Source organism: Aulonocara stuartgranti (genome assembly GCF_965226115.1).
Source record: "Aulonocara stuartgranti genome assembly, chromosome: 17".
Lineage (NCBI taxonomy): Eukaryota > Metazoa > Chordata > Actinopteri > Cichliformes > Cichlidae > Aulonocara > Aulonocara stuartgranti.
In genome coordinates this window covers 3,750,657-4,248,207 of record NC_138953.1, presented here as the reverse complement: position 1 = coordinate 4,248,207, position 497,551 = coordinate 3,750,657, and the positions used below count along the sequence as shown (strand labels likewise).

General features: G+C 39.5%; 5 protein-coding genes and 5 long non-coding RNA genes across 28 annotated transcripts; 3 read left to right on the top strand and 7 right to left on the bottom strand.

Moving 5' to 3' along the window:
• Positions 1–39,205: 39,205 nt before the first annotated feature.
• On the bottom strand, positions 39,206–51,974 carry LOC309692515 (plexin-C1-like). 4 transcript variants are annotated; one of them, XM_082511100.1, is made up of 17 exons: positions 51,883–51,974; positions 50,467–51,589; positions 48,148–48,270; positions 47,232–47,366; positions 47,057–47,157; positions 46,877–46,982; positions 46,633–46,798; positions 46,267–46,369; positions 46,016–46,091; positions 45,520–45,561; positions 45,266–45,399; positions 41,661–41,840; positions 40,655–40,802; positions 40,317–40,487; positions 40,072–40,239; positions 39,622–39,721; positions 39,206–39,449 (listed from the first exon to the last, which is right to left on the bottom strand). In XM_082511100.1, exons 2-17 carry the CDS (start codon positions 51,469–51,471, stop codon positions 39,391–39,393), a joined length of 2,817 nt encoding a protein of 938 aa, XP_082367226.1. In that variant the 5' UTR covers positions 51,472–51,589; positions 51,883–51,974; the 3' UTR covers positions 39,206–39,390. The 4 variants fall into 4 exon arrangements, with proteins under 4 accessions (XP_082367226.1, XP_082367228.1, XP_082367227.1 ...); XM_082511102.1 differs by having other exon boundaries at positions 40,655–40,763; XM_082511101.1 differs by having other exon boundaries at positions 50,467–51,586.
• On the bottom strand, positions 41,847–44,941 carry LOC309692525 (uncharacterized protein). Its single transcript, XM_082511122.1, has 2 exons — positions 42,807–44,941; positions 41,847–42,471 (listed from the first exon to the last, which is right to left on the bottom strand). Exons 1-2 carry the CDS (start codon positions 43,186–43,188, stop codon positions 42,419–42,421), a joined length of 435 nt encoding a protein of 144 aa, XP_082367248.1. The 5' UTR covers positions 43,189–44,941; the 3' UTR covers positions 41,847–42,418.
• Positions 51,975–100,753: 48,779 nt separating the features above from the next.
• On the bottom strand, positions 100,754–129,345 carry LOC309692527 (plexin-C1-like). The gene is made up of 16 exons (XM_082511124.1): positions 128,284–129,345; positions 126,119–126,241; positions 123,838–123,972; positions 123,663–123,763; positions 123,481–123,586; positions 123,237–123,402; positions 122,871–122,973; positions 122,623–122,698; positions 122,127–122,168; positions 121,873–122,006; positions 103,209–103,388; positions 102,202–102,310; positions 101,864–102,034; positions 101,620–101,787; positions 101,170–101,269; positions 100,754–100,997 (listed from the first exon to the last, which is right to left on the bottom strand). Exons 1-16 carry the CDS (start codon positions 129,286–129,288, stop codon positions 100,939–100,941), a joined length of 2,778 nt encoding a protein of 925 aa, XP_082367250.1. The 5' UTR covers positions 129,289–129,345; the 3' UTR covers positions 100,754–100,938.
• LOC309692528 lies at positions 108,115–111,276 on the top strand. Its single transcript, XR_014272331.1, has 2 exons — positions 108,115–109,344; positions 111,118–111,276. It is a non-coding gene; the product is annotated as an uncharacterized lncRNA (long non-coding RNA).
• LOC309692517 (uncharacterized protein) lies at positions 111,630–119,593 on the bottom strand. The gene is made up of 2 exons (XM_082511105.1): positions 119,210–119,593; positions 111,630–119,082 (listed from the first exon to the last, which is right to left on the bottom strand). The coding sequence occupies exon 2, from the start codon at positions 118,041–118,043 to the stop codon at positions 115,830–115,832; it is 2,214 nt and encodes a 737-aa protein (XP_082367231.1). The 5' UTR covers positions 118,044–119,082; positions 119,210–119,593; the 3' UTR covers positions 111,630–115,829.
• A 4,871-nt stretch (positions 129,346–134,216) lies between the features above and the next one.
• Positions 134,217–136,288, top strand: LOC309692084. Its single transcript, XR_014272218.1, has 3 exons — positions 134,217–134,791; positions 135,249–135,768; positions 135,847–136,288. It is a non-coding gene; the product is annotated as an uncharacterized lncRNA (long non-coding RNA).
• A 1,220-nt stretch (positions 136,289–137,508) lies between these two features.
• On the bottom strand, positions 137,509–486,375 carry LOC309692080 (piggyBac transposable element-derived protein 4-like). 2 transcript variants are annotated; one of them, XM_082510261.1, is made up of 4 exons: positions 486,116–486,375; positions 485,790–485,861; positions 137,870–138,006; positions 137,509–137,765 (listed from the first exon to the last, which is right to left on the bottom strand). In XM_082510261.1, the coding sequence occupies exons 1-3, from the start codon at positions 486,290–486,292 to the stop codon at positions 137,998–138,000; spliced, it is 258 nt and encodes an 85-aa protein (XP_082366387.1). In that variant the 5' UTR covers positions 486,293–486,375; the 3' UTR covers positions 137,509–137,765; positions 137,870–137,997. The 2 variants fall into 2 exon arrangements, with proteins under 2 accessions (XP_082366387.1, XP_082366388.1); XM_082510262.1 differs by having other exon boundaries at positions 137,509–137,762.
• Positions 329,861–337,367, bottom strand: LOC309692083. Of its 2 annotated transcripts, none has more exons than XR_014272216.1 (5): positions 337,279–337,367; positions 333,305–333,418; positions 332,421–332,578; positions 331,936–331,993; positions 329,861–330,539 (listed from the first exon to the last, which is right to left on the bottom strand). It is a non-coding gene; the product is annotated as an uncharacterized lncRNA (long non-coding RNA). The 2 variants fall into 2 exon arrangements; XR_014272217.1 differs by having other exon boundaries at positions 329,862–330,542.
• On the bottom strand, positions 337,363–340,611 carry LOC309692082. Of its 4 annotated transcripts, XR_014272215.1 has the most exons (7): positions 340,507–340,611; positions 340,221–340,301; positions 338,843–339,003; positions 338,144–338,305; positions 337,783–337,891; positions 337,558–337,677; positions 337,363–337,415 (listed from the first exon to the last, which is right to left on the bottom strand). It is a non-coding gene; the product is annotated as an uncharacterized lncRNA (long non-coding RNA). The 4 variants fall into 4 exon arrangements; XR_014272212.1 differs by having other exon boundaries at positions 340,221–340,611; XR_014272213.1 differs by having other exon boundaries at positions 337,853–337,891; positions 340,221–340,611.
• A 647-nt stretch (positions 486,376–487,022) lies between the features above and the next one.
• Positions 487,023–497,107, top strand: LOC309692081. 11 transcript variants are annotated; one of them, XR_014272201.1, is made up of 10 exons: positions 487,023–488,770; positions 489,307–489,468; positions 489,721–489,829; positions 489,935–490,054; positions 490,197–490,358; positions 494,219–494,332; positions 494,735–494,834; positions 495,059–495,216; positions 495,644–495,701; positions 496,655–497,107. It is a non-coding gene; the product is annotated as an uncharacterized lncRNA (long non-coding RNA). The 11 variants fall into 11 exon arrangements; XR_014272210.1 differs by lacking the exon at positions 494,735–494,834 and having other exon boundaries at positions 487,023–487,392; positions 488,610–488,770; positions 496,655–497,102; XR_014272211.1 differs by lacking the exon at positions 494,735–494,834 and having other exon boundaries at positions 487,023–487,106; positions 487,312–488,770; positions 496,655–497,100.
• The last annotated feature ends 444 nt before the right edge of the window (positions 497,108–497,551 follow it).

Below are 497,551 nucleotides of genomic sequence, written 5' to 3'. Positions count from 1 at the left end.
ACTCAACGTAAATTACACACGAATATTAAGCTACTCACGCAGAGAAGAACGGCTGCTGCTGCCATCATCATCCTTCATCATTTCTGCTACACTGGCAGGGCTAGGGGCCAGGACTCTCCTCTTAGGGTTTTTGGGGGATGTTGCTAACTCCGGGTCCGATAAAAGGCACCACACCCGCAGTAGATGTGCTCGATGTGAGGCCCCAGGGCTCTCCTCAGCTCTTTCTGGGTTAGTGGCACGGCTGCCCCTCTGTTGGTCTTCCTTGGTCTCTTGTGTTCTGAGGGCCTCTGGATGTCTGGAGTCTTGATCTCCTCCATACCTGCTTCAAGCCCTGGAGGACGAGGCTATGGCTCCCCACACCCTCTAGCAGATCATTACATGAAGGAACCTTTTAAATACAAGCGCGCTCATGGTCACAGGTGTACACACTAGAGATGGACGATCCGATATTACGTATCGTATCGGTCTGATACTGACGTAAATTACTGGATCGGATATCGGAGGGAAATAAAAAATGTAATCCGATCCATTGAATATCAAAAAAGCACCTCACAAAACTTGCGACATGGTGTAACTCTGCTCATAACCGTAGCACGTTGGAGCAATATGCATCACGTGATAGAGCGGCTGTGCATATTTGCAGCCTGGCTAGCAATCCGGCATTTCATCTCTGAGGAAGTTATCCCAGAGAGAAGTAAAGCAAGTGTGTAAGTTCATCTCTGAATGTTTATAAAGCATTCCCGCGTTAAGCTTAACAACCAATATATGGAGCGACTGCCTCTTCTCTCTCCCTCCCTCTCCTGCTGCTACTTCAATCATGAAACTGATCAATGATCAGCTGATCGGTTTTTCTGTCGCGAAGTCCATCTCTCTTGTTTGTTTATTGCCCACTTCGCACCAGAAAGAGGAAACCAGTGGCTGAACAACAGCAGCACGTTTAAGCTTAAGCTGTTGTTAGAATGGATTTATTATTACTTTCTACACCAGGATCTTTTTCTACGTAGCTGACGGCTGGTAACTGTGCAGGGGCGGATCTAACAAAGTTCAGCCAGGGGGGCCGATAGGGCATTAACAGTGAAAAGGGGGGCACAAAGACATACTTTTCTTTCTTATTCTCATTTAAAATGTCTAGCTTTTAATAAATATTTATCTGAATCTTACACCCAAAGTTTTAATCTGATGTAAAATGTATAGAAGTCCATTATTGTATATAGTAACTGTTAAGTCTAATATACCCTAGTAAGCTATAGTACTTTTTCCGTTGGGAAGGTGCGATCTGTGCAGTCTGCAATTCTGTTGAAGAAATTTAATTATTCTTCAAAATTAATTGATTTCGGTGCATTTTCTCCCCCACACCGCATCAAGTTGATTACGTTGATTAAGCATCATGAGGTGGAGGGTGGGTGGTTCCCTTTTTTTTTTTTTTTTTTTTTTTTGCTGGGAGTTTTAGGACCCTATTAGTTAGGTTGCTTACTCTTTAAAATACCAGAATAGGGAGGATGGAGTAGGTTTAAGTTTATTAGATTGATCAGTATTGCTGAACTATGAAATATTTTGGGTGCAGTGTATTTTTTGCATACAGGTATAACAGAATAGCTTTAGTGTTTTGTTTTTTTAACTTGTGTATGAACTTATACAAAAAGCAGCAAGATATTAAAAAAAAGTTTTATTGATTAAAAAAAACACACTATACAGGGCTCTAGAGTGTGACCAATTTGGTCGCGAATGCGACCAAATTTTTCAGTGGTGCGACTAAAAATAAATATTTGGTCGTACAGGTGCGACCAACTGTTCCGGTAACAAAACAAAAAAATCTCTGTAACTCTCCGTGTGGTCAACAACAGACACACATTATGCCCCTATCGTGGACTAAACCAATCAGAGATAGTCAGGGGCGGGACCTCTCTGATTGGCCGTGGTCCAGTTGAAAGTGCAGGTGGAAGAGAGAGGTGAGTAGCTTGAATAAAGCGATATCAATTCATTAACGGATTCCACACAAAGACCTAAACACGGAGCGGACCCAACACATCAGAATCAGCTTCGTCTTTCTCGGCTTTCTCACCCGACGGCCTGAACACTACACGCTGTCGGAGCTTAGCGATTCTTCGGGTCCGCGCTGTGTTTACGTCTTTTTGCGCTGATTCTGAGCTGCAGGTTTTGCCTCTCTCCAACCAAAATTCACCGAGCCTGCAGCAAAAGAAGCAGCAAACTGCGCTTCACATTTGATCAATGTCGTCATGAATTCCCTCTGACTTTTGCTGTTTTGCTTCCACCACGATAAAAATCACACTCCCTGCACAGCTCTCTCTCTCTCTGTACTTCAGGAACAGTTTCCCGTCTCAAATCTGTTTTCTGCATTATTCATTCGCTTATTACCCACCAGTCTAGCGTTGTTTACAGCGCTTTTTCTTTTTTCACTTAAATGACCTCGGACAAGAAAGCCTAATTTCTGCTGTTCAATACTGAAGAAATTTAAATTTCTTAAAATTATGCAAAATTGCAGAATATTTTTAAGGTTATCTGCTATAAAAAGCCAGACCAGGAAAATCTCCTTCATGTTTTCCTGTGTTTTATTCTCAGTTACTTTCACACAAAGGCATCTTCTGTGATTTTCACAATTCTGATGAAGTCTCATGTGTATCAGTACTGATAAATGATCAGAATTATAATATTTCTGACTGTCTGAGGCTAAATTGAATCAAATCAGGACTTTGAGAACCGGAATTGAATGGATTATAGAAATCAGTGATGATACTCAGCCCTAGTGAGCAGCCTAGGCCTGAGAGAAGTGGATGTACTGTAGCTGTGGGTAATAAGAAAAGATGAAAAGAACTATTGATAACTTTTTTGTTAAGTTAAGGCCTGATCTGTCTGAAATTCATAGCCAGTGCTCTGACACGGTGCCATCAATATTTGAATGCTGAAAAAGCACATTATATGCTGCAGTAAATGCACTGCCCAAGTGTCCCCTCTCCCCACGGCCTTTCAGCAGCAGACAGCAGCAAACAGGTCGTCAGAGGAGGCCAAGATGATGATTAAGTTTTTAACATTTTCTACAATATTGACAAAGCACTTTAAGCACAAGTTTGTTAGTTAATAATTTAGAAATTAATATTGTCTGTATGGACTTCCCCCCCAAAGAAAGTGCACATGTAAAACTGCGGTGTTAAGCGATGCGGTTGAAAAATTTGAGTGCGCCTAACTTTTGTGCCGGTACGCCTAAATTTTTAAAGTTAGGCGTACCGGTGCGCCCATGTCAAAAAGTTAGTCTAGAGCCCTGCTATATCGGTTTCATATCGGTATCGGCAGATATCCAAATTTATGGTATCGTATCGGACATAAAAAAGTGGTATCGTGCCATCTCTAGTATCAGCACGAAATGCAATATCTGAAGGGCTTTGTGTAACTGGGACTCAAGCCCAAGACTTACTGTCCTGTCACCATACTTTATCTACAAAATAAATGTGGCCCGGTCATGGGGAATGAGACAGGACACAGGAAATACTCTTTTATGGGCTTTTTTATTCTCCGACTGTACTCGGAGGAGTACAGTTTTAATTCTATAGTTTTGAGTGAAAACGGCAAAATTTAACTTATCCACTGGCTCAGCCTAAAACTGTCTTTCAGGGTCTGAGACAACAGTAACTATCATATGTACACATTAAATTCAAACAGTATAGACAACAGTAGTGACCTGTCAAGAAACAAATACATAAAAAGAGAAAACAAAACAAAGAAACACATTGTTTATATCCCACAATTTCGCAGTTCACCTGGCAATAAAGTACACTGTAAACTGTCTTTTAAACATATACATTTCTATGGGAGAACATCATGAACTCACTTTGGTTTCTCTACACAGCCACTGTGCTAGGACAAGTACACATGTAGGAATCACACAGCAAGTGATCCCCCCTCTGAATAAAACAGAAACATACAGAGTTATGCAAAGTGAATAACAGTATATTATTATTATTATTATTATTATTATTATTATTATTAATATTAATATTATTATTATTATTATTATTATTATTATTATTATTATTAATTATTATTAACCTTAACCAGGAAGATCCCATTGAGATTAAAAACCTCTTTTTCAAGGGAGACCTGGCCAAGATAGGCAGCAGCAGGTGTCTCACAGTTACAGAAATTACTCAAACACAGGCAGCAACAACACACATGCAACAATAAGTGAAAGAATACAAATAAAATAAAATAAAATAAAATTCAATAAAATTCGAATAAAAATAATAAAGTCAGTTAAAATGACAATCAATCTAATTGAAACAGTTGCATGTTATGAACTTGGCCTCAAGGATCCGTAGTTTAGATTTAAAAGCACTTAATGAAATGAATTCAGTCATTTTCCATTCCTTCTGCAGTTTGTTCCAATCCAAGGGTGCTAAATGGACAAAAGCTCTTTTACCAAGTTCAGTTAGGGCAAATGGAACAGAAAGCAACAAGTAGCCATGCGGACGAAGAGAATACCGACCAGCATGTTTCATTACAAGCAGGGAACATATATAAGAAGGCAGCAACCCAAGTATCGCCTTATACATAAAACTGTATAAATGAGAGTTCCTCCGTTACCAAAGCAGGCCATCCTACCTGAGAGTATAACTCACAGTGGTGAGTCTGAAATTTACAGTTAGTGATGAACCTCAGAGAAGCATGATACACAGAATCAACCATTCGAAGACATTGAGCAGAAGCATTCATATATAGAATATCACCATAATCCAGCACAGGCAAGAATGTTGCAGCAACAAGCCGCTTCTTTGTATTAAAAGAAAAACACAACTTATTTTGAAAATAAAATCTCAGTTTTAACTTCAGGTTTTTCACAAGATTCTCTACATGTGGTTTGAAGGTAAGCGAGTCATCAATTAAGATTCCCAGATATTTATAGGTGTGAACCAACTCTATTTTATTACCTTCAAGAGTGGTTACTGATGGGATTGTTTGGGCTCGTCTCCTTGATTTAGAAAACAACATGAGCTTTGTTTTGTCTGCGTTGAGAACAAGTTTAACCTGAAGTAATGAGTGCTGGACAGCAAAAAAGGCTTTCTGCAAGGAGTCAATGGCTTGGACAAGAGTTGAACCATAGCTGTAAATAACTGTATCATCAGCATAGAAGTGCAAGTTTGCATCTGGCACATGTAGACTAAGATTGTTTACATAAATGATAAATAGAAGGGGACCTAATACAGAACCCTGTGGCACTCCGTTGTGCACTGTAACAAAGTCAGAACATAGACCGTCAGATTTATTGCACCGAGTCCTGTTACTGAGGTAGTTTGAGAACCATGCCACTGCTCTCTCAGAGAGTCCTGACTGGAAGAGTCTAAGTTTTAAAATACAATGATCAACAGTGTCAAATGCTTTTGACAAATCGACAAAAAGGGATGCACAGTGTTGTTTTTTATCAAGTGCAATAGTAATATCATTTACCACTCTAATTGCAGCTGTGATAGTACTGTGATTCTTCCTAAAGCCTGATTGATATTCAGATAAAATGGCACTGATGTGTAAAAACTCCTTTAACTGCTCACACACAAGAGCTTCAAGAACTCTGGCCAGCACAGATAGATTAGATATTGGTCTGTAATTAGTTAACACTGCTGGGTCGCCCCCTTTTAATAGTGGAATAACAAAAGCTGATTTCCATACTGAGGGAATTTTATTCGTATCCAGTGTAAGGTAAGGAAAAGTGTTGTGAGAGGTTCTCAAGCATTGCTAAATACAATAAAGGGTTTATGGAGGATGTTAAGATATGGCTTTCTGAAACAAACTGTCACGGCGAGTGAGATGAGCTGTGTGGAAAATAAAGGAGGATCCAAACGCAGGCACTTGTATGGGTGTGAGGGTGGTTTATTAAACACAAAAAGGAAATGGACAAACGGCGAACGGAGCAATGACTAAACTAAACTGGGAACAAACTAACTACAGAACACGAACCTGGACATGAATGAGAGCGGGCGGAAACAGATGATGGTTGACTGCAGGGAAACACACAGATGAAGCAGGGTGGAAACACAGACGGACCAGCAACTACAATGACGGAGGACATGACTTAAATACACCCAGAGAAACACAGGGGAATTACACACAGGTGGTGGACACAGCTGGGAATGATCAACAAGACGAGACAGGACACAGGTCTCATGTGAACACACTCACATGAGACCCAGACCTTCACAATAAAACAGGAAATGAGAACACCACACCAAGGCGCAGACCTGACACTGAGAGACAGACAGAATGACACATGGAACCTGAACTAAACTAAACGTGAGATACAACCGAGAACAAATCCTTAAACATGAAACTCAAATAATAAACATCATAATCATCATCAACACAACAAGAGAACAAGAAAACAATCCCTGATGCAAACTAAAACCAAAACATAATAACCTCAAACATGGAATAACAAAAACATGAAACTCCACATACTGGGTCCAACGGACCCAGACCCGTGACACAAACAAACATTCAGGGAGGCCATCATCTGACAAAGCACAGTCACAGGAAACTTCCCTGGGAGGAGAAGTGGAGGTGCAAGAGCACACTGGAAAAGAACCTCAATCATCTCTTAATCCCCAGAATGATGTTAATGATGATGTGTTGGCATCTGACAGTGTGTCAAATCAAGGCAGTAGGTCAAACTCAAGAGTATCATCTACTTCATCTGTACGTCTCAGGGCAGAAGCTGAAATGGCCGCCTTGCTCGCACGTCAACATATGCTGAAAGAAAAACACTCTGTTGAAGAACAGGAGGAGCAATTGAGGAGAAAGAAAGAACACCTTCAGCTTGAAGCAGATATAGCTGCAACTGTTGCAAAGATGAACGTGCTGAGAACTGGATCCACTATGGGAAGTGTTGTTTCGCATAGTGGATCCAGTGGATCTAATGGAATGGAATCATATTTTAAAACAAAAGGAAACAGCCTTGAAATTCTTAATGCGGATGCAGAGACTTTTGTTCCACAGATGCTTACAAAAGGAAATGCAATCACTGCGAATGCAGAGCTTCAAGTAAAAACAGTGCAACAGAATATGAAAGGGGAAAGGCCTGCACCCACTCTTATGGGGCCTTCTGATGCTTTTAGACCAATTCCACCTTTGCCATCCAATAGCCAATGAAAATCTGTTGTCCATTATGGAAAAACAAAATAAATTAACTTGTATGTTGGTCCATCAGCAAAGTCTTTCTTTCCTGCCCAAAAGGGAGATTCAAACCTTTGATGGCGATCCTTTACATTTTGAGGCTTTTATGCGCTTGTTTGAACAGGTCATAGAAGCAAAGACTGGCGAGGCTGGCGACTGCCTGCATTATTTTGCACAGTACACCAAGGGGCAGCCCAATGAACTTGTTAAAAGCTGTCAACATATATCTGAGAGTGCTGGATATGTAAAGGCAAAAGCTGTATCCCAATTCAGGGTCTGCAGCCTTAAAGGCTGCATTTTAAGGCCGATTACGTCACAGTGGCACGCCGAAGGCTGTCCCAATTCAAAGGTTGCTCGAAATGTGGCCCTCAAATGCGTCCTTCATTTCCCTGAATTTTAAGGCTGTGGCAGTGTAGACTTCGTGGCCTAACATATCCCACAATTCATAGCACGGCAGTCGGTGTGGATAATTTTGCCGCAGACGGCAGAAGCGGAGCGGCCGAAGAGTACACCTTCAAAAGTAAGTACTGAATATTATGTCACTTATTTATGTGCAAATGTTTAATACTGTTGGCCACATGCCGGCAAAGTTATGTGACATTAGCGATGTTTGTACATTCAGCTTTTACTTGCTTTTAAAGCCTTTAAAATATAATAATACAATAGTCGACCTTAATCTTACAGAGAATGTGATGATTTTGTGGAGAATTAAAGTCAGTAAAATATCCAAAAACACAACAAGCTGAAAGTCAGTGATGCTGCTCGGTTTGCAGTCCTGAATATCACGACACAAGCAGGATTCACTGCACTGTTAATGTTAGCTATGTTATATTGCTGCCTCTGTTCGGTGGTGTCGAGCCAAACGGACTTTAACGTGTGTTTGAACGAGCTGACGGTTCACTCCTTAAGCTGAAAGAAAGATGCTTTAATCACAGGAGTCACACATGTGTCCACTGCACCATCTGGGAACTCTTCTTGTTTAGCACTCGAGATCTCGAGGGAGAACAAAGGGAAGCGGCGGCGGCCTAGAGGGAAGCGAGCCGGCGTCAGGAACAGGCTGAGAGCTCGTGCACACCGCACACCTCTGCCTAGCATCCTGCTCGCCAACGTCCAGTCACTGGAGAACAAGCTTGACGACCTCAGGGCCAGGATAAAGTTCCAGAGAGACATTCGGGACTGCAATCTCCTCTGCTTCACCGAGACATGGCTGAACCCAGCGGTGCCGGACCACGCCATCCAGCCGGCCGAGTTCTTCTCGGTTCACCGCATGGACAGAACACGGGACTCGGGGAAGTCAAGGGGAGGCGGCGTGTGTTTAATGGTGAACAACAACTGGTGCAACAGTGCGAACGTTGTTCCTCTCACACGCTCCTGCACACCAAATCTGGAACTACTGTCCATCATGTGTCGTCCTTTTTATCTACCTCGGGAATTTACATCGGTCATTGTAAGTGCCGTTTATATTCCACCACAAGCGGACACGGTCACCGCCTTATGCGAGCTGCATGAGGCACTCACACAGCACCAGACACAACACCGGGACGCTGCGCTTATTGTGACGGGGGACTTTAATAGCGCCAACCTCAAACGCGCAGCGCCGAACTTTTATCAACACATCACCTGCCCCACCAGGGGTGAAAGGACACTGGACCACTGCTACACTACGGTCAAGGACGGCTACAAGGCACAATCCCGCCCTCCGTTTGGCAAATCTGATCACGCCGCCATCTTCCTCATGCCAAAATACAAACAAAGGCTGAAACAGGAAGTTCCGGTTCAGAGGAAGGTCGCGCGCTGGACGGATCAATCGGTGGCCGCGTTACAGGACGCACTCGATGACGCAGACTGGGGCATGTTCAGAAACAGCTCCGACGATGACGTCAACGTGTTTACGGAAGCGGTTGTGGGATTCATCGGGAAACTAGCGGATGATACCGTGGAGACAAAGACTATCACAACGTTTCCCAACCAGAAGCCGTGGGTGGATAAAACCATCCGCAACGCTCTGAGATCCCGCACCGCTGCCTACAACACGGGACTCACAACGGGGGACATGGACCCGTACAAAGCCGCGTCATATAACGTGCGGAGGGCGGTGAAAGAGGCGAAGCAGCGCTACGGGAGGAAACTAGAGTCACAACTCCAACAGAGTGACTCTAGGAGCCTGTGGCGGGGACTAAGGACAATAACGGACTATAAAGCACCAACAACCGGTATGACGAACGCGGCCGTGACTCTGGCAGACTAGCTGAACACTTTCTATGCTTGCTTCGAGGCTGCAGCTAAGGTCTCCAACAATGCTAGTGTTAGCGGCGCTAACGGCTGCAGACAGGAAGATACTGCCAGCACCGGAAACGTGCTCGTCATCTCCGAGCATGAAGTAAGGAGAGCCTTCAAGAGAGTGAACACCAGGAAAGCAGCAGGACCAGACGGCATCCCAGGTCGTATCCTCAGAGACTGCGCATACCAGCTAGCTCCTGTGTTCACTGAGATATTCAACATCTCTTTATCTCAGTCGGTGATCCCCACATGCTTCAAAGAGTCCATCATTGTTCCTGTCCCGAAGAAACCCCACCCTGCTTCTCTCAATGACTATCGCCCTGTAGCCCTCACCTCAGTAGTGATGAAGTGCTTTGAACGCCTGGTCAGAGACTTCATCATTTCTTCACTACCAGACACACTGGACCCACTACAGTTCGCTTACCGTCCAAATCGTTCCACAGACGATGCCATCTCTCATCTCCTCCACACATCACTCACTCACTTGGACACTAGAAGGGGGAATTATGTTAAAATGCTCTTCATAGACTACAGCTCTGCATTTAACACCATAATTCCCTCCACACTCACCACCAAGCTGGAGCATCTGGGACTCAGCTCATCTATGTGTCAGTGGATCTCCAACTTCCTAACTGGCAGACCACAGGCAGTAAGGATGGGCGGACATGTCTCAGCCTCCACCACTCTCAGCACTGGAGCCCCCCAGGGGTGTGTTCTGAGCCCCCTGCTGTACTCTTTGTACACATATGACTGTGTGGCCACTACCAGCTCCACCACCATCATCAAGTTTGCTGACGACACCGTCGTGGTGGGCCTGATCTCTGATAACAACGAGACGGCCTACCTGAAGGAGATTAGGAATCTGGAGAACTGGTGCCAGAGGAACAACCTCCTTCTAAACGTCAGTAAGACAAAGGAGCTGATAGTGGACTTCAGCACTAAGCAGGAGAGGAACTACCAGACCCCCGTCATCAACGAGTGCCCAGTGGAGAGAGTGGACAGCTTCAAATACCTCGGAGTTCACATCACGCAGGAGCTGTCATGGTCCTGTCACATCAACACCGTGGTGAAAAAGGCCCGACAGCGTCTCTACCACCTCAGACGCTTGAGAGACTTCCAACTGCCCTCCAAGGTGCTCAGGAACTTCTACTCGTGCACCATAGAGAGCATCCTGGCGGGAAACATCTTAACCTGGTTCGGGAACAGCACCATGCAGGACAGACGAGCTCTACAGAGGGTTGTGCGGTCAGCTGAGCGCACCATCCGCTCCGAGCTCCCTGACCTGCGCTCAATCTACAGCAGGCGGTGCTGGACCAAGGCCAGGAAGATCGTGAAGGACCTCAGCCATCCCAACAACAGACTGTTCTCTCTGTTGAAGTCAGGAAAGCGATTCCGCTCCCTGAAGACCAACACAGAGAGACTGAGGAGGAGCTTCTTCCCGCAGGCGATACGGTCTCTCAATCACACCACCACACAGTACTGACCCACACATATGGTTCTTACACACACACTGGACTTTCTGGACATTGTTTTTGCACAACACTGGTCACTATATTCTTCATTTCCGGTTAATACTTGTACAGCTGCTGTTATTGTGTATATATTTATTTATATTTAGATTTCTTCATACATTCTTATATAGTTCTATATTGTGTATTGTGTATTTTGTTGTACAGTTATTTTATTTTCAACTTTAATTTATATATTTTATCTTATTCTTCCCAGTTAAATTTACCCTTCATTCTAATTTGTGTTGTACAGTTATTTCATTTTTAACCTTAATTTATATTTTATTCCTTCCTAGTTAAATTTACCCTTTTTAATTTTTCATATTTATTTCCTATCTTATTCATAGCCTTTTCCTTTTTTGTTTTCTTTAGGTCACGAGCAGTTGTCCAAGCATTTCACTACATATCGTACTGTGTATGACTGTGTACATGACAAATAAAATTTGAATTTGAATTTAACACAAACACTAAATCCTCCTGTTTGTAGCAGTGTGTACACCTGAGGCTGTCACCTGTCTGTCTGTCCTGCACTCGCTCTCTGTTTCTTTCTCTCTGATTGTGGAATAAAAGTATGAACATGTATTTATAAGTTACACTTGTGTTTGAATCCTGCAGCTTCTCACACATTTGATTTCCATGTGTGACAACTGCAAGTGTCCAGAACGAGGACAGACAGAGGGACCCACTGCTGCACATCATCTGTGAGGCTTTGCACCCCTGATGATCCACCAGGACAAACTCAGCAGTGTGTGAGGAAGAGGAGGAGGAAGAGCCAGCAGCAGCTGACAGATGGAGAGAATAGACAGACTGTTCCCTGTTTGTGAAGGACTGCTAGAAAAGTTTAAAATAACTAATTGTCTGTCCTGAATCAGTCTTATTAGGTAATGTTCAAATAATTGTATCATTCCAGTGTTTTCAGTGTGGGAGAAAGTACTCACGGCCTTCAGGTTACACACTATGAAAGGCAGCAACAAGTTTAATATTCAGAAACCTAAAGTATGTATCAGCAGCAGAATGGACCTAAAAATAAATGTTTGTTTCAGTTCTGTGAAGCTTTGAGTATTTTGGATTAGTAGCACTGCTGTGTTTGTTGCATCATATTGCTGTAATTGTTTATATGCTTTATATATTCTGAGGTAAGTTGATCTATAGTGTTACATCATATTCAATAAGGATGTTATGTGTTTGGATACTTTCTGCCCAGTTTGACCCATTTAGCAGAAGTCAGCCTGTTTAAGGCTCTGATATCTATTCTGTGTGACTTAAAGCAGTTATGACATGGTTTGATTTTCTCACCCAATAAAGGAATATTTCATATATCAGTCTACTCTTCATTCTATCAGACACAGTTATCACAGCTCGTACATTTGCTTTTTACACATATATGTAAGCATTGAGCCAAATTTAGTAATGCCAGTATACTGAAGGAATAACATTTGTCTCTTATATATAATACATCTATATATACACTGTCAAAGATACTTGAGTGTCTTTGAGTGAAGATTTAAGGTGATAGGACATATAAATAAATGCAACTTGAATCTTTACTGAAGCTCAGTATTTGACACAGAGTTCACTCACATGAATTTCACTCACATGTGCTGTACCAGTGTACCTGCACATGTGATGTGACAATAGAAGTGATTTGATTTGAGAGTTCAAACTCACTGCTGTAATAACTAATAATGATTAATATAATAACTATAATATTGGCCATATCATATTTACACTCATGTAACAGTCTCATGAACAACATTAACTATTTGTTATTTACAAGCTAATCTTATATGACTGTTCAGTATCGATATGAAGCCCAACAATCATGTTTTACAGTCCTGTGGTTTCAGCCTCAGATACTTATTAAATCACACAAAGCTCATGTAGAAACAAACAAACGAACAAAATATGTTCTCCTTCATTTCTGTCAACCACACGTTTCCAGCTATCATGGTTGCTAGTGTTACCTTTTCACAGTTTCACCCGGTTCGTAGATTCCTCAGGCCTCCAGAAAGAACACCGGGGACTCAGTAGTCAATTCACAACACTTTTATTAATTCACACTCATTGATCACACTTATTGATTACACCTATTGATTACACCTTCTAGAAGGGAGATGTACAGGACCCCGGAACTCCTCTGCAGATCTCAACTCCTTTGTCTGTTACATGCAGTTTTGTATCAGTGACCCCCCTTCTAAACCCTCTACAACGTGCCATAAAACTAAGTACTATGTTTACATACTTTCACTTGTGCCTGTGAATGCCTACATGTGCGCGTGTGTAACTGTGTACGCATACCTGTGTGTATGTGTGAGTGCACATGAGTGAGTGTGCGTGTGGATGTTGTGTGCGTGACAGTTAAAACACTGTGGGTGTAGGTAACTCCCTAGAGGTCATAAAACCCCTCTCCCTTCCAGACCACAGTTATCCTGTTATAAATGTTGAGACCCCCACCTTAAAACATCCTCTGGGGAATTTCCACTCAGTGGGGGAGAGGCCTTTATTACTTTAAGGGCAGTATCAATGTCTCTACAATTAGTTCTACATTCTATGATAAAACATTTCTAAACTCTAAAATAAGCTAAACATTCTACACTAGGCAACCTGGGCAGCGCAACGGAGGCTAGACTGTCCCATTTCACAAGCCTCACACTTCCAGCCTTAGCGGTCTTTGAGTACGCGGCCCTTGAGGACCATTGAGGCTGCGTACTTTAAGGCTGCAGACCCTGAATTGGGATACAGCCAAAGACTTCGGGAATGGACATGTGATTGCATCTGCTTATTTGAACAACATTCACTCATGGCCACTGATTAGATTGGAAGATGGAAAAGCTCTTCAGGCAAGGGCATAGATTTGGTTTTGGCATTGGTGGGGACGAATGATTCAACCACCGAACCCTGCCCTGTTTCTTTTTTCCCCCTTTTTGTCTTTGCTTCTTGATAAAAAAGGAGAAATATACTTGCCTACATATGCTATTCTACATGCTTTTAAACCATTTAAAATTACAATTCATAGTTTTATACTTGAATTATATAATGTTAAATTACTGGCTTTGGCCCACATCAGTCTAAAACTGTATGTAACCACGAATAACGTGTTTTGGAAACTAACTGCACAACATGCAGCACTATTAGTTCTCTAAGTCTCCCACAGTAGCATTTCTAATTTTGATTGAAACTGTCAGAGAAAACGGCAGCCTCGAGCAAACCAGGATATTAGTTTACAGAGGCTGTTAAAATTATATGTCTAACGTTAAATGTTGGTGACACAATAATTTCATCCTAATGGTACTGACATATTCATAGGGTTAATTTTTGAGACAAAATATCATGAGGTAGTCATGATGTTGCAAATATTCCAATCAACACAAAGCTCAGACAGTAATGGTGATACAAGATCACAGGTGAAATTGGATGATGACTTGATGGTTCATGACTGTATTTGAAGCACATATGTGACTGCATGTATCTGGAATGTCTCATTGTTATTTATCAGGTGACAGAGGCAGCTCTGCCATGTTGTAGCTCATGTGAGATTATAATATTATTTTATGCCATGTTAGACCCCTAATTAAAGATTGTGAATTATTATGTAGTTTTAGTTTGCATTATTCTCCTGAATTAGAAGAAGGTGATAACTCTTGCATTTGTTAAACTGATTTGCATTACATTAGACTGCTGATTTATTGTGAATGAATGATATTGTTTTATGATGCATTTTACTGTTGAGTTATAAGAAATACTGTTCGCAGAAAGTCATCGCCTTATTTGTCTGATTAGAAGAGAACAGAATATACTGGAGTTTTCTGCCCCATCTCAGCAGGAGCAGATAAACAGGGAGCCAAGGTCGTACCTTAGGCGCCGTGTGAGAGAAAAGCATGTGAATGTTTAGGCTTTTATGATAAGGTGGGGGCCACTAGAGGCTATAAGAGTTTGATCAATGCTCCACCATTTTGAGATCTGATGCTGTCTGCGTACGGTGTCCATCTTCCACGCGTGTGATCATTAAAATCATTGTTTGACTCAACCCGGCCGGACCAGTGTTGTTCTTTTGGTTTTTCCTCTTGTATCCATCCCCAATATTTGAATCCGTAACAGTTTGGGGGCTCGTCCTGTGGTATTGGGGTGGAAGTTGGAGGTTTGGTCGGTTCGAGGTTGTCGAACGGACAGGCACAAGCCAGTGGTCTGACATGAGTGGGCATAAGCCGGCTTATACAAAGGTAAGGCACTACCTGTTGAATTATTTCCAAAGTGTGCCAAATTGGACATGATTAAATTAAAAGTCTACTCACTGAAATTACTGGTAGAAGGCCTGTTTTGATTTTAATGAAAAATCTCATGAGTTGAAGCAGTTAAAGTCTGCTAAAGCAGTTAGAGTCTGCTAAGAAGAAGTTAAAGCAGTTAAAGTCTGCTAAAGCAGTTAGAGTCTGCTAAAAGTTTAAATACTGGGTTAGAGTCCCAAGAAATTGAGTTAGAGTCTCAAGCAGTTTGATAGGGAATTGGTCATTTTGTTGGTTAGAGTCCAAATTGGTTATAAGAGTGGACCTGAGTGGTCATTTTGTGAGTTAAAGTCTCCATTGACCTCTAGGTTGCACCTGCCTCAGTCATACCCTTGTTTTGGGGGGTTGACTGTTGTTTTAAAGTGTTATAAATTATTATAGGACGGCAGTTAGAGTCTGCTAGGAAGCGCAGTGCTCAGAGGTAACGCTTGCCAAGGTCGGGGACGCCTAGGCCTTGTCCTCTTTGAGGGATAGTCAGTTGGTCACTGTGGAGTTTGGGGCACTCCAGAATAACTAGTGGTTGCACCACTTTACCGTTTGGAACGGTATCTGCGCTTTTTTGGACACTGTTAAATTGAGTTAGGGACTTTAGAGATTAGGCCAGATACAGTTAGAGTCTGATACTGGTTAATTGATTACAAAAAAGTTGGACTTTCTTCAGTTGGACCCGTTAACTTAAATTTGTCAAAATTGTGTAGGCGCTAAATCTGTCGGGCCTTACAGTGACTGTAAATATAAGACGTCTTTGTAACATAAAATAACAGAGCTTTGTGTGAGACTGTGTGTGTGACGACAGCGCGCTGCAGCGCTGCGAGCTATTTTTAAACTGTGTGTGAACATGCAAATGAGGTGGCTGCTGTGAAGCGCACAGAGGACTTTTGCTTCCTGTTTAGCGTGTTTTTGAGTTTTATAATTATGATTTGCAAACAATGATACATGCCTGTAATTAAAACGCTGATTTTGCTGATTATAATATTACAAATAAGGTTTTGAATGACTACGGTGAATATTTGATGTTTGGCTGGGTTTTGATATAGAAGAGACAAATCGTGCATGATTTAGACCGGCACTTCAGTTGGCAGAGTAAGATTGTGTGATAATTACGGGGGTGATTTGTTTCAGTTTTGTGGTGTGAAATATGTTGGGTTTTAAAACTGAAGTAGAGAAAGGAGAAATAAAGGGAGAGTGGAGAATTATTGAGAAGTAGAGAGAGGAGTGTGTTGGGAGACTGGCATGTAGTCTGCACTGTAAAGGTGGGCGTGTTGCCTGCTGGTCTATTTAACAGTGATGAAAATGATATTAAATAAATCTCTTAGTGTGTTAATACAGGTGGCTACGGGCCTGGACCAACTGCCCCCCACAAGCACAGCGGCCGAAGCAAAATTATAGTAATGGAAACCACACTCAGCAAGAATCAGCAGCTGTGGAAAAGACAGCAGCGAGGAGAGAATTAGAGGAGAAATTAAGAGAAGTTTTTAACACATAAAATTGGGGCCGACAGACTTGTGGAGGTTGGGAAGGCGTCCGGAGCATCACAACAAAAGGTGAAACAAAAACACACACAAGCAGAGAAATGTGAGAGAAAGGCACGTGTTAGAGAAATGTCTCGTTTAAGAAAAAGTTAAATTAACCCACCTACAAACGCACACACACGCAATGAAGAAACAGCTTACATTCATGAACACGTGAAGATTTTCCAGCAAGGTTAAAGCAGCGAAACTTAACATACACCTGTTGTTAAATGATAAAGTTTATCCACTACTAACAAATAAACTCTCTGGGTTGTAGGACAACAACTTAACTTCAAAAAAAAAAAAAAGACACTGTGATGACACAACAAATTTAGTGGTAAAAAGATTCAAATTGTGACATGTTTTCTGCTGATTGATTAATACAAGTGATTACTGAATGAAAGAAAATTCCATTTTTGGGGTTTTAAACATGATCTTAAGAATTTTAACATGTACCTGTGTTGTCCTGTCAACTTGGTGGGTTATGAGTTGATTATATGGTGAGAAAAAACAAAAAAAGGGGGAGAGAAGGCTGACACAGGGCCTGGCCCCGTTGTTTCTCCCTTCTCTGAATAACACAGCCAACACAACATCATTTTCCTGTTCGTCCGTTTTTGTTTTGTTTTTGTTTTGTTTTTTCTCTTTATGCTTGATTACAGGCTGCTTTGTCGGCCCTGAAAGCCGAGGCTGACCTGGACTCCTGCTCTCCCCTCTACCATCTTTGCTCACTCCTCTACCATCTTTGATGTGACCCTGACCAAATGCTACAGCAGCTGGACCCACAACAACAACCTGAAAACGTCAACACTGCTGCAGGAAAACGATCTCATGCAGCGGAGACGGAGAGCGTTAAATCCAAGGCCCGTTTCACTACACGGGGGAGATTTCCAGACAACTTCAGCTGACAGAGCTGTGACAAGATGCCCATTAAGCCCGGATGAAAAGTGAGGCCGAGCAAAAGAATGCTGACCTTAACAACTCTGCATTAAAACTGTGCAGGACAGTGACGGACCAACACTGATGATCAGGCAGCAAAAAGGGCGTGCCAGAGACAGGAGGAGTAACTGAGGTCAGGAGGCACCTCAGCATGGACAAAAGCACAAGAAGGAAATAAGCTGAAGGCACAGGTGTCGGGGCTCGGCCAGGAGCTGACCTCTGAAAAGAGCCGAACAGCAGAGCCGCAGAAGGCCGTGGAGCAAAGCAAGGAAAACATCAATAAACTTCAATCTGATGTGTACGGAAAAGACTCTGAGGTTTCTGCCCTCAGTAAGAGCTCAAGGCATCAGAGCAGAAACTGAGCATGGCTCAGGAGGAGCTGGCTGATAATCGAACCCATCAGTCAGGCTTGGAGTCCCAGACACAGGACTTGAAATCAGGCCGGAGCTTGCTGGAGCAGGAGGTCGCCAAACCTGACGAAAAGCTCCACACAAATCGAAATGCTGATTCAATTCACTGAGAAGTGATCCACACACACACACATGCACACACTTGTGCAATGAAGAGTGATACACACACACGCTGATGCAATGAAGAATGCTTTACTAACAAATGCTGCACACAAACATCCAAATACAGAATCTGTTACAACAACAAGAAGCCATTGATTGTTTATTGGTTAAATGCAGTTCATGTCACCCAGAGGGCACTTGTGTAGATTTAGGGGACAGGGTCCAAGGCAGTTTGGTTATGAAAACAATGTCTGTGCGTGATGTCTGTTTATGGCTTAAGGCCTCCACTGAATTGTTTACTGTGCTTCACACGGCCTGATAAGGAGCAGTGGTACAGAGTAAAAATGATGAATTAACGGTGTGAGTTTTATTTCGGAGCGCCACATTGTTGTGAGATTTAATTGAAGGAGGAAAACACTGAAGTAAAAAGGGGCCAGCCCTTGGATTTACGTAAGCATCTCACGTGTATTTAACACAATTGCCTCAGGCTTTAAAGATCTGTACGAAATTCTGGTTTCCAGTGTGAGAGAAAAAGTCATGCAGTTATTAGAGCTAGGTTAATGGATGATTCTAAATTATCCATGAATGTAACTGTAAACGGCTGTTTGTTTCTATCTGATAGACTGGTCGGCTGTCCGGGGTGTACCCTGCCTGATAACCTATCACTTCAGGGTTATTTCCCAGCCCTGCTGCAACCAGGATAAAGATAGGAGGATGGTAGTTGTTGTAGACCCATTCATTTTTTATGGTAACCAGGATCTAGATTTTGTTGAACCGCATGCAATATGAAGACAACATGTAGTATTTAAGTGACCAAGTAGTATTTGGATAAAAGTTATTGAATAGTGTTGAAATAAACTGACATAATTGTGAAGGCTTAAAATATTCCAGGAGCTCAACTTACTCCATCTGAACATGTTTCAATCGTGTTTTATGAACACAAAATGCACAGGTTTACTGAATATGAAAAGGTTGTGTTGATTTAACTCAGTTGTTTAAGTTTCTGCCAAAGCAAAACATTTGTGTGCAACCAGTGTCCACTATTGAATCAAGACCTCCTGCTTTTCATGTATTTCATGTCTGTGGCTTATGTTGTCAAGTTCAGGTTGTCATGTCTATGTCTCACTCTGTTTCCTGTTTTATTGTGAAGAGGTCTGGCGTTTCTGTGTTCATCGTGTTCAGTTTTACTCTCCCACTGTGACGTCATTTGTCGTGTCCAAATTCATGGGCTGCATTCTCCTGAGGCCGCATTTGTAGACCGATTACGTCACAGCGACGCGCCGAAGGCTGTCCAAATTCGTAGACCCCTCCGAATGCAGCCGACAAATGCGTGCTCCTTTTTCCGAATTTGAAGGATGGGTCGGGTGTGTCCTTCATGGCCCACCATATCCCAGAATTCATAGCGCGGCCCAGCCAAGCTCCAGTTTCCGGCTAATGGCGGCCGCTACTAAGTTTTAAAATTACTCTTATTAATCCTTCTGGGTCACAAAATAAACTTTTAACATATTTTCAGGCGAGAAAGTAGCTGTGTAAACATAAAATATCTGCTCGGTTTATCAAGATATCGCATCTTTGCTAAAGTGCTTCGACGTTTTCGGAGACGTCTGCTACCCACCAGCTCGATAGCTAGCCGGGAGCTCGAGGGTTACTGATGCGGCCGAGAATGGCACAACTCCCGGCACATCATTTTCAGATCACCGCGGACTTTCGCTGCTCGGGTTAAACGTTGTCAGCCGGTGATCAGCTGTGATCAGCTGATCACGGGGCCGGGGTTAAAAGAGAGACGCCAGACATCATTCTCTTCGTGTCAGGAGCTCCGAAACTCTGCCGACGTCAGTCTCCGCCTGATTCAGCAACCGTGAGTGATTATCCCTTCAATCCTTTTTCTCTTCCCGGCTCCGCTCGCTCTCTGTCGGTAACGACCGTTCCGAAGCCACGCTTCGTGCACTGATCGTTACTAGAATAACTGCGTGCCTGCTCCAAACCCACCGCTAGCCTTCGCCACGCTTGGGTCTAGCCAACACGCCACACGGGCACGCCGAATTACTGTGTGTAACCCGCCCGGCCGTGACAAACGTAATATATAAGTCACTTAGACAACCTAAAAATGTTATTGTTGGGCTTTTTTCAGTGTTTTGTTTGTTCGTGAGTAAATCGGTTTGGCTGAGATTAAAGTTATTAGATTAGATAAAATAAAACTTTATTAATCCCCAGGGTGGGTTCCTCCTTGGTTTTTACACAGCTGACTAAACGTCAAACAGAAAACTGATTAAACAGAAGTGTGAGATGGCCGAGAGTTTACTCCAGTGTCCTGTTATATTTTAGACAGCAAGGAGCAGACGGCTGAGTTTATTAAACTCCACCGAGACAGCGGTGACGCTAATCAGAAGGCTAGCCCGTCCAATTTCACGGCCGTTTACTTCCGGCCTACCCGATCTTCTGAGGACCCGGCCCACGTAGACCGCGAAGGCCGGGTCCTCAGGAGAATGCAGCCCATGAATTTGGACACGACCGTTATGTTCATGTGTGCCAGCTGTTTCCCCAGGTGTTGCCACTTCCCTCATTATCTTCCTGTGTCCATTTAGTCTGTGTGTTCTCAGTCATTCTTTGTCAGGTCGTCCGTTGTATTCACCCGTTGTACTCGTCCGTTGTTTCCTATGTCTCCGCTCCAGCTATCCCTGTCAGTTTGTTATGTTTAGAGTTTTCTATGTTTTGTTTTAGTTCACCCAGTTTAGGTCATTGTTTAGTTTTCATCGATTCCCTATTATTTTGTACCCTCGTTTCTTTCCTTAATAAACGGCTTGTTTTGTTATTCACATCTCATTTCGGTCTGCGCTTGAGTCCTTCCCTGCAACATACGGTCTGCCCTAGCCAGACCGTGACACATTTGTTAAACTGATTTGCATTACATTAGACTGCTGATTTATTGTGAATGGATGATATTGTTTTATGATGCATTATACTGCTGAGTTATAAGAAATACTGTTCGCAGAAAGTCATCGCCTTATTTGTCTGATTAGAAGAGAACAGAATATACTGGAGTTTTCTTCCCCATCTCAGCAGGAGCAGATAAACAGGGAGCCAAGGTCGTAGCTTAGGCGCTGTGTGAGAGAAAGAATGTGAATGTTAAGGCTTTTATGATAAGGTGGGGGCCACTAGAGGCTATAAGAGTTTGATCAATGCTCCACCATTTTGAGATCCGATGCTGTCTGCGTACGGTGTACATCTCCCACGCGTGTGATCATTAAAATCATTGTTTGACTTAACCCGGCCAGACCAGTGTTGTTCGTTTGGTTTTCCTCTTGTATCCATCCCCAATATTTGAATCCGTAACACTCAGACAGAGGTGAAGAGGCGAGGTCACAAGTGACTGACTGATGATTTGGTGCTATAGATTAACTAGTATCCTAGCATAGCCTGTAACGTTATTATGACGGACACATTTTATGAGTGAACTTGGGTTTAAGTGACTTACAGGTTTCTTTGAAAAATACTTTCTTATATCCAGGTTCTTCCTTTTTGCTGCCATCCTCCTCTCCTCCTCGCAGCGCGGGCTTGCGGCTGCTAAAACTAAACAGAGCTCCCTGAAAGGCACAGCCAATCACATTGGCCATATTTGTCACATGACGTAGGACTCCAGTAGAGAACGTAATTTAACTCTTTCTGCACCACTAGGTGAATGAGACGTCTACAGATGTTTTTTTTCTTTCTATCGGGTTAGTTTTTCTTTACTCGAAGAGATCAAATTATTGGTGGGGACAATTCAATAATCGCTGGATATTGGTGGGGACATGTCCCTTCCGTCCATGCCAAATCTACACCCTTGTCTTCAGGCATATTGTTTGTTCCTATGTGGATGTTTCCCTTTCTCTCTCGCCCTCTTCCATTCTCTCTTTCTCCTGCCGGGGCGGAGCACAGTATGGGCTCCTGCCCCTGGCCTACACACCTGGAGTTGATCAGCACATCTGTTGCTGATCATAAGAGATTGGAACCCTTCTTAAGAGGGCGAGTCTGCTCTACTCGTCGCTGGATCGTTGAGCCATCAGCGTCAGTCGTCCTGTATTTTGTAAAGTTAGTTTGTGAGCCTATCTGAACCAGGAAACTAATGGTTTTTTTCTGCCTGTGTATAGATCGCCTCTGGACCTGTTCTTTCCCTGTGCATGGCGACTGAACGGAAGCAAGAGAGATAAAGGAAAGGAGAGGAGATGTGCGAGGGCTGAATGAAAACCTTCCCTTCCTGGACTCCTGCCTCTTTCACTCCTGGACCCTGGAACCCCGGCCCCTTTTCCCCTTGACATCACTATATGTATATATGAATTCCACTGTAGAGGAACACTGTAAATAAATGCACCTTTTGAAGACACTAGTGGTCTGCGCGTGAGTCCGATCTACAAAACCTGACAGAACGATCCAGCCACAACATGGACTCAGCAGATCAGAATACCATCGGTCAGGCACTGGCTGCCCAAGAAGCGGCGCTGACTCGCCACGAACAAATGCTACATCAGCTGCGAGGTGAGATCGCCGCACTAACTCAAGCTGTTTCCGGTTTGACTACGCCAGGGGGAGTACAGCCAGGGACCCCCCAGCCGGCTCACCCTGCCCCGCAGGAGACACTCGCGGCGGCTACGGCAGGTCACTCCTCGGCAGCCACCCCATCCTCTGACGGTCCCCTGCCTTCGCCTGAGCCCTTTTCGGGGGAGACAGAGAAGTGCCCTGGCTTTCTGGCCCAGTGTTCATTGATTTTCCGCGAACAGCGGCGTTTTCATAACAATGACGGGGCAAAGATTGCTTTTTTGGTACAGATGCTTCGTGACCGGGCTTTGAAATGGGCCCAGGTCATGTTAAACTCCAACCCGGAGATCTCTTTTGAGAGGTTTGTGATTAACTTTAAGACCGTGTTTAATCAGGGCTCTGGAGTCGAGGCTGCGGCGCTCCACCTCCTTAACTTTAAGCAAGGTAAGCGGAGTATGGCAGACTATTCAATCGATTTTTGGATTTTGGCAGAAGAAACCGGCTGGGGACCGGATGCGCTGAGGAGCACATTGTTAAATAACATCCGGGAAGATCTGAAAGATGAATTGATTATGCGGGACCTACCCACTGCTTTTGACGAATTGATGTCGTTATGTATTAAGGTGGATGAGCGGCTACGAGCTCGTCGGCAAGCACGGAACTCCAGTTCCCAGGAGGCCGCAGGGCCACGAGGGGCGGAGGCTTCGGCCGATTACCGATCCTCCCGGACATCAGGGGGCACCGACGGAGAGGTACAGCCCATGCAAATCGGCAGCTCTCACCTAACTGCTGCAGAACGTCAGCGACGCATCACGGCCGGTGAGTGTCTGTATTGTGGTAATAAGGGACACATGATTGCCTCCTTTCCGTCGCGAGCAAAAGGCCGTGCCCGCCAGTGATGGTAGGAGTACTGGTGGGTGGTTTGAATCAGGATAAATCTCCTCCACGTTTAGCCCTGCCGGCTAAGCTTTTGGTCCACTCCGAGTGTCATTCACTTTCTGTGCTTATTGATTCTGGAGCAGAACAAAATTTCATTGACTCTGAACTAGCAAAACAACTCTGTGTGACTGTGGAGTCACTACCCCACGCCTTACGCGTCACGGCTTTATCAGGGCAGCGCCTCCCCGACATCACACACATCACTGAGCCGCTCACCCTCACACTGTCTGGTAATCATTCGGAGGAGATTAGCTTTTTTGTTTTTCACTCCACTCAGACGCCGTTAGTTCTCGGTCATCCCTGGCTCCAGCAACACAACCCCACGATTAATTGGCAGAAAGGAGGCATCACGGGCTGGGGAGAGGAGTGTCATATGACTTGCCTTAAGGCTGCTGTTCCTCCTAACAAATCGGTCACCGGCCCAGAGCCACCGCGGTCTTCCGACTTAGCAGATGTGCCGTCTGTTTACCACTATCTCGCTGAGGTGTTTCGGAAGGACCGAGCCCAGTCGCTGCCACCCCATCGGCCCTATGACTGCGCCATAGACCTGCTGCCGGGAGCTCCCTTACCGACCAGCCGCCTCTATAGCCTCTCGCTGCCGGAACGGGAGGCTATGGAGAAATATATAACTGAATCCCTCGCTGCCGGCATCATCCGTGCCTCTTCCTCACCCGTCGCAGCAGGTTTCTTCTTTGTGGAAAAGAAGGATAAGACCCTCCGACCCTGTATTGACTTTCGGGGACTCAATAACATTACGGTCAAGAATAAATATCCACTGCCCCTGCTCACCTCCACTTTCGAACTTCTCCAGGGAGCCGTCATATTCAGCAAGCTGGACTTGAGAAACGCTTACCACCTGGTTCGGATTCGGGATGGCGATGAATGGAAGACGGCGTTCAATACTCACCTTGGACATTTCGAGTATCTGGTAATGCCATTCGGCCTCACTAACGCACCTGCAGTATTCCAGGCTCTGGTCAACGATGTTCTAAGGGACTTTATTAACCGATTTGTGTTTGTCTATCTAGACGACATTCTGATCTTCTCTTCCTCCCAGGCTGAACACGAGACCCAGGTCCGGCTGGTACTGCAACGCCTTCTGGAGAACCGGCTGTTCGTCAAAAGCGAGAAATGTGAGTTTCATGTGCCCTCAGTTGCCTTCCTAGGGTACATAATTGAGTGTGGAGATCTCTGACCCGACCCTGTGAAAGTCAAGGCTGTTGTGAACTGGCCCGAACCAGACAACCGTCGCCAGTTGCAACGCTTCCTTGGCTTCGCTAACTTCTACAGGAGATTTATACGGGACTTCAGCAGGATTGCCTTACCATTAACCCAGTTAACCTCTCCCAAGCTTGCTTTTCAGTGGAGTGACGCTGCCCAATCAGCCTTTCAGGAGCTCAAGAAACGGTTTGCTTCAGCGCCCATCCTGGTCCAACCTGACACCACTCTTCAGTTCGTGGTGGAGGTCGACGCATCCGACTCAGGGGTGGGGGCCGTCCTTTCCCAACAGAGGGAGGGTAAGATGCATGCTTGTGCCTATTTTTCCCGTCGTCTCACCCCTGCAGAACGTAACTACGACGTGGGCGATCGGGAGCTCTTGGCGATTAAGCTCGCCCTGGAAGAATGGCGGCATTGGCTGGAGGGCACCACTCAACCCTTCGTGGTCTGGACCGATCACAAAAACCTGGCCTACCTTCAAACGGCGAAACGTCTTAACGCTCGACAGGCCAGATGGGCCCTGTTTTTCACCCGTTTCCACTTCTCAATCACCTACAGACCCGGTTCCCGAAACGTCAAGCCGGACGCTCTCTCCCCTCAGTTCTCCGCTGCTGACGAAAAGGCGGATCCGGATTTCATCCTGCCGGCAACCTGTACTATCGGGGCCATCACCTGGGAGATCGAGGCGGCTGTCCGGGCGGCTCAGGTAGGCGAACCGGATCCGGGAGGGGGGCCCGCCCACCGACTCTATGTTCCGCGCTCTGTCAGATCCCAGGTTCTACAATGGGCTCACACGGCCCGGTTCTCATGCCACCCAGGGATACATCGTACCATTAAGTTTCTCCAGCGGTGCTTCTGGTGGCCCTCACTCACCCAAGACACTCGGGAATACGTCACTGCTTGTACGGTCTGTGCCCGAAACAAACCATCGAACCAACCCCCGGCGGGTCAGCTACATCCGTTATCCACTCCTTCCAGGCCATGGTCTCACATAGCACTGGACTTCATCACCAGACTACCTCCATCAGCAGGTAACACTGTCATTCTCACCATAATCGATCGTTTCTCTAAAGCGGCTCATTTCATTGCTCTGCCTAAGCTTCCCACAGCTCTAGAGACCGCACGCCTACTCGCCACTCACGTCTTCCGCCTGCATGGGATCCCGGAAGACATAGTGTCCGACAGAGGGCCTCAATTCACTTCTCGGGTCTGGAAAGAGTTCTGCAACTCCCTGGGCGCAAAGGTTAGTCTATCCTCGGGTTATCATCCTCAGAGCAACGGCCAGTCCGAGTGGGCCAACCAAGAACTGGAGACCGCCCTGCGCTGTGTCGCCTCCACCAATCAAACCATCTGGAGTGAGGAGTTGCCGTGGATCGAGTACGCCCATAACAGCTTGACTGCCTCTACCACCGGCCGGTCTCCATTCGAAGCGTCCTTGGGATATCAGCCTCCTCTTTTTCCTGCTGTGGAAGGTGAGCACTCTGTACCTTCCGTCCAGGCTCATCTGCGCAGGTGCCGCAGAGTTTGGCGGGCAACTCAAGCGGCCCTACTACGCACGAAGGAGAACAACAAACACATCGCAGACCGGCACCGGACTCCAGCACCCGAATACTCTGTCGGCCAGAAGGTATGGCTCTCTACCCGCTTTGTTCCGGTCAGGACTGAATCTAAGAAACTTACACCCACCTTCATTGGCCCTTTTGAAATCTCTGCCTTGGTCAACCCAGTTTCTGTGAAGTTAAAACTCCCTCGCAATATGAGGATCCATGACGTTTTCCATGTTTCACAACTCAAACCTGTCCGGTCCAGTCCTCTGTGCCCTCCTTCCAGGCCCCCTCCTCCCGCCCGGCTCGTGGATGGGTTGCCGGCTTACTCCATCTCTCGCATTATGGACTCTCGGCGCCGGGGACGTGGCTGTCAGTACCTGGTTGACTGGGAGGGCTATGGCGTGGAGGAGCGCTCCTGGGTCCCTCGGGCGGCCGTTCTGGACGTGCCCATGCTCCGGGAGTTTCACCGCCTGCATCCGGACAAGCCTGGTGGGTCGCCGGAAGGCTCCCGTTGAGGGGGGGGGGTACTGTCATGGTCTCCACTCCTCGACAGCTGACAGCTGTCAGGTGCTTTGTTTTTGTTTCCCTTTCTCTCTCGCCCTCTTCCATTCTCTCTTTCTGCTGCCGGGGCGGAGCTCAGTATGGGCTCCTGCCCCTGGCCTACACACCTGGAGGTGATCAGCACATCTGTTGCTGATCATAAGAGATTGGAACCCTTCTTAAGAGGGGGAGTCTGCTCTACTCGTCGCTGGATCATTGAGCCATCAGTGTCAGTCGTCCTGTATTTTGTAAAGTCAGTTTGTGAGCCTGTCTGAACCAGGAAACTAATGGTTTTTTTCTGCCTGTGTATAGATCGCCTCTGGACCTGTTCTTTCCCTGTGCATGGCGACTGAACGGAAGCAAGAGAGATAAAGGAAAGGAGAGGAGATGTGCGAGGGCTGAATGAAAACCTTCCCTTCCTGGACTCCTGCCTCTTTCACTCCTGGACCCTGGAACCCCGGCCCCTTTTCCCCTTGACATCACTATATGTATATATGAATTCCACTGTAGAGGAACACTGTAAATAAATGCACCTTTTGAAGACACTAGTGGTCTGCGCGTGAGTCCGATCTACAAAACCTGACACAAATAAACAATGTAAACATTTTACAAAACAATAAAACACCAAAATACATCCAACATTTCACCCTAACCCCATGCACGTGCGCGCGCGCGCACACACACACACACACACACACACACACACACACACACACGTTGTGTTTCCATTACTTTTGGGGACATTACTTTAACTTACATTAATTTCCTGGAGACTTATCCTGACTCTACCCATCACAAGTCCCTGCCTGAACCTTACCCTAACCCTGACTCAAGCCTTCACCCTAATATTGAATGATTTACCTTGCAATTTGTCCCCATAAAGTAGGCGAGACCTCACAATATGAGTGTGTAAACAAATTTGTGTCCCCACAACATTAAGTAATACATGACCAGACACCCTGGTCGTCCTGTGCTGGCCCATGTGTGGATTACCTCTGGCAAACCTGATCTGGGCCACCAAAGGGCCATTATTCCTTGCGGTATGTGGGCCATCTGTAGGTGGTGTGCAGCCACGGGCCAGTTGTAGACACACTGCTGGCCCTGTGCTGGCCCAGAACGGTTTCAGCTCTGGCCCCAGATGTCAGCATAATGTGTACCTTAATCAAGCCATGCAATAACAACATGTGCCGGAACATGCAAAACAGTGCAAAAGTAACATGCCGAAACTCTGTTCAGACAGTGAATGGACTGATTTTTATGTAGCGCTTTTCTACTCTCCCAGATTACTCAAAGTGCCGGCTTGATACCAGATCCTGGCCAGACCTGCTTGCTATGTGGGCACTAACACACACACAGACACGGTTACTTTACCAACCGACCCCTGAGCTCCTAAGTGTCCCTCAAATCTCATTCAGGGATCCATTCCTCTACTTCACTGTCACTCCCTGAAAGCTCACTGTCCTCACTTTCTGAGGACAGAAAGTGCACATTCCCTTGGTTTCCTTGCATAAAAAGGTTTTTACATCCATGTCCTGTAATTATGAGTAGATTGTAAAGTAAAAAACATTGAGTATGATCATATAAATGCACACAAACACATCTCTACACACATATCCAAATGCATTATATTGCCTGAAAAAAATTGGGCTAACTGCGCAGTGTTGCCTTGAGGCAACGAATGAAAATGAACAGTTTTACAGTATAAATAAATTTAAAAAAGTAGAACAAACAATCAAATATGCTTCTTAACATATTCATGCACATACAAGTATTTTTTAATATACATTTATTTCACTATAAACATGCAAAATAGTGATCTTTATCTTGCCTCCTAATGGAGATGTCTCTCATGTAGTGCAGCTTGCAGAAAGGGGCCCTGCCCCCCCCCCTAAATCAAAGTCACACCACCTTCAACTCATCATTTTATTGGAAAGAGATGTGCCTGGTAGCATTGTTTGAAAAAAAAAGTTGTTTTTTTTGAAGGGCCACCGTAAGGCATGAAAATGTGGTTTGTTGCCTCAGGGCAACGCTATGCAGTGGAGGGTTAAGACCCAAGGGGGTTTCTGAGCTGCTCGAAACTGTAATGCCCAAATCTAATTGATTATTTCTCTGCAATTACAAACTCTGTCCTTACAATCTTGGTATCAAAATAAAGCTAACATTTGTGAAATTGCAGCTGAGGTGTAAATATTGAAGCAGATGTTACTGTGTCAAAGTTACTGAAACTGGAACACAGAAAAAGTGAGTCGATTTTATCCTCGCCTATTTTTTTTTTTTTTTTTTTAGCATATGACCCTTTTCCATACACACGGCCCTTTTCTGCCGTGGGCATGGAGCATTTAATTGGCCTGTGGGCCTTTAAACTCTGAGGGGTTGTAACTTTGGTTTCTTTTGGTCAATTTGCATGATTGACACCTCTTTTTAATCGTTTGAGCCAATAGAATCACAGTAATGATGTCACGTTCACGTCACTTCAACCAATCAGACGTTGCAATGAAAAAACCCCAAGTGGGCCAAAATTTACTGCATGTAGCATCTGTCCAGTAACGTGTATGTAGGTGGGTATAAAATGGAGGTTGTTGACGGAAAAAGGTTGCCTACCCCTGATATACACAAATCACAGGGGTTTTATACAGACAAGTTGAATCATGCTGGGAGGAAGACAAAGATTCTCCTACGCACCATGGGACAGGAGAAAGAGGTGGAGTTTCATTGTACCTGAACTTGAAGTTGCTGGATTGGACAGTGACATCTACTGTGATATGCCTAACCTCTTCACTCAACATAAAATGCCTGTAGATATTGGTAACATCCCAAATCAACAGGACCTGGATGACTGGCCATAATTGAGGCATGTTCATTTGCCAGAAATTAAGGCCAGTGTGGAGCCTTTGATTGGCATGAATATGCCCAGAGCTCTAGAACCTTTGGAGGTCATCCGGAGTGTAGGTGATGGACCTTTTGCCATTAGGACTGTGCTTGGCTAGACAGTGAATGGGCCACTTAATCGAGAATGCTGTGGAAGGCCAGGATGTTTGGCAACAGTTACTGCCAACGGAGTTTCTGCTGTCACACTGGACAAGCTATGGAAACAGCAGTTCAAGATGGACTTTCCTGAGAGCAGCAATGATGAACAGATGGGGCTGTCAAAGGAAGACTTAAAGTTCCTGGTGTTGGCCAGCAAGATGGTTACCTTGGGGGATGGGCACTACAGCATTGCCCTGCCACTGAAAGACCGAGACATAAGAATGCCTGACAACCGTGCAATTGCTGAGCAACGGGCCTTAGGTTTGAAGAAAAGGTTCATCAGAGATAAAGACTTTCACATAGACTACACTGCCTTCATGACAGATCTCATATCTAGAGGATATGCGAAGAGAGTGCCAGTCGCAGAATTAGAGCGCAGTGATGGGAAGCTTTGGTATATCCCTCACCATGGGGTTCACCATCCTACCAAGGGGAAGATGCGGGTCGTCTTTGACTGTGCAGCATCATTCCAGGGTGTCTCTCTTAATGCGCAGCTCCTGAGTGGTCCTGACTTAACAAACGGTTTGGTTGGCGTACTGACGAGGTTCAGAAAAGAGCCTATTGTTTTGATGTTTGACATCCAGGCTATGTTTCACCAGGTGCGTGTGCCAGAAGAAGATGCTGACCTTTTGAGGTTTCTTTGGTGGCCCGATGAGGAAAGAGCAAATGAAGTTAAGGACCTAGACCTGGATTGTGACCTTTTACCTGTTGAGCTGGCATTGGGAGTGAGGTGGTGCCTACAGTCAGATGCATTTAAGTTCTTCATACCCATCCCAAACAGGCCATTGACTCGGAGAGGGATCCTATCCACAGTAAGCTCCTTCTATGACCCTCTGGGTTTCCTTGCTCCTGTTATCTTCACAGACAAGAGGATCGTTCAAGATCTGTGCCAGAGGGGGATAGGATGGGATGATGCTGTACCATCAGCAGTTGCTCAAGAGTGGGAAAGCTGGGTAGAAGAATGGCATCTGTTGAACAACATCAGCATCAGGCGATGCTCTAAACCTCCTGATTTTGGAGAGACGACCACTGCTCAGTTGCACCACTTTGCAGATGCAAGTGAGAAGGGCTATGGCGCTGTTACCTACTTGTTGCTGCACAACAGTCACTCACAGACTCACAGTTCCTTCATAATGGGAAAATCCAGGGTGTGACCTTTAAAACCAGTTGTGGCGGAGGTGTGGTCCGGGGCGCGGCTGCAGGGGAGGAGTGGTGCAGTGAGCTCAATGTGCTGGTAAGAACAGCTGATGGCGATTTTGGACTGATGGTGGTTTTCCTTTCCTTTATATAGTGAGGTGGAGAGGAGCGGAGGGGAGAGACGCTGGGGAAACCGACCGCTGTCAGACGGTGTTCTGTTGTGATTCAGTGCACACTCTTAATAAATGTGGGATCTGATGACAACGACCTGTGTGTGGGTGTATCTGTGCCTAGCGTGTGTCACAAGTGGTGCCGAAACCCAGGAGCCTGCCGGTGTGGGGATGTCCGACCCGCAGGCTGCGCCGCCCGCCCAGCCTTTGCAGTTTTTGGCGCAGATGCTGGCGGGGATGGCGAAGATGAGCCACGACCATGCGGCGGCCCAGCGGGCTCACCTGGCTGCGCTGCAGGAGCAGACGGACCGGCAGACTCTGGTTCTGGAGCGGCTGGTTGGCGCCGCTGCCCCGCCGAAGCCCCCACCGCTGTCGGTGGCGGTGCCCCGGATGGGGGACGGGGACGACCCCCAGGTTTTTCTGGAGACTTTTCGTGCCACGGCGGAGGCCTGCCAGTGGCCGCAGGTGGAGTGGGCTCCGCGTTTGCTTCCTCTGCTGTCGGGGGAGGCTCGGACGGCGGCCCTGAGTCTGCCGCCGGCTTCGAGGGGCAGCTTCCAGGACGTGAGCCGGGCGGTGGTGGACAGGTTGGGGCTCACCGCTGAAGATCATCGCCGGCGGTTCCGGGCCTGTCGGCTGGCCGTGGCGGATCGGCCGTTTGCTTGGGCCCGGAAGCTGCATGACGCGGCCGTACGCTGGCTGCAGCCGGGATCATCAGAGGGCGAGACGCTGCTGGTGGACAAAGTGGTGCTGGAGCAGTTCGTGGAGGGGCTGCCTGCGGAGACGGCGAGATGGGTCAGGTGCCACCGTCCCGCGAGTCTGGAGGTGGCGGTTATGTTGGCGGAGGACCACCTTGCCGCTAGAGCGGGGGAGCCCGGGGACAGCGGCCGGAGGCCGAACAGACAAGCCCCGGTACCGGCACCGAGGCGCCGGGTGCCTGCGCCAGCGGACGCTGGCGTTGGGCCCCACTAATCCTTTTGCTGCGTTTGTGCCTTCCCAGGGATCGGACCTGAGCAGTGCCGCCCCTGTGCCACGGAGACCAGCACAGACACCGGGGCAGGAGTGCTGGAAGTGCGGACAGCCGGGACACCTGAGGAGGGACTGTCCTTTGATGGAGGTGGGGCAGGTGTTCCGCGTTGCCGGTGCTCCAGCACCCTCTCCCGGTCCGGGAGGGACATACAGCATTCCGGTAAGGACTCGAGGGGGTATACGCCATGCTTTGGTGGACACGGGCTGCACGCAGACCCTCGTGCACCAAAGCTTGGTTCGCCCCGGGGCATTGCTGGAGGCAGAATGGGTGGTGGTGAGGTGTGTGCATGGTGATGTTCACAGGTATCCCATAGTGCCGCTGTTATTAAAGTATAAGGGCAAAACGCATAGAGTAACGGCTGCGGTTAGCCCGCGCCTGTCGCATCACCTAATTCTGGGTACGAATTGGCCGGGGTTTCATCATCTGTTGGGACAGTATGCGGGGGTGCGGTCACGACCGCTAGTAGCATGTAGTGTCTGCGCGGCGCTCAGTGGTGACGCGGGGTCGTCCGACACTGACTCTGGGGAGGGGGAGACGGCGGGTCCTTCACAGGTAGCCCTGCCAGCTCCGGAAGTTCCCCCCACGGGTGATTTCCCACTGGAACAGTCTCGTGACGACACCCTACGCTCAGCCTTTGACCAAGTGATTGAGATTGATGGTCACGTGGTGCGCCCCGAAGCCGTGCGGACCTACCCACGCTTCATTTTATCGAAAGACAGGTTATATCGAGTGAGTCGTGACGCTCGCACGGAGGGGACACACACCCAGCTGTTGGTGCCGCAGGGCCGCCGGGAAACGATTTTCCAGGCGGCTCATTATAACCCCATGGCAGGGCATATGGGATACGAAAAAACTCTGGAGCGAATAACGGCCCGATTTTATTGGCCGGGCATCCGAGCGGATGTGCGCCGCTGGTGCGCGTCCTGCCCGGACTGCCAACTTGTTAATCAGCCGGCCATACCAAAAGCGCCTTTGCGTCCGCTTCCACTCATAGAGGTCCCGTTCGAGCGCATTGGCATGAACCTCATCGGGCCGTTTCACCGGAGTGCACGCAGCTACCGCTTTGTATTAGTCCTGGTGGATTATGCAACGCGGTACCCGGAAGCAGTCCCGCTGCGCACCATCTCTGCAAAGAGTGTGGCGCAGGCACTGTTTCAGGTCATCTCCCGAGTCGGAATCCCGAAAGAGATACTGACTGACCAGGGCACGTCGTTTATGTCTCGTACACTGCGGGAACTGTACGAATTACTGGGCATTAAATCTATTCGGACCAGGGTCTACCACCCTCAGACGGACGGGCTGGTGGAGCGGCTGAATAAGACCTTAAAGTCCATGATTCGTAAGTTCATTAACGAGGATGAACGCAATTGGGATCACTGGCTAGACCCTCTGTTATTCGCAGTGCGGGAGGTGCCCCAGGCCTCCACGGGATTTTCTCCCTTTGAACTGCTGTTCGGCAGGAGGCCACGTGGGGTGCTCGACCTGATTAAAGAAAGCTGGGAGGACGGTCCGAGCCCCGCCAAGAATGAGATTCAGTACGTGTTGGACCTGAGAGCAAAACTCCACACTTTGGGGAGGTTGTCACGGGAGAATTTGCTCCAGGCTCAGCAGCGTGAGCAACGCCTGTATGACAGAGGGGCTAGACTCAGGCAATTTTCACCGGGAGACAAAGTGCTTGTATTACTCCCTTCTTCTAGCTCAAAGTTGCTCGCCAAGTGGCAAGGACCCTTTGTGGTCACACGGCGAGTCGGGGACGTTGACTATGAGGTCGCTCGGTTGGACAGGGGAGGGGCCACGCAGATTTATCACCTCAATCTCCTTAAAGCGTGGAGGGAGGTTGAAACCGCTTCTCTGGTGAGCCTGGTTAAGGAGAGAGATGAGTTGGGGCCGGAGGTGCCAAATTCCATCATCCCCGCCTCCCTCCCTTGTGATGACCATCTCACACAGGCCCAGAGAGCGGACGTTGTCGCGTTACAACAGCGTTTTGCTGACGTGTTCTCCCCCCTGCCCGGCCGGACGTCTCTCATTGAGCATCATTTTGTAACGCAGCCTGGCGTGACAGTGCGTTCACGGCCCTACAGGCTTCCTGAGCATAAACGGCAAATCGTGCAGAGGGAATTGGCTGAAATGCTGAGAGTGGGAGTGATAGAAGAGTCGCACAGCGCCTGGTGTAGCCCCATCGTTCTGGTGGTGAAGAAGGATGGGTCTATACGGTTCTGTGTCGACTATCGCAAGGTGAATGAAGTGTCACGTTTTGATGCTTTCCCATGCCCTGGGTCGACGAGCTCCTGGATCGGCTGGGCACGGCCCGTTTTTTCACGACCCTGGATTTAACCAAGGGCTATTGGCAGATTCCCTTGTCTGCCGAGTCCAAGGAGAAAACGGCCTTCTCCACTCCGTACGGTTTGTACCAATTCGTTACGCTTCCGTTCGGCTTGTTCGGGGCCCCTGCCACCTTCCAGCGCCTCATGGACCGGGTGCTGCGCCCGCACGCTGCGTATGCTGCTGCCTTGGATGACGTGATCATCCACAGCGACACCTGGGCGGAGCATGTGCAGCGGGTGGCCGCGGTCCTGGAGTCCCTGAGGCAGGCGGGGCTCACGGCCAACCCGAAGAAGTGTGCGGTTGGACAGTATCTGGGGTACCACTTGGGGGGCGGGCAGGTGCGTCCACAGGTGGAAAAGACGGCGGCTATCGCATCCTGCCCGCGCCCCAAGACTAAAAAGGAGGTGAGACGGTTTCTGGGGCTGGCGGGTTACTATCGCCGGTTCGTGCCAGGGTTTGCGCAGCTGACCAGCCCCTTAACCGATCTTACCCGGAAGGGTGCTCCAGATCTGGTTCAGTGGACGGGGCCGTGCCAGGCGGCGTTTGTGCAGGTGAAAAAGGCTCTCTGTGGGGAGCCGCTGCTTCACACCCCTAACTTTTCCCTCCCTTTTGTTCTGCAGACTGACGCCTCGAACAGAGGGTAGGGGGCCGTTTTGTCCCAGCAGGTGAGGGGGGCTGACCGTCCCGTTCTTTACATCAGCCGGAAGCTGGCAGAGCGCGAAAGACGGTACAGCACCGTGGAGAAGGAGTGCTTGGCTATCCGGTGGGCGGTCGACTCCCTTCGCTATTACCTCCTGGGGCGCTCATTCACCCTCTGCTCGGACCACGCCCCGCTACAGTGGCTCCACCGCATGAAGGATGCCAACGCCCGGATCACCCGGTGGTATCTGGCTTTGCAGCCTTTTAAGTTCAAGGTGGTCCATGGGCCGGGGGCGCAGATGGCGGTGGCTGATTTCCTCTCTCGCTCGCGGGGGGGAGTAGGTTCGGCTGGTGGGCTTCCCGGCCTCAGTCGGGCGGTGGGGGTGTGTGGCGGAGGTGTGGTCCGGGGCGCGGCTGCAGGGGAGGAGTGGTGCAGTGAGCTCAACGGGGCGGTGCTGGTAAGAACAGCTGATGGCGATTTTGGACTGATGGTGGTTTTCCTTTCCTTTATATAGTGAGGTGGAGAGGAGCGGAGGGGAGAGACGCTGGGGAAACCGACCGCTGTCAGACGGTGTTCTGTTGTGATTCAGTGCACACTCTTAATAAATGTGGGATCTGATGACAACGACCTGTGTGTGGGTGTATCTGTGCCTAGCGTGTGTCACACCAGTCACATTCCCTCGCATGGAATTGACGGCAGCAGTGGTAGCAGTTCGCATGGATAGAATGTGGAAGAGGGAATTGAGACTACCTCTCCTAAACTCTGTGTTTTGGAGGGACAGCACCACAGTGTTGAAATATATAAACAATGAGACTTCTAGGTTCCATGTTTTTGTGGCAAACAGAGTGTCAGAAATCCTCAAGGCTTCAAGTGCCTCCCAATGGAGGTATGTGAGCACCACACATAATCCTGCGGACCTTTCCTACAGAGGTATGAAGGCAGAGACCTTTTCACGTGACACTGAATGGATATCTGGTCCTGCGCTCCGACAGTGGGACCAACTTTGTGGGCTGAGACAAGCTATGGTAGAGTGGAATCAGGAAAAGATCTCTGATGCTCTGTCTTTGAAGGGAGTGAAATGGATCTTTAGTCCTCCACCTGGATCGCATCATGGCGGCGCATGGGAGAGGTTGATTCATTCTGTCAGAAAGGTCCTTAATTCCACTCTGCACACACACCGTTTGGATGAAGAAGGGCTCCACTGCTTTTTGTGAAGGGGAGTCAGTCCTCAACAGTAGACCCATTACTGTGGAATCCACCGATCCAAATGATTTAGAAGCCTTACCACCAAACCATCTCCTCCTTCTCAAGTCCAACCCGTGTTTACCACCTGGCCTGTTCCAAAGAGATGATCGCTACACACATAAACGATGGAGACAAGTCCAATATATATATCTGACCTGTTTTGGAAAAGATGGACTAAAGAATACTTACCACAACTTCAGCAGCGCTAGAAATGGGGAAGGATTAAACGCAACTTTGTTCCTGGAGATGTGGTTCTCATAGTGGATGACTCTGCACCTCCTGGTTCTTGGACCATTGGCAGAGTCACAGCAGCTGTGCCTGACAAAAGAGGCCTTGTACGTCATGTCTGGATTAAGACCCCAACCAGCCATGTGTGCAGACCCGTCACAAAGATATGCCTTCTTCAGGAGGCCTCTGACCCATGACGATGACAATTTGGCACAGCGTGACATAACTAACTTTGAATTGACTTTAATGTTATGAGATGTACATCACAGACTGACTATATTTAGGCTAAGTGCTGGTAACCTTTGGCCTATGACTGACCGTCCATGTGCAGACAGAAGAAAAGAAGAGAAGAAATGAGAAAATAGCTTTTTTTTTTAGTATGTTATGCTGTCTCACTGGGTGTCTGTGATATAATGAAGTGTATGTCTTGAGTTATGGTGTTGGATGTGTAATTGTCATTGTAAGAATGTAATAATTAGGGGCCGGAATATTGTGGATAGGCGTAGCTTTGGGTCATGTGGTGTTGGTAATAGTACTAGTGATTGCTATATCATCTGTTCACGGCCCGAGGGAATTTTTGTGAATGAGTTGGAAGTCGACTTTTGCTGACCGCTCAAGCCTGGAATGTTTTTTATCACTGTTTTTCTATGGGTTTTAAGGATTTTGATAATAAATAAAGGAGTTTTTAAACTGGAACTTTGACTTGCGTTTTGAACAGGGGGTGCGTCAACATTATTCCCCCATTCAGCTGCTCGGCGACTCAAAGGCTTGATAGTCGCCAATAATATCTATATACTAGACTCCAATTTGTTAATGTAAATGGAGAGTCCTCTTCATACACTAAGGTCAACTATGGTGTTCCATAGGGTTCAGTGCAAGGACCAATTCTGTTTACATTATACATGCTTCCCTTAGGCAGTATCATAAGAAGACCGGCATAGCATTTTCACTGCTATGCCAGTGACACCCAACTTTATCTGTCCATGAAGCCAGATAACACACAAGTTTAACTTTTCCAATTAGTTAAACTGCAGGAATGTCTTAAAGACATAAAGACCTTGATGGCCGCTAACTTTCTGCTTCTTAATTCAGATAAAACTGAGGTTATTGTACTCGGCCCTGAAAACCTTAGAAATATGGTATCTAACCAGATTCTTACTCTGGATGGCATTACCTTGGCCTCCAGTAACACTGTGAGGAACCTTGGAGTCATTTTTAATCAACATGATGAACATGTCCTTCAATGCACATATTAAACAAATATGTAAGACTGCTTTCTTCCATTTGTGCAACATCTCTAAAATTAGAAATATCCTGTCTCAGAGTGAAGCTGAAAAACTAGTTCATGCATTTATTACTTCCAGGCTGGATTACTGTAATTCATTATTATCAGGATGTCCTAAAAACTCCCTGAAAAAGCCTTCAGTTATTCCAAAATGCTGCAGCAAGAGTCCTGACAGGGACTAGAAAGAGAGAGCAGATTTCTCCTGTATTGGCTTCCCTTCATTGCCCCCCCCCCCCCCCCCGCCCCCCCTTTAAATCCAGAATTGAATACAAAATCACATACAAGGTCTTAAATAATCAGGCCCCATCTTATCTTAATGACCTTGTAGTACCATATCACCCTATTCGAGCACTTCGCTCTCGCACTGCAGAACTACTTGTTGTACCTAGAGTGTTTAAAAGTAGAATGGGAGGCAGGGCCTTCAGTTTTCAGGCCCCTCTTCTGTGGAACCAGCTTCCAGTTTGGATTTAGATTTGATTCTACTCTTAAGATTAGGCTTAAAACTTTCCCTTTTGCTAAAGCATTTTGCTAAAGGGCTGGACCAGGTGACCCTGAATCCTCCCTTAGTTATGCTGCAATAGACGTAGGCTGCTGGGGGATTCCCATGATGCATTGAGTTTTTCTTTTCCAGTCACCTTTCTCACTCACTATATTATAATAGACCTCTCTGGATTGAATCGTACCTGTTATTAATCTCTGTCTCTCTTCCACAGCATGTCTATATCCTGTTTTCCTTCTCTTACCCCAACTGGTCACAGCAGATGGCCCCATCCCTCCCTGAGCCTGGTTCTGCCAGTTTTGTGATTTTTAATTTATGATGATTATTTTATTAACACAAATCCTGTGAGGTGTAAAACTTCCTAATTTATTTTTGCCACCAGGGGTCACTGTTGGCTTCAATACAACATTTAGCATGAAATAAAAGTTTTGTTTTGCTCTCTTTATGAAGAAGAACCAAAGCATCTGAAAATGTAAACTACGAAGAAAAATAGTTTCAATTCCTAAATAACTTCGTAATAATTTTGTTAAACTTCATGAACTGAAGCAAAAATTGTTTCTTTATCCCAATACTTATGGACCCAGATGTCTCATTTTTACATCTGAACCCCCCCCTATCCGATTTAAAACCTGTTACACTAAACATGGAAAAGACAAAGGATACAACAGATAAAATATTTTTTTATTTGTGTCCTGATAATATGACTTCAGCTAAAACACATTTGCAATATGATTAACATCGTAAAGACAGAAAGAAAAAATAAAACAAAGCAAACTCTGCAGGAAGCTTTATAATGCCTATCTTGAGACAAACTTCTTCCTAAGAATACTCAGGCCAGTCAGTGGTCAGAGCTTATTCATCTCAATGGTGAGTCTCTTCTGCCAGAAATAGATGATCACCAACACTGAAAGACAAACAGTAACTCACTTAAACTGAAACACCATCCATAAAGTGGAGAAGAAAGATTTTCTATTATTTCTGCTGAAATCAAAGTGGAAAGTGGTGTAAAACCATCATTTTGCCTAAGATTGTCTAATAATCCGTAAATGTAGAAAAGAAACAATTCTCTCACTTACCTGCAATAACACAGGGTATCAGCATGAAACGTAATATCTGCAGGGCTTCGTGTAACTGGGAATCAAGCCCAAGACTTACTGTCCTGTCACCATAATTTATCTACAAAATAAAGAGAAACATTTTACAGAGAGAGTTCTCACCAGAGCAACAGGCCAAAAATTGTTATTGTATGCATAAATATCATTTTGAAGTTTGAAAGGCAACTGTTTGTTACCAATACAGATGAAAAAGTCTGTTTGCCCTCAGTTTCAGGTTTCTCCTCTAGAAAACATCAAACTGAGAACTTTGATGTTGTCATCTCCACAAAGAAAGGATGTTTTCTAAAGAACACCTCACCTCACCTCACCATACATTTCAATTCAATTTTATTTATATAGCGTCAACAAGTTCGGTTTGTTTTTTTCCGGTGATACTTATCTAGCTGGGGGTAGCATGAAAGAAAGATTTACCAGCAACTCCTCAAATTCAGGGTTGGTTAGTCTTTTAATCTCACAGATGAAAGAGTCAGAGTTGTTACTGGTTTCTTTGGCTTTCATGATGCACTGGTATTCCGTATTGTCTTGAACGCCCCACGCTGATAACTCATCTATCATCATCTCCAGCTTGTCTGTCTTTTTCTAAATGAAGAAAAACAAAGGCTAGCTGTCACATGTTTGTATATGTATGAAAATTAAAAAAAACAAAAAAAACTAACCTGAATGGTGATGCGCACATCTTCCCCTGTCCTTATAACTGTGAAGCTGGTAAACTCAGGGTCTGGATAGTAGGGGAGTTTAATGGAGCAGGCCAAGGTTTCATTGGCTACTTTGACAAACATAGTGCTGCTAGAAATGCTCCCAGCTGCAGGTGAATTGTAGGTGAGATACTGCAATGAAATTAAATAAACAGAAAAGACAGCATGACATGACTAAAGCAGGACATAAGATTATGACATGCGTGTGTCAGATGTCCACATCCGAAATGTTCAGAGCTCATGTATGAAAACATCTTGATGTCATTTCAAAGGCACATTGTTTGTGTCTACAGACCAACCTCAGAGCTGATGTTTCTGGGAAGTCTGACATCCTGCATTGCGTGGCTGTGGAAGACCCCTTCAACAAAGTTAAGGTGAGACCCCATGAGTGTGATCTTCCTCTTCCCACTGCAGGACAGGAAGCGGGCTTTAGTCAGAGCAGAGGGACTGCAAGGAAAAAAATCATCTGATCCCACACTCCTTTCAAACAGTTAGCATAACCCACATTTTTGTCAATTCTCAACAGTGTGAATTATTCAAACTGTGTTTTAAACATGATTTGATAGAGTAGTGAGAGATGTCCAAAAACATTTCCTCCAGATTTAACAGTTTTCATTTAATAAAGATCTTTTTATGTTTAGATGTTACTGTTGTTTTCAGCTTGATTAAAAGCTCACTAATAGGAGTTATTGCTATCTGGGACTGATCCAACATGAAAGCATAAGCAAGGTCTGGATGAGAATGAAGGCACGATCATTCACATACGTGCACAGGTAGGGGAAGGAGTTGTAGGAGGTAAAGAAGATGCCAGTTTTATACTAGTAAAAATATTTCACTGGAAAATTAAGAGCTCTCCACACGTAGGCTGCAGTCTGAACACTGAATCATTATTTTAGCATAGATAATATGCCTGTAAACTAAAGTGTGTGATGGACTCAGAAGCTAAAAAGTACCCCACGTATTCATTCTGCAGACAGCAGAGCAAAAAAAAAGAAAAAAGGCTGGTGACTGAGGCTGCAGAGCTCAGAGGTGTGGACTCCAACAGGAAGTAGTCGGGTGACAGATACTGCTTTCTCAACCATGAGGTTCAGTAAAAGCGGAAGAGGTCAAACCAATGCAAAAGCTTCCTTCCTCTTATGATAAATATCTCTGTTCTCTCACAGCAGGATGTAGCAGCACGTGATACTGCACACAAAAGACACACACACATGTACTGTTTCTTTGGTCAAAACACTTTCTGAGACATTAGCAGATAAACGTTCTGTATCTTCTGTGTTTTTTAGGTTTCAGCAAAACTGAACATACCTGATCCAGCTGCTGCTTGGAGTAATATTGGTGCATGATGGTAATGAGCTGTAGGTGATTTTAGCTTTGCCATGGCAACGACCATCTGGGAGGAGAAGACATACGTTGACCACGCCTTTGATATTTGAACTGGGAATGTGGAACGTCAGACTGAAACCAGTGTTGTCCCAAATGGAAGATCTGACCAGAACACAAAGAGAGAAACAGAGTCACTAACATCATCACAACATGCAGAAAACCCCAAGAAAGACTAAAGCTGAGCAGCAAGGTCTTCCTTAAAATTATCAAATTGTGTGTTTTTATGAGTTTAACACGTCTTTGATTTCATTTGGATTACAAAGTAAACAGTAAATCCAGATTTAACCCTTTCACACACAGTGGCCACTACAGTGGACAGCTAGTCAAAGGCTGTTTTTTTTTGTATTTGTTTCAGTGTTTATGGTATACTTGCACATAAACACAACAGACAGTGCATATTATTTATTTGTTTGTCAAATTCATGAATCAAAATGTATGTTGTCCACCTAAGTGGACATGTAAAGAACTCTTTGAAAAGTACATGTTTAGAAAAATGAAGTTCAAAAGTCTTTTTTTCCATGTCTAATGATGAATAAAAATACTTAAGAAAAAAATCCTAATTGTGGTTGTCATAATTCATGCAAAAACGGGTCAATGATTGATTTTGTAATCGTATCACAAGACCGGAGGCCATATGTTTTGGACACTCGGGTAAAGAGAGGGGCTGAGCTGTCAACTGATCACCACCTGGTGGTGAGTTGGATCAGGTTGTGAGGGAGGACGCTGGACAGACCTGGTCAGAATCAGAATCAGAATCAGAATGGGGTTTATTGCCAAATGTTGAGCAGGTTTACAACATTAGGAAATTGCTGCGGTGCTTCAGTGCAAACATAGTGTCATAAATAGCACTTAAATAGACATGAGAAAATAAAAGTAGGAATAAGAATTAAAAGTGCTATGTAGAAAGATATGTGCATGAGATATACATGAGATATATACATGAGAATAAGAATTAAGAGTGCTAAGTAGATAGATATATACATGAGTGCAGGTGGTGATCAGTGACAAACATGGAATGATGCAGTGACACAGCGTAGGGTCATGTGTTAGTGGCAGGAACAGTCATACGGTTATTGTTCATGAGTCCAACAGCAGAGGGGAAGAAACTGTTCTTATGGCGTGAGGTTCTGGTGCGAATGGACCGGAGCCTCCTGCCTGAGGGAAGCAGGTCAAACAGACTGTGTCCAGGGTGAGAAGGGTCAGCTGAGATCCGAGCTGCACGCCGCAATGTCCTGGAGGTGTACAGGTCCTGCAGAGATGGGAGTCTGCAGCCAATCACCTTCTCAGCAGAGCGCACAACACGCTGCAGTCTCTGTTTGTCCCTGATACTGGCTCCAGCGTACCACACGGTGATGGAGGAGGTGAGGATGGACTCGATGATTGCAGTGTAGAACTGCATCATCGTCCGTGTTGGCAGGTTGAATTTCTTCAGCTGCCTCAGGAAGTACATCCTCTGCTGGGCTTTCTTGATGGTGGTACCCAGGAAGTGGAATGAGTCCACAGAGGTGATGGGGGTGTCAGTCAGGATGATGGGGGGGAGTGGGGCTGTGTGCTTCCTGAAGTCCACAATAATCTCCACTGTCTTCTGGGCATTCAGCACCAGGTTGTTGTGGCTGCACCAGGACACCAGACGTTCAACCTGGTGTCCTGGTGGGAAATCCCATCACTAGTCGCCCCTTCTCCCAGGCGGAAGTGACGTCCACACTGCCGTCAGTTACCGGCAGATTCAGTGAGTCAAGAACAGTGTTTTTGTTTTTTTCTGCTCCATCTGAGCCTGCATTCACGAACACTGTCAGTTATTCCTGAGTCTAGAAATTCAATGCCAGTTAACTCAGGTTTATTCAAATTTGAAAAGATTAATTTAGAAACAGTTAATACTTTGTCAAACACTTCAAAGTCTGTTAACACCCGCTCTGAGGATTTAAAGGACTACTTTCATTTTGCTTCTTCCGAGTCCAGTGTTATGCTAACCAGGACTTTTAGTCCGAAATCTGAAAATGAGAAGGACTATCTACTGACTGCTCAGTCAGAGCGTGGAACTCTTCCCACAAAGACTGGTTCTTCAATGTCTGCAGCTCAGTTAGCCGCCCGGCCAGAAGCTCAGTCTCCAACTCCACCACCGTTGTCATCCCAACCATTATTTCAGTCGCCCTCAGTTCAGCCTCATGTTCAGCAGCCACTAGCCCTGCGTCACTTGCTCCTCCTGTACAACAATTCAAGTCAATTCAACCTGAAGTGAATTGTTTTTCATCCATCCATTCTAAGCAGAGAGACAAACCCATTAAAACTTATCATTCCTCAAAAGCTGTCCAGTTCTGAGACTATGATGCACTCCAGGGCCTCCCCAGAGGCTGGGGTTCAGCCCCAGCAGACTCTGGACCCCTGGAGGTTAAGAAGCCAGCTGAGGACTGCACCCGGCTGTCGCTGCCTGAGCAGAGTCAATGCTCTGCGCAGCTGCAGTCTGCTATGTGTTTGCCAGAGGCCACCGTGCCTGCTGGTTCAGCCCTGCGTGTGCCAGGGGCCCCTGTGCCCACTGGTTTTGGGACTGTTTTTGCTGAGTGGCCCGAGGAGCCCGTCCAGCAACCTGCCTCGTCAGCTGGGGGGCCCGAGGAGCCCGTCCAGCCACCAGCTGCTCTACCATCAGCTTCACCCACGCTGTCGCCTGGTCCAGCGGCAGCCTCTTGCGCCTCGCCTGGTCCAGCGGCTTCAGCTACATAGATCACTTAAATTACACAAGCACTCATATATATTCAAATAATTTAAAAAAAAACATGTTCATTTACCTGTTACTACCACACACCAAATCCGGTCGTTCTTAATTGCTGGCTTGTGTAGCCTCTAGCTAACAAAAGCTCAACACTGCGCCTAGCATCCTGGAGCACTTCTGTTGTCTTTTGTTTTGGAGTTTGTACGTGCTTTGTCTCTAGGGGCCACCGTAAATATACTTTTATTTATTCACTCCACATAAAATGTAATAAATAAATCATTTAATACAGAAACCAACTATTCACATTTCAACTTTTAACTACTTAAATTTTCAGCTTTTTCCTTTTAAACAAATTTAAAATGAAACAACACAAAACACTGCAAACCAAAACACCATTAAATATAAATTAAAATATGAAAACAAAAAGAAGATGCACATTCTCTGTCATATGGGCCTGCATGAATAAACTTTCTGAATCCTTTAACATCCACAACTATGATTACTATACCTTTCTAATGTGACGTTGTTGTCCCTGGCTCTCTTTCTCTCTTTCCCTCCTGCTCTGTTCCTGCGCTACTGCGAGTGTAACTACCACCCCTCCCCCCTCATCCCAGGGAAAGCACAAGGCTCGCGTGCGGAGTGAAGTGGAAAAAAAGTGCGAGAGAGAGAGATGGTGTGAGAGAGAGAGAGGGTGAGAGAAGGGATAAACAAAAAAACACGGCTTGCAATAAGGAGCCGGCTCGCGTCGTTCACGTCAAAGAGCCGGCTCTAAGAGCCATTTCGTTCGCGAGTGACACATCACTAGTGTAAAGTGACTCACTCTTTTGGAGTACAGTCAGTATCGGCCTGCATCCTCACTGCAGTCACATTATCGAGGTTACGACCTGACAGCACTGCGTGGTTTCTACCGTAGAAAGACACCACACTGGGAGTGATGGAGGAGATCTCTGGGATCTGACAGTAAGACAAAAAATGATCAGCTTTAATCCACGGCCATCAGCTGATGTTGGAAGCTTTGAACACGAATAAGGTGTCAGAGGAACAATGAGTTTGAGGACTGAGGTTCAGACTCACAGAGAAGTTCTTCCCAGACTGCACATTTTGGCAAACGCTGTCCTGCAGGAGGAAGCAGAGGGAATCAATATGGCAGGTTTACTGTCATTGTCTAAAGAAACTATGTAGGACTGATGAGAATGGAAGTTCTGTCTTATTTACAAGGAAAGAATTTAATCACGATTTTTGTCAAGCAACTGAATTGGTATTTGTGAGTTGTCATAATCACTTAACATATTATTGCATATAATATTGCTGCTTTTGAGAAGCAATAGATATTTGAACATTAGACCAACCCACCCTTAATAATGATTGAAAAATCTCAAAAGTAATATAAACTTAAAGTGGAAGACTTAATTATATGATAAGATAGACTTTCTTATTCCCAAAAGTAGATTTAAAAAAGATACATCAAAATAGCCTAAACATGTAGAATGGTATCAGCGAAATAAAATTAAAACAAATATGTTAATGAGGAAAAACCTGAACTAGGTAAACTAAAGGCATGAATTATTACATTGATCTCTGTTTGATCGGCCCAGGAACATCTGTTTGTGTTCCATCCACAACCAGCTTTGATGCACTGCTGACACCTGAAGAGAAACAATCACATATTAGTGTTGAAATCATCAAGAAAACGATAATGTCCAAAAATACAACATAAAACAAAGAGACTCCTCAGTAGTAATACATTTTACTTGGTGATGACACATAATGTTGTGTTATTAGTGATCCATCTTCATAATCTTTATAATTGATTGGACTTACAAGACTGAACTTGGTGGTCCACTGATGTCAGAGCAGTTAGTCAACCTCAGCTGTTCTGACAGTTGTGTTGAACCAAGTCTAAATTTCACTGTGACATGCAGACCTGTTAAATAAAATAAATAAATAAAAAAAACACGATCAGTGTCATAGCCTTCAATTGCTAATTTTTAGACATATATGTTTAATGAGTTGCAACAGTTTGTAATAACGAACAGCTCAGATTTGTCAACTAGTAAAGAATATTTCATCTGTCAGAGTCAGCTCTGTAATGTTTCTATTTTGCTTTTTGGGAAGTGTTGCAGATCAGTAAGCAGGTCTGACTGCAAAGTATTTCATTCGTTGGATTATTTATGAAAACTCACTGACCATCAGCAGGAAGTGTACGATCAGACAGGATGCAGGTGCATTGTGGGAACTGTGGAGGAGGGTTATTCAAAGCACAAATCGAGCTGGACCTTGCAGTGAACTGACAGGTAAAGTTGGACGACACTTCCTGGCCCACAGTCAAGTGTGTGTGGATTTTTAGTAAAATCTGAAAATGAAGAACATGTGTGAGAAATACCTGAAAGCCACAAATGATTGCAGTCCCGACTGTGTTTGTAAGCTGTACCTGTCCGTTTGTGTCCTTTTCAACTTTGTGGGAAATCATTTTGTGCTGGGACTCATCAGGAATGGACAGCCAGTCTGAATCTGTGCAGTCATCTTCAAATGTGCAGCTAGGAGAAGAAGGAGAAATGATCACCAAGTTCAGAATAGTTTGGAGACATCAGCTGCATGTTGTTTCTCTCACCTGCTTTTAGAGCCACACCAACCACAGTATGGATCCTGTGCAGACCAACACTCCTGCACACTTGTGTACGTGCTGCACTTTGACACAGGAACTCGCCTTATCTAGAACAACAAACACTTTAAAATGCAGCACAGGTACATGTGACATTAAGATAATCAGTAAATAATTTAAGTACCTGGTTTCTAAATGGCACATACACATGTTTATGACCCACTGGATCCAGATGTAATTTGGGAAACACTTTGCGATCATCACTTGTCCTGTAGAGCACCGTGGGACAGGCAGCGTGATAGTTCCTGTCCACAGACAGCTGACAACAAGAATTTGTGAAAATAAGAATTCACGTTTTTATGTTTAATGAACATTTCAATTGCTTATTTTTCTCTGACCACTATCTTCCAAATGAAAGGCTGTTTATTTTAAGTTTTCCCTCATTCATAAGAAGCTCTTATGTGTTTGTGCTGCTTGGATTCAGTGTCATGCTGATATCTGCTGTATATGTTGTGAAACAGTCGGTATTTCTTATCTGTAAAACAAACTTTCCGACTTAATCACAAACTGTGATCAAAGAGTCGATATTATGACCGAAAAAAATCAAACCATGACAACATCCCTCTCAGCTTGTTTCTCTATCTCTTGCTCTCGTCATATTAGATAAAATACTTGTTGAAGCTTTTTGAGCTTTCAGGGTCACAGCTCTCATTTCTCCACTCCACAAACAAAACCTTGCAGTGTGTGAACAGATGAACTCACAGTGAGACTAAGAGCACACAAAGAAGCTACAGGGACCACAAGTGACTGCAGTTTGCAGCAGACTTCAACAATGAAATAAAATGAGACTAGTTCAAATAAGCAAGCTAAAAAATCATGAATAATTTGCCTCTTAAAAAGTTTTGGTTTTTATTTATCTTGGGTCAATGGTTGTTCGTGATTTTATGAATAGATGCTAATTCAACAAATATATTTTGGTGACAGAACTATCTTTCATGTTTGTTTCATATGAGGAAGCCAGTGCATTTCAGGATGATGAAATGGCATCTTAAAATCAGGCTGGTAAACTAAGTACTTTAGATGTTTCATTTCATACACACCTTAATGAGCTGGCCGTCTCCTGTCCCAATGAAGAAAACCATCCAGCCTCTCTGCCTCACTGCCAGCACAGAGGTCATGTAGCTGTGCCTGAAGAGGACTGCCTTAGGTTTTAGGATCTTTGGCTGAGAAACAAACACACTGATCATCAAATCTGATATTGTAGATATGTTAAGATTAGAACTTTTTCTGATGATGATCAGAAAAAGGTCCCACATATGTTTAGGCCCCAGAGTTCAGTGCTACACCCCTGCTCTCAACTACATATTCAAATAGTGATGAAGTCAAACATCATTCAGTGAAACTCAGTTTGTCTGTCACATGCACCAGCAGACATACCAGCAGCTTAAATAATTCAGACTCCTTTTTCTTGTGTCTTCAGTAAAACTTTAGAATTTCTTTGATTTTGTGTGTATATATATATGTATATATATATATATATATATATATGTATATACAGTGGGGCAAAAAAGTATTTAGTCAGCCACCGATTGTGCAAGTTCCCCCACCTAAAATGATGACAGAGGTCAGTAATTTGCACCAGAGGTACACTTCAACTGTGAAAGACAGATTGTGAAAAAATAAAAATAAAAAATCCATGAATCCACATGGTAGGATTTGTAAAGAATTTATTCGTAAATCAGGGTGGAAAATAAGTATTTGGTCAATAACAAAAATACAACTCAATACTTTGTAACATAACCTTTGTTGGCAATAACAGAGGTCAAACGTTTACTATAGGTCTTTACCAGGTTTGCACACACAGTAGCTGGTATTTTGGCCCATTCCTCCATGCAGATCTTCTCGAGAGCAGTGATGTTTTGGGGCTGTCGCCGAGCAACACGGACTTTCAACTCCCGCCACTATATGGGGCGGGAGTTGAGGTCTGGAGACTGGCTAGGCCACTCCAGGACTTTCAAATGCTTCTTACGGAGCCACTCCTTTGTTGCCCGGGCGGTGTGTTTTGGATCATTGTCATGTTGGAAGACCCAGCCTCGTTTCATCTTCAAAGTTCTCACTGATGGAAGGAGGTTTTGGCTCAAAATCTCACGATACATGGCCCCATTCATTCTGTCCTTAACACGGATCAGTCGTCCTGTCCCCTTGGCAGAAAAACAGCCCCATAGCATGATGTTTCCACCCCCATGCTTCACAGTAGGTATGGTGTTCTTGGGATGCAACTCAGTATTCTTCTTCCGAGTTGAGTTGAGTTTATACCAAAAAGTTCTACTTTGGTTTCATCTGACCATATGACATTCTCCCAATCCTCTGCTGTATCATCCATGTGCTCTCTGGCAAACTTCAGACGGGCCTGGACATGCACTGGCTTCAGCAGCGGAACACGTCTGGCACTGCGGGATTTGATTCCCTGCCGTTGTAGTGTGTTACTGATGGTGACCTTTGTTACTTTGGTCCCAGCTCTCTGCAGGTCATTCACCAGGTCCCCCCGTGTGGTTCTGGGATCTTTGCTCACCGTTCTCATGATCATTTTGACCCCACGGGATGAGATCCTGCGTGGAGCCCCAGATCGAGGGAGATTATCAGTGGTCTTGTATGTCTTCCATTTTCTGATGATTGCTCCCACAGTTGATTTTTTTCACACCAAGCTGCTTGCCTATTGTAGATTCACTCTTCCCAGTCTGGTGCAGGTCTACAATACTTTTCCTGGTGTCCTTCGAAAGCTCTTTGGTCTTGGCCATGGCGGCGTTTGGAGTCTGACTGTTTGAGGCTGTGGACAGGTGTCTTTTATACAGATGATGAGTTCAAACAGGTGCCATTCATACAGGTAACGAGTGGGGGACAGAAAAGCTTCTTCCAGAAGACGTTACAGGTCTGTGAGAGCCAGAGATTTTCCTTGTTTGAGGTGACCAAATACTTATTTTCCACCCTGATTTACGAATAAATTCTTTACAAATCCTACCATGTGGATTCATGGATTTTTTTTTCACATTCTGTCTCTCACAGTTGAAGTGTACCTCTGGTGCAAATTACTGACCTCTGTCATCATTTTAAGTGGGGGAACTTGCACAATCGGTGGCTGACTAAATACTTTTTTGCCCCACTGTACATATATATATATATATATGTAAGTGTTTTTTATGGGAAAGTTTGAGCCTAACATTAACTGTTTATGTGAAGTAGCAGACTGAGTCTGAATCGATTGATGTTTCTAGTTTTGTGACCACACTGTGTGATAAAGTAATCTGCCTCTCTGTGAACATTTTGCTTTCATGATTGTCCACATGAAAATGTGGAGGCACAGATGGAAACTACATTCAGGAACCATTCAGAACATGTTTAGAAGTTATACAGCGACCCACCGTCACTTCTGATGGCACAGAGGTGTAGAAGTCTGGATCTCTGTCGGTGTTCCTGCTGTAATCAGGGCTGATGTCAAACACCATCAGCTTGGTGTCGGTATCTCCTCCATCCACACTGAACACGCCGCTCCAAAGCACCGGCTGCTCCCCCGGGATGACCGAGGAGGCCACGAGTCTGCTGCTGTCACCGTCAGAGACACTGAGAGTTGCGCCCCGCAGAGACTTGAGTGTATCAGTTTTGCTTTTTTCGCCTTTGAGCCAAATGAGACGGACTCTGTTTGTTTGAGCTGAGAGCGCGTTGGAGAACAGATAGATGGTTGAATTAAGCTGAAACCCGTCAACAAACTCCACATCACCTTTACTTGTGATCTGAGGTGTGCCTGAAGCTCTATCAGTTATAGAAAATATACCTCCACCTTGTTTGTTATCTGTATTTTGAAGGTTGATAGTCTTCTTATTGATACCACACTTGTTGTTTTCGGGCTTTTCTCTGTTTTGTTGGATCGCGGTCAGAATGTAAGTGTCAGTCTGAGTTTTCTTCTTCACATCCACCAGAAAGCTGACTGACCTGCTGCTGCTTTTCAGAGGTCCCACCTGGATGTGTTCTCTGTACAGAAGGTTGGAGATGTTCTTCAGGTCCAGAACCTCGCAGTAACTGCAGTCATCGTCAGTCACACCGCAGCTGATCAGAGAGTCATTGCTTGTAAAAGGCAACAACACGTTGATGCTGAAAGTTGCGTTCCCCTCAGCTGTGTCAGAAACCCGGTGAAACTGCACATCATCCTGCTGGTTTCCGGTCTTTATTATTCCCCTCTGGGTCAGACTGTTGATCAGAGTCAGGTCGTGGCTCAGCTGGTAGAGCCTCTCCTCTGTGGCGATGTAAACCGTGTTGGAGGTCATGGCGAATTGGCGGATGTTTCCATCAAAGGTAAAGCCTCCATCCTCCTCCTGGCACAGACCCAGTTTTCCCCAGAGAACAGAAAGCAGAGCGAGCAGCAGGATCATCTTGTAGCAGCAGTGATACTTGTGCCTGAGACACCGTCATGCACTGAAGGTCTGCATGGCACTCTGCTCTGAGACACAGTGCCTCTAAACTCGTGCGTAAAAGCGCAGTGCGCCTCTGCTGAAAAGAGAAGTGTTGAAAGTGGAAGGAAGCACGCCCAGTTAATAGAAAAATCCGATTTTAATTTTAGGATTTAACATCATTAATATTTTCCCTCAGCTGTTTTCTTCATTTTCTGCCATCTTCTCAAGTCTGTACAGTTTAGTGTGACAGCAGAACCTGAACAAAATCTAAACAGTGACAGCACTCAGCGAATGAGAAAGCGTTTGTTGAACCTTCAGTAAGTTGTTACACACTGAAGGACGACAATGTTCATCCAGGTGCACACTGAGGTTTATTAATCTGAAACATACCTGAATAATAGTTCTGCGTTACTGTTGACTTCCATTACCACGACAGACCTGTGTTACTTTTGTAAGAGATGACTTTGCCAGTCTTTTATTTGTGTGATCTGCCACCTACTGGAGAAACTCAGTAGGTGGCAGATCGCCACCTACTATCACCTTAGAGCCACGTCAGGTGAGAGCAAATGAGCTTTTTCATCTGTACTATGATGTCAAAGGATACACACTGTATGACTTTAATAAAGACAGAATATTTTAATTCGATGTGTTTCTATCTAATTTGAACTTTGCATCAGCTGAGCACAGGTCCACTGATCCCTGCAAAACACACACAACTTCCTACAAGTCCTAATGACAGAACAACAAAGGCGACATCCAGTGTCAGCTCTGGGAAGTTACTTTCTCATGTTTCTGGCATCCGTTAAATTATCACCCACCAAAATATGAAAATATGACTTCTTCTACTCTAACAAAAACCACCAGATTGTTATATAATAACAAAAATTTGATTCATTCTTATTTCTGATGCTAGTCTGAACAAAGTGTTGGTCATAATACAACTGTGAAAATGTCCCACTCTGTGCTACCACTGTGGAAACAATATGAGTTTAATGTTGACAGTGTTGCTGTAAGACAGGTCTGTTCTATAGTACTTTGGATAAGTTGGAGAGATCTTCTCAAATTTGAGCTCTAATCACTAGACCACAATCACATGTTTCCAAATCTGTTAACAGAAACTCCAAACGACCACATCACTCTGAGTCTGAGATACGAGAGCAGCTTTAATGTACGGAACAAACAGAATGTAAGAACTATTAAGACTTTTAATTTGTTCATAGTTCATAGTGTAAATGATTCAAAGAGTCAAAGAAAGACTCTGCAAACAAAGATTAACAGTAGTGATCCAGTTTAAAATATTGACCCACAATAAACATATTCAACTGTCTTTCCTAACCCCAACCCTCACTCTGAGCATCATCTAGCTCAGCTCACTGCTCAAGACAATAATTTAAATTGTTGACTACTTGTAGTATCAGGGATTTCCCAGACAGCGGTGATGAAAGCAACACATCTGGCATTATGAAAAGGGAAAATTAAATGCAGGCAGTAATGACGTCGGCAGTAATGACACCCAGTTACGCTAATCGGAGGTCACTAAAATCAATATTGAATCTGTGTGGAACTTTGCCAAAACAGTGTCAGACTCTGTAGTTTTCTCTGGTCCCCAATCAGACCAGGAGTGACATGTTTAGCCGCATGTTCTCCTTAAATTGTTGGCTTTCTGAGTGGTGAAGAAACTGTGAGCCAGGAGGGAGGGGGTGAGTGAGTGAGTCCTGAGAAATTTTTTTGTTAAGATACTGGATGTTGTTTTCGCCACAATTTTAATTATAAGCTAGATACATTGCTGCTAACAGCAACAGGGATGAGTCAGTGAGTTGGTTGGGCTTGTGAATCACGATTCATGAGTCAGTAAAGTGATTCTCGAGTACTGAACGATTCGTTCATGATTTGCGTATCACTAGCTAGGACCAATTCTGTTTACATTTACATGCTTCCCTTAGGCAGTATCATTATAAAACATAGCATACATTTTCACTGCTATGCCGATGACACCCAGCTCTATCTATCTGTGAAGCCAGATCACACACACCAATTAGTTAAACTGCAGGATTGTCTTAAAGACATAAAGACCTGGATGGCCGCTAACTTTCTGCTTCTTAATTCAGATAAAACTGAGGTTATTGTACTCGGCCCTAAAAATCTTAGAAATATGGTATCTAACCAGATTCTAACTCTGGATGGCATTACCTTGGCCTCCAGTAACGCTGTGAGGAACCTTGGAGTCATTTTTGACCAGGACATGTCCTTCAACGCACATATTAAACAAATATGTAAGACTGCTTTCTTCCATTTGTGCAACATCTCTAAAGTTAGAAATATCCTGTCTCAGAGTGACGCTGAAAAACTAGTTCATGCATTTATTACTTCCAGGCTGGACGACTGTAATTCATTATTATCAGGATGTCCAAAAAACCCGCTGAAAAGCCTTCAGCTAATCCAAAATGCTGCAGCAAGAATGCTGACAGGGACTAGAAAGAGAGAGCCTGTTTTGGCTTCCCTTCATTGGCTTCCTGTTAAATCCAGAATTGAATTCAAAATCCTGCTCCTCACATACAAGGTCTTAAATAATCAGGCCCCATCTTATCTTAATGATAATGGTCATATCACCCTATTAGAGCACTTCGTTCTCGCTCTGCAGGCCTACTTGTTGTTCCTAGAGTATTTAAAAGTAGAATGGGAGGGAGAGCCTTCAGTTTTCAGGCCCCTCTTCTGTGGAACCAGCTTCCAGTTTGGATTCAGGAGACAGACACTATCTCTACTTTCAAGATTAGGCTTAAATCTTTCCTTTTTGCTAAAGCATATAGTTAGGGCTGGACCAGGTGACCCTGAATCCTCCCTTAGTTATGCTGCAAAAGATGTAGGCTGCTGGGGGATTCCCATGATGCATTGAGTTTTTCCTTTCCAGTCACCTTTCTCACTCACTATGTGTTAATAGACCTCTCTGCATTGAATCATATCTGTTATTAATCTCTGTCTCTTTTCCACAGCATGTCTTTCATCCTGTCTTCCTTCTCTCATCCCAACCGGTCGCAGCAGATGGCCCCGCCCCTCCCTGAGCCTGGTTCTGCCAGAGGTTTCTTCCTGTCAAAAGGGAGTTTTTCCTTGCTCACAGGGGGTCATATGATTGTTGGGTTTTTCTCTGTATGTACTGTACAATATAAAGTGCCTTGATGTCACTTTTGTTGTGATTTGGCGCTATATAAATAGAATTGAATAAAATTGAATTGAATTGATGCAACAGCATTAATGGTCATCTCTGCCTAGCAATGTGAGCCATTCATATTCAGGTGTCATCTTCGCAATGACTCTTAAGCGAATTATGATAATGTGTAGTAAGAGGAGTCCAGGCTGACAACTACACTAATTTAAAGAGTAGAACAAGAGCTGACAGAGGCCACTGAAAGATGGAACCAATAGAATATGTTTTGCAGGTAAGCATGTAAAAGCAGTGACATTTTTTTCTTTCTTTATTGCCAGAAATGTTTGTGGTGATGTACTGATATACCAATAGCCGATCCAAGGACAAGACTGTGCACCCGCCCATCCAGGGCTACACAGCTGTTATAACTGGACTGTGTGACTGTCATGGTCCTGGGTCATTTTGACCCAGCTTTTTTTGTTTCCTTTTGGTATCACCTTGTGTTTTGTGTTAATTCTGATTTTGGTATTAGTTCTTAGGGTTTGGTTCTTGTGTTTAGTGCTTGAGTGTTTTTATCAGCCCTACCTGTGTCTGTCCTCTGTACTCTGTTTGTATCCCCGAGTTTGTGTTGTAAAACAGTCTGTGAGTTTCCTGTTTTACTTTGTAGGTTTGTGTCTCGTTATGCCCATTAGTTCCAGCTGGGTTCCCTTCCTGTGTGCCATTTCCTGATTACCTGGTGTGTATAGTGTGTGTCTGCCTGTGCTCCTCCACTATGTTTCTCTGCGTCTCTCTGTCCAGCCTTTCTCATCTGCCATCTCTGAGTTTCTCCCGCTGACCTTATGTTCCAGGTTTGTTTGTTAGTTTACCCAGTTTAGGGTTATGTTCAGTTCTGCCCTCACCTCTGTTATTTTCACTGTAAATAAACCTCCACTTGCATCTCCATTACCGTCTGCATCTTGGGTTCTCATTTATTCTACCACACGACTGCTGCCCCAGCCGTGACAGTGACTCTCAATGAAGCACAAGGTTGCTAGATCAAAACTGGCAACCTTAAAATGGAGATCCTGGAAACTTCCTTTACCTGGATGGACTTGCATCAAGACTGAAAAAGGAGAGCAGGTCTGAGCTACTAGGCAATTTGTTTTCTCATGTTTACATGATTAGGGGAGTTTACATTTCTTTCTTTTTTTTTAATCATAGATTTAAGAATAGATAGTCTTTCTATAGACAGAGCTATAGAGGTTACACTATAGATTTAAGATTAACCGGTCAGAGTGGGCACGCTCCGTTTTGCGCAACTACTTCTAAATCCTTGTAGAACTGCAACCACGTAAGCTAGCGCAATAATTTTTTTTTGCATATGAAACCGGAGGAGTTGCATTTACATCTTATGCCATCGGCTTTTCCTAGGTCACGGTTTCCTTCCACATAAAGCTATACAAAAACTGCATAAAAAGCGCTTGCAGCAACAAAAACATAATATTCCAGAAACACGCTTTGCCGATCCGATCAGCTGTTCATAACACTTCCTACGTTAGAATAGACGTCAGCGTGAACTTTTGCATGTCCACCATTACTTGCCCGAAACCGAAAGTGATGTCATTTTCACGGAAATCTAGTTTGTTTTTTTTTTTTCTTTTTCTTTTCTTTTTTACCATCAGGGCCTCATGAGCCTATACTGGTGTTTTTAAAAGTTATGTTTGACTTTATGACTTTCTGTGTCGTTTCTGGGATGCTTAGAACTAAAATAGCACTGCTGGAAATAGTTTATTTTGATGCATATGCTGCGTTTTTGCAAATTTGCATTATAATATTTATTTTCGTTTTTCCTGCAGTATATAAAAATTAGTGTATTTCAAAAATAAAACTATGAAGACACTAAAAATAAATTTCCTGTGGTGGGAAACTATTTTGTGCAACTTTTTTGTATTTACAGTTGAGGGATAAGCCTCTTAAATTTCTCTAACTAGAAATATGTTAAAAAAACAAAAATGATTTTCAATTTTTTTGTAGTTTATTGCACTTTCTTGCACTTTATGTAATTTCTATGCACTTAATGCATACATATTATTAAAATGTAGGCTCTAATGGTTGTACTGATGTATAGCAACTTGAAATGCTCCCAAAAATGGCACTACAACATGTAAAAATATAAGCTGTGGCGGACTTGGTTCTATGGTAGGTCTTAAAGGGCAACTTAAACTGTAATTTCAGGATTTGCTATTGAATAATGTTTCAGTGATCACCAATGTATGTAAGAGTACAAAGTGTGACAACCAACCATGGTCGACCTCAGGGCTGGACAAAACAATCGGCCCTTTTTTCCTTTTTCATCCAAACAGCCCAGTATGATGACTAGTTGGATCGCTGGACAAGAAATGAACCACTGGCCTGCTGCCAATGTTTGTATGGCCATTGCCCACTGCCTCCCCATCTCCAGCTGCCTCCCAATGCACTGTTGTAGCATTTCTCGGCTGGGATGTAGGAGCAATATCTTTTCTTTAATGATAAAACAGGTGTGAGTCATATCGTATGTCTACTTCTTTTTAGTTTGTACGCATGTTATGTGAGGGGTATTTCAATGAATGGGTAGGAAATATATTCACCCGGTCACTTTTATGGCCTTTTCAAGCATTGTAACTTTACCCTACACTCTTCATCTCTCTTGTACACTGTTCATTGCTTTGGATGGTTGACCCCAGGTATTTACAGTAAACTCATCTGCATTCACTACCTCCCTACATATCACATAGTCACCTGTGAACATCGTAGTCCATGGAGACTTCTGCCTGACCTCATCTGTAAAAACTATCCATCACTATTGTAAATAAGAAGGGGCTCAGCACTAATGCTTGATGTAATCCCACCCCAACTTTGTACCCATCTGTCACTCCTACTGCACACCTCACTACTGTCTTACTGTCCTCAGTGTATCAACATCACATACTTCTGTCACTCCTGACTTCAACAGCATTAACAGATTTAACTCTCGGTAGTTATCACAGCTCTGCACATAACCCTTGTTCTTTAAATTTGGCACCGGGACACTTCTTCTTCACTTCTCCACTCTTCTTCTACCCTCACTTCCTCCTTACTAATCCTCTGCACTTTGAAACTCATTAACTGCCCTCCATCTGTCCTCCTCTTTCTCATTTTCTACATTTATGAAGCCTCAAAGTGCTCCTTCTATCTTAACAACATAGAAGAAAGCATTGCAATGGTTTTGGTGTTTTTTTTGACAGTGTACTGTTTTTGTAATGTTTTGAAAATTATGTAAGGACACCACTATCTACTATCTTAGATATATCATTCATCTGCCTTACCTTCATTGTAATCTAAAATCACTTCACAGTTTAGTGCTCTCCCGCTTATAATAATGCAAACATAGGTTTGAAAGAAAAGAGTTTATGTGATTTTTAAATTATGGTGATTATTTTATTACCTCAAATCCTGTGAGGCGAAAAACCTCCAAATTCATTTTAGCCACCAGGGATCACCTCAATACAATATTTAGCGTGAAATAAAAGTTTATTTTGCCTGTTTATGAAGAAGAACCAAAGCATCTGAAAATGGAAACTACAAAGAAAAATAGTTTCAGTTCCTAAAAAGCTTTGTAATAATTTTGCTTAACTTCATGAACTGAACAAACAAACAGTAAACTTCCCAAGAACACTCAGGCCGATCAGTGGTCAGAGCTTATTCATCTCAACAGTGAGTCTCTTCTGCCAGAAATAGATGATCATCAACACTGAAAGACAAACAGTAACTCACTTAAACTGAAATATCATCCATAAAGTGGAGAAGAAAAATGTTTAATTATTTCTGCTGAAATCAAAGTGGAAAGTGGTGTAAAACAATCATTTTGCCCAAGATTGTCTAAGAAACCATAAATGTAGAAAAGAAACATTTCTGTTGCTTACCTGCAATAACACAGGGTATCGGCATGAAACGTAATATCTGAAGGGCTTCGTGTAACTGGGACTCAAGCCCAAGACTTACTGTCCTGTCACCATAATTTATCTACAAAATAAAGAGAAACATTTTGCAGAGAGAGGTCTCATCTGAGCAATGGGTCAAAATCTTTATTGTATGCATAAATATTATTTTGAAGTTTGAAAGGCTATTGTCTTTCAGCAATACAGACGAAAAAGTCTGTTTGGCCTCACGATACATGGTTATCTCAGTTTCAGGTTTCTCCTCTAGAAAACCTCAAACTGAGAACTTTGATGTTGTCATTTCCACAAAGAAAGGAAGTTTTCTAAAGAACACCTCACCATACAACAAGTTTGGTTTGTTTTTTTTCTCTGTTACTTATCTCTATTGATGGGATTTCCGGCTCTTTTTAGAGAACCGGCTCTTTCGACTCGGCTCACTAAAAAGAGCCGGCTCTTTCAACTCCGAACTGGCTCTTTAGGTTGTTTTGTTGCTTTAGTTAATTTATTATTAACAACAATATAAAATTATGCACAAAAGGAATTACTAATATAGAAAAAAAAGTGGTTTTATTTATATATGTTTATATATCTTCTCTTCTGGCTCTTGGCGAAGGCGGTCGCACTTTTTCTCCTCTCCTCCTTCCCCTTATCTTCCCTGCTTAGCCTCTTGTGTCCTTGTCTTGTCTCGTGTGTATTACTTTACCTCGAACAGTCTCTCACTGTCGTTCTCTAAAACCTAAAACAGAATTATGGATTTGATCAACTGGTCTCTGAATGCTATTGACACCCTTTTCTCAACAAGAAGTCTGGGCTCGGGAGAGCCTGAGTGCCCTGGAGGGACTTTCCCTGCCGGATACACGATGGACGGGTGGCATAACTGGAGGGTCATGTCGATCGAGGACGCTGAAGATATCTATCTATTCGGAACCATGATAACAGGGTTCTTGCTGATTGGAGCTGGCTTGGCCCTGACTTATCGGAGAAATAAGAGAGCGGAACCAGCTGTTCAAACCCCCCCAAGGCTGCCCGCTGGAATCGAAGCGATGGGACGAGGCGCGACCTCTCACAACGAACGCAGCATGGTTAACACCTTGGAGACGCTTACAGCTGCCGTGAAGACTCAAAATAACAACATTGAGCGTATGATGGGATACATCAGAGAGAGGCCTGCTCAAAATGAGACCCTTGAGCGAAAGTTAGATCACATCACAGAATGGCTCACTGCAGTTGTGGGGTCTCAGAATCAAAAGAATGACAACACCACCGAACAGAAGTTTGATACCATCATGGGGAGGCTCGCGGCTCTCCAACGGGAGATCGAGAGACCAGTGTTAGAGTGCTAAATTCGGAGCTGCTCGCATAAAGGAGAAATCAACAATATTCAACATATGGACACCACGGCGCCAGCTGCTCAGGCCCAAGGCTGGAGCCGACCAAAACAACTCCCTGATAACGACTGTGTGATGACTATTCTTCCCATCCCATGCAAGGCCACCTGGGTTGGCTAGCAGACTGTTTACTTAGCCTGATTGAGCGAAGGACACCGTCTCAGCTGAACTCTGGACACGCACACACATACACTTACACTGATAAGCACGCACTCATCCCCCTCCCTTTCCAAACGCCTTCGATGCTTGTTTCCTGTGGGGGAAGATGGCGGGTCTGTGTGCCGCGCTGGAATGGTAGCGCTGTGTAGGACGACTGCTGTGTTCCTTCAGATTACTCCTCACCCCCTACCCAACCCCTGTGGCTTGTCACGTGCTCCAATGTTGTAATGTGGACATTTATGTGCGCTCTGTGTAGAGGAGTTTTTTTTGTTTCCTGTTCTCATGCTGTCCTCCCATAGGTGCCCAGCGTGAGAAGAGGTCTCTTTTTTTCCTCTTGTACTTTTCCCATTGTTGTGTACTTTTTCAGTGTTTTTTTTTCTGTAACGCTGCTGATCTCCGACTGTATTCCCATGTGATGTCTTTGTTGTGTGTGCAAGTCGGGGGTCCTATTCCTCTGCGGGGCAACCTGCATATGGCCAATAAAGCATTCATTCAATTCAATTCAATTCAATATAAATATGTGCGGTGGTCCCTAGAGACAAAGCACGTACAAACTCCAGAACACATTTCTAGCATTAACTGAACTTCCTTAACAGAGCTACCTAGATCACTCAAATTACACATTGAAAGCATATGTGTATTGTTTGTGTATTTATACACAAGCACTCATATATATATTCAAATAATTAAAAAAAATACACATTTACCTGTTACTACCACACACCAAATCCGGTCGTTGGTACTTGCTGGCTTGTGTAGCCACTAGGTAACAAAAGCTCAACACTGCGCCTAGCATCCTAGCTAGGGATGGGTATCGTTTAGGTTTTATCCGCCAAATCGATACTTTTGAAACGGTGCCGGTGCTTAAACGGTGCTCAAACCGGTGCTTAAAGAATGGAGAACACAAAATTGGTCCAAAAACCTCTCATGTTCAGCTGTTTTTTTGTAAAAAGATAACAATGTTAGCCTTTTCTGCAGCTATAGGGGATTTATGGCATCACTCTTGGCTGGAAGCAGTGCTTAAACAATGGAAAAAACACAAACTTTGTCCAACAATGTTATGTTTAACTGTTTTCCACTTTTTCTTTGGTCATTTTAGCCTTTTTGGAACTTACATGCATTAATGTAATAACGTGGTTAGCCTACTCAACGTAAATTACACACGAATATTAAGCTACTCACGCAGAGAAGAACGGCTGCTGCTGCCATCATCATCCTTCATCATTTCTGCTACACTGGCAGGGCTAGGGGCCAGGACTCTCCTCTTAGGGTTTTTGGGGGATGTTGCTAACTCCGGGTCCGATAAAAGGCACCACACCCGCAGTAGATGTGCTCGATGTGAGGCCCCAGGGCTCTCCTCAGCTCTTTCTGGGTTAGTGGCACGGCTGCCCCTCTGTTGGTCTTCCTTGGTCTCTTGTGTTCTGAGGGCCTCTGGATGTCTGGAGTCTTGATCTCCTCCATACCTGCTTCAAGCCCTGGAGGACGAGGCTATGGCTCCCCACACCCTCTAGCAGATCATTACATGAAGGAACCTTTTAAATACAAGCGCGCTCATGGTCACAGGTGTACACACTAGAGATGGACGATCCGATATTACGTATCGTATCGGTCTGATACTGACGTAAATTACTGGATCGGATATCGGAGGGAAATAAAAAATGTAATCCGATCCATTGAATATCAAAAAAGCACCTCACAAAACTTGCGACATGGTGTAACTCTGCTCATAACCGTAGCACGTTGGAGCAATATGCATCACGTGATAGAGCGGCTGTGCATATTTGCAGCCTGGCTAGCAATCCGGCATTTCATCTCTGAGGAAGTTATCCCAGAGAGAAGTAAAGCAAGTGTGTAAGTTCATCTCTGAATGTTTATAAAGCATTCCCGCGTTAAGCTTAACAACCAATATATGGAGCGACTGCCTCTTCTCTCTCCCTCCCTCTCCTGCTGCTACTTCAATCATGAAACTGATCAATGATCAGCTGATCGGTTTTTCTGTCGCGAAGTCCATCTCTCTTGTTTGTTTATTGCCCACTTCGCACCAGAAAGAGGAAACCAGTGGCTGAACAACAGCAGCACGTTTAAGCTTAAGCTGTTGTTAGAATGGATTTATTATTACTTTCTACACCAGGATCTTTTTCTACGTAGCTGACGGCTGGTAACTGTGCAGGGGCGGATCTAACAAAGTTCAGCCAGGGGGGCCGATAGGGCATTAACAGTGAAAAGGGGGGCACAAAGACATACTTTTCTTTCTTATTCTCATTTAAAATGTCTAGCTTTTAATAAATATTTATCTGAATCTTACACCCAAAGTTTTAATCTGATGTAAAATGTATAGAAGTCCATTATTGTATATAGTAACTGTTAAGTCTAATATACCCTAGTAAGCTATAGTACTTTTTCCGTTGGGAAGGTGCGATCTGTGCAGTCTGCAATTCTGTTGAAGAAATTTAATTATTCTTCAAAATTAATTGATTTCGGTGCATTTTCTCCCCCACACCGCATCAAGTTGATTACGTTGATTAAGCATCATGAGGTGGAGGGTGGGTGGTTCCCTTTTTTTTTTTTTTTTTTTTTTTTTGCTGGGAGTTTTAGGACCCTATTAGTTAGGTTGCTTACTCTTTAAAATACCAGAATAGGGAGGATGGAGTAGGTTTAAGTTTATTAGATTGATCAGTATTGCTGAACTATGAAATATTTTGGGTGCAGTGTATTTTTTGCATACAGGTATAACAGAATAGCTTTAGTGTTTTGTTTTTTTAACTTGTGTATGAACTTATACAAAAAGCAGCAAGATATTAAAAAAAAGTTTTATTGATTAAAAAAAACACACTATACAGGGCTCTAGAGTGTGACCAATTTGGTCGCGAATGCGACCAAATTTTTCAGTGGTGCGACTAAAAATAAATATTTGGTCGTACAGGTGCGACCAACTGTTCCGGTAACAAAACAAAAAAATCTCTGTAACTCTCCGTGTGGTCAACAACAGACACACATTATGCCCCTATCGTGGACTAAACCAATCAGAGATAGTCAGGGGCGGGACCTCTCTGATTGGCCGTGGTCCAGTTGAAAGTGCAGGTGGAAGAGAGAGGTGAGTAGCTTGAATAAAGCGATATCAATTCATTAACGGATTCCACACAAAGACCTAAACACGGAGCGGACCCAACACATCAGAATCAGCTTCGTCTTTCTCGGCTTTCTCACCCGACGGCCTGAACACTACACGCTGTCGGAGCTTAGCGATTCTTCGGGTCCGCGCTGTGTTTACGTCTTTTTGCGCTGATTCTGAGCTGCAGGTTTTGCGCCTCTCCAACCAAAATTCACCGAGCCTGCAGCAAAAGAAGCAGCAAACTGCGCTTCACATTTGATCAATGTCGTCATGAATTCCCTCTGACTTTTGCTGTTTTGCTTCCACCACGATAAAAATCACACTCCCTGCACAGCTCTCTCTCTCTCTGTACTTCAGGAACAGTTTCCCGTCTCAAATCTGTTTTCTGCATTATTCATTCGCTTATTACCCACCAGTCTAGCGTTGTTTACAGCGCTTTTTCTTTTTTCACTTAAATGACCTCGGACAAGAAAGCCTAATTTCTGCTGTTCAATACTGAAGAAATTTAAATTTCTTAAAATTATGCAAAATTGCAGAATATTTTTAAGGTTATCTGCTATAAAAAGCCAGACCAGGAAAATCTCCTTCATGTTTTCCTGTGTTTTATTCTCAGTTACTTTCACACAAAGGCATCTTCTGTGATTTTCACAATTCTGATGAAGTCTCATGTGTATCAGTACTGATAAATGATCAGAATTATAATATTTCTGACTGTCTGAGGCTAAATTGAATCAAATCAGGACTTTGAGAACCGGAATTGAATGGATTATAGAAATCAGTGATGATACTCAGCCCTAGTGAGCAGCCTAGGCCTGAGAGAAGTGGATGTACTGTAGCTGTGGGTAATAAGAAAAGATGAAAAGAACTATTGATAACTTTTTTGTTAAGTTAAGGCCTGATCTGTCTGAAATTCATAGCCAGTGCTCTGACACGGTGCCATCAATATTTGAATGCTGAAAAAGCACATTATATGCTGCAGTAAATGCACTGCCCAAGTGTCCCCTCTCCCCACGGCCTTTCAGCAGCAGACAGCAGCAAACAGGTCGTCAGAGGAGGCCAAGATGATGATTAAGTTTTTAACATTTTCTACAATATTGACAAAGCACTTTAAGCACAAGTTTGTTAGTTAATAATTTAGAAATTAATATTGTCTGTATGGACTTCCCCCCCAAAGAAAGTGCACATGTAAAACTGCGGTGTTAAGCGATGCGGTTGAAAAATTTGAGTGCGCCTAACTTTTGTGCCGGTACGCCTAAATTTTTAAAGTTAGGCGTACCGGTGCGCCCATGTCAAAAAGTTAGTCTAGAGCCCTGCTATATCGGTTTCATATCGGTATCGGCAGATATCCAAATTTATGGTATCGTATCGGACATAAAAAAGTGGTATCGTGCCATCTCTAGTATCAGCACGAAATGCAATATCTGAAGGGCTTTGTGTAACTGGGACTCAAGCCCAAGACTTACTGTCCTGTCACCATACTTTATCTACAAAATAAATGTGGCCCGGTCATGGGGAATGAGACAGGACACAGGAAATACTCTTTTATGGGCTTTTTTATTCTCCGACTGTACTCGGAGGAGTACAGTTTTAATTCTATAGTTTTGAGTGAAAACGGCAAAATTTAACTTATCCACTGGCTCAGCCTAAAACTGTCTTTCAGGGTCTGAGACAACAGTAACTATCATATGTACACATTAAATTCAAACAGTATAGACAACAGTAGTGACCTGTCAAGAAACAAATACATAAAAAGAGAAAACAAAACAAAGAAACACATTGTTTATATCCCACAATTTCGCAGTTCACCTGGCAATAAAGTACACTGTAAACTGTCTTTTAAACATATACATTTCTATGGGAGAACATCATGAACTCACTTTGGTTTCTCTACACAGCCACTGTGCTAGGACAAGTACACATGTAGGAATCACACAGCAAGTGATCCCCCCTCTGAATAAAACAGAAACATACAGAGTTATGCAAAGTGAATAACAGTATATTATTATTATTATTATTATTATTATTATTATTATTATTATTAATATTAATATTATTATTATTATTATTATTATTATTATTATTATTATTAATTATTATTAACCTTAACCAGGAAGATCCCATTGAGATTAAAAACCTCTTTTTCAAGGGAGACCTGGCCAAGATAGGCAGCAGCAGGTGTCTCACAGTTACAGAAATTACTCAAACACAGGCAGCAACAACACACATGCAACAATAAGTGAAAGAATACAAATAAAATAAAATAAAATAAAATTCAATAAAATTCGAATAAAAATAATAAAGTCAGTTAAAATGACAATCAATCTAATTGAAACAGTTGCATGTTATGAACTTGGCCTCAAGGATCCGTAGTTTAGATTTAAAAGCACTTAATGAAATGAATTCAGTCATTTTCCATTCCTTCTGCAGTTTGTTCCAATCCAAGGGTGCTAAATGGACAAAAGCTCTTTTACCAAGTTCAGTTAGGGCAAATGGAACAGAAAGCAACAAGTAGCCATGCGGACGAAGAGAATACCGACCAGCATGTTTCATTACAAGCAGGGAACATATATAAGAAGGCAGCAACCCAAGTATCGCCTTATACATAAAACTGTATAAATGAGAGTTCCTCCGTTACCAAAGCAGGCCATCCTACCTGAGAGTATAACTCACAGTGGTGAGTCTGAAATTTACAGTTAGTGATGAACCTCAGAGAAGCATGATACACAGAATCAACCATTCGAAGACATTGAGCAGAAGCATTCATATATAGAATATCACCATAATCCAGCACAGGCAAGAATGTTGCAGCAACAAGCCGCTTCTTTGTATTAAAAGAAAAACACAACTTATTTTGAAAATAAAATCTCAGTTTTAACTTCAGGTTTTTCACAAGATTCTCTACATGTGGTTTGAAGGTAAGCGAGTCATCAATTAAGATTCCCAGATATTTATAGGTGTGAACCAACTCTATTTTATTACCTTCAAGAGTGGTTACTGATGGGATTGTTTGGGCTCGTCTCCTTGATTTAGAAAACAACATGAGCTTTGTTTTGTCTGCGTTGAGAACAAGTTTAACCTGAAGTAATGAGTGCTGGACAGCAAAAAAGGCTTTCTGCAAGGAGTCAATGGCTTGGACAAGAGTTGAACCATAGCTGTAAATAACTGTATCATCAGCATAGAAGTGCAAGTTTGCATCTGGCACATGTAGACTAAGATTGTTTACATAAATGATAAATAGAAGGGGACCTAATACAGAACCCTGTGGCACTCCGTTGTGCACTGTAACAAAGTCAGAACATAGACCGTCAGATTTATTGCACCGAGTCCTGTTACTGAGGTAGTTTGAGAACCATGCCACTGCTCTCTCAGAGAGTCCTGACTGGAAGAGTCTAAGTTTTAAAATACAATGATCAACAGTGTCAAATGCTTTTGACAAATCGACAAAAAGGGATGCACAGTGTTGTTTTTTATCAAGTGCAATAGTAATATCATTTACCACTCTAATTGCAGCTGTGATAGTACTGTGATTCTTCCTAAAGCCTGATTGATATTCAGATAAAATGGCACTGATGTGTAAAAACTCCTTTAACTGCTCACACACAAGAGCTTCAAGAACTCTGGCCAGCACAGATAGATTAGATATTGGTCTGTAATTAGTTAACACTGCTGGGTCGCCCCCTTTTAATAGTGGAATAACAAAAGCTGATTTCCATACTGAGGGAATTTTATTCGTATCCAGTGTAAGGTAAGGAAAAGTGTTGTGAGAGGTTCTCAAGCATTGCTAAATACAATAAAGGGTTTATGGAGGATGTTAAGATATGGCTTTCTGAAACAAACTGTCACGGCGAGTGAGATGAGCTGTGTGGAAAATAAAGGAGGATCCAAACGCAGGCACTTGTATGGGTGTGAGGGTGGTTTATTAAACACAAAAAGGAAATGGACAAACGGCGAACGGAGCAATGACTAAACTAAACTGGGAACAAACTAACTACAGAACACGAACCTGGACATGAATGAGAGCGGGCGGAAACAGATGATGGTTGACTGCAGGGAAACACACAGATGAAGCAGGGTGGAAACACAGACGGACCAGCAACTACAATGACGGAGGACATGACTTAAATACACCCAGAGAAACACAGGGGAATTACACACAGGTGGTGGACACAGCTGGGAATGATCAACAAGACGAGACAGGACACAGGTCTCATGTGAACACACTCACATGAGACCCAGACCTTCACAATAAAACAGGAAATGAGAACACCACACCAAGGCGCAGACCTGACACTGAGAGACAGACAGAATGACACATGGAACCTGAACTAAACTAAACGTGAGATACAACCGAGAACAAATCCTTAAACATGAAACTCAAATAATAAACATCATAATCATCATCAACACAACAAGAGAACAAGAAAACAATCCCTGATGCAAACTAAAACCAAAACATAATAACCTCAAACATGGAATAACAAAAACATGAAACTCCACATACTGGGTCCAACGGACCCAGACCCGTGACACAAACAAACATTCAGGGAGGCCATCATCTGACAAAGCACAGTCACAGGAAACTTCCCTGGGAGGAGAAGTGGAGGTGCAAGAGCACACTGGAAAAGAACCTCAATCATCTCTTAATCCCCAGAATGATGTTAATGATGATGTGTTGGCATCTGACAGTGTGTCAAATCAAGGCAGTAGGTCAAACTCAAGAGTATCATCTACTTCATCTGTACGTCTCAGGGCAGAAGCTGAAATGGCCGCCTTGCTCGCACGTCAACATATGCTGAAAGAAAAACACTCTGTTGAAGAACAGGAGGAGCAATTGAGGAGAAAGAAAGAACACCTTCAGCTTGAAGCAGATATAGCTGCAACTGTTGCAAAGATGAACGTGCTGAGAACTGGATCCACTATGGGAAGTGTTGTTTCGCATAGTGGATCCAGTGGATCTAATGGAATGGAATCATATTTTAAAACAAAAGGAAACAGCCTTGAAATTCTTAATGCGGATGCAGAGACTTTTGTTCCACAGATGCTTACAAAAGGAAATGCAATCACTGCGAATGCAGAGCTTCAAGTAAAAACAGTGCAACAGAATATGAAAGGGGAAAGGCCTGCACCCACTCTTATGGGGCCTTCTGATGCTTTTAGACCAATTCCACCTTTGCCATCCAATAGCCAATGAAAATCTGTTGTCCATTATGGAAAAACAAAATAAATTAACTTGTATGTTGGTCCATCAGCAAAGTCTTTCTTTCCTGCCCAAAAGGGAGATTCAAACCTTTGATGGCGATCCTTTACATTTTGAGGCTTTTATGCGCTTGTTTGAACAGGTCATAGAAGCAAAGACTGGCGAGGCTGGCGACTGCCTGCATTATTTTGCACAGTACACCAAGGGGCAGCCCAATGAACTTGTTAAAAGCTGTCAACATATATCTGAGAGTGCTGGATATGTAAAGGCAAAAGCTGTATCCCAATTCAGGGTCTGCAGCCTTAAAGGCTGCATTTTAAGGCCGATTACGTCACAGTGGCACGCCGAAGGCTGTCCCAATTCAAAGGTTGCTCGAAATGTGGCCCTCAAATGCGTCCTTCATTTCCCTGAATTTTAAGGCTGTGGCAGTGTAGACTTCGTGGCCTAACATATCCCACAATTCATAGCACGGCAGTCGGTGTGGATAATTTTGCCGCAGACGGCAGAAGCGGAGCGGCCGAAGAGTACACCTTCAAAAGTAAGTACTGAATATTATGTCACTTATTTATGTGCAAATGTTTAATACTGTTGGCCACATGCCGGCAAAGTTATGTGACATTAGCGATGTTTGTACATTCAGCTTTTACTTGCTTTTAAAGCCTTTAAAATATAATAATACAATAGTCGACCTTAATCTTACAGAGAATGTGATGATTTTGTGGAGAATTAAAGTCAGTAAAATATCCAAAAACACAACAAGCTGAAAGTCAGTGATGCTGCTCGGTTTGCAGTCCTGAATATCACGACACAAGCAGGATTCACTGCACTGTTAATGTTAGCTATGTTATATTGCTGCCTCTGTTCGGTGGTGTCGAGCCAAACGGACTTTAACGTGTGTTTGAACGAGCTGACGGTTCACTCCTTAAGCTGAAAGAAAGATGCTTTAATCACAGGAGTCACACATGTGTCCACTGCACCATCTGGGAACTCTTCTTGTTTAGCACTCGAGATCTCGAGGGAGAACAAAGGGAAGCGGCGGCGGCCTAGAGGGAAGCGAGCCGGCGTCAGGAACAGGCTGAGAGCTCGTGCACACCGCACACCTCTGCCTAGCATCCTGCTCGCCAACGTCCAGTCACTGGAGAACAAGCTTGACGACCTCAGGGCCAGGATAAAGTTCCAGAGAGACATTCGGGACTGCAATCTCCTCTGCTTCACCGAGACATGGCTGAACCCAGCGGTGCCGGACCACGCCATCCAGCCGGCCGAGTTCTTCTCGGTTCACCGCATGGACAGAACACGGGACTTGGGGAAGTCAAGGGGAGGCGGCGTGTGTTTAATGGTGAACAACAACTGGTGCAACAGTGCGAACGTTGTTCCTCTCACATGCTCCTGCACACCAAATCTGGAACTACTGTCCATCATGTGTCGTCCTTTTTATCTACCTCGGGAATTTACATCGGTCATTGTAAGTGCCGTTTATATTCCACCACAAGCGGACACGGTCACCGCCTTATGCGAGCTGCATGAGGCACTCACACAGCACCAGACACAACACCGGGACGCTGTGCTTATTGTGACGGGGGACTTTAATAGCGCCAACCTCAAACGCGCAGCGCCGAACTTTTATCAACACATCACCTGCCCCACCAGGGGTGAAAGGACACTGGACCACTGCTACACTACGGTCAAGGACGGCTACAAGGCACAATCCCGCCCTCCGTTTGGCAAATCTGATCACGCCGCCATCTTCCTCATGCCAAAATACAAACAAAGGCTGAAACAGGAAGTTCCGGTTCAGAGGAAGGTCGCGCGCTGGACGGATCAATCGGTGGCCGCGTTACAGGACGCACTCGATGACGCAGACTGGGGCATGTTCAGAAACAGCTCCGACGATGACGTCAACGTGTTTACGGAAGCGGTTGTGGGATTCATCGGGAAACTAGCGGATGATACCGTGGAGACAAAGACTATCACAACGTTTCCCAACCAGAAGCCGTGGGTGGATAAAACCATCCGCAACGCTCTGAGATCCCGCACCGCTGCCTACAACACGGGACTCACAACGGGGGACATGGACCCGTACAAAGCCGCGTCATATAACGTGCGGAGGGCGGTGAAAGAGGCGAAGCAGCGCTACGGGAGGAAACTAGAGTCACAACTCCAACAGAGTGACTCTAGGAGCCTGTGGCGGGGACTAAGGACAATAACGGACTATAAAGCACCAACAACCGGTATGACGAACGCGGCCGTGACTCTGGCAGACTAGCTGAACACTTTCTATGCTTGCTTCGAGGCTGCAGCTAAGGTCTCCAACAATGCTAGTGTTAGCGGCGCTAACGGCTGCAGACAGGAAGATACTGCCAGCACCGGAAACGTGCTCGTCATCTCCGAGCATGAAGTAAGGAGAGCCTTCAAGAGAGTGAACACCAGGAAAGCAGCAGGACCAGACGGCATCCCAGGTCGTATCCTCAGAGACTGCGCATACCAGCTAGCTCCTGTGTTCACTGAGATATTCAACATCTCTTTATCTCAGTCGGTGATCCCCACATGCTTCAAAGAGTCCATCATTGTTCCTGTCCCGAAGAAACCCCACCCTGCTTCTCTCAATGACTATCGCCCTGTAGCCCTCACCTCAGTAGTGATGAAGTGCTTTGAACGCCTGGTCAGAGACTTCATCATTTCTTCACTACCAGACACACTGGACCCACTACAGTTCGCTTACCGTCCAAATCGTTCCACAGACGATGCCATCTCTCATCTCCTCCACACATCACTCACTCACTTGGACACTAGAAGGGGGAATTATGTTAAAATGCTCTTCATAGACTACAGCTCTGCATTTAACACCATAATTCCCTCCACACTCACCACCAAGCTGGAGCATCTGGGACTCAGCTCATCTATGTGTCAGTGGATCTCCAACTTCCTAACTGGCAGACCACAGGCAGTAAGGATGGGCGGACATGTCTCAGCCTCCACCACTCTCAGCACTGGAGCCCCCCAGGGGTGTGTTCTGAGCCCCCTGCTGTACTCTTTGTACACATATGACTGTGTGGCCACTACCAGCTCCACCACCATCATCAAGTTTGCTGACGACACCGTCGTGGTGGGCCTGATCTCTGATAACAACGAGACGGCCTACCTGAAGGAGATTAGGAATCTGGAGAACTGGTGCCAGAGGAACAACCTCCTTCTAAACGTCAGTAAGACAAAGGAGCTGATAGTGGACTTCAGCACTAAGCAGGAGAGGAACTACCAGACCCCCGTCATCAACGAGTGCCCAGTGGAGAGAGTGGACAGCTTCAAATACCTCGGAGTTCACATCACGCAGGACCTGTCATGGTCCTGTCACATCAACACCGTGGTGAAAAAGGCCCGACAGCGTCTCTACCACCTCAGATGCTTGAGAGACTTCCAACTGCCCTCCAAGGTGCTCAGGAACTTCTACTCGTGCACCATAGAGAGCATCCTGGCGGGAAACATCTTAACCTGGTTCGGGAACAGCACCATGCAGGACAGACGAGCTCTACAGAGGGTTGTGCGGTCAGCTGAGCGCACCATCCGCTCCGAGCTCCCTGACCTGCGCTCAATCTACAGCAGGCGGTGCTGGACCAAGGCCAGGAAGATCGTGAAGGACCTCAGCCATCCCAACAACAGACTGTTCTCTCTGTTGAAGTCAGGAAAGCGATTCCGCTCCCTGAAGACCAACACAGAGAGACTGAGGAGGAGCTTCTTCCCGCAGGCGATACGGTCTCTCAATCACACCACCACACAGTACTGACCCACACATATGGTTCTTACACACACACTGGACTTTCTGGACATTGTTTTTGCACAACACTGGTCACTATATTCTTCATTTCCGGTTAATACTTGTACAGCTGCTGTTATTGTGTATATATTTATTTATATTTAGATTTCTTCATACATATAGTTCTATATTGTGTATTGTGTATTTTGTTGTACAGTTATTTTATTTTCAACTTTAATTTATATATTTTATCTTATTCTTCCCAGTTAAATTTACCCTTCATTCTAATTTGTGTTGTACAGTTATTTCATTTTTAACCTTAATTTATATTTTATTCCTTCCTAGTTAAATTTACCCTTTTTAATTTTTCATATTTATTTCCTATCTTATTCATAGCCTTTTCCTTTTTTGTTTTCTTTAGGTCACGAGCAGTTGTCCAAGCATTTCACTACATATCGTACTGTGTATGACTGTGTACATGACAAATAAAATTTGAATTTGAATTTAACACAAACACTAAATCCTCCTGTTTGTAGCAGTGTGTACACCTGAGGCTGTCACCTGTCTGTCTGTCCTGCACTCGCTCTCTGTTTCTTTCTCTCTGATTGTGGAATAAAAGTATGAACATGTATTTATAAGTTACACTTGTGTTTGAATCCTGCAGCTTCTCACACATTTGATTTCCATGTGTGACAACTGCAAGTGTCCAGAACGAGGACAGACAGAGGGACCCACTGCTGCACATCATCTGTGAGGCTTTGCACCCCTGATGATCCACCAGGACAAACTCAGCAGTGTGTGAGGAAGAGGAGGAGGAAGAGCCAGCAGCAGCTGACAGATGGAGAGAATAGACAGACTGTTCCCTGTTTGTGAAGGACTGCTAGAAAAGTTTAAAATAACTAATTGTCTGTCCTGAATCAGTCTTATTAGGTAATGTTCAAATAATTGTATCATTCCAGTGTTTTCAGTGTGGGAGAAAGTACTCACGGCCTTCAGGTTACACACTATGAAAGGCAGCAACAAGTTTAATATTCAGAAACCTAAAGTATGTATCAGCAGCAGAATGGACCTAAAAATAAATGTTTGTTTCAGTTCTGTGAAGCTTTGAGTATTTTGGATTAGTAGCACTGCTGTGTTTGTTGCATCATATTGCTGTAATTGTTTATATGCTTTATATATTCTGAGGTAAGTTGATCTATAGTGTTACATCATATTCAATAAGGATGTTATGTGTTTGGATACTTTCTGCCCAGTTTGACCCATTTAGCAGAAGTCAGCCTGTTTAAGGCTCTGATATCTATTCTGTGTGACTTAAAGCAGTTATGACATGGTCTGATTTTCTCACCCAATAAAGGAATATTTCATATATCAGTCTACTCTTCATTCTATCAGACACAGTTATCACAGCTCGTACATTTGCTTTTTACACATATATGTAAGCATTGAGCCAAATTTAGTAATGCCAGTATACTGAAGGAATAACATTTGTCTCTTATATATAATACATCTATATATACACTGTCAAAGATACTTGAGTGTCTTTGAGTGAAGATTTAAGGTGATAGGACATATAAATAAATGCAACTTGAATCTTTACTGAAGCTCAGTATTTGACACAGAGTTCACTCACATGAATTTCACTCACATGTGCTGTACCAGTGTACCTGCACATGTGATGTGACAATAGAAGTGATTTGATTTGAGAGTTCAAACTCACTGCTGTAATAACTAATAATGATTAATATAATAACTATAATATTGGCCATATCATATTTACACTCATGTAACAGTCTCATGAACAACATTAACTATTTGTTATTTACAAGCTAATCTTATATGACTGTTCAGTATCGATATGAAGCCCAACAATCATGTTTTACAGTCCTGTGGTTTCAGCCTCAGATACTTATTAAATCACACAAAGCTCATGTAGAAACAAACAAACGAACAAAATATGTTCTCCTTCATTTCTGTCAACCACACGTTTCCAGCTATCATGGTTGCTAGTGTTACCTTTTCACAGTTTCACCCGGTTCGTAGATTCCTCAGGCCTCCAGAAAGAACACCGGGGACTCAGTAGTCAATTCACAACACTTTTATTAATTCACACTCATTGATCACACTTATTGATTACACCTATTGATTACACCTTCTAGAAGGGAGATGTACAGGACCCCGGAACTCCTCTGCAGATCTCAACTCCTTTGTCTGTTACATGCAGTTTTGTATCAGTGACCCCCCTTCTAAACCCTCTACAACGTGCCATAAAACTAAGTACTATGTTTACATACTTTCACTTGTGCCTGTGAATGCCTACATGTGCGCGTGTGTAACTGTGTACGCATACCTGTGTGTATGTGTGAGTGCACATGAGTGAGTGTGCGTGTGGATGTTGTGTGCGTGACAGTTAAAACACTGTGGGTGTAGGTAACTCCCTAGAGGTCATAAAACCCCTCTCCCTTCCAGACCACAGTTATCCTGTTATAAATGTTGAGACCCCCACCTTAAAACATCCTCTGGGGAATTTCCACTCAGTGGGGGAGAGGCCTTTATTACTTTAAGGGCAGTATCAATGTCTCTACAATTAGTTCTACATTCTATGATAAAACATTTCTAAACTCTAAAATAAGCTAAACATTCTACACTAGGCAACCTGGGCAGCGCAACGGAGGCTAGACTGTCCCATTTCACAAGCCTCACACTTCCAGCCTTAGCGGTCTTTGAGTACGCGGCCCTTGAGGACCATTGAGGCTGCGTACTTTAAGGCTGCAGACCCTGAATTGGGATACAGCCAAAGACTTCGGGAATGGACATGTGATTGCATCTGCTTATTTGAACAACATTCACTCATGGCCACTGATTAGATTGGAAGATGGAAAAGCTCTTCAGGCAAGGGCATAGATTTGGTTTTGGCATTGGTGGGGACGAATGATTCAACCACCGAACCCTGCCCTGTTTCTTTTTTCCCCCTTTTTGTCTTTGCTTCTTGATAAAAAAGGAGAAATATACTTGCCTACATATGCTATTCTACATGCTTTTAAACCATTTAAAATTACAATTCATAGTTTTATACTTGAATTATATAATGTTAAATTACTGGCTTTGGCCCACATCAGTCTAAAACTGTATGTAACCACGAATAACGTGTTTTGGAAACTAACTGCACAACATGCAGCACTATTAGTTCTCTAAGTCTCCCACAGTAGCATTTCTAATTTTGATTGAAACTGTCAGAGAAAACGGCAGCCTCGAGCAAACCAGGATATTAGTTTACAGAGGCTGTTAAAATTATATGTCTAACGTTAAATGTTGGTGACACAATAATTTCATCCTAATGGTACTGACATATTCATAGGGTTAATTTTTGAGACAAAATATCATGAGGTAGTCATGATGTTGCAAATATTCCAATCAACACAAAGCTCAGACAGTAATGGTGATACAAGATCACAGGTGAAATTGGATGATGACTTGATGGTTCATGACTGTATTTGAAGCACATATGTGACTGCATGTATCTGGAATGTCTCATTGTTATTTATCAGGTGACAGAGGCAGCTCTGCCATGTTGTAGCTCATGTGAGATTATAATATTATTTTATGCCATGTTAGACCCCTAATTAAAGATTGTGAATTATTATGTAGTTTTAGTTTGCATTATTCTCCTGAATTAGAAGAAGGTGATAACTCTTGCATTTGTTAAACTGATTTGCATTACATTAGACTGCTGATTTATTGTGAATGAATGATATTGTTTTATGATGCATTTTACTGTTGAGTTATAAGAAATACTGTTCGCAGAAAGTCATCGCCTTATTTGTCTGATTAGAAGAGAACAGAATATACTGGAGTTTTCTGCCCCATCTCAGCAGGAGCAGATAAACAGGGAGCCAAGGTCGTACCTTAGGCGCCGTGTGAGAGAAAAGCATGTGAATGTTTAGGCTTTTATGATAAGGTGGGGGCCACTAGAGGCTATAAGAGTTTGATCAATGCTCCACCATTTTGAGATCCGATGCTGTCTGCGTACGGTGTCCATCTTCCACGCGTGTGATCATTAAAATCATTGTTTGACTCAACCCGGCCGGACCAGTGTTGTTCTTTTGGTTTTTCCTCTTGTATCCATCCCCAATATTTGAATCCGTAACAGTTTGGGGGCTCGTCCTGTGGTATTGGGGTGGAAGTTGGAGGTTTGGTCGGTTCGAGGTTGTCGAACGGACAGGCACAAGCCAGTGGTCTGACGTGAGTGGGCATAAGCCGGCTTATACAAAGGTAAGGCACTACCTGTTGAATTATTTCCAAAGTGTGCCAAATTGGACATGATTAAATTAAAAGTCTACTCACTGAAATTACTGGTAGAAGGCCTGTTTTGATTTTAATGAAAAATCTCATGAGTTGAAGCAGTTAAAGTCTGCTAAAGCAGTTAGAGTCTGCTAAGAAGAAGTTAAAGCAGTTAAAGTCTGCTAAAGCAGTTAGAGTCTGCTAAAAGTTTAAATACTGGGTTAGAGTCCCAAGAAATTGAGTTAGAGTCTCAAGCAGTTTGATAGGGAATTGGTCATTTTGTTGGTTAGAGTCCAAATTGGTTATAAGAGTGGACCTGAGTGGTCATTTTGTGAGTTAAAGTCTCCATTGACCTCTAGGTTGCACCTGCCTCAGTCATACCCTTGTTTTGGGGGGTTGTTTTAAAGTGTTATAAATTATTATAGGACGGCAGTTAGAGTCTGCTAGGAAGCGCAGTGCTCAGAGGTAACGCTTGCCAAGGTCGGGGACGCCTAGGCCTTGTCCTCTTTGAGGGATAGTCAGTTGGTCACTGTGGAGTTTGGGGCACTCCAGAATAACTAGTGGTTGCACCACTTTACCGTTTGGAACGGTATCTGCGCTTTTTTGGACACTGTTAAATTGAGTTAGGGACTTTAGAGATTAGGCCAGATACAGTTAGAGTCTGATACTGGTTAATTGATTACAAAAAAGTTGGACTTTCTTCAGTTGGACCCGTTAACTTAAATTTGTCAAAATTGTGTAGGCGCTAAATCTGTCGGGCCTTACAGTGACTGTAAATATAAGACGTCTTTGTAACATAAAATAACAGAGCTTTGTGTGAGACTGTGTGTGTGACGACAGCGCGCTGCAGCGCTGCGAGCTATTTTTAAACTGTGTGTGAACATGCAAATGAGGTGGCTGCTGTGAAGCGCACAGAGGACTTTTGCTTCCTGTTTAGCGTGTTTTTGAGTTTTATAATTATGATTTGCAAACAATGATACATGCCTGTAATTAAAACGCTGATTTTGCTGATTATAATATTACAAATAAGGTTTTGAATGACTACGGTGAATATTTCATGTTTGGCTGGGTTTTGATATAGAAGAGACAAATCGTGCATGATTTAGACCGGCACTTCAGTTGGCAGAGTAAGATTGTGTGATAATTACGGGGGTGATTTGTTTCAGTTTTGTGGTGTGAAATATGTTGGGTTTTAAAACTGAAGTAGAGAAAGGAGAAATAAAGGGAGAGTGGAGAATTATTGAGAAGTAGAGAGAGGAGTGTGTTGGGAGACTGGCATGTAGTCTGCACTGTAAAGGTGGGCGTGTTGCCTGCTGGTCTATTTAACAGTGATGAAAATGATATTAAATAAATCTCTTAGTGTGTTAATACAGGTGGCTACGGGCCTGGACCAACTGCCCCCCACAAGCACAGCGGCCGAAGCAAAATTATAGTAATGGAAACCACACTCAGCAAGAATCAGCAGCTGTGGAAAAGACAGCAGCGAGGAGAGAATTAGAGGAGAAATTAAGAGAAGTTTTTAACACATAAAATTGGGGCCGACAGACTTGTGGAGGTTGGGAAGGCGTCCGGAGCATCACAACAAAAGGTGAAACAAAAACACACACAAGCAGAGAAATGTGAGAGAAAGGCACGTGTTAGAGAAATGTCTCGTTTAAGAAAAAGTTAAATTAACCCACCTACAAACGCACACACACGCAATGAAGAAACAGCTTACATTCATGAACACGTGAAGATTTTCCAGCAAGGTTAAAGCAGCGAAACTTAACATACACCTGTTGTTAAATGATAAAGTTTATCCACTACTAACAAATAAACTCTCTGGGTTGTAGGACAACAACTTAACTTCAAAAAAAAAAAAAAGACACTGTGATGACACAACAAATTTAGTGGTAAAAAGATTCAAATTGTGACATGTTTTCTGCTGATTGATTAATACAAGTGATTACTGAATGAAAGAAAATTCCATTTTTGGGGTTTTAAACATGATCTTAAGAATTTTAACATGTACCTGTGTTGTCCTGTCAACTTGGTGGGTTATGAGTTGATTATATGGTGAGAAAAAACAAAAAAAGGGGGAGAGAAGGCTGACACAGGGCCTGGCCCCGTTGTTTCTCCCTTCTCTGAATAACACAGCCAACACAACATCATTTTCCTGTTCGTCCGTTTTTGTTTTGTTTTTGTTTTGTTTTTTCTCTTTATGCTTGATTACAGGCTGCTTTGTCGGCCCTGAAAGCCGAGGCTGACCTGGACTCCTGCTCTCCCCTCTACCATCTTTGCTCACTCCTCTACCATCTTTGATGTGACCCTGACCAAATGCTACAGCAGCTGGACCCACAACAACAACCTGAAAACGTCAACACTGCTGCAGGAAAACGATCTCATGCAGCGGAGACGGAGAGCGTTAAATCCAAGGCCCGTTTCACTACACGGGGGAGATTTCCAGACAACTTCAGCTGACAGAGCTGTGACAAGATGCCCATTAAGCCCGGATGAAAAGTGAGGCCGAGCAAAAGAATGCTGACCTTAACAACTCTGCATTAAAACTGTGCAGGACAGTGACGGACCAACACTGATGATCAGGCAGCAAAAAGGGCGTGCCAGAGACAGGAGGAGTAACTGAGGTCAGGAGGCACCTCAGCATGGACAAAAGCACAAGAAGGAAATAAGCTGAAGGCACAGGTGTCGGGGCTCGGCCAGGAGCTGACCTCTGAAAAGAGCCGAACAGCAGAGCCGCAGAAGGCCGTGGAGCAAAGCAAGGAAAACATCAATAAACTTCAATCTGATGTGTACGGAAAAGACTCTGAGGTTTCTGCCCTCAGTAAGAGCTCAAGGCATCAGAGCAGAAACTGAGCATGGCTCAGGAGGAGCTGGCTGATAATCGAACCCATCAGTCAGGCTTGGAGTCCCAGACACAGGACTTGAAATCAGGCCGGAGCTTGCTGGAGCAGGAGGTCGCCAAACCTGACGAAAAGCTCCACACAAATCGAAATGCTGATTCAATTCACTGAGAAGTGATCCACACACACACACATGCACACACTTGTGCAATGAAGAGTGATACACACACACGCTGATGCAATGAAGAATGCTTTACTAACAAATGCTGCACACAAACATCCAAATACAGAATCTGTTACAACAACAAGAAGCCATTGATTGTTTATTGGTTAAATGCAGTTCATGTCACCCAGAGGGCACTTGTGTAGATTTAGGGGACAGGGTCCAAGGCAGTTTGGTTATGAAAACAATGTCTGTGCGTGATGTCTGTTTATGGCTTAAGGCCTCCACTGAATTGTTTACTGTGCTTCACACGGCCTGATAAGGAGCAGTGGTACAGAGTAAAAATGATGAATTAACGGTGTGAGTTTTATTTCGGAGCGCCACATTGTTGTGAGATTTAATTGAAGGAGGAAAACACTGAAGTAAAAAGGGGCCAGCCCTTGGATTTACGTAAGCATCTCACGTGTATTTAACACAATTGCCTCAGGCTCTAAAGATCTGTACGAAATTCTGGTTTCCAGTGTGAGAGAAAAAGTCATGCAGTTATTAGAGCTAGGTTAATGGATGATTCTAAATTATCCATGAATGTAACTGTAAACGGCTGTTTGTTTCTATCTGATAGACTGGTCGGCTGTCCGGGGTGTACCCTGCCTGATAACCTATCACTTCAGGGTTATTTCCCAGCCCTGCTGCAACCAGGATAAAGATAGGAGGATGGTAGTTGTTGTAGACCCATTCATTTTTTATGGTAACCAGGATCTAGATTTTGTTGAACCGCATGCAATATGAAGACAACATGTAGTATTTAAGTGACCAAGTAGTATTTGGATAAAAGTTATTGAATAGTGTTGAAATAAACTGACATAATTGTGAAGGCTTAAAATATTCCAGGAGCTCAACTTACTCCATCTGAACATGTTTCAATTGTGTTTTATGAACACAAAATGCACAGGTTTACTGAATATGAAAAGGTTGTGTTGATTTAACTCAGTTGTTTAAGTTTCTGCCAAAGCAAAACATTTGTGTGCAACCAGTGTCCACTATTGAATCAAGACCTCCTGCTTTTCATGTATTTCATGTCTGTGGCTTATGTTGTCAAGTTCAGGTTGTCATGTCTATGTCTCACTCTGTTTCCTGTTTTATTGTGAAGAGGTCTGGCGTTTCTGTGTTCATCGTGTTCAGTTTTACTCTCCCACTGTGACGTCATTTGTCGTGTCCAAATTCATGGGCTGCATTCTCCTGAGGCCGCATTTGTAGACCGATTACGTCACAGCGACGCGCCGAAGGCTGTCCAAATTCGTAGACCCCTCCGAATGCAGCCGACAAATGCGTGCTCCTTTTTCCGAATTTGAAGGATGGGTCGGGTGTGTCCTTCATGGCCCACCATATCCCAGAATTCATAGCGCGGCCCAGCCAAGCTCCAGTTTCCGGCTAATGGCGGCCGCTACTAAGTTTTAAAATTACTCTTATTAATCCTTCTGGGTCACAAAATAAACTTTTAACATATTTTCAGGCGAGAAAGTAGCTGTGTAAACATCAAATATCTGCTCGGTTTATCAAGATATCGCATCTTTGCTAAAGTGCTTCGACGTTTTCGGAGACGTCTGCTACCCACCAGGTCGATAGCTAGCCGGGAGCTCGAGGGTTACTGATGCGGCCGAGAATGGCACAACTCCCGGCACATCATTTTCAGATCACCGCGGACTTTCGCTGCTCGGGTTAAACGTTGTCAGCCGGTGATCAGCTGTGATCAGCTGATCACGGGGCCGGGGTTAAAAGAGAGACGCCAGACATCATTCTCTTCGTGTCAGGAGCTCCGAAACTCTGCCGACGTCAGTCTCCGCCTGATTCAGCAACCGTGAGTGATTATCCCTTCAATCCTTTTTCTCTTCCCGGCTCCGCTCGCTCTCTGTCGGTAACGACCGTTCCGAAGCCACGCTTCGTGCACTGATCGTTACTAGAATAACTGCGTGCCTGCTCCAAACCCACCGCTAGCCTTCGCCGCGCTTGGGTCTAGCCAACACGCCACACGGGCACGCCGAATTACTGTGTGTAACCCGCCCGGCCGTGACAAACGTAATATATAAGTCACTTAGACAACCTAAAAATGTTATTGTTGGGCTTTTTTCAGTGTTTTGTTTGTTCGTGAGTAAATCGGTTTGGCTGAGATTAAAGTTATTAGATTAGATAAAATAAAACTTTATTAATCCCCAGGGTGGGTTCCTCCTTGGTTTTTACACAGCTGACTAAACGTCAAACAGAAAACTGATTAAACAGAAGTGTGAGATGGCCGAGAGTTTACTCCAGTGTCCTGTTATATTTTAGACAGCAAGGAGCAGACGGCTGAGTTTATTAAACTCCACCGAGACAGCGGTGACGCTAATCAGAAGGCTAGCCCGTCCAATTTCACGGCCGTTTACTTCCGGCCTACCCGATCTTCTGAGGACCCGGCCCACGTAGACCGCGAAGGCCGGGTCCTCAGGAGAATGCAGCCCATGAATTTGGACACGACCGTTATGTTCATGTGTGCCAGCTGTTTCCCCAGGTGTTGCCACTTCCCTCATTATCTTCCTGTGTCCATTTAGTCTGTGTGTTCTCAGTCATTCTTTGTCAGGTCGTCCGTTGTATTCACCCGTTGTACTCGTCCGTTGTTTCCTATGTCTCCGCTCCAGCTATCCCTGTCAGTTTGTTATGTTTAGAGTTTTCTATGTTTTGTTTTAGTTCACCCAGTTTAGGTCATTGTTTAGTTTTCATCGATTCCCTATTATTTTGTACCCTCGTTTCTTTCCTTAATAAACGGCTTGTTTTGTTATTCACATCTCATTTCGGTCTGCGCTTGAGTCCTTCCCTGCAACATACGGTCTGCCCTAGCCAGACCGTGACACATTTGTTAAACTGATTTGCATTACATTAGACTGCTGATTTATTGTGAATGGATGATATTGTTTTATGATGCATTATACTGCTGAGTTATAAGAAATACTGTTCGCAGAAAGTCATCGCCTTATTTGTCTGATTAGAAGAGAACAGAATATACTGGAGTTTTCTGCCCCATCTCAGCAGGAGCAGATAAACAGGGAGCCAAGGTCATAGCTTAGGCGCTGTGTGAGAGAAAGAATGTGAATGTTAAGGCTTTTATGATAAGGTGGGGGCCACTAGAGGCTATAAGAGTTTGATCAATGCTCCACCATTTTGAGATCCGATGCTGTCTGCGTACGGTGTACATCTCCCACGCGTGTGATCATTAAAATCATTGTTTGACTTAACCCGGCCAGACCAGTGTTGTTCGTTTGGTTTTCCTCTTGTATCCATCCCCAATATTTGAATCCGTAACACTCAGACAGAGGTGAAGAGGCGAGGTCACAAGTGACTGACTGATGATTTGGTGCTATAGATTAACTAGTATCCTAGCATAGCCTGTAACGTTATTATGACGGACACATTTTATGAGTGAACTTGGGTTTAAGTGACTTACAGGTTTCTTTGAAAAATACTTTCTTATATCCAGGTTCTTCCTTTTTGCTGCCATCCTCCTCTCCTCCTCGCAGCGCGGGCTTGCCGCTGCTAAAACTAAACAGAGCTCCCTGAAAGGCACAGCCAATCACATTGGCCATATTTGTCACATGACGTAGGACTCCAGTAGAGAACGTAATTTAACTCTTTCTGCACCACTAGGTGAATGAGACGTCTACAGATGTTTTTTTTCTTTCTATCGGGTTAGTTTTTCTTTACTCGAAGAGATCAAATTATTGGTGGGGACAATTCAATAATCGCTGGATATTGGTGGGGACATGTCCCTTCCGTCCATGCCAAATCTACGCCCTTGTCTTCAGGCATATTGTTTGTTCCTATGTGGATGCTGCAATGCAATGGAAGAGATGACTGATCTCTTTGAATACCTGCCATGTCCTCCCTCTACTGCATGACTTTTTAATTTTGGGGGAGCTTTAGGGTCCCTAATAATATATCAATCATAAAATTTGACACCCTGACACCAACAGATATTGGTTTGTTGCTTCAAGGCAACACTGTGCAACAAGGGTAGTAAAATGCCAAGTTATTCTATAATAAGATGTATTAGTACAACAAGGATGAACAAATAAATAAACAACAAATTGTCATGGTCTCCGCTCCTCGACAGCTGACAGCTGTCAGGTGCTTTGTTTTTGTTTCCCTTTCTCTCTCGCCCTCTTCCATTCTCTCTTTCTCCTGCCGGGGCGGAGCACAGTATGGGCTCCTGCCCCTGGCCTACACACCTGGAGTTGATCAGCACATCTGTTGCTGATCATAAGAGATTGGAACCCTTCTTAAGAGGGCGAGTCTGCTCTACTCGTCGCTGGATCATTGAGCCATCAGCGTCAGTCGTCCTGTATTTTGTAAAGTTAGTTTGTGAGCCTATCTGAACCAGGAAACTAATGGTTTTTTTCTGCCTGTGTATAGATCGCCTCTGGACCTGTTCTTTCCCTGTGCATGGCGACTGAACGGAAGCAAGAGAGATAAAGGAAAGGAGAGGAGATGTGCGAGGGCTGAATGAAAACCTTCCCTTCCTGGACTCCTGCCTCTTTCACTCCTGGACCCTGGAACCCCGGCCCCTTTTCCCCTTGACATCACTATATGTATATATGAATTCCACTGTAGAGGAACACTGTAAATAAATGCACCTTTTGAAGACACTAGTGGTCTGCGCGTGAGTCCGATCTACAAAACCTGACAGAACGATCCAGCCACAACATGGACTCAGCAGATCAGAATACCATCGGTCAGGCACTGGCTGCCCAAGAAGCGGCGCTGACTCGCCACGAACAAATGCTACATCAGCTGCGAGGTGAGATCGCCGCACTAACTCAAGCTGTTTCCGGTTTGACTACGCCAGGGGGAGTACAGCCAGGGACCCCCCAGCCGGCTCACCCTGCCCCGCAGGAGACACTCGCGGCGGCTACGGCAGGTCACTTCTCGGCAGCCACCCCATCCTCTGACGGTCCCCTGCCTTCGCCTGAGCCCTTTTCGGGGGAGACAGAGAAGTGCCCTGGCTTTCTGGCCCAGTGTTCATTGATTTTCCGCGAACAGCGGCGTTTTCATAACAATGACGGGGCAAAGATTGCTTTTTTGGTACAGATGCTTCGTGACCGGGCTTTGAAATGGGCCCAGGTCATGTTAAACTCCAACCCGGAGATCTCTTTTGAGAGGTTTGTGATTAACTTTAAGACCGTGTTTAATCAGGGCTCTGGAGTCGAGGCTGCGGCGCTCCACCTCCTTAACTTTAAGCAAGGTAAGCGGAGTATGGCAGACTATTCAATCGATTTTTGGATTTTGGCAGAAGAAACCGGCTGGGGACCGGATGCGCTGAGGAGCACATTGTTAAATAACATCCGGGAAGATCTGAAAGATGAATTGATTATGCGGGACCTACCCACTGCTTTTGACGAATTGATGTCGTTATGTATTAAGGTGGATGAGCGGCTATGAGCTCGTCGGCAAGCACGGAACTCCAGTTCCCAGGAGGCCGCAGGGCCACGAGGGGCGGAGGCTTCGGCCGATTACCGATCCTCCCGGACATCAGGGGGCACCGACGGAGAGGTACAGCCCATGCAAATCGGCAGCTCTCACCTAACTGCTGCAGAACGTCAGCGACGCATCACGGCCGGTGAGTGTCTGTATTGTGGTAATAAGGGACACATGATTGCCTCCTTTCCGTCGCGAGCAAAAGGCCGTGCCCGCCAGTGATGGTAGGAGTACTGGTGGGTGGTTTGAATCAGGATAAATCTCCTCCACGTTTAGCCCTGCTGGCTAAGCTTTTGGTCCACTCCGAGTGTCATTCACTTTCTGTGCTTATTGATTCTGGAGCAGAACAAAATTTCATTGACTCTGAACTAGCAAAACAACTCTGTGTGACTGTGGAGTCACTACCCCACGCCTTACGCGTCACGGCTTTATCAGGGCAGCGCCTCCCCGACATCACACACATCACTGAGCCGCTCACCCTCACACTGTCTGGTAATCATTCGGAGGAGATTAGCTTTTTTGTTTTTCACTCCACTCAGACGCCGTTAGTTCTCGGTCATCCCTGGCTCCAGCAACACAACCCCACGATTAATTGGCAGAAAGGAGGCATCACGGGCTGGGGAGAGGAGTGTCATATGACTTGCCTTAAGGCTGCTGTTCCTCCTAACAAATCGGTCACCGGCCCAGAGCCACCGCGGTCTTCCGACTTAGCAGATGTGCCGTCTGTTTACCACTATCTCGCTGAGGTGTTTCGGAAGGACCGAGCCCAGTCGCTGCCACCCCATCGGCCCTATGACTGCGCCATAGACCTGCTGCCGGGAGCTCCCTTACCGACCAGCCGCCTCTATAGCCTCTCGCTGCCGGAACGGGAGGCTATGGAGAAATATATAACTGAATCCCTCGCTGCCGGCATCATCCGTGCCTCTTCCTCACCCGTCGCAGCAGGTTTCTTCTTTGTGGAAAAGAAGGATAAGACCCTCCGACCCTGTATTGACTTTCGGGGACTCAATAACATTACGGTCAAGAATAAATATCCACTGCCCCTGCTCACCTCCACTTTCGAACTTCTCCAGGGAGCCGTCATATTCAGCAAGCTGGACTTGAGAAACGCTTACCACCTGGTTCGGATTCGGGATGGCGATGAATGGAAGACGGCGTTCAATACTCACCTTGGACATTTCGAGTATCTGGTAATGCCATTCGGCCTCACTAACGCACCTGCAGTATTCCAGGCTCTGGTCAACGATGTTCTAAGGGACTTTATTAACCGATTTGTGTTTGTCTATCTAGACGACATTCTGATCTTCTCTTCCTCCCAGGCTGAACACGAGACCCAGGTCCGGCTGGTACTGCAACGCCTTCTGGAGAACCGGCTGTTCGTCAAAAGCGAGAAATGTGAGTTTCATGTGCCCTCAGTTGCCTTCCTAGGGTACATAATTGAGTGTGGAGATCTCCGACCCGACCCTGTGAAAGTCAAGGCTGTTGTGAACTGGCCCGAACCAGACAACCGTCGCCAGTTGCAACGCTTCCTTGGCTTCGCTAACTTCTACAGGAGATTTATACGGGACTTCAGCAGGATTGCCTTACCATTAACCCAGTTAACCTCTCCCAAGCTTGCTTTTCAGTGGAGTGACGCTGCCCAATCAGCCTTTCAGGAGCTCAAGAAACGGTTTGCTTCAGCGCCCATCCTGGTCCAACCTGACACCACTCTTCAGTTCGTGGTGGAGGTCGACGCATCCGACTCAGGGGTGGGGGCCGTCCTTTCCCAACAGAGGGAGGGTAAGATGCATGCTTGTGCCTATTTTTCCCGTCGTCTCACCCCTGCAGAACGTAACTACGACGTGGGCGATCGGGAGCTCTTGGCGATTAAGCTCGCCCTGGAAGAATGGCGGCATTGGCTGGAGGGCACCACTCAACCCTTCGTGGTCTGGACCGATCACAAAAACCTGGCCTACCTTCAAACGGCGAAACGTCTTAACGCTCGACAGGCCAGATGGGCCCTGTTTTTCACCCGTTTCCACTTCTCAATCACCTACAGACCCGGTTCCCGAAACGTCAAGCCGGACGCTCTCTCCCCTCAGTTCTCCGCTGCTGACGAAAAGGCGGATCCGGATTTCATCCTGCCGGCAACCTGTACTATCGGGGCCATCACCTGGGAGATCGAGGCGGCTGTCCGGGCGGCTCAGGTAGGCGAACCGGATCCGGGAGGGGGGCCCGCCCACCGACTCTATGTTCCGCGCTCTGTCAGATCCCAGGTTCTACAATGGGCTCACACGGCCCGGTTCTCATGCCACCCAGGGATACATCGTACCATTAAGTTTCTCCAGCGGTGCTTCTGGTGGCCCTCACTCACCCAAGACACTCGGGAATACGTCACTGCTTGTACGGTCTGTGCCCGAAACAAACCATCGAACCAACCCCCGGCGGGTCAGCTACATCCGTTATCCACTCCTTCCAGGCCATGGTCTCACATAGCACTGGACTTCATCACCAGACTACCTCCATCAGCAGGTAACACTGTCATTCTCACCATAATCGATCGTTTCTCTAAAGCGGCTCATTTCATTGCTCTGCCTAAGCTTCCCACAGCTCTAGAGACCGCACGCCTACTCGCCACTCACGTCTTCCGCCTGCATGGGATCCCGGAAGACATAGTGTCCGACAGAGGGCCTCAATTCACTTCTCGGGTCTGGAAAGAGTTCTGCAACTCCCTGGGCGCAAAGGTTAGTCTATCCTCGGGTTATCATCCTCAGAGCAACGGCCAGTCCGAGTGGGCCAACCAAGAACTGGAGACCGCCCTGCGCTGTGTCGCCTCCACCAATCAAACCATCTGGAGTGAGGAGTTGCCGTGGATCGAGTACGCCCATAACAGCTTGACTGCCTCTACCACCGGCCGGTCTCCATTCGAAGCGTCCTTGGGATATCAGCCTCCTCTTTTTCCTGCTGTGGAAGGTGAGCACTCTGTACCTTCCGTCCAGGCTCATCTGCGCAGGTGCCGCAGAGTTTGGCGGGCAACTCAAGCGGCCCTACTACGCACGAAGGAGAACAACAAACGCATCGCAGACCGGCACCGGACTCCAGCACCCGAATACTCTGTCGGCCAGAAGGTATGGCTCTCTACCCGCTTTGTTCCGGTCAGGACTGAATCTAAGAAACTTACACCCACCTTCATTGGCCCTTTTGAAATCTCTGCCTTGGTCAACCCAGTTTCTGTGAAGTTAAAACTCCCTCGCAATATGAGGATCCATGACGTTTTCCATGTTTCACAACTCAAACCTGTCCGGTCCAGTCCTCTGTGCCCTCCTTCCAGGCCCCCTCCTCCCGCCCGGCTCGTGGATGGGTTGCCGGCTTACTCCATCTCTCGCATTATGGACTCTCGGCGCCGGGGACGTGGCTGTCAGTACCTGGTTGACTGGGAGGGCTATGGCGTGGAGGAGCGCTCCTGGGTCCCTCGGGCGGCCGTTCTGGACGTGCCCATGCTCCGGGAGTTTCACCGCCTGCATCCGGACAAGCCTGGTGGGTCGCCGGAAGGCTCCCGTTGAGGGGGGGGGTACTGTCATGGTCTCCACTCCTCGACAGCTGACAGCTGTCAGGTGCTTTGTTTTTGTTTCCCTTTCTCTCTCGCCCTCTTCCATTCTCTCTTTCTGCTGCCGGGGCGGAGCTCAGTATGGGCTCCTGCCCCTGGCCTACACACCTGGAGGTGATCAGCACATCTGTTGCTGATCATAAGAGATTGGAACCCTTCTTAAGAGGGGGAGTCTGCTCTACTCGTCGCTGGATCATTGAGCCATCAGCGTCAGTCGTCCTGTATTTTGTAAAGTCAGTTTGTGAGCCTGTCTGAACCAGGAAACTAATGTTTTTTTTCTGCCTGTGTATAGATCGCCTCTGGACCTGTTCTTTCCCTGTGCATGGCGACTGAACGGAAGCAAGAGAGATAAAGGAAAGGAGAGGAGATGTGCGAGGGCTGAATGAAAACCTTCCCTTCCTGGACTCCTGCCTCTTTCACTCCTGGACCCTGGAACCCCGGCCCCTTTTCCCCTTGACATCACTATATGTATATATGAATTCCACTGTAGAGGAACACTGTAAATAAATGCACCTTTTGAAGACACTAGTGGTCTGCGCGTGAGTCCGATCTACAAAACCTGACACAAATAAACAATGTAAACATTTTACAAAACAATAAAACACCAAAATACATCCAACATTTCACCCTAACCCCATGCACGTGCGCGCGCGCGCGCACACACACACACACACACACACACACACACACACACACACACACACACACACACACACACGTTGTGTTTCCATTACTTTTGGGGACATTACTTTAACTTACATTAATTTCCTGGAGACTTATCCTGACTCTACCCATCACAAGTCCCTGCCTGAACCTTACCCTAACCCTGACTCAAGCCTTCACCCTAATATTGAATGATTTACCTTGCAATTTGTCCCCATAAAGTAGGCGAGACCTCACAATATGAGTGTGTAAACAAATTTGTGTCCCCACAACATTAAGTAATACATGACCAGACACCCTGGTCGTCCTGTGCTGGCCCATGTGTGGATTACCTCTGGCAAACCTGATCTGGGCCACCAAAGGGCCATTATTCCTTGCGGTATGTGGGCCATCTGTAGGTGGTGTGCAGCCACGGGCCAGTTGTAGACACACTGCTGGCCCTGTGCTGGCCCAGAACGGTTTCAGCTCTGGCCCCAGATGTCAGCATAATGTGTACCTTAATCAAGCCATGCAATAACAACATGTGCCGGAACATGCAAAACAGTGCAAAAGTAACATGCCGAAACTCTGTTCAGACAGTGAATGGACTGATTTTTATGTAGCGCTTTTCTACTCTCCCAGATTACTCAAAGTGCCGGCTTGATACCAGATCCTGGCCAGACCTGCTTGCTATGTGGGCACTAACACACACACAGACACGGTTACTTTACCAACCGACCCCTGAGCTCCTAAGTGTCCCTCAAATCTCATTCAGGGATCCATTCCTCTACTTCACTGTCACTCCCTGAAAGCTCACTGTCCTCACTTTCTGAGGACAGAAAGTGCACATTCCCTTGGTTTCCTTGCATAAAAAGGTTTTTACATCCATGTCCTGTAATTATGAGTAGATTGTAAAGTAAAAAACATTGAGTATGATCATATAAATGCACACAAACACATCTCTACACACATATCCAAATGCATTATATTGCCTGAAAAAAATTGGGCTAACTGCGCAGTGTTGCCTTGAGGCAACGAATGAAAATGAACAGTTTTACAGTATAAATAAATTTAAAAAAGTAGAACAAACAATCAAATATGCTTCTTAACATATTCATGCACATACAAGTATTTTTTAATATACATTTATTTCACTATAAACATGCAAAATAGTGATCTTTATCTTGCCTCCTAATGGAGATGTCTCTCATGTAGTGCAGCTTGCAGAAAGGGGCCCTGCCCCCCCCCCCTAAATCAAAGTCACACCACCTTCAACTCATCATTTTATTGGAAAGAGATGTGCCTGGTAGCATTGTTTGAAAAAAAAAGTTGTTTTTTTTGAAGGGCCACCGTAAGGCATGAAAATGTGGTTTGTTGCCTCAGGGCAACGCTATGCAGTGGAGGGTTAAGACCCAAGGGGGTTTCTGAGCTGCTCGAAACTGTAATGCCCAAATCTAATTGATTATTTCTCTGCAATTACAAACTCTGTCCTTACAATCTTGGTATCAAAATAAAGCTAACATTTGTGAAATTGCAGCTGAGGTGTAAATATTGAAGCAGATGTTACTGTGTCAAAGTTACTGAAACTGGAACACAGAAAAAGTGAGTCGATTTTATCCTCGCCTATTTTTTTTTTTTTTTTTTAGCATATGACCCTTTTCCATACACACGGCCCTTTTCTGCCGTGGGCATGGAGCATTTAATTGGCCTGTGGGCCTTTAAACTCTGAGGGGTTGTAACTTTGGTTTCTTTTGGTCAATTTGCATGATTGACACCTCTTTTTAATCGTTTGAGCCAATAGAATCACAGTAATGATGTCACGTTCACGTCACTTCAACCAATCAGACGTTGCAAAGAAAAAACCCCAAGTGGGCCAAAATTTACTGCATGTAGCATCTGTCCAGTAACGTGTATGTAGGTGGGTATAAAATGGAGGTTGTTGACGGAAAAAGGTTGCCTACCCCTGATATACACAAATCACAGGGGTTTTATACAGACAAGTTGAATCATGCTGGGAGGAAGACAAAGATTCTCCTACGCACCATGGGACAGGAGAAAGAGGTGGAGTTTCATTGTACCTGAACTTGAAGTTGCTGGATTGGACAGTGACATCTACTGTGATATGCCTAACCTCTTCACTCAACATAAAATGCCTGTAGATATTGGTAACATCCCAAATCAACAGGACCTGGATGACTGGCCATAATTGAGGCATGTTCATTTGCCAGAAATTAAGGCCAGTGTGGAGCCTTTGATTGGCATGAATATGCCCAGAGCTCTAGAACCTTTGGAGGTCATCCGGAGTGTAGGTGATGGACCTTTTGCCATTAGGACTGTGCTTGGCTAGACAGTGAATGGGCCACTTAATCGAGAATGCTGTGGAAGGCCAGGATGTTTGGCAACAGTTACTGCCAACGGAGTTTCTGCTGTCACACTGGACAAGCTATGGAAACAGCAGTTCAAGATGGACTTTCCTGAGAGCAGCAATGATGAACAGATGGGGCTGTCAAAGGAAGACTTAAAGTTCCTGGTGTTGGCCAGCAAGATGGTTACCTTGGGGGATGGGCACTACAGCATTGCCCTGCCACTGAAAGACCGAGACATAAGAATGCCTGACAACCGTGCAATTGCTGAGCAACGGGCCTTAGGTTTGAAGAAAAGGTTCATCAGAGATAAAGACTTTCACATAGACTACACTGCCTTCATGACAGATCTCATATCTAGAGGATATGCGAAGAGAGTGCCAGTCGCAGAATTAGAGCGCAGTGATGGGAAGCTTTGGTATATCCCTCACCATGGGGTTCACCATCCTACCAAGGGGAAGATGCGGGTCGTCTTTGACTGTGCAGCATCATTCCAGGGTGTCTCTCTTAATGCGCAGCTCCTGAGTGGTCCTGACTTAACAAACGGTTTGGTTGGCGTACTGACGAGGTTCAGAAAAGAGCCTATTGTTTTGATGTTTGACATCCAGGCTATGTTTCACCAGGTGCGTGTGCCAGAAGAAGATGCTGACCTTTTGAGGTTTCTTTGGTGGCCCGATGAGGAAAGAGCAAATGAAGTTAAGGACCTAGACCTGGATTGTGACCTTTTACCTGTTGAGCTGGCATTGGGAGTGAGGTGGTGCCTACAGTCAGATGCATTTAAGTTCTTCATACCCATCCCAAACAGGCCATTGACTCGGAGAGGGATCCTATCCACAGTAAGCTCCTTCTATGACCCTCTGGGTTTCCTTGCTCCTGTTATCTTCACAGACAAGAGGATCGTTCAAGATCTGTGCCAGAGGGGGATAGGATGGGATGATGCTGTACCATCAGCAGTTGCTCAAGAGTGGGAAAGCTGGGTAGAAGAATGGCATCTGTTGAACAACATCAGCATCAGGCGATGCTCTAAACCTCCTGATTTTGGAGAGACGACCACTGCTCAGTTGCACCACTTTGCAGATGCAAGTGAGAAGGGCTATGGTGCTGTTACCTACTTGTTGCTGCACAACAGTCACTCACAGACTCACAGTTCCTTCATAATGGGAAAATCCAGGGTGTGACCTTTAAAACCAGTTGTGGCGGAGGTGTGGTCCGGGGCGCGGCTGCAGGGGAGGAGTGGTGCAGTGAGCTCAATGTGCTGGTAAGAACAGCTGATGGCGATTTTGGACTGATGGTGGTTTTCCTTTCCTTTATATAGTGAGGTGGAGAGGAGCGGAGGGGAGAGACGCTGGGGAAACCGACCGCTGTCAGACGGTGTTCTGTTGTGATTCAGTGCACACTCTTAATAAATGTGGGATCTGATGACAACGACCTGTGTGTGGGTGTATCTGTGCCTAGCGTGTGTCACAAGTGGTGCCGAAACCCAGGAGCCTGCCGGTGTGGGGATGTCCGACCCGCAGGCTGCGCCGCCCGCCCAGCCTTTGCAGTTTTTGGCGCAGATGCTGGCGGGGATGGCGAAGATGAGCCACGACCATGCGGCGGCCCAGCGGGCTCACCTGGCTGCGCTGCAGGAGCAGACGGACCGGCAGACTCTGGTTCTGGAGCGGCTGGTTGGCGCCGCTGCCCCGCCGAAGCCCCCACCGCTGTCGGTGGCGGTGCCCCGGATGGGGGACGGGGACGACCCCCAGGTTTTTCTGGAGACTTTTCGTGCCACGGCGGAGGCCTGCCAGTGGCCGCAGGTGGAGTGGGCTCCGCGTTTGCTTCCTCTGCTGTCGGGGGAGGCTCGGACGGCGGCCCTGAGTCTGCCGCCGGCTTCGAGGGGCAGCTTCCAGGACGTGAGCCGGGCGGTGGTGGACAGGTTGGGGCTCACCGCTGAAGATCATCGCCGGCGGTTCCGGGCCTGTCGGCTGGCCGTGGCGGATCGGCCGTTTGCTTGGGCCCGGAAGCTGCATGACGCGGCCGTACGCTGGCTGCAGCCGGGATCGTCAGAGGGCGAGACGCTGCTGGTGGACAAAGTGGTGCTGGAGCAGTTCGTGGAGGGGCTGCCTGCGGAGACGGCGAGATGGGTCAGGTGCCACCGTCCCGCGAGTCTGGAGGTGGCGGTTACGTTGGCGGAGGACCACCTTGCCGCTAGAGCGGGGGAGCCCGGGGACAGCGGCCGGAGGCCGAACAGACAAGCCCCGGTACCGGCACTGAGGTGCCGGGTGCCTGCGCCAGCGGACGCTGGCGTTGGGCCCCACTAATCCTTTTGCTGCGTTTGTGCCTTCCCAGGGATCGGACCTGAGCAGTGCCGCCCCTGAGCCACGGAGAGCAGCACAGACACCGGGGCAGGAGTGCTGGAAGTGCGGACAGCTGGGACACCTGAGGAGGGACTGTCCTTTGATGGAGGTGGGGCAGGTGTTCCGCGTTGCCGGTGCTCCAGCACCCTCTCCCGGTCCGGGAGGGACATACAGCATTCCGGTAAGGACTCGAGGGGGTATACGCCATGCTTTGGTGGACACGGGCTGCACGCAGACCCTCGTGCACCAAAGCTTGGTTCGCCCCGGGGCATTGCTGGAGGCAGAATGGGTGGTGGTGAGGTGTGTGCATGGTGATGTTCACAGGTATTCCATAGTGCCGCTGTTATTAAAGTATAAGGGCAAAACGCATAGAGTAACGGCTGCGGTTAGCCCGCGCCTGTCGCATCCCCTAATTCTGGGTACGAATTGGCCGGGGTTTCATCATCTGTTGGGACAGTATGCGGGGGTGCGGTCACGACCGCTAGTAGCATGTAGTGTCTGCGCGGCGCTCAGTGGTGACGCGGGGTCGTCCGACACTGACTCTGGGGAGGGGGAGACGGCGGGTCCTTCACAGGTAGCCCTGCCGGCTCCGGAAGTTCCCCCCACGGGTGATTTTCCACTGGAACAGTCTCGTGACGACACCCTACGCTCAGCCTTTGACCAAGTGATTGAGATTGATGGTCACGTGGTGCGCCCCGAAGCCGTGCGGACCTACCCACGCTTCATTTTATCGAAAGACAGGTTATATCGAGTGAGTCGTGACGCTCGCACGGAGGGGACACACACCCAGCTGTTGGTGCCGCAGGGCCGCCGGGAAACGATTTTCCAGGCGGCTCATTATAACCCCATGGCAGGGCATATGGGATACGAAAAAACTCTGGAGCGAATAACGGCCCGATTTTATTGGCCGGGCATCCGAGCAGATGTGCGCCGCTGGTGCGCGTCCTGCCCGGACTGCCAACTTGTTAATCAGCCGGCCATACCAAAAGCGCCTTTGCGTCCGCTTCCACTCATAGAGGTCCCGTTCGAGCGCATTGGCATGAACCTCATCGGGCCGTTTCACCGGAGTGCACGCAGCTACCGCTTTGTATTAGTCCTGGTGGATTATGCAACGCGGTACCCGGAAGCAGTCCCGCTGCGCACCATCTCTGCAAAGAGTGTGGTGCAGGCACTGTTTCAGGTCATCTCCCGAGTCGGAATCCCGAAAGAGATACTGACTGACCAGGGCACGTCGTTTATGTCTCGTACACTGCGGGAACTGTACGAATTACTGGGCATTAAATCTATTTGGACCAGGGTCTACCACCCTCAGACGGACGGGCTGGTGGAGCGGCTGAATAAGACCTTAAAGTCCATGATTCGTAAGTTCATTAACGAGGATGAACGCAATTGGGATCACTGGCTAGACCCTCTGTTATTCGCAGTGCGGGAGGTGCCCCAGGCCTCCACGGGATTTTCTCCCTTTGAACTGCTGTTCGGCAGGAGGCCACGTGGGGTGCTCGACCTGATTAAAGAAAGCTGGGAGGACGGTCCGAGCCCCGCCAAGAATGAGATTCAGTACGTGTTGGACCTGAGAGCAAAACTCCACACTTTGGGGAGGTTGTCACGGGAGAATTTGCTCCAGGCTCAGCAGCGTGAGCAACGCCTGTATGACAGAGGGGCTAGACTCAGGCAATTTTCACCGGGAGACAAAGTGCTTGTATTACTCCCTTCTTCTAGCTCAAAGTTGCTCGCCAAGTGGCAAGGACCCTTTGTGGTCACACGGCGAGTCGGGGATGTTGACTATGAGGTCGCTCGGTTGGACAGGGGAGGGGCCACGCAGATTTATCACCTCAATCTCCTTAAAGCGTGGAGGGAGGTTGAAACCGCTTCTCTGGTGAGCCTGGTTAAGGAGAGAGATGAGTTGGGGCCGGAGGTGCCAAATTCCATCATCCCCGCCTCCCTCCCTTGTGATGACCATCTCACACAGGCCCAGAGAGCGGACGTTGTCGCGTTACAACAGCGTTTTGCTGACGTGTTCTCCCCCCTGCCCGGCCGGACGTCTCTCATTGAGCATCATTTTGTAACGCAGCCTGGCGTGACAGTGCGTTCACGGCCCTACAGGCTTCCTGAGCATAAACGGCAAATCGTGCAGAGGGAATTGGCTGAAATGCTGAGAGTGGGAGTGATAGAAGAGTCGCACAGCGCCTGGTGTAGCCCCATCGTTCTGGTGGTGAAGAAGGATGGGTCTATACGGTTCTGTGTCGACTATCGCAAGGTGAATGAAGTGTCACGTTTTGATGCTTATCCCATGCCCTGGGTCGACGAGCTCCTGGATCGGCTGGGCACGGCCCGTTTTTTCACGACCCTGGATTTAACCAAGGGCTATTGGCAGATTCCCTTGTCTGCCGAGTCCAAGGAGAAAACGGCCTTCTCCACTCCGTACAGTTTGTACCAATTCGTTACGCTTCCGTTCGGCTTGTTCGGGGCCCCTGCCACCTTCCAGCGCCTCATGGACCGGGTGCTGCGCCCGCACGCTGCGTATGCTGCTGCCTACTTGGATGACGTGATCATCCACAGCGACACCTGGGCGGAGCATGTGCAGCGGGTGGCCACGGTCCTGGAGTCCCTGAGGCAGGCGGGGCTCACGGCCAACCCGAAGAAGTGTGCGGTTGGACAGTATCTGGGGTACCACTTGGGGGGCGGGCAGGTGCGTCCACAGGTGGAAAAGACGGCGGCTATCGCATCCTGCCCGCGCCCCAAGACTAAAAAGGAGGTGAGACGGTTTCTGGGGCTGGCGGGTTACTATCGCCGGTTCGTGCCAGGGTTTGCGCAGCTGACCAGCCCCTTAACCGATCTTACCCGGAAGGGTGCTCCAGATCTGGTTCAGTGGACGGGGCCGTGCCAGGCGGCGTTTGTGCAGGTGAAAAAGGCTCTCTGTGGGGAGCCGCTGCTTCACACCCCTAACTTTTCCCTCCCTTTTGTTCTGCAGACTGACGCCTCGAACAGAGGGTAGGGGGCCGTTTTGTCCCAGCAGGTGAGGGGGGCTGACCGTCCCGTTCTTTACATCAGCCGGAAGCTGGCAGAGCGCGAAAGACGGTACAGCACCGTGGAGAAGGAGTGCTTGGCTATCCGGTGGGCGGTCGACTCCCTTCGCTATTACCTCCTGGGGCGCTCATTCACCCTCTGCTCGGACCACGCCCCGCTACAGTGGCTCCACCGCATGAAGGATGCCAACGCCCGGATCACCCGGTGGTATCTGGCTTTGCAGCCTTTTAAGTTCAAGGTGGTCCATGGGCCGGGGGGGGGGGAGTAGGTTCGGCTGGTGGGCTTCCCGGCCTCAGTCGGGCGGTGGGGGTGTGTGGCGGAGGTGTGGTCCGGGGCGCGGCTGCAGGGGAGGAGTGGTGCAGTGAGCTCAACGGGGCGGTGCTGGTAAGAACAGCTGATGGCGATTTTGGACTGATGGTGGTTTTCCTTTCCTTTATATAGTGAGGTGGAGAGGAGCGGAGGGGAGAGACGCTGGGGAAACCGACCGCTGTCAGACGGTGTTCTGTTGTGATTCAGTGCACACTCTTAATAAATGTGGGATCTGATGACAACGACCTGTGTGTGGGTGTATCTGTGCCTAGCGTGTGTCACACCAGTCACATTCCCTCGCATGGAATTGACGGCAGCAGTGGTAGCAGTTCGCATGGATAGAATGTGGAAGAGGGAATTGAGACTACCTTTCCTAAACTCTGTGTTTTGGAGGGACAGCACCACAGTGTTGAAATATATAAACAATGAGACTTCTAGGTTCCATGTTTTTGTGGCAAACAGAGTGTCAGAAATCCTCAAGGCTTCAAGTGCCTCCCAATGGAGGTATGTGAGCACCACACATAATCCTGCGGACCTTTCCTACAGAGGTATGAAGGCAGAGACCTTTTCACGTGACACTGAATGGATATCTGGTCCTGCGCTCCGACAGTGGGACCAACTTTGTGGGCTGAGACAAGCTATGGTAGAGTGGAATCAGGAAAAGATCTCTGATGCTCTGTCTTTGAAGGGAGTGAAATGGATCTTTAGTCCTCCACCTGGATCGCATCATGGCGGCGCATGGGAGAGGTTGATTCATTCTGTCAGAAAGGTCCTTAATTCCACTCTGCACACACACCGTTTGGATGAAGAAGGGCTCCACTGCTTTTTGTGAAGTGGAGTCAGTCCTCAACAGTAGACCCATTACTGTGGAATCCACCGATCCAAATGATTTAGAAGCCTTACCACCAAACCATCTCCTCCTTCTCAAGTCCAACCCGTGTTTACCACCTGGCCTGTTCCAAAGAGATGATCGCTACACACATAAACGATGGAGACAAGTCCAATATATATATCTGACCTGTTTTGGAAAAGATGGACTAAAGAATACTTACCACAACTTCAGCAGCGCCAGAAATGGGGAAGGATTAAACGCAACTTTGTTCCTGGAGATGTGGTTCTCATAGTGGATGACTCTGCACCTCGTGGTTCTTGGACCATTGGCAGAGTCACAGCAGCTGTGCCTGACAAAAGGGGCCTTGTACGTCATGTCTGGATTAAGACCCCAACCAGCCATGTGTGCAGACCCGTCACAAAGATATGCCTTCTTCAGGAGGCCTCTGACCCATGACGATGACAATTTGGCACAGCGTGACATAACTAACTTTGAATTGACTTTAATGTTATGAGATGTACATCACAGACTGACTATATTTAGGCTAAGTGCTGGTAACCTTTGGCCTATGACTGACCGTCCATGTGCAGACAGAAGAAAAGAAGAGAAGAAATGAGAAAATAGCTTTTTTTTTGAGTATGTTATGCTGTCTCACTGGGTGTCTGTGATATAATGAAGTGTATGTCTTGAGTTATGGTGTTGGATGTGTAATTGTCATTGTAAGAATGTAATAATTAGGGGCCGGAATATTGTGGATAGGCGTAGCTTTGGGTCATGTGGTGTTGGTAATAGTACTAGTGATTGCTATATCATCTGTTCACGGCCCGAGGGAATTTTTGTGAATGAGTTGGAAGTCGACTTTTGCTGACCGCTCAAGCCTGGAATGTTTTTTATCACTGTTTTTCTATGGGTTTTAAGGATTTTGATAATAAATAAAGGAGTTTTTAAACTGGAACTTTGACTTGCGTTTTGAACAGGGGGTGCGTCAACATTATTCCCCCATTCAGCTGCTCGGCGACTCAAAGGCTTGATAGTCGCCAATAATATCTATATATTAGACTCCAATTTGTTAATGTAAATGGAGAGTCCTCTTCATACACTAAGGTCAACTATGGTGTTCCATAGGGTTCAGTGCAAGGACCAATTCTGTTTACATTATACATGCTTCCCTTAGGCAGTATCATAAGAAGACCGGCATAGCATTTTCACTGCTATGCCAGTGACACCCAACTTTATCTGTCCATGAAGCCAGATAACACACAAGTTTAACTTTTCCAATTAGTTAAACTGCAGGAATGTCTTAAAGACATAAAGACCTTGATGGCCGCTAACTTTCTGCTTCTTAATTCAGATAAAACTGAGGTTATTGTACTCAGCCCTGAAAACCTTAGAAATATGGTATCTAACCAGATTCTTACTCTGGATGGCATTACCTTGGCCTCCAGTAACACTGTGAGGAACCTTGGAGTCATTTTTAATCAACATGATGAACATGTCCTTCAATGCACATATTAAACAAATATGTAAGACTGCTTTCTTCCATTTGTGCAACATCTCTAAAATTAGAAATATCCTGTCTCAGAGTGAAGCTGAAAAACTAGTTCATGCATTTATTACTTCCAGGCTGGATTACTGTAAGTCATTATTATCAGGATGTCCTAAAAACTCCCTGAAAAAGCCTTCAGTTATTCCAAAATGCTGCAGCAAGAGTCCTGACAGGGACTAGAAAGAGAGAGCAGATTTCTCCTGTATTGGCTTCCCTTCATTGCCCCCCCCCCCCCCCCCCCCCTTTAAATCCAGAATTGAATACAAAATCACATACAAGGTCTTAAATAATCAGGCCCCATCTTATCTTAATGACCTTGTAGTACCATATCACCCTATTCGAGCACTTCGCTCTCGCACTGCAGAACTACTTGTTGTACCTAGAGTGTCTAAAAGTAGAATGGGAGGCAGGGCCTTCAGTTTTCAGGCCCCTCTTCTGTGGAACCAGCTTCCAGTTTGGATTTAGATTTGATTCTACTCTTAAGATTAGGCTTAAAACTTTCCCTTTTGCTAAAGCATTTTGCTAAAGGGCTGGACCAGGTGACCCTGAATCCTCCCTTAGTTATGCTGCAATAGACGTAGGCTGCTGGGGGATTCCCATGATGCATTGAGTTTTTCTTTTCCAGTCACCTTTCTCACTCACTATATTATAATAGACCTCTCTGGATTGAATCGTACCTGTTATTAATCTCTGTCTCTCTTCCACAGCATGTCTATATCCTGTTTTCCTTCTCTTACCCCAACTGGTCACAGCAGATGGCCCCATCCCTCCCTGAGCCTGGTTCTGCCAGTTTTGTGATTTTTAATTTATGATGATTATTTTATTAACACAAATCCTGTGAGGTATAAAACTTCCTAATTTATTTTTGCCACCAGGGGTCACTGTTGGCTTCAATACAACATTTAGCATGAAATAAAAGTTTTGTTTTGCTCTCTTTATGAAGAAGAACCAAAGCATCTGAAAATGTAAACTACGAAGAAAAATAGTTTCAATTCCTAAATAACTTCGTAATAATTTTGTTAAACTTCATGAACTGAAGCAAAAATTGTTTCTTTATCCCAATACTTATGGACCCAGATGTCTCATTTTTACATCTGAACCCCCCCCTATCCGATTTAAAACCTGTTACACTAAACATGGAAAAGACAAAGGATACAACAGATAAAATATTTTTTTATTTGTGTCCTGATAATATGACTTCAGCTAAAACACATTTGCAATATGATTAACATCGTAAAGACAGAAAGAAAAAATAAAACAAAGCAAACTCTGCAGGAAGCTTTATAATGCCTATCTTGAGACAAACTTCTTCCTAAGAATACTCAGGCCAGTCAGTGGTCAGAGCTTATTCATCTCAATGGTGAGTCTCTTCTGCCAGAAATAGATGATCACCAACACTGAAAGACAAACAGTAACTCACTTAAACTGAAACACCATCCATAAAGTGGAGAAGAAAGATTTTCTATTATTTCTGCTGAAATCAAAGTGGAAAGTGGTGTAAAACCATCATTTTGCCTAAGATTGTCTAATAATCCGTAAATGTAGAAAAGAAACAATTCTCTCACTTACCTGCAATAACACAGGGTATCAGCATGAAACGTAATATCTGCAGGGCTTCGTGTAACTGGGAATCAAGCCCAAGACTTACTGTCCTGTCACCATAATTTATCTACAAAATAAAGAGAAACATTTTACAGAGAGAGTTCTCACCAGAGCAACAGGCCAAAAATTGTTATTGTATGCATAAATATCATTTTGAAGTTTGAAAGGCAACTGTTTGTTACCAATACAGATGAAAAAGTCTGTTTGCCCTCAGTTTCAGGTTTCTCCTCTAGAAAACATCAAACTGAGAACTTTGATGTTGTCATCTCCACAAAGAAAGGATGTTTTCTAAAGAACACCTCACCTCACCTCACCATACATTTCAATTCAATTTTATTTATATAGCGTCAACAAGTTCGGTTTGTTTTTTTCCGGTGATACTTATCTAGCTGGGGGTAGCATGAAAGAAAGATTTACCAGCAACTCCTCAAATTCAGGGTTGGTTAGTCTTTTAATCTCACAGATGAAAGAGTCAGAGTTGTTACTGGTTTCTTTGGCTTTCATGATGCACTGGTATTCCGTATTGTCTTGAACGCCCCACACTGATAACTCATCTATCATCATCTCCAGCTTGTCTGTCTTTTTCTAAATGAAGAAAAACAAAGGCTAGCTGTCACATGTTTGTATATGTATGAAAATTAAAAAAAAACAAAAAACTAACCTGAATGGTGATGCGCACATCTTCCCCTGTCCTTATAACTGTGAAGCTGGTAAACTCAGGGTCTGGATAGTAGGGGAGTTTAATGGAGCAGGCCAAGGTTTCATTGGCTACTTTGACAAACATAGTGCTGCTAGAAATGCTCCCAGCTGCAGGTGAATTGTAGGTGAGATACTGCAATGAAATTAAATAAACAGAAAAGACAGCATGACATGACTAAAGCAGGACATAAGATTATGACATGCGTGTGTCAGATGTCCACATCCGAAATGTTCAGAGCTCATGTATAAAAACATCTTGATGTCATTTCAAAGGCACATTGTTTGTGTCTACAGACCAACCTCAGAGCTGATGTTTCTGGGAAGTCTGACATCCTGCATTGCGTGGCTGTGGAAGACCCCTTCAACAAAGTTAAGGTGAGACCCCATGAGTGTGATCTTCCTCTTCCCACTGCAGGACAGGAAGCGGGCTTTAGTCAGAGCAGAGGGACTGCAAGGAAAAAAATCATCTGATCCCACACTCCTTTCAAACAGTTAGCATAACCCACATTTTTGTCAATTCTCAACAGTGTGAATTATTCAAACTGTGTTTTAAACATGATTTGATAGAGTAGTGAGAGATGTCCAAAAACATTTCCTCCAGATTTAACAGTTTTCATTTAATAAAGATCTTTTTATGTTTAGATGTTACTGTTGTTTTCAGCTTGATTAAAAGCTCACTAATAGGAGTTATTGCTATCTGGGACTGATCCAACATGAAAGCATAAGCAAGGTCTGGATGAGAATGAAGGCACGATCATTCACATACGTGCACAGGTAGGGGAAGGAGTTGTAGGAGGTAAAGAAGATGCCAGTTTTATACTAGTAAAAATATTTCACTGGAAAATTAAGAGCTCTCCACACGTAGGCTGCAGTCTGAACACTGAATCATTATTTTAGCATAGATAATATGCCTGTAAACTAAAGTGTGTGATGGACTCAGAAGCTAAAAAGTACCCCACGTATTCATTCTGCAGACAGCAGAGCAAAAAAAAAAGAAAAAAGGCTGGTGACTGAGGCTGCAGAGCTCAGAGGTGTGGACTCCAACAGGAAGTAGTCGGGTGACAGATACTGCTTTCTCAACCATGAGGTTCAGTAAAAGCGGCAGAGGTCAAACCAATGCAAAAGCTTCCTTCCTCTTATGATAAATATCTCTGTTCTCTCACAGCAGGATGTAGCAGCACGTGATACTGCACACAAAAGACACACACACATGTACTGTTTCTTTGGTCAAAACACTTTCTGAGACATTAGCAGATAAACGTTCTGTATCTTCTGTGTTTTTTAGGTTTCAGCAAAACTGAACATACCTGATCCAGCTGCTGCTTGGAGTAATATTGGTGCATGATGGTAATGAGCTGTAGGTGATTTTAGCTTTGCCATGGCAACGACCATCTGGGAGGAGAAGACATACGTTGACCACGCCTTTGATATTTGAACTGGGAATGTGGAACGTCAGACTGAAACCAGTGTTGTCCCAAATGGAAGATCTGACCAGAACACAAAGAGAGAAACAGAGTCACTAACATCATCACAACATGCAGAAAACCCCAAGAAAGACTAAAGCTGAGCAGCAAGGTCTTCCTTAAAATTATCAAATTGTGTGTTTTTATGAGTTTAACACGTCTTTGATTTCATTTGGATTACAAAGTAAACAGTAAATCCAGATTTAACCCTTTCACACACAGTGGCCACTACAGTGGACAGCTAGTCAAAGGCTGTTTTTTTTTGTATTTGTTTCAGTGTTTATGGTATACTTGCACATAAACACAACAGACAGTGCATATTATTTATTTGTTTGTCAAATTCATGAATCAAAATGTATGTTGTCCACCTAAGTGGACATGTAAAGAACTCTTTGAAAAGTACATGTTTAGAAAAATGAAGTTCAAAAGTCTTTTTTTCCATGTCTAATGATGAATAAAAATACTTAAGAAAAAAATCCTAATTGTGGTTGTCATAATTCATGCAAAAACGGGTCAATGATTGATTTTGTAATCGTATCACCAGACCTGAGGCCATATGTTTTGGACACTCGGGTAAAGAGAGGGGCTGAGCTGTCAACTGATCACCACCTGGTGGTGAGTTGGATCAGGTTGTGAGGGAGGACGCTGGACAGACCTGGTCAGAATCAGAATCAGAATCAGAATGGGGTTTATTGCCAAATGTTGAGCAGGTTTACAACATTAGGAAATTGCTGCGGTGCTTCAGTGCAAACATAGTGTCATAAATAGCACTTAAATAGACATGAGAAAATAAAAGTAGGAATAAGAATTAAAAGTGCTATGTAGAAAGATATGTGCATGAGATATACATGAGATATATACATGAGAATAAGAATTAAGAGTGCTAAGTAGATAGATATATACATGAGTGCAGGTGGTGATCAGTGACAAACATGGAATGATGCAGTGACACAGCGTAGGGTCATGTGTTAGTGGCAGGAACAGTCATACGGTTATTGTTCATGAGTCCAACAGCAGAGGGGAAGAAACTGTTCTTATGGCGTGAGGTTCTGGTGCGAATGGACCGGAGCCTCCTGCCTGAGGGGAGCAGGTCAAACAGACTGTGTCCAGGGTGAGAAGGGTCAGCTGAGATCCGAGCTGCACGCCGCAATGTCCTGGAGGTGTACAGGTCCTGCAGAGATGGGAGTCTGCAGCCAATCACCTTCTCAGCAGAGCGCACAACACGCTGCAGTCTCTGTTTGTCCCTGATAGTGGCTCCAGCGTACCACACGGTGATGGAGGAGGTGAAGATGGACTCGATGATTGCAGTGTAGAACTGCATCATCGTCCGTGTTGGCAGGTTGAATTTCTTCAGCTGCCTCAGGAAGTACATCCTCTGCTGGGCTTTCTTGATGACGGAGGTGATGGTGGGCTCCCACTTCAGGTCCTGGGTGATGGTGGTACCCAGGAAGCGGAATGAGTCCACAGAGGTGATGGGGGTGTCAGTCAGGATGATGGGGGGGAGTGGGGCTGTGTGCTTCCTGAAGTCCACAATAATCTCCACTGTCTTCTGGGCATTCAGCACCAGGTTGTTGTGGCTGCACCAAGACACCAGACGTTCAACCTCCCTCCTGTAGGCAGACTCATCCCCGTCCGAGATGAGCCCAATAACGGTGGTGTCATCTGCAAACTTGATTAGCTTGACAGACTGGTGGGTGGAGGTGCAGCAGTTGGTGTACAGGGAGAAGAGCAGAGGAGAAAGAACACAGCCCTGAGGGGAGCCGGTGCTGATGGTCCGGGAGTCCGAGACATTCTTTCCCAGCCTCACATGCTGCTTCCTGTCCGTCAGGAAGTCAGTGATCCACCGACAGATGGGATCAGGCACATTCATCTGGGAAAGCTTGCCTCGGAGATGGTCTGGAAGGATGGTGTTGAAGGCAGAGCTGAAGTCCACAAACAGGATCCTGGCGTAGGTTCCTGGGGAGTCCAGATGCTGCAGGATGAAGTGTAGGGCCATGTTGATGGCGTCGTCCACAGACCTGTTGGCTCTATATGCAAACTGCAGGGGGTCCAGGAGGGGGGCCGTGAGGGTCTTGAGATGGGAGAGAACTAGGCGCTCAAATGACTTCATGACCACAGATGTCAGAGCCACGGGTCTGTAGTCATTTAGTCCAGTGATCCTAGGTTTCTTGGGGACAGGGATTATGGTAGAGGACTTGAAGCAGGCAGGCACATGACATGCCTGCAGTGAGGAGTTGAAAAGTTGAGGAGTTGGTGCACCCAAACGTACAGTGAGGGTGTGCTGGGACCGTCTAGCAGAGGCCCTGGTCCGCAAGATCTTCAACACACACCTCCAGCAGAGCTTCAACAGCATTCCGCGGGAGACTGGAGACATTGAGTCCGAATGGACCATGTTCAGCACCTCCATTGCCGAAGACACTGCATGGAGCTGCGGCCGCAAGGTAGTTGGTGCCTGTCGTGGTGGTAACCCCCGAACCAAATGGTGGACACCTGAGGTGAGGGGAGCCACCAAGCTGAAGAAGGAGTCCTACCGGGCTTGGTTAGCCTGTGGGATTCCGGAGGCAGCTGATAGGTACCGACAGGCCAAGCGGAATGCGGCGCAGGCGGTGGCGGAAGCAAAAATTCGGGTGTGGGAGGAGCGGTGTTCTACCTGCACTGTGTATAGTGGAGTGCTGCTGACTGCGACTGAGAAAATCGTCAGGTGGTGGTGGAAGGAATACTTTGAGGACCTCCTCATGTCATGGTCCTGAGTCTGCCGACTCAGTGTTTTGTGTTTCTTTATGCTTTTGTTTATTCTGAGTATGTATTCTGTTATAATTTGCCATTTGTTAAGGTTATGTTCTGTGCCTGCCTGCTCCCACTTCTCTGTGTTCCCTCCGTCTGTCCATGGTGTCACACTGTCTTTCTTGTGAATCTGTCTGTTTAGTTCAGTGTCTTGTCTGGTTCTGTGTCTGTGAGTTTCCTGTTTTATTCTGAAGGTCTCTGTCTCATGCGAGTGTGTTCAGTTTACATTTCCCCTGTCCTGTCAGCTTTGATTTCTCCCAGGTGTGTTCCCCTCCTGTTGCTCATCCCTTGATTGCTGCTATGTGTATTTAAACCCTGTGTGTTCTCCGGCCTGTTGCTGGTTTGTCTGTGTTCCACGGTGTCCTGTTCCTCGTCTGCGATGCGCTGCCGCTCACCCCGTTCTGGTATCATCTCAGGTTTGTTATTTAGCTTTCCCAATTTAGGTTTCTTTAGTTTTGTCATCCCTCATTGCCTGTTTTGCCACTATACCACCGTGTAAATAAACATCACTAGCATTATCATCGACTGCCTGCATTTTGGGTCCTTTTTCCCTCAACACCACACTGCTCGCCTCGGCAGCCGTGACAGTACGAACCGGCCAAACATGGACCCAGCGGCATTCGCACCTTCCAAGGAGCTTAGGGAGGAATTAATTGATTCAGTCTCAAGATGGACTAATCTGTGGCTAGAGCATGAGGGGGAGGAATTTCGTCATGCTCTGGAGGCCCGACTACAGCGGCTAGTTTCCAATCACCCCTGGCTGCTGGATTCCCTTCACCCACTCCTACAGGACTTCATCCTCAAAACACTTCACCTTCATCCCCCAAATGTGACAGCTGGCCTGCCCGGCTTACCACAAGATTCTCTCCCCAGTCCACCAGATAGTGATGGGTCGTTCGCGAACGAAATGGCTCTTAGAGCCGACTCTTTGACGTGAACGACGCGAGCCGGCTCCTTATCGCGACCGTCGCATTTTTTATTTTTTTTTCCCCCCCTCTTTCTCTCACCCTCTCTCTCGCACTTTTTTCCGCTTCACTCTGCACGCGAGTCTTGTGCTTTATGCTGGGCAGAGGGGGGAGGGGTGGTAGTTACACTCAATAGTGCAGGAACAGAGCGGGAGGGAGAGACCGAGAAAGAGAGCCAGGGACAACAACATCACATTAGAAAGGTATAGTAATCATCCACAACTATTTTCAGTTGCAGATGATAAAGGATTCAGAAAGTTTATTCATGCGGGCCCATATGACAGAGAATATGCATGTTCTTTTTGTTTTCATATTATAATTTATATTTAATTGTGTCGTAGTTTGCAGTGTTTTGTGTTGTTTCACTTTAAATTTGTAAAAGGAAAAAGCGGAAAATTGAAATAGTTAAAAGTTGAAATGTGAATAGTTGATTTTTGTATTATATGATTTATTTATTACTTTTTTTTTTTTTTTTTTTTTGTGGAGTGAATAAATAAAAGTATATTTACGGTGGCCCCTAGAGACAAAGCACGTAAAAACTCCAAAACACGTACGAACTCTGAAGCACATGCAAACCCTGAAGCACGTAAAAACTCCAAAACACGTACGAACTCTGAAGCACGTACAAACTCCAAAACACATACGAACTCTGAAGCACGTACAAACTCCAAAACACGTATGAACTCTGAAGCACATACAAACCCTGAAGCACGTACAAACTCCAAAACACGTACCAACTCTGAAGCACATACAAACCCTGAAGCACGTACAAACTCCAAAACACGTACCAACTCTGAAGCACGTAAAAACTCCAAAACACGTACGAACTCTGAAGCACATACAAACCCTGAAGCACGTACAAACTCCAAAACACGTACAAACTCCAAAACACGTAAAAACTCAGAAGCACATAAAAACTCAAAACACGTACAAAAGACAACAGAAGTGCTCCTGGATGCTGGGCGCAGTGTTGAGCTTTTGTTACTGAAGGATATAAAAAAAACAACAGCAATAGAATAATATTAAACACAAAGTGAACCCGTCTTCCTTCATTAAATAGGTTCTTTTAGATGTTAAGGAGGAATTGACTTAACCAGGCTGGCGGAGAATGAAGACAACCGGACACCTGCAGCAGATGGGGGAATCAGTGAACTTTTATTGAGGCAGAGACAACCTCTCAAAAACAGCTCACATCAAGAGATTCCCAATATTTTCTGTGAGGATGGGTATATATTCTCTAAAACTTACAGGAGGGGGTTGTGAGGAAAGTGCTGCATTAGCAGAAAAACAACTCCATAAAAGGAAAGCGGCCTTGGGTGTTCTTCGCTTGCAGATATCTTTCGCCTGCAGGATGAGGCGATCGCTTCTTATCGCTCTCAAGGCCAAAGTCGTGAGCACACATTTTTATTACACAGTTGCACAGTAACTTTAAAGCTGAACAATATTTAAAGCTGAATAATGTGTGATCAGATTATATTTTCTTCAAATCCCCCTTTTGACCCATCTTAAATGGGTCAACACACAAAAATAAGTAACATTCAAAGGAACACAGAGACGTGTCGAAGCCTGGCTCGAAAAACTCCTCGGGTCTTATCATTTGTCTTTATCTGTCATTGCAGATGAGGAGAAAAGAGTCCAGGCACCACCCTGCCCAGGGGTCGGCTGCAAGCAGTCTCGGTTCCCGATGAAAGCAGTAACAGCTGTCCTGCACACACGGATACAACGAGTTAGTGCAACCAGGGTAGTGACACAAAATTAACAGTTCCTGTAACTCAGCAACCAAAAAACATAAGTAATGATAAAAATGTGGAGAGTACAGAGTATACTATAATAATGAGAGATATAAACGTGAACATGTGAAATAATAAATCAACCGTAAAATAAACTCAGAACGGTAACTGCTAAGGACATTCAAAAGTGAATATGGTAAAACGTGAGGAAGGGGTGTGGTAAAAAAAAAAAAAAACAATTTATATCCAGTGGTGGGAGTGCACATTCGCTCAGGCTTAAGTCCGGAGACCCTGAGAACATCGCTTAACCCTCACAACCCGACCAGACACAGTTCAACCAGATATATCCTTCAAGAGGAAGTGGGTGAGGGAAACAATTAATAACAAGTCTAATACAAAACACCACAGAGAAACAACCATTCTAGAAGCATTTAAACAAGAGAAAGACGATAATGTTCGTCACCCTCACGATCAGAGTTTTCATCATCCGTTGGCGAGGAGGTGGGAAGTTGACTAGCCAATAAAGGCATCTGCCGGGCGAGATCCTTATCCTCAGGAGTGAAAGCTGTAACAATCAGTCTCTGGAAGAGGGATCGAATGCATGGAATACAACAGCAACCGCAGGTGACTAGGACAGCAACAAAAACTGAGATGGAAACTAGGATGGAAGCTACAAGGGCCTTATATTTGCCAAACATGTTAAGCCAAGAGTCCCACATGGCAGTATCAACGCCCGAGTGTTCCTTCATTTTAACAGTAAGAGCTGTGAGACCAGTAATAGCTTTAGTGAGGGAACCATCAGGAGCTGTGTTATTGGGGATATAGGTACAGCACTCCTGACCAAAAAGGCTGCAGACTCCGCCTTTTTCTGCGAGGAGAAAATCCGTTGCGACCCTGTTTTGGAAAGCCATTAAGGAAGTGGCAGATAACTGTGCATGCACAGCTTCAAAACCATCTCGAGTGTAATTAGCCAACAGTTGCACATTAAAGTGAATGTAGTTAATTCTGTCTACATTCGCATTTATTTCAACCATCCAAAGTATCGAGGCCCATCCTGCTTTAACCTGGTCTCGCAGTTTATATTCATCGGGGACCCCACGGGGTATACCTACAGCATCAATATAGGTTGGATTATGAGCTGAACCTGGGATTAGAGAACGTTTAGAGCGGCGTTCAGAGGAGGATGGGAGGCCAACTTCGTGTACTTCTATAGAGAGATCTACTGGAGTGACTGAAACAGGTAAAATAAGAGTTATGAGAGCGCAAAGACCTGACGCATCCCGAGGGAAACCATCATATAACTTGTTATTGCCACACCACCACCACAAATCAGCCCTAGCCGTAGGTCGGAAGTTTGGTTTCATAACCGTCATCTCAGTGCACCAAGAAGAGTTCAAGCTACCTAGTTTTACTGCATTGCCAGTCAGGTTAATACAAGTGAAATTGTTCACAGCTACATCTGAAGAAAAGAAAGGTGGTTTATTAGAGACCGAGCGTTGAGTTTTAGGAAAGTGGTTTTCCAGATATGAGCAATGACCTCGTTTTGTGTTGTTCATAAGATGCAGGAGGCATGCACTATTGACTGGCGCCGGTACAACTCTTAAAGTGGGGCGTGCTCCCATACAAACTATGCAGTCGGAAGCCGTCGTGTCAGCAGCTTGTTCAGCTAGTAGTAACCAGTTGTTTGTTGCTCCAGAAATACCGGTTAGAATTTGGAAGAGGTCATCTTTAGACATTTTATTTGTGTCTAGAATGCGTATTCTGCCGTTTCTCCCCCCGTTTGTATATGTCACCGGAGGGCCATTAAAGGTGGGATTATCATCTTTAACTACAGAGCTTGGAACTGCACCAACGCTAGGGCATATTTCCATTTGCCAATACAGGGCGGTGCGATCAGTCCAAGGGGCAAGTATAAATTGTTGACAGGAGGTCAAGGCCAGATCCTTTAGGGTAAAAATTAAGCCTGAAAGATCCGGTTTTTTTGCTATTCTGAGCATATTTTGGTTTCTCCAGTGCAAAGCCTGACCCTTAGAGTGCTTGGACCAATCGAGGTCCGTTTCTGACACTAAACTGGACCACTTCCACTGATGCCAACCTCCCAGGGTTATATACCACACTGAGGAGGAGAGATGTACTGCAAGGTTAAAAAGATCCCCCCCTTGGTCTTTGGTGACGGGAGTGACTGGGAAGCTAGCGAAATCTATTTCGACTACCCAACTTTTATTGTTGGGGACACAGAGAGTAATCATTCTAGTCGTACTTGGGGTGCAGGAGGTAACCGTGTGTCGTTTCTTTCTAAATGGATCGGGCGTGGGCAAAACTGGAGAGGAAGTGGTGGGCAAGACCCTAGGGGCTACATTTGTCAGATTGGGACTGTCAGAAGGGGGCGAAGCTTTTGAACTTGAAGGTGTCAGAAGTGTCGGGGGCCCTTCACAGATCAGGATTATGCCAATGGGAATGAGACCCAGGGCCAGGAAGCAAACAAAGACGCAACATCTTTGCCTGCCTGTCATTTCAGGGGGGAAGGGCCAAGACATGTTTACTTAGCTTGGATGTCGTCTAATAGAGGATGATCGGGCACAGAAAGGTGGTCCAGTTCCCCCCACCTCGCCAAGGGCGTGTTCTAGGAGTTAAAGAGCAACAAAAAGTATCAGTGACACAACTTTAAATGAGCTTTCAGCGGTTAAAACTATTGCAATGTAAAATGTAAATCTTAAAAACTCAAGCCAATATAAAAGCAAAGTCATAAAAGATGTTAAAAATAAAAAATGTTTAGTTAAGTATGAAGAACACCCCCTTTTGTAACCAGCCGGCTTGTAGGTTGAGCTTTGGCTCCCTCAAGTGGTTGGTGATGCTGTTGCAGCTCCTTCTGACAGGTCCTTCTGCACCTCTCTCAAGGTTCTTCCTGGTTCGGTGGCAGCAGCGCACTGTGTGTAATGAAACCAGGTGTCACCTTTACCTTCGAGCCTGACAGCGTGGGAGGTCCGCTCTGTTATGCGGTAAGGGCCTGTCCAGCGAGGCTCAGCCCACTTTCTCTTTGTGACTTTCAGGAGGACGTAGTCCATTCCAGGTGTAGCCGCCTCTCTCAGCTCTTGCTGGTTTCTTTCAGCGACCTGTGAGGAATACTGGGCAACAAAACTGCGGAGCATGTTATAATATGTCCTCGGATCGAGGTCTGAATCAGCTTCATCCGACATTACCAGGCGAGAGGAGGGGCCAGGAAAAGGCCTGCCATGCTCCAACTCAAATGGAGTGTAACCAGAGGTTTGATTTACTGAGCATCTTATGGACATTAATGCAAGAGGCAATGCCTTAACCCAATCTAATTTGGTCTGTGCACAGATTTTAGCCAATTTAGTTTTTAGAGTTTGATTCATCCTTTCCACTTTCCCCTGGGACTGGGGGTGGTAAACTGAGCCAAACTTATGTTTCAAACCTAATGCGGCTTCAACCCTCTGCAGATCGTGGTTCCTGAAATGTGAACCATTGTCCGACCTTATGACCTCGGGAAACCCATGCTGTGGTATATAATGATTAATCAGACACTTCACCACAGTTCTACTGTTTTCACTTGCTGTCGGCCAGGCTTCTGGCCAACCTGAAAATGCATCCACAGCCACCAGCAGGTACCTGTAACTACCTACTCTGTCCACCATGTCTGTGTAATCAATGATTATTTCTTTCCCTGGGCAAAGTGGGATGGGGAAGTACCCTGCTATTGGCTTGAAGGCGGGCTTGATTCCAAATTGGTTGCACTCCTTACAGGTTTTAACCATGTATTTTGTCATGTCTTTTAGATAAGGGTGCCACCAGACGGCTAAATTTCTCATCATTTGTGCAGGTCCCACATGCCCTACTCCATGTGCCTCTTCCATTGCTGTCTGTCTGACCCCTGGCGGTAGAATGGGCCTTCCATCTGGGCCACGCCAGACATCTGTGTTTGTGGCCCCTCTTGTTACCCATAATGATTTTTCCTGGGGGCTGGCTTTGTCCTGTAACTCTCTGATTGTGGCTAGGCCTAGTTGTATGGGTGGTCTTTCTGGAGGGGGTGTGGCTTCTGGGTCCATTACCATAATCAGGGAGGGTAAGTAACCAGCTGTCTGCTTAGCTACTAAGTCGGCCTGTTTGTTACCTAATGCCACTAAATCCAATCCGGCACTGTGTCCTTTGCATTTTACCACTGCCACCTTAACAGGTAACAACAGTGCTTCCGCTAATTCCCTCATTTCTATCTCATGTTTAATAGGCTTTCCGCTGGCTGTCAAAAAACCAGCTCTTAGCCACTGCTTGAGCTCCACATGCACTGCTCCCACAGCATAAGCTGAATCACTGTATATATTCACTTTCTGTCCCTTTCCCATCCTTAAGGCTTCAATCACCGCTCTCAGTTCAGCTCTCTGTGCAGACTGTTGTCCTGTCAACTGCTCTGCCTTCACTGTTTTCCATCTCATGTCTGTCTGTTCCACTATTGCCCATGCAGCCTTCAACATTCCACTTTCAGTTCTGAAACAACATCCATCTGTGAACCAATCTTTTTCTGCATCCATTAGAGGTTCTGCCTGCAAATCTGGCCTGATTTTCTCCTGTACCTGCACAACCTCTTCACACATATGTGGTTCCCCAGATCCCATGTGATCAGCCATGTTTATGCCTTCATGTGAGTAGGTGATGTGTGGTGCTTCCAAAATGGTACTGAGGCGTCTCTGCCTGAGTGAAGTGAGTGTGAAGGCCTGTGAGGAGACGTAGGCCACCACACTGTGTGATGTCAAAATTTTTAGTGGGTGGTTCATCACTATGTGTGCTGTTTTCTGAATGATTTTTGCAAGTCCAGAAACGTGTTGTGTGCACGGTGGGTGGCGTTTTTCAGTGTTGTCAAGCATTACGCTTACATATGTCAACACTTTTCTCTCTCCCCCTTTTTTCTGGAACAGGATACCATTGATATGGGTTCCAGTTCCAGAAACATCAAGATGAAAAGGCAAAGCATAATCTGGCACAGCAAGGTCAGAGGCGACAGAAAGCTGTTGTTTTAACTTTATAAACGCCTGTTCTGTTTCTGTAGTCCATGAGAGGGGAGCGGAGAGGTTTCTCATGCCTTGTTCATTTACCAAAGCGCGCAAAGGGGAAGTAAGGCCAACATAGTCTGGGACATAGGTCCTGCTGTAACCAGTTAGGCCCAAAAATGACAACATGTCTTTTACAGTTAGAGGTTTTGGATGGTGCAAAATGGAGTTCCTGTGTTCTGGGGACAAGGAAATACCGGACTGTGAGACCATGCGGCCTAGAAAAGAAACCTGTTTTCTTGCAATCTGTAGTTTGGTTTTGCTCACTTTAAAACCTGTGTTGGCCAGGTGTTGAAGTACCACTCTGGTGGCCTCCAAACAGATGTCAGCCGTGGGAGCAGACAGTAAAAGGTCATCCACATATTGTATTAACATACAGTCAGATGGTAGTGGGCAGGTTTGTAAAAGTTCTTTCAAACACTGATTAAACAGTCCTGGGGAGAGGGCAAATCCCTGTGGTAAGCGAGTGTAACGCCATTGTCGGCCTCTAAATGTAAATGAGAAAATGTCACGCAGTGACTCACGAAGTGGGAGGCAGAAAAAGGCATTAGCCAAGTCAATGCAGGTGAACCAGGCATGAGATGGTGGGAGGTTGGTCAAGGCAACATAAGGATTAGGCACAGGCAAAGTAGGAGTGCCAAGTAAGGCATTAATCCTTCTCAAATCATGTGCCATTCTGAACTTCCCCGTGCCTTTTTTCTCAACGGGTAGGATGGGCGTGTTCCACTTAGAGCAGGAGGGCTCCAGGACACCGGCAGTGACCAAACCAGAAATTGTTTCTGCAATCCCAGCCTCAGCCTCCGGTTTGTGTGGGTACTGAGGCTGCCACAAAGGGGTAGCAGATGACAGTTGAAAAGAGACTGGCTCCACATCAACTAAACCTACATCTGTGGGTCCAAGGGACCACAAACAATCTGGAAGAGAGTCGAGTAAAGGCGCAGCATCACAGTGGTCTGTGTGTTCTCTGCCATGTGACCCGCTGACTACTCCATGTTGCAGTGTTGCGGAATTAAAGCAATCATTTAAAATTTGGTATGTCTTGGTAGATGGAGAAAACAAAACCTGTGGGAGTTTTGTAGGTGTCCAGTCAGTGGCCGCAAGGGAACGTTTAACCATTCCACCCAGCTCCTTAGCCTGGTGTCCAGGATGTAAGGCCAGTGACACATGGGGAGCTGCCTCATCAGACATCATGTACCACTGTAATTGATCTGTTGTAAAAGTAACCGCTGCTGCCACTCCCTCCGGTGCCGCAAAAATGCACGACATGTTCAGAGACCAAGCCCGCCCCTCACACTGCTCTTGGAACATGTGCTGGTACCAGGTGGTGTCATGCCTGTCATAAAACAGTGTAACATGAGGTGGGTCAGGGGGAGGGACATAAGGATGCAGGAGTGAGAGCCACGGCCGCCATTGCTGAAAAGCAGTCCAAACTCCTGGTTCAGCAGGTGTTTCAACTTCCAATAATGCCCAGTAGATGTCAGCAGAGTCCGCTAAACAGGAGGAGGGTTGCAGCAGAAACTGACCACCTCCCTCTGGCCCATCAGAACAGGGAAGCACAACCCCAGTAGGGAGAGTTACAGTTAGGCCTTGCGAAGAGCAGAGTATTGTGGCTCCTAATTTAATCAACAAGTCTCTTCCCAGTAAATTCACAGGCGCCTGTTTTGAACAAACATAGCTGTGTAACAAAGTCTGATCTCCAACCGTTGTGGGGAGGGGCACGGTGTAAGGCAGAGTTTTAGGTTCCCCAGATATGCCCACCACTGTAATCACTGTGTCAGTAAGTCTTTCACGAGCAACATCCTTAATGGTGGAGTACGTAGCTCCAGTGTCCACTAAAAAGCTGCTTCTTCTTTTATCTACAGTTATGGACAGCATAGGGTCCGCCGTTGTCCCTTCACTGTCCTGGGCAGTCTGTGGGGTGTCCTATAGCTGGGGACCACCCTCGTAGTACTCCCACCCCATCACAGGCATCTGTGGGGCCGGGGGCACTTCAACTAAAGCACCACGAGGTCCACCTCTGTGGCCAGGATGCTGATAGGGCCCACCACGGGCTCCCCTGCCTCTTCCAGCAGCCGGGTTCAAAGGGCACGCTTTAGCCCAGTGTCCAGGTTGTCCACACCGGAAACAAACATACATCTGGCCTCCCCTACCACCTCCCATCTGACCTCTTCCCCTGAAACCACCTCTGTTTCCTCCAAATGGGGAACCTCTCTGCCCATAAGGGGCCGGGGCGTGATAAGCACCATACTGGGGGGGCTGTGGATCAGCTGGCCACGGGTTCGGATACAAATCAGGGGCAACTGGACCAGGAGGGGGAGCCGCGGCGGCCACAAGCTGCTTTTTAGGCTTGTCACCTTTTCCACCCAGGTCGTTTTTCGCTTTCTGCAGCTGAACCTTCAACAGTTGCAACTGTAAATCTTCGACGCTCTCCGCTTTATCATCAGACTTAATCTGCACTTTGTTAAGATTAAAAATCAAATGTTTCTTCCAGATTGCAAAGTCACAGTCCTGCAAATCAGGATTATCCTCCATTTTCTGGCTTACTGACTCCGGAATGCCCCTCAGCACCGCCCTTCTAAACCACATGCTCTGTGAACAAGTCCTACTGGGGTGATGACCTGTATGGTTCACCCAGTCTTCAACAGCCTGATTTAGATAATGGGTGGGATTTTGCTTTTCCTCCCATTTAAATTTCTGTAAGGTGCCTTGATTTTTGGGTGGGAATTGTTTGCGCAGGGCCGGTCCAATAAACCTCAAGGCCTGCATTAGTGGCACCTCGTTCTCATGCGTGGTAGTACCCGCATTTTGTTCCAGATCCGCTGCCTGAGATCGGGATGTGCACCTAGTTATAATAGCTCTAAAATCTCCCAGTGCGAGGTCCTGTCCAGCTGTGTATTTATCCAAACCAGCTAACCAGGCATTCCCTCCCTCCATTATGTCAGGGAGTTTGTCCACTAGGGCCTGGACATCTCCGAATGAATAAGGTTGATACACTGGTCTACGTTGCGCTTTAGTCTGGACCAGGGGAAACATGCCTGGAGGCTGAGGCACAGGGCCCTTAGATCTAGTCTGATATCCTAAACTGTGAGGGGTAGAGGGGGGTGTATTGTTAAGGTCACTGAGTTCATCATCAGTATCCTCAGTTTCTCCCCCGCCTGGTGGGGTAGCAGTGTCAGCAAAAACGTGGGCTAAACTCATCTGTGTTTCCGGATCCTGACGGCCCACCAAAGACATGGTAACTGTGACATTTGGTGAAGTGCCAGGCTCAGTTTTTGCAGTAGCGGTCAGATCTCCCTTAACAGCGACAGGAGTGCTGGCAAAGGGGTTGGACCGGGAAAGAGGGGCTGACGCAACACGATTATTCACCTGGACCACTGACCTATGTTCATTTAAGCAGCTGCGTAATGCTGCTTCTAGATCAGTTAATTGTTGTTCAGTGGGTTCCTGTCTGTTCATTCGAACCGCAAATGGTGCGCTCGCAAATGGGTCAGTTAGGCCCTCAGATCCGGTTCCAGAACAATGGGACATGGAAGAGGGGGCTCTACTACTAGCTGAGGGTGTCGCCGACAGAGAGGAGCTTCCTGGGCAAAAATGCTTGGTATCTATGGGAGTTGGAGCTACGGGCGGTTCTTCTCCAATAGTCATTATTCCACCAGAGATATTAAGTACCGGATATATGCCTGCTGAGGGAGGAGTCTGGACTGAGGCAGAATAGGGAGGTGGCTGAGACCTATTTTTCTTCATGTGTGGTTTTGCAGTTTCCCATAAACACACCCAGTGATTAAATTTAGCTTTGCGGCCTGCGTGCTTATCTGCTTCCTTTCTGTGTCTCACCCCGCTTATCACACCTGCACCTGCTGCTGCTGAGTTGGCTTCTTCCTCTTTCTCTTTTGCCTGCATAGCCTTATTCTGCCAAATTATTCCCCAATTACCACTACTCCCCTCATTCTTTCCCTTTTCTTTCATTAACCTTTCAGCTGTTTTCCTCAATGACTCTTTCTGCTTTTTTGCTTCTTTAGGCTGGTGTGTGGAGTTGATGACTGTCTCAACACATGTTAATTGTTCTCCCAATGTGCTAAGAATAACACCGGGACCCCAACCATCATCATTAGTTTGTCGATCTAATTCTCCATCCATTTTACTGTCAATGGAGGAGTGTTCTTTTATTGATTTTAAAGGAGAATTTGGACCAGCTGGGTTTCTGCCTCTGTTAGGCACTAATCAGCTGGGGCGCTGCTTTAAAGGTGAGTCAGCACTGAAATATCCCTTCAGGTGTTACCAAGCTTCTACCAAACCGGAGTCTGGCGGGTAACCTTGCCTAGAGCTTCCTGATAGGGGTGCTAGTTGGTTGTCACCTTGTTCACACGTCTCATTCACACTTCATACATTACCTGCAGTCACTCATTACCCTCCTTATGTATGTAATAAATGTGTAAAAAAAAATTCTATGTGTGGTGTATTATTTTAACCAAAAGAGGAACCTAGTTCCTTTAATTGTGTAATCTGTGAACACGGAGAACCAAACTGTCCTGCCCAGTGTTCCACAGCAAGCATTCAGCGTGTATTTATGTGTGTCCAATATCAAACAGAACATCAAAACATTTAAAACACTAAAATCATCGGGGTTTTAAGAAGAGATCCGTTTTCTCCTATTGATCAAAGGGACCCCTCCTTTGGACTCCAACCAGTACTTCTCCTTTTTAAGTTTTAGAGGATCTTTTCTAATAAAGTCCTCTGGGCCTTCCTAACCCTTCTGTAGTTTAGAGAATATTACTAAAAAATATTCTCAAGGCCTTTAACCTTTTAATTTGTTTAGAAAGGCGTTACTAATAAACCCTTTCAAGGTCCCAGACCTGCTGAGGTATTTATCCGACACCGGAGAGCGACCCGTCGGCCGCAACCGTGGTCAGACCTCAGTTCACTCTTATCTTTATTCACTTATTCACTTATTTCTTATTCACTTGTCTGATTCTCAGCAAGCCTTAAGTAAGCCAGACAATTTTGGTTATGAATTACTAGGAGTTTGGACACTAAGTATTTTTATAATGTTCAATATAGCAGAAATAAAAGGTCTGCTTACCTTGTTTTTGTGTGCACACAGCTTTTGTCCAAACTCCGTTCACTCAGACCACGGCTGATGTCCTCCCCCCCGTTCCAGTTTGGCCTGGAGCGGATCCTGTTCCGTGACGCCAATTGAAGGATATAAAAAAAACAACAGCAATAGAATAATATTAAACACAAAGTGAACCCGTCTTCCTTCATTAAATAGGTTCTTTTAGATGTTAAGGAGGAATTGACTTAACCAGGCTGGCGGAGAATGAAGACAACCGGACACCTGCAGCAGATGGGGGAATCAGTGAACTTTTATTGAGGCAGAGACAACCTCTCAAAAACAGCTCACATCAAGAGATTCCCAATATTTTCTGTGAGGATGGGTATATATTCTCTAAAACTTACAGGAGGGGGTTGTGAGGAAAGTGCTGCATTAGCAGAAAAACAACTCCATAAAAGGAAAGCGGCCTTGGGTGTTCTTCGCTTGCAGATATCTTTCGCCTGCAGGATGAGGCGATCGCTTCTTATCGCTCTCAAGGCCAAAGTCGTGAGCACACATTTTTATTACACAGTTGCACAGTAACTTTAAAGCTGAACAATATTTAAAGCTGAATAATGTGTGATCAGATTATATTTTCTTCATTACCTAGTGGCTACACAAGCCAGCAAGTACCAATGACCAGATTTGGTGTGTGGTAATAACAGGTAAATGACCTTTTTTTTTTTTTTTTTAAATTATTTGAACATATATGAGTGCCTGTGTATAAATACACAAACAATACACACATGCTTTCAATTGTGTAATTTAAGTGATCTAGTAGCTCTGCTTTGGAAGTTCAGTTCATGCTAGAAATGTGTTTTATATTTATATATAAACATATATAAATAAAACCACTTTTTTTACGTTAGTAATTCCTTTTGTGCACAATTTTATATTATTGTTAATAATAAATTAATTAAAGCAACAAAACAACCTGAAGAGCCGGTTCGGAGCCGAAAGAGCCGGCTCTTTTTAGTGAGCTGAACCGAAAGAGCCGGATCTCTAAAAAGAGCCGGAAATCCCATCACTAGTCGCCCCTTCTCCCAGGCGGAAGTGACGTCCACACTGCCGTCAGTTACCGGCAGATTCAGTGAGTCAAGAACAGTGTTTTTGTTTTTTTCTGCTCCATCTGAGCCTGCATTCACGAACACTGTCAGTTATTCCTGAGTCTAGAAATTCAATGCCAGTTAACTCAGGTTTATTCAAATTTGAAAAGATTAATTTAGAAACAGTTAATACTTTGTCAAACACTTCAAAGTCTGTTAACACCCGCTCTGAGGATTTAAAGGACTACTTTCATTTTGCTTCTTCCGAGTCCAGTGTTATGCTAACCAGGACTTTTAGTCCGAAATCTGAAAATGAGAAGGACTATCTACTGACTGCTCAGTCAGAGCGTGGAACTCTTCCCACAAAGACTGGTTCTTCAATGTCTGCAGCTCAGTTAGCCGCCCGGCCAGAAGCTCAGTCTCCAACTCCACCACCGTTGTCATCCCAACCATTATTTCAGTCGCCCTCAGTTCAGCCTCATGTTCAGCAGCCACTAGCCCTCCTGTACAACAATTCAAGTCAATTCAACCTGAAGTGAATTGTTTTTCATCCATCCATTCTAAGCAGAGAGACAAACCCATTAAAACTTATCATTCCTCAAAAGCTGTCCAGTTCTGAGACTATGATGCACTCCAGGGCCTCCCCAGAAGCTGGGGTTCAGCCCCAGCAGACTCTGGACCCCTGGAGGTTAAGAAGCCAGCTGAGGACTGCACCCGGCTGTCGCTGCCTGAGCAGAGTCAATGCTCTGCGCAGCTGCAGTCTGCTATGTGTTTGCCAGAGGCCACCGTGCCTGCTGGTTCAGCCCTGCGTGTGCCAGGGGCCCCTGTGCCCACTGGTTTTGGGACTGTTTTTGCTGAGTGGCCCGAGGAGCCTGTCCAGCAACCTGCCTCGTCAGCTGGGGGGCCCGAGGAGCCCGTCCAGCCACCAGCTGCTCTACCATCAGCTTCACCCACGCTGTCGCCTGGTCCAGCGGCAGCCTCTTGCGCCTCGCCTGGTCCAGCGGCTTCAGCTACATAGATCACTTAAATTACACAAGCACTCATATATATTCAAATAATTAAAAAAAAAACATGTTCATTTACCTGTTACTACCACACACCAAATCCGGTCGTTCTTAATTGCTGGCTTGTGTAGCCTCTAGCTAACAAAAGCTCAACACTGCGCCTAGCATCCTGGAGCACTTCTGTTGTCTTTTGTTTTGGAGTTTGTACGTGCTTTGTCTCTAGGGGCCACCGTAAATATACTTTTATTTATTCACTCCACATAAAATGTAATAAATAAATCATTTAATACAGAAACCAACTATTCACATTTCAACTTTTAACTACTTAAATTTTCAGCTTTTTCCTTTTAAACAAATTTAAAATGAAACAACACAAAACACTGCAAACCACAACACCATTAAATATAAATTAAAATATGAAAACAAAAAGAAGATGCACATTCTCTGTCATATGGGCCTGCATGAATAAACTTTCTGAATCCTTTAACATCCACAACTATGATTACTATACCTTTCTAATGTGACGTTGTTGTCCCTGGCTCTCTTTCTCTCTTTCCCTCCTGCTCTGTTCCTGCGCTACTGCGAGTGTAACTACCACCCCTCCCCCCTCATCCCAGCGGAAAGCACAAGGCTCGCATGCGGAGTGAAGTGGAAAAAAAGTGCGAGAGAGAGAGATGGTGTGAGAGAGAGAGAGGGTGAGAGAAGGGAAAAACAAAAAAACACGGCTTGCAATAAGGAGCCGGCTCGCGTCGTTCACGTCAAAGAGCCGGCTCTAAGAGCCATTTCGTTCGCGACTGACACATCACTAATGTAAAGTGACTCACTCTTTTGGAGTACAGTCAGTATCGGCCTGCATCCTCACTGCAGTCACATTATCGAGGTTACGACCTGACAGCACTGCGTGGTTTCTACCGTAGAAAGACACCACACTGGGAGTGATGGAGGAGATCTCTGGGATCTGACAGTAAGACAAAAAATGATCAGCTTTAATCCACGGCCATCAGCTGATGTTGGAAGCTTTGAACACGAATAAGGTGTCAGAGGAACAATGAGTTTGAGGACTGAGGTTCAGACTCACAGAGAAGTTCTTCCCAGACTGCACATTTTGGCAAACGCTGTCCTGCAGGAGGAAGCAGAGGGAATCAATATGGCAGGTTTACTGTCATTGTCTAAAGAAACTATGTAGGACTGATGAGAATGGAAGTTCTGTCTTATTTACAAGGAAAGAATTTAATCACGATTTTTGTCAAGCAACTGAATTGGTATTTGTGAGTTGTCATAATCACTTAACATATTATTGCATATAATATTGCTGCTTTTGAGAAGCAATAGATATTTGAACATTAGACCAACCCACCCTTAATAATGATTGAAAAATCTCAAAAGTAATATAAACTTAAAGTGGAAGACTTAATTATATGATAAGATAGACTTTCTTATTCCCAAAAGTAGATTTAAAAAAGATACATCAAAATAGCCTAAACATGTAGAATGGTATCAGCGAAATAAAATTAAAACAAATATGTTAATGAGGAAAAACCTGAACTAGGTAAACTAAAGGCATGAATTATTACATTGATCTCTGTTTGATCGGCCCAGGAACATCTGTTTGTGTTCCATCCACAACCAGCTTTGATGCACTGCTGACACCTGAAGAGAAACAATCACATATTAGTGTTGAAATCATCAAGAAAAAGATGTCCAAAAATACAACATAAAACAAAGAGACTCCTCAGTAGTAATACATTTTACTTGGTGATGACACATAACGTTGTGTTATTAGTGATCCATCTTCATAATCTTTATAATTGATTGGACTTACAAGACTGAACTTGGTGGTCCACTGATGTCAGAGCAGTTAGTCAACCTCAGCTGTTCTGACAGTTGTGTTGAACCAAGTCTAAATTTCACTGTGACATGCAGACCTGTTAAATAAAATAAAAAAATAAAAAAAACACGATCAGTGTCATAGCCTTCAATTGCTAATTTTTAGACATATATGTTTAATGAGTTGCAACAGTTTGTAATAACGAACAACTCAGATTTGTCAACTAGTAAAGAATATTTCATCTGTCAGAGTCAGCTCTGTAATGTTTCTATTTTGCTTTTTGGGAAGTGTTGCAGATCAGTAAGCAGGTCTGACTGCAAAGTATTTCATTCGTTGGATTATTTATGAAAACTCACTGACCATCAGCAGGAAGTGTACGATCAGACAGGATGCAGGTGCATTGTGGGAACTGTGGAGGAGGGTTATTCAAAGCACAAATCGAGCTGGACCTTGCAGTGAACTGACAGGTAAAGTTGGACGACACTTCCTGGCCCACAGTCAAGTGTGTGTGGATTTTTAGTAAAATCTGAAAATGAAGAACATGTGTGAGAAATACCTGAAAGCCACAAATGATCACAGTCCCGAGTGTGTTTGTAAGCTGTACCTGTCCGTTTGTGTCCTTTTCAACTTTGTGGGAAATCATTTTGTGCTGGGACTCATCAGGAATGGACAGCCAGTCTGAATCTGTGCAGTCATCTTCAAATGTGCAGCTAGGAGAAGAAGGAGAAATGATCACCAAGTTCAGAATAGTTTGGAGACATCAGCTGCAGATGTTGTTTCTCTCACCTGCTTTTAGAGCCACACCAACCACAGTATGGATCCTGTGCAGACCAACACTCCTGCACATTTGTGTACGTGCTGCACTTTGACACAGGAACTCGCCTTATCTAGAACAACAAACACTTTAAAATGCAGCACAGGTACATGTGACATTAAGATAATCAGTAAATAATTTAAGTACCTGGTTTCTAAATGGCACATACACATGTTTATGACCCACTGGATCCAGATGTAATTTGGGAAACACTTTGCGATCATCACTTGTCCTGTAGAGCACCGTGGGACAGGCAGCGTGATAGTTCCTGTCCACAGACAGCTGACAACAAGAATTTGTGAAAATAAGAATTCACGTTTTTATGTTTAATGAACATTTCAATTGCTTATTTTTCTCTGACCACTATCTTCCAAATGAAAGGCTGTTTATTTTAAGTTTTCCCTCGTTCATAAGAAGTTCTCATGTGTTTGTGCTGCTTGGATTCAGTGTCATGCTGATATCTGCTGTATATGTTGTGAAACAGTCGGTATTTCTTATCTGTAAAACAAACTTTCCGACTTAATCACAAACTGTGATCAAAGAGTCGATATTAGGGCTGGGTATCGTCACTGATTTCTAGAATCGATTCAATTCCGATTCACAAGGTCCCGAATCGATTCGATCCACGATTCGATTTAATTCGATTCGATTCGATTTAAATCTGGGAAATTTTGACAGTCAGAGATATAATTCAGATCAGGACATTTACATATTTTTGTATCTATAAAAAGGAAGCTGACACTCTCAAGACTTTATCCAAGGTGTGAGCATCACAGCAGATGCCTTTGTGTCAAAGTAGCTGAAGATAAAACACAGAAAAACATGTAGGTGATTTTCCTGGCCTGGGATTTTATAAAAATATTCTGCAGTACATCAAAAACGAAAGAAAACCATTAATTAATCAACATTACCTCTGACGTTACAGCGGTTTTATTAGAGACATGGCTAAGCATTTTGCATTTTGAATAATTTTAAAAAGTTTCAATTTGTTCAGTATTGAACAGCAGAAATGAGGTTTTCTTTTCGGAAGAATGTAAAAGGGGAAAAAACAGCGGCCGACAGCGCTGTAAGCAACAGTAGACTTGTGTAACAAGCAAGCGAATAATGAAGAAAGCGAAACTGTTCGAGAGGGGGGGGGAGAGAGAGAGAGAGCTGCGCATCGCAATGGAAGCAAAACAGTAAAAGAGTGAATTCATGACAATGTTTATGTGAAGCGTTTGGATCTTCTTTTGCTGCTGATTCGGTCAATATTGTTTGGAGAGAGATCAAACTAACAGCTTTAGAATCAGCGCATAAAGGGCGTGAACACAAAGCGCGGACCCGGATCAGCGAGCTGTCGGCTTTCAGCCCCGACTGTGAGAAAGGCGACATCTAACTGATTCTGATCCGCGGGTCGCGCTGTGTGTTTAAGTCTATGTGCAGAATCCCTGTACCTGCTCTCATTTACTGTTTGGTGGTTCTTGAAATTTTGTGAGATGTCACCAGAGATTCTGGCATTTCGGACAAAATAAATTTATATTAAAAAATCGATTCAGGATTTTAATGAATCGATTTTACGTTATCCAAGCCAGAATCGATTTTAATCGATGAATCGATTATAAAAACCCACCCCTAGTCGATATGACCGAAAAACTCAAACCATGACAACATCCCTCTCAGCTTGTTTCTCTATCTCTTGCTCTCGTCATCCATCCATCCATTCGCTTCCGCTTATCCTTTTCAGGGTCGCGGGGGGCGCTGGAGCCTATCCCAGCTGTCATAGGGCGAGAGGCCGGGTACACCCTGGACAGGTCGCAGGGCCAACACACAGGGACAGACAACCATTCGCACTCACTTTCATTCGCACATTCACACCTAGTGACAATTTGGATTATGCAATTAACCTGTCCCCACAAGCTGCATGTCTTTGGACGGTGGGAGGAAGCCGGAGTACCCGGAGGGAACCCACGCAAACATGGGGAGAACATGCAACCTCGCTCTCGTCATATTCAATAAAATACTTGTTGAAGCTTTTTGAGCTTTCAGGGTCACAGCTCTCATCTCTCCACTCCACAAACAAAACCTTGCAGTGTGTGAGCAGATGAACTCACAGTGAGACTAAGAGCACACAAAGAAGCTACAGGGACCACAAGTGACTGCAGTTTGCAGCAGACTTCAACAATGAAATAAAATGAGACTAGTTCAAATAAGCAAGCTAAAAAATCATGAATAATTTGCCTCTTAAAAAGTTTTGGTTTTTATTTATCTTGGGTCAACGGTTGTTCGTGATTTTATGAATAGATGCTAATTCAACAAATATATTTTGGTGACAGAACTATCTTTCATGTTTGTTTCATGTGAGGAAGCCAGTGCATTTCAGGATGATGAAATGGCATCTTAAAATCAGGCTGGTAAACTAAGTACTTTAGATGTTTCATTTCATACACACCTTAATGAGCTGGCCGTCTCCTGTCCCAATGAAGAAAACCATCCAGCCTCTCTGCCTCACTGCCAGCACAGAGGTCATGTAGCTGTGCCTGAAGAGGACTGCCTTAGGTTTTAGGATCTTTGGCTGAGAAACAAACACACTGATCATCAAATCTGATATTGTAGATATGTTAAGATTAGAACTCAAGATGGTTAAAATAGAAATAAGTTGTATTCCCTCCAAACCTAATGAAGTGCTTTAAATCTATGAACCCAAACAGCATATTCATTAATTGTGTTTACACCTTGAGAAATCACATACTCAGCTTGAAAATCATTCAAATATGATTTAATGGTGAATAAACTGAATCAACTATGATGCAATTTTCTCATATATAATTAAAGAATGTGCTATTTCAAGGGTTCACAGCATTTCATGAAGTATGGGAGTAACTATTATACAGATAATGAATCTTTATGAAGTCACATGAGAGCAATGACCACAACTGACATCTGTCACCACAGCAGCACCTCTGCTAGTGACTAATTAACTGACCTCTCACTAGGAGCATGATAGTGTGGGGACAGTGGCACTGAGAATTTAGAGACCCATTGATATGAGGAACCGTGGTAATGTAGGGATGGAAAGTGTCTTTTTGTTTGCATTTTTAAAAATTATTTCCAAGTAATCACTGTTATGGTTAGAACGGCGTGGTGGAGTGACTGAACTATAATTCCAAAAAGGTAACGGCTCTTTCATACCGCCTTCACCCTTTACAAATGATAAACAGTAGTTTAGTCCATTTCGTAGTGGGATGTGCCTCCACATCACAGAAACAAAGCAACATCTGGGTATCAAAGAAAAAAAAAGTAGAAGTCAAAGCAAACTGATCAGCAGCCGTTACGATGGCAAAATATTGTAACACAAGGGGAACTCCTACAGAAGCAAATAGAAGTTTTTCCAAGTAATGATTTGTACTCTCAGCAGTTTCAGCTGAAGGTTTAGCATCACTGAGACCAAGCAGCATTTTGCTTCAGGATGGTGAAGTGCTATTTTTAAAATATTATTTCATTGTATATTTCTAATATTACATTTTTTTACATTTCAAAGTTTGTCATAAATCAGAAAACTTTATTGTAGGACAGAAAACTAACCTCCAGTGCAATGGTTGATTTTAATTTCTTTTTGTTAAAAATATAAAATAAAAAGATTTGAAACTGATGTTGATCAAATAGTGATGAAGTCAAACATCATTCAGTGAAACTCAGTTTGTTTGTCACATGCACCAGCAGACATACCAGCAGCTTAAATAATTCAGACTCCTTTTTCTTGTGTCTTCAGTAAAACTTTTGAATTTCTTTGATTTTGTGTAGAAATTAACAGAGATATTGTTTTTTAAACCGCTTTTTGCCTCATATTTTCTATCTATCTTATTTTTTTTATTATGGTAATTATTGGCTTCTCCTTTTTATATTCATAAAAATACAAATATGAATTCATTTACTATATGTATTTTTACATTATATAAACCTATTATACATATATATATGTATAATAGGTTTATATATATATATATATATATATATATATATATATATATATATATATATATTTCTTTTTTTTTTTTTACGGGAAAGTTTGAGCCTAACATTAACTGTTTATGTGAAGTAGCAGACTGAGTCTGAATCGATTGATGTTTCTAGTTTTGTGACCACACTGTGTGATAAAGTAATCTGCCTCTCTGTGAACATTTTAGCGATCGTGGCTCAAGAGTTGGGAGTTCGCCTTGTAATCGGAAGGTTGCCGGTTCGAGCCCCAGCTTGGACAGTCTCGGTCGTTGTGTCCTTGGGCAAGACACTTCACCTGTTGCCTACTGGTGGTGGTCAGAGGGCCTGGTGGCGCCAGTGTCCGGCAGCCTCGCCTCTGTCAGTGCGCCCCAGGGTGGCTGTGGCTACAATGTAGCTTACCATCACCAGTGTGTGAATGTGTGCGTGAATGGGTGGATGACTGGATATGTAAAGCGCTTTGGGGTCCTTAGGGACTAGAAAAGCGCTATATAAATACAGGCCATTTACCATTTTTACCATTTTGCTTTCATGATTGTCCACGTGAAAATGTGGAGGCACAGGTGGAAACTACATTCAGGAACCATTCAGAACATGTTTAGAAGTTATACAGCGACCCACCGTCACTTCTGATGGCACAGAGGTATAGAAGTCTGGATCTCTGTCAGTGTTCCTGCTGTAATCAGGGCTGATGTCAAACACCATCAGCTTGGTGTCGGTATCTCCTCCATCCACACTGAACACGCCGCTCCAAAGCACCGGCTGCTCCCCCGGGATGACCGAGGAGGCCACGAGTCTGCTGCTGTCACCGTCAGAGACACTGAGAGTCGCGCCCCGCAGAGACTTGAGTGTATCAGTTTTGCTTTTTTCGCCTTTGAGCCAAATGAGACGGACTCTGTTTGTTTGAGCTGAGAGCGCGTTGGAGAACAGATAGATGGTTGAATTAAGCTGAAACCCGTCAACAAACTCCACATCACCTTTACTTGTGATCCCAGGTGTGCCTGAAGCTCCATCAGTTAGAGAAAATATACCTCCACCTTGTTTGTTATCTGTATTATGAAGTATGATAGTCTTCTGATTGATACCACACTTGTTGTTTTCGGGCTTTTCTCTGTTTTGTCTGATCGCGGTCAGAATGTAAGTGTCAGTCTGAGTTTTCTTCTTCACATCCACCAGAAAGCTGACTGACCTGCTGCTGCTTTTCAGAGGTCCCACCTGGATGTGTTCTCTGTACAGAAGGTTGGAGATGTTCTTCAGGTCCAGAACCTCGCAGTAACTGCAGTTATCGTCAGTCACACCGCAGCTGATCAGAGAGTCATTGCTTGTAAAAGGCAACAACACGTTGATGCTGAAAGTTGCGTTCCCCTCAGCTGTGTCAGAAACCCGGTGAAACTGCACATCATCCTGCTGGTTTCCGGTCTTTATTATTCCCCTCTGGGTCAGACTGTTGATCAGAGTCAGGTCGTGGCTCAGCTGGTACAGCCTCTCCTCTGTGGCGATGTAAACCGTGTTGCGGGTCACGGCTAATTGGCGGATATTTCCATCAAATGTAAAGCCTCCATTCTCCACCAGGCACAAACTCGGTTTTCCCAAAAGAACAGAAAGCAGAGCGAGCAGCAGGATCATCTTGTAGCAGCAGTGATACTTGTGTCTGGGACACCGTCATACACTGAAGGTCTGCACGGCACTCTGCTCTGAGACACAGTGCCTCTAGACTCATGCGTAAAAGCGCAGTGCGCCTCTGCTGAGAAGAGAAGTGTTGAAAGTGGAAGGAGGCCCGCCCAGCTAATAGAAAAATCAGATTCCAATTTTAGGATTTAACATTTAATATTTTCTCTCAGCTGTTTTCTCTACTTTCTGCCATGTTCTGAGAGTCTGTACAGTTTAGTGTTCATTAGAACCTCAACAAAATCAAAACAGTTACAGCACTCAGCTACTGAGAAAGCGTTTGTTGAACCTTCAGTAAGTTGTTACACACTGAAGGAAGACAATGTTCGTGCAGGTGCACACTGAGGTTTATTAATCTGAAACATACCAGAATACTAGTTCTGTGTTGCTGTTGACTTCCATTACCATGACTGGCCTGCGTTACTTTTGTAAGGGATTACTTTATCAGTCACTCATTTGTCTGAGCAGCCACTGCCACCTACTGGAGACACTGAAAATCGCCTTAGAGCCACATCAGGTGAGAGCAAATGAGCTTTTTCACTCTGTACTGTGATGTCAAAGGATACACACTGTATGGTTTTAATGAAGACAGAATATTTTCATTCGATGTGTTTTTAACATAATCTTTACATCAGTTGCATTGAACACAGGCCCACTGATCCATGCAATCACGAAGTCTGTGCTGGCTTTGAAAAGTCGCAGAACTTCCTACAAGTTCTAATGACAGAACCACTAAGCCGACATCTAGTGTCACCTCTGTGAAATTATTTTCTCAAGTTTCTGGCATCTTATATCATATTATTGATCACCGACCAATAATATGATAATATGACTTCTTCTACTCTGACAGAGACCACCAGACTGTTATTACCGACAAATGTCAGTAATAACAACCTTTTTATTTATTCCTATTTCTGATGCTAGTCTGAACAAAGTGATGGTAACAACACAACTGCGACACACCAACCAGGACCAGAGCCCCAGCCAGGAGGCAGAGCACACCCAGAACCCCAAGTCCCCAAGCCAGGGCAGCCAGGCTACCAGGCCAGTAACCTATGTCTGCCAGCACAGACCCATCCCCAGCCCTGCTCCATGCATTCACTAGAAAAACACCACCCAAAGAGCCACCAGATCGTCATCCAGGTTATGACCACAGCCCCTGGGTTGAGCCCCCCAAGAAACCCGTCCCTAGGGAATCCCCAGACACCCCAAGCCCATACCTAGCCCCAATATCAACCACAATAATAAAGTCAGGACAAAACCACGACCCCCCCCCCCATCCCAGAAGCTTTATCAAGACTAATATGATCTAAAATGAATTTAAATGTTTTTAAGCATTTCTGAGACTAGAAGTTTTGGTCTAGGCTCACTGATAAATCTGCATCCCACTTTGCAATAGAAAGGCATATTGATTCACCTTTTTTGGAGAAGTAAATTTGTAAACTTCAAACCCCAAACAGTAAATTTGGGGTTTGAAGATTAAGGAATTGTACCACACTTGATGGTGTTTGTAATTCAACTGGATTAGGTTTACATTTCTTTTTTGTTATAGACTTGATAATAGACTTAGAATTAGAATTTACTATAGATAGAGGTTATAGACAGAGCTATAGAGCTTTATAAGATTTAGCAATTTAAACTTCAATTTAACAATTTGATATTGAAGAATGTTTCAGTGATTACTAATTCATGTAAGGCAAGACAAAGTGTGACAACCAACCAAGGTCTATCTCAGGCTGGACTGGGACAAAACAATTGGCCCTGGCATTTTTCATCCAAGTGGCCCAGGATGATAACGAGATGATGATGGCTCGCTGGACAAGAAATGAACAAATGGGCTGCTGCAAATTTATGGCCACTGCCCAGAGGCCCAAATGTGCATTGGAAAATGGCTGATTACGAGTTCATGTGTGATCTTCCCAAATTATTACACTGGTGTAATATTTATCGGCTGGAACGCAGGAACCTCATCTTTTTCTTTGATGATAATACTGATCTACTTCTGGATTTTCATTTGGTACACATGTCACGTGAGACATATTTCAATGAATGGGTAGGAAATATCACTGGTATGGCCTTTTCAAGGATTTTAACTTAACTTTTTATTTGTGCTACTGTCTCCAGATTATACATCATAGCAAGTCTCACTACCATCTTAGTAAAATTTAGCTTTCATGCTTGCTGCTCTGCCTATGCCACCAAAATCTCTTACACCTGTCTATTCCCACTCCATCCTACCTACACTCTTCACCTCTCTTGTACACTATCCATTGCTTTGGATGGTTGACCCCATGTATTTAGTTAACTCATCTGCTTTCACTACATACCTCTATCTACCTCTCGCTGCAAATCACATAGTCATCTGTGAACATCATAGTCCATGGAGACTTCGGCCTGACCTTGTCTAAAATCACTTCACACTTCAGTGCTCTCCTGCTGATAATAATGCAAATTTCAGTTCGGAAGAAAAGAGTTAATGTGATTTTTAAATTACGGTGATTATTTTATTAACACAAATCCTGTGAGGCGTAAAGCCTCCAAATTCATTTTAGCCACCATGGGTCACTGATTTATTTGGCCCGTTTATGAAGAAGAACCAAAGCATTTGAAAATGGAAACTACAAAGAGAAATAGTTTCAGTTCCTAAACAGCTTTGTAATAATTTTCTTAAACTCCATGAACTGAAGCAAAAATTGCATCTTTGTCCAAATACTTGGACACAGATGTCTCAGTATTACATGTGAGAAGAACATAATTACAACCTGTTACACTAAATATACAAAAGACAAAGGATACAACAGATAAAATATTTTTTTTATTTGTGTCCTGATAATATGACTTCAGCTAAAACACATTTGCAGTAAAAAATAAAATCTTAAACAGAGAAAGAAAAAAAATATAACAAAGCAAACTCTACAGGAAGCTTTGTGATGCATATTTTGAGACAAACAGTGAACTCCTTCCCAAGAACACTCCGGCTGGTCGGTGGTCAGAGCTTATTCATCTCAATGGTGAGCCTCTTCTGCCAGAAATACAGGGAGTGCAGAATTATTAGGCAAATGAGTATGTTGTCCACATCATCCTCTTCATGCATGTTGTCTTACTCCAAGCTGTATAGGTTCGAAAGCCTACTACCAATTAAGCATATTAGGTGATGTGCATCTCTGTAATGAGAAGGGGTGTGGTCTAATGACATCAACCCCCTATATCAGGTGTGCATAATTATTAGGCAACTTCCTTTCCTTTGGCAAAATGGGTCAAAAGAAGGACTTGACAGGCTCAGAAAAGTCAAAAATAGTGAGATATCTTGCAGAAGGATGCAGCAGTCTCAAAATTGCAAAGCTTCTGAAGTGTGATCATCGAACAATCAAGCGTTTCATTCAAAATAGTCAACAGGGTCGCAAGAAGCGTGTGGAAAAACCAAGGCGCAAAATAACTGCCCATGAACTGAGAAAAGTCAAGCGTGCAGCTGCCAAGATGCCACTTGCCACCAGTTTGGCCATATTTCAGAGCTGCAACATCACTGGAGTGCCCAAAAGCGAAAGGTGTGCAATACTCAGAGACATGGCCAAGGTAAGAAAGGCTGAAAGATGACCACCACTGAACAAGACACACAAGCTGAAACGTCAAGACTGGGCCAAGAAATATCTCAGGACTGGTTTTTCTAAGGTTTTATGGACTGATGAAATGAGAGTGAGTCTTGATGGGCCAGATGGATGGGCCCGTGGCTGGATTGGTAAAGGGCAGAGAGCTCCAGTCCGACTCAGACGCCAGCAAGGTGGAGGTGGAGTACTGGTTTGGGCTGGTATCATCAAAGATGAGCTTGTGGGGCCATTTCGGGTTGAGGATGGAGTCAAGCTCAACTCCCAGTCCTACTGCCAGTTTCTGGAAGACACCTTCTTCAAGCAGTGGTACAGGAAGAAGTCTGCATCCTTCAAGAAAAACATGATTTTCATGCAGGACAATGCTCCATCACACGCGTCCAAGTACTCCACAGCGTGGCTGGCAAGAAAGGGTATAAAAGAAGAAAAACTAATGACATGGATTTATATAGTGCTTTTCAGGGCACCCAAAGCGCTTTACAATACCACTATTCATTCACTCTCACATTCACACACTGGTGGAGGCACACAGCCAGCCTTGACATATAATTGTTCTTTCAATTTTTGATAAATATTAATTGAGATGTAACGTGGCCCAGATGTACAGTAGGTGACTGTTACGAGTTCAATTACTGAGGTTGAGCACAAAACAATAATGGTCCAGAAGAGCTTCGGTCAAACAATGATTTTAATGAACACAAGCGTGGGGAGATGAACACTGCCCACAGACAGCATCGATCTCCGCCCGATAATACACAAGCAGTTGTTTTATAACATCGGGGTATTGTTTATGCGTCATGCGTCAAACAGATACAATTCATGCATAAGTTTCAAAAACAACAAATGTTCTGTTGACAACTTTTGACACATTTAAAAGGACATCTTCTCTTGACCACAAGAGGTCACCATACATTGCGCTGTGTCACTCCTCAGCCAACTCAGCTGCTTCCATGTCCATCAATGGCATCATGGGCCCGGGTCACCGATCCCAGGTCCACTGCCATCGCTCTGACCCTCTCTACCCGTGGCTCAGGGAGTTGGGAATCACATCTGTAACCGGAAGGTCGCCGGTTCGATCCCTGGGCTCTCTGTCCTGGTCGTTGTGTCCTTGGGCAAGACACTTTACCCTACTGGTGTTGGCCAGAGGGGCAGATGGCGCGATATGGCAGCCTCGCTTCTGTCAGTCTGCCCCAGGGCACCTGTGGCTACAACTGTAGCTGCCTCCACCAGTGTGTGAATGTGAGAGTGAATGAATAGTGGTATTGTAAAGCGCTTTGGGCAGGGATAGCTCAGTAGGTAGAGTGGTGGCCCCATGATCGGAAGGTCGGGGGTTCGACTCCACTGAACGGCTACCCTGAGGTACCCCTGAGCAAGGTACCGTCCCTACACACTGCTCCCCGGGCGCTGCACTGGTGGCTGCCCACTGCTTCACTGGGTGAATGGGTTAAATGCAGAGGAACTATTTCCCTATGGGGACTAACACGCACACTTTACTTTACACTTTACACTTTGGGTGCCCTGAAAAGCGCTATATAGAATCCAATCCATTATTATTATTACCCGTCCTCAGTGTTGGGACTAACGCGTTATTAAGTAACGCGTTACAGTAACTACGTTATTATTGTGGTAACGAGCACGGTAACTAGTTATTATGCCAAAACCAGGAACGCGTTACTAGTTACTGGGATTTAAATATGCTCGTTATTCGTTACTTCGTGTGGTGGCTATCGCGGAGCTTCCACAGATTCAATAACATTAGCAAGTGGTGGAGGCCAGCAGGTGGATGAAGGAAAAGGGAGGCAAGAGGAGAGACCCGAAGTGGCCGCTGGTCCGAGAGTGTCAGGTGAACTGAACTTCAGGTAAGAAGTTATAACCTGCAGTCCATCTGGGTCAGATTATGAACCAAGTTTAGGTGGAGTTTATTTTCGTTATGCTGACTTTTTCGTACTGCGTGCTAGCTAGCATGACGGAGTTTCTATACAGCTGGGTGGGTGGGTGCTATGTTACTGATGTTGAACTTTATTTTGTTCATAAGGTTAATTATTAGAGTTGCCAACCGTCCCGTAAAAAACGGAATCGTCTCGTATTCAGAGAAAATATTACGGGTTTCGTGTTGAGGTGAAAAGGAACATTTTGTCCCGGACTTCAGCTACAATGAAAAAGACACAAAGCTGGAGTTATTCTGTGTTTACGCTGCACAGCTGCCTCTTCTTCTCTCATTCTCTCCTCTCCTGTTTCTACTTCAATCATAAAACTGATCAATGATCAGCTGATCGGCTTTTCTCTCTTGTTTGTTTATCGCCCACTTTGCGCCAGAAAGAGGAAACCAGCCCGTTCCCTGCCCGTTCCCTGGTTCTTGAGAGGTACAGATCCTGGATGGAGGGCAGGGGGGTGCCGATGATCCTTTCTGCTGCCCGTACAGTCCGCTGCAGTCTGCTCCTGTCCTGTTTAGTGGCTCCATACCAGACTGTGATGGAGGAGCACAGGACAGACTCAATGACCGCAGTGTAGAACTGGATCAGCAGCTGTCACGGACCCGGTGCCGGGGACTCGGGGTTCGTGAACAGTGTGGACCTTTATTGTTATTAGTGTATTGGATGTACGTTTGCTGCACTGTGCTCTTGTGTTCCATGCTGGTGTGTGTGTGTGTGTGTGTGTGTGTGTGTGAGGCTGGAGGATGAAGGACAGCCACCTGCAGGCCTGATGGGTGTGGCCCTGCCAGCTGCTGGTCACGCCTAGCTTACCACACACCTGCTTCTGATCAGGATCGTCGGGGGAGCTACTTAACAGAGCGATGGAGCTTCCTCCGGCGCAGGATCGTTGAGTTAGACTCCATGTCAGTGTTTCTAGTGTTGTTAAAGTGTATGCCTGCCGGAGTTGGTGCCATAACGGCTGTGTCTGTGTTTTTCCCCAGGAGGACAGCGGAACACAGGACTGCAAGACACACGGGGTGTGTGAAGGCACAGGGGCAGAGAGCACGGGATACCAGCACTTGGGAGAAGACACGTCACGGGAGTCGAGGGAGCACTTTTGGAGATTTAATGTGTGGTGTACAATTACCTCACTGTAAATAAACCCACTGTTCATTCCATTAAGTCTGCGTTTTGGGTCCTTTCTCCTACATCCCCCACGGTCTGCCCTCCAGACCGTGACAGAAGCTCCTGTGGAAGACTGTACTTCCCCAGTTGTCTCAGGAAGTACATCCTCTGCTGGGTCTTTTTGAGGATGGAGTTGATGTTGGTCTCCCACTTCAGGTCCTGGGAGATGGTTGTACCCAGGAACTTGAAGGTCTTCACAGTTGACACAGGGCTGTCTGATATGGTGAGGGGGAGCAGAGTTGAGGGATGTCTCCTGAAGTCCACTTTCATCTCTACAGTCTTAAGTGTTCAGCTCCAGATTGTGCTGACTGCACCAGAGTACCAGCCGCTCAACTTCCTGCCGGTATGCAGGCTCATCACCATCTTGAATGAGGCCAATGATAGATTGATACATATATACCATCAGAACAGTGTACATCACTGTCACAACAGCGTTTGTTTTCATTCAAAGGCTTTATGATTTTTCCTATAATGGTGGGAAAAATCATATTCCCATAGTCATATTCCCTGGGATGATTTTTTTTTTTGTCCCAGTCCAGCCCTGTAAGCAGCTCATCTGCAGTCTGGTGTTACCTGCATCTTCCTATTCAGAAGGCAGAATTTCCGAGTTCTGAGTACAATCGAAAGCACCTCGACTGCAGTTTTTGAGTTGGATGTAAAAAGCAGGCTAGAATTTCTCTTGTGGAAATGTGCACATTATTTTTTTCCTTTCGATTGGTAGGTGGCACAATGCACTTGTGGCAAGTAAGCAAGCTAGAAGACTGGCAAACTTGCTGGGTATCCAGTTACGGAAGTAACACATTAACAAGAGAATTCTGAGTAAAACCAAAGTTACTTTCCCTAGTAACTAGTTACTCTGAAAGTAACGAGTAACTTGAGTAACTGAGTTACTTTTGATAGAAGTAACTAGTAATGTAACTAAGTTACTAATTTAAAGTAACTTACCCAACACTGCCCGTCCTCTGGCCGAGGGAATGAGACAACAACCTCTGAGACATGAGACAAAAACAAACACCTTTCCCTACTACGCCTCCCACACTTACCTCCTCAATTGGTCTCTTAATTCTTCAAACTTGGTTCAAGCTATCATGTTTGGGACTCTCTAATCAAAAGCGAGCCTGACTTATGGCCTTGGCTCCCTATTTCGTCTACCTTCAACAATGGTGGGGGTGAAGCTCCCGTGGAATGTGCTCTCTGTCTCCTCTATTATCAGAAAAAGCAAGGTCCTGACTCTGAAAACAGTATTTCTTATAACTCAGCAGTATAATGTATCATAAACAATATCATTCATTCACAATAAATCAGCAGTCCAATGTAATACAAATCAGTTTAACAAATGTAATAGTTATCACCTTCTTCTAATTCAGGAGAATAATTATCTGCATTTACAACTCTTCTCCTGTCCTGTTGTCACAGCAGAAAAAGATTTCTAATAGGAAATTAGATCAAGTTGTTTATGATCTTCTCCCCCCTTTTTGAGTCATATCAATCCCTTGGCTCAAAACTTCAACCAGCCTTGCAGAAGGCTTCTCTGCAGTGCATCAAATCTGCATGGCAAAATGACACACTTTAGGTGATCTTCATCCTTGGGAAGAGTGGTGTCAGCTATTTCCCAGTCTTCTAGAATCTGTGCTTCACACAGAATCACAATCCCACCGCTGAACGTCTTCTGCGCTGTCTCTTTTGGAGCTTGGCACGCTCCCTTCATCCTCCAGGTTCACACGTTCCAATGCTGCTGAAGATTTAAGGCAGAGCATGTACACCTTAGTTGTCTTCCTCAACATCAACATCGAAACTCTTTCATTTTATTTAAGATTTTGCTTTGCGAAATCTCCTCACGATGATCTTCTGGAAGCCCGATGTCTGCTGTGCTGAAGATGATCTCTGATCCTCCTGAAGCCACTCTCCTGGCCTCAGCTTCCATCTTGTGGACGATCCCCTCAGTCACTCCTTCTCGTCATGGCACCTCACAACATCTGCAAATTAAAAAATGACACTCCTCTTGCTGCACGGCTCTCGCCATGTGTCAACTCCCCAATGAGACATGCACAAGAATGTTGCCACATTCTCTCTAAAACAATCTCCAGGGTTTCCCACTTGGAGCAGCCATACTCCAAACCTGTAACCCTGTGTAAAACATTAGTCAGCAATTAAATGTTTAGCTTGTTTAACTCTCAGCTCCACCCAGAGCCTGTATCCTAGAAGACAAAGTCTTCAAGTTAAAACAACTTCACATTTGCAACCAACTGCAGCTCATAAGTGTAATAAAGTATTCAGCATCCCAGAGACAGGTATCATTGCAGGTCTATTCTAAACTCATTTAACTCCTACTTTTTTCCATAGTTTGCTCCAAATCATTGAACATCTCAACATCATTCCACATTGTAATCATTCCTTAAGTTTGTCACTCACCATGAGCCCAATAGTGGTCAGATAATGAGCCCCATGTAACTATTCAGTAACCACTGCGCATCTGTTCAATTGTCACTTGTCTGTCTGTGCTGAATCCTTTACAAGCACTCTTAAAGAAAAACAAACATTAGCCAAACACGCGGATCATCCTGGTGGTCAGGCGTCGGCCACCCATATTCCAGAGGTGCTGTAAAAGGTCATAAAGTTAACACTCTGCTGTAAAAAGAAGCAACACTGGTTTCAAACACAGTATCACACTTTATTCACTTCCCCCCTGTAATTTTCAACATTTTCTCCAACATTTTCTCAACAACATTTCATCATCAACATATAGCCTGTAACCACAGTTTTCTTCACACAAAATCTCAGCAATCCTGTGGTAGAAAAACATTAAGTTGTATCCTGCTATAAATCACATGATCAAATCACATGATTAACCACCTGCTGTAGAAAAGAAATGTAAATGATAGATGTATACACTCTTTCTCACAGTAATCTTTGTGAGCAACACATGCCCATGAATAACACACCCATGGTAAATTCAAAAACATCCAGAAAAATTATAACTAAAAGGTTAAATTTGCGGCAGCACGGTGGTGGTTAGCAATTGAGGAGAAACACCTTCAGCTTGAAGCAGATATAGCTGCAACTGTTGCAAAGATGAATGTGCTGAGAACTGGATCCAGTATGTGAAGTGTTGTTTCGCATAGTGGATCCAGTGGATCTAATGGAATGGAATCATATTTTAAAACAAAAGGAAACAGCCTGGAAATTCTTAATGCGGATGTAGAGACTTTTGTTCCACAGATGCTTACAAAAGGAAATGCAATCACTGGGAATGCAGAGCTTCAAGTAAAAACAGTGCAACAGAATATGAAAGGGGAAAGGCCTGCACCCACTCTTATGGGGCCTTCTGATGCTTTTAGACCAATTCCACCTTTGCCTAAGCCACAAGCTGCTCATCCAGTACCCAATGAAAATCTGTTGTCCATTATGGAAAAACAAAATGAATTAACTTGTATGTTGGTCCATTTCTTCACTGCCCAAAAGGGAGATTCAGACCTTTGATGGCGATCCTTTACATTTTGAGGCTTTTATGCGCTTGTTTGAACAGGTCATAGAAGCAAAGACTGGCGATGCTGGCGCCTGCCTGCATTATCTTGCACAGTACACCAAGGGGCAGCCCAATGAACTTGTTAAAAGCTGTCAACATATGTCTGAGAGTGCTGGATATGTAAAGGCAAAGACTTCGGGAATGGACATGTGATTGAATCTGCTTATTTGAACAACATTCACTCATGGCCACTGATTAGATTGGAAGATGGAAAAGCTCTTCAGGCATATTGTTTGTTCCTACGTGGATGCTGCAATGCAATGGAAGAGATTACTGATCTCTCTGAATTAAATATACCTGCCGATGTCCTCTTAAGCCCCAAGGGGGTTTCTGAGCTTCCTGCTCGAAACTGTAATGCCCAAATTTAATTGATTATTTCTCTGCAATTACAAACTCTGTCCTTACAATCTTGGCTTCAAAATAAAGCTAACATTTGTGAAATTTCAGCTGAGGTGTTAATATTGAAGCAGATGTTATTGTGTCAAAGTTACTGAGACTGGAACACAGAAAAAGTGAGTCGATTTTATCCTCGCCCATTTTTTATTTTTTTTTTATTTTTAGCCTATAACCCTATAAGGCCAGTGTGGAGCCTGTGATTGGCATGAATATGCCCAGAGCTCTAAAACCTTTGGAGGTCATCCGGAGTGTAGGTGATGGACCTTTTGCCATTAGGACTGTGCTTGGCTAGACAGTGAATGGGCCACTTAATCGAGAATGCTGTGGAAGGCCAGGATGTTTGGCAACAGTTACTGCCAACGGAGTTTCTGCTGTCACACTGGACAAGCTATGGAAACAGCAGTTCAAGATGGACTTTCCTAAGAGCAGCAATGAGCAGTCAACATTGCAACAGGGCCTGGGCTGCTGTCTTAGGCCATCAACATTACACAAGGGCCTGTGCTGCTGGCTGACGACATCCAAAGTACACCATGGCCTGTGCTGTTGGCTGAGGCCATCAACAGCTCACCAGGGCCAGTGCTGCAGGCTGAGGCCATCTACAGTACCCCAGGTCCTGTGCTGCTGTTGGTAGAGGCCATCTACAGTATGTGTTGATGGCTGAGGAAAGCTACATTACACCAGGGCCTGTGCTACTGGCTGATGACATCCAAAGCACACCATGGCCTGTGCTGCAGGCTGAGGCCATCTACAGTACACAACGGACTGAGCTGTTGTTGATAGCCTCTGATGCTGGCTGAAGCCTTCTAAATTACACCAGGTCCTGTGCTGCTGGTTGAGGCCAACTTAATTGCACCAGGGCCTGTGTTGATGGCTGAGGCCAGGTACATTACAGCAGAGCCAGTGATGCTTTCTTAGGCCATTTACATCACACCAGGGCCTGTGCTGCTGGCTGATGACATCTAAAGCACACCATGGCCTGTTCTGCTGGCTGAGGCCATCTACAGTACACAACGGACTTAGCTGCTGTTGGTAGAGGCCATCTACAGTACACCAGGGCCTGTGCTGCTGGCTGAGGCCATCTACAGCACAGAAGGGCATGTGCTGCTGTCTTAGGCCATCAACATCACAGCCCGGCCTGTGCTGCTAGCTAAGACCATCTACAGTACACAAGGGACTGAGCTTCTGTTGGTAGAGGCCATCTACAGCACACCAGCACATGTGCTGCTGGCTGATGCCATCTACATCACACCAGGGCCGGTGCTGATAGCTAAGGCCATCTACATCACGCCAGGGCCTGAACTTCTGTTGGTAGAGGCCATTTACAGCACACCAGCACATGTGCTGCTGGCTGAGGCCATCTACAGTACACAATGGACTGAGCTGCTGTTGGTAGAGGCCATCTACAGCACACCAGCGCATGTGCTGCTGGCTGAGGCCATCTACATCACACCAGGGCCGGTGCTGCTAACTAAGGCCATTCACATTACACTAGGGCCTGTGCTGCAGGGTGAGGCCATCTATATTACACCAGGGCCTGTGCTGCTGTCTTAGGCCATTAACATCACCCGCTACATTACATCAGGGCCGGTGCTGCTGTTGGTAGAGGCCATTTACAGCACACCAGCACATGTGCTGCTGGCTGAGGCCATCTACAGTACACAATGGACTGAGCTGCTGTTGGTAGAGGCCATCTACAGGACACCAGGGCCGGTGCTGCTGTTGGTAGAGGCCATCTACAGCACACCAGCGCATGTGCTGCTGGCTGATGCCATCTACATCACACCAGGGCCGGTGCTGCTAACTAAGGCCATTCACATTACACTAGGGCCTGTGCTGCTGTCTTAGACCATCTATATTACACCAGGGCCTGTGCTGCTGTCTTAGGCCATTAACATCACCCGCTACATTACATCAGGGCCTTAGCTGCAGTTGGTAGAGTCCATCTAAGGAACACCAGGGCTGGTGCTGCTTGCTGAAGCCATCTACAGCACACCAGGGTGTGTGCTGTTGGCTGAAGCCTTCTAAATGACACCAGGTCCTGTGGTTCTGGCTTAGGCCATCTACATTACACTAGACTAGGGCCTGTGCTGCTGCTTGAGGCCATTTTAATGGCACCAGGGCCTGTGTCGATCATTGATACCACCAACAATACACCTTGCCCTGTGCTACTGTCTTAGGCAATCTACATCTCACCAGGGCCTGATCTTCTGATGGTGGAGGCCATCAACAGCACACCAGGGCATGTGCTGCTGGCTTAAACAATCACCAGCACACTAGGTCCTGTGCTTCCGACGGAGGCCATCTACATTGCACCATGTCCGGTGCTGATGCTGGTAGAGGCCATCTACATCACACCAGGGCCTGTGCTGCTGGCTGATGACATCCACAATACACCAGGGCCAGCGCTCCTTGTGAGGCCATCTTGACTACCCCAGGGCCTGTTCTGCCTAGCTGATACCATCTACATTTCACCAGGGCCTGCGTTGCTGGCTGATGCCATCCACATTGCACCAGGGCCTGTGCTACTGGCTGAGGCCAACTACATTTGACGAGGGCGTGTGGTGCTTGCTGATGCCATCCACAATACACAAGGGCCTGTGCTACTGGCTGATTCCATCCACATTACACCATGGCCAGTGCTTCCTGTGAGGCCATCATCACCACACCAGGGCCTGTAGTGCTGGCTGAGGCCATCCAGATAACTCCAGGGCCTGTGATGCTGGCTTATACCATCCACATTAGACCGGGGCCATTGGTTCCTGGGAGGCCATCTTACCACACACAGGGCTTGTGCTGCTTATTGATGCCATCCACATTACACCAGGGTACGTGGTGCTGACCAATACCATCCATATTTCACCAGGGCCCGTGTTGTTAGATGAGGCCATCCACATTGCACCAGGGTGTGTGCTACTGGCTGAGGCCAACTACATTTCAGCAGGGCCTGTGCTACTCGTTGATGCCATCCACATTACAACAGGGCCTGTGGTGCTGTCCGAAACCATCCACATTTCACCAGGGCTTGTGTTGCTTTCTGATGCCATCCACAATACACAAGGGCCTGTGCTACTGGCTGATGCCATCCACATTACACCACGGCCAGTGGTGTTGGCTGAGGACATTCATATTACACCAGGGCCTGTGGTGATGGCCAATACCGTCCACATTTCACCAGGGCCAGTGCTTCCTGTGTGGCCATCATCACCACACCAGGGCCTGTGCTTCTGGCCGAGGCAAACTACATTTCACCAGGGGCTGTGCTGCCCTCTGAAGCCATCCAGATTACACCAGGGCCTGTGCTGCTGGCTGAGGCCAACTACATTTCAGCAGGGCCTGTGCTACTCGTTGATGCCATCCACATTACAACTGAGGACATTCATAATATACCAGGGCCTGTGGTGATGGCCAATACCGTCCACATTTCACCAGGGCCAGTGCTTCCTGTGAGGCTATCTTCACCACACCAGGGCCTTTGCTTCTGGCTGAGGCCATCCACATTTCACCAGGCCACGTGTTTCTGGTTTAGACCAACTACATTTCATCAGCGCCTGTGCTACTCGTTGATCCCATGCACAGGGCCTGTGGTTTTGGCTGTTACCATCGACATTTCACCAGGGCCTGTGTTGCTGGCTGATGCCATCCACAATACACAAGGGCCTGTGTTACTGGCTGATGCAATCAACATTGCAGCAGGGCGAGTACTCCCTGTCAGGCGATCTTCACAACACCAGGGCCAGTGGTACAATATACACAAGGGCCTGTGCTACTGGCAGCAAACTGACAGCAAAGGTCCTTCAAATCCAGAGACAAAGAGGAGTTGAAAAGGGTGCAGAGAGAGCTGAGGGGACTGATAAGGAATGGGAAGGACAGCTACAGACAGAAGATGGAGAACCACCTTCAGTAAAACAACGTTGGTGAAGTCTGGAGAGGCCTCAGAACCATCTCAGGCCACAAACATCAGAACTCTCTGCCTGGGTGGGCAAATGAACTGAATCATTTCTTCAACAGATTTGATTCAGCCATGAGGCAGTCTCCAACATCGGCTGCAGACTCACCCACCCCCACTGCTGCTGTTCCACCTCTGACACCTCAGACACTTCACACCTCCTCTATTCACCCTGCTCACTCCTCCCCACCCCCAACAACAGCATCCAATACACATTCAACACAAGGCTCCAGCCTGTCTGTCTCAACCACCCAGGTTATGAGGGAACTGAGGAGGCTGATGCCATCCACAATACACAAAGGCCTGTGCTACTGGCTGATGCATCCACATTACACCAGGGCCAGTAGTCCCTGTGAGGCCATCTTCACCACACCAGGGCCTGGGCTGCTTGCTGATACCATCTACATTTCACCAGGGCCTGCGTTCCTGGCTGATGCAATCCTCATTGCACCAGGGCCTGTGCTACTGGCTGAGGCCAACTAGATTTCACCAGGGGGTATGTTGCCAGCTGAGGTCATCTACATTTCACCAGGGCCTGTGTTCATGGCTGAGGCCAACAACATTTCACCAGGGCCTGCGTTGCTGGCTGATTCCATCAACATTACACCGTGGCGAGTGCTTTTCTTGCACGAAAAAAAAAATAGTTTTCATCTTGTGAATAACTTGAAAATCTTAGCTCAAACAGCTGCAAAACCTGTTTGCCCAGCACAGGGATGTTGAATTCTATAAGATAAAGCCATAAATATGTGTGTCTGAGTCTTCTATCAAAAGTTACAGCTATTTATATGAAGTTGTACAAAAACGCTTTATTTCGTCAAGACAGTACGTTTCTCACTGTTACATGTGCCGATATCATGCACATTTCACCAGGGCCAGTGTTGTTAGATGAGGCCATCCACATTATAACAGGGCCTGTGCTAGTGGCTGAGGCCAACTACATTTCACCAGGTCCTGTCTTGGTGGCTGATGCCATCCACAATACACAAAGGCCTGTGCTACTTGGCTGATGCTATCCACATCACACCAGGGCCAGTTCTCCCTGTGAGGCAATCTTCACCAAACCAGGGACAGTTCTACCTGTGGGGCCATCTTCGCCACACCAGGGCCTGCGTTGCTGGCTGATAGCATCTACATTTCACCAGGACCTGTGGTGCTGGCTGAGGTCATCCACAATACACAAGTGCCTGTGCTACTGGCTGATGCCATCCACATTACATCAGGGCCAGTGGTGTTGGCTGATGCCATCCAAATTAAACCAGCGCCTGTGATTCTGGATTGGGCCAACTAGATTTCAAAAGGTCCTGTGTTCATGGTTGAGAACAACTACATTTCACCAGGGCCAGCGGTCCTTGTGAGGCCATCTTCACTACACGAGGGCCTGTGCTACTGGCTGATTCCATCCACATTACACCAGAGTGTGTGGTGCTGACCAATACCATCTATATTTCACCAGGGCCAGTGTTGTTAGATGAGGAAATCCACATTACACCAGGGCCTGTGCTACTGGCTAAGGCCAACTACATTTCACCAGGGCCTGTGTTCATGGCTGAGGCCAACAACATTTCACCAGGGCCTTTGTTGCTGGCTAATCCCATCCACAATACAAAAAGGCCTGTGCTGCTTGCTGATGCCATCCACATTACACCAGGGCCAGTGCTTTTCTCGACCGAAAAAAAGAGTATAATTTTTCATTATGTGAATAACTTTAACATCTTAGCTCAAACAGCTGCAAAACCTGTTTGCCCAGCACGGGGAAATTGAATTCTATAAGATGAAGCCATAAACATGTGTGTCTGAGTCGTCTATCAAAAGTTACACCGATTTATATGAAGTTGTGCAAAAACGCTTTATTTCGCCAAGACAGTGCGTTTCTGACGATTACATGCATTTGAATGGGGAACTCGCCTGAAACAAAGTATAGGTTTTCATTATGTGAATAACTTTAACATCTTAGCTCAAACAGCTGCAAAACCTGTTTGCCCAGCACGGGGATATTGAGTTCTATAAGATGAAGCTATAAACATGTGTGTCTGAGTCGTCTATCAAAAGTTACACCGATTTATATGAAGTTGTGCAAAAACGCTTTATTTCGCCACGTTAGTGCGTTTCTCGCTATTACATGCATTTGAATGGAGTTCTCGCCCGACACAAAGTAGTTTTCATTATGTGAATAACTTTAACATCTTAGCTCAAACGGCTGCAAAACCTGTTTGCCCAGCTCGGGGATATTGAATTCTATAAGATAAAGCCATAAATATGTATTTCTGAGCCTTCTATCAAAAACTACAGCTGTCTTCATGAAGTTGTACAAAAACGCTTTATTTCGCCAAGACAGTGCGTTTCTGACGATTACATGCATTTGAATGGGGAACTCGCCTGAAACAAAGTATAGGTTTTCATTATGTGAATAACTTTAACATCTTAGCTCAAACAGCTGCAAAACCTGTTTGCCCAGCACGGGGATATTAAATTCTATAAGATAAAGCCATAAATATGTGAGTCTGAATCTTCTATCAAAAGTTACAGCTATATATATGAAGTTGTGCTAAAACGCTTTATTTCGCCACGTTAGTGCGTTTCTCGCTATTACATGCATTTGAATGGAGTTCTCGCCCGAAACAAAGTATAGGTTTTCATTATGTGAATAACTTTAACATCTTAGCTCAAACAGCTGCAAAACCTGTTTGCCCAGCACGGGGATATTGCATTCTATAAGATAAAGCCATAAATATGTATTGCTGAATCTTCTATCAAAAGTTACACCGATTTATATGAAGTTGTGCAAAAATGCTTTCTTTCGCCGAGACAATACTTTTCTGACGATTACATGCATTTGAATGGGGAACTCGCCAAAACAAAGTATAGGTTTTCATTATGTGAATAACTTTAACATCTTAGCTCAAACAGCTGCAAAACCTGTTTGCCCAGCACGGGGAAATTGAATTCTATAAGATGAAGCCATAAACATGTGAGTCTGAATCTTCTATCAAAAGTTACAGCTATATATATGAAGTTGTACAAAAACGCTTTATTTCGCCAAGACAGTGCATTTCTGACGATTACATGCATTTGAATGGAGTTCTCGCCCGACACAAAGTAGTTTTCATTTTGTGAATAACTTGAAAATCTTAGTTCAAACAGCTGCAAAACCTGTTTGCCCAGGATGTATTTCTGAGTCTTCTATCAAAAACTACAGCTGTCTTCATGAAGTTGTACAAAAACGCTTTATTTCGCCAAGACAGTGCGTTTCTGACGATTACATGCATTTGAATGGGGAACTCGCCTGAAACAAAGTATAGGTTTTCATTATGCGAATAACTTGAAAATCTTAGTTCAAACAGCTGCAAAACCTGTTTGCCCAGCACGGGATTATTGAATTCTATAAGATAAAGCCATAAATATGTATTTCTGAGTCTTCTATCAAAAGTTACAGCTGTCTTTATGAAGACCATGATAAACGCTTTATTTCACCACGTTAGTGCGTTTCTCGCTATTACATGCATTTGAATGGAGTTCTCGCCCGACACAAAGTAGTTTTCATTTTGTGAATAACTTGAAAATCTTAGCTCAAACAGCTGCAAAACCTGTTTGCCCAGCACGGGGATATTGAGTTCTATAAGATAAAGCCATAAATATATATTTCTGAGTCTTCTATCAAAAGTTACAGCTGTCTTTATGAAGACCATGATAAACACTTTATTTCACCACGTTAGTGCCTTTCTCGCTATTACATGCATTTGAATGGAGTTCTCTTCCCGACACAAAGTATAGGTTTTCATTATGTGAATAACTTGAACATCTTAGCTCAAACAGCTGCAAAACCTGTTTGCCCAGCACGGGGATATTAAATTCTATAAGATAAAGCCATAAATATATATTTCTGAGTCTTCTATCAAAAACTACAGCTGTCTTCATGAAGTTGTGCAAAAACGCTTTATTTCGCCAAGACAGTGCGTTTCTGACGATTACATGCATTTGAATGGAGTTCTCGCCCGACACAAAGTAGTTTTCATTTTGTGAATAACTTGAAAATCTTAGCTCAAACAGCTGCAAAACCTGTTTGCCCAGCACGGGATTATTGAATTCTATAAGATAAAGCCATAAATATGTATTTCTGAGTCTTCTATCAAAAACTACAGCTGTCTTCATGAAGTTGTACAAAAACGCTTTATTTCGCCAAGACAGTGCGTTTCTGACGATTACATGCATTTGAATGGGGAACTCGCCTGAAACAAAGTATAGGTTTTCATTATGTGAATAACTTTAACATCTTAGCTCAAACAGCTCCAAAACTTGTTTGCCCAGCACGGGGATATTGAATTCTAAAAGAGAAAGCCATAAATATGTATTTCTGAGTCTTCTATCAAAAGTTACAGCTGTCTTTATGAAGACCATGAAAAAGGCTTTATTTCACCACGTTAGTGCCTTTCTCGCTATTACATGCATTTGAATGGAGTTCTCTTCCCGACACAAAGTATAGGTTTTCATTATGTGAATAACTTTAACATCTTAGTTCAAACAGCTGCAAAACCTGTTTGCCCAGCACGGGGATATTGAATTCTATAAGATAAAGCCATAAACATGTGAGTCTGAATCTTCTATCAAAAGTTACAGCTATATATATGAAGTTGTACAAAAACGCTTTATTTCGCCAAGACAGTGCATTTCTGACGATTACATGCATTTGAATGGAGTTCTCGCCCGACACAAAGTAGTTTTCATTTTGTGAATAACTTGAAAATCTTAGCTCAAACAGCTGCAAAACCTGTTTGCCCAGCACGGGGATATTAAATTCTATAAGATAAAGCCATAAATATGTATTTCTGAGTCTTCTATCAAAAACTACAGCTGTCTTCATGAAGTTGTACAAAAACGCTTTATTTCGCCAAGACAGTGCGTTTCTGACGATTACATGCATTTGAATGGAGTTCTCGCCCGACACAAAGTAGTTTTCATTTTGTGAATAACTTGAAAATCTTAGTTCAAACAGCTGCAAAACCTGTTTGCCCAGCATGTATTTCTGAGTCTTCTATCAAAAACTACAGCTGTCTTCATGAAGTTGTACAAAAACGCTTTATTTCGCCAAGACAGTGCGTTTCTGAAGATTACATGCATTTGAATGGGGAACTCGCCTGAAACAAAGTATAGGTTTTCATTATGTGAATAACTTTAACATCTTAGCTCAAACAGCTCCAAAACTTGTTTGCCCAGCACGGGGATATTGAATTCTAAAAGAGAAAGCCATAAATATGTATTTCTGAGTCGTCTATCAAAAGTTACAGCTGTCTTTATGAAGACCATGAAAAAGGCTTTATTTCACCACGTTAGTGCCTTTCTCGCTATTACATGCATTTGAATGGAGTTCTCGCCCGAAACAAAGTAGTTTTCATTTTGTGAATAACTTGAAAATCTTAGCTCAAACAGCTGCAAAACCTGTTTGCCCAGCACGGGGATATTGAATTCTATAAGATGAAGCCATAAACATGTGAGTCTGAATCTTCTATCAAAAGTTACAGCTATATATATGAAGTTGTACAAAAACGCTTTATTTCGCCAAGACAGTGCATTTCTGACGATTACATGCATTTGAATGGGGAACTCGCACGAAACAAAGTATAGGTTTTCATTATGTGAATAACTTTAACATCTTAGCTCAAACAGCTGCGAAACCTGTTTGCCCAGCACGGGGAAATTGAATTTTATAAGATGAAGCCATAAACATGTGTGTCTGAGTCGTCTATCAAAAGTTTCAGCTGTCTTTATGAAAACCATGAAAAACGCTTTATTTCACCACGTTAGTGCGTTTCTCGCTATTACATGCATTTGAATGGAGTTCTCGCCCGACACAAAGTAGTTTTCATTATGTGAATAACTTGAAAATCTTAACTCAAACAGCTGCAAAACTTGTTTGCCCAGCACGGGGATATTGAATTCTAAAAGAGAAAGCCATAAATATGTATTTCTGAGTCTTCTATCAAACGTTACAGCTGCCTTTATGAAGACCATGAAAAAGGCTTTATTTCACCACGTTAGTGCCTTTCTCGCTATTACATGCATTTGAATGGAGTTCTCTTCCCGACACAAAGTATAGGTTTTCATTATGTGAATAACTTGAAAATCTTAGTTCAAACAGCTGCAAAACCTGTTTGCCCAGCACGGGATTATTGAATTCTATAAGATGAAGCCATAAACATGTGTGTCTGAGTCGTCTATCAAAAGTTACAGCTGTCTTTATGAAGACCATGAAAAACGCTTTATTTCACCACGTTAGTGCGTTTCTCGCTATTACATGCATTTGAATGGAGTTCTCGCCCGACACAAAGTAGTTTTCATTTTGTGAATAACTTGAAAATCTTAGCTCAAACAGCTGCAAAACCTGTTTGCCCAGCACGGGGATATTAAATTCTATAAGATAAAGCCATAAATATGTATTTCTGAGTCTTTTATCAAAAACTACAGCTGTCTTCATGAAGTTGTACAAAAACGCTTTATTTCGCCAAGACAGTGCGTTTCTGACGATTACATGCATTTGAATGGGGAACTCGCCTGAAACAAAGTATAGGTTTTCATTATGCGAATAACTTGAAAATCTTAGTTCAAACAGCTGCAAAACCTGTTTGCCCAGCACGGGATTATTGAATTCTATAAGATAAAGCCATAAATATGTATTTCTGAGCCTTCTATCAAAAACTACAGCTGTCTTCATGAAGTTGTACAAAAACGCTTTATTTCGCCAAGACAGTGCGTTTCTGACGATTACATGCATTTGAATGGGGAACTCGCCTGAAACAAAGTATAGGTTTTCATTATGTGAATAACTTGGAAATCTTAGTTCAAACAGCTGCAAAACCTGTTTGCCCAGCACGGGATTATTGAATTCTATAAGATAAAGCCATAAATATGTATTTCTGAGTCTTCTATCAAAAACTACAGCTGTCTTTATGAAGTTGTACAAAAACGCTTTATTTCGCCAAGACAATGCGTTTCTCACTGTTACATGCATTTGAATGGGGAACTCGCCTGAAACAAAGTATAGGTTTTCATTATGTGAATAACTTTAACATCTTAGTTCAAACAGCTGCAAAACCTGTTTGCCCAGCACGGGATTATTGAATTCTATAAGATAAAGCCATAAATATGTATTTCTGAGTCTTCTATCAAAAGTTACAGCTGTCTTTATGAAGACCATGATAAACGCTTTATTTCACCACGTTAGTGCCTTTCTCGCTATTACATGCATTTGAATGGAGTTCTCGCCCGACACAAAGTATAGGTTTTCATTATGTGAATAACTTTAACATCTTAGCTCAAACAGCTGCAAAACTTGTTTGCCCAGCACGGGGATATTGAATTCTATAAGATAAAGCCATAAATATGTATTTCTGAGTCTTCTATCAAAAGTTACAGCTGTCTTTATGAAGACCATGAAAAACGCTTTATTTCACCACGTTAGTGCGTTTCTCGCTATTACATGCATTTGAATGGAGTTCCCGCCCGACACAAAGTAGTTTTCATTTTGTGAATAACTTGAAAATCTTAGCTCACACAGCTGCAAAACGCTTTATTTCACCACGTTAGTGCGTTTCTCGCTATTACATGCATTTGAATGGAGTTCCCGCCCGACACAAAGTAGTTTTCATTTTGTGAATAACTTGAAAATCTTAGCTCAAACAGCTGCAAAACGCTTTATTTCACCACGTTAGTGCGTTTCTCGCTATTACATGCATTTGAATGGAGTTCTCGCCCGACACAAAGTAGTTTTCATTTTGTGAATAACTTGAAAATCTTAGCTCAAACAGCTGCAAAACCTGTTTGCCCAGCACGGGGATATTAAATTCTATAAGATAAAGCCATAAATATGTATTTCTGAGTCTTCTATCAAAAACTACAGCTGTCTTCATGAAGTTGTACAAAAACGCTTTATTTCGCCAAGACAGTGCGTTTCTGACGATTACATGCATTTGAATGGAGTTCTCGCCCGACACAAAGTAGTTTTCATTTTGTGAATAACTTGAAAATCTTAGTTCAAACAGCTGCAAAACCTGTTTGCCCAGCACGGGATTATTGAATTCTATAAGATAAAGCCATAAATATGTATTTCTGAGTCTTCTATCAAAAGTTACAGCTGTCTTTATGAAGACCATGATAAACGCTTTATTTCACCACGTTAGTGCGTTTCTCGCTATACATGCATTTGAATGGAGTTCTCGCCCGACACAAAGTATAGGTTTTCATTATCTGAATAACTTTAACATCTTAGCTCAAACAGCTGCAAAACCTGTTTACCCAGCACGGGGATATTGAATTGTATAAGATAAAGCCATAAATATGCGAATCTGAGTCTCCTATCAAAAGTTACAGCTATATATATGAAGTTGTACAAAAACGCTTTCTTTCGCCGAGACAATACTTTTCTGACGATTATGCATTTGAATGGGGAACTCGCCAAAACAAAGTATAGGTTTTCATTATGTGAATAACTTTAACATCTTAGCTCAAACAGCTGCAAAACCTGTTTGCCCAGCACGGGGAAATTGAATTCTATAAGATGAAGCCATAAACATGTGTGTCTGAGTCGTCTATCAAAAGTTACAGCTGTCTTCATGAAGACCATGAAAAACGCTTTATTTCACCACGTTAGTGCGTTTCTCGCTATTACATGCATTTGAATGGAGTTCCCGCCCGACACAAAGTAGTTTTCATTTTGTGAATAACTTGAAAATCTTAGCTCAAACAGCTGCAAAACGCTTTATTTCACCACGTTAGTGCGTTTCTCGCTATTACATGCATTTGAATGGAGTTCTCGCCCGACACAAAGTAGTTTTCATTTTGTGAATAACTTGAAAATCTTAGCTCAAACAGCTGCGAAACCTGTTTGCCCAGCACGGGGATATTAAATTCTATAAGATAAAGCCATAAATATGTATTTCTGAGTCTTCTATCAAAAACTACAGCTGTCTTCATGAAGTTGTACAAAAACGCTTTATTTCGCCAAGACAGTGCGTTTCTGATGATTACATGCATTTGAATGGGGAACTCGCCTGAAACAAAGTATAGGTTTTCATTATGTGAATAACTTTAACATCTTAGTTCAAACAGCTGCAATACCTGTTTGCCCAGAACGGGAATATTAAATTCTATAAGATAAAGCCATAAATATGTATTTCTGAGCCTTCTATCAAAAACTACAGCTGTCTTCATGAAGTTGTACAAAAACGCTTTATTTCGCCAAGACAGTGCGTTTCTGACGATTACATGTATTTGAATGGGGAACTCTCACGAAACAAAGTATAGGTTTTCATTATGTGAATAACTTTAACATCTTAGCTCAAACAGCTGCAAAACCTGTTTGCCCAGCACGGAGACCTTGAGTTCTATAAGATAAAGCCATAAACATGTGTATCCGAGTCTTCTATCAAAAGTTACAGCTATTTATATGAAGTTGTACAGAATAGCTTTCTTTCGCCAAGACAGTGCGTTTCTCACTGTTACATGCATTTGAATGGGGAACTCGACCGAAACAAAGTATAGGTTTTCATTATGTGAATAACTTGGAAATCTTAGCTCAAACAGCTGCAAAACCTGTTTTCCCAGCACGGGAACCTTGAGTTCTATAAGATAAAGCCATAAACATGTGTATCCGAGTCTTCTATCAAAAGTTACAGCTATTCATATGAAGTTGTACAAAAACGCTTTCTTTCGCCAAGACAGTGCGTTTCTCACTGTTACATGCATTTGAATGGGGAACTCCACCGAAACAAAGTATAAGTTTTCATTATGTGAATAACTTGGAAATCTTAGCTCAAACAGCTGCAAAACCTGTTTTCCCAGCATGGAGACCTTGAGTTCTATAATATAAGGCCATAAACATGTTTGTCTGAGTCTTCTATCAAAAGTTACAGCTATTTATATGAAGTTGTACAAAAACGCTTTCTTTCGCCAAGACAGTGCGTTTCTCACTGTTACATGCATTTGAATGGGGAACTCGACCGAAACAAAGTATAGGTTTTCATTATGTGAATAACTTGGAAATCTTAGCTCAAACAGCTGCAAAACCTGTTTTCCCAGCACGGGAACCTTGAGTTCTATAAGATAAAGCCATAAACATGTGTATCCGAGTCTTCTATCAAAAGTTACAGCTATTCATATGAAGTTGTACAAAAACGCTTTCTTTCGCCAAGACAGTGCGTTTCTCACTGTTACATGCATTTGAATGGGGAACTCCACCGAAACAAAGTATAAGTTTTCATTATGTGAATAACTTGGAAATCTTAGCTCAAACAGCTGCAAAACCTGTTTTCCCAGCATGGAGACCTTGAGTTCTATAATATAAGGCCATAAACATGTTTGTCTGAGTCTTCTATCAAAAGTTACAGCTATTTATATGAAGTTGTACAAAAACGCTTTCTTTCGCCAAGACAGTGCGTTTCTCACTGTTACATGCATTTGAATGGGGAACTCCACCGAAACAAAGTATAAGTTTTCATTATGTGAATAACTTGGAAATCTTAGCTCAAACAGCTGCAAAACCTGTTTTCTCAGCACGGAGACCTTGAGTTCTATAATATAAGGCCATAAACATGTTTGTCTGAGTCTTCTATCAAAAGTTACAGCTATTTCTATGAAGTTGTACAAAAACGTTAACTTTCGCCAAGACAGTGCGTTTCTCACTGTTACATGCATTTTGAATGGGGAACTCGACCGAAACAAAGTATAGGTTTTCATTATGTGAATAACTTGGAAATCTTAGCTCAAACAGCTGCAAAACCTGTTTTCCCAGCACGGGAACCTTGAGTTCTATAAGATAAAGCCATAAACATGTTTGTCTGAGTCTTCTATCAAAAGTTACAGCTATTTATATGAAGTTGTACAAAAACGCTTTCTTACGCCAAGACAGTGCGTTTCTCACTGTTACATGCATTTGAATGGGGAACTCGACCGAAACAAAGTATAGGTTTTCATTATGTGAATAACTTGGAAATCTTAGCTCAAACAGCTGCAAAACCTGTTTTCCCAGCACGGGAACCTTGAGTTCTATAAGATAAAGCCATAAACATGTGTATCCGAGTCTTCTATCAAAAGTTACAGCTATTCATATGAAGTTGTACAAAAACGCTTTCTTTCGCCAAGACAGTGCGTTTCTCACTGTTACATGCATTTGAATGGGGAACTCCACCGAAACAAAGTATAAGTTTTCATTATGTGAATAACTTGGAAATCTTAGCTCAAACAGCTGCAAAACCTGTTTTCTTAGCACGGAGACCTTGAGTTCTATAATATAAGGCCATAAACATGTTTGTCTGAGTCTTCTATCAAAAGTTACAGCTATTTCTATGAAGTTGTACAAAAACGTTATCTTTCGCCAAAACAGTGCGTTTCTCACTGTTACATGCATTTTGAATGGGGAACTCGACCGAAACAAAGTATAGGTTTTCATTATGTGAATAACTTGGAAATCTTAGCTCAAACAGCTGCAAAACCTGTTTGCCCAGCACGGAGACCTTGAGTTCTATAAGATAAAGCCATAAACATGTGTATCCGAGTCTTCTATCAAAAGTTACAGCTATTTATATGAAGTTGTACAGAATAGCTTTCTTTCGCCAAGACAGTGCGTTTCTCACTGTTATATGCATTTGAATGGGGAACTCGACCGAAACAAAGTATAGGTTTTCATTATGTGAATAACTTGGAAATCTTAGCTCAAACAGGTGCAAAACCTGTTTGCCCAGCACGGAGACCTTGAGTTCTATAAGATAAAGCCATAAACATGTTTGTCTGAGTCTTCTATCAAAAGTTACAGCTATTTCTATGAAGTTATACAAAAACGCTTTCTTTCGCCAAGACAGTGCGTTTCTCACTGTTACATGCATTTGAATGGCGAACTCGACCGAAACAAAGTATAGGTTTTCATTATGTGAATAACTTGGAAATCTTAGCTCAAACAGCTGCAAAACCTGTTTTCCCAGCACGGAGACCTTGAGTTCTATAAGATAAAGCCATAAACATGTTTGTCTGAGTCTTCTATCAAAAGTTACAGCTATTTATATGAAGTTATACAAAAACGCTTTCTTTCGCCAAGACAGTGCGTTTCTCACTGTTACATGCATTTGAATGGGGAACTCCACCGAAACAAAGTATAGGTTTTCATTATGTGAATAACTTGGAAATCTTAGCTCAAACAGCTGCAAAACCTGTTTTCCCAGCACGGAGACCTTGAGTTCTATAAGATAAAGCCATAAACATGTTTGTCTGAGTCTTCTATCAAAAGTTACAGCTATTTATATGAAGTTGTACAAAAATGCTTTCTTTCGCCAAGACAGTGCGTTTCTCACTGTTACATGCATTTGAATGGGGAACTCGACCGAAACAAAGTATAAGTTTTCATTATGTGAATAACTTGGAAATCTTAGCTCAAACAGCTGCAAAACCTGTTTTCCCAGCACGGAGACCTTGAGTTCTATAATATAAGGCCATAAACATGTTTGTCTGAGTCTTCTATCAAAAGTTACAGCTATTTCTATGAAGTTGTACAAAATAGCTTTCTTTCGCCAAGACAGTGCGTTTCTCACTGTTACATGCATTTGAATGGGGAACTCCACCGAAACAAAGTATAGGTTTTCATTATGTGAATAACTTGGAAATCTTAGCTCAAACAGCTGCAAAACCTGTTTGCCCAGCACGGAGACCTTGAGTTCTATAAGATAAAGCCATAAACATGTGTATCCGAGTCTTCTATCAAAAGTTACAGCTATTTATATGAAGTTGTACAAAAACGCTTTCTTTCGCCAAGACAGTGCGTTTCTCACTGTTACATGCATTTGAATGGGGAACTCGACCGAAACAAAGTATAGGTTTTCATTATGTGAATAACTTGGAAATCTTAGCTCAAACAGCTGCAAAACCTGTTTTCCCAGCACGGGAACCTTGAGTTCTATAAGATAAAGCCATAAACATGTTTGTCTGAGTCTTCTATCAAAAGTTACAGCTATTTATATGAAGTTGTACAAAAACGCTTTCTTTCGCCAAGACAGTGCGTTTCTCACTGTTACATGCATTTGAATGGGGAACTCGACCGAAACAAAGTATAGGTTTTCATTATGTGAATAACTTGGAAATCTTAGCTCAAACAGCTGCAAAACCTGTTTTCCCAGCACGGGAACCTTGAGTTCTATAAGATAAAGCCATAAACATGTTTGTCTGAGTCTTCTATCAAAAGTTACAGCTATTTATATGAAGTTGTACAAAAACGCTTTCTTTCGCCAAGACAGTGCGTTTCTCACTGTTACATGCATTTGAATGGGGAACTCGACCGAAACAAAGTATAGGTTTTCATTATGTGAATAACTTGGAAATCTTAGCTCAAACAGCTGCAAAACCTGTTTTCCCAGCACGGGAACCTTGAGTTCTATAAGATAAAGCCATAAACATGTGTATCCGAGTCTTCTATCAAAAGTTACAGCTATTCATATGAAGTTGTACAAAAACGCTTTCTTTCGCCAAGACAGTGCGTTTCTCACTGTTACATGCATTTGAATGGGGAACTCCACCGAAACAAAGTATAAGTTTTCATTATGTGAATAACTTGGAAATCTTAGCTCAAACAGCTGCAAAACCTGTTTTCTCAGCACGGAGACCTTGAGTTCTATAATATAAGGCCATAAACATGTTTGTCTGAGTCTTCTATCAAAAGTTACAGCTATTTATATGAAGTTGTACAAAAACGCTTTCTTTCGCCAAGACAGTGCGTTTCTCACTGTTACATGCATTTGAATGGGGAACTCGACCGAAACAAAGTATAGGTTTTCATTATGTGAATAACTTGGAAATCTTAGCTCAAACAGCTGCAAAACCTGTTTGCCCAGCACGGAGACCTTGAGTTCTATAAGATAAAGCCATAAACATGTGTATCCGAGTCTTCTATCAAAAGTTACAGCTATTTATATGAAGTTGTACAAAAACGCTTTCTTTCGCCAAGACAGTGCGTTTCTCACTGTTACATGCATTTGAATGGGGAACTCGACCGAAACAAAGTATAGGTTTTCATTATGTGAATAACTTGGAAATCTTAGCTCAAACAGCTGCAAAACCTGTTTTCCCAGCACGGGAACCTTGAGTTCTATAAGATAAAGCCATAAACATGTTTGTCTGAGTCTTCTATCAAAAGTTACAGCTATTTATATGAAGTTGTACAAAAACGCTTTCTTTCGCCAAGACAGTGCGTTTCTCACTGTTACATGCATTTGAATGGGGAACTCGACCGAAACAAAGTATAGGTTTTCATTATGTGAATAACTTGGAAATCTTAGCTCAAACAGCTGCAAAACCTGTTTTCCCAGCACGGGAACCTTGAGTTCTATAAGATAAAGCCATAAACATGTTTGTCTGAGTCTTCTATCAAAAGTTACAGCTATTTATATGAAGTTGTACAAAAACGCTTTCTTTCGCCAAGACAGTGCGTTTCTCACTGTTACATGCATTTGAATGGGGAACTCGACCGAAACAAAGTATAGGTTTTCATTATGTGAATAACTTGGAAATCTTAGCTCAAACAGCTGCAAAACCTGTTTTCCCAGCACGGGAACCTTGAGTTCTATAAGATAAAGCCATAAACATGTGTATCCGAGTCTTCTATCAAAAGTTACAGCTATTCATATGAAGTTGTACAAAAACGCTTTCTTTCGCCAAGACAGTGCGTTTCTCACTGTTACATGCATTTGAATGGGGAACTCCACCGAAACAAAGTATAAGTTTTCATTATGTGAATAACTTGGAAATCTTAGCTCAAACAGCTGCAAAACCTGTTTTCTCAGCACGGAGACCTTGAGTTCTATAATATAAGGCCATAAACATGTTTGTCTGAGTCTTCTATCAAAAGTTACAGCTATTCATATGAAGTTGTACAAAAACGCTTTCTTTCGCCAAGACAGTGCGTTTCTCACTGTTACATGCATTTGAATGGGGAACTCCACCGAAACAAAGTATAAGTTTTCATTATGTGAATAACTTGGAAATCTTAGCTCAAACAGCTGCAAAACCTGTTTTCTCAGCACGGAGACCTTGAGTTCTATAATATAAGGCCATAAACATGTTTGTCTGAGTCTTCTATCAAAAGTTACAGCTATTTATATGAAGTTGTACAAAAACGCTTTCTTTCGCCAAGACAGTGCGTTTCTCACTGTTACATGCATTTGAATGGGCAACTCGACCGAAACAAAGTATAGGTTTTCATTATGTGAATAACTTGGAAATCTTAGCTCAAACAGCTGCAAAACCTGTTTTCCCAGCACGGGAACCTTGAGTTCTATAAGATAAAGCCATAAACATGTGTATCCGAGTCTTCTATCAAAAGTTACAGCTATTCATATGAAGTTGTACAAAAACGCTTTCTTTCGCCAAGACAGTGCGTTTCTCACTGTTACATGCATTTGAATGGGGAACTCCACCGAAACAAAGTATAAGTTTTCATTATGTGAATAACTTGGAAATCTTAGCTCAAACAGCTGCAAAACCTGTTTTCCCAGCACGGAGACCTTGAGTTCTATAATATAAGGCCATAAACATGTTTGTCTGAGTCTTCTATCAAAAGTTACAGCTATTTCTATGAAGTTGTACAAAATAGCTTTCTTTCGCCAAGACAGTGCGTTTCTCACTGTTACATGCATTTGAATGGGGAACTCCACCGAAACAAAGTATAGGTTTTCATTATGTGAATAACTTGGAAATCTTAGCTCAAACAGCTGCAAAACCTGTTTTCCCAGCACGGAGACCTTGAGTTCTATAAGATAAAGCCATAAACATGTTTGTCCGAGTCTTCTATCAAAAGTTACAGCTATTTATATGAAGTTGTACAAAATAGCTTTCTTTCGCCAAGACAGTGCGTTTCTCACTGTTACATGCATTTGAATGGGGAACTCGACCGAAACAAAGTATAGGTTTTCATTATGTGAATAACTTGGAAATCTTAGCTCAAACAGCTGCAAAACCTGTTTTCCCAGCACGGGAACCTTGAGTTCTATAAGATAAAGCCATAAACATGTTTGTCTGAGTCTTCTATCAAAAGTTACAGCTATTTATATGAAGTTGTACAACAATGCTTTCTTTCGCCAAGACAGTGCGTTTCTCACTGTTACATGCATTTGAATGGGGAACTCGACCGAAACAAAGTATAGGTTTTCATTATGTGAATAACTTGGAAATCTTAGCTCAAACAGCTGCAAAACCTGTTTTCCCAGCACGGGAACCTTGAGTTCTATAAGATAAAGCCATAAACATGTGTATCCGAGTCTTCTATCAAAAGTTACAGCTATTCATATGAAGTTGTATAAAAACGCTTTCTTTCGCCAAGACAGTGCGTTTCTCACTGTTACATGCATTTGAATGGGGAACTCCACCGAAACAAAGTATAAGTTTTCATTATGTGAATAACTTGGAAATCTTAGCTCAAACAGCTGCAAAACCTGTTTTCCCAGCACGGAGACATTATTTGAATAACTTGGAAATCTTAGCTCAAACAGCTGCAAAACCTGTTTTCCCAGCACGGAGACCTTGAGTTCTATAATATAAGGCCATAAACATGTTTGTCTGAGTCTTCTATCAAAAGTTACAGCTATTTCTATGAAGTTGTACAAAAACGCTTTCTTTCGCCAAGACAGTGCGTTTCTCACTGTTACATGCATTTGAATGGGCAACTCGACCGAAACAAAGTATAGGTTTTCATTATGTGAATAACTTGGAAATCTTAGCTCAAACAGCTGCAAAACCTGTTTTCCCAGCACGGGAACCTTGAGTTCTATAAGATAAAGCCATAAACATGTGTATCCGAGTCTTCTATCAAAAGTTACAGCTATTCATATGAAGTTGTACAAAAACGCTTTCTTTCGCCAAGACAGTGCGTTTCTCACTGTTACATGCATTTGAATGGGGAACTCCACCGAAACAAAGTATAAGTTTTCATTATGTGAATAACTTGGAAATCTTAGCTCAAACAGCTGCAAAACCTGTTTTCCCAGCACGGAGACCTTGAGTTCTATAATATAAGGCCATAAACATGTTTGTCTGAGTCTTCTATCAAAAGTTACAGCTATTTCTATGAAGTTGTACAAAATAGCTTTCTTTCGCCAAGACAGTGCGTTTCTCACTGTTACATGCATTTGAATGGGGAACTCCACCGAAACAAAGTATAGGTTTTCATTATGTGAATAACTTGGAAATCTTAGCTCAAACAGCTGCAAAACCTGTTTTCCCAGCACGGAGACCTTGAGTTCTATAAGATAAAGCCATAAACATGTTTGTCCGAGTCTTCTATCAAAAGTTACAGCTATTTATATGAAGTTGTACAAAATAGCTTTCTTTCGCCAAGACAGTGCGTTTCTCACTGTTACATGCATTTGAATGGGGAACTCGACCGAAACAAAGTATAGGTTTTCATTATGTGAATAACTTGGAAATCTTAGCTCAAACAGCTGCAAAACCTGTTTTCCCAGCACGGGAACCTTGAGTTCTATAAGATAAAGCCATAAACATGTTTGTCTGAGTCTTCTATCAAAAGTTACAGCTATTTATATGAAGTTGTACAACAATGCTTTCTTTCGCCAAGACAGTGCGTTTCTCACTGTTACATGCATTTGAATGGGGAACTCGACCGAAACAAAGTATAGGTTTTCATTATGTGAATAACTTGGAAATCTTAGCTCAAACAGCTGCAAAACCTGTTTTCCCAGCACGGGAACCTTGAGTTCTATAAGATAAAGCCATAAACATGTGTATCCGAGTCTTCTATCAAAAGTTACAGCTATTCATATGAAGTTGTATAAAAACGCTTTCTTTCGCCAAGACAGTGCGTTTCTCACTGTTACATGCATTTGAATGGGGAACTCCACCGAAACAAAGTATAAGTTTTCATTATGTGAATAACTTGGAAATCTTAGCTCAAACAGCTGCAAAACCTGTTTTCCCAGCACGGAGACATTATTTGAATAACTTGGAAATCTTAGCTCAAACAGCTGCAAAACCTGTTTTCCCAGCACGGAGACCTTGAGTTCTATAATATAAGGCCATAAACATGTTTGTCTGAGTCTTCTATCAAAAGTTACAGCTATTTCTATGAAGTTGTACAAAATAGCTTTCTTTCGCCAAGACAGTGCGTTTCTCACTGTTACATGCATTTGAATGGGGAACTCGACCGAAACAAAGTACAGGTTTTCATTATGTGAATAACTTGGAAATCTTAGCTCAAACAGCTGCAAAACCTGTTTGCCCAGCACGGAGACCTTGAGTTCTATAAGATAAAGCCATAAACATGTGTATCCGAGTCTTCTATCAAAAGTTACAGCTATTTATATGAAGTTGTACAAAAACGCTTTCTTTCGCCAAGACAGTGCGTTTCTCACTGTTACATGCATTTGAATGGGGAACTCCACCGAAACAAAGTATAAGTTTTCATTATGTGAATAACTTGGAAATCTTAGCTCAAACAGCTGCAAAACCTGTTTGCCCAGCACGGGAATCTTGAGTTCTATAAGATAAAGCCATAAACATGTGTATCCGAGTCTTCTATCAAAAGTTACAGCTATTTATATGAAGTTGTACAAAATCGCTTTCTTTCGCCAAGACAGTGCGTTTCTCACTGTTACATGCATTTGAATGGGGAACTCGACCGAAACAAAGTATAGGTTTTCATTATGTGAATAACTTGGAAATCTTAGCTCAAACAGCTGCAAAACCTGTTTTCCCAGCACGGGAACCTTGAGTTCTATAAGATAAAGCCATAAACATGTTTGTCTGAGTCTTCAATCAAAAGTTACAGCTATTTATATGAAGTTATACAAAAACGCTTTCTTTCGCCAAGACAGTGCGTTTCTCACTGTTACATGCATTTGAATGGGGAACTCGACCGAAACAAAGTATAGGTTTTCATTATGTGAATAACTTGGAAATCTTAGCTCAAACAGCTGCAAAACCTGTTTTCCCAGCACGGAGACCTTGAGTTCTATAAGATAAAGCCATAAACATGTTTGTCTGAGTCTTCTATCAAAAGTTACAGCTATTTATATGAAGTTATACAAAAACGCTTTCTTTCGGCAAGACAGTGCGTTTCTCACTGTTACATGCATTTGAATGGGGAACTCGACTGAAACAAAGTATAGGTTTTCATTATGTGAATAACTTGGAAATCTTAGCTCAAACAGCTGCAAAACCTGTTTTCCCAGCACGGGAACCTTGAGTTCTATAAGATAAAGCCATAAACATGTTTGTCTGAGTCTTCTATCAAAAGTTACAGCTATTTATATGAAGTTGTACAAAAATGCTTTCTTTCGCCAAGACAGTGCGTTTCTCACTGTTACATGCATTTGAATGGGGAACTCGACCGAAACAAAGTATAGGTTTTCATTATGTGAATAACTTGGAAATCTTAGCTCAAACAGCTGCAAAACCTGTTTTCCCAGCACGGGAACCTTGAGTTCTATAAGATAAAGCCATAAACATGTGTATCCGAGTCTTCTATCAAAAGTTACAGCTATTCATATGAAGTTGTACAAAAACGCTTTCTTTCGCCAAGACAGTGCGTTTCTCACTGTTACATGCATTTGAATGGGGAACTCCACCGAAACAAAGTATAAGTTTTCATTATGTGAATAACTTGGAAATCTTAGCTCAAACAGCTGCAAAACCTGTTTTCCCAGCACGGAGACCTTGAGTTCTATAATATAAGGCCATAAACATGTGTATCCGAGTCTTCTATCAAAAGTTACAGCTATTTATATGAAGTTGTACAAAAACGCTTTCTTTCGCCAAGACAGTGCGTTTCTCACTGTTACATGCATTTGAATGGGGAACTCGACCGAAACAAAGTATAGGTTTTCATTATGTGAATAACTTGGAAATCTTAGCTCAAACAGCTGCAAAACCTGTTTTCCCAGCACGGGAACCTTGAGTTCTATAAGATAAAGCCATAAACATGTTTGTCTGAGTCTTCTATCAAAAGTTACAGCTATTTATATGAAGTTGTACAAAAACGCTTTCTTTCGCCAAGACAGTGCGTTTCTCACTGTTACATGCATTTGAATGGGGAACTCGACCGAAACAAAGTATAGGTTTTCATTATGTGAATAACTTGGAAATCTTAGCTCAAACAGCTGCAAAACCTGTTTTCCCAGCACGGGAACCTTGAGTTCTATAAGCTAAAGCCATAAACATGTGTATCCGAGTCTTCTATCAAAAGTTACAGCTATTTATATGAAGTTATACAAAAACGCTTTCTTTCGCCAAGACAGTGCGTTTCTCACTGTTACATGCATTTGAATGGGGAACTCGACCGAAACAAAGTATAGGTTTTCATTATGTGAATAACTTGGAAATCTTAGCTCAAACAGCTGCAAAACCTGTTTTCCCAGCACGGAGACCTTGAGTTCTATAAGATAAAGCCATAAACATGTTTGTCTGAGTCTTCTATCAAAAGTTACAGCTATTTCTATGAAGTTGTACAAAATAGCTTTCTTTCGCCAAGACAGTGCGTTTCTCACTGTTACATGCATTTGAATGGGGAACTCGACCGAAACAAAGTATAGGTTTTCATTATGTGAATAACTTGGAAATCTTAGCTCAAACAGCTGCAAAACCTGTTTGCCCAGCACGGGGACCTTGAGTTCTATAAGATAAAGCCATAAACATGTGTATCCGAGTCTTCTATCAAAAGTTACAGCTATTTATATGAAATTGTACAAAATCGCTTTCTTTCGCCAAGACAGTGCGTTTCTCACTGTTACATGCATTTGAATGGGGAACTCGACCGAAACAAAGTATAGGTTTTCATTATGTGAATAACTTGGAAATCTTAGCTCAAACAGCTGCAAAACCTGTTTGCCCAGCACGGGAACCTTGAGTTCTATAAGCTAAAGCCATAAACATGTGTATCCGAGTCTTCTATCAAAAGTTACAGCTATTTATATGAAGTTGTACAAAATCGCTTTCTTTCGCCAAGACAGTGCGTTTCTCACTGTTACATGCATTTGAATGGGGAACTCGACCGAAACAAAGTATAGGTTTTCATTATGTGAATAACTTGGAAATCTTAGCTCAAACAGCTGCAAAACCTGTTTTCCCAGCACGGAGACCTTGAGTTCTATAAGATAAAGCCATAAACATGTTTGTCTGAGTCTTCTATCAAAAGTTACAGCTATTTATATGAAGTTGTACAAAAACGCTTTCTTTCGCCAAGACAGTGCGTTTCTCACTGTTACATGCATTTGAATGGGGAACTCCACCGAAACAAAGTATAGGTTTTCATTATGTGAATAACTTGGAAATCTTAGCTCAAACAGCTGCAAAACCTGTTTTCCCAGCACGGGAACCTTGAGTTCTATAAGATAAAGCCATAAACATGTGTATCCGAGTCTTCTATCAAAAGTTACAGCTATTCATATGAAGTTGTACAAAAACGCTTTCTTTCGCCAAGACAGTGCGTTTCTCACTGTTACATGCATTTGAATGGGGAACTCCACCGAAACAAAGTATAAGTTTTCATTATGTGAATAACTTGGAAATCTTAGCTCAAACAGCTGCAAAACCTGCTTTCTCAGCACGGAGACCTTGAGTTCTATAATATAAGGCCATAAACATGTTTGTCTGAGTCTTCTATCAAAAGTTACAGCTATTTCTATGAAGTTGTACAAAAACGTTATCTTTCGCCAAGACAGTGCGTTTCTCACTGTTACATGCATTTTGAATGGGGAACTCGACCGAAACAAAGTATAGGTTTTCATTATGTGAATAACTTGGAAATCTTAGCTCAAACAGCTGCAAAACCTGTTTGCCCAGCACGGAGACCTTGAGTTCTATAAGATAAAGCCATAAACATGTTTGTCTGAGTCTTCTATCAAAAGTTACAGCTATTTATATGAAGTTATACAAAAACGCTTTCTTTCGCCAAGACAGTGCGTTTCTCACTGTTACATGCATTTGAATGGGGAACTCGACCGAAACAAAGTATAGGTTTTCATTATGTGAATAACTTGGAAATCTTAGCTCAAACAGCTGCAAAACCTGTTTTCCCAGCACGGAGACCTTGAGTTCTATAAGATAAAGCCATAAACATGTTTGTCTGAGTCTTCTATCAAAAGTTACAGCTATTTATATGAAGTTATACAAAAACGCTTTCTTTCGCCAAGACAGTGCGTTTCTCACTGTTACATGCATTTGAATGGGGAACTCGACCGAAACAAAGTATAGGTTTTCATTATGTGAATAACTTGGAAATCTTAGCTCAAACAGCTGCAAAACCTGTTTTCCCAGCACGGGAACCTTGAGTTCTATAATATAAGGCCATAAACATGTTTGTCTGAGTCTTCTATCAAAAGTTACAGCTATTTCTATGAAGTTGTACAAAATACCTTTCTTTCGCCAAGACAGTGCGTTTCTCACTGTTACATGCATTTGAATGGGGAACTCGACCGAAACAAAGTATAGGTTTTCATTATGTGAATAACTTGGAAATCTTAGCTCAAACAGCTGCAAAACCTGTTTGCCCAGCACGGAGACCTTGAGTTCTATAAGATAAAGCCATAAACATGTGTATCCGAGTCTTCTATCAAAAGTTACAGCTATTTATATGAAGTTGTACAAAAACGCTTTCTTTCGCCAAGACAGTGCGTTTCTCACTGTTACATGCATTTGAATGGGGAACTCGACCGAAACAAAGTATAGGTTTTCATTATGTGAATAACTTGGAAATCTTAGCTCAAACAGCTGCAAAACCTGTTTTCCCAGCACGGGAACCTTGAGTTCTATAAGATAAAGCCATAAACATGTTTGTCTGAGTCTTCTATCAAAAGTTACAGCTATTTATATGAAGTTGTACAAAAACGCTTTCTTTCGCCAAGACAGTGCGTTTCTCACTGTTACATGCATTTGAATGGGGAACTCGACCGAAACAAAGTATAGGTTTTCATTATGTGAATAACTTGGAAATCTTAGCTCAAACAGCTGCAAAACCTGTTTTCCCAGCACGGGAACCTTGAGTTCTATAAGATAAAGCCATAAACATGTGTATCCGAGTCTTCTATCAAAAGTTACAGCTATTCATATGAAGTTGTACAAAAACGCTTTCTTTCGCCAAGACAGTGCGTTTCTCACTGTTACATGCATTTGAATGGGGAACTCCACCGAAACAAAGTATAAGTTTTCATTATGTGAATAACTTGGAAATCTTAGCTCAAACAGCTGCAAAACCTGCTTTCTCAGCACGGAGACCTTGAGTTCTATAATATAAGGCCATAAACATGTTTGTCTGAGTCTTCTATCAAAAGTTACAGCTATTTCTATGAAGTTGTACAAAAACGTTATCTTTCGCCAAGACAGTGCGTTTCTCACTGTTACATGCATTTTGAATGGGGAACTCGACCGAAACAAAGTATAGGTTTTCATTATGTGAATAACTTGGAAATCTTAGCTCAAACAGCTGCAAAACCTGTTTGCCCAGCACGGAGACCTTGAGTTCTATAAGATAAAGCCATAAACATGTTTGTCTGAGTCTTCTATCAAAAGTTACAGCTATTTATATGAAGTTATACAAAAACGCTTTCTTTCGCCAAGACAGTGCGTTTCTCACTGTTACATGCATTTGAATGGGGAACTCCACCGAAACAAAGTATAGGTTTTCATTATGTGAATAACTTGGAAATCTTAGCTCAAACAGCTGCAAAACCTGTTTTCCCAGCACGGAGACCTTGAGTTCTATAAGATAAAGCCATAAACATGTTTGTCTGAGTCTTCTATCAAAAGTTACAGCTATTTATATGAAGTTATACAAAAACGCTTTCTTTCGCCAAGACAGTGCGTTTCTCACTGTTACATGCATTTGAATGGGGAACTCGACCGAAACAAAGTATAGGTTTTCATTATGTGAATAACTTGGAAATCTTAGCTCAAACAGCTGCAAAACCTGTTTTCCCAGCACGGGAACCTTGAGTTCTATAATATAAGGCCATAAACATGTTTGTCTGAGTCTTCTATCAAAAGTTACAGCTATTTCTATGAAGTTGTACAAAATAGCTTTCTTTCGCCAAGACAGTGCGTTTCTCACTGTTACATGCATTTGAATGGGGAACTCGACCGAAACAAAGTATAGGTTTTCATTATGTGAATAACTTGGAAATCTTAGCTCAAACAGCTGCAAAACCTGTTTGCCCAGCACGGAGACCTTGAGTTCTATAAGATAAAGCCATAAACATGTGTATCCGAGTCTTCTATCAAAAGTTACAGCTATTTATATGAAGTTGTACAAAAACGCTTTCTTTCGCCAAGACAGTGCGTTTCTCACTGTTACATGCATTTGAATGGGGAACTCGACCGAAACAAAGTATAGGTTTTCATTATGTGAATAACTTGGAAATCTTAGCTCAAACAGCTGCAAAACCTGTTTTCCCAGCACGGGAACCTTGAGTTCTATAAGATAAAGCCATAAACATGTTTGTCTGAGTCTTCTATCAAAAGTTACAGCTATTTATATGAAGTTGTACAAAAACGCTTTCTTTCGCCAAGACAGTGCGTTTCTCACTGTTACATGCATTTGAATGGGGAACTCGACCGAAACAAAGTATAGGTTTTCATTATGTGAATAACTTGGAAATCTTAGCTCAAACAGCTGCAAAACCTGTTTGCCCAGCACGGAGACCTTGAGTTCTATAAGATAAAGCCATAAACATGTGTATCCGAGTCTTCTATCAAAAGTTACAGCTATTCATATGAAGTTGTACAAAAACGCTTTCTTTCGCCAAGACAGTGCGTTTCTCACTGTTACATGCATTTGAATGGGGAACTCCACCGAAACAAAGTATAAGTTTTCATTATGTGAATAACTTGGAAATCTTAGCTCAAACAGCTGCAAAACCTGTTTTCCCAGCACGGGAACCTTGAGTTCTATAAGATAAAGCCATAAACATGTTTGTCTGAGTCTTCTATCAAAAGTTACAGCTATTTCTATGAAGTTGTACAAAAACGTTATCTTTCGCCAAGACAGTGCGTTTCTCACTGTTACATGCATTTTGAATGGGGAACTCGACCGAAACAAAGTATAGGTTTTCATTATGTGAATAACTTGGAAATCTTAGCTCAAACAGCTGCAAAACCTGTTTGCCCAGCACGGAGACCTTGAGTTCTATAAGATAAAGCCATAAACATGTGTATCCGAGTCTTCTATCAAAAGTTACAGCTATTCATATGAAGTTGTACAAAAACGCTTTCTTTCGCCAAGACAGTGCGTTTCTCACTGTTACATGCATTTGAATGGGGAACTCCACCGAAACAAAGTATAAGTTTTCATTATGTGAATAACTTGGAAATCTTAGCTCAAACAGCTGCAAAACCTGTTTTCCCAGCACGGGAACCTTGAGTTCTATAAGATAAAGCCATAAACATGTTTGTCTGAGTCTTCTATCAAAAGTTACAGCTATTTATATGAAGTTGTACAAAAACGCTTTCTTTCGCCAAGACAGTGCGTTTCTCACTGTTACATGCATTTGAATGGGGAACTCCACCGAAACAAAGTATAAGTTTTCATTATGTGAATAACTTGGAAATCTTAGCTCAAACAGCTGCAAAACCTGTTTGCCCAGCACGGGAACCTTGAGTTCTATAAGATAAAGCCATAAACATGTGTATCCGAGTCTTCTATCAAAAGTTACAGCTATTTATATGAAGTTGTACAAAATCGCTTTCTTTCGCCAAGACAGTGCGTTTCTCACTGTTACATGCATTTGAATGGGGAACTCGACCGAAACAAAGTATAGGTTTTCATTATGTGAATAACTTGGAAATCTTAGCTCAAACAGCTGCAAAACCTGTTTTCCCAGCACGGGAACCTTGAGTTCTATAAGATAAAGCCATAAACATGTTTGTCTGAGTCTTCTATCAAAAGTTACAGCTATTTATATGAAGTTATACAAAAACGCTTTCTTTCGCCAAGACAGCGCGTTTCTCACTGTTACATGCATTTGAATGGGGAACTCGACCGAAACAAAGTATAGGTTTTCATTATGTGAATAACTTGGAAATCTTAGCTCAAACAGCTGCAAAACCTGTTTTCCCAGCACGGGAACCTTGAGTTCTATAAGATAAAGCCATAAACATGTGTATCCGAGTCTTCTATCAAAAGTTACAGCTATTCATATGAAGTTGTACAAAAACGCTTTCTTTCGCCAAGACAGTGCGTTTCTCACTGTTACATGCATTTGAATGGGGAACTCCACCGAAACAAAGTATAAGTTTTCATTATGTGAATAACTTGGAAATCTTAGCTCAAACAGCTGCAAAACCTGCTTTCTCAGCACGGAGACCTTGAGTTCTATAATATAAGGCCATAAACATGTTTGTCTGAGTCTTCTATCAAAAGTTACAGCTATTTCTATGAAGTTGTACAAAAACGTTATCTTTCGCCAAGACAGTGCGTTTCTCACTGTTACATGCATTTTGAATGGGGAACTCGACCGAAACAAAGTATAGGTTTTCATTATGTGAATAACTTGGAAATCTTAGCTCAAACAGCTGCAAAACCTGTTTTCCCAGCACGGAGACCTTGAGTTCTATAAGATAAAGCCATAAACATGTTTGTCTGAGTCTTCTATCAAAAGTTACAGCTATTTATATGAAGTCATACAAAAACGCTTTCTTTCGCCAAGACAGTGCGTTTCTCACTGTTACATGCATTTGAATGGGGAACTCGACCGAAACAAAGTATAGGTTTTCATTATGTGAATAACTTGGAAATCTTAGCTCAAACAGCTGCAAAACCTGTTTTCCCAGCACGGAGACCTTGAGTTCTATAAGATAAAGCCATAAACATGTTTGTCTGAGTCTTCTATCAAAAGTTACAGCTATTTATATGAAGTTATACAAAAACGCTTTCTTTCGCCAAGACAGTGCGTTTCTCACTGTTACATGCATTTGAATGGGGAACTCGACCGAAACAAAGTATAGGTTTTCATTATGTGAATAACTTGGAAATCTTAGCTCAAACAGCTGCAAAACCTGTTTTCCCAGCACGGGAACCTTGAGTTCTATAAGATAAAGCCATAAACATGTTTGTCTGAGTCTTCTATCAAAAGTTACAGCTATTTATATGAAGTTGTACAAAAACGCTTTCTTTCGCCAAGACAGTGCGTTTCTCACTGTTACATGCATTTGAATGGGGAACTCGACCGAAACAAAGTATAGGTTTTCATTATGTGAATAACTTGGAAATCTTAGCTCAAACAGCTGCAAAACCTGTTTTCCCAGCACGGAGACCTTGAGTTCTATAATATAAGGCCATAAACATGTTTGTCTGAGTCTTCTATCAAAAGTTACAGCTATTTATATGAAGTTATACAAAAACGCTTTCTTTCGCCAAGACAGTGCGTTTCTCACTGTTACATGCATTTGAATGGGGAACTCGACCGAAACAAAGTATAGGTTTTCATTATGTGAATAACTTGGAAATCTTAGCTCAAACAGCTGCAAAACCTGTTTTCCCAGCACGGAGACCTTGAGTTCTATAAGATAAAGCCATAAACATGTTTGTCTGAGTCTTCTATCAAAAGTTACAGCTATTTATATGAAGTTATACAAAAACGCTTTCTTTCGCCAAGACAGTGCGTTTCTCACTGTTACATGCATTTGAATGGGGAACTCGACCGAAACAAAGTATAGGTTTTCATTATGTGAATAACTTGGAAATCTTAGCTCAAACAGCTGCAAAACCTGTTTTCCCAGCACGGGAACCTTGAGTTCTATAAGATAAAGCCATAAACATGTTTGTCTGAGTCTTCTATCAAAAGTTACAGCTATTTATATGAAGTTATACAAAAACGCTTTCTTTCGCCAAGACAGTGCGTTTCTCACTGTTACATGCATTTGAATGGGGAACTCGACCGAAACAAAGTATAGGTTTTCATTATGTGAATAACTTGGAAATCTTAGCTCAAACAGCTGCAAAACCTGTTTTCCCAGCACGGGAACCTTGAGTTCTATAAGATAAAGCCATAAACATGTTTGTCTGAGTCTTCTATCAAAAGTTACAGCTATTTCTATGAAGTTGTACAAAAACGTTATCTTTCGCCAAGACAGTGCGTTTCTCACTGTTACATGCATTTTGAATGGGGAACTCGACCGAAACAAAGTATAGGTTTTCATTATGTGAATAACTTGGAAATCTTAGCTCAAACAGCTGCAAAACCTGTTTGCCCAGCACGGAGACCTTGAGTTCTATAAGATAAAGCCATAAACATGTGTATCCGAGTCTTCTATCAAAAGTTACAGCTATTTATATGAAGTTGTACAGAATAGCTTTCTTTCGCCAAGACAGTGCGTTTCTCACTGTTAGATGCATTTGAATGGGGAACTCGACCGAAACAAAGTATAGGTTTTCATTATGTGAATAACTTGGAAATCTTAGCTCAAACAGCTGCAAAACCTGTTTTCCCAGCACGGAGACCTTGAGTTCTATAAGATAAAGCCATAAACATGTTTGTCTGAGTCTTCTATCAAAAGTTACAGCTATTTATATGAAGTTATACAAAAACGCTTTCTTTCGCCAAGACAGTGCGTTTCTCACTGTTACATGCATTTGAATGGGGAACTCGACCGAAACAAAGTATAGGTTTTCATTATGTGAATAACTTGGAAATCTTAGCTCAAACAGCTGCAAAACCTGTTTTCCCAGCACGGGAACCTTGAGTTCTATAAGATAAAGCCATAAACATGTGTATCCGAGTCTTCTATCAAAAGTTACAGCTATTCATATGAAGTTGTACAAAAACGCTTTCTTTCGCCAAGACAGTGCGTTTCTCACTGTTACATGCATTTGAATGGGGAACTCCACCGAAACAAAGTATAAGTTTTCATTATGTGAATAACTTGGAAATCTTAGCTCAAACAGCTGCAAAACCTGTTTTCCCAGCACGGAGACCTTGAGTTCTATAATATAAGGCCATAAACATGTTTGTCTGAGTCTTCTATCAAAAGTTACAGCTATTTATATGAAGTTATACAAAAACGCTTTCTTTCGCCAAGACAGTGCGTTTCTCACTGTTACATGCATTTGAATGGGGAACTCGACCGAAACAAAGTATAGGTTTTCATTATATGAATAACTTGGAAATCTTAGCTCAAACAGCTGCAAAACCTGTTTTCCCAGCACGGAGACCTTGAGTTCTATAAGATAAAGCCATAAACATGTTTGTCTGAGTCTTCTATCAAAAGTTACAGCTATTTATATGAAGTTATACAAAAACGCTTTCTTTCGCCAAGACAGTGCGTTTCTCACTGTTACATGCATTTGAATGGGGAACTCGACCGAAACAAAGTATAGGTTTTCATTATGTGAATAACTTGGAAATCTTAGCTCAAACAGCTGCAAAACCTGTTTTCCCAGCACGGGAACCTTGAGTTCTATAAGATAAAGCCATAAACATGTTTGTCTGAGTCTTCTATCAAAAGTTACAGCTATTTATATGAAGTTGTACAAAAATGCTTTCTTTCGCCAAGACAGTGCGTTTCTCACTGTTACATGCATTTGAATGGGGAACTCGACCGAAACAAAGTATAGGTTTTCATTATGTGAATAACTTGGAAATCTTAGCTCAAACAGCTGCAAAACCTGTTTTCCCAGCACGGGAACCTTGAGTTCTATAAGATAAAGCCATAAACATGTGTATCCGAGTCTTCTATCAAAAGTTACAGCTATTCATATGAAGTTGTACAAAAACGCTTTATTTCGCCAAGACAGTGCGTTTCTCACTGTTACATGCATTTGAATGGGGAACTCCACCGAAACAAAGTATAAGTTTTCATTATGTGAATAACTTGGAAATCTTAGCTCAAACAGCTGCAAAACCTGCTTTCTCAGCACGGAGACCTTGAGTTCTATAATATAAGGCCATAAACATGTTTGTCTGAGTCTTCTATCAAAAGTTACAGCTATTTCTATGAAGTTGTACAAAAACGTTATCTTTCGCCAAGACAGTGCGTTTCTCACTGTTACATGCATTTGAATGGGGAACTCGACCGAAACAAAGTATAGGTTTTCATTATGTGAATAACTTGGAAATCTTAGCTCAAACAGCTGCAAAACCTGTTTTCCCAGCACGGGAACCTTGAGTTCTATAAGATAAAGCCATAAACATGTGTATCCGAGTCTTCTATCAAAAGTTACAGCTATTCATATGAAGTTGTACAAAAACGCTTTCTTTCGCCAAGACAGTGCGTTTCTCACTGTTACATGCATTTGAATGGGGAACTCCACCGAAACAAAGTATAAGTTTTCATTATGTGAATAACTTGAAAATCTTAGCTCAAACAGCTGCAAAACCTGTTTTCCCAGCACGGAGACCTTGAGTTCTATAATATAAGGCCATAAACATGTTTGTCTGAGTCTTCTATCAAAAGTTACAGCTATTTCTATGAAGTTGTACAAAATAGCTTTCTTTCGCCAAGACAGTGCGTTTCTCACTGTTACATGCATTTGAATGGGGAACTCGACCGAAACAAAGTATAGGTTTTCATTATGTGAATAACTTGGAAATCTTAGCTCAAACAGCTGCAAAACCTGTTTGCCCAGCACGGAGACCTTGAGTTCTATAAGATAAAGCCATAAACATGTTTGTCCGAGTCTTCTATCAAAAGTTACAGCTATTTATATGAAGTTGTACAAAAACGCTTTCTTTCGCCAAGACAGTGCGTTTCTCACTGTTACATGCATTTGAATGGGGAACTCGACCGAAACAAAGTATAGGTTTTCATTATGTGAATAACTTGGAAATCTTAGCTCAAACAGCTGCAAAACCTGTTTTCCCAGCACGGGAACCTTGAGTTCTATAAGATAAAGCCATAAACATGTGTATCCGAGTCTTCTATCAAAAGTTACAGCTATTCATATGAAGTTGTACAAAAACGCTTTCTTTCGCCAAGACAGTGCGTTTCTCACTGTTACATGCATTTGAATGGGGAACTCCACCGAAACAAAGTATAAGTTTTCATTATGTGAATAACTTGGAAATCTTAGCTCAAACAGCTGCAAAACCTGCTTTCTCAGCACGGAGACCTTGAGTTCTATAATATAAGGCCATAAACATGTTTGTCTGAGTCTTCTATCAAAAGTTACAGCTATTTCTATGAAGTTGTACAAAAACGTTATCTTTCGCCAAGACAGTGCGTTTCTCACTGTTACATGCATTTTGAATGGGGAACTCGACCGAAACAAAGTATAGGTTTTCATTATGTGAATAACTTGGAAATCTTAGCTCAAACAGCTGCAAAACCTGTTTGCCCAGCACGGAGACCTTGAGTTCTATAAGATAAAGCCATAAACATGTGTATCCGAGTCTTCTATCAAAAGTTACAGCTATTTATATGAAGTTGTACAGAATAGCTTTCTTTCGCCAAGACAGTGCGTTTCTCACTGTTACATGCATTTGAATGGGGAACTCGACCGAAACAAAGTATAGGTTTTCATTATGTGAATAACTTGGAAATCTTAGCTCACACAGCTGCAAAACCTGTTTTCCCAGCACGGAGACCTTGAGTTCTATAAGATAAAGCCATAAACATGTTTGTCTGAGTCTTCTATCAAAAGTTACAGCTATTTATATGAAGTTATACAAAAACGCTTTCTTTCGCCAAGACAGTGCGTTTCTCACTGTTACATGCATTTGAATGGGGAACTCGACCGAAACAAAGTATAGGTTTTCATTATGTGAATAACTTGGAAATCTTAGCTCAAACAGCTGCAAAACCTGTTTTCCCAGCACGGAGACCTTGAGTTCTATAAGATAAAGCCATAAACATGTTTGTCTGAGTCTTCTATCAAAAGTTACAGCTATTTATATGAAGTTATACAAAAACGCTTTCTTTCGCCAAGACAGTGCGTTTCTCACTGTTACATGCATTTGAATGGGGAACTCGACCGAAACAAAGTATAGGTTTTCATTATGTGAATAACTTGGAAATCTTAGCTCAAACAGCTGCAAAACCTGTTTTCCCAGCACGGGAACCTTGAGTTCTATAAGATAAAGCCATAAACATGTTTGTCTGAGTCTTCTATCAAAAGTTACAGCTATTTATATGAAGTTGTACAAAAATGCTTTCTTTCGCCAAGACAGTGCGTTTCTCACTGTTACATGCATTTGAATGGGGAACTCGACCGAAACAAAGTATAGGTTTTCATTATGTGAATAACTTGGAAATCTTAGCTCAAACAGGTGCAAAACCTGTTTTCCCAGCACGGGAACCTTGAGTTCTATAAGATAAAGCCATAAACATGTGTATCCGAGTCTTCTATCAAAAGTTACAGCTATTTATATGAAGTTGTACAAAAACGCTTTCTTTCGCCAAGACAGTGCGTTTCTCACTGTTACATGCATTTGAATGGGGAACTCCACCGAAACAAAGTATAAGTTTTCATTATGTGAATAACTTGGAAATCTTAGCTCAAACAGCTGCAAAACCTGTTTTCCCAGCACGGAGACCTTGAGTTCTATAATATAAGGCCATAAACATGTTTGTCTGAGTCTTCTATCAAAAGTTACAGCTATTTCTATGAAGTTGTACAAAATAGCTTTCTTTCGCCAAGACAGTGCGTTTCTCACTGTTACATGCATTTGAATGGGGAACTCGACCGAAACAAAGTATAGGTTTTCATTATGTGAATAACTTGGAAATCTTAGCTCAAACAGCTGCAAAACCTGTTTGCCCAGCACGGAGACCTTGAGTTCTATAAGATAAAGCCATGAACATGTTTGTCTGAGTCTTCTATCAAAAGTTACAGCTATTTATATGAAGTTATACAAAAACGCTTTCTTTCGCCAAGACAGTGCGTTTCTCACTGTTACATGCATTTGAATGGGGAACTCGACCGAAACAAAGTATAGGTTTTCATTATGTGAATAACTTGGAAATCTTAGCTCAAACAGCTGCAAAACCTGTTTTCCCAGCACGGAGACCTTGAGTTCTATAAGATAAAGCCATAAACATGTTTGTCTGAGTCTTCTATCAAAAGTTACAGCTATTTATATGAAGTTATACAAAAACGCTTTCTTTCGCCAAGACAGTGCGTTTCTCACTGTTACATGCATTTGAATGGGGAACTCGACCGAAACAAAGTATAGGTTTTCATTATGTGAATAACTTGGAAATCTTAGCTCAAACAGCTGCAAAACCTGTTTTCCCAGCACGGGAACCTTGAGTTCTATAAGATAAAGCCATAAACATGTTTGTCTGAGTCTTCTATCAAAAGTTACAGCTATTTATATGAAGTTGTACAAAAACGCTTTCTTTCGCCAAGACAGTGCGTTTCTCACTGTTACATGCATTTGAATGGGGAACTCGACCGAAACAAAGTATAGGTTTTCATTATGTGAATAACTTGGAAATCTTAGCTCAAACAGCTGCAAAACCTGTTTTCCCAGCACGGGAACCTTGAGTTCTATAAGATAAAGCCATAAACATGTTTGTCTGAGTCTTCTATCAAAAGTTACAGCTATTTATATGAAGTTGTACAAAAACGCTTTCTTTCGCCAAGACAGTGCGTTTCTCACTGTTACATGCATTTGAATGGGGAACTCCACCGAAACAAAGTATAAGTTTTCATTATGTGAATAACTTGAAAATCTTAGCTCAAACAGCTGCAAAACCTGTTTTCCCAGCACGGGAACCTTGAGTTCTATAAGATAAAGCCATAAACATGTTTGTCTGAGTCTTCTATCAAAAGTTACAGCTATTTATATGACGTTATACAAAAACGCTTTCTTTCGCCAAGACAGTGCGTTTCTCACTGTTACATGCATTTGAATGGGGAACTCGACCGAAACAAAGTATAGGTTTTCATTATGTGAATAACTTGGAAATCTTAGCTCAAACAGCTGCAAAACCTGTTTGCCCAGCACGGGGATATTGAATTCTATAAGATAAAGCCATGAATATGTATTTCTGAGTCTTCTATCAAAAACTACAGCTGTCTTCATGAAGTTGTACAAAAACGCTTTATTTCGCCAAGACAGTGCGTTTCTGACGATTACATGCATTTGAATGGGGAACTCGCCTGAAACAAAGTATAGGTTTTCATTATGTGAATAACTTGAAAATCTTAGTTCAAACAGCTGCAAAACCTGTTTGCCCAGCACGGGATTATTGAATTTTATAAGATAAAGCCATCAATATGTATTTCTGAGCCTTCTATCAAAAACTACAGCTGTCTTCATGAAGTTGTACAAAAACGCTTTATTTCGCCAAGACAGTGCATTTCTGACGATTACATGCATTTGAATGGGGAACTCGCACGAAACAAAGTATAGGTTTTCATTATGTGAATAACTTTAACATCTTAGCTCAAACAGCTGCAAAACCTGTTTGCCCAGCACGGGGAAATTGAAGTCTATAAGATGAAGCCATAAACATGTGTGTCTGAGTCGTCTATCAAACGTTACAGCTGTCTTTATGAAGACCATGAAAAACGCTTTATTTCACCACGTTAGTGCGTTTCTCGCTATTACACGCATTTGAATGGAGTTCTCTTCCCGACACAAAGTATAGGTTTTCATTATGTGAATAACTTTAACATCTTAGCTCAAACAGCTGCAAAACCTGTTTGCCCAGCACGGGGATATTGAATTCTATAAGATAAATCCATGAATATGTATTTCTGAGTCTTCTATCAAAAACTACAGCTGTCTTCATGAAGTTGTACAAAAACGCTTTATTTCGCCAAGACAGTGCATTTCTGACGATTACATGCATTTGAATGGGGAACTCGCCTGAAACAAAGTATAGGTTTTCATTATGTGAATAATTTTAAAATCTTAGCTCAAACGGCTGCAAAACCTGTTTGCCCAGCACGGGGATATTGAGTTCTATAAGATAAAGCCATATGTTTGTCTGAGTCTTCTATCAAAAGTTACAGCGATTTATATGAAGTTGTTCAAAAAAACTTTATTTCGCCAAGACAGTGCGTTTCTCACTGTTACATGCATTTGAATGGGAAACTCGCCTGAAACAAAGTATAGGTTTTCATTATGTGAATAATTTTAAAATCTTAGCTCAAACGGCTGCAAAACCTGTTTGCCCAAGCACAGGGATATTGAGTTCTATAAGATAAAGCCATAAACATGTTTGTCTGAGTCTTCTATCAAAAGTTACAGCGATTTATATGAAGTTGTTCAAAAACGCTTTATTTCGCCAAGACAATGCGTTTCTCACTGTTACATGCATTTGAATGGGAAACTCGCCTGAAACAAAGTATAGGTTTTCATTATGTGAATAATTTTAAAATCTTAGCTCAAACAGCTGCAAAACCTGTTTGCCCAGCACGGGGATATTGAGTTCTATAAGATAAAGCCATAAACATGTTTGTCTGAGTCTTCTATCAAAAGTTACAGCGATTTATATGAAGTTGTTCAAAAACGCTTTATTTCGCCAAGACAATGCGTTTCTCACTGTTACATGCATTTGAATGGGAAACTCGCCTGAAACAAAGTATAGGTTTTCATTATGTGAATAATTTTAAAATCTTAGCTCAAACAGCTGCAAAACCTGTTTGCCCAGCACGGGGATATTGAGTTCTATAAGATAAAGCCATAAACATGTTTGTCTGAGTCTTCTATCAAAAGTTACAGCGATTTATATGAAGTTGTTCAAAAACGCTTTATTTCGCCAAGACAATGCGTTTCTCACTGTTACATGCATTTGAATGGGAAACTCGCCTGAAACAAAGTATAGGTTTTCATTATGTGAATAATTTTAAAATCTTAGCTCAAACGGCTGCAAAACCTGTTTGCCCAGCACGGGGATATTGAGTTCTATAAGATAAAGCCATATGTTTGTCTGAGTCTTCTATCAAAAGTTACAGCGATTTATATGAAGTTGTTCAAAAAAACTTTATTTCGCCAAGACAGTGCGTTTCTCACTGTTACATGCATTTGAATGGGAAACTCGCCTGAAACAAAGTATAGGTTTTCATTATGTGAATAATTTTAAAATCTTAGCTCAAACGGCTGCAAAACCTGTTTGCCCAAGCACAGGGATATTGAGTTCTATAAGATAAAGCCATAAACATGTTTGTCTGAGTCTTCTATCAAAAGTTACAGCGATTTATATGAAGTTGTTCAAAAACGCTTTATTTCGCCAAGACAATGCGTTTCTCACTGTTACATGCATTTGAATGGGAAACTCGCCTGAAACAAAGTATAGGTTTTCATTATGTGAATAATTTTAAAATCTTAGCTCAAACAGCTGCAAAACCTGTTTGCCCAGCACGGGGATATTGAGTTCTATAAGATAAAGCCATAAACATGTTTGTCTGAGTCTTCTATCAAAAGTTACAGCGATTTATATGAAGTTGTTCAAAAACGCTTTATTTCGCCAAGACAATGCGTTTCTCACTGTTACATGCATTTGAATGGGAAACTCGCCTGAAACAAAGTATAGGTTTTCATTATGTGAATAATTTTAAAATCTTAGCTCAAACGGCTGCAAAACCTGTTTGCCCAGCACGGGGATATTGAGTTCTATAAGATCAAGCCATATGTTTGTCTGAGTCTTCTATCAAAAGTTACAGCGATTTATATGAAGTTGTTCAAAAAAACTTTATTTCGCCAAGACAGTGCGTTTCTCACTGTTACATGCATTTGAATGGGAAACTCGCCTGAAACAAAGTATAGGTTTTCATTATGTGAATAATTTTAAAATCTTAGCTCAAACGGCTGCAAAACCTGTTTGCCCAGCACGGGGATATTGAGTTCTATAAGATAAAGCCATAAACATGTTTGTCTGAGTCTTCTATCAAAAGTTACAGCTATTTATATGAAGTTGTACAAAAACGCTTTATTTCGCCAAGACAATGCGTTTCTCACTGTTACATGCATTTGAATGGGGAACTCGACCGAAACAAAGTATAGGTTTTCATTATGTGTATAACTTGGAAATCTTAGCTCAAACAGCTGCAAAACCTGTTTGCCCAGCACGGGGATATTGAGTTCTATAAGATAAAGCCATAAACATGTTTGTCTGAGTCTTCTATCAAAAGTTACAGCGATTTATATGAAGTTGTTCAAAAACGCTTTATTTCGCCAAGACAATGCGTTTCTCACTGTTACATGCATTTGAATGGGAAACTCGCCTGAAACAAAGTATAGGTTTTCATTATGTGAATAATTTTAAAATCTTAGCTCAAACGGCTGCAAAACCTGTTTGCCCAAGCACAGGGATATTGAGTTCTATAAGATAAAGCCATAAACATGTTTGTCTGAGTCTTCTATCAAAAGTTACAGCGATTTATATGAAGTTGTTCAAAAACGCTTTATTTCGCCAAGACAATGCGTTTCTCACTGTTACATGCATTTGAATGGGAAACTCGCCTGAAACAAAGTATAGGTTTTCATTATGTGAATAATTTTAAAATCTTAGCTCAAACAGCTGCAAAACCTGTTTGCCCAGCACGGGGATATTGAGTTCTATAAGATAAAGCCATAAACATGTTTGTCTGAGTCTTCTATCAAAAGTTACAGCGATTTATATGAAGTTGTTCAAAAACGCTTTATTTCGCCAAGACAATGCGTTTCTCACTGTTACATGCATTTGAATGGGAAACTCGCCTGAAACAAAGTATAGGTTTTCATTATGTGAATAATTTTAAAATCTTAGCTCAAACGGCTGCAAAACCTGTTTGCCCAGCACGGGGATATTGAGTTCTATAAGATAAAGCCATAAACATGTTTGTCTGAGTCTTCTATCAAAAGTTACAGCGATTTATATGAAGTTGTTCAAAAACGCTTTATTTCGCCAAGACAATGCGTTTCTCACTGTTACATGCATTTGAATGGGAAACTCGCCTGAAACAAAGTATAGGTTTTCATTATGTGAATAATTTTAAAATCTTAGCTCAAACAGCTGCAAAACCTGTTTGCCCAGCACGGGGATATTGAGTTCTATAAGATAAAGCCATAAACATGTTTGTCTGAGTCTTCTATCAAAAGTTACAGCGATTTATATGAAGTTGTTCAAAAACGCTTTATTTCGCCAAGACAATGCGTTTCTCACTGTTACATGCATTTGAATGGGAAACTCGCCTGAAACAAAGTATAGGTTTTCATTATGTGAATAATTTTAAAATCTTAGCTCAAACGGCTGCAAAACCTGTTTGCCCAGCACGGGGATATTGAGTTCTATAAGATAAAGCCATATGTTTGTCTGAGTCTTCTATCAAAAGTTACAGCGATTTATATGAAGTTGTTCAAAAAAACTTTATTTCGCCAAGACAGTGCGTTTCTCACTGTTACATGCATTTGAATGGGAAACTCGCCTGAAACAAAGTATAGGTTTTCATTATGTGAATAATTTTAAAATCTTAGCTCAAACGGCTGCAAAACCTGTTTGCCCAAGCACAGGGATATTGAGTTCTATAAGATAAAGCCATAAACATGTTTGTCTGAGTCTTCTATCAAAAGTTACAGCGATTTATATGAAGTTGTTCAAAAACGCTTTATTTCGCCAAGACAATGCGTTTCTCACTGTTACATGCATTTGAATGGGAAACTCGCCTGAAACAAAGTATAGGTTTTCATTATGTGAATAATTTTAAAATCTTAGCTCAAACGGCTGCAAAACCTGTTTGCCCAAGCACAGGGATATTGAGTTCTATAAGATAAAGCCATAAACATGTTTGTCTGAGTCTTCTATCAAAAGTTACAGCGATTTATATGAAGTTGTTCAAAAACGCTTTATTTCGCCAAGACAATGCGTTTCTCACTGTTACATGCATTTGAATGGGAAACTCGCCTGAAACAAAGTATAGGTTTTCATTATGTGAATAATTTTAAAATCTTAGCTCAAACAGCTGCAAAACCTGTTTGCCCAGCACGGGGATATTGAGTTCTATAAGATAAAGCCATAAACATGTTTGTCTGAGTCTTCTATCAAAAGTTACAGCGATTTATATGAAGTTGTTCAAAAACGCTTTATTTCGCCAAGACAATGCGTTTCTCACTGTTACATGCATTTGAATGGGAAACTCGCCTGAAACAAAGTATAGGTTTTCATTATGTGAATAATTTTAAAATCTTAGCTCAAACGGCTGCAAAACCTGTTTGCCCAGCACGGGGATATTGAGTTCTATAAGATAAAGCCATATGTTTGTCTGAGTCTTCTATCAAAAGTTACAGCGATTTATATGAAGTTGTTCAAAAAAACTTTATTTCGCCAAGACAGTGCGTTTCTCACTGTTACATGCATTTGAATGGGAAACTCGCCTGAAACAAAGTATAGGTTTTCATTATGTGAATAATTTTAAAATCTTAGCTCAAACGGCTGCAAAACCTGTTTGCCCAAGCACAGGGATATTGAGTTCTATAAGATAAAGCCATAAACATGTTTGTCTGAGTCTTCTATCAAAAGTTACAGCGATTTATATGAAGTTGTTCAAAAACGCTTTATTTCGCCAAGACAATGCGTTTCTCACTGTTACATGCATTTGAATGGGAAACTCGCCTGAAACAAAGTATAGGTTTTCATTATGTGAATAATTTTAAAATCTTAGCTCAAACGGCTGCAAAACCTGTTTGCCCAGCACGGGGATATTGAGTTCTATAAGATCAAGCCATATGTTTGTCTGAGTCTTCTATCAAAAGTTACAGCGATTTATATGAAGTTGTTCAAAAAAACTTTATTTCGCCAAGACAGTGCGTTTCTCACTGTTACATGCATTTGAATGGGAAACTCGCCTGAAACAAAGTATAGGTTTTCATTATGTGAATAATTTTAAAATCTTAGCTCAAACGGCTGCAAAACCTGTTTGCCCAGCACGGGGATATTGAGTTCTATAAGATAAAGCCATAAACATGTTTGTCTGAGTCTTCTATCAAAAGTTACAGCTATTTATATGAAGTTGTACAAAAACGCTTTCTTTCGCCAAGACAATGCGTTTCTCACTGTTACATGCATTTGAATGGGGAACTCGACCGAAACAAAGTATAGGTTTTCATTATGTGTATAACTTGGAAATCTTAGCTCAAACAGCTGCAAAACCTGTTTGCCCAGCACGGGGATATTGAGTTCTATAAGATAAAGCCATAAACATGTTTGTCTGAGTCTTCTATCAAAAGTTACAGCGATTTATATGAAGTTGTTCAAAAACGCTTTATTTCGCCAAGACAATGCGTTTCTCACTGTTACATGCATTTGAATGGGAAACTCGCCTGAAACAAAGTATAGGTTTTCATTATGTGAATAATTTTAAAATCTTAGCTCAAACGGCTGCAAAACCTGTTTGCCCAAGCACAGGGATATTGAGTTCTATAAGATAAAGCCATAAACATGTTTGTCTGAGTCTTCTATCAAAAGTTACAGCGATTTATATGAAGTTGTTCAAAAACGCTTTATTTCGCCAAGACAATGCGTTTCTCACTGTTACATGCATTTGAATGGGAAACTCGCCTGAAACAAAGTATAGGTTTTCATTATGTGAATAATTTTAAAATCTTAGCTCAAACAGCTGCAAAACCTGTTTTCCCAGCACGGGGATATTGAGTTCTATAAGATAAAGCCATAAACATGTTTGTCTGAGTCTTCTATCAAAAGTTACAGCGATTTATATGAAGTTGTTCAAAAACGCTTTATTTCGCCAAGACAATGCGTTTCTCACTGTTACATGCATTTGAATGGGAAACTCGCCTGAAACAAAGTATAGGTTTTCATTATGTGAATAATTTTAAAATCTTAGCTCAAACGGCTGCAAAACCTGTTTGCCCAGCACGGGGATATTGAGTTCTATAAGATAAAGCCATATGTTTGTCTGAGTCTTCTATCAAAAGTTACAGCGATTTATATGAAGTTGTTCAAAAAAACTTTATTTCGCCAAGACAGTGCGTTTCTCACTGTTACATGCATTTGAATGGGAAACTCGCCTGAAACAAAGTATAGGTTTTCATTATGTGAATAATTTTAAAATCTTAGCTCAAACGGCTGCAAAACCTGTTTGCCCAAGCACAGGGATATTGAGTTCTATAAGATAAAGCCATAAACATGTTTGTCTGAGTCTTCTATCAAAAGTTACAGCGATTTATATGAAGTTGTTCAAAAACGCTTTATTTCGCCAAGACAATGCGTTTCTCACTGTTACATGCATTTGAATGGGAAACTCGCCTGAAACAAAGTATAGGTTTTCATTATGTGAATAATTTTAAAATCTTAGCTCAAACAGCTGCAAAACCTGTTTGCCCAGCACGGGGATATTGAGTTCTATAAGATAAAGCCATAAACATGTTTGTCTGAGTCTTCTATCAAAAGTTACAGCGATTTATATGAAGTTGTTCAAAAACGCTTTATTTCGCCAAGACAATGCGTTTCTCACTGTTACATGCATTTGAATGGGAAACTCGCCTGAAACAAAGTATAGGTTTTCATTATGTGAATAATTTTAAAATCTTAGCTCAAACGGCTGCAAAACCTGTTTGCCCAGCACGGGGATATTGAGTTCTATAAGATAAAGCCATAAACATGTTTGTCTGAGTCTTCTATCAAAAGTTACAGCGATTTATATGAAGTTGTTCAAAAACGCTTTATTTCGCCAAGACAATGCGTTTCTCACTGTTACATGCATTTGAATGGGAAACTCGCCTGAGACAAAGTATAGGTTTTCATTATGTGAATAATTTTAAAATCTTAGCTCAAACGGCTGCAAAACCTGTTTGCCCAGCACGGGGATATTGAGTTCTATAAGATAAAGCCATAAACATGTTTGTCTGAGTCTTCTATCAAAAGTTACAGCGATTTATATGAAGTTGTTCAAAAACGCTTTATTTCGCCAAGACAATGCGTTTCTCACTGTTACATGCATTTGAATGGGAAACTCGCCTGAAACAAAGTATAGGTTTTCATTATGTGAATAATTTTAAAATCTTAGCTCAAACAGCTGCAAAACCTGTTTGCCCAGCACGGGGATATTGAGTTCTATAAGATAAAGCCATAAACATGTTTGTCTGAGTCTTCTATCAAAAGTTACAGCGATTTATATGAAGTTGTTCAAAAACGCTTTATTTCGCCAAGACAATGCGTTTCTCACTGTTACATGCATTTGAATGGGAAACTCGCCTGAAACAAAGTATAGGTTTTCATTATGTGAATAATTTTAAAATCTTAGCTCAAACGGCTGCAAAACCTGTTTGCCCAGCACGGGGATATTGAGTTCTATAAGATAAAGCCATATGTTTGTCTGAGTCTTCTATCAAAAGTTACAGCGATTTATATGAAGTTGTTCAAAAAAACTTTATTTCGCCAAGACAGTGCGTTTCTCACTGTTACATGCATTTGAATGGGAAACTCGCCTGAAACAAAGTATAGGTTTTCATTATGTGAATAATTTTAAAATCTTAGCTCAAACGGCTGCAAAACCTGTTTGCCCAAGCACAGGGATATTGAGTTCTATAAGATAAAGCCATAAACATGTTTGTCTGAGTCTTCTATCAAAAGTTACAGCGATTTATATGAAGTTGTTCAAAAACGCTTTATTTCGCCAAGACAATGCGTTTCTCACTGTTACATGCATTTGAATGGGAAACTCGCCTGAAACAAAGTATAGGTTTTCATTATGTGAATAATTTTAAAATCTTAGCTCAAACAGCTGCAAAACCTGTTTGCCCAGCACGGGGATATTGAGTTCTATAAGATAAAGCCATAAACATGTTTGTCTGAGTCTTCTATCAAAAGTTACAGCGATTTATATGAAGTTGTTCAAAAACGCTTTATTTCGCCAAGACAATGCGTTTCTCACTGTTACATGCATTTGAATGGGAAACTCGCCTGAAACAAAGTATAGGTTTTCATTATGTGAATAATTTTAAAATCTTAGCTCAAACGGCTGCAAAACCTGTTTGCCCAGCACGGGGATATTGAGTTCTATAAGATAAAGCCATATGTTTGTCTGAGTCTTCTATCAAAAGTTACAGCGATTTATATGAAGTTGTTCAAAAAAACTTTATTTCGCCAAGACAGTGCGTTTCTCACTGTTACATGCATTTGAATGGGAAACTCGCCTGAAACAAAGTATAGGTTTTCATTATGTGAATAATTTTAAAATCTTAGCTCAAACGGCTGCAAAACCTGTTTGCCCAAGCACAGGGATATTGAGTTCTATAAGATAAAGCCATAAACATGTTTGTCTGAGTCTTCTATCAAAAGTTACAGCGATTTATATGAAGTTGTTCAAAAACGCTTTATTTCGCCAAGACAATGCGTTTCTCACTGTTACATGCATTTGAATGGGAAACTCGCCTGAAACAAAGTATAGGTTTTCATTATGTGAATAATTTTAAAATCTTAGCTCAAACAGCTGCAAAACCTGTTTGCCCAGCACGGGGATATTGAGTTCTATAAGATAAAGCCATAAACATGTTTGTCTGAGTCTTCTATCAAAAGTTACAGCGATTTATATGAAGTTGTTCAAAAAAACTTTATTTCGCCAAGACAGTGCGTTTCTCACTGTTACATGCATTTGAATGGGGAACTCGACCGAAACAAAGTATAGGTTTTCATTATGTGTATAACTTGGAAATCTTAGCTCAAACAGCTGCAAAACCTGTTTGCCCAGCACGGGGATATTGAGTTCTATAAGATAAAGCCATAAACATGTTTGTCTGAGTCTTCTATCAAAAGTTACAGCGATTTATATGAAGTTGTTCAAAAACGCTTTATTTCGCCAAGACAATGCGTTTCTCACTGTTACATGCATTTGAATGGGAAACTCGCCTGAAACAAAGTATAGGTTTTCATTATGTGAATAATTTTAAAATCTTAGCTCAAACGGCTGCAAAACCTGTTTGCCCAGCACGGGGATATTGAGTTCTATAAGATAAAGCCATAAACATGTTTGTCTGAGTCTTCTATCAAAAGTTACAGCGATTTATATGAAGTTGTTCAAAAACGCTTTATTTCGCCAAGACAATGCGTTTCTCACTGTTACATGCATTTGAATGGGAAACTCGCCTGAGACAAAGTATAGGTTTTCATTATGTGAATAATTTTAAAATCTTAGCTCAAACGGCTGCAAAACCTGTTTGCCCAGCACGGGGATATTGAGTTCTATAAGATAAAGCCATAAACATGTTTGTCTGAGTCTTCTATCAAAAGTTACAGCGATTTATATGAAGTTGTTCAAAAACGCTTTATTTCGCCAAGACAATGCGTTTCTCACTGTTACATGCATTTGAATGGGAAACTCGCCTGAAACAAAGTATAGGTTTTCATTATGTGAATAATTTTAAAATCTTAGCTCAAACAGCTGCAAAACCTGTTTGCCCAGCACGGGGATATTGAGTTCTATAAGATAAAGCCATAAACATGTTTGTCTGAGTCTTCTATCAAAAGTTACAGCGATTTATATGAAGTTGTTCAAAAACGCTTTATTTCGCCAAGACAATGCGTTTCTCACTGTTACATGCATTTGAATGGGAAACTCGCCTGAAACAAAGTATAGGTTTTCATTATGTGAATAATTTTAAAATCTTAGCTCAAACGGCTGCAAAACCTGTTTGCCCAGCACGGGGATATTGAGTTCTATAAGATAAAGCCATATGTTTGTCTGAGTCTTCTATCAAAAGTTACAGCGATTTATATGAAGTTGTTCAAAAAAACTTTATTTCGCCAAGACAGTGCGTTTCTCACTGTTACATGCATTTGAATGGGAAACTCGCCTGAAACAAAGTATAGGTTTTCATTATGTGAATAATTTTAAAATCTTAGCTCAAACGGCTGCAAAACCTGTTTGCCCAAGCACAGGGATATTGAGTTCTATAAGATAAAGCCATAAACATGTTTGTCTGAGTCTTCTATCAAAAGTTACAGCGATTTATATGAAGTTGTTCAAAAACGCTTTATTTCGCCAAGACAATGCGTTTCTCACTGTTACATGCATTTGAATGGGAAACTCGCCTGAAACAAAGTATAGGTTTTCATTATGTGAATAATTTTAAAATCTTAGCTCAAACAGCTGCAAAACCTGTTTGCCCAGCACGGGGATATTGAGTTCTATAAGATAAAGCCATAAACATGTTTGTCTGAGTCTTCTATCAAAAGTTACAGCGATTTATATGAAGTTGTTCAAAAAAACTTTATTTCGCCAAGACAGTGCGTTTCTCACTGTTACATGCATTTGAATGGGGAACTCGACCGAAACAAAGTATAGGTTTTCATTATGTGTATAACTTGGAAATCTTAGCTCAAACAGCTGCAAAACCTGTTTGCCCAGCACGGGGATATTGAGTTCTATAAGATAAAGCCATAAACATGTTTGTCTGAGTCTTCTATCAAAAGTTACAGCGATTTATATGAAGTTGTTCAAAAACGCTTTATTTCGCCAAGACAATGCGTTTCTCACTGTTACATGCATTTGAATGGGAAACTCGCCTGAAACAAAGTATAGGTTTTCATTATGTGAATAATTTTAAAATCTTAGCTCAAACGGCTGCAAAACCTGTTTGCCCAAGCACAGGGATATTGAGTTCTATAAGATAAAGCCATAAACATGTTTGTCTGAGTCTTCTATCAAAAGTTACAGCGATTTATATGAAGTTGTTCAAAAACGCTTTATTTCGCCAAGACAATGCGTTTCTCACTGTTACATGCATTTGAATGGGAAACTCGCCTGAAACAAAGTATAGGTTTTCATTATGTGAATAATTTTAAAATCTTAGCTCAAACAGCTGCAAAACCTGTTTGCCCAGCACGGGGATATTGAGTTCTATAAGATAAAGCCATAAACATGTTTGTCTGAGTCTTCTATCAAAAGTTACAGCGATTTATATGAAGTTGTTCAAAAACGCTTTATTTCGCCAAGACAATGCGTTTCTCACTGTTACATGCATTTGAATGGGAAACTCGCCTGAAACAACGTATAGGTTTTCATTATGTGAATAATTTTAAAATCTTAGCTCAAACGGCTGCAAAACCTGTTTGCCCAGCACGGGGATATTGAGTTCTATAAGATAAAGCCATAAACATGTTTGTCTGAGTCTTCTATCAAAAGTTACAGCGATTTATATGAAGTTGTTCAAAAACGCTTTATTTCGCCAAGACAATGCGTTTCTCACTGTTACATGCATTTGAATGGGAAACTCGCCTGAAACAAAGTATAGGTTTTCATTATGTGAATAATTTTAAAATCTTAGCTCAAACGGCTGCAAAACCTGTTTGCCCAGCACGGGGATATTGAGTTCTATAAGATAAAGCCATATGTTTGTCTGAGTCTTCTATCAAAAGTTACAGCGATTTATATGAAGTTGTTCAAAAAAACTTTATTTCGCCAAGACAGTGCGTTTCTCACTGTTACATGCATTTGAATGGGAAACTCGCCTGAAACAAAGTATAGGTTTTCATTATGTGAATAATTTTAAAATCTTAGCTCAAACGGCTGCAAAACCTGTTTGCCCAAGCACAGGGATATTGAGTTCTATAAGATAAAGCCATAAACATGTTTGTCTGAGTCTTCTATCAAAAGTTACAGCGATTTATATGAAGTTGTTCAAAAACGCTTTATTTCGCCAAGACAATGCGTTTCTCACTGTTACATGCATTTGAATGGGAAACTCGCCTGAAACAAAGTATAGGTTTTCATTATGTGAATAATTTTAAAATCTTAGCTCAAACAGCTGCAAAACCTGTTTGCCCAGCACGGGGATATTGAGTTCTATAAGATAAAGCCATAAACATGTTTGTCTGAGTCTTCTATCAAAAGTTACAGCGATTTATATGAAGTTGTTCAAAAAAACTTTATTTCGCCAAGACAGTGCGTTTCTCACTGTTACATGCATTTGAATGGGGAACTCGACCGAAACAAAGTATAGGTTTTCATTATGTGTATAACTTGGAAATCTTAGCTCAAACAGCTGCAAAACCTGTTTGCCCAGCACGGGGATATTGAGTTCTATAAGATAAAGCCATAAACATGTTTGTCTGAGTCTTCTATCAAAAGTTACAGCGATTTATATGAAGTTGTTCAAAAACGCTTTATTTCGCCAAGACAATGCGTTTCTCACTGTTACATGCATTTGAATGGGAAACTCGCCTGAAACAAAGTATAGGTTTTCATTATGTGAATAATTTTAAAATCTTAGCTCAAACGGCTGCAAAACCTGTTTGCCCAAGCACAGGGATATTGAGTTCTATAAGATAAAGCCATAAACATGTTTGTCTGAGTCTTCTATCAAAAGTTACAGCGATTTATATGAAGTTGTTCAAAAACGCTTTATTTCGCCAAGACAATGCGTTTCTCACTGTTACATGCATTTGAATGGGAAACTCGCCTGAAACAAAGTATAGGTTTTCATTATGTGAATAATTTTAAAATCTTAGCTCAAACAGCTGCAAAACCTGTTTGCCCAGCACGGGGATATTGAGTTCTATAAGATAAAGCCATAAACATGTTTGTCTGAGTCTTCTATCAAAAGTTACAGCGATTTATATGAAGTTGTTCAAAAACGCTTTATTTCGCCAAGACAATGCGTTTCTCACTGTTACATGCATTTGAATGGGAAACTCGCCTGAAACAAAGTATAGGTTTTCATTATGTGAATAATTTTAAAATCTTAGCTCAAACGGCTGCAAAACCTGTTTGCCCAGCACGGGGATATTGAGTTCTATAAGATAAAGCCATATGTTTGTCTGAGTCTTCTATCAAAAGTTACAGCGATTTATATGAAGTTGTTCAAAAAAACTTTATTTCGCCAAGACAGTGCGTTTCTCACTGTTACATGCATTTGAATGGGAAACTCGCCTGAAACAAAGTATAGGTTTTCATTATGTGAATAATTTTAAAATCTTAGCTCAAACGGCTGCAAAACCTGTTTGCCCAAGCACAGGGATATTGAGTTCTATAAGATAAAGCCATAAACATGTTTGTCTGAGTCTTCTATCAAAAGTTACAGCGATTTATATGAAGTTGTTCAAAAACGCTTTATTTCGCCAAGACAATGCGTTTCTCACTGTTACATGCATTTGAATGGGAAACTCGCCTGAAACAAAGTATAGGTTTTCATTATGTGAATAATTTTAAAATCTTAGCTCAAACAGCTGCAAAACCTGTTTGCCCAGCACGGGGATATTGAGTTCTATAAGATAAAGCCATAAACATGTTTGTCTGAGTCTTCTATCAAAAGTTACAGCGATTTATATGAAGTTGTTCAAAAACGCTTTATTTCGCCAAGACAATGCGTTTCTCACTGTTACATGCATTTGAATGGGAAACTCGCCTGAGACAAAGTATAGGTTTTCATTATGTGAATAATTTTAAAATCTTAGCTCAAACGGCTGCAAAACCTGTTTGCCCAGCACGGGGATATTGAGTTCTATAAGATAAAGCCATAAACATGTTTGTCTGAGTCTTCTATCAAAAGTTACAGCGATTTATATGAAGTTGTTCAAAAACGCTTTATTTCGCCAAGACAATGCGTTTCTCACTGTTACATGCATTTGAATGGGAAACTCGCCTGAAACAAAGTATAGGTTTTCATTATGTGAATAATTTTAAAATCTTAGCTCAAACAGCTGCAAAACCTGTTTGCCCAGCACGGGGATATTGAGTTCTATAAGATAAAGCCATAAACATGTTTGTCTGAGTCTTCTATCAAAAGTTACAGCGATTTATATGAAGTTGTTCAAAAACGCTTTATTTCGCCAAGACAATGCGTTTCTCACTGTTACATGCATTTGAATGGGAAACTCGCCTGAAACAAAGTATAGGTTTTCATTATGTGAATAATTTTAAAATCTTAGCTCAAACGGCTGCAAAACCTGTTTGCCCAGCACGGGGATATTGAGTTCTATAAGATAAAGCCATATGTTTGTCTGAGTCTTCTATCAAAAGTTACAGCGATTTATATGAAGTTGTTCAAAAAAACTTTATTTCGCCAAGACAGTGCGTTTCTCACTGTTACATGCATTTGAATGGGAAACTCGCCTGAAACAAAGTATAGGTTTTCATTATGTGAATAATTTTAAAATCTTAGCTCAAACGGCTGCAAAACCTGTTTGCCCAAGCACAGGGATATTGAGTTCTATAAGATAAAGCCATAAACATGTTTGTCTGAGTCTTCTATCAAAAGTTACAGCGATTTATATGAAGTTGTTCAAAAACGCTTTATTTCGCCAAGACAATGCGTTTCTCACTGTTACATGCATTTGAATGGGAAACTCGCCTGAAACAAAGTATAGGTTTTCATTATGTGAATAATTTTAAAATCTTAGCTCAAACAGCTGCAAAACCTGTTTGCCCAGCACGGGGATATTGAGTTCTATAAGATAAAGCCATAAACATGTTTGTCTGAGTCTTCTATCAAAAGTTACAGCGATTTATATGAAGTTGTTCAAAAACGCTTTATTTCGCCAAGACAATGCGTTTCTCACTGTTACATGCATTTGAATGGGAAACTCGCCTGAAACAAAGTATAGGTTTTCATTATGTGAATAATTTTAAAATCTTAGCTCAAACAGCTGCAAAACCTGTTTGCCCAGCACGGGGATATTGAGTTCTATAAGATAAAGCCATAAACATGTTTGTCTGAGTCTTCTATCAAAAGTTACAGCGATTTATATGAAGTTGTTCAAAAACGCTTTATTTCGCCAAGACAATGCGTTTCTCACTGTTACATGCATTTGAATGGGAAACTCGCCTGAAACAAAGTATAGGTTTTCATTATGTGAATAATTTTAAAATCTTAGCTCAAACGGCTGCAAAACCTGTTTGCCCAGCACGGGGATATTGAGTTCTATAAGATAAAGCCATATGTTTGTCTGAGTCTTCTATCAAAAGTTACAGCGATTTATATGAAGTTGTTCAAAAAAACTTTATTTCGCCAAGACAGTGCGTTTCTCACTGTTACATGCATTTGAATGGGAAACTCGCCTGAAACAAAGTATAGGTTTTCATTATGTGAATAATTTTAAAATCTTAGCTCAAACGGCTGCAAAACCTGTTTGCCCAAGCACAGGGATATTGAGTTCTATAAGATAAAGCCATAAACATGTTTGTCTGAGTCTTCTATCAAAAGTTACAGCGATTTATATGAAGTTGTTCAAAAACGCTTTATTTCGCCAAGACAATGCGTTTCTCACTGTTACATGCATTTGAATGGGAAACTCGCCTGAAACAAAGTATAGGTTTTCATTATGTGAATAATTTTAAAATCTTAGCTCAAACAGCTGCAAAACCTGTTTGCCCAGCACGGGGATATTGAGTTCTATAAGATAAAGCCATAAACATGTTTGTCTGAGTCTTCTATCAAAAGTTACAGCGATTTATATGAAGTTGTTCAAAAACGCTTTATTTCGCCAAGACAATGCGTTTCTCACTGTTACATGCATTTGAATGGGAAACTCGCCTGAAACAAAGTATAGGTTTTCATTATGTGAATAATTTTAAAATCTTAGCTCAAACGGCTGCAAAACCTGTTTGCCCAGCACGGGGATATTGAGTTCTATAAGATAAAGCCATAAACATGTTTGTCTGAGTCTTCTATCAAAAGTTACAGCGATTTATATGAAGTTGTTCAAAAACGCTTTATTTCGCCAAGACAATGCGTTTCTCACTGTTACATGCATTTGAATGGGAAACTCGCCTGAAACAAAGTATAGGTTTTCATTATGTGAATAATTTTAAAATCTTAGCTCAAACGGCTGCAAAACCTGTTTGCCCAGCACGGGGATATTGAGTTCTATAAGATAAAGCCATATGTTTGTCTGAGTCTTCTATCAAAAGTTACAGCGATTTATATGAAGTTGTTCAAAAACGCTTTATTTCGCCAAGACAATGCGTTTCTCACTGTTACATGCATTTGAATGGGAAACTCGCCTGAAACAAAGTATAGGTTTTCATTATGTGAATAATTTTAAAATCTTAGCTCAAACGGCTGCAAAACCTGTTTGCCCAGCACGGGGATATTGAGTTCTATAAGATAAAGCCATATGTTTGTCTGAGTCTTCTATCAAAAGTTACAGCGATTTATATGAAGTTGTTCAAAAAAACTTTATTTCGCCAAGACAGTGCGTTTCTCACTGTTACATGCATTTGAATGGGAAACTCGCCTGAAACAAAGTATAGGTTTTCATTATGTGAATAATTTTAAAATCTTAGCTCAAACGGCTGCAAAACCTGTTTGCCCAAGCACAGGGATATTGAGTTCTATAAGATAAAGCCATAAACATGTTTGTCTGAGTCTTCTATCAAAAGTTACAGCGATTTATATGAAGTTGTTCAAAAACGCTTTATTTCGCCAAGACAATGCGTTTCTCACTGTTACATGCATTTGAATGGGAAACTCGCCTGAAACAAAGTATAGGTTTTCATTATGTGAATAATTTTAAAATCTTAGCTCAAACAGCTGCAAAACCTGTTTGCCCAGCACGGGGATATTGAGTTCTATAAGATAAAGCCATAAACATGTTTGTCTGAGTCTTCTATCAAAAGTTACAGCGATTTATATGAAGTTGTTCAAAAACGCTTTATTTCGCCAAGACAATGCGTTTCTCACTGTTACATGCATTTGAATGGGAAACTCGCCTGAAACAAAGTATAGGTTTTCATTATGTGAATAATTTTAAAATCTTAGCTCAAACAGCTGCAAAACCTGTTTGCCCAGCACGGGGATATTGAGTTCTATAAGATAAAGCCATAAACATGTTTGTCTGAGTCTTCTATCAAAAGTTACAGCGATTTATATGAAGTTGTTCAAAAACGCTTTATTTCGCCAAGACAATGCGTTTCTCACTGTTACATGCATTTGAATGGGAAACTCGCCTGAAACAACGTATAGGTTTTCATTATGTGAATAATTTTAAAATCTTAGCTCAAACGGCTGCAAAACCTGTTTGCCCAGCACGGGGATATTGAGTTCTATAAGATGAAGCCATAAACATGTTTGTCTGAGTCTTCTATCAAAAGTTACAGCGATTTATATGAAGTTGTTCAAAAACGCTTTATTTCGCCAAGACAATGCGTTTCTCACTGTTACATGCATTTGAATGGGAAACTCGCCTGAAACAAAGTATAGGTTTTCATTATGTGAATAATTTTAAAATCTTAGCTCAAACGGCTGCAAAACCTGTTTGCCCAGCACGGGGATATTGAGTTCTATAAGATAAAGCCATAAACATGTTTGTCTGAGTCTTCTATCAAAAGTTACAGCGATTTATATGAAGTTGTTCAAAAACGCTTTATTTCGCCAAGACAATGCGTTTCTCACTGTTACATGCATTTGAATGGGAAACTCGCCTGAAACAAAGTATAGGTTTTCATTATGTGAATAATTTTAAAATCTTAGCTCAAACGGCTGCAAAACCTGTTTGCCCAGCACGGGGATATTGAGTTCTAGAAGATAAAGCCATAAACATGTTTGTCTGAGTCTTCTATCAAAAGTTACAGCGATTTATATGAAGTGGTTGAAAAACGCTTTATTTCGCCAAGACAATGCGTTTCTCACTGTTACATGCATTTGAATGGGAAACTCGCCTGAAACAAAGTATAGGTTTTCATTATGTGAATAATTTTAAAATCTTAGCTCAAACGGCTGCAAAACCTGTTTGCCCAGCACGGGGATATTGAGTTCTATAAGATAAAGCCATAAACATGTTTGTCTGAGTCTTCTATCAAAAGTTACAGCGATTTATATGAAGTTGTTCAAAAACGCTTTATTTCGCCAAGACAATGCGTTTCTCACTGTTACATGCATTTGAATGGGAAACTCGCCTGAAACAACGTATAGGTTTTCATTATGTGAATAATTTTAAAATCTTAGCTCAAACGGCTGCAAAACCTGTTTGCCCAGCACGGGGATATTGAGTTCTATAAGATGAAGCCATAAACATGTTTGTCTGAGTCTTCTATCAAAAGTTACAGCGATTTATATGAAGTTGTTCAAAAACGCTTTATTTCGCCAAGACAATGCGTTTCTCACTGTTACATGCATTTGAATGGGAAACTCGCCTGAAACAAAGTATAGGTTTTCATTATGTGAATAATTTTAAAATCTTAGCTCAAACGGCTGCAAAACCTGTTTGCCCAGCACGGGGATATTGAGTTCTATAAGATAAAGCCATAAACATGTTTGTCTGAGTCTTCTATCAAAAGTTACAGCGATTTATATGAAGTTGTTCAAAAACGCTTTATTTCGCCAAGACAATGCGTTTCTCACTGTTACATGCATTTGAATGGGAAACTCGCCTGAAACAAAGTATAGGTTTTCATTATGTGAATAATTTTAAAATCTTAGCTCAAACAGCTGCAAAACCTGTTTGCCCAGCACGGGGATATTGAGTTCTATAAGATAAAGCCATAAACATGTTTGTCTGAGTCTTCTATCAAAAGTTACAGCGATTTATATGAAGTTGTTCAAAAACGCTTTATTTCGCCAAGACAATGCGTTTCTCACTGTTACATGCATTTGAATGGGAAACTCGCCTGAAACAAAGTATAGGTTTTCATTATGTGAATAATTTTAAAATCTTAGCTCAAACGGCTGCAAAACCTGTTTGCCCAGCACGGGGATATTGAGTTCTATAAGATAAAGCCATATGTTTGTCTGAGTCTTCTATCAAAAGTTACAGCGATTTATATGAAGTTGTTCAAAAAAACTTTATTTCGCCAAGACAGTGCGTTTCTCACTGTTACATGCATTTGAATGGGAAACTCGCCTGAAACAAAGTATAGGTTTTCATTATGTGAATAATTTTAAAATCTTAGCTCAAACGGCTGCAAAACCTGTTTGCCCAGCACGGGGATATTGAGTTCTAGAAGATAAAGCCATAAACATGTTTGTCTGAGTCTTCTATCAAAAGTTACAGCGATTTATATGAAGTGGTTGAAAAACGCTTTATTTCGCCAAGACAATGCGTTTCTCACTGTTACATGCATTTGAATGGGAAACTCGCCTGAAACAAAGTATAGGTTTTCATTATGTGAATAATTTTAAAATCTTAGCTCAAACGGCTGCAAAACCTGTTTGCCCAGCACGGGGATATTGAGTTCTATAAGATAAAGCCATAAACATGTTTGTCTGAGTCTTCTATCAAAAGTTACAGCGATTTATATGAAGTTGTTCAAAAACGCTTTATTTCGCCAAGACAATGCGTTTCTCACTGTTACATGCATTTGAATGGGAAACTCGCCTGAAACAACGTATAGGTTTTCATTATGTGAATAATTTTAAAATCTTAGCTCAAACGGCTGCAAAACCTGTTTGCCCAGCACGGGGATATTGAGTTCTATAAGATGAAGCCATAAACATGTTTGTCTGAGTCTTCTATCAAAAGTTACAGCGATTTATATGAAGTTGTTCAAAAACGCTTTATTTCGCCAAGACAATGCGTTTCTCACTGTTACATGCATTTGAATGGGAAACTCGCCTGAAACAAAGTATAGGTTTTCATTATGTGAATAATTTTAAAATCTTAGCTCAAACGGCTGCAAAACCTGTTTGCCCAGCACGGGGATATTGAGTTCTATAAGATAAAGCCATAAACATGTTTGTCTGAGTCTTCTATCAAAAGTTACAGCGATTTATATGAAGTTGTTCAAAAACGCTTTATTTCGCCAAGACAATGCGTTTCTCACTGTTACATGCATTTGAATGGGAAACTCGCCTGAAACAAAGTATAGGTTTTCATTATGTGAATAATTTTAAAATCTTAGCTCAAACGGCTGCAAAACCTGTTTGCCCAGCACGGGGATATTGAGTTCTAGAAGATAAAGCCATAAACATGTTTGTCTGAGTCTTCTATCAAAAGTTACAGCGATTTATATGAAGTGGTTGAAAAACGCTTTATTTCGCCAAGACAATGCGTTTCTCACTGTTACATGCATTTGAATGGGAAACTCGCCTGAAACAAAGTATAGGTTTTCATTATGTGAATAATTTTAAAATCTTAGCTCAAACGGCTGCAAAACCTGTTTGCCCAGCACGGGGATATTGAGTTCTATAAGATAAAGCCATAAACATGTTTGTCTGAGTCTTCTATCAAAAGTTACAGCGATTTATATGAAGTTGTTCAAAAACGCTTTATTTCGCCAAGACAATGCGTTTCTCACTGTTACATGCATTTGAATGGGAAACTCGCCTGAAACAACGTATAGGTTTTCATTATGTGAATAATTTTAAAATCTTAGCTCAAACGGCTGCAAAACCTGTTTGCCCAGCACGGGGATATTGAGTTCTATAAGATGAAGCCATAAACATGTTTGTCTGAGTCTTCTATCAAAAGTTACAGCGATTTATATGAAGTTGTTCAAAAACGCTTTATTTCGCCAAGACAATGCGTTTCTCACTGTTACATGCATTTGAATGGGAAACTCGCCTGAAACAAAGTATAGGTTTTCATTATGTGAATAATTTTAAAATCTTAGCTCAAACGGCTGCAAAACCTGTTTGCCCAGCACGGGGATATTGAGTTCTATAAGATAAAGCCATAAACATGTTTGTCTGAGTCTTCTATCAAAAGTTACAGCGATTTATATGAAGTTGTTCAAAAACGCTTTATTTCGCCAAGACAATGCGTTTCTCACTGTTACATGCATTTGAATGGGAAACTCGCCTGAAACAAAGTATAGGTTTTCATTATGTGAATAATTTTAAAATCTTAGCTCAAACAGCTGCAAAACCTGTTCTGTTTGCCCAGCACGGGGATATTGAGTTCTATAAGATAAAGCCATAAACATGTTTGTCTGAGTCTTCTATCAAAAGTTACAGCGATTTATATGAAGTTGTTCAAAAACGCTTTATTTCGCCAAGACAATGCGTTTCTCACTGTTACATGCATTTGAATGGGAAACTCGCCTGAAACAAAGTATAGGTTTTCATTATGTGAATAATTTTAAAATCTTAGCTCAAACGGCTGCAAAACCTGTTTGCCCAGCACGGGGATATTGAGTTCTATAAGATAAAGCCATAAACATGTTTGTCTGAGTCTTCTATCAAAAGTTACAGCGATTTATATGAAGTGGTTGAAAAACGCTTTATTTCGCCAAGACAGTGTGTTTCTCACTGTTACATGCATTTGAATGGGAAACTCGCCTGAAACAAAGTATAGGTTTTCATTATGTGAATAATTTTAAAATCTTAGCTCAAACGGCTGCAAAACCTGTTTGCCCAGCACGGGGATATTGAGTTCTATAAGATAAAGCCATAAACATGTTTGTCTGAGTCTTCTATCAAAAGTTACAGCGATTTATATGAAGTTGTTCAAAAACGCTTTATTTCGCCAAGACAATGCGTTTCTCACTGTTACATGCATTTGAATGGGAAACTCGCCTGAAACAACGTATAGGTTTTCATTATGTGAATAATTTTAAAATCTTAGCTCAAACGGCTGCAAAACCTGTTTGCCCAGCACGGGGATATTGAGTTCTATAAGATAAAGCCATAAACATGTTTGTCTGAGTCTTCTATCAAAAGTTACAGCGATTTATATGAAGTTGTTCAAAAACGCTTTATTTCGCCAAGACAATGCGTTTCTCACTGTTACATGCATTTGAATGGGAAACTCGCCTGAGACAAAGTATAGGTTTTCATTATGTGAATAATTTTAAAATCTTAGCTCAAACGGCTGCAAAACCTGTTTGCCCAGCACGGGGATATTGAGTTCTATAAGATAAAGCCATAAACATGTTTGTCTGAGTCTTCTATCAAAAGTTACAGCGATTTATATGAAGTTGTTCAAAAACGCTTTATTTCGCCAAGACAATGCGTTTCTCACTGTTACATGCATTTGAATGGGAAACTCGCCTGAAACAACGTATAGGTTTTCATTATGTGAATAATTTTAAAATCTTAGCTCAAACGGCTGCAAAACCTGTTTGCCCAGCACGGGGATATTGAGTTCTATAAGATAAAGCCATAAACATGTTTGTCTGAGTCTTCTATCAAAAGTTACAGCGATTTATATGAAGTTGTTCAAAAACGCTTTATTTCGCCAAGACAATGCGTTTCTCACTGTTACATGCATTTGAATGGGAAACTCGCCTGAAACAAAGTATAGGTTTTCATTATGTGAATAATTTTAAAATCTTAGCTCAAACGGCTGCAAAACCTGTTTGCCCAGCACGGGGATATTGAGTTCTATAAGATAAAGCCATAAACATGTTTGTCTGAGTCTTCTATCAAAAGTTACAGCGATTTATATGAAGTGGTTGAAAAACGCTTTATTTCGCCAAGACAGTGTGTTTCTCACTGTTACATGCATTTGAATGGGAAACTCGCCTGAAACAAAGTATAGGTTTTCATTATGTGAATAATTTTAAAATCTTAGCTCAAACGGCTGCAAAACCTGTTTGCCCAGCACGGGGATATTGAGTTCTATAAGATAAAGCCATAACCATGTTTGTCTGAGTCTTCTATCAAAAGTTACAGCGATTTATATGAAGTTGTTCAAAAACGCTTTATTTCGCCAAGACAATGCGTTTCTCACTGTTACATGCATTTGAATGGGAAACTCGCCTGAAACAACGTATAGGTTTTCATTATGTGAATAATTTTAAAATCTTAGCTCAAACGGCTGCAAAACCTGTTTGCCCAGCACGGGGATATTGAGTTCTATAAGATAAAGCCATAAACATGTTTGTCTGAGTCTTCTATCAAAAGTTACAGCGATTTATATGAAGTTGTTCAAAAACGCTTTATTTCGCCAAGACAATGCGTTTCTCACTGTTACATGCATTTGAATGGGAAACTCGCCTGAGACAAAGTATAGGTTTTCATTATGTGAATAATTTTAAAATCTTAGCTCAAACGGCTGCAAAACCTGTTTGCCCAGCACGGGGATATTGAGTTCTATAAGATAAAGCCATAAACATGTTTGTCTGAGTCTTCTATCAAAAGTTACAGCGATTTATATGAAGTTGTTCAAAAACGCTTTATTTCGCCAAGACAATGCGTTTCTCACTGTTACATGCATTTGAATGGGAAACTCGCCTGAAACAAAGTATAGGTTTTCATTATGTGAATAATTTTAAAATCTTAGCTCAAACGGCTGCAAAACCTGTTTGCCCAGCACGGGGATATTGAGTTCTATAAGATAAAGCCATATGTTTGTCTGAGTCTTCTATCAAAAGTTACAGCGATTTATATGAAGTTGTTCAAAAACGCTTTATTTCGCCAAGACAATGCGTTTCTCACTGTTACATGCATTTGAATGGGAAACTCGCCTGAAACAAAGTATAGGTTTTCATTATGTGAATAATTTTAAAATCTTAGCTCAAACGGCTGCAAAACCTGTTTGCCCAGCACGGGGATATTGAGTTCTATAAGATAAAGCCATAAACATGTTTGTCTGAGTCTTCTATCAAAAGTTACAGCGATTTATATGAAGTTGTTCAAAAACGCTTTATTTCGCCAAGACAATGCGTTTCTCACTGTTACATGCATTTGAATGGGAAACTCGCCTGAAACAAAGTATAGGTTTTCATTATGTGAATAATTTTAAAATCTTAGCTCAAACGGCTGCAAAACCTGTTTGCCCAGCACGGGGATATTGAGTTCTATAAGATAAAGCCATAAACATGTTTGTCTGAGTCTTCTATCAAAAGTTACAGCGATTTATATGAAGTTGTTCAAAAACGCTTTATTTCGCCAAGACAATGCGTTTCTCACTGTTACATGCATTTGAATGGGAAACTCGCCTGAAACAAAGTATAGGTTTTCATTATGTGAATAATTTTAAAATCTTAGCTCAAACGGCTGCAAAACCTGTTTGCCCAGCACGGGGATATTGAGTTCTATAAGATAAAGCCATAAACATGTTTGTCTGAGTCTTCTATCAAAAGTTACAGCGATTTATATGAAGTGGTTGAAAAACGCTTTATTTCGCCAAGACAGTGTGTTTCTCACTGTTACATGCATTTGAATGGGAAACTCGCCTGAAACAACGTATAGGTTTTCATTATGTGAATAATTTTAAAATCTTAGCTCAAACGGCTGCAAAACCTGTTTGCCCAGCACGGGGATATTGAGTTCTATAAGATAAAGCCATAAACATGTTTGTCTGAGTCTTCTATCAAAAGTTACAGCGATTTATATGAAGTTGTTCAAAAAAACTTTATTTCGCCAAGACAATGCGTTTCTCACTGTTACATGCATTTGAATGGGAAACTCGCCTGAAACAAAGTATAGGTTTTCATTATGTGAATAATTTTAAAATCTTAGCTCAAACGGCTGCAAAACCTGTTTGCCCAGCACGGGGATATTGAGTTCTATAAGATAAAGCCATAAACATGTTTGTCTGAGTCTTCTATCAAAAGTTACAGCGATTTATATGAAGTTGTTCAAAAACGCTTTATTTCGCCAAGACAATGCGTTTCTCACTGTTACATGCATTTGAATGGGAAACTCGCCTGAAACAACGTATAGGTTTTCATTATGTGAATAATTTTAAAATCTTAGCTCAAACGGCTGCAAAACCTGTTTGCCCAGCACGGGGATATTGAGTTCTATAAGATAAAGCCATAAACATGTTTGTCTGAGTCTTCTATCAAAAGTTACAGCGATTTATATGAAGTTGTTCAAAAACGCTTTATTTCGCCAAGACAATGCGTTTCTCACTGTTACATGCATTTGAATGGGAAACTCGCCTGAGACAAAGTATAGGTTTTCATTATGTGAATAATTTTAAAATCTTAGCTCAAACGGCTGCAAAACCTGTTTGCCCAGCACGGGGATATTGAGTTCTATAAGATAAAGCCATAAACATGTTTGTCTGAGTCTTCTATCAAAAGTTACAGCGATTTATATGAAGTTGTTCAAAAACGCTTTATTTCGCCAAGACAATGCGTTTCTCACTGTTACATGCATTTGAATGGGAAACTCGCCTGAAACAACGTATAGGTTTTCATTATGTGAATAATTTTAAAATCTTAGCTCAAACGGCTGCAAAACCTGTTTGCCCAGCACGGGGATATTGAGTTCTATAAGATAAAGCCATAAACATGTTTGTCTGAGTCTTCTATCAAAAGTTACAGCGATTTATATGAAGTGGTTGAAAAACGCTTTATTTCGCCAAGACAATGCGTTTCTCACTGTTACATGCATTTGAATGGGAAACTCGCCTGAAACAAAGTATAGGTTTTCATTATGTGAATAATTTTAAAATCTTAGCTCAAACGGCTGCAAAACCTGTTTGCCCAGCACGGGGATATTGAGTTCTATAAGATAAAGCCATAAACATGTTTGTCTGAGTCTTCTATCAAAAGTTACAGCGATTTATATGAAGTTGTTCAAAAACGCTTTATTTCGCCAAGACAATGCGTTTCTCACTGTTACATGCATTTGAATGGGAAACTCGCCTGAAACAACGTATAGGTTTTCATTATGTGAATAATTTTAAAATCTTAGCTCAAACGGCTGCAAAACCTGTTTGCCCAGCACGGGGATATTGAGTTCTATAAGATAAAGCCATAAACATGTTTGTCTGAGTCTTCTATCAAAAGTTACAGCGATTTATATGAAGTTGTTCAAAAACGCTTTATTTCGCCAAGACAATGCGTTTCTCACTGTTACATGCATTTGAATGGGAAACTCGCCTGAGACAAAGTATAGGTTTTCATTATGTGAATAATTTTAAAATCTTAGCTCAAACGGCTGCAAAACCTGTTTGCCCAGCACGGGGATATTGAGTTCTATAAGATAAAGCCATAAACATGTTTGTCTGAGTCTTCTATCAAAAGTTACAGCGATTTATATGAAGTTGTTCAAAAACGCTTTATTTCGCCAAGACAATGCGTTTCTCACTGTTACATGCATTTGAATGGGAAACTCGCCTGAAACAAAGTATAGGTTTTCATTATGTGAATAATTTTAAAATCTTAGCTCAAACGGCTGCAAAACCTGTTTGCCCAGCACGGGGATATTGAGTTCTATAAGATAAAGCCATATGTTTGTCTGAGTCTTCTATCAAAAGTTACAGCGATTTATATGAAGTTGTTCAAAAACGCTTTATTTCGCCAAGACAATGCGTTTCTCACTGTTACATGCATTTGAATGGGAAACTCGCCTGAAACAAAGTATAGGTTTTCATTATGTGAATAATTTTAAAATCTTAGCTCAAACGGCTGCAAAACCTGTTTGCCCAGCACGGGGATATTGAGTTCTATAAGATAAAGCCATAAACATGTTTGTCTGAGTCTTCTATCAAAAGTTACAGCGATTTATATGAAGTTGTTCAAAAACGCTTTATTTCGCCAAGACAATGCGTTTCTCACTGTTACATGCATTTGAATGGGAAACTCGCCTGAAACAAAGTATAGGTTTTCATTATGTGAATAATTTTAAAATCTTAGCTCAAACGGCTGCAAAACCTGTTTGCCCAGCACGGGGATATTGAGTTCTATAAGATAAAGCCATAAACATGTTTGTCTGAGTCTTCTATCAAAAGTTACAGCGATTTATATGAAGTGGTTGAAAAACGCTTTATTTCGCCAAGACAGTGTGTTTCTCACTGTTACATGCATTTGAATGGGAAACTCGCCTGAAACAACGTATAGGTTTTCATTATGTGAATAATTTTAAAATCTTAGCTCAAACGGCTGCAAAACCTGTTTGCCCAGCACGGGGATATTGAGTTCTATAAGATAAAGCCATAAACATGTTTGTCTGAGTCTTCTATCAAAAGTTACAGCGATTTATATGAAGTTGTTCAAAAAAACTTTATTTCGCCAAGACAATGCGTTTCTCACTGTTACATGCATTTGAATGGGAAACTCGCCTGAAACAAAGTATAGGTTTTCATTATGTGAATAATTTTAAAATCTTAGCTCAAACGGCTGCAAAACCTGTTTGCCCAGCACGGGGATATTGAGTTCTATAAGATAAAGCCATAAACATGTTTGTCTGAGTCTTCTATCAAAAGTTACAGCGATTTATATGAAGTTGTTCAAAAACGCTTTATTTCGCCAAGACAATGCGTTTCTCACTGTTACATGCATTTGAATGGGAAACTCGCCTGAAACAACGTATAGGTTTTCATTATGTGAATAATTTTAAAATCTTAGCTCAAACGGCTGCAAAACCTGTTTGCCCAGCACGGGGATATTGAGTTCTATAAGATAAAGCCATAAACATGTTTGTCTGAGTCTTCTATCAAAAGTTACAGCGATTTATATGAAGTTGTTCAAAAAAAACTTTATTTCGCCAAGACAATGCGTTTCTCACTGTTACATGCATTTGAATGGGAAACTCGCCTGAGACAAAGTATAGGTTTTCATTATGTGAATAATTTTAAAATCTTAGCTCAAACGGCTGCAAAACCTGTTTGCCCAGCACGGGGATATTGAGTTCTATAAGATAAAGCCATAAACATGTTTGTCTGAGTCTTCTATCAAAAGTTACAGCGATTTATATGAAGTTGTTCAAAAACGCTTTATTTCGCCAAGACAATGCGTTTCTCACTGTTACATGCATTTGAATGGGAAACTCGCCTGAAACAAAGTATAGGTTTTCATTATGTGAATAATTTTAAAATCTTAGCTCAAACGGCTGCAAAACCTGTTTGCCCAGCACGGGGATATTGAGTTCTATAAGATAAAGCCATAAACATGTTTGTCTGAGTCTTCTATCAAAAGTTACAGCGATTTATATGAAGTGGTTGAAAAACGCTTTATTTCGCCAAGACAGTGTGTTTCTCACTGTTACATGCATTTGAATGGGAAACTCGCCTGAAACAAAGTATAGATTTTCATTATGTGAATAATTTTAAAATCTTAGCTCAAACGGCTGCAAAACCTGTTTGCCCAGCACGGGGATATTGAGTTCTATAAGATAAAGCCATATGTTTGTCTGAGTCTTCTATCAAAAGTTACAGCGATTTATATGAAGTTGTTCAAAAAAACTTTATTTCGCCAAGACAATGCGTTTCTCACTGTTACATGCATTTGAATGGGAAACTCGCCTGAAACAAAGTATAGGTTTTCATTATGTGAATAATTTTAAAATCTTAGCTCAAACGGCTGCAAAACCTGTTTGCCCAGCACGGGGATATTGAGTTCTATAAGATAAAGCCATAAACATGTTTGTCTGAGTCTTCTATCAAAAGTTACAGCGATTTATATGAAGTTGTTCAAAAACGCTTTATTTCGCCAAGACAATGCGTTTCTCACTGTTACATGCATTTGAATGGGAAACTCGCCTGAAACAAAGTATAGGTTTTCATTATGTGAATAATTTTAAAATCTTAGCTCAGACGGCTGCAAAACCTGTTTGCCCAGCACGGGGATATTGAGTTCTATAAGATAAAGCCATATGTTTGTCTGAGTCTTCTATCAAAAGTTACAGCGATTTATATGAAGTTGTTCAAAAAAACTTTATTTCGCCAAGACAATGCGTTTCTCACTGTTACATGCATTTGAATGGGAAACTCGCCTGAAACAAAGTATAGGTTTTCATTATGTGAATAATTTTAAAATCTTAGCTCAAACGGCTGCAAAACCTGTTTGCCCAGCACGGGGATATTGAGTTCTATAAGATAAAGCCATAAACATGTTTGTCTGAGTCTTCTATCAAAAGTTACAGCGATTTATATGAAGTGGTTGAAAAACGCTTTATTTCGCCAAGACAGTGTGTTTCTCACTGTTACATGCATTTGAATGGGAAACTCGCCTGAAACAAAGTATAGGTTTTCATTATGTGAATAATTTTAAAATCTTAGCTCAAACGGCTGCAAAACCTGTTTGCCCAGCACGGGGATATTGAGTTCTATAAGATAAAGCCATATGTTTGTCTGAGTCTTCTATCAAAAGTTACAGCGATTTATATGAAGTGGTTGAAAAACGCTTTATTTCGCCAAGACAATGCGTTTCTCACTATTACATGCATTTGAATGGGAAACTCGCCTGAAACAAAGTATAGGTTTTCATTATGTGAATAATTTTAAAATCTTAGCTCAAACGGCTGCAAAACCTGTTTGCCCAGCACGGGGATATTGAGTTCTATAAGATAAAGCCATAAACATGTTTGTCTGAGTCTTCTATCAAAAGTTACAGCGATTTATATGAAGTTGTTCAAAAACGCTTTATTTCGCCAAGACAATGCGTTTCTCACTGTTACATGCATTTGAATGGGAAACTCGCCTGAAACAAAGTATAGGTTTTCATTATGTGAATAATTTTAAAATCTTAGCTCAAACGGCTGCAAAACCTGTTTGCCCAGCACGGGGATATTGAGTTCTATAAGATAAAGCCATAAACATGTTTGTCTGAGTCTTCTATCAAAAGTTACAGCGATTTATATGAAGTTGTTCAAAAAAAACTTTATTTCGCCAAGACAATGCGTTTCTCACTGTTACATGCATTTGAATGGGAAACTCGCCTGAAACAAAGTATAGGTTTTCATTATGTGAATAATTTTAAAATCTTAGCTCAAACGGCTGCAAAACCTGTATGCCCAGCACGGGGATATTGAGTTCTATAAGATAAAGCCATAAACATGTTTGTCTGAGTCTTCTATCAAAAGTTACAGCGATTTATATGAAGTTGTTCAAAAAAACTTTATTTCGCCAAGACAATGCGTTTCTCACTGTTACATGCATTTGAATGGGAAACTCGCCTGAAACAAAGTATAGGTTTTCATTATGTGAATAATTTTAAAATCTTAGCTCAAACGGCTGCAAAACCTGTTTGCCCAGCACGGGGATATTGAGTTCTATAAGATAAAGCCATATGTTTGTCTGAGTCTTCTATCAAAAGTTACAGCGATTTATATGAAGTTGTTCAAAAACGCTTTATTTCGCCAAGACAATGCGTTTCTCACTGTTACATGCATTTGAATGGGAAACTCGCCTGAGACAAAGTATAGGTTTTCATTATGTGAATAATTTTAAAATCTTAGCTCAGACGGCTGCAAAACCTGTTTGCCCAGCACAGGGATATTGAGTTCTATAAGATAAAGCCATAAACATGTTTGTCTGAGTCTTCTATCAAAAGTTACAGCGATTTATATGAAGTGGTTGAAAAACGCTTTATTTCGCCAAGACAGTGTGTTTCTCACTGTTACATGCATTTGAATGGGAAACTCGCCTGAAACAAAGTATAGATTTTCATTATGTGAATAATTTTAAAATCTTAGCTCAAACGGCTGCAAAACCTGTTTGCCCAGCACGGGGATATTGAGTTCTATAAGATAAAGCCATAAACATGTTTGTCTGAGTCTTCTATCAAAAGTTACAGCGATTTATATGAAGTTGTTCAAAAACGCTTTATTTCGCCAAGACAATGCGTTTCTCACTGTTACATGCATTTGAATGGGAAACTCGCCTGAAAAAACGTATAGGTTTTCATTATGTGAATAATTTTAAAATCTTAGCTCAAACGGCTGCAAAACCTGTTTGCCCAGCACGGGGATATTGAGTTCTATAAGATAAAGCCATAAACATGTTTGTCTGAGTCTTCTATCAAAAGTTACAGCGATTTATATGAAGTTGTTCAAAAAAAACTTTATTTCGCCAAGACAATGCGTTTCTCACTGTTACATGCATTTGAATGGGAAACTCGTCTGAAACAAAGTATAGGTTTTCATTATGTGAATAATTTTAAAATCTTAGCTCAAACGGCTGCAAAACCTGTTTGCCCAGCACGGGGATATTGAGTTCTATAAGATAAAGCCATATGTTTGTCTGAGTCTTCTATCAAAAGTTACAGCGATTTATATGAAGTTGTTCAAAAACGCTTTATTTCGCCAAGACAATGCGTTTCTCACTGTTACATGCATTTGAATGGGAAACTCGCCTGAAACAAAGTATAGGTTTTCATTATGTGAATAATTTTAAAATCTTAGCTCAAACGGCTGCAAAACCTGTTTGCCCAGCACGGGGATATTGAGTTCTATAAGATAAAGCCATATGTTTGTCTGAGTCTTCTATCAAAAGTTACAGCGATTTATATGAAGTTGTTCAAAAACGCTTTATTTCGCCAAGACAATGCGTTTCTCACTGTTACATGCATTTGAATGGGAAACTCGCCTGAAACAAAGTATAGGTTTTCATTATGTGAATAATTTTAAAATCTTAGCTCAAACGGCTGCAAAACCTGTTTGCCCAGCACGGGGATATTGAGTTCTATAAGATAAAGCCATATGTTTGTCTGAGTCTTCTATCAAAAGTTACAGCGATTTATATGAAGTTGTTCAAAAAAAACTTTATTTCGCCAAGACAATGCGTTTCTCACTGTTACATGCATTTGAATGGGAAACTCGCCTGAGACAAAGTATAGGTTTTCATTATGTGAATAATTTTAAAATCTTAGCTCAAACGGCTGCAAAACCTGTTTGCCCAGCACGGGGATATTGAGTTCTATAAGATAAAGCCATAAACATGTTTGTCTGAGTCTTCTATCAAAAGTTACAGCGATTTATATGAAGTTGTTCAAAAACGCTTTATTTCGCCAAGACAATGCGTTTCTCACTGTTACATGCATTTGAATGGGAAACTCGCCTGAAACAAAGTATAGGTTTTCATTATGTGAATAATTTTAAAATCTTAGCTCAAACGGCTGCAAAACCTGATTGCCCAGCACGGGGATATTGAGTTCTATAAGATAAAGCCATAAACATGTTTGTCTGAGTCTTCTATCAAAAGTTACAGCGATTTATATGAAGTTGTTCAAAAAAAACTTTATTTCGCCAAGACAATGCGTTTCTCACTGTTACATGCATTTGAATGGGAAACTCGCCTGAAACAAAGTATAGGTTTTCATTATGTGAATAATTTTAAAATCTTAGCTCAAACGGCTGCAAAACCTGTTTGCCCAGCACGGGGATATTGAGTTCTATAAGATAAAGCCATAAACATGTTTGTCTGAGTCTTCTATCAAAAGTTACAGCGATTTATATGAAGTGGTTGAAAAACGCTTTATTTCGCCAAGACAGTGTGTTTCTCACTGTTACATGCATTTGAATGGGAAACTCGCCTGAAACAACGTATAGGTTTTCATTATGTGAATAATTTTAAAATCTTAGCTCAAACGGCTGCAAAACCTGTTTGCCCAGCACGGGGATATTGAGTTCTATAAGATAAAGCCATAAACATGTTTGTCTGAGTCTTCTATCAAAAGTTACAGCGATTTATATGAAGTTGTTCAAAAAAACTTTATTTCGCCAAGACAATGCGTTTCTCACTGTTACATGCATTTGAATGGGAAACTCGCCTGAAACAAAGTATAGGTTTTCATTATGTGAATAATTTTAAAATCTTAGCTCAAACGGCTGCAAAACCTGTTTGCCCAGCACGGGGATATTGAGTTCTATAAGATAAAGCCATAAACATGTTTGTCTGAGTCTTCTATCAAAAGTTACAGCGATTTATATGAAGTTGTTCAAAAACGCTTTATTTCGCCAAGACAATGCGTTTCTCACTGTTACATGCATTTGAATGGGAAACTCGCCTGAAACAACGTATAGGTTTTCATTATGTGAATAATTTTAAAATCTTAGCTCAAACGGCTGCAAAACCTGTTTGCCCAGCACGGGGATATTGAGTTCTATAAGATAAAGCCATAAACATGTTTGTCTGAGTCTTCTATCAAAAGTTACAGCGATTTATATGAAGTTGTTCAAAAACGCTTTATTTCGCCAAGACAATGCGTTTCTCACTGTTACATGCATTTGAATGGGAAACTCGCCTGAGACAAAGTATAGGTTTTCATTATGTGAATAATTTTAAAATCTTAGCTCAAACGGCTGCAAAACCTGTTTGCCCAGCACGGGGATATTGAGTTCTATAAGATAAAGCCATAAACATGTTTGTCTGAGTCTTCTATCAAAAGTTACAGCGATTTATATGAAGTTGTTCAAAAACGCTTTATTTCGCCAAGACAATGCGTTTCTCACTGTTACATGCATTTGAATGGGAAACTCGCCTGAAACAACGTATAGGTTTTCATTATGTGAATAATTTTAAAATCTTAGCTCAAACGGCTGCAAAACCTGTTTGCCCAGCACGGGGATATTGAGTTCTATAAGATAAAGCCATAAACATGTTTGTCTGAGTCTTCTATCAAAAGTTACAGCGATTTATATGAAGTGGTTGAAAAACGCTTTATTTCGCCAAGACAATGCGTTTCTCACTGTTACATGCATTTGAATGGGAAACTCGCCTGAAACAAAGTATAGGTTTTCATTATGTGAATAATTTTAAAATCTTAGCTCAAACGGCTGCAAAACCTGTTTGCCCAGCACGGGGATATTGAGTTCTATAAGATAAAGCCATAAACATGTTTGTCTGAGTCTTCTATCAAAAGTTACAGCGATTTATATGAAGTTGTTCAAAAACGCTTTATTTCGCCAAGACAATGCGTTTCTCACTGTTACATGCATTTGAATGGGAAACTCGCCTGAAACAACGTATAGGTTTTCATTATGTGAATAATTTTAAAATCTTAGCTCAAACGGCTGCAAAACCTGTTTGCCCAGCACGGGGATATTGAGTTCTATAAGATAAAGCCATAAACATGTTTGTCTGAGTCTTCTATCAAAAGTTACAGCGATTTATATGAAGTTGTTCAAAAACGCTTTATTTCGCCAAGACAATGCGTTTCTCACTGTTACATGCATTTGAATGGGAAACTCGCCTGAGACAAAGTATAGGTTTTCATTATGTGAATAATTTTAAAATCTTAGCTCAAACGGCTGCAAAACCTGTTTGCCCAGCACGGGGATATTGAGTTCTATAAGATAAAGCCATAAACATGTTTGTCTGAGTCTTCTATCAAAAGTTACAGCGATTTATATGAAGTTGTTCAAAAACGCTTTATTTCGCCAAGACAATGCGTTTCTCACTGTTACATGCATTTGAATGGGAAACTCGCCTGAAACAAAGTATAGGTTTTCATTATGTGAATAATTTTAAAATCTTAGCTCAAACGGCTGCAAAACCTGTTTGCCCAGCACGGGGATATTGAGTTCTATAAGATAAAGCCATATGTTTGTCTGAGTCTTCTATCAAAAGTTACAGCGATTTATATGAAGTTGTTCAAAAACGCTTTATTTCGCCAAGACAATGCGTTTCTCACTGTTACATGCATTTGAATGGGAAACTCGCCTGAAACAAAGTATAGGTTTTCATTATGTGAATAATTTTAAAATCTTAGCTCAAACGGCTGCAAAACCTGTTTGCCCAGCACGGGGATATTGAGTTCTATAAGATAAAGCCATAAACATGTTTGTCTGAGTCTTCTATCAAAAGTTACAGCGATTTATATGAAGTTGTTCAAAAACGCTTTATTTCGCCAAGACAATGCGTTTCTCACTGTTACATGCATTTGAATGGGAAACTCGCCTGAAACAAAGTATAGGTTTTCATTATGTGAATAATTTTAAAATCTTAGCTCAAACGGCTGCAAAACCTGTTTGCCCAGCACGGGGATATTGAGTTCTATAAGATAAAGCCATAAACATGTTTGTCTGAGTCTTCTATCAAAAGTTACAGCGATTTATATGAAGTGGTTGAAAAACGCTTTATTTCGCCAAGACAGTGTGTTTCTCACTGTTACATGCATTTGAATGGGAAACTCGCCTGAAACAACGTATAGGTTTTCATTATGTGAATAATTTTAAAATCTTAGCTCAAACGGCTGCAAAACCTGTTTGCCCAGCACGGGGATATTGAGTTCTATAAGATAAAGCCATAAACATGTTTGTCTGAGTCTTCTATCAAAAGTTACAGCGATTTATATGAAGTTGTTCAAAAAAACTTTATTTCGCCAAGACAATGCGTTTCTCACTGTTACATGCATTTGAATGGGAAACTCGCCTGAAACAAAGTATAGGTTTTCATTATGTGAATAATTTTAAAATCTTAGCTCAAACGGCTGCAAAACCTGTTTGCCCAGCACGGGGATATTGAGTTCTATAAGATAAAGCCATAAACATGTTTGTCTGAGTCTTCTATCAAAAGTTACAGCGATTTATATGAAGTTGTTCAAAAACGCTTTATTTCGCCAAGACAATGCGTTTCTCACTGTTACATGCATTTGAATGGGAAACTCGCCTGAAACAACGTATAGGTTTTCATTATGTGAATAATTTTAAAATCTTAGCTCAAACGGCTGCAAAACCTGTTTGCCCAGCACGGGGATATTGAGTTCTATAAGATAAAGCCATAAACATGTTTGTCTGAGTCTTCTATCAAAAGTTACAGCGATTTATATGAAGTTGTTCAAAAAAAACTTTATTTCGCCAAGACAATGCGTTTCTCACTGTTACATGCATTTGAATGGGAAACTCGCCTGAGACAAAGTATAGGTTTTCATTATGTGAATAATTTTAAAATCTTAGCTCAAACGGCTGCAAAACCTGTTTGCCCAGCACGGGGATATTGAGTTCTATAAGATAAAGCCATAAACATGTTTGTCTGAGTCTTCTATCAAAAGTTACAGCGATTTATATGAAGTTGTTCAAAAACGCTTTATTTCGCCAAGACAATGCGTTTCTCACTGTTACATGCATTTGAATGGGAAACTCGCCTGAAACAAAGTATAGGTTTTCATTATGTGAATAATTTTAAAATCTTAGCTCAAACGGCTGCAAAACCTGTTTGCCCAGCACGGGGATATTGAGTTCTATAAGATAAAGCCATAAACATGTTTGTCTGAGTCTTCTATCAAAAGTTACAGCGATTTATATGAAGTGGTTGAAAAACGCTTTATTTCGCCAAGACAGTGTGTTTCTCACTGTTACATGCATTTGAATGGGAAACTCGCCTGAAACAAAGTATAGATTTTCATTATGTGAATAATTTTAAAATCTTAGCTCAAACGGCTGCAAAACCTGTTTGCCCAGCACGGGGATATTGAGTTCTATAAGATAAAGCCATATGTTTGTCTGAGTCTTCTATCAAAAGTTACAGCGATTTATATGAAGTTGTTCAAAAAAACTTTATTTCGCCAAGACAATGCGTTTCTCACTGTTACATGCATTTGAATGGGAAACTCGCCTGAAACAAAGTATAGGTTTTCATTATGTGAATAATTTTAAAATCTTAGCTCAAACGGCTGCAAAACCTGTTTGCCCAGCACGGGGATATTGAGTTCTATAAGATAAAGCCATAAACATGTTTGTCTGAGTCTTCTATCAAAAGTTACAGCGATTTATATGAAGTTGTTCAAAAACGCTTTATTTCGCCAAGACAATGCGTTTCTCACTGTTACATGCATTTGAATGGGAAACTCGCCTGAAACAAAGTATAGGTTTTCATTATGTGAATAATTTTAAAATCTTAGCTCAGACGGCTGCAAAACCTGTTTGCCCAGCACGGGGATATTGAGTTCTATAAGATAAAGCCATATGTTTGTCTGAGTCTTCTATCAAAAGTTACAGCGATTTATATGAAGTTGTTCAAAAAAACTTTATTTCGCCAAGACAATGCGTTTCTCACTGTTACATGCATTTGAATGGGAAACTCGCCTGAAACAAAGTATAGGTTTTCATTATGTGAATAATTTTAAAATCTTAGCTCAAACGGCTGCAAAACCTGTTTGCCCAGCACGGGGATATTGAGTTCTATAAGATAAAGCCATAAACATGTTTGTCTGAGTCTTCTATCAAAAGTTACAGCGATTTATATGAAGTGGTTGAAAAACGCTTTATTTCGCCAAGACAGTGTGTTTCTCACTGTTACATGCATTTGAATGGGAAACTCGCCTGAAACAAAGTATAGGTTTTCATTATGTGAATAATTTTAAAATCTTAGCTCAAACGGCTGCAAAACCTGTTTGCCCAGCACGGGGATATTGAGTTCTATAAGATAAAGCCATATGTTTGTCTGAGTCTTCTATCAAAAGTTACAGCGATTTATATGAAGTGGTTGAAAAACGCTTTATTTCGCCAAGACAATGCGTTTCTCACTATTACATGCATTTGAATGGGAAACTCGCCTGAAACAAAGTATAGGTTTTCATTATGTGAATAATTTTAAAATCTTAGCTCAAACGGCTGCAAAACCTGTTTGCCCAGCACGGGGATATTGAGTTCTATAAGATAAAGCCATAAACATGTTTGTCTGAGTCTTCTATCAAAAGTTACAGCGATTTATATGAAGTTGTTCAAAAACGCTTTATTTCGCCAAGACAATGCGTTTCTCACTGTTACATGCATTTGAATGGGAAACTCGCCTGAAACAAAGTATAGGTTTTCATTATGTGAATAATTTTAAAATCTTAGCTCAAACGGCTGCAAAACCTGTTTGCCCAGCACGGGGATATTGAGTTCTATAAGATAAAGCCATAAACATGTTTGTCTGAGTCTTCTATCAAAAGTTACAGCGATTTATATGAAGTTGTTCAAAAAAAACTTTATTTCGCCAAGACAATGCGTTTCTCACTGTTACATGCATTTGAATGGGAAACTCGCCTGAAACAAAGTATAGGTTTTCATTATGTGAATAATTTTAAAATCTTAGCTCAAACGGCTGCAAAACCTGTATGCCCAGCACGGGGATATTGAGTTCTATAAGATAAAGCCATAAACATGTTTGTCTGAGTCTTCTATCAAAAGTTACAGCGATTTATATGAAGTTGTTCAAAAAAACTTTATTTCGCCAAGACAATGCGTTTCTCACTGTTACATGCATTTGAATGGGAAACTCGCCTGAAACAAAGTATAGGTTTTCATTATGTGAATAATTTTAAAATCTTAGCTCAAACGGCTGCAAAACCTGTTTGCCCAGCACGGGGATATTGAGTTCTATAAGATAAAGCCATATGTTTGTCTGAGTCTTCTATCAAAAGTTACAGCGATTTATATGAAGTTGTTCAAAAACGCTTTATTTCGCCAAGACAATGCGTTTCTCACTGTTACATGCATTTGAATGGGAAACTCGCCTGAGACAAAGTATAGGTTTTCATTATGTGAATAATTTTAAAATCTTAGCTCAGACGGCTGCAAAACCTGTTTGCCCAGCACAGGGATATTGAGTTCTATAAGATAAAGCCATAAACATGTTTGTCTGAGTCTTCTATCAAAAGTTACAGCGATTTATATGAAGTGGTTGAAAAACGCTTTATTTCGCCAAGACAGTGTGTTTCTCACTGTTACATGCATTTGAATGGGAAACTCGCCTGAAACAAAGTATAGATTTTCATTATGTGAATAATTTTAAAATCTTAGCTCAAACGGCTGCAAAACCTGTTTGCCCAGCACGGGGATATTGAGTTCTATAAGATAAAGCCATAAACATGTTTGTCTGAGTCTTCTATCAAAAGTTACAGCGATTTATATGAAGTTGTTCAAAAACGCTTTATTTCGCCAAGACAATGCGTTTCTCACTGTTACATGCATTTGAATGGGAAACTCGCCTGAAAAAACGTATAGGTTTTCATTATGTGAATAATTTTAAAATCTTAGCTCAAACGGCTGCAAAACCTGTTTGCCCAGCACGGGGATATTGAGTTCTATAAGATAAAGCCATAAACATGTTTGTCTGAGTCTTCTATCAAAAGTTACAGCGATTTATATGAAGTTGTTCAAAAAAAACTTTATTTCGCCAAGACAATGCGTTTCTCACTGTTACATGCATTTGAATGGGAAACTCGTCTGAAACAAAGTATAGGTTTTCATTATGTGAATAATTTTAAAATCTTAGCTCAAACGGCTGCAAAACCTGTTTGCCCAGCACGGGGATATTGAGTTCTATAAGATAAAGCCATATGTTTGTCTGAGTCTTCTATCAAAAGTTACAGCGATTTATATGAAGTTGTTCAAAAACGCTTTATTTCGCCAAGACAATGCGTTTCTCACTGTTACATGCATTTGAATGGGAAACTCGCCTGAAACAAAGTATAGGTTTTCATTATGTGAATAATTTTAAAATCTTAGCTCAAACGGCTGCAAAACCTGTTTGCCCAGCACGGGGATATTGAGTTCTATAAGATAAAGCCATATGTTTGTCTGAGTCTTCTATCAAAAGTTACAGCGATTTATATGAAGTTGTTCAAAAAAAACTTTATTTCGCCAAGACAATGCGTTTCTCACTGTTACATGCATTTGAATGGGAAACTCGCCTGAGACAAAGTATAGGTTTTCATTATGTGAATAATTTTAAAATCTTAGCTCAAACGGCTGCAAAACCTGTTTGCCCAGCACGGGGATATTGAGTTCTATAAGATAAAGCCATAAACATGTTTGTCTGAGTCTTCTATCAAAAGTTACAGCGATTTATATGAAGTTGTTCAAAAACGCTTTATTTCGCCAAGACAATGCGTTTCTCACTGTTACATGCATTTGAATGGGAAACTCGCCTGAAACAAAGTATAGGTTTTCATTATGTGAATAATTTTAAAATCTTAGCTCAAACGGCTGCAAAACCTGATTGCCCAGCACGGGGATATTGAGTTCTATAAGATAAAGCCATAAACATGTTTGTCTGAGTCTTCTATCAAAAGTTACAGCGATTTATATGAAGTTGTTCAAAAAAAACTTTATTTCGCCAAGACAATGCGTTTCTCACTGTTACATGCATTTGAATGGGAAACTCGCCTGAGACAAAGTATAGGTTTTCATTATGTGAATAATTTTAAAATCTTAGCTCAAACGGCTGCAAAACCTGTTTGCCCAGCACGGGGATATTGAGTTCTATAAGATAAAGCCATAAACATGTTTGTCTGAGTCTTCTATCAAAAGTTACAGCGATTTATATGAAGTTGTTCAAAAACGCTTTATTTCGCCAAGACAATGCGTTTCTCACTGTTACATGCATTTGAATGGGAAACTCGCCTGAAACAAAGTATAGGTTTTCATTATGTGAATAATTTTAAAATCTTAGCTCAAACGGCTGCAAAACCTGTTTGCCCAGCACGGGGATATTGAGTTCTATAAGATAAAGCCATATGTTTGTCTGAGTCTTCTATCAAAAGTTACAGCGATTTATATGAAGTGGTTGAAAAACGCTTTATTTCGCCAAGACAATGCGTTTCTCACTGTTACATGCATTTGAATGGGAAACTCGCCTGAAACAACGTATAGGTTTTCATTATGTGAATAATTTTAAAATCTTAGCTCAAACGGCTGCAAAACCTGTATGCCCAGCACGGGGATATTGAGTTCTATAAGATAAAGCCATAAACATGTTTGTCTGAGTCTTCTATCAAAAGTTACAGCGATTTATATGAAGTTGTTCAAAAACGCTTTATTTCGCCAAGACAATGCGTTTCTCACTGTTACATGCATTTGAATGGGAAACTCGCCTGAAACAAAGTATAGGTTTTCATTATGTGAATAATTTTAAAATCTTAGCTCAAACGGCTGCAAAACCTGTTTGCCCAGCACGGGGATATTGAGTTCTATAAGATAAAGCCATATGTTTGTCTGAGTCTTCTATCAAAAGTTACAGCGATTTATATGAAGTTGTTCAAAAAAAACTTTATTTCGCCAAGACAATGCGTTTCTCACTGTTACATGCATTTGAATGGGAAACTTGCCTGAGACAAAGTATAGGTTTTCATTATGTGAATAATTTTAAAATCTTAGCTCAAACGGCTGCAAAACCTGTTTGCCCAGCACGGGGATATTGAGTTCTATAAGATAAAGCCATAAACATGTTTGTCTGAGTCTTCTATCAAAAGTTACAGCGATTTATATGAAGTTGTTCAAAAACGCTTTATTTCGCCAAGACAATGCGTTTCTCACTGTTACATGCATTTGAATGGGAAACTCGCCTGAAACAAAGTATAGGTTTTCATTATGTGAATAATTTTAAAATCTTAGCTCAAACGGCTGCAAAACCTGTTTGCCCAAGCACGGGGATATTGAGTTCTATAAGATAAAGCCATAAACATGTTTGTCTGAGTCTTCTATCAAAAGTTACAGCGATTTATATGAAGTGGTTGAAAAACGCTTTATTTCGCCAAGACAATGCGTTTCTCACTGTTACATGCATTTGAATGGGAAACTCGCCTGAAACAACGTATAGGTTTTCATTATGTGAATAATTTTAAAATCTTAGCTCAAACGGCTGCAAAACCTGTATGCCCAGCACGGGGATATTGAGTTCTATAAGATAAAGCCATAAACATGTTTGTCTGAGTCTTCTATCAAAAGTTACAGCGATTTATATGAAGTTGTTCAAAAACGCTTTATTTCGCCAAGACAATGCGTTTCTCACTGTTACATGCATTTGAATGGGAAACTCGCCTGAAACAAAGTATAGGTTTTCATTATGTGAATAATTTTAAAATCTTAGCTCAAACGGCTGCAAAACCTGTTTGCCCAGCACGGGGATATTGAGTTCTATAAGATAAAGCCATATGTTTGTCTGAGTCTTCTATCAAAAGTTACAGCGATTTATATGAAGTTGTTCAAAAAAAACTTTATTTCGCCAAGACAATGCGTTTCTCACTGTTACATGCATTTGAATGGGAAACTCGCCTGAGACAAAGTATAGGTTTTCATTATGTGAATAATTTTAAAATCTTAGCTCAAACGGCTGCAAAACCTGTTTGCCCAGCACGGGGATATTGAGTTCTATAAGATAAAGCCATAAACATGTTTGTCTGAGTCTTCTATCAAAAGTTACAGCGATTTATATGAAGTTGTTCAAAAACGCTTTATTTCGCCAAGACAATGCGTTTCTCACTGTTACATGCATTTGAATGGGAAACTCGCCTGAAACAAAGTATAGGTTTTCATTATGTGAATAATTTTAAAATCTTAGCTCAAACGGCTGCAAAACCTGTTTGCCCAGCACGGGGATATTGAGTTCTATAAGATAAAGCCATATGTTTGTCTGAGTCTTCTATCAAAAGTTACAGCGATTTATATGAAGTTGTTCAAAAAAAACTTTATTTCGCCAAGACAATGCGTTTCTCACTGTTACATGCATTTGAATGGGAAACTTGCCTGAGACAAAGTATAGGTTTTCATTATGTGAATAATTTTAAAATCTTAGCTCAAACGGCTGCAAAACCTGTTTGCCCAGCACGGGGATATTGAGTTCTATAAGATAAAGCCATATGTTTGTCTGAGTCTTCTATCAAAAGTTACAGCGATTTATATGAAGTTGTTCAAAAACGCTTTATTTCGCCAAGACAATGCGTTTCTCACTGTTACATGCATTTGAATGGGAAACTCGCCTGAGACAAAGTATAGGTTTTCATTATGTGAATAATTTTAAAATCTTAGCTCAGACGGCTGCAAAACCTGTTTGCCCAAGCACGGGGATATTGAGTTCTATAAGATAAAGCCATAAACATGTTTGTCTGAGTCTTCTATCAAAAGTTACAGCGATTTATATGAAGTGGTTGAAAAACGCTTTATTTCGCCAAGACAATGCGTTTCTCACTGTTACATGCATTTGAATGGGAAACTCGCCTGAAACAACGTATAGGTTTTCATTATGTGAATAATTTTAAAATCTTAGCTCAAACGGCTGCAAAACCTGTATGCCCAGCACGGGGATATTGAGTTCTATAAGATAAAGCCATAAACATGTTTGTCTGAGTCTTCTATCAAAAGTTACAGCGATTTATATGAAGTTGTTCAAAAACGCTTTATTTCGCCAAGACAATGCGTTTCTCACTGTTACATGCATTTGAATGGGAAACTCGCCTGAAACAAAGTATAGGTTTTCATTATGTGAATAATTTTAAAATCTTAGCTCAAACGGCTGCAAAACCTGTTTGCCCAGCACGGGGATATTGAGTTCTATAAGATAAAGCCATATGTTTGTCTGAGTCTTCTATCAAAAGTTACAGCGATTTATATGAAGTTGTTCAAAAAAAACTTTATTTCGCCAAGACAATGCGTTTCTCACTGTTACATGCATTTGAATGGGAAACTCGCCTGAGACAAAGTATAGGTTTTCATTATGTGAATAATTTTAAAATCTTAGCTCAAACGGCTGCAAAACCTGTTTGCCCAGCACGGGGATATTGAGTTCTATAAGATAAAGCCATAAACATGTTTGTCTGAGTCTTCTATCAAAAGTTACAGCGATTTATATGAAGTTGTTCAAAAACGCTTTATTTCGCCAAGACAATGCGTTTCTCACTGTTACATGCATTTGAATGGGAAACTCGCCTGAAACAAAGTATAGGTTTTCATTATGTGAATAATTTTAAAATCTTAGCTCAAACGGCTGCAAAACCTGTTTGCCCAGCACGGGGATATTGAGTTCTATAAGATAAAGCCATATGTTTGTCTGTGTCTTCTATCAAAAGTTACAGCGATTTATATGAAGTTGTTCAAAAAAAACTTTATTTCGCCAAGACAATGCGTTTCTCACTGTTACATGCATTTGAATGGGAAACTTGCCTGAGACAAAGTATAGGTTTTCATTATGTGAATAATTTTAAAATCTTAGCTCAAACGGCTGCAAAACCTGTTTGCCCAGCACGGGGATATTGAGTTCTATAAGATAAAGCCATATGTTTGTCTGAGTCTTCTATCAAAAGTTACAGCGATTTATATGAAGTTGTTCAAAAACGCTTTATTTCGCCAAGACAATGCGTTTCTCACTGTTACATGCATTTGAATGGGAAACTCGCCTGAGACAAAGTATAGGTTTTCATTATGTGAATAATTTTAAAATCTTAGCTCAGACGGCTGCAAAACCTGTTTGCCCAGCACAGGGATATTGAGTTCTATAAGATAAAGCCATAAACATGTTTGTCTGAGTCTTCTATCAAAAGTTACAGCGATTTATATGAAGTGGTTGAAAAACGCTTTATTTCGCCAAGACAGTGTGTTTCTCACTGTTACATGCATTTGAATGGGAAACTCGCCTGAAACAAAGTATAGATTTTCATTATGTGAATAATTTTAAAATCTTAGCTCAAACGGCTGCAAAACCTGTTTGCCCAGCACGGGGATATTGAGTTCTATAAGATAAAGCCATAAACATGTTTGTCTGAGTCTTCTATCAAAAGTTACAGCGATTTATATGAAGTTGTTCAAAAACGCTTTATTTCGCCAAGACAATGCGTTTCTCACTGTTACATGCATTTGAATGGGAAACTCGCCTGAAACAACGTATAGGTTTTCATTATGTGAATAATTTTAAAATCTTAGCTCAAACGGCTGCAAAACCTGTTTGCCCAGCACGGGGATATTGAGTTCTATAAGATAAAGCCATAAACATGTTTGTCTGAGTCTTCTATCAAAAGTTACAGCGATTTATATGAAGTTGTTCAAAAAAAACTTTATTTCGCCAAGACAATGCGTTTCTCACTGTTACATGCATTTGAATGGGAAACTCGCCTGAAACAAAGTATAGGTTTTCATTATGTGAATAATTTTAAAATCTTAGCTCAAACGGCTGCAAAACCTGTATGCCCAGCACGGGGATATTGAGTTCTATAAGATAAAGCCATAAACATGTTTGTCTGAGTCTTCTATCAAAAGTTACAGCGATTTATATGAAGTTGTTCAAAAAAACTTTATTTCGCCAAGACAATGCGTTTCTCACTGTTACATGCATTTGAATGGGAAACTCGCCTGAAACAAAGTATAGGTTTTCATTATGTGAATAATTTTAAAATCTTAGCTCAAACGGCTGCAAAACCTGTTTGCCCAGCACGGGGATATTGAGTTCTATAAGATAAAGCCATATGTTTGTCTGAGTCTTCTATCAAAAGTTACAGCGATTTATATGAAGTTGTTCAAAAACGCTTTATTTCGCCAAGACAATGCGTTTCTCACTGTTACATGCATTTGAATGGGAAACTTGCCTGAGACAAAGTATAGGTTTTCATTATGTGAATAATTTTAAAATCTTAGCTCAAACGGCTGCAAAACCTGTTTGCCCAGCACGGGGATATTGAGTTCTATAAGATAAAGCCATAAACATGTTTGTCTGAGTCTTCTATCAAAAGTTACAGCGATTTATATGAAGTTGTTCAAAAACGCTTTATTTCGCCAAGACAATGCGTTTCTCACTGTTACATGCATTTGAATGGGAAACTCGCCTGAAACAAAGTATAGGTTTTCATTATGTGAATAATTTTAAAATCTTAGCTCAAACGGCTGCAAAACCTGTTTGCCCAGCACGGGGATATTGAGTTCTATAAGATAAAGCCATAAACATGTTTGTCTGAGTCTTCTATCAAAAGTTACAGCGATTTATATGAAGTTGTTCAAAAACGCTTTATTTCGCCAAGACAATGCGTTTCTCACTGTTACATGCATTTGAATGGGAAACTCGCCTGAAACAAAGTATAGGTTTTCATTATGTGAATAATTTTAAAATCTTAGCTCAAACGGCTGCAAAACCTGTTTGCCCAGCACGGGGATATTGAGTTCTATAAGATAAAGCCATATGTTTGTCTGAGTCTTCTATCAAAAGTTACAGCGATTTATATGAAGTTGTTCAAAAAAAACTTTATTTCGCCAAGACAATGCGTTTCTCACTGTTACATGCATTTGAATGGGAAACTCGCCTGAGACAAAGTATAGGTTTTCATTATGTGAATAATTTTAAAATCTTAGCTCAAACGGCTGCAAAACCTGTTTGCCCAGCACGGGGATATTGAGTTCTATAAGATAAAGCCATAAACATGTTTGTCTGAGTCTTCTATCAAAAGTTACAGCGATTTATATGAAGTTGTTCAAAAACGCTTTATTTCGCCAAGACAATGCGTTTCTCACTGTTACATGCATTTGAATGGGAAACTCGCCTGAAACAAAGTATAGGTTTTCATTATGTGAATAATTTTAAAATCTTAGCTCAAACGGCTGCAAAACCTGTTTGCCCAGCACGGGGATATTGAGTTCTATAAGATAAAGCCATAAACATGTTTGTCTGAGTCTTCTATCAAAAGTTACAGCGATTTATATGAAGTGGTTGAAAAACGCTTTATTTCGCCAAGACAATGCGTTTCTCACTGTTACATGCATTTGAATGGGAAACTCGCCTGAAACAACGTATAGGTTTTCATTATGTGAATAATTTTAAAATCTTAGCTCAAACGGCTGCAAAACCTGTTTGCCCAGCACGGGGATATTGAGTTCTATAAGATAAAGCCATAAACATGTTTGTCTGAGTCTTCTATCAAAAGTTACAGCGATTTATATGAAGTGGTTGAAAAACGCTTTATTTCGCCAAGACAGTGTGTTTCTCACTGTTACATGCATTTGAATGGGAAACTCGCCTGAAACAAAGTATAGGTTTTCATTATGTGTATAACTTGAAAATATTAGCTCCAACAGCTGCAAATCCTGTTTTCCCAGCACGGGGACCTTGAGTTCTATAAGATAAAGCCATAAACATGTTTGTCTGAGTCTTCTATCAAAAGTTACAGCGATTTATATGAAGTTGTTCAAAAACGCTTTATTTCGCCAAGACAATGCGTTTCTCACTGTTACATGCATTTGAATGGGAAACTCGCCTGAAACAAAGTATAGGTTTTCATTATGTGAATAATTTTAAAATCTTAGCTCAAACGGCTGCAAAACCTGTTTGCCCAGCACGGGGATATTGAGTTCTATAAGATAAAGCCATATGTTTGTCTGAGTCTTCTATCAAAAGTTACAGCGATTTATATGAAGTTGTTCAAAAACGCTTTATTTCGCCAAGACAATGCGTTTCTCACTGTTACATGCATTTGAATGGGAAACTCGCCTGAAACAAAGTATAGGTTTTCATTATGTGAATAATTTTAAAATCTTAGCTCAAACGGCTGCAAAACCTGTTTGCCCAGCACGGGGATATTGAGTTCTATAAGATAAAGCCATATGTTTGTCTGAGTCTTCTATCAAAAGTTACAGCGATTTATATGAAGTTGTTCAAAAACGCTTTATTTCGCCAAGACAATGCGTTTCTCACTGTTACATGCATTTGAATGGGAAACTCGCCTGAAACAAAGTATAGGTTTTCATTATGTGAATAATTTTAAAATCTTAGCTCAAACGGCTGCAAAACCTGTTTGCCCAGCACGGGGATATTGAGTTCTATAAGATAAAGCCATATGTTTGTCTGAGTCTTCTATCAAAAGTTACAGCGATTTATATGAAGTTGTTCAAAAAAAACTTTATTTCGCCAAGACAATGCGTTTCTCACTGTTACATGCATTTGAATGGGAAACTCGCCTGAAACAAAGTATAGGTTTTCATTATGTGAATAATTTTAAAATCTTAGCTCAAACGGCTGCAAAACCTGTTTGCCCAGCACGGGGATATTGAGTTCTATAAGATAAAGCCATAAACATGTTTGTCTGAGTCTTCTATCAAAAGTTACAGCGATTTATATGAAGTTGTTCAAAAACGCTTTATTTCGCCAAGACAATGCGTTTCTCACTGTTACATGCATTTGAATGGGAAACTCGCCTGAAACAAAGTATAGGTTTTCATTATGTGAATAATTTTAAAATCTTAGCTCAAACGGCTGCAAAACCTGATTGCCCAGCACGGGGATATTGAGTTCTATAAGATAAAGCCATAAACATGTTTGTCTGAGTCTTCTATCAAAAGTTACAGCGATTTATATGAAGTTGTTCAAAAAAAACTTTATTTCGCCAAGACAATGCGTTTCTCACTGTTACATGCATTTGAATGGGAAACTCGCCTGAGACAAAGTATAGGTTTTCATTATGTGAATAATTTTAAAATCTTAGCTCAAACGGCTGCAAAACCTGTTTGCCCAGCACGGGGATATTGAGTTCTATAAGATAAAGCCATATGTTTGTCTGAGTCTTCTATCAAAAGTTACAGCGATTTATATGAAGTTGTTCAAAAAAAACTTTATTTCGCCAAGACAATGCGTTTCTCACTGTTACATGCATTTGAATGGGAAACTCGCCTGAGACAAAGTATAGGTTTTCATTATGTGAATAATTTTAAAATCTTAGCTCAAACGGCTGCAAAACCTGTTTGCCCAGCACGGGGATATTGAGTTCTATAAGATAAAGCCATAAACATGTTTGTCTGAGTCTTCTATCAAAAGTTACAGCGATTTATATGAAGTTGTTCAAAAACGCTTTATTTCGCCAAGACAATGCGTTTCTCACTGTTACATGCATTTGAATGGGAAACTCGCCTGAAACAAAGTATAGGTTTTCATTATGTGAATAATTTTAAAATCTTAGCTCAAACGGCTGCAAAACCTGTTTGCCCAGCACGGGGATATTGAGTTCTATAAGATAAAGCCATATGTTTGTCTGAGTCTTCTATCAAAAGTTACAGCGATTTATATGAAGTTGTTCAAAAAAAACTTTATTTCGCCAAGACAATGCGTTTCTCACTGTTACATGCATTTGAATGGGAAACTCGCCTGAGACAAAGTATAGGTTTTCATTATGTGAATAATTTTAAAATCTTAGCTCAAACGGCTGCAAAACCTGTTTGCCCAGCACGGGGATATTGAGTTCTATAAGATAAAGCCATAAACATGTTTGTCTGAGTCTTCTATCAAAAGTTACAGCGATTTATATGAAGTTGTTCAAAAACGCTTTATTTCGCCAAGACAATGCGTTTCTCACTGTTACATGCATTTGAATGGGAAACTTGCCTGAGACAAAGTATAGGTTTTCATTATGTGAATAATTTTAAAATCTTAGCTCAAACGGCTGCAAAACCTGTTTGCCCAGCACGGGGATATTGAGTTCTATAAGATAAAGCCATAAACATGTTTGTCTGAGTCTTCTATCAAAAGTTACAGCGATTTATATGAAGTTGTTCAAAAACGCTTTATTTCGCCAAGACAATGCGTTTCTCACTGTTACATGCATTTGAATGGGAAACTCGCCTGAAACAAAGTATAGGTTTTCATTATGTGAATAATTTTAAAATCTTAGCTCAAACGGCTGCAAAACCTGTTTGCCCAAGCACGGGGATATTGAGTTCTATAAGATAAAGCCATAAACATGTTTGTCTGAGTCTTCTATCAAAAGTTACAGCGATTTATATGAAGTGGTTGAAAAACGCTTTATTTCGCCAAGACAATGCGTTTCTCACTGTTACATGCATTTGAATGGGAAACTCGCCTGAAACAACGTATAGGTTTTCATTATGTGAATAATTTTAAAATCTTAGCTCAAACGGCTGCAAAACCTGTATGCCCAGCACGGGGATATTGAGTTCTATAAGATAAAGCCATAAACATGTTTGTCTGAGTCTTCTATCAAAAGTTACAGCGATTTATATGAAGTTGTTCAAAAACGCTTTATTTCGCCAAGACAATGCGTTTCTCACTGTTACATGCATTTGAATGGGAAACTCGCCTGAAACAAAGTATAGGTTTTCATTATGTGAATAATTTTAAAATCTTAGCTCAAACGGCTGCAAAACCTGTTTGCCCAGCAGGGGATATTGAGTTCTATAAGATAAAGCCATATGTTTGTCTGAGTCTTCTATCAAAAGTTACAGCGATTTATATGAAGTTGTTCAAAAAAAACTTTATTTCGCCAAGACAATGCGTTTCTCACTGTTACATGCATTTGAATGGGAAACTCGCCTGAGACAAAGTATAGGTTTTCATTATGTGAATAATTTTAAAATCTTAGCTCAAACGGCTGCAAAACCTGTTTGCCCAGCACAGGGATATTGAGTTCTATAAGATAAAGCCATAAACATGTTTGTCTGAGTCTTCTATCAAAAGTTACAGCGATTTATATGAAGTTGTTCAAAAACGCTTTATTTCGCCAAGACAATGCGTTTCTCACTGTTACATGCATTTGAATGGGAAACTCGCCTGAAACAAAGTATAGGTTTTCATTATGTGAATAATTTTAAAATCTTAGCTCAAACGGCTGCAAAACCTGTTTGCCCAGCACGGGGATATTGAGTTCTATAAGATAAAGCCATATGTTTGTCTGAGTCTTCTATCAAAAGTTACAGCGATTTATATGAAGTTGTTCAAAAAAAACTTTATTTCGCCAAGACAATGCGTTTCTCACTGTTACATGCATTTGAATGGGAAACTTGCCTGAGACAAAGTATAGGTTTTCATTATGTGAATAATTTTAAAATCTTAGCTCAAACGGCTGCAAAACCTGTTTGCCCAGCACGGGGATATTGAGTTCTATAAGATAAAGCCATAAACATGTTTGTCTGAGTCTTCTATCAAAAGTTACAGCGATTTATATGAAGTTGTTCAAAAACGCTTTATTTCGCCAAGACAATGCGTTTCTCACTGTTACATGCATTTGAATGGGAAACTCGCCTGAAACAAAGTATAGGTTTTCATTATGTGAATAATTTTAAAATCTTAGCTCAAACGGCTGCAAAACCTGTTTGCCCAAGCACGGGGATATTGAGTTCTATAAGATAAAGCCATAAACATGTTTGTCTGAGTCTTCTATCAAAAGTTACAGCGATTTATATGAAGTGGTTGAAAAACGCTTTATTTCGCCAAGACAATGCGTTTCTCACTGTTACATGCATTTGAATGGGAAACTCGCCTGAAACAACGTATAGGTTTTCATTATGTGAATAATTTTAAAATCTTAGCTCAAACGGCTGCAAAACCTGTATGCCCAGCACGGGGATATTGAGTTCTATAAGATAAAGCCATAAACATGTTTGTCTGAGTCTTCTATCAAAAGTTACAGCGATTTATATGAAGTTGTTCAAAAACGCTTTATTTCGCCAAGACAATGCGTTTCTCACTGTTACATGCATTTGAATGGGAAACTCGCCTGAAACAAAGTATAGGTTTTCATTATGTGAATAATTTTAAAATCTTAGCTCAAACGGCTGCAAAACCTGTTTGCCCAGCACGGGGATATTGAGTTCTATAAGATAAAGCCATATGTTTGTCTGAGTCTTCTATCAAAAGTTACAGCGATTTATATGAAGTTGTTCAAAAAAAACTTTATTTCGCCAAGACAATGCGTTTCTCACTGTTACATGCATTTGAATGGGAAACTTGCCTGAGACAAAGTATAGGTTTTCATTATGTGAATAATTTTAAAATCTTAGCTCAAACGGCTGCAAAACCTGTTTGCCCAGCACGGGGATATTGAGTTCTATAAGATAAAGCCATAAACATGTTTGTCTGAGTCTTCTATCAAAAGTTACAGCGATTTATATGAAGTTGTTCAAAAACGCTTTATTTCGCCAAGACAATGCGTTTCTCACTGTTACATGCATTTGAATGGGAAACTCGCCTGAAACAAAGTATAGGTTTTCATTATGTGAATAATTTTAAAATCTTAGCTCAAACGGCTGCAAAACCTGTTTGCCCAGCACGGGGATATTGAGTTCTATAAGATAAAGCCATAAACATGTTTGTCTGAGTCTTCTATCAAAAGTTACAGCGATTTATATGAAGTGGTTGAAAAACGCTTTATTTCGCCAAGACAATGCGTTTCTCACTGTTACATGCATTTGAATGGGAAACTCGCCTGAAACAACGTATAGGTTTTCATTATGTGAATAATTTTAAAATCTTAGCTCAAACGGCTGCAAAACCTGTTTGCCCAGCACGGGGATATTGAGTTCTATAAGATAAAGCCATAAACATGTTTGTCTGAGTCTTCTATCAAAAGTTACAGCGATTTATATGAAGTGGTTGAAAAACGCTTTATTTCGCCAAGACAATGCGTTTCTCACTGTTACATGCATTTGAATGGGAAACTCGCCTGAAACAACGTATAGGTTTTCATTATGTGAATAATTTTAAAATCTTAGCTCAAACGGCTGCAAAACCTGTATGCCCAGCACGGGGATATTGAGTTCTATAAGATAAAGCCATAAACATGTTTGTCTGAGTCTTCTATCAAAAGTTACAGCGATTTATATGAAGTTGTTCAAAAACGCTTTATTTCGCCAAGACAATGCGTTTCTCACTGTTACATGCATTTGAATGGGAAACTCGCCTGAAACAAAGTATAGGTTTTCATTATGTGAATAATTTTAAAATCTTAGCTCAAACGGCTGCAAAACCTGTTTGCCCAGCACGGGGATATTGAGTTCTATAAGATAAAGCCATATGTTTGTCTGAGTCTTCTATCAAAAGTTACAGCGATTTATATGAAGTTGTTCAAAAAAAACTTTATTTCGCCAAGACAATGCGTTTCTCACTGTTACATGCATTTGAATGGGAAACTTGCCTGAGACAAAGTATAGGTTTTCATTATGTGAATAATTTTAAAATCTTAGCTCAAACGGCTGCAAAACCTGTTTGCCCAGCACGGGGATATTGAGTTCTATAAGATAAAGCCATAAACATGTTTGTCTGAGTCTTCTATCAAAAGTTACAGCGATTTATATGAAGTTGTTCAAAAACGCTTTATTTCGCCAAGACAATGCGTTTCTCACTGTTACATGCATTTGAATGGGAAACTCGCCTGAAACAAAGTATAGGTTTTCATTATGTGAATAATTTTAAAATCTTAGCTCAAACGGCTGCAAAACCTGTTTGCCCAGCACGGGGATATTGAGTTCTATAAGATAAAGCCATAAACATGTTTGTCTGAGTCTTCTATCAAAAGTTACAGCGATTTATATGAAGTGGTTGAAAAACGCTTTATTTCGCCAAGACAATGCGTTTCTCACTGTTACATGCATTTGAATGGGAAACTCGCCTGAAACAACGTATAGGTTTTCATTATGTGAATAATTTTAAAATCTTAGCTCAAACGGCTGCAAAACCTGTTTGCCCAGCACGGGGATATTGAGTTCTATAAGATAAAGCCATAAACATGTTTGTCTGAGTCTTCTATCAAAAGTTACAGCGATTTATATGAAGTTGTTCAAAAACGCTTTATTTCGCCAAGACAATGCGTTTCTCACTGTTACATGCATTTGAATGGGAAACTCGCCTGAAACAAAGTATAGGTTTTCATTATGTGAATAATTTTAAAATCTTAGCTCAAACGGCTGCAAAACCTGTTTGCCCAGCACGGGGATATTGAGTTCTATAAGATAAAGCCATAAACATGTTTGTCTGAGTCTTCTATCAAAAGTTACAGCGATTTATATGAAGTGGTTCAAAAACGCTTTATTTCGCCAAGACAATGCGTTTCTCACTGTTACATGCATTTGAATGGGAAACTCGCCTGAAACAAAGTATAGGTTTTCATTATGTGAATAATTTTAAAATCTTAGCTCAAACGGCTGCAAAACCTGTTTGCCCAGCACGGGGATATTGAGTTCTATAAGATAAAGCCATAAACATGTTTGTCTGAGTCTTCTATCAAAAGTTACAGCGATTTATATGAAGTGGTTGAAAAACGCTTTATTTCGCCAAGACAATGCGTTTCTCACTGTTACATGCATTTGAATGGGAAACTCGCCTGAAACAACGTATAGGTTTTCATTATGTGAATAATTTTAAAATCTTAGCTCAAACGGCTGCAAAACCTGTTTGCCCAGCACGGGGATATTGAGTTCTATAAGATAAAGCCATATGTTTGTCTGAGTCTTCTATCAAAAGTTACAGCGATTTATATGAAGTTGTTCAAAAAAAACTTTATTTCGCCAAGACAATGCGTTTCTCACTGTTACATGCATTTGAATGGGAAACTCGCCTGAGACAAAGTATAGGTTTTCATTATGTGAATAATTTTAAAATCTTAGCTCAAACGGCTGCAAAACCTGTTTGCCCAGCACGGGGATATTGAGTTCTATAAGATAAAGCCATAAACATGTTTGTCTGAGTCTTCTATCAAAAGTTACAGCGATTTATATGAAGTTGTTCAAAAAAAACTTTATTTCGCCAAGACAATGCGTTTCTCACTGTTACATGCATTTGAATGGGAAACTCGCCTGAGACAAAGTATAGGTTTTCATTATGTGAATAATTTTAAAATCTTAGCTCAAACGGCTGCAAAACCTGTTTGCCCAGCACGGGGATATTGAGTTCTATAAGATAAAGCCATAAACATGTTTGTCTGAGTCTTCTATCAAAAGTTACAGCGATTTATATGAAGTTGTTCAAAAACGCTTTATTTCGCCAAGACAATGCGTTTCTCACTGTTACATGCATTTGAATGGGAAACTCGCCTGAAACAAAGTATAGGTTTTCATTATGTGAATAATTTTAAAATCTTAGCTCAAACGGCTGCAAAACCTGTTTGCCCAGCACGGGGATATTGAGTTCTATAAGATAAAGCCATATGTTTGTCTGAGTCTTCTATCAAAAGTTACAGCGATTTATATGAAGTTGTTCAAAAAAAACTTTATTTCGCCAAGACAATGCGTTTCTCACTGTTACATGCATTTGAATGGGAAACTTGCCTGAGACAAAGTATAGGTTTTCATTATGTGAATAATTTTAAAATCTTAGCTCAAACGGCTGCAAAACCTGTTTGCCCAGCACGGGGATATTGAGTTCTATAAGATAAAGCCATAAACATGTTTGTCTGAGTCTTCTATCAAAAGTTACAGCGATTTATATGAAGTTGTTCAAAAACGCTTTATTTCGCCAAGACAATGCGTTTCTCACTGTTACATGCATTTGAATGGGAAACTCGCCTGAAACAAAGTATAGGTTTTCATTATGTGAATAATTTTAAAATCTTAGCTCAAACGGCTGCAAAACCTGTTTGCCCAGCACGGGGATATTGAGTTCTATAAGATAAAGCCATATGTTTGTCTGAGTCTTCTATCAAAAGTTACAGCGATTTATATGAAGTTGTTCAAAAAAAACTTTATTTCGCCAAGACAATGCGTTTCTCACTGTTACATGCATTTGAATGGGAAACTTGCCTGAGACAAAGTATAGGTTTTCATTATGTGAATAATTTTAAAATCTTAGCTCAAACGGCTGCAAAACCTGTTTGCCCAGCACGGGGATATTGAGTTCTATAAGATAAAGCCATAAACATGTTTGTCTGAGTCTTCTATCAAAAGTTACAGCGATTTATATGAAGTTGTTCAAAAACGCTTTATTTCGCCAAGACAATGCGTTTCTCACTGTTACATGCATTTGAATGGGAAACTCGCCTGAAACAAAGTATAGGTTTTCATTATGTGAATAATTTTAAAATCTTAGCTCAAACGGCTGCAAAACCTGTTTGCCCAAGCACGGGGATATTGAGTTCTATAAGATAAAGCCATAAACATGTTTGTCTGAGTCTTCTATCAAAAGTTACAGCGATTTATATGAAGTGGTTGAAAAACGCTTTATTTCGCCAAGACAATGCGTTTCTCACTGTTACATGCATTTGAATGGGAAACTCGCCTGAAACAACGTATAGGTTTTCATTATGTGAATAATTTTAAAATCTTAGCTCAAACGGCTGCAAAACCTGTATGCCCAGCACGGGGATATTGAGTTCTATAAGATAAAGCCATAAACATGTTTGTCTGAGTCTTCTATCAAAAGTTACAGCGATTTATATGAAGTTGTTCAAAAACGCTTTATTTCGCCAAGACAATGCGTTTCTCACTGTTACATGCATTTGAATGGGAAACTCGCCTGAAACAAAGTATAGGTTTTCATTATGTGAATAATTTTAAAATCTTAGCTCAAACGGCTGCAAAACCTGTTTGCCCAGCACGGGGATATTGAGTTCTATAAGATAAAGCCATATGTTTGTCTGAGTCTTCTATCAAAAGTTACAGCGATTTATATGAAGTTGTTCAAAAAAAACTTTATTTCGCCAAGACAATGCGTTTCTCACTGTTACATGCATTTGAATGGGAAACTCGCCTGAGACAAAGTATAGGTTTTCATTATGTGAATAATTTTAAAATCTTAGCTCAAACGGCTGCAAAACCTGTTTGCCCAGCACGGGGATATTGAGTTCTATAAGATAAAGCCATAAACATGTTTGTCTGAGTCTTCTATCAAAAGTTACAGCGATTTATATGAAGTTGTTCAAAAACGCTTTATTTCGCCAAGACAATGCGTTTCTCACTGTTACATGCATTTGAATGGGAAACTCGCCTGAAACAAAGTATAGGTTTTCATTATGTGAATAATTTTAAAATCTTAGCTCAAACGGCTGCAAAACCTGTTTGCCCAGCACGGGGATATTGAGTTCTATAAGATAAAGCCATATGTTTGTCTGAGTCTTCTATCAAAAGTTACAGCGATTTATATGAAGTTGTTCAAAAAAAACTTTATTTCGCCAAGACAATGCGTTTCTCACTGTTACATGCATTTGAATGGGAAACTCGCCTGAGACAAAGTATAGGTTTTCATTATGTGAATAATTTTAAAATCTTAGCTCAAACGGCTGCAAAACCTGTTTGCCCAGCACGGGGATATTGAGTTCTATAAGATAAAGCCATAAACATGTTTGTCTGAGTCTTCTATCAAAAGTTACAGCGATTTATATGAAGTTGTTCAAAAAAAACTTTATTTCGCCAAGACAATGCGTTTCTCACTGTTACATGCATTTGAATGGGAAACTCGCCTGAGACAAAGTATAGGTTTTCATTATGTGAATAATTTTAAAATCTTAGCTCAAACGGCTGCAAAACCTGTTTGCCCAGCACGGGGATATTGAGTTCTATAAGATAAAGCCATAAACATGTTTGTCTGAGTCTTCTATCAAAAGTTACAGCGATTTATATGAAGTTGTTCAAAAACGCTTTATTTCGCCAAGACAATGCGTTTCTCACTGTTACATGCATTTGAATGGGAAACTCGCCTGAAACAAAGTATAGGTTTTCATTATGTGAATAATTTTAAAATCTTAGCTCAAACGGCTGCAAAACCTGTTTGCCCAGCACGGGGATATTGAGTTCTATAAGATAAAGCCATATGTTTGTCTGAGTCTTCTATCAAAAGTTACAGCGATTTATATGAAGTTGTTCAAAAAAAACTTTATTTCGCCAAGACAATGCGTTTCTCACTGTTACATGCATTTGAATGGGAAACTTGCCTGAGACAAAGTATAGGTTTTCATTATGTGAATAATTTTAAAATCTTAGCTCAAACGGCTGCAAAACCTGTTTGCCCAGCACGGGGATATTGAGTTCTATAAGATAAAGCCATAAACATGTTTGTCTGAGTCTTCTATCAAAAGTTACAGCGATTTATATGAAGTTGTTCAAAAACGCTTTATTTCGCCAAGACAATGCGTTTCTCACTGTTACATGCATTTGAATGGGAAACTCGCCTGAAACAAAGTATAGGTTTTCATTATGTGAATAATTTTAAAATCTTAGCTCAAACGGCTGCAAAACCTGTTTGCCCAGCACGGGGATATTGAGTTCTATAAGATAAAGCCATAAACATGTTTGTCTGAGTCTTCTATCAAAAGTTACAGCGATTTATATGAAGTGGTTGAAAAACGCTTTATTTCGCCAAGACAATGCGTTTCTCACTGTTACATGCATTTGAATGGGAAACTCGCCTGAAACAACGTATAGGTTTTCATTATGTGAATAATTTTAAAATCTTAGCTCAAACGGCTGCAAAACCTGTTTGCCCAGCACGGGGATATTGAGTTCTATAAGATAAAGCCATAAACATGTTTGTCTGAGTCTTCTATCAAAAGTTACAGCGATTTATATGAAGTTGTTCAAAAACGCTTTATTTCGCCAAGACAATGCGTTTCTCACTGTTACATGCATTTGAATGGGAAACTCGCCTGAAACAAAGTATAGGTTTTCATTATGTGAATAATTTTAAAATCTTAGCTCAAACGGCTGCAAAACCTGTTTGCCCAGCACGGGGATATTGAGTTCTATAAGATAAAGCCATAAACATGTTTGTCTGAGTCTTCTATCAAAAGTTACAGCGATTTATATGAAGTGGTTGAAAAACGCTTTATTTCGCCAAGACAATGCGTTTCTCACTGTTACATGCATTTGAATGGGAAACTCGCCTGAAACAACGTATAGGTTTTCATTATGTGAATAATTTTAAAATCTTAGCTCAAACGGCTGCAAAACCTGTATGCCCAGCACGGGGATATTGAGTTCTATAAGATAAAGCCATAAACATGTTTGTCTGAGTCTTCTATCAAAAGTTACAGCGATTTATATGAAGTTGTTCAAAAACGCTTTATTTCGCCAAGACAATGCGTTTCTCACTGTTACATGCATTTGAATGGGAAACTCGCCTGAAACAAAGTATAGGTTTTCATTATGTGAATAATTTTAAAATCTTAGCTCAAACGGCTGCAAAACCTGTTTGCCCAGCACGGGGATATTGAGTTCTATAAGATAAAGCCATAAACATGTTTGTCTGAGTCTTCTATCAAAAGTTACAGCGATTTATATGAAGTGGTTGAAAAACGCTTTATTTCGCCAAGACAGTGTGTTTCTCACTGTTACATGCATTTGAATGGGAAACTCGCCTGAAACAAAGTATAGGTTTTCATTATGTGTATAACTTGAAAATATTAGCTCCAACAGCTGCAAATCCTGTTTTCCCAGCACGGGGACCTTGAGTTCTATAAGATAAAGCCATAAACATGTTTGTCTGAGTCTTCTATCAAAAGTTACAGCGATTTATATGAAGTTGTTCAAAAACGCTTTATTTCGCCAAGACAATGCGTTTCTCACTGTTACATGCATTTGAATGGGAAACTCGCCTGAAACAAAGTATAGGTTTTCATTATGTGAATAATTTTAAAATCTTAGCTCAAACGGCTGCAAAACCTGTTTGCCCAGCACGGGGATATTGAGTTCTATAAGATAAAGCCATAAACATGTTTGTCTGAGTCTTCTATCAAAAGTTACAGCGATTTATATGAAGTTGTTCAAAAACGCTTTATTTCGCCAAGACAATGCGTTTCTCACTGTTACATGCATTTGAATGGGAAACTCGCCTGAAACAAAGTATAGGTTTTCATTATGTGAATAATTTTAAAATCTTAGCTCAAACGGCTGCAAAACCTGTTTGCCCAGCACGGGGATATTGAGTTCTATAAGATAAAGCCATAAACATGTTTGTCTGAGTCTTCTATCAAAAGTTACAGCGATTTATATGAAGTTGTTCAAAAACGCTTTATTTCGCCAAGACAATGCGTTTCTCACTGTTACATGCATTTGAATGGGAAACTTGCCTGAGACAAAGTATAGGTTTTCATTATGTGAATAATTTTAAAATCTTAGTTCAAACGGCTGCAAAACCTGTTTGCCCAGCACGGGGATATTGAGTTCTATAAGATAAAGCCATAAACATGTTTGTCTGAGTCTTCTATCAAAAGTTACAGCGATTTATATGAAGTTGTTCAAAAACGCTTTATTTCGCCAAGACAATGCGTTTCTCACTGTTACATGCATTTGAATGGGAAACTCGCCTGAAACAAAGTATAGGTTTTCATTATGTGAATAATTTTAAAATCTTAGCTCAAACGGCTGCAAAACCTGTTTGCCCAGCACGGGGATATTGAGTTCTATAAGATAAAGCCATAAACATGTTTGTCTGAGTCTTCTATCAAAAGTTACAGCGATTTATATGAAGTGGTTGAAAAACGCTTTATTTCGCCAAGACAATGCGTTTCTCACTGTTACATGCATTTGAATGGGAAACTCGCCTGAAACAACGTATAGGTTTTCATTATGTGAATAATTTTAAAATCTTAGCTCAAACGGCTGCAAAACCTGTTTGCCCAGCACGGGGATATTGAGTTCTATAAGATAAAGCCATATGTTTGTCTGAGTCTTCTATCAAAAGTTACAGCGATTTATATGAAGTTGTTCAAAAAAAACTTTATTTCGCCAAGACAATGCGTTTCTCACTGTTACATGCATTTGAATGGGAAACTCGCCTGAGACAAAGTATAGGTTTTCATTATGTGAATAATTTTAAAATCTTAGCTCAAACGGCTGCAAAACCTGTTTGCCCAGCACGGGGATATTGAGTTCTATAAGATAAAGCCATAAACATGTTTGTCTGAGTCTTCTATCAAAAGTTACAGCGATTTATATGAAGTTGTTCAAAAACGCTTTATTTCGCCAAGACAATGCGTTTCTCACTGTTACATGCATTTGAATGGGAAACTCGCCTGAAACAAAGTATAGGTTTTCATTATGTGAATAATTTTAAAATCTTAGCTCAAACGGCTGCAAAACCTGTTTGCCCAGCACGGGGATATTGAGTTCTATAAGATAAAGCCATAAACATGTTTGTCTGAGTCTTCTATCAAAAGTTACAGCGATTTATATGAAGTTGTTCAAAAAAAACTTTATTTCGCCAAGACAATGCGTTTCTCACTGTTACATGCATTTGAATGGGAAACTCGCCTGAGACAAAGTATAGGTTTTCATTATGTGAATAATTTTAAAATCTTAGCTCAAACGGCTGCAAAACCTGTTTGCCCAGCACGGGGATATTGAGTTCTATAAGATAAAGCCATAAACATGTTTGTCTGAGTCTTCTATCAAAAGTTACAGCGATTTATATGAAGTTGTTCAAAAACGCTTTATTTCGCCAAGACAATGCGTTTCTCACTGTTACATGCATTTGAATGGGAAACTTGCCTGAGACAAAGTATAGGTTTTCATTATGTGAATAATTTTAAAATCTTAGCTCAAACGGCTGCAAAACCTGTTTGCCCAGCACGGGGATATTGAGTTCTATAAGATAAAGCCATATGTTTGTCTGAGTCTTCTATCAAAAGTTACAGCGATTTATATGAAGTTGTTCAAAAACGCTTTATTTCGCCAAGACAATGCGTTTCTCACTGTTACATGCATTTGAATGGGAAACTCGCCTGAAACAAAGTATAGGTTTTCATTATGTGAATAATTTTAAAATCTTAGCTCAAACGGCTGCAAAACCTGTTTGCCCAGCACGGGGATATTGAGTTCTATAAGATAAAGCCATAAACATGTTTGTCTGAGTCTTCTATCAAAAGTTACAGCGATTTATATGAAGTTGTTCAAAAACGCTTTATTTCGCCAAGACAATGCGTTTCTCACTGTTACATGCATTTGAATGGGAAACTCGCCTGAAACAAAGTATAGGTTTTCATTATGTGAATAATTTTAAAATCTTAGCTCAAACGGCTGCAAAACCTGTTTGCCCAGCACGGGGATATTGAGTTCTATAAGATAAAGCCATAAACATGTTTGTCTGAGTCTTCTATCAAAAGTTACAGCGATTTATATGAAGTGGTTGAAAAACGCTTTATTTCGCCAAGACAGTGTGTTTCTCACTGTTACATGCATTTGAATGGGAAACTCGCCTGAAACAAAGTATAGGTTTTCATTATGTGTATAACTTGAAAATATTAGCTCCAACAGCTGCAAATCCTGTTTTCCCAGCACGGGGACCTTGAGTTCTATAAGATAAAGCCATAAACATGTTTGTCTGAGTCTTCTATCAAAAGTTACAGCGATTTATATGAAGTTGTTCAAAAACGCTTTATTTCGCCAAGACAATGCGTTTCTCACTGTTACATGCATTTGAATGGGAAACTCGCCTGAAACAAAGTATAGGTTTTCATTATGTGAATAATTTTAAAATCTTAGCTCAAACGGCTGCAAAACCTGTTTGCCCAGCACGGGGATATTGAGTTCTATAAGATAAAGCCATAAACATGTTTGTCTGAGTCTTCTATCAAAAGTTACAGCGATTTATATGAAGTGGTTGAAAAACGCTTTATTTCGCCAAGACAATGCGTTTCTCACTGTTACATGCATTTGAATGGGAAACTTGCCTGAGACAAAGTATAGGTTTTCATTATGTGAATAATTTTAAAATCTTAGCTCAAACGGCTGCAAAACCTGTTTGCCCAGCACGGGGATATTGAGTTCTATAAGATAAAGCCATATGTTTGTCTGAGTCTTCTATCAAAAGTTACAGCGATTTATATGAAGTTGTTCAAAAACGCTTTATTTCGCCAAGACAATGCGTTTCTCACTGTTACATGCATTTGAATGGGAAACTCGCCTGAAACAAAGTATAGGTTTTCATTATGTGAATAATTTTAAAATCTTAGCTCAAACGGCTGCAAAACCTGTTTGCCCAGCACGGGGATATTGAGTTCTATAAGATAAAGCCATAAACATGTTTGTCTGAGTCTTCTATCAAAAGTTACAGCGATTTATATGAAGTGGTTGAAAAACGCTTTATTTCGCCAAGACAGTGTGTTTCTCACTGTTACATGCATTTGAATGGGAAACTCGCCTGAAACAAAGTATAGGTTTTCATTATGTGTATAACTTGAAAATATTAGCTCCAACAGCTGCAAATCCTGTTTTCCCAGCACGGGGACCTTGAGTTCTATAAGATAAAGCCATAAACATGTTTGTCTGAGTCTTCTATCAAAAGTTACAGCGATTTATATGAAGTTGTTCAAAAACGCTTTATTTCGCCAAGACAATGCGTTTCTCACTGTTACATGCATTTGAATGGGAAACTCGCCTGAAACAAAGTATAGGTTTTCATTATGTGAATAATTTTAAAATCTTAGCTCAAACGGCTGCAAAACCTGTTTGCCCAGCACGGGGATATTGAGTTCTATAAGATAAAGCCATAAACATGTTTGTCTGAGTCTTCTATCAAAAGTTACAGCGATTTATATGAAGTTGTTCAAAAACGCTTTATTTCGCCAAGACAATGCGTTTCTCACTGTTACATGCATTTGAATGGGAAACTCGCCTGAAACAAAGTATAGGTTTTCATTATGTGAATAATTTTAAAATCTTAGCTCAAACGGCTGCAAAACCTGTTTGCCCAGCACGGGGATATTGAGTTCTATAAGATAAAGCCATATGTTTGTCTGAGTCTTCTATCAAAAGTTACAGCGATTTATATGAAGTTGTTCAAAAACGCTTTATTTCGCCAAGACAATGCGTTTCTCACTGTTACATGCATTTGAATGGGAAACTCGCCTGAAACAAAGTATAGGTTTTCATTATGTGAATAATTTTAAAATCTTAGCTCAAACGGCTGCAAAACCTGTTTGCCCAGCACGGGGATATTGAGTTCTATAAGATAAAGCCATAAACATGTTTGTCTGAGTCTTCTATCAAAAGTTACAGCGATTTATATGAAGTTGTTCAAAAACGCTTTATTTCGCCAAGACAGTGTGTTTCTCACTGTTACATGCATTTGAATGGGAAACTCGCCTGAAACAAAGTATAGATTTTCATTATGTGAATAATTTTGAAATCTTAGCTCAAACGGCTGCAAAACCTGTTTGCCCAGCACGGGGATATTGAGTTCTATAAGATAAAGCCATAAACATGTTTGTCTGAGTCTTCTATCAAAAGTTACAGCGATTTATATGAAGTTGTTCAAAAACGCTTTATTTCGCCAAGACAATGCGTTTCTCACTGTTACATGCATTTGAATGGGAAACTCGCCTGAAACAAAGTATAGGTTTTCATTATGTGAATAATTTTAAAATCTTAGCTCAAACGGCTGCAAAACCTGTTTGCCCAGCACGGGGATATTGAGTTCTATAAGATAAAGCCATAAACATGTTTGTCTGAGTCTTCTATCAAAAGTTACAGCGATTTATATGAAGTTGTTCAAAAACGCTTTATTTCGCCAAGACAATGCGTTTCTCACTGTTACATGCATTTGAATGGGAAACTCGCCTGAAACAAAGTATAGGTTTTCATTATGTGAATAATTTTAAAATCTTAGCTCAAACGGCTGCAAAACCTGTTTGCCCAGCACGGGGATATTGAGTTCTATAAGATAAAGCCATAAACATGTTTGTCTGAGTCTTCTATCAAAAGTTACAGCGATTTATATGAAGTGGTTGAAAAACGCTTTATTTCGCCAAGACAGTGTGTTTCTCACTGTTACATGCATTTGAATGGGAAACTCGCCTGAAACAAAGTATAGATTTTCATTATGTGAATAATTTTGAAATCTTAGCTCAAACGGCTGCAAAACCTGTTTGCCCAGCACGGGGATATTGAGTTCTATAAGATAAAGCCATAAACATGTTTGTCTGAGTCTTCTATCAAAAGTTACAGCGATTTATATGAAGTGGTTGAAAAACGCTTTATTTCGCCAAGACAATGCGTTTCTCACTGTTACATGCATTTGAATGGGAAACTCGCCTGAAACAAAGTATAGGTTTTCATTATGTGAATAATTTTAAAATCTTAGCTCAAACGGCTGCAAAACCTGTTTGCCCAGCACGGGGATATTGAGTTCTATAAGATAAAGCCATAAACATGTTTGTCTGAGTCTTCTATCAAAAGTTACAGCGATTTATATGAAGTTGTTCAAAAACGCTTTATTTCGCCAAGACAATGCGTTTCTCACTGTTACATGCATTTGAATGGGAAACTCGCCTGAAACAAAGTATAGGTTTTCATTATGTGAATAATTTTAAAATCTTAGCTCAAACGGCTGCAAAACCTGTATGCCCAGCACGGGGATATTGAGTTCTATAAGATAAAGCCATAAACATGTTTGTCTGAGTCTTCTATCAAAAGTTACAGCGATTTATATGAAGTGGTTGAAAAACGCTTTATTTCGCCAAGACAGTGTGTTTCTCACTGTTACATGCATTTGAATGGGAAACTCGCCTGAAACAAAGTATAGATTTTCATTATGTGAATAATTTTAAAATCTTAGCTCAAACGGCTGCAAAACCTGTTTGCCCAGCACGGGGATATTGAGTTCTATAAGATAAAGCCATATGTTTGTCTGAGTCTTCTATCAAAAGTTACAGCGATTTATATGAAGTTGTTCAAAAACGCTTTATTTCGCCAAGACAATGCGTTTCTCACTGTTACATGCATTTGAATGGGAAACTCGCCTGAAACAAAGTATAGGTTTTCATTATGTGAATAATTTTAAAATCTTAGCTCAAACGGCTGCAAAACCTGTTTGCCCAGCACGGGGATATTGAGTTCTATAAGATAAAGCCATATGTTTGTCTGAGTCTTCTATCAAAAGTTACAGCGATTTATATGAAGTTGTTCAAAAACGCTTTATTTCGCCAAGACAATGCGTTTCTCACTGTTACATGCATTTGAATGGGAAACTCGCCTGAAACAAAGTATAGGTTTTCATTATGTGAATAATTTTAAAATCTTAGCTCAAACGGCTGCAAAACCTGTTTGCCCAGCACGGGGATATTGAGTTCTATAAGATAAAGCCATAAACATGTTTGTCTGAGTCTTCTATCAAAAGTTACAGCGATTTATATGAAGTGGTTGAAAAACGCTTTATTTCGCCAAGACAGTGTGTTTCTCACTGTTACATGCATTTGAATGGGAAACTCGCCTGAAACAAAGTATAGGTTTTCATTATGTGAATAATTTTAAAATCTTAGCTCAAACGGCTGCAAAACCTGTTTGCCCAGCACGGGGATATTGAGTTCTATAAGATAAAGCCATAAACATGTTTGTCTGAGTCTTCTATCAAAAGTTACAGCGATTTATATGAAGTTGTTCAAAAACGCTTTATTTCGCCAAGACAATGCGTTTCTCACTGTTACATGCATTTGAATGGGAAACTCGCCTGAAACAAAGTATAGGTTTTCATTATGTGAATAATTTTAAAATCTTAGCTCAAACGGCTGCAAAACCTGTTTGCCCAGCACGGGGATATTGAGTTCTATAAGATAAAGCCATAAACATGTTTGTCTGAGTCTTCTATCAAAAGTTACAGCGATTTATATGAAGTGGTTGAAAAACGCTTTATTTCGCCAAGACAGTGTGTTTCTCACTGTTACATGCATTTGAATGGGAAACTCGCCTGAAACAAAGTATAGGTTTTCATTATGTGAATAATTTTAAAATCTTAGCTCAAACGGCTGCAAAACCTGTTTGCCCAGCACGGGGATATTGAGTTCTATAAGATAAAGCCATATGTTTGTCTGAGTCTTCTATCAAAAGTTACAGCGATTTATATGAAGTTGTTCAAAAACGCTTTATTTCGCCAAGACAATGCGTTTCTCACTGTTACATGCATTTGAATGGGAAACTCGCCTGAAACAAAGTATAGGTTTTCATTATGTGAATAATTTTAAAATCTTAGCTCAAACGGCTGCAAAACCTGTTTGCCCAGCACGGGGATATTGAGTTCTATAAGATAAAGCCATAAACATGTTTGTCTGAGTCTTCTATCAAAAGTTACAGCGATTTATATGAAGTTGTTCAAAAACGCTTTATTTCGCCAAGACAATGCGTTTCTCACTGTTACATGCATTTGAATGGGAAACTCGCCTGAAACAAAGTATAGGTTTTCATTATGTGAATAATTTTAAAATCTTAGCTCAAACGGCTGCAAAACCTGTTTGCCCAGCACGGGGATATTGAGTTCTATAAGATAAAGCCATAAACATGTTTGTCTGAGTCTTCTATCAAAAGTTACAGCGATTTATATGAAGTGGTTGAAAAACGCTTTATTTCGCCAAGACAGTGTGTTTCTCACTGTTACATGCATTTGAATGGGAAACTCGCCTGAAACAAAGTATAGGTTTTCATTATGTGTATAACTTGAAAATATTAGCTCCAACAGCTGCAAATCCTGTTTTCCCAGCACGGGGACCTTGAGTTCTATAAGATAAAGCCATAAACATGTTTGTCTGAGTCTTCTATCAAAAGTTACAGCGATTTATATGAAGTTGTTCAAAAACGCTTTATTTCGCCAAGACAATGCGTTTCTCACTGTTACATGCATTTGAATGGGAAACTCGCCTGAAACAAAGTATAGGTTTTCATTATGTGAATAATTTTAAAATCTTAGCTCAAACGGCTGCAAAACCTGTTTGCCCAGCACGGGGATATTGAGTTCTATAAGATAAAGCCATAAACATGTTTGTCTGAGTCTTCTATCAAAAGTTACAGCGATTTATATGAAGTTGTTCAAAAACGCTTTATTTCGCCAAGACAATGCGTTTCTCACTGTTACATGCATTTGAATGGGAAACTCGCCTGAAACAAAGTATAGGTTTTCATTATGTGAATAATTTTAAAATCTTAGCTCAAACGGCTGCAAAACCTGTTTGCCCAGCACGGGGATATTGAGTTCTATAAGATAAAGCCATAAACATGTTTGTCTGAGTCTTCTATCAAAAGTTACAGCGATTTATATGAAGTGGTTGAAAAACGCTTTATTTCGCCAAGACAGTGTGTTTCTCACTGTTACATGCATTTGAATGGGAAACTCGCCTGAAACAAAGTATAGGTTTTCATTATGTGAATAATTTTAAAATCTTAGCTCAAACGGCTGCAAAACCTGTTTGCCCAGCACGGGGATATTGAGTTCTATAAGATAAAGCCATAAACATGTTTGTCTGAGTCTTCTATCAAAAGTTACAGCGATTTATATGAAGTTGTTCAAAAACGCTTTATTTCGCCAAGACAATGCGTTTCTCACTGTTACATGCATTTGAATGGGAAACTTGCCTGAGACAAAGTATAGGTTTTCATTATGTGAATAATTTTAAAATCTTAGTTCAAACGGCTGCAAAACCTGTTTGCCCAGCACGGGGATATTGAGTTCTATAAGATAAAGCCATAAACATGTTTGTCTGAGTCTTCTATCAAAAGTTACAGCGATTTATATGAAGTTGTTCAAAAACGCTTTATTTCGCCAAGACAATGCGTTTCTCACTGTTACATGCATTTGAATGGGAAACTCGCCTGAAACAAAGTATAGGTTTTCATTATGTGAATAATTTTAAAATCTTAGCTCAAACGGCTGCAAAACCTGTTTGCCCAGCACGGGGATATTGAGTTCTATAAGATAAAGCCATAAACATGTTTGTCTGAGTCTTCTATCAAAAGTTACAGCGATTTATATGAAGTGGTTGAAAAACGCTTTATTTCGCCAAGACAATGCGTTTCTCACTGTTACATGCATTTGAATGGGAAACTCGCCTGAAACAACGTATAGGTTTTCATTATGTGAATAATTTTAAAATCTTAGCTCAAACGGCTGCAAAACCTGTTTGCCCAGCACGGGGATATTGAGTTCTATAAGATAAAGCCATATGTTTGTCTGAGTCTTCTATCAAAAGTTACAGCGATTTATATGAAGTTGTTCAAAAAAAACTTTATTTCGCCAAGACAATGCGTTTCTCACTGTTACATGCATTTGAATGGGAAACTCGCCTGAGACAAAGTATAGGTTTTCATTATGTGAATAATTTTAAAATCTTAGCTCAAACGGCTGCAAAACCTGTTTGCCCAGCACGGGGATATTGAGTTCTATAAGATAAAGCCATAAACATGTTTGTCTGAGTCTTCTATCAAAAGTTACAGCGATTTATATGAAGTTGTTCAAAAACGCTTTATTTCGCCAAGACAATGCGTTTCTCACTGTTACATGCATTTGAATGGGAAACTCGCCTGAAACAAAGTATAGGTTTTCATTATGTGAATAATTTTAAAATCTTAGCTCAAACGGCTGCAAAACCTGTTTGCCCAGCACGGGGATATTGAGTTCTATAAGATAAAGCCATAAACATGTTTGTCTGAGTCTTCTATCAAAAGTTACAGCGATTTATATGAAGTTGTTCAAAAAAAACTTTATTTCGCCAAGACAATGCGTTTCTCACTGTTACATGCATTTGAATGGGAAACTCGCCTGAGACAAAGTATAGGTTTTCATTATGTGAATAATTTTAAAATCTTAGCTCAAACGGCTGCAAAACCTGTTTGCCCAGCACGGGGATATTGAGTTCTATAAGATAAAGCCATAAACATGTTTGTCTGAGTCTTCTATCAAAAGTTACAGCGATTTATATGAAGTTGTTCAAAAACGCTTTATTTCGCCAAGACAATGCGTTTCTCACTGTTACATGCATTTGAATGGGAAACTTGCCTGAGACAAAGTATAGGTTTTCATTATGTGAATAATTTTAAAATCTTAGCTCAAACGGCTGCAAAACCTGTTTGCCCAGCACGGGGATATTGAGTTCTATAAGATAAAGCCATAAACATGTTTGTCTGAGTCTTCTATCAAAAGTTACAGCGATTTATATGAAGTTGTTCAAAAACGCTTTATTTCGCCAAGACAATGCGTTTCTCACTGTTACATGCATTTGAATGGGAAACTCGCCTGAAACAAAGTATAGGTTTTCATTATGTGAATAATTTTAAAATCTTAGCTCAAACGGCTGCAAAACCTGTTTGCCCAGCACGGGGATATTGAGTTCTATAAGATAAAGCCATAAACATGTTTGTCTGAGTCTTCTATCAAAAGTTACAGCGATTTATATGAAGTGGTTGAAAAACGCTTTATTTCGCCAAGACAATGCGTTTCTCACTGTTACATGCATTTGAATGGGAAACTCGCCTGAAACAACGTATAGGTTTTCATTATGTGAATAATTTTAAAATCTTAGCTCAAACGGCTGCAAAACCTGTATGCCCAGCACGGGGATATTGAGTTCTATAAGATAAAGCCATAAACATGTTTGTCTGAGTCTTCTATCAAAAGTTACAGCGATTTATATGAAGTTGTTCAAAAACGCTTTATTTCGCCAAGACAATGCGTTTCTCACTGTTACATGCATTTGAATGGGAAACTCGCCTGAAACAAAGTATAGGTTTTCATTATGTGAATAATTTTAAAATCTTAGCTCAAACGGCTGCAAAACCTGTTTGCCCAGCACGGGGATATTGAGTTCTATAAGATAAAGCCATAAACATGTTTGTCTGAGTCTTCTATCAAAAGTTACAGCGATTTATATGAAGTTGTTCAAAAACGCTTTATTTCGCCAAGACAATGCGTTTCTCACTGTTACATGCATTTGAATGGGAAACTCGCCTGAAACAAAGTATAGGTTTTCATTATGTGAATAATTTTAAAATCTTAGCTCAAACGGCTGCAAAACCTGTTTGCCCAGCACGGGGATATTGAGTTCTATAAGATAAAGCCATAAACATGTTTGTCTGAGTCTTCTATCAAAAGTTACAGCGATTTATATGAAGTGGTTGAAAAACGCTTTATTTCGCCAAGACAGTGTGTTTCTCACTGTTACATGCATTTGAATGGGAAACTCGCCTGAAACAAAGTATAGGTTTTCATTATGTGTATAACTTGAAAATATTAGCTCCAACAGCTGCAAATCCTGTTTTCCCAGCACGGGGACCTTGAGTTCTATAAGATAAAGCCATAAACATGTTTGTCTGAGTCTTCTATCAAAAGTTACAGCGATTTATATGAAGTTGTTCAAAAACGCTTTATTTCGCCAAGACAATGCGTTTCTCACTGTTACATGCATTTGAATGGGAAACTCGCCTGAAACAAAGTATAGGTTTTCATTATGTGAATAATTTTAAAATCTTAGCTCAAACGGCTGCAAAACCTGTTTGCCCAGCACGGGGATATTGAGTTCTATAAGATAAAGCCATAAACATGTTTGTCTGAGTCTTCTATCAAAAGTTACAGCGATTTATATGAAGTTGTTCAAAAACGCTTTATTTCGCCAAGACAATGCGTTTCTCACTGTTACATGCATTTGAATGGGAAACTCGCCTGAAACAAAGTATAGATTTTCATTATGTGAATAATTTTAAAATCTTAGCTCAAACGGCTGCAAAACCTGTTTGCCCAGCACGGGGATATTGAGTTCTATAAGATAAAGCCATAAACATGTTTGTCTGAGTCTTCTATCAAAAGTTACAGCGATTTATATGAAGTTGTTCAAAAACGCTTTATTTCGCCAAGACAATGCGTTTCTCACTGTTACATGCATTTGAATGGGAAACTCGCCTGAAACAAAGTATAGGTTTTCATTATGTGAATAATTTTAAAATCTTAGCTCAAACGGCTGCAAAACCTGTTTGCCCAGCACGGGGATATTGAGTTCTATAAGATAAAGCCATATGTTTGTCTGAGTCTTCTATCAAAAGTTACAGCGATTTATATGAAGTTGTTCAAAAACGCTTTATTTCGCCAAGACAATGCGTTTCTCACTGTTACATGCATTTGAATGGGAAACTCGCCTGAAACAAAGTATAGGTTTTCATTATGTGAATAATTTTAAAATCTTAGCTCAAACGGCTGCAAAACCTGTTTGCCCAGCACGGGGATATTGAGTTCTATAAGATAAAGCCATAAACATGTTTGTCTGAGTCTTCTATCAAAAGTTACAGCGATTTATATGAAGTGGTTGAAAAACGCTTTATTTCGCCAAGACAGTGTGTTTCTCACTGTTACATGCATTTGAATGGGAAACTCGCCTGAAACAAAGTATAGATTTTCATTATGTGAATAATTTTAAAATCTTAGCTCAAACGGCTGCAAAACCTGTTTGCCCAGCACGGGGATATTGAGTTCTATAAGATAAAGCCATATGTTTGTCTGAGTCTTCTATCAAAAGTTACAGCGATTTATATGAAGTTGTTCAAAAACGCTTTATTTCGCCAAGACAATGCGTTTCTCACTGTTACATGCATTTGAATGGGAAACTCGCCTGAAACAAAGTATAGGTTTTCATTATGTGAATAATTTTAAAATCTTAGCTCAAACGGCTGCAAAACCTGTTTGCCCAGCACGGGGATATTGAGTTCTATAAGATAAAGCCATAAACATGTTTGTCTGAGTCTTCTATCAAAAGTTACAGCGATTTATATGAAGTGGTTGAAAAACGCTTTATTTCGCCAAGACAATGCGTTTCTCACTGTTACATGCATTTGAATGGGAAACTCGCCTGAAACAACGTATAGGTTTTCATTATGTGAATAATTTTAAAATCTTAGCTCAAACGGCTGCAAAACCTGTTTGCCCAGCACGGGGATATTGAGTTCTATAAGATAAAGCCATAAACATGTTTGTCTGAGTCTTCTATCAAAAGTTACAGCGATTTATATGAAGTTGTTCAAAAACGCTTTATTTCGCCAAGACAATGCGTTTCTCACTGTTACATGCATTTGAATGGGAAACTCGCCTGAAACAAAGTATAGATTTTCATTATGTGAATAATTTTAAAATCTTAGCTCAAACGGCTGCAAAACCTGTTTGCCCAGCACGGGGATATTGAGTTCTATAAGATAAAGCCATAAACATGTTTGTCTGAGTCTTCTATCAAAAGTTACAGCGATTTATATGAAGTTGTTCAAAAACGCTTTATTTCGCCAAGACAATGCGTTTCTCACTGTTACATGCATTTGAATGGGAAACTCGCCTGAAACAAAGTATAGGTTTTCATTATGTGAATAATTTTAAAATCTTAGCTCAAACGGCTGCAAAACCTGTTTGCCCAGCACGGGGATATTGAGTTCTATAAGATAAAGCCATATGTTTGTCTGAGTCTTCTATCAAAAGTTACAGCGATTTATATGAAGTTGTTCAAAAACGCTTTATTTCGCCAAGACAATGCGTTTCTCACTGTTACATGCATTTGAATGGGAAACTCGCCTGAAACAAAGTATAGGTTTTCATTATGTGAATAATTTTAAAATCTTAGCTCAAACGGCTGCAAAACCTGTTTGCCCAGCACGGGGATATTGAGTTCTATAAGATAAAGCCATAAACATGTTTGTCTGAGTCTTCTATCAAAAGTTACAGCGATTTATATGAAGTGGTTGAAAAACGCTTTATTTCGCCAAGACAGTGTGTTTCTCACTGTTACATGCATTTGAATGGGAAACTCGCCTGAAACAAAGTATAGATTTTCATTATGTGAATAATTTTAAAATCTTAGCTCAAACGGCTGCAAAACCTGTTTGCCCAGCACGGGGATATTGAGTTCTATAAGATAAAGCCATATGTTTGTCTGAGTCTTCTATCAAAAGTTACAGCGATTTATATGAAGTTGTTCAAAAACGCTTTATTTCGCCAAGACAATGCGTTTCTCACTGTTACATGCATTTGAATGGGAAACTCGCCTGAAACAAAGTATAGGTTTTCATTATGTGAATAATTTTAAAATCTTAGCTCAAACGGCTGCAAAACCTGTTTGCCCAGCACGGGGATATTGAGTTCTATAAGATAAAGCCATAAACATGTTTGTCTGAGTCTTCTATCAAAAGTTACAGCGATTTATATGAAGTGGTTGAAAAACGCTTTATTTCGCCAAGACAATGCGTTTCTCACTGTTACATGCATTTGAATGGGAAACTCGCCTGAAACAACGTATAGGTTTTCATTATGTGAATAATTTTAAAATCTTAGCTCAAACGGCTGCAAAACCTGTTTGCCCAGCACGGGGATATTGAGTTCTATAAGATAAAGCCATATGTTTGTCTGAGTCTTCTATCAAAAGTTACAGCGATTTATATGAAGTTGTTCAAAAAAAACTTTATTTCGCCAAGACAATGCGTTTCTCACTGTTACATGCATTTGAATGGGAAACTCGCCTGAGACAAAGTATAGGTTTTCATTATGTGAATAATTTTAAAATCTTAGCTCAAACGGCTGCAAAACCTGTTTGCCCAGCACGGGGATATTGAGTTCTATAAGATAAAGCCATAAACATGTTTGTCTGAGTCTTCTATCAAAAGTTACAGCGATTTATATGAAGTTGTTCAAAAACGCTTTATTTCGCCAAGACAATGCGTTTCTCACTGTTACATGCATTTGAATGGGAAACTCGCCTGAAACAAAGTATAGGTTTTCATTATGTGAATAATTTTAAAATCTTAGCTCAAACGGCTGCAAAACCTGTTTGCCCAGCACGGGGATATTGAGTTCTATAAGATAAAGCCATAAACATGTTTGTCTGAGTCTTCTATCAAAAGTTACAGCGATTTATATGAAGTTGTTCAAAAAAAACTTTATTTCGCCAAGACAATGCGTTTCTCACTGTTACATGCATTTGAATGGGAAACTCGCCTGAGACAAAGTATAGGTTTTCATTATGTGAATAATTTTAAAATCTTAGCTCAAACGGCTGCAAAACCTGTTTGCCCAGCACGGGGATATTGAGTTCTATAAGATAAAGCCATAAACATGTTTGTCTGAGTCTTCTATCAAAAGTTACAGCGATTTATATGAAGTTGTTCAAAAACGCTTTATTTCGCCAAGACAATGCGTTTCTCACTGTTACATGCATTTGAATGGGAAACTCGCCTGAAACAAAGTATAGGTTTTCATTATGTGAATAATTTTAAAATCTTAGCTCAAACGGCTGCAAAACCTGTTTGCCCAGCACGGGGATATTGAGTTCTATAAGATAAAGCCATAAACATGTTTGTCTGAGTCTTCTATCAAAAGTTACAGCGATTTATATGAAGTGGTTGAAAAACGCTTTATTTCGCCAAGACAGTGTGTTTCTCACTGTTACATGCATTTGAATGGGAAACTCGCCTGAAACAAAGTATAGGTTTTCATTATGTGTATAACTTGAAAATATTAGCTCCAACAGCTGCAAATCCTGTTTTCCCAGCACGGGGACCTTGAGTTCTATAAGATAAAGCCATAAACATGTTTGTCTGAGTCTTCTATCAAAAGTTACAGCGATTTATATGAAGTTGTTCAAAAACGCTTTATTTCGCCAAGACAATGCGTTTCTCACTGTTACATGCATTTGAATGGGAAACTCGCCTGAAACAAAGTATAGGTTTTCATTATGTGAATAATTTTAAAATCTTAGCTCAAACGGCTGCAAAACCTGTTTGCCCAGCACGGGGATATTGAGTTCTATAAGATAAAGCCATAAACATGTTTGTCTGAGTCTTCTATCAAAAGTTACAGCGATTTATATGAAGTTGTTCAAAAACGCTTTATTTCGCCAAGACAATGCGTTTCTCACTGTTACATGCATTTGAATGGGAAACTCGCCTGAAACAAAGTATAGATTTTCATTATGTGAATAATTTTAAAATCTTAGCTCAAACGGCTGCAAAACCTGTTTGCCCAGCACGGGGATATTGAGTTCTATAAGATAAAGCCATAAACATGTTTGTCTGAGTCTTCTATCAAAAGTTACAGCGATTTATATGAAGTTGTTCAAAAACGCTTTATTTCGCCAAGACAATGCGTTTCTCACTGTTACATGCATTTGAATGGGAAACTCGCCTGAAACAAAGTATAGGTTTTCATTATGTGAATAATTTTAAAATCTTAGCTCAAACGGCTGCAAAACCTGTTTGCCCAGCACGGGGATATTGAGTTCTATAAGATAAAGCCATATGTTTGTCTGAGTCTTCTATCAAAAGTTACAGCGATTTATATGAAGTTGTTCAAAAACGCTTTATTTCGCCAAGACAATGCGTTTCTCACTGTTACATGCATTTGAATGGGAAACTCGCCTGAAACAAAGTATAGGTTTTCATTATGTGAATAATTTTAAAATCTTAGCTCAAACGGCTGCAAAACCTGTTTGCCCAGCACGGGGATATTGAGTTCTATAAGATAAAGCCATAAACATGTTTGTCTGAGTCTTCTATCAAAAGTTACAGCGATTTATATGAAGTGGTTGAAAAACGCTTTATTTCGCCAAGACAGTGTGTTTCTCACTGTTACATGCATTTGAATGGGAAACTCGCCTGAAACAAAGTATAGATTTTCATTATGTGAATAATTTTAAAATCTTAGCTCAAACGGCTGCAAAACCTGTTTGCCCAGCACGGGGATATTGAGTTCTATAAGATAAAGCCATATGTTTGTCTGAGTCTTCTATCAAAAGTTACAGCGATTTATATGAAGTTGTTCAAAAACGCTTTATTTCGCCAAGACAATGCGTTTCTCACTGTTACATGCATTTGAATGGGAAACTCGCCTGAAACAAAGTATAGGTTTTCATTATGTGAATAATTTTAAAATCTTAGCTCAAACGGCTGCAAAACCTGTTTGCCCAGCACGGGGATATTGAGTTCTATAAGATAAAGCCATAAACATGTTTGTCTGAGTCTTCTATCAAAAGTTACAGCGATTTATATGAAGTGGTTGAAAAACGCTTTATTTCGCCAAGACAATGCGTTTCTCACTGTTACATGCATTTGAATGGGAAACTCGCCTGAAACAACGTATAGGTTTTCATTATGTGAATAATTTTAAAATCTTAGCTCAAACGGCTGCAAAACCTGTATGCCCAGCACGGGGATATTGAGTTCTATAAGATAAAGCCATAAACATGTTTGTCTGAGTCTTCTATCAAAAGTTACAGCGATTTATATGAAGTTGTTCAAAAACGCTTTATTTCGCCAAGACAATGCGTTTCTCACTGTTACATGCATTTGAATGGGAAACTCGCCTGAAACAAAGTATAGGTTTTCATTATGTGAATAATTTTAAAATCTTAGCTCAAACGGCTGCAAAACCTGTTTGCCCAGCACGGGGATATTGAGTTCTATAAGATAAAGCCATATGTTTGTCTGAGTCTTCTATCAAAAGTTACAGCGATTTATATGAAGTTGTTCAAAAAAAACTTTATTTCGCCAAGACAATGCGTTTCTCACTGTTACATGCATTTGAATGGGAAACTCGCCTGAGACAAAGTATAGGTTTTCATTATGTGAATAATTTTAAAATCTTAGCTCAAACGGCTGCAAAACCTGTTTGCCCAGCACGGGGATATTGAGTTCTATAAGATAAAGCCATAAACATGTTTGTCTGAGTCTTCTATCAAAAGTTACAGCGATTTATATGAAGTTGTTCAAAAACGCTTTATTTCGCCAAGACAATGCGTTTCTCACTGTTACATGCATTTGAATGGGAAACTCGCCTGAAACAAAGTATAGGTTTTCATTATGTGAATAATTTTAAAATCTTAGCTCAAACGGCTGCAAAACCTGTTTGCCCAGCACGGGGATATTGAGTTCTATAAGATAAAGCCATAAACATGTTTGTCTGAGTCTTCTATCAAAAGTTACAGCGATTTATATGAAGTTGTTCAAAAAAAACTTTATTTCGCCAAGACAATGCGTTTCTCACTGTTACATGCATTTGAATGGGAAACTCGCCTGAGACAAAGTATAGGTTTTCATTATGTGAATAATTTTAAAATCTTAGCTCAAACGGCTGCAAAACCTGTTTGCCCAGCACGGGGATATTGAGTTCTATAAGATAAAGCCATAAACATGTTTGTCTGAGTCTTCTATCAAAAGTTACAGCGATTTATATGAAGTTGTTCAAAAACGCTTTATTTCGCCAAGACAATGCGTTTCTCACTGTTACATGCATTTGAATGGGAAACTCGCCTGAAACAAAGTATAGGTTTTCATTATGTGAATAATTTTAAAATCTTAGCTCAAACGGCTGCAAAACCTGTTTGCCCAGCACGGGGATATTGAGTTCTATAAGATAAAGCCATAAACATGTTTGTCTGAGTCTTCTATCAAAAGTTACAGCGATTTATATGAAGTGGTTGAAAAACGCTTTATTTCGCCAAGACAATGCGTTTCTCACTGTTACATGCATTTGAATGGGAAACTCGCCTGAAACAACGTATAGGTTTTCATTATGTGAATAATTTTAAAATCTTAGCTCAAACGGCTGCAAAACCTGTTTGCCCAGCACGGGGATATTGAGTTCTATAAGATAAAGCCATAAACATGTTTGTCTGAGTCTTCTATCAAAAGTTACAGCGATTTATATGAAGTTGTTCAAAAACGCTTTATTTCGCCAAGACAATGCGTTTCTCACTGTTACATGCATTTGAATGGGAAACTCGCCTGAAACAAAGTATAGGTTTTCATTATGTGAATAATTTTAAAATCTTAGCTCAAACGGCTGCAAAACCTGTTTGCCCAGCACGGGGATATTGAGTTCTATAAGATAAAGCCATAAACATGTTTGTCTGAGTCTTCTATCAAAAGTTACAGCGATTTATATGAAGTGGTTGAAAAACGCTTTATTTCGCCAAGACAATGCGTTTCTCACTGTTACATGCATTTGAATGGGAAACTCGCCTGAAACAAAGTATAGGTTTTCATTATGTGTATAACTTGAAAATATTAGCTCCAACAGCTGCAAATCCTGTTTTCCCAGCACGGGGACCTTGAGTTCTATAAGATAAAGCCATAAACATGTTTGTCTGAGTCTTCTATCAAAAGTTACAGCGATTTATATGAAGTTGTTCAAAAACGCTTTATTTCGCCAAGACAATGCGTTTCTCACTGTTACATGCATTTGAATGGGAAACTCGCCTGAAACAAAGTATAGGTTTTCATTATGTGAATAATTTTAAAATCTTAGCTCAAACGGCTGCAAAACCTGTTTGCCCAGCACGGGGATATTGAGTTCTATAAGATAAAGCCATAAACATGTTTGTCTGAGTCTTCTATCAAAAGTTACAGCGATTTATATGAAGTTGTTCAAAAACGCTTTATTTCGCCAAGACAATGCGTTTCTCACTGTTACATGCATTTGAATGGGAAACTCGCCTGAAACAAAGTATAGATTTTCATTATGTGAATAATTTTAAAATCTTAGCTCAAACGGCTGCAAAACCTGTTTGCCCAGCACGGGGATATTGAGTTCTATAAGATAAAGCCATAAACATGTTTGTCTGAGTCTTCTATCAAAAGTTACAGCGATTTATATGAAGTTGTTCAAAAACGCTTTATTTCGCCAAGACAATGCGTTTCTCACTGTTACATGCATTTGAATGGGAAACTCGCCTGAAACAAAGTATAGGTTTTCATTATGTGAATAATTTTAAAATCTTAGCTCAAACGGCTGCAAAACCTGTTTGCCCAGCACGGGGATATTGAGTTCTATAAGATAAAGCCATATGTTTGTCTGAGTCTTCTATCAAAAGTTACAGCGATTTATATGAAGTTGTTCAAAAACGCTTTATTTCGCCAAGACAATGCGTTTCTCACTGTTACATGCATTTGAATGGGAAACTCGCCTGAAACAAAGTATAGGTTTTCATTATGTGAATAATTTTAAAATCTTAGCTCAAACGGCTGCAAAACCTGTTTGCCCAGCACGGGGATATTGAGTTCTATAAGATAAAGCCATAAACATGTTTGTCTGAGTCTTCTATCAAAAGTTACAGCGATTTATATGAAGTGGTTGAAAAACGCTTTATTTCGCCAAGACAGTGTGTTTCTCACTGTTACATGCATTTGAATGGGAAACTCGCCTGAAACAAAGTATAGGTTTTCATTATGTGAATAATTTTAAAATCTTAGCTCAAACGGCTGCAAAACCTGTTTGCCCAGCACGGGGATATTGAGTTCTATAAGATAAAGCCATATGTTTGTCTGAGTCTTCTATCAAAAGTTACAGCGATTTATATGAAGTTGTTCAAAAACGCTTTATTTCGCCAAGACAATGCGTTTCTCACTGTTACATGCATTTGAATGGGAAACTCGCCTGAAACAAAGTATAGGTTTTCATTATGTGAATAATTTTAAAATCTTAGCTCAAACGGCTGCAAAACCTGTTTGCCCAGCACGGGGATATTGAGTTCTATAAGATAAAGCCATAAACATGTTTGTCTGAGTCTTCTATCAAAAGTTACAGCGATTTATATGAAGTTGTTGAAAAACGCTTTATTTCGCCAAGACAATGCGTTTCTCACTGTTACATGCATTTGAATGGGAAACTCGCCTGAAACAACGTATAGGTTTTCATTATGTGAATAATTTTAAAATCTTAGCTCAAACGGCTGCAAAACCTGTATGCCCAGCACGGGGATATTGAGTTCTATAAGATAAAGCCATAAACATGTTTGTCTGAGTCTTCTATCAAAAGTTACAGCGATTTATATGAAGTTGTTCAAAAACGCTTTATTTCGCCAAGACAATGCGTTTCTCACTGTTACATGCATTTGAATGGGAAACTCGCCTGAAACAAAGTATAGGTTTTCATTATGTGAATAATTTTAAAATCTTAGCTCAAACGGCTGCAAAACCTGTTTGCCCAGCACGGGGATATTGAGTTCTATAAGATAAAGCCATATGTTTGTCTGAGTCTTCTATCAAAAGTTACAGCGATTTATATGAAGTTGTTCAAAAAAAACTTTATTTCGCCAAGACAATGCGTTTCTCACTGTTACATGCATTTGAATGGGAAACTCGCCTGAGACAAAGTATAGGTTTTCATTATGTGAATAATTTTAAAATCTTAGCTCAAACGGCTGCAAAACCTGTTTGCCCAGCACGGGGATATTGAGTTCTATAAGATAAAGCCATAAACATGTTTGTCTGAGTCTTCTATCAAAAGTTACAGCGATTTATATGAAGTTGTTCAAAAACGCTTTATTTCGCCAAGACAATGCGTTTCTCACTGTTACATGCATTTGAATGGGAAACTCGCCTGAAACAAAGTATAGGTTTTCATTATGTGAATAATTTTAAAATCTTAGCTCAAACGGCTGCAAAACCTGTTTGCCCAGCACGGGGATATTGAGTTCTATAAGATAAAGCCATAAACATGTTTGTCTGAGTCTTCTATCAAAAGTTACAGCGATTTATATGAAGTTGTTCAAAAAAAACTTTATTTCGCCAAGACAATGCGTTTCTCACTGTTACATGCATTTGAATGGGAAACTCGCCTGAGACAAAGTATAGGTTTTCATTATGTGAATAATTTTAAAATCTTAGCTCAAACGGCTGCAAAACCTGTTTGCCCAGCACGGGGATATTGAGTTCTATAAGATAAAGCCATAAACATGTTTGTCTGAGTCTTCTATCAAAAGTTACAGCGATTTATATGAAGTTGTTCAAAAACGCTTTATTTCGCCAAGACAATGCGTTTCTCACTGTTACATGCATTTGAATGGGAAACTCGCCTGAAACAAAGTATAGGTTTTCATTATGTGAATAATTTTAAAATCTTAGCTCAAACGGCTGCAAAACCTGTTTGCCCAGCACGGGGATATTGAGTTCTATAAGATAAAGCCATAAACATGTTTGTCTGAGTCTTCTATCAAAAGTTACAGCGATTTATATGAAGTGGTTGAAAAACGCTTTATTTCGCCAAGACAATGCGTTTCTCACTGTTACATGCATTTGAATGGGAAACTCGCCTGAAACAAAGTATAGGTTTTCATTATGTGAATAATTTTAAAATCTTAGCTCAAACGGCTGCAAAACCTGTTTGCCCAGCACGGGGATATTGAGTTCTATAAGATAAAGCCATATGTTTGTCTGAGTCTTCTATCAAAAGTTACAGCGATTTATATGAAGTGGTTGAAAAACGCTTTATTTCGCCAAGACAATGCGTTTCTCACTGTTACATGCATTTGAATGGGAAACTCGCCTGAAACAACGTATAGGTTTTCATTATGTGAATAATTTTAAAATCTTAGCTCAAACGGCTGCAAAACCTGTATGCCCAGCACGGGGATATTGAGTTCTATAAGATAAAGCCATAAACATGTTTGTCTGAGTCTTCTATCAAAAGTTACAGCGATTTATATGAAGTTGTTCAAAAACGCTTTATTTCGCCAAGACAATGCGTTTCTCACTGTTACATGCATTTGAATGGGAAACTCGCCTGAAACAAAGTATAGGTTTTCATTATGTGAATAATTTTAAAATCTTAGCTCAAACGGCTGCAAAACCTGTTTGCCCAGCACGGGGATATTGAGTTCTATAAGATAAAGCCATAAACATGTTTGTCTGAGTCTTCTATCAAAAGTTACAGCGATTTATATGAAGTTGTTCAAAAAAAACTTTATTTCGCCAAGACAATGCGTTTCTCACTGTTACATGCATTTGAATGGGAAACTCGCCTGAGACAAAGTATAGGTTTTCATTATGTGAATAATTTTAAAATCTTAGCTCAAACGGCTGCAAAACCTGTTTGCCCAGCACGGGGATATTGAGTTCTATAAGATAAAGCCATAAACATGTTTGTCTGAGTCTTCTATCAAAAGTTACAGCGATTTATATGAAGTTGTTCAAAAAAAACTTTATTTCGCCAAGACAATGCGTTTCTCACTGTTACATGCATTTGAATGGGAAACTTGCCTGAGACAAAGTATAGGTTTTCATTATGTGAATAATTTTAAAATCTTAGCTCAAACGGCTGCAAAACCTGTTTGCCCAGCACGGGGATATTGAGTTCTATAAGATAAAGCCATAAACATGTTTGTCTGAGTCTTCTATCAAAAGTTACAGCGATTTATATGAAGTTGTTCAAAAACGCTTTATTTCGCCAAGACAATGCGTTTCTCACTGTTACATGCATTTGAATGGGAAACTCGCCTGAAACAAAGTATAGGTTTTCATTATGTGAATAATTTTAAAATCTTAGCTCAAACGGCTGCAAAACCTGTTTGCCCAGCACGGGGATATTGAGTTCTATAAGATAAAGCCATAAACATGTTTGTCTGAGTCTTCTATCAAAAGTTACAGCGATTTATATGAAGTTGTTCAAAAACGCTTTATTTCGCCAAGACAATGCGTTTCTCACTGTTACATGCATTTGAATGGGAAACTCGCCTGAAACAAAGTATAGGTTTTCATTATGTGAATAATTTTAAAATCTTAGCTCAAACGGCTGCAAAACCTGTTTGCCCAGCACGGGGATATTGAGTTCTATAAGATAAAGCCATAAACATGTTTGTCTGAGTCTTCTATCAAAAGTTACAGCGATTTATATGAAGTTGTTCAAAAAAAACTTTATTTCGCCAAGACAATGCGTTTCTCACTGTTACATGCATTTGAATGGGAAACTCGCCTGAGACAAAGTATAGGTTTTCATTATGTGAATAATTTTAAAATCTTAGCTCAAACGGCTGCAAAACCTGTTTGCCCAGCACGGGGATATTGAGTTCTATAAGATAAAGCCATAAACATGTTTGTCTGAGTCTTCTATCAAAAGTTACAGCGATTTATATGAAGTTGTTCAAAAACGCTTTATTTCGCCAAGACAATGCGTTTCTCACTGTTACATGCATTTGAATGGGAAACTCGCCTGAAACAAAGTATAGGTTTTCATTATGTGAATAATTTTAAAATCTTAGCTCAAACGGCTGCAAAACCTGTTTGCCCAGCACGGGGATATTGAGTTCTATAAGATAAAGCCATATGTTTGTCTGAGTCTTCTATCAAAAGTTACAGCGATTTATATGAAGTTGTTCAAAAAAAACTTTATTTCGCCAAGACAATGCGTTTCTCACTGTTACATGCATTTGAATGGGAAACTTGCCTGAGACAAAGTATAGGTTTTCATTATGTGAATAATTTTAAAATCTTAGCTCAAACGGCTGCAAAACCTGTTTGCCCAGCACGGGGATATTGAGTTCTATAAGATAAAGCCATAAACATGTTTGTCTGAGTCTTCTATCAAAAGTTACAGCGATTTATATGAAGTTGTTCAAAAACGCTTTATTTCGCCAAGACAATGCGTTTCTCACTGTTACATGCATTTGAATGGGAAACTCGCCTGAAACAAAGTATAGGTTTTCATTATGTGAATAATTTTAAAATCTTAGCTCAAACGGCTGCAAAACCTGTTTGCCCAGCACGGGGATATTGAGTTCTATAAGATAAAGCCATATGTTTGTCTGAGTCTTCTATCAAAAGTTACAGCGATTTATATGAAGTTGTTCAAAAAAAACTTTATTTCGCCAAGACAATGCGTTTCTCACTGTTACATGCATTTGAATGGGAAACTTGCCTGAGACAAAGTATAGGTTTTCATTATGTGAATAATTTTAAAATCTTAGCTCAAACGGCTGCAAAACCTGTTTGCCCAGCACGGGGATATTGAGTTCTATAAGATAAAGCCATAAACATGTTTGTCTGAGTCTTCTATCAAAAGTTACAGCGATTTATATGAAGTTGTTCAAAAACGCTTTATTTCGCCAAGACAATGCGTTTCTCACTGTTACATGCATTTGAATGGGAAACTCGCCTGAAACAAAGTATAGGTTTTCATTATGTGAATAATTTTAAAATCTTAGCTCAAACGGCTGCAAAACCTGTTTGCCCAGCACGGGGATATTGAGTTCTATAAGATAAAGCCATAAACATGTTTGTCTGAGTCTTCTATCAAAAGTTACAGCGATTTATATGAAGTGGTTGAAAAACGCTTTATTTCGCCAAGACAATGCGTTTCTCACTGTTACATGCATTTGAATGGGAAACTCGCCTGAAACAACGTATAGGTTTTCATTATGTGAATAATTTTAAAATCTTAGCTCAAACGGCTGCAAAACCTGTATGCCCAGCACGGGGATATTGAGTTCTATAAGATAAAGCCATAAACATGTTTGTCTGAGTCTTCTATCAAAAGTTACAGCGATTTATATGAAGTTGTTCAAAAACGCTTTATTTCGCCAAGACAATGCGTTTCTCACTGTTACATGCATTTGAATGGGAAACTCGCCTGAAACAAAGTATAGGTTTTCATTATGTGAATAATTTTAAAATCTTAGCTCAAACGGCTGCAAAACCTGTTTGCCCAGCACGGGGATATTGAGTTCTATAAGATAAAGCCATAAACATGTTTGTCTGAGTCTTCTATCAAAAGTTACAGCGATTTATATGAAGTGGTTGAAAAACGCTTTATTTCGCCAAGACAATGCGTTTCTCACTGTTACATGCATTTGAATGGGAAACTCGCCTGAAACAACGTATAGGTTTTCATTATGTGAATAATTTTAAAATCTTAGCTCAAACGGCTGCAAAACCTGTATGCCCAGCACGGGGATATTGAGTTCTATAAGATAAAGCCATAAACATGTTTGTCTGAGTCTTCTATCAAAAGTTACAGCGATTTATATGAAGTTGTTCAAAAACGCTTTATTTCGCCAAGACAATGCGTTTCTCACTGTTACATGCATTTGAATGGGAAACTCGCCTGAAACAAAGTATAGGTTTTCATTATGTGAATAATTTTAAAATCTTAGCTCAAACGGCTGCAAAACCTGTTTGCCCAGCACGGGGATATTGAGTTCTATAAGATAAAGCCATAAACATGTTTGTCTGAGTCTTCTATCAAAAGTTACAGCGATTTATATGAAGTTGTTCAAAAACGCTTTATTTCGCCAAGACAATGCGTTTCTCACTGTTACATGCATTTGAATAGGAAACTCGCCTGAAACAAAGTATAGGTTTTCATTATGTGAATAATTTTAAAATCTTAGCTCAAACGGCTGCAAAACCTGTTTGCCCAGCACGGGGATATTGAGTTCTATAAGATAAAGCCATAAACATGTTTGTCTGAGTCTTCTATCAAAAGTTACAGCGATTTATATGAAGTGGTTGAAAAACGCTTTATTTCGCCAAGACAGTGTGTTTCTCACTGTTACATGCATTTGAATGGGAAACTCGCCTGAAACAAAGTATAGATTTTCATTATGTGAATAATTTTAAAATCTTAGCTCAAACGGCTGCAAAACCTGTTTGCCCAGCACGGGGATATTGAGTTCTATAAGATAAAGCCATATGTTTGTCTGAGTCTTCTATCAAAAGTTACAGCGATTTATATGAAGTTGTTCAAAAACGCTTTATTTCGCCAAGACAATGCGTTTCTCACTGTTACATGCATTTGAATGGGAAACTCGCCTGAAACAAAGTATAGGTTTTCATTATGTGAATAATTTTAAAATCTTAGCTCAAACGGCTGCAAAACCTGTTTGCCCAGCACGGGGATATTGAGTTCTATAAGATAAAGCCATAAACATGTTTGTCTGAGTCTTCTATCAAAAGTTACAGCGATTTATATGAAGTGGTTGAAAAACGCTTTATTTCGCCAAGACAATGCGTTTCTCACTGTTACATGCATTTGAATGGGAAACTCGCCTGAAACAACGTATAGGTTTTCATTATGTGAATAATTTTAAAATCTTAGCTCAAACGGCTGCAAAACCTGTATGCCCAGCACGGGGATATTGAGTTCTATAAGATAAAGCCATAAACATGTTTGTCTGAGTCTTCTATCAAAAGTTACAGCGATTTATATGAAGTTGTTCAAAAAAAACTTTATTTCGCCAAGACAATGCGTTTCTCACTGTTACATGCATTTGAATGGGAAACTCGCCTGAGACAAAGTATAGGTTTTCATTATGTGAATAATTTTAAAATCTTAGCTCAAACGGCTGCAAAACCTGTTTGCCCAGCACGGGGATATTGAGTTCTATAAGATAAAGCCATAAACATGTTTGTCTGAGTCTTCTATCAAAAGTTACAGCGATTTATATGAAGTTGTTCAAAAACGCTTTATTTCGCCAAGACAATGCGTTTCTCACTGTTACATGCATTTGAATGGGAAACTCGCCTGAAACAAAGTATAGGTTTTCATTATGTGAATAATTTTAAAATCTTAGCTCAAACGGCTGCAAAACCTGTTTGCCCAGCACGGGGATATTGAGTTCTATAAGATAAAGCCATAAACATGTTTGTCTGAGTCTTCTATCAAAAGTTACAGCGATTTATATGAAGTTGTTCAAAAAAAACTTTATTTCGCCAAGACAATGCGTTTCTCACTGTTACATGCATTTGAATGGGAAACTTGCCTGAGACAAAGTATAGGTTTTCATTATGTGAATAATTTTAAAATCTTAGCTCAAACGGCTGCAAAACCTGTTTGCCCAGCACGGGGATATTGAGTTCTATAAGATAAAGCCATAAACATGTTTGTCTGAGTCTTCTATCAAAAGTTACAGCGATTTATATGAAGTTGTTCAAAAACGCTTTATTTCGCCAAGACAATGCGTTTCTCACTGTTACATGCATTTGAATGGGAAACTCGCCTGAAACAAAGTATAGGTTTTCATTATGTGAATAATTTTAAAATCTTAGCTCAAACGGCTGCAAAACCTGTTTGCCCAGCACGGGGATATTGAGTTCTATAAGATAAAGCCATATGTTTGTCTGAGTCTTCTATCAAAAGTTACAGCGATTTATATGAAGTTGTTCAAAAAAAACTTTATTTCGCCAAGACAATGCGTTTCTCACTGTTACATGCATTTGAATGGGAAACTTGCCTGAGACAAAGTATAGGTTTTCATTATGTGAATAATTTTAAAATCTTAGCTCAAACGGCTGCAAAACCTGTTTGCCCAGCACGGGGATATTGAGTTCTATAAGATAAAGCCATAAACATGTTTGTCTGAGTCTTCTATCAAAAGTTACAGCGATTTATATGAAGTTGTTCAAAAACGCTTTATTTCGCCAAGACAATGCGTTTCTCACTGTTACATGCATTTGAATGGGAAACTCGCCTGAAACAAAGTATAGGTTTTCATTATGTGAATAATTTTAAAATCTTAGCTCAAACGGCTGCAAAACCTGTTTGCCCAGCACGGGGATATTGAGTTCTATAAGATAAAGCCATATGTTTGTCTGAGTCTTCTATCAAAAGTTACAGCGATTTATATGAAGTTGTTCAAAAAAAACTTTATTTCGCCAAGACAATGCGTTTCTCACTGTTACATGCATTTGAATGGGAAACTTGCCTGAGACAAAGTATAGGTTTTCATTATGTGAATAATTTTAAAATCTTAGCTCAAACGGCTGCAAAACCTGTTTGCCCAGCACGGGGATATTGAGTTCTATAAGATAAAGCCATAAACATGTTTGTCTGAGTCTTCTATCAAAAGTTACAGCGATTTATATGAAGTTGTTCAAAAACGCTTTATTTCGCCAAGACAATGCGTTTCTCACTGTTACATGCATTTGAATGGGAAACTCGCCTGAAACAAAGTATAGGTTTTCATTATGTGAATAATTTTAAAATCTTAGCTCAAACGGCTGCAAAACCTGTTTGCCCAGCACGGGGATATTGAGTTCTATAAGATAAAGCCATAAACATGTTTGTCTGAGTCTTCTATCAAAAGTTACAGCGATTTATATGAAGTGGTTGAAAAACGCTTTATTTCGCCAAGACAATGCGTTTCTCACTGTTACATGCATTTGAATGGGAAACTCGCCTGAAACAACGTATAGGTTTTCATTATGTGAATAATTTTAAAATCTTAGCTCAAACGGCTGCAAAACCTGTATGCCCAGCACGGGGATATTGAGTTCTATAAGATAAAGCCATAAACATGTTTGTCTGAGTCTTCTATCAAAAGTTACAGCGATTTATATGAAGTTGTTCAAAAACGCTTTATTTCGCCAAGACAATGCGTTTCTCACTGTTACATGCATTTGAATGGGAAACTCGCCTGAAACAAAGTATAGGTTTTCATTATGTGAATAATTTTAAAATCTTAGCTCAAACGGCTGCAAAACCTGTTTGCCCAGCACGGGGATATTGAGTTCTATAAGATAAAGCCATAAACATGTTTGTCTGAGTCTTCTATCAAAAGTTACAGCGATTTATATGAAGTGGTTGAAAAACGCTTTATTTCGCCAAGACAATGCGTTTCTCACTGTTACATGCATTTGAATGGGAAACTCGCCTGAAACAACGTATAGGTTTTCATTATGTGAATAATTTTAAAATCTTAGCTCAAACGGCTGCAAAACCTGTATGCCCAGCACGGGGATATTGAGTTCTATAAGATAAAGCCATAAACATGTTTGTCTGAGTCTTCTATCAAAAGTTACAGCGATTTATATGAAGTTGTTCAAAAACGCTTTATTTCGCCAAGACAATGCGTTTCTCACTGTTACATGCATTTGAATGGGAAACTCGCCTGAAACAAAGTATAGGTTTTCATTATGTGAATAATTTTAAAATCTTAGCTCAAACGGCTGCAAAACCTGTTTGCCCAGCACGGGGATATTGAGTTCTATAAGATAAAGCCATAAACATGTTTGTCTGAGTCTTCTATCAAAAGTTACAGCGATTTATATGAAGTTGTTCAAAAACGCTTTATTTCGCCAAGACAATGCGTTTCTCACTGTTACATGCATTTGAATAGGAAACTCGCCTGAAACAAAGTATAGGTTTTCATTATGTGAATAATTTTAAAATCTTAGCTCAAACGGCTGCAAAACCTGTTTGCCCAGCACGGGGATATTGAGTTCTATAAGATAAAGCCATATGTTTGTCTGAGTCTTCTATCAAAAGTTACAGCGATTTATATGAAGTTGTTCAAAAACGCTTTATTTCGCCAAGACAATGCGTTTCTCACTGTTACATGCATTTGAATGGGAAACTCGCCTGAAACAAAGTATAGGTTTTCATTATGTGAATAATTTTAAAATCTTAGCTCAAACGGCTGCAAAACCTGTTTGCCCAGCACGGGGATATTGAGTTCTATAAGATAAAGCCATAAACATGTTTGTCTGAGTCTTCTATCAAAAGTTACAGCGATTTATATGAAGTGGTTGAAAAACGCTTTATTTCGCCAAGACAATGCGTTTCTCACTGTTACATGCATTTGAATGGGAAACTCGCCTGAAACAACGTATAGGTTTTCATTATGTGAATAATTTTAAAATCTTAGCTCAAACGGCTGCAAAACCTGTATGCCCAGCACGGGGATATTGAGTTCTATAAGATAAAGCCATAAACATGTTTGTCTGAGTCTTCTATCAAAAGTTACAGCGATTTATATGAAGTTGTTCAAAAAAAACTTTATTTCGCCAAGACAATGCGTTTCTCACTGTTACATGCATTTGAATGGGAAACTCGCCTGAGACAAAGTATAGGTTTTCATTATGTGAATAATTTTAAAATCTTAGCTCAAACGGCTGCAAAACCTGTTTGCCCAGCACGGGGATATTGAGTTCTATAAGATAAAGCCATAAACATGTTTGTCTGAGTCTTCTATCAAAAGTTACAGCGATTTATATGAAGTTGTTCAAAAACGCTTTATTTCGCCAAGACAATGCGTTTCTCACTGTTACATGCATTTGAATGGGAAACTCGCCTGAAACAAAGTATAGGTTTTCATTATGTGAATAATTTTAAAATCTTAGCTCAAACGGCTGCAAAACCTGTTTGCCCAGCACGGGGATATTGAGTTCTATAAGATAAAGCCATAAACATGTTTGTCTGAGTCTTCTATCAAAAGTTACAGCGATTTATATGAAGTTGTTCAAAAAAAACTTTATTTCGCCAAGACAATGCGTTTCTCACTGTTACATGCATTTGAATGGGAAACTTGCCTGAGACAAAGTATAGGTTTTCATTATGTGAATAATTTTAAAATCTTAGCTCAAACGGCTGCAAAACCTGTTTGCCCAGCACGGGGATATTGAGTTCTATAAGATAAAGCCATAAACATGTTTGTCTGAGTCTTCTATCAAAAGTTACAGCGATTTATATGAAGTTGTTCAAAAACGCTTTATTTCGCCAAGACAATGCGTTTCTCACTGTTACATGCATTTGAATGGGAAACTCGCCTGAAACAACGTATAGGTTTTCATTATGTGAATAATTTTAAAATCTTAGCTCAAACGGCTGCAAAACCTGTATGCCCAGCACGGGGATATTGAGTTCTATAAGATAAAGCCATAAACATGTTTGTCTGAGTCTTCTATCAAAAGTTACAGCGATTTATATGAAGTTGTTCAAAAACGCTTTATTTCGCCAAGACAATGCGTTTCTCACTGTTACATGCATTTGAATGGGAAACTCGCCTGAAACAAAGTATAGGTTTTCATTATGTGAATAATTTTAAAATCTTAGCTCAAACGGCTGCAAAACCTGTTTGCCCAGCACGGGGATATTGAGTTCTATAAGATAAAGCCATAAACATGTTTGTCTGAGTCTTCTATCAAAAGTTACAGCGATTTATATGAAGTTGTTCAAAAAAAACTTTATTTCGCCAAGACAATGCGTTTCTCACTGTTACATGCATTTGAATGGGAAACTCGCCTGAGACAAAGTATAGGTTTTCATTATGTGAATAATTTTAAAATCTTAGCTCAAACGGCTGCAAAACCTGTTTGCCCAGCACGGGGATATTGAGTTCTATAAGATAAAGCCATAAACATGTTTGTCTGAGTCTTCTATCAAAAGTTACAGCGATTTATATGAAGTTGTTCAAAAACGCTTTATTTCGCCAAGACAATGCGTTTCTCACTGTTACATGCATTTGAATGGGAAACTCGCCTGAAACAAAGTATAGGTTTTCATTATGTGAATAATTTTAAAATCTTAGCTCAAACGGCTGCAAAACCTGTTTGCCCAGCACGGGGATATTGAGTTCTATAAGATAAAGCCATAAACATGTTTGTCTGAGTCTTCTATCAAAAGTTACAGCGATTTATATGAAGTTGTTCAAAAAAAACTTTATTTCGCCAAGACAATGCGTTTCTCACTGTTACATGCATTTGAATGGGAAACTTGCCTGAGACAAAGTATAGGTTTTCATTATGTGAATAATTTTAAAATCTTAGCTCAAACGGCTGCAAAACCTGTTTGCCCAGCACGGGGATATTGAGTTCTATAAGATAAAGCCATAAACATGTTTGTCTGAGTCTTCTATCAAAAGTTACAGCGATTTATATGAAGTTGTTCAAAAACGCTTTATTTCGCCAAGACAATGCGTTTCTCACTGTTACATGCATTTGAATGGGAAACTCGCCTGAAACAAAGTATAGGTTTTCATTATGTGAATAATTTTAAAATCTTAGCTCAAACGGCTGCAAAACCTGTTTGCCCAGCACGGGGATATTGAGTTCTATAAGATAAAGCCATAAACATGTTTGTCTGAGTCTTCTATCAAAAGTTACAGCGATTTATATGAAGTGGTTGAAAAACGCTTTATTTCGCCAAGACAATGCGTTTCTCACTGTTACATGCATTTGAATGGGAAACTCGCCTGAAACAACGTATAGGTTTTCATTATGTGAATAATTTTAAAATCTTAGCTCAAACGGCTGCAAAACCTGTTTGCCCAGCACGGGGATATTGAGTTCTATAAGATAAAGCCATAAACATGTTTGTCTGAGTCTTCTATCAAAAGTTACAGCGATTTATATGAAGTTGTTCAAAAACGCTTTATTTCGCCAAGACAATGCGTTTCTCACTGTTACATGCATTTGAATGGGAAACTCGCCTGAAACAAAGTATAGGTTTTCATTATGTGAATAATTTTAAAATCTTAGCTCAAACGGCTGCAAAACCTGTTTGCCCAGCACGGGGATATTGAGTTCTATAAGATAAAGCCATAAACATGTTTGTCTGAGTCTTCTATCAAAAGTTACAGCGATTTATATGAAGTTGTTCAAAAAAAACTTTATTTCGCCAAGACAATGCGTTTCTCACTGTTACATGCATTTGAATGGGAAACTCGCCTGAGACAAAGTATAGGTTTTCATTATGTGAATAATTTTAAAATCTTAGCTCAAACGGCTGCAAAACCTGTTTGCCCAGCACGGGGATATTGAGTTCTATAAGATAAAGCCATAAACATGTTTGTCTGAGTCTTCTATCAAAAGTTACAGCGATTTATATGAAGTTGTTCAAAAACGCTTTATTTCGCCAAGACAATGCGTTTCTCACTGTTACATGCATTTGAATGGGAAACTCGCCTGAAACAAAGTATAGGTTTTCATTATGTGAATAATTTTAAAATCTTAGCTCAAACGGCTGCAAAACCTGTTTGCCCAGCACGGGGATATTGAGTTCTATAAGATAAAGCCATAAACATGTTTGTCTGAGTCTTCTATCAAAAGTTACAGCGATTTATATGAAGTTGTTCAAAAACGCTTTATTTCGCCAAGACAATGCGTTTCTCACTGTTACATGCATTTGAATGGGAAACTCGCCTGAAACAAAGTATAGGTTTTCATTATGTGAATAATTTTAAAATCTTAGCTCAAACGGCTGCAAAACCTGTTTGCCCAGCACGGGGATATTGAGTTCTATAAGATAAAGCCATAAACATGTTTGTCTGAGTCTTCTATCAAAAGTTACAGCGATTTATATGAAGTTGTTCAAAAACGCTTTATTTCGCCAAGACAATGCGTTTCTCACTGTTACATGCATTTGAATGGGAAACTCGCCTGAAACAAAGTATAGGTTTTCATTATGTGAATAATTTTAAAATCTTAGCTCAAACGGCTGCAAAACCTGTTTTCCCAGCACGGGGATATTGAGTTCTATAAGATAAAGCCATAAACATGTTTGTCTGAGTCTTCTATCAAAAGTTACAGCGATTTATATGAAGTGGTTGAAAAACGCTTTATTTCGCCAAGACAGTGTGTTTCTCACTGTTACATGCATTTGAATGGGAAACTCGCCTGAAACAAAGTATAGATTTTCATTATGTGAATAATTTTAAAATCTTAGCTCAAACGGCTGCAAAACCTGTTTGCCCAGCACGGGGATATTGAGTTCTATAAGATAAAGCCATAAACATGTTTGTCTGAGTCTTCTATCAAAAGTTACAGCGATTTATATGAAGTTGTTCAAAAACGCTTTATTTCGCCAAGACAATGCGTTTCTCACTGTTACATGCATTTGAATGGGAAACTCGCCTGAAACAAAGTATAGGTTTTCATTATGTGTATAACTTGAAAATATTAGCTCCAACAGCTGCAAATCCTGTTTTCCCAGCACGGGGACCTTGAGTTCTATAAGATAAAGCCATAAACATGTTTGTCTGAGTCTTCTATCAAAAGTTACAGCGATTTATATGAAGTTGTTCAAAAACGCTTTATTTCGCCAAGACAATGCGTTTCTCACTGTTACATGCATTTGAATGGGAAACTCGCCTGAAACAAAGTATAGGTTTTCATTATGTGAATAATTTTAAAATCTTAGCTCAAACGGCTGCAAAACCTGTTTGCCCAGCACGGGGATATTGAGTTCTATAAGATAAAGCCATAAACATGTTTGTCTGAGTCTTCTATCAAAAGTTACAGCGATTTATATGAAGTTGTTCAAAAACGCTTTATTTCGCCAAGACAATGCGTTTCTCACTGTTACATGCATTTGAATGGGAAACTCGCCTGAAACAAAGTATAGATTTTCATTATGTGAATAATTTTAAAATCTTAGCTCAAACGGCTGCAAAACCTGTTTGCCCAGCACGGGGATATTGAGTTCTATAAGATAAAGCCATAAACATGTTTGTCTGAGTCTTCTATCAAAAGTTACAGCGATTTATATGAAGTGGTTGAAAAACGCTTTATTTCGCCAAGACAGTGTGTTTCTCACTGTTACATGCATTTGAATGGGAAACTCGCCTGAAACAAAGTATAGATTTTCATTATGTGAATAATTTTAAAATCTTAGCTCAAACGGCTGCAAAACCTGTTTGCCCAGCACGGGGATATTGAGTTCTATAAGATAAAGCCATAAACATGTTTGTCTGAGTCTTCTATCAAAAGTTACAGCGATTTATATGAAGTTGTTCAAAAAAAACTTTATTTCGCCAAGACAATGCGTTTCTCACTGTTACATGCATTTGAATGGGAAACTCGCCTGAGACAAAGTATAGGTTTTCATTATGTGAATAATTTTAAAATCTTAGCTCAAACGGCTGCAAAACCTGTTTGCCCAGCACGGGGATATTGAGTTCTATAAGATAAAGCCATAAACATGTTTGTCTGAGTCTTCTATCAAAAGTTACAGCGATTTATATGAAGTTGTTCAAAAACGCTTTATTTCGCCAAGACAATGCGTTTCTCACTGTTACATGCATTTGAATGGGAAACTCGCCTGAAACAAAGTATAGGTTTTCATTATGTGAATAATTTTAAAATCTTAGCTCAAACGGCTGCAAAACCTGTTTGCCCAGCACGGGGATATTGAGTTCTATAAGATAAAGCCATAAACATGTTTGTCTGAGTCTTCTATCAAAAGTTACAGCGATTTATATGAAGTTGTTCAAAAAAAACTTTATTTCGCCAAGACAATGCGTTTCTCACTGTTACATGCATTTGAATGGGAAACTTGCCTGAGACAAAGTATAGGTTTTCATTATGTGAATAATTTTAAAATCTTAGCTCAAACGGCTGCAAAACCTGTTTGCCCAGCACGGGGATATTGAGTTCTATAAGATAAAGCCATAAACATGTTTGTCTGAGTCTTCTATCAAAAGTTACAGCGATTTATATGAAGTTGTTCAAAAACGCTTTATTTCGCCAAGACAATGCGTTTCTCACTGTTACATGCATTTGAATGGGAAACTCGCCTGAAACAAAGTATAGGTTTTCATTATGTGAATAATTTTAAAATCTTAGCTCAAACGGCTGCAAAACCTGTTTGCCCAGCACGGGGATATTGAGTTCTATAAGATAAAGCCATAAACATGTTTGTCTGAGTCTTCTATCAAAAGTTACAGCGATTTATATGAAGTGGTTGAAAAACGCTTTATTTCGCCAAGACAATGCGTTTCTCACTGTTACATGCATTTGAATGGGAAACTCGCCTGAAACAACGTATAGGTTTTCATTATGTGAATAATTTTAAAATCTTAGCTCAAACGGCTGCAAAACCTGTTTGCCCAGCACGGGGATATTGAGTTCTATAAGATAAAGCCATAAACATGTTTGTCTGAGTCTTCTATCAAAAGTTACAGCGATTTATATGAAGTTGTTCAAAAACGCTTTATTTCGCCAAGACAATGCGTTTCTCACTGTTACATGCATTTGAATGGGAAACTCGCCTGAAACAAAGTATAGGTTTTCATTATGTGAATAATTTTAAAATCTTAGCTCAAACGGCTGCAAAACCTGTTTTCCCAGCACGGGGATATTGAGTTCTATAAGATAAAGCCATAAACATGTTTGTCTGAGTCTTCTATCAAAAGTTACAGCGATTTATATGAAGTTGTTCAAAAAAAACTTTATTTCGCCAAGACAATGCGTTTCTCACTGTTACATGCATTTGAATGGGAAACTCGCCTGAGACAAAGTATAGGTTTTCATTATGTGAATAATTTTAAAATCTTAGCTCAAACGGCTGCAAAACCTGTTTGCCCAGCACGGGGATATTGAGTTCTATAAGATAAAGCCATAAACATGTTTGTCTGAGTCTTCTATCAAAAGTTACAGCGATTTATATGAAGTTGTTCAAAAACGCTTTATTTCGCCAAGACAATGCGTTTCTCACTGTTACATGCATTTGAATGGGAAACTCGCCTGAAACAAAGTATAGGTTTTCATTATGTGAATAATTTTAAAATCTTAGCTCAAACGGCTGCAAAACCTGTTTGCCCAGCACGGGGATATTGAGTTCTATAAGATAAAGCCATAAACATGTTTGTCTGAGTCTTCTATCAAAAGTTACAGCGATTTATATGAAGTTGTTCAAAAACGCTTTATTTCGCCAAGACAATGCGTTTCTCACTGTTACATGCATTTGAATGGGAAACTCGCCTGAAACAAAGTATAGGTTTTCATTATGTGAATAATTTTAAAATCTTAGCTCAAACGGCTGCAAAACCTGTTTGCCCAGCACGGGGATATTGAGTTCTATAAGATAAAGCCATAAACATGTTTGTCTGAGTCTTCTATCAAAAGTTACAGCGATTTATATGAAGTTGTTCAAAAACGCTTTATTTCGCCAAGACAATGCGTTTCTCACTGTTACATGCATTTGAATGGGAAACTCGCCTGAAACAAAGTATAGGTTTTCATTATGTGAATAATTTTAAAATCTTAGCTCAAACGGCTGCAAAACCTGTTTTCCCAGCACGGGGATATTGAGTTCTATAAGATAAAGCCATAAACATGTTTGTCTGAGTCTTCTATCAAAAGTTACAGCGATTTATATGAAGTGGTTGAAAAACGCTTTATTTCGCCAAGACAGTGTGTTTCTCACTGTTACATGCATTTGAATGGGAAACTCGCCTGAAACAAAGTATAGATTTTCATTATGTGAATAATTTTAAAATCTTAGCTCAAACGGCTGCAAAACCTGTTTGCCCAGCACGGGGATATTGAGTTCTATAAGATAAAGCCATAAACATGTTTGTCTGAGTCTTCTATCAAAAGTTACAGCGATTTATATGAAGTTGTTCAAAAACGCTTTATTTCGCCAAGACAATGCGTTTCTCACTGTTACATGCATTTGAATGGGAAACTCGCCTGAAACAAAGTATAGGTTTTCATTATGTGTATAACTTGAAAATATTAGCTCCAACAGCTGCAAATCCTGTTTTCCCAGCACGGGGACCTTGAGTTCTATAAGATAAAGCCATAAACATGTTTGTCTGAGTCTTCTATCAAAAGTTACAGCGATTTATATGAAGTTGTTCAAAAACGCTTTATTTCGCCAAGACAATGCGTTTCTCACTGTTACATGCATTTGAATGGGAAACTCGCCTGAAACAAAGTATAGGTTTTCATTATGTGAATAATTTTAAAATCTTAGCTCAAACGGCTGCAAAACCTGTTTGCCCAGCACGGGGATATTGAGTTCTATAAGATAAAGCCATAAACATGTTTGTCTGAGTCTTCTATCAAAAGTTACAGCGATTTATATGAAGTTGTTCAAAAACGCTTTATTTCGCCAAGACAATGCGTTTCTCACTGTTACATGCATTTGAATGGGAAACTCGCCTGAAACAAAGTATAGATTTTCATTATGTGAATAATTTTAAAATCTTAGCTCAAACGGCTGCAAAACCTGTTTGCCCAGCACGGGGATATTGAGTTCTATAAGATAAAGCCATAAACATGTTTGTCTGAGTCTTCTATCAAAAGTTACAGCGATTTATATGAAGTGGTTGAAAAACGCTTTATTTCGCCAAGACAGTGTGTTTCTCACTGTTACATGCATTTGAATGGGAAACTCGCCTGAAACAAAGTATAGATTTTCATTATGTGAATAATTTTAAAATCTTAGCTCAAACGGCTGCAAAACCTGTTTGCCCAGCACGGGGATATTGAGTTCTATAAGATAAAGCCATATGTTTGTCTGAGTCTTCTATCAAAAGTTACAGCGATTTATATGAAGTTGTTCAAAAACGCTTTATTTCGCCAAGACAATGCGTTTCTCACTGTTACATGCATTTGAATGGGAAACTCGCCTGAAACAAAGTATAGGTTTTCATTATGTGAATAATTTTAAAATCTTAGCTCAAACGGCTGCAAAACCTGTTTGCCCAGCACGGGGATATTGAGTTCTATAAGATAAAGCCATAAACATGTTTGTCTGAGTCTTCTATCAAAAGTTACAGCGATTTATATGAAGTGGTTGAAAAACGCTTTATTTCGCCAAGACAGTGTGTTTCTCACTGTTACATGCATTTGAATGGGAAACTCGCCTGAAACAAAGTATAGATTTTCATTATGTGAATAATTTTAAAATCTTAGCTCAAACGGCTGCAAAACCTGTTTGCCCAGCACGGGGATATTGAGTTCTATAAGATAAAGCCATATGTTTGTCTGAGTCTTCTATCAAAAGTTACAGCGATTTATATGAAGTTGTTCAAAAACGCTTTATTTCGCCAAGACAATGCGTTTCTCACTGTTACATGCATTTGAATGGGAAACTCGCCTGAAACAAAGTATAGGTTTTCATTATGTGAATAATTTTAAAATCTTAGCTCAAACGGCTGCAAAACCTGTTTGCCCAGCACGGGGATATTGAGTTCTATAAGATAAAGCCATAAACATGTTTGTCTGAGTCTTCTATCAAAAGTTACAGCGATTTATATGAAGTTGTTCAAAAAAAACTTTATTTCGCCAAGACAATGCGTTTCTCACTGTTACATGCATTTGAATGGGAAACTTGCCTGAGACAAAGTATAGGTTTTCATTATGTGAATAATTTTAAAATCTTAGCTCAAACGGCTGCAAAACCTGTTTGCCCAGCACGGGGATATTGAGTTCTATAAGATAAAGCCATAAACATGTTTGTCTGAGTCTTCTATCAAAAGTTACAGCGATTTATATGAAGTGGTTGAAAAACGCTTTATTTCGCCAAGACAGTGTGTTTCTCACTGTTACATGCATTTGAATGGGAAACTCGCCTGAAACAAAGTATAGGTTTTCATTATGTGTATAACTTGAAAATATTAGCTCCAACAGCTGCAAATCCTGTTTTCCCAGCACGGGGACCTTGAGTTCTATAAGATAAAGCCATAAACATGTTTGTCTGAGTCTTCTATCAAAAGTTACAGCGATTTATATGAAGTTGTTCAAAAACGCTTTATTTCGCCAAGACAATGCGTTTCTCACTGTTACATGCATTTGAATGGGAAACTCGCCTGAAACAAAGTATAGGTTTTCATTATGTGAATAATTTTAAAATCTTAGCTCAAACGGCTGCAAAACCTGTTTGCCCAGCACGGGGATATTGAGTTCTATAAGATAAAGCCATAAACATGTTTGTCTGAGTCTTCTATCAAAAGTTACAGCGATTTATATGAAGTGGTTGAAAAACGCTTTATTTCGCCAAGACAGTGTGTTTCTCACTGTTACATGCATTTGAATGGGAAACTCGCCTGAAACAAAGTATAGATTTTCATTATGTGAATAATTTTAAAATCTTAGCTCAAACGGCTGCAAAACCTGTTTTCCCAGCACGGGGATATTGAGTTCTATAAGATAAAGCCATATGTTTGTCTGAGTCTTCTATCAAAAGTTACAGCGATTTATATGAAGTTGTTCAAAAACGCTTTATTTCGCCAAGACAATGCGTTTCTCACTGTTACATGCATTTGAATGGGAAACTCGCCTGAAACAAAGTATAGGTTTTCATTATGTGAATAATTTTAAAATCTTAGCTCAAACGGCTGCAAAACCTGTTTGCCCAGCACGGGGATATTGAGTTCTATAAGATAAAGCCATAAACATGTTTGTCTGAGTCTTCTATCAAAAGTTACAGCGATTTATATGAAGTGGTTGAAAAACGCTTTATTTCGCCAAGACAGTGTGTTTCTCACTGTTACATGCATTTGAATGGGAAACTCGCCTGAAACAAAGTATAGATTTTCATTATGTGAATAATTTTAAAATCTTAGCTCAAACGGCTGCAAAACCTGTTTGCCCAGCACGGGGATATTGAGTTCTATAAGATAAAGCCATATGTTTGTCTGAGTCTTCTATCAAAAGTTACAGCGATTTATATGAAGTTGTTCAAAAAAAACTTTATTTCGCCAAGACAATGCGTTTCTCACTGTTACATGCATTTGAATGGGAAACTCGCCTGAGACAAAGTATAGGTTTTCATTATGTGAATAATTTTAAAATCTTAGCTCAAACGGCTGCAAAACCTGTTTGCCCAGCACGGGGATATTGAGTTCTATAAGATAAAGCCATAAACATGTTTGTCTGAGTCTTCTATCAAAAGTTACAGCGATTTATATGAAGTTGTTCAAAAACGCTTTATTTCGCCAAGACAATGCGTTTCTCACTGTTACATGCATTTGAATGGGAAACTCGCCTGAAACAAAGTATAGGTTTTCATTATGTGAATAATTTTAAAATCTTAGCTCAAACGGCTGCAAAACCTGTTTTCCCAGCACGGGGATATTGAGTTCTATAAGATAAAGCCATAAACATGTTTGTCTGAGTCTTCTATCAAAAGTTACAGCGATTTATATGAAGTGGTTGAAAAACGCTTTATTTCGCCAAGACAGTGTGTTTCTCACTGTTACATGCATTTGAATGGGAAACTCGCCTGAAACAAAGTATAGATTTTCATTATGTGAATAATTTTAAAATCTTAGCTCAAACGGCTGCAAAACCTGTTTGCCCAGCACGGGGATATTGAGTTCTATAAGATAAAGCCATAAACATGTTTGTCTGAGTCTTCTATCAAAAGTTACAGCGATTTATATGAAGTTGTTCAAAAACGCTTTATTTCGCCAAGACAATGCGTTTCTCACTGTTACATGCATTTGAATGGGAAACTCGCCTGAAACAAAGTATAGGTTTTCATTATGTGAATAATTTTAAAATCTTAGCTCAAACGGCTGCAAAACCTGTTTGCCCAGCACGGGGATATTGAGTTCTATAAGATAAAGCCATAAACATGTTTGTCTGAGTCTTCTATCAAAAGTTACAGCGATTTATATGAAGTTGTTCAAAAACGCTTTATTTCGCCAAGACAATGCGTTTCTCACTGTTACATGCATTTGAATGGGAAACTCGCCTGAAACAAAGTATAGGTTTTCATTATGTGAATAATTTTAAAATCTTAGCTCAAACGGCTGCAAAACCTGTTTGCCCAGCAGGGGGATATTGAGTTCTATAAGATAAAGCCATAAACATGTTTGTCTGAGTCTTCTATCAAAAGTTACAGCGATTTATATGAAGTGGTTGAAAAACGCTTTATTTCGCCAAGACAGTGTGTTTCTCACTGTTACATGCATTTGAATGGGAAACTCGCCTGAGACAAAGTATAGGTTTTCATTATGTGAATAATTTTAAAATCTTAGCTCAAACGGCTGCAAAACCTGTTTGCCCAGCACGGGGATATTGAGTTCTATAAGATAAAGCCATAAACATGTTTGTCTGAGTCTTCTATCAAAAGTTACAGCGATTTATATGAAGTGGTTGAAAAACGCTTTATTTCGCCAAGACAATGCGTTTCTCACTGTTACATGCATTTGAATGGGAAACTCGCCTGAAACAAAGTATAGGTTTTCATTATGTGAATAATTTTAAAATCTTAGCTCAAACGGCTGCAAAACCTGTTTGCCCAGCACGGGGATATTGAGTTCTATAAGATAAAGCCATAAACATGTTTGTCTGAGTCTTCTATCAAAAGTTACAGCGATTTATATGAAGTGGTTGAAAAACGCTTTATTTCGCCAAGACAGTGTGTTTCTCACTGTTACATGCATTTGAATGGGAAACTCGCCTGAAACAAAGTATAGGTTTTCATTATGTGAATAATTTTAAAATCTTAGCTCAAACGGCTGCAAAACCTGTTTGCCCAGCACGGGGATATTGAGTTCTATAAGATAAAGCCATAAACATGTTTGTCTGAGTCTTCTATCAAAAGTTACAGCGATTTATATGAAGTTGTTCAAAAACGCTTTATTTCGCCAAGACAATGCGTTTCTCACTGTTACATGCATTTGAATGGGAAACTCGCCTGAAACAAAGTATAGGTTTTCATTATGTGAATAATTTTAAAATCTTAGCTCAAACGGCTGCAAAACCTGTTTGCCCAGCACGGGGATATTGAGTTCTATAAGATAAAGCCATAAACATGTTTGTCTGAGTCTTCTATCAAAAGTTACAGCGATTTATATGAAGTGGTTGAAAAACGCTTTATTTCGCCAAGACAGTGTGTTTCTCACTGTTACATGCATTTGAATGGGAAACTCGCCTGAAACAAAGTATAGGTTTTCATTATGTGAATAATTTTAAAATCTTAGCTCAAACGGCTGCAAAACCTGTTTGCCCAGCACGGGGATATTGAGTTCTATAAGATAAAGCCATAAACATGTTTGTCTGAGTCTTCTATCAAAAGTTACAGCGATTTATATGAAGTTGTTCAAAAACGCTTTATTTCGCCAAGACAATGCGTTTCTCACTGTTACATGCATTTGAATGGGAAACTCGCCTGAAACAAAGTATAGGTTTTCATTATGTGAATAATTTTAAAATCTTAGCTCAAACGGCTGCAAAACCTGTTTGCCCAGCACGGGGATATTGAGTTCTATAAGATAAAGCCATAAACATGTTTGTCTGAGTCTTCTATCAAAAGTTACAGCGATTTATATGAAGTTGTTCAAAAACGCTTTATTTCGCCAAGACAATGCGTTTCTCACTGTTACATGCATTTGAATGGGAAACTCGCCTGAAACAAAGTATAGGTTTTCATTATGTGAATAATTTTAAAATCTTAGCTCAAACGGCTGCAAAACCTGTTTGCCCAGCACGGGGATATTGAGTTCTATAAGATAAAGCCATAAACATGTTTGTCTGAGTCTTCTATCAAAAGTTACAGCGATTTATATGAAGTTGTTCAAAAACGCTTTATTTCGCCAAGACAATGCGTTTCTCACTGTTACATGCATTTGAATGGGAAACTCGCCTGAAACAAAGTATAGGTTTTCATTATGTGAATAATTTTAAAATCTTAGCTCAAACGGCTGCAAAACCTGTTTGCCCAGCAGGGGGATATTGAGTTCTATAAGATAAAGCCATAAACATGTTTGTCTGAGTCTTCTATCAAAAGTTACAGCGATTTATATGAAGTGGTTGAAAAACGCTTTATTTCGCCAAGACAGTGTGTTTCTCACTGTTACATGCATTTGAATGGGAAACTCGCCTGAGACAAAGTATAGGTTTTCATTATGTGAATAATTTTAAAATCTTAGCTCAAACGGCTGCAAAACCTGTTTGCCCAGCACGGGGATATTGAGTTCTATAAGATAAAGCCATAAACATGTTTGTCTGAGTCTTCTATCAAAAGTTACAGCGATTTATATGAAGTGGTTGAAAAACGCTTTATTTCGCCAAGACAGTGTGTTTCTCACTGTTACATGCATTTGAATGGGAAACTCGCCTGAAACAAAGTATAGGTTTTCATTATGTGAATAATTTTAAAATCTTAGCTCAAACGGCTGCAAAACCTGTTTGCCCAGCACGGGGATATTGAGTTCTATAAGATAAAGCCATAAACATGTTTGTCTGAGTCTTCTATCAAAAGTTACAGCGATTTATATGAAGTTGTTCAAAAACGCTTTATTTCGCCAAGACAATGCGTTTCTCACTGTTACATGCATTTGAATGGGAAACTCGCCTGAAACAAAGTATAGGTTTTCATTATGTGAATAATTTTAAAATCTTAGCTCAAACGGCTGCAAAACCTGTTTGCCCAGCACGGGGATATTGAGTTCTATAAGATAAAGCCATAAACATGTTTGTCTGAGTCTTCTATCAAAAGTTACAGCGATTTATATGAAGTTGTTCAAAAACGCTTTATTTCGCCAAGACAATGCGTTTCTCACTGTTACATGCATTTGAATGGGAAACTCGCCTGAAACAAAGTATAGGTTTTCATTATGTGAATAATTTTAAAATCTTAGCTCAAACGGCTGCAAAACCTGTTTGCCCAGCACGGGGATATTGAGTTCTATAAGATAAAGCCATAAACATGTTTGTCTGAGTCTTCTATCAAAAGTTACAGCGATTTATATGAAGTGGTTGAAAAACGCTTTATTTCGCCAAGACAGTGTGTTTCTCACTGTTACATGCATTTGAATGGGAAACTCGCCTGAAACAAAGTATAGGTTTTCATTATGTGAATAATTTTAAAATCTTAGCTCAAACGGCTGCAAAACCTGTTTGCCCAGCACGGGGATATTGAGTTCTATAAGATAAAGCCATAAACATGTTTGTCTGAGTCTTCTATCAAAAGTTACAGCGATTTATATGAAGTTGTTCAAAAACGCTTTATTTCGCCAAGACAATGCGTTTCTCACTGTTACATGCATTTGAATGGGAAACTCGCCTGAAACAAAGTATAGGTTTTCATTATGTGAATAATTTTAAAATCTTAGCTCAAACGGCTGCAAAACCTGTTTGCCCAGCACGGGGATATTGAGTTCTATAAGATAAAGCCATATGTTTGTCTGAGTCTTCTATCAAAAGTTACAGCGATTTATATGAAGTTGTTCAAAAAAAACTTTATTTCGCCAAGACAATGCGTTTCTCACTGTTACATGCATTTGAATGGGAAACTCGCCTGAGACAAAGTATAGGTTTTCATTATGTGAATAATTTTAAAATCTTAGCTCAAACGGCTGCAAAACCTGTTTGCCCAGCACGGGGATATTGAGTTCTATAAGATAAAGCCATATGTTTGTCTGAGTCTTCTATCAAAAGTTACAGCGATTTATATGAAGTGGTTGAAAAACGCTTTATTTCGCCAAGACAATGCGTTTCTCACTGTTACATGCATTTGAATGGGAAACTCGCCTGAAACAAAGTATAGGTTTTCATTATGTGAATAATTTTAAAATATTAGCTCAAACGGCTGCAAAACCTGTTTGCCCAGCACGGGGATATTGAGTTCTATAAGATAAAGCCATAAACATGTTTGTCTGAGTCTTCTATCAAAAGTTACAGCGATTTATATGAAGTTGTTCAAAAACGCTTTATTTCGCCAAGACAATGCGTTTCTCACTGTTACATGCATTTGAATGGGAAACTCGCCTGAAACAAAGTATAGGTTTTCATTATGTGAATAATTTTAAAATCTTAGCTCAAACGGCTGCAAAACCTGTTTGCCCAGCACGGGGATATTGAGTTCTATAAGATAAAGCCATATGTTTGTCTGAGTCTTCTATCAAAAGTTACAGCGATTTATATGAAGTTGTTCAAAAACGCTTTATTTCGCCAAGACAATGCGTTTCTCACTGTTACATGCATTTGAATGGGAAACTCGCCTGAAACAAAGTATAGGTTTTCATTATGTGAATAATTTTAAAATCTTAGCTCAAACGGCTGCAAAACCTGTTTGCCCAGCACGGGGATATTGAGTTCTATAAGATAAAGCCATAAACATGTTTGTCTGAGTCTTCTATCAAAAGTTACAGCGATTTATATGAAGTTGTTCAAAAACGCTTTATTTCGCCAAGACAATGCGTTTCTCACTGTTACATGCATTTGAATGGGAAACTCGCCTGAAACAAAGTATAGGTTTTCATTATGTGAATAATTTTAAAATCTTAGCTCAAACGGCTGCAAAACCTGTTTGCCCAGCACGGGGATATTGAGTTCTATAAGATAAAGCCATAAACATGTTTGTCTGAGTCTTCTATCAAAAGTTACAGCGATTTATATGAAGTGGTTGAAAAACGCTTTATTTCGCCAAGACAGTGTGTTTCTCACTGTTACATGCATTTGAATGGGAAACTCGCCTGAAACAAAGTATAGATTTTCATTATGTGAATAATTTTGAAATCTTAGCTCAAACGGCTGCAAAACCTGTTTGCCCAGCACGGGGATATTGAGTTCTATAAGATAAAGCCATAAACATGTTTGTCTGAGTCTTCTATCAAAAGTTACAGCGATTTATATGAAGTTGTTCAAAAACGCTTTATTTCGCCAAGACAATGCGTTTCTCACTGTTACATGCATTTGAATGGGAAACTCGCCTGAAACAAAGTATAGGTTTTCATTATGTGAATAATTTTAAAATCTTAGCTCAAACGGCTGCAAAACCTGTTTGCCCAGCACGGGGATATTGAGTTCTATAAGATAAAGCCATAAACATGTTTGTCTGAGTCTTCTATCAAAAGTTACAGCGATTTATATGAAGTTGTTCAAAAACGCTTTATTTCGCCAAGACAATGCGTTTCTCACTGTTACATGCATTTGAATGGGAAACTCGCCTGAAACAAAGTATAGGTTTTCATTATGTGAATAATTTTAAAATCTTAGCTCAAACGGCTGCAAAACCTGTTTGCCCAGCACGGGGATATTGAGTTCTATAAGATAAAGCCATAAACATGTTTGTCTGAGTCTTCTATCAAAAGTTACAGCGATTTATATGAAGTGGTTGAAAAACGCTTTATTTCGCCAAGACAGTGTGTTTCTCACTGTTACATGCATTTGAATGGGAAACTCGCCTGAAACAAAGTATAGATTTTCATTATGTGAATAATTTTGAAATCTTAGCTCAAACGGCTGCAAAACCTGTTTGCCCAGCACGGGGATATTGAGTTCTATAAGATAAAGCCATAAACATGTTTGTCTGAGTCTTCTATCAAAAGTTACAGCGATTTATATGAAGTGGTTGAAAAACGCTTTATTTCGCCAAGACAATGCGTTTCTCACTGTTACATGCATTTGAATGGGAAACTCGCCTGAAACAAAGTATAGGTTTTCATTATGTGAATAATTTTAAAATCTGAGCTCAAACGGCTGCAAAACCTGTTTGCCCAGCACGGGGATATTGAGTTCTATAAGATAAAGCCATAAACATGTTTGTCTGAGTCTTCTATCAAAAGTTACAGCGATTTATATGAAGTTGTTCAAAAACGCTTTATTTCGCCAAGACAATGCGTTTCTCACTGTTACATGCATTTGAATGGGAAACTCGCCTGAAACAAAGTATAGGTTTTCATTATGTGAATAATTTTAAAATCTTAGCTCAAACGGCTGCAAAACCTGTATGCCCAGCACGGGGATATTGAGTTCTATAAGATAAAGCCATAAACATGTTTGTCTGAGTCTTCTATCAAAAGTTACAGCGATTTATATGAAGTGGTTGAAAAACGCTTTATTTCGCCAAGACAGTGTGTTTCTCACTGTTACATGCATTTGAATGGGAAACTCGCCTGAAACAAAGTATAGATTTTCATTATGTGAATAATTTTAAAATCTTAGTTCAAACGGCTGCAAAACCTGTTTGCCCAGCACGGGGATATTGAGTTCTATAAGATAAAGCCATATGTTTGTCTGAGTCTTCTATCAAAAGTTACAGCGATTTATATGAAGTTGTTCAAAAACGCTTTATTTCGCCAAGACAATGCGTTTCTCACTGTTACATGCATTTGAATGGGAAACTCGCCTGAAACAAAGTATAGGTTTTCATTATGTGAATAATTTTAAAATCTTAGCTCAAACGGCTGCAAAACCTGTTTGCCCAGCACGGGGATATTGAGTTCTATAAGATAAAGCCATATGTTTGTCTGAGTCTTCTATCAAAAGTTACAGCGATTTATATGAAGTTGTTCAAAAACGCTTTATTTCGCCAAGACAATGCGTTTCTCACTGTTACATGCATTTGAATGGGAAACTCGCCTGAAACAAAGTATAGGTTTTCATTATGTGAATAATTTTAAAATCTGAGCTCAAACGGCTGCAAAACCTGTTTGCCCAGCACGGGGATATTGAGTTCTATAAGATAAAGCCATAAACATGTTTGTCTGAGTCTTCTATCAAAAGTTACAGCGATTTATATGAAGTGGTTGAAAAACGCTTTATTTCGCCAAGACAGTGTGTTTCTCACTGTTACATGCATTTGAATGGGAAACTCGCCTGAAACAAAGTATAGATTTTCATTATGTGAATAATTTTAAAATCTTAGTTCAAACGGCTGCAAAACCTGTTTGCCCAGCACGGGGATATTGAGTTCTATAAGATAAAGCCATATGTTTGTCTGAGTCTTCTATCAAAAGTTACAGCGATTTATATGAAGTTGTTCAAAAACGCTTTATTTCGCCAAGACAATGCGTTTCTCACTGTTACATGCATTTGAATGGGAAACTCGCCTGAAACAAAGTATAGGTTTTCATTATGTGAATAATTTTAAAATCTTAGCTCAAACGGCTGCAAAACCTGTTTGCCCAGCACGGGGATATTGAGTTCTATAAGATAAAGCCATATGTTTGTCTGAGTCTTCTATCAAAAGTTACAGCGATTTATATGAAGTTGTTCAAAAACGCTTTATTTCGCCAAGACAATGCGTTTCTCACTGTTACATGCATTTGAATGGGAAACTCGCCTGAAACAAAGTATAGGTTTTCATTATGTGAATAATTTTAAAATCTGAGCTCAAACGGCTGCAAAACCTGTTTGCCCAGCACGGGGATATTGAGTTCTATAAGATAAAGCCATATGTTTGTCTGAGTCTTCTATCAAAAGTTACAGCGATTTATATGAAGTTGTTCAAAAAAAACTTTATTTCGCCAAGACAATGCGTTTCTCACTGTTACATGCATTTGAATGGGAAACTCGCCTGAGACAAAGTATAGGTTTTCATTATGTGAATAATTTTAAAATCTTAGCTCAAACGGCTGCAAAACCTGTTTGCCCAGCACGGGGATATTGAGTTCTATAAGATAAAGCCATATGTTTGTCTGAGTCTTCTATCAAAAGTTACAGCGATTTATATGAAGTGGTTGAAAAACGCTTTATTTCGCCAAGACAATGCGTTTCTCACTGTTACATGCATTTGAATGGGAAACTCGCCTGAAACAAAGTATAGATTTTCATTATGTGAATAATTTTAAAATATTAGCTCAAACGGCTGCAAAACCTGTTTGCCCAGCACGGGGATATTGAGTTCTATAAGATAAAGCCATAAACATGTTTGTCTGAGTCTTCTATCAAAAGTTACAGCGATTTATATGAAGTTGTTCAAAAACGCTTTATTTCGCCAAGACAATGCGTTTCTCACTGTTACATGCATTTGAATGGGAAACTCGCCTGAAACAAAGTATAGGTTTTCATTATGTGAATAATTTTAAAATCTTAGCTCAAACGGCTGCAAAACCTGTTTGCCCAGCACGGGGATATTGAGTTCTATAAGATAAAGCCATATGTTTGTCTGAGTCTTCTATCAAAAGTTACAGCGATTTATATGAAGTTGTTCAAAAACGCTTTATTTCGCCAAGACAATGCGTTTCTCACTGTTACATGCATTTGAATGGGAAACTCGCCTGAAACAAAGTATAGGTTTTCATTATGTGAATAATTTTAAAATCTTAGCTCAAACGGCTGCAAAACCTGTTTGCCCAGCACGGGGATATTGAGTTCTATAAGATAAAGCCATAAACATGTTTGTCTGAGTCTTCTATCAAAAGTTACAGCGATTTATATGAAGTTGTTCAAAAACGCTTTATTTCGCCAAGACAATGCGTTTCTCACTGTTACATGCATTTGAATGGGAAACTCGCCTGAAACAAAGTATAGGTTTTCATTATGTGAATAATTTTAAAATCTTAGCTCAAACGGCTGCAAAACCTGTTTGCCCAGCACGGGGATATTGAGTTCTATAAGATAAAGCCATAAACATGTTTGTCTGAGTCTTCTATCAAAAGTTACAGCGATTTATATGAAGTGGTTGAAAAACGCTTTATTTCGCCAAGACAGTGTGTTTCTCACTGTTACATGCATTTGAATGGGAAACTCGCCTGAAACAAAGTATAGATTTTCATTATGTGAATAATTTTGAAATCTTAGCTCAAACGGCTGCAAAACCTGTTTGCCCAGCACGGGGATATTGAGTTCTATAAGATAAAGCCATAAACATGTTTGTCTGAGTCTTCTATCAAAAGTTACAGCGATTTATATGAAGTGGTTGAAAAACGCTTTATTTCGCCAAGACAATGCGTTTCTCACTGTTACATGCATTTGAATGGGAAACTCGCCTGAAACAAAGTATAGGTTTTCATTATGTGAATAATTTTAAAATCTTAGCTCAAACGGCTGCAAAACCTGTTTGCCCAGCACGGGGATATTGAGTTCTATAAGATAAAGCCATAAACATGTTTGTCTGAGTCTTCTATCAAAAGTTACAGCGATTTATATGAAGTTGTTCAAAAACGCTTTATTTCGCCAAGACAATGCGTTTCTCACTGTTACATGCATTTGAATGGGAAACTCGCCTGAAACAAAGTATAGGTTTTCATTATGTGAATAATTTTAAAATCTTAGCTCAAACGGCTGCAAAACCTGTTTGCCCAGCACGGGGATATTGAGTTCTATAAGATAAAGCCATAAACATGTTTGTCTGAGTCTTCTATCAAAAGTTACAGCGATTTATATGAAGTGGTTGAAAAACGCTTTATTTCGCCAAGACAATGCGTTTCTCACTGTTACATGCATTTGAATGGGAAACTCGCCTGAAACAAAGTATAGGTTTTCATTATGTGAATAATTTTAAAATCTTAGCTCAAACGGCTGCAAAACCTGTTTGCCCAGCACGGGGATATTGAGTTCTATAAGATAAAGCCATAAACATGTTTGTCTGAGTCTTCTATCAAAAGTTACAGCGATTTATATGAAGTTGTTCAAAAACGCTTTATTTCGCCAAGACAATGCGTTTCTCACTGTTACATGCATTTGAATGGGAAACTCGCCTGAAACAAAGTATAGGTTTTCATTATGTGAATAATTTTAAAATCTTAGCTCAAACGGCTGCAAAACCTGTATGCCCAGCACGGGGATATTGAGTTCTATAAGATAAAGCCATAAACATGTTTGTCTGAGTCTTCTATCAAAAGTTACAGCGATTTATATGAAGTGGTTGAAAAACGCTTTATTTCGCCAAGACAGTGTGTTTCTCACTGTTACATGCATTTGAATGGGAAACTCGCCTGAAACAAAGTATAGATTTTCATTATGTGAATAATTTTAAAATCTTAGTTCAAACGGCTGCAAAACCTGTTTGCCCAGCACGGGGATATTGAGTTCTATAAGATAAAGCCATATGTTTGTCTGAGTCTTCTATCAAAAGTTACAGCGATTTATATGAAGTTGTTCAAAAACGCTTTATTTCGCCAAGACAATGCGTTTCTCACTGTTACATGCATTTGAATGGGAAACTCGCCTGAAACAAAGTATAGGTTTTCATTATGTGAATAATTTTAAAATCTTAGCTCAAACGGCTGCAAAACCTGTTTGCCCAGCACGGGGATATTGAGTTCTATAAGATAAAGCCATATGTTTGTCTGAGTCTTCTATCAAAAGTTACAGCGATTTATATGAAGTTGTTCAAAAACGCTTTATTTCGCCAAGACAATGCGTTTCTCACTGTTACATGCATTTGAATGGGAAACTCGCCTGAAACAAAGTATAGGTTTTCATTATGTGAATAATTTTAAAATCTGAGCTCAAACGGCTGCAAAACCTGTTTGCCCAGCACGGGGATATTGAGTTCTATAAGATAAAGCCATAAACATGTTTGTCTGAGTCTTCTATCAAAAGTTACAGCGATTTATATGAAGTGGTTGAAAAACGCTTTATTTCGCCAAGACAGTGTGTTTCTCACTGTTACATGCATTTGAATGGGAAACTCGCCTGAAACAAAGTATAGATTTTCATTATGTGAATAATTTTAAAATCTTAGCTCAAACGGCTGCAAAACCTGTTTGCCCAGCACGGGGATATTGAGTTCTATAAGATAAAGCCATATGTTTGTCTGAGTCTTCTATCAAAAGTTACAGCGATTTATATGAAGTTGTTCAAAAACGCTTTATTTCGCCAAGACAATGCGTTTCTCACTGTTACATGCATTTGAATGGGAAACTCGCCTGAAACAAAGTATAGGTTTTCATTATGTGAATAATTTTAAAATCTTAGCTCAAACGGCTGCAAAACCTGTTTGCCCAGCACGGGGATATTGAGTTCTATAAGATAAAGCCATATGTTTGTCTGAGTCTTCTATCAAAAGTTACAGCGATTTATATGAAGTTGTTCAAAAAAAACTTTATTTCGCCAAGACAATGCGTTTCTCACTGTTACATGCATTTGAATGGGAAACTCGCCTGAGACAAAGTATAGGTTTTCATTATGTGAATAATTTTAAAATCTTAGCTCAAACGGCTGCAAAACCTGTTTTCCCAGCACGGGGATATTGAGTTCTATAAGATAAAGCCATAAACATGTTTGTCTGAGTCTTCTATCAAAAGTTACAGCGATTTATATGAAGTGGTTGAAAAACGCTTTATTTCGCCAAGACAGTGTGTTTCTCACTGTTACATGCATTTGAATGGGAAACTCGCCTGAAACAAAGTATAGATTTTCATTATGTGAATAATTTTAAAATCTTAGCTCAAACGGCTGCAAAACCTGTTTGCCCAGCACGGGGATATTGAGTTCTATAAGATAAAGCCATAAACATGTTTGTCTGAGTCTTCTATCAAAAGTTACAGCGATTTATATGAAGTTGTTCAAAAACGCTTTATTTCGCCAAGACAATGCGTTTCTCACTGTTACATGCATTTGAATGGGAAACTCGCCTGAAACAAAGTATAGGTTTTCATTATGTGAATAATTTTAAAATCTTAGCTCAAACGGCTGCAAAACCTGTTTGCCCAGCACGGGGATATTGAGTTCTATAAGATAAAGCCATAAACATGTTTGTCTGAGTCTTCTATCAAAAGTTACAGCGATTTATATGAAGTTGTTCAAAAACGCTTTATTTCGCCAAGACAATGCGTTTCTCACTGTTACATGCATTTGAATGGGAAACTCGCCTGAAACAAAGTATAGGTTTTCATTATGTGAATAATTTTAAAATCTTAGCTCAAACGGCTGCAAAACCTGTTTGCCCAGCAGGGGGATATTGCGTTCTATAAGATAAAGCCATAAACATGTTTGTCTGAGTCTTCTATCAAAAGTTACAGCGATTTATATGAAGTTGTTCAAAAACGCTTTATTTCGCCAAGACAATGCGTTTCTCACTGTTACATGCATTTGAATGGGAAACTCGCCTGAAACAAAGTATAGGTTTTCATTATGTGAATAATTTTAAAATCTTAGCTCAAACGGCTGCAAAACCTGTTTGCCCAGCACGGGGATATTGAGTTCTATAAGATAAAGCCATAAACATGTTTGTCTGAGTCTTCTATCAAAAGTTACAGCGATTTATATGAAGTTGTTCAAAAACGCTTTATTTCGCCAAGACAATGCGTTTCTCACTGTTACATGCATTTGAATGGGAAACTCGCCTGAAACAAAGTATAGGTTTTCATTATGTGAATAATTTTAAAATCTTAGCTCAAACGGCTGCAAAACCTGTTTGCCCAGCAGGGGGATATTGAGTTCTATAAGATAAAGCCATAAACATGTTTGTCTGAGTCTTCTATCAAAAGTTACAGCGATTTATATGAAGTGGTTGAAAAACGCTTTATTTCGCCAAGACTGTGTGTTTCTCACTGTTACATGCATTTGAATGGGAAACTCGCCTGAGACAAAGTATAGGTTTTCATTATGTGAATAATTTTAAAATCTTAGCTCAAACGGCTGCAAAACCTGTTTGCCCAGCACGGGGATATTGAGTTCTATAAGATAAAGCCATAAACATGTTTGTCTGAGTCTTCTATCAAAAGTTACAGCGATTTATATGAAGTGGTTGAAAAACGCTTTATTTCGCCAAGACAATGCGTTTCTCACTGTTACATGCATTTGAATGGGAAACTCGCCTGAAACAAAGTATAGGTTTTCATTATGTGAATAATTTTAAAATCTTAGCTCAAACGGCTGCAAAACCTGTTTGCCCAGCACGGGGATATTGAGTTCTATAAGATAAAGCCATAAACATGTTTGTCTGAGTCTTCTATCAAAAGTTACAGCGATTTATATGAAGTGGTTGAAAAACGCTTTATTTCGCCAAGACAGTGTGTTTCTCACTGTTACATGCATTTGAATGGGAAACTCGCCTGAAACAAAGTATAGATTTTCATTATGTGAATAATTTTAAAATCTTAGCTCAAACGGCTGCAAAACCTGTTTGCCCAGCACGGGGATATTGAGTTCTATAAGATAAAGCCATAAACATGTTTGTCTGAGTCTTCTATCAAAAGTTACAGCGATTTATATGAAGTGGTTGAAAAACGCTTTATTTCGCCAAGACAGTGTGTTTCTCACTGTTACATGCATTTGAATGGGAAACTCGCCTGAAACAAAGTATAGGTTTTCATTATGTGAATAATTTTAAAATCTTAGCTCAAACGGCTGCAAAACCTGTTTGCCCAGCACGGGGATATTGAGTTCTATAAGATAAAGCCATAAACATGTTTGTCTGAGTCTTCTATCAAAAGTTACAGCGATTTATATGAAGTTGTTCAAAAACGCTTTATTTCGCCAAGACAATGCGTTTCTCACTGTTACATGCATTTGAATGGGAAACTCGCCTGAAACAAAGTATAGGTTTTCATTATGTGAATAATTTTAAAATCTTAGCTCAAACGGCTGCAAAACCTGTTTGCCCAGCACGGGGATATTGAGTTCTATAAGATAAAGCCATAAACATGTTTGTCTGAGTCTTCTATCAAAAGTTACAGCGATTTATATGAAGTGGTTGAAAAACGCTTTATTTCGCCAAGACAATGCGTTTCTCACTGTTACATGCATTTGAATGGGAAACTCGCCTGAAACAAAGTATAGGTTTTCATTATGTGAATAATTTTAAAATCTTAGCTCAAACGGCTGCAAAACCTGTTTGCCCAGCACGGGGATATTGAGTTCTATAAGATAAAGCCATAAACATGTTTGTCTGAGTCTTCTATCAAAAGTTACAGCGATTTATATGAAGTTGTTCAAAAACGCTTTATTTCGCCAAGACAATGCGTTTCTCACTGTTACATGCATTTGAATGGGAAACTCGCCTGAAACAAAGTATAGGTTTTCATTATGTGAATAATTTTAAAATCTTAGCTCAAACGGCTGCAAAACCTGTTTGCCCAGCACGGGGATATTGAGTTCTATAAGATAAAGCCATATGTTTGTCTGAGTCTTCTATCAAAAGTTACAGCGATTTATATGAAGTTGTTCAAAAACGCTTTATTTCGCCAAGACAATGCGTTTCTCACTGTTACATGCATTTGAATGGGAAACTCGCCTGAAACAAAGTATAGGTTTTCATTATGTGAATAATTTTAAAATCTTAGCTCAAACGGCTGCAAAACCTGTTTGCCCAGCAGGGGGATATTGAGTTCTATAAGATAAAGCCATAAACATGTTTGTCTGAGTCTTCTATCAAAAGTTACAGCGATTTATATGAAGTTGTTCAAAAACGCTTTATTTCGCCAAGACAATGCGTTTCTCACTGTTACATGCATTTGAATGGGAAACTCGCCTGAAACAAAGTATAGGTTTTCATTATGTGAATAATTTTAAAATCTTAGCTCAAACGGCTGCAAAACCTGTTTGCCCAGCACGGGGATATTGAGTTCTATAAGATAAAGCCATAAACATGTTTGTCTGAGTCTTCTATCAAAAGTTACAGCGATTTATATGAAGTTGTTCAAAAACGCTTTATTTCGCCAAGACAATGCGTTTCTCACTGTTACATGCATTTGAATGGGAAACTCGCCTGAAACAAAGTATAGGTTTTCATTATGTGAATAATTTTAAAATCTTAGCTCAAACGGCTGCAAAACCTGTTTGCCCAGCACGGGGATATTGAGTTCTATAAGATAAAGCCATAAACATGTTTGTCTGAGTCTTCTATCAAAAGTTACAGCGATTTATATGAAGTTGTTCAAAAACGCTTTATTTCGCCAAGACAATGCGTTTCTCACTGTTACATGCATTTGAATGGGAAACTCGCCTGAAACAAAGTATAGGTTTTCATTATGTGAATAATTTTAAAATCTTAGCTCAAACGGCTGCAAAACCTGTTTGCCCAGCACGGGGATATTGAGTTCTATAAGATAAAGCCATAAACATGTTTGTCTGAGTCTTCTATCAAAAGTTACAGCGATTTATATGAAGTTGTTCAAAAACGCTTTATTTCGCCAAGACAATGCGTTTCTCACTGTTACATGCATTTGAATGGGAAACTCGCCTGAAACAAAGTATAGGTTTTCATTATGTGAATAATTTTAAAATCTTAGCTCAAACGGCTGCAAAACCTGTTTGCCCAGCAGGGGGATATTGCGTTCTATAAGATAAAGCCATAAACATGTTTGTCTGAGTCTTCTATCAAAAGTTACAGCGATTTATATGAAGTTGTTCAAAAACGCTTTATTTCGCCAAGACAATGCGTTTCTCACTGTTACATGCATTTGAATGGGAAACTCGCCTGAAACAAAGTATAGGTTTTCATTATGTGAATAATTTTAAAATCTTAGCTCAAACGGCTGCAAAACCTGTTTGCCCAGCACGGGGATATTGAGTTCTATAAGATAAAGCCATAAACATGTTTGTCTGAGTCTTCTATCAAAAGTTACAGCGATTTATATGAAGTTGTTCAAAAACGCTTTATTTCGCCAAGACAATGCGTTTCTCACTGTTACATGCATTTGAATGGGAAACTCGCCTGAAACAAAGTATAGGTTTTCATTATGTGAATAATTTTAAAATCTTAGCTCAAACGGCTGCAAAACCTGTTTGCCCAGCAGGGGGATATTGAGTTCTATAAGATAAAGCCATAAACATGTTTGTCTGAGTCTTCTATCAAAAGTTACAGCGATTTATATGAAGTGGTTGAAAAACGCTTTATTTCGCCAAGACTGTGTGTTTCTCACTGTTACATGCATTTGAATGGGAAACTCGCCTGAGACAAAGTATATGTTTTCATTATGTGAATAATTTTAAAATCTTAGCTCAAACGGCTGCAAAACCTGTTTGCCCAGCACGGGGATATTGAGTTCTATAAGATAAAGCCATAAACATGTTTGTCTGAGTCTTCTATCAAAAGTTACAGCGATTTATATGAAGTGGTTGAAAAACGCTTTATTTCGCCAAGACAATGCGTTTCTCACTGTTACATGCATTTGAATGGGAAACTCGCCTGAAACAAAGTATAGGTTTTCATTATGTGAATAATTTTAAAATCTTAGCTCAAACGGCTGCAAAACCTGTTTGCCCAGCACGGGGATATTGAGTTCTATAAGATAAAGCCATAAACATGTTTGTCTGAGTCTTCTATCAAAAGTTACAGCGATTTATATGAAGTGGTTGAAAAACGCTTTATTTCGCCAAGACAGTGTGTTTCTCACTGTTACATGCATTTGAATGGGAAACTCGCCTGAAACAAAGTATAGATTTTCATTATGTGAATAATTTTAAAATCTTAGCTCAAACGGCTGCAAAACCTGTTTGCCCAGCACGGGGATATTGAGTTCTATAAGATAAAGCCATAAACATGTTTGTCTGAGTCTTCTATCAAAAGTTACAGCGATTTATATGAAGTGGTTGAAAAACGCTTTATTTCGCCAAGACAGTGTGTTTCTCACTGTTACATGCATTTGAATGGGAAACTCGCCTGAAACAAAGTATAGGTTTTCATTATGTGAATAATTTTAAAATCTTAGCTCAAACGGCTGCAAAACCTGTTTGCCCAGCACGGGGATATTGAGTTCTATAAGATAAAGCCATAAACATGTTTGTCTGAGTCTTCTATCAAAAGTTACAGCGATTTATATGAAGTTGTTCAAAAACGCTTTATTTCGCCAAGACAATGCGTTTCTCACTGTTACATGCATTTGAATGGGAAACTCGCCTGAAACAAAGTATAGGTTTTCATTATGTGAATAATTTTAAAATCTTAGCTCAAACGGCTGCAAAACCTGTTTGCCCAGCACGGGGATATTGAGTTCTATAAGATAAAGCCATAAACATGTTTGTCTGAGTCTTCTATCAAAAGTTACAGCGATTTATATGAAGTGGTTGAAAAACGCTTTATTTCGCCAAGACAATGCGTTTCTCACTGTTACATGCATTTGAATGGGAAACTCGCCTGAAACAAAGTATAGGTTTTCATTATGTGAATAATTTTAAAATCTTAGCTCAAACGGCTGCAAAACCTGTTTGCCCAGCACGGGGATATTGAGTTCTATAAGATAAAGCCATAAACATGTTTGTCTGAGTCTTCTATCAAAAGTTACAGCGATTTATATGAAGTTGTTCAAAAACGCTTTATTTCGCCAAGACAATGCGTTTCTCACTGTTACATGCATTTGAATGGGAAACTCGCCTGAAACAAAGTATAGGTTTTCATTATGTGAATAATTTTAAAATCTTAGCTCAAACGGCTGCAAAACCTGTTTGCCCAGCACGGGGATATTGAGTTCTATAAGATAAAGCCATATGTTTGTCTGAGTCTTCTATCAAAAGTTACAGCGATTTATATGAAGTTGTTCAAAAACGCTTTATTTCGCCAAGACAATGCGTTTCTCACTGTTACATGCATTTGAATGGGAAACTCGCCTGAAACAAAGTATAGGTTTTCATTATGTGAATAATTTTAAAATCTTAGCTCAAACGGCTGCAAAACCTGTTTGCCCAGCAGGGGGATATTGAGTTCTATAAGATAAAGCCATAAACATGTTTGTCTGAGTCTTCTATCAAAAGTTACAGCGATTTATATGAAGTTGTTCAAAAACGCTTTATTTCGCCAAGACAATGCGTTTCTCACTGTTACATGCATTTGAATGGGAAACTCGCCTGAAACAAAGTATAGGTTTTCATTATGTGAATAATTTTAAAATCTTAGCTCAAACGGCTGCAAAACCTGTTTGCCCAGCACGGGGATATTGAGTTCTATAAGATAAAGCCATAAACATGTTTGTCTGAGTCTTCTATCAAAAGTTACAGCGATTTATATGAAGTTGTTCAAAAACGCTTTATTTCGCCAAGACAATGCGTTTCTCACTGTTACATGCATTTGAATGGGAAACTCGCCTGAAACAAAGTATAGGTTTTCATTATGTGAATAATTTTAAAATCTTAGCTCAAACGGCTGCAAAACCTGTTTGCCCAGCAGGGGGATATTGAGTTCTATAAGATAAAGCCATAAACATGTTTGTCTGAGTCTTCTATCAAAAGTTACAGCGATTTATATGAAGTGGTTGAAAAACGCTTTATTTCGCCAAGACAGTGTGTTTCTCACTGTTACATGCATTTGAATGGGAAACTCGCCTGAGACAAAGTATAGGTTTTCATTATGTGAATAATTTTAAAATCTTAGCTCAAACGGCTGCAAAACCTGTTTGCCCAGCACGGGGATATTGAGTTCTATAAGATAAAGCCATAAACATGTTTGTCTGAGTCTTCTATCAAAAGTTACAGCGATTTATATGAAGTGGTTGAAAAACGCTTTATTTCGCCAAGACAATGCGTTTCTCACTGTTACATGCATTTGAATGGGAAACTCGCCTGAAACAAAGTATAGGTTTTCATTATGTGAATAATTTTAAAATCTTAGCTCAAACGGCTGCAAAACCTGTTTGCCCAGCACGGGGATATTGAGTTCTATAAGATAAAGCCATAAACATGTTTGTCTGAGTCTTCTATCAAAAGTTACAGCGATTTATATGAAGTGGTTGAAAAACGCTTTATTTCGCCAAGACAGTGTGTTTCTCACTGTTACATGCATTTGAATGGGAAACTCGCCTGAAACAAAGTATAGATTTTCATTATGTGAATAATTTTAAAATCTTAGCTCAAACGGCTGCAAAACCTGTTTGCCCAGCACGGGGATATTGAGTTCTATAAGATAAAGCCATAAACATGTTTGTCTGAGTCTTCTATCAAAAGTTACAGCGATTTATATGAAGTGGTTGAAAAACGCTTTATTTCGCCAAGACAGTGTGTTTCTCACTGTTACATGCATTTGAATGGGAAACTCGCCTGAAACAAAGTATAGGTTTTCATTATGTGAATAATTTTAAAATCTTAGCTCAAACGGCTGCAAAACCTGTTTGCCCAGCACGGGGATATTGAGTTCTATAAGATAAAGCCATAAACATGTTTGTCTGAGTCTTCTATCAAAAGTTACAGCGATTTATATGAAGTTGTTCAAAAACGCTTTATTTCGCCAAGACAATGCGTTTCTCACTGTTACATGCATTTGAATGGGAAACTCGCCTGAAACAAAGTATAGGTTTTCATTATGTGAATAATTTTAAAATCTTAGCTCAAACGGCTGCAAAACCTGTTTGCCCAGCACGGGGATATTGAGTTCTATAAGATAAAGCCATAAACATGTTTGTCTGAGTCTTCTATCAAAAGTTACAGCGATTTATATGAAGTTGTTCAAAAACGCTTTATTTCGCCAAGACAATGCGTTTCTCACTGTTACATGCATTTGAATGGGAAACTCGCCTGAAACAAAGTATAGGTTTTCATTATGTGAATAATTTTAAAATCTTAGCTCAAACGGCTGCAAAACCTGTTTGCCCAGCACGGGGATATTGAGTTCTATAAGATAAAGCCATATGTTTGTCTGAGTCTTCTATCAAAAGTTACAGCGATTTATATGAAGTTGTTCAAAAACGCTTTATTTCGCCAAGACAATGCGTTTCTCACTGTTACATGCATTTGAATGGGAAACTCGCCTGAAACAAAGTATAGGTTTTCATTATGTGAATAATTTTAAAATCTTAGCTCAAACGGCTGCAAAACCTGTTTGCCCAGCACGGGGATATTGAGTTCTATAAGATAAAGCCATAAACATGTTTGTCTGAGTCTTCTATCAAAAGTTACAGCGATTTATATGAAGTGGTTGAAAAACGCTTTATTTCGCCAAGACAGTGTGTTTCTCACTGTTACATGCATTTGAATGGGAAACTCGCCTGAAACAAAGTATAGATTTTCATTATGTGAATAATTTTGAAATCTTAGCTCAAACGGCTGCAAAACCTGTTTGCCCAGCACGGGGATATTGAGTTCTATAAGATAAAGCCATAAACATGTTTGTCTGAGTCTTCTATCAAAAGTTACAGCGATTTATATGAAGTGGTTGAAAAACGCTTTATTTCGCCAAGACAATGCGTTTCTCACTGTTACATGCATTTGAATGGGAAACTCGCCTGAAACAAAGTATAGGTTTTCATTATGTGAATAATTTTAAAATCTTAGCTCAAACGGCTGCAAAACCTGTTTGCCCAGCACGGGGATATTGAGTTCTATAAGATAAAGCCATAAACATGTTTGTCTGAGTCTTCTATCAAAAGTTACAGCGATTTATATGAAGTTGTTCAAAAACGCTTTATTTCGCCAAGACAATGCGTTTCTCACTGTTACATGCATTTGAATGGGAAACTCGCCTGAAACAAAGTATAGGTTTTCATTATGTGAATAATTTTAAAATCTTAGCTCAAACGGCTGCAAAACCTGTATGCCCAGCACGGGGATATTGAGTTCTATAAGATAAAGCCATAAACATGTTTGTCTGAGTCTTCTATCAAAAGTTACAGCGATTTATATGAAGTGGTTGAAAAACGCTTTATTTCGCCAAGACAGTGTGTTTCTCACTGTTACATGCATTTGAATGGGAAACTCGCCTGAAACAAAGTATAGATTTTCATTATGTGAATAATTTTAAAATCTTAGCTCAAACGGCTGCAAAACCTGTTTGCCCAGCACGGGGATATTGAGTTCTATAAGATAAAGCCATATGTTTGTCTGAGTCTTCTATCAAAAGTTACAGCGATTTATATGAAGTTGTTCAAAAACGCTTTATTTCGCCAAGACAATGCGTTTCTCACTGTTACATGCATTTGAATGGGAAACTCGCCTGAAACAAAGTATAGGTTTTCATTATGTGAATAATTTTAAAATCTTAGCTCAAACGGCTGCAAAACCTGTTTGCCCAGCACGGGGATATTGAGTTCTATAAGATAAAGCCATATGTTTGTCTGAGTCTTCTATCAAAAGTTACAGCGATTTATATGAAGTTGTTCAAAAACGCTTTATTTCGCCAAGACAATGCGTTTCTCACTGTTACATGCATTTGAATGGGAAACTCGCCTGAAACAAAGTATAGGTTTTCATTATGTGAATAATTTTAAAATCTTAGCTCAAACGGCTGCAAAACCTGTTTGCCCAGCACGGGGATATTGAGTTCTATAAGATAAAGCCATAAACATGTTTGTCTGAGTCTTCTATCAAAAGTTACAGCGATTTATATGAAGTTGTTCAAAAACGCTTTATTTCGCCAAGACAATGCGTTTCTCACTGTTACATGCATTTGAATGGGAAACTCGCCTGAAACAAAGTATAGGTTTTCATTATGTGAATAATTTTAAAATCTTAGCTCAAACGGCTGCAAAACCTGTTTGCCCAGCACGGGGATATTGAGTTCTATAAGATAAAGCCATAAACATGTTTGTCTGAGTCTTCTATCAAAAGTTACAGCGATTTATATGAAGTTGTTCAAAAACGCTTTATTTCGCCAAGACCATGCGTTTCTCACTGTTACATGCATTTGAATGGGAAACTCGCCTGAAACAAAGTATAGGTTTTCATTATGTGAATAATTTTAAAATCTTAGCTCAAACGGCTGCAAAACCTGTTTGCCCAGCACGGGGATATTGAGTTCTATAAGATAAAGCCATAAACATGTTTGTCTGAGTCTTCTATCAAAAGTTACAGCGATTTATATGAAGTGGTTGAAAAACGCTTTATTTCGCCAAGACAGTGTGTTTCTCACTGTTACATGCATTTGAATGGGAAACTCGCCTGAAACAAAGTATAGGTTTTCATTATGTGAATAATTTTAAAATCTTAGCTCAAACGGCTGCAAAACCTGTTTGCCCAGCACGGGGATATTGAGTTCTATAAGATAAAGCCATATGTTTGTCTGAGTCTTCTATCAAAAGTTACAGCGATTTATATGAAGTTGTTCAAAAACGCTTTATTTCGCCAAGACAATGCGTTTCTCACTGTTACATGCATTTGAATGGGAAACTCGCCTGAAACAAAGTATAGGTTTTCATTATGTGAATAATTTTAAAATCTTAGCTCAAACGGCTGCAAAACCTGTTTGCCCAGCACGGGGATATTGAGTTCTATAAGATAAAGCCATAAACATGTTTGTCTGAGTCTTCTATCAAAAGTTACAGCGATTTATATGAAGTTGTTCAAAAACGCTTTATTTCGCCAAGACAATGCGTTTCTCACTGTTACATGCATTTGAATGGGAAACTCGCCTGAAACAAAGTATAGGTTTTCATTATGTGAATAATTTTAAAATCTTAGCTCAAACGGCTGCAAAACCTGTTTGCCCAGCACGGGGATATTGAGTTCTATAAGATAAAGCCATATGTTTGTCTGAGTCTTCTATCAAAAGTTACAGCGATTTATATGAAGTTGTTCAAAAAAAACTTTATTTCGCCAAGACAATGCGTTTCTCACTGTTACATGCATTTGAATGGGAAACTCGCCTGAAACAAAGTATAGGTTTTCATTATGTGAATAATTTTAAAATCTTAGCTCAAACGGCTGCAAAACCTGTTTGCCCAGCACGGGGATATTGAGTTCTATAAGATAAAGCCATAAACATGTTTGTCTGAGTCTTCTATCAAAAGTTACAGCGATTTATATGAAGTGGTTGAAAAACGCTTTATTTCGCCAAGACAGTGTGTTTCTCACTGTTACATGCATTTGAATGGGAAACTCGCCTGAAACAAAGTATAGGTTTTCATTATGTGAATAATTTTAAAATCTTAGCTCAAACGGCTGCAAAACCTGTTTGCCCAGCACGGGGATATTGAGTTCTATAAGATAAAGCCATATGTTTGTCTGAGTCTTCTATCAAAAGTTACAGCGATTTATATGAAGTTGTTCAAAAAAAACTTTATTTCGCCAAGACAATGCGTTTCTCACTGTTACATGCATTTGAATGGGAAACTCGCCTGAAACAAAGTATAGGTTTTCATTATGTGAATAATTTTAAAATCTTAGCTCAAACGGCTGCAAAACCTGTTTGCCCAGCACGGGGATATTGAGTTCTATAAGATAAAGCCATAAACATGTTTGTCTGAGTCTTCTATCAAAAGTTACAGCGATTTATATGAAGTGGTTGAAAAACGCTTTATTTCGCCAAGACAGTGTGTTTCTCACTGTTACATGCATTTGAATGGGAAACTCGCCTGAAACAAAGTATAGGTTTTCATTATGTGAATAATTTTAAAATCTTAGCTCAAACGGCTGCAAAACCTGTTTGCCCAGCACGGGGATATTGAGTTCTATAAGATAAAGCCATAAACATGTTTGTCTGAGTCTTCTATCAAAAGTTACAGCGATTTATATGAAGTTGTTCAAAAACGCTTTATTTCGCCAAGACAATGCGTTTCTCACTGTTACATGCATTTGAATGGGAAACTCGCCTGAAACAAAGTATAGGTTTTCATTATGTGAATAATTTTAAAATCTTAGCTCAAACGGCTGCAAAACCTGTTTGCCCAGCACGGGGATATTGAGTTCTATAAGATAAAGCCATATGTTTGTCTGAGTCTTCTATCAAAAGTTACAGCGATTTATATGAAGTTGTTCAAAAACGCTTTATTTCGCCAAGACAATGCGTTTCTCACTGTTACATGCATTTGAATGGGAAACTCGCCTGAAACAAAGTATAGGTTTTCATTATGTGAATAATTTTAAAATCTTAGCTCAAACGGCTGCAAAACCTGTTTGCCCAGCACGGGGATATTGAGTTCTATAAGATAAAGCCATAAACATGTTTGTCTGAGTCTTCTATCAAAAGTTACAGCGATTTATATGAAGTGGTTGAAAAACGCTTTATTTCGCCAAGACAGTGTGTTTCTCACTGTTACATGCATTTGAATGGGAAACTCGCCTGAAACAAAGTATAGATTTTCATTATGTGAATAATTTTGAAATCTTAGCTCAAACGGCTGCAAAACCTGTTTGCCCAGCACGGGGATATTGAGTTCTATAAGATAAAGCCATAAACATGTTTGTCTGAGTCTTCTATCAAAAGTTACAGCGATTTATATGAAGTTGTTCAAAAACGCTTTATTTCGCCAAGACAATGCGTTTCTCACTGTTACATGCATTTGAATGGGAAACTCGCCTGAAACAAAGTATAGGTTTTCATTATGTGAATAATTTTAAAATCTTAGCTCAAACGGCTGCAAAACCTGTTTGCCCAGCACGGGGATATTGAGTTCTATAAGATAAAGCCATAAACATGTTTGTCTGAGTCTTCTATCAAAAGTTACAGCGATTTATATGAAGTTGTTCAAAAACGCTTTATTTCGCCAAGACAATGCGTTTCTCACTGTTACATGCATTTGAATGGGAAACTCGCCTGAAACAAAGTATAGGTTTTCATTATGTGAATAATTTTAAAATCTTAGCTCAAACGGCTGCAAAACCTGTTTGCCCAGCACGGGGATATTGAGTTCTATAAGATAAAGCCATAAACATGTTTGTCTGAGTCTTCTATCAAAAGTTACAGCGATTTATATGAAGTGGTTGAAAAACGCTTTATTTCGCCAAGACAGTGTGTTTCTCACTGTTACATGCATTTGAATGGGAAACTCGCCTGAAACAAAGTATAGATTTTCATTATGTGAATAATTTTGAAATCTTAGCTCAAACGGCTGCAAAACCTGTTTGCCCAGCACGGGGATATTGAGTTCTATAAGATAAAGCCATAAACATGTTTGTCTGAGTCTTCTATCAAAAGTTACAGCGATTTATATGAAGTTGTTCAAAAACGCTTTATTTCGCCAAGACAATGCGTTTCTCACTGTTACATGCATTTGAATGGGAAACTCGCCTGAAACAAAGTATAGGTTTTCATTATGTGAATAATTTTAAAATCTTAGCTCAAACGGCTGCAAAACCTGTTTGCCCAGCACGGGGATATTGAGTTCTATAAGATAAAGCCATAAACATGTTTGTCTGAGTCTTCTATCAAAAGTTACAGCGATTTATATGAAGTTGTTCAAAAACGCTTTATTTCGCCAAGACAATGCGTTTCTCACTGTTACATGCATTTGAATGGGAAACTCGCCTGAAACAAAGTATAGGTTTTCATTATGTGAATAATTTTAAAATCTTAGCTCAAACGGCTGCAAAACCTGTTTGCCCAGCACGGGGATATTGAGTTCTATAAGATAAAGCCATAAACATGTTTGTCTGAGTCTTCTATCAAAAGTTACAGCGATTTATATGAAGTGGTTGAAAAACGCTTTATTTCGCCAAGACAGTGTGTTTCTCACTGTTACATGCATTTGAATGGGAAACTCGCCTGAAACAAAGTATAGATTTTCATTATGTGAATAATTTTGAAATCTTAGCTCAAACGGCTGCAAAACCTGTTTGCCCAGCACGGGGATATTGAGTTCTATAAGATAAAGCCATAAACATGTTTGTCTGAGTCTTCTATCAAAAGTTACAGCGATTTATATGAAGTTGTTCAAAAACGCTTTATTTCGCCAAGACAATGCGTTTCTCACTGTTACATGCATTTGAATGGGAAACTCGCCTGAAACAAAGTATAGGTTTTCATTATGTGAATAATTTTAAAATCTTAGCTCAAACGGCTGCAAAACCTGTTTGCCCAGCACGGGGATATTGAGTTCTATAAGATAAAGCCATAAACATGTTTGTCTGAGTCTTCTATCAAAAGTTACAGCGATTTATATGAAGTTGTTCAAAAACGCTTTATTTCGCCAAGACAATGCGTTTCTCACTGTTACATGCATTTGAATGGGAAACTCGCCTGAAACAAAGTATAGGTTTTCATTATGTGAATAATTTTAAAATCTTAGCTCAAACGGCTGCAAAACCTGTTTGCCCAGCACGGGGATATTGAGTTCTATAAGATAAAGCCATAAACATGTTTGTCTGAGTCTTCTATCAAAATTACAGCGATTTATATGAAGTGGTTGAAAAACGCTTTATTTCGCCAAGACAGTGTGTTTCTCACTGTTACATGCATTTGAATGGGAAACTCGCCTGAAACAAAGTATAGATTTTCATTATGTGAATAATTTTGAAATCTTAGCTCAAACGGCTGCAAAACCTGTTTGCCCAGCACGGGGATATTGAGTTCTATAAGATAAAGCCATAAACATGTTTGTCTGAGTCTTCTATCAAAAGTTACAGCGATTTATATGAAGTTGTTCAAAAACGCTTTATTTCGCCAAGACAATGCGTTTCTCACTGTTACATGCATTTGAATGGGAAACTCGCCTGAAACAAAGTATAGGTTTTCATTATGTGAATAATTTTAAAATCTTAGCTCAAACGGCTGCAAAACCTGTTTGCCCAGCACGGGGATATTGAGTTCTATAAGATAAAGCCATATGTTTGTCTGAGTCTTCTATCAAAAGTTACAGCGATTTATATGAAGTTGTTCAAAAACGCTTTATTTCGCCAAGACAATGCGTTTCTCACTGTTACATGCATTTGAATGGGAAACTCGCCTGAAACAAAGTATAGGTTTTCATTATGTGAATAATTTTAAAATCTTAGCTCAAACGGCTGCAAAACCTGTTTGCCCAGCACGGGGATATTGAGTTCTATAAGATAAAGCCATAAACATGTTTGTCTGAGTCTTCTATCAAAAGTTACAGCGATTTATATGAAGTTGTTCAAAAACGCTTTATTTCGCCAAGACAATGCGTTTCTCACTGTTACATGCATTTGAATGGGAAACTCGCCTGAAACAAAGTATAGGTTTTCATTATGTGAATAATTTTAAAATCTTAGCTCAAACGGCTGCAAAACCTGTTTGCCCAGCACGGGGATATTGAGTTCTATAAGATAAAGCCATAAACATGTTTGTCTGAGTCTTCTATCAAAAGTTACAGCGATTTATATGAAGTGGTTGAAAAACGCTTTATTTCGCCAAGACAGTGTGTTTCTCACTGTTACATGCATTTGAATGGGAAACTCGCCTGAAACAAAGTATAGATTTTCATTATGTGAATAATTTTAAAATCTTAGCTCAAACGGCTGCAAAACCTGTTTGCCCAGCACGGGGATATTGAGTTCTATAAGATAAAGCCATAAACATGTTTGTCTGAGTCTTCTATCAAAAGTTACAGCGATTTATATGAAGTTGTTCAAAAACGCTTTATTTCGCCAAGACAATGCGTTTCTCACTGTTACATGCATTTGAATGGGAAACTCGCCTGAAACAAAGTATAGGTTTTCATTATGTGAATAATTTTAAAATCTTAGCTCAAACGGCTGCAAAACCTGTTTGCCCAGCACGGGGATATTGAGTTCTATAAGATAAAGCCATAAACATGTTTGTCTGAGTCTTCTATCAAAAGTTACAGCGATTTATATGAAGTTGTTCAAAAACGCTTTATTTCGCCAAGACAATGCGTTTCTCACTGTTACATGCATTTGAATGGGAAACTCGCCTGAAACAAAGTATAGGTTTTCATTATGTGAATAATTTTAAAATCTTAGCTCAAACGGCTGCAAAACCTGTTTGCCCAGCACGGGGATATTGAGTTCTATAAGATAAAGCCATAAACATGTTTGTCTGAGTCTTCTATCAAAAGTTACAGCGATTTATATGAAGTGGTTGAAAAACGCTTTATTTCGCCAAGACAGTGTGTTTCTCACTGTTACATGCATTTGAATGGGAAACTCGCCTGAAACAAAGTATAGATTTTCATTATGTGAATAATTTTAAAATCTTAGCTCAAACGGCTGCAAAACCTGTTTGCCCAGCACGGGGATATTGAGTTCTATAAGATAAAGCCATAAACATGTTTGTCTGAGTCTTCTATCAAAAGTTACAGCGATTTATATGAAGTTGTTCAAAAACGCTTTATTTCGCCAAGACAATGCGTTTCTCACTGTTACATGCATTTGAATGGGAAACTCGCCTGAAACAAAGTATAGGTTTTCATTATGTGAATAATTTTAAAATCTTAGCTCAAACGGCTGCAAAACCTGTTTGCCCAGCACGGGGATATTGAGTTCTATAAGATAAAGCCATATGTTTGTCTGAGTCTTCTATCAAAAGTTACAGCGATTTATATGAAGTTGTTCAAAAACGCTTTATTTCGCCAAGACAATGCGTTTCTCACTGTTACATGCATTTGAATGGGAAACTCGCCTGAAACAAAGTATAGGTTTTCATTATGTGAATAATTTTAAAATCTTAGCTCAAACGGCTGCAAAACCTGTTTGCCCAGCACGGGGATATTGAGTTCTATAAGATAAAGCCATAAACATGTTTGTCTGAGTCTTCTATCAAAAGTTACAGCGATTTATATGAAGTTGTTCAAAAACGCTTTATTTCGCCAAGACAATGCGTTTCTCACTGTTACATGCATTTGAATGGGAAACTCGCCTGAAACAAAGTATAGGTTTTCATTATGTGAATAATTTTAAAATCTTAGCTCAAACGGCTGCAAAACCTGTTTGCCCAGCACGGGGATATTGAGTTCTATAAGATAAAGCCATATGTTTGTCTGAGTCTTCTATCAAAAGTTACAGCGATTTATATGAAGTTGTTCAAAAAAAACTTTATTTCGCCAAGACAATGCGTTTCTCACTGTTACATGCATTTGAATGGGAAACTCGCCTGAGACAAAGTATAGGTTTTCATTATGTGAATAATTTTAAAATCTTAGCTCAAACGGCTGCAAAACCTGTTTGCCCAGCACGGGGATATTGAGTTCTATAAGATAAAGCCATAAACATGTTTGTCTGAGTCTTCTATCAAAAGTTACAGCGATTTATATGAAGTTGTTCAAAAAAAACTTTATTTCGCCAAGACAATGCGTTTCTCACTGTTACATGCATTTGAATGGGAAACTCGCCTGAAACAAAGTATAGGTTTTCATTATGTGAATAATTTTAAAATCTTAGCTCAAACGGCTGCAAAACCTGTTTGCCCAGCACGGGGATATTGAGTTCTATAAGATAAAGCCATATGTTTGTCTGAGTCTTCTATCAAAAGTTACAGCGATTTATATGAAGTTGTTCAAAAAAAACTTTATTTCGCCAAGACAATGCGTTTCTCACTGTTACATGCATTTGAATGGGAAACTCGCCTGAGACAAAGTATAGGTTTTCATTATGTGAATAATTTTAAAATCTTAGCTCAAACGGCTGCAAAACCTGTTTGCCCAGCACGGGGATATTGAGTTCTATAAGATAAAGCCATAAACATGTTTGTCTGAGTCTTCTATCAAAAGTTACAGCGATTTATATGAAGTTGTTCAAAAACGCTTTATTTCGCCAAGACAATGCGTTTCTCACTGTTACATGCATTTGAATGGGAAACTCGCCTGAAACAAAGTATAGGTTTTCATTATGTGAATAATTTTAAAATCTTAGCTCAAACGGCTGCAAAACCTGTTTGCCCAGCACGGGGATATTGAGTTCTATAAGATAAAGCCATAAACATGTTTGTCTGAGTCTTCTATCAAAAGTTACAGCGATTTATATGAAGTTGTTCAAAAACGCTTTATTTCGCCAAGACAATGCGTTTCTCACTGTTACATGCATTTGAATGGGAAACTCGCCTGAAACAAAGTATAGGTTTTCATTATGTGAATAATTTTAAAATCTTAGCTCAAACGGCTGCAAAACCTGTTTGCCCAGCACGGGGATATTGAGTTCTATAAGATAAAGCCATAAACATGTTTGTCTGAGTCTTCTATCAAAAGTTACAGCGATTTATATGAAGTGGTTGAAAAACGCTTTATTTCGCCAAGACAGTGTGTTTCTCACTGTTACATGCATTTGAATGGGAAACTCGCCTGAAACAAAGTATAGATTTTCATTATGTGAATAATTTTAAAATCTTAGCTCAAACGGCTGCAAAACCTGTTTGCCCAGCACGGGGATATTGAGTTCTATAAGATAAAGCCATAAACATGTTTGTCTGAGTCTTCTATCAAAAGTTACAGCGATTTATATGAAGTTGTTCAAAAACGCTTTATTTCGCCAAGACAATGCGTTTCTCACTGTTACATGCATTTGAATGGGAAACTCGCCTGAAACAAAGTATAGGTTTTCATTATGTGAATAATTTTAAAATCTTAGCTCAAACGGCTGCAAAACCTGTTTGCCCAGCACGGGGATATTGAGTTCTATAAGATAAAGCCATAAACATGTTTGTCTGAGTCTTCTATCAAAAGTTACAGCGATTTATATGAAGTTGTTCAAAAACGCTTTATTTCGCCAAGACAATGCGTTTCTCACTGTTACATGCATTTGAATGGGAAACTCGCCTGAAACAAAGTATAGGTTTTCATTATGTGAATAATTTTAAAATCTTAGCTCAAACGGCTGCAAAACCTGTTTGCCCAGCACGGGGATATTGAGTTCTATAAGATAAAGCCATAAACATGTTTGTCTGAGTCTTCTATCAAAAGTTACAGCGATTTATATGAAGTGGTTGAAAAACGCTTTATTTCGCCAAGACAGTGTGTTTCTCACTGTTACATGCATTTGAATGGGAAACTCGCCTGAAACAAAGTATAGATTTTCATTATGTGAATAATTTTGAAATCTTAGCTCAAACGGCTGCAAAACCTGTTTGCCCAGCACGGGGATATTGAGTTCTATAAGATAAAGCCATAAACATGTTTGTCTGAGTCTTCTATCAAAAGTTACAGCGATTTATATGAAGTTGTTCAAAAACGCTTTATTTCGCCAAGACAATGCGTTTCTCACTGTTACATGCATTTGAATGGGAAACTCGCCTGAAACAAAGTATAGGTTTTCATTATGTGAATAATTTTAAAATCTTAGCTCAAACGGCTGCAAAACCTGTTTGCCCAGCACGGGGATATTGAGTTCTATAAGATAAAGCCATATGTTTGTCTGAGTCTTCTATCAAAAGTTACAGCGATTTATATGAAGTTGTTCAAAAAAAACTTTATTTCGCCAAGACAATGCGTTTCTCACTGTTACATGCATTTGAATGGGAAACTCGCCTGAAACAAAGTATAGGTTTTCATTATGTGAATAATTTTAAAATCTTAGCTCAAACGGCTGCAAAACCTGTTTGCCCAGCACGGGGATATTGAGTTCTATAAGATAAAGCCATAAACATGTTTGTCTGAGTCTTCTATCAAAAGTTACAGCGATTTATATGAAGTGGTTGAAAAACGCTTTATTTCGCCAAGACAGTGTGTTTCTCACTGTTACATGCATTTGAATGGGAAACTCGCCTGAAACAAAGTATAGGTTTTCATTATGTGAATAATTTTAAAATCTTAGCTCAAACGGCTGCAAAACCTGTTTGCCCAGCACGGGGATATTGAGTTCTATAAGATAAAGCCATATGTTTGTCTGAGTCTTCTATCAAAAGTTACAGCGATTTATATGAAGTTGTTCAAAAACGCTTTATTTCGCCAAGACAATGCGTTTCTCACTGTTACATGCATTTGAATGGGAAACTCGCCTGAAACAAAGTATAGGTTTTCATTATGTGAATAATTTTAAAATCTTAGCTCAAACGGCTGCAAAACCTGTTTGCCCAGCACGGGGATATTGAGTTCTATAAGATAAAGCCATAAACATGTTTGTCTGAGTCTTCTATCAAAAGTTACAGCGATTTATATGAAGTTGTTCAAAAACGCTTTATTTCGCCAAGACAATGCGTTTCTCACTGTTACATGCATTTGAATGGGAAACTCGCCTGAAACAAAGTATAGGTTTTCATTATGTGAATAATTTTAAAATCTTAGCTCAAACGGCTGCAAAACCTGTTTGCCCAGCACGGGGATATTGAGTTCTATAAGATAAAGCCATAAACATGTTTGTCTGAGTCTTCTATCAAAAGTTACAGCGATTTATATGAAGTTGTTCAAAAACGCTTTATTTCGCCAAGACAATGCGTTTCTCACTGTTACATGCATTTGAATGGGAAACTCGCCTGAAACAAAGTATAGGTTTTCATTGTGTGAATAATTTTAAAATCTTAGCTCAAACGGCTGCAAAACCTGTTTGCCCAGCACGGGGATATTGAGTTCTATAAGATAAAGCCATAAACATGTTTGTCTGAGTCTTCTATCAAAAGTTACAGCGATTTATATGAAGTGGTTGAAAAACGCTTTATTTCGCCAAGACAGTGTGTTTCTCACTGTTACATGCATTTGAATGGGAAACTCGCCTGAAACAAAGTATAGATTTTCATTATGTGAATAATTTTAAAATCTTAGCTCAAACGGCTGCAAAACCTGTTTGCCCAGCACGGGGATATTGAGTTCTATAAGATAAAGCCATATGTTTGTCTGAGTCTTCTATCAAAAGTTACAGCGATTTATATGAAGTTGTTCAAAAACGCTTTATTTCGCCAAGACAATGCGTTTCTCACTGTTACATGCATTTGAATGGGAAACTCGCCTGAAACAAAGTATAGGTTTTCATTATGTGAATAATTTTAAAATCTTAGCTCAAACGGCTGCAAAACCTGTTTGCCCAGCACGGGGATATTGAGTTCTATAAGATAAAGCCATATGTTTGTCTGAGTCTTCTATCAAAAGTTACAGCGATTTATATGAAGTTGTTCAAAAACGCTTTATTTCGCCAAGACAATGCGTTTCTCACTGTTACATGCATTTGAATGGGAAACTCGCCTGAAACAAAGTATAGGTTTTCATTATGTGAATAATTTTAAAATCTTAGCTCAAACGGCTGCAAAACCTGTTTGCCCAGCACGGGGATATTGAGTTCTATAAGATAAAGCCATAAACATGTTTGTCTGAGTCTTCTATCAAAAGTTACAGCGATTTATATGAAGTGGTTGAAAAACGCTTTATTTCGCCAAGACAGTGTGTTTCTCACTGTTACATGCATTTGAATGGGAAACTCGCCTGAAACAAAGTATAGATTTTCATTATGTGAATAATTTTTGAAATCTTAGCTCAAACGGCTGCAAAACCTGTTTGCCCAGCACGGGGATATTGAGTTCTATAAGATAAAGCCATAAACATGTTTGTCTGAGTCTTCTATCAAAAGTTACAGCGATTTATATGAAGTTGTTCAAAAACGCTTTATTTCGCCAAGACAATGCGTTTCTCACTGTTACATGCATTTGAATGGGAAACTCGCCTGAAACAAAGTATAGGTTTTCATTATGTGAATAATTTTAAAATCTTAGCTCAAACGGCTGCAAAACCTGTTTGCCCAGCACGGGGATATTGAGTTCTATAAGATAAAGCCATATGTTTGTCTGAGTCTTCTATCAAAAGTTACAGCGATTTATATGAAGTTGTTCAAAAAAAACTTTATTTCGCCAAGACAATGCGTTTCTCACTGTTACATGCATTTGAATGGGAAACTCGCCTGAAACAAAGTATAGGTTTTCATTATGTGAATAATTTTAAAATCTTAGCTCAAACGGCTGCAAAACCTGTTTGCCCAGCACGGGGATATTGAGTTCTATAAGATAAAGCCATAAACATGTTTGTCTGAGTCTTCTATCAAAAGTTACAGCGATTTATATGAAGTGGTTGAAAAACGCTTTATTTCGCCAAGACAGTGTGTTTCTCACTGTTACATGCATTTGAATGGGAAACTCGCCTGAAACAAAGTATAGGTTTTCATTATGTGAATAATTTTAAAATCTTAGCTCAAACGGCTGCAAAACCTGTTTGCCCAGCACGGGGATATTGAGTTCTATAAGATAAAGCCATAAACATGTTTGTCTGAGTCTTCTATCAAAAGTTACAGCGATTTATATGAAGTTGTTCAAAAACGCTTTATTTCGCCAAGACAATGCGTTTCTCACTGTTACATGCATTTGAATGGGAAACTCGCCTGAAACAAAGTATAGGTTTTCATTATGTGAATAATTTTAAAATCTTAGCTCAAACGGCTGCAAAACCTGTTTGCCCAGCACGGGGATATTGAGTTCTATAAGATAAAGCCATAAACATGTTTGTCTGAGTCTTCTATCAAAAGTTACAGCGATTTATATGAAGTTGTTCAAAAACGCTTTATTTCGCCAAGACAATGCGTTTCTCACTGTTACATGCATTTGAATGGGAAACTCGCCTGAAACAAAGTATAGGTTTTCATTATGTGAATAATTTTAAAATCTTAGCTCAAACGGCTGCAAAACCTGTTTGCCCAGCACGGGGATATTGAGTTCTATAAGATAAAGCCATAAACATGTTTGTCTGAGTCTTCTATCAAAAGTTACAGCGATTTATATGAAGTGGTTGAAAAACGCTTTATTTCGCCAAGACAGTGTGTTTCTCACTGTTACATGCATTTGAATGGGAAACTCGCCTGAAACAAAGTATAGGTTTTCATTATGTGAATAATTTTAAAATCTTAGCTCAAACGGCTGCAAAACCTGTTTGCCCAGCACGGGGATATTGAGTTCTATAAGATAAAGCCATAAACATGTTTGTCTGAGTCTTCTATCAAAAGTTACAGCGATTTATATGAAGTTGTTCAAAAACGCTTTATTTCGCCAAGACAATGCGTTTCTCACTGTTACATGCATTTGAATGGGAAACTCGCCTGAAACAAAGTATAGGTTTTCATTATGTGAATAATTTTAAAATCTTAGCTCAAACGGCTGCAAAACCTGTTTGCCCAGCACGGGGATATTGAGTTCTATAAGATAAAGCCATAAACATGTTTGTCTGAGTCTTCTATCAAAAGTTACAGCGATTTATATGAAGTGGTTGAAAAACGCTTTATTTCGCCAAGACAGTGTGTTTCTCACTGTTACATGCATTTGAATGGGAAACTCGCCTGAAACAAAGTATAGGTTTTCATTATGTGAATAATTTTAAAATCTTAGCTCAAACGGCTGCAAAACCTGTTTGCCCAGCACGGGGATATTGAGTTCTATAAGATAAAGCCATATGTTTGTCTGAGTCTTCTATCAAAAGTTACAGCGATTTATATGAAGTTGTTCAAAAACGCTTTATTTCGCCAAGACAATGCGTTTCTCACTGTTACATGCATTTGAATGGGAAACTCGCCTGAAACAAAGTATAGGTTTTCATTATGTGAATAATTTTAAAATCTTAGCTCAAACGGCTGCAAAACCTGTTTGCCCAGCACGGGGATATTGAGTTCTATAAGATAAAGCCATAAACATGTTTGTCTGAGTCTTCTATCAAAAGTTACAGCGATTTATATGAAGTTGTTCAAAAACGCTTTATTTCGCCAAGACAATGCGTTTCTCACTGTTACATGCATTTGAATGGGAAACTCGCCTGAAACAAAGTATAGGTTTTCATTATGTGAATAATTTTAAAATCTTAGCTCAAACGGCTGCAAAACCTGTTTGCCCAGCACGGGGATATTGAGTTCTATAAGATAAAGCCATATGTTTGTCTGAGTCTTCTATCAAAAGTTACAGCGATTTATATGAAGTTGTTCAAAAAAAACTTTATTTCGCCAAGACAATGCGTTTCTCACTGTTACATGCATTTGAATGGGAAACTCGCCTGAAACAAAGTATAGGTTTTCATTATGTGAATAATTTTAAAATCTTAGCTCAAACGGCTGCAAAACCTGTTTGCCCAGCACGGGGATATTGAGTTCTATAAGATAAAGCCATAAACATGTTTGTCTGAGTCTTCTATCAAAAGTTACAGCGATTTATATGAAGTGGTTGAAAAACGCTTTATTTCGCCAAGACAGTGTGTTTCTCACTGTTACATGCATTTGAATGGGAAACTCGCCTGAAACAAAGTATAGGTTTTCATTATGTGAATAATTTTAAAATCTTAGCTCAAACGGCTGCAAAACCTGTTTGCCCAGCACGGGGATATTGAGTTCTATAAGATAAAGCCATAAACATGTTTGTCTGAGTCTTCTATCAAAAGTTACAGCGATTTATATGAAGTTGTTCAAAAACGCTTTATTTCGCCAAGACAATGCGTTTCTCACTGTTACATGCATTTGAATGGGAAACTCGCCTGAAACAAAGTATAGGTTTTCATTATGTGAATAATTTTAAAATCTTAGCTCAAACGGCTGCAAAACCTGTTTGCCCAGCACGGGGATATTGAGTTCTATAAGATAAAGCCATATGTTTGTCTGAGTCTTCTATCAAAAGTTACAGCGATTTATATGAAGTTGTTCAAAAACGCTTTATTTCGCCAAGACAATGCGTTTCTCACTGTTACATGCATTTGAATGGGAAACTCGCCTGAAACAAAGTATAGGTTTTCATTATGTGAATAATTTTAAAATCTTAGCTCAAACGGCTGCAAAACCTGTTTGCCCAGCACGGGGATATTGAGTTCTATAAGATAAAGCCATAAACATGTTTGTCTGAGTCTTCTATCAAAAGTTACAGCGATTTATATGAAGTTGTTCAAAAACGCTTTATTTCGCCAAGACAATGCGTTTCTCACTGTTACATGCATTTGAATGGGAAACTCGCCTGAAACAAAGTATAGGTTTTCATTATGTGAATAATTTTAAAATCTTAGCTCAAACGGCTGCAAAACCTGTTTGCCCAGCACGGGGATATTGAGTTCTATAAGATAAAGCCATAAACATGTTTGTCTGAGTCTTCTATCAAAAGTTACAGCGATTTATATGAAGTTGTTCAAAAACGCTTTATTTCGCCAAGACAATGCGTTTCTCACTGTTACATGCATTTGAATGGGAACCTCGCCTGAAACAAAGTATAGGTTTTCATTATGTGAATAATTTTAAAATCTTAGCTCAAACGGCTGCAAAACCTGTTTGCCCAGCACGGGGATATTGAGTTCTATAAGATAAAGCCATAAACATGTTTGTCTGAGTCTTCTATCAAAAGTTACAGCGATTTATATGAAGTTGTTCAAAAACGCTTTATTTCGCCAAGACAATGCGTTTCTCACTGTTACATGCATTTGAATGGGAAACTCGCCTGAAACAAAGTATAGGTTTTCATTATGTGAATAATTTTAAAATCTTAGCTCAAACGGCTGCAAAACCTGTTTGCCCAGCACGGGGATATTGAGTTCTATAAGATAAAGCCATACACATGTTTGTCTGAGTCTTCTATCAAAAGTTACAGCGATTTATATGAAGTGGTTGAAAAACGCTTTATTTCGCCAAGACAGTGTGTTTCTCACTGTTACATGCATTTGAATGGGAAACTCGCCTGAAACAAAGTATAGATTTTCATTATGTGAATAATTTTAAAATCTTAGCTCAAACGGCTGCAAAACCTGTTTGCCCAGCACGGGGATATTGAGTTCTATAAGATAAAGCCATAAACATGTTTGTCTGAGTCTTCTATCAAAAGTTACAGCGATTTATATGAAGTTGTTCAAAAACGCTTTATTTCGCCAAGACAATGCGTTTCTCACTGTTACATGCATTTGAATGGGAAACTCGCCTGAAACAAAGTATAGGTTTTCATTATGTGAATAATTTTAAAATCTTAGCTCAAACGGCTGCAAAACCTGTTTGCCCAGCACGGGGATATTGAGTTCTATAAGATAAAGCCATATGTTTGTCTGAGTCTTCTATCAAAAGTTACAGCGATTTATATGAAGTTGTTCAAAAACGCTTTATTTCGCCAAGACAATGCGTTTCTCACTGTTACATGCATTTGAATGGGAAACTCGCCTGAAACAAAGTATAGGTTTTCATTATGTGAATAATTTTAAAATCTTAGCTCAAACGGCTGCAAAACCTGTTTGCCCAGCACGGGGATATTTAGTTCTATAAGATAAAGCCATAAACATGTTTGTCTGAGTCTTCTATCAAAAGTTACAGCGATTTATATGAAGTGGTTGAAAAACGCTTTATTTCGCCAAGACAGTGTGTTTCTCACTGTTACATGCATTTGAATGGGAAACTCGCCTGAAACAAAGTATAGGTTTTCATTATGTGAATAATTTTAAAATCTTAGCTCAAACGGCTGCAAAACCTGTTTGCCCAGCACGGGGATATTGAGTTCTATAAGATAAAGCCATAAACATGTTTGTCTGAGTCTTCTATCAAAAGTTACAGCGATTTATATGAAGTTGTTCAAAAACGCTTTATTTCGCCAAGACAATGCGTTTCTCACTGTTACATGCATTTGAATGGGAAACTCGCCTGAAACAAAGTATAGGTTTTCATTATGTGAATAATTTTAAAATCTTAGCTCAAACGGCTGCAAAACCTGTTTGCCCAGCACGGGGATATTGAGTTCTATAAGATAAAGCCATAAACATGTTTGTCTGAGTCTTCTATCAAAAGTTACAGCGATTTATATGAAGTTGTTCAAAAACGCTTTATTTCGCCAAGACAATGCGTTTCTCACTGTTACATGCATTTGAATGGGAAACTCGCCTGAAACAAAGTATAGGTTTTCATTATGTGAATAATTTTAAAATCTTAGCTCAAACGGCTGCAAAACCTGTTTGCCCAGCACGGGGATATTGAGTTCTATAAGATAAAGCCATATGTTTGTCTGAGTCTTCTATCAAAAGTTACAGCGATTTATATGAAGTTGTTCAAAAACGCTTTATTTCGCCAAGACAATGCGTTTCTCACTGTTACATGCATTTGAATGGGAAACTCGCCTGAAACAAAGTATAGGTTTTCATTATGTGAATAATTTTAAAATCTTAGCTCAAACGGCTGCAAAACCTGTTTGCCCAGCACGGGGATATTGAGTTCTATAAGATAAAGCCATAAACATGTTTGTCTGAGTCTTCTATCAAAAGTTACAGCGATTTATATGAAGTTGTTCAAAAACGCTTTATTTCGCCAAGACAATGCGTTTCTCACTGTTACATGCATTTGAATGGGAAACTCGCCTGAAACAAAGTATAGGTTTTCATTATGTGAATAATTTTAAAATCTTAGCTCAAACGGCTGCAAAACCTGTTTGCCCAGCACGGGGATATTGAGTTCTATAAGATAAAGCCATAAACATGTTTGTCTGAGTCTTCTATCAAAAGTTACAGCGATTTATATGAAGTTGTTCAAAAACGCTTTATTTCGCCAAGACAATGCGTTTCTCACTGTTACATGCATTTGAATGGGAAACTCGCCTGAAACAAAGTATAGGTTTTCATTATGTGAATAATTTTAAAATCTTAGCTCAAACGGCTGCAAAACCTGTTTGCCCAGCACGGGGATATTGAGTTCTATAAGATAAAGCCATATGTTTGTCTGAGTCTTCTATCAAAAGTTACAGCGATTTATATGAAGTTGTTCAAAAACGCTTTATTTCGCCAAGACAATGCGTTTCTCACTGTTACATGCATTTGAATGGGAAACTCGCCTGAAACAAAGTATAGGTTTTCATTATGTGAATAATTTTAAAATCTTAGCTCAAACGGCTGCAAAACCTGTTTGCCCAGCACGGGGATATTGAGTTCTATAAGATAAAGCCATAAACATGTTTGTCTGAGTCTTCTATCAAAAGTTACAGCGATTTATATGAAGTTGTTCAAAAACGCTTTATTTCGCCAAGACAATGCGTTTCTCACTGTTACATGCATTTGAATGGGAAACTCGCCTGAAACAAAGTATAGGTTTTCATTATGTGAATAATTTTAAAATCTTAGCTCAAACGGCTGCAAAACCTGTTTGCCCAGCACGGGGATATTGAGTTCTATAAGATAAAGCCATAAACATGTTTGTCTGAGTCTTCTATCAAAAGTTACAGCGATTTATATGAAGTGGTTGAAAAACGCTTTATTTCGCCAAGACAGTGTGTTTCTCACTGTTACATGCATTTGAATGGGAAACTCGCCTGAAACAAAGTATAGATTTTCATTATGTGAATAATTTTAAAATCTTAGCTCAAACGGCTGCAAAACCTGTTTGCCCAGCACGGGGATATTGAGTTCTATAAGATAAAGCCATAAACATGTTTGTCTGAGTCTTCTATCAAAAGTTACAGCGATTTATATGAAGTTGTTCAAAAACGCTTTATTTCGCCAAGACAATGCGTTTCTCACTGTTACATGCATTTGAATGGGAAACTCGCCTGAAACAAAGTATAGGTTTTCATTATGTGAATAATTTTAAAATCTTAGCTCAAACGGCTGCAAAACCTGTTTGCCCAGCACGGGGATATTGAGTTCTATAAGATAAAGCCATATGTTTGTCTGAGTCTTCTATCAAAAGTTACAGCGATTTATATGAAGTTGTTCAAAAACGCTTTATTTCGCCAAGACAATGCGTTTCTCACTGTTACATGCATTTGAATGGGAAACTCGCCTGAAACAAAGTATAGGTTTTCATTATGTGAATAATTTTAAAATCTTAGCTCAAACGGCTGCAAAACCTGTTTGCCCAGCACGGGGATATTGAGTTCTATAAGATAAAGCCATAAACATGTTTGTCTGAGTCTTCTATCAAAAGTTACAGCGATTTATATGAAGTTGTTCAAAAACGCTTTATTTCGCCAAGACAATGCGTTTCTCACTGTTACATGCATTTGAATGGGAAACTCGCCTGAAACAAAGTATAGGTTTTCATTATGTGAATAATTTTAAAATCTTAGCTCAAACGGCTGCAAAACCTGTTTGCCCAGCACGGGGATATTGAGTTCTATAAGATAAAGCCATATGTTTGTCTGAGTCTTCTATCAAAAGTTACAGCGATTTATATGAAGTTGTTCAAAAACGCTTTATTTCGCCAAGACAATGCGTTTCTCACTGTTACATGCATTTGAATGGGAAACTCGCCTGAAACAAAGTATAGGTTTTCATTATGTGAATAATTTTAAAATCTTAGCTCAAACGGCTGCAAAACCTGTTTGCCCAGCACGGGGATATTGAGTTCTATAAGATAAAGCCATAAACATGTTTGTCTGAGTCTTCTATCAAAAGTTACAGCGATTTATATGAAGTTGTTCAAAAACGCTTTATTTCGCCAAGACAATGCGTTTCTCACTGTTACATGCATTTGAATGGGAAACTCGCCTGAAACAAAGTATAGGTTTTCATTATGTGAATAATTTTAAAATCTTAGCTCAAACGGCTGCAAAACCTGTTTGCCCAGCACGGGGATATTGAGTTCTATAAGATAAAGCCATAAACATGTTTGTCTGAGTCTTCTATCAAAAGTTACAGCGATTTATATGAAGTTGTTCAAAAACGCTTTATTTCGCCAAGACAATGCGTTTCTCACTGTTACATGCATTTGAATGGGAAACTCGCCTGAAACAAAGTATAGGTTTTCATTATGTGAATAATTTTAAAATCTTAGCTCAAACGGCTGCAAAACCTGTTTGCCCAGCACGGGGATATTGAGTTCTATAAGATAAAGCCATATGTTTGTCTGAGTCTTCTATCAAAAGTTACAGCGATTTATATGAAGTTGTTCAAAAAAAACTTTATTTCGCCAAGACAATGCGTTTCTCACTGTTACATGCATTTGAATGGGAAACTCGCCTGAGACAAAGTATAGGTTTTCATTATGTGAATAATTTTAAAATCTTAGCTCAAACGGCTGCAAAACCTGTTTGCCCAGCACGGGGATATTGAGTTCTATAAGATAAAGCCATAAACATGTTTGTCTGAGTCTTCTATCAAAAGTTACAGCGATTTATATGAAGTTGTTCAAAAACGCTTTATTTCGCCAAGACAATGCGTTTCTCACTGTTACATGCATTTGAATGGGAAACTCGCCTGAAACAAAGTATAGGTTTTCATTATGTGAATAATTTTAAAATCTTAGCTCAAACGGCTGCAAAACCTGTTTGCCCAGCACGGGGATATTGAGTTCTATAAGATAAAGCCATAAACATGTTTGTCTGAGTCTTCTATCAAAAGTTACAGCGATTTATATGAAGTTGTTCAAAAACGCTTTATTTCGCCAAGACAATGCGTTTCTCACTGTTACATGCATTTGAATGGGAAACTCGCCTGAAACAAAGTATAGGTTTTCATTATGTGAATAATTTTAAAATCTTAGCTCAAACGGCTGCAAAACCTGTTTGCCCAGCACGGGGATATTGAGTTCTATAAGATAAAGCCATAAACATGTTTGTCTGAGTCTTCTATCAAAAGTTACAGCGATTTATATGAAGTTGTTCAAAAACGCTTTATTTCGCCAAGACAATGCGTTTCTCACTGTTACATGCATTTGAATGGGAAACTCGACCGAAACAAAGTATAGGTTTTCATTATGTGAATAATTTTAAAATCTTAGCTCAAACGGCTGCAAAACCTGTTTGCCCAGCACGGGGATATTGAGTTCTATAAGATAAAGCCATATGTTTGTCTGAGTCTTCTATCAAAAGTTACAGCGATTTATATGAAGTTGTTCAAAAAAAACTTTATTTCGCCAAGACAGTGCGTTTCTCACTGTTACATGCATTTGAATGGGAAACTCGCCTGAGACAAAGTATAGGTTTTCATTATGTGAATAATTTTAAAATCTTAGCTCAAACGGCTGCAAAACCTGTTTACCCAGCACGGGGATATTGAGTTCTATAAGATAAAGCCATAAACATGTTTGTCTGAGTCTTCTATCAAAAGTTACAGCGATTTATATGAAGTTGTTCAAAAACGCTTTATTTCGCCAAGACAATGCGTTTCTCACTGTTACATGCATTTGAATGGGAAACTCGCCTGAAACAAAGTATAGGTTTTCATTATGTGAATAATTTTAAAATCTTAGCTCAAACGGCTGCAAAACCTGTTTGCCCAGCACGGGGATATTGAGTTCTATAAGATAAAGCCATAAACATGTTTGTCTGAGTCTTCTATCAAAAGTTACAGCGATTTATATGAAGTTGTTCAAAAAAAACTTTATTTCGCCAAGACAATGCGTTTCTCACTGTTACATGCATTTGAATGGGAAACTCGCCTGAGACAAAGTATAGGTTTTCATTATGTGAATAATTTTAAAATCTTAGCTCAAACGGCTGCAAAACCTGTTTGCCCAGCACGGGGATATTGAGTTCTATAAGATAAAGCCATAAACATGTTTGTCTGAGTCTTCTATCAAAAGTTACAGCGATTTATATGAAGTTGTTCAAAAACGCTTTATTTCGCCAAGACAATGCGTTTCTCACTGTTACATGCATTTGAATGGGAAACTCGACCGAAACAAAGTATAGGTTTTCATTATGTGAATAATTTTAAAATCTTAGCTCAAACGGCTGCAAAACCTGTTTGCCCAGCACGGGGATATTGAGTTCTATAAGATAAAGCCATATGTTTGTCTGAGTCTTCTATCAAAAGTTACAGCGATTTATATGAAGTTGTTCAAAAACGCTTTATTTCGCCAAGACAATGCGTTTCTCACTGTTACATGCATTTGAATGGGAAACTCGCCTGAAACAAAGTATAGGTTTTCATTATGTGAATAATTTTAAAATCTTAGCTCAAACGGCTGCAAAACCTGTTTGCCCAGCACGGGGATATTGAGTTCTATAAGATAAAGCCATAAACATGTTTGTCTGAGTCTTCTATCAAAAGTTACAGCGATTTATATGAAGTTGTTCAAAAAAAACTTTATTTCGCCAAGACAATGCGTTTCTCACTGTTACATGCATTTGAATGGGAAACTCGCCTGAGACAAAGTATAGGTTTTCATTATGTGAATAATTTTAAAATCTTAGCTCAAACGGCTGCAAAACCTGTTTGCCCAGCACGGGGATATTGAGTTCTATAAGATAAAGCCATAAACATGTTTGTCTGAGTCTTCTATCAAAAGTTACAGCGATTTATATGAAGTTGTTCAAAAACGCTTTATTTCGCCAAGACAATGCGTTTCTCACTGTTACATGCATTTGAATGGGAAACTCGACCGAAACAAAGTATAGGTTTTCATTATGTGAATAATTTTAAAATCTTAGCTCAAACGGCTGCAAAACCTGTTTGCCCAGCACGGGGATATTGAGTTCTATAAGATAAAGCCATATGTTTGTCTGAGTCTTCTATCAAAAGTTACAGCGATTTATATGAAGTTGTTCAAAAAAAACTTTATTTCGCCAAGACAGTGCGTTTCTCACTGTTACATGCATTTGAATGGGAAACTCGCCTGAGACAAAGTATAGGTTTTCATTATGTGAATAATTTTAAAATCTTAGCTCAAACGGCTGCAAAACCTGTTTACCCAGCACGGGGATATTGAGTTCTATAAGATAAAGCCATAAACATGTTTGTCTGAGTCTTCTATCAAAAGTTACAGCGATTTATATGAAGTTGTTCAAAAACGCTTTATTTCGCCAAGACAATGCGTTTCTCACTGTTACATGCATTTGAATGGGAAACTCGCCTGAAACAAAGTATAGGTTTTCATTATGTGAATAATTTTAAAATCTTAGCTCAAACGGCTGCAAAACCTGTTTGCCCAGCACGGGGATATTGAGTTCTATAAGATAAAGCCATAAACATGTTTGTCTGAGTCTTCTATCAAAAGTTACAGCGATTTATATGAAGTTGTTCAAAAAAAACTTTATTTCGCCAAGACAATGCGTTTCTCACTGTTACATGCATTTGAATGGGAAACTCGCCTGAGACAAAGTATAGGTTTTCATTATGTGAATAATTTTAAAATCTTAGCTCAAACGGCTGCAAAACCTGTTTACCCAGCACGGGGATATTGAGTTCTATAAGATAAAGCCATAAACATGTTTGTCTGAGTCTTCTATCAAAAGTTACAGCGATTTATATGAAGTTGTTCAAAAACGCTTTATTTCGCCAAGACAATGCGTTTCTCACTGTTACATGCATTTGAATGGGAAACTCGCCTGAAACAAAGTATAGGTTTTCATTATGTGAATAATTTTAAAATCTTAGCTCAAATGGCTGCAAAACCTGTTTGCCCAGCACGGGGATATTGAGTTATATAAGATAAAGCCATAAACATGTTTGTCTGAGTCTTCTATCAAAAGTTACAGCGATTTATATGAAGTTGTTCAAAAACGCTTTATTTCGCCAAGACAATGCGTTTCTCACTGTTACATGCATTTGAATGGGAAACTCGCCTGAAACAAAGTATAGGTTTTCATTATGTGAATAATTTTAAAATCTTAGCTCAAACGGCTGCAAAACCTGTTTACCCAGCACGGGGATATTGAGTTCTATAAGATAAAGCCATAAACATGTTTGTCTGAGTCTTCTATCAAAAGTTACAGCGATTTATATGAAGTTGTTCAAAAAAACTTTATTTCGCCAAGACAATGCGTTTCTCACTGTTACATGCATTTGAATGGGAAACTCGCCTGAAACAAAGTATAGGTTTTCATTATGTGAATAATTTTAAAATCTTAGCTCAAACGGCTGCAAAACCTGTTTGCCCAGCACGGGGATATTGAGTTCTATAAGATAAAGCCATAAACATGTTTGTCTGAGTCTTCTATCAAAAGTTACAGCGATTTATATGAAGTTGTTCAAAAACGCTTTATTTCGCCAAGACAATGCGTTTCTCACTGTTACATGCATTTGAATGGGAAACTCGCCTGAAACAAAGTATAGGTTTTCATTATGTGAATAATTTTAAAATCTTAGCTCAAACGGCTGCAAAACCTGTTTGCCCAGCACGGGGATATTGAGTTCTATAAGATAAAGCCATATGTTTGTCTGAGTCTTCTATCAAAAGTTACAGCGATTTATATGAAGTTGTTCAAAAACGCTTTATTTCGCCAAGACAATGCGTTTCTCACTGTTACATGCATTTGAATGGGAAACTCGCCTGAAACAAAGTATAGGTTTTCATTATGTGAATAATTTTAAAATCTTAGCTCAAACGGCTGCAAAACCTGTTTGCCCAGCACGGGGATATTGAGTTCTATAAGATAAAGCCATAAACATGTTTGTCTGAGTCTTCTATCAAAAGTTACAGCGATTTATATGAAGTGGTTGAAAAACGCTTTATTTCGCCAAGACAGTGTGTTTCTCACTGTTACATGCATTTGAATGGGAAACTCGCCTGAAACAAAGTATAGATTTTCATTATGTGAATAATTTTAAAATCTTAGCTCAAATGGCTGCAAAACCTGTTTGCCCAGCACGGGGATATTGAGTTCTATAAGATAAAGCCATAAACATGTTTGTCTGAGTCTTCTATCAAAAGTTACAGCGATTTATATGAAGTTGTTCAAAAAAACTTTATTTCGCCAAGACAATGCGTTTCTCACTGTTACATGCATTTGAATGGGAAACTCGCCTGAAACAAAGTATAGGTTTTCATTATGTGAATAATTTTAAAATCTTAGCTCAAACGGCTGCAAAACCTGTTTGCCCAGCACGGGGATATTGAGTTCTATAAGATAAAGCCATATGTTTGTCTGAGTCTTCTATCAAAAGTTACAGCGATTTATATGAAGTTGTTCAAAAAAAACTTTATTTCGCCAAGACAATGCGTTTCTCACTGTTACATGCATTTGAATGGGAAACTCGCCTGAGACAAAGTATAGGTTTTCATTATGTGAATAATTTAAAAATCTTAGCTCAAACGGCTGCAAAACCTGTTTGCCCAGCACGGGGATATTGAGTTCTATAAGATAAAGCCATAAACATGTTTGTCTGAGTCTTCTATCAAAAGTTACAGCGATTTATATGAAGTTGTTCAAAAACGCTTTATTTCGCCAAGACAATGCGTTTCTCACTGTTACATGCATTTGAATGGGAAACTCGCCTGAAACAAAGTATAGGTTTTCATTATGTGAATAATTTTAAAATCTTAGCTCAAACGGCTGCAAAACCTGTTTGCCCAGCACGGGGATATTGAGTTCTATAAGATAAAGCCATAAACATGTTTGTCTGAGTCTTCTATCAAAAGTTACAGCGATTTATATGAAGTGGTTGAAAAACGCTTTATTTCGCCAAGACAGTGTGTTTCTCACTGTTACATGCATTTGAATGGGAAACTCGCCTGAAACAAAGTATAGGTTTTCATTATGTGAATAATTTTAAAATCTTAGCTCAAACGGCTGCAAAACCTGTTTGCCCAGCACGGGGATATTGAGTTCTATAAGATAAAGCCATAAACATGTTTGTCTGAGTCTTCTATCAAAAGTTACAGCGATTTATATGAAGTTGTTCAAAAACGCTTTATTTCGCCAAGACAATGCGTTTCTCACTGTTACATGCATTTGAATGGGAAACTCGCCTGAAACAAAGTATAGGTTTTCATTATGTGAATAATTTTAAAATCTTAGCTCAAACGGCTGCAAAACCTGTTTGCCCAGCACGGGGATATTGAGTTCTATAAGATAAAGCCATAAACATGTTTGTCTGAGTCTTCTATCAAAAGTTACAGCGATTTATATGAAGTTGTTCAAAAACGCTTTATTTCGCCAAGACAATGCGTTTCTCACTGTTACATGCATTTGAATGGGAAACTCGCCTGAAACAAAGTATAGGTTTTCATTATGTGAATAATTTTAAAATCTTAGCTCAAACGGCTGCAAAACCTGTTTGCCCAGCACGGGGATATTGAGTTCTATAAGATAAAGCCATATGTTTGTCTGAGTCTTCTATCAAAAGTTACAGCGATTTATATGAAGTTGTTCAAAAAAAACTTTATTTCGCCAAGACAGTGCGTTTCTCACTGTTACATGCATTTGAATGGGAAACTCGCCTGAGACAAAGTATAGGTTTTCATTATGTGAATAATTTTAAAATCTTAGCTCAAACGGCTGCAAAACCTGTTTACCCAGCACGGGGATATTGAGTTCTATAAGATAAAGCCATAAACATGTTTGTCTGAGTCTTCTATCAAAAGTTACAGCGATTTATATGAAGTTGTTCAAAAACGCTTTATTTCGCCAAGACAATGCGTTTCTCACTGTTACATGCATTTGAATGGGAAACTCGCCTGAAACAAAGTATAGGTTTTCATTATGTGAATAATTTTAAAATCTTAGCTCAAACGGCTGCAAAACCTGTTTGCCCAGCACGGGGATATTGAGTTCTATAAGATAAAGCCATAAACATGTTTGTCTGAGTCTTCTATCAAAAGTTACAGCGATTTATATGAAGTTGTTCAAAAAAAACTTTATTTCGCCAAGACAATGCGTTTCTCACTGTTACATGCATTTGAATGGGAAACTCGCCTGAGACAAAGTATAGGTTTTCATTATGTGAATAATTTTAAAATCTTAGCTCAAACGGCTGCAAAACCTGTTTACCCAGCACGGGGATATTGAGTTCTATAAGATAAAGCCATAAACATGTTTGTCTGAGTCTTCTATCAAAAGTTACAGCGATTTATATGAAGTTGTTCAAAAACGCTTTATTTCGCCAAGACAATGCGTTTCTCACTGTTACATGCATTTGAATGGGAAACTCGCCTGAAACAAAGTATAGGTTTTCATTATGTGAATAATTTTAAAATCTTAGCTCAAATGGCTGCAAAACCTGTTTGCCCAGCACGGGGATATTGAGTTATATAAGATAAAGCCATAAACATGTTTGTCTGAGTCTTCTATCAAAAGTTACAGCGATTTATATGAAGTTGTTCAAAAACGCTTTATTTCGCCAAGACAATGCGTTTCTCACTGTTACATGCATTTGAATGGGAAACTCGCCTGAAACAAAGTATAGGTTTTCATTATGTGAATAATTTTAAAATCTTAGCTCAAACGGCTGCAAAACCTGTTTACCCAGCACGGGGATATTGAGTTCTATAAGATAAAGCCATAAACATGTTTGTCTGAGTCTTCTATCAAAAGTTACAGCGATTTATATGAAGTTGTTCAAAAAAACTTTATTTCGCCAAGACAATGCGTTTCTCACTGTTACATGCATTTGAATGGGAAACTCGCCTGAAACAAAGTATAGGTTTTCATTATGTGAATAATTTTAAAATCTTAGCTCAAACGGCTGCAAAACCTGTTTGCCCAGCACGGGGATATTGAGTTCTATAAGATAAAGCCATAAACATGTTTGTCTGAGTCTTCTATCAAAAGTTACAGCGATTTATATGAAGTTGTTCAAAAACGCTTTATTTCGCCAAGACAATGCGTTTCTCACTGTTACATGCATTTGAATGGGAAACTCGCCTGAAACAAAGTATAGGTTTTCATTATGTGAATAATTTTAAAATCTTAGCTCAAACGGCTGCAAAACCTGTTTGCCCAGCACGGGGATATTGAGTTCTATAAGATAAAGCCATATGTTTGTCTGAGTCTTCTATCAAAAGTTACAGCGATTTATATGAAGTTGTTCAAAAACGCTTTATTTCGCCAAGACAATGCGTTTCTCACTGTTACATGCATTTGAATGGGAAACTCGCCTGAAACAAAGTATAGGTTTTCATTATGTGAATAATTTTAAAATCTTAGCTCAAACGGCTGCAAAACCTGTTTGCCCAGCACGGGGATATTGAGTTCTATAAGATAAAGCCATAAACATGTTTGTCTGAGTCTTCTATCAAAAGTTACAGCGATTTATATGAAGTGGTTGAAAAACGCTTTATTTCGCCAAGACAGTGTGTTTCTCACTGTTACATGCATTTGAATGGGAAACTCGCCTGAAACAAAGTATAGATTTTCATTATGTGAATAATTTTAAAATCTTAGCTCAAATGGCTGCAAAACCTGTTTGCCCAGCACGGGGATATTGAGTTCTATAAGATAAAGCCATAAACATGTTTGTCTGAGTCTTCTATCAAAAGTTACAGCGATTTATATGAAGTTGTTCAAAAAAACTTTATTTCGCCAAGACAATGCGTTTCTCACTGTTACATGCATTTGAATGGGAAACTCGCCTGAGACAAAGTATAGATTTTCATTATGTGAATAATTTTAAAATCTTAGCTCAAACGGCTGCAAAACCTGTTCTGTTTGCCCAGCACGGGGATATTGAGTTCTATAAGATAAAGCCATAAACATGTTTGTCTGAGTCTTCTATCAAAAGTTACAGCGATTTATATGAAGTTGTTCAAAAACGCTTTATTTCGCCAAGACAGTCTGTTTCTCACTGTTACATGCATTTGAATGGGAAACTCGCCTGAAACAAAGTATAGGTTTTCATTATGTGAATAATTTTAAAATCTTAGCTCAAACGGCTGCAAAACCTGTTTGCCCAGCACGGGGATATTGAGTTCTATAAGATAAAGCCATAAACATGTTTGTCTGAGTCTTCTATCAAAAGTTACAGCGATTTATATGAAGTTGTTCAAAAACGCTTTATTTTGTCAAGACAGTGGGTTTTAGAGTCTTAAATTATTCACAAGGTTATCTTAGGTAAAGTTCCATTGTCATGGTGAGGCAAAGTGCTTTATGTGTGTGTGTGCCCGTGTCATGAACGGCTATAAAAGGCCTATAATTAAAGAACAAAGCGGGGTTTGAGTTCGAGTTGCGGCAGACTGTCACTACTTGTAAATGGAACGCAGCCTTCCTACGGCGGACAGCTAATAACAGGAATCGGACGCGGTCCAGCCAAGTCCACAGCAACCACCATAGCAACCGCCTAGCATGACCTTAAAAACATATTCTGTCTTCATAACTATCAAAATCGTGAAATGATTTGCAAAGTGTGAAAGTGTTACAGCTGCAGAGAGCTATGGCGGTATCTATGGAAGCTGTTTACATAGCTAATAATATATGATGTAACCATGGAGACAGTCAGTCACTTGAGCTAGCGGTGCATGTTTACTACAGTGAATAAGGTGATTGAGTGCACAGCGTCCACACTCTGCAGGGGGTAAAGACATTACTTCAATATTGTTTTATATTGATATATATTAGCCTTCTGTTGACCATCACCTCAGGTTCACCATTACAGTTTCAGATTACAGATGCACACTGTCTAAACACATTCAAAAACTCATGTCTCAGAAATAAGCACAGCTGTTCATGTTTGTCATTAGAGTTTTATTTGTAAGAAAATTATGAACTTCATATTGTGCATTAAATAAAAGAACATTTCACAACTCTGAGTCAACAGAAACAGGTAACAGAAATGTCTCTAATGTGTACAGTGTAGTGTAAGCATTAAAAGATCATAAAGGAAAAACTAACATTTATGTGAAACTAATTGTAATAAAAAATGAGCAGGTGCTTTATAGATTTAAAAGAAAGAATCTGAAAACAACACTTTTTTGGTCTAAGTGATCAAAGTAGAAAACAGAACTGATGTTCAAGAACAAACCGTAGCTGCACTAATATTACACATCTCGATCGTTGTACTGAACAGACATGTTGCTTTTAAAACCACATGCAGTGTGTGACCATGACTGTTCACTGAGACCATGAACGCCACTTCGCTGAAGCATTCTTCTTCTTCTTCTTGCCATTAAATTGGAAGCAGAAGCAGCACGAGCTGATTTGATCTACTGAAAGGAAAAAGCAGAACATCTGAGTTGAAACCAGTCAGCTGAAATCATTAAGACAGGAACAAATTCAATGCAGTGTCTCAAGTGGCTTAGCCTGTTACAACTGTTGATACAAGCTAAATACGGTTAACACACAGTGTCAGGGAGCTCCAGTGTGGGAACTAGTGGCTTTAGGTTTGTAGTCATTTAACTTTCATCCATTCATTCATTTAATTCAGGAGGAAGAAATGCCAGGTTGGTGCAGGCTGGTTACATGCATTTGGTCCCATGCTGTCTTTAATTAAATGACTTGGTTCATTTTATGGCTGGGCTGTATGTGGGGTTATATCATGTTATTTGGGCAGGAGTACCTGTCCCCTGTTAGACTTAGAAAGTTTCTCCATAAGTAGAGTTTCTAACTCTTCTAGCACATCTGTGGCTGACAGCTTTTTGGTGGCTCTTTTTACCCCACACTGGTTGTGAGTGTGTAAATAGCCCCACTAGTTATTTTCAGAGCGTTCTCACTCCCGAGGCGTAACATGTCGACGTTTTGTCACGTCCCGCGGCGTTCCTGAGGAACGCGAAAGGAGACCTTCGGCGTTCTTATGGTACGCGGCGGGTTATGGCTGGAATCCAGTGCAATGACGCTCCCGCGGTAGTAGACGTTCCAGCCCTGTATTCCAGCCCTAAACCTAACCTTATCCCTAGCCCTGACCATAACCTTATTCCTGACCTTAACCAGGACTTTAATGATGTTAAATAGCGTGTTTCTAAGCGATTTGAAGAAAAAGAGCGAACATGTGTAGGTTCAGTCCAGACGGTTCTCATATTTCCTCTTTTTCCGAGGTCGTCATTTAGGAACGTGGTGGGTAGCCGAAAACGTAATATGGTGACGATTTGTCACCTAGCGTAAAATGTTACGCTTTGGGAGTGAGAACGGGTTGTTATTTTGGGTTGCAGTTAACTAGGGAGGAAGGGGTGGGTATGCCATGATTAGGTGAATAACAATTATATGTGATACATAAATTTCACAATGCATGCATATATCTCTATCAATTAAACCTGGCCTGAGGGCTGCCATTTTTTACATTCAGTTATTTCTCTTAGAAATGTTGGAACTAAATAATGAATGTGTTACAGTTAAAGTGAAACACTGGTCAGTGTAAATGGCTCATTGGGACACAGAAACCTTTAAATTAAACCTGATATCTAGTGTCAAACAATATCAAAGCTGTAAAAGATGTTTACATTCAGAATTTATAAAACTATTATTGTAAATAAATTCAAACAAGTGAGCTTTTCTCTTTGTGCTGAATATCAACACTGTGGTTTCTTAGACTGTAAGCTGTACTTTAGTGCAACCAGTTGCAGAAGCTGCCACTCCAAATGTCTTTTGATAACAAGAAAAAAATACCTTTTCAGTACACGGCCTGAAGTTCTTCTCCAAAATCTTCTGCAATCGGCTTTGTCTGCTGGTTTGAAGACAATAAACCATAAAAAAGATGATTTAGTCACTTTGTCTGTGTCATGCAGCTCGAATGTGTCGTGTAACGATGTTGAATAGCCGTCGTTATCCCTCTGCTGCGTCAGTAGGATTGTACTGTACAGCATCTCATTGATATGTGAGGAATGCTAATGTAACACGATAACAGACTTACATCATTAAAATATAAAGTGCAGGAGATATTTAGATATTTTTTATATTTATATTACATTTTATAGCTGACGGATATTACTAAATAGATAGAATTTACTAAATAGCTGGATGAACATGAAAAATATGTCTATAATAACAAATGACCATGAGAGCCAGTAGAATTAATTCAGCTGGACACTCAAAAGACGTCCTTAAATGCTCTTTAAGTGGCAGAACAGATGAACAAACAGTTAATCGCTTACTTGAGATGAAATCTGCTCAGCTACTTTGAAAACAGCTTCTAACTGGTTCCTCCTTTAACAGGATGACTGCTCAGGGGTAAGGCCATCATGCAATCCAGCAACCTTTATGGTTCTGCTTTGATTCACCAGGAACTATTAGGGAAACCTTCCAGCGCCTCCTGTGAAAGACACAGGCATAAACACACAAACATTTATTAACATGTTCCACAGTGTTCCAGTTTGATTTTCTTATCCTGTGGACAACAACGTACATGGATGCAGGTTTATTGTTAACTTTTGTAAGGTTTATTTAATGAACATATCCAGCTGCAGCTCCACTGTGATCCTGAACTGGATAAGCACTTAAGAAAATGTGTCAATAAATGGACAAACATCAACTTACTATATTTATCCAAACAGACGGGACCAATAATGCTTCGCTGAGTTAGAGACTTTAACAGACTCTTCTATGTAAGAATGTCTCGTGCTGATATACCTGCAAACTTGACAACAAAGGTTTTTCAGACTACATGTAGCTGTCCTCTATGTCAGCTAACACATTTACATTTATGTCACACTTATTTCTGCTTTCCCATTTTATAATTATTACTTACATTTTGATTAGATACCTTGAGTTTGTAAATGATCAGATTACATAATTGGAATACAATGTATCCAATTCAGGGTTGCGGGAGGATGAAGCCTATCCCAGCTGATACAGGACAAAGACAGGCTGCCAGTTTATTGCAGGGCTAATACAACATGTGTAACAGAAAATCCACTTAAATGTTTGATATTTCTTATAATAATCATAATTATGACTATTATTTAAAGGTTTCTTCATAAATACATTTTGATTTTTTATAACCCCTAAAATATAAACCTGAGCTGTTTCAGATTCTGACCTCTGACCTCAGTGACCTGGCTGTGTCCTCACTGCAGCTCCCTCTTGGAAGTACGTCTGCTTCTTGTCTTCCCCCAGTGTTGACCGCCTGATATCAAGATATCACGTACTGTAACTGAGGAACAAAAAAGGACAAACACTTGCCTTCATTTAAAAGTACATTCATACAGAGATAATCTATGGAAACACACTAGTTCACAGTTTGGGAGGAACCAGTTCCTGTGAAACATTTCTGTATATGAACATCATGTGGAGAATGAATGAAATGAGTTCTTCAGGTGACTCAGCAGTCCCACACTGACAAATGAAATCTAGTTAAACTATTAAGCATATTTGCTCTTCTGAAATCTGTGTTAAACAACAACAAACATAAATTAGTAACAAAAACTACAGCTGAGTATAGGCTTTACAAACCACCAGCAGCCATAATGCTAAATTTTAATCTTCAAATGTTTCTGAGCTGTCTTCAACCTGCTTTTAGCACATTAAAGTCTCAATAAATAAAGTCAATGCAGACTCAATCCTAAATGTTCAGCACACAGAGACACAGAGGTACTGTTTAAAGTTTAGTGTTAACTTGAGTCACTGATCATTCACAGTATTACAGAGTCTGGCAGTCTTTGCATGATGTCCACGTCACTGTAAGTTTCTAGCTGACTCTCAGGTGTGCCAGCAGGAAAGAGTAATAATAACCTGCATCCTGAGGTTTGTCATGCAGGATTAAAGGAGCCAAGCTTTGTTCACACAGCTAGGATTGTATTTTACACTGACCCTGGGTCAGTATCAACTTCAAGAAGACAGCTGTAACTGTTGATAGAAGAATCACACACACATATTTATGGCTTTGCCTTATAGAATTCAGCATCTCAGTGCTCAGGAAATAGGTTTTGCAGCTGTTTGAGCTAAGATTTTCAAGTTATTCACAAATTAAAACCTATACTTTGTGTCGGGCAAGAACTAAATTCAAATGCATGTAACAGTGAGAAACGCGTTTCTCATCAACTTCATAGAGCTTGCTGTAACTTTTGATAGAAGACTCAGACAAACATATTCATGGCTTTATCTTATAGACTTCAATATCCCCCCAATGTGTGTGTGAGTCTTCTCTCAAAATTTACAGCTGTCTTTATGAAGTTTATGGAAAAACGCTTTATTTCACCACGTTAGTGCGTTTCTCGCTATTACATGCATTTGAATGGAGTTCTCGCCCGACACAAAGTATAGGTTTTCAATTTGTGAATAACTTGAAAATCTTAGCTCAAACAGCTGCAAAACCTATTTCCTCAGCACGGAGATGCTGAATTCTATAAGGCAAAGCCATAAATATGTGTGTGTGTGAGTCCTCTATCAAAAGTTACAGCTGTCTTCATGAAGTTGATACTGACCCAGGGTCAGTGTAAAATACAAGTTATTCACATAATGAAAACTTATACTTTGTTTCGTGCAAGAACTCCATTCAAATGCATGTAATAGTCAGAAACGCACTGTCTCGGCGAAATGAAGCCTTTTTGTACAACTTCATGAAGTTAGCTGTAACTTTTGATAAAAGGCTCAAAGCAGAGGGATAACGACGGCTATTCAACATCGTTACACGACACATTCGAGCTGCATGACGCAGACAAAGTGACTAAATCATCTTTTTTGTGGTTTATTGTCTTCAAACCAGCAGACAAAGCCGATTGCAGAAGATGTCGGAGAAGAACTTCAGGCCGTGTACTGAAAAGGTATTTTTTTCTTGTTATCAAAAGACATTTGGAGTGGCAGCTTCTGCAACTGGTTGCACTAAAGTACAGCTTACAGTCTAAGAAACCACAGTGTTGATATTCAGCACAAAGAGAAAAGCTCACTTGTTTGAATTTATTTACAATAATAGTTTTATAAATTCTGAATGTAAACATCTTTTACAGCTTTGATATTGTTTGACACTAGATATCAGGTTTAATTTAAAGGTTTCTGTGTCCCAATGAGCCATTTACACTGACCAGTGTTTCACTTTAACTGTAACACATTCATTATTTAGTTCCAACATTTCTAAGAGAAATAACTGAATGTAAAAAAATGGCAGCCCTCAGGCCAGGTTTAATTGATAGAGATATATGCATGCATTGTGAAATTTATGTATCACATATAATTGTTATTCACCTAATCATGGCATACCCACCCCTTCCTCCCTAGTTAACTGCAACCCAAAATAACTAGTGGGGCTATTTACACACTCACAACCAGTGTGGGGTAAAAAGAGCCACCAAAAAGCTGTCAGCCACAGATGTGCTAGAAGAGTTAGAAACTCTACTTATGGAGAAACTTTCTAAGTCTAACAGGGGACAGGTACTCCTGCCCAAATAACATGATATAACCCCACATACAGCCCAGCCATAAAATGAACCAAGTCATTTAATTAAAGACAGCATGGGACCAAATGCATGTAACCAGCCTGCACCAACCTGGCATTTCTTCCTCCTGAATTAAATGAATGAATGGATGAAAGTTAAATGACTACAAACCTAAAGCCACTAGTTCCCACACTGGAGCTCCCTGACACTGTGTGTTAACCGTATTTAGCTTGTATCAACAGTTGTAACAGGCTAAGCCACTTGAGACACTGCATTGAATTTGTTCCTGTCTTAATGATTTCAGCTGACTGGTTTCAACTCAGATGTTCTGCTTTTTCCTTTCAGTAGATCAAATCAGCTCGTGCTGCTTCTGCTTCCAATTTAATGGCAAGAAGAAGAAGAAGAATGCTTCAGCGAAGTGGCGTTCATGGTCTCAGTGAACAGTCATGGTCACACACTGCATGTGGTTTTAAAAGCAACATGTCTGTTCAGTACAACGATCGAGATGTGTAATATTAGTGCAGCTACGGTTTGTTCTTGAACATCAGTTCTGTTTTCTACTTTGATCACTTAGACCAAAAAAGTGTTGTTTTCAGATTCTTTCTTTTAAATCTATAAAGCACCTGCTCATTTTTTATTACAATTAGTTTCACATAAATGTTAGTTTTTCCTTTATGATCTTTTAATGCTTACACTACACTGTACACATTAGAGACATTTCTGTTACCTGTTTCTGTTGACTCAGAGTTGTGAAATGTTCTTTTATTTAATGCACAATATGAAGTTCATAATTTTCTTACAAATAAAACTCTAATGACAAACATGAACAGCTGTGCTTATTTCTGAGACATGAGTTTTTGAATGTGTTTAGACAGTGTGCATCTGTAATCTGAAACTGTAATGGTGAACCTGAGGTGATGGTCAACAGAAGGCTAATATATATCAATATAAAACAATATTGAAGTAATGTCTTTACCCCCTGCAGAGTGTGGACGCTGTGCACTCAATCACCTTATTCACTGTAGTAAACATGCACCGCTAGCTCAAGTGACTGACTGTCTCCATGGTTACATCGTATATTATTAGCTATGTAAACAGCTTCCATAGATACCGCCATAGCTCTCTGCAGCTGTAACACTTTCACACTTTGCAAATCATTTCACGATTTTGATAGTTATGAAGACAGAATATGTTTTTAAGGTCATGCTAGGCGGTTGCTATGGTGGTTGCTGTGGACTTGGCTGGACCGCGTCCGATTCCTGTTATTAGCTGTCCGCCGTAGGAAGGCTGCGTTCCATTTACAAGTAGTGACAGTCTGCCGCAACTCGAACTCAAACCCCGCTTTGTTCTTTAATTATAGGCCTTTTATAGCCGTTCATGACACGGGCACACACACACATAAAGCACTTTGCCTCACCATGAGAATGGAACTTTACCTAAGCTAACCTTTAAAATATCTGATATAGGATAGAAAAAATGAAGCAACCAGAGATTTAATGATGAAGACTCTGGGTTCTGTAGTGACCTGAATGACTCTTTGCATACAATTTATTGAAGAGGACTTTAGAATGCACTTTACATTTAGACTGTTGCTGTTTAATTTTTTACATTGTTGCGGTGTTATGTCATGAATAAAGTTCACCTGCTGGGGGTTTGATGGATCAGATCATCATAATCAATGGGTCCTGAGGTGGGCGGGACTGTCTCTGGTGATGTCACCATGAAGGAACATCCCAGTACACTGGTGTAGTTTCCTCTCCAGCTGTTTGACATTTGACACTTCAACATTAAGGAGAAGAAGAAGAAACAGTGTTAGGTCAGGTGACCACATGGTTTCTAAAGTAACTGACAGGAAGTAACCAGGCCGTTAGAAATGGATGGCATGTGTTTAGAGTTACTGGAGTTGGGTAACTCTACTTACCAAAAGCAGAAGCACACAGATGAAGGATCAGATGCTGAATGTTGCAGGAACATGCTCGTGCGGTGGTCATTCAGTGCTGCTCCGGCAGGTTAGACAGTCCAAGACTGATATACTGCCCATCTGAGAGTTTGAAAACACACATGCAAAGATTTATTTTGTATTACAGTCAAAGTTGGATGTTCATTTTTGTCCTTTAAAAATGTTTGTGTATTTGAAAGCGCTAACATTTAAGGATGACTTGGATCGTCTCCTTTAAAGGGGAGACAAGTGTATCCACTGATCCACGTCACTTTACCTGGATGATGACTCCTCTCCCCCTCACTCAGAAACGCTCCTAATATAACCAAGCAAATAAATAATATTGAAGATTTACTTACATCATTACAAAAACAGGAAAAACATCTCCCTTTGATTCTATTTCTCCATTCCTGCTGAACATCAGGCAACAAATATCTCAATAAATCACAGTAAAATGTAAAGCACATGTTTTCTCTGCTTTGTCTAACCTCTGCAGAGCCTCTGTCAAGAAAAACATATCTGTAAGCATAAAACAAATATACATTTCATAACACGTCACTGGACAAACCTCGGTCAGTTGATTTCCTCTGTGCAGTGTAGACGAACATCAGTCAGCAAGTCAAGGTGGTGAGATGGACTGGTGTCCTTTGTGACTCTGCTGGTTCTTCTGAGGAAATACCACCGTCTCTCCACACCGTCACCATCTGTGAGCACAAACTGCTGCTCTGCTCTGCCAGCATGTAGGAAATCACATATCACACACACAGGGGTGAAGAAACATTAGAACTCAACTTTGGATACTTTAGATCTAAACAGATCAAAGTAGCTCTTAGCTTCAACAATCAGTGAACAGACAAACAATGATACCATACTGATTCTGTATGAATACAATATGGTATTTTCAATACAGGTGTCAAATTAATTTACTAAAACTAATACAGATATATGTATTTTTTTTTTTATAAATTCGTTTGCTAAATTATAAGAATATATATTTTTTCATTTAACAATTGCAACTGAAAGAAATTAAATATTGAACAAAAATATATTGTCACATTCTGAGCATGCTCAGCATGCTGACAGACTTGAAGTTGCTACAGATTTTAAGAAGTGATAATTATAGGGAAAAAACTTCTCTTTTTCATCCGTTTAATCAAACATTTGATGCCTTAGATGTCTCAGTCCTATAGCATTCTGCAACTACAACTAAGCTGAAGCTTGGATTTGGCTGCAGGTGCCCTGTACATCCTTCTCAACATGTGGGTACCATTTAATCACACTTCTTCCTGAGCTTTGCTTCGTCACAAGACCAAAGGTGGCATCCCGTGTCACGGTCATATCATCATCCAGAAGAAACATTTGAAGAAACATCATGGAGAAGAAACATTTACGCGCCTCCCGGTTTTGTTTTCTGATCCTGCAAAAAGACTGAGGACAACAAAGCCCAGAGAACACGAGATACACAACATCCAAAATTCAGACTCAACAGCCTCCATAAATGAAGAGCACCAGGTTGGTTCAGTTATAGTAGATGTCATGGAATTTTTTAAATAAAGTCTGCAACACAGAAAGAGCTGTGATCATGCTATTTATTACTGTGCACAGGAGAGCAAACACACATCAAACATCACAGTTCAGTCATGTCAGCTCTGCCACTTCACGTGTCTCGCTATGAAACCTAACGGATCAATGGTTATGCTGTTTTGTGCCCTTGACGTTATCAGCACCTGTAAAGGGAGTTGTTTTCTCAAACTGCTGAAGTAAGTTCATCTAGTTTTAGAAACCTTCATTGAACAGTCTATAACAGTGTCACAACTAAGCATATGCATAAGCACTTAAATGCTTTAAATGAGAATAACATAAAATTTCTATTACAGGAGCTAGAGCCTGTCCCAGTAGTCATAGGTAGAGCACACCTGGACAGGTCACCAGTCTGTCAGAGGACTAACACAGATGCAGCCTGACTCAATCCTAAATGTTCAGCACACAGAGACACAGAGGTACCGTTTAAAGTTTAGTGTTAACTTGAGTCACTGATCATTCGCAGTATTACAGAGTCTGGCAGTCTTTGCATGATGTCCACGTCACTGTAAGTTTCTAGCTGACTCTCAGGTGTGACAGGTGTGCCAGCAGGAAAGAGTAATAATAGCCTGCATCCTGAGGTTTTTCATGCAGGATTAAAGGAGCCAGGCTTTGTTCACACAGCTAGGATTGTATTTTACACTGACCCTGGGTCAGTATAAGTATCATACAGTTTAAACGAAGCACTGAAACTTGCACATATTTATTACAGATGCACTGAAGCTAATCGAGATATTTGCTGTCAGTCTGTGGCTGCGATTAAACACTTTACTGGAAACTTTATTAACTAGTAACTTCGTCAGTCATGACAGAAGCTAATATTTCTGTGCTAACATCGTTTAAACAGTAACAGCTTTACTCCAATATAAGCTAACGTTTACACCGTAACTTTAAGCTAGCACCATAAAGACGGTAAAACACGTAATAACATCTACAAATGCATCTTAAAGCTGTTATATTAGCACTCGGTGTATTACTAACATAACCACATTAACATTATTGACACTCGCTGGTCTGACTTTTAATAGTCATTCTATAAATGCTGTCCGTTTAAACGGTCTTACCTGTACACACTCCTGTATCCACCGGATTGCAGCCAGAGTGGATTCTGGAGTCTTCCCACGCTCCTGTTAGTGATCCTCCATCTGGATGGATGATAACAACCTTCTGAACAATCTAGCAGGAGATGGTCCATATCTAGGGGATATGGACTGACAACAGCCGAAGCGGGTGAATAAAGTCACCCAGTCGCTAGCTGTGCGATTACCCAGCATACACCAGCACAATATTAGGCACAGCACCACCATAGACATTTTCAGTGGTTTTGAATGCAGGACATGGTTATCTTACCTTGTAAAATGCATGACAATAAAACAGCTAACCACCATAAAATGGTATTGTGTATGTATGTATGTGCATGTGTGTGTGTGTGTGTGAGAGAGAGAGAGAGAGGGGGGGGGGGGGGGGGGAGAGATCAAAGGCGTGCGCTTATGTTTTTTCTTGATCAAGAGTGTGCCTCCTCTCTCTTATTGGATGTATGGTATAGCATGTTTATTCAGGTGCACCTTTGAAGTCTATGAGAATACTTTGCAGCCTGGTCTGAGTGGTCATTTCTGCACAGACACAATGAAGCGTGCACTCAGTTTAGAGGAGGCTGTTGCTGCAGTTTTGCACTCTCCACAAGCAGTGGAGATACTTCTGACAGCGAAGAAGAATTTTTGCCAGGCACCGAGGAGCTTTGCAGCTCATGTGCGGAGGAGGAGAAGGAGAAGGAGGAAGAAGAGCAGGAGGAAGAGACAAGACTGGAGGATGGCCAGTGGAGATCTAAAAATGGAGAAATCATGTGGCAACCCACACACGAAGAGGTCCTGCCATTTTTTCCTCCCCCCATTTTAACCCCAGGACCAACCCATTATGCAATTCGTATAGGATCAGCAGCCCTGTGAGCACTTTCCATCTTTTTTTTGCAGAGGACATTATGCAGCTAATCCTGCATTTCACCAACCTGCAGGGGCAACAGGTCAGTAAAAGACTGGAAGGACATAGATGAGGAGTTGCAGGCTTACATGGGGCTTGTGATGCTGGCTGGCCTGTACAGGTCTCAACATGAAACGACAACAAGCCTGTGAAATGGGGAGACAGGGCTCTTCTGTTTCATGCTACCATGTCAAAAAAAAAAAAATCATTTGAGCAAATTAATCGGGCAGTAAGATTCGATGATCGTCTCTCCCGTCCAGGTCGCTAGGGGGGGGGGGGGGGGGGGGGGGGGGCAAGGCTGTGGTTTCCTACATCCCCAAGCAAAGAAAAAAGGTTGTCTTATTGAGCACCAGGCACCGTGAGCTACAAGTCCAGGACTCTGGGAAGAGAAAGCCCCACATCATCCTGGATTATAACAAATGCAAAGGGACTGTGGATCATTTGGACCAGGTAAGCACAATTATAAGTAATTTATTTGCCAAATTGTTTACCGTTTCTCATTGTTATAACTGATAAAGTCAGATAATGTGATTATAATAGTTTTGATATGAGATGATAGTTTTAGACTATGATAGTTTTGATAGTTACAGTAAGGAGGGGGGGGGGGGGGGGGGGGGTCCTGTTTGACGCCCACAGGCAGAAAGAATCTCTTGCTTATGGCTGTATAAATCTGTTCATGTCACCTGATCATTTCTTTTTGTTTTGCAGGTTTGTGGCAACTACTCCTGCCGTAGAAGGACACGTAGGTGGCCCATGTGTCTGTTCTACCACATGATCGAGGTAAGCTGCTATAATGCTTTCATTCAAGACAGCTGTAACTTTTGATAGAAGACGCATATAAACATATTTATGGCTTTATCTTATAAAGTTCGATATCCCCGTGTTGAGCAAACAGGTTTTGCAGCTGTTTGATCTAAGATTTTCAAGTTATTCACAAAATGAATACCTATACTTTGTTTCGTGCGACAACTCCATTCAAATGCATGTAATAGTCAGAAACGCACTGTCTTGGCGAAATAAAGCGTTTACAACTTCATGAAGACAGCTCTAACTTTTGATAGGAGACTCAGATATGCGTATTTATGGCTTTATCTGATCGAATTCAATATCCCCGTGTTGAGCAAACAGTTTTAAAGCTATGTGAGCTAAGATTTTCAAGTTATTCACAAGATGAAAACCTATACTTTGTTTCGTGCGAGAACTCCATTCAAATGCATGTAATAGTCAGAAACGCACGGTCTCGGCGAAATAAGGTGTTTTTGTACAGCTTGAAGTTACCTGTAACTTTTGATAGAAGGCTCAGACACACATCAATATGGCTTTGCCTTATACAATTCAGCATCTCCGTGCTGGGGAAACAGGTTTTGCAGCTGTTTGAGCCAAGAGCTTCCAGTTATTGAAAAAATGAAAGCCTATACTTTGTTTCGTGCGAGAACTCCATTCAAATGCATGTAAAAGTCAGAAACGCACTGTCTCGGCGAAATAAAGGGTTTACAACTTCATGAAGACAGCTGTAACTTTTGATAGGAAACTCAGATATACGTATTTATGGCTTTATCTTATAGAATTCAATATCCGCGTTGAGCAAACAGTTTTAAAGCTATGTGAGCTAAGATTTTTAAGTTATTCACAAAATAAAAAGCTATAGTTTGTTTCGTGTGAGAACTCCATTTATGTTACGCCCCTAATCTAGGCGTGTAGGGACGCACATAAGGTTGGAGGAGAGAGATACAAATCCCCGCCCTGGTTCCCAAGCCAAACATCCAAACCAGTTGTGAGTAAAAAAAAAGGTGATTTTATTTAAGGACAAGAAGCATAGCTCCAGGGTGAGCCCAGGCCGAAATAATAAACAAAACCAACTAAGACCCACCAGCAAAGACTAACTAAACCCTAGGAAAGAAAAAGAACAAACAAATGACAGAGCTATCCCTCGCTCCCTGACCAAGAAAACAGGAGAAAACGATTCCAAAAGAAAAGGCAGCTCACCCCTTCCGCTTCAGCCCACGAGTGCCTAAGCTCTCAGCTAATGCACTAGGAGCGGCTTTTACAATTCACCCTCACACAAATACACAAAATAAGCACAGGCTGGGAAAACCATGGTCAGGACCGCGACGGCTGTCAGGCTACTCGCTCGTTGCACACACTCTCTCCCTCTCTCCCCTCTGGAGCTGTCAGAGCGGCTTTTTGAACGTGGTCACCTGTTCCATGGTCCAATCAGCTGCTCACTACTCTTCATTAGGGGAGGGACCTGTAAAGTGTCTTAAACACAGTAAAGAGACACGTCTCGCATGTAATAGTCAGAAACGCACTATCTTTGCAAAATAAAGCCTTTTTGTACAACTTCATGAAGTTAGCTGTAACTTTTGATAGAAGATTCAGATTTACGTAGTTATGGCTTTATCTTATAATATTCAGTATCCCCGTGTTGAGCAAACAGGTTTGAGCTAAGATTTTTGAGTTATTCACATAATGAAAACCTATACTTTGTTTCGTGCGAGAACTGCATTCAAATGCATGTAATAGTCAGAAACGCACTGTCTCGGCGAAATAAAGTGTTTTTGTACAGCTTCATGAAGACAGCTGTAACTTTTGATAGAAGGCTCAGATTGATGTATTTATGGTTTTATCTTATAGAATTCAATATCCCCGTGCTGGGAAAACAGATTTTGCAGCTGTGTGAGCTAAGATTTCCAAGTTATACACATAATGAAAATCTATACTTTGTTTCGGTCGAGTTCCCCATTCAAATGCATGTAACAGTGAGAAACGCACTGTCTTGGCGAAAGAAAGCGTTTTTGTACAACTTCATATAAATAGCTGTAACTTTTGATAGAAGACTCGGATACACATGTTTATGGCTTTATCTTATAGAACTCAAGGTCCCCGTGCTGGGCAAACAAAACAGGTTTTGCAGCTGTTTGAGCTAAGATTTTCAAGTTATACACATAATGAAAACCTATACTTTGTTTCGGTGAGTTCCCCATTCAAATGCATGTAACAGTGAGAAACGCACTGTCTTGGCGAAAGAAAGCGTTTTTGTACAACTTCATATAAATAGCTGTAACTTTTGATAGAAGACTCAGACAAACATGTTTATGGCTTTATCTTATAGAACTCAAGGTCCCCGTGCTGGGAAAACAGGTTTTGCAGCTGTTTGAGCTAAGATTTCCAAGTTATACACATAATGAAAACCTATACTTTGTTTCGGTCGAGTTCCCCATTCAAATGCATGTAACAGTGAGAAACGCACTGTCTTGGCGAAAGAAAGCGTTTTTGTACAACTTCATATAAATAGCTGTAACTTTTGATAGAAGACTCAGACAAACATGTTTATGGCTTTATCTTATAGAACTCAAGGTCCCCGTGCTGGGAAAACAGGTTTTGCAGCTGTTTGAGCTAAGATTTCCAAGTTATACACATAATGAAAACCTATACTTTGTTTCGGTCGAGTTCCCCATTCAAATGCATGTAACAGTGAGAAACGCACTGTCTTGGCGAAAGAAAGCGTTTTTGTACAACTTCATATAAATAGCTGTAACTTTTGATAGAAGACTCAGACAAACATGTTTATGGCTTTATCTTATAGAACTCAAGGTCCCCGTGCTGGGAAAACAGGTTTTGCAGCTGTTTGAGCTAAGATTTCCAAGTTATACACATAATGAAAACCTATACTTTGTTTCGGTCGAGTTCCCCATTCAAATGCATGTAACAGTGAGAAACGCACTGTCTTGGCGAAAGAAAGCGTTTTTGTACAACTTCATATAAATAGCTGTAACTTTTGATAGAAGACTCAGACAAACATGTTTATGGCTTTATCTTATAGAACTCAAGGTCCCCCTGCTGGGAAAACAGGTTTTGCAGCTGTTTGAGCTAAGATTTCCAAGTTATACACATAATGAAAACCTATACTTTGTTTCGGTCGAGTTCCCCATTCAAATGCATGTAACAGTGAGAAACGCACTGTCTTGGCGAAAGAAAGCGTTTTTGTACAACTTCATATAAATAGCTGTAACTTTTGATAGAAGACTCAGACAAACATGTTTATGGCTTTATCTTATAGAACTCAAGGTCCCCGTGCTGGGAAAACAGGTTTTGCAGCTGTTTGAGCTAAGATTTCCAAGTTATACACATAATGAAAACCTATACTTTGTTTCGGTCGAGTTCCCCATTCAAATGCATGTAACAGTGAGAAACGCACTGTCTTGGCGAAAGAAAGCGTTTTTGTACAACTTCATATAAATAGCTGTAACTTTTGATAGAAGACTCAGACAAACATGTTTATGGCTTTATCTTATAGAACTCAAGGTCCCCGTGCTGGGAAAACAGGTTTTGCAGCTGTTTGAGCTAAGATTTCCAAGTTATACACATAATGAAAACCTATACTTTGTTTCGGTCGAGTTCCCCATTCAAATGCATGTAACAGTGAGAAACGCACTGTCTTGGCGAAAGAAAGCGTTTTTGTACAACTTCATATAAATAGCTGTAACTTTTGATAGAAGACTCAGACAAACATGTTTATGGCTTTATCTTATAGAACTCAAGGTCCCCGTGCTGGGAAAACAGGTTTTGCAGCTGTTTGAGCTAAGATTTCCAAGTTATACACATAATGAAAACCTATACTTTGTTTCGGTCGAGTTCCCCATTCAAATGCATGTAACAGTGAGAAACGCACTGTCTTGGCGAAAGAAAGCGTTTTTGTACAACTTCATATAAATAGCTGTAACTTTTGATAGAAGACTCAGACAAACATGTTTATGGCTTTATCTTATAGAACTCAAGGTCCCCGTGCTGGGAAAACAGGATTTGCAGCTGTTGGAGCTAAGATTTTCAAGTTATACACATAATGAAAACCTATACTTTGTTTCGGTCGAGTTCCCCATTCAAATGCATGTAACAGTGAGAAACGCACTGTCTTGGCGAAAGAAAGCGTTTTTGTACAACTTCATATAAATAGCTGTAACTTTTGATAGAAGACTCAGACAAACATGTTTATGGCTTTATCTTATAGAACTCAAGGTCCCCGTGCTGGGAAAACAGGTTTTGCAGCTGTTTGAGCTAAGATTTCCAAGTTATACACATAATGAAAACCTATACTTTGTTTCGGTCGAGTTCCCCATTCAAATGCATGTAACAGTGAGAAACGCACTGTCTTGGCGAAAGAAAGCGTTTTTGTACAACTTCATATAAATAGCTGTAACTTTTGATAGAAGACTCAGACAAACATGTTTATGGCTTTATCTTATAGAACTCAAGGTCCCCGTGCTGGGAAAACAGGTTTTGCAGCTGTTTGAGCTAAGATTTCCAAGTTATACACATAATGAAAACCTATACTTTGTTTCGGTCGAGTTCCCCATTCAAATGCATGTAACAGTGAGAAACGCACTGTCTTGGCGAAAGAAAGCGTTTTTGTACAACTTCATATAAATAGCTGTAACTTTTGATAGAAGACTCAGACAAACATGTTTATGGCTTTATCTTATAGAACTCAAGGTCCCCGTGCTGGGAAAACAGGATTTGCAGCTGTTGGAGCTAAGATTTTCAAGTTATACACATAATGAAAACCTATACTTTGTTTCGGTCGAGTTCCCCATTCAAATGCATGTAACAGTGAGAAACGCACTGTCTTGGCGAAAGAAAGCGTTTTTGTACAACTTCATATAAATAGCTGTAACTTTTGATAGAAGACTCAGACAAACATGTTTATGGCTTTATCTTATAGAACTCAAGGTCCCCGTGCTGGGAAAACAGGATTTGCAGCTGTTGGAGCTAAGATTTTCAAGTTATACACATAATGAAAACCTATACTTTGTTTCGGTCGAGTTCCCCATTCAAATGCATGTAACAGTGAGAAACGCACTGTCTTGGCGAAAGAAAGCGTTTTTGTACAACTTCATATAAATAGCTGTAACTTTTGATAGAAGACTCAGACAAACATGTTTATGGCTTTATCTTATAGAACTCAAGGTCCCCGTGCTGGGAAAACAGGTTTTGCAGCTGTTTGAGCTAAGATTTCCAAGTTATACACATAATGAAAACCTATACTTTGTTTCGGTCGAGTTCCCCATTCAAATGCATGTAACAGTGAGAAACGCACTGTCTTGGCGAAAGAAAGCGTTTTTGTACAACTTCATATAAATAGCTGTAACTTTTGATAGAAGACTCAGACAAACATGTTTATGGCTTTATCTTATAGAACTCAAGGTCCCCGTGCTGGGAAAACAGGTTTTGCAGCTGTTTGAGCTAAGATTTCCAAGTTATACACATAATGAAAACCTATACTTTGTTTCGGTCGAGTTCCCCATTCAAATGCATGTAACAGTGAGAAACGCACTGTCTTGGCGAAAGAAAGCGTTTTTGTACAACTTCATATAAATAGCTGTAACTTTTGATAGAAGACTCAGACAAACATGTTTATGGCTTTATCTTATAGAACTCAAGGTCCCCGTGCTGGGAAAACAGGATTTGCAGCTGTTGGAGCTAAGATTTTCAAGTTATACACATAATGAAAACCTATACTTTGTTTCGGTCGAGTTCCCCATTCAAATGCATGTAACAGTGAGAAACGCACTGTCTTGGCGAAAGAAAGCGTTTTTGTACAACTTCATATAAATAGCTGTAACTTTTGATAGAAGACTCAGACAAACATGTTTATGGCTTTATCTTATAGAACTCAAGGTCCCCGTGCTGGGAAAACAGGTTTTGCAGCCGTTTGAGCTAAGATTTTAAAATTATTCACATAATGAAAACCTATACTTTGTTTCGGTCGAGTTCCCCATTTAAATGCATGTAACAGTGAGAAACGCACTGTCTTGGCGAAAGAAAGCGTTTTTGTACAACTTCATATAAATAGCTGTAACTTTTGATAGAAGACTCAGACAAACATGTTTATGGCTTTATCTTATAGAACTCAAGGTCCCCGTGCTGGGAAAACAGGATTTGCAGCTGTTGGAGCTAAGATTTTCAAGTTATACACATAATGAAAACCTATACTTTGTTTCGGTCGAGTTCCCCATTCAAATGCATGTAACAGTGAGAAACGCACTGTCTTGGCGAAAGAAAGCGTTTTTGTACAACTTCATATAAATAGCTGTAACTTTTGATAGAAGACTCAGACAAACATGTTTATGGCTTTATCTTATAGAACTCAAGGTCCCCGTGCTGGGAAAACAGGTTTTGCAGCTGTTTGAGCTAAGATTTCCAAGTTATACACATAATGAAAACCTATACTTTGTTTCGGTCGAGTTCCCCATTCAAATGCATGTAACAGTGAGAAACGCACTGTCTTGGCGAAAGAAAGCGTTTTTGTACAACTTCATATAAATAGCTGTAACTTTTGATAGAAGACTCAGACAAACATGTTTATGGCTTTATCTTATAGAACTCAAGGTCCCCGTGCTGGGAAAACAGGTTTTGCAGCTGTTGGAGCTAAGATTTTCAAGTTATACACATAATGAAAACCTATACTTTGTTTCGGTCGAGTTCCCCATTCAAATGCATGTAACAGTGAGAAACGCACTGTCTTGGCGAAAGAAAGCGTTTTTGTACAACTTCATATAAATAGCTGTAACTTTTGATAGAAGACTCAGACAAACATGTTTATGGCTTTATCTTATAGAACTCAAGGTCCCCGTGCTGGGAAAACAGGATTTGCAGCTGTTGGAGCTAAGATTTTCAAGTTATACACATAATGAAAACCTATAATTTGTTTCGGTCGAGTTCCCCATTCAAATGCATGTAACAGTGAGAAACGCACTGTCTTGGCGAAAGAAAGCGTTTTTGTACAACTTCATATAAATAGCTGTAACTTTTGATAGAAGACTCAGACAAACATGTTTATGGCTTTATCTTATAGAACTCAAGGTCCCCGTGCTGGGAAAACAGGATTTGCAGCTGTTGGAGCTAAGATTTTCAAGTTATACACATAATGAAAACCTATACTTTGTTTCGGTCGAGTTCCCCATTCAAATGCATGTAACAGTGAGAAACGCACTGTCTTGGCGAAAGAAAGCGTTTTTGTACAACTTCATATAAATAGCTGTAACTTTTGATAGAAGACTCAGACAAACATGTTTATGGCTTTATCTTATAGAACTCAAGGTCCCCGTGCTGGGAAAACAGGATTTGCAGCTGTTGGAGCTAAGATTTTCAAGTTATACACATAATGAAAACCTATACTTTGTTTCGGTCGAGTTCCCCATTCAAATGCATGTAACAGTGAGAAACGCACTGTCTTGGCGAAAGAAAGCGTTTTTGTACAACTTCATATAAATAGCTGTAACTTTTGATAGAAGACTCAGACAAACATGTTTATGGCTTTATCTTATAGAACTCAAGGTCCCCGTGCTGGGAAAACAGGTTTTGCAGCTGTTTGAGCTAAGATTTCCAAGTTATACACATAATGAAAACCTATACTTTGTTTCGGTCGAGTTCCCCATTCAAATGCATGTAACAGTGAGAAACGCACTGTCTTGGCGAAAGAAAGCGTTTTTGTACAACTTCATATAAATAGCTGTAACTTTTGATAGAAGACTCAGACAAACATGTTTATGGCTTTATCTTATAGAACTCAAGGTCCCCGTGCTGGGAAAACAGGTTTTGCAGCTGTTGGAGCTAAGATTTTCAAGTTATACACATAATGAAAACCTATACTTTGTTTCGGTCGAGTTCCCCATTCAAATGCATGTAACAGTGAGAAACGCACTGTCTTGGCGAAAGAAAGCGTTTTTGTACAACTTCATATAAATAGCTGTAACTTTTGATAGAAGACTCAGACAAACATGTTTATGGCTTTATCTTATAGAACTCAAGGTCCCCGTGCTGGGAAAACAGGTTTTGCAGCTGTTTGAGCTAAGATTTCCAAGTTATACACATAATGAAAACCTATACTTTGTTTCGGTCGAGTTCCCCATTTAAATGCATGTAACAGTGAGAAACGCACTGTCTTGGCGAAAGAAAGCGTTTTTGTACAACTTCATATAAATAGCTGTAACTTTTGATAGAAGACTCAGACAAACATGTTTATGGCTTTATCTTATAGAACTCAAGGTCCCCGTGCTGGGAAAACAGGTTTTGCAGCTGTTGGAGCTAAGATTTTCAAGTTATACACATAATGAAAACCTATACTTTGTTTCGGTCGAGTTCCCCATTCAAATGCATGTAACAGTGAGAAACGCACTGTCTTGGCGAAAGAAAGCGTTTTTGTACAACTTCATATAAATAGCTGTAACTTTTGATAGAAGACTCAGACAAACATGTTTATGGCTTTATCTTATAGAACTCAAGGTCCCCGTGCTGGGAAAACAGGATTTGCAGCTGTTGGAGCTAAGATTTTCAAGTTATACACATAATGAAAACCTATAATTTGTTTCGGTCGAGTTCCCCATTCAAATGCATGTAACAGTGAGAAACGCACTGTCTTGGCGAAAGAAAGCGTTTTTGTACAACTTCATATAAATAGCTGTAACTTTTGATAGAAGACTCAGACAAACATGTTTATGGCTTTATCTTATAGAACTCAAGGTCCCCGTGCTGGGAAAACAGGATTTGCAGCTGTTGGAGCTAAGATTTTCAAGTTATACACATAATGAAAACCTATACTTTGTTTCGGTCGAGTTCCCCATTCAAATGCATGTAACAGTGAGAAACGCACTGTCTTGGCGAAAGAAAGCGTTTTTGTACAACTTCATATAAATAGCTGTAACTTTTGATAGAAGACTCAGACAAACATGTTTATGGCTTTATCTTATAGAACTCAAGGTCCCCGTGCTGGGAAAACAGGATTTGCAGCTGTTGGAGCTAAGATTTTCAAGTTATACACATAATGAAAACCTATACTTTGTTTCGGTCGAGTTCCCCATTCAAATGCATGTAACAGTGAGAAACGCACTGTCTTGGCGAAAGAAAGCGTTTTTGTACAACTTCATATAAATAGCTGTAACTTTTGATAGAAGACTCAGACAAACATGTTTATGGCTTTATCTTATAGAACTCAAGGTCCCCGTGCTGGGAAAACAGGTTTTGCAGCTGTTTGAGCTAAGATTTCCAAGTTATACACATAATGAAAACCTATACTTTGTTTCGGTCGAGTTCCCCATTCAAATGCATGTAACAGTGAGAAACGCACTGTCTTGGCGAAAGAAAGCGTTTTTGTACAACTTCATATAAATAGCTGTAACTTTTGATAGAAGACTCAGACAAACATGTTTATGGCTTTATCTTATAGAACTCAAGGTCCCCGTGCTGGGAAAACAGGTTTTGCAGCTGTTTGAGCTAAGATTTCCAAGTTATACACATAATGAAAACCTATACTTTGTTTCGGTCGAGTTCCCCATTCAAATGCATGTAACAGTGAGAAACGCACTGTCTTGGCGAAAGAAAGCGTTTTTGTACAACTTCATATAAATAGCTGTAACTTTTGATAGAAGACTCAGACAAACATGTTTATGGCTTTATCTTATAGAACTCAAGGTCCCCGTGCTGGGAAAACAGGTTTTGCAGCTGTTGGAGCTAAGATTTTCAAGTTATACACATAATGAAAACCTATACTTTGTTTCGGTCGAGTTCCCCATTCAAATGCATGTAACAGTGAGAAACGCACTGTCTTGGCGAAAGAAAGCGTTTTTGTACAACTTCATATAAATAGCTGTAACTTTTGATAGAAGACTCAGACAAACATGTTTATGGCTTTATCTTATAGAACTCAAGGTCCCCGTGCTGGGAAAACAGGTTTTGCAGCTGTTTGAGCTAAGATTTCCAAGTTATACACATAATGAAAACCTATACTTTGGTTCGGTCGAGTTCCCCATTCAAATGCATGTAACAGTGAGAAACGCACTGTCTTGGCGAAAGAAAGCGTTTTTGTACAACTTCATATAAATAGCTGTAACTTTTGATAGAAGACTCAGACAAACATGTTTATGGCTTTATCTTATAGAACTCAAGGTCCCCGTGCTGGGAAAACAGGTTTTGCAGCTGTTTGAGCTAAGATTTCCAAGTTATACACATAATGAAAACCTATACTTTGTTTCGGTCGAGTTCCCCATTTAAATGCATGTAACAGTGAGAAACGCACTGTCTTGGCGAAAGAAAGCGTTTTTGTACAACTTCATATAAATAGCTGTAACTTTTGATAGAAGACTCAGACAAACATGTTTATGGCTTTATCTTATAGAACTCAAGGTCCCCGTGCTGGGAAAACAGGATTTGCAGCTGTTGGAGCTAAGATTTTCAAGTTATACACATAATGAAAACCTATACTTTGTTTCGGTCGAGTTCCCCATTCAAATGCATGTAACAGTGAGAAACGCACTGTCTTGGCGAAAGAAAGCGTTTTTGTACAACTTCATATAAATAGCTGTAACTTTTGATAGAAGACTCAGACAAACATGTTTATGGCTTTATCTTATAGAACTCAAGGTCCCCGTGCTGGGAAAACAGGTTTTGCAGCTGTTTGAGCTAAGATTTCCAAGTTATACACATAATGAAAACCTATACTTTGTTTCGGTCGAGTTCCCCATTCAAATGCATGTAACAGTGAGAAACGCACTGTCTTGGCGAAAGAAAGCGTTTTTGTACAACTTCATATAAATAGCTGTAACTTTTGATAGAAGACTCAGACAAACATGTTTATGGCTTTATCTTATAGAACTCAAGGTCCCCGTGCTGGGAAAACAGGTTTTGCAGCTGTTTGAGCTAAGATTTCCAAGTTATACACATAATGAAAACCTATACTTTGTTTCGGTCGAGTTCCCCATTCAAATGCATGTAACAGTGAGAAACGCACTGTCTTGGCGAAAGAAAGCGTTTTTGTACAACTTCATATAAATAGCTGTAACTTTTGATAGAAGACTCAGACAAACATGTTTATGGCTTTATCTTATAGAACTCAAGGTCCCCGTGCTGGGAAAACAGGTTTTGCAGCTTTTTGAGCTAAGATTTCCAAGTTATACACATAATGAAAACCTATACTTTGGTTCGGTCGAGTTCCCCATTCAAATGCATGTAACAGTGAGAAACGCACTGTCTTGGCGAAAGAAAGCGTTTTTGTACAACTTCATATAAATAGCTGTAACTTTTGATAGAAGACTCAGACAAACATGTTTATGGCTTTATCTTATAGAACTCAAGGTCCCCGTGCTGGGAAAACAGGTTTTGCAGCTGTTTGAGCTAAGATTTCCAAGTTATACACATAATGAAAACCTATACTTTGTTTCGGTCGAGTTCCCCATTTAAATGCATGTAACAGTGAGAAACGCACTGTCTTGGCGAAAGAAAGCGTTTTTGTACAACTTCATATAAATAGCTGTAACTTTTGATAGAAGACTCAGACAAACATGTTTATGGCTTTATCTTATAGAACTCAAGGTCCCCGTGCTGGGAAAACAGGTTTTGCAGCTGTTTGAGCTAAGATTTCCAAGTTATACACATAATGAAAACCTATACTTTGTTTCGGTCGAGTTCCCCATTCAAATGCATGTAACAGTGAGAAACGCACTGTCTTGGCGGAAGAAAGCGTTTTTGTACAACTTCATATAAATAGCTGTAACTTTTGATAGAAGACTCGGATACACATGTTTTTGGCTTTATCTTATAGAACTCAAGGTCCCCGTGCTGGGAAAAAAGAACAGGTTTTGCAGCCGTTTGAGCTAAGATTTTAAAATTATTCACATAATGAAAACCTATACTTTGTTTCGGGCGAGTTCCCCATTCAAATGCATGTAACAGTGAGAAACGCACTGTCTTGGCGAAAGAAAGCGTTTTTGTATAACTTCATATAAATCGCTGTAACTTTTGATAGAAGACTCAGACAAACATGTTTATGGCTTTATCTTATAGAACTCAAGGTCCCCGTGCTGGGAAAACAGGTTTTGCAGCTGTTTGAGCTAAGATTTCCAAGTTATACACATAATGAAAACCTATACTTTGTTTCGGTCGAGTTCCCCATTCAAATGCATGTAACAGTGAGAAACGCACTGTCTTGGCGAAAGAAAGCGTTTTTGTACAACTTCATATAAATAGCTGTAACTTTTGATAGAAGACTCGGATAGACATGTTTATGGCTTTATCTTATAGAACTCAAGGTCCCCGTGCTGGGAAAAAAGAACAGGTTTTGCAGCCGTTTGAGCTAAGATTTCCAAGTTATACACATAATGAAAACCTATACTTTGTTTCGGTCGAGTTCCCCATTTAAATGCATGTAACAGTGAGAAACGCACTGTCTTGGCGAAAGAAAGCGTTTTTGTACAACTTCATATAAATAGCTGTAACTTTTGATAGAAGACTCAGACAAACATGTTTATGGCTTTATCTTATAGAACTCAAGGTCCCCGTGCTGGGAAAACAGGTTTTGCAGCTGTTTGAGCTAAGATTTCCAAGTTATACACATAATGAAAACCTATACTTTGTTTCGGTCGAGTTCCCCATTCAAATGCATGTAACAGTGAGAAACGCACTGTCTTGGCGGAAGAAAGCGTTTTTGTACAACTTCATATAAATAGCTGTAACTTTTGATAGAAGACTCGGATACACATGTTTTTGGCTTCATCTTATAGAACTCAAGGTCCCCGTGCTGGGAAAAAAGAACAGGTTTTGCAGCCGTTTGAGCTAAGATTTTAAAATTATTCACATAATGAAAACCTATACTTTGTTTCGGGCGAGTTCCCCATTCAAATGCATGTAACAGTGAGAAACGCACTGTCTTGGCGAAAGAAAGCGTTTTTGTATAACTTCATATAAATCGCTGTAACTTTTGATAGAAGACTCAGACAAACATGTTTATGGCTTTATCTTATAGAACTCAAGGTCCCCGTGCTGGGAAAACAGGTTTTGCAGCTGTTTGAGCTAAGATTTCCAAGTTATACACATAATGAAAACCTATACTTTGTTTCGGTCGAGTTCCCCATTCAAATGCATGTAACAGTGAGAAACGCACTGTCTTGGCGAAAGAAAGCGTTTTTGTACAACTTCATATAAATAGCTGTAACTTTTGATAGAAGACTCAGACAAACATGTTTATGGCTTTATCTTATAGAACTCAAGGTCCCCGTGCTGGGAAAAAAGAACAGGTTTTGCAGCCGTTTGAGCTAAGATTTCCAAGTTATACACATAATGAAAACCTATACTTTGTTTCGGTCGAGTTCCCCATTCAAATGCATGTAACAGTGAGAAACGCACTGTCTTGGCGAAAGAAAGCGTTTTTGTACAACTTCATATAAATAGCTGTAACTTTTGATAGAAGACTCGGATAGACATGTTTATGGCTTTATCTTATAGAACTCAAGGTCCCCGTGCTGGGAAAAAAGAACAGGTTTTGCAGCCGTTTGAGCTAAGATTTCCAAGTTATACACATAATGAAAACCTATACTTTGTTTCGGTCGAGTTCCCCATTCAAATGCATGTAACAGTGAGAAACGCACTGTCTTGGCGAAAGAAAGCGTTTTTGTACAACTTCATATAAATAGCTGTAACTTTTGATAGAAGACTCAGACAAACATGTTTATGGCTTTATCTTATAGAACTCAAGGTCCCCGTGCTGGGAAAACAGGATTTGCAGCTGTTGGAGCTAAGATTTCCAAGTTATACACATAATGAAAACCTATACTTTGTTTCGGTCGAGTTCCCCATTCAAATGCATGTAACAGTGAGAAACGCACTGTCTTGGCGAAAGAAAGCGTTTTTGTACAACTTCATATAAATAGCTGTAACTTTTGATAGAAGACTCGGATACACATGTTTTTGGCTTTATCTTATAGAACTCAAGGTCCCCGTGCTGGGAAAAAAGAACAGGTTTTGCAGCCGTTTGAGCTAAGATTTTAAAATTATTCACATAATGAAAACCTATACTTTGTTTCGGGCGAGTTCCCCATTCAAATGCATGTAACAGTGAGAAACGCACTGTCTTGGCGAAAGAAAGCGTTTTTGTACAACTTCATATAAATAGCTGTAACTTTTGATAGAAGACTCAGACAAACATGTTTATGGCTTTATCTTATAGAACTCAAGGTCCCCGTGCTGGGAAAATAGGTTTTGCAGCTGTTTGAGCTAAGATTTCCAAGTTATACACATAATGAAAACCTATACTTTGTTTCGGTCGAGTTCCCCATTCAAATGCATGTAACAGTGAGAAACGCACTGTCTTGGCGAAAGAAAGCGTTTTTGTACAACTTCATATAAATAGCTGTAACTTTTGATAGAAGACTCGGATACACATGTTTTTGGCTTTATCTTATAGAACTCAAGGTCCCCGTGCTGGGAAAACAGGTTTTGCAGCCGTTTGAGCTAAGATTTTAAAATTATTCACATAATGAAAACCTATACTTTGTTTCGGTCGAGTTCCCCATTTAAATGCATGTAACAGTGAGAAACGCACTGTCTTGGCGAAAGAAAGCGTTTTTGTACAACTTCATATAAATAGCTGTAACTTTTGATAGAAGACTCAGACAAACATGTTTATGGCTTTATCTTATAGAACTCAAGGTCCCCGTGCTGGGAAAACAGGTTTTGCAGCTGTTTGAGCTAAGATTTCCAAGTTATACACATAATGAAAACCTATACTTTGTTTCGGTCGAGTTCCCCATTCAAATGCATGTAACAGTGAGAAACGCACTGTCTTGGCGGAAGAAAGCGTTTTTGTACAACTTCATATAAATAGCTGTAACTTTTGATAGAAGACTCGGATACACATGTTTTTGGCTTTATCTTATAGAACTCAAGGTCTCCGTGCTGGGAAAAAAGAACAGGTTTTGCAGCCGTTTGAGCTAAGATTTTAAAATTATTCACATAATGAAAACCTATACTTTGTTTCGGGCGAGTTCCCCATTCAAATGCATGTAACAGTGAGAAACGCACTGTCTTGGCGAAAGAAAGCGTTTTTGTATAACTTCATATAAATCGCTGTAACTTTTGATAGAAGACTCAGACAAACATGTTTATGGCTTTATCTTATAGAACTCAAGGTCCCCGTGCTGGGAAAACAGGTTTTGCAGCTGTTTGAGCTAAGATTTCCAAGTTATACACATAATGAAAACCTATAATTTGTTTCGGTCGAGTTCCCCATTCAAATGCATGTAACAGTGAGAAACGCACTGTCTTGGCGAAAGAAAGCGTTTTTGTACAACTTCATATAAATAGCTGTAACTTTTGATAGAAGACTCAGACAAACATGTTTATGGCTTTATCTTATAGAACTCAAGGTCCCCGTGCTGGGAAAACAGGATTTGCAGCTGTTGGAGCTAAGATTTTCAAGTTATACACATAATGAAAACCTATAATTTGTTTCGGTCGAGTTCCCCATTCAAATGCATGTAACAGTGAGAAACGCACTGTCTTGGCGAAAGAAAGCGTTTTTGTACAACTTCATATAAATAGCTGTAACTTTTGATAGAAGACTCAGACAAACATGTTTATGGCTTTATCTTATAGAACTCAAGGTCCCCGTGCTGGGAAAACAGGTTTTGCAGCTGTTTGAGCTAAGATTTCCAAGTTATACACATAATGAAAACCTATACTTTGTTTCGGTCGAGTTCCCCATTCAAATGCATGTAACAGTGAGAAACGCACTGTCTTGGCGAAAGAAAGCGTTTTTGTACAACTTCATATAAATAGCTGTAACTTTTGATAGAAGACTCAGACAAACATGTTTATGGCTTTATCTTATAGAACTCAAGGTCCCCGTGCTGGGAAAACAGGATTTGCAGCTGTTTGAGCTAAGATTTCCAAGTTATACACATAATGAAAACCTATACTTTGTTTCGGTCGAGTTCCCCATTCAAATGCATGTAACAGTGAGAAACGCACTGTCTTGGCGAAAGAAAGCGTTTTTGTACAACTTCATATAAATAGCTGTAACTTTTGATAGAAGACTCAGACAAACATGTTTATGGCTTTATCTTATAGAACTCAAGGTCCCCGTGCTGGGAAAACAGGTTTTGCAGCCGTTTGAGCTAAGATTTCCAAGTTATACACATAATGAAAACCTATACTTTGTTTCGGTCGAGTTCCCCATTCAAATGCATGTAACAGTGAGAAACGCACTGTCTTGGCGAAAGAAAGCGTTTTTGTACAACTTCATATAAATAGCTGTAACTTTTGATAGAAGACTCAGACAAACATGTTTATGGCTTTATCTTATAGAACTCAAGGTCCCCGTGCTGGGAAAACAGGTTTTGCAGCCGTTTGAGCTAAGATTTTAAAATTATTCACATAATGAAAACCTATACTTTGTTTCGGTCGAGTTCCCCATTTAAATGCATGTAACAGTGAGAAACGCACTGTCTTGGCGAAAGAAAGCGTTTTTGTACAACTTCATATAAATAGCTGTAACTTTTGATAGAAGACTCAGACAAACATGTTTATGGCTTTATCTTATAGAACTCAAGGTCCCCGTGCTGGGAAAACAGGTTTTGCAGCTGTTTGAGCTAAGATTTCCAAGTTATACACATAATGAAAACCTATACTTTGTTTCGGTCGAGTTCCCCATTCAAATGCATGTAACAGTGAGAAACGCACTGTCTTGGCGAAAGAAAGCGTTTTTGTACAACTTCATATAAATAGCTGTAACTTTTGATAGAAGACTCAGACAAACATGTTTATGGCTTTATCTTATAGAACTCAAGGTCCCCGTGCTGGGAAAACAGGTTTTGCAGCCGTTTGAGCTAAGATTTTAAAATTATTCACATAATGAAAACCTATACTTTGTTTCGGGCGAGTTCCCCATTCAAATGCATGTAACAGTGAGAAACGCACTGTCTTGGCGAAAGAAAGCGTTTTTGTACAACTTCATATAAATAGCTGTAACTTTTGATAGAAGACTCGGATAGACATGTTTATGGCTTTATCTTATAGAACTCAAGGTCCCCGTGCTGGGAAAAAAGAACAGGTTTTGCAGCCGTTTGAGCTAAGATTTCCAAGTTATACACATAATGAAAACCTATACTTTGTTTCGGTCGAGTTCCCCATTTAAATGCATGTAACAGTGAGAAACGCACTGTCTTGGCGAAAGAAAGCGTTTTTGTACAACTTCATATAAATAGCTGTAACTTTTGATAGAAGACTCAGACAAACATGTTTATGGCTTTATCTTATAGAACTCAAGGTCCCCGTGCTGGGAAAACAGGTTTTGCAGCTGTTTGAGCTAAGATTTCCAAGTTATACACATAATGAAAACCTATACTTTGTTTCGGTCGAGTTCCCCATTCAAATGCATGTAACAGTGAGAAACGCACTGTCTTGGCGGAAGAAAGCGTTTTTGTACAACTTCATATAAATAGCTGTAACTTTTGATAGAAGACTCGGATACACATGTTTTTGGCTTTATCTTATAGAACTCAAGGTCCCCGTGCTGGGAAAAAAGAACAGGTTTTGCAGCCGTTTGAGCTAAGATTTTAAAATTATTCACATAATGAAAACCTATACTTTGTTTCGGGCGAGTTCCCCATTCAAATGCATGTAACAGTGAGAAACGCACTGTCTTGGCGAAAGAAAGCGTTTTTGTATAACTTCATATAAATCGCTGTAACTTTTGATAGAAGACTCAGACAAACATGTTTATGGCTTTATCTTATAGAACTCAAGGTCCCCGTGCTGGGAAAACAGGTTTTGCAGCTGTTTGAGCTAAGATTTCCAAGTTATACACATAATGAAAACCTATAATTTGTTTCGGTCGAGTTCCCCATTCAAATGCATGTAACAGTGAGAAACGCACTGTCTTGGCGAAAGAAAGCGTTTTTGTACAACTTCATATAAATAGCTGTAACTTTTGATAGAAGACTCAGACAAACATGTTTATGGCTTTATCTTATAGAACTCAAGGTCCCCGTGCTGGGAAAACAGGATTTGCAGCTGTTGGAGCTAAGATTTTCAAGTTATACACATAATGAAAACCTATAATTTGTTTCGGTCGAGTTCCCCATTCAAATGCATGTAACAGTGAGAAACGCACTGTCTTGGCGAAAGAAAGCGTTTTTGTACAACTTCATATAAATAGCTGTAACTTTTGATAGAAGACTCAGACAAACATGTTTATGGCTTTATCTTATAGAACTCAAGGTCCCCGTGCTGGGAAAACAGGTTTTGCAGCTGTTTGAGCTAAGATTTCCAAGTTATACACATAATGAAAACCTATACTTTGTTTCGGTCGAGTTCCCCATTCAAATGCATGTAACAGTGAGAAACGCACTGTCTTGGCGAAAGAAAGCGTTTTTGTACAACTTCATATAAATAGCTGTAACTTTTGATAGAAGACTCAGACAAACATGTTTATGGCTTTATCTTATAGAACTCAAGGTCCCCGTGCTGGGAAAACAGGATTTGCAGCTGTTTGAGCTAAGATTTCCAAGTTATACACATAATGAAAACCTATACTTTGTTTCGGTCGAGTTCCCCATTCAAATGCATGTAACAGTGAGAAACGCACTGTCTTGGCAAAAGAAAGCGTTTTTGTACAACTTCATATAAATAGCTGTAACTTTTGATAGAAGACTCAGACAAACATGTTTATGGCTTTATCTTATAGAACTCAAGGTCCCCGTGCTGGGAAAACAGGTTTTGCAGCCGTTTGAGCTAAGATTTCCAAGTTATACACATAATGAAAACCTATACTTTGTTTCGGTCGAGTTCCCCATTCAAATGCATGTAACAGTGAGAAACGCACTGTCTTGGCGAAAGAAAGCGTTTTTGTACAACTTCATATAAATAGCTGTAACTTTTGATAGAAGACTCAGACAAACATGTTTATGGCTTTATCTTATAGAACTCAAGGTCCCCGTGCTGGGAAAACAGGTTTTGCAGCCGTTTGAGCTAAGATTTTAAAATTATTCACATAATGAAAACCTATACTTTGTTTCGGTCGAGTTCCCCATTTAAATGCATGTAACAGTGAGAAACGCACTGTCTTGGCGAAAGAAAGCGTTTTTGTACAACTTCATATAAATAGCTGTAACTTTTGATAGAAGACTCAGACAAACATGTTTATGGCTTTATCTTATAGAACTCAAGGTCCCCGTGCTGGGAAAACAGGATTTGCAGCTGTTGGAGCTAAGATTTTCAAGTTATACACATAATGAAAACCTATACTTTGTTTCGGTCGAGTTCCCCATTCAAATGCATGTAACAGTGAGAAACGCACTGTCTTGGCGAAAGAAAGCGTTTTTGTACAACTTCATATAAATAGCTGTAACTTTTGATAGAAGACTCAGACAAACATGTTTATGGCTTTATCTTATAGAACTCAAGGTCCCCGTGCTGGGAAAACAGGTTTTGCAGCTGTTTGAGCTAAGATTTCCAAGTTATACACATAATGAAAACCTATACTTTGTTTCGGTCGAGTTCCCCATTCAAATGCATGTAACAGTGAGAAACGCACTGTCTTGGCGGAAGAAAGCGTTTTTGTACAACTTCATATAAATAGCTGTAACTTTTGATAGAAGACTCGGATACACATGTTTTTGGCTTTATCTTATAGAACTCAAGGTCCCCGTGCTGGGAAAAAAGAACAGGTTTTGCAGCCGTTTGAGCTAAGATTTTAAAATTATTCACATAATGAAAACCTATACTTTGTTTCGGGCGAGTTCCCCATTCAAATGCATGTAACAGTGAGAAACGCACTGTCTTGGCGAAAGAAAGCGTTTTTGTATAACTTCATATAAATCGCTGTAACTTTTGATAGAAGACTCAGACAAACATGTTTATGGCTTTATCTTATAGAACTCAAGGTCCCCGTGCTGGGAAAACAGGTTTTGCAGCTGTTTGAGCTAAGATTTCCAAGTTATACACATAATGAAAACCTATACTTTGTTTCGGTCGAGTTCCCCATTCAAATGCATGTAACAGTGAGAAACGCACTGTCTTGGCGAAAGAAAGCGTTTTTGTACAACTTCATATAAATAGCTGTAACTTTTGATAGAAGACTCGGATAGACATGTTTATGGCTTTATCTTATAGAACTCAAGGTCTCCGTGCTGGGAAAAAAGAACAGGTTTTGCAGCCGTTTGAGCTAAGATTTCCAAGTTATACACATAATGAAAACCTATACTTTGTTTCGGTCGAGTTCCCCATTCAAATGCATGTAACAGTGAGAAACGCACTGTCTTGGCGAAAGAAAGCGTTTTTGTACAACTTCATATAAATAGCTGTAACTTTTGATAGAAGACTCAGACAAACATGTTTATGGCTTTATCTTATAGAACTCAAGGTCCCCGTGCTGGGAAAACAGGATTTGCAGCTGTTGGAGCTAAGATTTCCAAGTTATACACATAATGAAAACCTATACTTTGTTTCGGTCGAGTTCCCCATTCAAATGCATGTAACAGTGAGAAACGCACTGTCTTGGCGAAAGAAAGCGTTTTTGTACAACTTCATATAAATAGCTGTAACTTTTGATAGAAGACTCGGATACACATGTTTTTGGCTTTATCTTATAGAACTCAAGGTCCCCGTGCTGGGAAAAAAGAACAGGTTTTGCAGCCGTTTGAGCTAAGATTTTAAAATTATTCACATAATGAAAACCTATACTTTGTTTCGGGCGAGTTCCCCATTCAAATGCATGTAACAGTGAGAAACGCACTGTCTTGGCGAAAGAAAGCGTTTTTGTACAACTTCATATAAATAGCTGTAACTTTTGATAGAAGACTCGGATACACATGTTTTTGGCTTTATCTTATAGAACTCAAGGTCCCCGTGCTGGGAAAACAGGTTTTGCAGCCGTTTGAGCTAAGATTTTAAAATTATTCACATAATGAAAACCTATACTTTGTTTCGGTCGAGTTCGGTCGAGTTTCGGTCCCCATGCTGGGAAAACAGGATTTGCAGCTGTTGGAGCTAAGATTTTCAAGTTATACACATAATGAAAACCTATAATTTGTTTCGGTCGAGTTCCCCATTCAAATGCATGTAACAGTGAGAAACGCACTGTCTTGGCGAAAGAAAGCGTTTTTGTACAACTTCATATAAATAGCTGTAACTTTTGATAGAAGACTCAGACAAACATGTTTATGGCTTTATCTTATAGAACTCAAGGTCCCCGTGCTGGGAAAACAGGTTTTGCAGCCGTTTGAGCTAAGATTTTAAAATTATTCACATAATGAAAACCTATACTTTGTTTCGGTCGAGTTCCCCATTTAAATGCATGTAACAGTGAGAAACGCACTGTCTTGGCGAAAGAAAGCGTTTTTGTACAACTTCATATAAATAGCTGTAACTTTTGATAGAAGACTCAGACAAACATGTTTATGGCTTTATCTTATAGAACTCAAGGTCCCCGTGCTGGGAAAACAGGTTTTGCAGCTGTTGGAGCTAAGATTTCCAAGTTATACACATAATGAAAACCTATACTTTGTTTCGGTCGAGTTCCCCATTCAAATGCATGTAACAGTGAGAAACGCACTGTCTTGGCGGAAGAAAGCGTTTTTGTACAACTTCATATAAATAGCTGTAACTTTTGATAGAAGACTCGGATACACATGTTTTTGGCTTTATCTTATAGAACTCAAGGTCCCCGTGCTGGGAAAAAAGAACAGGTTTTGCAGCCGTTTGAGCTAAGATTTTAAAATTATTCACATAATGAAAACCTATACTTTGTTTCGGGCGAGTTCCCCATTCAAATGCATGTAACAGTGAGAAACGCACTGTCTTGGCGAAAGAAAGCGTTTTTGTATAACTTCATATAAATCGCTGTAACTTTTGATAGAAGACTCAGACAAACATGTTTATGGCTTTATCTTATAGAACTCAAGGTCCCCGTGCTGGGAAAACAGGTTTTGCAGCTGTTTGAGCTAAGATTTCCAAGTTATACACATAATGAAAACCTATACTTTGTTTCGGTCGAGTTCCCCATTCAAATGCATGTAACAGTGAGAAACGCACTGTCTTGGCGAAAGAAAGCGTTTTTGTACAACTTCATATAAATAGCTGTAACTTTTGATAGAAGACTCAGACAAACATGTTTATGGCTTTATCTTATAGAACTCAAGGTCCCCGTGCTGGGAAAACAGGATTTGCAGCTGTTGGAGCTAAGATTTTCAAGTTATACACATAATGAAAACCTATAATTTGTTTCGGTCGAGTTCCCCATTCAAATGCATGTAACAGTGAGAAACGCACTGTCTTGGCGAAAGAAAGCGTTTTTGTACAACTTCATATAAATAGCTGTAACTTTTGATAGAAGACTCAGACAAACATGTTTATGGCTTTATCTTATAGAACTCAAGGTCCCCGTGCTGGGAAAACAGGATTTGCAGCTGTTGGAGCTAAGATTTTCAAGTTATACACATAATGAAAACCTATAATTTGTTTCGGTCGAGTTCCCCATTCAAATGCATGTAACAGTGAGAAACGCACTGTCTTGGCGAAAGAAAGCGTTTTTGTACAACTTCATATAAATAGCTGTAACTTTTGATAGAAGACTCAGACAAACATGTTTATGGCTTTATCTTATAGAACTCAAGGTCCCCGTGCTGGGAAAACAGGTTTTGCAGCCGTTTGAGCTAAGATTTTAAAATTATTCACATAATGAAAACCTATACTTTGTTTCGGTCGAGTTCCCCATTTAAATGCATGTAACAGTGAGAAACGCACTGTCTTGGCGAAAGAAAGCGTTTTTGTACAACTTCATATAAATAGCTGTAACTTTTGATAGAAGACTCAGACAAACATGTTTATGGCTTTATCTTATAGAACTCAAGGTCCCCGTGCTGGGAAAACAGGTTTTGCAGCTGTTGGAGCTAAGATTTCCAAGTTATACACATAATGAAAACCTATACTTTGTTTCGGTCGAGTTCCCCATTCAAATGCATGTAACAGTGAGAAACGCACTGTCTTGGCGGAAGAAAGCGTTTTTGTACAACTTCATATAAATAGCTGTAACTTTTGATAGAAGACTCGGATACACATGTTTTTGGCTTTATCTTATAGAACTCAAGGTCCCCGTGCTGGGAAAAAAGAACAGGTTTTGCAGCCGTTTGAGCTAAGATTTTAAAATTATTCACATAATGAAAACCTATACTTTGTTTCGGGCGAGTTCCCCATTCAAATGCATGTAACAGTGAGAAACGCACTGTCTTGGCGAAAGAAAGCGTTTTTGTATAACTTCATATAAATCGCTGTAACTTTTGATAGAAGACTCAGACAAACATGTTTATGGCTTTATCTTATAGAACTCAAGGTCCCCGTGCTGGGAAAACAGGTTTTGCAGCTGTTTGAGCTAAGATTTCCAAGTTATACACATAATGAAAACCTATACTTTGTTTCGGTCGAGTTCCCCATTCAAATGCATGTAACAGTGAGAAACGCACTGTCTTGGCGAAAGAAAGCGTTTTTGTACAACTTCATATAAATAGCTGTAACTTTTGATAGAAGACTCAGACAAACATGTTTATGGCTTTATCTTATAGAACTCAAGGTCCCCGTGCTGGGAAAACAGGATTTGCAGCTGTTGGAGCTAAGATTTTCAAGTTATACACATAATGAAAACCTATAATTTGTTTCGGTCGAGTTCCCCATTCAAATGCATGTAACAGTGAGAAACGCACTGTCTTGGCGAAAGAAAGCGTTTTTGTACAACTTCATATAAATAGCTGTAACTTTTGATAGAAGACTCAGACAAACATGTTTATGGCTTTATCTTATAGAACTCAAGGTCCCCGTGCTGGGAAAACAGGATTTGCAGCTGTTGGAGCTAAGATTTTCAAGTTATACACATAATGAAAACCTATAATTTGTTTCGGTCGAGTTCCCCATTCAAATGCATGTAACAGTGAGAAACGCACTGTCTTGGCGAAAGAAAGCGTTTTTGTACAACTTCATATAAATAGCTGTAACTTTTGATAGAAGACTCAGACAAACATGTTTATGGCTTTATCTTATAGAACTCAAGGTCCCCGTGCTGGGAAAACAGGTTTTGCAGCCGTTTGAGCTAAGATTTTAAAATTATTCACATAATGAAAACCTATACTTTGTTTCGGTCGAGTTCCCCATTTAAATGCATGTAACAGTGAGAAACGCACTGTCTTGGCGAAAGAAAGCGTTTTTGTACAACTTCATATAAATAGCTGTAACTTTTGATAGAAGACTCAGACAAACATGTTTATGGCTTTATCTTATAGAACTCAAGGTCCCCGTGCTGGGAAAACAGGATTTGCAGCTGTTGGAGCTAAGATTTTCAAGTTATACACATAATGAAAACCTATACTTTGTTTCGGTCGAGTTCCCCATTCAAATGCATGTAACAGTGAGAAACGCACTGTCTTGGCGAAAGAAAGCGTTTTTGTACAACTTCATATAAATAGCTGTAACTTTTGATAGAAGACTCAGACTTTGTTTCGGTCGAGTTCATGTAACAGTGAGAAACGCACTGTCTTGGCGAAAGAAAGCGTTTTTGTACAACTTCATATAAATAGCTGTAACTTTTGATAGAAGACTCAGACAAACATGTTTATGGCTTTATCTTATAGAACTCAAGGTCCCCGTGCTGGGAAAACAGGTTTTGCAGCTGTTTGAGCTAAGATTTTCAAGTTATACACATAATGAAAACCTATACTTTGTTTCGGTCGAGTTCCCCATTCAAATGCATGTAACAGTGAGAAACGCACTGTCTTGGCGAAAGAAAGCGTTTTTGTACAACTTCATATAAATAGCTGTAACTTTTGATAGAAGACTCAGACAAACATGTTTATGGCTTTATCTTATAGAACTCAAGGTCCCCGTGCTGGGAAAACAGGATTTGCAGCTGTTGGAGCTAAGATTTTCAAGTTATACACATAATGAAAACCTATACTTTGTTTCGGTCGAGTTCCCCATTCAAATGCATGTAACAGTGAGAAACGCACTGTCTTGGCGAAAGAAAGCGTTTTTGTACAACTTCATATAAATAGCTGTAACTTTTGATAGAAGACTCAGACTTTGTTTCGGTCGAGTTCATGTAACAGTGAGAAACGCACTGTCTTGGCGAAAGAAAGCGTTTTTGTACAACTTCATATAAATAGCTGTAACTTTTGATAGAAGACTCAGACAAACATGTTTATGGCTTTATCTTATAGAACTCAAGGTCCCCGTGCTGGGAAAACAGGTTTTGCAGCTGTTTGAGCTAAGATTTTCAAGTTATACACATAATGAAAACCTATACTTTGTTTCGGTCGAGTTCCTCATTCAAATGCATGTAACAGTGAGAAACGCACTGTCTTGGCGAAAGAAAGCGTTTTTGTACAACTTCATATAAATAGCTGTAACTTTTGATAGAAGACTCAGACAAACATGTTTATGGCTTTATCTTATAGAACTCAAGGTCCCCGTGCTGGGAAAACAGGTTTTGCAGCTGTTTGAGCTAAGATTTCCAAGTTATACACATAATGAAAACCTATACTTTGTTTCGGTCGAGTTCCCCATTCAAATGCATGTAACAGTGAGAAACGCACTGTCTTGGCGAAAGAAAGCGTTTTTGTACAACTTCATATAAATAGCTGTAACTTTTGATAGAAGACTCAGACTTTGTTTCGGTCGAGTTCATGTAACAGTGAGAAACGCACTGTCTTGGCGAAAGAAAGCGTTTTTGTACAACTTCATATAAATAGCTGTAACTTTTGATAGAAGACTCAGACAAACATGTTTATGGCTTTATCTTATAGAACTCAAGGTCCCCGTGCTGGGAAAACAGGTTTTGCAGCTGTTGGAGCTAAGATTTTCAAGTTATACACATAATGAAAACCTATACTTTGTTTCGGTCGAGTTCCCCATTCAAATGCATGTAACAGTGAGAAACGCACTGTCTTGGCGAAAGAAAGCGTTTTTGTACAACTTCATATAAATAGCTGTAACTTTTGATAGAAGACTCAGACAAACATGTTTATGGCTTTATCTTATAGAACTCAAGGTCCCCGTGCTGGGAAAACAGGATTTGCAGCTGTTGGAGCTAAGATTTTCAAGTTATACACATAATGAAAACCTATACTTTGTTTGGTCGAGTTCCCCATTCAAATGCATGTAACAGTGAGAAACGCACTGTCTTGGCGAAAGAAAGCGTTTTTGTACAACTTCATATAAATAGCTGTAACTTTTGATAGAAGACTCAGACTTTGTTTCGGTCGAGTTCATGTAACAGTGAGAAACGCACTGTCTTGGCGAAAGAAAGCGTTTTTGTACAACTTCATATAAATAGCTGTAACTTTTGATAGAAGACTCAGACAAACATGTTTATGGCTTTATCTTATAGAACTCAAGGTCCCCGTGCTGGGAAAACAGGATTTGCAGCCGTTTGAGCTAAGATTTTAAAATTATTCACATAATGAAAACCTATACTTTGTTTCGGTCGAGTTCCCCATTTAAATGCATGTAACAGTGAGAAACGCACTGTCTTGGCGAAAGAAAGCGTTTTTGTACAACTTCATATAAATAGCTGTAACTTTTGATAGAAGACTCGGATAGACATGTTTATGGCTTTATCTTATAGAACTCAAGGTCTCCGTGCTGGGAAAAAAGAACAGGTTTTGCAGCCGTTTGAGCTAAGATTTCCAAGTTATACACATAATGAAAACCTATACTTTGTTTCGGTCGAGTTCCCCATTCAAATGCATGTAACAGTGAGAAACGCACTGTCTTGGCGAAAGAAAGCGTTTTTGTACAACTTCATATAAATAGCTGTAACTTTTGATAGAAGACTCAGACAAACATGTTTATGGCTTTATCTTATAGAACTCAAGGTCCCCGTGCTGGGAAAACAGGATTTGCAGCTGTTGGAGCTAAGATTTTCAAGTTATACACATAATGAAAACCTATAATTTGTTTCGGTCGAGTTCCCCATTCAAATGCATGTAACAGTGAGAAACGCACTGTCTTGGCGAAAGAAAGCGTTTTTGTACAACTTCATATAAATAGCTGTAACTTTTGATAGAAGACTCAGACAAACATGTTTATGGCTTTATCTTATAGAACTCAAGGTCCCCGTGCTGGGAAAACAGGTTTTGCAGCCGTTTGAGCTAAGATTTTAAAATTATTCACATAATGAAAACCTATACTTTGTTTCGGTCGAGTTCCCCATTTAAATGCATGTAACAGTGAGAAACGCACTGTCTTGGCGAAAGAAAGCGTTTTTGTACAACTTCATATAAATAGCTGTAACTTTTGATAGAAGACTCAGACAAACATGTTTATGGCTTTATCTTATAGAACTCAAGGTCCCCGTGCTGGGAAAACAGGATTTGCAGCTGTTGGAGCTAAGATTTTCAAGTTATACACATAATGAAAACCTATACTTTGTTTCGGTCGAGTTCCCCATTCAAATGCATGTAACAGTGAGAAACGCACTGTCTTGGCGAAAGAAAGCGTTTTTGTACAACTTCATATAAATAGCTGTAACTTTTGATAGAAGACTCAGACTTTGTTTCGGTCGAGTTCATGTAACAGTGAGAAACGCACTGTCTTGGCGAAAGAAAGCGTTTTTGTACAACTTCATATAAATAGCTGTAACTTTTGATAGAAGACTCAGACAAACATGTTTATGGCTTTATCTTATAGAACTCAAGGTCCCCGTGCTGGGAAAACAGGTTTTGCAGCTGTTTGAGCTAAGATTTTCAAGTTATACACATAATGAAAACCTATACTTTGTTTCGGTCGAGTTCCCCATTCAAATGCATGTAACAGTGAGAAACGCACTGTCTTGGCGAAAGAAAGCGTTTTTGTACAACTTCATATAAATAGCTGTAACTTTTGATAGAAGACTCAGACAAACATGTTTATGGCTTTATCTTATAGAACTCAAGGTCCCCGTGCTGGGAAAACAGGATTTGCAGCTGTTGGAGCTAAGATTTTCAAGTTATACACATAATGAAAACCTATACTTTGTTTCGGTCGAGTTCCCCATTCAAATGCATGTAACAGTGAGAAACGCACTGTCTTGGCGAAAGAAAGCGTTTTTGTACAACTTCATATAAATAGCTGTAACTTTTGATAGAAGACTCAGACTTTGTTTCGGTCGAGTTCATGTAACAGTGAGAAACGCACTGTCTTGGCGAAAGAAAGCGTTTTTGTACAACTTCATATAAATAGCTGTAACTTTTGATAGAAGACTCAGACAAACATGTTTATGGCTTTATCTTATAGAACTCAAGGTCCCCGTGCTGGGAAAACAGGTTTTGCAGCTGTTTGAGCTAAGATTTTCAAGTTATACACATAATGAAAACCTATACTTTGTTTCGGTCGAGTTCCTCATTCAAATGCATGTAACAGTGAGAAACGCACTGTCTTGGCGAAAGAAAGCGTTTTTGTACAACTTCATATAAATAGCTGTAACTTTTGATAGAAGACTCAGACAAACATGTTTATGGCTTTATCTTATAGAACTCAAGGTCCCCGTGCTGGGAAAACAGGTTTTGCAGCTGTTTGAGCTAAGATTTCCAAGTTATACACATAATGAAAACCTATACTTTGTTTCGGTCGAGTTCCCCATTCAAATGCATGTAACAGTGAGAAACGCACTGTCTTGGCGAAAGAAAGCGTTTTTGTACAACTTCATATAAATAGCTGTAACTTTTGATAGAAGACTCAGACTTTGTTTCGGTCGAGTTCATGTAACAGTGAGAAACGCACTGTCTTGGCGAAAGAAAGCGTTTTTGTACAACTTCATATAAATAGCTGTAACTTTTGATAGAAGACTCAGACAAACATGTTTATGGCTTTATCTTATAGAACTCAAGGTCCCCGTGCTGGGAAAACAGGTTTTGCAGCTGTTTGAGCTAAGATTTTCAAGTTATACACATAATGAAAACCTATACTTTGTTTCGGTCGAGTTCCCCATTCAAATGCATGTAACAGTGAGAAACGCACTGTCTTGGCGAAAGAAAGCGTTTTTGTACAACTTCATATAAATAGCTGTAACTTTTGATAGAAGACTCAGACAAACATGTTTATGGCTTTATCTTATAGAACTCAAGGTCCCCGTGCTGGGAAAACAGGATTTGCAGCTGTTGGAGCTAAGATTTTCAAGTTATACACATAATGAAAACCTATACTTTGTTTGGTCGAGTTCCCCATTCAAATGCATGTAACAGTGAGAAACGCACTGTCTTGGCGAAAGAAAGCGTTTTTGTACAACTTCATATAAATAGCTGTAACTTTTGATAGAAGACTCAGACTTTGTTTCGGTCGAGTTCATGTAACAGTGAGAAACGCACTGTCTTGGCGAAAGAAAGCGTTTTTGTACAACTTCATATAAATAGCTGTAACTTTTGATAGAAGACTCAGACAAACATGTTTATGGCTTTATCTTATAGAACTCAAGGTCCCCGTGCTGGGAAAACAGGATTTGCAGCCGTTTGAGCTAAGATTTTAAAATTATTCACATAATGAAAACCTATACTTTGTTTCGGTCGAGTTCCCCATTTAAATGCATGTAACAGTGAGAAACGCACTGTCTTGGCGAAAGAAAGCGTTTTTGTACAACTTCATATAAATAGCTGTAACTTTTGATAGAAGACTCGGATAGACATGTTTATGGCTTTATCTTATAGAACTCAAGGTCTCCGTGCTGGGAAAAAAGAACAGGTTTTGCAGCCGTTTGAGCTAAGATTTCCAAGTTATACACATAATGAAAACCTATACTTTGTTTCGGTCGAGTTCCCCATTCAAATGCATGTAACAGTGAGAAACGCACTGTCTTGGCGAAAGAAAGCGTTTTTGTACAACTTCATATAAATAGCTGTAACTTTTGATAGAAGACTCAGACAAACATGTTTATGGCTTTATCTTATAGAACTCAAGGTCCCCGTGCTGGGAAAACAGGATTTGCAGCTGTTGGAGCTAAGATTTCCAAGTTATACACATAATGAAAACCTATACTTTGTTTCGGTCGAGTTCCCCATTCAAATGCATGTAACAGTGAGAAACGCACTGTCTTGGCGAAAGAAAGCGTTTTTGTACAACTTCATATAAATAGCTGTAACTTTTGATAGAAGACTCGGATACACATGTTTTTGGCTTTATCTTATAGAACTCAAGGTCCCCGTGCTGGGAAAAAAGAACAGGTTTTGCAGCCGTTTGAGCTAAGATTTTAAAATTATTCACATAATGAAAACCTATACTTTGTTTCGGGCGAGTTCCCCATTCAAATGCATGTAACAGTGAGAAACGCACTGTCTTGGCGAAAGAAAGCGTTTTTGTACAACTTCATATAAATAGCTGTAACTTTTGATAGAAGACTCAGACAAACATGTTTATGGCTTTATCTTATAGAACTCGAGGTCCCCGTGCTGGGAAAACAGGATTTGCAGCCGTTTGAGCTAAGATTTTAAAATTATTCACATAATGAAAACCTATACTTTGTTTCGGTCGAGTTCCCCATTTAAATGCATGTAACAGTGAGAAACGCACTGTCTTGGCGAAAGAAAGCGTTTTTGTACAACTTCATATAAATAGCTGTAACTTTTGATAGAAGACTCGGATACACATGTTTTTGGCTTTATCTTATAGAACTCAAGGTCCCCGTGCTGGGAAAAAAGAACAGGTTTTGCAGCCGTTTGAGCTAAGATTTTAAAATTATTCACATAATGAAAACCTATACTTTGTTTCGGGCGAGTTCCCCATTCAAATGCATGTAACAGTGAGAAACGCACTGTCTTGGCGAAAGAAAGCGTTTTTGTACAACTTCATATAAATAGCTGTAACTTTTGATAGAAGACTCAGACAAACATGTTTATGGCTTTATCTTATAGAACTCGAGGTCCCCGTGCTGGGAAAATAGGTTTTGCAGCTGTTTGAGCTAAGATTTCCAAGTTATACACATAATGAAAACCTATACTTTGTTTCGGTCGAGTTCCCCATTCAAATGCATGTAACAGTGAGAAACGCACTGTCTTGGCGAAAGAAAGCGTTTTTGTACAACTTCATATAAATAGCTGTAACTTTTGATAGAAGACTCGGATACACATGTTTTTGGCTTTATCTTATAGAACTCAAGGTCCCCGTGCTGGGAAAACAGGTTTTGCAGCCGTTTGAGCTAAGATTTTAAAATTATTCACATAATGAAAACCTATACTTTGTTTCGGTCGAGTTCGGTCGAGTTTCGGTCCCCATGCTGGGAAAACAGGATTTGCAGCTGTTGGAGCTAAGATTTTCAAGTTATACACATAATGAAAACCTATAATTTGTTTCGGTCGAGTTCCCCATTCAAATGCATGTAACAGTGAGAAACGCACTGTCTTGGCGAAAGAAAGCGTTTTTGTACAACTTCATATAAATAGCTGTAACTTTTGATAGAAGACTCAGACAAACATGTTTATGGCTTTATCTTATAGAACTCAAGGTCCCCGTGCTGGGAAAATAGGTTTTGCAGCCGTTTGAGCTAAGATTTTAAAATTATTCACATAATGAAAACCTATACTTTGTTTCGGTCGAGTTCCCCATTTAAATGCATGTAACAGTGAGAAACGCACTGTCTTGGCGAAAGAAAGCGTTTTTGTACAACTTCATATAAATAGCTGTAACTTTTGATAGAAGACTCAGACAAACATGTTTATGGCTTTATCTTATAGAACTCAAGGTCCCCGTGCTGGGAAAACAGGTTTTGCAGCCGTTTGAGCTAAGATTTTAAAATTATTCACATAATGAAAACCTATACTTTGTTTCGGTCGAGTTCCCCATTTAAATGCATGTAACAGTGAGAAACGCACTGTCTTGGCGAAAGAAAGCGTTTTTGTACAACTTCATATAAATAGCTGTAACTTTTGATAGAAGACTCAGACAAACATGTTTATGGCCTTATCTTATAGAACTCAAGGTCCCCGTGCTGGGAAAACAGGATTTGCAGCTGTTGGAGCTAAGATTTTCAAGTTATACACATAATGAAAACCTATACTTTGTTTCGGTCGAGTTCCCCATTCAAATGCATGTAACAGTGAGAAACGCACTGTCTTGGCGAAAGAAAGCGTTTTTGTACAACTTCATATAAATAGCTGTAACTTTTGATAGAAGACTCAGACTTTGTTTCGGTCGAGTTCATGTAACAGTGAGAAACGCACTGTCTTGGCGAAAGAAAGCGTTTTTGTACAACTTCATATAAATAGCTGTAACTTTTGATAGAAGACTCAGACAAACATGTTTATGGCTTTATCTTATAGAACTCAAGGTCCCCGTGCTGGGAAAACAGGATTTGCAGCTGTTGGAGCTAAGATTTTCAAGTTATACACATAATGAAAACCTATACTTTGTTTGGTCGAGTTCCCCATTCAAATGCATGTAACAGTGAGAAACGCACTGTCTTGGCGAAAGAAAGCGTTTTTGTACAACTTCATATAAATAGCTGTAACTTTTGATAGAAGACTCAGACTTTGTTTCGGTCGAGTTCATGTAACAGTGAGAAACGCACTGTCTTGGCGAAAGAAAGCGTTTTTGTACAACTTCATATAAATAGCTGTAACTTTTGATAGAAGACTCAGACAAACATGTTTATGGCTTTATCTTATAGAACTCAAGGTCCCCGTGCTGGGAAAACAGGATTTGCAGCCGTTTGAGCTAAGATTTTAAAATTATTCACATAATGAAAACCTATACTTTGTTTCGGTCGAGTTCCCCATTTAAATGCATGTAACAGTGAGAAACGCACTGTCTTGGCGAAAGAAAGCGTTTTTGTACAACTTCATATAAATAGCTGTAACTTTTGATAGAAGACTCGGATAGACATGTTTATGGCTTTATCTTATAGAACTCAAGGTCTCCGTGCTGGGAAAAAAGAACAGGTTTTGCAGCCGTTTGAGCTAAGATTTCCAAGTTATACACATAATGAAAACCTATACTTTGTTTCGGTCGAGTTCCCCATTCAAATGCATGTAACAGTGAGAAACGCACTGTCTTGGCGAAAGAAAGCGTTTTTGTACAACTTCATATAAATAGCTGTAACTTTTGATAGAAGACTCGGATACACATGTTTTTGGCTTTATCTTATAGAACTCAAGGTCCCCGTGCTGGGAAAACAGGTTTTGCAGCCGTTTGAGCTAAGATTTTAAAATTATTCACATAATGAAAACCTATACTTTGTTTCGGTCGAGTTCGGTCGAGTTTCGGTCCCCATGCTGGGAAAACAGGATTTGCAGCTGTTGGAGCTAAGATTTTCAAGTTATACACATAATGAAAACCTATAATTTGTTTCGGTCGAGTTCCCCATTCAAATGCATGTAACAGTGAGAAACGCACTGTCTTGGCGAAAGAAAGCGTTTTTGTACAACTTCATATAAATAGCTGTAACTTTTGATAGAAGACTCAGACAAACATGTTTATGGCTTTATCTTATAGAACTCAAGGTCCCCGTGCTGGGAAAAAAGAACAGGTTTTGCAGCCGTTTGAGCTAAGATTTTAAAATTATTCACATAATGAAAACCTATACTTTGTTTCGGGCGAGTTCCCCATTCAAATGCATGTAACAGTGAGAAACGCACTGTCTTGGCGAAAGAAAGCGTTTTTGTATAACTTCATATAAATCGCTGTAACTTTTGATAGAAGACTCAGACAAACATGTTTATGGCTTTATCTTATAGAACTCAAGGTCCCCGTGCTGGGAAAACAGGTTTTGCAGCTGTTTGAGCTAAGATTTCCAAGTTATACACATAATGAAAACCTATACTTTGTTTCGGTCGAGTTCCCCATTCAAATGCATGTAACAGTGAGAAACGCACTGTCTTGGCGAAAGAAAGCGTTTTTGTACAACTTCATATAAATAGCTGTAACTTTTGATAGAAGACTCAGACAAACATGTTTATGGCTTTATCTTATAGAACTCAAGGTCCCCGTGCTGGGAAAACAGGTTTTGCAGCCGTTTGAGCTAAGATTTTAAAATTATTCACATAATGAAAACCTATACTTTGTTTCGGTCGAGTTCCCCATTCAAATGCATGTAACAGTGAGAAACGCACTGTCTTGGCGAAAGAAAGCGTTTTTGTACAACTTCATATAAATAGCTGTAACTTTTGATAGAAGACTCAGACTTTGTTTCGGTCGAGTTCATGTAACAGTGAGAAACGCACTGTCTTGGCGAAAGAAAGCGTTTTTGTACAACTTCATATAAATAGCTGTAACTTTTGATAGAAGACTCAGACAAACATGTTTATGGCTTTATCTTATAGAACTCAAGGTCCCCGTGCTGGGAAAACAGGTTTTGCAGCTGTTGGAGCTAAGATTTTCAAGTTATACACATAATGAAAACCTATACTTTGTTTCGGTCGAGTTCCCCATTCAAATGCATGTAACAGTGAGAAACGCACTGTCTTGGCGAAAGAAAGCGTTTTTGTACAACTTCATATAAATAGCTGTAACTTTTGATAGAAGACTCAGACAAACATGTTTATGGCTTTATCTTATAGAACTCAAGGTCCCCGTGCTGGGAAAACAGGTTTTGCAGCTGTTTGAGCTAAGATTTCCAAGTTATACACATAATGAAAACCTATACTTTGTTTCGGTCGAGTTCCCCATTCAAATGCATGTAACAGTGAGAAACGCACTATCTTGGCGAAAGAAAGCGTTTTTGTACAACTTCATATAAATAGCTGTAACTTTTGATAGAAGACTCAGACAAACATGTTTATGGCTTTATCTTATAGAACTCAAGGTCCCCGTGCTGGGAAAACAGGTTTTGCAGCCGTTTGAGCTAAGATTTTAAAATTATTCACATAATGAAAACCTATACTTTGTTTCGGTCGAGTTCCCCATTCAAATGCATGTAACAGTGAGAAACGCACTGTCTTGGCGAAAGAAAGCGTTTTTGTACAACTTCATATAAATAGCTGTAACTTTTGATAGAAGACTCAGACTTTGTTTCGGTCGAGTTCATGTAACAGTGAGAAACGCACTGTCTTGGCGAAAGAAAGCGTTTTTGTACAACTTCATATAAATAGCTGTAACTTTTGATAGAAGACTCAGACAAACATGTTTATGGCTTTATCTTATAGAACTCAAGGTCCCCGTGCTGGGAAAACAGGTTTTGCAGCTGTTTGAGCTAAGATTTCCAAGTTATACACATAATGAAAACCTATACTTTGTTTCGGTCGAGTTCCCCATTCAAATGCATGTAACAGTGAGAAACGCACTGTCTTGGCGAAAGAAAGCGTTTTTGTACAACTTCATATAAATAGCTGTAACTTTTGATAGAAGACTCAGACAAACATGTTTATGGCTTTATCTTATAGAACTCAAGGTCCCCGTGCTGGGAAAACAGGTTTTGCAGCTGTTTGAGCTAAGATTTCCAAGTTATACACATAATGAAAACCTATACTTTGTTTCGGTCGAGTTCCCCATTCAAATGCATGTAACAGTGAGAAACGCACTGTCTTGGCGAAAGAAAGCGTTTTTGTACAACTTCATATAAATAGCTGTAACTTTTGATAGAAGACTCAGACAAACATGTTTATGGCTTTATCTTATAGAACTCAAGGTCCCCGTGCTGGGAAAACAGGTTTTGCAGCCGTTTGAGCTAAGATTTCCAAGTTATACACATAATGAAAACCTATACTTTGTTTCGGTCGAGTTCCCCATTTAAATGCATGTAACAGTGAGAAACGCACTGTCTTGGCGAAAGAAAGCGTTTTTGTACAACTTCATATAAATAGCTGTAACTTTTGATAGAAGACTCAGACAAACATGTTTATGGCTTTATCTTATAGAACTCAAGGTCCCCGTGCTGGGAAAACAGGATTTGCAGCTGTTGGAGCTAAGATTTTCAAGTTATACACATAATGAAAACCTATACTTTGTTTCGGTCGAGTTCCCCATTCAAATGCATGTAACAGTGAGAAACGCACTGTCTTGGCGAAAGAAAGCGTTTTTGTACAACTTCATATAAATAGCTGTAACTTTTGATAGAAGACTCAGACAAACATGTTTATGGCTTTATCTTATAGAACTCAAGGTCCCCGTGCTGGGAAAACAGGTTTTGCAGCCGTTTGAGCTAAGATTTTAAAATTATTCACATAATGAAAACCTATACTTTGTTTCGGTCGAGTTCCCCATTTAAATGCATGTAACAGTGAGAAACGCACTGTCTTGGCGAAAGAAAGCGTTTTTGTACAACTTCATATAAATAGCTGTAACTTTTGATAGAAGACTCAGACAAACATGTTTATGGCTTTATCTTATAGAACTCAAGGTCCCCGTGCTGGGAAAACAGGTTTTGCAGCTGTTTGAGCTAAGATTTTCAAGTTATACACATAATGAAAACCTATACTTTGTTTCGGTCGAGTTCCCCATTCAAATGCATGTAACAGTGAGAAACGCACTGTCTTGGCGAAAGAAAGCGTTTTTGTACAACTTCATATAAATAGCTGTAACTTTTGATAGAAGACTCAGACAAACATGTTTATGGCTTTATCTTATAGAACTCAAGGTCCCCGTGCTGGGAAAACAGGATTTGCAGCTGTTGGAGCTAAGATTTTCAAGTTATACACATAATGAAAACCTATACTTTGTTTCGGTCGAGTTCCCCATTCAAATGCATGTAACAGTGAGAAACGCACTGTCTTGGCGAAAGAAAGCGTTTTTGTACAACTTCATTATAAATAGCTGTAACTTTTGATAGAAGACTCAGACAAACATATTTATGGCTTTATCTTATAGAACTCAAGGTCCCCGTGCTGGGAAAACAGGTTTTGCAGCTGTTTGAGCTAAGATTTTCAAGTTATACACATAATGAAAACCTATACTTTGTTTCGGTCGAGTTCCCCATTCAAATGCATGTAACAGTGAGAAACGCACTGTCTTGGCGAAAGAAAGCGTTTTTGTACAACTTCATATAAATAGCTGTAACTTTTGATAGAAGACTCAGACAAACATGTTTATGGCTTTATCTTATAGAACTCAAGGTCCCCGTGCTGGGAAAACAGGTTTTGCAGCCGTTTGAGCTAAGATTTCCAAGTTATACACATAATGAAAACCTATACTTTGTTTCGGTCGAGTTCCCCATTCAAATGCATGTAACAGTGAGAAACGCACTGTCTTGGCGAAAGAAAGCGTTTTTGTACAACTTCATATAAATAGCTGTAACTTTTGATAGAAGACTCAGACAAACATGTTTATGGCTTTATCTTATAGAACTCAAGGTCCCCGTGCTGGGAAAACAGGATTTGCAGCTGTTGGAGCTAAGATTTTCAAGTTATACACATAATGAAAACCTATACTTTGTTTCGGTCGAGTTCCCCATTCAAATGCATGTAACAGTGAGAAACGCACTGTCTTGGCGAAAGAAAGCGTTTTTGTACAACTTCATATAAATAGCTGTAACTTTTGATAGAAGACTCAGACAAACATGTTTATGGCTTTATCTTATAGAACTCAAGGTCCCCGTGCTGGGAAAACAGGTTTTGCAGCTGTTTGAGCTAAGATTTTCAAGTTATACACATAATGAAAACCTATACTTTGTTTCGGTCGAGTTCCCCAATCAAATGCATGTAACAGTGAGAAACGCACTGTCTTGGCGAAAGAAAGCGTTTTTGTACAACTTCATATAAATAGCTGTAACTTTTGATAGAAGACTCAGACAAACATGTTTATGGCTTTATCTTATAGAACTCAAGGTCCCCGTGCTGGGAAAACAGGATTTGCAGCTGTTGGAGCTAAGATTTTCAAGTTATACACATAATGAAAACCTATAATTTGTTTCGGTCGAGTTCCCCATTCAAATGCATGTAACAGTGAGAAACGCACTGTCTTGGCGAAAGAAAGCGTTTTTGTACAACTTCATATAAATAGCTGTAACTTTTGATAGAAGACTCAGACAAACATGTTTATGGCTTTTTCTTATAGAACTCAAGGTCCCCGTGCTGGGAAAACAGGTTTTGCAGCTGTTTGAGCTAAGATTTCCAAGTTATTCACATAATGAAAACCTATACTTTGTTTCGGTCGAGTTCCCCATTCAAATGCATGTAACAGTGAGAAACGCACTGTCTTGGCGAAAGAAAGCGTTTTTGAACAACTTCATATAAATAGCTGTAACTTTTGATAGAAGACTCAGACAAACATGTTTATGGCTTTATCTTATAGAACTCAAGGTCCCCGTGCTGGGAAAACAGGTTTTGCAGCTGTTTGAGCTAAGATTTTCAAGTTATACACATAATGAAAACCTATACTTTGTTTCGGTCGAGTTCCCCATTCAAATGCATGTAACAGTGAGAAACGCACTGTCTTGGCGAAAGAAAGCGTTTTTGTACAACTTCATATAAATAGCTGTAACTTTTGATAGAAAACTCAGACAAATATGTTTATGGCTTTATCTTATAGAACTCAAGGTCCCCGTGCTGGGAAAACAGGTTTTGCAGCTGTTTGAGCTAAGATTTTCAAGTTATACACATAATGAAAACCTATACTTTGTTTCGGTCGAGTTCCCCATTCAAATGCATGTAACAGTGAGAAACGCACTGTCTTGGCGAAAGAAAGCGTTTTTGTACAACTTCATATAAATAGCTGTAACTTTTGATAGAAGACTCAGACAAACATGTTTATGGCTTTATCTTATAGAACTCAAGGTCCCCGTGCTGGGAAAACAGGTTTTGCAGCCGTTTGAGCTAAGATTTCCAAGTTATACACATAATGAAAACCTATACTTTGTTTCGGTCGAGTTCCCCATTCAAATGCATGTAACAGTGAGAAACGCACTGTCTTGGCGAAAGAAAGCGTTTTTGTACAACTTCATATAAATAGCTGTAACTTTTGATAGAAAACTCAGACAAATATGTTTATGGCTTTATCTTATAGAACTCAAGGTCCCCGTGCTGGGAAAACAGGTTTTGCAGCTGTTTGAGCTAAGATTTTCAAGTTATACACATAATGAAAACCTATACTTTGTTTCGGTCGAGTTCCCCATTCAAATGCATGTAACAGTGAGAAACGCACTGTCTTGGCGAAAGAAAGCGTTTTTGTACAACTTCATATAAATAGCTGTAACTTTTGATAGAAGACTCAGACAAACATGTTTATGGCTTTATCTTATAGAACTCAAGGTCCCCGTGCTGGGAAAACAGGTTTTGCAGCTGTTTGAGCTAAGATTTCCAAGTTATACACATAATGAAAACCTATACTTTGTTTCGGTCGAGTTCCCCATTCAAATGCATGTAACAGTGAGAAACGCACTGTCTTGGCGAAAGAAAGCGTTTTTGTACAACTTCATATAAATAGCTGTAACTTTTGATAGAAGACTCAGACAAACATGTTTATGGCTTTATCTTATAGAACTCAAGGTCCCCGTGCTGGGAAAACAGGTTTTGCAGCTGTTTGAGCTAAGATTTCCAAGTTATACACATAATGAAAACCTATACTTTGTTTCGGTCGAGTTCCCCATTCAAATGCATGTAACAGTGAGAAACGCACTGTCTTGGCGAAAGAAAGCGTTTTTGTACAACTTCATATAAATAGCTGTAACTTTTGATAGAAGACTCAGACAAACATGTTTATGGCTTTATCTTATAGAACTCAAGGTCCCCGTGCTGGGAAAACAGGTTTTGCAGCTGTTTGAGCTAAGATTTCCAAGTTATACACATAATGAAAACCTATACTTTGTTTCGGTCGAGTTCCCCATTCAAATGCATGTAACAGTGAGAAACGCACTATCTTGGCGAAAGAAAGCGTTTTTGTACAACTTCATATAAATAGCTGTAACTTTTGATAGAAGACTCAGACAAACATGTTTATGGCTTTATCTTATAGAACTCAAGGTCCCCGTGCTGGGAAAACAGGTTTTGCAGCCGTTTGAGCTAAGATTTTAAAATTATTCACATAATGAAAACCTATACTTTGTTTCGGTCGAGTTCCCCATTCAAATGCATGTAACAGTGAGAAACGCACTGTCTTGGCGAAAGAAAGCGTTTTTGTACAACTTCATATAAATAGCTGTAACTTTTGATAGAAGACTCAGACTTTGTTTCGGTCGAGTTCATGTAACAGTGAGAAACGCACTGTCTTGGCGAAAGAAAGCGTTTTTGTACAACTTCATATAAATAGCTGTAACTTTTGATAGAAGACTCAGACAAACATGTTTATGGCTTTATCTTATAGAACTCAAGGTCCCCGTGCTGGGAAAACAGGTTTTGCAGCTGTTTGAGCTAAGATTTCCAAGTTATACACATAATGAAAACCTATACTTTGTTTCGGTCGAGTTCCCCATTCAAATGCATGTAACAGTGAGAAACGCACTGTCTTGGCGAAAGAAAGCGTTTTTGTACAACTTCATATAAATAGCTGTAACTTTTGATAGAAGACTCAGACAAACATGTTTATGGCTTTATCTTATAGAACTCAAGGTCCCCGTGCTGGGAAAACAGGTTTTGCAGCTGTTTGAGCTAAGATTTCCAAGTTATACACATAATGAAAACCTATACTTTGTTTCGGTCGAGTTCCCCATTCAAATGCATGTAACAGTGAGAAACGCACTGTCTTGGCGAAAGAAAGCGTTTTTGTACAACTTCATATAAATAGCTGTAACTTTTGATAGAAGACTCAGACAAACATGTTTATGGCTTTATCTTATAGAACTCAAGGTCCCCGTGCTGGGAAAACAGGTTTTGCAGCCGTTTGAGCTAAGATTTCCAAGTTATACACATAATGAAAACCTATACTTTGTTTCGGTCGAGTTCCCCATTTAAATGCATGTAACAGTGAGAAACGCACTGTCTTGGCGAAAGAAAGCGTTTTTGTACAACTTCATATAAATAGCTGTAACTTTTGATAGAAGACTCAGACAAACATGTTTATGGCTTTATCTTATAGAACTCAAGGTCCCCGTGCTGGGAAAACAGGATTTGCAGCTGTTGGAGCTAAGATTTTCAAGTTATACACATAATGAAAACCTATACTTTGTTTCGGTCGAGTTCCCCATTCAAATGCATGTAACAGTGAGAAACGCACTGTCTTGGCGAAAGAAAGCGTTTTTGTACAACTTCATATAAATAGCTGTAACTTTTGATAGAAGACTCAGACAAACATGTTTATGGCTTTATCTTATAGAACTCAAGGTCCCCGTGCTGGGAAAACAGGTTTTGCAGCCGTTTGAGCTAAGATTTTAAAATTATTCACATAATGAAAACCTATACTTTGTTTCGGTCGAGTTCCCCATTTAAATGCATGTAACAGTGAGAAACGCACTGTCTTGGCGAAAGAAAGCGTTTTTGTACAACTTCATATAAATAGCTGTAACTTTTGATAGAAGACTCAGACAAACATGTTTATGGCTTTATCTTATAGAACTCAAGGTCCCCGTGCTGGGAAAACAGGTTTTGCAGCTGTTTGAGCTAAGATTTTCAAGTTATACACATAATGAAAACCTATACTTTGTTTCGGTCGAGTTCCCCATTCAAATGCATGTAACAGTGAGAAACGCACTGTCTTGGCGAAAGAAAGCGTTTTTGTACAACTTCATATAAATAGCTGTAACTTTTGATAGAAGACTCAGACAAACATGTTTATGGCTTTATCTTATAGAACTCAAGGTCCCCGTGCTGGGAAAACAGGATTTGCAGCTGTTGGAGCTAAGATTTTCAAGTTATACACATAATGAAAACCTATACTTTGTTTCGGTCGAGTTCCCCATTCAAATGCATGTAACAGTGAGAAACGCACTGTCTTGGCGAAAGAAAGCGTTTTTGTACAACTTCATTATAAATAGCTGTAACTTTTGATAGAAGACTCAGACAAACATATTTATGGCTTTATCTTATAGAACTCAAGGTCCCCGTGCTGGGAAAACAGGTTTTGCAGCTGTTTGAGCTAAGATTTTCAAGTTATACACATAATGAAAACCTATACTTTGTTTCGGTCGAGTTCCCCATTCAAATGCATGTAACAGTGAGAAACGCACTGTCTTGGCGAAAGAAAGCGTTTTTGTACAACTTCATATAAATAGCTGTAACTTTTGATAGAAGACTCAGACAAACATGTTTATGGCTTTATCTTATAGAACTCAAGGTCCCCGTGCTGGGAAAACAGGTTTTGCAGCCGTTTGAGCTAAGATTTCCAAGTTATACACATAATGAAAACCTATACTTTGTTTCGGTCGAGTTCCCCATTCAAATGCATGTAACAGTGAGAAACGCACTGTCTTGGCGAAAGAAAGCGTTTTTGTACAACTTCATATAAATAGCTGTAACTTTTGATAGAAGACTCAGACAAACATGTTTATGGCTTTATCTTATAGAACTCAAGGTCCCCGTGCTGGGAAAACAGGATTTGCAGCTGTTGGAGCTAAGATTTTCAAGTTATACACATAATGAAAACCTATACTTTGTTTCGGTCGAGTTCCCCATTCAAATGCATGTAACAGTGAGAAACGCACTGTCTTGGCGAAAGAAAGCGTTTTTGTACAACTTCATATAAATAGCTGTAACTTTTGATAGAAGACTCAGACAAACATGTTTATGGCTTTATCTTATAGAACTCAAGGTCCCCGTGCTGGGAAAACAGGTTTTGCAGCTGTTTGAGCTAAGATTTTCAAGTTATACACATAATGAAAACCTATACTTTGTTTCGGTCGAGTTCCCCAATCAAATGCATGTAACAGTGAGAAACGCACTGTCTTGGCGAAAGAAAGCGTTTTTGTACAACTTCATATAAATAGCTGTAACTTTTGATAGAAGACTCAGACAAACATGTTTATGGCTTTATCTTATAGAACTCAAGGTCCCCGTGCTGGGAAAACAGGATTTGCAGCTGTTGGAGCTAAGATTTTCAAGTTATACACATAATGAAAACCTATAATTTGTTTCGGTCGAGTTCCCCATTCAAATGCATGTAACAGTGAGAAACGCACTGTCTTGGCGAAAGAAAGCGTTTTTGTACAACTTCATATAAATAGCTGTAACTTTTGATAGAAGACTCAGACAAACATGTTTATGGCTTTTTCTTATAGAACTCAAGGTCCCCGTGCTGGGAAAACAGGTTTTGCAGCTGTTTGAGCTAAGATTTCCAAGTTATTCACATAATGAAAACCTATACTTTGTTTCGGTCGAGTTCCCCATTCAAATGCATGTAACAGTGAGAAACGCACTGTCTTGGCGAAAGAAAGCGTTTTTGAACAACTTCATATAAATAGCTGTAACTTTTGATAGAAGACTCAGACAAACATGTTTATGGCTTTATCTTATAGAACTCAAGGTCCCCGTGCTGGGAAAACAGGTTTTGCAGCTGTTTGAGCTAAGATTTTCAAGTTATACACATAATGAAAACCTATACTTTGTTTCGGTCGAGTTCCCCATTCAAATGCATGTAACAGTGAGAAACGCACTGTCTTGGCGAAAGAAAGCGTTTTTGTACAACTTCATATAAATAGCTGTAACTTTTGATAGAAAACTCAGACAAATATGTTTATGGCTTTATCTTATAGAACTCAAGGTCCCCGTGCTGGGAAAACAGGTTTTGCAGCTGTTTGAGCTAAGATTTTCAAGTTATACACATAATGAAAACCTATACTTTGTTTCGGTCGAGTTCCCCATTCAAATGCATGTAACAGTGAGAAACGCACTGTCTTGGCGAAAGAAAGCGTTTTTGTACAACTTCATATAAATAGCTGTAACTTTTGATAGAAGACTCAGACAAACATGTTTATGGCTTTATCTTATAGAACTCAAGGTCCCCGTGCTGGGAAAACAGGTTTTGCAGCCGTTTGAGCTAAGATTTCCAAGTTATACACATAATGAAAACCTATACTTTGTTTCGGTCGAGTTCCCCATTCAAATGCATGTAACAGTGAGAAACGCACTGTCTTGGCGAAAGAAAGCGTTTTTGTACAACTTCATATAAATAGCTGTAACTTTTGATAGAAAACTCAGACAAATATGTTTATGGCTTTATCTTATAGAACTCAAGGTCCCCGTGCTGGGAAAACAGGTTTTGCAGCTGTTTGAGCTAAGATTTTCAAGTTATACACATAATGAAAACCTATACTTTGTTTCGGTCGAGTTCCCCATTCAAATGCATGTAACAGTGAGAAACGCACTGTCTTGGCGAAAGAAAGCGTTTTTGTACAACTTCATATAAATAGCTGTAACTTTTGATAGAAGACTCAGACAAACATGTTTATGGCTTTATCTTATAGAACTCAAGGTCCCCGTGCTGGGAAAACAGGTTTTGCAGCTGTTTGAGCTAAGATTTCCAAGTTATACACATAATGAAAACCTATACTTTGTTTCGGTCGAGTTCCCCATTCAAATGCATGTAACAGTGAGAAACGCACTGTCTTGGCGAAAGAAAGCGTTTTTGTACAACTTCATATAAATAGCTGTAACTTTTGATAGAAGACTCAGACAAACATGTTTATGGCTTTATCTTATAGAACTCAAGGTCCCCGTGCTGGGAAAACAGGTTTTGCAGCTGTTTGAGCTAAGATTTCCAAGTTATACACATAATGAAAACCTATACTTTGTTTCGGTCGAGTTCCCCATTCAAATGCATGTAACAGTGAGAAACGCACTGTCTTGGCGAAAGAAAGCGTTTTTGTACAACTTCATATAAATAGCTGTAACTTTTGATAGAAGACTCAGACAAACATGTTTATGGCTTTATCTTATAGAACTCAAGGTCCCCGTGCTGGGAAAACAGGTTTTGCAGCTGTTTGAGCTAAGATTTCCAAGTTATACACATAATGAAAACCTATACTTTGTTTCGGTCGAGTTCCCCATTCAAATGCATGTAACAGTGAGAAACGCACTATCTTGGCGAAAGAAAGCGTTTTTGTACAACTTCATATAAATAGCTGTAACTTTTGATAGAAGACTCAGACAAACATGTTTATGGCTTTATCTTATAGAACTCAAGGTCCCCGTGCTGGGAAAACAGGTTTTGCAGCCGTTTGAGCTAAGATTTTAAAATTATTCACATAATGAAAACCTATACTTTGTTTCGGTCGAGTTCCCCATTCAAATGCATGTAACAGTGAGAAACGCACTGTCTTGGCGAAAGAAAGCGTTTTTGTACAACTTCATATAAATAGCTGTAACTTTTGATAGAAGACTCAGACTTTGTTTCGGTCGAGTTCATGTAACAGTGAGAAACGCACTGTCTTGGCGAAAGAAAGCGTTTTTGTACAACTTCATATAAATAGCTGTAACTTTTGATAGAAGACTCAGACAAACATGTTTATGGCTTTATCTTATAGAACTCAAGGTCCCCGTGCTGGGAAAACAGGATTTGCAGCTGTTGGAGCTAAGATTTTCAAGTTATACACATAATGAAAACCTATACTTTGTTTCGGTCGAGTTCCCCATTCAAATGCATGTAACAGTGAGAAACGCACTGTCTTGGCGAAAGAAAGCGTTTTTGTACAACTTCATATAAATAGCTGTAACTTTTGATAGAAGACTCAGACAAACATGTTTATGGCTTTATCTTATAGAACTCAAGGTCCCCGTGCTGGGAAAACAGGTTTTGCAGCCGTTTGAGCTAAGATTTTAAAATTATTCACATAATGAAAACCTATACTTTGTTTCGGTCGAGTTCCCCATTTAAATGCATGTAACAGTGAGAAACGCACTGTCTTGGCGAAAGAAAGCGTTTTTGTACAACTTCATATAAATAGCTGTAACTTTTGATAGAAGACTCAGACAAACATGTTTATGGCTTTATCTTATAGAACTCAAGGTCCCCGTGCTGGGAAAACAGGTTTTGCAGCTGTTTGAGCTAAGATTTTCAAGTTATACACATAATGAAAACCTATACTTTGTTTCGGTCGAGTTCCCCATTCAAATGCATGTAACAGTGAGAAACGCACTGTCTTGGCGAAAGAAAGCGTTTTTGTACAACTTCATATAAATAGCTGTAACTTTTGATAGAAGACTCAGACAAACATGTTTATGGCTTTATCTTATAGAACTCAAGGTCCCCGTGCTGGGAAAACAGGATTTGCAGCTGTTGGAGCTAAGATTTTCAAGTTATACACATAATGAAAACCTATACTTTGTTTCGGTCGAGTTCCCCATTCAAATGCATGTAACAGTGAGAAACGCACTGTCTTGGCGAAAGAAAGCGTTTTTGTACAACTTCATTATAAATAGCTGTAACTTTTGATAGAAGACTCAGACAAACATATTTATGGCTTTATCTTATAGAACTCAAGGTCCCCGTGCTGGGAAAACAGGTTTTGCAGCTGTTTGAGCTAAGATTTTCAAGTTATACACATAATGAAAACCTATACTTTGTTTCGGTCGAGTTCCCCATTCAAATGCATGTAACAGTGAGAAACGCACTGTCTTGGCGAAAGAAAGCGTTTTTGTACAACTTCATATAAATAGCTGTAACTTTTGATAGAAGACTCAGACAAACATGTTTATGGCTTTATCTTATAGAACTCAAGGTCCCCGTGCTGGGAAAACAGGTTTTGCAGCCGTTTGAGCTAAGATTTCCAAGTTATACACATAATGAAAACCTATACTTTGTTTCGGTCGAGTTCCCCATTCAAATGCATGTAACAGTGAGAAACGCACTGTCTTGGCGAAAGAAAGCGTTTTTGTACAACTTCATATAAATAGCTGTAACTTTTGATAGAAGACTCAGACAAACATGTTTATGGCTTTATCTTATAGAACTCAAGGTCCCCGTGCTGGGAAAACAGGATTTGCAGCTGTTGGAGCTAAGATTTTCAAGTTATACACATAATGAAAACCTATACTTTGTTTCGGTCGAGTTCCCCATTCAAATGCATGTAACAGTGAGAAACGCACTGTCTTGGCGAAAGAAAGCGTTTTTGTACAACTTCATATAAATAGCTGTAACTTTTGATAGAAGACTCAGACAAACATGTTTATGGCTTTATCTTATAGAACTCAAGGTCCCCGTGCTGGGAAAACAGGTTTTGCAGCTGTTTGAGCTAAGATTTTCAAGTTATACACATAATGAAAACCTATACTTTGTTTCGGTCGAGTTCCCCAATCAAATGCATGTAACAGTGAGAAACGCACTGTCTTGGCGAAAGAAAGCGTTTTTGTACAACTTCATATAAATAGCTGTAACTTTTGATAGAAGACTCAGACAAACATGTTTATGGCTTTATCTTATAGAACTCAAGGTCCCCGTGCTGGGAAAACAGGATTTGCAGCTGTTGGAGCTAAGATTTTCAAGTTATACACATAATGAAAACCTATAATTTGTTTCGGTCGAGTTCCCCATTCAAATGCATGTAACAGTGAGAAACGCACTGTCTTGGCGAAAGAAAGCGTTTTTGTACAACTTCATATAAATAGCTGTAACTTTTGATAGAAGACTCAGACAAACATGTTTATGGCTTTTTCTTATAGAACTCAAGGTCCCCGTGCTGGGAAAACAGGTTTTGCAGCTGTTTGAGCTAAGATTTCCAAGTTATTCACATAATGAAAACCTATACTTTGTTTCGGTCGAGTTCCCCATTCAAATGCATGTAACAGTGAGAAACGCACTGTCTTGGCGAAAGAAAGCGTTTTTGAACAACTTCATATAAATAGCTGTAACTTTTGATAGAAGACTCAGACAAACATGTTTATGGCTTTATCTTATAGAACTCAAGGTCCCCGTGCTGGGAAAACAGGTTTTGCAGCTGTTTGAGCTAAGATTTTCAAGTTATACACATAATGAAAACCTATACTTTGTTTCGGTCGAGTTCCCCATTCAAATGCATGTAACAGTGAGAAACGCACTGTCTTGGCGAAAGAAAGCGTTTTTGTACAACTTCATATAAATAGCTGTAACTTTTGATAGAAAACTCAGACAAATATGTTTATGGCTTTATCTTATAGAACTCAAGGTCCCCGTGCTGGGAAAACAGGTTTTGCAGCTGTTTGAGCTAAGATTTTCAAGTTATACACATAATGAAAACCTATACTTTGTTTCGGTCGAGTTCCCCATTCAAATGCATGTAACAGTGAGAAACGCACTGTCTTGGCGAAAGAAAGCGTTTTTGTACAACTTCATATAAATAGCTGTAACTTTTGATAGAAGACTCAGACAAACATGTTTATGGCTTTATCTTATAGAACTCAAGGTCCCCGTGCTGGGAAAACAGGTTTTGCAGCCGTTTGAGCTAAGATTTCCAAGTTATACACATAATGAAAACCTATACTTTGTTTCGGTCGAGTTCCCCATTCAAATGCATGTAACAGTGAGAAACGCACTGTCTTGGCGAAAGAAAGCGTTTTTGTACAACTTCATATAAATAGCTGTAACTTTTGATAGAAAACTCAGACAAATATGTTTATGGCTTTATCTTATAGAACTCAAGGTCCCCGTGCTGGGAAAACAGGTTTTGCAGCTGTTTGAGCTAAGATTTTCAAGTTATACACATAATGAAAACCTATACTTTGTTTCGGTCGAGTTCCCCATTCAAATGCATGTAACAGTGAGAAACGCACTGTCTTGGCGAAAGAAAGCGTTTTTGTACAACTTCATATAAATAGCTGTAACTTTTGATAGAAGACTCAGACAAACATGTTTATGGCTTTATCTTATAGAACTCAAGGTCCCCGTGCTGGGAAAACAGGTTTTGCAGCTGTTTGAGCTAAGATTTCCAAGTTATACACATAATGAAAACCTATACTTTGTTTCGGTCGAGTTCCCCATTCAAATGCATGTAACAGTGAGAAACGCACTGTCTTGGCGAAAGAAAGCGTTTTTGTACAACTTCATATAAATAGCTGTAACTTTTGATAGAAGACTCAGACAAACATGTTTATGGCTTTATCTTATAGAACTCAAGGTCCCCGTGCTGGGAAAACAGGTTTTGCAGCTGTTTGAGCTAAGATTTCCAAGTTATACACATAATGAAAACCTATACTTTGTTTCGGTCGAGTTCCCCATTCAAATGCATGTAACAGTGAGAAACGCACTGTCTTGGCGAAAGAAAGCGTTTTTGTACAACTTCATATAAATAGCTGTAACTTTTGATAGAAGACTCAGACAAACATGTTTATGGCTTTATCTTATAGAACTCAAGGTCCCCGTGCTGGGAAAACAGGTTTTGCAGCTGTTTGAGCTAAGATTTCCAAGTTATACACATAATGAAAACCTATACTTTGTTTCGGTCGAGTTCCCCATTCAAATGCATGTAACAGTGAGAAACGCACTATCTTGGCGAAAGAAAGCGTTTTTGTACAACTTCATATAAATAGCTGTAACTTTTGATAGAAGACTCAGACAAACATGTTTATGGCTTTATCTTATAGAACTCAAGGTCCCCGTGCTGGGAAAACAGGTTTTGCAGCCGTTTGAGCTAAGATTTTAAAATTATTCACATAATGAAAACCTATACTTTGTTTCGGTCGAGTTCCCCATTCAAATGCATGTAACAGTGAGAAACGCACTGTCTTGGCGAAAGAAAGCGTTTTTGTACAACTTCATATAAATAGCTGTAACTTTTGATAGAAGACTCAGACTTTGTTTCGGTCGAGTTCATGTAACAGTGAGAAACGCACTGTCTTGGCGAAAGAAAGCGTTTTTGTACAACTTCATATAAATAGCTGTAACTTTTGATAGAAGACTCAGACAAACATGTTTATGGCTTTATCTTATAGAACTCAAGGTCCCCGTGCTGGGAAAACAGGATTTGCAGCTGTTGGAGCTAAGATTTTCAAGTTATACACATAATGAAAACCTATACTTTGTTTCGGTCGAGTTCCCCATTCAAATGCATGTAACAGTGAGAAACGCACTGTCTTGGCGAAAGAAAGCGTTTTTGTACAACTTCATATAAATAGCTGTAACTTTTGATAGAAGACTCAGACAAACATGTTTATGGCTTTATCTTATAGAACTCAAGGTCCCCGTGCTGGGAAAACAGGTTTTGCAGCTGTTTGAGCTAAGATTTTCAAGTTATACACATAATGAAAACCTATACTTTGTTTCGGTCGAGTTCCCCAATCAAATGCATGTAACAGTGAGAAACGCACTGTCTTGGCGAAAGAAAGCGTTTTTGTACAACTTCATATAAATAGCTGTAACTTTTGATAGAAGACTCAGACAAACATGTTTATGGCTTTATCTTATAGAACTCAAGGTCCCCGTGCTGGGAAAACAGGTTTTGCAGCCGTTTAAGCTAAGATTTCCAAGTTATACACATAATGAAAACCTATACTTTGTTTCGGTCGAGTTCCCCATTCAAATGCATGTAACAGTGAGAAACGCACTGTCTTGGCGAAAGAAAGCGTTTTTGTACAACTTCATATAAATAGCTGTAACTTTTGATAGAAAACTCAGACAAATATGTTTATGGCTTTATCTTATAGAACTCAAGGTCCCCGTGCTGGGAAAACAGGTTTTGCAGCTGTTTGAGCTAAGATTTTCAAGTTATACACATAATGAAAACCTATACTTTGTTTCGGTCGAGTTCCCCATTCAAATGCATGTAACAGTGAGAAACGCACTGTCTTGGCGAAAGAAAGCGTTTTTGTACAACTTCATATAAATAGCTGTAACTTTTGATAGAAGACTCAGACAAACATGTTTATGGCTTTATCTTATAGAACTCAAGGTCCCCGTGCTGGGAAAACAGGTTTTGCAGCCGTTTGAGCTAAGATTTCCAAGTTATACACATAATGAAAACCTATACTTTGTTTCGGTCGAGTTCCCCATTCAAATGCATGTAACAGTGAGAAACGCACTGTCTTGGCGAAAGAAAGCGTTTTTGTACAACTTCATATAAATAGCTGTAACTTTTGATAGAAGACTCAGACAAACATGTTTATGGCTTTATCTTATAGAACTCAAGGTCCCCGTGCTGGGAAAACAGGATTTGCAGCTGTTGGAGCTAAGATTTTCAAGTTATACACATAATGAAAACCTATACTTTGTTTCGGTCGAGTTCCCCATTCAAATGCATGTAACAGTGAGAAACGCACTGTCTTGGCGAAAGAAAGCGTTTTTGTACAACTTCATATAAATAGCTGTAACTTTTGATAGAAGACTCAGACAAACATGTTTATGGCTTTATCTTATAGAACTCAAGGTCCCCGTGCTGGGAAAACAGGTTTTGCAGCCGTTTGAGCTAAGATTTCCAAGTTATACACATAATGAAAACCTATACTTTGTTTCGGTCGAGTTCCCCATTCAAATGCATGTAACAGTGAGAAACGCACTGTCTTGGCGAAAGAAAGCGTTTTTGTACAACTTCATATAAATAGCTGTAACTTTTGATAGAAGACTCAGACAAACATGTTTATGGCTTTATCTTATAGAACTCAAGGTCCCCGTGCTGGGAAAACAGGATTTGCAGCTGTTGGAGCTAAGATTTTCAAGTTATACACATAATGAAAACCTATACTTTGTTTCGGTCGAGTTCCCCATTCAAATGCATGTAACAGTGAGAAACGCACTGTCTTGGCGAAAGAAAGCGTTTTTGTACAACTTCATATAAATAGCTGTAACTTTTGATAGAAGACTCAGACAAACATGTTTATGGCTTTATCTTATAGAACTCAAGGTCCCCGTGCTGGGAAAACAGGTTTTGCAGCTGTTTGAGCTAAGATTTTCAAGTTATACACATAATGAAAACCTATACTTTGTTTCGGTCGAGTTCCCCAATCAAATGCATGTAACAGTGAGAAACGCACTGTCTTGGCGAAAGAAAGCGTTTTTGTACAACTTCATATAAATAGCTGTAACTTTTGATAGAAGACTCAGACAAACATGTTTATGGCTTTATCTTATAGAACTCAAGGTCCCCGTGCTGGGAAAACAGGATTTGCAGCTGTTGGAGCTAAGATTTTCAAGTTATACACATAATGAAAACCTATAATTTGTTTCGGTCGAGTTCCCCATTCAAATGCATGTAACAGTGAGAAACGCACTGTCTTGGCGAAAGAAAGCGTTTTTGTACAACTTCATATAAATAGCTGTAACTTTTGATAGAAGACTCAGACAAACATGTTTATGGCTTTTTCTTATAGAACTCAAGGTCCCCGTGCTGGGAAAACAGGTTTTGCAGCTGTTTGAGCTAAGATTTCCAAGTTATTCACATAATGAAAACCTATACTTTGTTTCGGTCGAGTTCCCCATTCAAATGCATGTAACAGTGAGAAACGCACTGTCTTGGCGAAAGAAAGCGTTTTTGAACAACTTCATATAAATAGCTGTAACTTTTGATAGAAGACTCAGACAAACATGTTTATGGCTTTATCTTATAGAACTCAAGGTCCCCGTGCTGGGAAAACAGGTTTTGCAGCTGTTTGAGCTAAGATTTTCAAGTTATACACATAATGAAAACCTATACTTTGTTTCGGTCGAGTTCCCCATTCAAATGCATGTAACAGTGAGAAACGCACTGTCTTGGCGAAAGAAAGCGTTTTTGTACAACTTCATATAAATAGCTGTAACTTTTGATAGAAAACTCAGACAAATATGTTTATGGCTTTATCTTATAGAACTCAAGGTCCCCGTGCTGGGAAAACAGGTTTTGCAGCTGTTTGAGCTAAGATTTTCAAGTTATACACATAATGAAAACCTATACTTTGTTTCGGTCGAGTTCCCCATTCAAATGCATGTAACAGTGAGAAACGCACTGTCTTGGCGAAAGAAAGCGTTTTTGTACAACTTCATATAAATAGCTGTAACTTTTGATAGAAGACTCAGACAAACATGTTTATGGCTTTATCTTATAGAACTCAAGGTCCCCGTGCTGGGAAAACAGGTTTTGCAGCCGTTTGAGCTAAGATTTCCAAGTTATACACATAATGAAAACCTATACTTTGTTTCGGTCGAGTTCCCCATTCAAATGCATGTAACAGTGAGAAACGCACTGTCTTGGCGAAAGAAAGCGTTTTTGTACAACTTCATATAAATAGCTGTAACTTTTGATAGAAAACTCAGACAAATATGTTTATGGCTTTATCTTATAGAACTCAAGGTCCCCGTGCTGGGAAAACAGGTTTTGCAGCTGTTTGAGCTAAGATTTTCAAGTTATACACATAATGAAAACCTATACTTTGTTTCGGTCGAGTTCCCCATTCAAATGCATGTAACAGTGAGAAACGCACTGTCTTGGCGAAAGAAAGCGTTTTTGTACAACTTCATATAAATAGCTGTAACTTTTGATAGAAGACTCAGACAAACATGTTTATGGCTTTATCTTATAGAACTCAAGGTCCCCGTGCTGGGAAAACAGGTTTTGCAGCTGTTTGAGCTAAGATTTCCAAGTTATACACATAATGAAAACCTATACTTTGTTTCGGTCGAGTTCCCCATTCAAATGCATGTAACAGTGAGAAACGCACTGTCTTGGCGAAAGAAAGCGTTTTTGTACAACTTCATATAAATAGCTGTAACTTTTGATAGAAGACTCAGACAAACATGTTTATGGCTTTATCTTATAGAACTCAAGGTCCCCGTGCTGGGAAAACAGGTTTTGCAGCTGTTTGAGCTAAGATTTCCAAGTTATACACATAATGAAAACCTATACTTTGTTTCGGTCGAGTTCCCCATTCAAATGCATGTAACAGTGAGAAACGCACTGTCTTGGCGAAAGAAAGCGTTTTTGTACAACTTCATATAAATAGCTGTAACTTTTGATAGAAGACTCAGACAAACATGTTTATGGCTTTATCTTATAGAACTCAAGGTCCCCGTGCTGGGAAAACAGGTTTTGCAGCTGTTTGAGCTAAGATTTCCAAGTTATACACATAATGAAAACCTATACTTTGTTTCGGTCGAGTTCCCCATTCAAATGCATGTAACAGTGAGAAACGCACTATCTTGGCGAAAGAAAGCGTTTTTGTACAACTTCATATAAATAGCTGTAACTTTTGATAGAAGACTCAGACAAACATGTTTATGGCTTTATCTTATAGAACTCAAGGTCCCCGTGCTGGGAAAACAGGTTTTGCAGCCGTTTGAGCTAAGATTTTAAAATTATTCACATAATGAAAACCTATACTTTGTTTCGGTCGAGTTCCCCATTCAAATGCATGTAACAGTGAGAAACGCACTGTCTTGGCGAAAGAAAGCGTTTTTGTACAACTTCATATAAATAGCTGTAACTTTTGATAGAAGACTCAGACTTTGTTTCGGTCGAGTTCATGTAACAGTGAGAAACGCACTGTCTTGGCGAAAGAAAGCGTTTTTGTACAACTTCATATAAATAGCTGTAACTTTTGATAGAAGACTCAGACAAACATGTTTATGGCTTTATCTTATAGAACTCAAGGTCCCCGTGCTGGGAAAACAGGATTTGCAGCTGTTGGAGCTAAGATTTTCAAGTTATACACATAATGAAAACCTATACTTTGTTTCGGTCGAGTTCCCCATTCAAATGCATGTAACAGTGAGAAACGCACTGTCTTGGCGAAAGAAAGCGTTTTTGTACAACTTCATATAAATAGCTGTAACTTTTGATAGAAGACTCAGACAAACATGTTTATGGCTTTATCTTATAGAACTCAAGGTCCCCGTGCTGGGAAAACAGGTTTTGCAGCTGTTTGAGCTAAGATTTTCAAGTTATACACATAATGAAAACCTATACTTTGTTTCGGTCGAGTTCCCCAATCAAATGCATGTAACAGTGAGAAACGCACTGTCTTGGCGAAAGAAAGCGTTTTTGTACAACTTCATATAAATAGCTGTAACTTTTGATAGAAGACTCAGACAAACATGTTTATGGCTTTATCTTATAGAACTCAAGGTCCCCGTGCTGGGAAAACAGGTTTTGCAGCCGTTTAAGCTAAGATTTCCAAGTTATACACATAATGAAAACCTATACTTTGTTTCGGTCGAGTTCCCCATTCAAATGCATGTAACAGTGAGAAACGCACTGTCTTGGCGAAAGAAAGCGTTTTTGTACAACTTCATATAAATAGCTGTAACTTTTGATAGAAAACTCAGACAAATATGTTTATGGCTTTATCTTATAGAACTCAAGGTCCCCGTGCTGGGAAAACAGGTTTTGCAGCTGTTTGAGCTAAGATTTTCAAGTTATACACATAATGAAAACCTATACTTTGTTTCGGTCGAGTTCCCCATTCAAATGCATGTAACAGTGAGAAACGCACTGTCTTGGCGAAAGAAAGCGTTTTTGTACAACTTCATATAAATAGCTGTAACTTTTGATAGAAGACTCAGACAAACATGTTTATGGCTTTATCTTATAGAACTCAAGGTCCCCGTGCTGGGAAAACAGGTTTTGCAGCCGTTTGAGCTAAGATTTCCAAGTTATACACATAATGAAAACCTATACTTTGTTTCGGTCGAGTTCCCCATTCAAATGCATGTAACAGTGAGAAACGCACTGTCTTGGCGAAAGAAAGCGTTTTTGTACAACTTCATATAAATAGCTGTAACTTTTGATAGAAGACTCAGACAAACATGTTTATGGCTTTATCTTATAGAACTCAAGGTCCCCGTGCTGGGAAAACAGGATTTGCAGCTGTTGGAGCTAAGATTTTCAAGTTATACACATAATGAAAACCTATACTTTGTTTCGGTCGAGTTCCCCAATCAAATGCATGTAACAGTGAGAAACGCACTGTCTTGGCGAAAGAAAGCGTTTTTGTACAACTTCATATAAATAGCTGTAACTTTTGATAGAAGACTCAGACAAACATGTTTATGGCTTTATCTTATAGAACTCAAGGTCCCCGTGCTGGGAAAACAGGTTTTGCAGCTGTTTGAGCTAAGATTTTCAAGTTATACACATAATGAAAACCTATACTTTGTTTCGGTCGAGTTCCCCAATCAAATGCATGTAACAGTGAGAAACGCACTGTCTTGGCGAAAGAAAGCGTTTTTGTACAACTTCATATAAATAGCTGTAACTTTTGATAGAAGACTCAGACAAACATGTTTATGGCTTTATCTTATAGAACTCAAGGTCCCCGTGCTGGGAAAACAGGTTTTGCAGCTGTTTGAGCTAAGATTTCCAAGTTATACACATAATGAAAACCTATACTTTGTTTCGGTCGAGTTCCCCATTCAAATGCATGTAACAGTGAGAAACGCACTGTCTTGGCGAAAGAAAGCGTTTTTGTACAACTTCATATAAATAGCTGTAACTTTTGATAGAAGACTCAGACAAACATGTTTATGGCTTTATCTTATAGAACTCAAGGTCCCCGTGCTGGGAAAACAGGTTTTGCAGCTGTTTGAGCTAAGATTTCCAAGTTATACACATAATGAAAACCTATACTTTGTTTCGGTCGAGTTCCCCATTCAAATGCATGTAACAGTGAGAAACGCACTGTCTTGGCGAAAGAAAGCGTTTTTGTACAACTTCATATAAATAGCTGTAACTTTTGATAGAAGACTCAGACAAACATGTTTATGGCTTTATCTTATAGAACTCAAGGTCCCCGTGCTGGGAAAACAGGTTTTGCAGCTGTTTGAGCTAAGATTTCCAAGTTATACACATAATGAAAACCTATACTTTGTTTCGGTCGAGTTCCCCATTCAAATGCATGTAACAGTGAGAAACGCACTATCTTGGCGAAAGAAAGCGTTTTTGTACAACTTCATATAAATAGCTGTAACTTTTGATAGAAGACTCAGACAAACATGTTTATGGCTTTATCTTATAGAACTCAAGGTCCCCGTGCTGGGAAAACAGGTTTTGCAGCCGTTTGAGCTAAGATTTTAAAATTATTCACATAATGAAAACCTATACTTTGTTTCGGTCGAGTTCCCCATTCAAATGCATGTAACAGTGAGAAACGCACTGTCTTGGCGAAAGAAAGCGTTTTTGTACAACTTCATATAAATAGCTGTAACTTTTGATAGAAAACTCAGACAAATATGTTTATGGCTTTATCTTATAGAACTCAAGGTCCCCGTGCTGGGAAAACAGGTTTTGCAGCTGTTTGAGCTAAGATTTCCAAGTTATACACATAATGAAAACCTATACTTTGTTTCGGTCGAGTTCCCCATTCAAATGCATGTAACAGTGAGAAACGCACTGTCTTGGCGAAAGAAAGCGTTTTTGTACAACTTCATATAAATAGCTGTAACTTTTGATAGAAGACTCAGACAAACATGTTTATGGCTTTATCTTATAGAACTCAAGGTCCCCGTGCTGGGAAAACAGGTTTTGCAGCTGTTTGAGCTAAGATTTCCAAGTTATACACATAATGAAAACCTATACTTTGTTTCGGTCGAGTTCCCCATTCAAATGCATGTAACAGTGAGAAACGCACTGTCTTGGCGAAAGAAAGCGTTTTTGTACAACTTCATATAAATAGCTGTAACTTTTGATAGAAGACTCAGACAAACATGTTTATGGCTTTATCTTATAGAACTCAAGGTCCCCGTGCTGGGAAAACAGGTTTTGCAGCTGTTTGAGCTAAGATTTCCAAGTTATACACATAATGAAAACCTATACTTTGTTTCGGTCGAGTTCCCCATTCAAATGCATGTAACAGTGAGAAACGCACTGTCTTGGCGAAAGAAAGCGTTTTTGTACAACTTCATATAAATAGCTGTAACTTTTGATAGAAGACTCAGACAAACATGTTTATGGCTTTATCTTATAGAACTCAAGGTCCCCGTGCTGGGAAAACAGGTTTTGCAGCTGTTTGAGCTAAGATTTCCAAGTTATACACATAATGAAAACCTATACTTTGTTTCGGTCGAGTTCCCCATTCAAATGCATGTAACAGTGAGAAACGCACTGTCTTGGCGAAAGAAAGCGTTTTTGTACAACTTCATATAAATAGCTGTAACTTTTGATAGAAGACTCAGACAAACATGTTTATGGCTTTATCTTATAGAACTCAAGGTCCCCGTGCTGGGAAAACAGGTTTTGCAGCTGTTTGAGCTAAGATTTCCAAGTTATACACATAATGAAAACCTATACTTTGTTTCGGTCGAGTTCCCCATTCAAATGCATGTAACAGTGAGAAACGCACTATCTTGGCGAAAGAAAGCGTTTTTGTACAACTTCATATAAATAGCTGTAACTTTTGATAGAAGACTCAGACAAACATGTTTATGGCTTTAACTTATAGAACTCAAGGTCCCCGTGCTGGGAAAACAGGTTTTGCAGCCGTTTGAGCTAAGATTTTAAAATTATTCACATAATGAAAACCTATACTTTGTTTCGGTCGAGTTCCCCATTCAAATGCATGTAACAGTGAGAAACGCACTGTCTTGGCGAAAGAAAGCGTTTTTGTACAACTTCATATAAATAGCTGTAACTTTTGATAGAAGACTCAGACTTTGTTTCGGTCGAGTTCATGTAACAGTGAGAAACGCACTGTCTTGGCGAAAGAAAGCGTTTTTGTACAACTTCATATAAATAGCTGTAACTTTTGATAGAAGACTCAGACAAACATGTTTATGGCTTTATCTTATAGAACTCAAGGTCCCCGTGCTGGGAAAACAGGATTTGCAGCTGTTGGAGCTAAGATTTTCAAGTTATACACATAATGAAAACCTATACTTTGTTTCGGTCGAGTTCCCCATTCAAATGCATGTAACAGTGAGAAACGCACTGTCTTGGCGAAAGAAAGCGTTTTTGTACAACTTCATATAAATAGCTGTAACTTTTGATAGAAGACTCAGACAAACATGTTTATGGCTTTATCTTATAGAACTCAAGGTCCCCGTGCTGGGAAAACAGGTTTTGCAGCTGTTTGAGCTAAGATTTTCAAGTTATACACATAATGAAAACCTATACTTTGTTTCGGTCGAGTTCCCCAATCAAATGCATGTAACAGTGAGAAACGCACTGTCTTGGCGAAAGAAAGCGTTTTTGTACAACTTCATATAAATAGCTGTAACTTTTGATAGAAGACTCAGACAAACATGTTTATGGCTTTATCTTATAGAACTCAAGGTCCCCGTGCTGGGAAAACAGGATTTGCAGCTGTTGGAGCTAAGATTTTCAAGTTATACACATAATGAAAACCTATAATTTGTTTCGGTCGAGTTCCCCATTCAAATGCATGTAACAGTGAGAAACGCACTGTCTTGGCGAAAGAAAGCGTTTTTGTACAACTTCATATAAATAGCTGTAACTTTTGATAGAAGACTCAGACAAACATGTTTATGGCTTTATCTTATAGAACTCAAGGTCCCCGTGCTGGGAAAACAGGTTTTGCAGCTGTTTGAGCTAAGATTTTCAAGTTATACACATAATGAAAACCTATACTTTGTTTCGGTCGAGTTCCCCATTCAAATGCATGTAACAGTGAGAAACGCACTGTCTTGGCGAAAGAAAGCGTTTTTGTACAACTTCATATAAATAGCTGTAACTTTTGATAGAAGACTCAGACAAACATGTTTATGGCTTTATCTTATAGAACTCAAGGTCCCCGTGCTGGGAAAACAGGTTTTGCAGCCGTTTAAGCTAAGATTTCCAAGTTATACACATAATGAAAACCTATACTTTGTTTCGGTCGAGTTCCCCATTCAAATGCATGTAACAGTGAGAAACGCACTGTCTTGGCGAAAGAAAGCGTTTTTGTACAACTTCATATAAATAGCTGTAACTTTTGATAGAAAACTCAGACAAATATGTTTATGGCTTTATCTTATAGAACTCAAGGTCCCCGTGCTGGGAAAACAGGTTTTGCAGCTGTTTGAGCTAAGATTTTCAAGTTATACACATAATGAAAACCTATACTTTGTTTCGGTCGAGTTCCCCATTCAAATGCATGTAACAGTGAGAAACGCACTGTCTTGGCGAAAGAAAGCGTTTTTGTACAACTTCATATAAATAGCTGTAACTTTTGATAGATGACTCAGACAAACATGTTTATGGCTTTATCTTATAGAACTCAAGGTCCCCGTGCTGGGAAAACAGGTTTTGCAGCCGTTTGAGCTAAGATTTCCAAGTTATACACATAATGAAAACCTATACTTTGTTTCGGTCGAGTTCCCCATTCAAATGCATGTAACAGTGAGAAACGCACTGTCTTGGCGAAAGAAAGCGTTTTTGTACAACTTCATATAAATAGCTGTAACTTTTGATAGAAGACTCAGACAAACATGTTTATGGCTTTATCTTATAGAACTCAAGGTCCCCGTGCTGGGAAAACAGGTTTTGCAGCCGTTTGAGCTAAGATTTCCAAGTTATACACATAATGAAAACCTATACTTTGTTTCGGTCGAGTTCCCCATTCAAATGCATGTAACAGTGAGAAACGCACTGTCTTGGCGAAAGAAAGCGTTTTTGTACAACTTCATATAAATAGCTGTAACTTTTGATAGAAGACTCAGACAAACATGTTTATGGCTTTATCTTATAGAACTCAAGGTCCCCGTGCTGGGAAAACAGGATTTGCAGCTGTTGGAGCTAAGATTTTCAAGTTATACACATAATGAAAACCTATACTTTGTTTCGGTCGAGTTCCCCAATCAAATGCATGTAACAGTGAGAAACGCACTGTCTTGGCGAAAGAAAGCGTTTTTGTACAACTTCATATAAATAGCTGTAACTTTTGATAGAAGACTCAGACAAACATGTTTATGGCTTTATCTTATAGAACTCAAGGTCCCCGTGCTGGGAAAACAGGTTTTGCAGCTGTTTGAGCTAAGATTTCCAAGTTATACACATAATGAAAACCTATACTTTGTTTCGGTCGAGTTCCCCATTCAAATGCATGTAACAGTGAGAAACGCACTGTCTTGGCGAAAGAAAGCGTTTTTGTACAACTTCATATAAATAGCTGTAACTTTTGATAGAAGACTCAGACAAACATGTTTATGGCTTTATCTTATAGAACTCAAGGTCCCCGTGCTGGGAAAACAGGATTTGCAGCTGTTTGAGCTAAGATTTCCAAGTTATACACATAATGAAAACCTATACTTTGTTTCGGTCGAGTTCCCCATTCAAATGCATGTAACAGTGAGAAACGCACTGTCTTGGCGAAAGAAAGCGTTTTTGTACAACTTCATATAAATAGCTGTAACTTTTGATAGAAGACTCAGACAAACATGTTTATGGCTTTATCTTATAGAACTCAAGGTCCCCGTGCTGGGAAAACAGGTTTTGCAGCTGTTTGAGCTAAGATTTCCAAGTTATACACATAATGAAAACCTATACTTTGTTTCGGTCGAGTTCCCCATTCAAATGCATGTAACAGTGAGAAACGCACTATCTTGGCGAAAGAAAGCGTTTTTGTACAACTTCATATAAATAGCTGTAACTTTTGATAGAAGACTCAGACAAACATGTTTATGGCTTTATCTTATAGAACTCAAGGTCCCCGTGCTGGGAAAACAGGTTTTGCAGCCGTTTGAGCTAAGATTTTAAAATTATTCACATAATGAAAACCTATACTTTGTTTCGGTCGAGTTCCCCATTCAAATGCATGTAACAGTGAGAAACGCACTGTCTTGGCGAAAGAAAGCGTTTTTGTACAACTTCATATAAATAGCTGTAACTTTTGATAGAAGACTCAGACTTTGTTTCGGTCGAGTTCATGTAACAGTGAGAAACGCACTGTCTTGGCGAAAGAAAGCGTTTTTGTACAACTTCATATAAATAGCTGTAACTTTTGATAGAAGACTCAGACAAACATGTTTATGGCTTTATCTTATAGAACTCAAGGTCCCCGTGCTGGGAAAACAGGTTTTGCAGCTGTTTGAGCTAAGATTTTCAAGTTATACACATAATGAAAACCTATACTTTGTTTCGGTCGAGTTCCCCATTCAAATGCATGTAACAGTGAGAAACGCACTGTCTTGGCGAAAGAAAGCGTTTTTGTACAACTTCATATAAATAGCTGTAACTTTTGATAGAAGACTCAGACAAACATGTTTATGGCTTTATCTTATAGAACTCAAGGTCCCCGTGCTGGGAAAACAGGTTTTGCAGCCGTTTAAGCTAAGATTTCCAAGTTATACACATAATGAAAACCTATACTTTGTTTCGGTCGAGTTCCCCATTCAAATGCATGTAACAGTGAGAAACGCACTGTCTTGGCGAAAGAAAGCGTTTTTGTACAACTTCATATAAATAGCTGTAACTTTTGATAGAAAACTCAGACAAATATGTTTATGGATTTATCTTATAGAACTCAAGGTCCCCGTGCTGGGAAAACAGGTTTTGCAGCTGTTTGAGCTAAGATTTTCAAGTTATACACATAATGAAAACCTATACTTTGTTTCGGTCGAGTTCCCCATTCAAATGCATGTAACAGTGAGAAACGCACTGTCTTGGCGAAAGAAAGCGTTTTTGTACAACTTCATATAAATAGCTGTAACTTTTGATAGAAGACTCAGACAAACATGTTTATGGCTTTATCTTATAGAACTCAAGGTCCCCGTGCTGGGAAAACAGGTTTTGCAGCCGTTTGAGCTAAGATTTCCAAGTTATACACATAATGAAAACCTATACTTTGTTTCGGTCGAGTTCCCCATTCAAATGCATGTAACAGTGAGAAACGCACTGTCTTGGCGAAAGAAAGCGTTTTTGTACAACTTCATATAAATAGCTGTAACTTTTGATAGAAGACTCAGACAAACATGTTTATGGCTTTATCTTATAGAACTCAAGGTCCCCGTGCTGGGAAAACAGGATTTGCAGCTGTTGGAGCTAAGATTTTCAAGTTATACACATAATGAAAACCTATACTTTGTTTCGGTCGAGTTCCCCATTCAAATGCATGTAACAGTGAGAAACGCACTGTCTTGGCGAAAGAAAGCGTTTTTGTACAACTTCATATAAATAGCTGTAACTTTTGATAGAAGACTCAGACAAACATGTTTATGGCTTTATCTTATAGAACTCAAGGTCCCCGTGCTGGGAAAACAGGTTTTGCAGCTGTTTGAGCTAAGATTTTCAAGTTATACACATAATGAAAACCTATACTTTGTTTCGGTCGAGTTCCCCAATCAAATGCATGTAACAGTGAGAAACGCACTGTCTTGGCGAAAGAAAGCGTTTTTGTACAACTTCATATAAATAGCTGTAACTTTTGATAGAAGACTCAGACAAACATGTTTATGGCTTTATCTTATAGAACTCAAGGTCCCCGTGCTGGGAAAACAGGATTTGCAGCTGTTGGAGCTAAGATTTTCAAGTTATACACATAATGAAAACCTATAATTTGTTTCGGTCGAGTTCCCCATTCAAATGCATGTAACAGTGAGAAACGCACTGTCTTGGCGAAAGAAAGCGTTTTTGTACAACTTCATATAAATAGCTGTAACTTTTGATAGAAGACTCAGACAAACATGTTTATGGCTTTATCTTATAGAACTCAAGGTCCCCGTGCTGGGAAAACAGGTTTTGCAGCTGTTTGAGCTAAGATTTCCAAGTTATTCACATAATGAAAACCTATACTTTGTTTCGGTCGAGTTCCCCATTCAAATGCATGTAACAGTGAGAAACGCACTGTCTTGGCGAAAGAAAGCGTTTTTGAACAACTTCATATAAATAGCTGTAACTTTTGATAGAAGACTCAGACAAACATGTTTATGGCTTTATCTTATAGAACTCAAGGTCCCCGTGCTGGCAAAATAGGTTTTGCAGCTGTTTGAGCTAAGATTTTCAAGTTATACACATAATGAAAACCTATACTTTGTTTCGGTCGAGTTCCCCATTCAAATGCATGTAACAGTGAGAAACGCACTGTCTTGGCGAAAGAAAGCGTTTTTGTACAACTTCATATAAATAGCTGTAACTTTTGATAGAAAACTCAGACAAATATGTTTATGGCTTTATCTTATAGAACTCAAGGTCCCCGTGCTGGGAAAACAGGTTTTGCAGCTGTTTGAGCTAAGATTTTCAAGTTATACACATAATGAAAACCTATACTTTGTTTCGGTCGAGTTCCCCATTCAAATGCATGTAACAGTGAGAAACGCACTGTCTTGGCGAAAGAAAGCGTTTTTGTACAACTTCATATAAATAGCTGTAACTTTTGATAGAAGACTCAGACAAACATGTTTATGGCTTTATCTTATAGAACTCAAGGTCCCCGTGCTGGGAAAACAGGTTTTGCAGCCGTTTGAGCTAAGATTTCCAAGTTATACACATAATGAAAACCTATACTTTGTTTCGGTCGAGTTCCCCATTCAAATGCATGTAACAGTGAGAAACGCACTGTCTTGGCGAAAGAAAGCGTTTTTGTACAACTTCATATAAATAGCTGTAACTTTTGATAGAAGACTCAGACAAACATGTTTATGGCTTTATCTTATAGAACTCAAGGTCCCCGTGCTGGGAAAACAGGATTTGCAGCCGTTTGAGCTAAGATTTTCAAGTTATACACATAATGAAAACCTATACTTTGTTTCGGTCGAGTTCCCCATTCAAATGCATGTAACAGTGAGAAACGCACTGTCTTGGCGAAAGAAAGCGTTTTTGTACAACTTCATATAAATAGCTGTAACTTTTGATAGAAGACTCAGACAAACATGTTTATGGCTTTATCTTATAGAACTCAAGGTCCCCGTGCTGGGAAAATAGGATTTGCAGCCGTTTGAGCTAAGATTTTCAAGTTATACACATAATGAAAACCTATACTTTGTTTCGGTCGAGTTCCCCATTCAAATGCATGTAACAGTGAGAAACGCACTGTCTTGGCGAAAGAAAGCGTTTTTGTACAACTTCATATAAATAGCTGTAACTTTTGATAGAAGACTCAGACAAACATGTTTATGGCTTTATCTTATAGAACTCAAGGTCCCCGTGCTGGGAAAACAGGTTTTGCAGCTGTTTGAGCTAAGATTTCCAAGTTATACACATAATGAAAACCTATACTTTGTTTCAGGCGAGTTCCCCATTCAAATGCATGTAACAGTGAGAAACGCACTGTCTTGGCGAAAGAAAGCGTTTTTGTACAACTTCATATAAATAGCTGTAACTTTTGATAGAAGACTCAGACAAACATGTTTATGGCTTTATCTTATAGAACTCAAGGTCCCCGTGCTGGGAAAACAGGTTTTGCAGCCGTTTGAGCTAAGATTTTAAAATTATTCACATAATGAAAACCTATACTTTGTTTCGGTCGAGTTCCCCATTTAAATGCATGTAACAGTGAGAAACGCACTGTCTTGGCGAAAGAAAGCGTTTTTGTACAACTTCATATAAATAGCTGTAACTTTTGATAGAAGACTCAGACAAACATGTTTATGGCTTTATCTTATAGAACTCAAGGTCCCCGTGCTGGGAAAACAGGATTTGCAGCTGTTTGAGCTAAGATTTTCAAGTTATACACATAATGAAAACCTATACTTTGTTTCGGTCGAGTTCCCCATTCAAATGCATGTAACAGTGAGAAACGCACTGTCTTGGCGAAAGAAAGCGTTTTTGTACAACTTCATATAAATAGCTGTAACTTTTGATAGAAGACTCAGACAAACATGTTTATGGCTTTATCTTATAGAACTCAAGGTCCCCGTGCTGGGAAAACAGGATTTGCAGCTGTTTGAGCTAAGATTTTCAAGTTATACACATAATGAAAACCTATACTTTGTTTCGGTCGAGTTCCCCATTCAAATGCATGTAACAGTGAGAAACGCACTGTCTTGGCGAAAGAAAGCGTTTTTGTACAACTTCATATAAATAGCTGTAACTTTTGATAGAAGACTCAGACAAACATGTTTATGGCTTTATCTTATAGAACTCAAGGTCCCCGTGCTGGGAAAACAGGTTTTGCAGCTGTTTGAGCTAAGATTTCCAAGTTATACACATAATGAAAACCTATACTTTGTTTCGGTCGAGTTCCCCATTTAAATGCATGTAACAGTGAGAAACGCACTGTCTTGGCGAAAGAAAGCGTTTTTGTACAACTTCATATAAATAGCTGTAACTTTTGATAGAAGACTCAGACAAACATGTTTATGGCTTTATCTTATAGAACTCAAGGTCCCCGTGCTGGGAAAACAGGTTTTGCAGCTGTTTGAGCTAAGATTTCCAAGTTATACACATAATGAAAACCTATACTTTGTTTCGGTCGAGTTCCCCATTCAAATGCATGTAACAGTGAGAAACGCACTGTCTTGGCGAAAGAAAGCGTTTTTGTACAACTTCATATAAATAGCTGTAACTTTTGATAGAAGACTCAGACAAACATGTTTATGGCTTTATCTTATAGAACTCAAGGTCCCCGTGCTGGGAAAACAGGTTTTGCAGCTGTTTGAGCTAAGATTTTCAAGTTATACACATAATGAAAACCTATACTTTGTTTCGGTCGAGTTCCCCATTCAAATGCATGTAACAGTGAGAAACGCACTGTCTTGGCGAAAGAAAGCGTTTTTGTACAACTTCATATAAATAGCTGTAACTTTTGATAGAAGACTCAGACAAACATGTTTATGGCTTTATCTTATAGAACTCAAGGTCCCCGTGCTGGGAAAACAGGATTTGCAGCTGTTGGAGCTAAGATTTTCAAGTTATACACATAATGAAAACCTATACTTTGTTTCGGTCGAGTTCCCCATTCAAATGCATGTAACAGTGAGAAACGCACTGTCTTGGCGAAAGAAAGCGTTTTTGTACAACTTCATATAAATAGCTGTAACTTTTGATAGAAGACTCAGACAAACATGTTTATGGCTTTATCTTATAGAACTCAAGGTCCCCGTGCTGGGAAAACAGGATTTGCAGCTGTTGGAGCTAAGATTTTCAAGTTATACACATAATGAAAACCTATACTTTGTTTCGGTCGAGTTCCCCATTCAAATGCATGTAACAGTGAGAAACGCACTGTCTTGGCGAAAGAAAGCGTTTTTGTACAACTTCATATAAATAGCTGTAACTTTTGATAGAAGACTCAGACAAACATGTTTATGGCTTTATCTTATAGAACTCAAGGTCCCCGTGCTGGGAAAACAGGTTTTGCAGCTGTTTGAGCTAAGATTTCCAAGTTATACACATAATGAAAACCTATACTTTGTTTCGGTCGAGTTCCCCATTCAAATGCATGTAACAGTGAGAAACGCACTGTCTCGACCGAAACAAAGTATAGGTTTTCATTATGTGTATAACTTGGAAATCTTAGCTCAAACAGCTGCAAAACCTGTTTTCCCAGCACGGGGATATTGAGTTCTATAAGATAAAGCCATAAACATGTGTATCCGAGTCTTCTATCAAAAGTTACAGCGATTTATATGAAGTTGTTCAAAAACGCTTTCTTTCGCCAAGACAGTGCGTTGCTCACTGTTACATGCATTTGAATGGGGAACTCGACCGAAACAAAGTATAGGTTTTCATTATGTGTATAACTTGAAAATCTTAGCTCCAACAGCTGCAAATCCTGTTTGCCCAGCACGGGGACCTTGAGTTCTATAAGATAAAGCCATAAACATGTTTGTCTGAGTCTTCTATCAAAAGTTACAGCGATTTATATGAAGTTGTACAAAAACGCTTTATTTCGCCAAGACAGTGCGTTTCTCACTGTTACATGCATTTGAATGGGGAACTCGACCGAAACAAAGTATAGGTTTTCATTATGTGTATAACTTGAAAATCTTAGCTCAAACAGCTGCAAAACCTGTTTTCCAGCACGGGATCCTTGAGTTTAATAAGATAAAGCCATAAACATGTTTGTCTGAGTCGTCTATCAAAAGTTACAGCTATTTATATGAAGTTGTACAAAAACGCTTTCTTTCGCCAAGACAGTGCGTTTCTCACTGTTACATGCATTTGAATGGGGAACTCGACCGAAACAAAGTATAGGTTTTCATTATGTGTATAACTTGAAAATCTTAGCTCCAACAGCTGCAAATCCTGTTTGCCCAGCACGGGGACCTTGAGTTCTATAAGATAAAGCCATAAACATGTGTATCCGAGTCTTCTATCAAAAGTTACAGCTATTTATATGAAGTTGTACAAAAACGCTTTCTTTCGCCAAGACAGTGCGTTTCTCACTGTTACATGCATTTGAATGGGGAACTCGACCGAAACAAAGTATAGGTTTTCATTATGTGTATAACTTGAAAATCTTAGCTCCAACAGCTGCAAATCCTGTTTGCCCAGCACGGGGACCTTGAGTTCTATAAGATAAAGCCATAAACATGTGTATCCGAGTCTTCTATCAAAAGTTACAGCTATTTATATGAAGTTGTACAAAAACGCTTTCTTTCGCCAAGACAGTGCGTTTCTCACTGTTACATGCATTTGAATGGGGAACTCGACCGAAACAAAGTATAGGTTTTCATTATGTGTATAACTTGAAAATCTTAGCTCCAACAGCTGCAAATCCTGTTTGCCCAGCACGGGGACCTTGAGTTCTATAAGATAAAGCCATAAACATGTTTGTCTGAGTCTTCTATCAAAAGTTACAGCGATTTATATGAAGTTGTACAAAAACGCTTTCTTTCGCCAAGACAGTGCGTTTCTCACTGTTACATGCATTTGAATGGGGAACTCGACCGAAACAAAGTATAGGTTTTCATTATGTGTATAACTTGAAAATCTTAGCTCCAACAGCTGCAAATCCTGTTTTCCCAGCACGGGGACCTTGAGTTCTATAAGATAAAGCCATAAACATGTTTGTCTGAGTCTTCTATCAAAAGTTACAGCTATTTATATGAAGTTGTTCAAAAACGCTTTCTTTCGCCAAGACAGTGCGTTTCTCACTGTTACATGCATTTGAATGGGGAACTCGACCGAAACAAAGTATAGGTTTTCATTATGTGTATAACTTGAAAATCTTAGCTCCAACAGCTGCAAATCCTGTTTGCCCAGCACGGGGACCTTGAGTTCTATAAGAAAAAGCCATAAACATGTTTGTCTGAGTCTTCTATCAAAAGTTACAGCGATTTATATGAAGTTGTACAAAAACGCTTTATTTCGCCAAGACAGTGCGTTTCTCACTGTTACATGCATTTGAATGGGGAACTCGACCGAAACAAAGTATAGGTTTTCATTATGTGTATAACTTGGAAATCTTAGCTCAAACAGCTGCAAATCCTGTTTTCCCAGCACGGGGACCTTGAGTTCTATAAGATAAAGCCATAAACATGTTTGTCTGAGTCTTCTATCAAAAGTTACAGCTATTTATATGAAGTTGTTCAAAAACGCTTTATTTCGCCAAGACAGTGCGTTTCTCACTGTTACATGCATTTGAATGGGGAACTCGACCGAAACAAAGTATAGGTTTTCATTATGTGTATAACTTGAAAATCTTAGCTCCAACAGCTGCAAATCCTGTTTGCCCAGCACGGGGACCTTGAGTTCTATAAGATAAAGCCATAAACATGTTTGTCTGAGTCTTCTATCAAAAGTTACAGCGATTTATATGAAGTTGTACAAAAACGCTTTCTTTCGCCAAGACAGTGCGTTTCTCACTGTTACATGCATTTGAATGGGGAACTCGACCGAAACAAAGTATAGGTTTTCATTATGTGTATAACTTGGAAATCTTAGCTCCAACAGCTGCAAAACCTATTTTGCCAGCACGGGGACCTTGAGTTCTATAAGATAAAGCCATAAACATGTTTGTCTGAGTCTTCTATCAAAAGTTACAGCTATTTATATGAAGTTGTACAAAAACGCTTTCTTTCGCCAAGACAGTGCGTTTCTCACTGTTACATGCATTTGAATGGGGAACTCGACCGAAACAAAGTATAGGTTTTCATTATGTGTATAACTTGAAAATCTTAGCTCCAACAGCTGCAAATCCTGTTTGCCCAGCACGGGGACCTTGAGTTCTATAAGATAAAGCCATAAACATGTTTGTCTGAGTCTTCTATCAAAAGTTACAGCGATTTATATGAAGTTGTACAAAAACGCTTTATTTCGCCAAGACAGTGCGTTTCTCACTGTTACATGCATTTGAATGGGGAACTCGACCGAAACAAAGTATAGGTTTTCATTATGTGTATAACTTGGAAATCTTAGCTCAAACAGCTGCAAAACCTGTTTTCCAGCACGGGATCCTTGAGTTTAATAAGATAAAGCCATAAACATGTTTGTCTGAGTCGTCTATCAAAAGTTACAGCTATTTATATGAAGTTGTACAAAAACGCTTTCTTTCGCCAAGACAGTGCGTTTCTCACTGTTACATGCATTTGAATGGGGAACTCGACCGAAACAAAGTATAGGTTTTCATTATGTGTATAACTTGAAAATCTTAGCTCCAACAGCTGCAAATCCTGTTTGCCCAGCACGGGGACCTTGAGTTCTATAAGATAAAGCCATAAACATGTGTATCCGAGTCTTCTATCAAAAGTTACAGCTATTTATATGAAGTTGTACAAAAACGCTTTCTTTCGCCAAGACAGTGCGTTTCTCACTGTTACATGCATTTGAATGGGGAACTCGACCGAAACAAAGTATAGGTTTTCATTATGTGTATAACTTGGAAATCTTAGCTCAAACAGCTGCAAAACCTATTTTGCCAGCACGGGGACCTTGAGTTCTATAAGATAAAGCCATAAACATGTTTGTCTGAGTCTTCTATCAAAAGTTACAGCTATTTATATGAAGTTGTACAAAAACGCTTTCTTTCGCCAAGACAGTGCGTTTCTCACTGTTACATGCATTTGAATGGGGAACTCGACCGAAACAAAGTATAGGTTTTCATTATGTGTATAACTTGGAAATCTTAGCTCAAACAGCTGCAAATCCTGTTTTCCCAGCACGGGGACCTTGAGTTCTATAAGATAAAGCCATAAACATGTTTGTCTGAGTCTTCTATCAAAAGTTACAGCTATTTATATGAAGTTGTTCAAAAACGCTTTATTTCGCCAAGACAGTGCGTTTCTCACTGTTACATGCATTTGAATGGGGAACTCGACCGAAACAAAGTATAGGTTTTCATTATGTGTATAACTTGAAAATCTTAGCTCCAACAGCTGCAAATCCTGTTTGCCCAGCACGGGGACCTTGAGTTCTATAAGATAAAGCCATAAACATGTTTGTCTGAGTCTTCTATCAAAAGTTACAGCGATTTATATGAAGTTGTACAAAAACGCTTTCTTTCGCCAAGACAGTGCGTTTCTCACTGTTACATGCATTTGAATGGGGAACTCGACCGAAACAAAGTATAGGTTTTCATTATGTGTATAACTTGGAAATCTTAGCTCAAACAGCTGCAAAACCTATTTTGCCAGCACGGGGACCTTGAGTTCTATAAGATAAAGCCATAAACATGTTTGTCTGAGTCTTCTATCAAAAGTTACAGCTATTTATATGAAGTTGTACAAAAACGCTTTCTTTCGCCAAGACAGTGCGTTTCTCACTGTTACATGCATTTGAATGGGGAACTCGACCGAAACAAAGTATAGGTTTTCATTATGTGTATAACTTGAAAATCTTAGCTCCAACAGCTGCAAATCCTGTTTTCCCAGCACGGGGACCTTGAGTTCTATAAGATAAAGCCATAAACATGTTTGTCTGAGTCTTCTATCAAAAGTTACAGCGATTTATATGAAGTTGTACAAAAACGCTTTCTTTCGCCAAGACAGTGCGTTTCTCACTGTTACATGCATTTGAATGGGGAACTCGACCGAAACAAAGTATAGGTTTTCATTATGTGTATAACTTGAAAATCTTAGCTCCAACAGCTGCAAATCCTGTTTTCCCAGCACGGGGACCTTGAGTTCTATAAGATAAAGCCATAAACATGTTTGTCTGAGTCTTCTATCAAAAGTTACAGCTATTTATATGAAGTTGTACAAAAACGCTTTCTTTCGCCAAGACTGTGCGTTTCTCACTGTTACATGCATTTGAATGGGGAACTCGACCGAAACAAAGTATAGGTTTTCATTATGTGTATAACTTGGAAATCTTAGCTCAAACAGCTGCAAAACCTGTTTTCCAGCACGGGATCCTTGAGTTTAATAAGATAAAGCCATAAACATGTTTGTCTGAGTCGTCTATCAAAAGTTACAGCTATTTATATGAAGTTGTACAAAAACGCTTTCTTTCGCCAAGACAGTGCGTTTCTCACTGTTACATGCATTTGAATGGGGAACTCGACCGAAACAAAGTATAGGTTTTCATTATGTGTATAACTTGAAAATCTTAGCTCCAACAGCTGCAAATCCTGTTTGCCCAGCACGGGGACCTTGAGTTCTATAAGATAAAGCCATAAACATGTGTATCCGAGTCTTCTATCAAAAGTTACAGCTATTTATATGAAGTTGTACAAAAACGCTTTCTTTCGCCAAGACAGTGCGTTTCTCACTGTTACATGCATTTGAATGGGGAACTCGACCGAAACAAAGTATAGGTTTTCATTATGTGTATAACTTGAAAATCTTAGCTCCAACAGCTGCAAATCCTGTTTGCCCAGCACGGGGACCTTGAGTTCTATAAGATAAAGCCATAAACATGTTTGTCTGAGTCTTCTATCAAAAGTTACAGCTATTTATATGAAGTTGTTCAAAAACGCTTTCTTTCGCCAAGACAGTGCGTTTCTCACTGTTACATGCATTTGAATGGGGAACTCGACCGAAACAAAGTATAGGTTTTCATTATGTGTATAACTTGGAAATCTTAGCTCAAACAGCTGCAAAACCTGTTTTCCCAGCACGGGGACCTTGAGTTCTATAAGATAAAGCCATAAACATGTGTATCCGAGTCTTCTATCAAAAGTTACAGCTATTTATATGAAGTTGTACAAAAACGCTTTCTTTCGCCAAGACAGTGCGTTTCTCACTGTTACATGCATTTGAATGGGGAACTCGACCGAAACAAAGTATAGGTTTTCATTATGTGTATAACTTGGAAATCTTAGCTCAAACAGCTGCAAAACCTATTTTGCCAGCACGGGGACCTTGAGTTCTATAAGATAAAGCCATAAACATGTTTGTCTGAGTCTTCTATCAAAAGTTACAGCTATTTATATGAAGTTGTACAAAAACGCTTTCTTTCGCCAAGACAGTGCGTTTCTCACTGTTACATGCATTTGAATGGGGAACTCGACCGAAACAAAGTATAGGTTTTCATTATGTGTATAACTTGGAAATCTTAGCTCAAACAGCTGCAAATCCTGTTTTCCCAGCACGGGGACCTTGAGTTCTATAAGATAAAGCCATAAACATGTTTGTCTGAGTCTTCTATCAAAAGTTACAGCGATTTATATGAAGTTGTACAAAAACGCTTTCTTTCGCCAAGACAGTGCGTTTCTCACTGTTACATGCATTTGAATGGGGAACTCGACCGAAACAAAGTATAGGTTTTCATTATGTGTATAACTTGAAAATCTTAGCTCCAACAGCTGCAAATCCTGTTTTCCCAGCACGGGGACCTTGAGTTCTATAAGATAAAGCCATAAACATGTTTGTCTGAGTCTTCTATCAAAAGTTACAGCTATTTATATGAAGTTGTACAAAAACGCTTTCTTTCGCCAAGATAGTGCGTTTCTCACTGTTACATGCATTTGAATGGGGAACTCGACCGAAACAAAGTATAGGTTTTCATTATGTGTATAACTTGAAAATCTTAGCTCCAACAGCTGCAAATCCTGTTTGCCCAGCACGGGGACCTTGAGTTCTATAAGATAAAGCCATAAACATGTGTATCCGAGTCTTCTATCAAAAGTTACAGCTATTTATATGAAGTTGTACAAAAACGCTTTCTTTCGCCAAGACAGTGCGTTTCTCACTGTTACATGCATTTGAATGGGGAACTCGACCGAAACAAAGTATAGGTTTTCATTATGTGTATAACTTGAAAATCTTAGCTCCAACAGCTGCAAATCCTGTTTGCCCAGCACGGGGACCTTGAGTTCTATAAGATAAAGCCATAAACATGTGTATCCGAGTCTTCTATCAAAAGTTACAGCTATTTATATGAAGTTGTACAAAAACGCTTTCTTTCGCCAAGACAGTGCGTTTCTCACTGTTACATGCATTTGAATGGGGAACTCGACCGAAACAAAGTATAGGTTTTCATTATGTGTATAACTTGAAAATCTTAGCTCCAACAGCTGCAAATCCTGTTTGCCCAGCACGGGGACCTTGAGTTCTATAAGATAAAGCCATAAACATGTTTGTCTGAGTCTTCTATCAAAAGTTACAGCGATTTATATGAAGTTGTACAAAAACGCTTTCTTTCGCCAAGACAGTGCGTTTCTCACTGTTACATGCATTTGAATGGGGAACTCGACCGAAACAAAGTATAGGTTTTCATTATGTGTATAACTTGAAAATCTTAGCTCCAACAGCTGCAAATCCTGTTTTCCCAGCACGGGGACCTTGAGTTCTATAAGATAAAGCCATAAACATGTTTGTCTGAGTCTTCTATCAAAAGTTACAGCTATTTATATGAAGTTGTTCAAAAACGCTTTCTTTCGCCAAGACAGTGCGTTTCTCACTGTTACATGCATTTGAATGGGGAACTCGACCGAAACAAAGTATAGGTTTTCATTATGTGTATAACTTGAAAATCTTAGCTCCAACAGCTGCAAATCCTGTTTGCCCAGCACGGGGACCTTGAGTTCTATAAGAAAAAGCCATAAACATGTTTGTCTGAGTCTTCTATCAAAAGTTACAGCGATTTATATGAAGTTGTACAAAAACGCTTTATTTCGCCAAGACAGTGCGTTTCTCACTGTTACATGCATTTGAATGGGGAACTCGACCGAAACAAAGTATAGGTTTTCATTATGTGTATAACTTGGAAATCTTAGCTCAAACAGCTGCAAATCCTGTTTTCCCAGCACGGGGACCTTGAGTTCTATAAGATAAAGCCATAAACATGTTTGTCTGAGTCTTCTATCAAAAGTTACAGCTATTTATATGAAGTTGTTCAAAAACGCTTTATTTCGCCAAGACAGTGCGTTTCTCACTGTTACATGCATTTGAATGGGGAACTCGACCGAAACAAAGTATAGGTTTTCATTATGTGTATAACTTGAAAATCTTAGCTCCAACAGCTGCAAATCCTGTTTGCCCAGCACGGGGACCTTGAGTTCTATAAGATAAAGCCATAAACATGTTTGTCTGAGTCTTCTATCAAAAGTTACAGCGATTTATATGAAGTTGTACAAAAACGCTTTCTTTCGCCAAGACAGTGCGTTTCTCACTGTTACATGCATTTGAATGGGGAACTCGACCGAAACAAAGTATAGGTTTTCATTATGTGTATAACTTGGAAATCTTAGCTCCAACAGCTGCAAAACCTATTTTGCCAGCACGGGGACCTTGAGTTCTATAAGATAAAGCCATAAACATGTTTGTCTGAGTCTTCTATCAAAAGTTACAGCTATTTATATGAAGTTGTACAAAAACGCTTTCTTTCGCCAAGACAGTGCGTTTCTCACTGTTACATGCATTTGAATGGGGAACTCGACCGAAACAAAGTATAGGTTTTCATTATGTGTATAACTTGAAAATCTTAGCTCCAACAGCTGCAAATCCTGTTTGCCCAGCACGGGGACCTTGAGTTCTATAAGATAAAGCCATAAACATGTTTGTCTGAGTCTTCTATCAAAAGTTACAGCGATTTATATGAAGTTGTACAAAAACGCTTTATTTCGCCAAGACAGTGCGTTTCTCACTGTTACATGCATTTGAATGGGGAACTCGACCGAAACAAAGTATAGGTTTTCATTATGTGTATAACTTGGAAATCTTAGCTCAAACAGCTGCAAAACCTGTTTTCCAGCACGGGATCCTTGAGTTTAATAAGATAAAGCCATAAACATGTTTGTCTGAGTCGTCTATCAAAAGTTACAGCTATTTATATGAAGTTGTACAAAAACGCTTTCTTTCGCCAAGACAGTGCGTTTCTCACTGTTACATGCATTTGAATGGGGAACTCGACCGAAACAAAGTATAGGTTTTCATTATGTGTATAACTTGAAAATCTTAGCTCCAACAGCTGCAAATCCTGTTTGCCCAGCACGGGGACCTTGAGTTCTATAAGATAAAGCCATAAACATGTGTATCCGAGTCTTCTATCAAAAGTTACAGCTATTTATATGAAGTTGTACAAAAACGCTTTCTTTCGCCAAGACAGTGCGTTTCTCACTGTTACATGCATTTGAATGGGGAACTCGACCGAAACAAAGTATAGGTTTTCATTATGTGTATAACTTGGAAATCTTAGCTCAAACAGCTGCAAAACCTATTTTGCCAGCACGGGGACCTTGAGTTCTATAAGATAAAGCCATAAACATGTTTGTCTGAGTCTTCTATCAAAAGTTACAGCTATTTATATGAAGTTGTACAAAAACGCTTTCTTTCGCCAAGACAGTGCGTTTCTCACTGTTACATGCATTTGAATGGGGAACTCGACCGAAACAAAGTATAGGTTTTCATTATGTGTATAACTTGGAAATCTTAGCTCAAACAGCTGCAAATCCTGTTTTCCCAGCACGGGGACCTTGAGTTCTATAAGATAAAGCCATAAACATGTTTGTCTGAGTCTTCTATCAAAAGTTACAGCTATTTATATGAAGTTGTTCAAAAACGCTTTATTTCGCCAAGACAGTGCGTTTCTCACTGTTACATGCATTTGAATGGGGAACTCGACCGAAACAAAGTATAGGTTTTCATTATGTGTATAACTTGAAAATCTTAGCTCCAACAGCTGCAAATCCTGTTTGCCCAGCACGGGGACCTTGAGTTCTATAAGATAAAGCCATAAACATGTTTGTCTGAGTCTTCTATCAAAAGTTACAGCGATTTATATGAAGTTGTACAAAAACGCTTTCTTTCGCCAAGACAGTGCGTTTCTCACTGTTACATGCATTTGAATGGGGAACTCGACCGAAACAAAGTATAGGTTTTCATTATGTGTATAACTTGGAAATCTTAGCTCAAACAGCTGCAAAACCTATTTTGCCAGCACGGGGACCTTGAGTTCTATAAGATAAAGCCATAAACATGTTTGTCTGAGTCTTCTATCAAAAGTTACAGCTATTTATATGAAGTTGTACAAAAACGCTTTCTTTCGCCAAGACAGTGCGTTTCTCACTGTTACATGCATTTGAATGGGGAACTCGACCGAAACAAAGTATAGGTTTTCATTATGTGTATAACTTGAAAATCTTAGCTCCAACAGCTGCAAATCCTGTTTTCCCAGCACGGGGACCTTGAGTTCTATAAGATAAAGCCATAAACATGTTTGTCTGAGTCTTCTATCAAAAGTTACAGCGATTTATATGAAGTTGTACAAAAACGCTTTCTTTCGCCAAGACAGTGCGTTTCTCACTGTTACATGCATTTGAATGGGGAACTCGACCGAAACAAAGTATAGGTTTTCATTATGTGTATAACTTGAAAATCTTAGCTCCAACAGCTGCAAATCCTGTTTTCCCAGCACGGGGACCTTGAGTTCTATAAGATAAAGCCATAAACATGTTTGTCTGAGTCTTCTATCAAAAGTTACAGCTATTTATATGAAGTTGTACAAAAACGCTTTCTTTCGCCAAGACTGTGCGTTTCTCACTGTTACATGCATTTGAATGGGGAACTCGACCGAAACAAAGTATAGGTTTTCATTATGTGTATAACTTGGAAATCTTAGCTCAAACAGCTGCAAAACCTGTTTTCCAGCACGGGATCCTTGAGTTTAATAAGATAAAGCCATAAACATGTTTGTCTGAGTCGTCTATCAAAAGTTACAGCTATTTATATGAAGTTGTACAAAAACGCTTTCTTTCGCCAAGACAGTGCGTTTCTCACTGTTACATGCATTTGAATGGGGAACTCGACCGAAACAAAGTATAGGTTTTCATTATGTGTATAACTTGAAAATCTTAGCTCCAACAGCTGCAAATCCTGTTTGCCCAGCACGGGGACCTTGAGTTCTATAAGATAAAGCCATAAACATGTGTATCCGAGTCTTCTATCAAAAGTTACAGCTATTTATATGAAGTTGTACAAAAACGCTTTCTTTCGCCAAGACAGTGCGTTTCTCACTGTTACATGCATTTGAATGGGGAACTCGACCGAAACAAAGTATAGGTTTTCATTATGTGTATAACTTGAAAATCTTAGCTCCAACAGCTGCAAATCCTGTTTGCCCAGCACGGGGACCTTGAGTTCTATAAGATAAAGCCATAAACATGTTTGTCTGAGTCTTCTATCAAAAGTTACAGCTATTTATATGAAGTTGTTCAAAAACGCTTTCTTTCGCCAAGACAGTGCGTTTCTCACTGTTACATGCATTTGAATGGGGAACTCGACCGAAACAAAGTATAGGTTTTCATTATGTGTATAACTTGGAAATCTTAGCTCAAACAGCTGCAAAACCTGTTTTCCCAGCACGGGGACCTTGAGTTCTATAAGATAAAGCCATAAACATGTGTATCCGAGTCTTCTATCAAAAGTTACAGCTATTTATATGAAGTTGTACAAAAACGCTTTCTTTCGCCAAGACAGTGCGTTTCTCACTGTTACATGCATTTGAATGGGGAACTCGACCGAAACAAAGTATAGGTTTTCATTATGTGTATAACTTGGAAATCTTAGCTCAAACAGCTGCAAAACCTATTTTGCCAGCACGGGGACCTTGAGTTCTATAAGATAAAGCCATAAACATGTTTGTCTGAGTCTTCTATCAAAAGTTACAGCTATTTATATGAAGTTGTACAAAAACGCTTTCTTTCGCCAAGACAGTGCGTTTCTCACTGTTACATGCATTTGAATGGGGAACTCGACCGAAACAAAGTATAGGTTTTCATTATGTGTATAACTTGGAAATCTTAGCTCAAACAGCTGCAAATCCTGTTTTCCCAGCACGGGGACCTTGAGTTCTATAAGATAAAGCCATAAACATGTTTGTCTGAGTCTTCTATCAAAAGTTACAGCGATTTATATGAAGTTGTACAAAAACGCTTTCTTTCGCCAAGACAGTGCGTTTCTCACTGTTACATGCATTTGAATGGGGAACTCGACCGAAACAAAGTATAGGTTTTCATTATGTGTATAACTTGAAAATCTTAGCTCCAACAGCTGCAAATCCTGTTTTCCCAGCACGGGGACCTTGAGTTCTATAAGATAAAGCCATAAACATGTTTGTCTGAGTCTTCTATCAAAAGTTACAGCTATTTATATGAAGTTGTACAAAAACGCTTTCTTTCGCCAAGACTGTGCGTTTCTCACTGTTACATGCATTTGAATGGGGAACTCGACCGAAACAAAGTATAGGTTTTCATTATGTGTATAACTTGGAAATCTTAGCTCAAACAGCTGCAAAACCTGTTTTCCAGCACGGGATCCTTGAGTTTAATAAGATAAAGCCATAAACATGTTTGTCTGAGTCGTCTATCAAAAGTTACAGCTATTTATATGAAGTTGTACAAAAACGCTTTCTTTCGCCAAGACAGTGCGTTTCTCACTGTTACATGCATTTGAATGGGGAACTCGACCGAAACAAAGTATAGGTTTTCATTATGTGTATAACTTGAAAATCTTAGCTCCAACAGCTGCAAATCCTGTTTGCCCAGCACGGGGACCTTGAGTTCTATAAGATAAAGCCATAAACATGTGTATCCGAGTCTTCTATCAAAAGTTACAGCTATTTATATGAAGTTGTACAAAAACGCTTTCTTTCGCCAAGACAGTGCGTTTCTCACTGTTACATGCATTTGAATGGGGAACTCGACCGAAACAAAGTATAGGTTTTCATTATGTGTATAACTTGAAAATCTTAGCTCCAACAGCTGCAAATCCTGTTTGCCCAGCACGGGGACCTTGAGTTCTATAAGATAAAGCCATAAACATGTTTGTCTGAGTCTTCTATCAAAAGTTACAGCTATTTATATGAAGTTGTTCAAAAACGCTTTCTTTCGCCAAGACAGTGCGTTTCTCACTGTTACATGCATTTGAATGGGGAACTCGACCGAAACAAAGTATAGGTTTTCATTATGTGTATAACTTGGAAATCTTAGCTCAAACAGCTGCAAAACCTGTTTTCCCAGCACGGGGACCTTGAGTTCTATAAGATAAAGCCATAAACATGTGTATCCGAGTCTTCTATCAAAAGTTACAGCTATTTATATGAAGTTGTACAAAAACGCTTTCTTTCGCCAAGACAGTGCGTTTCTCACTGTTACATGCATTTGAATGGGGAACTCGACCGAAACAAAGTATAGGTTTTCATTATGTGTATAACTTGGAAATCTTAGCTCAAACAGCTGCAAAACCTATTTTGCCAGCACGGGGACCTTGAGTTCTATAAGATAAAGCCATAAACATGTTTGTCTGAGTCTTCTATCAAAAGTTACAGCTATTTATATGAAGTTGTACAAAAACGCTTTCTTTCGCCAAGACAGTGCGTTTCTCACTGTTACATGCATTTGAATGGGGAACTCGACCGAAACAAAGTATAGGTTTTCATTATGTGTATAACTTGGAAATCTTAGCTCAAACAGCTGCAAATCCTGTTTTCCCAGCACGGGGACCTTGAGTTCTATAAGATAAAGCCATAAACATGTTTGTCTGAGTCTTCTATCAAAAGTTACAGCGATTTATATGAAGTTGTACAAAAACGCTTTCTTTCGCCAAGACAGTGCGTTTCTCACTGTTACATGCATTTGAATGGGGAACTCGACCGAAACAAAGTATAGGTTTTCATTATGTGTATAACTTGGAAATCTTAGCTCAAACAGCTGCAAAACCTATTTTGCCAGCACGGGGACCTTGAGTTCTATAAGATAAAGCCATAAACATGTTTGTCTGAGTCTTCTATCAAAAGTTACAGCTATTTATATGAAGTTGTACAAAAACGCTTTCTTTCGCCAAGACAGTGCGTTTCTCACTGTTACATGCATTTGAATGGGGAACTCGACCGAAACAAAGTATAGGTTTTCATTATGTGTATAACTTGAAAATCTTAGCTCCAACAGCTGCAAATCCTGTTTTCCCAGCACGGGGACCTTGAGTTCTATAAGATAAAGCCATAAACATGTTTGTCTGAGTCTTCTATCAAAAGTTACAGCGATTTATATGAAGTTGTACAAAAACGCTTTCTTTCGCCAAGACAGTGCGTTTCTCACTGTTACATGCATTTGAATGGGGAACTCGACCGAAACAAAGTATAGGTTTTCATTATGTGTATAACTTGGAAATCTTAGCTCAAACAGCTGCAAAACCTGTTTTCCCAGCACGGGGACCTTGAGTTCTATAAGATAAAGCCATAAACATGTTTGTCTGAGTCTTCTATCAAAAGTTACAGCTATTTATATGAAGTTGTACAAAAACGCTTTCTTTCGCCAAGACTGTGCGTTTCTCACTGTTACATGCATTTGAATGGGGAACTCGACCGAAACAAAGTATAGGTTTTCATTATGTGTATAACTTGGAAATCTTAGCTCAAACAGCTGCAAAACCTGTTTTCCAGCACGGGATCCTTGAGTTTAATAAGATAAAGCCATAAACATGTTTGTCTGAGTCGTCTATCAAAAGTTACAGCTATTTATATGAAGTTGTACAAAAACGCTTTCTTTCGCCAAGACAGTGCGTTTCTCACTGTTACATGCATTTGAATGGGGAACTCGACCGAAACAAAGTATAGGTTTTCATTATGTGTATAACTTGAAAATCTTAGCTCCAACAGCTGCAAATCCTGTTTGCCCAGCACGGGGACCTTGAGTTCTATAAGATAAAGCCATAAACATGTGTATCCGAGTCTTCTATCAAAAGTTACAGCTATTTATATGAAGTTGTACAAAAACGCTTTCTTTCGCCAAGACAGTGCGTTTCTCACTGTTACATGCATTTGAATGGGGAACTCGACCGAAACAAAGTATAGGTTTTCATTATGTGTATAACTTGAAAATCTTAGCTCCAACAGCTGCAAATCCTGTTTGCCCAGCACGGGGACCTTGAGTTCTATAAGATAAAGCCATAAACATGTTTGTCTGAGTCTTCTATCAAAAGTTACAGCTATTTATATGAAGTTGTTCAAAAACGCTTTCTTTCGCCAAGACAGTGCGTTTCTCACTGTTACATGCATTTGAATGGGGAACTCGACCGAAACAAAGTATAGGTTTTCATTATGTGTATAACTTGGAAATCTTAGCTCAAACAGCTGCAAAACCTGTTTTCCCAGCACGGGGACCTTGAGTTCTATAAGATAAAGCCATAAACATGTGTATCCGAGTCTTCTATCAAAAGTTACAGCTATTTATATGAAGTTGTACAAAAACGCTTTCTTTCGCCAAGACAGTGCGTTTCTCACTGTTGCATGCATTTGAATGGGGAACTCGCCCGAAACAAAGTATAGGTTTTCATTATGTGAATAATTTTAAAATCTTAGCTCAAACGGCTGCAAAACCTGTTCTTTTTTCCCAGCACGGGGACCTTGAGTTCTATAAGATAAAGCCATAAACATGTGTATCCGAGTCTTCTATCAAAAGTTACAGCTATTTATATGAAGTTGTACAAAAACGCTTTCTTTCGCCAAGACAGTGCGTTTCTCACTGTTACATGCATTTGAATGGGGAACTCGACCGAAACAAAGTATAGGTTTTCATTATGTGTATAACTTGAAAATCTTAGCTCCAACAGCTGCAAATCCTGTTTTCCCAGCACGGGGACCTTGAGTTCTATAAGATAAAGCCATAAACATGTTTGTCTGAGTCTTCTATCAAAAGTTACAGCTATTTATATGAAGTTGTACAAAAACGCTTTCTTTCGCCAAGACAGTGCGTTTCTCACTGTTACATGCATTTGAATGGGGAACTCGACCGAAACAAAGTATAGGTTTTCATTATGTGTATAACTTGGAAATCTTTGCTCAAACAGCTGCAAATCCTGTTTTCCCAGCACGGGGACCTTGAGTTCTATAAGATAAAGCCATAAACATGTTTGTCTGAGTCTTCTATCAAAAGTTACAGCTATTTATATGAAGTTGTTCAAAAACGCTTTCTTTCGCCAAGACAGTGCGTTTCTCACTGTTACATGCATTTGAATGGGGAACTCGACCGAAACAAAGTATAGGTTTTCATTATGTGTATAACTTGGAAATCTTAGCTCAAACAGCTGCAAAACCTATTTTGCCAGCACGGGGACCTTGAGTTCTATAAGATAAAGCCATAAACATGTTTGTCTGAGTCTTCTATCAAAAGTTACAGCTATTTATATGAAGTTGTACAAAAACGCTTTCTTTCGCCAAGACAGTGCGTTTCTCACTGTTACATGCATTTGAATGGGAAACTCGACCGAAACAACGTATAGGTTTTCATTATGTGTATAACTTGAAAATCTTAGCTCCAACAGCTGCAAAACCTATTTTGCCAGCACGGGGACCTTGAGTTCTATAAGATAAAGCCATAAACATGTTTGTCTGAGTCTTCTATCAAAAGTTACAGCTATTTATATGAAGTTGTACAAAAACGCTTTCTTTCGCCAAGACAGTGCGTTTCTCACTGTTACATGCATTTGAATGGGGAACTCGACCGAAACAAAGTATAGGTTTTCATTATGTGTATAACTTGGAAATCTTAGCTCAAACAGCTGCAAATCCTGTTTTCCCAGCACGGGGACCTTGAGTTCTATAAGATAAAGCCATAAACATGTTTGTCTGAGTCTTCTATCAAAAGTTACAGCTATTTATATGAAGTTGTTCAAAAACGCTTTATTTCGCCAAGACAGTGCGTTTCTCACTGTTACATGCATTTGAATGGGGAACTCGACCGAAACAAAGTATAGGTTTTCATTATGTGTATAACTTGAAAATCTTAGCTCCAACAGCTGCAAATCCTGTTTGCCCAGCACGGGGATATTGAGTTCTATAAGATAAAGCCATAAACATGTTTGTCTGAGTCTTCTATCAAAAGTTACAGCGATTTATATGAAGTTGTACAAAAACGCTTTATTTCGCCAAGACTGTGCGTTTCTCACTGTTACATGCATTTGAATGGGGAACTCGACCGAAACAAAGTATAGGTTTTCATTATGTGTATAACTTGAAAATCTTAGCTCCAACAGCTGCAAATCCTGTTTGCCCAGCACGGGGACCTTGAGTTCTATAAGATAAAGCCATAAACATGTTTGTCTGAGTCTTCTATCAAAAGTTACAGCTATTTATATGAAGTTGTTCAAAAACGCTTTATTTCGCCAAGACAGTGCGTTTCTCACTGTTACATGCATTTGAATGGGGAACTCGACCGAAACAAAGTATAGGTTTTCATTATGTGTATAACTTGAAAATCTTAGCTCCAACAGCTGCAAATCCTGTTTGCCCAGCACGGGGACCTTGAGTTCTATAAGATAAAGCCATAAACATGTTTGTCTGAGTCTTCTATCAAAAGTTACAGCGATTTATATGAAGTTGTACAAAAACGCTTTCTTTCGCCAAGACAGTGCGTTTCTCACTGTTACATGCATTTGAATGGGGAACTCGACCGAAACAAAGTATAGGTTTTCATTATGTGTATAACTTGGAAATCTTAGCTCAAACAGCTGCAAAACCTATTTTGCCAGCACGGGGACCTTGAGTTCTATAAGATAAAGCCATAAACATGTTTGTCTGAGTCTTCTATCAAAAGTTACAGCTATTTATATGAAGTTGTTCAAAAACGCTTTATTTCGCCAAGACAGTGCGTTTCTCACTGTTACATGCATTTGAATGGGGAACTCGACCGAAACAAAGTATAGGTTTTCATTATGTGTATAACTTGAAAATCTTAGCTCCAACAGCTGCAAATCCTGTTTGCCCAGCACGGGGATATTGAGTTCTATAAGATAAAGCCATAAACATGTTTGTCTGAGTCTTCTATCAAAAGTTACAGCGATTTATATGAAGTTGTACAAAAACGCTTTATTTCGCCAAGACTGTGCGTTTCTCACTGTTACATGCATTTGAATGGGGAACTCGACCGAAACAAAGTATAGGTTTTCATTATGTGTATAACTTGAAAATCTTAGCTCCAACAGCTGCAAATCCTGTTTGCCCAGCACGGGGACCTTGAGTTCTATAAGATAAAGCCATAAACATGTTTGTCTGAGTCTTCTATCAAAAGTTACAGCTATTTATATGAAGTTGTTCAAAAACGCTTTATTTCGCCAAGACAGTGCGTTTCTCACTGTTACATGCATTTGAATGGGGAACTCGACCGAAACAAAGTATAGGTTTTCATTATGTGTATAACTTGAAAATCTTAGCTCCAACAGCTGCAAATCCTGTTTGCCCAGCACGGGGACCTTGAGTTCTATAAGATAAAGCCATAAACATGTTTGTCTGAGTCTTCTATCAAAAGTTACAGCGATTTATATGAAGTTGTACAAAAACGCTTTCTTTCGCCAAGACAGTGCGTTTCTCACTGTTACATGCATTTGAATGGGGAACTCGACCGAAACAAAGTATAGGTTTTCATTATGTGTATAACTTGGAAATCTTAGCTCAAACAGCTGCAAAACCTATTTTGCCAGCACGGGGACCTTGAGTTCTATAAGATAAAGCCATAAACATGTTTGTCTGAGTCTTCTATCAAAAGTTACAGCTATTTATATGAAGTTGTACAAAAACGCTTTCTTTCGCCAAGACAGTGCGTTTCTCACTGTTACATGCATTTGAATGGGGAACTCGACCGAAACAAAGTATAGGTTTTCATTATGTGTATAACTTGAAAATCTTAGCTCCAACAGCTGCAAATCCTGTTTTCCCAGCACGGGGACCTTGAGTTCTATAAGATAAAGCCATAAACATGTTTGTCTGAGTCTTCTATCAAAAGTTACAGCGATTTATATGAAGTTGTACAAAAACGCTTTCTTTCGCCAAGACAGTGCGTTTCTCACTGTTACATGCATTTGAATGGGGAACTCGACCGAAACAAAGTATAGGTTTTCATTATGTGTATAACTTGAAAATCTTAGCTCCAACAGCTGCAAATCCTGTTTGCCCAGCACGGGGACCTTGAGTTCTATAAGATAAAGCCATAAACATGTTTGTCTGAGTCTTCTATCAAAAGTTACAGCGATTTATATGAAGTTGTACAAAAACGCTTTCTTTCGCCAAGACAGTGCGTTTCTCACTGTTACATGCATTTGAATGGGGAACTCGACCGAAACAAAGTATAGGTTTTCATTATGTGTATAACTTGGAAATCTTAGCTCAAACAGCTGCAAAACCTGTTTTCCAGCACGGGATCCTTGAGTTTAATAAGATAAAGCCATAAACATGTTTGTCTGAGTCGTCTATCAAAAGTTACAGCTATTTATATGAAGTTGTACAAAAACGCTTTCTTTCGCCAAGACAGTGCGTTTCTCACTGTTACATGCATTTGAATGGGGAACTCGACCGAAACAAAGTATAGGTTTTCATTATGTGTATAACTTGAAAATCTTAGCTCCAACAGCTGCAAATCCTGTTTGCCCAGCACGGGGACCTTGAGTTCTATAAGATAAAGCCATAAACATGTGTATCCGAGTCTTCTATCAAAAGTTACAGCTATTTATATGAAGTTGTACAAAAACGCTTTCTTTCGCCAAGACAGTGCGTTTCTCACTGTTACATGCATTTGAATGGGGAACTCGACCGAAACAAAGTATAGGTTTTCATTATGTGTATAACTTGAAAATCTTAGCTCCAACAGCTGCAAATCCTGTTTGCCCAGCACGGGGACCTTGAGTTCTATAAGATAAAGCCATAAACATGTTTGTCTGAGTCTTCTATCAAAAGTTACAGCTATTTATATGAAGTTGTTCAAAAACGCTTTCTTTCGCCAAGACAGTGCGTTTCTCACTGTTACATGCATTTGAATGGGGAACTCGACCGAAACAAAGTATAGGTTTTCATTATGTGTATAACTTGGAAATCTTAGCTCAAACAGCTGCAAAACCTGTTTTCCCAGCACGGGGACCTTGAGTTCTATAAGATAAAGCCATAAACATGTGTATCCGAGTCTTCTATCAAAAGTTACAGCTATTTATATGAAGTTGTACAAAAACGCTTTCTTTCGCCAAGACAGTGCGTTTCTCACTGTTGCATGCATTTGAATGGGGAACTCGCCCGAAACAAAGTATAGGTTTTCATTATGTGAATAATTTTAAAATCTTAGCTCAAACGGCTGCAAAACCTGTTCTTTTTTCCCAGCACGGGGACCTTGAGTTCTATAAGATAAAGCCATAAACATGTGTATCCGAGTCTTCTATCAAAAGTTACAGCTATTTATATGAAGTTGTACAAAAACGCTTTCTTTCGCCAAGACAGTGCGTTTCTCACTGTTGCATGCATTTGAATGGGAAACTCGACCGAAACAAAGTATAGGTTTTCATTATGTGAATAATTTTAAAATCTTAGCTCAAACGGCTGCAAAACCTGTTCTTTTTTCCCAGCACGGGGACCTTGAGTTCTATAAGATAAAGCCATAAACATGTGTATCCGAGTCTTCTATCAAAAGTTACAGCTATTTATATGAAGTTGTACAAAAACGCTTTCTTTCGCCAAGACAGTGCGTTTCTCACTGTTACATGCATTTGAATGGGGAACTCGACCGAAACAAAGTATAGGTTTTCATTATGTGTATAACTTGAAAATCTTAGCTCCAACAGCTGCAAATCCTGTTTTCCCAGCACGGGGACCTTGAGTTCTATAAGATAAAGCCATAAACATGTTTGTCTGAGTCTTCTATCAAAAGTTACAGCTATTTATATGAAGTTGTACAAAAACGCTTTCTTTCGCCAAGACAGTGCGTTTCTCACTGTTACATGCATTTGAATGGGGAACTCGACCGAAACAAAGTATAGGTTTTCATTATGTGTATAACTTGGAAATCTTTGCTCAAACAGCTGCAAAACCTGTTTTCCCAGCACGGGGACCTTGAGTTCTATAAGATAAAGCCATAAACATGTTTGTCTGAGTCTTCTATCAAAAGTTACAGCTATTTATATGAAGTTGTTCAAAAACGCTTTATTTCGCCAAGACAGTGCGTTTCTCACTGTTACATGCATTTGAATGGGGAACTCGACCGAAACAAAGTATAGGTTTTCATTATGTGTATAACTTGGAAATCTTAGCTCAAACAGCTGCAAAACCTATTTTGCCAGCACGGGGACCTTGAGTTCTATAAGATAAAGCCATAAACATGTTTGTCTGAGTCTTCTATCAAAAGTTACAGCTATTTATATGAAGTTGTACAAAAACGCTTTCTTTCGCCAAGACAGTGCGTTTCTCACTGTTACATGCATTTGAATGGGGAACTCGACCGAAACAACGTATAGGTTTTCATTATGTGTATAACTTGAAAATCTTAGCTCCAACAGCTGCAAAACCTATTTTGCCAGCACGGGGACCTTGAGTTCTATAAGATAAAGCCATAAACATGTTTGTCTGAGTCTTCTATCAAAAGTTACAGCTATTTATATGAAGTTGTACAAAAACGCTTTCTTTCGCCAAGACAGTGCGTTTCTCACTGTTACATGCATTTGAATGGGGAACTCGACCGAAACAAAGTATAGGTTTTCATTATGTGTATAACTTGAAAATCTTAGCTCCAACAGCTGCAAAACCTATTTTGCCAGCACGGGGACCTTGAGTTCTATAAGATAAAGCCATAAACATGTTTGTCTGAGTCTTCTATCAAAAGTTACAGCTATTTATATGAAGTTGTACAAAAACGCTTTCTTTCGCCAAGACAGTGCGTTTCTCACTGTTACATGCATTTGAATGGGGAACTCGACCGAAACAAAGTATAGGTTTTCATTATGTGTATAACTTGGAAATCTTAGCTCAAACAGCTGCAAAACCTATTTTGCCAGCACGGGGACCTTGAGTTCTATAAGATAAAGCCATAAACATGTGTATCCGAGTCTTCTATCAAAAGTTACAGCGATTTATATGAAGTTGTACAAAAACGCTTTCTTTCGCCAAGACAGTGCGTTTCTCACTGTTACATGCATTTGAATGGGGAACTCGACCGAAACAAAGTATAGGTTTTCATTATGTGTATAACTTGAAAATCTTAGCTCCAACAGCTGCAAATCCTGTTTGCCCAGCACGGGGACCTTGAGTTCTATAAGATAAAGCCATAAACATGTTTGTCTGAGTCTTCTATCAAAAGTTACAGCGATTTATATGAAGTTGTACAAAAACGCTTTCTTTCGCCAAGACAGTGCGTTTCTCACTGTTACATGCATTTGAATGGGGAACTCGACCGAAACAAAGTATAGGTTTTCATTATGTGTATAACTTGGAAATCTTAGCTCAAACAGCTGCAAAACCTATTTTGCCAGCACGGGGACCTTGAGTTCTATAAGATAAAGCCATAAACATGTTTGTCTGAGTCTTCTATCAAAAGTTACAGCTATTTATATGAAGTTGTACAAAAACGCTTTCTTTCGCCAAGACAGTGCGTTTCTCACTGTTACATGCATTTGAATGGGGAACTCGACCGAAACAAAGTATAGGTTTTCATTATGTGTATAACTTGAAAATCTTAGCTCCAACAGCTGCAAATCCTGTTTTCCCAGCACGGGGACCTTGAGTTCTATAAGATAAAGCCATAAACATGTTTGTCTGAGTCTTCTATCAAAAGTTACAGCTATTTATATGAAGTTGTACAAAAACGCTTTCTTTCGCCAAGACAGTGCGTTTCTCACTGTTACATGCATTTGAATGGGGAACTCGACCGAAACAAAGTATAGGTTTTCATTATGTGTATAACTTGGAAATCTTAGCTCAAACAGCTGCAAAACCTATTTTGCCAGCACGGGGACCTTGAGTTCTATAAGATAAAGCCATAAACATGTGTATCCGAGTCTTCTATCAAAAGTTACAGCGATTTATATGAAGTTGTACAAAAACGCTTTCTTTCGCCAAGACAGTGCGTTTCTCACTGTTACATGCATTTGAATGGGGAACTCGACCGAAACAAAGTATAGGTTTTCATTATGTGTATAACTTGAAAATCTTAGCTCCAACAGCTGCAAATCCTGTTTGCCCAGCACGGGGACCTTGAGTTCTATAAGATAAAGCCATAAACATGTTTGTCTGAGTCTTCTATCAAAAGTTACAGCGATTTATATGAAGTTGTACAAAAACGCTTTCTTTCGCCAAGACAGTGCGTTTCTCACTGTTACATGCATTTGAATGGGGAACTCGACCGAAACAAAGTATAGGTTTTCATTATGTGTATAACTTGGAAATCTTAGCTCAAACAGCTGCAAAACCTATTTTGCCAGCACGGGGACCTTGAGTTCTATAAGATAAAGCCATAAACATGTTTGTCTGAGTCTTCTATCAAAAGTTACAGCTATTTATATGAAGTTGTACAAAAACGCTTTCTTTCGCCAAGACAGTGCGTTTCTCACTGTTACATGCATTTGAATGGGGAACTCGACCGAAACAAAGTATAGGTTTTCATTATGTGTATAACTTGAAAATCTTAGCTCCAACAGCTGCAAATCCTGTTTTCCCAGCACGGGGACCTTGAGTTCTATAAGATAAAGCCATAAACATGTTTGTCTGAGTCTTCTATCAAAAGTTACAGCGATTTATATGAAGTTGTACAAAAACGCTTTCTTTCGCCAAGACAGTGCGTTTCTCACTGTTACATGCATTTGAATGGGGAACTCGACCGAAACAAAGTATAGGTTTTCATTATGTGTATAACTTGAAAATCTTAGCTCCAACAGCTGCAAATCCTGTTTTCCCAGCACGGGGACCTTTACTTCTATAAGATAAAGCCATAAACATGTTTGTCTGAGTCTTCTATCAAAAGTTACAGCTATTTATATGAAGTTGTACAAAAACGCTTTCTTTCGCCAAGACAGTGCGTTTCTCACTGTTACATGCATTTGAATGGGGAACTCGACCGAAACAAAGTATAGGTTTTCATTATGTGTATAACTTGAAAATCTTAGCTCCAACAGCTGCAAAACCTATTTTGCCAGCACGGGGACCTTGAGTTCTATAAGATAAAGCCATAAACATGTTTGTCTGAGTCTTCTATCAAAAGTTACAGCTATTTATATGAAGTTGTACAAAAACGCTTTCTTTCGCCAAGACAGTGCGTTTCTCACTGTTACATGCATTTGAATGGGGAACTCGACCGAAACAAAGTATAGGTTTTCATTATGTGTATAACTTGAAAATCTTAGCTCCAACAGCTGCAAAACCTATTTTGCCAGCACGGGGACCTTGAGTTCTATAAGATAAAGCCATAAACATGTTTGTCTGAGTCTTCTATCAAAAGTTACAGCTATTTATATGAAGTTGTACAAAAACGCTTTCTTTCGCCAAGACAGTGCGTTTCTCACTGTTACATGCATTTGAATGGGGAACTCGACCGAAACAAAGTATAGGTTTTCATTATGTGTATAACTTGAAAATCTTAGCTCCAACAGCTGCAAATCCTGTTTTCCCAGCACGGGGACCTTGAGTTCTATAAGATAAAGCCATAAACATGTTTGTCTGAGTCTTCTATCAAAAGTTACAGCGATTTATATGAAGTTGTACAAAAACGCTTTCTTTCGCCAAGACAGTGCGTTTCTCACTGTTACATGCATTTGAATGGGGAACTCGACCGAAACAAAGTATAGGTTTTCATTATGTGTATAACTTGAAAATCTTAGCTCCAACAGCTGCAAATCCTGTTTTCCCAGCACGGGGACCTTTACTTCTATAAGATAAAGCCATAAACATGTTTGTCTGAGTCTTCTATCAAAAGTTACAGCTATTTATATGAAGTTGTACAAAAACGCTTTCTTTCGCCAAGACAGTGCGTTTCTCACTGTTACATGCATTTGAATGGGGAACTCGACCGAAACAAAGTATAGGTTTTCATTATGTGTATAACTTGAAAATCTTAGCTCCAACAGCTGCAAAACCTATTTTGCCAGCACGGGGACCTTGAGTTCTATAAGATAAAGCCATAAACATGTTTGTCTGAGTCTTCTATCAAAAGTTACAGCTATTTATATGAAGTTGTACAAAAACGCTTTCTTTCGCCAAGACAGTGCGTTTCTCACTGTTACATGCATTTGAATGGGGAACTCGACCGAAACAAAGTATAGGTTTTCATTATGTGTATAACTTGAAAATCTTAGCTCCAACAGCTGCAAAACCTATTTTGCCAGCACGGGGACCTTGAGTTCTATAAGATAAAGCCATAAACATGTTTGTCTGAGTCTTCTATCAAAAGTTACAGCTATTTATATGAAGTTGTACAAAAACGCTTTCTTTCGCCAAGACAGTGCGTTTCTCACTGTTACATGCATTTGAATGGGGAACTCGACCGAAACAAAGTATAGGTTTTCATTATGTGTATAACTTGAAAATCTTAGCTCCAACAGCTGCAAAACCTATTTTGCCAGCACGGGGACCTTGAGTTCTATAAGATAAAGCCATAAACATGTTTGTCTGAGTCTTCTATCAAAAGTTACAGCTATTTATATGAAGTTGTACAAAAACGCTTTCTTTCGCCAAGACAGTGCGTTTCTCACTGTTACATGCATTTGAATGGGGAACTCGACCGAAACAAAGTATAGGTTTTCATTATGTGTATAACTTGGAAATCTTAGCTCAAACAGCTGCAAAACCTATTTTGCCAGCACGGGGACCTTGAGTTCTATAAGATAAAGCCATAAACATGTGTATCCGAGTCTTCTATCAAAAGTTACAGCGATTTATATGAAGTTGTACAAAAACGCTTTCTTTCGCCAAGACAGTGCGTTTCTCACTGTTACATGCATTTGAATGGGGAACTCGACCGAAACAAAGTATAGGTTTTCATTATGTGTATAACTTGAAAATCTTAGCTCCAACAGCTGCAAATCCTGTTTGCCCAGCACGGGGACCTTGAGTTCTATAAGATAAAGCCATAAACATGTTTGTCTGAGTCTTCTATCAAAAGTTACAGCGATTTATATGAAGTTGTACAAAAACGCTTTCTTTCGCCAAGACAGTGCGTTTCTCACTGTTACATGCATTTGAATGGGGAACTCGACCGAAACAAAGTATAGGTTTTCATTATGTGTATAACTTGGAAATCTTAGCTCAAACAGCTGCAAAACCTATTTTGCCAGCACGGGGACCTTGAGTTCTATAAGATAAAGCCATAAACATGTTTGTCTGAGTCTTCTATCAAAAGTTACAGCTATTTATATGAAGTTGTACAAAAACGCTTTCTTTCGCCAAGACAGTGCGTTTCTCACTGTTACATGCATTTGAATGGGGAACTCGACCGAAACAAAGTATAGGTTTTCATTATGTGTATAACTTGAAAATCTTAGCTCCAACAGCTGCAAATCCTGTTTTCCCAGCACGGGGACCTTGAGTTCTATAAGATAAAGCCATAAACATGTTTGTCTGAGTCTTCTATCAAAAGTTACAGCGATTTATATGAAGTTGTACAAAAACGCTTTCTTTCGCCAAGACAGTGCGTTTCTCACTGTTACATGCATTTGAATGGGGAACTCGACCGAAACAAAGTATAGGTTTTCATTATGTGTATAACTTGAAAATCTTAGCTCCAACAGCTGCAAATCCTGTTTTCCCAGCACGGGGACCTTTACTTCTATAAGATAAAGCCATAAACATGTTTGTCTGAGTCTTCTATCAAAAGTTACAGCTATTTATATGAAGTTGTACAAAAACGCTTTCTTTCGCCAAGACAGTGCGTTTCTCACTGTTACATGCATTTGAATGGGGAACTCGACCGAAACAAAGTATAGGTTTTCATTATGTGTATAACTTGAAAATCTTAGCTCCAACAGCTGCAAAACCTATTTTGCCAGCACGGGGACCTTGAGTTCTATAAGATAAAGCCATAAACATGTTTGTCTGAGTCTTCTATCAAAAGTTACAGCTATTTATATGAAGTTGTACAAAAACGCTTTCTTTCGCCAAGACAGTGCGTTTCTCACTGTTACATGCATTTGAATGGGGAACTCGACCGAAACAAAGTATAGGTTTTCATTATGTGTATAACTTGAAAATCTTAGCTCCAACAGCTGCAAAACCTATTTTGCCAGCACGGGGACCTTGAGTTCTATAAGATAAAGCCATAAACATGTTTGTCTGAGTCTTCTATCAAAAGTTACAGCTATTTATATGAAGTTGTACAAAAACGCTTTCTTTCGCCAAGACAGTGCGTTTCTCACTGTTACATGCATTTGAATGGGGAACTCGACCGAAACAAAGTATAGGTTTTCATTATGTGTATAACTTGAAAATCTTAGCTCCAACAGCTGCAAAACCTATTTTGCCAGCACGGGGACCTTGAGTTCTATAAGATAAAGCCATAAACATGTTTGTCTGAGTCTTCTATCAAAAGTTACAGCTATTTATATGAAGTTGTACAAAAACGCTTTCTTTCGCCAAGACAGTGCGTTTCTCACTGTTACATGCATTTGAATGGGGAACTCGACCGAAACAAAGTATAGGTTTTCATTATGTGTATAACTTGGAAATCTTAGCTCAAACAGCTGCAAAACCTATTTTGCCAGCACGGGGACCTTGAGTTCTATAAGATAAAGCCATAAACATGTGTATCCGAGTCTTCTATCAAAAGTTACAGCGATTTATATGAAGTTGTACAAAAACGCTTTCTTTCGCCAAGACAGTGCGTTTCTCACTGTTACATGCATTTGAATGGGGAACTCGACCGAAACAAAGTATAGGTTTTCATTATGTGTATAACTTGAAAATCTTAGCTCCAACAGCTGCAAATCCTGTTTGCCCAGCACGGGGACCTTGAGTTCTATAAGATAAAGCCATAAACATGTTTGTCTGAGTCTTCTATCAAAAGTTACAGCGATTTATATGAAGTTGTACAAAAACGCTTTCTTTCGCCAAGACAGTGCGTTTCTCACTGTTACATGCATTTGAATGGGGAACTCGACCGAAACAAAGTATAGGTTTTCATTATGTGTATAACTTGGAAATCTTAGCTCAAACAGCTGCAAAACCTATTTTGCCAGCACGGGGACCTTGAGTTCTATAAGATAAAGCCATAAACATGTTTGTCTGAGTCTTCTATCAAAAGTTACAGCTATTTATATGAAGTTGTACAAAAACGCTTTCTTTCGCCAAGACAGTGCGTTTCTCACTGTTACATGCATTTGAATGGGGAACTCGACCGAAACAAAGTATAGGTTTTCATTATGTGTATAACTTGAAAATCTTAGCTCCAACAGCTGCAAATCCTGTTTTCCCAGCACGGGGACCTTGAGTTCTATAAGATAAAGCCATAAACATGTTTGTCTGAGTCTTCTATCAAAAGTTACAGCGATTTATATGAAGTTGTACAAAAACGCTTTCTTTCGCCAAGACAGTGCGTTTCTCACTGTTACATGCATTTGAATGGGGAACTCGACCGAAACAAAGTATAGGTTTTCATTATGTGTATAACTTGAAAATCTTAGCTCCAACAGCTGCAAATCCTGTTTTCCCAGCACGGGGACCTTTACTTCTATAAGATAAAGCCATAAACATGTTTGTCTGAGTCTTCTATCAAAAGTTACAGCTATTTATATGAAGTTGTACAAAAACGCTTTCTTTCGCCAAGACAGTGCGTTTCTCACTGTTACATGCATTTGAATGGGGAACTCGACCGAAACAAAGTATAGGTTTTCATTATGTGTATAACTTGAAAATCTTAGCTCCAACAGCTGCAAAACCTATTTTGCCAGCACGGGGACCTTGAGTTCTATAAGATAAAGCCATAAACATGTTTGTCTGAGTCTTCTATCAAAAGTTACAGCTATTTATATGAAGTTGTACAAAAACGCTTTCTTTCGCCAAGACAGTGCGTTTCTCACTGTTACATGCATTTGAATGGGGAACTCGACCGAAACAAAGTATAGGTTTTCATTATGTGTATAACTTGAAAATCTTAGCTCCAACAGCTGCAAAACCTATTTTGCCAGCACGGGGACCTTGAGTTCTATAAGATAAAGCCATAAACATGTTTGTCTGAGTCTTCTATCAAAAGTTACAGCTATTTATATGAAGTTGTACAAAAACGCTTTCTTTCGCCAAGACAGTGCGTTTCTCACTGTTACATGCATTTGAATGGGGAACTCGACCGAAACAAAGTATAGGTTTTCATTATGTGTATAACTTGAAAATCTTAGCTCCAACAGCTGCAAAACCTATTTTGCCAGCACGGGGACCTTGAGTTCTATAAGATAAAGCCATAAACATGTTTGTCTGAGTCTTCTATCAAAAGTTACAGCTATTTATATGAAGTTGTACAAAAACGCTTTCTTTCGCCAAGACAGTGCGTTTCTCACTGTTACATGCATTTGAATGGGGAACTCGACCGAAACAAAGTATAGGTTTTCATTATGTGTATAACTTGGAAATCTTAGCTCAAACAGCTGCAAAACCTATTTTGCCAGCACGGGGACCTTGAGTTCTATAAGATAAAGCCATAAACATGTGTATCCGAGTCTTCTATCAAAAGTTACAGCGATTTATATGAAGTTGTACAAAAACGCTTTCTTTCGCCAAGACAGTGCGTTTCTCACTGTTACATGCATTTGAATGGGGAACTCGACCGAAACAAAGTATAGGTTTTCATTATGTGTATAACTTGAAAATCTTAGCTCCAACAGCTGCAAATCCTGTTTGCCCAGCACGGGGACCTTGAGTTCTATAAGATAAAGCCATAAACATGTTTGTCTGAGTCTTCTATCAAAAGTTACAGCGATTTATATGAAGTTGTACAAAAACGCTTTCTTTCGCCAAGACAGTGCGTTTCTCACTGTTACATGCATTTGAATGGGGAACTCGACCGAAACAAAGTATAGGTTTTCATTATGTGTATAACTTGGAAATCTTAGCTCAAACAGCTGCAAAACCTATTTTGCCAGCACGGGGACCTTGAGTTCTATAAGATAAAGCCATAAACATGTTTGTCTGAGTCTTCTATCAAAAGTTACAGCTATTTATATGAAGTTGTACAAAAACGCTTTCTTTCGCCAAGACAGTGCGTTTCTCACTGTTACATGCATTTGAATGGGGAACTCGACCGAAACAAAGTATAGGTTTTCATTATGTGTATAACTTGAAAATCTTAGCTCCAACAGCTGCAAATCCTGTTTTCCCAGCACGGGGACCTTGAGTTCTATAAGATAAAGCCATAAACATGTTTGTCTGAGTCTTCTATCAAAAGTTACAGCTATTTATATGAAGTTGTACAAAAACGCTTTCTTTCGCCAAGACAGTGCGTTTCTCACTGTTACATGCATTTGAATGGGGAACTCGACCGAAACAAAGTATAGGTTTTCATTATGTGTATAACTTGGAAATCTTAGCTCAAACAGCTGCAAAACCTATTTTGCCAGCACGGGGACCTTGAGTTCTATAAGATAAAGCCATAAACATGTGTATCCGAGTCTTCTATCAAAAGTTACAGCGATTTATATGAAGTTGTACAAAAACGCTTTCTTTCGCCAAGACAGTGCGTTTCTCACTGTTACATGCATTTGAATGGGGAACTCGACCGAAACAAAGTATAGGTTTTCATTATGTGTATAACTTGAAAATCTTAGCTCCAACAGCTGCAAATCCTGTTTGCCCAGCACGGGGACCTTGAGTTCTATAAGATAAAGCCATAAACATGTTTGTCTGAGTCTTCTATCAAAAGTTACAGCGATTTATATGAAGTTGTACAAAAACGCTTTCTTTCGCCAAGACAGTGCGTTTCTCACTGTTACATGCATTTGAATGGGGAACTCGACCGAAACAAAGTATAGGTTTTCATTATGTGTATAACTTGGAAATCTTAGCTCAAACAGCTGCAAAACCTATTTTGCCAGCACGGGGACCTTGAGTTCTATAAGATAAAGCCATAAACATGTTTGTCTGAGTCTTCTATCAAAAGTTACAGCTATTTATATGAAGTTGTACAAAAACGCTTTCTTTCGCCAAGACAGTGCGTTTCTCACTGTTACATGCATTTGAATGGGGAACTCGACCGAAACAAAGTATAGGTTTTCATTATGTGTATAACTTGAAAATCTTAGCTCCAACAGCTGCAAATCCTGTTTTCCCAGCACGGGGACCTTGAGTTCTATAAGATAAAGCCATAAACATGTTTGTCTGAGTCTTCTATCAAAAGTTACAGCGATTTATATGAAGTTGTACAAAAACGCTTTCTTTCGCCAAGACAGTGCGTTTCTCACTGTTACATGCATTTGAATGGGGAACTCGACCGAAACAAAGTATAGGTTTTCATTATGTGTATAACTTGAAAATCTTAGCTCCAACAGCTGCAAATCCTGTTTGCCCAGCACGGGGACCTTGAGTTCTATAAGATAAAGCCATAAACATGTTTGTCTGAGTCTTCTATCAAAAGTTACAGCGATTTATATGAAGTTGTACAAAAACGCTTTCTTTCGCCAAGACAGTGCGTTTCTCACTGTTACATGCATTTGAATGGGGAACTCGACCGAAACAAAGTATAGGTTTTCATTATGTGTATAACTTGGAAATCTTAGCTCAAACAGCTGCAAAACCTGTTTTCCAGCACGGGATCCTTGAGTTTAATAAGATAAAGCCATAAACATGTTTGTCTGAGTCTTCTATCAAAAGTTACAGCTATTTATATGAAGTTGTACAAAAACGCTTTCTTTCGCCAAGACAGTGCGTTTCTCACTGTTACATGCATTTGAATGGGGAACTCGACCGAAACAAAGTATAGGTTTTCATTATGTGTATAACTTGAAAATCTTAGCTCCAACAGCTGCAAATCCTGTTTGCCCAGCACGGGGACCTTGAGTTCTATAAGATAAAGCCATAAACATGTGTATCCGAGTCTTCTATCAAAAGTTACAGCTATTTATATGAAGTTGTACAAAAACGCTTTCTTTCGCCAAGACAGTGCGTTTCTCACTGTTACATGCATTTGAATGGGGAACTCGACCGAAACAAAGTATAGGTTTTCATTATGTGTATAACTTGAAAATCTTAGCTCCAACAGCTGCAAATCCTGTTTGCCCAGCACGGGGACCTTGAGTTCTATAAGATAAAGCCATAAACATGTTTGTCTGAGTCTTCTATCAAAAGTTACAGCTATTTATATGAAGTTGTTCAAAAACGCTTTCTTTCGCCAAGACAGTGCGTTTCTCACTGTTACATGCATTTGAATGGGGAACTCGACCGAAACAAAGTATAGGTTTTCATTATGTGTATAACTTGGAAATCTTAGCTCAAACAGCTGCAAAACCTGTTTTCCCAGCACGGGGACCTTGAGTTCTATAAGATAAAGCCATAAACATGTGTATCCGAGTCTTCTATCAAAAGTTACAGCTATTTATATGAAGTTGTACAAAAACGCTTTCTTTCGCCAAGACAGTGCGTTTCTCACTGTTGCATGCATTTGAATGGGGAACTCGCCCGAAACAAAGTATAGGTTTTCATTATGTGAATAATTTTAAAATCTTAGCTCAAACGGCTGCAAAACCTGTTCTTTTTTCCCAGCACGGGGACCTTGAGTTCTATAAGATAAAGCCATAAACATGTGTATCCGAGTCTTCTATCAAAAGTTACAGCTATTTATATGAAGTTGTACAAAAACGCTTTCTTTCGCCAAGACAGTGCGTTTCTCACTGTTGCATGCATTTGAATGGGAAACTCGACCGAAACAAAGTATAGGTTTTCATTATGTGAATAATTTTAAAATCTTAGCTCAAACGGCTGCAAAACCTGTTCTTTTTTCCCAGCACGGGGACCTTGAGTTCTATAAGATAAAGCCATAAACATGTGTATCCGAGTCTTCTATCAAAAGTTACAGCTATTTATATGAAGTTGTACAAAAACGCTTTCTTTCGCCAAGACAGTGCGTTTCTCACTGTTACATGCATTTGAATGGGGAACTCGACCGAAACAAAGTATAGGTTTTCATTATGTGTATAACTTGAAAATCTTAGCTCCAACAGCTGCAAAACCTATTTTGCCAGCACGGGGACCTTGAGTTCTATAAGATAAAGCCATAAACATGTGTATCCGAGTCTTCTATCAAAAGTTACAGCGATTTATATGAAGTTGTACAAAAACGCTTTCTTTCGCCAAGACAGTGCGTTTCTCACTGTTACATGCATTTGAATGGGGAACTCGACCGAAACAAAGTATAGGTTTTCATTATGTGTATAACTTGAAAATCTTAGCTCCAACAGCTGCAAATCCTGTTTGCCCAGCACGGGGACCTTGAGTTCTATAAGATAAAGCCATAAACATGTTTGTCTGAGTCTTCTATCAAAAGTTACAGCGATTTATATGAAGTTGTACAAAAACGCTTTCTTTCGCCAAGACAGTGCGTTTCTCACTGTTACATGCATTTGAATGGGGAACTCGACCGAAACAAAGTATAGGTTTTCATTATGTGTATAACTTGGAAATCTTAGCTCAAACAGCTGCAAAACCTATTTTGCCAGCACGGGGACCTTGAGTTCTATAAGATAAAGCCATAAACATGTTTGTCTGAGTCTTCTATCAAAAGTTACAGCTATTTATATGAAGTTGTACAAAAACGCTTTCTTTCGCCAAGACAGTGCGTTTCTCACTGTTACATGCATTTGAATGGGGAACTCGACCGAAACAAAGTATAGGTTTTCATTATGTGTATAACTTGAAAATCTTAGCTCCAACAGCTGCAAATCCTGTTTTCCCAGCACGGGGACCTTGAGTTCTATAAGATAAAGCCATAAACATGTTTGTCTGAGTCTTCTATCAAAAGTTACAGCGATTTATATGAAGTTGTACAAAAACGCTTTCTTTCGCCAAGACAGTGCGTTTCTCACTGTTACATGCATTTGAATGGGGAACTCGACCGAAACAAAGTATAGGTTTTCATTATGTGTATAACTTGAAAATCTTAGCTCCAACAGCTGCAAATCCTGTTTGCCCAGCACGGGGACCTTGAGTTCTATAAGATAAAGCCATAAACATGTTTGTCTGAGTCTTCTATCAAAAGTTACAGCGATTTATATGAAGTTGTACAAAAACGCTTTCTTTCGCCAAGACAGTGCGTTTCTCACTGTTACATGCATTTGAATGGGGAACTCGACCGAAACAAAGTATAGGTTTTCATTATGTGTATAACTTGGAAATCTTAGCTCAAACAGCTGCAAAACCTGTTTTCCAGCACGGGATCCTTGAGTTTAATAAGATAAAGCCATAAACATGTTTGTCTGAGTCGTCTATCAAAAGTTACAGCTATTTATATGAAGTTGTACAAAAACGCTTTCTTTCGCCAAGACAGTGCGTTTCTCACTGTTACATGCATTTGAATGGGGAACTCGACCGAAACAAAGTATAGGTTTTCATTATGTGTATAACTTGAAAATCTTAGCTCCAACAGCTGCAAATCCTGTTTGCCCAGCACGGGGACCTTGAGTTCTATAAGATAAAGCCATAAACATGTGTATCCGAGTCTTCTATCAAAAGTTACAGCTATTTATATGAAGTTGTACAAAAACGCTTTCTTTCGCCAAGACAGTGCGTTTCTCACTGTTACATGCATTTGAATGGGGAACTCGACCGAAACAAAGTATAGGTTTTCATTATGTGTATAACTTGAAAATCTTAGCTCCAACAGCTGCAAATCCTGTTTGCCCAGCACGGGGACCTTGAGTTCTATAAGATAAAGCCATAAACATGTTTGTCTGAGTCTTCTATCAAAAGTTACAGCTATTTATATGAAGTTGTTCAAAAACGCTTTCTTTCGCCAAGACAGTGCGTTTCTCACTGTTACATGCATTTGAATGGGGAACTCGACCGAAACAAAGTATAGGTTTTCATTATGTGTATAACTTGGAAATCTTAGCTCAAACAGCTGCAAAACCTGTTTTCCCAGCACGGGGACCTTGAGTTCTATAAGATAAAGCCATAAACATGTGTATCCGAGTCTTCTATCAAAAGTTACAGCTATTTATATGAAGTTGTACAAAAACGCTTTCTTTCGCCAAGACAGTGCGTTTCTCACTGTTGCATGCATTTGAATGGGGAACTCGCCCGAAACAAAGTATAGGTTTTCATTATGTGAATAATTTTAAAATCTTAGCTCAAACGGCTGCAAAACCTGTTCTTTTTTCCCAGCACGGGGACCTTGAGTTCTATAAGATAAAGCCATAAACATGTGTATCCGAGTCTTCTATCAAAAGTTACAGCTATTTATATGAAGTTGTACAAAAACGCTTTCTTTCGCCAAGACAGTGCGTTTCTCACTGTTGCATGCATTTGAATGGGAAACTCGACCGAAACAAAGTATAGGTTTTCATTATGTGAATAATTTTAAAATCTTAGCTCAAACGGCTGCAAAACCTGTTCTTTTTTCCCAGCACGGGGACCTTGAGTTCTATAAGATAAAGCCATAAACATGTGTATCCGAGTCTTCTATCAAAAGTTACAGCTATTTATATGAAGTTGTACAAAAACGCTTTCTTTCGCCAAGACAGTGCGTTTCTCACTGTTACATGCATTTGAATGGGGAACTCGACCGAAACAAAGTATAGGTTTTCATTATGTGTATAACTTGAAAATCTTAGCTCCAACAGCTGCAAATCCTGTTTTCCCAGCACGGGGACCTTGAGTTCTATAAGATAAAGCCATAAACATGTTTGTCTGAGTCTTCTATCAAAAGTTACAGCTATTTATATGAAGTTGTACAAAAACGCTTTCTTTCGCCAAGACAGTGCGTTTCTCACTGTTACATGCATTTGAATGGGGAACTCGACCGAAACAAAGTATAGGTTTTCATTATGTGTATAACTTGGAAATCTTTGCTCAAACAGCTGCAAAACCTGTTTTCCCAGCACGGGGACCTTGAGTTCTATAAGATAAAGCCATAAACATGTTTGTCTGAGTCTTCTATCAAAAGTTACAGCTATTTATATGAAGTTGTTCAAAAACGCTTTATTTCGCCAAGACAGTGCGTTTCTCACTGTTACATGCATTTGAATGGGGAACTCGACCGAAACAAAGTATAGGTTTTCATTATGTGTATAACTTGGAAATCTTAGCTCAAACAGCTGCAAAACCTATTTTGCCAGCACGGGGACCTTGAGTTCTATAAGATAAAGCCATAAACATGTTTGTCTGAGTCTTCTATCAAAAGTTACAGCTATTTATATGAAGTTGTACAAAAACGCTTTCTTTCGCCAAGACAGTGCGTTTCTCACTGTTACATGCATTTGAATGGGGAACTCGACCGAAACAACGTATAGGTTTTCATTATGTGTATAACTTGAAAATCTTAGCTCCAACAGCTGCAAAACCTATTTTGCCAGCACGGGGACCTTGAGTTCTATAAGATAAAGCCATAAACATGTTTGTCTGAGTCTTCTATCAAAAGTTACAGCTATTTATATGAAGTTGTACAAAAACGCTTTCTTTCGCCAAGACAGTGCGTTTCTCACTGTTACATGCATTTGAATGGGGAACTCGACCGAAACAAAGTATAGGTTTTCATTATGTGTATAACTTGAAAATCTTAGCTCCAACAGCTGCAAAACCTATTTTGCCAGCACGGGGACCTTGAGTTCTATAAGATAAAGCCATAAACATGTTTGTCTGAGTCTTCTATCAAAAGTTACAGCTATTTATATGAAGTTGTACAAAAACGCTTTCTTTCGCCAAGACAGTGCGTTTCTCACTGTTACATGCATTTGAATGGGGAACTCGACCGAAACAAAGTATAGGTTTTCATTATGTGTATAACTTGAAAATCTTAGCTCCAACAGCTGCAAAACCTGTTTGCCCAGCACGGGGACCTTGAGTTCTATAAGATAAAGCCATAAACATGTTTGTCTGAGTCTTCTATCAAAAGTTACAGCTATTTATATGAAGTTGTTCAAAAACGCTTTCTTTCGCCAAGACAGTGCGTTTCTCACTGTTACATGCATTTGAATGGGGAACTCGACCGAAACAAAGTATAGGTTTTCATTATGTGTATAACTTGGAAATCTTAGCTCAAACAGCTGCAAAACCTGTTTTCCCAGCACGGGGACCTTGAGTTCTATAAGATAAAGCCATAAACATGTGTATCCGAGTCTTCTATCAAAAGTTACAGCTATTTATATGAAGTTGTACAAAAACGCTTTCTTTCGCCAAGACAGTGCGTTTCTCACTGTTGCATGCATTTGAATGGGGAACTCGCCCGAAACAAAGTATAGGTTTTCATTATGTGAATAATTTTAAAATCTTAGCTCAAACGGCTGCAAAACCTGTTCTTTTTTCCCAGCACGGGGACCTTGAGTTCTATAAGATAAAGCCATAAACATGTGTATCCGAGTCTTCTATCAAAAGTTACAGCTATTTATATGAAGTTGTACAAAAACGCTTTCTTTCGCCAAGACAGTGCGTTTCTCACTGTTGCATGCATTTGAATGGGAAACTCGACCGAAACAAAGTATAGGTTTTCATTATGTGAATAATTTTAAAATCTTAGCTCAAACGGCTGCAAAACCTGTTCTTTTTTCCCAGCACGGGGACCTTGAGTTCTATAAGATAAAGCCATAAACATGTGTATCCGAGTCTTCTATCAAAAGTTACAGCTATTTATATGAAGTTGTACAAAAACGCTTTCTTTCGCCAAGACAGTGCGTTTCTCACTGTTACATGCATTTGAATGGGGAACTCGACCGAAACAAAGTATAGGTTTTCATTATGTGTATAACTTGAAAATCTTAGCTCCAACAGCTGCAAATCCTGTTTTCCCAGCACGGGGACCTTGAGTTCTATAAGATAAAGCCATAAACATGTTTGTCTGAGTCTTCTATCAAAAGTTACAGCTATTTATATGAAGTTGTACAAAAACGCTTTCTTTCGCCAAGACAGTGCGTTTCTCACTGTTACATGCATTTGAATGGGGAACTCGACCGAAACAAAGTATAGGTTTTCATTATGTGTATAACTTGGAAATCTTTGCTCAAACAGCTGCAAAACCTGTTTTCCCAGCACGGGGACCTTGAGTTCTATAAGATAAAGCCATAAACATGTTTGTCTGAGTCTTCTATCAAAAGTTACAGCTATTTATATGAAGTTGTTCAAAAACGCTTTATTTCGCCAAGACAGTGCGTTTCTCACTGTTACATGCATTTGAATGGGGAACTCGACCGAAACAAAGTATAGGTTTTCATTATGTGTATAACTTGGAAATCTTAGCTCAAACAGCTGCAAAACCTATTTTGCCAGCACGGGGACCTTGAGTTCTATAAGATAAAGCCATAAACATGTTTGTCTGAGTCTTCTATCAAAAGTTACAGCTATTTATATGAAGTTGTACAAAAACGCTTTCTTTCGCCAAGACAGTGCGTTTCTCACTGTTACATGCATTTGAATGGGGAACTCGACCGAAACAACGTATAGGTTTTCATTATGTGTATAACTTGAAAATCTTAGCTCCAACAGCTGCAAAACCTATTTTGCCAGCACGGGGACCTTGAGTTCTATAAGATAAAGCCATAAACATGTTTGTCTGAGTCTTCTATCAAAAGTTACAGCTATTTATATGAAGTTGTACAAAAACGCTTTCTTTCGCCAAGACAGTGCGTTTCTCACTGTTACATGCATTTGAATGGGGAACTCGACCGAAACAAAGTATAGGTTTTCATTATGTGTATAACTTGAAAATCTTAGCTCCAACAGCTGCAAAACCTATTTTGCCAGCACGGGGACCTTGAGTTCTATAAGATAAAGCCATAAACATGTTTGTCTGAGTCTTCTATCAAAAGTTACAGCTATTTATATGAAGTTGTACAAAAACGCTTTCTTTCGCCAAGACAGTGCGTTTCTCACTGTTACATGCATTTGAATGGGGAACTCGACCGAAACAAAGTATAGGTTTTCATTATGTGTATAACTTGGAAATCTTAGCTCAAACAGCTGCAAAACCTATTTTGCCAGCACGGGGACCTTGAGTTCTATAAGATAAAGCCATAAACATGTGTATCCGAGTCTTCTATCAAAAGTTACAGCGATTTATATGAAGTTGTACAAAAACGCTTTCTTTCGCCAAGACAGTGCGTTTCTCACTGTTACATGCATTTGAATGGGGAACTCGCCCGAAAGAAAGTATAGGTTTTCATTATGTGTATAACTTGGAAATCTTAGCTCAAACAGCTGCAAAACCTATTTTGCCAGCACGGGGACCTTGAGTTCTATAAGATAAAGCCATAAACATGTTTGTCTGAGTCTTCTATCAAAAGTTACAGCTATTTATATGAAGTTGTACAAAAACGCTTTATTTCGCCAAGACAGTGCGTTTCTCACTGTTACATGCATTTGAATGGGGAACTCGACCGAAACAAAGTATAGGTTTTCATTATGTGTATAACTTGAAAATCTTAGCTCCAACAGCTGCAAATCCTGTTTTCCCAGCACGGGGACCTTTACTTCTATAAGATAAAGCCATAAACATGTTTGTCTGAGTCTTCTATCAAAAGTTACAGCTATTTATATGAAGTTGTACAAAAACGCTTTCTTTCGCCAAGACAGTGCGTTTCTCACTGTTACATGCATTTGAATGGGGAACTCGCCCGAAACAAAGTATAGGTTTTCATTATGTGAATAATTTTAAAATCTTAGCTCAAACGGCTGCAAAACCTGTTCTTTTTTCCCAGCACGGGGACCTTGAGTTCTATAAGATAAAGCCATAAACATGTGTATCCGAGTCTTCTATCAAAAGTTACAGCTATTTATATGAAGTTGTACAAAAACGCTTTCTTTCGCCAAGACAGTGCGTTTCTCACTGTTGCATGCATTTGAATGGGAAACTCGCCCGAAACAAAGTATAGGTTTTCATTATGTGAATAATTTTAAAATCTTAGCTCAAACGGCTGCAAAACCTGTTCTTTTTTCCCAGCACGGGGACCTTGAGTTCTATAAGATAAAGCCATAAACATGTGTATCCGAGTCTTCTATCAAAAGTTACAGCTATTTATATGAAGTTGTACAAAAACGCTTTCTTTCGCCAAGACAGTGCGTTTCTCACTGTTACATGCATTTGAATGGGGAACTCGACCGAAACAACGTATAGGTTTTCATTATGTGTATAACTTGAAAATCTTAGCTCCAACAGCTGCAAAACCTATTTTGCCAGCACGGGGACCTTGAGTTCTATAAGATAAAGCCATAAACATGTTTGTCTGAGTCTTCTATCAAAAGTTACAGCTATTTATATGAAGTTGTTCAAAAACGCATTATTTCGCCAAGACAATGCGTTTCTCACTGTTACATGCATTTGAATGGGGAACTCGCATGAAACAAAGTATAGGTTTTCATTATGTGTATAACTTGGAAATCTTAGCTCAAACAGCTGCAAAACCTGTTTTCCCAGCACGGGGACCTTGAGTTCTATAAGATAAAGCCATAAACATGTGTATCCGAGTCTTCTATCAAAAGTTACAGCTATTTATATGAAGTTGTACAAAAACGCTTTCTTTCGCCAAGACAGTGCGTTTCTCACTGTTGCATGCATTTGAATGGGGAACTCGCCCGAAACAAAGTATAGGTTTTCATTATGTGTATAACTTGAAAATCTTAGCTCAAACAGCTGCAAAACCTATTTTGCCAGCACGGGGACCTTGAGTTCTATAAGATAAAGCCATAAACATGTTTGTCTGAGTCTTCTATCAAAAGTTACAGCTATTTATATGAAGTTGTACAAAAACGCTTTCTTTCGCCAAGACAGTGCGTTTCTCACTGTTACATGCATTTGAATGGGGAACTCGACCGAAACAAAGTATAGGTTTTCATTATGTGTATAACTTGAAAATCTTAGCTCCAACAGCTGCAAATCCTGTTTTCCCAGCACGGGGACCTTGAGTTCTATAAGATAAAGCCATAAACATGTGTATCCGAGTCTTCTATCAAAAGTTACAGCTATTTATATGAAGTTGTACAAAAACGCTTTCTTTCGCCAAGACAGTGCGTTTCTCACTGTTACATGCATTTGAATGGGGAACTCGCCCGAAACAAAGTATAGGTTTTCATTATGTGTATAACTTGGAAATCTTAGCTCAAACAGCTGCAAAACCTATTTTGCCAGCACGGGGACCTTGACTTCTATAAGATAAAGCCATAAACATGTTTGTCTGAGTCTTCTATCAAAAGTTACAGCTATTTATATGAAGTTGTACAAAAACGCTTTATTTCGCCAAGACAGTGCGTTTCTCACTGTTACATGCATTTGAATGGGGAACTCGCCCGAAACAAAGTATAGGTTTTCATTATGTGTATAACTTGGAAATCTTAGCTCAAACAGCTGCAAAACCTGGTTTCCCAGCACGGGGACCTTAAGTTCTATAAGATAAAGCCATAAACATGTTTGTCTGAGTCTTCTATCAAAAGTTACAGCTATTTATATGAAGTTGTTCAAAAACGCATTATTTCGCCAAGACAATGCGTTTCTCACTGTTACATGCATTTGAATGGGGAACTCGCATGAAACAAAGTATAGGTTTTCATTATGTGTATAACTTGGAAATCTTAGCTCAAACAGCTGCAAAACCTGTTTGCCCAGCACGGGGACCTTGAGTTCTATAAGATAAAGCCATAAACATGTGTATCCGAGTCTTCTATCAAAAGTTACAGCTATTTATATGAAGTTGTACAAAAACGCTTTCTTTCGCCAAGACAGTGCGTTTCTCACTGTTACATGCATTTGAATGGGGAACTCGACCGAAACAAAGTATAGGTTTTCATTATGTGTATAACTTGAAAATCTTAGCTCCAACAGCAGCAAATCCTGTTTGCCCAGCACGGGGACCTTGAGTTCTATAAGATAAAGCCATAAACATGTTTGTCTGAGTCTTCTATCAAAAGTTACAGCTATTTATATGAAGTTGTTCAAAAACGCTTTCTTTCGCCAAGACAGTGCGTTTCTCACTGTTACATGCATTTGAATGGGGAACTCGACCGAAACAAAGTATAGGTTTTCATTATGTGTATAACTTGGAAATCTTAGCTCAAACAGCTGCAAAACCTGTTTTCCCAGCACGGGGACCTTGAGTTCTATAAGATAAAGCCATAAACATGTGTATCCGAGTCTTCTATCAAAAGTTACAGCTATTTATATGAAGTTGTACAAAAACGCTTTCTTTCGCCAAGACAGTGCGTTTCTCACTGTTGCATGCATTTGAATGGGGAACTCGCCCGAAACAAAGTATAGGTTTTCATTATGTGAATAATTTTAAAATCTTAGCTCAAACGGCTGCAAAACCTGTTCTTTTTTCCCAGCACGGGGACCTTGAGTTCTATAAGATAAAGCCATAAACATGTGTATCCGAGTCTTCTATCAAAAGTTACAGCTATTTATATGAAGTTGTACAAAAACGCTTTCTTTCGCCAAGACAGTGCGTTTCTCACTGTTGCATGCATTTGAATGGGAAACTCGCCCGAAACAAAGTATAGGTTTTCATTATGTGAATAATTTTAAAATCTTAGCTCAAACGGCTGCAAAACCTGTTCTTTTTTCCCAGCACGGGGACCTTGAGTTCTATAAGATAAAGCCATAAACATGTGTATCCGAGTCTTCTATCAAAAGTTACAGCTATTTATATGAAGTTGTACAAAAACGCTTTCTTTCGCCAAGACAGTGCGTTTCTCACTGTTACATGCATTTGAATGGGGAACTCGCCCGAAACAAAGTATAGGTTTTCATTATGTGTATAACTTGGAAATCTTAGCTCAAACAGCTGCAAAACCTGGTTTCCCAGCACGGGGACCTTAAGTTCTATAAGATAAAGCCATAAACATGTTTGTCTGAGTCTTCTATCAAAAGTTACAGCTATTTATATGAAGTTGTTCAAAAACGCATTATTTCGCCAAGACAATGCGTTTCTCACTGTTACATGCATTTGAATGGGGAACTCGCATGAAACAAAGTATAGGTTTTCATTATGTGTATAACTTGGAAATCTTAGCTCAAACAGCTGCAAAACCTGTTTGCCCAGCACGGGGACCTTGAGTTCTATAAGATAAAGCCATAAACATGTGTATCCGAGTCTTCTATCAAAAGTTACAGCGATTTATATGAAGTTGTACAAAAACGCTTTCTTTCGCCAAGACAGTGCGTTTCTCACTGTTACATGCATTTGAATGGGGAACTCGACCGAAACAAAGTATAGGTTTTCATTATGTGTATAACTTGAAAATCTTAGCTCCAACAGCTGCAAATCCTGTTTGCCCAGCACGGGGACCTTGAGTTCTATAAGATAAAGCCATAAACATGTTTGTCTGAGTCTTCTATCAAAAGTTACAGCTATTTATATGAAGTTGTTCAAAAACGCTTTCTTTCGCCAAGACAGTGCGTTTCTCACTGTTACATGCATTTGAATGGGGAACTCGACCGAAACAAAGTATAGGTTTTCATTATGTGTATAACTTGGAAATCTTAGCTCAAACAGCTGCAAAACCTGTTTTCCCAGCACGGGGACCTTGAGTTCTATAAGATAAAGCCATAAACATGTGTATCCGAGTCTTCTATCAAAAGTTACAGCTATTTATATGAAGTTGTACAAAAACGCTTTCTTTCGCCAAGACAGTGCGTTTCTCACTGTTGCATGCATTTGAATGGGGAACTCGCCCGAAACAAAGTATAGGTTTTCATTATGTGAATAATTTTAAAATCTTAGCTCAAACGGCTGCAAAACCTGTTCTTTTTTCCCAGCACGGGGACCTTGAGTTCTATAAGATAAAGCCATAAACATGTTTGTCTGAGTCTTCTATCAAAAGTTACAGCTATTTATATGAAGTTGTTCAAAAACGCTTTCTTTCGCCAAGACAGTGCGTTTCTCACTGTTACATGCATTTGAATGGGGAACTCGACCGAAACAAAGTATAGGTTTTCATTATGTGTATAACTTGGAAATCTTAGCTCAAACAGCTGCAAAACCTATTTTGCCAGCACGGGGACCTTGAGTTCTATAAGATAAAGCCATAAACATGTTTGTCTGAGTCTTCTATCAAAAGTTACAGCTATTTATATGAAGTTGTACAAAAACGCTTTCTTTCGCCAAGACAGTGCGTTTCTCACTGTTACATGCATTTGAATGGGGAACTCGACCGAAACAACGTATAGGTTTTCATTATGTGTATAACTTGAAAATCTTAGCTCCAACAGCTGCAAAACCTATTTTGCCAGCACGGGGACCTTGAGTTCTATAAGATAAAGCCATAAACATGTTTGTCTGAGTCTTCTATCAAAAGTTACAGCTATTTATATGAAGTTGTACAAAAACGCTTTCTTTCGCCAAGACAGTGCGTTTCTCACTGTTACATGCATTTGAATGGGGAACTCGACCGAAACAAAGTATAGGTTTTCATTATGTGTATAACTTGGAAATCTTAGCTCAAACAGGTGCAAAACCTGTTTTCCCAGCACGGGGACCTTGAGTTCTATAAGATAAAGCCATAAACATGTGTATCCGAGTCTTCTATCAAAAGTTACAGCTATTTATATGAAGTTGTACAAAAACGCTTTCTTTCGCCAAGACAGTGCGTTTCTCACTGTTGCATGCATTTGAATGGGGAACTCGCCCGAAACAAAGTATAGGTTTTCATTATGTGAATAATTTTAAAATCTTAGCTCAAACGGCTGCAAAACCTGTTCTTTTTTCCCAGCACGGGGACCTTGAGTTCTATAAGATAAAGCCATAAACATGTGTATCCGAGTCTTCTATCAAAAGTTACAGCTATTTATATGAAGTTGTACAAAAACGCTTTCTTTCGCCAAGACAGTGCGTTTCTCACTGTTGCATGCATTTGAATGGGAAACTCGCCCGAAACAAAGTATAGGTTTTCATTATGTGAATAATTTTAAAATCTTAGCTCAAACGGCTGCAAAACCTGTTCTTTTTTCCCAGCACGGGGACCTTGAGTTCTATAAGATAAAGCCATAAACATGTTTGTCTGAGTCTTCTATCAAAAGTTACAGCTATTTATATGAAGTTGTACAAAAACGCTTTCTTTCGCCAAGACAGTGCGTTTCTCACTGTTACATGCATTTGAATGGGGAACTCGACCGAAACAAAGTATAGGTTTTCATTATGTGTATAACTTGAAAATCTTAGCTCCAACAGCTGCAAATCCTGTTTTCCCAGCACGGGGACCTTGAGTTCTATAAGATAAAGCCATAAACATGTTTGTCTGAGTCTTCTATCAAAAGTTACAGCTATTTATATGAAGTTGTTCAAAAACGCATTATTTCGCCAAGACAATGCGTTTCTCACTGTTACATGCATTTGAATGGGGAACTCGCATGAAACAAAGTATAGGTTTTCATTATGTGTATAACTTGGAAATCTTAGCTCAAACAGCTGCAAAACCTGTTTTCCCAGCACGGGGACCTTGAGTTCTATAAGATAAAGCCATAAACATGTGTATCCGAGTCTTCTATCAAAAGTTACAGCTATTTATATGAAGTTGTACAAAAACGCTTTCTTTCGCCAAGACAGTGCGTTTCTCACTGTTGCATGCATTTGAATGGGGAACTCGCCCGAAACAAAGTATAGGTTTTCATTATGTGAATAATTTTAAAATCTTAGCTCAAACGGCTGCAAAACCTGTTCTTTTTTCCCAGCACGGGGACCTTGAGTTCTATAAGATAAAGCCATAAACATGTGTATCCGAGTCTTCTATCAAAAGTTACAGCTATTTATATGAAGTTGTACAAAAACGCTTTCTTTCGCCAAGACAGTGCGTTTCTCACTGTTACATGCATTTGAATGGGGAACTCGACCGAAACAAAGTATAGGTTTTCATTATGTGTATAACTTGAAAATCTTAGCTCAAACAGCTGCAAAACCTATTTTGCCAGCACGGGGACCTTGAGTTCTATAAGATAAAGCCATAAACATGTTTGTCTGAGTCTTCTATCAAAAGTTACAGCTATTTATATGAAGTTGTACAAAAACGCTTTCTTTCGCCAAGACAGTGCGTTTCTCACTGTTACATGCATTTGAATGGGGAACTCGACCGAAACAAAGTATAGGTTTTCATTATGTGTATAACTTGAAAATCTTAGCTCCAACAGCTGCAAATCCTGTTTTCCCAGCACGGGGACCTTGAGTTCTATAAGATAAAGCCATAAACATGTGTATCCGAGTCTTCTATCAAAAGTTACAGCTATTTATATGAAGTTGTACAAAAACGCTTTCTTTCGCCAAGACAGTGCGTTTCTCACTGTTACATGCATTTGAATGGGGAACTCGCCCGAAACAAAGTATAGGTTTTCATTATGTGTATAACTTGGAAATCTTAGCTCAAACAGCTGCAAAACCTATTTTGCCAGCACGGGGACCTTGACTTCTATAAGATAAAGCCATAAACATGTTTGTCTGAGTCTTCTATCAAAAGTTACAGCTATTTATATGAAGTTGTACAAAAACGCTTTATTTCGCCAAGACAGTGCGTTTCTCACTGTTACATGCATTTGAATGGGGAACTCGCCCGAAACAAAGTATAGGTTTTCATTATGTGTATAACTTGGAAATCTTAGCTCAAACAGCTGCAAAACCTGGTTTCCCAGCACGGGGACCTTAAGTTCTATAAGATAAAGCCATAAACATGTTTGTCTGAGTCTTCTATCAAAAGTTACAGCTATTTATATGAAGTTGTTCAAAAACGCATTATTTCGCCAAGACAATGCGTTTCTCACTGTTACATGCATTTGAATGGGGAACTCGCATGAAACAAAGTATAGGTTTTCATTATGTGTATAACTTGGAAATCTTAGCTCAAACAGCTGCAAATCCTGTTTTCCCAGCACGGGGACCTTGAGTTCTATAAGATAAAGCCATAAACATGTGTATCCGAGTCTTCTATCAAAAGTTACAGCTATTTATATGAAGTTGTACAAAAACGCTTTCTTTCGCCAAGACAGTGCGTTTCTCACTGTTACATGCATTTGAATGGGGAACTCGACCGAAACAAAGTATAGGTTTTCATTATGTGTATAACTTGAAAATCTTAGCTCCAACAGCAGCAAATCCTGTTTGCCCAGCACGGGGACCTTGAGTTCTATAAGATAAAGCCATAAACATGTTTGTCTGAGTCTTCTATCAAAAGTTACAGCTATTTATATGAAGTTGTTCAAAAACGCTTTCTTTCGCCAAGACAGTGCGTTTCTCACTGTTACATGCATTTGAATGGGGAACTCGACCGAAACAAAGTATAGGTTTTCATTATGTGTATAACTTGGAAATCTTAGCTCAAACAGCTGCAAAACCTGTTTTCCCAGCACGGGGACCTTGAGTTCTATAAGATAAAGCCATAAACATGTGTATCCGAGTCTTCTATCAAAAGTTACAGCTATTTATATGAAGTTGTACAAAAACGCTTTCTTTCGCCAAGACAGTGCGTTTCTCACTGTTGCATGCATTTGAATGGGGAACTCGCCCGAAACAAAGTATAGGTTTTCATTATGTGAATAATTTTAAAATCTTAGCTCAAACGGCTGCAAAACCTGTTCTTTTTTCCCAGCACGGGGACCTTGAGTTCTATAAGATAAAGCCATAAACATGTGTATCCGAGTCTTCTATCAAAAGTTACAGCTATTTATATGAAGTTGTACAAAAACGCTTTCTTTCGCCAAGACAGTGCGTTTCTCACTGTTGCATGCATTTGAATGGGAAACTCGCCCGAAACAAAGTATAGGTTTTCATTATGTGAATAATTTTAAAATCTTAGCTCAAACGGCTGCAAAACCTGTTCTTTTTTCCCAGCACGGGGACCTTGAGTTCTATAAGATAAAGCCATAAACATGTGTATCCGAGTCTTCTATCAAAAGTTACAGCTATTTATATGAAGTTGTACAAAAACGCTTTCTTTCGCCAAGACAGTGCGTTTCTCACTGTTACATGCATTTGAATGGGGAACTCGACCGAAACAAAGTATAGGTTTTCATTATGTGTATAACTTGAAAATCTTAGCTCCAACAGCTGCAAATCCTGTTTTCCCAGCACGGGGACCTTGAGTTCTATAAGATAAAGCCATAAACATGTTTGTCTGAGTCTTCTATCAAAAGTTACAGCTATTTATATGAAGTTGTACAAAAACGCTTTCTTTCGCCAAGACACTGCGTTTCTCACTGTTACATGCATTTGAATGGGGAACTCGACCGAAACAAAGTATAGGTTTTCATTATGTGTATAACTTGGAAATCTTTGCTCAAACAGCTGCAAATCCTGTTTTCCCAGCACGGGGACCTTGAGTTCTATAAGATAAAGCCATAAACATGTTTGTCTGAGTCTTCTATCAAAAGTTACAGCTATTTATATGAAGTTGTTCAAAAACGCTTTCTTTCGCCAAGACAGTGCGTTTCTCACTGTTACATGCATTTGAATGGGGAACTCGACCGAAACAAAGTATAGGTTTTCATTATGTGTATAACTTGGAAATCTTAGCTCAAACAGCTGCAAAACCTATTTTGCCAGCACGGGGACCTTGAGTTCTATAAGATAAAGCCATAAACATGTTTGTCTGAGTCTTCTATCAAAAGTTACAGCTATTTATATGAAGTTGTACAAAAACGCTTTCTTTCGCCAAGACAGTGCGTTTCTCACTGTTACATGCATTTGAATGGGGAACTCGACCGAAACAACGTATAGGTTTTCATTATGTGTATAACTTGAAAATCTTAGCTCCAACAGCTGCAAAACCTATTTTGCCAGCACGGGGACCTTGAGTTCTATAAGATAAAGCCATAAACATGTTTGTCTGAGTCTTCTATCAAAAGTTACAGCTATTTATATGAAGTTGTACAAAAACGCTTTCTTTCGCCAAGACAGTGCGTTTCTCACTGTTACATGCATTTGAATGGGGAACTCGACCGAAACAAAGTATAGGTTTTCATTATGTGTATAACTTGAAAATCTTAGCTCCAACAGCTGCAAAACCTATTTTCCCAGCACGGGGACCTTGAGTTCTATAAGATAAAGCCATAAACATGTTTGTCTGAGTCTTCTATCAAAAGTTACAGCTATTTATATGAAGTTGTACAAAAACGCTTTCTTTCGCCAAGACAGTGCGTTTCTCACTGTTACATGCATTTGAATGGGGAACTCGCCCGAAACAAAGTATAGGTTTTCATTATGTGTATAACTTGGAAATCTTAGCTCAAACAGCTGCAAAACCTGGTTTCCCAGCACGGGGACCTTAAGTTCTATAAGATAAAGCCATAAACATGTTTGTCTGAGTCTTCTATCAAAAGTTACAGCTATTTATATGAAGTTGTTCAAAAACGCATTATTTCGCCAAGACAATGCGTTTCTCACTGTTACATGCATTTGAATGGGGAACTCGCATGAAACAAAGTATAGGTTTTCATTATGTGTATAACTTGGAAATCTTAGCTCAAACAGCTGCAAAACCTGTTTGCCCAGCACGGGGACCTTGAGTTCTATAAGATAAAGCCATAAACATGTGTATCCGAGTCTTCTATCAAAAGTTACAGCGATTTATATGAAGTTGTACAAAAACGCTTTCTTTCGCCAAGACAGTGCGTTTCTCACTGTTACATGCATTTGAATGGGGAACTCGACCGAAACAAAGTATAGGTTTTCATTATGTGTATAACTTGAAAATCTTAGCTCCAACAGCTGCAAATCCTGTTTGCCCAGCACGGGGACCTTGAGTTCTATAAGATAAAGCCATAAACATGTTTGTCTGAGTCTTCTATCAAAAGTTACAGCTATTTATATGAAGTTGTTCAAAAACGCTTTCTTTCGCCAAGACAGTGCGTTTCTCACTGTTACATGCATTTGAATGGGGAACTCGACCGAAACAAAGTATAGGTTTTCATTATGTGTATAACTTGGAAATCTTAGCTCAAACAGCTGCAAAACCTGTTTTCCCAGCACGGGGACCTTGAGTTCTATAAGATAAAGCCATAAACATGTGTATCCGAGTCTTCTATCAAAAGTTACAGCTATTTATATGAAGTTGTACAAAAACGCTTTCTTTCGCCAAGACAGTGCGTTTCTCACTGTTGCATGCATTTGAATGGGGAACTCGCCCGAAACAAAGTATAGGTTTTCATTATGTGAATAATTTTAAAATCTTAGCTCAAACGGCTGCAAAACCTGTTCTTTTTTCCCAGCACGGGGACCTTGAGTTCTATAAGATAAAGCCATAAACATGTTTGTCTGAGTCTTCTATCAAAAGTTACAGCTATTTATATGAAGTTGTTCAAAAACGCTTTCTTTCGCCAAGACAGTGCGTTTCTCACTGTTACATGCATTTGAATGGGGAACTCGACCGAAACAAAGTATAGGTTTTCATTATGTGTATAACTTGGAAATCTTAGCTCAAACAGCTGCAAAACCTATTTTGCCAGCACGGGGACCTTGAGTTCTATAAGATAAAGCCATAAACATGTTTGTCTGAGTCTTCTATCAAAAGTTACAGCTATTTATATGAAGTTGTACAAAAACGCTTTCTTTCGCCAAGACAGTGCGTTTCTCACTGTTACATGCATTTGAATGGGGAACTCGACCGAAACAACGTATAGGTTTTCATTATGTGTATAACTTGAAAATCTTAGCTCCAACAGCTGCAAAACCTATTTTGCCAGCACGGGGACCTTGAGTTCTATAAGATAAAGCCATAAACATGTTTGTCTGAGTCTTCTATCAAAAGTTACAGCTATTTATATGAAGTTGTACAAAAACGCTTTCTTTCGCCAAGACAGTGCGTTTCTCACTGTTACATGCATTTGAATGGGGAACTCGACCGAAACAAAGTATAGGTTTTCATTATGTGTATAACTTGGAAATCTTAGCTCAAACAGCTGCAAAACCTATTTTGCCAGCACGGGGACCTTGAGTTCTATAAGATAAAGCCATAAACATGTGTATCCGAGTCTTCTATCAAAAGTTACAGCTATTTATATGAAGTTGTACAAAAACGCTTTCTTTCGCCAAGACAGTGCGTTTCTCACTGTTACATGCATTTGAATGGGGAACTCGACCGAAACAAAGTATAGGTTTTCATTATGTGTATAACTTGAAAATCTTAGCTCCAACAGCTGCAAAACCTATTTTGCCAGCACGGGGACCTTGAGTTCTATAAGATAAAGCCATAAACATGTTTGTCTGAGTCTTCTATCAAAAGTTACAGCTATTTATATGAAGTTGTACAAAAACGCTTTCTTTCGCCAAGACAGTGCGTTTCTCACTGTTACATGCATTTGAATGGGGAACTCGACCGAAACAAAGTATAGGTTTTCATTATGTGTATAACTTGAAAATCTTAGCTCCAACAGCTGCAAATCCTGTTTGCCCAGCACGGGGACCTTGAGTTCTATAAGATAAAGCCATAAACATGTTTGTCTGAGTCTTCTATCAAAAGTTACAGCTATTTATATGAAGTTGTACAAAAACGCTTTCTTTCGCCAAGACAGGTCGTTTCTCACTGTTACATGCATTTGAATGGGGAACTCGACCGAAACAAAGTATAGGTTTTCATTATGTTGTATAACTTGGAAATCTTAGCTCAAACAGCTGCAAAACCTGTTTTCCAGCACGGGATCCTTGAGTTCTATAAGATAAAGCCATAAACATGTTTGTCTGAGTCTTCTATCAAAAGTTACAGCTATTTATATGAAGTTGTTCAAAAACGCTTTCTTTCGCCAAGACAGTGCGTTTCTCACTGTTACATGCATTTGAATGGGGAACTCGACCGAAACAAAGTATAGGTTTTCATTATGTGTATAACTTGAAAATCTTAGCTCCAACAGCTGCAAATCCTGTTTGCCCAGCACGGGGACCTTGAGTTCTATAAGATAAAGCCATAAACATGTTTGTCTGAGTCTTCTATCAAAAGTTACAGCGATTTATATGAAGTTGTACAAAAACGCTTTATTTCGCCAAGACAGTGCGTTTCTCACTGTTACATGCATTTGAATGGGGAACTCGACCGAAACAAAGTATAGGTTTTCATTATGTGTATAACTTGGAAATCTTAGCTCAAACAGCTGCAAATCCTGTTTTCCCAGCACGGGGACCTTGAGTTCTATAAGATAAAGCCATAAACATGTTTGTCTGAGTCTTCTATCAAAAGTTACAGCTATTTATATGAAGTTGTTCAAAAACGCTTTATTTCGCCAAGACAGTGCGTTTCTCACTGTTACATGCATTTGAATGGGGAACTCGACCGAAACAAAGTATAGGTTTTCATTATGTGTATAACTTGAAAATCTTAGCTCCAACAGCTGCAAATCCTGTTTGCCCAGCACGGGGACCTTGAGTTCTATAAGATAAAGCCATAAACATGTTTGTCTGAGTCTTCTATCAAAAGTTACAGCGATTTATATGAAGTTGTACAAAAACGCTTTCTTTCGCCAAGACAGTGCGTTTCTCACTGTTACATGCATTTGAATGGGGAACTCGACCGAAACAAAGTATAGGTTTTCATTATGTGTATAACTTGGAAATCTTAGCTCAAACAGCTGCAAAACCTATTTTGCCAGCACGGGGACCTTGAGTTCTATAAGATAAAGCCATAAACATGTTTGTCTGAGTCTTCTATCAAAAGTTACAGCTATTTATATGAAGTTGTACAAAAACGATTTCTTTCGCCAAGACAGTGCGTTTCTCACTGTTACATGCATTTGAATGGGGAACTCGACCGAAACAAAGTATAGGTTTTCATTATGTGTATAACTTGAAAATCTTAGCTCCAACAGCTGCAAATCCTGTTTTCCCAGCACGGGGACCTTGAGTTCTATAAGATAAAGCCATAAACATGTTTGTCTGAGTCTTCTATCAAAAGTTACAGCGATTTATATGAAGTTGTACAAAAACGCTTTCTTTCGCCAAGACAGTGCGTTTCTCACTGTTACATGCATTTGAATGGGGAACTCGACCGAAACAAAGTATAGGTTTTCATTATGTGTATAACTTGAAAATCTTAGCTCCAACAGCTGCAAATCCTGTTTTCCCAGCACGGGGACCTTGAGTTCTATAAGATAAAGCCATAAACATGTTTGTCTGAGTCTTCTATCAAAAGTTACAGCTATTTATATGAAGTTGTACAAAAACGCTTTCTTTCGCCAAGACTGTGCGTTTCTCACTGTTACATGCATTTGAATGGGGAACTCGACCGAAACAAAGTATAGGTTTTCATTATGTGTATAACTTGAAAATCTTAGCTCCAACAGCTGCAAATCCTGTTTGCCCAGCACGGGGACCTTGAGTTCTATAAGATAAAGCCATAAACATGTTTGTCTGAGTCTTCTATCAAAAGTTACAGCGATTTATATGAAGTTGTACAAAAACGCTTTATTTCGCCAAGACAGTGCGTTTCTCACTGTTACATGCATTTGAATGGGGAACTCGACCGAAACAAAGTATAGGTTTTCATTATGTGTATAACTTGGAAATCTTAGCTCAAACAGCTGCAAAACCTGTTTTCCAGCACGGGATCCTTGAGTTTAATAAGATAAAGCCATAAACATGTTTGTCTGAGTCGTCTATCAAAAGTTACAGCTATTTATATGAAGTTGTACAAAAACGCTTTCTTTCGCCAAGACAGTGCGTTTCTCACTGTTACATGCATTTGAATGGGGAACTCGACCGAAACAAAGTATAGGTTTTCATTATGTGTATAACTTGAAAATCTTAGCTCCAACAGCTGCAAATCCTGTTTGCCCAGCACGGGGACCTTGAGTTCTATAAGATAAAGCCATAAACATGTGTATCCGAGTCTTCTATCAAAAGTTACAGCTATTTATATGAAGTTGTACAAAAACGCTTTCTTTCGCCAAGACAGTGCGTTTCTCACTGTTACATGCATTTGAATGGGGAACTCGACCGAAACAAAGTATAGGTTTTCATTATGTGTATAACTTGAAAATCTTAGCTCCAACAGCTGCAAATCCTGTTTGCCCAGCACGGGGACCTTGAGTTCTATAAGATAAAGCCATAAACATGTTTGTCTGAGTCTTCTATCAAAAGTTACAGCTATTTATATGAAGTTGTTCAAAAACGCTTTCTTTCGCCAAGACAGTGCGTTTCTCACTGTTACATGCATTTGAATGGGGAACTCGACCGAAACAAAGTATAGGTTTTCATTATGTGTATAACTTGGAAATCTTAGCTCAAACAGCTGCAAAACCTGTTTTCCCAGCACGGGGACCTTGAGTTCTATAAGATAAAGCCATAAACATGTTTGTCTGAGTCTTCTATCAAAAGTTACAGCGATTTATATGAAGTTGTACAAAAACGCTTTCTTTCGCCAAGACAGTGCGTTTCTCACTGTTGCATGCATTTGAATGGGAAACTCGCCCGAAACAAAGTATAGGTTTTCATTATGTGAATAATTTTAAAATCTTAGCTCAAACGGCTGCAAAACCTGTTCTTTTTTCCCAGCACGGGGACCTTGAGTTCTATAAGATAAAGCCATAAACATGTGTATCCGAGTCTTCTATCAAAAGTTACAGCTATTTATATGAAGTTGTACAAAAACGCTTTCTTTCGCCAAGACAGTGCGTTTCTCACTGTTACATGCATTTGAATGGGGAACTCGACCGAAACAAAGTATAGGTTTTCATTATGTGTATAACTTGAAAATCTTAGCTCAAACAGCTGCAAAACCTATTTTGCCAGCACGGGGACCTTGAGTTCTATAAGATAAAGCCATAAACATGTTTGTCTGAGTCTTCTATCAAAAGTTACAGCTATTTATATGAAGTTGTACAAAAACGCTTTCTTTCGCCAAGACAGTGCGTTTCTCACTGTTACATGCATTTGAATGGGGAACTCGACCGAAACAAAGTATAGGTTTTCATTATGTGTATAACTTGAAAATCTTAGCTCCAACAGCTGCAAATCCTGTTTTCCCAGCACGGGGACCTTGAGTTCTATAAGATAAAGCCATAAACATGTTTGTCTGAGTCTTCTATCAAAAGTTACAGCGATTTATATGAAATTGTACAAAAACGCTTTCTTTCGCCAAGACAGTGCGTTTCTCACTGTTACATGCATTTGAATGGGGAACTCGCCCGAAACAAAGTATAGGTTTTCATTATGTGTATAACTTGGAAATCTTAGCTCCAACAGCTGCAAATCCTGTTTTCCCAGCACGGGGACCTTTACTTCTATAAGATAAAGCCATAAACATGTTTGTCTGAGTCTTCTATCAAAAGTTACAGCTATTTATATGAAGTTGTACAAAAACGCTTTCTTTCGCCAAGACAGTGCGTTTCTCACTGTTACATGCATTTGAATGGGGAACTCGCCCGAAACAAAGTATAGGTTTTCATTATGTGAATAATTTTAAAATCTTAGCTCAAACGGCTGCAAAACCTGTTCTTTTTTCCCAGCACGGGGACCTTGAGTTCTATAAGATAAAGCCATAAACATGTGTATCCGAGTCTTCTATCAAAAGTTACAGCTATTTATATGAAGTTGTACAAAAACGCTTTCTTTCGCCAAGACAGTGCGTTTCTCACTGTTACATGCATTTGAATGGGGAACTCGACCGAAACAAAGTATAGGTTTTCATTATGTGTATAACTTGAAAATCTTAGCTCCAACAGCTGCAAATCCTGTTTTCCCAGCACGGGGACCTTGAGTTCTATAAGATAAAGCCATAAACATGTTTGTCTGAGTCTTCTATCAAAAGTTACAGCTATTTATATGAAGTTGTACAAAAACGCTTTATTTCGCCAAGACAGTGCGTTTCTCACTGTTACATGCATTTGAATGGGGAACTCGACCGAAACAAAGTATAGGTTTTCATTATGTGTATAACTTGAAAATCTTAGCTCCAACAGCTGCAAATCCTGTTTTCCCAGCACGGGGACCTTGAGTTCTATAAGATAAAGCCATAAACATGTTTGTCTGAGTCTTCTATCAAAAGTTACAGCTATTTATATGAAGTTGTACAAAAACGCTTTCTTTCGCCAAGACAGTGCGTTTCTCACTGTTACATGCATTTGAATGGGGAACTCGACCGAAACAAAGTATAGGTTTTCATTATGTGTATAACTTGGAAATCTTAGCTCCAACAGCTGCAAAACCTATTTTGCCAGCACGGGGACCTTGAGTTCTATAAGATAAAGCCATAAACATGTTTGTCTGAGTCTTCTATCAAAAGTTACAGCGATTTATATGAAGTTGTACAAAAACGCTTTCTTTCGCCAAGACAGTGCGTTTCTCACTGTTACATGCATTTGAATGGGGAACTCGCCCGAAAGAAAGTATAGGTTTTCATTATATGTATAACTTGGAAATCTTAGCTCAAACAGCTGCAAAACCTGGTTTCCCAGCACGGGGACCTTAAGTTCTATAAGATAAAGCCATAAACATGTTTGTCTGAGTCTTCTATCAAAAGTTACAGCTATTTATATGAAGTTGTTCAAAAACGCATTATTTCGCCAAGACAATGCGTTTCTCACTGTTACATGCATTTGAATGGGGAACTCGCATGAAACAAAGTATAGGTTTTCATTATGTGTATAACTTGGAAATCTTAGCTCAAACAGCTGCAAAACCTGTTTTCCCAGCACGGGGACCTTGAGTTCTATAAGATAAAGCCATAAACATGTGTATCCGAGTCTTCTATCAAAAGTTACAGCTATTTATATGAAGTTGTACAAAAACGCTTTCTTTCGCCAAGACAGTGCGTTTCTCACTGTTGCATGCATTTGAATGGGGAACTCGCCCGAAACAAAGTATAGGTTTTCATTATGTGAATAATTTTAAAATCTTAGCTCAAACGGCTGCAAAACCTGTTCTTTTTTCCCAGCACGGGGACCTTGAGTTCTATAAGATAAAGCCATAAACATGTGTATCCGAGTCTTCTATCAAAAGTTACAGCTATTTATATGAAGTTGTACAAAAACGCTTTCTTTCGCCAAGACAGTGCGTTTCTCACTGTTACATGCATTTGAATGGGGAACTCGACCGAAACAAAGTATAGGTTTTCATTATGTGTATAACTTGAAAATCTTAGCTCAAACAGCTGCAAAACCTATTTTGCCAGCACGGGGACCTTGAGTTCTATAAGATAAAGCCATAAACATGTTTGTCTGAGTCTTCTATCAAAAGTTACAGCTATTTATATGAAGTTGTACAAAAACGCTTTCTTTCGCCAAGACAGTGCGTTTCTCACTGTTACATGCATTTGAATGGGGAACTCGACCGAAACAAAGTATAGGTTTTCATTATGTGTATAACTTGAAAATCTTAGCTCCAACAGCTGCAAATCCTGTTTGCCCAGCACGGGGACCTTGAGTTCTATAAGATAAAGCCATAAACATGTTTGTCTGAGTCTTCTATCAAAAGTTACAGCGATTTATATGAAGTTGTACAAAAACGCTTTCTTTCGCCAAGACAGTGCGTTTCTCACTGTTACATGCATTTGAATGGGGAACTCGCCCGAAACAAAGTATAGGTTTTCATTATGTGTATAACTTGGAAATCTTAGCTCAAACAGCTGCAAAACCTGTTTTCCCAGCACGGGGACCTTGAGTTCTATAAGATAAAGCCATAAACATGTTTGTCTGAGTCTTCTATCAAAAGTTACAGCTATTTATATGAAGTTGTTCAAAAACGCTTTCTTTCGCCAAGACAGTGCGTTTCTCACTGTTACATGCATTTGAATGGGGAACTCGACCGAAACAAAGTATAGGTTTTCATTATGTGTATAACTTGAAAATCTTAGCTCCAACAGCTGCAAATCCTGTTTGCCCAGCACGGGGACCTTGAGTTCTATAAGATAAAGCCATAAACATGTTTGTCTGAGTCTTCTATCAAAAGTTACAGCGATTTATATGAAGTTGTACAAAAACGCTTTATTTCGCCAAGACAGTGCGTTTCTCACTGTTACATGCATTTGAATGGGGAACTCGCCCGAAACAAAGTATAGGTTTTCATTATGTGTATAACTTGAAAATCTTAGCTCCAACAGCTGCAAATCCTGTTTGCCCAGCACGGGGACCTTGAGTCCTATAAGATAAAGCCATAAACATGTTTGTCTGAGTCTTCTATCAAAAGTTACAGCGATTTATATGAAGTTGTACAAAAACGCTTTCTTTCGCCAAGACAGTGCGTTTCTCACTGTTACATGCATTTGAATGGGGAACTCGCCCGAAACAAAGTATAGGTTTTCATTATGTGTATAACTTGGAAATCTTGGCTCAAACAGCTGCAAAACCTATTTTGCCAGCACGGGGACCTTGAGTTCTATAAGATAAAGCCATAAACATGTTTGTCTGAGTCTTCTATCAAAAGTTACAGCTATTTATATGAAGTTGTACAAAAACGCTTTATTTCGCCAAGACAGTGCGTTTCTCACTGTTACATGCATTTGAATGGGGAACTCGCCCGAAACAAAGTATAGGTTTTCATTATGTGTATAACTTGGAAATCTTAGCTCAAACAGCTGCAAAACCTATTTTGCCAGCACGGGGACCTTAAGTTCTATAAGATAAAGCCATAAACATGTTTGTCTGAGTCTTCTATCAAAAGTTACAGCTATTTATATGAAGTTGTACAAAAACGCTTTCTTTCGCCAAGACAGTGCGTTTCTCACTGTTACATGCATTTGAATGGGGAACTGACCGAAACAAAGTATAGGTTTTCATTATGTGTATAACTTGGAAATCTTAGCTCCAACAGCTGCAAATCCTGTTTGCCCAGCACGGGGACCTTGAGTTCTATAAGATAAAGCCATAAACATGTTTGTCTGAGTCTTCTATCAAAAGTTACAGCGATTTATATGAAGTTGTACAAAAACGCTTTATTTCGCCAAGACAGTGCGTTTCTCACTGTTACATGCATTTGAATGGGGAACTCGACCGAAACAAAGTATAGGTTTTCATTATGTGTATAACTTGGAAATCTTAGCTCAAACAGCTGCAAAACCTGTTTTCCCAGCACGGGGACCTTGAGTTCTATAAGATAAAGCCATAAACATGTTTGTCTGAGTCTTCTATCAAAAGTTACAGCTATTTATATGAAGTTGTACAAAAACGCTTTCTTTCGCCAAGACAGTGCGTTTCTCACTGTTGCATGCATTTGAATGGGGAACTCGCCCGAAACAAAGTATAGGTTTTCATTATGTGAATAATTTTAAAATCTTAGCTCAAACGGCTGCAAAACCTGTTCTTTTTTCCCAGCACGGACCTTGAGTTCTATAAGATAAAGCCATAAACATGTGTATCCGAGTCTTCTATCAAAAGTTACAGCTATTTATATGAAGTTGTACAAAAACGCTTTCTTTCGCCAAGACAGTGCGTTTCTCACTGTTGCATGCATTTGAATGGGGAACTCGCCTGAGACAAAGTATAGGTTTTCATTATGTGAATAATTTTAAAATCTTAGCTCAAACGGCTGCAAAACCTGTTCTTTTTTCCCAGCACGGGGACCTTGAGTTCTATAAGATAAAGCCATAAACATGTGTATCCGAGTCTTCTATCAAAAGTTACAGCTATTTATATGAAGTTGTACAAAAACGCTTTCTTTCGCCAAGACAGTGCGTTTCTCACTGTTACATGCATTTGAATGGGGAACTCGCCCGAAACAAAGTATAGGTTTTCATTATGTGAATAATTTTAAAATCTTAGCTCAAACGGCTGCAAAACCTGTTCTTTTTTCCCAGCACGGGGACCTTGAGTTCTATAAGATAAAGCCATAAACATGTGTATCCGAGTCTTCTATCAAAAGTTACAGCTATTTATATGAAGTTGTTCAAAAACGCTTTCTTTCGCCAAGACAGTGCGTTTCTCACTGTTGCATGCATTTGAATGGGGAACTCGCCCGAAACAAAGTATAGGTTTTCATTATGTGAATAATTTTAAAATCTTAGCTCAAACGGCTGCAAAACCTGTTCTTTTTTCCCAGCACGGGGACCTTGAGTTCTATAAGATAAAGCCATAAACATGTGTATCCGAGTCTTCTATCAAAAGTTACAGCTATTTATATGAAGTTGTACAAAAACGCTTTCTTTCGCCAAGACAGTGCGTTTCTCACTGTTACATGCATTTGAATGGGGAACTCGACCGAAACAAAGTATAGGTTTTCATTATGTGTATAACTTGAAAATCTTAGCTCAAACAGCTGCAAAACCTATTTTGCCAGCACGGGGACCTTGAGTTCTATAAGATAAAGCCATAAACATGTTTGTCTGAGTCTTCTATCAAAAGTTACAGCTATTTATATGAAGTTGTACAAAAACGCTTTCTTTCGGCAAGACAGTGCGTTTCTCACTGTTACATGCATTTGAATGGGGAACTCGACCGAAACAAAGTATAGGTTTTCATTATGTGTATAACTTGAAAATCTTAGCTCCAACAGCTGCAAATCCTGTTTGCCCAGCACGGGGACCTTGAGTTCTATAAGATAAAGCCATAAACATGTTTGTCTGAGTCTTCTATCAAAAGTTACAGCTATTTATATGAAGTTGTACAAAAACGCTTTCTTTCGCCAAGACAGTGCGTTTCTCACTGTTACATGCATTTGAATGGGGAACTCGCCCGAAACAAAGTATAGGTTTTCATTATGTGTATAACTTGGAAATCTTAGCTCAAACAGCTGCAAAACCTATTTTGCCAGCACGGGGACCTTGAGTTCTATAAGATAAAGCCATAAACATGTTTGTCTGAGTCTTCTATCAAAAGTTACAGCTATTTATATGAAGTTGTACAAAAACGCTTTCTTTCGCCAAGACAGTGCGTTTCTCACTGTTGCATGCATTTGAATGGGGAACTCGCCCGAAACAAAGTATAGGTTTTCATTATGTGAATAATTTTAAAATCTTAGCTCAAACGGCTGCAAAACCTGTTCTTTTTTCCCAGCACGGGGACCTTGAGTTCTATAAGATAAAGCCATAAACATGTGTATCCGAGTCTTCTATCAAAAGTTACAGCTATTTATATGAAGTTGTACAAAAACGCTTTCTTTCGCCAAGACAGTGTGTTTCTCACTGTTACATGCATTTGAATGTGGAACTCGCCCGAAACAAAGTATAGGTTTTCATTATGTGTATAACTTGGAAATCTTAGCTCAAACAGCTGCAAAACCTGTTTTCCCAGCACGGGGACCTTGAGTTCTATAAGATAAAGCCATAAACATGTTTGTCTGAGTCTTCTATCAAAAGTTACAGCTATTTATATGAAGTTGTTCAAAAACGCTTTCTTTCGCCAAGACAGTGCGTTTCTCACTGTTACATGCATTTGAATGGGGAACTCGACCGAAACAAAGTATAGGTTTTCATTATGTGTATAACTTGAAAATCTTAGCTCCAACAGCTGCAAATCCTGTTTGCCCAGCACGGGGACCTTGAGTTCTATAAGATAAAGCCATAAACATGTTTGTCTGAGTCTTCTATCAAAAGTTACAGCGATTTATATGAAGTTGTACAAAAACGCTTTCTTTCGCCAAGACAGTGCGTTTCTCACTGTTACATGCATTTGAATGGGGAACTCGCCCGAAACAAAGTATAGGTTTTCATTATGTGTATAACTTGGAAATCTTAGCTCAAACAGCTGCAAAACCTGTTTTCCCAGCACGGGGACCTTGAGTTCTATAAGATAAAGCCATAAACATGTTTGTCTGAGTCTTCTATCAAAAGTTACAGCTATTTATATGAAGTTGTTCAAAAACGCTTTCTTTCGCCAAGACAGTGCGTTTCTCACTGTTACATGCATTTGAATGGGGAACTCGACCGAAACAAAGTATAGGTTTTCATTATGTGTATAACTTGAAAATCTTAGCTCCAACAGCTGCAAATCCTGTTTGCCCAGCACGGGGACCTTGAGTTCTATAAGATAAAGCCATAAACATGTTTGTCTGAGTCTTCTATCAAAAGTTACAGCGATTTATATGAAGTTGTACAAAAACGCTTTATTTCGCCAAGACAGTGCGTTTCTCACTGTTACATGCATTTGAATGGGGAACTCGCCCGAAACAAAGTATAGGTTTTCATTATGTGTATAACTTGAAAATCTTAGCTCCAACAGCTGCAAATCCTGTTTGCCCAGCACGGGGACCTTGAGTTCTATAAGATAAAGCCATAAACATGTTTGTCTGAGTCTTCTATCAAAAGTTACAGCTATTTATATGAAGTTGTACAAAAACGCTTTCTTTCGCCAAGACAGTGCGTTTCTCACTGTTACATGCATTTGAATGGGGAACTCGCCCGAAACAAAGTATAGGTTTTCATTATGTGTATAACTTGGAAATCTTGGCTCAAACAGCTGCAAAACCTATTTTGCCAGCACGGGGACCTTGAGTTCTATAAGATAAAGCCATAAACATGTTTGTCTGAGTCTTCTATCAAAAGTTACAGCTATTTATATGAAGTTGTACAAAAACGCTTTATTTCGCCAAGACAGTGCGTTTCTCACTGTTACATGCATTTGAATGGGGAACTCGCCCGAAACAAAGTATAGGTTTTCATTATGTGTATAACTTGGAAATCTTAGCTCAAACAGCTGCAAAACCTATTTTGCCAGCACGGGGACCTTAAGTTCTATAAGATAAAGCCATAAACATGTTTGTCTGAGTCTTCTATCAAAAGTTACAGCTATTTATATGAAGTTGTACAAAAACGCTTTCTTTCGCCAAGACAGTGCGTTTCTCACTGTTACATGCATTTGAATGGGGAACTGACCGAAACAAAGTATAGGTTTTCATTATGTGTATAACTTGGAAATCTTAGCTCCAACAGCTGCAAATCCTGTTTGCCCAGCACGGGGACCTTGAGTTCTATAAGATAAAGCCATAAACATGTTTGTCTGAGTCTTCTATCAAAAGTTACAGCGATTTATATGAAGTTGTACAAAAACGCTTTATTTCGCCAAGACAGTGCGTTTCTCACTGTTACATGCATTTGAATGGGGAACTCGACCGAAACAAAGTATAGGTTTTCATTATGTGTATAACTTGGAAATCTTAGCTCAAACAGCTGCAAAACCTGTTTTCCCAGCACGGGGACCTTGAGTTCTATAAGATAAAGCCATAAACATGTTTGTCTGAGTCTTCTATCAAAAGTTACAGCTATTTATATGAAGTTGTACAAAAACGCTTTCTTTCGCCAAGACAGTGCGTTTCTCACTGTTGCATGCATTTGAATGGGGAACTCGCCCGAAACAAAGTATAGGTTTTCATTATGTGAATAATTTTAAAATCTTAGCTCAAACGGCTGCAAAACCTGTTCTTTTTTCCCAGCACGGACCTTGAGTTCTATAAGATAAAGCCATAAACATGTGTATCCGAGTCTTCTATCAAAAGTTACAGCTATTTATATGAAGTTGTACAAAAACGCTTTCTTTCGCCAAGACAGTGCGTTTCTCACTGTTGCATGCATTTGAATGGGGAACTCGCCTGAGACAAAGTATAGGTTTTCATTATGTGAATAATTTTAAAATCTTAGCTCAAACGGCTGCAAAACCTGTTCTTTTTTCCCAGCACGGGGACCTTGAGTTCTATAAGATAAAGCCATAAACATGTGTATCCGAGTCTTCTATCAAAAGTTACAGCTATTTATATGAAGTTGTACAAAAACGCTTTCTTTCGCCAAGACAGTGCGTTTCTCACTGTTACATGCATTTGAATGGGGAACTCGCCCGAAACAAAGTATAGGTTTTCATTATGTGAATAATTTTAAAATCTTAGCTCAAACGGCTGCAAAACCTGTTCTTTTTTCCCAGCACGGGGACCTTGAGTTCTATAAGATAAAGCCATAAACATGTGTATCCGAGTCTTCTATCAAAAGTTACAGCTATTTATATGAAGTTGTACAAAAACGCTTTCTTTCGCCAAGACAGTGCGTTTCTCACTGTTACATGCATTTGAATGGGGAACTCGACCGAAACAAAGTATAGGTTTTCATTATGTGTATAACTTGAAAATCTTAGCTCAAACAGCTGCAAAACCTATTTTGCCAGCACGGGGACCTTGAGTTCTATAAGATAAAGCCATAAACATGTTTGTCTGAGTCTTCTATCAAAAGTTACAGCTATTTATATGAAGTTGTACAAAAACGCTTTCTTTCGGCAAGACAGTGCGTTTCTCACTGTTACATGCATTTGAATGGGGAACTCGACCGAAACAAAGTATAGGTTTTCATTATGTGTATAACTTGAAAATCTTAGCTCCAACAGCTGCAAATCCTGTTTGCCCAGCACGGGGACCTTGAGTTCTATAAGATAAAGCCATAAACATGTTTGTCTGAGTCTTCTATCAAAAGTTACAGCTATTTATATGAAGTTGTACAAAAACGCTTTCTTTCGCCAAGACAGTGCGTTTCTCACTGTTACATGCATTTGAATGGGGAACTCGCCCGAAACAAAGTATAGGTTTTCATTATGTGTATAACTTGGAAATCTTAGCTCAAACAGCTGCAAAACCTATTTTGCCAGCACGGGGACCTTGAGTTCTATAAGATAAAGCCATAAACATGTTTGTCTGAGTCTTCTATCAAAAGTTACAGCTATTTATATGAAGTTGTACAAAAACGCTTTCTTTCGCCAAGACAGTGCGTTTCTCACTGTTGCATGCATTTGAATGGGGAACTCGCCCGAAACAAAGTATAGGTTTTCATTATGTGAATAATTTTAAAATCTTAGCTCAAACGGCTGCAAAACCTGTTCTTTTTTCCCAGCACGGGGACCTTGAGTTCTATAAGATAAAGCCATAAACATGTGTATCCGAGTCTTCTATCAAAAGTTACAGCTATTTATATGAAGTTGTACAAAAACGCTTTCTTTCGCCAAGACAGTGCGTTTCTCACTGTTGCATGCATTTGAATGGGGAACTCGCCCGAAACAAAGTATAGGTTTTCATTATGTGAATAATTTTAAAATCTTAGCTCAAACGGCTGCAAAACCTGTTCTTTTTTCCCAGCACGGGGACCTTGAGTTCTATAAGATAAAGCCATAAACATGTGTATCCGAGTCTTCTATCAAAAGTTACAGCTATTTATATGAAGTTGTACAAAAACGTTTTCTTTTGCCAAGACAGTGCGTTTCTCACTGTTGCATGCATTTGAATGGGGAACTCGCCCGAAACAAAGTATAGGTTTTCATTATGTGAATAATTTTAAAATCTTAGCTCAAACGTCTGCAAAACCTGTTCTTTTTTCCCAGCACGGGGACCTTGAGTTCTATAAGATAAAGCCATAAACATGTGTATCCGAGTCTTCTATCAAAAGTTACAGCTATTTATATGAAGTTGTACAAAAACGCTTTCTTTCGCCAAGACAGTGCGTTTCTCACTGTTGCATGCATTTGAATGGGGAACTCGCCCGAAACAAAGTATAGGTTTTCATTATGTGAATAATTTTAAAATCTTAGCTCAAACGGCTGCAAAACCTGTTCTTTTTTCCCAGCAGGGGACCTTGAGTTCTATAAGATAAAGCCATAAACATGTGTATCCGAGTCTTCTATCAAAAGTTGCAGCTATTTATATGAAGTTGTACAAAAACGCTTTCTTCCGCCAAGACAGTGCGTTTCTCACTGTTACATGCATTTGAATGGGGAACTCGAACGAAACAAAGTATAGGTTTTCATTATGTGTATAACTTGGAAATCTAAGCTCCAACAGCTGCAAATCCTGTTTTCCCAGCACGGGGACCTTGAGTTCTATAAGATAAAGCCATAAACATGTGTATCCCAGTCTTCTATCAAAAGTTACAGCTATTTATATGAAGTTGTACAAAAACGCTTTCTTCCGCCAAGACAATGCGTTTCTCACTGTTACATGCATTTGAATGGGGAACTCGCCCGAAACAAAGTATAGGTTTTCATTATGTGAATAATTTTAAAATCTTAGCTCAAACGGCTGCAAAACCTGTTCTTTTTTCCCAGCACGGGGACCTTGAGTTCTATAAGATAAAGCCATAAACATGTGTATCCGAGTCTTCTATCAAAAGTTACAGCTATTTATATGAAGTTGTACAAAAACGCTTTCTTTCGCCAAGACAGTGCGTTTCTCACTGTTGCATGCATTTGAATGGGGAACTCGCCCGAAACAAAGTATAGGTTTTCATTATGTGAATAATTTTAAAATCTTAGCTCAAACGGCTGCAAAACCTGTTCTTTTTTCCCAGCACGGGGACCTTGAGTTCTATAAGATAAAGCCATAAACATGTGTATCCGAGTCTTCTATCAAAAGTTACAGCTATTTATATGAAGTTGTACAAAAACGCTTTCTTTCGCCAAGACAGTGCGTTTCTCACTGTTGCATGCATTTGAATGGGGAACTCGCCCGAAACAAAGTATAGGTTTTCATTATGTGAATAATTTTAAAATCTTAGCTCAAACGGCTGCAAAACCTGTTCTTTTTTCCCAGCACGGGGACCTTGAGTTCTATAAGATAAAGCCATAAACATGTGTATCCGAGTCTTCTATCAAAAGTTACAGCTATTTATATGAAGTTGTACAAAAACGCTTTCTTTCGCCAAGACAGTGCGTTTCTCACTGTTGCATGCATTTGAATGGGGAACTCGCCCGAAACAAAGTATAGGTTTTCATTATGTGAATAATTTTAAAATCTTAGCTCAAACGGCTGCAAAACCTGTTCTCTTTTCCCAGCACGGGGACCTTGAGTTCTATAAGATAAAGCCATAAACATGTGTATCCGAGTCTTCTATCAAAAGTTACAGCGATTTATATGAAGTTGTACAAAAACGCTTTATTTAGCCAAGACAGTGCGTTTCTCACTGTTACATGCATTTGAATGGGGAACTCGACCGAAACAAAGTATAGGTTTTCATTATGTGTATAACTTGGAAATCTTAGCTCAAACAGCTGCAAAACCTGTTTTCCCAGCACGGGGACCTTAAGTTCTATAAGATAAAGCCATAAACATGTGTATCCGAGTCTTCTATCAAAAGTTACAGCTATTTATATGAAGTTGTACAAAAACGCTTTCTTCCGCCAAGACAGTGCGTTTCTCACTGTTACATGCATTTGAATGGGGAACTCGAACGAAACAAAGTATAGGTTTTCATTATGTGTATAACTTGGAAATCTAAGCTCGAACAGCTGCAAATCCAGTTTTCCCAGCACGGGGACCTTGAGTTCTATAAGATAAAGCCATAAACATGTGTATCCCAGTCTTCTATCAAAAGTTACAGCTATTTATATGAAGTTGTACAAAAACGCTTTCTTCCGCCAAGACAGTGCGTTTCTCACTGTTACATGCATTTGAATGGGGAACTCGCCCGAAACAAAGTATAGGTTTTCATTATGTGAATAATTTTAAAATCTTAGCTCAAACGGCTGCAAAACCTGTTCTTTTTTCCCAGCACGGGGACCTTGAGTTCTATAAGATAAAGCCATAAACATGTTTGTCTGAGTCTTCTATCAAAAGTTACAGCTATTTATATGAAGTTGTACAAAAACGCTTTATTTCACCAAGACAGTGCGTTTCTCACTGTTACATGCATTTGAATGGGGAACTCGCCCGAAACAAAGTATAGGTTTTCATTATGTGTATAACTTGAAAATCTTAGCTCAAACAGCTGCAAATCCTGTTTTCCCAGCACGGGGACCTTGAGTTCTATAAGATAAAGCCATAAACATGTGTATCCCAGTCTTCTATCAAAAGTTACAGCTATTTATATGAAGTTGTACAAAAACGCTTTCTTTCGCCAAGACAGTGCGTTTCTCACTGTTGCATGCATTTGAATGGGGAACTCGCCCGAAACAAAGTATAGGTTTTCATTATGTGAATAATTTTAAAATCTTAGCTCAAACGGCTGCAAAACCTGTTCTTTTTTCCCAGCACGGGGACCTTGAGTTCTATAAGATAAATCCATAAACATGTGTATCCGAGTCTTCTATCAAACGTTACAGCTATTTATATGAAGTTGTACAAAAACGCTTTCTTTCGCCAAGACAGTGCGTTTCTCACTGTTGCATGCATTTGAATGGGGAACTCGCCCGAAACAAAGTATAGGTTTTCATTATGTGAATAATTTTAAAATCTTAGCTCAAACGGCTGCAAAACCTGTTCTTTTTTCCCAGCACGGGGACCTTGAGTTCTATAAGATAAAGCCATAAACATGTGTATCCGAGTCTTCTATCAAAAGTTACAGCTATTTATATGAAGTTGTACAAAAACGCTTTATTTCGCCAAGACAGTGCGTTTCTCACTGTTACATGCATTTGAATGGGGAACTCGACCGAAACAAAGTATAGGTTTTCATTATGTGTATAACTTGGAAATCTTAGCTCAAACAGCTGCAAAACCTGTTTTCCCAGCACGGGGACCTTGAGTTCTATAAGATAAAGCCATAAACATGTTTGTCTGAGTCTTCTATCAAAAGTTACAGCTATTTATATGAAGTTGTACAAAAACGCTTTATTTCGCCAAGACAGTGCGTTTCTCACTGTTACATGCATTTGAATGGGAAACTCGCCTGAGACAAAGTATAGGTTTTCATTATGTGAATAATTTAAAAATCTTAGCTCAAACGGCTGCAAAACCTGTTTGCCCAGCACGTGGATATTGAGTTCTATAAGATAAAGCCATAAACATGTGTATCCGAGTCTTCTATCAAAAGTTACAGCTATTTATATGAAGTTGTACAAAAACGCTTTCTTTCGCCAAGACAGTGCGTTTCTCACTGTTACATGCATTTGAATGGGGAACTCACCGAAACAAAGTATAGGTTTTCATTATGTGTATAACTTGAAAATCTTAGCTCAAACAGCTGCAAAACCTGTTTTGTTTTCCCAGCACGGGGACCTTGAGTTCTATAAGATAAAGCCATAAACATGTTTGTCTGAGTCTTCTATCAAAAGTTACAGCTATTTATATGAAGTTGTTCAAAAACGCTTTATTTCGCCAAGACAGTGCGTTTCTCACTGTTGCATGCATTTGAATGGGGAACTCGCCTGAGACAAAGTATAGGTTTTCATTATGTGAATAATTTTAAAATCTTAGCTCAAACGGCTGCAAAACCTGTTCTTTTTTCCCAGCACGGGGACCTTGAGTTCTATAAGATAAAGCCATAAACATGTGTATCCGAGTCTTCTATCAAAAGTTACAGCTATTTATATGAAGTTGTACAAAAACGCTTTCTTTCGCCAAGACAGTGCGTTTCTCACTGTTACATGCATTTGAATGGGGAACTCGCCCGAAACAAAGTATAGGTTTTCATTATGTGAATAATTTTAAAATCTTAGCTCAAACGGCTGCAAAACCTGTTCTTTTTTCCCAGCACGGGGACCTTGAGTTCTATAAGATAAAGCCATAAACATGTGTATCCGAGTCTTCTATCAAAAGTTACAGCTATTTATATGAAGTTGTTCAAAAACGCTTTCTTTCGCCAAGACAGTGCGTTTCTCACTGTTGCATGCATTTGAATGGGGAACTCGCCCGAAACAAAGTATAGGTTTTCATTATGTGTATAACTTGAAAATCTTAGCTCAAACAGCTGCAAAACCTATTTTGCCAGCACGGGGACCTTGAGTTCTATAAGATAAAGCCATAAACATGTTTGTCTGAGTCTTCTATCAAAAGTTACAGCTATTTATATGAAGTTGTACAAAAACGCTTTCTTTCGGCAAGACAGTGCGTTTCTCACTGTTACATGCATTTGAATGGGGAACTCGACCGAAACAAAGTATAGGTTTTCATTATGTGTATAACTTGAAAATCTTAGCTCCAACAGCTGCAAATCCTGTTTGCCCAGCACGGGGACCTTGAGTTCTATAAGATAAAGCCATAAACATGTTTGTCTGAGTCTTCTATCAAAAGTTACAGCTATTTATATGAAGTTGTACAAAAACGCTTTCTTTCGCCAAGACAGTGCGTTTCTCACTGTTACATGCATTTGAATGGGGAACTCGCCCGAAACAAAGTATAGGTTTTCATTATGTGTATAACTTGGAAATCTTAGCTCAAACAGCTGCAAAACCTATTTTGCCAGCACGGGGACCTTGAGTTCTATAAGATAAAGCCATAAACATGTTTGTCTGAGTCTTCTATCAAAAGTTACAGCTATTTATATGAAGTTGTACAAAAACGCTTTCTTTCGCCAAGACAGTGCGTTTCTCACTGTTGCATGCATTTGAATGGGGAACTCGCCCGAAACAAAGTATAGGTTTTCATTATGTGAATAATTTTAAAATCTTAGCTCAAACGGCTGCAAAACCTGTTCTTTTTTCCCAGCACGGGGACCTTGAGTTCTATAAGATAAAGCCATAAACATGTGTATCCGAGTCTTCTATCAAAAGTTACAGCTATTTATATGAAGTTGTACAAAAACGCTTTCTTTCGCCAAGACAGTGCGTTTCTCACTGTTGCATGCATTTGAATGGGGAACTCGCCCGAAACAAAGTATAGGTTTTCATTATGTGAATAATTTTAAAATCTTAGCTCAAACGGCTGCAAAACCTGTTCTTTTTTCCCAGCACGGGGACCTTGAGTTCTATAAGATAAAGCCATAAACATGTGTATCCGAGTCTTCTATCAAAAGTTACAGCTATTTATATGAAGTTGTACAAAAACGTTTTCTTTTGCCAAGACAGTGCGTTTCTCACTGTTGCATGCATTTGAATGGGGAACTCGCCCGAAACAAAGTATAGGTTTTCATTATGTGAATAATTTTAAAATCTTAGCTCAAACGTCTGCAAAACCTGTTCTTTTTTCCCAGCACGGGGACCTTGAGTTCTATAAGATAAAGCCATAAACATGTGTATCCGAGTCTTCTATCAAAAGTTACAGCTATTTATATGAAGTTGTACAAAAACGCTTTCTTTCGCCAAGACAGTGCGTTTCTCACTGTTGCATGCATTTGAATGGGGAACTCGCCCGAAACAAAGTATAGGTTTTCATTATGTGAATAATTTTAAAATCTTAGCTCAAACGGCTGCAAAACCTGTTCTTTTTTCCCAGCAGGGGACCTTGAGTTCTATAAGATAAAGCCATAAACATGTGTATCCGAGTCTTCTATCAAAAGTTGCAGCTATTTATATGAAGTTGTACAAAAACGCTTTCTTCCGCCAAGACAGTGCGTTTCTCACTGTTACATGCATTTGAATGGGGAACTCGAACGAAACAAAGTATAGGTTTTCATTATGTGTATAACTTGGAAATCTAAGCTCCAACAGCTGCAAATCCTGTTTTCCCAGCACGGGGACCTTGAGTTCTATAAGATAAAGCCATAAACATGTGTATCCCAGTCTTCTATCAAAAGTTACAGCTATTTATATGAAGTTGTACAAAAACGCTTTCTTCCGCCAAGACAATGCGTTTCTCACTGTTACATGCATTTGAATGGGGAACTCGCCCGAAACAAAGTATAGGTTTTCATTATGTGAATAATTTTAAAATCTTAGCTCAAACGGCTGCAAAACCTGTTCTTTTTTCCCAGCACGGGGACCTTGAGTTCTATAAGATAAAGCCATAAACATGTGTATCCGAGTCTTCTATCAAAAGTTACAGCTATTTATATGAAGTTGTACAAAAACGCTTTCTTTCGCCAAGACAGTGCGTTTCTCACTGTTGCATGCATTTGAATGGGGAACTCGCCCGAAACAAAGTATAGGTTTTCATTATGTGAATAATTTTAAAATCTTAGCTCAAACGGCTGCAAAACCTGTTCTTTTTTCCCAGCACGGGGACCTTGAGTTCTATAAGATAAAGCCATAAACATGTGTATCCGAGTCTTCTATCAAAAGTTACAGCTATTTATATGAAGTTGTACAAAAACGCTTTCTTTCGCCAAGACAGTGCGTTTCTCACTGTTGCATGCATTTGAATGGGGAACTCGCCCGAAACAAAGTATAGGTTTTCATTATGTGAATAATTTTAAAATCTTAGCTCAAACGGCTGCAAAACCTGTTCTTTTTTCCCAGCACGGGGACCTTGAGTTCTATAAGATAAAGCCATAAACATGTGTATCCGAGTCTTCTATCAAAAGTTACAGCTATTTATATGAAGTTGTACAAAAACGCTTTCTTTCGCCAAGACAGTGCGTTTCTCACTGTTGCATGCATTTGAATGGGGAACTCGCCCGAAACAAAGTATAGGTTTTCATTATGTGAATAATTTTAAAATCTTAGCTCAAACGGCTGCAAAACCTGTTCTCTTTTCCCAGCACGGGGACCTTGAGTTCTATAAGATAAAGCCATAAACATGTGTATCCGAGTCTTCTATCAAAAGTTACAGCGATTTATATGAAGTTGTACAAAAACGCTTTATTTAGCCAAGACAGTGCGTTTCTCACTGTTACATGCATTTGAATGGGGAACTCGACCGAAACAAAGTATAGGTTTTCATTATGTGTATAACTTGGAAATCTTAGCTCAAACAGCTGCAAAACCTGTTTTCCCAGCACGGGGACCTTAAGTTCTATAAGATAAAGCCATAAACATGTGTATCCGAGTCTTCTATCAAAAGTTACAGCTATTTATATGAAGTTGTACAAAAACGCTTTCTTCCGCCAAGACAGTGCGTTTCTCACTGTTACATGCATTTGAATGGGGAACTCGAACGAAACAAAGTATAGGTTTTCATTATGTGTATAACTTGGAAATCTAAGCTCGAACAGCTGCAAATCCAGTTTTCCCAGCACGGGGACCTTGAGTTCTATAAGATAAAGCCATAAACATGTGTATCCCAGTCTTCTATCAAAAGTTACAGCTATTTATATGAAGTTGTACAAAAACGCTTTCTTCCGCCAAGACAGTGCGTTTCTCACTGTTACATGCATTTGAATGGGGAACTCGCCCGAAACAAAGTATAGGTTTTCATTATGTGAATAATTTTAAAATCTTAGCTCAAACGGCTGCAAAACCTGTTCTTTTTTCCCAGCACGGGGACCTTGAGTTCTATAAGATAAAGCCATAAACATGTTTGTCTGAGTCTTCTATCAAAAGTTACAGCTATTTATATGAAGTTGTACAAAAACGCTTTATTTCACCAAGACAGTGCGTTTCTCACTGTTACATGCATTTGAATGGGGAACTCGCCCGAAACAAAGTATAGGTTTTCATTATGTGTATAACTTGAAAATCTTAGCTCAAACAGCTGCAAATCCTGTTTTCCCAGCACGGGGACCTTGAGTTCTATAAGATAAAGCCATAAACATGTGTATCCCAGTCTTCTATCAAAAGTTACAGCTATTTATATGAAGTTGTACAAAAACGCTTTCTTTCGCCAAGACAGTGCGTTTCTCACTGTTGCATGCATTTGAATGGGGAACTCGCCCGAAACAAAGTATAGGTTTTCATTATGTGAATAATTTTAAAATCTTAGCTCAAACGGCTGCAAAACCTGTTCTTTTTTCCCAGCACGGGGACCTTGAGTTCTATAAGATAAATCCATAAACATGTGTATCCGAGTCTTCTATCAAAAGTTACAGCTATTTATATGAAGTTGTACAAAAACGCTTTCTTTCGCCAAGACAGTGCGTTTCTCACTGTTGCATGCATTTGAATGGGGAACTCGCCCGAAACAAAGTATAGGTTTTCATTATGTGAATAATTTTAAAATCTTAGCTCAAACGGCTGCAAAACCTGTTCTTTTTTCCCAGCACGGGGACCTTGAGTTCTATAAGATAAAGCCATAAACATGTGTATCCGAGTCTTCTATCAAAAGTTACAGCTATTTATATGAAGTTGTACAAAAACGCTTTATTTCGCCAAGACAGTGCGTTTCTCACTGTTACATGCATTTGAATGGGGAACTCGACCGAAACAAAGTATAGGTTTTCATTATGTGTATAACTTGGAAATCTTAGCTCAAACAGCTGCAAAACCTGTTTTCCCAGCACGGGGACCTTGAGTTCTATAAGATAAAGCCATAAACATGTTTGTCTGAGTCTTCTATCAAAAGTTACAGCTATTTATATGAAGTTGTACAAAAACGCTTTATTTCGCCAAGACAGTGCGTTTCTCACTGTTACATGCATTTGAATGGGAAACTCGCCTGAGACAAAGTATAGGTTTTCATTATGTGAATAATTTAAAAATCTTAGCTCAAACGGCTGCAAAACCTGTTTGCCCAGCACGTGGATATTGAGTTCTATAAGATAAAGCCATAAACATGTGTATCCGAGTCTTCTATCAAAAGTTACAGCTATTTATATGAAGTTGTACAAAAACGCTTTCTTTCGCCAAGACAGTGCGTTTCTCACTGTTACATGCATTTGAATGGGGAACTCACCGAAACAAAGTATAGGTTTTCATTATGTGTATAACTTGAAAATCTTAGCTCAAACAGCTGCAAAACCTGTTTTGTTTTCCCAGCACGGGGACCTTGAGTTCTATAAGATAAAGCCATAAACATGTTTGTCTGAGTCTTCTATCAAAAGTTACAGCTATTTATATGAAGTTGTTCAAAAACGCTTTATTTCGCCAAGACAGTGCGTTTCTCACTGTTGCATGCATTTGAATGGGGAACTCGCCCGAAACAAAGTATAGGTTTTCATTATGTGTATAACTTGGAAATCTTGGCTCAAACAGCTGCAAAACCTGTTCTTTTTTCCCAGCACGGGGACCTTGAGTTCTATAAGATAAAGCCATAAACATGTGTATCCGAGTCTTCTGTCAAAAGTTGCAGCGATTTATATGAAGTAGTACAAAAACGCTTTCTTTCGCCAAGACAGTGCGTTTCTCACTGTTACATGTATTTGAATGGGGAACTTACCAAAACAAAGTATAGGTTTTCATTATGTGTATAACTTGAAAATCTTAGCTCAAACAGCTGCAAAACCTGTTTTGTTTTCCCAGCACGGGGACCTTGAGTTCTATAAGATAAAGCCATAAACATGTGTATCCGAGTCTTCTATCAAAAGTTACAGCTATTTATATGAAGTTGTACAAAAACGCTTTCTTTCGCCAAGACAGTGCGTTTCTCACTGTTGCATGCATTTGAATGGGGAACTCGCCTGAAACAAAGTATAGGTTTTCATTATGTGAATAATTTTAAAATCTTAGCTCAAACGGCTGCAAAACCTGTTTTGTTTGCCCAGCATGGGGACCTTGAGTTCTATAAGATAAAGCCATAAACATGTGTATCCGAGTCTTCTATCAAAAGTTACAGCTATTTATATGAAGTTGTACAAAAACGCTTTCTTTCGCCAAGACAGTGCGTTTCTCACTGTTACATGCATTTGAATGGGGAACTCGACCGAAACAAAGTATAGATTTTCATTATGTGTATAACTTGGAAATCTTAGCTCACACAGCTGCAAAATCTGTTTTCCCAGCACGGGGATATTGAATTCTATAAGATAAAACCATAAATACATCAATCTGAGCCTTCTATCAAAAGTTACAGCTGTCTTCATGAAGCTGTACAAAAACACTTTATTTCGCCGAGACAGTGCGTTTCTGACTATTACATGCATTTGAATGCAGTTCTCGCACGAAACAAAGTATAGGTTTTCATTATGTGAATAACTCGAAAATCTTAGCTCAAACCTGTTTGCTCAACACGGGGATACTGAATATTATAAGATAAAGCCATAACTACGTAAATCTGAATCTTCTATCAAAAGTTACAGCTAACTTCATGAAGTTGTACAAAAAGGCTTTATTTTGCAAAGATAGTGCGTTTCTGACTATTACATGCGAGACGTGTCTCTTTACTGTGTTTAAGACACTTTACAGGTCCCTCCCCTAATGAAGAGTAGTTAGCAGCTGATTGGACCATGGAACAGGTGACCACGTTCAAAAAGCCGCTCTGACAGCTCCAGAGGGGAGAGAGGGAGAGAGTGTGTGCAACGAGCGAGTAGCCTGACAGCCGTCGCGGTCCTGACCATGGTTTTCCCAGCCTGTGCTTATCTTGTGTATTTGTGTGAGGGTGAATTGTAAAAGCCGCTCCTAGTGCATTAGCTGAGAGCTTAGGCACTCGTGGGCTGAAGCGGAAGGGGTGAGCTGCCTTTTCTTTTGGAATCGTTTTCTCCTGTTTTCTTGGTCAGGGAGCGAGGGATAGCTCTGTCATTTGTTTGTTCTTTTTCTTTCCTAGGGTTTAGTTAGTCTTTGCTGGTGGGTCTTAGTTGGTTTTGTTTATTATTTTGGCTTGGGCTCACCCTGGAGCTATGCTTCTTGTCCTTAAATAAAATCACCTTTTTTTTACTCACAACTGGTTTGGATGTTTGGCTTGGGAACCAGGGCGGGGATTTGTATCTCTCTCCTCCAACCTTATGTGCGTCCCTACACGCCTAGATTAGGGGCGTAACATAAATGGAGTTCTCACACGAAACAAAGTATAGCTTTTTATTTTGTGAATAACTTAAAAATCTTAGCTCACATAGCTTTAAAACTGTTTGCTCAACGGGGATATTGAATTCTATAAGATAAAGCCATAAATACGTATATCTGAGTTTCCTATCAAAAGTTACAGCTGTCTTCATGAAGTTGTAAACCCTTTATTTCGCCGAGACAGTGCGTTTCTGACTTTTACATGCATTTGAATGGAGTTCTCGCACGAAACAAAGTATAGGCTTTCATTTTTTCAATAACTGGAAGCTCTTGGCTCAAACAGCTGCAAAACCTGTTTCCCCAGCACGGAGATGCTGAATTGTATAAGGCAAAGCCATATTGATGTGTGTCTGAGCCTTCTATCAAAAGTTACAGGTAACTTCAAGCTGTACAAAAACACTTTATTTCGCCGAGACCGTGCGTTTCTGACTATTACATGCATTTGAATGGAGTTCTCGCACGAAACAAAGTATAGGTTTTCATCTTGTGAATAACTTGAAAATCTTAGCTCACATAGCTTTAAAACTGTTTGCTCAACACGGGGATATTAAATTCGATCAGATAAAGCCATAAATACGCATATCTGAGTCTCCTATCAAAAGTTAGAGCTGTCTTCATGAAGTTGTAAACGCTTTATTTCGCCAAGACAGTACGTTTCTGACTATTACATGCATTTGAATGGAGTTGTCGCACGAAACAAAGTATAGGTATTCATTTTGTGAATAACTTGAAAATCTTAGATCAAACAGCTGCAAAACCTGTTTGCTCAACACGGGGATATCGAACTTTAAAAGATAAAGCCATAAATATGTTTATATGCGTCTTCTATCAAAAGTTACAGCTGTCTTGAATGAAAGCATTATAGCAGCTTACCTCGATCATGTGGTAGAACAGACACATGGGCCACCTACGTGTCCTTCTACGGCAGGAGTAGTTGCCACAAACCTGCAAAACAAAAAGAAATGATCAGGTGACATGAACAGATTTATACAGCCATAAGCAAGAGATTCTTCCTGCCTGTGGGCGTCAAACTGGACCCCCCCCCCCCCCCCCTCCTTACTGTAACTATCAAAACTATCATAGTCTAAAACTATCATCTCATATCAAAACTATTATAATCACATTATCTGACTTTATCAGTTATAACAATGAGAAACGGTAAACAATTTGGCAAATAAATTACTTATAATTGTGCTTACCTGGTCCAAATGATCCACAGTCCCTTTGCATTTGTTATAATCCAGGATGATGTGGGGCTTTCTCTTCCCAGAGTCCTGGACTTGTAGCTCACGGTGCCTGGTGCTCAATAAGACAACCTTTTTTCTTTGCTTGGGGATGTAGGAAACCACAGCCTTGCCATTTATTTTTTTTGACATGGTAGCATGAAACAGAAGAGCCCTGTCTCCCCATTTCACAGGCTTGTTGTCGTTTCATGTTGAGACCTGTACAGGCCAGCCAGCATCACAAGCCCCATGTAAGCCTGCAACTCCTCATCTTCCAGTCTTTTACTGACCTGTTGCCCCTGCAGGTTGGTGAAATGCAGGATTAGCTGCATAATGTCCTTTGCAAAAAAAAGATGGAAAGTGCTCACAGGGCTGCTGATCCTATACGAATTGCATAATGGGTTGGTCCTGGGGTTAAAATGGGGGGAGGAAAAAATGGCAGGACCTCTTCGTGTGTGGGTTGCCACATGATTTCTCCATTTTTAGATCTCCACTGGCCATCCTCCAGTCTTGTCTCTTCCTCCTGCTCTTCTTCCTCCTTCTCCTTCTCCTCCTCCGCACATGAGCTGCAAAGCTCCTCGGTGCCTGGCAAAAATTCTTCTTCGCTGTCAGAAGTATCTCCACTGCTTGTGGAGAGTGCAAAACTGCAGCAACAGCCTCCTCTAAACTGAGTGCACGCTTCATTGTGTCTGTGCAGAAATGACCACTCAGACCAGGCTGCAAAGTATTCTCATAGACTTCAAAGGTGCACCTGAATAAACATGCTATACCATACATCCAATAAGAGAGAGGAGGCACACTCTTGATCAAGAAAAAACATAAGCGCACGCCTTTGATCTCTCCCCCCCCCCCCCCCCCCCCCTCTCTCTCTCTCTCTCTCACACACACACACACACACATGCACATACATACATACACAATACCATTTTATGGTGGTTAGCTGTTTTATTGTCATGCATTTTACAAGGTAAGATAACCATGTCCTGCATTCAAAACCACTGAAAATGTCTATGGTGGTGCTGTGCCTAATATTGTGCTGGTGTATGCTGGGTAATCGCACAGCTAGCGACTGGGTGACTTTATTCACCCGCTTCGGCTGTTGTCAGTCCATATCCCCTAGATATGGACCATCTCCTGCTAGATTGTTCAGAAGGTTGTTATCATCCATCCAGATGGAGGATCACTAACAGGAGCGTGGGAAGACTCCAGAATCCACTCTGGCTGCAATCCGGTGGATACAGGAGTGTGTACAGGTAAGACCGTTTAAACGGACAGCATTTATAGAATGACTATTAAAAGTCAGACCAGCGAGTGTCAATAATGTTAATGTGGTTATGTTAGTAATACACCGAGTGCTAATATAACAGCTTTAAGATGCATTTGTAGATGTTATTATGTGTTTTACCGTCTTTATGGTGCTAGCTTAAAGTTACGGTGTAAACGTTAGCTTATATTGGAGTAAAGCTGTTACTGTTTAAACGATGTTAGCACAGAAATATTAGCTTCTGTCATGACTGACGAAGTTACTAGTTAATAAAGTTTCCAGTAAAGTGTTTAATCGCAGCCACAGACTGACAGCAAATATCTCGATTAGCTTCAGTGCATCTGTAATAAATATGTGCAAGTTTCAGTGCTTCGTTTAAACTGTATGATACTTATACTGACCCAGGGTCAGTGTAAAATACAATCCTAGCTGTGTGAACAAAGCCTGGCTCCTTTAATCCTGCATGAAAAACCTCAGGATGCAGGCTATTATTACTCTTTCCTGCTGGCACACCTGTCACACCTGAGAGTCAGCTAGAAACTTACAGTGACGTGGACATCATGCAAAGACTGCCAGACTCTGTAATACTGCAAATGATCAGTGACTCAAGTTAACACTAAACTTTAAACGGTACCTCTGTGTCTCTGTGTGCTGAACATTTAGGATTGAGTCAGGCTGCATCTGTGTTAGTCCTCTGACAGACTGGTGACCTGTCCAGGTGTGCTCTACCTATGACTACTGGGACAGGCTCTAGCTCCTGTAATAGAAATTTTATGTTATTCTCATTTAAAGCATTTAAGTGCTTATGCATATGCTTAGTTGTGACACTGTTATAGACTGTTCAATGAAGGTTTCTAAAACTAGATGAACTTACTTCAGCAGTTTGAGAAAACAACTCCCTTTACAGGTGCTGATAACGTCAAGGGCACAAAACAGCATAACCATTGATCCGTTAGGTTTCATAGCGAGACACGTGAAGTGGCAGAGCTGACATGACTGAACTGTGATGTTTGATGTGTGTTTGCTCTCCTGTGCACAGTAATAAATAGCATGATCACAGCTCTTTCTGTGTTGCAGACTTTATTTAAAAAATTCCATGACATCTACTATAACTGAACCAACCTGGTGCTCTTCATTTATGGAGGCTGTTGAGTCTGAATGTTGGATGTTGTGTATCTCGTGTTCTCTGGGCTTTGTTGTCCTCAGTCTTTTTGCAGGATCAGAAAACAAAACCGGGAGGCGCGTAAATGTTTCTTCTCCATGATGTTTCTTCAAATGTTTCTTCTGGATGATGATATGACCGTGACACGGGATGCCACCTTTGGTCTTGTGACGAAGCAAAGCTCAGGAAGAAGTGTGATTAAATGGTACCCACATGTTGAGAAGGATGTACAGGGCACCTGCAGCCAAATCCAAGCTTCAGCTTAGTTGTAGTTGCAGAATGCTATAGGACTGAGACATCTAAGGCATCAAATGTTTGATTAAACGGATGAAAAAGAGAAGTTTTTTCCCTATAATTATCACTTCTTAAAATCTGTAGCAACTTCAAGTCTGTCAGCATGCTGAGCATGCTCAGAATGTGACAATATATTTTTGTTCAATATTTAATTTCTTTCAGTTGCAATTGTTAAATGAAAAAATATATATTCTTATAATTTAGCAAACGAATTTATAAAAAAAAAATACATATATCTGTATTAGTTTTAGTAAATTAATTTGACACCTGTATTGAAAATACCATATTGTATTCATACAGAATCAGTATGGTATCATTGTTTGTCTGTTCACTGATTGTTGAAGCTAAGAGCTACTTTGATCTGTTTAGATCTAAAGTATCCAAAGTTGAGTTCTAATGTTTCTTCACCCCTGTGTGTGTGATATGTGATTTCCTACATGCTGGCAGAGCAGAGCAGCAGTTTGTGCTCACAGATGGTGACGGTGTGGAGAGACGGTGGTATTTCCTCAGAAGAACCAGCAGAGTCACAAAGGACACCAGTCCATCTCACCACCTTGACTTGCTGACTGATGTTCGTCTACACTGCACAGAGGAAATCAACTGACCGAGGTTTGTCCAGTGACGTGTTATGAAATGTATATTTGTTTTATGCTTACAGATATGTTTTTCTTGACAGAGGCTCTGCAGAGGTTAGACAAAGCAGAGAAAACATGTGCTTTACATTTTACTGTGATTTATTGAGATATTTGTTGCCTGATGTTCAGCAGGAATGGAGAAATAGAATCAAAGGGAGATGTTTTTCCTGTTTTTGTAATGATGTAAGTAAATCTTCAATATTATTTATTTGCTTGGTTATATTAGGAGCGTTTCTGAGTGAGGGGGAGAGGAGTCATCATCCAGGTAAAGTGACGTGGATCAGTGGATACACTTGTCTCCCCTTTAAAGGAGACGATCCAAGTCATCCTTAAATGTTAGCGCTTTCAAATACACAAACATTTTTAAAGGACAAAAATGAACATCCAACTTTGACTGTAATACAAAATAAATCTTTGCATGTGTGTTTTCAAACTCTCAGATGGGCAGTATATCAGTCTTGGACTGTCTAACCTGCCGGAGCAGCACTGAATGACCACCGCACGAGCATGTTCCTGCAACATTCAGCATCTGATCCTTCATCTGTGTGCTTCTGCTTTTGGTAAGTAGAGTTACCCAACTCCAGTAACTCTAAACACATGCCATCCATTTCTAACGGCCTGGTTACTTCCTGTCAGTTACTTTAGAAACCATGTGGTCACCTGACCTAACACTGTTTCTTCTTCTTCTCCTTAATGTTGAAGTGTCAAATGTCAAACAGCTGGAGAGGAAACTACACCAGTGTACTGGGATGTTTCAGCAACACGTGCCAGATGCTGTTCCTTCATGGTGACATCACCAGAGACAGTCCCGCCCACCTCAGGACCCATTGATTATGATGATCTGATCCATCAAACCCCCAGCAGGTGAACTTTATTCATGACATAACACCGCAACAATGTAAAAAATTAAACAGCAACAGTCTAAATGTAAAGTGCATTCTAAAGTCCTCTTCAATAAATTGTATGCAAAGAGTCATTCAGGTCACTACAGAACCCAGAGTCTTCATCATTAAATCTCTGGTTGCTTCATTTTTTCTATCCTATATCAGATATTTTAAAGGTTAGCTTAGGTAAAGTTCCATTCTCATGGTGAGGCAAAGTGCTTTATGTGTGTGTGTGCCCGTGTCATGAACGGCTATAAAAGGCCTATAATTAAAGAACAAAGCGGGGTTTGAGTTCGAGTTGCGGCAGACTGTCACTACTTGTAAATGGAACGCAGCCTTCCTACGGCGGACAGCTAATAACAGGAATCGGACGCGGTCCAGCCAAGTCCACAGCAACCACCATAGCAACCGCCTAGCATGACCTTAAAAACATATTCTGTCTTCATAACTATCAAAATCGTGAAATGATTTGCAAAGTGTGAAAGTGTTACAGCTGCAGAGAGCTATGGCGGTATCTATGGAAGCTGTTTACATAGCTAATAATATATGATGTAACCATGGAGACAGTCAGTCACTTGAGCTAGCGGTGCATGTTTACTACAGTGAATAAGGTGATTGAGTGCACAGCGTCCACACTCTGCAGGGGGTAAAGACATTACTTCAATATTGTTTTATATTGATATATATTAGCCTTCTGTTGACCATCACCTCAGGTTCACCATTACAGTTTCAGATTACAGATGCACACTGTCTAAACACATTCAAAAACTCGTGTCTCAGAAATAAGCACAGCTGTTCATGTTTGTCATTAGAGTTTTATTTGTAAGAAAATTATGAACTTCATATTGTGCATTAAATAAAAGAACATTTCACAACTCTGAGTCAACAGAAACAGGTAACAGAAATGTCTCTAATGTGTACAGTGTAGTGTAAGCATTAAAAGATCATAAAGGAAAAACTAACATTTATGTGAAACTAATTGTAATAAAAAATGAGCAGGTGCTTTATAGATTTAAAAGAAAGAATCTGAAAACAACACTTTTTTGGTCTAAGTGATCAAAGTAGAAAACAGAACTGATGTTCAAGAACAAACCGTAGCTGCACTAATATTACACATCTCGATCGTTGTACTGAACAGACATGTTGCTTTTAAAACCACATGCAGTGTGTGACCATGACTGTTCACTGAGACCATGAACGCCACTTCGCTGAAGCATTCTTCTTCTTCTTCTTGCCATTAAATTGGAAGCAGAAGCAGCACGAGCTGATTTGATCTACTGAAAGGAAAAAGCAGAACATCTGAGTTGAAACCAGTCAGCTGAAATCATTAAGACAGGAACAAATTCAATGCAGTGTCTCAAGTGGCTTAGCCTGTTACAACTGTTGATACAAGCTAAATACGGTTAACACACAGTGTCAGGGAGCTCCAGTGTGGGAACTAGTGGCTTTAGGTTTGTAGTCATTTAACTTTCATCCATTCATTCATTTAATTCAGGAGGAAGAAATGCCAGGTTGGTGCAGGCTGGTTACATGCATTTGGTCCCATGCTGTCTTTAATTAAATGACTTGGTTCATTTTATGGCTGGGCTGTATGTGGGGTTATATCATGTTATTTGGGCAGGAGTACCTGTCCCCTGTTAGACTTAGAAAGTTTCTCCATAAGTAGAGTTTCTAACTCTTCTAGCACATCTGTGGCTGACAGCTTTTTGGTGGCTCTTTTTACCCCACACTAGTTGTGAGTGTGTAAATAGCCCCACTAGTTATTTTGGGTTGCAGTTAACTAGGGAGGAAGGGGTGGGTATGCCATGATTAGGTGAATAACAATTATATGTGATACATAAATTTCACAATGCATGCATATATCTCTATCAATTAAACCTGGCCTGAGGGCTGCCATTTTTTTACATTCAGTTATTTCTCTTAGAAATGTTGGAACTAAATAATGAATGTGTTACAGTTAAAGTGAAACACTGGTCAGTGTAAATGGCTCATTGGGACACAGAAACCTTTAAATTAAACCTGATATCTAGTGTCAAACAATATCAAAGCTGTAAAAGATGTTTACATTCAGAATTTATAAAACTATTATTGTAAATAAATTCAAACAAGTGAGCTTTTCTCTTTGTGCTGAATATCAACACTGTGGTTTCTTAGACTGTAAGCTGTACTTTAGTGCAACCAGTTGCAGAAGCTGCCACTCCAAATGTCTTTTGATAACAAGAAAAAAATACCTTTTCAGTACACGGCCTGAAGTTCTTCTCCGACATCTTCTGCAATCGGCTTTGTCTGCTGGTTTGAAGACAATAAACCACAAAAAAGATGATTTAGTCACTTTGTCTGCGTCATGCAGCTCGAATGTGTCGTGTAACGATGTTGAATAGCCGTCGTTATCCCTCTGCTTTGAGCCTTTTATCAAAAGTTACAGCTAACTTCATGAAGTTGTACAAAAAGGCTTCATTTCGCCGAGACAGTGCGTTTCTGACTATTACATGCATTTGAATGGAGTTCTTGCACGAAACAAAGTATAAGTTTTCATTATGTGAATAACTTGTATTTTACACTGACCCTGGGTCAGTATCAACTTCATGAAGACAGCTGTAACTTTTGATAGAGGACTCACACACACACATATTTATGGCTTTGCCTTATAGAATTCAGCATCTCCGTGCTGAGGAAATAGGTTTTGCAGCTGTTTGAGCTAAGATTTTCAAGTTATTCACAAATTGAAAACCTATACTTTGTGTCGGGCGAGAACTCCATTCAAATGCATGTAATAGCGAGAAACGCACTAACGTGGTGAAATAAAGCGTTTTTCCATAAACTTCATAAAGACAGCTGTAAATTTTGAGAGAAGACTCACACACACATTGGGGGGATATTGAAGTCTATAAGATAAAGCCATGAATATGTTTGTCTGAGTCTTCTATCAAAAGTTACAGCAAGCTCTATGAAGTTGATGAGAAACGCGTTTCTCACTGTTACATGCATTTGAATTTAGTTCTTGCCCGACACAAAGTATAGGTTTTAATTTGTGAATAACTTGAAAATCTTAGCTCAAACAGCTGCAAAACCTATTTCCTGAGCACTGAGATGCTGAATTCTATAAGGCAAAGCCATAAATATGTGTGTGTGATTCTTCTATCAACAGTTACAGCTGTCTTCTTGAAGTTGATACTGACCCAGGGTCAGTGTAAAATACAATCCTAGCTGTGTGAACAAAGCTTGGCTCCTTTAATCCTGCATGACAAACCTCAGGATGCAGGTTATTATTACTCTTTCCTGCTGGCACACCTGAGAGTCAGCTAGAAACTTACAGTGACGTGGACATCATGCAAAGACTGCCAGACTCTGTAATACTGTGAATGATCAGTGACTCAAGTTAACACTAAACTTTAAACAGTACCTCTGTGTCTCTGTGTGCTGAACATTTAGGATTGAGTCTGCATTGACTTTATTTATTGAGACTTTAATGTGCTAAAAGCAGGTTGAAGACAGCTCAGAAACATTTGAAGATTAAAATTTAGCATTATGGCTGCTGGTGGTTTGTAAAGCCTATACTCAGCTGTAGTTTTTGTTACTAATTTATGTTTGTTGTTGTTTAACACAGATTTCAGAAGAGCAAATATGCTTAATAGTTTAACTAGATTTCATTTGTCAGTGTGGGACTGCTGAGTCACCTGAAGAACTCATTTCATTCATTCTCCACATGATGTTCATATACAGAAATGTTTCACAGGAACTGGTTCCTCCCAAACTGTGAACTAGTGTGTTTCCATAGATTATCTCTGTATGAATGTACTTTTAAATGAAGGCAAGTGTTTGTCCTTTTTTGTTCCTCAGTTACAGTACGTGATATCTTGATATCAGGCGGTCAACACTGGGGGAAGACAAGAAGCAGACGTACTTCCAAGAGGGAGCTGCAGTGAGGACACAGCCAGGTCACTGAGGTCAGAGGTCAGAATCTGAAACAGCTCAGGTTTATATTTTAGGGGTTATAAAAAATCAAAATGTATTTATGAAGAAACCTTTAAATAATAGTCATAATTATGATTATTATAAGAAATATCAAACATTTAAGTGGATTTTCTGTTACACATGTTGTATTAGCCCTGCAATAAACTGGCAGCCTGTCTTTGTCCTGTATCAGCTGGGATAGGCTTCATCCTCCCGCAACCCTGAATTGGATACATTGTATTCCAATTATGTAATCTGATCATTTACAAACTCAAGGTATCTAATCAAAATGTAAGTAATAATTATAAAATGGGAAAGCAGAAATAAGTGTGACATAAATGTAAATGTGTTAGCTGACATAGAGGACAGCTACATGTAGTCTGAAAAACCTTTGTTGTCAAGTTTGCAGGTATATCAGCACGAGACATTCTTACATAGAAGAGTCTGTTAAAGTCTCTAACTCAGCGAAGCATTATTGGTCCCGTCTGTTTGGATAAATATAGTAAGTTGATGTTTGTCCATTTATTGACACATTTTCTTAAGTGCTTATCCAGTTCAGGATCACAGTGGAGCTGCAGCTGGATATGTTCATTAAATAAACCTTACAAAAGTTAACAATAAACCTGCATCCATGTACGTTGTTGTCCACAGGATAAGAAAATCAAACTGGAACACTGTGGAACATGTTAATAAATGTTTGTGTGTTTATGCCTGTGTCTTTCACAGGAGGCGCTGGAAGGTTTCCCTAATAGTTCCTGGTGAATCAAAGCAGAACCATAAAGGTTGCTGGATTGCATGATGGCCTTACCCCTGAGCAGTCATCCTGTTAAAGGAGGAACCAGTTAGAAGCTGTTTTCAAAGTAGCTGAGCAGATTTCATCTCAAGTAAGCGATTAACTGTTTGTTCATCTGTTCTGCCACTTAAAGAGCATTTAAGGACGTCTTTTGAGTGTCCAGCTGAATTAATTCTACTGGCTCTCATGGTCATTTGTTATTATAGACATATTTTTCATGTTCATCCAGCTATTTAGTAAATTCTATCTATTTAGTAATATCCGTCAGCTATAAAATGTAATATAAATATAAAAAATATCTAAATATCTCCTGCACTTTATATTTTAATGATGTAAGTCTGTTATCGTGTTACATTAGCATTCCTCACATATCAATGAGATGCTGTACAGTACAATCCTACTGACGCAGCAGAGGGATAACGACGGCTATTCAACATCGTTACACGACACATTCGAGCTGCATGACACAGACAAAGTGACTAAATCATCTTTTTTATGGTTTATTGTCTTCAAACCAGCAGACAAAGCCGATTGCAGAAGATTTCGGAGAAGAACTTCAGGCCGTGTACTGAAAAGGTATTTTTTTCTTGTTATCAAAAGACATTTGGAGTGGCAGCTTCTGCAACTGGTTGCACTAAAGTACAGCTTACAGTCTAAGAAACCACAGTGTTGATATTCAGCACAAAGAGAAAAGCTCACTTGTTTGAATTTATTTACAATAATAGTTTTATAAATTCTGAATGTAAACATCTTTTACAGCTTTGATATTGTTTGACACTAGATATCAGGTTTAATTTAAAGGTTTCTGTGTCCCAATGAGCCATTTACACTGACCAGTGTTTCACTTTAACTGTAACACATTCATTATTTAGTTCCAACATTTCTAAGAGAAATAACTGAATGTAAAAAATGGCAGCCCTCAGGCCAGGTTTAATTGATAGAGATATATGCATGCATTGTGAAATTTATGTATCACATATAATTGTTATTCACCTAATCATGGCATACCCACCCCTTCCTCCCTAGTTAACTGCAACCCAAAATAACTAGTGGGGCTATTTACACACTCACAACCAGTGTGGGGTAAAAAGAGCCACCAAAAAGCTGTCAGCCACAGATGTGCTAGAAGAGTTAGAAACTCTACTTATGGAGAAACTTTCTAAGTCTAACAGGGGACAGGTACTCCTGCCCAAATAACATGATATAACCCCACATACAGCCCAGCCATAAAATGAACCAAGTCATTTAATTAAAGACAGCATGGGACCAAATACATGTAACCAGCCTGCACCAACCTGGCATTTCTTCCTCCTGAATTAAATGAATGAATGGATGAAAGTTAAATGACTACAAACCTAAAGCCACTAGTTCCCACACTGGAGCTCCCTGACACTGTGTGTTAACCGTATTTAGCTTGTATCAACAGTTGTAACAGGCTAAGCCACTTGAGACACTGCATTGAATTTGTTCCTGTCTTAATGATTTCAGCTGACTGGTTTCAACTCAGATGTTCTGCTTTTTCCTTTCAGTAGATCAAATCAGCTCGTGCTGCTTCTGCTTCCAATTTAATGGCAAGAAGAAGAAGAAGAATGCTTCAGCGAAGTGGCGTTCATGGTCTCAGTGAACAGTCATGGTCACACACTGCATGTGGTTTTAAAAGCAACATGTCTGTTCAGTACAACGATCGAGATGTGTAATATTAGTGCAGCTACGGTTTGTTCTTGAACATCAGTTCTGTTTTCTACTTTGATCACTTAGACCAAAAAAGTGTTGTTTTCAGATTCTTTCTTTTAAATCTATAAAGCACCTGCTCATTTTTTATTACAATTAGTTTCACATAAATGTTAGTTTTTCCTTTATGATCTTTTAATGCTTACACTACACTGTACACATTAGAGACATTTCTGTTACCTGTTTCTGTTGACTCAGAGTTGTGAAATGTTCTTTTATTTAATGCACAATATGAAGTTCATAATTTTCTTACAAATAAAACTCTAATGACAAACATGAACAGCTGTGCTTATTTCTGAGACATGAGTTTTTGAATGTGTTTAGACAGTGTGCATCTGTAATCTGAAACTGTAATGGTGAACCTGAGGTGATGGTCAACAGAAGGCTAATATATATCAATATAAAACAATATTGAAGTAATGTCTTTACCCCCTGCAGAGTGTGGACGCTGTGCACTCAATCACCTTATTCACTGTAGTAAACATGCACCGCTAGCTCAAGTGACTGACTGTCTCCATGGTTACATCGTATATTATTAGCTATGTAAACAGCTTCCATAGATACCGCCATAGCTCTCTGCAGCTGTAACACTTTCACACTTTGCAAATCATTTCACGATTTTGATAGTTATGAAGACAGAATATGTTTTTAAGGTCATGCTAGGCGGTTGCTATGGTGGTTGCTGTGGACTTGGC

Coding starts and splice junctions, on each gene's coding strand:
- LOC309692517 (XM_082511105.1), bottom strand. CDS start 118,043: ATGGATGGAGAATTAGATCGACAAACTAATGATGATGGTTGGGGTCCC.
- LOC309692515 (XM_082511100.1), bottom strand. CDS start 51,471: ATGATCCTGCTGCTCGCTCTGCTTTCTGTTCTCTGGGGAAAACTGGGT. Junction 46,983..47,056: donor TGGTGTGGCTCTAAAAGCAG/GTGAGAGAAACA, acceptor TTCTTCTCCTAG/CTGCACATTTGAAGATGACT. Junction 40,488..40,654: donor CCAGAAACATCAGCTCTGAG/GTTGGTCTGTAG, acceptor ATTTCATTGCAG/TATCTCACCTACAATTCACC.
- LOC309692080 (XM_082510261.1), bottom strand. CDS start 486,292: ATGTCAAAAAAAATAAATGGCAAGGCTGTGGTTTCCTACATCCCCAAG. Junction 485,862..486,115: donor CTGTGGATCATTTGGACCAG/GTAAGCACAATT, acceptor TTTGTTTTGCAG/GTTTGTGGCAACTACTCCTG.
- LOC309692527 (XM_082511124.1), bottom strand. CDS start 129,288: ATGATCCTGCTGCTCGCTCTGCTTTCTGTTCTTTTGGGAAAACCGAGT. Junction 122,169..122,622: donor CCGATCAAACAGAGATCAAT/GTAATAATTCAT, acceptor TTCCTCCTGCAG/GACAGCGTTTGCCAAAATGT. Junction 101,788..101,863: donor ATGTGCGCATCACCATTCAG/GTTAGTTTTTTG, acceptor TTCTTCATTTAG/AAAAAGACAGACAAGCTGGA.
- LOC309692525 (XM_082511122.1), bottom strand. CDS start 43,188: ATGTACTTCCTGAGGCAGCTGAAGAAATTCAACCTGCCAACACGGACG. Junction 42,472..42,806: donor TGGACTCATGAACAATAACC/GTATGACTGTTC, acceptor GATTCTGACCAG/GTCTGTCCAGCGTCCTCCCT.